The 531188-nt window shown below is 35.6% G+C and overlaps 13 protein-coding genes and 6 long non-coding RNA genes across 26 annotated transcripts; 11 read left to right on the top strand and 8 right to left on the bottom strand.

The window, feature by feature from the left end:
- Positions 1 to 84010: 84010 nt before the first annotated feature.
- Positions 84011 to 87300, bottom strand: LOC127842846 (uncharacterized). The gene is made up of 3 exons (XR_008031912.1): positions 87144 to 87300; positions 85794 to 85885; positions 84011 to 85136 (listed from the first exon to the last, which is right to left on the bottom strand). It is a non-coding gene; the product is annotated as an uncharacterized LOC127842846 (long non-coding RNA).
- A 42-nt stretch (positions 87301 to 87342) lies between these two features.
- LOC127842841 (uncharacterized) lies at positions 87343 to 90567 on the top strand. The gene is made up of 3 exons (XR_008031908.1): positions 87343 to 87778; positions 88268 to 88457; positions 89164 to 90567. It is a non-coding gene; the product is annotated as an uncharacterized LOC127842841 (long non-coding RNA).
- A 70-nt stretch (positions 90568 to 90637) lies between these two features.
- On the bottom strand, positions 90638 to 94253 carry LOC127842838 (uncharacterized). 2 transcript variants are annotated; one of them, XR_008031904.1, is made up of 4 exons: positions 94201 to 94253; positions 92877 to 92956; positions 92283 to 92454; positions 90638 to 91783 (listed from the first exon to the last, which is right to left on the bottom strand). It is a non-coding gene; the product is annotated as an uncharacterized LOC127842838 (long non-coding RNA). The 2 variants fall into 2 exon arrangements; XR_008031907.1 differs by having other exon boundaries at positions 92283 to 92418.
- A 16982-nt stretch (positions 94254 to 111235) lies between these two features.
- Positions 111236 to 115348, bottom strand: LOC127841369 (microfibrillar-associated protein 1-like). Its single transcript, XM_052370212.1, has 4 exons — positions 114698 to 115348; positions 112901 to 113062; positions 112446 to 112501; positions 111236 to 111419 (listed from the first exon to the last, which is right to left on the bottom strand). The coding sequence occupies exons 1-4, from the start codon at positions 115346 to 115348 to the stop codon at positions 111236 to 111238; spliced, it is 1053 nt and encodes a 350-aa protein (XP_052226172.1).
- Positions 115349 to 152926: 37578 nt separating this feature from the next.
- LOC127842816 (protein orai-2-like) lies at positions 152927 to 189046 on the bottom strand. 2 transcript variants are annotated; one of them, XM_052372570.1, is made up of 3 exons: positions 188916 to 189046; positions 178870 to 179010; positions 152927 to 158441 (listed from the first exon to the last, which is right to left on the bottom strand). In XM_052372570.1, exons 1-3 carry the CDS (start codon positions 188946 to 188948, stop codon positions 158073 to 158075), a joined length of 543 nt encoding a protein of 180 aa, XP_052228530.1. In that variant the 5' UTR covers positions 188949 to 189046; the 3' UTR covers positions 152927 to 158072. The 2 variants fall into 2 exon arrangements, with proteins under 2 accessions (XP_052228530.1, XP_052228522.1); XM_052372562.1 differs by lacking the exon at positions 188916 to 189046 and adding an exon at positions 187956 to 188218.
- Positions 188417 to 257614, top strand: LOC127842802 (lysine-specific demethylase 2A-like). The gene is made up of 21 exons (XM_052372528.1): positions 188417 to 188573; positions 199220 to 199358; positions 203772 to 203850; positions 204582 to 204628; positions 206476 to 206648; positions 207451 to 207557; positions 208363 to 208456; positions 208798 to 208951; positions 209470 to 209585; positions 210409 to 210546; positions 213319 to 213558; positions 216356 to 216523; positions 219906 to 219989; positions 220778 to 221020; positions 221791 to 221913; positions 223115 to 223261; positions 224429 to 224611; positions 239887 to 239949; positions 242920 to 243051; positions 247776 to 247913; positions 256113 to 257614. Exons 1-21 carry the CDS (start codon positions 188541 to 188543, stop codon positions 257253 to 257255), a joined length of 3744 nt encoding a protein of 1247 aa, XP_052228488.1. The 5' UTR covers positions 188417 to 188540; the 3' UTR covers positions 257256 to 257614.
- Positions 251547 to 252933, top strand: LOC127842854 (uncharacterized). Its single transcript, XR_008031923.1, has 2 exons — positions 251547 to 252246; positions 252402 to 252933. It is a non-coding gene; the product is annotated as an uncharacterized LOC127842854 (long non-coding RNA).
- A 7456-nt stretch (positions 257615 to 265070) lies between the features above and the next one.
- On the bottom strand, positions 265071 to 328385 carry LOC127842804 (3-methyl-2-oxobutanoate dehydrogenase [lipoamide] kinase, mitochondrial-like). The gene is made up of 11 exons (XM_052372544.1): positions 327967 to 328385; positions 314310 to 314378; positions 309754 to 309864; positions 308141 to 308188; positions 304617 to 304736; positions 302789 to 302887; positions 300293 to 300366; positions 297172 to 297300; positions 295723 to 295815; positions 274529 to 274696; positions 265071 to 268190 (listed from the first exon to the last, which is right to left on the bottom strand). Exons 1-11 carry the CDS (start codon positions 328144 to 328146, stop codon positions 268046 to 268048), a joined length of 1236 nt encoding a protein of 411 aa, XP_052228504.1. The 5' UTR covers positions 328147 to 328385; the 3' UTR covers positions 265071 to 268045.
- LOC127842806 (uncharacterized) lies at positions 283973 to 290043 on the top strand. Its single transcript, XM_052372555.1, has 2 exons — positions 283973 to 284298; positions 285354 to 290043. Exon 2 carries the CDS (start codon positions 285567 to 285569, stop codon positions 286635 to 286637), a length of 1071 nt encoding a protein of 356 aa, XP_052228515.1. The 5' UTR covers positions 283973 to 284298; positions 285354 to 285566; the 3' UTR covers positions 286638 to 290043.
- An 8069-nt stretch (positions 328386 to 336454) lies between the features above and the next one.
- Positions 336455 to 344913, top strand: LOC127842800 (uncharacterized). The gene is made up of 3 exons (XR_008031881.1): positions 336455 to 336815; positions 343525 to 343594; positions 344835 to 344913. It is a non-coding gene; the product is annotated as an uncharacterized LOC127842800 (long non-coding RNA).
- Positions 344914 to 345489: 576 nt separating this feature from the next.
- On the top strand, positions 345490 to 353145 carry LOC127842790 (uncharacterized). The gene is made up of 2 exons (XM_052372507.1): positions 345490 to 347590; positions 350689 to 353145. Exon 2 carries the CDS (start codon positions 350786 to 350788, stop codon positions 351698 to 351700), a length of 915 nt encoding a protein of 304 aa, XP_052228467.1. The 5' UTR covers positions 345490 to 347590; positions 350689 to 350785; the 3' UTR covers positions 351701 to 353145.
- A 2002-nt stretch (positions 353146 to 355147) lies between these two features.
- Positions 355148 to 373063, bottom strand: LOC127842769 (uncharacterized). Of its 2 annotated transcripts, none has more exons than XM_052372487.1 (6): positions 373042 to 373063; positions 359558 to 359812; positions 359004 to 359151; positions 358442 to 358587; positions 356292 to 356471; positions 355148 to 355530 (listed from the first exon to the last, which is right to left on the bottom strand). In XM_052372487.1, exons 1-6 carry the CDS (start codon positions 373046 to 373048, stop codon positions 355349 to 355351), a joined length of 918 nt encoding a protein of 305 aa, XP_052228447.1. In that variant the 5' UTR covers positions 373049 to 373063; the 3' UTR covers positions 355148 to 355348. The 2 variants fall into 2 exon arrangements, with proteins under 2 accessions (XP_052228447.1, XP_052228442.1); XM_052372482.1 differs by lacking the exon at positions 373042 to 373063 and adding an exon at positions 367084 to 367241.
- Positions 373064 to 373627: 564 nt separating this feature from the next.
- Positions 373628 to 399061, top strand: LOC127842758 (mitochondrial ubiquitin ligase activator of NFKB 1-like). Of its 2 annotated transcripts, XR_008031867.1 has the most exons (4): positions 373628 to 373899; positions 377729 to 377931; positions 380516 to 381810; positions 398197 to 399061. XR_008031867.1 is itself a non-coding variant. In XM_052372468.1 (3 exons), exons 1-3 carry the CDS (start codon positions 373792 to 373794, stop codon positions 381270 to 381272), a joined length of 1068 nt encoding a protein of 355 aa, XP_052228428.1. In that variant the 5' UTR covers positions 373628 to 373791; the 3' UTR covers positions 381273 to 382608. The 2 variants fall into 2 exon arrangements, 1 of the variants encoding a protein (XP_052228428.1); XM_052372468.1 differs by lacking the exon at positions 398197 to 399061 and having other exon boundaries at positions 380516 to 382608.
- LOC127842784 (mitochondrial ubiquitin ligase activator of NFKB 1-like) lies at positions 394918 to 399061 on the top strand. Its single transcript, XM_052372497.1, has 3 exons — positions 394918 to 395046; positions 396244 to 396308; positions 397045 to 399061. The coding sequence occupies exons 2-3, from the start codon at positions 396280 to 396282 to the stop codon at positions 397808 to 397810; spliced, it is 795 nt and encodes a 264-aa protein (XP_052228457.1). The 5' UTR covers positions 394918 to 395046; positions 396244 to 396279; the 3' UTR covers positions 397811 to 399061.
- An 8875-nt stretch (positions 399062 to 407936) lies between these two features.
- On the bottom strand, positions 407937 to 422154 carry LOC127842749 (uncharacterized). Its single transcript, XM_052372455.1, has 2 exons — positions 421829 to 422154; positions 407937 to 414406 (listed from the first exon to the last, which is right to left on the bottom strand). The coding sequence occupies exons 1-2, from the start codon at positions 422110 to 422112 to the stop codon at positions 414106 to 414108; spliced, it is 585 nt and encodes a 194-aa protein (XP_052228415.1). The 5' UTR covers positions 422113 to 422154; the 3' UTR covers positions 407937 to 414105.
- Positions 422155 to 422442: 288 nt separating this feature from the next.
- Positions 422443 to 441255, top strand: LOC127842742 (adenylate kinase 8-like). The gene is made up of 10 exons (XM_052372446.1): positions 422443 to 422609; positions 423678 to 423762; positions 424267 to 424430; positions 432122 to 432272; positions 434590 to 434661; positions 435966 to 436166; positions 437035 to 437166; positions 438297 to 438386; positions 439070 to 439211; positions 440690 to 441255. Exons 1-10 carry the CDS (start codon positions 422526 to 422528, stop codon positions 441006 to 441008), a joined length of 1440 nt encoding a protein of 479 aa, XP_052228406.1. The 5' UTR covers positions 422443 to 422525; the 3' UTR covers positions 441009 to 441255.
- Positions 441256 to 446786: 5531 nt separating this feature from the next.
- On the top strand, positions 446787 to 454745 carry LOC127842698 (40S ribosomal protein S13). The gene is made up of 6 exons (XM_052372374.1): positions 446787 to 446901; positions 447172 to 447220; positions 449270 to 449348; positions 450081 to 450250; positions 454278 to 454378; positions 454658 to 454745. The coding sequence occupies exons 1-6, from the start codon at positions 446879 to 446881 to the stop codon at positions 454689 to 454691; spliced, it is 456 nt and encodes a 151-aa protein (XP_052228334.1). The 5' UTR covers positions 446787 to 446878; the 3' UTR covers positions 454692 to 454745.
- A 579-nt stretch (positions 454746 to 455324) lies between these two features.
- LOC127842722 (uncharacterized) lies at positions 455325 to 457571 on the top strand. Its single transcript, XR_008031850.1, has 2 exons — positions 455325 to 455463; positions 455610 to 457571. It is a non-coding gene; the product is annotated as an uncharacterized LOC127842722 (long non-coding RNA).
- Positions 457572 to 463378: 5807 nt separating this feature from the next.
- On the bottom strand, positions 463379 to 514947 carry LOC127842616 (fatty acyl-CoA reductase 1-like). Of its 4 annotated transcripts, XM_052372208.1 has the most exons (14): positions 506026 to 506115; positions 505707 to 505767; positions 493380 to 493577; positions 492926 to 493101; positions 492157 to 492336; positions 490050 to 490227; positions 487559 to 487603; positions 482917 to 483035; positions 477707 to 477774; positions 474966 to 475047; positions 472362 to 472451; positions 469879 to 470008; positions 468194 to 468321; positions 463379 to 466938 (listed from the first exon to the last, which is right to left on the bottom strand). In XM_052372208.1, the coding sequence occupies exons 1-14, from the start codon at positions 506034 to 506036 to the stop codon at positions 466779 to 466781; spliced, it is 1626 nt and encodes a 541-aa protein (XP_052228168.1). In that variant the 5' UTR covers positions 506037 to 506115; the 3' UTR covers positions 463379 to 466778. The 4 variants fall into 4 exon arrangements, with proteins under 4 accessions (XP_052228168.1, XP_052228173.1, XP_052228169.1 ...); XM_052372213.1 differs by lacking the exons at positions 505707 to 505767; positions 506026 to 506115 and adding an exon at positions 514867 to 514947; XM_052372209.1 differs by lacking the exons at positions 505707 to 505767; positions 506026 to 506115 and adding an exon at positions 497029 to 497191.
- Between the last annotated feature and the right edge of the window lie 16241 nt (positions 514948 to 531188).

Below are 531188 nucleotides of genomic sequence, written 5' to 3'. Positions count from 1 at the left end.
TCAAGTCTTCATGGAATCAGGACAACAAAAATGTTTTTTAAGTCCTTAATTGACCTGGCTATAGTAATCAGATTATTTTAAGCTCAATTAGTCTATTTATGTCATATGCTTTGTGTATTGTTAACATACACACAATATTGCAGGTACATGATAGCAATAAAAAATAAGAAAGCCATCCATACTTTAAAGGTCAATGACAAAGCCTGTGAAAAAAAATGAACGCATTAAGAGTGTAATCACACAACGTGCTCATGGCTCTTTTGTGATCGCTTTATGGCCGTCGTGAACCGTCAATATTTGCCCTGTTAACTCTGTGGATGCCACGTTTATATTCCAATCTTCATAAAAATTTGACCAGAATATAAGTCTCAATGATATCTTGGATCAAAAAACGTATTCACACAATGGCTACCACTACAACTGACAGCCCATATGGGGACATGCATGTTTTACAAACAGCCCTTGTTTGTCTTATGTTGGTAAACGTTCATCTCGGTCAATTCTAGGTTTAGTTTGAAAGTAGGTCATATGTGGTCCAAACAAGGTCAAACAACCAAATCACAGAAAAGGTTAGTGAACACTCCAGAGGTCACATTTTTTTCCAGATCTTCATGAAAATTGGACAGAATGTTATCTCGTTGAAATAAAGTTTCAGTTTGAAAGTTGGTAGTTTGTAAAAAAAAACTAGGTCATTAGGTCAAAATATAGAAAACTTCATTTACTTTTCTACAGTTCACAATATCTTTCTGATTTTCATGAAAATTGCTTACGATGTCCATCTTAATCAAATCAAAAGCTGATTTGCAAGTTGGTCATGTGCAGGCTAAAGCTAGGTTACAACTTAGTCAAATCATACACAAGTTTTTGACACTATAGAAGGAGTTTTGGGTGAGCGATACAGGGCTATCTTGTTTTAGAACAGCCTGTAGTAAGAAAGGGAAGGTATTGTATTTGTTTCAAAAGTAACATTTTATTGTTAATGGAAGTAACTGAGCAATTATATGATGTCATAGTTTTGGTAATTTTTCTCACTTGTTATGATGTGACATGGTGAGCTTTTGTTATCACTCTTTGTCTGTTGTATTTTATCCAAAGTTTATTGTGAACAAATAAGATATCATTTAACAATGTTTGAATTTGGGTGTCACCTCTTTGCCAGATTCTTATGAAACTAGTCACCTCTATGTCATTTTGGGTTTCATATTCTATCAAAAATTAAGGCACTAGGTCAAATATAAGAAAAGGTCTGTTAATACTAAAGTGGTCACATTCTCTTTCTGATCCACTTGCAAATTGGTTAGAACATTATTTTAAATGATTTCAAGGTCAAGCTTGAAAGTAGCATATTCAACATTTAGGTCATAAGGTCTAGTCTCAGTGATTAACAGGTTACGTTCCAAAGTGGGTCATGTGCTTCCAAGAATTTGATTAATGACTAAAATCATTAAAATCTATGTTAACACTTACATTGTTTACCTGATCTTCATGGCAGTTGATCAGAATGTTCAAATAAATAAAAGTAGCAACTCGGTAACAAGGCTCAACTAGATCGGATAGACGCAAATAGTTGGTTAATACTCACAATGCCTTTTTTTCTAGATCTTCATGAAAAATTAGTTAACACCACTAGGAAACAATCAGTTTCAGGTGAGCTACATTGTGCTGTTAAAGCTATCTACGTATAGTATAGATTGTTACAAAACCTTGTTTATCCATAAAAATAAATGAAAAAATTGTCTTTCTAAAAGTTGTAGTCTTGGATGATATATTCCTCAACTTATAATCTACGACAATCTTTTGAGAAGAAAAACAAAATTTGACTGTTATTATACCCCAACATACTGTGATAGGGGGCTAGCACAGGAATTCTCTTATGTTCCTCGAAAAGTAATGGGTTAGCATATTGTTGCTGTTTTATCCAGTTGTCTGGACCATTACTCCCAAAAGAATTGTAAATTCAAATATGAGATATTTAGGTAAATAAATCTCATTGAAGGGAGTGCAGTGTCCAAGAACGAAAACGATTGCACCACAACCATTTACTATTGACCTGCGGATAAATGACAAGCAATAAAAACAATTACATAATTGCGGTGATGTAGATTAACTTAAATGGATGCTTATTTATTTTATGCTTTCCGGTGATTTATACAGAAATATCAGTGAAATAAACTGGTATTTCACTGTTTTAAACAGTGATAAAAAACAGTGAAAATATCGATATTTTTCGCTGTTTTTCTGGGAAAATCGATATTCCACCGAATCCAACAAATATCCTCTATATATCCATCCTCTTCAAAAGCATCGTCAAACCAGTACTTTCAGTACTTTGATTTCTAGACGCTAGGCATAAATGGGTTAAGTGTATGAAAATAATAAGCAAATGATCGCATGTATGTAGGCCGTACGTTTGAACGCCTGTAAATATGTTATCCATATATTTACATTGTCTTTATAATAAATACAAACACGTTATACTTGTATATCGTAAACATCGAGTTACCAAAACTTATAATTGCATTATTTCTTCGTATTTGTTTCAACAAATATAACGATAACACCATAACTCTCCAAAATATTCAATCGTTTCGTGCTTGTAACTTTTTATAATTGTCAGGCTTTTAAATCGCTGAACAATGCAGTTTATAGCATGAAATGTTTAGTATTTCTATTTCCTCTCAAGTATCATAACTACAACCAGCAGACAGACAGACAGATGGTTTATTTACGTCTCATTTTCGTACATGTTATTATAGATACACATATAACATATGGTAAAAATAAAAGACATGTATAAAACCACTCAGTATGAGTTATGAGAAACACACCTATAAATATACATATATATACAACTGTTATGACATAAATGATGATAAAAACACTGAAGAACATGATATGATAAAAATCATTTGTTTAAAATGTGACATAAAACAAAAACACACTAGTACAACAAGCATCACATATCTACAAAATATTATCTATCTATACAAGGTATTTTGTCTGGTGACTAGTATATCATGACAAGCTTTGGCACTGTATTTAACGATTTCGTCATTAGATAATATGTATCAGAATTTGTTATCATCACTATACTCAGAGAAATCCGGATTTATTTCAAATATCTTTGTGAACAACTTTTCTCTAATATCTTCATAGAGATTACATGACATAAGAACATGATATTCGTCTTCCACTTGGTCAATACAGTTAAAACAAAAACGTTCATTTGGTACAATTCCGTGATATCGTCCAGTTTCTATTTTAAGTGGTGCTACACCACAGCGGAATTTAGCAAATGCACTTCTATGGGACCTAGGTATAATATTATTATTTACATAAGACTCAGTGTTATATGTTTGTTTAAAAAGCTTGTATGTTCTTAGTTTATTTCCTCCTCTGCCATGGGTAGCTTGTTCTCTGTTTATATTATTTAACCAAACAGCCTTATAATCATTAAATAGATCATCAATACAGTTATTGGTTATATATATGCGTTCAGACGTCGAATAGCTATAACTGATGTCCAGCGGTACTTTCATACAAATCTTGTGGTGCCAGTTCTTTGTGTGGTGTCTTTTAATGTAAGACCATTTAAACACTTTGTAGTTGATACGGTTATTGTCCATACTATTAAACCGGAACCAGTTAGTGAGAATCGACTTCCACTGCCGTGCATATGGGGGAAGCCAACCCATATCTCCAGTTATTCCCGCGTTAGGTGTATATTTTCCCACTCCGAGGTAGAAACGACACGCTCTATGATGTACGGCATTGATAGAGGCATAGTCCTGGGTTCCCCATATAGCTGCCCCATAACTTATAGTTGGCCACACCATACTGTCGTACAGTTTGGTATAGATATTATATGGCATTCCACCAAGTGATTTGAACTTTGATATAAGCAGTCCTAAGGCTCGAGTTGCCGACTTAGCGACATACTTGGCCGTTACACTATAGTTTAAAAATTCTGACAAAACAAATCCGAGATATCGGTATTCAGTAACACATTCAAGTTCGTTGTTATTACATGTGAATCTATAATTTGTTTTCACAACATTTTTATTCCGGAAATGCATTATTTTACTTTTGTTTGTATTGATAGTCATTTTATTGGAGGTACACCACGATCCTAAAATATCAAGGAGAATCTGTAGGTCACTTTCAGTCTCAGCAATGAGTAAGAGGTCGTCAGCGTAAAGTAAGTGATTAATAATCCTTTCTTCTATATGAACGCCTATTCCTGACTGGTTAAAGCGCAGGCTAAGGTCATTGAGAAAGAGATTAAACAATGTAGTTGACAATAAACATCCTTGTTTTAAACCGATATTTTGGCCAAACCAGTCGGTTCTATACGAGTTGACATTTACAGCACATTTCACATTTGCGTACAAAGATTGAATAGCACTGAGTAGTTTCCCTTGAATCCCGTGTTTTTCTAGTTTTGACCACAGAATGCGCCTCGGGATCCGGTCATACGCCTTAGAACAGTCCACGCAGGTTGTGAAGGTTGATTGCTTATTCTTTTTACGACATTCAATACTATCAGTCAATGTTGATAACTGGTCTATTGTGCTTCGTTTACGCCGAAAACCATTTTGTTCGTCGGTGAAAACGTTATAATCTTCGGCCCACTTCGTAAGTCTATTATTTATCACCGCACAGTATGCTTTGTAAATCGATCCCGTTACTGCAATACCCCGGTAATTGGTTGGGTCTCTTTTGTCAGACATAGTTTTTTTTTAACCGGTGTAATTAAGCCCAAATTCCAAGAGTTTGGGATCTTTCCCGTCTCAAAGCAGACACAGAAGAGTCTATGCAGGAAATGTATACAGGGTTCCGACTGAATAACTTCAACTGGTATTTCATCATGCCCCGGGGCCTTGTTTTTTATTAAGGGATCTCACAGCTATGTGAACATCATGCAAGCTAATGCCTTGATTCAGCTGTTCTGTATTATGGTGCTCCAAAATTGTTAACTGTGTCATTATTCTCATCAAAATGAGTGTCCGTTTCACAATTTAGTAAGGTTTGGAAAGCATGTTTCCATTTAACTAATACTTTACCAATGTCATTTGTTAAGGAACCATCTTCTTGTACTGTTTCCATTGGAATGTGTTAGGTACGTTCCGAGCCTAAGCCTATTTTCCCAATCGATTTCCAAATCTCGCCAGATTTATTGTCCTCGCACGCTTTTAATAAGCTTTCTCGTGATTCAAACAAATATTGGCGTTTGCGTCGTTGTACACTTTTGTCAAAAAGTTTACGTTTTTCAACGTTTTGTGACTTAAGCGTTCTCTTAGCATTTATATCCTTACATTTCAGCCATGCGCTTTCCCTTTGGCACATATCTTTCCATAAAACTGACAAATTTTCGTTCCACCATTGCTTGCGGTTACGTCTCTTTTTGTTACTATGACCATCAGGAAGAGTTATAACCTTTGGTTTCAGATATTTATTGATTTCACTTTTTATAATACCTGAAAAATCGCTGTATGCATAGTCTATACATGTTTGTGTATGTTGATTTGATTCAAGCACATTTATTTTATCATCCAGCATAGCAATAATGTCTGGCGTATTCATAAAAATGTTTGGTATATTTGTTTTTTCATACCTTGTTCTTTTGGTCTGTGGGTACATATCATTATAGGGGTGTTTTACTGTCTCTAAGCAACATGCACATTTCAATTCTATATTCCACGATATTACAGAATGGTCTGAAATTGAGGTACTGTCCCTGCCTTCAATATCAATGGCTTCCGTCACTTATTTAGAAGCTCTGATTACGTTAAAAGCGCTATATCTGTTTAGTTGCTCGTACGGTACAAGGCAGTAGTCGATAACGGAGCAACCCCGTACAGATATACTGGTATAGTCATTTCCGGTAAAATTGCGTCCATTCAATATACACATATTCGTACTTAGTAAGAAGTCAATAAACGTATCACAATGCTGGCATGTCTTGTAGTCGATTACTTCTCGTGTTATCAGATCGTCCACACCTCTTATAAAATCGTCATTGTCTCCAGCTCGGATATTGAAATCTCCGACTATTGTGACAATGCCTTCTGATTGATACTGGTATAACTGTGACATTAGTGTATCTAAATATTCATTCACATTTATATGCCTAGATGAGTTTGCTGGTGGTAAGTAACATATGCATTTCACAAGGATTTCTGCTGTGTTCTTTTCGGTCAATTTGATCCACACAATTCCTTCTGTTTCGTAGTTAAGCTTTTCAATTAAGAATTGATCATACAAAGCATTTCGTATTAAAACACCTACACCACCACTACCCTTCGGGGCGTTTACATGAATATTTTGTCTATTACTAGTATTTCCAATCCACGTATATCCGGTTATATTTAATACGTCATGTTGCCGTAAATGAGTTTCCGCTAATCCGATTCTATCCAAGTTTAAATGCTTTAAGATATTTGATCTCACTTGATAACTATCTGATTCTTCATCTTTGTTAAAACCGTTACAATTCCAAAACCCGCATGAAACCTAGTTCCGGTAGCGGTTGTATTTTGAAAAGTGCGGACTGCGGTAGTCACGTGATTCATTGTAGTCATAACCGCGAGAACTGTTTTCAAAGTCAATGTCACGTGAGTTGTAGAAGCTATGACGGTGGTTTCGGTCGCCGCCGCTCTGTTCACGTCCGTGGTTGCGGTATCCGTTTTCCGATGTTTGGGCCGCATACGTGTCGCGATGTCCACCGTTACGGTACTGTGACGTAGCCGGTGTTATGCCGTTTTCCGATGTTCGGGCCTCATACGTGTCGCGATGTCCACCGTTACGGTATTGTGACGTAGCTGGTGTGTTGCCGCGTCGATTATCCGTGGGTTGCCTGTCCCTGCGATACGTAACGCGCTGCCAGTCACCACCTGTGTTTGTTCGCTGGTCTGTCTGGTCACGTACAAGCAGCTAATTTCCTCGCGCATAGCCTTTGTCTTTTCCTATCACGTGTGCCAGAGTGCGAAGGTTGGAAATAGAATTTCTCTCTTTTCGGGTCATGTCATTTTCAATGTATACACTACTATGCGCTCTACTTCGACTTCGATTTCATAATTGAATCTTTATCGTCTCTGCTTTTGCATACGGCTATTATCACGCCGTTTTCCGTGCCGGACTTGTTTCCTTTCGCTCAGCGCTTTCAATGCTAATATTTACTTTCAGCACATCATTGAGTAGGGAGTTTACTCTATCTTAAACGTTTTCGTTGGCACTTTCGGGGAGATTTCTAATAACAATGTTATTCACTCCGCTATTTATCTGTGACGTATTCATTGCTTCGGTTAAATTCGGATAGTCTGGTTTATGTTATGCCGTATCTTTCATATTTTGCATTTCGTTACGGACTTTTTGCATTTCGTCATTAAAATCCTTCTTTATTTTCTCTGTTGCGGGGTTCATTGCACGTTCAACTCGCTTTTTGATTTTCGAATCAATGCTAGATTCGAGCCTTTCAATGCGTTTTGATAGGTCGCCTATTTGGTCAGATAGACGATTAATAGCTGTAACCATACAACTGTTCGTATCTTGGGGCTCTGGTATACTCTGTGTTGTAGACGTGTCACCCTCCTCCGATAGTGGGCGTTTACGTCCCTTGCCTCTCCCTTTACCTGACGTCCCTGGTTTCCAGCATTAAAATGTCACAGATAAGCATATGTGGTACGCACAGGCCAAACAGGGACGACACATTACGCTTTCATTGATTTTTGTGATTAAAGGAAGTCGCTTCTTAAGGAAAATCCAGTTTAGACGGAGAGCGTTGCCCCGTGCGGAAAGAACAGACTTATCGGGGGCAACAATTTACGCACTTACATTAAGCATTGTTTTCACAGACCAGGACGAACATGTAGAATTAAACAAGAATGAAATTAAGTTTAATTTCTCATTCCATCTATAAGTATGCGTACATGAATTAGCAATCGGCCAGTTAAAGTAAAGCTTTGCAAAAAACAATAGTCGGCATATGCCAAACTTATTTAAGTTTTCAAAACCTTTTGAACCCTTGGCACATTCTTATATTTAGAAATAAATTCCCTTCTTTTACGACAAAATGAAACGCTTCACTCAATTCCCACATACATGTATTTTAAAAGTTCAACGACCTCGTAATCTTGAATGTGGGTCATCCGCTATTTTCGTCTGTAAGCTTTTTTGAATTGATGTTACATAATAACGTCAAATAGTAACCTTTATGCGCTTAGTTTCGCTCATTGTCAATGGATTGTACACTTAACAAATTTGGTAAGCTCTGGTTAACAATGACTCCGCGAAAAAATCTGATATTGCGATCGCGAACAGATAAGAAGTGTGACGTATTACCATAATTGTTGGATTTGAAAAAATCTGTATATTTTTTTAAAAAGCACGGAAAGATTAGCTAAACATGTGCATGTAGTTCAGTGAAATGATGCTGATTAAGAAAATAAAACATTAGATTATCTTTGGAAAGGTATTCATTACAGTGGCTCTACCTCAAGGCTAACCACACATGGTGCTGATATTTCTGCAATTATTAGCCAAGGACAGGAAACTAACAACAGCCGAAATAAATTAACAAAACACAAATTTCAGTACTTATCTTCATAATGTAGCCTGTTGTTATTGTATTTAAGCCATTTGACCAAGATATTCTTTACTTCAATCGTGTGGTGGCAAGCAATCATAAGGTGATGACCCAGTGATCATGTGTTGACGAGTCATCGGACGACAATAAATCTCGTGACGACAATCAATCACGTCATGACAATCAATCACTTGATGAAAATCAATCACGCGATGACAATCAGTCATGAGATAGCAATCAATCACTTGATGAAAATCAATCACGTAATGAAAATCAAAGTCTACATGTTTGCATTATAATGTAGAAATGCATTATACATACCATAGTTGTTTGAAGGCCTCATTGAAAATAAGATTGCCATTGTTAAACTGTTTGCATGACTTTGTATCAATGTGTTGTCTTAATGAGTTACCTTCGGAAAATAAAGAGATTATTATTATATTATTATTATTATAATCATATGATGACAATCAAGCATGTGATGACAATTAATCACTTGCTGGGAATCAAACATGTACTTACAATCAAATTCGTGATGACAAAAAATCAAGCATGTGATGAAAATCAATTACGTTATGACAATCAACTCACGTTATGACAATCAATCACGTAATGACAATCCAAGATGCGATACAAATCAATCATGTGGACAACAAACAATCACGTTGTGACCAAGCAATGTGGCAAATCCGGCGTTTAAACATATTTTTAAAATGTGTAAGGCATTGAACTTTAGTATACCTTGGGTTTAATACTGTATATATGAAGATTATAGAGCTCAAAGTTAATTTCATGTTTGAAATCCTGGAAGCCTCATCAGATGTCATAAGGCTAGGATTGTCATTTTTAGTGAACTCAACGTACCAGATGCGTCGTAATAGCGCATTCGATATTATGCAAGAAAGATGTCACGTTCTGGTACCAATATTGAGACACATACTGTGAAAATTGCTAGCAAACAACGTAAACGAGAGTGCCGACGGCGTTGAAAGTCTATCAGCAAGATACAATGAAGTTTCTGCTGAAGTAAATTTTTAAGCAATAGTTGACTGAATGGAAATCTAAAAGGCTATTAAAAAAGAAAAGTACAAATAAATGAAAAAAGAAGTGGTCAAATATTGCAAACCATCCTATATCAATCGGAAAATCATAAATATGTATCAAGAGCGCTTGGTATTTTGCGACCAGGTCAATGCCCGGATGTAAATATTATTTCTGGTTGGCTGTACGTTTATTTTTGCTATTGTTTTAATTAACGTTATACATCATTTCTATTTACGAGACTAAACGACTTTACACTCGGAAGCTGTATTTTGGAGCACACGTTCTGAAGTTTTTAATATTTATTCAAATTATTCAAATACTTTCCATTAATATGCAACATTACTTGCAGATTAATATCAAAATACTGTAGTTTAAACCCCATCTCTTGCATCCCAAAATCGCAAGGAAATTGTTTGCCGTCACAAAGTTTAACGATATAACAGCCCTCAAAAACTCGACAGTCTTCTGCAAGAAACAAGAACATTATTTATCCGTTTAACTATTTAAATTAACGTTAATAAATACATTGAAAAGGTATCTCAAAATCAGATTCGACGAAATTCACTTTTTAAACACATACCCGAGTATGCACAAAGTTAGCAAAAGTGTTAGGAACATATATATTGTTTTTTTTAATAATGGCATATATGAAACAAATTATGAACTACGATAATTTGTTCCAAATCTCGTTCCCATTGACGTTCTTAATGGAACAGATCTTGGCATTTTTTGAAAATGTCATTATATATGATTGCTTACAAATCTTAAATGTTCTTTAATAGACTTGCCGTATGTTGATAGTAAGAAAAAAAATTGACGTCGACAGAATACGAACCCGTGTCGGATTGATTTACAAGCGAATGCGCCACCACTGCGCCACGCAAACTTTTATCGTCAGAAGCGAAACATAGTATGTATAGCAGAGGGGGTAATCACGTGATATTCAAGATGTCGACGTCCATGCCGAGGCATATATTTTTTCGCCGTTGTATACCCTTTATAACTTTTGTTTAATTTTAAAATGACGCTGTTCCAGCCATACCAGTAAAAAGGTGATACGCGTTTATTTCGTATTAAAATACGCTTCATATGTCGACTTTACTCCACGAAATTTTCTGTAATAAGTTCATCCCACTAAGAAATTTCGCATCGAGTGAAGTCGATATATAGAGCGCAATTATTGCGAAATAGACGCTAGTAACATTCTTACTGATATTGCTTTAAAGTGAGCGACATTAAAAAAATAATACATGTAATAAAGGGTTTAAAAGGCGAAAAATACCTGCCTCGGCACTTAATTCGCCATCTTGACTATCATGTGATTACCCATTCTGTATAGTAAACGTTATCAAGCTTTTTTTTTAAATAATAGAATTGTTTTGCGAACGATTTTTTTTATTTGAAGAACGTTTTTTCACTTAAATGGTCTTAGAAAAAGTCACTAAAAATGGTGTTTAAAAAATTATCAGAAGAAAATCTTCGAAAAAATAGTTTCGTAGTGAAAAATTTAAAAATTAGAAAATTCTATGTTAATTATCTTACCTATTTCGTCTTCCAACATCCTACTGGAACCGGGCATTATTGCCACATTTTTACACTCAACCGACGAGACGTCTTTTTGACTGTCGATTATTAAGTCCATTTGTAAAAGCCAAAAGACAGAATGTTGAAGGGTCGTTATATGCTTTCCCATTACTTATGTTACATTTCGTACAAAATTACTTGGGACTTGGGTGTCTCTGTCGTGTCCGTGTCGAAATTTTGTAAGAGAACTGGGTCAAAACTGTCATGAGCCCACATAACTCGTTTCGATATCATTTAACATGATCTAGTAGGCATAAACGACAATCTAAGATGAGCATATTTTTCAATTACGTAGACTTCCAATTAAAAAAATCAAGGGTGTGCATTGAGAAATGAAGACGCGATAGACCATTTGCATTATCTTACAAATGCCTTGCGAGCTGAGTGTTCATCAAGTTAATACACATGTCACCACAAACAACAACACAAGTACACTTTGAAATTTAAATTAATATGAGTTGCGTTCTGAGAAAACTGGGCATAATTCATGTGCGGAAAGTGTCGTCCCAGATAAGCCTGTGCAGTCCGAACAGGCTAATCAGGGACGACATTGTCCGCCTAAACTTGATTTTCGGTAAGGAGGGACTTCCTTGAAACTTAAAATACCATAAAAGCGGAAAGTGTCGTCCCTGATTAGCCTGTGCGGACAGCACACGCTAATCTGGGACGACACTTTACACACATGCATTAAACCCAGTTATCTCAGAACGCGACTTATATGTATGTATGTCAGCGCCTCGCAACGCAATACATGGACACATTCAAGCGATTTGGAGAAAGAAACGATAATAAAATAGCTAGAAATATTCTTAACTGATATTTGATGCGTTTAGTACGATGAATGGTATCTGTTGAATTTTATATACGTGAAATGTCATATATTTGACACTCATCGTTTGATTGTAATTGTTTTAAGAAATTACCAAATTCATCTGCAATAAGTTTTGTTCACTTAAGAACTTTCTTGAAACAATTTTATTGACAAAATGTATAAAGTATGTTACACAAGTAAAGTACAATGTACATAAAACATGTATTACATAAATACACAACACATAGATATATAATTTATTTTCAAATGTCGTTTTCGGTAAAAAAAAGCATGTTATGACAAAAATATAAGAAACACTTGTATAATAATCCATGTGTGTATTTAAATCGGTATTGCAAGTTTTCAATTTAATTACATTAAAGCATTAAAATGTGTACATAATGAAACAAGAAATCTTTAAGCGACCGACCATGTTTTCTGATTGAACATAATGATGTCGTTAGTATAAATGCCGGACATTGTAATGAAGCATAAACTTTCAATATCCAAAACAGGAAGTTCTGTATTGCTCCTAAATTAGTAATAACAACAACAAATACACTATCTATCCCTAAACATAAACGCAGTTATATATAGCCGGCTTAAAACAACAGTTGAAATCATCAGAAAAAACAAGTTAAACATCAACAATATATTGTTGTCTATGAATTAATCAAACAAAGAAGCCCGTCAAAGAAAACTATTATACCACTTTATGGTCAATTGTTTATTACATCGCAGAAGAAATGCCCATGAGTTCACATACAAGAAAACATATCCTATATATGTTAATATAATATCATATAATATCACTGTAGTTCAAAGTGAAATTCAGAATATTAAATCATAAAAGAATGCATGTCCTAATAAAGACATCAGTGCAAATTTTCTACAAAACAAGTTTAAACACAATTCATTTTGGGCAAAGATGACATTCTTAGATAAGGCGATTCTGCAACTGTCAATGTTAACTTGGTAAAGATGTGGTTGCCATTTAAATCGGCATACTTGTGTGTAATATACGACAAAGATCTGTATTATTACTTGAACCGATGTGCCCAATGTTGTATGACACATTCTTTCTTTAATTCACCCATTTATGATAGAGTCTAGAAAAAAGGCATTGGCAAGCAGCGTAGACCCAGATGAGACACCACATGATGCGGCGTCTCATCAGGGTCTGCGCTGTTTGCTTAAAGGTATTTCTGTAAGAAATATTCTAAATATAGAAATAAATATAATACACATCCCTAATTTTGGAAATAAATTGATACTTTTTAGAAGGATGGGAGAGTCTACTAGGCATAAATAGGTTAAACATTATGTGAACTTCAATGTCAGCCGACTCCGGATACAGCCACACAGGTAATATCCACGATATTGTATAATACATTTGATCCCCATTAATGTTTCATTTTTATATTCTACCTTTTCAAATGTTTATAGACATGTCTTGCATATATCACCGGTTCCTTACATAGTCTTACACAATGCTATCTTAAAACATCAACATTACGCTTAAGTTTAATTAAGTGGGGCCCTTAGTTGCAAGAAAGAAGTACATCACAGCATTCTGTATTTGGTATAGCTGTAACTATTGAGGTAGCACCAGTTCTGTCTATGGTGGACTCAGCGTTTGTTAGCGGACCACGTGCATTCTGTAAAATAGTATGTAAAATTAGAGCTGCTTATTAGAATAAACAAAATAATTATTTTTAATAGTAATTTTTACGCAATTGTTTAAACTGGTACCGGGTAGTTGTTTTACTTTGAAACTGTTATGCATATCTTAATTGTGTTTTGACTAAGGAGTAATACAACTTTCAGTCATTTGAATATATTAATTTATTGATATATGCAAGGGATATTAAGCAAGGATTAACACATATCTCGCGTATAGGCATATTTTAACATTTTTACATTTGCCCCAGCCCCACCGAAAAAAACCATCTTGAGTATAACAGCACACAGCTGCTGCAGAAACATAGAGGCTCAACAAAAATCGAGTTTTTGCTGAGAAAAATAAATAACAAATACAGTTTTATGGTTGACCATTATACAATGTAGGCTTTACACTACTTAACATAGGCTAATACACGTCCACTTACGTTGTGGGGCGTCTTGGGTGAACACCCATCGCGGGTCATCAATCCTTGGCATCTTGTTCTTGCAGAGGTCAGCCACAACCAGGTCCCATGGCAACCTATTCATACCATAGGCGCTGTAAATGTTTATGCGAATGTCCGCTCTGAAATGATAAGAGTGCGATATAGTATTGTAAAATAACAAATCTAGCATGATATTCGCTCATCAGAACATAGCTGAGGCATATTATGCATAAAAGAAGGCCCGATCCTAATCATATCGTAGAAAAACATATTGCCCAGTATAAAAGGCCGTATTTGGAACTCTACTAATCCGTAGGTTGAAATAACTTCTTCATGTTGTACGCTCTTGTGTCACATGCATACTCGCATTTTGACGCAGAGTTAACTGCAGTACTATTCATGTGAATGATTATAGATGATCCCATGGACTTTGTAATTGTTTTGGACCTCGTGTAAATTGGCGGAAAACCCCACTTTACAAGGAGCTCTGAATTACAACTTGTGCAAAGATATTTCTTAGATAGTTTTGGATCGTGATATTTGTTTCGCATTTTGTTGCGTTTTGATAATGAGCATTTTTGCGTTCGGATGCGTTGCTTTAAACTTCGACAAGACGCCTTCGTGGTTTAATCTTACGCATTAAAACTATAGATCGTTCGTTATTTCCCGATAATCAACGACTCGTATCTAAATAATAATTTAAAACCTAAATGTGGTTTACAAAATACACCAATACCTTTCCGATGATTTGCTTTTATTTAAATGCGTGAAACACCATTATTATATTTATATATTATTGCTACTAGATAAAATACTCACACATGGGACTATGCAATGTCTTAATACGTGTGTACATTAAAGGGAAAGAGCCTCTTTCAATTATTGTTGATTTTAAATCGAAAAAAAACATTGAGGAACAAAATATATTTTGCCTGGAACTTTTTTTAAACGAATATTTGATTATTTCAATGACCTGGCTCGCCATGTTGAAATACGCGTACTTACAGACAGACCAAATGCGATCCCACTTCAACCAACTTTATTCGTGGACAATACCAGTTTATATGGTAACGTTTTGGACATGAAGAAAATATGGTGCCAATATAGCGCTCTGAAAACAGAAGAACATATTAATTTTAATGACTTCACTTACAAAAAGATTGGACGCACATCTGTGTCGGTCGTTATTATCACAAAACTTCCTTTTATTTACAGCCGAACACAGATACCCAAAGCACGAATGGTTACCATGAGAGCTGCGCTCTGGGAAAACCGGGCTTAATGCATGTGCGTTAAAGTGTCGTTTCAAAGTACCCTATACCGTGACGACGCACGTTGTGGGTTAAGAAACGTGTACACAACGCCGAAAACGAATGTTGGATGGTATTCGAACTCAGGCCAACAAAATATTGATAATTTCAAGTCGAAATTACCCCATTTATTCCTATAGGACTCTCCTATCCTTCTTAATTTGATCAATTGATTTCCATAATTAGGGATGTCGAGTACATTTATATTTGTATATTTAGAGTATTTCTTACAGAAATTTCTTTAAGCAAACAGCGCAGACCCTGATGAGACGCCGCATCATGCATCTGGGTCTACGCTGTTTGCCAAGGCCTTTTTTCTAGACGCTAGGCATAAATGGGTTAACAACACTACGATACAGTTAGCAATAGAAAGACTGATATATTGCGGTGTTAACGCATTAGAACGACAAATTGAACACATTTGGTGATTCAAACCGCATACAAATATTGCGGAACGATCTTTAACATGTAAGTTGTTAGAAGTGCGTTGATAAAACCTGGATTTTAAACAGATATTTCATTTTTGCATGGTATTAAATCAATTTAATGTTCAGTTATAACTGTTTAAATATATTTATAATGTCTTTATGATAGTGGATTCGGTCGTGCGAGAATAATAATCGAATCGTTGAATTGATAATTGAAGTCTGTATTCACGAGGCTAATTAATAACATAGTAGCGTAACTAGCTATATTTCTTTTTACAAAGTGCACATTATTCTTGTTTTATCAACATCTTTGATGCTCGGGTAAAAAGTAAAGTTTATCATCAGGGCTTAACGATCGGTGCGTTTTACTTCTGCAAATAATATCAATACCCACTTGCCAGCTGCACTCCGTTGCCACCACAATATACAATTATTTTGTGGAAAACAATAACTGGCCCGCTTAATAACTCAGTGCTAAGTTCGTTCAACCCATCCGATAAAATGTTACCATAACAATCTCAATACAACATCTGTCAGACATAACGTGCTGGGTGTCTATTTTCAATGTATTTATGAATGCATGATTAGCAAAGAAAAATAAGTTTATATATCCCTAGAGTATACCTGGTGTCGGAAAATGAGTCTCGAACTCGAACTGCACTTGTTTGGATTCGAGCGCCGGAAACAGTTGAAGATCACCGGGTACACAGAAACCTGACGTTGCATATTGAAGCCTGTAAACAAATATTTAACGAACAGGTTACATAACTTTCATCTACATATGGCATACGTCATGCAAACATAGGTCTTATACAATATGCGGCATGGGTAGCTCCAAACCAGCCATTGCATCCTCGCAGTCTGATAAGTAGCTATAATGTCCGCTATAAAGTTACGCAAGGTTTCGTGGTCTCATAAGCAGACATGGTAGCTCCGAACAAGAATGCATGGATGCGCTGAAAGGGTTTGAGCTATCTGTGCCGCACATGACATTAAAACGATTCTGGTATACAGCGGGGCATATACGGCGGATATTAACATATTTCTCTTTGTTACATTGAACGGCAACAAGATTGTACCTGAACGGAACCAGAAACTGACCATAGAGAACGAGATATAGACTCAATGGAACTATGTAATGGGATCATCAAAGGAACGAGATATAGACTCAATGGAACTATGTACTGGGATCATCAAAGAAACGAGATATACACTCAATGAAACTATGTACTGGGATCATCAAAGGAACGAGATATACTCTCAATGAAACTTTGTACTGGGATCATCAAAGGAACGAGATATAGACTCGATAGAACTATATGCTGGGATCATCAAGGGAACGAGATATATACTCGAGACAACGAGATATTTACTTGGAAGTACAATATATTAATTTTATGAAATAAGAAACAACGTAGACGAAACAAGTTTAACCTGCATATCTCGTTCGCGCTAGTCAGTAGCTTGTTTATGGAAATTCAAGATAGTTCCGAGCTTTAAATATAGTTCCGACTTTATTGAAAAAAAATCAAATAACATAAAGCCATATTAGGTGGGTTTTTTCTGGAAAATAAAGCTGCATTCTTACCACCCAGCGTAGTTATTGAAATATCCGGTACTATTTGCGAACCACTGTATCGCCACTTTGTTTAGTACTATTCTAGGTGGTCCCGTGACGAAGGCATACAGTTCGTAGTATTTTCTTGAAGTGTTCGAGCCCCCAATTATCTGAAAGGGAACGAATATGTATTACATTTTGTATAGTCTGGTATCTACGGTTTCTTCGCTATAAAGTGTACATAACACATTAACAAATTGTTAATAATTGATTAAAATGTAAAAATGGTTGTTGCCCTACATCATTTATATCATCTTATTTAAAGTTTGTATTATACAAATGTATAATGACATAGTGTTTTCTTTAACAAATGTAACGTGTATGCAATTAACAGAGTATATTTGACCATTCATTTCCCGTTATTATTTTAGATTAACTGTCAGTGTTTTTTTTCTAAATAGGTATACATGAAACAATCCACTGTCGTACTTTCAACGTCAGTGTACCTAGTACTACATACCGTGTCAGTAAGATCTGTGAAAGCCATAATGTACTACATACCGTGTCAGTAAGATCTGTGAGAGTCAGAGGATATTTCGGGTAAGGAATCGGATCATATGTACTGACAGTCGATGCACATCTGTTCTCCGATTCCACATGAGTAGCGCATGCGCATAGAACAGAAAGCGGAAACGCACATAAATATTCGTAAGGAATTTTAAAAAATGTAACCAATTTGGTCTGTTTACAAGGGAAATGAATACACTGTCCATCTGGTCGATTGAGTTGGGTCATATAAATTTTGGAAACGAACATTAAATTTATCTATTTTCTTGAACACAAATTATATATTTTAGTTTTCATGTCTTAGTATAAATTAAGGTTCATGTAGAGGCTTCATTTTGGAAAATGTGGGACCCCTAGCATTGAACTCAAATTTGACTAAAGGAAGAGTGCCACATTGAAAATGTATACATATATGCTTTAAAGGATGCTTTTCCTTCAAACTGCTACCGATTTTGTACATCAACGTATCATAACATCCACAGAATCAATCAAAATACAAAGCGATTTTAACACTAAAATATACATTATTTTCAATAATCTGAATCATGTTTATTCCACGTATTTCGGCGGAAAATTATATAAAAATAATATCGACTTTTACGAGGGCAAGTTACGCTTAAATAGTAAAAAAAGTTTATATATCTAGAAATATCAAAACTCGAACGCATGTCATTTCATCACCATGGGGGCAGCCATTTTAAAATTAATAAAATAGAAAGAAACATGCTAAAAACTCACTCATCGCCTAATTGACATTCGAAACGGTTGACGATGACAAATGCATTGGATTGTAATCTTTCCGTTGATGTTTGCAAACTGCACGATCAGACCTCATAAACACTCAAAAGAATAACTATGTAAGAAGCATTTCACCAATGTTTACAATCGTTGTCGAATCACATGTACTATATTATTGCGCATAAAATAGTACGCTTACAGACTGACAGAAAGATCGATACGTAACTCATTTCAATTCATCACGGTATACTATTCTATTGATAATATATAATAATACATCGCTTTAACAATCTAAAAGTATAAATAATTCTTTTAAACGGAGTTGTTAATAACGAAAGTGAAAACAACGGATTTGGATGGATATTCTGTGAGATGCACTTCGGCTCCAGAAAAACAATACAAATAAACTAAAAAAGACGTGTGGGGGACAATTTTCAGCTGGAAAATATTTGAAATAGGGTAAGTGATGATATCTCTACGTGGTCATTTCTGTTATTTAGTGCGATCTCTTGCTGATTAATGTTAATAGTTGTTTTACTAGTTGCCACCCAACTGTCAAAATAAGTATGTGTTTTCTCAGGTATGTGTATACACATACCCGGTTTTCTCACCACTGCACGTGGTTTCGACCGATTTGTTTTGCACGTTTTTATATGGATCACAGCGATGGCCACGCTTTCAAAATGGGTAGAAGGAATCGAAATATAAAATCAATCGTTTTGCCAATTTCTTTATATTCCTTTACAACTTTATATGTCGTCTGCAATCAATTTCAATTTGAGATGGTTTAAAATTTGCAATTTGGTTGAGAGGTAAATAACAAAATTGTTAAGCCTTTGAAATAAAATTGTGACTCTTATTATCCACCATACCTGAATTTTTAAAAAGTAGTTACGTTTTAGTTATTTTTAGAACTTTGTTTATGATATTTATCCAAAAAAGGCAGTTGAATAAAAACTCATTAGTTGTTTTATGACAATAATTTTCTGTGAAATGTTGCTAACTTGACCTTGTATATGTATATAGCTTTGTATTTATTCAACTTAAGGAAGTGCATATCCTTCCTAACTTTAGAATGAGATTTTGTAAATAAGTGTAAAATGTATTGGTTTTAAACCAAAGTATGAATAAAGCACACAAATATTGAATGCCAAAAATGTGTTTATGTTATTCTATCCGTCTTTAGCTTTAAAATGATATATAGTTTGACCATATTGTACCACATTCAATGAAGAAAAACCAAAGCGAAGTTTTAATGAATTTTATCCCCCCCCCCCCATAAACCTTAAGTATTTCAATAAAAAAAGAAGATTCATCTGATCTATTTCATAAACATTAATTTATCACACATAGTTTAAAACAACGTAATTAATAACATCTAGATCACGTATACAATGTTTTCGTTTAACAGGTATATAAAGTATGTTACGGCTAACAATTGTCTGATTTGCCAATTATTTCTTTCTAGTTGAAACTGATTGTATATAGCAATCGAGTACGCTAAGTCAGAAAATGACACAGCAATCAGTTGTAGCACATAAAACACAATCACAAAAACGTAAGCATTTTGAGGAACGTGCTATCGAACATACGGAGAGACGGACGGGTGGAAAGACATACATACTCTCACTTTGACATGTATATATGCAATTATTATTAACAATCCCGCGGGGACCAAAGACGCTGCTGTCTACTTTCAAACGTAAATCGATTCACAGCCGCTTGATTTGACTTCATACATGGAAACACGCTCCAAACGTAAGAACACCGCAGTGTTTTCAAAATGCATTTCACAGAAAACGGGGGTTAAATGAAGGTGCGTAAAGTGTAGCCCATGATTAGCCTGTGCAGTCCGCATATGCTAATCAGGGGCGACACTTTCCGTTTTTATGATATTTTTCATTTACAGAAAGTCTCTTCTTTGCATAAATCCAATTTAGGCGGAAAGTGTCGTCCCTGATTATCCTGTGCGGACTGCACAGGATAATCTGGGACGACACTTTACGCACATGCATTTTGCCCAGTTTTTTTCAGAACACTGCACATTTAGTCTTGCGGTTTCAAAGTACCGTATGTCAACTATAGTAAATAGAAGATAACTTAGAAGGAATTCATTTCGTACGTAACTGGTGTCTAACACATACGCAACCCGTGGAAACGATAAGCGAAATGATTAAACCAGTTATTACATGGTAACGAATTTACAAAAAAAAATCTTTGTTTCAACACGATTTGTATCTTTGCGCAGTGAAGCTATTTCCGGTAGGTTGTGACATAACGTCTGTGTAGCTTATTATCGGTATGTCGTGCCATTAATATTTTACCATGATAAATAACGACATTGTAATGATACCGGTTTATTTAGTTCCGACAACGGGCAGTCCTGTCCGTAATTTACAGTTTTACAACAGCTTTTAAATGTTTAAAATGTATAAAAGTATAAATTGTTTGAGGATTAAACGTATAGTAACGAAACGTTTATAAGTAAATGCATTTTACATCATTGTAAATATTGAAGAATTTAATGAGACTAGTTCAAAAAGAAGTGTCTGATAGTGTTTTTTTTATTGGCGAGTTAACTTCAATAATTATGAAACCAATCTGTATAATATAAAAAATACTATCAAATTTGCGTGTTTAAATATTTATATAGATCGTTGATCATGTATCTAGGAGTAAGTTGTTCATATTTTTTACTAAATCAATATACCACAAATAAAATTTACAAGCAAACCATAATGTGAAGTAAAATATTATTCTACTTATTATTGCGTAAGTGATTATAATACTTAATTTTACAATCCCCGTGTTGATAAATACATACAACTATAACAACTCGTTGAGCTAGAGCTGTCTTATATACACTATGTCTTTGATGAAACTCGATATTGAGCAACTGGAGTGTATCCTGTGCGTTACCGCTTAGTTCATTAACTTTAGGCTGATAGTTGGCTTGATGTCATACCTTATGTTTCGCTTTTTTAAGAGAAACAGTAAAATTTTGTGAACAAAATGCATGTGATGTTAAACGATCCATACGTGCGATTGATGTATCTATGTTTATAAAGCAACATATATTTTAAAAAACATGACATTTTATGGAAAGATCATAAAGCTCGGTATTTGAAAAACATTTGCATCGACAGTCGAAGATGTCATCTTTAGGAGAACATGTACATGCTTATGAATGTACAACAAAATGTAGCAAGTCATAGAGTCATGATCTTTATTTTTATAAAGTGGTCAGATCAAAATGCCAAATAGTGCACCGTCGCAAATATGCTCATTGATAACATGTATTTAAGTTTCAAGGTTCTAGTGCTAATAGTGTAGGAGGAGATAGTGGAAAACCACGCCCACCAAAAATTGTGTTTTAACATAACTTCTTCATTTATTAACCAATTGATTCAAATTAATACTGAACATCTCTTATGACAACACGGTCTATCTCGACCATCAATGTCCACATTACCACCCCAGGGCCATTGATAAATTGATAAAGGTAAAGGCAGCTTGGTTCCCGTCCTCTTTCAAATTTATCGAGAGGTCCACGGGTACTACTTCCCCGTACCCCCAAATTTGGTTTCGTACCCAAAATTGTTCGTACCCAATTTTTTTCGTACCCAATTTTTTCGTACCTAAATTTGTGCGATACGGTATCATAATATTCGGTATATATACCGAAGTATTAAATTTCGACAAACACCATTAGTTATAGAAGAATGTTTTACCTATCCAATATATTCTAATTTTCTCACTTATTTAATGCCTTGTAATTCAAGTGCTGGGATAAGGTCAAATCGAATAGAGTCATCGGATAAATAATAGTGTACGCTATTTTTTTTATATCGAAATCAGCGTTTTTTCTATCATCACCAATAAGCCAAGTAGTAATCGCGGGCATTTGGCAATTAAAAAAGCCTTTTAGTGGCCGGTGTACAGTACTACGGCTCCAGAGATGACTCTGTGTTTTGTTAGTTGCCCGTGTTAAAATAATATATATCGTTACATTTAGGTATTTGAATGTATCAATGCATATTGGTCAATTCATTACGGTGAGCTTTATCGGGCACTCTCACGTGCAAACCGCGCGATCAATTGGTCAAACATGGTACGTTGGTCTGGCAACTGGATTTGCAACATAAGAAACACAATGATTTGATTGTCTTCTGAATGAGAAAATGTACATGCTTATGAATGTACAACAAAATGTAGCAACTCATAGAGTCATGTTCTTTATTTTCATAGCAACGCGTGAATACGAAATTAGACAGATTTAATCAATGAATTAAGTTTTTCCAAAACATTTTTCATATGAAGATAAATATCTCTCCGTGGGTGACCTGTGGTTGCGTTTGTGCGTGTGAACGATTGAAGGGTAAATACCAATAACTCTTGACGGCAATACATGCTCGATATTTAAATATTATTGGTTTGCGTGCTGATTGTGCACCGAAGTATTTCTTTACTTACAATTTCACAGTCCAAAAAAAGTTACTGATTTATATTCTGACGTCAAAACACTTAATGCTCAGATGGTGTTCACAGTCGAATGAACCAATTTCCAAATTGATATATCGTTTTCCATATTACGTTATTGATATTGATTGACTGATAATCTGAAGTCATTGTACTGCATGCTTCATAAGCGTCCCTTTATTACATTACGCTTTTAACTTTGAGGTCATTGACCTCCGTTTCATATTTTAAGCAGTGATTACGATATAAAAAGGGTCTGATTTTTTCAATGGTCCACTGATTTAACTGAGTTAGCAGACACATTGATAGGGTAAAACTGATATATCAATATAACAAGATACATCTCTTAACCCATTTATACCTAGCGTCTAGAAAAAAAGGCCTTTGCAAACAGCGTAGACCCAGATGAGACGCCGCATGATGCGGCGGCTCATCAGGGTCTGCGCTGTTTGCCTAAAGGACTTTATGTAAGAAATATTCTAAATAAAGGAATAAATATACTAGACATCCCTAAGTTTGGAAATAAATTGATCCAATTTAGAAGGACGGGGGTCGGGGTGGGGGGGTCCACTTGGCTTAAAGGGACCTTTTCACGGTTGGTAAATTGACAAAATTGAAAAAAAGTTGTTTCAGATTCGCAAATTTTCGTTTTAGTTATGATATTTTTGAGGAAACAGTAATACTGAACGTTTACCACAGTCCAATATAGCCATTATATTTATCTTTTGATGATTTGAAAACCTAAAAATTATAAAGCGTTGCAACGCGAAACGATTGAATAATTTGGAGAGTTCTGTTGTTGTCGTTTAAAGTTACAAAACTACGAAGATTGCTTATATAAGTATAAAATACTAAAAATATGTATACCCGGTGGAATAGCCGAGAGGGTTCATGCGTTTTTACTTCATACTAACTCCAGGACTCCGGGGGTCACTGGTTCGAGCCCTGGTACCGGCTACATTTTTTCCTTTTTTAAATTTATTCTTTTTTTTTTACTGGAGCTTTTAAGATCCAATGTTTACATTTATCAATATAAAGCATTTAATGACAAACTTCAAAATATGCCAAAATCTGTGGAAAGGCCCCTTTAAATGGGTTAATAAACATATTGATTGTGTCTTTTGATAGAAAATCTTTTCAAACAGCGATGCAAATGTTAGTTTTATGAACGGGCATTACATTTGTTTTACATTTATTGCACACAATATAAGCTGTAATGTTGTTCACAGAAGCACTAATATCAATCAACTGTACTTTGCATATAATTAACTCATTAATTAAGCTCGATTGGTCATTGTCGGCTCGGGTACTACTTACATGTATCCCGGGTACTCTTAAGTATACTTACATGTACCCCGGGTACGATAAATATACTTAATCGTACCCGGGAAATTTGACGCTAAATCGGTCGTTGTCGGCTATTTTTTCAAATTTTAATTATATTGACATTTATATAATTTTTCTGTAAAATGGCCTCTATATTATCGAAACTCATACTCAAAAAGCATGTTGATGCAGTTTTTTTTAAAGAGAAGTTTGTTTAAGTAAATCGAAAGCGCGTTTTACAACATCGGATTTTGGGAGGAAATACTACTCGGGTACAGTCTAATATCGACCGGGTACGATTAAGTATATTTACCGTACCCGGGGTACATGTAAGTATACTAAAGAGTACCCGGGGAACATGTAAGTAGTACCCGAGCCGACAATGACCAATCGAGCATTAATTAAGCATCATGCGGCGTCTCATCTGGGTCTACGCTGTTTGCCAATGCCTTTTTTCAAGTCGCTAGGCATAAATGGGTAACGCTTTAGAATAATCATATGTTGTTCTTTGTACGCACGTTGACTCGTTATCATGTAATTAAAAAAATCACGTAAAAGGTGTAAACTAAACGAACCGCTTTTAAGATACGTACAACTCACAGTAAACCAGTCGTTGCAACAGTTTTTGAGGAAAAGTTCTATCGACACAAAAAATGGTGAATATTTAAGTGACACTTTCCTATTTTTTAAATAATGGAACCTATTTTCCCCCAAATGATTTTTTCTGTTATATAATATATGAGCCTTGCTCTGGGAAGACCTGTTTGTTTGCATGTGCGTAAAGTATCTGTGCAGTCCGCACAGGCTAATCATGTGCGTAAAGTATCTGTGCAGTCCGCACAGGCTAATCATGTGCGTAAAGGATCTGTGCAGTCCGCACAGGCTAATCATGTGCGTAAAGGATCTGTGCAGTCCGCACAGGCTTATCATGTGCGTAAAGTATCTGTGCAGTCCGCACAGGCTAATCATGTGCGTAAAGTATCTGTGCAGTCCGCACAGGCTAATCATGTGCGTAAAGTATCTGTGCAGTCCGCACAGGCTAATCATGTGCGTAAAGTATCTGTGAAGTCCGCACAGGCTAATCATGTGCGTAAAGGATCTGTGCAGTCCGCACAGGCTTATCATGTGCGTAAAGTATCTGTGAAGTCCGCACAGGCTAATCATGTGCGTAAAGTATCTGTGCAGTTCGCACAGGCTTATCGTGTGCGTAAAGTATCTGTGCAGTCCACACAGGCTAATCATGTGCGTAAGGAATCTGTGCAGTCCGCACAGGCTAATCATGTGCGTAAAGTATCTGTGCAGTCCGCACAGGCTAATCATTTGCGTAAAGTATATGTGCAGTCCGCACAGGCTAATCATGTGCGTAAAGTATCTGTGCAGTCCGCACAGGCTAATCATGTGCGTAAAGTATTTGTGCAGTCCGCACAGGCTAATCATGTGCGTAAAGTATATGTGCAGTCCGCACAGGCTAATCATGTGCGTAAAGTATCTGTGCAGTCCGCACAGGCTAATCATGTGTGTAAAGTATATGTGCAGTCCGCACAGGCTAATCATGTGCGTAAAGTATCTGTGCAGTCCGCACCGGCTAATCATGTGCGTAAAGTATCTGTGCCGTCCGCACAGGCTAATCAGCGACGACGCGTTCGACTTTTATACTGTGCGGAGCTGTCCCTTTAATGTAAATGCACTACCCAGTAACAACGACCAATATCACAGTGTCACAAATGCACTCGTTAATGGGTTTGCTGAACCGACGACATAGTACCGCTAAGGCAATTACCCATTAATGGCGAAAGTTAAAAAAAAATATTATCGGCTGCTAACTTAGCTGAATTAAACCCCATTATACGGCATCTTGAGTTTAACAACTCCAATCACCCCCCCCCCCCCCCCCCCAACAAAAAGACTTAATAAATAAATAAATAAAAGAATGAATATAAAAATGAATAAATTGAGCTAAAAAATAAAATAACAAAACAATCTTTTTTATACTTTGGCTTATTTTGATGATATAACATAAATTCATATGCAATTTTTAAATGTTCGCAGCATACCTACCTTGAACAAGGAAGTATAATACTTTCTTAAAATCCATACTCACTGCTTTTATAAAAAAAAATAATCATAGAAAAGAAAGAATATGTAATAGCGGCTTCTGGCTAGAAATGTCGAACGCGCATTGACCATGGTGGTGAGTTTTAAAAATAGTTATCAGTATGACCCGGTAACTACTGTCCTTTTGCGATCTGAGGGGCACTGACCGCTGCATTTCAAACTTCTTCTACGGAAGATAGTTAACCCTTTTATGCCTAGTGGACTCTCCCATCCTTCTAAATTGGATCAATTTATTTCTAAAATTAGGAATGTCTAGTATCCAAATTTCTATATTTAGAATATTTCTTACAGAAATTCATTTAAGCAACCAGCGCATACCCTGATAAGACGCCGCATCATGCGGCGTCTCATCTGGGTCTACGCTGTTTGCCAGGGCCTTTTTTCTAGACGCTAGGCATAAATGGGTTAAAGCAGCTTTTTCACATAAACGACGTAAATGATATAACTTACTGGCGTTGGTGACTTCATCGTCCTCAGTATAAACTGCACTAGTTTTCCACAACACGACTACTTCTAATAGCTTAAACACGTTCCTATAGTGATTCCGGATGAACTGTTACAACTTGTGCCACGGATGAAACAAAATTAATGACAACAGCCATGACATAAAACGAATTCAACAACAATAAATATTACTATGCTAACTAATAAAGCAATACTTTCTTGTACTTCTAATGCGATACCAACACCAATAGCAACAACAACTATACTACTATTTTTACTTCTTTTACTACTACTATTACCACCACTACTACTACCACTACTTCTTCTTCTTCTACTTCTACTACCTACTATTACTATTATTATTACTACTTATACTACTACTGCTTCTACTTTTACTACAACTTCTACTTCCACTATTACAACAACAACAGCAACTAACACTATGTTTACTACTACTTCTACTACTACCACAACTTCTACTACTACTACTACTGCTACTACTACTACTACTACTACTACTACTACTACTACTACTACTACTACTACTACTACTACTACTACTACTACTACTACTACTACTACTTCTTCTTCTTCTTCTTTTACTACTACTACTACTACTACTACTACTACTACTACTACTACTACTACTACTACTACTACTACTACTACTACTACTACTACTACTACTACTACTACTACTACTACTACTACTATTTATACTAGTTTTTCTTCCATTTTGTACTATTAACGAATCATTACCTTTTTGGCGCTGTTGCTTTAAACACTGTCTTAAAATCGAAGTGACCGGGCCGTTCCGACCCTTGACCAGTGTGAGCATAGGTCACTGACCAGTCATTGCCCTGCGCGCTATGGGTTCATATCTACATGAGTGGTCACGTTGAATTCTAAGAATTGTGTTACAGCGAATAAATCGATTTTATCGTTACAAAACACAGACAGGAACTTGTTTCAGAATTCTAGAAAACTGCACACTGTGACAGTAATCATAAACATATATTATTTGATTTGTGTAACTAATGCTTAATACACAAGAGCAACGGTGTTGGTATATATGATAATTTAAATCACAACTTGGAACAATAACGTCAGTACCTGAGTATCGACAGTACCAATACGACTAATGGTGAATTTAATCAAGTCTTATAAATGCAGTCAGACCAGGCCCGTACCCAGGCCAAGGGCCCGGGCCCCCCAGCTGGCTGTCGAACTAGGATTTTTTTTAAATAATCCGCCCACTGCAATTTTTTCTCTTGTGCAAGGGCCCACAGTACACTTTCCATCCAAAACAAAAGAGCAGCTATGTTTTATTGTCCCTGATAAACAAGGGGATTAACGCTCGCCAATAGAGATAAGCCTCTAGGCAATGTTTTCTTATCGCTTTGTACACACATCCCCGATCAGTCCCCCATTGTGATCATAAATGCTTCATCTATCGATGGTTGATGTAACATGTATTTTGATCCGTGCAGCGAATGAAAGCAACTGCTACAGGAGTTCGTAGACTATGGTCTGATAATTGCCGACGCAAGTTTTTTCCCTTTTGTTAGAAGGCCCTAGACGTATTTTTCCCTTCTAAATGTTAAAAAAAATATTTTAACCTTTTATTGGGAATTTTTAGGTCCCAATATATACTTTTTGCATTGAGAATATGTCCCTGAATTTGAACCGGAACAAAAACACTGACAACGGTATTAAAACTGAGTATTTATAATTTTTGAAAGGAAATCACTGAAAAAGACTACGATGAGATAGTAAACATGTTTGTTTAAAAGAAAAACAGATTCATAAATTTGCCGAGCAACAGATAAGAATTTGGCAGAATTCAATATTAAAAATAATTGAGTACAGAGATTTGAGTAATATCAACCTATTATTGGCTCATTGGTAAAAAAATGAAAATTGAACCAACAAATCGATCTCATTGAATATAAGTTAACCTAATCCAGTGTAGAAAAATATTGTATAATTAAATTATCTCTTTCCTTGAATTTGTTTGAAAACAGTAAAATATGTTAAATTGATTATTTATGACTTTCATTATTTCCCCCAAAAATTAGGCGTTTCGCGCAATTTTTTTCCTCAAAAATGTCAAGGCCTTTCCCAAAAAAACAGATTAAAAAAAACCTGTGACGTTATTGACTTGTGAAAAAATGGTGGAAGCAATACGAGAGTTGATGTGGATAATCGTCAGTTTAAACCTGTAAGTTTCGGAAATCTAAAGCTTTTAATATTGTTGTGAATTCACACCAATGTTTAAAGCTTAAGACTTTCGAAATGTGCTGATTTACTTGTTATATTCCATTAATTAATATCACAAAATACGTTTTTATAAGCATTAAAATTCACCTTGCAAAGTGCCAAGCCAAATAAAAAAAAGTATATATTATATAGGGAGGGAGGACCCCTCCCAAACCCTCCCCGGTTGGGTCACCCCCCCCCCCCCCAGTAAAAAAATCCTGGGTACGACCCTGCAGACGACGACACGTTTCTCGAGATATTGTGCACCTATATAATGCCATGTACGCTCGTACGTGTTACAGTATACTAATTATTTGTTGTGAGCAATTTCTATACCCGCTAGAAATATGCACTTCGTTTATTTGAGGAGACAATTCTCTGCAGAGGCAATTGTTATTACTTTATTTTGGAATATTTCTTTTTGCATGTGGTAGGGAAAACATGACTGTTAACTAGAAATTCACTCTTTTGTTTGAAGGTTGGAGACTACATACGACATTGACAGATGGCGGAAAACCCTAATCAACTGGAGAGATGCCGGTAATAGATGGCCGTTAAGCAGTGACCTTTGATTCGTATTGTGTTCTTTCTTACATATTGCATGACCTATCTTTCATTTTTTTAATGTTTTAATCAATTCGGCTTGGAATGCTCTTTGAGAAAAGGTATGCTTATGAGGTTCTCTGTACGCAAAAGTATGACTTATTGTTAAAGTTATTGCTTTTAGATTGTAATTGTTAAGGAAATCTTTTCGTATATTGTGACCTACATTCAAGCTTAAGTCGATAATCTAGCAGCGAACGTTTACACATGTGACTGACATTTACCGAACGACTCGTTTTCATACTTTAAAGAGGCCTTTGCACAGAGTTTGGCATGTATTGAAGTTTGTCGTTAAATGCTTTATATTGATAAATGTAAACATTGGATCTTAAAAGCTCCAGTACAAAAAACAAGAATACAATTAAAAATAGAAAAAGTAACCCTCAACAGCTGGGCTCGAACCACTGACCCCTGGAGTCCTGGAGTAAAAGTCAACCGCTTAGACCACTTGGCCATCCGTGTTCATGAAATGAGTGATGTATTTTATACTTTATGTAAGATCCTCGTAGTTTCACAAAATATCACAACAACAAAAGAACTTTCCAAATTATTCAATCGTTTCGCGTTGCAACGGTTTATAATTTTCAGTTGTTTAAATCGTCAAAAGATGCATAGAATGGATATTTTAGAGTATGGTAAATGCTCAGTATTACTGTTTCCTAAAATATATAACTAAAACGAAAATTTGCGAACCTTAAACAACTTTGTTAAAATTTTGTAAATTTATCAAAACGTGAAAAGGTCTTTCAAGATGGTTGTAAATACAAATGATTGCAAATAATTAAGGAACAAGACATATCTTCAAAAAGATGTTCGGCGGATATTCTGAGTTTGGAAATATAGGCTGAACATTAACTTTTTTAGATAATTTGAGTCGCGTTCTGAGAAAACTGGGTTAAGTGCATGTGCATGTGCGTAAAGTGTCGTCCCAGATTAGCCTGTGCAGTCCACACAGACTAATAAGGGACGACACTTTCCGCCTAAATTGGATTTTTGCTAAGAAGAGTATTTATTTAAACGAAAATGTCATAAAAGCGGATTGCACATGCTAATCTGGGACGACACTTCGCACATGCATTATAGCCAGTTTTCTCAGAACACGACAGATTTAATTAAAAAAAAGATCTTTTAAATGTTTTCTTTTCAGCTGTTTGTTAATTATACACTTTTTTATTCTTGTCTATACAGTTAATATCATAGCATAGTTCATATCGCATTTTCTGCAAATGGCAGAATATGAGCCATTACAGAAAATATCCCAATTTATATATATGTAGAGGAAATAGCATGCTACTGCCCTATTATTGTGCAATTTATCAGGTGAGACTAAGCATGAACACGGAGAGGCTTGCTTGGGAGAAGTTTTTGTGTGTCGAGCAACATATCTTGAAATTCTTGCCGAGCCCGTATAAAACAATAACATCACTTGAATCTGAATAATAGCGTCAACCTCCAAAGATTTACTTTTATGAACGCCAACATGCGTCGAATAAAACATACCAGGCACCTTTGTATCAGGCCGAAATCAGCGTAGAGGTAGGATGTATATATATTCAAACTGCAAACTTGCATACGTAGATATAAATGAAACCACATCAAATCATATTATTGTTTGTTTGATCAAATAGCATTTTATGTATCTAACATAAGTTTCTTAATAGTGCTGCAAACAGGCACACATAAGTCGCTTATTTAGGGGAGTAACTGGCCACTGATCATAAACAAAGAGTTTTATATACACAAATGGTCGTCTGGGTCTGTAGATTATGGTATGAGATTTCATTTTTTTTAAAGTGCTGGAGGGCTTCAAAATCCAATATGGCGTCCAAGATGGCCGCCAAAATGGTCATGCTCACGGTATACATAACAACTTCCTTTTTATGTGGGAAAAATTGCTATACACCTTCTTAATCAACATTAAATGAAAGGGGTGTGTATCTAAAATGCTTTACTTACATATTGTCATGTAATGGAATGCATTTGTGTGCATATTTTACTAAAATTAGCAAAAAACGCCAAAATTTTGGGGACAAAGTCTAATATCTTAATGAATAACTATCAAGTATTTGATTAAAATGTATTTAAAATCAGGTAAAATCAATAAGTATATATATATCCTTTAAAACAAATAAAAAGGTAAACTTTTATGATAAAGAATACGATCAAGATATCATTAAATAATGTTTTAATTGATGGAGTGATTTGTAACTGTACTTTCATTTGATACATTGTGTTAATTCATAGCTTAAAACATTACTATGATTGTATACAAGTAATATGTTATCCATTTTAATGAAATTATATACCATTTTTATCAACTGAGTCAACTTTAAACTTTGAAGGCTATGACAACTATAATAATATAAAGAATTAGTTGATTTTTGATACTAAACATTTGTTGAGTTACTCCCCTTTGAAATAAATTTTCCATACAAGTATACTTTTGTCAGAAAAGTATAGTGCTATGCAACCCATGCTCCTAATCATAATGACGCTTCCTATTTTGAATGCTTAATTAAGCTTTCCAATGCCCCGGATTATTGGATTGTGCAATAGTTAAATGGCGGCCATTTCCGGTCCGATTTGGTGGTTTTATTGTCTTTAAATATTTTTTTCTCCATTTTTGCATTTAAAAAACAGGCTGCTGCGCTATACACATGAGCTCGCTATACGTTGAAACCTACGGTAGAAGGAATCTACAAGAAGGAAAATTGAAAACGTACATGACAGTGTACTCACTGGAAGCTAGGTGTAGCAGTCACCATTTATATATATATATATATATATATATATATATATATATATATATATATATATATATATATATATATATATATATATATATATATATATATGTTTGACTTAGGAAAATATTTACTTCAGTTACAGTTAATTTATATGTTCATTTTGTATAAAAGGCAAAGTTTAACAGTCATCATTTCTATGAGTAACTTAAGAAAATATTAACTTATTTAAAATGATACATTAAACAAGAAGGCTTTAAAGGACCAATGTCGCTCACCTGAGATACTACCTGTTCTTTGCAGTCCAAGATATTATTAGATCAAATGTTTTGACCAGCTTCATGAAAAGTGAATTTTAAACGTAACTTTTAGGGTGCTAACGAGGTTTGGTTTTACTTTAGCCATATAAGGATAACTTCCCCGCCGCCTGGCTGCCATGTTTTTCACCAGACCGGAACAATTTTCGAACTCATCGAAGACATAATTAAAGTGGTATTTATTGATCCAAAATTGGAGTTTTTGCGTAGGACGCAAACATTCCACTGTTTGACTTATTGCTTATCTTAGTATTAAAGAGTGTGTTCATTAATGGAATAGGTGAGGTGTATACGTATTCCACTCCCGGATTTTCTGCGTAGGCTGTAGATAAAGGGCGCAGAAATTCCTTAGGTGGATTATCTGCGACTGTAGATATATACTCAGTACAGGGCCAACCAAGGTGTGTTAACAAAAAGTGTATTTATAGTAGCTTTATAAATTATTCCACATATGTGTTCTGATGTCTGTAAAATAAAGTACATATTTCACGGCTAATGGGTTTGTCTTTCCAACAAACCGTTTCTTGTATTATTTTCCTTGAAATACACACGTGTTTGTATATTTGTAATTAATTATAGAAATACAATATCTTTATTACATATCATTGACTTTATGCGGTCTAAATCATTACAGTTTCAAACATCAATAACAATCGTTCACATAAATTCACTAAATTCAATATGTTTTATATTTTATTTTATTGATCGTGTGTTGCAAATTACTTCAAACAAGTAATAACATGGAAGATAAATTTTCTGAAATATTTTTAGTAACTTATTTCACAGCTCTTTCTCTTTTTCAAAGAATTCAAACAAACATTGATATTTAAAATGTGCATTCCGTCCAAAGTATTTTTTTTTGGAACGATGCACTTAAAATACTTTTAGTATGATTACATATCATTATTAACAAGCAAATTCGTAGAATTGATATCCCCCGCAACATATGCTTTGTTTGAGGATGGGTGCACATCGGACGGATGAACATACTGACAGATGGACGGACGGAGGAGGCGGGGGATATATACTCATACCAAGTCTCAATGAAATCCGCCAAAGCACTTCCAATATATGGCTCCGGACACAAAAGTGCCTATAGTAAAAAGCATTTTTTCAAGATACAAAGGGCCATAACTCTGTTTTTAACAGATGGTTTACAATGCAATTTGGCGTGCATCATCCTCTTATGCATATATATATTCTCATACCAAGTTTCGATGAAATCCGCCAAAGCATTTCCGGTGTACAATGCCATTTGGCGTGCATCATCCTCTTATGCATATATATACTCATACCAAGTTTCAATGAAATCCACCAAAGCATTTCCAAGATATGGCTCCGGACACAAAAGTGCCTATAGTAAAATGCATTTTTTCAATATAGAAAGGGTCATAACTCTGTTTTTAACAGAGGGTGTACAATGCCATTTGGCGTGCATCATCCTTTTATGCATATATATACTCATACGATGTTTCAATGAAATCCGCCAAAGCAGTTTCAAGATATGGCTCCGGACACAAAAGTGCCGGACGGACGGACGGACAGCCGGACGGACGGACGGACAACGCCAAAACAATATCCCTCCGCCTCTGGCGGGGGATAATAATTGAAAAGCAATAACAAATCGAAATGTCAAATATCATGCTATTTTTGTTTTCAAAGAAAATGTCATCTATCCATGTTGTATGAGCTACATTCGTTTATAGATCACACGATCTGCAGCGGTACTCTAAGCCGGACTGAAATAAACGAAAACAGTACGTCAGTTAACACAATACGAAGATACACGAGGTACTATGCAAACCAAGATTAAATTATATAAGTATTTATTGAACTAAACAAACCGGTCACAGAGTAATCATAAATTAAACACGAACAATTTAAATACATAGTATCAATCTCAATAACGTTGTTTTATCTGCGCCATGGTATTCTGTCGATTAAATTTACACCGATTCAAACTGAAATTCTTATAAACCTCACAGCAGAATTGTATAAATAAAGGGGACACAATCATATTTGCTCGTTGTAAAATGTTGCGAGCGGAAGGTGTTAAAATGTTATTGGTGCTGAGAACATTTTGTCCGATATTAAAGCAGTTTTCATTTAAATACTACGTTTCTATCCAAAAATGTATTGGCTACAACTTTATACAGACGCACTATAGTTGCCTACTTTTTATTGCATACTCATCAAAAACATATAATCCTTTTATAAAATATATAATATAGAAATATAATATAGTATACAACCAAGACTAACACATAACACTACCTGTTTATCGTTTACTAGTTAAACTTCAGTGAAGATAAATGTCAACATATTAATAAATATCGAACTTAACTGTTTTGAAAACCGATAGGTCTATACCAAGTATTTTGTACATGCTTACACCGTAGCAGTAGCACTCTCCAAAGCATCGTCCTTCCCATGAACGACAACCCCCTTGACTACATTGACTGTCACAGTTGATGCCTCGTTTAACTGAGAACATGGATATTGCGCATTAGGACATGAATTACACGACCCGACTGTTTTTATTTTGTTATCTATATTATATCTATATGTATAACAAATATATTTTAAAAATATATACAACAATAATAATTAGAATAACAATACATATTATAATAATAATATTAATACTTCTATTACTACTTATAATAATAATAATTATTATTATTATAATAATAATAATTATAATAATAACAATAATAATAATGATAATAATTATAATAATAAATAAGAGTAATAATACTAATAATAATAACAATAATTATTATATTAATAAATATTTATTATATACAAGTATATTTTTTTTATTATTTATGTATATATTCCTATATTTATTTGTTTATTTATTTATTTATTATTATGTATGTCTTTATGTATTTATTTATTATCAAATAAATAAAGAAAGAAAGAATGAAATAAAGAAGTCAATTAATTAAAGGGGCTATCAACCACGAATGACGAAAAAAAGAAAAGTTCTAAAATACCGTATTTTTTTACAATTATTTGTTTATATTGATTAAAATTTCACGACTGGTATATTACATATCTTGACAAAATTTATATTTGCAGTATATTCGGTAATAATTTTTCACAATGTGAAATCGAAAGTACATCGCGAAAATAGGTGACGTAATGTTTTACACACTATAAATAACGCATGGAGATTGATCATTTTATATATATAATATATATAATTCACTACGCATGCACACTTTGCATTCCTGGGTTTACCACGTGACGATGATGATCAATCTATTGGCGTTATTTATAGTTAACTGGTAGTTACCTGGTAGACATACCCAGTAAAATTTATTACCGAATATACTGAAAATATGAAAACTTTAGATTTTAGTAATGTAATATACCAGTCGTGATATTTTAATCAATATAAACTAAGAATTGTAAAAAAATTCGGTATTTTACAACTTTTCGTTTCTTCGTCGTCGTTGTTGACAGTCCCTTCAATGTATCAATAAAAAAATTAATTCAATGACTTCTTTATTAATTTAATTAATTATCAATTAATAAATATTTTTTACGTGTCGCAAGCTAGTGAATTTAAACTCAATATGTGTCATCACCATAGAGTGTAGATTTGAAGGACACCTTTTTAATCCACACGTTCTATACATATACAAAGATACAAATGCCCAACCATAGCATGGATTATAATATTGTAATATTATTAAAGAAGTATATTATTTCAGTATAGTTGTAGCTGCAACAAGATGCACTTACCCAGATCATGGAGTTCCATTACCGATGCACCGTGAATCAGAGTCGCGACAATTGAGAACACGAACAAAACTGCAATCTTGTTGCTAGCCATGGTTCTTCAGAAATAAACTCGAGTTGATCATTAAGCGACATTGATACAGCTTTATATAGACAGAGAAAATCCAAGATAATTAATAATATATGCTAATTTGACATTTCACAATCTCGAAAAAATACAAAGCTAATAAATCAAGAAGGAAAAAAACGCTCATTTGCATTTTCGCAATCTGGAAAACAACCATAAACACAAACAGATCACTCAAAAAGGAAAAACAACTTGAGAGCGTCTCAAAACATCCGCTGTATTACGGTCATCAAGTAAAATTAAAAGATATGCAGCAATATACTCATTTAGGTTTTGCAGGTACAATAATTGGCATATATAGGTTAATCGTTTTATTGTGTATGTGCAATCAGATTATGACCATTCCGATTGCATTGTCTTTCGAAAACGAAATGTATAAAAGTGAATTGCATATACACTTTTAAATATACACAACTAAAACAGAGTGCATTTGGAGACTTTTCTAACGCAACACTTTTCAAACTTGAATATCTCAGTAATGAGTTATGATTTTGATTTAAAATTGCACATGTGAGCATTTGACTATATTCTGTGCAAGATAACGATACAATCATTCATTCGTTACAATTGGGCGCTTTTGCACGCGGGGTTGGTGTGGACTCATCTTTATGCACACAAAAATGGTGAAACGCGATGTGATTCTAAATTAATTACAATTTCTTCATTTTAGCTGGGTTGATAACCCAGAAATACATATAATTAATTTTAAAATCAATATGTCTTGTAAACAATTTTAGGAGCGCAACTGCACAATCGGCATGTTGCAGGCTACCTTCCCCACTTGCTAAAGCATCCGATCGTCAAGGATGAATGATTTGATCGTTTGCTTGCACATACTGTAGTCAAATGAGCACATGTACAATTTTAAATAAAAATATTTACTCATAATTGAGATAATAAAGTTTGAAAAATGCTTCGTTCTAAAAGTCAACAAGTGTAGTACAACGCTATATAATTCTATTAAATTTCAATTTCATCATAATATCGGTGGGGTTTACACCAGGATACATGACATTAATAAGAAAAACAATATGACTCATATGAATATTAATGAGCGCAATGTGGAAAGCCGGTCGGGCATTAAGACGTGTAAGTTAATGCGTTTTACTTTTTTATTATTATTTTACGATGTACGATTTTGAGAATTTACTATTTCAGTGATTTTTTAATGTGTTATGTTGGATATGTTAAAGTTGATCAATTTCAATTAAATTTACATGAAGTATTATATATGTGTTGAATAAGTTTGAGTCCAAATTTCAACAAAATCCGTTATTAATATATATAACATGTTTCTTCCATTAATTTCATGACAAGACACCAGTGCAAATATGAAACAACAAACTATTTCGAAATAAAACGCGAGTATGTGCTCTACAGTTCGGTTGTTGCGGTTTGAAATTGCACAATACACACTACGCTTTTTGCAAGCTAAGAAGGAGTGCATTTATTTTAAGGCAATTAATGTTATACAAAGGCATTCATCTTTAAATTAAGTAGAGAAGCACGTATATTATTTTATTAGAAATGAGATGTTTTGTAAGTCCAGTCCGATTAAGACTTTATACATGTGTGTTCCACTCAGACTAATTTTCTACAAACTGTATGCGTTGAGTTTCGGAATAAACATAAATGTACTACCCACTATCAGGCCGATATTGCAGCTATGAAACAACCTAAAGCTGGTCAATATGTACGATGAAAGATTGAATTCATTCGACACAAATATTTAGGTGTATTTATCGTAGATTCAACACGGGAATTCAATTATCAATCAGGTGCATTAGCCTTAACTAAGACTCATTTTTTATCAAGCTCTGCTTTTAAATTAAATTATTAAATACCATGCAGTGATTTGCACTTGACTTTGTCGAAATCACCCTTTCAGTATAGTGTTAACATTTATATATAACGCTGATTTAAGAGTTTTTTTCGGTACATTCAAATGTCAACTTGTTTACTTACAAGACAGGCGTACATGTGATTAATTAGTTAACAACCTATTAGTCACAATTAATTGTGACTAATAGGTTGTTATTGTATAAAGTGGTTTTATTAGTGATATAACTAGTTGTGATAGTTTACAGAACTCTGAACAGTACATACGTTTTGATGGAATGCATAACTTCATTCAAATGCATGTTCATCGTTGTGTAAAGATGTATACCTTGATACAGTATGTCTACGCTAGCAGCGTTTTATCCTCCAAATGATATACATTTATATATACGATTGTAAGTCTAAACAAACCTAACAATTTACAGATATGTCAGTATTATGCCATAATAATTATGGAAGCTCATGGAAGCCGTTTTGAGTATGAAGAAAGAACATATGCAAAAGCTCTTATCATTGAGACCTTTTGAATTGAAAATAAGAAAATAATTCGAACGTGTATGCTACCTCCAAGATCTTAAGACATAGGTAATAGATCATAAAATGTTGAAATCTCATGAAAGCAAGATATCCCATTTTTGCTAGAAAATGCATAGCGGCTGGTAAACACGCAACTATACAAAAAGGATTGAAATATAATTCAATTTTTCATTAGTGATATTCTTCTCATTATGTATATTATACTTGTCAGAAAACCAATGGCTTAATAGTAACATGATTGCTTTGAAAGCATAATAACACACTATTTTTCTCCATGGTGTGGTTAATTGATTCTGTAAATTACTGATTGTTCAATTTAACCTGTGCGCTTACCACGTAAATATCTCAAGAAAGCAAAGAATGAACCACTTAAAAATATATTCTTCCTTTTCAAAGATCGCTTGCCTTTTATCATCACACTTGATTGTCATAATTATTATGCATAATGCAAAAAAGGCTGTGTTTGATTTTGATTTAAGATCAATAAAATAACATTAGGCAGCCAAAAGAGACATTTTGAGACAGGATTTTTGCAACGCTCCATATATCAATATAAGTTACGATATTCCTAATGTCTGATCTTGGCTTAAAGATACGGGCATTTTGATGAAATGACACCCTTTCTTCTGTCTTTGTGCAATTGCCCCCTTGAAAAAACGGTATTCACTAGTGAACAACCGACACTTTAAAATACTTTTGTTGTTTAACACACGTTTTCTAAAATAATTTGATTAAGTTTCCGTTTGTCCTCCATCTTTCCTCTAACTTTTCCAATCGACGAAAATAGGCATTGGTGTTTGTAAAAGACGGTGTGTTATTACACAGTCAATTCTGTTAAAATCATGGATTTAGCTTTTATTCTCAGAGCGACGTACTGAACAAGACTTTAACGTATTTATAATTATTTTTTAGATAAGTATATTATATTGTTCTTATATAAAATATTATGCACAATTGTACACTAAGCTTGCCTATATTAAAATTGAAAAATCTTGTCCGACCTAAAAACACGCATAGCAAAGTACAACGTATGCAGCCACATTATGAAAAGGTTCAGAGATAGGCCAAGTGTGTTATCAATCGATGTGATCCAAAGGGCAGAGATCGGTCTCCAAAGGGCAGACATGTGTCCCCAAATGACAACAATCTCTCCCAAATTAGGGCAGATATAATATGTCTATAAAGCGCACAGATCTGCGTCTATAGGGCAGATATATGTATCCAAAAGGCAAGGTCTGACTTCAAAAGGCGGATATATGTATCCAACAGGAAACACATATGTCCCCAAAAGGAAGATATTTGTCAACAAAGGGCAGATATCTGTCTTCAAAGGGTAGAGATATGTCTTCAAGAATAATACCTAGTTTTATTATACATATAATTGTGTATTGCTTTTAAATACATTATTACAATAAAGTATAAATAAAGTTTAATGCCATGGGTCCACTCAAGTCGCCACAGGAATAAGAAATAGGATTTATTTAATAGTTGTTTTAAATCAAATCTATGGCTATTCATTCTATTCATTATGCGGGATACATTTTGATTTGTATGGCAGACATATTGTTATAGCAATAATTACATGTAATCAGATATATAACATGACTTGAAGTAAAAACAACATCATAGTGTAAATCATATGATAAACCGGTAATACGTCTATTGAATTTTGAACATATGTTAAAATTATTGCAGTGTGGGCATCTTCGTCGATTACATTTAACATATAATTGCAGTTGATATAATGAAGTGAAACCCCAGCTGCTGGAGCAGTATTATATTCCCATTATAAACAATTAGTTCGTCCTTTATTTAAGGCAAGTGATCAATTGTCAAAACAGTACGATACAACACAATACGAAACAACACAAACACATAGAAGAATAAAGAAGGGGTCACCGCCTTGAAACGGTCCATGCAAAGCATTGGGGGTTTAAACTAGTTCTAGAGCGCTCACACTTAGCCCAGCAATACTCATGATAGTGTAAATACGAGTTAACCTCATAGCATTGCGACTCGAATTAAACAATAATAAAAGGGAATTAAAATGCATTCACTTTAATTACCATTTAATTAGATAGATTGATTTAACTATTATGATACAACATGTTAATTAAAAAATTTCAATACATTATAAAACAGTAAAACAATAAACATGTATAAGAAATGAAACCATGTGAATAACATCATACCAAAGATTATACAAACAAGAGAACTAAATCTCTTATTTCCGGTGTGGTCCTTGGATATTGGAGGTATTGACATAGAGAGCATTGGCATACGATTAATATATATTAAAATGTGGATCAATTAAAAACTAACTATATAGATATGAAAGGATGATTACATATTAAGAAAGGGAGTTTTAATTGACAACTTAAAATTAGATAAACTTGTAATATTCCTTATAGAGGAAGGTAGTTTGTTCCACAGAACACAAGCGTTATATGCAAAAGATTTAGCACCAAAACCTTTGACTTTGGGTAAAATATAGCACCCACTTTCACTAGATCTAGTCTTGCATGAATGAAGAGTGTCAAAAGGAACAAAATGTTGGAGCAAAACCATTTTTGATTTTGAAAACATGACAAAGTGTAGTTTGTTCCACTCTCTTTTGAACAGGTAACCAATTCAAAACCTTAAAATGTTCATAACCTATATGTAACCTATGACCTAGATTGAGGACAAACCGTTTTAATTTATTTTGTGTGACCTGGGTCCGGTTTAATGAAAAACTACTAAACCCGACTGTAGTCGGTTGACTGTGTGGTCGACCGACGCTCGTCGGCCGCCAACTGACCGTTCGTCGCGTTCAAGGAGCAAGTTTCCGCGACTGTGGTCGCACGACGGTGTGGTCAGTCGACTGCGGTCGTGGTAGTCGCTATTTTTATGAAAATAAGCATTTCCGCCATCAACATCCGACGGCGAAAATACACGCGAAAAATGAAAGACGAAGAGAGCAACGAGTCGATTCAGTGCCATTCGTGGTCCAAAAAGGAGATATCCTTTTAGAGCTTGTTATCGAGAACAAGAACCTGCTGAAGGGAAAGCACGGGCCATTGATGACCGAGGCAAACAAGCGAAAAAGTGGCAGGAGATTGTGGCAGCCATAAACGCGTGTGGGGTGGCGTTGAGGACAGCAGTCACATGTACAAAATAGCTACGGGACATAAAAAGGAATGCAATAGACTGACCACTCGTCGCGTTCAAGGTACCAGCAGGAGACTCCCAGACAGTATGAGACGGTACCAAGACCGCCTTGACACCTGCAGGAGACTCCAAGAAAGTCTGCGACGGTGCAAGACAGTCTCCCAGACCGGCGGAGCACCAGCAGATGACACCCAGACAGTCTGCGACGGTGCCAAGACCGTCTGTGTACCTGCACTACACTTCCACACAGTCTGAGACGGTGCCAGACAGTCTCTCAGACAGGCGGGGCACCTGCAGGAGACTCCCAGACAGTCTGTGACGGTGCCAAGACAGTCTCCAAGACCGGCGAGGCACCTGCAAGAGACTCCTAGACAGTCTGCCGCGATTCCAAGCTCATCTTGGCACCTGCAGGAGATCCAGAAACAGTCTGCGACGCTGCCAGAAAGTCTACCAGACCGGCGATGCACCTGCAGGAGACTCCCAGACAGTCTGCAACGATATCATGACCATCTGGGCACCTGGAGAAGACTCCCAGACAGTCTGCGACGGTACCAGACAGTCTTTAAAACCGGCGGGGCACCTGCAGGAGACTCCGAGACAGTGTGCGACGGTACCAAGACCGTCTTTGCACCAGAAGGAGAATCCCAGACAGTCTGTGACGGTGCCAATGCCTTCTAGGCACATGCAAGAGATTTTCAGACAGTCTGCGACGCTGCCAGAAAATATCTCAGACCGGCATGCCACCATGAGACTCCTAGACAGTCTTCGACGGTACCAGGACCGTCTGAGCAGCTGCAGGAGACGGTGCCAGAAATCTCTAAGACCGTCAGGGCACCTTCAGGAGAATCCCAGACAGTCTACTACGGTGTGCAGACCGTCTGGTCACCAGCAGGTTACTAAAAGACGGTCTGCGACGGTGCCAATACCGTTTCGGCACCTCCAGGAGACTTTCAGAAGTCTTTGACGGTGCCAGACAGTCTCTCAGACCAGAGGGACACCTGCAGGAGACTCCCAGACAATTTGCGACGGTGTCAAGACCGTAAGAACACATACAGGAGATTCCCAGACTGTCTGCGATGGTGCCAGACAGTCTCGCAGACCGGCGGGGCACATGCAAGAGACTCACATACATTCTGCGACGTGCCAAGACCTTCTGGGCAACTTCAGAGACTCCCAGACAGTTTGTAACAGTACCCGACAGTCTCTCACTCCGTCGAAGACTGTTTAAGAATCTCCTGCAGGTGTCCGGACGGTCTTTGCACCGTCGCAGACTGTCTTGGAGTCTGCTGCAGGTGCCCCGACGGTCTGGGATACTGTCTGACACCGTATGATTGTCTCCTGCAAGTGCCAGGACGGTCTTGGCACCGTCGCAGACTGTCTTGGAATCGATTGCAAGTGCCCAGACGTACTTGGCAACATCGCAGACTGTCTAGGAGTCTCATGCAGCTGCTCAGACGGTCATGGCACCGACACAGACTGTATTTGAGTCCCTGCAGGTGTCCCACTGTTCTGGGAGACTGTCTGTGAGTATCCGGCTGGTGACCAGACAGTCTTGGCATCGTCGCCGACTGTATGAGAGTCTCCTGCCGGTTCCCTGACGGTTTCGGAGACCGTCTGGCATCGTCTAGGAGTCGCCTGCAGGTACCGAGACTGTCTTGGCATCGTCGCCGTCTGTCTGAGAGTCTATTGCAGTTGCCCGACAATCTTGGAGAATTTCTTGCACCATCTGGGAGTCTCCTTCAGGTGTCCTGACGGCCTTGGCACCGTCGCAGACTGTCTGGGAGTCTCCTGCCTGTGCCCCGACGATCTGGTATATTTCTGGCACCGTGTGCGAGTCTCCTGCCGGTTCCCCGACGGTCTGGGAGACAGTCTTCAGGTACCAAGACGGTCTTGGCATCGTCGCCGACCGTCTGAGGGTCTCTTGCAGGTGCCCCGACGGTCAGGGATACTGTCTGTCTGTCTGGCACAGTCTGAGATTCTCCTGCAGGTGCCCGGACGTTCTTGGCACCATCGTAGACTGTCTGGGAGTGTCATGCAGGTGCGTAGCCGGTCTTGGAGACTGGCACCGTCGCATACTGTCTGTGGTTCTTCTGCAGGTTATCAGATTGTCTTGGCACCGTGGCAGACTGTCTTGGAGTCTCCTGCAGGTGCCCAGCTGGTCTGGGAGACCTTCTGAAACCGTCGCAGATTGTCTGAGATTGTCCTACAGATGCCCAGACGATCTTGGTACCGTCGCAGATTGTCTGGGAGTCTCCTTGCACGGGGTTTGGGTGCCGACAAAGCGTCAAGCGACGAGCAGTCGTGGTGTGAGTGGTGGACTGCGGTCGCTCGACAGTATGGCGAACAACGCGCGGTCGACTGACGATCGTCGCTCTCTATTAAACCCGGTAATCGTCGAATGACGAATATTCGCTAGTACTACCATAATCGCCCGACCATGGTCGCTCTCATTAAACCGGACCCTGAAGTTTATGTGTCCAAAATTTAGTAATACCATGCTACCAAAAACAACATGCGTAATCTAAATGACGATTAGAGCCATTAACACAATTTTCTGAGAGTGTAATGAGAGAAAATCACGTTTTCTATACAGTTATAGAAATAACTCAATGTTAGTAAGGGGACCAGATCAACAGAGTTACAACTTTTTGAGGAACGATTAAATGAAATTACGAACAAGTGTAAATTATATTCCTCACTTTTAGAAAAAGATTTAAGAATATCCAGTATTGTTATAAGACACGGAACATTTCACAAGATACAACTATGAAGATTGTTCTCCTGCTCTGGATTCATCATTTGAACCAATAAATTCCATAACTCAGAGCAATATTTGCTTACTCGGATATTTCGACTATATCACCTCGTGTCACGTGACCATCCTACGTCACGTGACTCGCCAAACTGACCAGCACATCGCTGAGGAAGACTAGGTGATATATTCAAAATATCCGAGTAAGCAAATATTGCTCTGAGTTATGGAATTTATTGACTCAAATTTCACGTAATTCATAGGTCGTTTATAAGGCAAACGAATTTAGGGGTTTCACACTTTTCTTATCTGATGACCTTAATAAATTCCAGTATTTCTGTAAAATTTAAGCAATATTAGAAAGTGATGTTTTAAAACATACAGTTAAGGGTATTATTGAATCAGTATTTCATGAGTAACAAACAATGCACTATGATGTTTCATATGTTTTAATTTAGAAAATAAATATTCAAAAAAATTGTTGGATACTTTCTACCATTAAGTCTTTTAAATAAACTAGATATGACTGTATATATACTTCATCATCATATATGATACTTCTATAGCGCTTAGCCGATTTTACGGAATAAAACGTTTACATGATATAAGGAGATACAGACTGTTGAGAAATACTTGAAGTAATCTTTTTAATGGAATGAGCATTATTTAGAGTATAAATACAAGTTTTTAAATCTTGTAAAGAGCCATTCCGTAGCATGATAATGTCATCCAAAAATCTAAGCCAAACAAATGGTTTCATAGGCTTATTGTGAAGAAAATCTTTTTCAAATTTTCCCATAAAAATCGAAGCATATGCCGGTGCAATAATGCTACCTATATCAGTACACATTGTTTGCAAATAAGCATAATTAATTAATATTTAGTATCAAAACGAGTGAATTTAATACACAGTAAAGTAGTTCGAAATATTTTATGTACTGGAACTGCATTCAGACACGATTGACCGACCGGGATATCCAAGTGGAAGACTGTTATAAAATGGCGTGTGTGTATTTTAAAAAACTTGGAATTTAGGGCATCGAACATAAGTTGAAAAACAGTCAAACTGTTGACTTATATCGGGTATGTTGATTCTTTGTTTCTTCAAAACATGTTTGGATATCCTCGTTCACTGACTGGAGTTTAATTGTTTCCAAAAAGGAACTGTGCAATAACGGACGATTAGTATTAGCATGTATACCACGAAGCAAGCATGACATTATCTAACAATGCAGTGTACTAATTGGTGTTATTCCATGTGTGTTTACAATTATCACACCATTGTTTGCCTTTGAAACAAAAAACATTTAGCAGACTATATTATTAATGGGTATTGCCAAATGTGCTTTACAAAGTAGTGTATATGCACAAAATAGTATGAAAATACAACTATAATAACTGCAGTATGTACGGTGCTAACAACAGCAGATAAGACGTTGACACAACGCAAATAAGTTGTAATTTACAGCACCATAATTTTGTTACATACACGATTTCTTACCTTTCTACGGGTTTTGGTAGTCTTAATATACAAATCGCCTCTTAAAACTACGGAACCAAATTGGAACATCATTGCAGTATAATCTGGGCAGAAACAGAGAACAACGGAAGACCAGAAACATGAATATACGGACTAAGCGGTGGCATTATGCTTACGAAATTTCGTTATTATTATATTATTTTAAATACTCTTGCCATCGAATCAAATGTACAAAATTGCATGGTAATATATTTTAAACGTTTAGTGGATCATAATGTTTTTTTAAGGTAAATACAAACGGCGATAGAGTCAAAGCCAATCTTATATACATGGAAAAACTATAGCCCTTTTTGTATAATAATTGCATTTACATGAAATAAATGAAACAACTGACAAGACAGGCGCAAATTCCTTAATTTAAAATATTTATATGCTGTCATCGTCGATAACGGTCAGAACAAAGCGTTTTAAGTTGAATCATTTCACTCACTGAGCTGTCAATATTGTACAAGCAGTCATTTTTTATCAGGAGAGAAATGAGTGTTTTGATCTTAACGTAGTTCATATAAGGTACGCGAACAAATGACTACATTACATATGCCATACATGCAACACTTTATATACCAACTGACTATACATGTGATTGGTACCAAATGCTTCATTTATAGTTGTGGCAACTATAAACTATTCTTTCTTTCTTCTTAGTTTTGGATGTCAACGCTTAGCCGATTTATTTAGCCATGAAAATATGTTTAATCATTTATATATCGTAGACAGCTGTACCAGAAACATGCTACAAATAGTAACGGTATTCTGCAAACACCCGAGTTAAGATACAAGCCACCATTTAAATTGACTTAATTTTATTTTTTGCGTCAGTTTAAACCTACACACTGCATACATTTGTCTTACTGAACATGAACATAATATGTACTGTACCATTGTATATGGTTAGATTATATGGTTCACACAGCATTTCATTAATAACATATTTTTAAAATTGTTATTTTAATGTATGTATGTGTCGTATTATGTTTTGTTGCTCATTATCGAAATAAATCTATCTAAATATTACATAATAACTATATATTTAATCATGTTATTATTATTATTATTATTATTATATATTAATTTTTCAACTAGCAACATTATAAATATAAATTATTTAATAAAAAGCAACATGTATAGCACATACAACCAGTTGACGTGTACACGTTATACGTTAACAATTACTAATGGATTTACCGTTAAATGAGTATATTATGTAACAACACTCGCAATTTTAACGAATACAGTTTTAAAAAGGCAATTGAAATAGAAAAATGTGTGAATTATTTCAAGATTATTGCAAGTGTTTAATCTGTAACTTGGCAAAATGGGATTCAGGTGACACTTAATTGATTTAATTTCAACATGATTCAGAACTTAATAGTCCTATTGCGCCTTCGAATATCACAACAGTAAATATCACAACAGTAAATATTAAAATTACAATGACATTTAAAAAATGCAATGATGACAAGTAAATGTCAAATAACATGTGGGATAAGTTTATGAAAATCAAGATTTATAATCAGGAGAGCAATTACCCTACCCATTAAGTTAATTAAGTGACAGGGCAATCCATTAAACGCCAGACTTCGTAATAATTATCGTTCGGTTTACCGCCGCGGAAAGGTCAATGTTCTTTATGGTTTAATCCAGTTTGGACGTAAGCTTAACATACATGTCGTTCATCTCATACAAGAAATAAATATGTCACTATCCAACATTAGTTAGACGATGCTCGTTTTGGCGAGGTGTCCAAGATGTTAGCCTGATTCCCCGAAAACATCTACAAAGCGGTTAAATAAAAAAAGTGTGTATATGGTAGATTTATACATTCTTCCTAAATATGTGATCTGCTTTCTGCAAAATAAACTACACAGTTCACGGCTAATGGGGATCTTCTTTCCAACATACAGTTTCTTTTATTGTTTCCTTGAATGTTTTTGGTAAGAAGAAACAAGTAAGACTATTGTGTGTGTGTGGGGGGGGGGGGGGTTAAATTTAAAACATAGTTTCAGCTCTTTTTTTATGTGGACTCAAATACTAATTTTACTATTAATGCCAGATCTTTTTAAAAAAATGCGAGATTTATCATTAAAACAAAAGACCAATTAAATGATTAAATGAATGTTGATTTATGAACTTAAAATATCCGTATTTATATACTTTTATTTATTTTATGGTACATTATTATACAATTTGAGCTTTTAATAAGCTGCAGTTTGATTAGAAAGTTAACCTGTATTTAGTGATGTATTTTTAAAACGCTTCTAGTTGTTGCCGGCCTTGCTACGCACAATTTGCGTACTTTGGGTTCGACGACAAACTATCGAATCAATCGAGGTTTAAAGTTTTAATAGATCGATAAAGGTATCTGAAATAGAAACAATTAATTCATGCAATTAGGTATATAATCAAGATAATATATGTATGCATTCAAATGAAATACACATTAATAATGACTAGCGTTGCATGGCGGTGTGAATATTACTCGCAATAAGTTATTTTAATAAATAACTAATAAACACAACCGTAACCGTCAGATGTCTTAAATAACAATACAAACAATTGACAGATAAAATAAACAAAAGATTCAAATAAGTTACCTGCAGGAATATAAAATGTCCTAAACAAATAATATAATGTTTCAATCAAAGATTGAATGGCTGTCTGAAGCAACCTTCAGCAAACAACTGAAAAAAGGAGGGAAAGTGTATGATTGGTTGTTACGTGCACGTGCTAAATTAGGTTAAATTCAACTATATGTTAACTATAAAATAACTAAGACTACAGACTTTATATCAGAGCTACCTAAAACTACTCGACATGAATAACAAATAACTTACTAACGATAAATATGAATTTATACCCTGTGAAATATTCCCCCTGCTTTAGAAATGTCGTCTCGACATTAATTTATATATGTTCTATAAATTTATAGAACTCGCGGTGATAAAACATATACGTTCATCACGTTACTACTTCCAAAGTTTGCAATAACACAAACACATGGTATCAATCGTAAGTGTTATTATAAAACATTCAAGTACAATAACTTGCAAATTTTTGTTCGTAATAACACAAACAAATGGTACGTATCCATCATAAATTTTATTATACAAACATTTAAGTACAATATATGGCAATTTTCATAAAGACACATATTTACATTTTTTTTTTAATAACTATAACTTATGCCAGCAAATACTTCACATTATTATATCACTGTTAGTCTTTACCGTTCATATATAACACGAACCCGGAACGTAGAAGTTCGGCGCTTTACGTTGGCGGTTCGAGCGACGTATGGTTATACTACCGTCGTCATTGTTGTCACGTGATTGTGTCCGTCGTTGCGGTATAACGTATCTCGGAGCTTTTTGCTCTTTATTTTGATGTTACTCCGTTATTCCCAATGGCAGCAACAAGTTTCTGTGGACACGACGTATACGTTTGGAGTGAGGTTGTTCCTTCTTGACGTCATACACGGGAATTTCAGTATTTGGCTGGTCAATTACCACATATGGCACATCTTCCCACTTGTCAGCGATTTTCTGTTTCCCGCGTTTAGTCACATTTCTTACTAAAACCAAATCACCTGGAATGATTTTAGTGGCTCTAGCTTTAGTGTCATATACCCTCTTACTTTTCTCTGCATTTTGAAATGCGTTCTCTCTTTCGCACGACTATACGCAGTCGCCAATCTGTCGCGAAGTTTGCGGCTGTACTCATTCTGGAACACCGTCCCATTATCGTTCGACGGTAAATCAAGTAGTGCGTCGATCGCTAACCTTGGGTGACGTCCGAACATTAAGTAGTACGGCGAATAACCAGTACTGGTATGAATTGTGCTGTTGTACGCATGAACCATCGGTGCAACATACGACTTCCAGTCGGATTTCTTGTCCTCCTCGAGTGTGGACAACATGTGCAGCAGTGTTTGGTTAAATCTCTCTGTCATCCCATTACCCATAGGGTGATATGGAGTTGTTCTTGATTGTTCAATTCCAGCTAACTTGCACAGTTCGCTTATAAGGCCAGACATAAAATTGGTACCTTGATCACTGTGTAAACGCGCAGGAAAGCCGTAATGCACAAAAAACTTCTCAAACAAAACTTTCGCTGTTGTTCTTGCTGTCTGATTTGTCGTTGGGAACGCCTGCGCATATCGCGTAAAATGATCGGTGATAACTTAAATATGCTCGTATCCACCTTTTGATTTTTCTAAACTCAAGAAGTCTATGCAAACAAGCTCCATTGGTGATGAGGTTGTAATGTTCACAAGAGAACTAATTTCGGCTGGAGTTTTGCTTCTTATGCATCGGGCGCAATTACTGATCTTGTCTTTTACAAATCTTTCCATGCCAGGCCAAAAGAATCTTTGTTTGAATAATGATAGTGTCCGATCACGTCCTTGGTGGCCGAGGTCATCATGCAGGCTTGAAAACACTATCTCCCGTAATGCTTCTGGCAAAACTAATTGGCTGTACTCCTGCTCACATATCTTAGTTCTTCGGTATAAAACCCCATCCTTCAACTCAAGACTGGGCCAGTGTCTGCTATATTTCAAAACACCGGTACATGAGTCTGAGGAAGATGATACAGAAGGTCTTGTGCCAGCTTGTAATTTATGAATAACCTTGGAAATTACTGGGTCGGCCAGCTGTGACTTTCTCCAATTGTGAGAACTCAGGGCGTATGTTTGCAAGACATCTTCTGGAACTTGATCACAAGCCTCCGGTTTGTCTTTTACAGGTGCGGATGTACTGAAACAGTAGGGCGCTTGTTTAATCCCTGCTGTTACGGCAGTGGTTATAGCAGCTATTGTTTCTGGTTGCACTACCACCCTGCTTAATACATCTGCGTCGGCGTTGTTTTTACCTGCCCGATAACGTGTCGTAAAGGTGTTGTTTGATAACGCAGCAAGCCATCGTTGCCCTGTCGCGTCCAACTTAGCACTCGTTAGCACGTAGGTAAGTGGGCTATTGTCCGTTATAACCTAAACTTCCGCGCCGTAAAGATAGTCGTGAAACTTTTCCGTCATTGACCATTTCAACGCTAAAAATTCCAACTTGTGCGCAGGATAATGCTTCTCTGACGGTTTAAGTGAACGGCTTGCATAGGCTATGACCTTTTCGTGGCCGTCTTGGCGTTAATAAAGTACAGCACCCAATCCCTTTGAGGAGGCATCTGTGTGCAGAATAAACGGCAATGTATAGTCTGCATAGCCTAAAATAGGTGGATTGGTAAGCTGTCTCTTTAACTCCTCAAAAGCAGTCTGTTGGTCGGATCCCCATTGAAATGGAACTGGTTTTATTGCTTTGTTGTTTCTTTGTGTTGTACGTTTAGTCGGATGGCCTATCAGCAGGTTATTTAATGGCCTTGCAATGGAAGCGAACCCTTTGATGAATCGCCGATAATAGCCAACAAAGCCGATAAATTGGCGTACTTGTTTCACAGACTTTGGGGTTTGCCAATTTTTTACTGCTTCTATTTTGACCGAATCTGCTTCTATGCCATCTGCTGATACAACATGGCCGAGGTAAGTGGTTCTTGTCTTGAAGAATTCACATTTTGATGGTTTGATCTTGAGGTTATATTCAGCCAAACGACAAAATACTTGGTCTAGTCTTGCAATCATGGTATTGACATCTTTGGAAAAAAAAATGATGTCATCCAAATAAATGAGGCAATCTCTAAGATTTAAATCGCCCATACAGCGTTCCATCAATCTTTGAAAGGTTGCGGGGGCTTTGCAAAGTCCGAATGGAAGGCGGTTACATTGATAAAACCCTAGTCCACCCACTTGAAACGCTGTCTTTTCCTTGTCCTCTTCTTCTAACTCCACCTGCCAGTATCCACATTTCAAGTCCAACTTTGAAAAGTACCGTGATCCGGCTAACAGATGAAGTGTGTCCTCAACTTTTGGTATTGCATAACTATCTTTCTTGGTGTTTGCATTTAGTTTTCTAAAATCTATACAAAATCGTATGGTTCCATCTTTTTTCCTGGCGATTACAATATTCGATGACCATGGACTTGTATAGCTCCCATTTCTAACATTTCTTTGAGATGCTCTCGGACTTCATTGAAAAGAGCTGGGGGAACTCGTCGAAAAGGCTCTTTAAAAGGTTCTGGATGTGTCAGTTTGATGGAGTGCTTAACTGCGGTTGTGTGTCCGATGTCAAATTTTGATTTTGGAAACACTGTATCCCATTTTCTAAACAACTTGTATACCTCTTGCTTTTGTTCCGGACTTAAATCAGTTCCGTCGAGATCAACATCATATTCATTTTTCATGTCCTCTAGTTTTGTTTTGTTTTCTGTTTCAGTATTGACAGTTGATATGGTTGCGCTTGATGGTTGCAGTATTGATGCTTCACGCAGAACTTTTACTTCCTGTAATTCACACAGTTCTTGTTTTGCTCTTATCTTTACAGGTCTTGCAGATATGTCTCACAATCTCACAGGTACCTTCGCAGTTCTTCCACGAGTATTTATGGAGACAACTCTCGGACATACCAATGCCCCATGACTGTCAATTTGGCATTGTTCTGTTACTGCTGCTTCAGTGTTGTGAAGTTTTCGCAGAAGACCTACAACTGTCCTGGTTTCATTTGGCTGCAACATTATGTCTTTGGTTGCAAGTACTTTGCCGATGTTTAAATGTATTGTATGAACAGCCGCTTTCCATTTATCATCCGGACATTCATCACTGCACATGTCTTTCATATGTCTAATAATGTTTGTGCCAATAATGACATGAGCACTACCATGACTCTCGCTAACCGGTGCAAATAGAAGAATTGTTACCATTTCCATATAAAAAATTTCGCTTCTAATCGTTGCCTGTATATATCCAGAATATGGAATGTTGGTGCCATTAGCTGCTTTTAGTTCAAGATCGAATTCTTTCAGTGACATCAGTTCTGGCTTTGGTGTCATTTTGGTGTAAAAGTTTTCAGTTATAACACTGACCTGCGACCCACTGTCAATAAGCGCGGTTGTCTCTTTTCCGTTAATGGTAATAGTAGATAGGTTAGCATCGCCTACCATTCTACTAAAAATGTTTTCCACTGGTTTCTGTTTGGGGATAGTGGTATCTTCACAGCCCTCATTGACCCCATCAATTAGAGCTGATTCCCGTTTAAATGATGTTGAGAGTTGCTGTCTCTATGATAAACATCTTGCGGCAAAGGTCGTCTTCCTCTATATGGTCCTCTGTTTCCGGAGTAACCTCTGCCTCGTGAAAACATTCTCCTATTTACGGATTGTGGTCTATTATCATATCTCTTGTAATCTCTTGTCACATTTTCACTTCTATTGTCCTTCCTTGCTACTTTCTCCTGTGTTAATACATCTAGTTGTTTTTGCATACTTTGTAATTTCTCTGTTAGATCATTCAATATTCTAAATTGTTGATCTAGTTGCATTGTATTGATCTGTTTGGTATGTTCGTTTCTCTCTTGTGATACTGTCATTTCCTGTTCTTCTCTTCTCACTCGTTTTCGTAACTCTTCAAATGTGAGAGAGTTTTCAAAGAACACTCTGGTGGCATTCTTTAATTCAGAGTTTCTCAAGTATTTCCAATACTTTGTTCTCAGTATTTCATCCTTCTTGTTTTCTTGTATTTCTCCCTTTTCTAAAGCTCTTTGAATCATTTCTTCAATTCGTATACCCCATGATGTTATGTCTTCTTCTTTATTTTGTCTGGCATGATAAAATTCTTCCATTATACTTTGTCCGCTTTTTACATCACCGAAATTACTTTCCATCGTTGACAAAATGTTTTCTAAGGTTGCTGTGGCTTTCAATGTTGATAAAACTTTTCTTGGTTCTCCAGATATCGCATTTCTTACGCACTGTTTCAGTATGTCTTTCTGGTAAATTTCTGACCGAATCATACTTTCGATTTCTATTTTCCATCCTCTAAATTGAGTTGGGTCCGAAAATTTAGGAACACTCGGTTTCAACATTAATGGTAGATTAGGAAGCCATCTTCGTTCCGCATTTCTTTTATGTTTGTGTCGGTGATGTATATCTTCATGTTCCAATACCTCGTCTAATGACGTAATTGTGCTCCGTGTCTCCATAATATCTTCTTGCAATTCTTGTTTTGTTCGTTTCAATTTCCTTATTCTTTCTTCTTTCTGTTAACGACGCGTTTCTTTCAATAATTCTTGTTCCTTGAATCTTTTTGCTTTCTCTTTCAGATGAAGTTCCTCTTTTAATTTCATCTGTTGAAGCTTCATTGCTTTTATTTCAGCTTTAAGTGCTTTCCATCATCATCTTCATCACTTGTAATTTCATCAATGTCACTTTTGTGGTCATGTTCACATTCGTGACATTCAGATGGTGTGTTTCAGTACTGCACCGCACCCCCTCTTTAAAAATTCTGTCCTCATAATCAGCATGTTTCTGGAATGTTTCCTCCATCTTCTTAGTCAACCAACTAAGTTCCTCATCTATTGAATCCATGTCACTTTCATAATCGTTGCCATGGTAATCATCAGTCTTTAATCCAACAGTTAATCCAACAGCACCATCAACATCATTATCATGGTCAAGTTCAGTCCTCCTTTCATGTTCCATTTCTTTACAGTTGTGCTGTAATCTTTCTCCAACAGTTTCTCTTCTTAATTGTTTATGCTTAACCTCATTTGCATCATTCACATCGCTATGTTGGGCTGTTTTGTTTTCTATTCCCATCTTTATCAATTCATCTCTTTGTCGCTGAATTTCACGAATCTTTGAGTCTCGTTCCTTTATTTTATTCAGCATTTCAATGTCCTTTTGACTTTTCAACTCTTGTTCCTTTAATGTTTATTGTTCTTTATGTTTCTCCCTTCTTTGTCTCCTTAATTCTCTATCAGAATCCATTTTCAAATAGTTATATTCACACTCACACTAATTTCACACTAAGCACTAAGTTATGATATTGATCCGAACCATATGCAGATATCAAAGTCTTCTCTTTAATTCACTTCTCTTCACAATATTCTTTGCACTTTACAACACAAAACAATTCATTCAAAACTAGTATGTAATTAGTATTTGTTCAACTTCACTCACTCTAGATTCGATTTCATAATGTCAATCAGTAATATTAATCACTTGTCGTTAATATTACTTTCAATGCAACAATTCACAATTAAAACTATTCTCCCAGTGATTATTTCACTTCAGTCGTACGCACTTTTCTTCAATAACACTTTTGTAAAACACACACTTCAATTTCATCAACCTTCAAATTCACAATTCATAACAGTTGCCTTTCTTTTCAACTCAAAAATGTACAATATACATGTAATACAACACTAAATCACTAACTTCAATAGTGACCAATACATCTAATTCAATGTAAACACCTATGTATAATAGTAACCCTACTTGTCATATAACACAATACAATAACAAAAAATTGTACACATTCATTCAATTATTGAATACCAAAAATAGGTATTATTATTAAATGTTCAACTATTTATTTCTCTTTATTAGCTCTCTATTTAATAATCAATTAATAAATAAACAATTACTGTAAATTAGATTAAACTAAAGTCAAAATAAATGTTCAAGTTTTATCAAACTCAACAAAAATCTAAATAAATGTCTACAAACAATTAAAATAAATTCAGTGAAATTAATTCACAAATTATGATTTAATTGATGAAATAATCTTATTTAATTATAATAATAACACCTATAGATGCGTATTTATGAAACAATTGAACAAAACAATTTGATTAAACTATTTACAAATACACTCTCACACACGTACAACTATTTACAAATACACTCTCACACACGTACAACCATACATATTCAATCACACAATCATTGAATACTATGTACCATACAACTAAATCGCTATCTGTACAGATTCGATACCCTATTTCCGGTCCGAAAATTACACTGGTCACTTTACCGTAGTGTCAAGTGTAACACGCAACGCAATTACTATTTTCATTTCCTAAATTATGCACTTACTTGACATATGTACATTAGGATTCTATCTCGGCCCGAAAATAACTCGCTATACGGTAGGCGCCGCATTATAGACGACTACCGGAAATAAACAACTTTCGCGCATGCGTATCGTAGTATCCTCTCTGCACGACCTCATGCTCGAATCACTTTTCTTCTCGGCGCCTTCGAAGGCGTTTGTTACTCGCTATTTTTCAGCATGGCTGAAGTGTTTGTTAAAAATAATAATAATCGTTCTCCGTTTGTGGATAACGAGGAAGAAGATATGGGACACAGTGACGTGAGTAATAACACAGTGTCTGGCAAGCAGAAAAAAGACGTTCCAAAGTAGACTTATTAGAGGAACGTTTTGACGAGAAATACGGTAAACTTGAAAACACTTTACACAATATTGTTGCATTGTTGCAATGCCAGTCACAAAGACATGGTAATTCAACGCAGCGGAATGGCAAAAGCCCCAATTATGACCAGGGGAGTGATAAAAGCCCCAATTATGAAGAGAGAACTGGTCAAAGTTCCACAAGTAATCGTCAAGATGACGTGCTTTCCATTCATCCTGCTTCCTCTGAAATCTTTCGTTGTCTGATTTAGAAGAGGAAGACACAGAGCACAGTGCGAATGTACGCAGGTGTTTGAAAGACATTTTTGGAGAAGATGCATGTTTGAAAAAAGATGCACAAAAGCTAACTGGCATTTGCTTAGAAAATTCACAGAAAGAAATTTTGGAACAAAGCTATCGGTCTAAGACACCTAATAATGTAACAGCCTTTTCTGAAGAGTGCAAAGATTTATTTCCAGTTGATGAAGACACTGAACATTTTTTACGTGTACCTACATTGGACGATATTGTAGACACGTGTCTAACAAAGAAGTTTGGTTCTAGAGCTTCATTCGCTAAACATGGAACTTTTCTGTTTTCACAACCAAACAAAATGGTGGAGAAGACCGCATACAGAGGACAACAAAGTGTCTACATGGGTATTGTTACACAGATGTACATGCAACAAGCTCTTGCAATGCTAATGGACATGGTTACAGATAAACCAGACATTGAGAAAAAAGTGAAGGACATTTTTGCTTTATCCACAAGAAGTCTAGATCAATTTGGTAGAGCAGGAGCATTTTTTCATATCATACGTAGACAAGTCACAATGAGCGAGACTTCTTTATATAAACTTGATGATTCAAGGACAATCAGTAACCTATCCTTGAGAGGGGACGGGGTGTTTGGTGAAGAATTGGAAAAGACTCTCAAACTAAAGAAAGACAAAAGAAAAACACTTGCCGGAAAATTGCAAAAGAAGGAAACATTTAAGAGGAAAGCCAGTGACCAGACAGAAGAACAAACATCTGTCAAAAGACAATATGTTAAGACAAATACAAGAATGGGTGTTCAGCCAAATGAATACAATAGAGCGCTACAATGCGGAATCACGAAGTACTTTTCGAACGGAGCACAGATCTGGTAGCTCGAGAGGTCGGGGCAGCTAAACAGCCAATAACAGACCAAGGGCTACAGTTGCCAAGGTTAGTAAACAATGACCAGTCAGGTCTGTTAATGTTGCGACCGGAGATACCAGTAGGGGACAGATTAACTAATTTTCAAACAAATTGGCAGTTGATTACAACAGACAAATGGGTTTTATCAATTATAAAAGAGGGTTACAAATTGGAATTCATAAAGAAACCAATTTTTCAAGGTATAAAACAAACTCATGTTAGTATCGAAAACGAACATATTATGCAGGAAGAAATAGATTCTTTAATGCAAAAAAATGCTATAGAAATCGTACCGAAAACAAATTGGACGACAGGTTTTTACAGTACTCTATTTTTAGTCAAGAAAAAGACAGGAGATTTAAGACCTGTCATAAATCTAAAACCACTAAATCATTATCTCCGAAAGCAACATTTCAAGATGGACACATTGACAAAAGTGTTAAATCTAGTTCAGAAAAACGATTGGGCGATATCTTTCGACTTAAAAGACGCTTATTTTCACATAGGCATATTCAAGAAACACAGAAAATTCCTCAGATTTGCATGGAAGGGGAAAGTTTTCCAATTCAAAACATTATGTTTCGGACCAACTGTCTCTCCACGAGTTTTCACAAAAATATTGTCAGTTGTGGCAGCTTATCTAAGAGTAAAAGCCATACGATTAGCAGTGTATCTGGACGACTGGATACAACTGAATCAAGAAAGACAAATATTACTAACAGAAAGAGAGATAACGCTCAATCTTCTACTGAATCTAGGTTTCGTAATAAACAAAAACAAATCCACTCTCATTCCTGTACAGATTCTGACATATTTAGGAACAGTTTTTCAATTAAAGAAAGGCCTGGTTTATCCAACGGCAGAAAGATTTCAAAAATTAGTAAAGGCAATTCATCTGCTAATCAATGGTTACACAAAAGCAAGACAATATTTGGTAGTTCTTGGAATGATGGCATCCACACTGGAAATTGTACCAAATGCAAGACTGTATATGAGACCCCTTCAAATGCATTTGTTACGAAACTGGAGTCCAGCCAGAATGTCTCTGCACTGGGAGGTCCCATGTACACAGTCTGTGAGATCCAGTCTCCATTGGTGGTTACATCAAGCCAATTTTCAAAAAGGGGTGTCTTTACAACCAATTCAAACACAGATAACAATGACTTGCGATGCATCAATGGTGGGATGGGGTGGTTTTGTGAACAACCATGTAGTGCAGGGTGTTTGGTCCAGGAACCAGAGTACAGAGCATATAAATTATCTGGAATTGAAGGCGGTACATCTGTCATTGAAAAATTTTGTTCCGATATTAAAGAACAAACATGTATTGATTCGATCGGACAATTCCAGCACAGTTCAATATTTGAACAAACAGGGAGGTACAAAATCGATGAGACTTTGCGAATTAGCTCAAAGAATCTGGTTCCTAGCTCTACACCACAATATGAAATTGAAATCAGTACATATCAAGGGGCAGGCAAATGTATTAGCGGATTTTCTCAGCCGACACCAACTTCAGTCTACAGAATGGTCACTGAACAAGACTGTAGTAAACCATCTGTTTTGGATGTGGGGGACTCCGCTAATAGATTTGTTTGCGAAGGCAGAAAACAAACAATGTCCAGTGTTTTGCTCATGGAATCTAGATGCATTAGCACTGACACAGGATGCTCTGTCAATAAGTTGGGAAGGCATGATGGCATATGCATTTCCACCCGTAAGTCTGTTGGCAAGGTACTCAAACACATGATGAAGTTTCAGTGCGAATTGATTCTGTTAGCACCAATGTGGGAACGTCAGCATTGGTATCCAATGATTCTTCAGTTGTTGATAGCTCCACCAGTCAAGCTTCCAGAAATGGAAGATTTATTGCTTCAGAAAGGGATGTTACATCCGAATCCAAAACTTCTAAAACTGACTGCATGGAGATTATCGACAAACGGTATGAAACAGAAGGATTTTCTAGACAAACTAGAAAATTATTGTGTTCATCATGGAGAATCGGAACCCAGAAAGATTATAGATGTAAATTTAGGAAATTCCTTAGCTGGTGTGGTAAAAGACAAATTGATCCCTATAGTCCATCTTTAAATAACTGTGCTAATTTTTTAGCTGATCTATATAAAGATGGTTTAAAATACAAAACAATTTCAGGCTATAGATCAATGATGTCTTCTATGTTGAACACGGTGGACAGAATACCAGTGGGTCAACACCCCTATATTATTCGTTTACTAAAGGCATTTTCAATGAAAGGCCACCAGTTAAAAGACTTGTACCTGAATGGAATTTATTGTTTGTTTTAGATGCCCTCAAGCAACCACCGTTTGAGCCAATAAAGACAGCCAGTTTAAAGTATGTAACTTACAAGACAGTTTTTCTCATAGCAATTACAACTTTTCGCAGATGTGGGGATTAACAATCTTTGACTTTGGGAGAAAATTCTGTGAATGTACAAGCAAAAGGTGTAACTTTCATAAGGCATGGTTTATCGAAACAGGACAGAGGTTCACATCAGAGCAATACTATTTTTATTCCTGCTTTTCCAAAGAACAAGTTGTTGGATCCAAAACGAGCATTGACTTATTATTTGAAATCAACATAAAAATTTAGGAATTCAAAAGAGAAGGACTCTTTGAAATTATTTTTAACTGTAAATAAACCACATAGACCGGCTTCAAGTCAGACAATTTCGTCATGGATTGTTAAGACTATTCAAAAGTCATACAAGATAAAAAAAGTGAATGTACCTAAAGTTAAAGGTCATTCAACTAGGTCAGTCGGACCATCATGGGCTCTTTTTAAGGGAGCTCCATTGAAAGATGTTTTGGACAGTGCGGATTGGAGTAGGTCATCTACTTTTGTGAAGTTCTATTTTAAAGATGTATCATTTGATTTTCTTAAATAATAATGTTTTCTTCCCGGCGAGTTATTTTCTGGAATGTGAACTGTTTTTAAGTCAACAGTATGAAACATATCATATATATGATGGTCACAAGTAGTGGTTTATCAATCATATATTTTTTAAATATATTGTTTAAATATGTGGAAAGGTGAATAAGAATACATGATTTGTGCTGTGTACAGTTATTATTGTGTATATAAGAGGGACTGTTGTAACAGTTTTTATGAATTAGAAGATATAGAAAACTCTGGGATGAGATGATCTTCTATAAGTGTTGGAGTGGTCAGAAAGTACCTGAACCCGCCTCCAATGAGGGACTGCTTTGGGAAGGAATCCTAAAGTACATATGTCAGGTAAGTACATAATTTAGGAAATGAAATTTCCAAATTTGTACTCAAATTATAATTTTATGAGTAAATTATACTTACCTGACATATGTACAAACCCACCCTTCCTCCCCTCTTTTTCAGACTACTTTCTGAGGCCTTCGAAGGCGCCAAGGAAAGTGATTCGAGCATGAGGTCGTGCAGAGAGGATACTACGATACGCATGCGCGAAAGTTGTTTATTTCCGGTAGTCGTCTATAATGCGGCGCCTACCGTATAGCGAGTTATTTTCGGGCCGAGATAGAATCCTAAAGTGCATATGTCAGGTAAGTATAATTTACTCATAAAATTATAATTTGAGTACAAATTTGGAAATTTTCCTACCAAACGAATATAGTATATACGCAATCAATTATTGCGCGACTTCTTTTCCCGTTATCAAATAAATCGATTATTTAAAAGCACTGTCCACAAACCGAATGTGTACGCTTTTAAATTGCTACATCGATTTATTTTTTCTTCGCTCGAATACGCGGTAAATCGACGCGATTATTTTACCTTGCAAGGCTTAAACGCAAACCAGTATTTCCCAATGAAATTAGATGATCAGTCTAATTTCAGTAAGAAATAACTCGTTTGGAACGATTTCCTATTTATAAAAGTACTATGAGTGAGCGTTGTTTCAAATTTGTGTAAGCTTGAAACAACTAAGGACAATTTTTATTTTACATGGGTTGAAACTTTTTTATCAGTGGGCAGCAAATTTATTGATTGTCTTGATCCCAAATTATGACCTTTAAACTAGCACCTGAGCTATCTACGTGCCTACCTGTCTGTATTGTACTACTTAATGTACTTCTATTGTTATTGAAACCGGATTAGTGACAGTGAAAACACAGTTTACACAAATGCAGGGGCGTATGTTAAACGGGACAACCAATGGTAAGTGCATTGAAACAAAAAATCTTTAACCTAGGTTGGACAAAAATTTAAATTTACATTAATTAAAAAAATAATGATATAAAGTGAACGATAGTATAGATCAAATATTATCAAATAAATAAACTAACTAATCAATAATAAAATGTACAGCTCACCACACCGCCATGCGTCATGAGAAATAATCACTATTGTCAGTGTTTATACACCAAGTCACACACAGTTTTTATAATTCCAGCGACGAATGGTCCTTGGTCCTGATGATGTGACGTAACGGTCTTGAAGAGGGCCCTTAGCATGCTTTAACGTTAACCCGGGTATTAAACGACGTCTTATGCGGCCATCAAGTGTAGATCCTCGTAAAAGGATTGTGCACACGGATTGTCCAAATTATATTATTTGATCGATCAGTGAAGAACGTTGGGCGCCATTGTTGCCGGCCTAGCTACGCGCAATTTGCGTACTTTGGGTTCGACGACAAACTATCGAATCAATCGAGGTTTAAAGTTTTAATAGATCGATAAAGGTATCTGAAATAGAAACAATTAATACATGCAATTAGGTATATAATCAAGATAATATATGTATGCATTCAAATGAAATACACATTAATAATGACTAGCGTTGCATGGCGGTGTGAATATTACTCGCAATAAGTTATTTTAATAAATAACTAATAAACACAACCGTAACCGTCAGATGTCTTAAATAACAATACAAACAATTGACAGATAAAATAAACAAAAGATTCAAATAAGTTACCTGCAGGAATATAAAATGTCCTACACAAATAATATAATGTTCCAACCAAAGATTGAATGGCTGTCTGAAGCAACCTTCAGCAAACAACTGAATAAAGGAGGGAAAGTGTATGATTGGTTGTTACGTGCACGTGCTAAATTAGGTTAAATTCAACTATATGTTAACTATAAAATAACTAAGACTACAGACTTTATATCAGAGCTACCTAAAACTACTCGACATGAATAACAAATAACTTACTAACGATAAATATGAATTTATACCCTGTGACATAGTGTTGTATGTATTTATGTATTTGGCACTTCCCGTCGGTAGCTGAATATGCAAACATCCACATTCATTTTGGTCTCATCTTTCTTTCAATGTGATTAGCTTATGATAATGATACGCTAAATAAATAAGATACACATCAGTTGTTAACTAACTACCGATTTTATTTTATAATCAGAAATGTATGTTGTACAGTGTGAAATCAATATGATGTAAACAATAGGGTTTTAATAGAAAACAACGCAACATTATAGAGTTAAAAATGTCTTGTAATTAGATGTAATGAAGCCTTAAAGTTCCAGAAACGTGAAACGCGTGAATTCTAATTCTTCGGCATCTATTGATTGCATCTTATGATTGCTGATAATCGTTCACATCGGTCAAAGCCAGAGTTTACTTGCATGACAGCCGTTGCCATGTACATTACAATCACCCTTTCGTCGTATTTCATGCCATCAGAAGCATGTTTATGTTCAAGCATTGGCGTTTTGGTATAAACGCACTCATGAAATGCAGTTTTCCGTCAAGGAACAGAACCATTTCCTCTGTGAGTAATAGTCGCGCGGGTTTCTGGGTGATGTTAAAATGTATACACAGAGGAAATACAATATTAAAAACCCTGGCAAAAAACAGACATCGACACAGCCTATCCACAGATAGAGAAATAGCAATGTTCGTGGGAAAACGCGATTTTAATATTTGAATACACTAAATACATGAACTATCCACAAATGCGATTTGGTTCACGACGCTGCGTACAATAATTTATATGTTATTACATGTAAGTCAACGTCTTAATCCATTAAATGACAAGATTCATGTATACAGTTTATTTTCTTTAAATCTATACAAATGTTCTCTCTTTATTAATTATACAAGTTGGCAAAATCAATTGAGCTGAGTGAAAACGTAGATGGCCGCATTCTAAGATAAACTCACGTATTGCAAATCTAATATTATCAATATCAATGTATGGGTTCAAATTTGCTTATTTATTAATTGTGTAAGAAAAATCGATTGCGGATATCATGTATGTTTATTTTAATCAATGCATTTATCTCTGTTTATGTTTACATGTACCTTTGTTTTCGTTTGATTTCATATTTAACCGACATTATTAATATTGAAATAATTCGTTTAATGATAATCTTAAATAAATCTAACTGCTAAACTATTGTAAATGAAAAACTCGTCTAAACATTGTATGGATAAAACAATTAACGTTATGTTTTTAAAAAAAGTGTCATCACTCTAGGATCTCTCTCCGCGTTGAAGAGCCTGTACGTTCGCCAAGTATATCAGTACCTTAGGATTATCAGACGGAATACCTGTCCTCCGTGTTATCAGATGGCAGGATAATAACCCCAATACATGAGTTTCCAATAAGATATGGTATAAGATTATTAACTTTTAGCTTTTGTTATTATAATGTGATCCGCTGTTTTCAAATCCATTGATTGATACAAAGGGACAATTTCCCTTACGGTTTAGATGAATTTGTACCCAAAGTAAATGAGTAAGTTAATGTGACTATACTACAACAATAGATAGGTCACGTCCAGTTAAAAACTAAAAAGAGTTATCATACATTATTAAATAGTTGCTAATTAACAGAACAATCGAAATATATTTCGTAAGTGTTCAGTCAGTATGATTCATGTTTTATTTCATCACGTACTGATTCATCATACTTTATTGTTTTCCCGATACCAGTGGTATGTATGCCAATTTCGAAAAATGGAAGTCAAATTGGCATTAGCATTCACTATACCGTATTTATATATCTGTATTGAAAGTTTGGAAGAAACAGATTCTCGCTAATTCAGCTATATTTAATGTTTAAGCACCTTTCGTTATAAAGCATCGTGTTTTTGTTTGCTATTTTATTTACATTCATCCAACAGTTTTGATTAATCAAGTGATATGTGGAACAATGAGGCGACATAAGTGATCATGAATGCTTCATCTATCGATGGTTGATGTAACATGTATTTTGATCCGTGCAGCGAATGAAAGCAACTGCTACAGGAGTTCGTAGACTATGGTCTGATAATTGCCGACGCAAGTTTTTTTTTCCTTTTGTTAGAAGGCCCTAGACGTATTTTTCCCTTCTAAATGTTTACAAAAAAATATTTTAACCTTTTATTGGGAATGTTTAGGTCCCAATATATACTTTTTGCATTGAGAATATGTCCCTGAATTTGAACCGGAACAAAAACACTGACAACGGTATTAAAACTGAGTATTTATAATTTTTGAAAGGAAATCACTGAAAAAAGACTACGATGAGATAGTTAACATGTTTGTTTAAAAGAAAAACAGATTCATAAATTTGCCGAGCAACAGATAAGAATTTGGCAGAATTCAATATGAAAAATAATTGAGTACCGAGAATTGAGTAATATCAACCTATTATTGGCTCATTGGTAAAAAAATGAAAATTGAACCAACAAATCGATCTCATTGAATATAAGTTAACCTGATCCAGTGTAGAAAAATATTGTATAATTAAATTATCTCTTTCCTTGAATTTGTTTGAAAACAGTAAAATATGTTAAATTGATTATTTATGACTTTCATTATTTCCCCCAAAAATTAGGCGTTTCGCGCAATTTTTTTCCTCAAAAATGGCAAGGTCTTTCCAAAAAAAACAGATTTAAAAAACCTGTGACGTTATTGATTTGTGAAAAAAATGGTGGAAGCAATACGAGAGTTGATGTGGATAATCGTCAGTTTAAACCTGTAAGTTTCGGAAATCTAAAGCTTTTAATATTGTTGTGAATTCACACCAATGTTTAAAGCTTAAGACTTCCGAAATGTGCTGATTTACTTGTTATATTCCATTAATTAATATCACAAAATACGTTTTTCATAAGCATTACAATTCACCTTGCAAAGTGCCAAATAAAAAAAGTATATATTATATAGGGAGGGAGGACCCCTCCCAAACACTCCCCGGTTGGGCCCACCCCCCCCCCCCCCCACAGTAAAAAAATCCTGGGTACGACCCTGCAGACGACGACACGTTTCTCGAGATATTGTGCACCTATATAATACCATGTACGCTCGTACGGGTTACATTATACTAATTATTTGTGGTGAGCAATTTCTATACCCTCTAGAAATATGCACTTCGTTTATTTGAAGAGACAATTCTCTGTTAAGGAAATTGTTATTACTTTATTTTGGAATATTTCTTTTTGCATGTGGTAGGGAAAACATGACTGTTAACTAGAAATTCACTCTTTTGTTTGAAGGTTGGAGACTACATACGACATTGACAGATGGCGGAAAACCCTAATCAACTGAAGAAATGCCGCTAAATAGATGGCCGTTAAGCAGTGACCTTTGATTCGTATCGTGTTCTTTCTTACATATTGCATGACCTATCTTTCATTTTTTTAATGTTTAAATCAATTCGGCTTGGAATGCTCTTTGAGAAAAGGTATGCTTATGAGGTTCTCTGGCATAAATGAAACAACTCTTTCTCGGCGCGGATGCGGCAGTTATCGGTCTTATCGTACCTTACAAAACTGGCTTGCAAAACATGGTATTAACCTTTGTTGTTCGCAAGCGAACAACTCTTTTAGGGCAAAGTTGTTATTTTGTATGGTGATGGAAGCAAAACTTATTTTTTTTGCATTCACCATCATGTATATCTTACTTATTTCAACTTCTGCTCTTATTAAAAAGCGGTATACATTGACTATATAAGTACAGAAATTTGAAACTTATGCAAATATTAAATTCGAACATCTGACCTTAAAAAGGACGTAAGCCCACACTGAAACAACACCAATAAAATCGAATCCATGTTTTCGATAGACCGTTTGAAATCTGTAAAGTTAAAAATAACAACATCGTACGTGGATACACGTTTAATATACGATTAAACAAATTCGTATTTGGGTAGGCGTTTCAGGCATTGACATAAAACATCCAAATTAAACAATAAAACTATGTGCCTTTAGTTATTACAACATCCTGAAAACATGAAGTAATAGATTTTAAACGGGTCATGGTTCCAGTTTCACTTATAGCGTTTTGGTCGGTTTAACTTGTAACCAGTTTTGTGAAAGGGACTGAAGTTGTTCACTATTGTATAATCTCTGTACGCAAAAGTATGATTTATTGTTAAAGTTATTGCTTTTAGATTGTAATTGTTAAGGAAATCTTTTCGTATATTGTGACCTACATTCAAGCTTAAGTCGATAATCTATCAGCGAACGTTTACACGTGTGACTGACATTTACCGAACGACTCGTTTTCATACTTTAAAGAGGCCTTTGCACAGAGTTTGGCATGTATTGAAGTTTGTCGTTAAATGCTTTATATTGATAAATGTAAACATTGGATCTTAAAAGCTCCAGTACAAAAAACAAGAATACAATTAAAAATAGAAAAAGTAACCCAAAACAGCTGGGCTCGAACCACTGACCCCTGGAGTCCTGGAGTAAAAGTCAACCGCTTAGACCACTTGGCCATGCGTGTTCATTAAATGAGTGATGTATTTTATACTTTATATAAGATCCTCGTAGTTTCACAAAATATCACAACAACAACAGAACTTTCCAAATTATTCAATCGTTTCGCGTTGCAACGGTTTATAATTTTCAGTTGTTTAAATCGTCAAAGGATGCATAGAATGGATATTTTAGAGTATGGTAAATGCTCAGTATTACTGTTTCCTTTAATATATACTAGTAACTAAAACGAAAATTTGCGAACCTTAAACAACTTTGTTAAAATTTTGTTAATTTATCAAAACGTGAAAAGGTCTTTCAAGATGGTTGTGAATACATATGATTGCAAATAATTAAGGAACAAGACATATCTTCAAAAAGATGTTCGGCGGATATTCTGAGTTTGGAAATACAGGCTTAACTTTTTTAGATAATTTGAGTCGCGTTCTGAGAAAACTGGGTTAAGTGCATGTGCATGTGCGTAAAGTGTCGTCCCAGATTAGCCTGTGCAGTCCACACAGACTAATAAGGGACGACACTTTCCGCCTAAATTGGATTTTTGCTAAGAAGAGTATTTATTTAAACGAAAAATGTCATAAAAGCTGATTGCACAGGCTGATCTGGGACGACACTTCGCACATGCCAGTTTTCTCAGAACACGACACATTTAATTAAAAAAAGATCTTTTAAAGATTTTCTTTTCAGCTGTTTGTTAATTATACACTTTTTTATTCTTGTCTATACAGTTAATATCATGGCATAGTTCATATCGCATTTTCTGCAAATGGCAGAATATGAGCCATTACAGAAAATATCCCAATTTATATATATGTAGAGGAAATAGCATGCTACTGCCCTATTATTGTGCAATTTATCAGGTGAGACTAAGCATGAACACGGAGAGGCTTGCTTGGGAGAAGTTTTTGTGTGTCGAGCATCATATCTTGAAATTCTTGCCGAGCCCGTATAAAACAATAACATCACTTGAATCTGAATAATAGCGTCAACCTCCAAAGATTAACTTTTATGAACGCCAACATGCGTCGAATAAAACATACCAGGCACCTTTGTATCAGGCCGAAATCAGCGTAGAGGTAGGATGTATATATATTCAAACTGCAAACTTGCATACGTAGATATAAATGAAACCACATCAAATCATATAATTGTATGTTTGATCAAATAGCATTTTATGTATCTAACATAAGTTTCGTAATAGTGCTGCAAACAGGCACACATAAGTCGCTTATTTAGGGGAGTAACTGGCCACTGATCATAAACAAAGAGTTTTATATACACAAATGGTCGTCTGGGTCTGTAGATTATGGTATGAGATTTCATTTTTTTGAAAAGTGCTGGAGGGCTTCAAAATCCAATATGGCGTCCAAGATGGCCGCCAAAATGGTTATACTCACGGTATACATAACAACTTCCTTTTTATGTGGGAAAAATTGCTATACACCTTCTTAATCAACATTAAATGAAAGGGGTGTGTATCTTAAATGCTTTACTTACATATTGTCATGTAATGGAATGCATTTGTGTGCATATTTTACTAAAATTAGCAAAAAACGCCAAAATTTTGGGGACAAAGTCTAATATCTTAATGTATAACTATCAAGTATTTGATTAAAATGTATTTAAAATCAGGTAAAATCAATAAGTATATATATATCCTTTAAAACAAATAAAAAAGTAAACTTTTATGATCAAGAATACGATCAAGATATCATTAAATAATGTTTTAATTGATGGAGTGATTTGTAACTGTACTTTCATTTGATACATTGTGTTAATTCATAGCTTAAAACATTACTATGATTGTAAACCAGTAATATGTTATCCATTTTAATGAAATTATATACCATTTTTTATGAACTGAGTCAACTTTAAACTTTGAAGGCTATGACAACTATAATAATATAAAGAATTAGTTGATTTTTGATACTAAACATTTGTTGAGTTACTCCCCTTTTAAATAAATTTTCCATACAAGTATACTTTTGTCAGAAAAGTATAGTGCTATGCAACCCATGCTCCTAATCATAATGACGCTTCTTATTTTGAATGCTTAATTAAGCTTTCCAATGCCCCGGATTATTGGATTGTGCAATAGTAAAATGGCGGCCATTTCCGGTCCGATTTGGTGGTTTTATTGTCTTTAAATATTTTTTTCTCCATTTTTGCATTTAAAAAACAGCCTGCGCGCTATACACAGGAGCTCGCTATACGTTGAAACCTACGGTAGAAGGAATCTACAAGAAGGAAAATTGCAAACGTACATGACAGTGTACTCACTGGAAGCTAGGTGTAGCAGTCACCATTTATATATATATATATATATATATATATATATATATATATATATATATATATATATATATATATATATATATACCAATACATAGTGCCAGTTACGCGGTCTCTGTAGTTTTCAGACTGTACTTACGAGGTCAATATAAAAAACGGGGTCTATATACAACCCCGCAATCTAGGCTCCTTTAATTACTATGAGGGGGGTGTAGGGGAGGTAATGCAATCAAATCTCACAATAAGGTCTTAAATCGAAAACCACAATCAGGTCTGAAATTGAAATTGTATATACCTCGCAAATAAGTTCGCTATATATTTCCTTGTATAAGACGTTAAATAAATGACGTATTTATATACAATAATAATAGTAGGTACCCCTATATACCTTATTTCGTGTTTATATCGGATAAAAAAGGGTATGGAGATACATGTATTTAAAGTGGGAACCCCATAACCTATTTCTAAATCAGAGACCCCGTAACTGGCCATATGTGTGAATATATATATATATATATATATATATATATATATATTTATATATATATTTATATATATATATATATATATACTAGGAGATAAGCCAGTTAAGGGGTATTTTTCAATATGAGATCCTTGTTTCGGGATGTATAAAACTTGCAGGGTGCATTTTTAACCCCACAGTTAAGGACACGTATTTTTCTATTGTAAACGATAGATACATCATTTTTGTGACATATGGCATCAACTCGGTTTTATATCGATAACATATATATATATATAAGAAAACACAGTTATTTCCCTTTTGTTAAACCTCTAAAATCCAATTAAACTTGCATGTAGAGATTACACTTCCAGATATCATAATTAGCCAGAATCCAGGCAGCTGGAAACTTCGCTCTGCTGATCTCTAAAATAAATCTACAGGTTACCGATGAACATGATTTTAAATCTTAGTTTGTTGAATTTTAAGCTTGAATGAAATAACGCTATGTTTAATTATTAAGAAATGAACAATTGTGGTGGTTTCATTCAAACGCATTAAATATCATGTACTATAGGGTATTTGTAGCAATTAAATTAATATCAGAAATATGGTTAGTAATAAACGCATAGTTTTGTTTATTGGATCGAAGACTAAGGTTAATGTGTGTATTGCATATTATTTAAAATCTATATCTATTTGAAAATCTTACATTTTTCAATGATAAAACTATTGCTGTCTTGTAGCATTAAGAGAAATATTAGCAGTTCATTTTCATGCCTTTGTGATATATCTCAAATACAATTCTTATAATTCTTACATTTATGTTGTGTTTTGTATCGATAGAGAGGAGTTGCATTTACTGTGAATTTCAATGCTTGCCAAATACATTCATGGGAAATACATGCTTTGCATCTTTTGTTTAATGGCTATTTTAATTGGGAGAAAAGTTTAGTGTGTGCGTTTGTTACATACATTTTTTTCACACAAAAAACGCAACACACTGATCTCTGTCATATGAATTAAGATATAACAGATGATACGGTAATGCACTCACAAAACTGTTGGTGCTTGCGAATGGATATGACAAATAAAATGTCTGTCTGTTATGTTTACGCCACCAACTCCATTATATATGGATGGAACAATTAAATAACTCAACACATTTCGGAAAGCGGGTGCAAAAGAAAAACAATAATTAAGTTCAACAAATTACATGTCAGTAATTGATGAATGTTATTAAAAGGCATCACAATTAATCGCGTGACACAATTTCCTGTTCCGATTTACCGCCAATACAGTGCCAACGTGCCAAGGCTTGATATATGGCAATTAGAACCGCACTGGTGCTAATAAAATTCGGCTGAAGTAACAATGCTAATGAATTCTACCGCCACTTTAAAGCAATACACATCAAATAGTATTCTCCCACTGGACCGCAACAAAGCAGTAAACAGACAAACAGAAAGTCCGGGAGACGGCCGAAAAGAACGTGGTATTTCAAGTATACACTCGTCTACTTCATCGCGAGTGAATATTATATTGAGCTGATATAGTTTATACAGAAAAAGAAGAGCACGCAGAAAGTTATACATTACTATCTTAGACGAATTCCCCCACTTGTATTACAATTACTTTTGGTTTATCTGTGCTCTGTCTTCCTTAAACCAACAAAACAATTTGAAACAATGTTATCCAGTATGAACTTTATGTGGTTGCCTTTTAATAGCATTGATAATAATAAATCAATTTTCCCTATGCGTGCAATTTAAACAACGGCAAATAAAGATTTTAAAGACTGCTAATAATAATTTCGGACGAAACATCAATTGTAAAGATAAGAAATTTATATCTGGCATCACTATTAATTCATGTATATATATATGTTAATTCACACATTTGATATGATACACATAAGTTATGGAGATAATTGTTTTCCAGATTTTTCTAGCAAAGACAAAAGAATCTTTATTATCTATTGGTCTGACAATTGAAAAGAGACTTGAAATTTTACGATTAAGTGTTATTGATCTGAACATTTTCACTATTCTGTAAAAATATTGTATGTGATAATGTCGATAATAAACATATGTATTCTATACCATTTCAGAATAAATTTCCGAACATTTTAATAACATTTTTAACAGTAATACACTTTAAAAAATATGAAGTGAAACTTTAGATTAGATGATACTTCTATATACAGGCTTTATGTTCCAACATAGTGTTTGAAACTTAATACTTCTGTACAATTATGTAGAAAAACGCAAATTACGGACACCTTTTTAACCGTTTTCTTTAAAGTTTATTTTGTCGGCTTTTCACCACCACTACTTCTGCTACTATAATCCGCACCCCAGCTCCACCACAACACATAATCGCTATATTTAAGCGAGACTATACGATTTTGTCAAATATTTATGAATTAATATAAAATGTGTAAAAAAACTTATTATATATATATTTCAATATAAATTAAAATAAAAGTTAAGTAGAACATGTGTCGAAAAATGCGAAATAAGCCAGATATTTAATTCTGAAATCGAAAATGTCTGTATAGTCGAATTCGCCATCATGTATATCATGCATGTACGATGTGAATCTAAATTTAGTTTTACCGATCATTTTTAGTTGTTCGAGTAGCGTAGCGTAGCGAACAGCTAATGTTGTTGCTGAAAATTTCAAGTCGGTTCGCTGCTATCTACGGAAAGCCTACTACCCGCCAAACATGACGTATCCGCGCGAGAAAGAGTTGTATAATTTATGCAAGAGGTTTGAGTTCTCAATTCACAAATCGAAATATTATGTGAATACCGTGTTAAATGGAATAGTTACGAACGGAGCTTATAGAAAAGAATCAATAAACAATGATTGTATTATACGTGTCGCGGAAGAGATTGTTATGAATGATTAAAATAGTCCACTTACTGCTACGTCTTAATGACGTAGTACTGGTCATTTATAATCTGAGGCTATTAATAGATTCGCGAAAACAACGCAATAGTATAAGGTTACGCTTGTTTATATTCTCAATTTATAAAACGTTAAACATAATTCAACAATAACTTCAGGGATACGATAGACAACAACAAAAATGCTTCATAATCGCTAAAACCGAATATAACAAACAATTAAATATAACACAAATGATCTGCTTCGTAACCTCGTTCATGCTTCTACAGAGTGAATTTCTGGGAAACGTTCTTTTGTTCTCAACAGATAGCGGCGATCTTTTGTATTTACGGGTACTAACAACGAAATAGTAGAAGGTTAAGATTGTTTATATTCACAGTTCTCAATTTATAAAACGTTGGACATGATATCACCAATTACTACAATCATACTATAGACAACCTCAAAAATGCTTTGTAATCGCTTAAACCGAAAACAACTAATATAACAAGAAATATCTTTTTAAAAGGTAGTTGGCGTAAAAGCTGACTTGAAATAAAGTTTGCAATTTACTTTTCTAAATAAAGAAATAAAATGAAAACAAAAGTTTAACTATTGTGTGTTTTTTTACTTGTAAGTTGCATATTCACCGCATGAAATGTGTGTTAGCATTGTCAAACCACACATTAGTGTAAGAAGATAAAAATATACTACGGGAGTGCACGTCATATGTGTCCTCACATGCCTTATAATGAGTATATTTCTTCAATATCGAAATATATCGTATGTTAATATTTGATTTAAACGCAGTTTTCTTTCGACACATTTAAAACACTTTCATAGCCGCGTCATGCGAAAATGTGTCTTATGCGTTTCGGCCAGCGTTTCTTAAACCCAACATGTGCATTTTCGCAGTCAGGTCAGAGTCGATTCTGTTCGCTATAAAATCACTCAATATGTTATGGTCTCATTATGTATCACCTGACCATACTGAGAGATGCGCAGGCTGAGTGAGCTATATATTTATATATATATATATATATATATATATATATATATATATATATATATATATATATATATGGGCGCATATGGAATAAGACCCATTTTCGCATGACGAGGGTCATTACAAATCTAATTGCGTATTGTAAATGGCACATTTTAGCACAATGCTTTTCGATACAAAATTGAATTCAAAATAGCAAACTTGTAAATAAGGGCAGCCTATCCAGGCGTTCAGGAACGATTTCCAGACGTGCTGACCAAGTACGGCAAAAATTGTGATTGGATAATTAAACGTTTTTCCTCTTATCGTGACTATACTATTTCGGTAATGATTATTTTCTCATCTTGAAAGCAAAACTAAAATTCTGCGAGATGGATTTTAACGCGTAATTGTAACTGGGCCACAATTTGTGTCGTTTGAATATACAGAGAGTAGTCCGGAATTCCTTACACTGAACAGTCCTACATCCTTTGCGCTGAGCACAGACAACGTAATGTAGCCAAAATTCAGAGGTTGTATCTCGAATCAGCCTATGAAATATTCGAAAATATTCATGCGTGTCGGCTGGCGTTATGTTAAAGTCATTAGGATGAAAAGCTGAATAAAACAGCTTCGCCGAAAATGTGCTCTATACCTATGTTTAGGTCAGAGTTGTTGACACCGTGTGAACTGCTCGGGTAACCAGTAATGCATAAACAACAATGTACCTGTCAACCGGGCTGTCTTGATGACTACCTAATTCGTGAGTAAAAAGTATTGCTCGCAGATTTATTTTTTATTTATTTCATCAATGATCTTATTGTATATTTTGAATTTGTATATGGTGTCAAAAATAAAAAGTTTTGTACAGGGAATTTTCATCATGAAATTATATTCTTAGTGAAATAGGTATTCGATATTCCAACAATATTCATTTAATATGATGGTGATTGCAAATTGTCTATATATTCAGTTCTCATTACCATTTTCATCATACTTTCTATGCTTTCAGAACGTCCAAAAAGGGCCATGTTGTTGTTATTTTGTCTAAGTTATCTCTATGAAATAAATAGGATGATAAAATAAATAGGATGCACACAAAGCTCGACCCGTGCATTATGACACTATTTATAAATTTAAATGGCGTGTGTTCATTTCAAACTTGCGATTAATTTTGAAAAATGAATTGCGTCTTAAATAATGCAATAGCGAACAATTTCAGTGCCTTCAGCGCTTTGATAATTTCCTGCAACGATATCTATTCATACGACACACAAAATCTAACTCCGATCCTAATAAAAAGACGAATGCTTCGGTTGTTGTAGGAAAATATGAACGAAATATCTTCATCACAATCGGCTCGGGGCGCTAATTTGTCTTTACTGCATTTTATGAAATTCGTCTTCAATGTATAATTTTTCTTGCCTATTTTGTGTTATTGTAACATATTTTATCAATATATTTCAATTAATCACATATAAAAATCGTATAGTCTCGCTTTAACTATTTATTAAATAACATTTCAATCATTTTTTAACTTCCGCAAGCACATATTCTTTCTGTTGTGTTCTACATGTATATTTTGATCCACTTTGAATTTGGATACGCGACAACATCACACCTATGATTGATCATTCTTCAATATTTATATGTGTGTGTGTGTGTGTGTGTGTGTGTGTGTTGATGACGAAGAGCTGTATATGCTCAAGTAAAAATAACATAGTAAGTTCTGTTCTATGCAAATAAGTGTTTCTTTACTTAAACATGAATTTTTTACGACATTATCATGTTCCCTAACATTATATATAAGGTAATAAGTCGTGTTTATATGCTGTTTCAGCTGCTGATTCTACCAGTAATGATGAGGAATTATTAGTATGCTGAAGATAATTAAGGAATGAATGAATTTATGATCATGATTTTGATGATTACTATGAAAATGTTTATGGTTAGGATGCTGATGTTGACATATTCAATTAAATTGCACGATTGTTTCGTCTATGGTATTGTATTGGAATGAGTTGTATAGTTTCTTTAGCTATTATTGTTGAACACAAAATAAAACCATGTTTAAATTTAAAGTTCTAATACGGGTGTATACATTTTATGTTCAATAGTTGTGATTAAACAATAATTATAATAGAAAATAATAACACGAGCACCGCATAACGGGTGCCAACGCTCGGCTGCGGGTGCAGTTTTAAATAAATAAAAGCTTGTCGGATTTTTTTGTTAGAGGTCACAGTGAACTTGACCTTTGACCTAGTGGCCCAAAAATGGGTGAACTCATCAAGGTGCATCTACATATGAAGTTTTAAAGTTGAAGGTGGAAGCACTTTATAGCCAATGTTAAGGTTTTAGCACGGCGGACGGCAGACGCCGGACGGCAGACGCCGGACAGCAGACGCCGGACGACGAGCTGGCTATGACAATACCTAGGGTTTTCTCCGAAAACAGCCGAGCTAATAATAATAATAATAATAATAATAATAATAATAATAATAATTAAAAAAAAAAATAATAATAATAATAATAATAATAATACATTGAATAAATTGTTTATTTAACAAGAATATAAACAACGTTTTATATGGCTACAACCGCCGCTGCAACTTCTGATGTAATTTGTTGAAAATTAGTGTCTACAATTTATCCGAAAGAAGTGGATGTGTAGATTATGTTCTTGTTTCTTTTTTTTCAGAAGATAAATTGTATAATTCTGTTATTAACAAATCCCGCATATTGAAACAGCCCGATATATTTATTTAAAGTCTATAACGCTGTCTGGTAGTTTGTCAGCCTGTATTTGTTTCAGCGTTTAATAAAAAATAAAACGCCGTCTGGTAGTTTGTCAGCCTGTATTTGTTTCAGCGTTAAATAAAAAATAAAAGAACACATGTAGCTTAGTAAAAATATCTGCTCTTCATTCGGTACGAAGCAGTGCGACATGATTTAGATGCTGTTAATAATAATGATGAAACATATAAATTAGAGTTTTGATGCTATTGATTAACTTTTTTTATAACATTACAGCTACTACTTCTACTACTATTCCTGCATGTAATAGTAGAAGTAGTAGTTGTAGTAGTAGTTGTTGTTGTTGTAGTTGCAGTTAAAGTAGTAGTGGTAGTAGTAGTAGTAGTAGTAGTAGTAGTAGTAGAAGTAGTAGTAGTAGAGGTAGCTGTATTAGTAGTAGAAGTCGTAGCAGTAGTAGTTGTTGTTGTTGTTGCAGTAGAAAAAGTGTAAAAGTAATGGTAGTAGTAGTAGCAGTAGTAGTAGTAGTAGTAGTAGTAGTAGTAGTAGTAGTAGTAGTAGTAGTAGTAGTAGTAGTAGTAGTAGTAGTAGTAGTAGTAGGAGAAGTAGTAGTAGTAGTAGTTGTAGTAGTAGTAGTAGTAGTAGTAGTAGTAGTAGTATTAGTAGTAGTAGTAGTAGTACTAGTAGTACTAGTAGTAGAAGTAGTAGTAGTAGTAGTTGTAGTAGTGGTAGTAGTAATAGTAGTAGTAGTAGTAGTAGTAATAGTATTAGTAGTAGTAGTAGTAATAGTAGTAGTAGTAGTAGTAGTAGTAGTAGTAGTAGTAGTAGTAGTAGTAGTAGTAGTAGTAGTAGTAGTAGTAGTAGTAGTAGTAGTGCAAGTAGTTGTAGTAGTTGTTGTTGCTTCATTTTCAACGGTTCAGTTGTGTTTATTGATATTGTATAGTTATACTACTATTACTACTTCTATTACTAATACAACTTAGTATTTTTCCGTGACCATTTATTCCATTGTGAAATTGACATGCTATGCAATAATAGAAGAGGTAGTCGTTAATTATGCACAACATGCAAATTCCGAATCTATTAATTTAATTAAATTATGTATTGAATGAATAAGTAAATAATAGAGAGTGGGGATGAACAGCCATATACCGGTACAATTGGCGACTTTTCTAACGCAAAACTTTTCAAACTTGAATATTTCGCTTACGAGTAAAGATTTTTGATAAAAATTTCATATGTGATCATTTGACTACATTCCGGGCAAGGTAACGATACAATCATTCATCTGTGACGATCGGACGCTTTCGCATGTGGGGTATGTATAGTTTCACCTTTTTGCACGTGAAAATGGTGAAACGCCATATCATTCTAAAATTATTTCAATTTCATTATTTTAGGTGGGTTCTTACAATTGGAAAACATAGAATTAATGTGAAAAATGTATGACCCACATGAATATTCAATAGCGCAACCGCGCATTTTTTGCAAATTTCGGGTCATCCACCACCGCTAAAGTGTCCGTTCTTACGTATGAATGATTTTATAGGTTAAAAATTATACGTCTCAATTCGAGCGCGACGAACGATATTTAACTCAAATCTGGCGCGCGTAATCAATTATTCTTAAGAACAACCTGTATCGTCAGTATCTTTTTTTCCAGAACGGATTGATTGGCAAAGTTCTAGGATGACATTACAAGAATGCTGAGGGGAATGTCGCCACCAAGAACAAGATTCCATGTCAAACTCGTATTTAATAAATCTATGTTGATAGACATTACCTGTTATCCCATTCTATAGACGCCTTTTGGGGTCGTGTATCATCACAATAATTCACAATTAAATTGTAGTTTCAAAACTCTGAACTCTTTGAAAAAGACTGATTCAGGGCTAATTAGGCCGGTTACAATGATATGAAACTAAACACTTATCAATTTAGGTTTCTTAATGAAAAGGCTAGAATATAGTCGCCGCTTAATGCCTCCACCCAAACTATTATTTTGATGTAAATTCGTTAGTGGGGCTGTTGAAAACGAATTTTCCACATATATAAAATACTCAATGGCAAACCGTCTAGTACATTTTGTTTCCAAGATACCTTAAGAACTAATGATCTAATTAAACCTAATTTGCGTACACATCTCGAAAAATGAAAATGCCAATTATATATAAATGTCTTTCTTCTCCAGTGAGAACACTGAACTAAACGATTTTTACAACATGCTTAAAAGTTGGCCGTTTGATTACGGTACTCTGTGGGCACTGGATAATCATTATTTGTAACATAATCCAAAATCTAATTATGCTGATTATGCTGTTTCAGTGATTTTTTTGCTTTAATTTGTTACAGCCTGTGCCTTTTGAATTGGGAAAATTAGCGCGATAAACCGTGAAATTGGGAAAAAAAGCGCGATAAACCATAAAATTGGAAAAAATTAAGCATTATAAATAGGATTATAAGTAACAGAAGTGATATTGTTTTTAAGTGCATGTTCAGGGAGTTTTCTAGAAAAGGAGTCTGGTCAAATTGGTTTTTTTTAATCAATAAAAGTGGCAAGTTTGGGAATGTTTTATGGACAAAAATGACTAGATTCAAGTTATATATTTTGTAAGATGTTTAAAAAATAAAGTTGAGACCTAGATTTAAGAAATCATAATAAAGTTATATGAGACTTCTTTCTAAAAAAAAAAAAAAAAAAAAAAAAAAAACCTTTTTTTTTTTTTTTTTTTTTGAAGTTGGGCTTTTTTTGGGAAATTTTTGTCAGAATTTTGGGAAAAACGTGTATTTTTGCGATTGGGAAGCAGCCGAAATTCGGCTGTAAATTTGAGCAAAAAAAATCACTGTGTTTCATTGTAGTACTTCAAAGTCAAAATCTTTTAATTAACTTTATTATGTACTGGCGCAATTATTGAACATCCTTCCATACATCTCCACATACATGCGCATACAGTATAATATATCACTGCAGGTAACACCAACAGCTTTTATTTCAATTCATTTTCTTTCAAATTAATACCAATGGATTACCGGTACGTATTTTCCTGTAAGATTTGTGGAAGTTCTTTTGATTCAAATACACATGTGTCACATGTGGGCTGAAAAAGTCTATAAAAATTGATACACCAACAGCTTTAGCTTCTATTCGTTTCCTTAGCATACATCCAATATGTTACGCACGTTCTTGTTAGCTTTGTACGCGTTCTTTGTAATGAAATAAAAATGTGTTACAAGCGGACTCAAAGGGCCTATTTGATTGATAATTAACCGCATGCAGTCTAAGCTCCTGCCACATATTTTTAAGAATTATATAACATATGTTATGGACACACAGTGAACATGTTTAAGTCAAAGCATTACGCATACTTGAGCCATAATGAATACATTTGTACTTCAATCAGGAGCTGGTTATGTAAACAAGAATTGGATTGAAAACGTGATTATTACACGTTACATATATAGTGTTACTTTTAGTATACTTGTAAGATAAAAAGAATAGCTAAAATAACAACTCTACAAAAAAGTCAGCAGTAAAACCCACAATTTAGGACACCTTTTCTGCATTTTATACCAAAATACACATGTACATCGTTTTGTTAAATATGGCACAACTAGGTTTTATATTGAAATCCTATGTATCAAAAACACAGTTATTTCACTTTCGTTCAATTCATTTAAACTTGAATGTAGAAATTTATCTACCAGATAGCAAAATGAAAGAGACACTAGACAACTAGATTCTGTTCGCTCTGTTGACTAATCTCTGCAAAACAAATATCCAGATTGCTCTTTAACGTGTTTTGAATTCTTGCTGTGTTGAATGTAATTCAGTACAATTCATGGCAGTTTAGTACAATTCTCATTAGGGTTAAAAACAAGAAACCGTCTGAGACGGATGATGCTCCCCAAAGGTTTTTTTTGTCACAATATTGCACTAAATATTCAGATAAAAGGAAACGTCTTGAGTGGCATAACTTTGGACAAAATAATACGATGGATGGTTTAGCATTTTAAAAATTTCAAAGGGCCATAACCCTCTAAATAAATCATCTAACCATAACCCACAAATAACATGCACATCTCCTCAAGGTAGTTAAGCTTCCCATAAAGCTTTATTGAATTCCAGTCAGTAGTTGGGGAGAAATAGCCCGGACAAGAATTGCACAGTTTATAGAAAATTTCAAAAGGGCCATAACTCTGTAAAAAATCATCCGACCATAACCCGATGATAATATGCACATCTCATGTTGTAAGTGAAGCTTCCCATAAAGTTTCATTGAATTCCCGTAATAAGTTGCTGAGAAATAGCTCGGACAAGAATTGCACTATATGTACAATGGAAAATTTCAAAGGGCCATAACTCTGTGAAAAATCATCCGACGAGAACCGGCTGATTATATGCACATCTCCTCTTGGTAGTGAAGCTTCCCATAAAGTTTCATTGAATTCCAGTCATTAGTTGCTGAGAAATCTCCCGGACAAGAATTGCACTATATGTACAGTTAATGAAAAATTTCAAAGGGCCATAAGTCTGTGAAAAATCATCGGACCATAACTGGCTGATAATATGCACATCTCCTTTTGGTAGTGAAGCTTTCCATAAAGTTTCATTGCATTCCGGTCATTAGTTGCTTAGAAATAGCCCGGACAAGAATTGCACTATATGTACAGTTAATGGAAAATTTCAAAGGGTCATATCTCTGTGAAAAGAATCATCTGACTAGAACCCGCTGATAATATGCACATGTACTCTTGGTAGTGAAGCTTTCCATAAAGTTTCATTTAATTCCGGTCATTAGTTGCTGAGAAATAGCCCGGACAAGAATTGCACTATATGTACAGTTAATGGAAAATTTCAAAGGGCCATAACTCTGTGAAAAATCATCCGACCAGAACCGGCTGATAATATGCACATCTCCTCTTGGTAGTGAAGCTTCCCATAAAGTTTAATTGAATTCCGGTCATTATTTGCTGAGAAATAGCCCGGACAAAAATTGTGCACGGACGGACGCACAGACAGACGAAGCGGCGACTAAATGCTCCCCCCCAAAAAAATTGGGGGAGCATAATAAACGTATTATTCTTCATTTCATCGAAATCTTTTCGTGATTGATTAATTGTAACGCTCCCTATTGAAAAAGTATGATTAGTATTATCAGTATTATTATTATCATTATTATATCATTTTCTTTATTGTTGTTATTATTTTTATTATTTTTTATTATTATTATTATTATTATTATCATCATCATCGCCAGCAGCAGCAAATATAGCAGTAGTACAAGTATGATTATTATTATTTTATGATAATTATTATTATTAATATAATCATCATCATCATCATCATCATCATTACAATTTGTATAATAAATATTAGTTTTCTTCTTTTATTTTAACTTTTCGATAATAATTAAACATTGTAGAGTGTGTGCTAATTAAATTTTATTCCAATAATCAGAAAGTAATAAATATTACAGCAATACTACTTATTTGATATAAAAAAATATCGTATGAAACTTTAATGTAGCAAAACGAATTTGTTCAGAAATAACATAATTATTTGATATTAGTCCTAAAGTCTATGGGCTTTATATAACATATATGCAAACACCCTGCAACAAGGTTTTATATCGTCGCCACATAACTTGGTCTTGTCTCGGCACCCCGCTATACAGGGAATGTATATATATATATATATATATATATATATATATATATATATATATATATATATATATATATATATATATATATATATATATATGTTTGACTTAAGAAAATATTTACTTCAGTTACAGTTAATTTATATGTTCATTTTATATATATATATATATATATATATATATATATATATATATATATATATATATATATATATATATATATATATATATATATATATATATATATATATATATATATATATATATATATATGTTTGACTTAAGAAAATATTTACTTCAGTTACAGTTAATGTATATGTTCATTTTGTATAAAAGGCAAAGTTTAACAGTCATCATTTCTATGAGTAACTTAAGAAAATATTAACTTATTTAAAATGATACATTAAACAAGAAGGCTTTAAAGGGCAAATGTCGCTCACCTGAGATACTACCTGTTTTTTGCAGTCCAAGATATTATTAGATCAAATGTTTTGACCAGCTTCATGAAAAGTGAATTTTAAACGTAACTTTTAAGGTGCTAACGAGGTTTTACTTTAGCGATATAAGGATAACTTCCCCGCCGCCTGGCTGCCATGTTTTTCACCAGACCGGAACAATTTTCGAACTCATCGAAGACATAATTAAAGTGGTATTTATTGATCCAAAATTGGAGTTTTTGCGTAGGACGCAAAAATTCCAATGTTTGACTTATTGCTTATCTTAGTATTAAAGAGTGTGTTCATTAATGGAATAGGTGAGGTGTATACGTATTCCACTCCCGGATTTTCTGCGTAGGCTGTAGATAAAGGGCGCAGAAATTCCTTAGGTGGATTATCTGCGACTGTAGATATATACTCAGTACAGGGCCAACCAAGGTGTTTTAACAAAAAGTGTATTTATAGTAGCTTTATAAATTATTCCACATATGTGTTCTGATGTCTGTAAAATAAAGTACATATTTCACGGCTAATGGGTTTGTCTTTCCAACAAACAGTTTCTTGTATTATTTTCCTTGAAATACACACGTGTTTGTATATTTGTAATTAATTATAGAAATACAATATCTTTATTACATATCATTGACTTTATGCGGTCTAAATCATTGCAGTTTCAAATATCAATAACAATCGTTCACATAAATTCACTAAATTCAATATGTTTTATATTTTATTTTATTGATCGTGTGTTGCAAATTACTTCAAACAAGTAATAACATGGAAGATAAATTTTCTGAAATATTTTTAGTAACTTATTTCACAGCTCTTTCTCTTTTTCAAAGAATGCAAACAAACATTGATATTTAAAATGTGCATTCCGTCCAAAGTATTTTTTTTTGGAACGTTGCACTTAAAATACTTTTAGTATGATTACATATCATTATTAACAAGCAAATTCGTAGAATTGATATCCCCCGCAACATATGCTTTGTTTGAGGATGGGTGCACATCGGACGGATGAACATACTGACAGATGGACGGACGGAGGAGGCGGGGGATATATACTCATACCAAGTCTCAATGAAATCCGCCAAAGCACTTCCAAGATATGGCTCCGGACACAAAAGTGCCTATAGTAAAAAGCATTTTTTCAAGATACAAAGGGCCATAACTCTGTTTTTAACAGATGGTATACAATGCAATTTGGCGTGCATCATCCTCTTATGCATATATATATTCTTATAACAAGTTTCGATGAAATCCGCCAAAGCATTTCCGGTGTACAATGCCATTTGGCGTGCATCATCCTCTTATGCATATATATATACTCATACCAAGTTTCAATGAAATCCACCAAAGCATTTCCAAGATATGGCTCCGGACACAAAAGTGCCTATAGTAAAAAGCATTTTTTCAATATAGAAAGGGTCATAACTCTGTTTTTAACAGAGGGTGTACAATGCCATTTGGCGTGCATCATCCTTTTATGCATATATATACTCATACGATGTTTCAATGAAATCCGCCAAAGCAGTTCCAAGATATGGCTCCGGACACAAAAGTGCCGGACGGACGGACGGACAGCCGGACGGACGGACGGACAACGCCAAAACAATATCCCTCCGCCTCTGGCGGGGGATAATAATTGAAAAGCAATAACAAATCGAAATGTCAAATATCATGCTATTTTTGTTTTCAAAGAAAATGTCATCTATCCATGTTGTATGAGCTACATTCGTTTATAGATCACACGATCTGCAGCGGTACTCTAAGCCGGACTGAAATAAACGAAAACAGTACGTCAGTTAACACAATACGAAGATACACGAGGTACTATGCAAACCAAGATTAAATAATATAAGTATTTATTGAACTAAACAAACCGGTCACAGAGTAATCATAAATTAAACATGAACAATTTAAATACATAGTATCAATCTCAATAACGTTGTTTTATCTGCGCCCTGGTATTCTGTCGATTAAATTTACACCGATTCAAACTGAAATTCTTATAAAACTCACAGCAGAATTGTATAAATAAAGGGGACACACAATCATATTTGCTCGTTGTAAAATGTTGCGAGCGAAAGGTGTTAAAATGTTATTGGTGCTGAGAACATTTTGTCCGATATTAAAGCAGTTTTCATTTAAATACTACGTTTCTATCCAAAAATGTATTGGCTACAACTTTATACAGGCGCACTATATTTGCTTACTTTTTATTGCATACTCATCAAAAACATATAATCCTTTTATAAAATATATAATAACTAGAAATATAATATAGTATACAACCAAGACTAACACATAACACTACCTGTTTATCGTTTACTAGTTAAACTTCAGTGAAGATAAATGTCAACATATTAATAAATATCGAACTTAACTGTTTTGAAAACCGATAGGTCTATACCAAGTATTTTGTACATGCTTACACCGTAGCAGTAGCACTCTCCAAAGCATCGTCCTTCCCATGAACGACAACCCCCTTGACTACATTGACTGTCACAGTTGATGTCTCGTTTAACTGAGAACATGGATATTGCGCATTAGGACATGAATTACACGACCCGACTGTTTTTATTTAGTTATCTATATTATATCTATATGTATAACAAATATATTTTAAAAATATATACAACAATAATAATGAGAATAACAATACATATTATAATAATAATATTAATACTTCTATGACTACTTATAATAATAATAATTATTATTATTATTATAATAATAATTATAATAATAACAATAATAATAATGTTAATAATTATAATAATAAATAAGAGTAATAATACTAATAATAATAACAATAATTATTATATTAATAAATATTTATTATAAATATATATGTATATTTTTTTTATTATTTATGTATATATTCCTATATTTATTTGTTTATTTCTTTATTTATTATTATGTATGTCTTTATGCATTTATTTATTATCAAATAAATAAAGAAAGAAAGAATGAAATAAAGAAGCCAATGTCAACCACGAATGACGAAAAAAAGAAAAGTTCTAAAATACCGTATTTTTTTACAATTATTTGTTTATATTGATTAAAATTTCACGACTGGTATATTACATATCTTGACAAAATTTATATTTGCAGTATATTCGGTAATAATTTTTCACAATGTGAAATCGAAAGTACATCGCGAAAATAGGTGACGTAATGTTTTACACACTATAAATAACGCATGGAGATTGATCATTTTATATATATAATATATATAGTTCACTACGCATGCACACTTTGCATTCCTGGGTTTACCACGTGACGATGATGATCAATCTATTGGCGTTATTTATAGTTAACTGGTAGTTACCTGGTAGACATACCCAGTAAAATTTATTACCGAATATACTGAAAATATGAAAACTTTAGATTTTAGTAATGTAATATACCAGTCGTGATATTTTAATCAATATAAACTAAGAATTGTAAAAAATTCGGTATTTTACAACTTTTCGTTTCTTCGTCGTCGTTGTTGACAGTCCCTTTAATGTATCAATTAAAAAATTAATTCAATGACTTCTTTATTTATTTAATTAATTATCAATTAATAAATATTTTTTACGTGTCGCAAGCTAGTGAATTTAAACTCAATATGTGTCATCACCATAGAGTGTAGATTTGAAGGACACCTTTTTAATCCACACGTTCTATACATATACAAAGATACAAATGCCCAACCATAGCATGGATTATAATATTGTAATATTATTAAAGAAGTATATTATTTCAGTATAGTTGTAGTTGCAACAAGATGCACTTACCCAGATCATGGAGTTCCATTACCGATGCACCGTGAATCAGAGTCGCGACAATTGAGAACACGAACAAAACTGCAATCTTGTTGCTAGCCATGATTCTTCAGAAATAAACTCGAGTTGATCATTAAGCGACATTGATACAGCTTTATATAGACAGACAAAATCCAAGATAATTAAAGGGGCTTGTTCACACTTTGATAAATTGACAAAATTGAAAAAAATTGTTTCGGATTTGCAAATTTTCATTGTAGTTATGATATTTGCTTTAAAACAAAATACCAAATTGTTTCCATGCTCTAAAATTTCCATTAAATGCAACTTATGACGATTTGAAAACCTGAAAATTATAAAGCGTCTCAGACGCGAAATCAGTTATTTTTAGTCAGAAATTGTGAATGGGATCCCAACTAGTATACCAGAATGCAGCCTGCGCATGCGCGCTGCGCTTATCCGCTTTTGGTTTAGAAATAATGCATCTCATTTCTGTGATCGAAAATATAAAAAAAGAGAAACAAAAGCAGGAGCCAGCGACATCGCTCGAATTTATTCAATCTTGGCGACAAGACTGAGTGTTTGCAGAACCATAGGAGTATCGTTGGAAGAGACGAAGACAGGGTAATGGCTTAAACACACGAATTGTAAGTCATATTTTAGAAGCTACGTTTAGTTTTTGGCAAGTGTTGCCTGTTTACAAAGGAATTTCAGCAAAAGTTTGGATAGGTATTTAGTTTTATTGTATGGATATTTTACTCTGCAACGAAACCAGATACGCACTGATAACATAATTTGTTCATTGCGCGTTTTAAAATAAGCCTTTATGCCCCTATGCCAAGATGTTCGTATAAATTTAATGAATTCGTTATAACTTATAAGGAACACTCCAACACGAGTCAAATGAAGCATGAAATAAATGATAAATGATGAATTATGAATGATTTATTTATTCGGTATATATTATATTATAAAATATACTGGTATGCAAATGTATATGTTATATTATGTAATCAATTATCATGATATGATTATATGATTATACAGTTTATTCCCTGATTTTAACATCAATTTTGTTTTTTCTTTAAATTGATATGTGATCAATTTTATAATCAAATACAAACCTTCTTTTTAAGGTATTTAGGAAGACGTGCCGGCCAAACTATTGCAAGTTTGACTGTTCAGCATAATGTTAGAACAACAAACTAGCTCTTCACCTATGCACGGTCATCAGCCCCCGCCAGGTCCTGGCCTGTCATTTGTGTCACAAGGAAGTACCACACCTGGTCATGTGTCAGGAATTGGAGAGATAACAGCTTACTTAGAGTATGCAAACAACCCTGTCTTAGCATATTTTAATTGATAAAATAATATATTTATATTCAATAAGATTCTATGTGCTTCCTAAAGTTCATTGGTAATATAATTGCTTTATCATTTTTTTACCAGAAACTTTTTATGTTATGAAAACCAGAGGATATCCGATAGCTGGTTTGTTTTCTGAACCGTTCAGATAACTTGCATGGTGATTGGTCATGAAATTAGTTCAATGCCATTCTCCTCCAATCTCTAGTTGTACAGTAATTGTCAGTTAGTGACTCAAGTATGATAACTTCATCATATAATAAGCTCATACTGGTGAATCAAGAAGCCAAGAAAAGTATTGGTAGGTTCAAAAGTTTATACTGGTGAATCAAGTAGCCCAGAAAAGTATTGATAGGTTCAAAAGTTAATACTGGTGAATCAAGTAGCCCAGAAAAGTATTGGTAGGTTCATAAGTCAATACTGGTGAATCAAGTAGCCCAGAAAAGTATTGGTAGGTGCATAAGTTAATACTGGTGAATCAAGTAGCCCAGAAAAGTATTGGTAGGTTCATAAGTTAATTCTGGTGAATCAAGTAGCCCAAAAAAGTATTGGTATGTTACCTGATTGGCATGATATGAATAAAATAATGTTTAAAATAGCAAACAAATTTCATGATAAGTTTTAGTGTACATTTCAAAATTACAAATATGCTTATATGTTATTTCAGAGTAAATTGAAGGCAGCCAACAATTGGACGGTGGTGCCAATCAATGAAAAGAAGGGATACACGTACATGCACTGAGTACACAGAGATCATCAAGGAAAAAACCCTTCGATCAAAGTTCCTTTTTGATTCAGCTTATCCAAAGCTGATTGCCTCTACAATTGCCCCTTATATATCCACCTGCGGCTAATGAGGAGCTGCAATATCCAATAGGTCAAGGGCAAGCAACCCGGAAACAATATGAAGATTTACTCATACAAATTGGTACATGGTGTATGTAACTATGTTGTTTTAACTAACTTCAACATACCATTATTATGAATTAAAAAATTGACAAAGCTGAAATCAATGATAACTGATTATGGGTAGGAACATGTTGTGTGAATTTGGCAGCATGGTTTTATAGGATGTATACCATTGAGTATAAAAGTGCATGTGTGACCCTTGCTGTTTTTTCAGTCAGAAGATGACTTTAGTATTTGAAATGATGCTTGAATTTATTTGTGTAATATGAAGGCGTGACCAAATGTGTGACATTATGGTCGACTGTCCTGTCATCATCATGGTGATAAAATGTGATTTTAATAAGTGAACTGCTTATAAACATAGGGCAGAAATATCATTGATAAAATGCCATGAGAATATTTATTTGAGTTTTAAGTGTGTACGGTATTGTGAATTTTGTTAATTGTTTTGTTATAAAAATATAGGATCCAAAGTATTCAATCATAGATTACTCTGAAAAAGAAGAATAAGTAAAAAACTTGTCTGGCAAATAACTACATAAACAATGGGCCAAGTTCCAGATTTTTTTTGTCACAAGTCAAGACCATTAACAGAAATTGTTGACTCTTATAGGTGTTATGTATCATGATTTGTGTTAAGTTTTTTATGGGAGACCCATGATCAAACATGGTGAATTAATTGTTTTGTTATTACAATAGAGGATCCAAAGTATTTGATCATAGGTCACTCTGAAACAGAAGTGAAAACCTTGTCTGGCAAATAGCTAAATAAACACTGGGCTCAGCATTTTCCTGATTTTTTGTCACAAGTAGACTATGAAAAGGAATTATTGACTCTTTTAGGTATAAGCTACCATAGTCAATGTTGAGTGCGTGCTGCACACCACATTTGTTTATGTTCCATTAACAATGACATCAAAGCACAATGCTATATATAGATTATATATTGTTTTCCATTGTTTATCAGTCTATAAACAACCATTTATTGTAATAGCCTTACATAAACTGTCATAAAGGTGATAAAGTGCTGTTTATCCATAAATAAAAAATTGGTGGAATTCAGAAATAATTTGATCTGTCAAATGTTGAAAGTTGGAAACAGTTATTCAAAATTTTATCAATTATAGTTTTGTTTCATGAATATAGAGTAATATGTTTTGTGTTCATTATGTTATGGATTTTGTTGTTTTGTTTAAAAATGTTTTAATAAATAACATGAAGAAATAAGAAGCTAGTTTGTTCAATTTTGATTTATTATTACATGTATATTACACAGCAAAACATTACTGCAAGAATGTTAAGTGAACACCTTATTATAATACATGTTGAGTTCAACACTGAACAAAAGAATATGCATCAATTAAAAACGACTCATAATACATTATTATATGAAACTGCATCATGATTCAAAAGTTAAAGAGCATATAGACAGCTAAAACCTAAATAGGTGAGCCTTGCCCTGGGAAAATGGGGCTTAATGCATGTGCGTAAATTGTCGTACGAGATTAACATGTGCTGATCATACCAATCAGGCAGACAATTGCTGCTTTATTGTATTTTTTGTTGAAAGGGAGAGAGAAAATCCAGATAAGGCGGATAGTGTTGCCCCTGATTAGCCTGTGCAGTCTGCACAGCCTAATCTTGGACAACCTTAAGTACATGCATTAAACCCCCTTTTCCAAGAGCGAGGCTCAAATATTTATTAAATGATTGATTAAGTCTTCCACATAACATCTTTTAAGAAACTTTCAGTAAAACATGTTTATTTGATGACAGGCACGGCAAAATCAGTAGTAAATTCATAGTATTAATTTGTGTTACATTATAATACTTACATATTGTTGCTGGTTATAAATGTGGAAAAAGTTTGAATATGCATTGCTAAAATACATGTTAATTTTCTAAGAACTGCCCCTTTTATTTAAGGAATACTGTATGTATGCCCCTGTAATATTTCTGACAAAAGAACAAGATAAATAAATAATGATTAATAGAACAGTAAACTTGGTTTTCATTTTGTATACAAAGGATAATTATGTTCTTATTATTTACACTATATTGAAAGAAATAAGATTACATCATTTAATAAAGAATGCATTACTGAAGCTTCAAATTTAAAACAACCGTTTATCCACTTAAATGTTGCAAGCATTCTTAAACAACAAGACTAAAAAAGCTGTTAACAATAATTTTATTAACTACTTCCTTAAAAAAAAAGGCAGGTACAGTTTTGTTGTCGTCCCGTTGAAGGTGTTCATGTATCCAAAGGATGTACTGTGATCAATCTGTGTCCTCCACATCTTCAGTGCCAACACGTTGTTCCGAAACGTTTCCTGGATAAGGAGGGTGAGAGGATCAGTCACCACTTAACCCTTTTTCTGAAAAATATGAACACATAAAAAACTCAAAACCCCTTGCTAAATCTATCTATATATATATATATATATATATATATATATATATATATATATATATATATATATATATATATATATATATATATATATATATATAGCTGTTATTGTCCAACTTTTAAGATGCAGGAACATAATGGCCACTGTTTCGACAGTAAATGAGTTAAATTTTCTACACTTTAAATTTTAAGCTGAGACAATTACATGAGTAGTTTTACGTTTTCTATATTCATATTACAAGCAACAATAATTGATAAAGATAAAATGCATTACTAATTCGGTTAAACAGGCCCACAGACAAATAAAAAATTTGATATAGATAAAATGTATTAATAATTCCGTTAAACAGTCCACAGAAAAATAACATATTTGAAATAAATAAAGTGCATTATTAATTCTGTTAAACAGGCCCACAGAAAAATAAACATGAAAAATGGGTCATATTCAACAACAGTAAACATACTGGTCTCTGGCTTGTACAGTATTGTCAGGCCATGCCACAACAAAGCTCGTCTTCATCATGTTCTACCAAATGGACAATTCTTGCAAACACATCATCATGGTTAGCTTGAGGATGGTCCCAGCTGGGCCAGGACAGGCTGTCAGTGATAAATGTTGAGGTGGTCTATGATATCCTTGAAAAGACATTTCTGCATTTAACAATAAATGTTTTGAACATAAAGCTAAGAATTTGACACAAGATGTAGCTACATGTACATATAGAATTTTTTATTTTTCATGACACCATTTTTTAACATTCCTGTCAGATTTTTTTGTAAAATTTCAATATTCACCTAGTGTAGTGTAGGATCATTTTTTAAATTCTTTGCTCATGTAGCAACACAGTTTTACATACAAAGACTATGTTTTATATATCAACAATTAGTGCGTTGAACTGTGTTTTTTTCTGTTTCCATTCAAGAATATTGTGAAATGACATAAAAAAAAAATTAATGAAATCTCAACTTGCCTGAATATCTGTAAACATTATCTACAAATTATTTCAATATTCTCAAATGAAATCAACAGAAAAAAAAATGCAGCTAAATAAGTATACCTTTTCTGTTTCTTGTACCAAAGTGACAAAATCCAGTGATCCCTTCTTCATAAACTTCTTGGTTTAATTATGGTTGTATCCTATTGAAAAAGTAAATACACAATTTAAACCACTTTTTAAAACTATTTATGGTCTCTATTAAAAAAGTGAGTTGTAAATATGTGGTATTATTATCTTATAAGTTTTCTTCAACATTCAGGAAATCAAATCTTGAGGATATTCAAAACAATTTAAAAAAGAGGAATATCCAGAAAATTCTTGGCTTTTACAAATTTTTACAAACAAAAAAAATGCATTTCAGATGACCTGTATTTGATTTATTCAAAATACAATGTACTGTTGAAATACACATTTATCAAAATATATACGTGCTTTGCTAAATTAACAAAGAATATAAAGATAAAATACTTTAAATAAAGAAACAATAAGATGCACGAAAATAAATTGGGGCGAGTTGTCTCTTGGTTGGAGCGAGTGACCATATCTTTGATGCGAGTTTGTTTTGGGGCAAGTTGGTATTGGGGCGAGTTGTCTGGCGCCAGATACATGCATTTGATGCCATGAATTACTAAACTGTGTTACTATTTTCAAAAATATTTTGGTTATTCAGTTTATTTATAAAATAGCTGTGCAGAAGAAACTGAACTAAATACATTAACCCTTTGCATGCTGGGAAATTTGTCATCTGCTAAATGTCATCCGCTGAATTTCTAAAATTAGCCATTTCTTCGATTTTTTTTCAAAGAATACTATCAGAATAGCAAACAGTTTGGATCCTGATGAGACGCCACTGTGGCGTCTCATCTGGAACCAAACTGTTTGCAAAGGCCTTCAAAATTTGGTTCCAGCGCTTAAAGGGTTAACTATGAGTTTTGGGTTTAAATTAATAAACTACCAGTACCATTCAAATGCATTTTAGTTAATAATAAATGTCATTGTCATATAACACACAATAATGAATATGTCAATAAATGCACAGCATCTTGAATTGCCTGCCAACAAATAATGTTGTCACTGTCAGTTATGAGGAAAGAAAAAGATACTGTACTGTTTAAATGATCTCAGTACTCCAAGGCTAATGATAAATTTAATTTATTCGCGCGAATACTAAAGTTAATTCTGTATTCAACTTGGCTTTTAATTTTAGTCTCTGTCTGTAACTCAAGTGTAAACGAGAGAATCAGTATTTACGCGTTCTGTGATGTATATGCATATACTTATGTAACGAAAACGAATCATTTGATCAGTTATACTATTTTAATCTACTTTTATAAAAAGAAAATCATACGCACTATTGAGTTTTACAATATAAAACATATTTTACCTTCTTCTTCCGTGTTTGACAATACAGATTCCGCCATTTTTGTTGTTGTTGTTGTTGTTGTTGTCACAATGCGTGTTTATATTTAAATTTACATTTAAAATCTATATTTAGTCGGGGAAAAACCGATCCAAGGGTCAGTGGTTCGAGCCTTGGTGCGGCTTACTTTTTTCTTTCTTATTTTAACTTTATTTTTGTTTTATACTGGAGCACGTTATTTGCGATGTTTAAATTTATGAATTTAAAGCATTAAATGAAAAACTTAAAAAAATGCAATTTAAGTGTGAACAAGCCCCAAGACATTTCACAATCTCGAAAAAATACAAAGCTAATAAATCAAGAAGGAACAAAACGCTCATTTGCATTTTCGCAATCTGGAAAACAACCATAAACACATACAGATCACTCAAAAAGGAAAAACAACTTGAGAGCGTCTCACAACATCCGCTGTATTACGGTCATCAAGTAAAATAAAAAGATATGCAGCAATATACTCATTTAGGTTTTGCAGGTACAATAATTGGCATATATAGGTTAATCGTTTTATTGCGTATGTACAATCAGATTATGACCATTCCGATTGCATTGTCTTTCGAAAACGAAATGTATAAAAGTGAATTGCATATACACTTTTAAATATACACAACTAAAACAGAGTGCACTTGGAGACTTTTCTAACGCAACACTTTTCAAACTTGAATATCTCAGTAATGAGTTATAATTTTGATTTAAAATTGCACACGTGAGCATTTGACTATATTCTGTGCAAGATAACGATACAATCATTCATTCGTTACAATTGGGCGCTTTTGCACGCGGGGTTGGTGTGGACTCATCTTTATGCACACAAAAATGGTGAAACGCGATGTGATTCTAAATTAATTACAATTTCTTCATTTTAGGTGGGTTGATAAACCAGAAATACATATAATTAATTTTAAAATCAATATGTCTTGTAAACAATTTTAGGAGCGCAACTGCACAATCGGCATGTTGCAGGCTACCTTCCCCACTTGCTAAAGCATCCGATCGTCAAGGATGAATGATTTGATCGTTTGCTTGCACATACTGTAGTCAAATGAGCACATGTACAATTTTAATTAAAAATATTAACTCATAATTGAGATAATAAAGTTTGAAAAATGCTGCGTTCTAAAAGTCAACAAGTGTAGTACAACGCTATATAATTCTATTAAATTTCAATTTCATCATAATATCGGTGGGTTCTACACCAGGATACATGACATTAATAAGAAAAACAATATGACTCATATGAATATTAATGAGCGCAATGTGGAAAGCCGGTCGGGCATTAAGACGTGTAAGTTAATGCGTTTTACTTTTTACATTATTATTTTACGATGTACGATTTTGAGAATTTTACTTTTTCAGTGATTTTTTAATGTGTTATGTTGGATATGTTAAAGTTGATCAATTTCAATTAAATTTACATGAAGTATTATATATGTGTTGAATAAGTTTGAGTCCAAATTTCAACAAAATCCGTTATAAATATATATAACATGTTTCTTCCATTAATTTCATGACAAGACACCAGTGCAAATATGAAACAACAAACTATTTCGAAATAAAACGCGAGTATGTGCTCTACAGTTCGGTTGTTGCGGTTTGAAATTGCACAATGCACACTACGCTTTTTGCAAGCTAAGAAGGAGTGCATTTATTTTAAGGCAATTAATGTTATACAAAGGCATTCATCTTTAAATTAAGTAGAGAAGCACGTATATTATTTTATTAGAAATGAGATGTTTTGTAAGTCCAGTCCGATTAAGACTTTATACATGTGTGTTCCACTCAGACTAATATTCTACAAACTGTATGCGTGGAGTTTCGGAATAAACATAAATGTACTACCCACTAGCAGGCCGATATTGCAGCTATGAAACAACCTAAAGCTGGTCAATATGTACGATGAAAGATTGAATTCATTCGACACAAATATTAAGGTGTATTTATCGTAGATTCAACACGGGAATTCAATTATCAATCAGGTGCATTAGCCTTAACTAAGACTCATTTTTTCTCAAGCTCTGCTTTTAAATTAAATTATTAAATACCATGCAGTGATTTGCACTTGACTTTGTCGAAATCACCCTTTCAGTATAGTGTTAACATTTATATATAACGCTGATTTAAGAGTTTTGTCGGTACATTCAAATGTCAACTTGTTTACTTACAAGACAGGCGTACATGTGATTAATTAGTTAACAACCTATCTGTCACAATTAATTGTGACTAATAGGTTGTTATTGTATAAAGTGGTTTTATTAGTGATATAACTAGTTGTGATAGTTTACAGAACTCTGAACAGTACATACGTTTTGATGGAATGCATAACTTCATTCAAATGCATGTTCATCATTGTGTAAAGATGTATACCTTGATACAGTATGTCTACGCTAGCAGCGTTTTATCCTCCAAATGATATTATATAAATATTACATGGCTGACAGGGTGACAGTAAATTTGTCAACTTGAGGAAATACTGTCAACCAAGGCGAAGCCGAGGTTGACAGTATTTTTCCGAAAGTTGACAAATTTACTGTCACCCTGTCAGACATGTAGTATTTATTTTATTATACCGAACAAACTATTCCAACATGAACAATTTATATGAACCATTAACAAATTTAATATTCATTAATTGTATCTAAATTCAGCAATGAACAACCATTAATATGTTGAGTGGGTCAGATTTTCGGGCCGAGCAAAATAAACTTCGCTTTATTCGGAACCGACCTAGTAATCGATTTATCCCATCAATTTTCTTAGTCGTCAATTATTTGTTTAAAAATATATTACCGAACCAGCTTTCCGTATTTTATTTTATCCCACTTTTACAGCGAAATCGGTTGATTAAAGCCCCGTTTATTAAATTTCATCTATAATCAACGGCAAGGCTATAATCAATGGCACGAAATGACGTCATCAACTGCCGAACCGGGACTACTTTTTCCCACGCACCGCGTCACCTGTATTTGCCAAGTGCATCAATAATAAAAACAATCTCAAAAGTTTGTCAATCTTAATGACCTTAAAACAAAGAAAAGTAGCCAAAAAACGTGTTTTTTGTCATTTATTTTTATTAAAACCTCTAGTATTAGCTAAATTTACCACTATGCAAATAGGTTCTGTTGTTGTTGCTCCCCTTTGAAGAAGTCACTTCGAGTTGCTCCCCTTTGACCGTAGAAACAATCGTCTGGACCAAGAAATCCTGTGTTAATTTACAAGCTGTACTCGGATATGCGTCCATCTGATTTTTCTTCAAAGCATCTTTTCAACCTGGCAATACGCACAAATGGCACTGCATCCCAGTGGTTCTTGCGTCAACAATTGGGTGTCAACAAGCTAGGTCAGATGCTGAAGGCCATGGCAAAAGACGCCGGCTTTCTCAAGCACAAGAGAATAACGAACCACTCAGTTCGCAAATTCCTGGTCCAAAAACTTCGAAATGCAAACATTCCACCCACTGAAACCATGGCCATAACAGGGCACAAAAATGTCCAGTCCATAACCAATTATTCCAACATATCTGTTGAACAGCAGCAAAAGTGTCCATTCTTGCTCAGTCCAGTAAATGTAACAATCCAACAGATTCCTCTTGTTCACCTTCATGCAGCGAAACTATGGCCGAAATGCAGCCTAGACAACCACTGTCTACCGTCAAACAAGTTGATCTTGATGTTCGCCCCACCCAGTCACTTCACCAGCAAATGTCTTTCTCTAGTTCGAACAACTTTGCCTCACAATTCTTTGGTGCCACTTTCAACATTCAAAATGTATATAATTAGATTAAATCAAGTAATCTTTGTTATTTCGTCACGAAATAACCACATATTATAACAAAGAAGCAAATACTGTGCACCTCGTGATCGACTTGATAGTTTGATATCGAAAGTGAATTGTGTGTGGTGTTAGGCTACCTTGTAAACAAATGTAGTTCCTTGTATATAACAACTTAATGTCATATTGATATCATAAAACTTTAAGATTTGCAATTCAATATGATTAAAATTGTAATTAATAACGCTCGACACTTTGTTACAGAACGATATTCTGATTTTAAAAAAAGATTATTTGATCAGCGGTTATTTTTGGAACGCGGAGTAATACACTGACCTTGGTTACACTACAGTCATTATCAAAGTACGACAAACACTCATGAAAACTTATTTTGTTTAAATACAAAAAGTTTACTGAATAAAAAGTGGGATAAATAGAATAATAGGTCAGTGTTGATTATAGATCAGGTTTATCATGCTCGGCACGAAAACGAAAAAGCACTCGCCAAGGCTCGTGCTTTTTGTTTTCTAAGCCTCGCATGATAAACCTGATCTATAATCAACACTAACCTATTATTCTCTATTTCATCACTTGATTACGCAATTTGTGACGTACTCGTGTGATGTCATTTCGGTGACGAAACATTTTGGGACAACAATATGGACGTGGTGGTTTTTTAACAGTAAAATATTTGTTTAAAGAATCGAACGAATCCAAAACGTATTTCGGATTGCGTGTTTGTCATGCATAACACCTTAAGAACAGACACTGGAAGTGTATATCGTTGTAACTAAGCATTGGATTAAAGTTACCATTGAGGTAAGCGTGTCGTTTATACTAATTTGATTTTTTATTACTCCTGTCAAAGCTTAAATAATGGCATTAATCTATTCTACAGCACAGTTTCAGCTGCAATCGATATTTTAATTATCCAAACACAACAGATATGCAAAACTGCGTACTGCGCATGCGCGAATGGGACAGTACAATTTTCGAACATTCCGCAAGTGATTGCTAAGGCAGCGGGATACAGTATTTTTTGGACAGTAATTTTTTTCCCGCTGGTGGCACGTGATTGCCAAGGTAGCGGGCGACAGTATTTTTTGGACAGTAAATTTTTTCCCGCTGGGTCTTACAGTATTTCTTTGTCACGATGGCCTATGGGAGTTTAGCATTGTGAATAAAAGTGAGGTATAATAAACATTTATATATACGATTGTAAGTCTAAACAAACCTAACAATTTACAGATATGTCAGTATTATGCCATAATAATTATGGAAGCTCATGGAAGCCGTTTTGAGTATGAAGAAAGAACATATGCAATAGCTCTTATCATTGAGACCTTTTGAATTGAAAATAAGAAAATAATTCGAGCGTGTATGCTACCTCCAAGATCTTAAGACATAGGTAATAGATCATAAAATGTTGAAATCTCATGAAAGCAAGATATCCCATTTTTGCTAGAAAATGCAAAGCGGCTGGTAAACACGCAACTATACAAAAAGGATTGAAATATAATTCAATATTTTATTAGTGATATTCTTCTCATTATGTATATTATACTTGTCAGAAAACCAATGGCTTAATAGTAACATGATTGCTTTGAAAGCATAATAACACACTATTTTTCTCCATGGTGTGGTTAATTGATGCTGTAAATTACTGATTGTTCAATTTAACCTGTGCGCTTACCACGTAAATATCTCAAGAAAGCAAATAATGAACCACTTAAAAATATATTCTTCCTTTTCAAAGATCGCTTGCCTTTTATCATCACACTTGATTGTCATAATTATTATGCATAATGCAAAAAAGGCTGTGTTTGATTTTGATTTAAGATCAATAAAATAACATTAGGCAGCCAAAAGAGACATTTTGAGACAGGATTTTTGCACCGCTCCATATATCAATATAAGTTACGATATTCCTAATGTCTGATCTTGGCTCAAAGATACGGGCATTTTGATGAAATGACACCCTTTCTTCTGTCTTTGTGCAATTGCCCCCTTGAAAAAACGGTATTTACTAGTGAACAACCGACACTTTAAAATACTTTTGTTGTTTAACAAACGTTTTCTAAAATAATTTGATTATGTTTCCGTTTGTCCTCGATCTTTCCTCTAACTTTTCCAATCGACGAAAATAGGCATTGGTGTTTGTAAAAGACGGTGTGTTATTACACAGTCAATTCTGTTAAAATCATGGATTTAGCTTTTATTCTCAGAGCGACGTACTGAACAAGACTTTAACGTATTTATAATTATTTTTTAGATAAGTATATTATATTGTTCTTATATAAAATATTATGCACAATTGTACACTAAGCTTGCCTATATTAAAATTGAAAAATCTTGTCCGACCTAAAAACACGCATAGCAAAGTACAACGTATGCAGCCACATTATGAAAAGGTTCAGAGATAGGCCAAGTGTGTTATCAATCGATGTGATCCAAAGGGCAGAGATCGGTCTCCAAAGGGCAGACATGTGTCCCCAAATGACAACAATCTCTCCCAAATTAGGGCAGATATAATATGTCTATAAAGCGCACAGATCTGCGTCTATAGGGCAGATATATGTATCCAAAAGGCAAGGTCTGACTTCAAAAGGCGGATATATGTATCAAACAGGAAACACATATTTCCCCAAAAGGAAGATATTTGTCAACAAAGGGCAGATATCTGTCTTCAAAGGGTAGAGATATGTCTTCAAGAATAATACCTAGTTTTATTATACATATAATTGTGTATTGCTTTTAAATACATTATTACAATAAAGTATAAACAAAGTTTAATGCCATGGGTCCACTCAAGTCGCCACAGGAATAAGAAATAGGATTTATTTAATAGTTGTTTTAAATCAAATCTATGGCTTTTCATTCTATTCATTATGCGGGATACCTTTTGATTTGTATGGCAGACATATTGTTATAGCAATTATTACATGTAATCAGATATATAACATGACGTGAAGTAAAAACAACATCATAGTGTAAATCATATGATAAACCGGTAATACGTCTATTGAATTTTGAACATATGTTAAAATTATTGCAGTGTGGGCATCTTCGTCGATTACATTTAACATATAATTGCAGTTGATATAATGAAGTGAAACCCCAGCTGCTGGAGCAGTATTACATTCCCATTATAAACAATTAGTTCGTCCTTTATTTAAGGCAAGTGACAAATTGTCAAAACAGTACGATACAACACAATACGAAACAACACAAACACATAGAAGAATAAAGAAGGGGTCACCGCCTTGAAACGGTCCATGCAAAGCATTTGGGGTTTAAACTAGTTCTAGAGCGCTCACACTTAGCCCAGCAATACTCATGATAGTGTAAATACGAGTTAACCTCATAGCATTGCGACTCGAATTAAACAATAATAAAAGGGAATTAAAATGCATTCACTTTAATTACCATTTAATTAGATAGATTGATTTAACTATTATGATACAACATGTTAATTAAAAATTTTCAATACATTATAAAACAGTAAAACAATAAACATGTATAAGAAATGAAACCATGTCAATAACATCATACCAAAGATTATACAATCAAGAGAACTAAATCTCTTATTTCCGGTGTGGTCCTTGGATATTGGAGGTATTGACATAGAGAGCATTGGCATACGATTAATATATATTAAAATGTGGATCAATTAAAAACTAACAATATAGATATGAAAGGATGATTACATATTAAGAAAGGGAGTTTAAATTGACAACTTAAAATTAGATAAACTTGTAATATTCCTTATAGAGGAAGGTAGTTTGTTCCACAGAACACAAGCGTTATATGCAAAAGATTTAGCACCAAAACCTTTGACTTTGGGTAAAATATAGCACCCACTTTCACTAGATCTAGTCTTGCACGAATGAAGAGTGTCAAAAGGAACAAAATGTTGGAGCAAAACCATTTTTGATTTTGAAAACATGACAAAGTGTAGTTTGTTCCACTCTCTTTTGAACAGGTAACCAATTCAAAACCTTAAAATGTTCATAACCTATATGTAACCTATGACCTAGATTGAGGACAAACCGTTTTAATTTATTTTGTGTGACCTGGGTCCGACTGTAGTCGGTTGACTGTGTGGTCGACCGACGCTCGTCGGCCGCCAACTGACCGTTCGTCGCGTTCAAGGAGCAAGTTTCCGCGACTGTGGTCGCACGACGGTGTGGTCAGTCGACTGCGGTCGTGGTAGTCGCTATTTTTATGAAAATAACCATTTCCCCCATCAACATCCGACGGCGAAAATACACGCGAAAAATGAAAGACGAAGAGAGCAACGATTCGATTCAGTGCCATTCGTGGTCCAAAAAGGAGATATCCTTTTAGAGCTTGTTATCGAGAACAAGAACCTGCTGAAGGGAAAGCACGGGCAATTGATGACCGAGGCAAACAAGCGAAAAAGTGGCAGGAGATTGTGGCAGCCATAAACGCGTGTGGGGTGGCGTTGAGGACAGCAGTCACATGTACCAAGACCGCCTTGACACCTGCAGGAGACTCCAAGACAGTCTGCGACGGTGCAAGACAGTCTCCCAGACCGGCGGAGCACCAGCAGATGACACCCAGACAGTCTGCGATGGTGCCAAGACCGTCTGTGTACCTGCACTACACTTCCACACAGTCTGAGACGGTGCCAGACAGTCTCTCAGACAGGCGGGGCACCTGCAGGAGACTCCCAGACAGTCTGTGACGGTGCCAAGACAGTCTCCAGACCGGCGAGGCACCTGCAAGAGACTCCTAGACAGTCTGCCGCGATTCCAAGCTCATCTTGGCACCTGCATGAGATCCAGAGACAGTCTGCGACGCTGCCAGAAAGTTTACCAGACCGGCGATGCACCTGCAGGAGACTCCCAGACAGTCTGCAACGATATCATGACCATCTGGGCACCTGGAGAAGACTCACAGACAGTCTGCGACGGTGCCAGACAGTCTTTAAAACCGGCGGGGCACCTGCAGGAGACTCCGAGACAGTGTGCGACGGTACCAAGACCGTCTTTGCACCAGAAGGAGAATCCCAGACAGTCTGTGACGGTGCCAATGCCTTCTAGGCACATGCAAGAGATTTTCAGACAGTCTGCGACGCTGCCAGAAAATCTCTCAGACCGGCATGCCACCATGAGACTCCTAGACAGTCTTCGACGGTACCAGGACCGTCTGAGCAGCTGCAGGAGACGGTGCCAGAAGTCTCTAAGACCGTCAGGGCACCTTCAGGAGAATCCCAGACAGTCTACTACGGTGTGCAGACCGTCTGGTCACCAGCAGGTTACTAAAAGACGGTCTGCGACGGTGCCAATACCGTTTCGGCACCTCCAGAAGACTTTCAGAAGTCTTTGACGGTGCCAGACAGTCTCTCAGACCGGAGGGACACCTGCAGGAGACTCCCAGACAATTTGCGACGGTGTCAAGACCGTAAGAACACATACAGGAGATTCCCAGACTGTCTGCGATGGTGCCAGACAGTCTCGCAGATCGGCGGGGCACATGCAAGAGACTCACATACATTCTGCGACGTGCCAAGACCTTCTGGGCAACTTCAAAGACTCCCAGACAGTTTGTAACAGTACCCGACAGTCTCTCACTCCGTCGAAGACTGTTGACGAATCTCCTGCAGGTGTCCGGACGGTCTTTGCACCGTCGCAGACTGTCTTGGAGTCTGCTGCAGGTGCCCCGACGGTCTGGGATACTGTCTGACACCGTATGATTGTCTCCTGCAAGTGCCAGGACGGTCTTGGTACCGTCGCAGACTGTCTTGGAATCAATTGCAGGTGCCCAGACGTACTTGGCAACATCGCAGACTGTCTGGGAGTCTCATGCAGCTGCTCAGACGGTCATGGCACCGACACAGACTGTATTTGAGTCCCTGCAGGTGTCCCACTGTTCTGGGAGACTGTCTGTGAGTATCCGGCTGGTGACCAGACAGTCTTGGCATCGTCGCCGACTGTATGAGAGTCTCCTGCCGGTTCCCTGACTGTTTCGGAGACCGTCTGGCATCGTCTAGGAGTCGCCTGAAGGTACCGAGACTGTCTTGGCATCGTCGCCGTCTGTCTGATAGTCTATTGCAGTTGCCCGACAATCTTGGAGAATTTCTTACACCATCTGGGAGTCTCCTTCAGGTGTCCTGACGGTCTTGGCACCGTCGCAGACTGTCTGGGAGTCTCCTGCCTGTGCCCCGACGATCTGGTATATTTCTGGCACCGTGTGCGAGTCTCCTGCCGGTTCCCCGACGGTCTGGGAGACAGTCTTCAGGTACCAAGACGGTCTTGGCATCGTCGCCGACCGTCTGAGGGTCTCTTGCAGGTGCCCCGACGGTCAGGGATACTGTCTGTCTGTCTGGCACAGTCTGAGATTCTCCTGCAGGTGCCCGGATGTTCTTGGCACCATCGTAGACTGTCTGGGAGTGTCATGCAGGTGCGCCGCCGGTCTTGGAGACTGGCACCGTCGCATACTGTCTGTTGTTCTTCTGCAGGTTATCAGATTGTCTTGGCACCGTGGCAGACTGTCTTGGAGTCTCCTGCAGGTGCCCAGCTGGTCTGGGAGACCTTCTGAAACCGTCGCAGATTGTCTGAGATTGTCTTACAGATGCCCAGACGATCTTGGTACCGTCGCAGATTGTCTGGGAGTCTCCTTGCACGGGGTTTGGGTGCCGACAAAGCGTCAAGCGACGAACAGTCGTGGTGTGAGTGGTGGACTGCGGTCGCTCGACAGTATGGCGAACAACGCGCGGTCGACTTACGATCGTCGCTCTCTATTAAACCCGGTAATCGTCGCACGACGAATATTCGCTGGTTCTACCATAGTCGCCCGACCATGGTCGCTCTCATTAAACCGAACCCTGAAGTTTATGTGTCCAAAATTAAGTAATACCATGCTACCAAAAACAACATGCGTAATCTAAATGACGATTAGAGCCATTAACACAATTTTCTGAGAGTGTAATGAGAGAAAATCACGTTTTCTATACAGTTATAGAAATAACTCAATGTTAGTAAGGGGACCAGATCAACAGAGTTACCACTTTTTGAGGAACGATTAAATGAAATTACGAACAAGTGTAAATTATATTCCTCACTTTTAGAAAAAGATTTAAGAATATCCAGTATTGTTATAAGACACTGAACATTTCACAAGATACAACTATGAAGATTGTTCTCCTGCTCTGGATTCATCATTTGAACCAATAAATTCCATAACTCAGAGCAATATTTGCTTACTCGGATATTTCGACTATATCACCTCGTGTCACGTGACCATCCTACGTCACGTGACTCGCCCAACTGACCAGCACATCGCTGAGGAAGACTACGTGATATATTCAAAATATCCGAGTAAGCAAATATTGCTCTGAGTAATGGAATTTATTGACTCAAATTTCACAAGATGGTTACGTAATTCATAGGTCGTTTATAAGGCAAACGAATGTAGGGGTTTCACACTTTTCTTATCTGATGACCTTAATAAATTCCAGTATTTCTGTAAAATTTAAGCAATATAAGAAAGTGATGTTTTAAAACATACAGTTAAGGGTATTATTGAATCAGTATTTCATGAGTAACAAACAATGCACTATGATGTATCATATGTTTTAATTTAGAAAATAAATATTCAAAAAAAATTGTTGGATACTTTCTACCATTAAGTCTTTTAAATAAACTAGATATGACTGTATATATACTTCATCATCATATATGATACTTCTATAGCGCTTAGCCGACTTTACGGAATAAAACGTTTACATGATATAAGGAGATACAGACTGTTGAGAAATACTTGAAGTAATCTTTTTAATGGAATGAGCATTATTTAGAGTATAAATACAAGTTTTTAAATCTTGTAAAGAGCCATTCCGTAGCATGATTATGTCATCCAAAAATCTAAGCCAAACAAATGGTTTAATAGGCTTATTGTGAAGAAAATCTTTTTCAAATTTTCCCATAAAAATCGAAGCATATGCCGGTGCCATAATGCTACCTATATCAGTACACATTGTTTGCAAATAAGCATAATTAATTAATATTTAGTATCAAAACGAGTGAATTTAATACACAGTAAAGTAGTTCGAAATATTTTATGTACTGGAACTGCATTCAGACACGATTGACCGACCGGGATATCCAAGTGGAAGACTGTTATAAAATGGCGTGTGTGTATTTTAAAAAACTTGGAATTTAGGGCATCAAATATGTGTTGAAAAACAGTCAAACTGTTTACTTATATCGGGTATGTTGATTCTTTGTTTCTTCAAAACATGTTTGGATATCCTCGTTCACTGACTGGAGTTTAATTGTTTCCAAAAAGGAACTGTGCAATAACGGACGATTAGTATTAGCATGTATACCACGAAGCAAGCATGACATTATCTAACAATGCAGTGTACTAATTGGTGTTATTCCATGTGTGTTTACAATTATCACACCATTGTTTGCCTTTGAAACAAAAAACATTTAGCAGACTATATTATTAATGGGTATTGCCAAATGTGCTTTACAAAGTAGTGTATATGCACAAAATAGTATGAAAATACAACTATAATAACTGCAGTATGTACGGTGCTAACAACAGCAGATATGACGTTGACACAACGCAAATAAGTTGTAATTTACAGCACCATAATTTTGTAACATACACGAATTCTAACCTTTCTACGGGTTTTGGTAGTCTTAAAATACAAATCGCCTCTTAAAACTACGGAACCAAATTGGAACATCATTGCAGTATAATCTGGGCAGAAACAGAGAACAACGGAAGACCAGAAACATGAATATACGGACTAAGCGGTGGCATTATGCTTACAAAATTTCGTTATTATTATATTATTTTAAATACTCTTGCCATCGAATCAAATGTACAAAATTGCATGTTAATATATTTTAAACGTTTAGTGGATCATAATGTTTTTTAAGGTAAATACAAACGGCGATAGAGTCAAAGCCAATCTTATATACATGGAAAAACTATAGCCCTTTTTGTATAATAATTGCATTTACATGAAATAAATGAAACAACTGACAAGACAGGCGCAAATTCCTTAATTTAAAATATTTATATGCTGTCATCGTCGATAACGGTCAGAACAAAGCGTTTTAAGTTGAATCATTTCACTGAACTGTCAATATTGTACAAGCAGTCATTTTTTATCAGGAGAGAAATGAGTGTTTTGATCTTAACGTAGTTCCTATAAGGTACGCGAACAAATGACTACATTACATATGCCATACATGCAACACTTTATATACCAACAGATTATACATGTGATTTGTACCAAATGCTTCATTTATAGTTGTGGCAACTATAAACTATTCTTTCTTTCTTCTTAGTTTTGGATGTCAACGCTTAGCCGATTTATTTAGCCATGAAAATATGTTTAATCATTTATATATCGTAGACAGCTGTACCAGAAACATGCTACAAATAGTAACGGTATTCTGCAAACACCCGAGTTAAGATACAAGCCACCATTTAAATTGACTTAATTTTATTTTTTGCGTCAGTTTAAACCTACACACTGCATACATTTGTCTTACTGAACATGAACATAATATGTACTGTACCATTGTATATGGTTAGATTATATGGTGTTCACACAGCATTTCATTAATAACATATTTTTAAAATTGTTATTTTAATGTATGTATGTGTCGTATTATGTTTTGTTGCTCATTATCGAAATAAATCTATCTAAATATTACATAATAACTATATATTTAATCATGTTATTATTATTATTATTATATATTAATTTTTCAACTAGCAACATTATAAATATAAATTATTTAATAAAAAGCAACATGTATAGCACATACAACCAGTTGACGTGTACACGTTATACGTTAACAATTACTAATGGATTTACCGTTAAATGAGTATATTATGTAACAACACTCGCAATTTTAACGAATACAGTTTTAAAAAGGCAATTGAAATAGAAAAATGTGTGAATTATTTCAAGATTATTGCAAGTGTTTAATCTGTAACTTGGCAAAATGGGATTTAGGTGACACTTAATTGATTTAATTTCAACATGATTCAGAACTTAATAGTCCTATTGCGCCTTCGAATATCACAACAGTAAATATCACAACAGTAAATATTATAATTACAATGACATTTAAAAAATGCTATGATGACAAGTAAATGTCAAATAACATGTGGGATAAGTTTATGAAAATCAAGATTTATAATCAGGAGAGCAATTACCCTACCCATTAAGTTAATTAAGTGACGGCAATCCATTAAACGTCAGACTTCGTAATAATTATCGTTCGGTTTACCGCCGCGGAAAGGTCAATGTTCTTTATGGTTTAATCCAGTTTGGAGGTAAGCTTAACATACATGTCGTTCATCTCATACAAGAAATAAATATGTCACTATCCAACATTAGTTAGACGATGCTCGTTTTGGCGCGGTGTCCAAGATGTTAGCCTGATACCCCGAAAACATCTACAAAGCGGTTAAATTAAAAAAAGTGTGTATATGGTAGATTTATACATTCTTCCTAAATATGTGATCTGCTTTCTGCAAAATAAACTACACAGTTCACGGCTAATGGGGATCTTCTTTCCAACATACAGTTTCTTTTATTGTTTCCTTGAATGTTTTTGGTAAGAAGAAACAAGTAAGACTATTGTGTGTGTGTGGGGGGGGGGGTTAAATTTAAAACATAGTTTCAGCTCTTTTTTGATGTGGACTCAAATAATAATTTTACTATTAATGCCAGATCTTTTTAAAAAACGCGAGATTTATCATTAAAACAAAAGACCAATTAAATGATTAAATGAATGTTGATTTATGAACTTAAAATATCCGTATTTATATACTTTTATTTATTTTATGGTACATTATTATACAATTTGAGCTTTTAACAAGTTGCAGTTTGATTAGAAAGTTAACCTGTATTTAGTGATGTATTTTTAAAACGCTTCTAGTTGTTGCCGGCCTTGCTACGCACAATTTGCGTACTTTGGGTTCGACGACAAACTATCGAATCAATCGAGGTTTAAAGTTTTAATAGATCGATAAAGGTATCTGAAATAGAAACAATTAATACATGCAATTAGGTATATAATCAAGATAATATATGTATGCATTCAAATGAAATACACATTAATAATGACTAGCGTTGCATGGCGGTGTGAATATTACTCGCAATAAGTTATTTTAATAAATAACTAATAAACACAACCGTAACCGTCAGATGTCTTAAATAACAATACAAACAATTTACAGATAAAATAAACAAAAGATTCAAATAAGTTACCTGCAGGAATATAAAATGTCCTACACAAATAATATAATGTTTCAATCAAAGATTGAATGGCTGTCTAAAGCAACCTTCAGCAAACAACTGAATAAAGGGGGGAAAGTGTATGATTGGTTGTTACGTGCACGTGCTAAATTAGGTTAAATTCAACTATATGTTAACTATAAAATAACTAAGACTACAGACTTTATATCAGAGCTACCTAAAACTACTCGACATTAATAACAAATAACTTAGTAACGATAAATATGAATTTATACCCTGTGAAATATTCCCCCTGCTTTAGAAATGTCGTCTCGACATTAATTTATATATGTTCTATAAATTTATAGAACTCGCGGTACTTCCAAAGTTTGCAATAACACAAACACATGGTATCAATCGTAAGTTTTATTATAAAACATTCAAGTACAATAACTTGCACATTTTTGTTCGTAATAACACAAACAAATGGTAGGTATCCATCATAAATTTTATTATACAAACATTTAAGTACAATATATGGCAATTTTTATAAAGACACATATTTACAATTTTTTTAAAAATAACTATAACTTATGCCACACTTCTGTCTATAAGCAAATACTTCACATTATTATATCACTGTTAGTCTTTACCGTTCATATATAATACGAACCCGCAACGTAGAAGTTCGGCGCTTTACGTTGGCGGTTCGAGCGACGTATGGTTACACTACCGTCGTCATTGTTGTCACGTGATTGTGTCCGTCGTTGCGGTATAACGTATCTCGGAGCTTTTTGCTCTTTATTTTGATGTTGCTCCGTTATTCCCAATGGCAGCAACAAGTTTCTGTGGACACGACGTATACGTTTGGAGTGAGGTTGATCCTTCTTGACGTCATACACGGGAATTTCAGTATTTGGCTGGTCAATTACCACATATGGCCATCTTCCCACTTGTCAGCGATTTTCTGTTTCCCGCGTTGAGTCACATTTCTTACTAAAACCAAATCACCTGGAATGATTTTAGTGGCTCTAGCTTTAGTGTCATATACCCTCTTACTTTTTTCTGCATTTTGAAATGCGTTCTCTCTTTCGCACGACTATACGCAGTCGCCAATCTGTCGCGAAGTTTGCGGCTGTACTCATTCTGGTTACCGTCCCATTATCGTTCGACGGTAAATCAAGTAGTGCGTCGATCGCTAACCTTGGGTGACGTCCGAACATTATGTAGTACGGCGAATAACCAGTACTGGTATGAATTGTGCTGTTGTACGCATGAACCATCGGTGCAACATACGACTTCCAGTCGGCTTTCTTGTCCTCCTCGAGTGTGGACAACATGTGCAGCAGTGTCTGGTTAAATCTCTCTGTCATCCCATTACCCATAGGGTGATATGGAGTTGTTCTTGATTGTTCAATTCCAGCTAACTTGCACAGTTCGCTTATAAGGCCAGACATAAAATTGGTACCTTGATCACTGTGTAAACGCGCCGGAAAGCCGTAATGCACAAAAAACTTCTCAAACAAAACTTTCGCTGTTGTTCTTGCTGTCTGATTTGTCGTTGGAAACGCCTGCGCATATCGCGTAAAATGATCGGTGATAACTAAAATATGCTCGTATCCACCTTTTGATTTTTCTAAACTCAAGAAGTCTATGCAAACAAGCTCCATTGGTGATGAGGTTGTAATGTTCACAAGAGAACTTATTCCGGCTGGAGTTTTGCTTCTTATGCATCGGGCGCAATTACTGATCTTGTCTTTTACAAATCTTTCCATGCCAGGCCAAAAGAATCTTTGTTTGAATAATGATAGTGTCCGATCACGTCCTTGGTGGCCGAGGTCATCATGCAGGCTTGAAAACACTATCTCCCGTAATGCTAATTGGCAAAACTAATTGGCTGTACTCCTGCTCACATATCTTAGTTCTTCGGTATAAAACCCCATCCTTCAACTCAAGACTGGGCCAGTGTCTGCTATATTTCAAAACACCGGTACATTAGTCTGAGGAAGATGATACAGAAGGTCTTGTGCCAGCTTGTAATTTATGAATAACCTTGGAAATTACTGGGTCGGCCAGCTGTGACTTTCTCCAATTGTGAGAACTCAGGGCGTATGTTTGCAAGACATCTTCTGGAACTTGATCACAAGCCTCCGGTTTGTCTTTTACAGGTGCGGATGTACTGAAACAGTAGGGCGCTTGTTTAATCCCTGCTGTTACGGCAGTGGTTATAGCAGCTATTGTTTCTGGTTGCACTACCACCCTGCTTAATCCATCTGCGTCGGCGTTGTTTTTACCTGCCCGATAACGTGTCGTAAAGGTGTAGTTTGATAACGCAGCAAGCCATCGTTGCCCTGTCGCGTCCAACTTAGCACTCGTTAGCACGTAGGTAAGTGGGTTATTGTCCGTTATAACCTAAACTTCCGCGCCGTAAAGATAGTCGTGAAACTTTTCCGTCATTGGCCATTTCAACGCTAAAAATTCCAACTTGTGCGCAGGATAATGCTTCTCTGACGGTTTAAGTGAACGGCTTGCATAGGCTATGACCTTTTCGTGGCCGTCTTGGCGTTGATAAAGTACAGCACCAAATCCCTTTGAGGAGGCATCTGTGTGCAGAATAAACGGCAATGTATAGTCTGCATAGCCTAAAATAGGTGGATTGGTAAGCTGTCTCTTTAACTCCTCAAAAGCAGTCTGTTGGTCGGATCCCCATTGAAATGGAACTGGTTTTATTGCTTTGTTGTTTCTTTGTGTTGTACGTTTAGTCGGATGGCCTATCAGCAGGTTATTTAATGGCCTTGCAATGGAAGCGAACCCTTTGATGAATCGCCGATAATAGCCAACAAAGCCGATAAATTGGCGTACTTGTTTCACAGACTTTGGGGTTTGCCAATTTTTTACTGCTTCTATTTTGACCGGATCTGCTTCTATGCCATCTGCTGATACAACATGGCCGAGGTAAGTGGTTCTTGTCTTGAAGAATTCACATTTTGATGGTTTGATCTTGAGGTTATATTCAGCCAAACGACAAAATACTTGGTCTAGTCTTGCAATCATGGTATTGACATCTTTGGAAAAAATAATGATGTCATCCAAATAAATGAGGCAATCTCTAAGATTTAAATCGCCCATACAGCGTTCCATCAATCTTTGAAAGGTTGCGGGGGCGTTGCAAAGTCCGAATGGAAGGCGGTTACATTGATAAAACCCTAGTCCATCCACTTGAAACGCTGTCTTTTCCTTGTCCTCTTCTTCTAACTCCACCTGCCAGTATCCACATTTCAAGTCCAACTTTGAAAAGTACCGTGATCCTGCTAACAGATGAAGTGTGTCCTCAACTTTTGGTATTGCATAACTATCTTTCTTGGTGTTTGCATTTAGTTTTCTAAAATCTATACAAAATCGTATGGTTCCATCTTTTTTCCTGACGATTACACAATTCGATGACCATGGACTTTGAGACTCTTGTATAGCTCCCATTTCTAACATTCCTTTGAGCTGCTCTCGGACTTCATTGAAAAGAGCTGGGGGAACTCGTCGAAAAGGCTCTTTAAAAGGTTCTGGATTTGTCAGTTTGATGGAGTGCTTAACTGCGGTTGTGTGTCCGATGTCAAATTTTGATTTTGGAAACACTGTTTCCCATTTTCTAAACAACTTGTATACCTCTTGCTTTTGTTCCGGACTTAAATCAGTTCCGTCGAGATCAACATCATATTCATTTTTCATGTCCTCTAGTTTTGTTTTGTTTTCTGTTTCAGTATTGACAGTTGATATGGTTGCGCTTGATGGTTGCAGTATTGAAGCTTCACGCAGAACTTTTACTTCCTGTAATTCACACAGTTATTGTTTTGCTCTTATCTTTACAGGTCTTGCAGATATGTTGCACAATCTCACAGGTACCCTCGCAGTTCTTCCACGAGTATTTATGGAGACAACTCTTGGACATACCAATGCCCCATGACTGTCAATTTGGCATTGTTCTGTTACTGCTGCTTCAGTGTTCTGAAGTTTTCGCAGAAGACCTACAACTGTCCTGGTTTCATATGGCTGCAACATTATGTCTTTGGTTGCAAGTACTTTGCCGATGTTTAAATGTATTGCATGAAAAGCCGCTTTCCATTTATCATCCGGACATTCATCACTGCACAGGTCTTTCATATGTCTAATAATGTTTGTGCCAATAATGACATGAGCACTACCATGACTCTCGCTAACCGGTGCAAATAGAAGAATTGTTACCATTTCCATATCAAAAATTTCGCTTCTAATCGTTGCCTGTATATATCCAGAATATGGAATGTTGGTGCCATTAGCTGCTTTTAGTTCAAGATCGAATTCTTTCAGTGACATCAGTTCTGGCTTTGGTGTCATTTTGGTGTAAAAGTTTTCAGTTATAACACTGACCTGCGACCCACTGTCAATAAGCGCGGTTGTCTCTTTTCCGTTAATGGTAATAGTAGATAGGTTAGCATCGCCTACCATTCTACTAAAAATGTTTTCCACTGGTTTCTGTTTGGGGATAGTGGTATCTTCACAGCCCTCATTGACCCCATCAATTAGAGCTGATTCCCGTTTAAATGATGTTGAGAGTTGCTGTCTCTATGATAAACATCTTGCGGCAATGGTCGTCTTCCTCTATATGGTCCTCTGTTTCCGGAGTAACCTCTGCCTCGTGAAAACGTTCTCCTATTTACGGATTGAGGTCTATTATCATATCTCTTGTAATCTCTTGTCACATTTTCACTTCTATTGTCCTTTCTTGCTTCTTTCTCCTGTGTTAATACATCTAGTTGTTTTTGCATACTTTGTAATTTCTCTGTTAGATCATTCAATATTCTAAATTGTTGATCTAGTTGCATTGTATTGATCTGTTTGGTATGTTCTTTTCTCTCTTGTGATACTGTTATTTCCTGTTCTTCTCTTCTCACTCGTTTCCGTAACTCTTCAAATGTGAGAGAGTTTTCAAAGAACACTCTAGTGGCATTCTTTAATTCAGAGTTTCTCAAGTATTTCCAATACTTTGTTTTCTTGTATTTCTCCCTTTTCTAAAGCTCTTTGAATCATTTCTTCAATTCGTATACCCCATGATGTTATGTCTTCTTCTTTATTTTGTCTGGCATGATAAAATTCTTCCATTATACTTTGTCCGCTTTTTACATCACCGAAATTACTTTCCATCGTTGACAAAATGTTTTCTAAGGTTGCTGTGGCTTTCAATGTTGATAAAACTTTTCTTGGTCCTCCAGATATCGCATTTTTTACGCACTGTTTCAGTATGTCTTTCTCGTAAATTTCTGACCGAATCATACTTTCGATTTCTATTTTCCATCCTCTAAATTGAGTGTGGTCCGAAAATTTAGGAACACTCGGTTTCAACATTAATGGTAGATTAGGAAGCACTCTTCGTTCCGCATTTCTTTTATGTTTGTGTCGGTGATGTATATCTTTATGTTCTAATACCTCGTCTAATGACGTAATTGTGCTCCGTGTCTCCATAATATCTTCTTGCAATTCTTGTTTTGTTCGTTTCCTTATTCTTTCTTCTTTCTGTTTACGACGCGTTTCTTTCAATAATTCTTGTTCCTTGAATCTTTTTGCTTTCTCTTTCAGATGAAGTTCCTTTTTTAATTTCATCTGTTGAAGCTTCATTGCTTTCATTTCAGCTTTAAGTGCTTTTTCATCATCATCTTCATCACTTGTAATTTCATCAATGTCACTTTTGTGGTCTTGTTCACATTCGTGACATTCAGATTGTGTAAGTGTTTCAGTACTGCACCGCACCCCCTCATTAAAAATTCTGTCCTCAGAATCAGCATGTTTCTGGAATGTTTCCTTCATCTCTTTAGTCAACCAACTAAGTTCCTCATCTATTGAATCCATGTCACTTTCATAATCGTTGCCATGGTAATCATCAGTCTTTAATCCAACAGTTAATCCAACAGCACCATCAACATCATTATCATGGTCAAGTTCAGTCCTCCTTTCATGTTCCATTTCTTTACAGTTGTGCTGTAATCTTTCTCCAACAGTTTCTCTTCTTAATTGTTTATGCTTAACCTCATTTGCATCATTCACATCGCTATGTTGGGCTGTTTTGTTTTCTATTCCCATCTTTATCAATTCATCTCTTTGTCGCTGAATTTCACGAATCTTTGAGTCTCGTTCCTTTATTTTATTCAGCATTTCAATGTCCTTTTGACTTTTCAACTCTTGTTTCTTTAATGTTTATTGTTCTTTATGTTTCTCCCTTCTTTGTCTCCTTAATTCTCTATCAGAATCCATTTTCAAATAGTTATATTCACACTCACACTAATTTCACACTAAGCACTAAGTTATGATATTGATCCGAACCATATGCAGATATCAAAGTCTTCTCTTTAATTCACTTCTCTTCACAATATTCTTTGCACTTTACAACACAAAACAATTCATTCAAAACTAGTATGTAATTAGTATTTGTTCAACTTCACTCACTCTAGATTCAATTTCATAATGTCAATCAGTAATATTAATCACTTGTCGTTAATATTACTTTCAATGCAACAATTCACAATTAAAACTATTCTCCCAGTGACTATTTCACTTCAGTCGTACGCACTTTTCTTCAATAACACTTTTGTAAAACACACACTTCAATTTCATCAACCTTCAAATTCACAATTCATAACAGTTGCCTTTCTTTTCAACTCAAAAATGTACAATATACATGTAATACAACACTAAATCACTAACTTCAATAGTGACCAATACATCTAATTCAATGTTAACACCTATGTATAATAGTAACCCTACTTGTCATATAACACAATACAATAACAAAAAATTGTACACATTCATTCAATTATTGAATACCAAAAATAGGTATTATTATTAAATGTTCAACTATTTATTTCTCTTTATTAGCTCTCTATTTAATAATCACTTAATTAATAAACAATTACTGTAAATTAGATTAAACTAAAGTCAAAATAAATGTTCAAGTTTTATCAAACTCAACAAAAATCTAAATAAATGTCTACAAACAATTAAAATAAATTCAGTGAAATTAATTCACAAATTATGATTTAATTGATGAATTAATCTTATTTAATTATAATAATAACACCTATAGATGCGTATTTATGAAACAATTGAACAAAACAATTTGATTAAACTATTTACAAATACACTCTCACACACGTACAACTATTTACAAATACACTCTCACACACGTACAACCATACATATTCAATCACACAATCATTGAATACTATGTACCATACAACTAAATCGCTATCTGTACAGATTCGATACCCTATTTCCGGTCCGAAAATAACACTAGTCACTTTACCGTAGTGTCAAGTGTAACCCGCAACGCAATTACTATTTTCATTTCCTAAATTATGTACTTACCTGACATATGTACTTTAGGATTCTATCTCGGCCCGAAAATAACTCGCTATACGGTAGGCGCCGCATTATAGACGACTACCGGAAATAATCAACTTTCGCGCATGCGTATCGTAGTATCCTCTCTGCACGACCTCATGCTCGAATCACTTTTCTTCTCGGCGCCTTCGAAGGCGTTTGTTACTCGCTATATTTCAGCATGGCAGAAGTGTTTATTAAAAATAATAATAATCGTTCTCCGTTTGTGGATAACGAGGAAGAAGATATGGGACACAGTGACGTGAGTAACAACACAGTGTCTGGCAAGCAGAAAAAAAGACGTTCCAAAGTAGACTTATTAGAGGAACGTTTTGACGAGAAATACGGTAAACTTGAAAACACTTTACACAATATTGTTGCATTGTTGCAATGCCAGTCACAAAGACATGGTAATTCAACGCAGCGGAATGGCAAAAGCCCCAATTATGACCAGGGGAGTGATAAAAGCCCCAATTATGAAGAGAGAACTGGTCAAAGTTCCACAAGTAATCGTCAAGATGACGTGCTTTCCATTCATCCTGCTTCCTCTGAAATTTTTCGTTGTCTGATTCAGAAGAGGAAGACACAGAGCACAGTGCGAGTGTACGCAGGTGTTTGAAAGACATTTTTGGAGAAGATGCATGTTTGAAAAAAGATGCACAAAAGCTAACTGGCATTTGCTTAGAAAATTCACAGAAAGAAATTTTGGAACAAAGCTATCGGTCTAAGACACCTAATAATGTAACAGCCTTTTCTGAAGAGTTCAAAGATTTATTTCCAGTTGATGAAGACACTGAACATTTTTTACGTGTACCTACATTGGACGATATTGTGACACGTGTCTAACAAAGAAGTTTGGTTCTAGAGCTTCATTCGCTAAACATGGAACTTTTCTGTTTTCACAACCAAACAAAATGGTGGAGAAGACCGCATACAGAGGACAACAAAGTGTCTACATGGGTATTGTTACACAGATGTACATGCAACAAGCTCTTGCAATGCTAATGGACATGGTTACAGATAAACCAGACATTGAGAAAAAGGTGAAGGACATTTTTGCTTTATCCACAAGAAGTCTAGATCAATTTGGTAGAGCAGGAGCATTTTTTCATATCATACGTAGACAAGTTACAATGAGCGAGACTTCTTTATATGAACTTGATGATTCAAGGACAATCAGTAACCTATCCTTGAGAGGGGACGGGGTGTTTGGTGAAGAATTGGAAAAGACTCTCAAACTAAAGAAAGACAAAAGAAAAACACTTGAAGAGTTATTGCCGGAAAAATTGCAAAAGAAGGAAACATTTAAGAGGAAAGCCAGTGACCAGACAGAACAACAAACATCTGTCCAAAAGACAATATGTTAAGACAAATACAAGAATGGGTGTTCAGCCAAATGAATACAATAGAGCGCCACCTACATTTCGCATTCCAAAATACAATGCGGAATCACGAAGTACTTTTCGAACGGAGCACAGATCTGGTAGCTCGAGAGGTCGGGGCAGCTATACAGCCAATAACAGACCAAGGGCTACAGTTGCCAAGGTTAGTAAACAATGACCAGTCAGGTCTGTTAATGTTGCGACCGGATATACCAGTAGGGAACAGATTAACTCATTTTCAAACAAATTGGCAGTTGATTACAACAGACAAATGGGTTTTATCAATTATAAAAGAGGGTTACAAATTGGAATTCATAAAGAAACCAATTTTTCAAGGTATAAAACAAACTCATGTCAGTATCGAAAACGAACATATTATGCAGGAAGAAATAGATTCTTTAATGCAAAAAAATGCTATAGAAATCGTACCGAAAACAAATTGGACGACAGGTTTTTACAGTACTCTATTTTTAGTCAAGAAAAAGACAGGAGATTTAAGACCTGTCATAAATCTAAAACCACTAAATCATTATCACCGAAAGCAACATTTCAAGATGGACACATTGACAAAAGTGTTAAATCTAGTTCAGAAGAACGATTGGGCGATATCTTTCGACTTAAAAGACGCTTATTTTCACATAGGCATATTCAAGAAACACAGAAATTTCCTCAGATTTGCATGGAAGGGGAAAGTTTTCCAATTCAAAACATTATGTTTCGGACCAACTGTCTCTCCACGAGTTTTCACAAAAATATTGTCAGTTGTGGCAGCTTATCTAAGAGTAAAAGCCATACGATTAGCAGTGTATCTGGACGACTGGATACAACTGAATCAAGAAAGACAAATATTACTAACAGAAAGAGAGATAACGCTCAATCTTCTACTGAATCTAGGTTTCGTAATAAACAAAAACAAATCCACTCTCATTCCTGTACAGATTCTGACATATTTAGGAACAGTTTTTCAATTAAAGAAAGGCCTGGTTTATCCAACGGCAGAAAGATTTCAAAAATTAGTAAAGGCAATTCATCTGCTAATCAATGGTTACACAAAAGCAAGACAATATTTGGTAGTTCTTGGAATGATGGCATCCACATTGGAAATTGTACCAAATGCAAGACTGTATATGAGACCCCTTCAAATGCATTTGTTACGAAACTGGAGTCCAGCCAGAATGTCTCTGCACTGGGAGGTCCCATGTACACAGTCTGTGAGATCCAGTCTCCATTGGTGGTTACATCAATATAAAGAAGTGAAACTCCAGCTGCTGGAGCAGTATTGAATTTTCATTAAAAACAATTAGTTGGTCCTTTATTTAAGGCAAGTGACCGATTGCCAAAACAGTACAAAACAGCACAATACAAACCAACATAAACACAAAATATGAATAAAGCTGGGGTCACCGCCTTGGAACGGTCAATGCAAAGCATTGGGGGTTTAAACCTGGTTATAGAGCGCTCAACCTCACACTTGGCCCAGCAATATTCATAATACATTTAAGTGTAAATAAAATTTAACGTCATAGCATTGTAACTCAAATTAAACAATAATAAAAGGGAATTAAAACGCATTCAATTTAATTACTATTTAATTACTCAATTGCATTTAAGATACAAGAGTAACAGAATTACAACTTTTTGACGAACGATCAAATAAAACTATTAACAATTGTCAACTACATTCCTTCTTTATAGAAAAGATTTGAGAATATAGAATCATAGAGTTAATATCTCAGATAATCATCGCGCAAATACAGGAAGAAGCAGCAATAATGGGTGTAAAAATTCCATATTACATAGCTTGGTTGTTTATGTGACTGCTTAACAAATTAAAAATAATTAAATCAAACAAGAAACGCCTATCAGAGAGAAAATATAAATAAAATGGAACGTTATAAACCCAATGACCTATGCATGTAGATTACAACTGGGAAAGTCGGTCGTATGACGTCACAAAAATCCATAATGACATAATGACGTAAACAAATTCCAAGGGCAGTACTAAATAAAAATATTAATGGGGCTGTGCTACTAATAAAACAAGTTTAGGTGATTTAATATATTAACAAGCAAATGAATAAAAATGGTAATTCCATGAAAGCGACATTATTGGAATCAAACAGTATATAGGTGTTTTGACAACTGAAGACGTAAATGATTTGATGTACGATTTGAGTCCAAATGTAGTTTACATGCAGATTTGTTCATACGACACAATGACACAATTTTATTCAACAGTGAAAAATGCCTATAATGTAGTATTCATGCAGATTTGTTCATACGACACAATGACACAATTTTATTCAACAGTGAAAAATGCCTATAATATCACTAATGATTCCAAATTTTAAGGGAAGAAAGATATAGTGAATCGAAAACCATCAAACACGTGTTTTTAAGTACATAAGCATCGTATCCTTTTGATAAAAACAAGTTAATTAAATTGAAAAGTTTAATATGAACATTTGGTTTAACATATTTTAATTTGCGGACACGCTTCAAAACATCTCCGTAAAATGATGGATGGGAGATTCCATTATTTAAATGCCATTTTAAAGAAACATTATATTTTGAAATTAAATCACCATACTGAGAGTAAAATCTAGAAAATTTATTTCTTAGGTTATGATACAAAAAGCCTTGTTTTAGCAATTTTTTAGTTAATATTAGATTACGATCATTAAAATCTTTAATACACGAACATGCTCTGGCATAACGTACCAACTGCGAAATGTAAATACCATAGGAAGGTCCTTTAGGGATGTTGCCATCTAGAAACGGAAAATTCACAATTTCAAAGTTAAAATCGTCCCGTTTGTCGTATAAACTAGTTTTGATCAAATTATTATTAATAGTTAAATGTAAGTCTAAATACGCAGCGTCTGTATTGGATATACACGATCTATTTAAGACTAGTTCTTTTGGGTAGATTTTGTGAATATATTGTTCAAATAATGGATTATCTAAATTAAGTATGTCATCAATGTACCTACTAGTAAGGTTAAAACAAGTAATCAAATCTACTTGCTTAGTTTTAGATAATTCTAACATAAATTCGCTTTCATAACAATATAAAAAAAGGTCAGCTATATGTGGCGCACAATTAGTACCTATAGGAACGCCAATAATTTGTTTAAATATTTTACCATTAAATTCAACAAACAAGTTATCCAAAAGAAAAGTAAGTGCTGCACAAAAGTCAAGACCAGTCCAAATGATGTAATTATCTAATATCTGATTAGTAAAAAAAGCTGTTTTAGTGTTTAAAGCTAGATACAAACATTTCTCTCTAGCAAAAGTTTTTTCAATCAAAGAAACAAGTTTGGATTTTATTAAAGCGTGAGGAAGCGTTGTATATAGTGTCGAAAAATCATAAGTACTTACCTGTGACACCTTATATTTTTTATTTTCAATTTTATCAATAACTTCTAAGGTGTTTTTTATTGACCAAAATAGGTTAATATTACTATTTTCATATACTTAATTACAAAATTTAGCTATATTATATCTAATAGCACTCAATGCAGATGTAAGATACACTGATAATTGTTTGGTGGTACAAGACACTGAATTAGCTATAAAACGACTTTTATATGGCGTCTTATGTAATTTAGGTATCCAGTAAAGTGATGGCAGTTTCTTGTCAGTAATATTGACTATTACAAGCCAATTTTCAAAAAGGGGTGTATTTACAACCAATTCAAACACAGATAACAATGACTTGCGATGCATCAATGGTGGGATGGGGTGGTTTTGTGAACAACCATGTAGTGCAGGATGTTTGGTCCAGGAACCAGAGTACAGAGCATATAAATTATCTGGAATTGAAGGCGGTACATCTGTCATTGAAAAATTTTCTTCCGATATTAAAGAACAAACATGTATTGATTCGATCGGACAATTCCAGCACAGTTCAATATTTGAACAAACAGGGAGGTACAAAATCGATGAGACTTTGCGAATTAGCTCAGAGAATCTGGTTCCTAGCTCTACACCACAATATGAAATTGAAATCAGTACATATCAAGGGGCAGGCAAATGTATTGGCGGATTTTCTCAGCCGACACCAGCTTCAGTCTACAGAATGGTCACTGAACAAGACTGTAGTAAACCATCTGTTTTGGATGTGGGGGACTCCGCTAATAGATTTGTTTGCGACAGCAGAGAACAAACAATGTCCAGTGTTTTGCTCATGGAATCTAGATGCATTAGCACTGACACAGGATGCTCTGTCCATAAGTTGGGAAGGCATGATGGCATATGCATTTCCAACCATAAGTCTGTTGGGCAAGGTACTCAAACACATGATGAAGTTTCAGTGCGAATTGATTCTGATAGCACCAATGTGGGAACGTCAGCATTGGTATCCAATGATTCTTCAGTTGTTGATAGCTCCACCAGTCAAGCTTCCAGAAATGGAAGATTTATTGCTTCAGAAAGGGATGTTACATCCGAATCCAAAACTTCTAAAACTGACTGCATGGAGATTATCGACAAACGGTATGAAACAGAAGAATTTTCTAGACAAACTAGAAAATTATTGTGTTCATCATGGAGAATCGGAACCCAGAAAGATTATAGATGTAAATTTAGGAAATTCCTTAGCTGGTGTGGTAAAAGACAAATTGATCCCTATAGTCCATCTTTAAATAACTGTGCTAATTTTTTTAGCTGATCTATATAAAGATGGTTTAAAATACAAAACAATTTCAGGCTATAGATCAATGATGTCTTTTATGTTGAACACGGTGGACAGAATACCAGTGGGTCAACACCCCTATATTATTCGTTTACTGAAAGGCATTTTCAATGAAAGGCCACCAGTTAAAAGACTTGTACCTGAATGGAATTTATTGTTTGTTTTAGATGCCCTCAAGCAACCACCGTTTGAGCCAATAAAGACAGCCAGTTTAAAGTATGTAACTTACAAGACAGTTTTTCTCATAGCAATTACAACTTTTCGCAGATGTGGGGATTTACAATCTTTGACTTTGGGAGAAAATTCTGTGAATGTACAAGCAAAAGGTGTAACTTTCATAAGGCATGGTTTATCGAAACAGGACAGAGGTTCACATCAGAGCAATACTATTTTTATTCCTGCTTTTCCAAAGAACAAGTTGTTGGATCCAAAACGAGCATTGACTTATTATTTGAAATCAACAGAAAAATTTAGGAATTCAAAAGAGAAGGACTCTTTGAAATTATTTTTAACTGTAAATAAACCACATAGACCGGCTTCAAGTCAGACAATTTCGTCATGGATTGTTAAGACTATTCAAAAGTCATACAAGATAAAACAAGGGACAAAATTGTCACAAAACCAGGTTTCCATTGTGAAAAAAAAATCTGATAAAGGGAGAAAACTCAAACTGAACTTTTGAAATGACCAAAAAAAATTAACCCCCTTTGTAAGTTTTTTTTTTTTTTAATCTATTTTTAGTCGTGGCGACCTTGACATTGGAGATATTGACGTGATTCTTTCGTGGGACACACCGTCCCATGATGGTGAACAAATGTGCCAAATGATTTTAAAATCTCACAATGAATGACATAGTTATGGCCAGGACAAGCTCATTTATGGCCATTTTTGACCTTTGAACTCAAAGTGTGACCTTGACCTTGGAGATATCGACGTAATTATTTCGCGCGACACACCGTCCAATGATGGTGAACAAATGTGCCAAATGATTTTAAAATCTGACGATGAACGACATAGTTATGGCTCGGACAAGCTCATTTATGGCCATTTTTGACCTTTGAACTCAAAGTGTGACCTTGACCTTGGAGATATCGACGTAATTATTTCGCGCGACACACCGTCCAATGATGGTGAACAAATGTGCCAAATGATTTTAAAATCTGACAATGAACGACATAGTTATGGCCCGGACAAGCTTATTCCGCCAGCCCGCCAGCCCGCCAGCCCGCCAGCCAGCCAGCCCGCCCGCATTCGCCAATCTAATAACCAGTTTTTTCCTTCGGAAAACCTGGTTAAAAAGTGAATGTACCTAAAGTTAAAGGTCATTCAACTAGGTCAGTCGGACCATCATGGGCTCTTTTTAAGGGAGCTCCATTGAAAGATGTTTTGGACTGTGCGGATTGGAGTAGGTCATCTACTTTTGTGAAGTTCTATTTTAAAGATGTATCATTTGATTTTCTTAAATAATAATGTTTTCTTCCCGGCGAGTTATTTTCTGGAATGTGAACTGTTTTTAAGTCAACAGTATGAAACATATCATATATATGATGGTCACAAGTAGTGGTTTATCAATCATATATTTTTTAAATATATTGTTTAAATATGTGGAAAGGTGAATAAGAATACATGATTTGTGCTGTGTACAGTTATTATTGTGTATATAAGAGGGACTGTTGTAACAGTTTTTATGAACTAGAAGATAAAGAAAACTCTGGGATGAGATGATCTTCTATAATTGTTGGAGTGGTCAGAAAGTACCTGAACCCGCCTCCAATGAGGGACTGCTTTGGGAAGGAATCCTAGAGTACATATGTCAGGTAAGTACATAATTTAGGAAATGAAATTTCCAAATTTGTACTCAAATTATAATTCTATGAGTAAATTATACTTACCTGACATATGTACAAACCCACCCTTCCTCCCCTTTTTTTCAGACTACTTTCTGAGGCCTTCGAAGGCGCCAAGGAAAGTGATTCGAGCATGAGGTCGTGCAGAGAGGATACTACGATACGCATGCGCGAAAGTTGTTTATTTCCGGTAGTCGTCTATAATGCGGCGCCTACCGTATAGCGAGTTATTTTCGGGCCGAGATAGAATCCTAAAGTGCATATGTCAGGTAAGTATAATTTACTCATAAAATTATAATTTGAGTACAAATTCGGAAATTTTCCTACCAAACGAATATAGTATATACGCAATCAATTATTGCGCGACTTCTTTTCCCGTTATCAAATAAATCGATTATTTAAAAGCACTGTCCACAAACCGAATGTGTACGCTTTTAAATTGCTACATCGATTTATTTTTTCTTCGCTCGAATACGCGGTAAATCGACGCGATTATTTTACCTTGCAAGGCTTAAACGCAAACCAGTATTTCCCAATGAAATTAGATGATCAGTCTAATTTCAGTAAGAAATAACTCGTTTTGAACGATTTCCTATTTATAAAAGTACTATGAGTGAGCGTTGTTTTTTATTTTACATGGGTTGAAACTTGGGGCAGCAAATTTATTGATTGTCTTGATCCCAAATTATGACCTTTAAACTAGCACCTGAGCTATCTACGTGCCTACCTGTCTGTATTGTACTACTTAATGTACTTCTATTGTTATTGAAACCGGATTAGTGACAGTGAAAACACAGTTTACACAAATGCAGGGGCGTATGTTAAACGGGACAACCTATGGTAAGTGCATTGAAACAAAAAATCTTTAACCTAGGTTGGACAAAAATTTAAATTTACATTAATTAAAAAATTAATGATATAAAGTGAACGATAGTATAGATCAAATATTATCAAATAAATAAACTAACTAATCAATAATAAAATGTACAGCTCACCACACCGCAGGGGTCATGAGAAATAATCACTATTGTCAGTGTTTATACACCAAGTCACACACAGTTTATACACTTCCAGCGACGAATGGTCCTTGGTCCTGATGATGTGACGTAACGGTCTTGAAGAGGGCCCTTAGCATGCTTTAACGTTAACCCGGGTATTAAACGACGTCTTATGTGGCCATCAAGTGTAGATCCTCGTAAAAGGATTGTGCACACGGATTGTCCAAATTATAGTATTTGATCGATCAGTGAAGAACGTTGGGCGCCATTGTTGCCGGCCTAGCTACGCGCAATTTGCGTACTTTGGGTTCGACGACAAACTATCGAATCAATCGAGGTTTAAAGTTTTAATAGATCGATAAAGGTATCTGAAATAGAAACAATTAATACATGCAATTAGGTATATAATCAAGATAATATATGTATGCATTCAAATGAAATACACATTAATAATGACTAGCGTTGCATGGCGGTGTGAATATTACTCGCAATAAGTTATTTTAATAAATAACTAATAAACACAACCGTAACCGTCAGATGTCTTAAATAACAATACAAACAATTGACAGATAAAATAAACAAAAGATTCAAATAAGTTACCTGCAGGAATATAAAATGTCCTACACAAATAATATAATGATTCAATCAAAGATTGAATGGCTGTCTGAAGCAACCTTCAGCAAACAACTGAATAAAGGAAGGAAAGTGTATGATTGGTTGTTACGTGCACGTGCTAAATTAGGTTAAATTCAACTATATGTTAACTATAAAATAACTAAGACTACAGACTGTATATCAGAGCTACCTAAAACTACTCGACATGAATAACAAATAACTTACTAACGATAAATATGAATTTATACCCTGTGACATAGTGTTGTATGTATTTATGTAATTGGCACTTCCCGTCGGTAGCTGAATATGCAAACATCCACATTCATTTTGGTCTCATCTTTCTTTCAATGTGATTAGCTTATGATAATGATACGCTAAATAAATACAATACACATCAGTTGTTAACTAACTACCGATTTTATTTTATAATCAGAAATGTATGTTGTACAGTGTGAAATCAATATGATGTAAACAATAGGGTTTTAATAGAAAACAACGCAACATTATAGAGTTAAATATGTCTTGTAATTAGATGTATTGAAGCCTTAAAGTTCCAGAAACGTGAAACGCGTGAATTCTAATTCTTCGGCATCTATTGATTGCATCTTTTGATTGCTGATAATCGTTCACATCGGTCAAAGCCAGAGTTTACTTGCATGACAGCCGTTGCCATGTACATTACAATCACCCTTTCGTCGTATTTCATGCCATCAGAAGCATGTTTATGTTCAAGCATTGGCGTTTTGGTATAAACGCACTCATGAAATGCAGTTTTCCGTCAAGGAACAGAACCATTACCTCTGTGAGTAATAGTCGCGCGGGTTTCTGGGTGATGTTAAAATGTATACACAGAGGAAATACAATATTAAAAACCCTGGCAACAAACAGACATCGACACAGCCTATCCACAGATAGAGAAATAGCAATGTTCGTGGGAAAACGCGATTTTAATATTTGAATACACTAAATACATGAACTATCCACAAATGCGATTTGGTTCACGACGCTGCGTACAATAATTTATATGGTTTTACATGTAAGTCAACGTCTTAATCCATTAAATGACAAGATTCATGTATACGGTTTATTTTCTTTAAATCTATACAAATGTTCTCTCTTTATTAATTATACAAGTTGGCAAAATCAATTGAGCTGAGTGAAAACGTAGATGGCCGCATTCTAAGATAAACTCACGTATTGCAAATCTAATATTATCAATATCAATGTATGGGTTCAAATTTGCTTATTTATTTATTGTGTAAGAAAAATCAATTGCGGATATCATGTATGTTTATTTTAATCAATGCATTTATCTCTGTTTATGTTTACATGTACCTTTGTTTTCGTTTGATTTCATATTTAACCGACATTATTAATATTGAAATAATTCGTTTAATGATAATCTTAAATAAATCTAACTGCTAAACTATTGTAAATGAAATACTCGTCTAAACATTTTATGGATAAAACAATTAACGTTATGTTTTTAAAAAAGTGTCATCACTCTAGGATCTCTCTCCGCGTTGAAGAGCCTGTACGTTCGCCAAGTATATCAGTACCTTAGGATTATCAGACGGAATACCTGTCCTCCGTGTTATCAGATGGCAGGATAATAACCCCAATACATGAGTTTCCAATAAGATATGGTATAAGATAAATAACTTTTAGCTTTTGTTATTATAATGTGATCCGCTGTTTTCAAATCCATTGATTGATACAAAAGGACAATTTCCCTTACGGTTTAGATGAATTTGTACCCAAAGTAAATGAGTAAGTTAATGTGACTATAATACAACAATAGATAGGTCACGTCCAGTTAAAAACTAAAAAGAGTTATCATACATTATTAAATAGATGCTAATTAACAGAACAATCGAAATATATTTCGTAAGTGTTCAGTCAGTATGATTCATGTTTTATTTCATCAGGGACTGATTCATCATACTTTATTGTTTTCCCGATACCAGTGGTATGTATGCCAATTTCGAAAAATGGAAGTCAAAGCGGCATTAGCATTCACTATACCGTATTTATATATCTGTATTGAAAGTTTGGAAGAAACAGATTCTCGCTAATTCAGCTATATTTAATGTTTAAGCACCTTTCGTTATAAAGCATCGTGTTTTTGTTTGCTATTTTATTTACATTCATCCAACAGTTTTGATTAATCAAGTGATATGTGGAACAATGAGGCGACATAAGTGATCATGAATGCTTCATCTATCGATGGTTGATGTAACATGTATTTTGATCCGTGCAGCGAATGAAAGCAACTGCTACAGGAGTTCGTAGACTATGGTCTGATAATTGCCGACGCAAGTTTTTTTCCTTTTGTTAGAAGGCCCTAGACGTATTTTTCCCTTCTAAATGTTTACAAAAAAATATTTTAACCTTTTATTGGGAATGTTTAGGTCCCAATATATACTTTTTGCATTGAGAATATGTCCCTGAATTTAAACCGGAACAAAAACACTGACAACGGTATTAAAACTGAGTATTTATAATTTTTGAAAGGAAATCACTGAAAAAAGACTACGATGAGATAGTTAACATGTTTGTTTAAAAGAAAAACAGATTCATAAATTTGCCGAGCAACAGATAAGAATTTGGCAGAATTCAATATTAAAAAAAATTGAGTACCGAGAATTGAGTAATATCAACCTATTATTGGCTCATTGGTAAAAAAATGAAAATTGAACCAACAAATCGATCTCATTGAATATAAGTTAACCTGATCCAGTGTAGAAAAATATTGTATAATTAAATTATCTCTTTCCTTGAATTTGTTTGAAAACAGTAAAATATGTTAAATTGATTATTTATGACTTTCATTATTTCCCCCAAAAATTAGGCGTTTCGCGCATTTTTTTTCCTCAAAAATGGCAAGGTCTTTCCCAAAAAAACAGATTTAAAAAAACCTGTGACGTTATTGATTTTTAAAAAAATGGTGGAAGCAATACGAGAGTTGATGTGGATAATCGTCAGTTTAAACCTGTAAGTTTCGGAAATCTAAAGCTTTTAATATTGTTGTGAATTCACACCAATGTTTAAGGCTTAAGACTTCCGAAATGTGCTGATTTACTTGTTATATTCCATTAATTAATATCACAAAATACATTTTTCATAAGCATTAAAATTCACCTTGCAGAGTGCCAAATAAAAAAAGTATATATTATATAGGGAGGGAGGACCCCTCCCAAACCCTCCCCGGTTGGGCCCCCCCCCCCAGTAAAAAAATCCTGGGTACGACCCTGCAGACGACGACACGTTTCTCGAGATATTGTGCACCTATATAATGCCATGTACGCTCGTACGGGTTACATTATACTAATTATTTGTGGTGAGCAATTTCTATACCCTCTAGAAATATGCACTTCGTTTATTTGAAGAGACAATTCTCTGTAGAGGAAATTGTTATTACTTTATTTTGGAATATTTCTTTTTGCATGTGGTAGGGAAAACATGACTGTTAACTAGAAATTCACTCTTTTGTTTGAAGGTTGGAGACTATATACGACATTGACAGATGGCGGAAAACCCTAATCAACTGGAGAGATGCCGCTAAATAGATGGCCGTTAAGCAGTGACCTTTGATTCGTATCGTGTTCTTTCTTACATATTGCATGACCTATCTTTCATTTTTTTAATGTTTAAATCAATTCGGCTTGGAATGCTCTTTGAGAAAAGGTATGCTTATGAGGTTCTCTGGCATAAATGAAACAACTCTTTCTCGGCGCGGATGCGGCAGTTATCGGGCTTATCGTACCTTACAAAACTGGCTTGCAAAACATGGTATTAACCTTTGTTGTTCGCAAGCGAACAACTCTTTTAGGGCAAAGTTGTTATTTTGTATGGTGGTGGAAGCAAAACTTTTTTTTTTGCATTCACCATCATGTATATCTTACTTATTTCAACTTCTGCTCTTATTAAAAAGCGGTATACATTGACTATATAAGTACAGAAATTTGAAACTTATGCAAATATTAAATTCGAACATCTGACCTTAAAAAAGGACGTAAGCACACACTGAAACAACACCAATAAAATCGAATCCATGTTTTCGATAGACCGTTTGAAATCTGTAAAGTTAAAAATAACAACATCGTACGTGGATACACGTTTAATATACGATTAAACAAATTCATATTTGGGTGGGCGTTTCAGGCATTGACATAAAACATCCAAATTAAACAATAAAACTATGTGCCTTTAGTTATTACAACATACTGAAAACATGAAGTAATAGATTTTAAACGGGTCATGGTTCCAGTTTCACTTATAGCGTTTTGGTCGGTTTAACTTGTAACCAGTTTTGTGAAAGGGACTGAAGTTGTTCACTATTGCATAATCTCTGTACGCAAAAGTATGACTTATTGTTAAAGTTATTGCTTTTAGATTGTAATTGTTAAGGAAATCTTTTCGTATATTGTGACCTACATTCAAGCTTAAGTCGATAATCTAGCAGCGAACGTTTACACATGTGACTGACATTTACCGAACGACTCGTTTTCATACTTTAAAGAGGCCTTTGCACAGAGTTTGGCATGTATTGAAGTTTGTCGTTAAATGCTTTATATTGATAAATGTAAACATTGGATCTTAAAAGCTCCAGTACAAAAAAACAAGAATACAATTAAAAATAGAAAAAGTAACCCTCAACAGCTGGGCTCGAACCACTGACCCCTGGAGTCCTGGAGTAAAAGTCAACCGCTTAGACCACTTGGCCATGCGTGTTCATTAAATGAGTGATGTATTTTATACTTTATATAAGATCCTGGTAGTTTCACAAAATATCACAACAACAACAGAACTTTCCAAATTATTCAATCGTTTCGCGTTGCAACGGTTTATAATTTTCAGTTGTTTAAATCGTCAAAGGATGCATAGAATGGATATTTTAGAGTATGGTAAATGCTCAGTATTACTGTTTCCTAAAATATATACTAGTAACTAAAACGAAAATTTGCGAACCTTAAACAACTTTGTTAAAATTTGGTTAATTTATCAAAACGTGAAAAGGTCTTTCAAGATGGTTGTGAATACAAATGATTGCAAATAATTAAGGAACAAGACATATCTTCAAAAAGATGTTCGGCGGATATTCTGAGTTTGGAAATACAGGCTGAACATTAACTTTTTTAGATAATTTGAGTCGCGTTCTGAGAAAACTGGGTTAAGTGCATGTGCATGTGCGTAAAGTGTCGTCCCAGATTAGCCTGTGCAGTCCACACAGACTAATAAGGGACGACACTTTCCGCCTAAATTGGATTTTTGCTAAGAAGAGAATTTATTTAAACGAAAAATGTCATAAAAGCGGATTGCACAGGCTGATCTGGGACGACACTTCGCACATGCATTATAGCCAGTTTTCTCAGAACACGACACATTTAATTAAAAAAAAGATCTTTTAAAGGTTTTCTTTTCAGCTGTTTGTTAATTATACACTTATTTATTCTTGTCTATACACTTAATATCATGGCATAGTTCATATCGCATTTTCTGCAAATGGCAGAATATGAGCCATTACAGAAAATATCCCAATTTATATATATGTAGAGGAAATAGCATGCTACTGCCCTATTATTGTGCAATTTATCAGGTGAGACTAAGCATGAACACGGAGAGGCTTGCTTGGGAGTAGTTTTTGTGTGTCGAGCATCATATCTTGAAATTCTTGCCGAGCCCGTATAAAACAATAACATCACTTGAATCTGAATAATAGCGTCAACCTCCAAAGATTAACTTTTATGAACGCCAACATGCGTCGAATAAAACATCACAGGCACCTTTGTATCAGGCCGAAATCAGCGTAGAGGTAGGATGTATATATATTCAAATTGCAAACTTGCATACGTAGATATAAATGAAACCACATCAAATCATATTATTGTATGTTTCATCAAATAGCATTTTATGTATCTAACATAAGTTTCTTAATAGTGCTGCAAACAGGCACACATAAGTCGCTTATTTAGGGGAGTAACTGGCCACTCATAAACAAAGAGTTTTATATACACAAATGGTCGTCTGGGTCTGTAGATTATGGTATGAGATTTCATTTTTTTGAAAAGTGCTAGAGGGCTTCAAAATCCAATATGGCGTCCAAGATGGCCGCCAAAATGGTCATACTCACGGTATACATAACAACTTCCTTTTTATGTGGGAAAAATTGCTATACACCTTCTTAATCAACATTAAATGAAAGGGGTGTGTATCTTAAATGCTTTACTTACATATTGTCATGTAATGGTATGCATTTGTGTGCATATTTTACTAAAATTAGCAAAAAATGCCAAAATTTTGGGGACAAAGTCTAATATCTTAATGTATAACTATCAAGTATTTGATTAAAATGTATTTAAAATCAGGTAAAATCAATAAGTATATATATATATCCTTTAAAACAAATAAAAAAGTAAACTTTTATGATCAAGAATACGATCAAGATATCATTAAATAATGTTTTAATTGATGGAGTGATCTGTAACTGTACTTTCATTTGATACATTGTGTTAATTCATAGCTCAAAACCGAAAGAGCTTGGGTCCGAAAGAGCCGACACCCCAATTTCGGTATGGATTTCGCTTTCGGAATTTGTGACCGGTCGTTCATATTCTCGGATATGAATTGGGAGTTCCTGTAATTAAAATGCCAATGAAAACAATTTAAAATTCATTTGACTTTAATATTATACATGCACAGATTGTATTTTTGTTCATAAAACGATTTGCATATCAAAAAATAAAGGAAAACGCATTTAAAAAAACGTTATCTGTTCATATCCGCACTTTTCAGTCATATCCGCGGATAGGACTCATATACACACTTTAGTGGCACCCGGCAGTTAGATAAGCTAAATGTTTATATTTATTTATAAAACATAACAATATTTATTTGAACTTTCAATTGGGATTTTTCAGTTCCCATTTGATAAAAGTATATACTTTGGAATGGGACATGCCCCAAATTTGAACGAAAAAGCACTGCTTTATCAGAACCACTTAGTCTTATTCAACATGGCATGTGTTATATACCCGTACATATATTATATTTCCCATGCATGTATTTTAATTTAAATAAACTATCTCTGTAACATACATAGGTTGGCTGTAAACATATTGTTAATCTATTGAAACTTAAGATAAAAATTTCAGTATAAATCAGACCAAAAAGGGCATGGCCTGGAGGTTCATTTAAATGTTAGTCACCATAAATTGAAGTTTTCATTGTTCACAGATTATCTACTGGACATTAGTGCCAGTGTTCTCCAAAAAAAAAAGAAGCAAGTTATATTTTCAAAGAAGCAGGAGACTTAGCAATAAAACGTGCGTATTTGCATCATGTCAACTGATTTTTTGGGAAAAAGTAGCCAGCATCCAGATTGAATGTAACCTTGAAATCCGGAGAACACTGTTAATGCTTTCCACAGGAATTTAAGACGCCCTGGGGCGCTTAGTTTGGGGGTAGGGAGAGTAGCCCCCACTGTATTAGAAAAGGTTTTAATAAAAAAAAAACATTTTCTCAACATTATCATAAGGAAATTCGTCTGCAAGGTCATTGATCTTATTCATCACAGATATTTATACTAAAATCCGTTTGAATATATGCAAAAGTAGTGTTCTTGAAAATTTGAAACCCTTATATGAAACCTTCACTGTCTTTTTTATTTAATAAGAGGGGTGCTAATATTTATTTTTTTCCAAAACTTGAGTAGTACTAGGATAGGTACTAGTAAGCGGACTTTTTTTCACAACTATTATTATCTTGTAAATTAACTTTTTTGAAAAAAATATTTGTTTTCTGTTTATGAATTAGTGTGTATGCCTTTTAAATGTTAATTTATGCCTATTCTAAACCATTATTTGAAATATATTAATAGGTAAAACAACAGAACTTCGTCAGCCTAGTGAATGCCACAGTCTCCAGGGAAGAAAATATGGCTACATCTGGAAAGAGAGCTTACAGATCTACTATGACTGCAAAGTGAAAAAAGTATGTTTTTTAATTGTAATTCTGTTGATCCATTATTGCAGTCAGTTATTAAAGAGTTTTGTGTATACTAAATAGTTAGATATCAATGTATTTAAAATGAGAACATAGGCAAGTAATAATAATTATTTAAAGACATTTAAAATAACAAAGATTATTTTTTTGCTTCAGAAATATGAAGCAGAGGAGAGTACTGAAGACATATATGACAACCATGTGGTGATCCTTGCCTGCATTATGAATACACCAGTAAGTGTTACCATTAACATAAATACAGATAATGATGATGATAATAATAGTGATAATGATACTAATGATGATGATTATAATATTCAAAGGTCACTATTTCATCTCACTTTAATATGATGATCTTATGAAGATAATGGATGTTGTCTAATTAATTTAATGCTATATAAAATACAATAAATGGACATCTTAATTCTACAGTTTTAACTATATTACATTCTTAATTGTTATTACATTTAGCAGGTTTTGCCAATAATTGATATCTCAGAAATTTCTTTAATTTAAATACCTGACAGATCTTTTATATAGGAACATGTATTCATAGTTAAAATAGAAGTACATGTATCAAATAATTTGATGCTGGTATGAAAATGAAAATCATAATGATATTCATAAATATCATGGTATGATTTTTTCTCAAACATGATCATTGGAAATAGAAAATTTATTTTCATTTCAAATTCTCTTTTTTCTGCAAAGGATTTCATATGTATTTCTGTTTTTCAGGCCCAGATGATCCTAAGTTGACTCAACAATGGATGACAAGGAAAATACATGAACACCTTTTAAGACGAGGTCCACTACTGAGAACTTTGATTGGAAATCATAGTGCTTTATTTGTGGCGAAAAGTGCAGCCGTCATAGAGACAATACATCAAGAGGTTTTAGCAGAAGTTGGTCGCTAGTTGAAACTTCTATATCTTCAGACTCTAACTCTATATATCGAAAAGTGTTAGATATTGCTACTGCAATAAATGACGACAGATTGACAAGTGTATCAAATGGTGATCTTGTAGCGATTGAGGCTCGATATCATAGAAAGAAAGGTTGTTTGACTAAATATTACCAGTGTAATACCTATGCATTTTCTTGGCTAACACCCAATAAGGCCACTTTTAAAAATCAAACAATTTCATACACAATCATAGCTGAGAAAGTTAAAAATGAATTTGAGCAATCTATTGTTGTTGATAAAAAGGTGTACTTCTTTCCTACCTTAAAAAAACCGTTTTGTTGAAATTGCTGAATCAGAAGGATGTTCAAATGATGCAAACTCTTATAAAAGTTCCAATTTGAAAAGGTTGTTAGAAAAAGTATGGCCAGAGGTATCCTTTATTCATCAGCATGGAAAGCCTGACCTAGTTTGTTCGTCTAGTTTGACTATTAATGATGCTGTCAGAAAGTCAAAGGAGCTGGAACAGGTAATTCAAGATGACAATGAGTGTTCATACGATGAAGTATTAAGAAATACGTAATACATGTATATTAAAATTTCATAATGACGCAGTTTTCTTTCCGCACATACAAATCACATATTTATATCACATTGCGGTTTTTACAGGAAAAAATCAAATTGCGATTCATTTGAATGGAGAATTGGTGCCAGGCCAGACTGTCTTATTAAAAGCAAACGGACGAACGTCGTTAGCATATTCTTACTTTGATTTACGATGTACAGACCGGTCCGACTATTGACCTTGCTCTCCCGCGAGATGGATTGTATTACGTTTAATTAACCCATTTATGCTTAGCGTCTAGAAGAAAGGCCTTGGCAAACAGCGTAGACCCAGATGAGACACCGCAGGATGCGGCGTCTCATCAGGGTCTGCGCTGTTTGCTGAAAATAATTTCTGTAATAAATATTCTAAATATAGAAATAAATGTACTAGACATCCCTAATTTTGGAAATAAATTGATCCAATTTAGAAGGATGGGAGAGTCCACTAGACTTAAATGGGTTAAAGTACTCAATGTTTGTGCAGGAACGCTGGCTTATGCAAAACCCAATAATTTCATGTCTGTATTTCAATGTATTACTATATAACATGACTTTTCGTAATAACACCTGGTGTGGAACAAAGGTTAATAGCAATAAATAAATATTCTTAATATTATTGGAGAAAAAAATGCAGTAAGAAAATAATCGTGGACATGTAGAACAGAGCCTTTGAGTAGGAACGAATTAGCCGAAGAAAAGGGACAGGCAAACACACTAAGTATTTGAAACGTTCAGTGTAAAACTGCTGTACACACTATTTATCTCTGTTTGAGATACGATATTTTCACGCTCAACATTCGGTTAGCGTGGTTTTAAAACGAAATATTTCATCGGCTTTGTAAATGTCAAGAAAGGTGAAAATATTGGTAAAACAGCTATGCCGAAAAACTGCAATACATAGTTTTGAGGAAGACAAAGAACTCATCAAAGGCAATCTGACCTTTCCTCATAACATACCAAATAACTTTTGCACTCGCTCGTGGCGGTCAGAATAAACAACTTAGTACATCGAGCGCATCAGGCCTTTAAATGACTTTACCACAAGTTCACATCAGTATGTAACAAAACGCCAACAAACAATGATGTCTGTTATAAAACTTACTTATTTGCTGAAATATTTGCATTGATATCCGATAACTGTAAATAAAGCGCTGAAGGGACTGAAGTTGTTCACTATTGAATAATCTTAAGCGCAACTCACTTTTCAAAATTATGTTATAGCTTTTTAAATTGTAAGTTTGAAATGAACACAACCCATTCAAATGTATAAAGAGAGTGTGTCTTAACGAAAAGGTCGAGATGTGTGTGCGCTGTTTATCATCATATTTATGTTATAGATATACTTCAGACAAAATAACAACAACTTTTCTCTTTTTTGACGTTCTTAAAGCATTAAACATATGATGAAAATATTTGATGAACACTAGTTAATATAAAATAAAATTTGCAATCACCATCATATTAAATGAATATTGTTGGAATATCGAATACCTATCACACTAAGAGTATAATTTCATGAAGGAAATTCCCTTAACATAACTTTTTTGACACCATATACAATTAAAAATATACAATAAGATAATTGATGAAAATAAATAAAAAATAAATCTGCGAGCAGTCCGTTTTACTCACGAATTAGGTAGTCATAAAGACATCGCTGTTGACCCGTACTTTGTTATTGATGCATTACGTGCTGCCCTTGTAGTTCACACGGTGTCAATCAGTCTCTGACCTTAACATCGGTATAGAACACGTTTGCGCTTTTTCCACGTAGCTGTTTTGCCCAGCTTTTCATCTTAAATGACCAATCCATAACGTCAGCAGGCACAAATGAATGCATTAGAATATTTTATGGGCTTATTCGAGAGAAAACCCCAGACATTTGCCTGCATCACTGTGCATGTGCGCAGCGTAAAGAATTTAACACTGTTCAATGTACGGAATTCTGGACTACCCACTACATATATCAAACGACACATAGACACAAATTGTGGCCCAGTTACAATTACGCGTTAAAATCCATCTGGCAGAAATTCAAGGTCTGTACTCGGTCATTAAAGAGTCAGAGAAAGAAATACATGACTATCGATAAGCACAGTTTTGCTTTCAATATGAGAAAACACAACACAACCGAAATAGTTAAGTGTCACGTTAAGAGGAAAATCGTTTAATTATCTAACCACAAATCTTTGACGTACTCGGTCAGCACGTCTGGAAATCGTTCATGAACGACTGAATAGACAAACCTTATTGGTAAGTTTGCTGTATTTGCTATTTTGATTGCAATTTTATATCGAAATGCATTGTGCTTAAATATGCCATTTACAACTCGCAATTAGATTTTAAAAGACCCGCGTTATGTGAAAATGGGTCTTATGACATATGCGCCAATCATAGCTATAGCCCGTCCAGCCTGCGCATCTCGCAGTTTGGTCAGGAAATACATAATGAGACCATAAATAAAACTTTAGGTGATTTTATAGCGGACAGAATCGCCTCTGACCAGACTACGCAAATGCACAGGCTGGGCTTAAGCTACGGTGGCCGAAACGTCATAAGACCCATTTTCGCATGACGCCACTATGAAATTGTGATTTGAATGTTTCGAAAGAAAACTGCGTATGAAATATTAACATACGATATATTTCGATGGTGGAGAAATAAATAATAAGCCATGTGAGGACACATATGTTGTGAACTCCCGTAGAATAATTTGTAATTACTAACACTAATGTGTGGTTTTATTATAATAAAACACATTTCATGCGGTGAATATGGGACTAACAAGTGAAAAAAACAGACAAAATAGTTTAACTTTTGTTTTCTATTTAGTTATTTAGAAACGTTAATTTCACACTTTATTTAAAAGTCAGCATTTTCGCCGAATATCTTTAAAAAAATATTTATTTTTATATTTTGTTGTTTTTTTTTATTCGGTTTTAGCCATTATAAAGCATTTTTGTCGTTGTCTTTAGTATGCATGTTGTTATTGCTGAACTCATGTTCAACGTTTTATAAATTGGGAACTGTAAATATAAACAAACTGAACCTTGTACTATTGCGTTGTTATCACCCGTGCAGTTGAGAACACATGAGAGATCGCCGCTATCTGTTTAGAACAAAAGAACAAATTTACAGACATATAAAATTTTACCCCACTGTACTAGCAAGCACTATCAACGAGGTTACGCAACAGACGCGTGATAGTGTATTGGACTCTCGATATCCCACTATACTTGTTGATCAGAAGTAGATCTATTTTCCCTTCTCTATAAATAGCCACAGATTGTGAATGACCTTTGCTGACGCAGCACAGGGTGGACTATTTTAAGCATTCATAAACATTGCCTTCCGCGCAACGCATAATTACGGTGGCATAAAGGGGACATAGGCAATATTTTATTTAACAGTCTCTATGATGTGCGCACGTCATAGTTATGACGTGCGCACGTCATAGAAATAGTTAAATAATATAACATAGGAAATATTTTATTTAACTATTTCCATGACGTGCGCACGTCATAACTATGGCGTGCACGTCAAAGAAATATTTAAATAAAATATTTCCTATGTCCTATTTATGCCGCCGTATATAATAAAACAAAAATTGTTTGTTTTCTTTTTTACGCATCGTTAAAAATATTCAGTTTAACGCGATATTCATGTGTGTCCATTTTTGAATGATTATATTGGAAGAACTGAAACCTCTGGCATAAATGAAACAACTCTTTCTCGGCGCGGATGCGGCAGTTATCGGGCTTATCGTACCTAACAAAACTGGCTTGCAAAACATGTTATTAACCTTTGTTGTTCGCAAGCGAACAACTCTTTTAGGGCAAAGTTGTTATTTTGTATGGTGGTGGAAGCAAAACTTTTTTTTTGCATTCACCATCATGTATATCTTACTTATTTCAACTTCTGCTCTTATTAAAAAGCGGTATACATTGACTATATAAGTACAGAAATTTGAAACTTATGCAAATATTGAATTCGAACATCTGACCTTAAAAAAGGACGTAAGCACACACTGAAACAACACCAATAAAATCGAATCCATGTTTTCGATAGACCGTTTGAAATCTGTAAAGTTAAAAATAACAACATCGTACGTGGATACACGTTTAATATACGATTAAACAAATTCATATTTGGGTGGGCGTTTCAGGCATTGACATAAAACATCCAAATTAAACAATAAAACTATGTGCATTTAGTTATTACAAAATACTGAAAACATGAAGTAATAGATTTTAAACGGGTCATGGTTCCAGTTTCACTTATAGCGTTTTGGTCGGTTTAACTTGTAAGCAGTTGGATTTGCCTCGGATTATGTGATCCAAAATCTTATAGATACGACTCGAGCCAACCAAAACTGGAGAAAAAAGTTTTAATAATTATTGGTTTAAGTAAACGAACTAAGGCATAATACACCTACACGTAAAACACAAAATTATGTTGTTAAACAAAACCGATATTTTTCTCCAAAAATGTAAACATGCATACATACAATAATTACAACGCGTACTGAGCTAAATAAAGGTCTAATTGAGTCGCGTTCTGAGAAAACTGGGCTTAATGCATATGCGTAAAGTGTCGTCCCAGATAAGCCTGTGCAGTCCGCACAGGCTAATCAGGAACGACACTTTCCGCTTGTATGGTATTTTTAGTTTCAAGGAGGTCCCTCCTTACCTAAAATCAAGTTTAGGCGGAAAGTGTCGTCCCTGATTAGCCTGTGCGGACTGCACAGGCTAATCTGGGACGACACTTTACGCACCTGCATTAAGAACAGTTGTCTCAGAACAAGATTTAATTCCATATAGACCTCCGCAATGAATGCGGCCCCCAATAAGTCTCAGCAATCCAACTTGCTTTTGAAGAGGATTGATATAAAAGCATCTATTTAAGTTTATCTACATCATCACAATTGTGTATGTGGGTACGAAAATTTTGGGTAGGAAAAAAAGGGTACGAAAATTTTGGGTACAAAAATTATGCCAAAAAAACACTAAGTACGTAAAAAGATTTGGTTACGAAAAAAAATTGGGTAGGAAAAAAATGGGTACGAAAAAAAATTTGGTTACGAGCAAAAATTGGGTACGAAAAAAAAATTGGGTACGAAAAATGTAGGGTACGAAAAAAATTGGGGGTACGGGGAAGTAGTTCCCGTGGGGAACTTGATCCTTTCAGCGAAACTGGGTGGCGGGTTACATTCTCGATCAAATATAACAAGAAATATCTTTAAAAAGGTATTCGACGTGTATTTTCTGTACCACTTATCTTAAAAAAACTTTCTGTAACAGTAAAACGTTTGTGGGTTATAACATTACGTTTCAGCATATTAATTCAAAACTTGACATGCTCTTTAATTACACCATGCTCTTTAATTTCACATGTATATCATACCAAACTTTATATTTCGTTGTTACCTTTCCTAGGTTAACGATGCTATGTGTACGGACGTGATTTCACAATCCCATGTGCATGAACATATACGTTTTCTCTTTTGATTATCGTTCTTTTTCTCTAATTCAATAAGCTTAGGCATGTTTGTTCGTTAAGTACGGCAATAATTTCAGGATGATTCCCGATTGAAAGTGGGTATGAGCACATAGTCGTTAGAGCACTTGAATACGTGAGTTCGCCCATGAACACATGGTAAGGTTAGCTAAATCTCCGCGATATGACCTAATATGTGTTTAAAACAGCAAACAATATCCAAAAAACGAATGAATTGTCAAACATAGTATGTGCACTGATGTGGCTCTGTAATTTATGTTTGAAAAGTTTATAAAATATGCAAAATGAGAAAACACGTAGAAGAGCGAGTTTCACAGATACTATACGGCTATTATGCTGTTTATATAACATAGTCGCTACAACGTTTATAAATGGCAGGTTCGAAAGAATTCGTTTTATTTACACTCATGATCGCGTTGAAAGTTAATTATACACGTTTTAATTCGCAATGTATTCACCGAATCACGACAAATGTCAAATACAATACAGAAAATGCATAGTTGTTTCATTGATCTATAAACATATAATGGATTGAATGTAACTGATTTAAAATTAACGTTTTCAAACTATTATTAAATCTTTTCCCAGAATATGCTGTCCTATTTATAGCTGAGCTTCCTATACCTTTATCAATGATAATCAGCGAGGTATGCCGATTAGAAAAATCGAGCTATCTCAATCGGACTGGCTCGGTCTTTTACATAGGTTGCCATTGTGAAGAATTTTTTCATGATATGATAACTTAGACGATGCTTCGCAGCATCGTCAAAAAGTGTTCATACTCATAAAACGTTTCAAATAGCAAGTGTCCAGGTTGCAGGTTGACAATCTTTTTTTCAGGTGTCGCTTAATAACTGTGTGATTGTGCGTGTAGTATGACGGGAAGTAATTTTCTCATTTTGCAAAAAAGAATGAGACGATTCCAAAATAACATGTACAAAGGAAACTATAATCTCGGCGTGACGCACATGTGAACATCTATCTGTCTTCATAATACCTTAATCAGTGCTCCAGCTAGCAATAAATAGAGGGGCGCTGCGCCCCTCTAAAATTTGCCCCATTAAAAAGCGCCCCTCTATTTTTCTGTCAAATGCCCTTTTGGTCTCTAAATTCCTGTTTTCCAGCCGTAGATCTATAAATCGCCAGAAACACCGACATGAATACACAGATAACACCCTTACGGGGCTTACCGGTACATGACTGCCTGGGCGTAATAAGTTAACACATTGTGAACAAACAAGCCCCAAGGGCATGGTTTGTTATCAGATCATTAATTAGTCTAGCCTTTTATTGCAGATATAGTAAGATGCTGTGAAAGATTATCTCTGAGGTCACGCTTGGTTAAGCACAATCACACTCGAATGAAATCCAACTCAGCACTATTGATTTTTGAAACTTCTGAATTCTTTGGCTATGATTTTTTTTTTGCCAAAATAGTGATTTTTAATTAAAAAAACATATTAAAATTTGAAAATTAATCATCTTTTTTTAATGCGAATATGCGGTTTATTTTAAGTCCGAAATTACGGCATTGAAAAACATATTTGTGTTTGGATTTTATTTCTGAACTTTAAAACACTGTCTGTCCTCAATCATGATGAATTTTAACATGAATAGGGGCAGACAGTTGTTATTTCAACAAATAAAGAGCTTGTTTGGATGGAGGATTTATCACTTTGCAAGTAAAATGTAATTTTAATGTCATATATTTTCGCGAACTGTCAACGTTGTTGACATTAGTTGAAATAACGTGTTGTCAAATAAATATATCAACGTTTTTAATCTCCAGACTGAATGCTACTTCATGTTGACATTGATCATTGTTCAGACTTTAAATTTTTCAATATAGATTATTGTTTTAATTAATATTATTATTGTGGAAAAACATTGGCTCACAGTTATTCAAAGTAACAAATTAAGTGGTGACAGTCACAACATTTATTTGACCCAGTGAAACCCCTGAATTTATTTCATGTTTTCTTCATTTCTTCTACAAGGCCACTGATGTTTAAACTGGAACCTGAAAGATTAACCTACAGTTCAATGATGATAGGTGATAGGTGATAAATCCCCCCCCCCCCACACACACCGGAAAGAAATATGATATCTACATATCTCTAATGCGTGTAGTCGGATGCTAGCCCAAGTCAGTTATGAAATTGGCTACGAAGTTGTTTTCCTTAGCGCCAATGTAGATAGTAATATATTTATTATAATTTCATTACACAAAATGAGGAACAGCATACAATTGGTGAAAACATCCAATGCACTAATGTTTACAATTCATAAGTATGTAGTATAAGCAAAGTATATACTTAAGTATATTTATAACCAAATGCCCTATTTTCCAAAATTACGCGTGAAATTTGCCCTTTTTGGGGAAGCTCCCCTCTATTTTGAAAAGCTGGCTGGAGCACTGTTAATGAATAGTCAATTTAAGATTTTAATGTGAAAGGTCTAGCGCCTCTTTCAAGTTCTCCGCCATAACATGTTTCCATCGGTCCATCAATGCATAACTACACGAATATATCTGCTTCTGTGATTGACCACCGCAATTGACATGACGCCTTATCTATGATCGCTCCGCCCACTAGAATTGATCCACCAATCAGCGATCGATTAATCGGGCGCACTCGTTAGCAACGACCTGTCCGCCAGTTTCTAGACAAGCTACATGTTTAGGTTCACTTTTATTCCAACGAGTTTCTTTTGTTTTCCTCTTTAAAAAACGATTAAAAATAGTTAAACGGTGTCAATGGGGATTATGTAACTCGGACAATCGATATCCTCAAAGATTAGTTGGTGACATTTAATTTATATCGTTTCCAAAGCCGAAAAGAGATCCTGAGAAGTGTAAGAGATGTATAAATACATGCGGTCGTCACCATGAACAACTGAACGTCAACACTGTCAAGGACAATTATAATATATTTTTATCGGATATACTAGCAGATTTAAATAGTTTATGTTATCGATCTGATTATCACATAATATTTCACTTAAAAAAAAAATAGTTTTATCAGTTACTAGGTCAGAAGCGAGGTTCATCTGCATTACTTAAAGAGAAATAAAACCCAGCATGAAGCCTAATTCATGCTGTGTTTTATTACTCTGATAGTAATGCACTTAATTGACATCATGCATGTTATTTGAAGGTGACATGTGATATATAATCTTATTAACGGTATCTACGCATTTGCAGTCATGTGGTGTCACCAATAAACGCTTTTAATCCACACTAGGAGCTCGAATGCCTAGATCTCATTTTTTAAACGAGTTTCGTTTATTTTGTTCGGATTAAAAAACGGAAATGAAATATGGCAACAACGGTGTAAAAAGGGTTAACGCAACTCTGACATTTGGTATCCAGAAAGATAAGTTAGATGAATTTAATTTATACCATTTCCAACGCGGCAATGCGGTCTTGACAAGAGCGAGTGGAAGCTTCAAGAATTACCGAGATCCCCTTTATAGAACATAAATTTATTTCACAAACTTGAAATGTCATATAAGCAATAACTAAGCATTATTAAGTATGTATTATGTCACGTGTATATGTAAAATAATTGAGAATTTTGGTACCCAATTCGTGTAACTTTACGAAATCCCCGTTAAAAATCGCGTTTCTGTGTGTGTCAGAAACAAGTGAAAACCATTTTGTTTTCATTTTAATAAAGACGTATCGATAAATGCTATTGTAAAAGAGTTATTATTAGTGATATTAGTTAACCAATAAATGCGGTAACTTCTGGGAAGTCGGTACCTGCGCGAGCGTCTGATATTGGTAGCCGGATTAATTTATAATAGCCTGACCGTATTCCATTTCGTACAACGCTAATTTTATATCAGACAATGTCCAAACTTACTGTGTTGTTTTTGCGCTTTAAATTATAGTGATTGATAAATGTCCCATAAGCAATGTTTAATATGATTAATATCACTTTTATACGAAATAACATGTGGGATTGAGGTACCCACCCGGCGTCAGAAAGCGCGTAAAACTTCACCGAATTCCCAGTTATAAAGCGCTATGTCGTGTCAAATACACGGGTAGGGGGGGGGGAATGTTTCGGTAATAATTTTGTTAATAACACGGGTAAATACCGGTGAAGTGTAAATTTATTGCAAATACCACCAGTACACGGGTTTCGGTAAGCGCGCAAGCGTTTGAGAGCGTGTTTAATGTACCGATTTACCCTTTATAAATAGCTGATGTTCTCTTTAATCGTATATTTTTTGCATTTGCAGAATAACTAAATGGCATCAACCCCTTTACAAGTGTAATATGGTGTTAAACAAGTCCATAAAATCATCCGGAATATCGCGTAAATCTATATGCAGTCTATAGGCAAAGAAGCCATTTAGGTGTTAGCTTGTCTAGGTTTTCTTCCCGCTGAGCCACGTGATTAAGTGGGCGGAGCGATCACTGATAAGGCGTCATGTCAATTAACTACGTCAATGTGGTGTATTGACATGTAATCATTATTATAATGCAAACTACGGAATACCGTTAGGGCCATCGTGCTTACACATTAAAATCCAGAGGGCGACAATGCGATATTTCGAAGGCGACAATGCGATAGTACGATGGCGACAATGCGATAGTACGATGGCGACAATGCGAAAGTACGATGACGACAATCCGACAGTACGATGACGACAATTCGACAGTACGATGGCGACAGTGCGATAGTACGATGGCGACAATGCTCTCTCTCTCTCTCTCTCTCTCTCTCTCTCTCTCTCTCTCTCTCTCTCTCTCTCTCTCTCTCTCTCTCTCTCTCTCTCTCTCTCTCTCTCTCTCTCTATATATATATATAACAGGCATTTCCCCAGGCGGTTTTAGAACAGCGGGTGCGCGGTGCTTGGAGTTCAAAATCAATCTTCCCGCGGCGCTTGTTTTTCCGATCATGTCGCCGCGACGCTTGAAAATTTCACAAGCGCTCGCAAGCTCTGATCCGAATGTTGTCTGCATTCGGCCGACGACCAGATAAAACGCGCACGCGCTAATCAGCGGTATGTGCATAATGGGCTTTGATAAGATGTGCGAACGATTTACGGGTCGTTTATGGGGGTCAATTATGGTGTTTGTCCCCTAATTATGGGCGATAATGATCGATTACTACCGGTACTAGTAGCGTAAGAGCAGTTAAAGTTATTCTCAATTGGTTTGTTTGTTTTATTTTAATTGTTAACGACGATTTTAGCGGTACTTCAAAAATAAACAGTTACTTTTGTTTGTTGCGGTTGTGGGTAATTTAAGTTATAATTACAATTAACTGGAATTAGAAGTCTCATTTGATTGCTCCCGCCCACTACAAATGTTTTCACACTATTTTTTTCTTCGGCGACTATAACTTTACAGTACTGACACTTAATTTATTCAGATCAAATAGTTTCTTTCGTATTTACGGAATACGCTAATAACAGCTAAATACCTGCAACACATTTTTCTTTAGTTTTTGTGCATGACAGAATGATTAGGTCTAAGAAACGACCAGTCCCTGTCTCTGGCAAATCTTTGATAACTAATTTCTTGGTCAGGATTAATAATGAACCGTCGCTGTCAGAGAGTTCAATAAGTGAACGTGAAAGTGGCCAGGACGTAGCAAGTGATCATGAGACTTCCCAACTACCAACAAAGCGGTCCAAGCAGCGTGCCAGTGGGTTCGATAGTAGTTGGAAGCAAGATTTTCCATGGGTCACAGAAGTTGAAGGAGGTAAGAGTGTTGAGTTCTTTACCGCACTTGGGTTTTATAACAAGCATTTAACTTTTCACAAATGAGTCGCGCTCTGAGAAAAGGGGGTTTAATGCATGTGCGTAAAGTGACGTCACAGATTAGCCTGTGCAGTTCGCAAATGAGTAGCGCTCTGAGAAAAGGGGGTTTAATGCATGTGCGTAAAGTGCGTAAATATATATATATATTCTCTCTCTCTCTCTATATATATATATATTGAATCCCATACAATTAACATCATCAAACATCACCAAATGAGGACCAACCAACGTGATGTAACGTATGTTGTTTTGGAATGCGAACCAAACTGAATTAAAAAGAAACCGTCGGAGACGGGTGATGCTCCCCAAAGTTTTTTTTGTCACAATATTGCACTATATATTCAGATAAAAGGAAACGTCTTGTGGGGCATAAGTTTTGATAAAATAATACGATGGATGGTTTAGCAACTTAAAAATTTCAAAGGGCCATAACTCTATAAATAAATCATCTAACCAGAACTCACTAATAACATGCGCATCTCTTCAAGGTTGTTAAGCTTCCCATAAAGCTTCATTGAAGTCCAGTCAGTAGTTGGGGAGAAATAGCCCGGACAAGAATTGCACTATATGTACAGTTTATAGAGCAATAACTTTGTGAACAATCATCCGACCATAACCGGCTGATAATATGCACATCTCCTGTTGGTAGTGAAGCTTCCCATAAAGTTTCATTGAATTCCGTGATATGTTGCTGAGAAATAGCTTGGACAAGAATTGGACAATATGTACAATGGAAAATTTCAAAGGGCCATTACTCTGTGAAAAATCATCCGACCATAACCGGCTGATAATATGCACATCTCCTGTTGGTAGTGAAGCTTCCCATAAAGTTTCATTGAATTCCCGTAATAATTTGCTGAGAAATAGCTCGGACAAGAATTGCACTATATGTACAATGGAAAATTTCAAAGGGCCATTACTCTGTGAAAAATCATCCGACCAGAACAGGCTGATGATATGCACATCTCCTTTTGGTAGTAAAGCTTCCCATAAAGTTTCATTGAATTGCAGTCATTAGTTGTTGAGAAATAGCCCGGACAAGAATTGCACTATATGTACAGTTAATGGAAAATTTCAAAGGGCCATAACTCTGTGAAAAATCATCCGACCAGAACTGGCTGATAATATGCACATCTCCTCTTAGTAGTGAAGCTTCCCATAAAGTTTCATTGAATTGCAGTCATTAGTTGCTGAGAAATAGCCCGGACAAAAATTGCACTATATGTACAGTTGATAGAAAATTTTGAAGGGCCATAACTCTGTTAAAAAATCATCCGACCAGAACCCGCTGATAATATGCACATCTCTTCTTGGTAGTGAAGCTTCCAATAAAGTTTCATTGAATTCCGGTCATTAGTTGCTGAGAAATAGCCCGGACAAGAATTGCACTAAATGTACAGTTAATGGACAATTTCAGAGGGCCATAACTCTGTGAAAAATCATCCAACCAGAACCCGCTGATAATATGCACATCTCCTCTTGGTAGTGAAGCTTCCCATAAAGTTTAATTGAATTACGGTCATTAGTTGCTGAGAAATAGCCCGGACAAAAATTGTGCACGGACGGACGGAAGGACGGACGAAGCGGCAACTATATGCTCCCCCCCAAAAAATGGTGGGGAAGCAAAAAAATGATCGCAAAGTCACAAACGAGGCTGCCTTGGTCAAGCGTTACACGGCCGTTAATCACGGGCGCCACCACTTTTTCGAGATGCATTAATAAATGAGACAATGCTACTTCCGATGTGGCGCTCAGGCCAGGATGTTTTGAAATTTAACGGATAATGTTACAGGGTGAATAGGTTTATATGTTGTTTTTTTCAACATTGTTCGCATTATTTTTAAAAATTGGCCAATGTTGTGCGATTTAGCGCAGATAAAGTCATCAAAAAATGCACAGAAACATGCAATCACAACCCATTTGGAGACGTGAGGAACTTTATAAACATTTGTCTCACAAACAAAATACATCGATTTGCTTTTACGAATTCTACCATGCCACAACTTATAAAGGTCCTCACGTCTCTTTTTGAAAAATGCACCATTCCCAGCCAATTAAATCGCTCATTACATCAAACGATTGGTTTAAAAATGTAAAAGTTAATGCATGCACAAAAACAAAGGGTTTTAGCCGATCTAATAGATAAATGTGCGTTTTTCAAAAAGAGATGGATCCAATGCCAAAAAGCTAGCGCTAAGAATCGGAGGTGGCGCCAATGCACATTTATAGTATTTTAAAATAACATTTTATGTAATGGTCCCTATTATGTTTACAGGAATTACATTTCATTTTGTAAGTTCACTACTTCAGCACATTTGAGTCGCGTGCGTTTTTGATAAGAAAAAAGTAGTTTTCTGATAATGTGTTGAAAGATTTAAACGTTCGTCTTTGTAAGTTAATAACATTTAACATGTATTATACAAAACGTTAACGGAAAAAAGAGGAAAAAGACCGAGCTATCTTCATTGTTTGGAGTTGATAGTGGGAAAAACTACATATATGAGCCAAAGTAAGATTTGCTGACCTTGGCCTTTCAGTAAATTAAGCATTTAAATTAAGGGACACAAATTATCGTTTCAAGAAGAAGTATTATCTTATATTTATTTCGTTAATTATCATAAAAAATACTGCTATGATCAAACAATTAGTGAAAAGGCACCCTCTTGAACAACAAGCATCAGAAAGAAAACGTGACTTTTTATTTTACTAATACTATGTTGCAACAATCATCTGTGATAACCATGTTAATTTGCAATATTATGGAATATGCATATTAAGATGAACGCATACTTTTAATAATCCCGTTTTGTGCCAAAATCTTAATTGTTAATGTTTGTTTGTTGATATGGTTATGTATCTTTGAATCACTTTGCTTTTTCAGTGTGTGTTATATGGACCCCATAGGAAATAAGCTTTCAGCTTAATGGGTCCTTAGCATTGATGCTCATTTGAACCTACTTCAGTTACAAAACTTCCGTATTGTTAAAGTATGCATACAGTAACAGCGTTCTATTTGATGCTCTTTGTGAATTTTAAATTGGCCTAGTCTTAATTCTTTGAAATCTGTGATATATTCTATGTCTTATGTGTCATATATTTGTTTGTGCTATTGACCTAAAATGTAAATAAATAAATAAATAAACTTGTTTTACTTGTAATCAATTCCCTTTGCGAAAGAGTTATATGGAAAATATTCCTTCAAATTTAGCCCCAAATACATCGGGAATACATTTGTGTAAAACTTTTTATGTATAAACACATGCTTTGAACACAAATATTCAATAACTTTTAATATGGGCAATCCATAAAACACTCACAGAGTAAATGCATTTGTTAGTAACTTCTAACACTTGCACTACACTTTTCCCTTACAGCAGCCTACCCGAGCAGTCCATCCAACACTTGCACTACATTCTCCCCTTAGAGCAGCCTACTCGAATGGTCCATCCAACACTTTCACTACACTCCCCTTATAGCAGCCTACCCAAAAGGTCCATCCAACACTTGCGCTACACTCTCCCATTACTGCAGGCAACCAGAGCAGTACATCCAACACTTGCACTACATTCTCCCTTTACAGCAGTCTACCATTACAGTCTATCCATCATTTGCACTACACTCTCTCCTTACAGCAGCCTACCCAAACAGTCCATCCATCACTTGCACTACACTGTCCCCTTACAGCAGTCTACCCTAACAGTCCATTCATCACTTGAACTTAACTCTTTCCTTAGAAGCTCACAGAAGGAACATTTCAATGAAAAAGTTTTTGAAGTTGTTTGTAGCGTGTCATTGAAATCCATTTCTTGGTGATGGTCTTGAAAGTGAATCAGGGCATTTTGAGCTGAGAAAATATTTACTATTAAGCCTTAACGAAAAAATGAAATTCCCATGGAAAAGACAAAAGGAACTACCCATAGTAACTTCCAATAGTCAGAATAGGCAGAACACCAGAACATAACAAGGACCGGTACTCCATCACCAATATTATTGAAGAAGGAAAGTATGTCAAGCCTAAGAGGCCATTAAGAGACAAGAACTGAGGAGTTGTAGCGGACAACGAAGGACAAAAGAAGAGGTGGATGAAGCACTTCCATTAGCTACTCAACAGGACAGCTCCTGATAACCAAAAAGATATACTGCTAGCTACAAGCTGGGATCTTCCAATCAAGTGCTGCACACCCATGAAGGAAGAGATCCACAAGACCATTAAACAATTAAATTAAGCTGAAGGCTTCTGTCAAGACCATTGTGCAGAGTGGAAAGAGGGCAATCTCATCAGGCTCCCCAAGAAAAGCGACGTAAGTGCCTGCTTCATCTATAGAGGGATAATACTGTTGCCCATCCTTGGTAATACTGTTGTCCATCCTTGGTAAGGTGTTCAATCGCATCCTGCTGAACCAAATGGAAGAAACTGTAGACCTGCATCTCCGTGATCAAAAAGATGGCTTCTGAAAGGAGAGATTGTGCCCAGATCAGATTGTTATCTTGGACATCATCCTGGAACAATCTCTGGAGTGGAACTCACCAATCTACGTACATTTTAACTGAGACACTACAGAGTGCCAGAAAAGGTTGTGAGGCAAGGCTGTTCAATCCCACCTTTCCTTGACTGTGTCATGAACAGCTCCATTGACCAGAAGCGCAAAGGAATCAGTAGACACTGGAACCAGTTGGATGACCTTGACTTTGCCAACGACCTGGCTCTTCTTTCTCACACCCAACTAAAGATGCAGGAAAAGACAAAAACTATTGTTGAAAACTCAGCTAGACTGGGTCTCACCATCAACTAAAGGAAGAGCAAGGTTTTCAAGACCAATGCATCCAACAACTCACCCATCACAGTCCAAAGCCAAGCTGCGCTAGAAGATGTTAAAAGCTTCACCTATCTACACAGCATTCTGGACAACAATTGAGGACCAGATGCAGACATCAGGTCGTGCATTGATAAGGCATGAGCAGGCTTCAATCAGCTGAAGAACATCCAGGGCTCCAGCGCAGTTGGCATCAACACAAAAATTAGGCTCTTCAATACCATTGTGAAACCAGTTCTGATAAATAAAGCAGGCACCTGGAAAACAACCATCGCCAGAATTAATAAAATCCAGGTCTTCATGAATATCTGCCTCAGGAAAATCTGCTCAGCTGGGTAGACTTCTGGAATAGAACAAAACAGAATCCTGTTGAAAACGTCATCCTATAGAGATGTTGGCCATGGATTGGACAAACCTTTTGCAGGCTTGTATCCAACATGAGAAGTCGATCTCTAATCTGGAACCCACAAGGGGAAAGGAGGAGATGGTAAACTAGAAAACCTGGCGCTGAAACCTGGGTGCAAATGCCAAGCAGATTTTAAAGAAGTGTGTACAGATTGAAAGATTCGCCCAGAAACAAGACTCCAGGGCCCGTATTCACCAACTGATTCTTAGACTTAAGAATAACCAATAGACTTTGAACCAAGAAAAATGTGTTCAGTGTTTGAATATATACAGGCCTCCACTGGTGATTATGTCATTAACAAAATGTTCGATATGAAGAATAATATAGACAGAGATGTTTACTGCAGAATTTGACTAAAAATTAAAGAAATTCTTGAATATTCTAATTCAAAGAATTTTCTTTATTCTTAGACTTAAGTCTAAGAATTGTTTGGTGAATACGGGCCCTGGAGGAAGCTGGTTGGCTGCTGTTGTCCTAAACGGGACCACAGTCAGAAATGAGATATGATGAATTTGAAGGTCAATGATTTTGTGTTTTCGCAGGATCCAGATTCTGATGAAAAGATGCGCACACACACAGATGGATGGACATGTGGTCACAAACAAGTCCCGTTCAGTGAAACGACTTCAAAACGAGCAGGGGACTAATATCCACCTGGTGCCATCACAGATGTTATTAAAAGGAAAAGAAACAAGTAAAAATGACAAAATATTAAGTTTTGAAATATTATTTATGAGTAAGAATGTATGTACAATAACAAAAACATAATACATTTAAATCAAAATGTTAACAAGCAAGTAAAGAATTATCATGAAGACTTAAATAATAACAGCTTCATGATAGTCCAATAGAATTGATACTGTAACTAAAGACTGAATTCCAGGGTTTTTCCACAAATTCTTTTTTTTTATAATTTAATTTCATCCATTTTCATCTAATTTTAGCAGTATAAAGAATCATGATCTAAGCTGAGCACAAAATGCTCATGGTAAGGTTTTGTGATTGTCTTTTGTCAGACATGCGTTGTCAATATTTGCCTTGTTAACACTCTAGAGGCCACATTTTTTGTCTGATCTTCATGAAACTTGGTCAAAAGATTTGTCCCAATGATATTCTAGACGAGTTTGAAAATGGTTCCGGTTGGTTGAAAAACATGGCTGCCAGGGGGTGGGGCATTTGTCCTAATTTGGCTGCAGTGAAACCATGTTTACACTCTAGAAATCACAGTTATTGTCCAATCTTCATGTAACTTAGTTAGAACATTTGTTCGAATGATATCTTGGATGAGTTTGTCAAAAACATGACCACCAGGGGCGGGGCATTTTTCCTTATATGATTATAGTAAAACCTTGTTAACTCTCTAGAAGTAGTCAACTCTCTTTATGGTCCAATCTTAATGAAACTGTATCAGAACATTTGTTTTGCTAATTTGGAAAAGGGTTAAGGTTCCTTGAAAGATATGGCCACCAGAGGGCAAGGCTTTTTCCTAATTTTGCATTTGAAAAACGTAAGTTATAAATTAAAACAAGAGGGCATGAAAGGCCCAAAGTCCCTCACCTAAGATAACAAGATATTATTGGGACAAATCTTCTGACCAAGTTTCACGAAGATCGGAAAATAAATGTGGCCTCTAGAGTGTTAACAAAGTTTTACTATAGCCATATAAGGAAAAATGCCCCGCCCCCTGGCAGCCATGTTTTTCAACCAACAGGCATCATTTTTAACACTTCTAAGATATTATCTGGATGAATCTTCTGACCAAGTTTCATGAAGATTTGACAATAAATGTGGCCTCTAGAGTGTCAACAAATTAAGATTTTACTATAGCCATATAAGGAAAAATGCCCCGCCCCTTGGAAGCCATTTTTTTCAAGCAAACATAATTATTTTCGAACTCATCCAAGATATCATTGAGGCCAATCTTCTGACTGAATTTCATTGGACAATAAATGTGGCCTCTGGAGGGTTAACAAGGTTCAACTATAGCCATATATAGCCATATAAGGAAAAATGCCCCGCCCCTGGTGGCCATGTTTTTAAAGCAACCAAAACCATTTTCGAACTCATCCAAGATATCATTAGGACAAATCTTCTGACCAAGTTTCATGATGATCGGAAAATAAATGTGACCTCTAGAGTGTTAACAAGGTTTTTACTATAGCCATATAAGGAAAATAGCCCCTCCCCCGTGGTGGCCATGTTTTTTAACCAACCGGCATCATTTTTTAACACGTCCAAGATATTATTGGGATGAATCTTCTGACCGAGTTTCATGAAGATCGGACAATAAATGTTGCCTCTAGTGTTGACAAGATTTTACTATAGCCTTATATAGCCATATTAGGAAAAATGCCCCGCCCCTTGGCGGCCATGTTTTTCAAGCAAACGTAACCAGTTTCGAACTCATCCAAGATATCATTAAGACAAATCTTCTGACCATATTTCATCAAGATTGGACAATAAATGTGGCCTCTAGAGTGTTAACAATGTTTTACTATAGCCATATAAGGAGAAATGCCCCGCCTCCTGGCAGCCATGTGTTTCAACCAACCGGCATCATTTTCGAACTCGTCCAAGATATTATTAAGATGAATCTTCTGACCAAGTTTAATGAAGATTGGACAATAAATGTGGCCTTTAGAGTGTTAACAAATTTTACTATAGCCATATATATGTATAGCCATATAAGGAAAATGCCCCGCCCCTTGGCAGACATGTTTTTCACGCAAAGGTTACCATTTTTGATTTCATCCAAGATATCAGTGGGAAAAATCTTCTGAGCAAATATCATGAAGATCGGAAAATAAATGTGGCCTCTAGAGTGTAAACAAGGTTTTACTATATAACCATATAAGGAAAAATGCCCCTGCCCCCTGGCGGCCATGTTTTTCAACCAACCAGCATCATTTTCGAACTCGTCCAAGATATTATTGGGATGAATCTTCTGACCAAGTTTTATGAAGATCAGACAATAACTGTGGCCTCTAGAGTGTTAACAAGATTTTACTATAGCCATATGAAGCCATATAAGGAAAAGTGTCCCCCCCCCTTGGCAGCCATGTTTTTCAAGCAAACGTAACCATTTTCGAACTCATCCAATATAACATTGAAACCAATCTTCTGACCAAATTTCATGAAGATTGGACAATAAATGTGGCCTCTAGAGAGTTAACAAGGCACATGTTGACGCCGCACAACGGACGACGGACAAAAAGCGATCACAAAAGCTCACCATGAGCACGTTGTGCTCAGGTGAGCTAAAGACAAAACATAATTGTACATTTCTGATAACAGAAAATTTAAGCCTTTTCATATTAAAGGCTTTAGCATGAAACTATAGCATGTCATACACAATGTTAAGCACATACTTTAGATTCAGACTGAACCATTGATATTAGTAGCACATTATCTATAAGTAATTTTAATACAAAATAATCATGTTCATCAGATTTTTATAAATAACACAAACCTTGTCCATATATTGATGACAATTTAAAAAATTAAAATAAAATTGTACAATGAATTGAAATATTGCATTCATTACTATGATTAATTCTTACATTTGTGAATGACAATATATATATATATATATATATATATAACATGTATACATGAAATATAATACATCCATAAAGTACTGTTAAAGTTTTAACAGTAAGAACTGAATAAACTGACAGTAATAAGGTTCAAAAGTAACAACATTACAAAAAGTTGAGTTCAAACTCATAGAATATCAACCTAGAAGTTGGCTTAATTATGTCACAGATTGACTACATTATTTTTAAAGTGCAAGTAAATTTAAATTAACTTTTAACAAATCCTATAGATATGCCTTTATAAATGCAGATTTGTGTAAGTCATAGCAAGATAAATGTTTAATAAACAACCATATAAATAGGGCTTGCTGTTTCTGAGATGAAATAGTTGTGAAGTTTTTTATATATAATGTTATATAAATCATGTGACCTCTGGGGTGTGGCCAGTTTTGACCCAAAGTGGGAGGCTTTGACCAAACTAAGTAGAGGACTACTTGACAATATTACACACCAAATATTAAAACCATTCTCCATTCAGTTTCAGAGAAAAACACTTAGGTTATTTACTATACGAGTAAACATAAATCATATGACCCCTGAGGCGTGGCCAATATTGAACAAGAAATGTGTTTGTCAGAAACACAATGCCCCCTATTGCCCAGCTTTGAAATGAAATTTCAATATATCATTTAGCAGGTTTAGAAATAATCTCCCTTTTAAAGCTTATTACTTCCCTTGGATTGTATTTTTTGACTTTTGACCTTGAAGGATGACCTTGACCTTTTACCACTCAAAATGTGCAGCTCCATGAGATACACATGCATGCCATATATAAAGTTGCTATCTTCAATATTGCAAAAGTTATGGCCAATGTTAAAGTTTTCAGACGGACGGACTGACAGAGGGACGGACAGACAGTTCAAATGCTATATGCCACCCTACAGGCGGCATACAAACTTTGTAGGGGACCAAAAGCCAACATTTGTCATGAAAGACTAATTGTTATGACTGCATAATCGCTACTGACCTACCATAAATAATTCAGGAACACCAAGCAGAGGGCAAGTATTCTGAACGAGTACATCACATGAACAACCAGGATACACAAAGTATTCTCACTTAGGGTATTAAACAAACACCAAAGAGGCAGCAAGTTTTCTCCAAGAGGGCAGCTACAGATCACCAAAGGGAAAGCAAGGATACATGACAGAAGCCTTTCATTCCCATCCTTCAAATTATTTACATGTTAAAACAACTTCATGATCAATACAAGATTCGCTACCCCTCCCAGAAAAGAATAAAAAAATATGCTGTAATTTTGTAGTATAAGAAGTGTATAAAGTAGACGCAATATCAGGAAAGGACCACTTTTCATTATGTTTAATGCTACAGGGCATACACATACATTTCCCTGAAACATATGCAATTTGGATCTGTTCTTAATAAGAGGATTACAATACCTTAACATTACAAAACCAGCTAAACTAAGGTACTTTTTTCAAGAATTCATAATGAGGTCGACAGTTTTGTCAGTGAAAGTGTACCGGACCCCGCCACCCCTTTATTTAACAAACCATACATACACAATTGCACAGGATTTCAAATGTACACTTAAGTTGATGCCTTGGACAAATAGATATAATTGGACAATAAACAATTACATTTGGACATTTTTATATCAAAGTCATTACGTTCATAACTTCAAAGAATGACAAAGAGGAAGGACGTGCATAGAAAGTGCATATAGAGTGCATAGATCACTGTTTATGCTCCCATACCTATTTTTAGTGAAATCACATTAACTGTTCCGAGATTTCAGTCAGTGAGTCTGCTAATGCAGATGTATACCAGGTAGTTGTTGGTTCTTCTAATAAACTTTTGCCATTTTTAGAAGATGACATTCATATGAACTAATGTAACTTTGGGTACATTTTATTTAACAATAAATAACTAGGTCAAGATGCAAAATACTAGACATGATCGTTTATTGAACTAATAATAACAATGTAACCCCATTTTAACCATTTATCACTCAGAGCAAAATTGAAAACGGCAGTAACTTGCAGTCTGTTCAGGTTTTATGCAGTTTGCTGCTCATTAGTATCTAAGGTTAGGAGATGAAGCCTTAAAAACTTGAATCTAGTAAGAAAGGTCTTAAATTAAATTGAACTTTTTGAGGGACTACACATGCGTAAAAATACTTATCTAAGTGGTAAGGGGTTAAAACATTTCATAAGAGAAGCACTTTTTTGTCTTATATTGTATTACTTTAAAAAGGGTAACAAACACTCGAGCAAACTTTCAACTCACAGATTTGCTGGTTACACAAGCTGAATGCCCTGTGATGTATTTGTGTGATCAATTGCTGAATGATTCTGTAACTGATTAAACTCATGCTCAAGATCTTCCAAGTCTCGGTTATAGTTTTCATACTTGTGACTAATCAACTTTTTATAAAAGAATGCTGCGAATGCTATGAACAACACTAAAAGAGGCACCACAATCGCTGTTGACACTATAGCAGCTTCTTTGCTCAGATTTATAAACTGCACCCAACATATTATAGTAATTTCTGCCAAAAATAGAATTATTCCAAATCCAGTGGAAAATGACCATGCCATGAATATGAAACATTCCATTTTCTCATGTGGAGACTCCTTAACTGCATTCACATTGTGGACATTGGAAACCTGAAATAAAAACACATGAAAAAGATTAAATATTTAGACAAATGTAAAATTAATTTAACAAAATAACCTCTATATCATTAATTATCCTTAAATAACTCATCAGTGATTTCAATTCTTAAGTGCTTGAGTGAATATTCAAACAAGAGGGCCTGAAAGGCCCATAGTCGCTCACCTTAGATAAAAAGGAATTACCTGTTTTTTGCAGGCTAAGATATCAATGGAACAAATGTTCTAACCAACTTTCTTGAAGAATAAACAACAAATTGCCCCCTGGCGGCCATGTTTTTCAACAGACCTGAACCATTTTTGAACTCGTCCAAGGTATGATTGGGACAAATCTTCTGACAAAGTTTCATGAAGATCCGACAATAAATGTGGCATTCAGATTGAACTAAAAACAAGAGATGTGTTTGTCAGAAACACAATGCCTCCTTCTGCGCCGCTCTGAAGCCATATATTTGACCTTGAAGGATGACCTTGACTTTTCACCACTCAAAATAGGCAGCTCCATGAGATACATATGCATGCCAAATATCAAGTTGCAATCTGAAGCGACATAGAAGTTATGAGCATTTTTCAAAACCTAAACGCGATAGCCTTAACGCAAAGTGTGACGGAAGGACGGACAGACGGACGGACGGTCCAATCACTATATGCCCTCCTTTGAGGGCATAAAAATATTATGCTCATAAAGATTGTCACCATGTTTGAAGATGATATTATTTAAACTTATTTAGTAAACTGAATCAAGATATGATATATACATTTGCACTCAGCAAGTGTCATTCAGATTGAACTAAAAATGTGACTAAAAGTATTCACAATGTTTCACTATGAACAACTGTAGACATACAATAAAACCAAGATTATTTTAGCAGAAGTGTGGAACCTTCAAGGGAGAGTATCTTGAGCATACTAGTATGTTGATAAATACAGAGTGGTTATTATCTACTGCACTAATTATGTAAAGGTAAGCCAGTGCATTTAACTGGAGTCAATATTGCCATGGAAACAATTTCTTAGCACAGTAGATGTTAAATCAATACACCAAACACAGTTGGTTAACTTGGCTTATCAGTAAAGATCAAAGATAAGGCTTTACTGTGCATTAGTACATGTACAGTTATTTTATGGTATAGAAACAATAAGTTTATTAAGTGAATGCAAACTACTGTCTTATGTACACTACATTTTATGAAGGAAGTCCCAGGTTTATACAAGGGAGTAAACTATTAGAAAGTATGTAAAGGTTATCTTTCTTAAACATTATTGCTTATCAGATCTAGACTGTCCACATGTTTTCATTATATATAGAGAGAAAACTGCCCCACCCCCCTGACGGCCATGTTTTTCTAACCATCATATAAATATAAGGAAAATGCCCCCCCCCTGGCGGCCATGTTTTTTTACCGATCCGAACCATTTTCGAACTCAACCGTCATATCCAGAAAACACATGTTCTGACCAAATTTCATGAAGATTGGACCAAAAATATGACTTCTAGAGTGTTCACATGTTTCCACTATATACATATAGAGAAAACTGCCCCGTCCCCTGGCGGCCATATTTTTTCACCGATCTGGATCATTTCGAATTCGTCTGAGATATCAATGAAACCAATGTTTTAAACAAGTTTCATGATGATTAGACTTCTACAGTGTTCACAAGGTTTTTCTTTTTTTTGACCTAGTGACCTAGTTTTTGATCCAGCATGACCCCGTTTTGAACTCAGTCGAGGTATCAATCGGACAAATGTTCTGACCAAGTTTCATGAAGATCGGATAATAAATGTGGCCTCAAGAGTGTTCACAAGGCAAAATGTTGACGACGAACGACGCACGCCTGACAAAAGGCGACCACAAAAGCTCACCATGAGCACGTTGTGCTGAGGTGAGCTAAAAATGTGTTTGATACTTGTATTTCCATTTACAGAAACAAACAAAGATATATATCAACAAACTTTCAAATCAACTCATAAAGGTCTTTTGTGTAGAACTTAAATTAAATGCTGACTGAATAGGCTGAATACCGTCATGTAAGATCAAGCTGCTAGTATTTTGATGACCTTGAAATAAATAAAATATTCACACAATTCTAAACATTATATACAGAATGTCTTTTTTCTGGTATAACTAGAGCTTTGTCACAAACGTGACGAATACCCACACATGCCCGAATTGACACATAATATTTTGCATGTCGTCTTCACAAAAAACAGGGGACACCATGCTCAATTTTTAAAACACACTAAGTGACCCCTTGACCTAGTTTTTGACCCAGAAAAGCCCATGTTCTAACTTGGCCTTAAGATCATCTCCATAAAAATTCTGACCAAGTTTGGTGAAGATCGGATGTAAACTACTTGAATTAGAGAGGGGACACAATGCTGAATGTTAAAAAACGCACTAAGTGACCCCGTGACTTAGTTTTAGGCCCAGAATGGCCCATGTTCAAAATTGTCCTAGAGATCATTTAGATAAAACTTGTGACCAAGATTGGTGAGGATTGGATGAAAACTACTTGAATGAGAGAGCGGACATGGTGAATTTTAAAACGCACTTAGATACCCCGTGACCTAGTTTTTGTCCCGGCATGACTCATATTCAAACTTGACCTAGACATCATCTAGATACAACTTCTGACCAAGTTTGGTGAAGATTGGATAAAAACTACTTGAATTAGAGAGCGGACAAAATGGTGAGGTTTAAACGCACTAAGTGACCCCGTGACCTTGTTTTGACCCAGCATGACCCATATTCAAACTTGCCCTAGCCATTATCAAGATACAACTTCTGACCAATTTTGGTGAAGATTGGATAAAAACTACTTGAATTAGAGAGCAGACAACATGGTGAGGTTTAAAACACACTAAGTGACCCCGTGATCTAGTTTTTGATCCGGCATGGCCCATGTTCGAACTTGACCTACACAACATCTATTTACAACTTCGGACCAAGGGTGGTGAAGATCGGATGAAAACTACTTGAAATAGAGAGCGGACAACATGCTTAATGTGTAAAACGTACTGAGTGACCCTGTGACCTAGTTTTTGATCAGGCATGGCCCATGTTCGAACTTGGCCTTCAGATCATCTAGATAAAACTTCTGACCAAGTTTGGTGAAGATCGAATGAAAACTACTTGAATAAGAGAGAGGACACCATACTGAATGTTAAACAAGAGTGCCAAACTGTCACAAGATACGCCCGTTCGGAGGTTTTGGACACCATGCTTAATGCTTGAAATGCACTAAGTGACCTCGAGACCTAGTTATTGACCCGGCATGACCCATATTTGAACTTGACCTAGATATCATTTAGATGTAACATCTGACTAAATTTGGTGAAGATCAAATGAAAACTACTTCAATTAGAGAGCGGGCACCATGCTAAATGCTTGAAATTCATTATGTGTCCGATCGTGACCTCGTTTTTGACCCGGCATGACCCATATTCGAATTTGATCTACATATCATCTAGACTCAACTTCTGACCAAATTAGGTGATGATCAGATGCAAACTACTTCAATTAGAGAGCGGACACCATGCTAAATGCTTGAAATGCACTAAGTAACCTTGTGACCTAGTTTTTGACCCGGCATGACCCATATTCGAACTTGACCTAGATATCAACTAGATGCAACTACTGACCAAGTTTGGTGAAGATCGGATGAATACAATTTGAATTAGAGTCCGGACAAAGTGGCGCCGTTGAAAATGCACTAATTGACCCTATGACCTAGTTTTTGACCCGGCATGACCCATATTCGAACTTGGCCTATATATCAACTAGATGCAACTGCTGACCAAGTTTGGTGAAGATCGGATGAATACAATTTGAAATAGAGTCCGGACAAAGTGGCCCCTTTGAAAATGCACTTATTGACCCTATGACCTAGTTTTTGACCCGGCATGACCCATATTCGAACTTGGCCTAGATATCAACTAGATGCAACTGCTGACCAAGTTTGGTGAAGATCGGATGAATACAATTTGAATTAGAGTCCGGACAAAGTGATGCCTTCCGCCCGCCGCCCGCCGCCAAGGGGTTTCACATAATACGTCCCGTATTTTATACGGGCGTATAAAAACGCACTAAGTAACCACGTGACCTAGTTTTTGACCCGGCAAGGCCCATGTTCGAACTTGGCCTTAAGATCATCTAGATACAACTTCTGACCAAGTTTGGTGATATCGGATAAAAGCTACTTGAATTAGAGAGCGGACAACATGCTGAATGTTTAAAACGCACCAAGTGACCCGTGACCTAGTTTTTGACCCAGCAAGGCCCATGTTCCAACTTGGCCTAGACATCATCTAGATACAACTTCTGACCAAGTTTGGTGAAGATCAGATGAAAACTACTTGAATAAGAGAGCGGACAACATGCTGAATGTTTAAAACGCACTAAGTGACCCCGTGACCTAGTTTTTTACCCAGCAAGGCCCATGTTCCAACTTGGCCTAGACATCATCTAGATACAACTTCTGACCAAGTTTGGTAAAGATCGGATGAAAACTACTTGAATTAGAAACCGTGACCTAGTTTTTGACCGGGCAATGCCCATGTTTGAACTTGGCCTAGACATCATCTAGATACAACTTCTGACCAAGTTTGGTGAAGATCGGATGAAAACTACTTGAACAAGCAAATTCGTTGAATTGATATCCCCCGCCTATATACTTCTGGACACAAAAGTGTTATATTTGACACTAAAAAAGCATTTTTTTGAAGATACAAAGGGTCATTACTCTGTTATTATCAGATGGTGTACAATGCCATTTGGCGTGCATCATCCTATTATCAATATATATACTCATACCAAGTTTCAATGAAATCCGCAAAAGCACTTCCAAGATATGGCTCTGGACACAAAAGTGACGGACAGACAGACAGCCGGACGGACAGCCGGACAACGCCAAAACAATATCCCTCCGCCTCTGGCGGGGGATATATACTCGTACCAAGTTTCAATGAAATCTGCCAAAGCACTTCCAAGATATGGCTCTGGACACAAAAGTGCCTATAGTAAAAAGCATTTTTTCAAGATACAAAGGGCCATAACTCTGTTTTTAACAGATGGTATACAATGCCATTTGGCGTGCATCATCCTCTTATGCATACAGGGATGGAAACTAACGTTTTACAATTGGTTGCCCAACGGGCAACCATCTTTACTATTTTGGTTGCCCAGCTAAAGACTAACGAGCCCAGTACAATTTACATGTATTGTCATGTGTATCTAATACTTTCTTTAAATAAAAGATAACTGAACAAAATTGCTTACATTACACTCTTTCTGTGTATAATGTCTTAATATGAGTCTGAGTTGAATAATTTCCTTGGCCTTTATGAATAAATATTATTAAAATAATAAATCAACAGTCGCCAATTTTATTAAATGTTTAATTGTACTTGAATGTTTCAAGCTTAAAAAAGCTAGTTGCCCAGCTGGACTACTAACTTTTGAATTTAAGTTGCCCAGGCTAAAATCTACTTGCCCCGGGCTCACGGGCAACCACTAGTTTCCATCCCTGGCATATATATACTCATACCAAGTTTCAATGAAATCCGCCAAAGGACTTCCAAGATATGGCTCCAGACACAAAAGTGCCTATAGTAAAAAGCATTTTTTCAAGATACAAAGGGCCATAACTCTGTTTTTAACAGATGGTGTACAATGCCATTTGGCGTGCATCATCCTCTTATGCATATATATACTCATACCAAGTTTCAATGAAATCCGCCAAAGCATTTCCAAGATATGGCTCGGGACACAAAAGTGCCTATAGTAAAAAGCATTTTTTCAAGATACAAAGGGCCATAACTCTGTTTTAAACAGATGGTGTACAATGCAATTTGGCGTGCATCATCCTCTAATGCATATATATACTCATACCAAGTTTCAATGAAATCCGCCAAAGCACTTCCAAGATATGGCTCCGGACACAAAAGTGCCGGACGGACGGACAGCTGGACGGATGGACAACGCCAAAACAATATCCCTCCGCCTCTGGCGGGGAATAACTAGAGCTTTGTCACAGACGTGACGAATACCCCCATATGCCGCATTGACACATAATATTTTGCATGTTGTCTTCACAAAAAACAGCAGACACCATGCTCAATTTTTAAAACGCACTAAGTGACCCCTTGACCTAGTTTTTGACCCAGAAAGGCCCATGTTCTAACTTGGCCTTAAGATCATCTCCATAAAACTTCTGACCAAGTTTGGTGAAGATCGGATGCAAACTACTTGAATTAGAGAGCGGGACACCATGCTGAATGTTAAAAAACGCACTCAGTGACCCCGTGACCTAGTTTTAGGCCCGGAATGGACCATGTTCAAACTTGTCCTAGAGAAAATTTAGATAAAACTTGTAACCAAGTTTGGTGAGGAATGGATCAAAACTACTTGAATTAGAGAGCGTTCAACATGGTGATGTTTAAAACGCACTAAGATACCCCGTGACCTAGTTTTTGACCCAGCATGACCCATATTCAAACTTGACCTAGACATCATCTAGATACAACTTCTGACCAAGTAAGGTGAAGATTGGATGAAAACTACTTGAATTAGAGAGCGAACAACATTGTGATGTTTAAAACGCACTAAGTGACCCCGTGACCTTGTTTTTGACCCGGCATGACCCATGTTCAAACATCCCCTAGACATTATCAAGATACAACTTCTGACCAATTTTGGTGAAGATTGGATAAAAACTACTTGAATTAGAGAGCGGACAGCATGGTGTGGTTTAAAACACACTCAGTGGCCCCGTGACCTAGTTTTTGACCCGGCATGGCCCATGTTCGAACTTGACCTACACATCATCTAGTTACAACTTCTGACCAAGTGTGGTGAAGATCGGATTTAATTTACTTGAAAAAGAGAGCGGACACCATGCTCATTGTGTTAAACGTACAAAGTGACCCTGTGACCTATTTTTTTATCTGGCATGGCCCATGTTCGAACTTGGTCTTCAGATCATCTAGATAAAACTTCTGACCAAGATCGGATGAAAACTACTTGAATAAGAGAGAGGACACCATGCTGAATGTTAAAAAACGCACTATGTGACCCCATGACCTAGTTTTTGACCCAGCAAGGCCCAGCTTCGAATTTGGCCTTAAGATCATCTAGATACAACTCCTGACCAAGTTTTGTGAATATCGGATGAAAACTACTTGAATTAGAGAACGGACAACATGCTGAATGTTTAAAACGCACTAAGTGACCCCGTGACCTAGTTTTTGACCCAGCAAGGCCCATGTTCGAACTTGGCCTTAAGATCATCTAGATACAACTTCTGACCAAGTTTGGTGAAGATCAGATGAAAACTATTTGAATTAGAGAGCGGAAAACATGCTGAATGTTTAAAACGCACTAAGTGACCCCGTGACCTAGTTTTTTACCCGGCAAGGCCCATGTTCGAACTTGGCCTAGACATCATGTAGATACAACTTCTGACCAAGTTTGGTGAAGATCGGATGAAAACTACTTGAATTAGAGAGCGGATACTTAATACGGATCGACAGACAGACCGACCGACCGACAGACAGACAAGTTCACTCCTATATACCCCCCTAAACTTTGTTTGTGGGGGTATAATTAGAGAGCGGACAACATGCTGAATGTGTGAAACGCATTAAGTAACCCCATGACCTAGTTTTTGACCTAGCAAGGCCCATGTTCGAACTTGGCCTTGACATCATCTAGATACAACTTCTGACAAAGTTTGGTGAAGATCGGATGAAAACTACTTGAATTAGAGAGCAGATACTAAATACGGACCGACAGACTTTGTTTGTGGGGGTATAATTATGTCTTGATACTGCTTTAAAATATTGAATATTTTACTTATCTCATTTAAAGACCAAATACATTACTAGAATTAATTACATGTAATATAACAGCCTTTATATGACTGGGGGTGACGAGTTCAAATCGTAGTGTGTTTGTCTACGACGTCGGGTATGTTTTACTACGAAACCTTGTTTCAAAATACACATGCAATCGAAGTACAGATTGGTGGAAACATTGGGTTTTAAACAGGTACGATTATGCTTTTCTAATAACAAAACTCTGAATTTAAGCATGATGACATTTCATAGGTCTGTTACATCAAATTATGTTCCAAAATGTGTCTGGTTTATGCAGTTAAACATGAAATTAACCTCTGATTTATCAGACCAAAGTCAAGTTTCAATTTAACAAATGCAATTTCGGTTTACAACTGTGTTTAATTGACACAATTTTACAATTTCCATATTGATCTATGTATTGTTAAGCCACTGGTGGGTTTAGAAATGTGTAGTGTGACCCTGCAGTTATCAGAAATAAAGACTGAATATTATTAATTAACTTTATAATATTAGACAAGAATGTGTTCAATTTGTTCGCCTAGTACAAGTTGTGCCTCGCCAATAAAGCTCGAAACTCTTCTTATACAAGAAAAAGGCGACCAATATGGAAAAAACACAGCCAATACGGGAAAAAGTCGGCCAATACGAGATTCAGCCAATCAGAAACCAGGAAAAACTCGGCCTTATATGAGAATCTAAAATTTCAACAATTGTGAATGCCATTTAGAAGTTGTATGCTTAGTTTTGGTGCAAAAGTTTAAACCTTTAAAAATATACTTAAAGTACTCGGCCCCTAATATTTTCAGCTCAAGGTTTCGACAATAAGAAAAGTGCAGTGTAACCACAACAGTAAGGTTTAATATTTGAGCGTACATAAAATTAATAATAACGCTACAATCAACAATTATCAAGCGTCGGAAGCAAAACTAATTTGAAATCATGGAGGATTTAAACATTACAAATGCAATTCCTAATGGCAATAAGTAAGTTTTCAATCCTTATTGTCTTTCTAAGTGGTATTAAAACAACGGTAGTGGATCCAGTATGGCTGGAATGTTATTCAGGTAAATTTTGCATAATTTCGCGACCTGTCAAATTGTGTTCCTGCATCATGTAATGTCTAGAAAGAATCTTTCGTCTATACTGAATAAGATTATTAAGTTAATTAATAAAAGCTTCCGCTTGCGTCCTCGGGCCAATACGGCTGACTTCAGCACAATAACAAAGCCAATATGAATTCAACTAATTAATAACATTATATTATTACTAGGCATAATCAGTATACATATATACGCATGAAACTTCGTTGAGTAATCTATATATTATATTTGTAATTCGTTGCACAACCAATACATACTATGTGCAAAACCTTTACATTAAGCGACTTGTAATTTCCTTCGAAACAAAGCATTTGAATGATTAAAGGGGCCTTTTCACATTTTGGCAATTGACAAAATAGAAAAAAGTTGTTTCAGATTCGCAAATTTTCGTTTTAGTTATGATATTTGTGAGGAAACAGTATAACTAAACATTTACCATGCTCTAATATATCCATTTTATGCATCTTTTGACGTTTTAAAAACCTAAAAATTATAAAGCGTTGCAACGCGAAACGATTCAATACTTTGGAGAGTTCTGTTGTTGTCGTTTAATTTTGTGAAACTACGAAGATTGCTTATATAAAGTATACAAGAGGGCCTGAAAGGCCCAAAGTCGCTCACCTGAGATTCAAAGGAACTGACCTGTTCTGTGCAGCCCAAGATGTCATTAGAACAATATGTTCTTACCAACTTTCATGACTAGCGAACACCCTGGCAGCCGAGTTTTTCAACAGACCAGAACCATTTTCATACACATCCAAGATATCATTTAAAGAAATATACTGAAAAAGTTTCATGAAGATTCATAAGTCCATATAAGGAAAAATGCCCCGCCCACTAGTGGCAATGTTTTTCAAGCAACTGGAACCACTTTTGAACTTGTCCAAAATATCAATTGGACAAATCTTCTGACAAAGTTTCATGATGATCGTACAATAAATATGGCTTCTAGAGTGTTAACAAGGTTTAACTATAGCTATATAAGTAAAAAAGCCAAGCCCCCTTGGCAGCCATGTTTTTCCACCAACCGGAACCATTTTCGAACTCATCCAAGATATCATTGGGACAAATCATCTGACCAAGTTTCATGATGATCGGACAATAAATGTGGCCTCTAGAGCGTTAACAAGGTTTTACTAAAGCATGATATATAGCCATATTAGGAAAAAGGCCCCGCCCCCTGGTGGCCATGTTTTTTAAGCAACCGAAACCATTTTGGAACTCATCCAAGATATCATAAGGACAAATCTTCTGACCAAGTTTCATGAAGATCGGAAAATAAATGTGGCCTCTAGAGTGTTTACAAGGTTTTACTATAGCCATATAAGGAAAAATGCCCCACCCCCTGGCAGCCATGTTTTTCGACCAACCAGATTCATTTTTTAACTTGTCCAAGATATTACTGGGGTGAATCTTCTGACCAAGTTTCATGAAGATCGGACAATAAATGTGGCCTCTAGAGTGTAAACATGGTTTAACTAAAGCCATATAAGGAAAACTGCACAACCCCTTGGCAGCCATGTTTTTCAAACAAACGTAACCATTTTCGAACTTATCCAAGATATCATTGAGACCAATCTTCTGACCAAATTTCATGAAGATTGGACAATAAATGTGGCCTCTAGAGTGTTCACAAGGTTTTACTCTAGCCATATATAGCCACATAAGGAAAAATGCCCCGCCCCTTGGCAGCCATGTTTTTCAAGCAAATGTAACCACTGTAAAACATGCATGCCCCCCTATATGGGCTATAAGTTGTAGTAGCAACCATTGTGTGAATACGTTTTTTGGTCACTGTGAATGGTGGTGGTGGTGGTAGTGGTGGTGGTGGTGGTAGCAGAAGAAATAGTAGTAGTAGTAGTAGTAGTAGTAGTAGTAGTAGTAGTAGTAGTAGTAGTAGTTGTAGTAGTAGTAGTAGAAGTAGTAGTAGTAGTAGTAGTAGTAGTAGTAGTAGTAGTAGTAGAAGTAGTAGTAGTAGTAGTAGTAGTAGTAGTAGTAGTAGTAGTAGTAGTAGAGTAGTAGTAGAAGTAGTAGTAGTAGTAGTAGAAGTAGTAGTAGTAGTAGTAGTAGTAGTAGTAGTAGTAGTAATAGAGTAGTAGTAGTAGTAGGTGGTGGTGGTGGTAGCAGAAGAAATAGTAGTAGTAGTAGTAGTAGTAGTAGTAGTAGTAGTAGTAGTAGTAGTAGTAGTAGTAGTAGTAGTAGTAGAAGTAGTAGTAGTAGTAGTAGTAGTAGTAGTAGTAGTAGTAGTAGTAGAGCAGTAGTAGAAGTAGTAGTAGTAGTAGTAGTAGTAGTAGTAGTAGTAGTAGTCGTAGTAGTAGTAGTAGTAGTAGTAGTAGAGTAGTAGTAGTAGTAGTAGTAGTAGTAGTAGTAGAAGAAGTAGTAGTAGTAGTAGTAGTAGTAGTAGTAGTAGCAGTAGAAGTAGTAGTAGTAGTAGTAGTAGTAGTAGTAGTAGTAGTAGTAGTAGTAGTAGTAGTAGTAGTAGTTGTAGTAGAAGAAGTAGTAGTAGTAGTAGAAGCAGCAGCAGCAGCAGCAGCAGTAGTAGCAGTAGTAGTAGTAGTAGTAGTAGTAGTATGCATTACAAAAATGCAGTTAGCCTTACATTTGGTAAAATTTAAATATATTACAAGGGAGGCAAATCTGTAACAATAAATTTAAATTTATTGCATTTGTTTCCCCTGTAGTGTATTACCTCCCCTGTCCTGCTTATATTTATATTTATCAACAAAATTAAACATTAACACAATATTTAATATACAAAATATACAAAAAAATCTCATATTCTGATACTATTTTTACTGATCCACTGTATTTTACTAAATGGATGATGTTTCATTGGACTGATAATTATAGATTTAGGATTACAGACCAGTTGCTTCAGTAATATTGTTCAGAGTGTGCCCTGTTGGCCGCGTATGCATTCTTGAATTATCATTCAAAAAACCATTTTACTATTTCGAGTCACCGTGACCTTGACCTTTGACCTAGTGACCTCAAAATCAATACGGGTCATCTGCAAGTCATGATCAATGTACCTATGAAGTTTTATGATCCTAGGCTTAAGCGTTCTTGAGTTATCATCTGGAAACCACCTGGTGGACGGACCGACCGACCGACCTACCGACCGACCGACCAACATGAGCAAAGCAATATACCCCCTCTTCTTCGAAGGGGGGCATAATAAATGTGGCCTCTAGAGTGTAAACAAGGTTTTACTATAGCCATATAAGGAAAACTGCCCCGCCCCCTGGCGGCCATGTTTTTCACCGATCTGGACCATTTACGAACTCGTCTGAGATATCAATGTAACCAATGTTTTGACCAAGTTTCATGATGATTGGGCAAAAATTGTGACTTATAGAGTGTTCGCAAGGTTTCTCTATAGCCATATAAGGAATATTTCTCCGCCCCCTGGCTGCCATATTTTTAAACGGACCAGTACCATTTTTGAACTCAACCAACATATCATTTAGACAAACATTTTGACAAACTTACATGAAGATTGGGCATCAAATGTGAACAGTGTTCACAAGGTTTATCTTTTTTTTTATAACTAGTTTCCTAGTTTTTGACACCGCATGACTCAGTTTCGAACTCAGTCGAGGTATCAATGGGACAAATGTTCTGACCAAATTTCATGAAGATTAGACAATAAATATGGCCTCTAGTGTGTTCACAAGGCAAAATGTTCACGACGGACGATGCACGAGGGACAAAAAGCGATCACAAAAGCTCACCATGAGCACGTTGTGATCAGGTGAGCTAAAAATACGTCTGTCATACATACTTGGAAGGATGGCCGAGCGGTCTAATTGGTTTTTACTCCAGGACTCCAGGGGTCACTGGTTCGAGCCCTGCGGAGGTTTACTTTTTTTTTTTTTTTTTAAATTTTATTCTTGATTTTTAACTGGAGCTTCATCGATCCAATGTTTAAATTTATCAATATAAAGCATTTAATGACAAACTTCAAAATATGCCAAAATCTGTGAAAAGGCCCCTTTAAAATATATGTTTGTAACCTGTTTTGTACTTTAAAATGTTTAATGTACAGTGAATCAAAGTAACATGTAGTTTCATTAAAGTTAAGTTACTGTAATTGGCTATTTTAACAGAATAACCACCTTGTGCATTACTTCAAATGAAAATATTTTGATTTTAGCTCAAAATCAATGTAAAGGTTGCAACTATGCACATTCGTTATTAGTTTGTTATTGAAAATAAGTACCTACCATTACTGGTTGTTCCGTTCTCTAATCCATAAATACCAAAAGATGAAGCTGGCCTTATTAAGCAGTGTATTAATACAATGTTTTGTAGGAAAACATATACCTGACGTCATAGACAAACCGACTAAGAGTTGTCCTCGTCAGCCCTCAACGTATATTAACCAAATGGAATAAAATTCATACATGTTTGAAAAGTATTATAATATGTAAAATATTACAGGCCGTCAACTGACTTAAGGTGAAACAAGGGCTGTTTGTTAAACATGCATGCCCCCCATATGGGCTGTCCGTTGAAGTGGCTGCCATTGTGTGAATATGTTTTTTGTCACTGACCTTGACCTTTGACCTAGTGACCTGAAAATCAATAGGGGTCATCTGCGAGTCACGATCAATGTACCTATGAAGTGTTATGATCCTAGGCAAAAGCATTCTCGAGTTATCATCCGAAAATTATTTTACTATTTCGGGTCACCGTGACCTTGACCCTTGACCTTGTGACCTCAAAATCAATAGGGGTCATCTGCGAGTCATGATCAATCTACCTATGAAGTTTCATGATCCTAGGCATATGCGTTCTTGAGTTATCATCCAAAAACCATTTTACTATTTCGGGTCACCGTGACCTTGACCTTTGACCTAGTGACCTGGAAATCAATAGGGGTCATCTGCGAGTCATGATCAATCTACCCATGAAGTTACATGATCCTAGGCATATGCGTTCTTGATTTATCATCCGGAAACCATTTTACTATTTCGGGTCACCGTGACCTTGACCTTTGACCTAGTGACCTCAAAATCAATAGGTGTCATCTGCGAGTCATGATCAATCTACCCATGAAGTTTCATGATCCTAGGCGTATGCGTTCTTGAGTTATCATCCGGAAACCATTTTACTATTTCGGGTCACCGTGACCTTGACCTTTGACCTAGTGACCTCAAAACCAATAGGGGTCATCTGCAAGTCATGATCAATGTACCTATGAAGTTTCATGATCCTAGCCCCAAGCGTTCTTGAGTTATCATCCGGACTGTGACCTTCCCCTGTGACCTTTGACCTAGTGACCTCAAAATCAATAGGGGTAATCTGCGAGTCATGATCAATGTACCTATGAAGTTTCATGATCCTAGCCCCAAGCGTTCTTGAGTTATCATCCGGAAACCACCTGGTGGACGGACCAACCTACCGACCGACCAACATGAGCAAAGCAATATACCCCCTCTTCTTCGAAGGGGGCATAAATATAGGAAAAAATAAAGGAATTTTTGCATCAAAATATTGGAGGTTTGGGCTTGTTTAGGGTTAAAATATAGGAATTTTATTGTGAAAAGTAATGTTTAAGAGATATGTAGAGATATGTCAATAATCATTAAATTTATGTTTTACTTAACAAAACAGTCCTTCATTTTCACCACCAAGGCAGATATGCTGATGCAGCAACACACTGTGGTCATCTATGTGGACACCTGAAATTTTTTTTCATTAAAATAGTTAACAATCAACAATACACACAACATTATTAAACATAGTTTTAAAACCTAACATAAGAGTGCAACAAAAATGTTACATTGATAATGAAATATTGAAACCGAAAACATGAATCACATACATGTAGTATCATATTATGGTATATAATATAAATTCTGTAATTCACATTAAAATTTCTATACACACTTCAATCAGACATTTTTAGAACATGAGAAGAACACTAAAGCATCCTATATGATTATATATACAAACAGAATATAACATTTTTCTGGCAGCTTCTGCATATAAATATATTTAAAATTGAACATCAAAATAATTAATGAAAAAAATTGCACTGCGATATTAATACCAATTGTAAAACAATCTAATCTCATGGGTATCAGACACACAATGGTAGATGCATATCTTAAAAACAAGAATAAGATGCTACGGTATGCATGGCAAAATAACAATAAAACATCTCAATAATCAGCAGATATACCTTAAGTATACGGTACAAGAACATTCGCTCATTAGAAAAAATTTATCAAAAATAAATCAGAATGATATCAATATATGAAGATAACTTAGAACTACTTAAAAGATAACTGTTAGAATTCTATAATAACTGTAAACCTTTGTGAATTTACATGATGCTGCTGCTACCTGCAGACTACTAAGTAACAACAATGAAACATATTTAAAAACAGTTTTGTCTAAGTGGATTAAATATTTACATAATGATGTCTGTGTAATATCTAAAACAGCACACTAAACTCCTTTGTTTGAGTATAAAATGTTAATGAGAAGATCCTTTGCTGCATTCTGAGCTGTCCAGTTTTCCTTTCTTACTACTTGACACAACAGTTTCAGTTGATTCCTTTCTGGCACTACTGTCTTCATGTGTGCTTTTGCTTAATTGCTTAGTCCTAGAAACAGCTGCACTTCTTTTTTTGCTCAATTCATTCCTCTTCTGTTGGCAGTATTCCAGTCTCTTCTTCCCCTTCTCCATTCTGTTGGCAGTATTCCAGTCCCTTCCTCCCCTTCTCCATTCTGTTGGCAGTATTCCAGTCCCTTCCTCCCCTTCTCCATTCTGCTATTTGCACTTTCAAGCATACCCTGTGCCACCTGAATATCAACATCATTTTTTTTTCAAAGCAATCCCTAATTTTGTTGTGGCTTCTGTAAATAGAATTTCAGCACTTTTCAGCACATTATTAAATGCCTCCTCTTCAGTTTTCAGTTCCTTCTCCTGTTTATTATTGTTTTTATTCAGTCTTCTTACATTCTCAAGTTCTTTTTGCAGCATTTCTTTTTCCTTTTTTTCTTGAAGTGCTCTTTCTTTTTTCTCTGATTCTTCTTTTTCCTTCCTTACCCTCTCCTCATACATTCCTTTCGCTTTCCTGGCCATACTCACTTGTTTGTTGGAAATCTGGATATTGTGGACTCCTTTCACATGAGAAACTTTATCTTTTGCCAATCTCAATCCATTTATTGTCTCCATGCCAAGGCTTGCTCTCTCTGGTGTTACAGTGTTTTTGTTGTCAGACAGTGACCTTTCAACATCAGCATTTCCATGAGATATTGTTAAGGCCGACTTGATCACCTGCATCATTACAGGATACTTGAAAAGTCCACTTTTTGACTTTTGCTCAGTGACTTTGTTTCAATAGTGATCAATCCTTATCTTGTTGCCATTCTCATCCTTTGACCATTCTGCTGGAATTTCTGAAGTGCTGTTATCAAACCACTCATGTTTCAGGGTTGGAAGTTGTTCTTCGTTAATCACATGAGGCAGCTTTTTCGCAATGCTGCTGATAGCAGTAGAACCCATCTTATGGTCTTTGAATAGTGGATGCAAGTACTGCATGTCCCTCAATAGTCCATTGCTCAGTGGTAGGTGTCCAGTCAGATACACAGCTACAGTGACATAGAAACTTCAAACGTTCTTCAAGATAGCATGATGCTGTTCTTTAGGCAGTTTAGAAAGCTGTCGCTTGCCTGCCTCCCCTATCTCAATGTCTCTGCCTGGTAACTGTCTGTCTTGGTCTGGAACATGGTCAAAAACCTTTCAAACAAAGGAGTAACCGAGATGAGGAAGGCAAACTGAAACATGAGCTTCTTATCCTTCAGACCCTGACATATCTGTACATACCTTTCATTCTTTTTAAGATTCTTTCTTTCAGTGTTTGATTTAATGGATTTGGGCAACTTAACAGTGAAGTACTCTTAACTGACAACCCAGTTCTGTAAAACCCTGTTCATTGCTGGAAGCAAGGTCAGCCATCTTCTTGGAACATGTCTAAATAACAAGCTTTCATCCATGTCAAACTCAAGCTGCAGGTCAGTAAAATCCTCTCTTTTAACTGGCTGCTGTTTGAAGAACTGATGCATATCAAAGGTCAATCCTTCTGCTTCACTCCCAAAACATTTCAACCCTTTTCGAAATGCATTGTGCACTGTATGCAAATTGTATGGTTGAAACTCCAACAAGCTATTGTGCCCATCTGCCTTTAAACTTTCATTCATTTTTCTGTGAATGGCCTTGTTTACATTTGGTCCATCAGAGGAGATACTTATCAAGTTCTGTAATGGAATTTTTTTTCTGGCTCATCTGCAAGCCCAAGTAGTGCTTCACTAACTATGTCTGCAGTAGCATGTCCAAACCGAAAGTCTTTTAAGAACCTGACAGACACCTCACCATCAGTGTGATTCCAATACCTAATGAGTACGTCCATTTGACGACATTGTTGTGCTGTGGTTGTCGCATCAAACATGAGGACAAATCCGATGTACCCGTCAATAACTTCCTTCACAATAGCTTCTAACAGATAGGGTATTACTGCCTCTGAGACAATATATGAAGCTTTTGTTCTTGACAATGAGAAATGTTCAGCCACTTGACATTTGAACATCTTATGGAATTGCTTTGACAGACTGGTACTGGCTGCAGTTGCCTCAAATGTATCTGAACCTACATTATCACTACTTTTCACAAATAATAATTTTTGTGAGCTTGCATCATTTTTGAACTGTGCATTGGATATCTGTTTGTGCTTAGAAGTCTTGCAATTTTGTTGCACTTGCTTGAAACCACTGTTCTTGACAGAAAATTTCTTATGGCACAGGGTGCAATATGCAAAGTCATTTTTTCCCTTCACACTCTTGCACCATTGTCCAACTTAAACATCATTATCGTCAACATTATCCAGCCACTTGTCATTCCATCTAGTCACTCCACCAGGCATGATTATGAATTATATCACTGTTTATATAACACACATTATCATGAAGTTACACTTCATCAAAAAGCTAAGGGTTAGCGTATCACATATTGTTAGTATGAATGACTTTAAAGTTGTTAGTAACTGTATCACCATTCACCTGAAAGTAAAACAATTTTTTTAAAACAGCCTCCTAATTTATTCTACAAGACTTCCACTTCCCTAAAATATTTAAATGATTTCCAATATTCAAAATAATTGGAAGCCTGTAAATATGCTCAATTCCATCTAAGATCAGGAAGAGCATCCCTGGGGAAAGACCTGTTACAACTATATGCTAGGATTTGTTCTCACCTTTGAAATGGTTGTATTTTTCTTCATCAAAGGTGTCCATATAGATATCACAGTGGTGTACAACAGCACTCCTGCAAGATGGTGATGCTTTGGAAGAGGAGGGACAGCTTTTTACACTGTAAACTAAAATATCTAAAGGCAGAATTACTTCTTATAAGTTATTTTTTTAAGGGGAAATTTACAGAACAAAATTTAGGAAAAAAGTCAAAAATCTAGGAAAATATAGGAAATATAGGTTTTGAAAAAATATAGGAACATTCTCCAAAATATAGGAAAATTTAGGAATATAGGAATCGGCTGACGGCCTGATATTATCCTAGTACAGTGTTCTGAGAACTAGCATCAGTTGCCTTGGTTGTAGTTTGCTACTTGACACAACCAATGATAAACAATCTCTATCCTTCTGTTTTAATATTCCATATATTCTTAAATACCAAAACAGAGAATATACTATTTAATGTGAATGTAATTAATGACTATGTTCACTGAAGTCTAACAAACATTTGTTTCTAAATGCAAAGAAGTTTGGTTACTTGTATGATATGGAAACAAACAAACTTGTAAATAATACGGTATCTGGTCAAATGGCACAAAGATGATTGGCACCCTGCTTTTTACATTCCCAGACAATTAGTACAGCGTAAATTTGTTGACCAGGATGATTGGCACCCGATTTAATTGTCAACCACTTTAATTAGATAATGTGCATCGATTTCACGGGATTGATAGTCAGTCAACAGTTTATAAGACAGGTTAGTCTAATCCACTAATTGGTTTGGTAAAAAGATGATTTAACAATCCTGTCAACAAACTGTTATGTTATCAAACTTATTTAACCTAATCTGCTTATTCATTTGAAGACACCAGTAAACAATGTTCAAACATTACAGATTATCAAAGATATTTAAAGCATTGCCTTTACTGATAATTTTTCACCAAAACAATCTGCAAAAAAAAAAAAGTTTAGTAGAAAAAGAAAAATGGATTTATTTAATAAAAAACAAGAGCACCGCCTAGCGGGTGCAGACCGCTCATCTATTTTTCTTTTTAAAGGTGAAGGGACCTATCTCAATACTTCAATCAAAAAGCGGGGAGGGGTTGGGGTGAAGAGGAGTGTTTAGTGTGGGGGTGTGTTCATTTATTACATTATCTTTCAAAAAATGAAAAAAAGGGGGGGGGGGGATGTGTGGATTCTTGAGTGGGATGGTTGGACAGTCTTTCAAAAATAAAATAATAAAATATTAAATATTTGTGTTTTTTATGTTCCCAAAAAAAAATGTGGGTGGGAGTGGGTGGGGGTAGGTGGATGGGGGTGAGGCAGGGTATAGTGTGGGGTGTGGTCATTAGGTGATTAAAAAAAACAAAAAAACAAGAGGCTAGAGCTGTCACCATAGGATGACATATGCCCCCTGTAAACGCTTTGATAGAAGTTATGAGCATTTTTCAAAACCTAAACGCAGATTTCGAAACCTAAACAGGGACCCTAAGTTCAAGGTCAAGGATACAGAGGTGAACAATTTTGTGCATATGGAAAGGCCTTGTCAATATACACATGCATACCAAATATGACGGTTATATCTCAAGAGACAAAGAAGTTATGAGCATTTTTCAAAACCTAAAAGCAGATTTCGAAACCTAAACACGGACCCTAAGTTCAAGGTCAAGGTCACAGGGGTCAAAATTTGTGTGCGTATGGAAAGGCCTTGTCCATATACACATGCATACCAAATATGAAGCTTATATCTCAAAGGACATAGAAGTTATGAGCTTTTTTCGAAACCTAAACGCAGATTTCCAAACCTTAACACAGACCCTAAGTTCAAGGTCAAGGTCACAGGGATCAACATTTTTGTGCGTATGGAAAGGCCTTGTCCATATACACATGCATACCAAATATGAAGGTTATATCTCGAGGGACATAGAAGTTATGAGCATTTTTCGAAACCTAAACGCAAAGTGTGACGGAAAGACGGACAGACAGACAGACGGACGGATATTCCAATCACTACCGGGGGCATAAAAACATAGGCTTTAATTGGATGCTGATTGTCCGGCTGGACAAGTACAAAGGTTGCCAAATGTCCTGGTCGACAAATTTACTAGGCGCCGATTGTCCGGGAATGCAAAAAAACAACAATTTTCCGGTTGAAGCTTTGTACTACATTGAAGATATGCAATTTCTTGTAGTACATTCTTACAGCTTCAATGTGTGGCAGTATGCAGGTACTGATCATCAGAGCCAACAGATGAACCGAGACTAGCAGAGTCGTGCAGATGCTGAACAAGATTAGTAAAACCGTTGGGGTTTTGTCGTCCATGTTGATCTCCACCAGTGCAACCTGGAAATAAGGAACAACATTTACAAATCTTAATTAGGGCTTTCCTTAGACTAGTCTAGAGTCAAACTGACCTGTTGGCTCTTATATTTTAGATTCAGTTAGATTTTATTATTTTCTTCCTCTTTCTGTAAAATTTAAGAGACAAAAAATCACATTTGTAAAAACTTTGAGTGACAAAGGTAAATATGCAAGTAATAGGCTCACCTTGCTCCATAACAGTCAACTTTTTTTCAAAACTGACTTCAACTTGAAAACAAGAGTTCGGCAGTCAGAGACATATGCCCCCCAAAAAAAGGCCTTTAAACTAGTGTCCCCAATTTTAATAGGGGTCATCTACTGTCCACAGCAAATACACATGTGAAGTATCAAGCCAATCTGTCAATTCTTTGACAAGTTATTGATCGGAAACGATTTTCACACTTAGTGTGATAGTGATCTTGACCTTTGACCTAGTTACCCCAATTTCAAAAGGGATTATCTACTGTTCAAGGCAAATGCACATTTGAAGCATCAAGCCAATTGGTCAATTTGTTGACGAGTAATTGATCAGAAACTATTTTCACACTAAGTGTCATCGTGACCTCGCCCTTTGACCTAGTGACTCCAACTTTAATAGGGTCATCTACTGTCCAAAGCCAATACACATGTGAAGTACCTAAGTCCTTGACCTTTGACCTAGTGGCCCCAATTTTAATAGGGGTCATCTACTTATTATTTTCTTCCTCTTTCTGTAAAATTTAAGAGACAAAAAATCACATTTGTAAAAACTTTGAGTGACAAAGGTAAATATGCAAGTAATAGGCTCACCTTGCTCCATAACAGTCAACTTTTTTTCAAAACTGACTTCAACTTGAAAACAAGAGTTCGGCAGTCAGAGACATATGCCCCCCCAAAAAAGGCCTTTAAACTAGTGTCCCCAATTTTAATAGGGGTCATCTACTGTCCACAGCAAATACACATGTGAAGTATCAAGCCAATCTGTCAATTCTTTGACAAGTTATTGATCGGAAACGATTTTCACACTTAGTGTGATAGTGATCTTGACCTTTGACCTAGTTACCCCAATTTCAAAAGGGATTATCTACTGTTCAAGGCAAATGCACATTTGAAGCATCAAGCCAATTGGTCAATTTGTTGACGAGTAATTGATCAGAAACTATTTTCACACTAAGTGTCATCGTGACCTCGCCCTTTGACCTAGTGACTCCAACTTTAATAGGGTCATCTACTGTCCAAGGCCAATACACATGTGAAGTACCTAAGTCCTTGACCTTTGACCTAGTGGCCCCAATTTTAATAGGGGTCATCTACTGTCAAATTTAGGCCAATGCACATGTGAAGTGTCAAGCCAAACGGTGTTTTTGTTGACAAGTTATGGATCGGCAACAAACTGGTCTTCCGACAGACAAACTGGTCTTCCCACACACAGACCGACCGACATCCAGCAAAACTAGTGTTCTGCGGTCGGCGAAATATGCCCCCCAAACAGGGCTTTGAATTAGCGACCACAATTTCAATAGGGGTCATCTACTGTCCAAGGCCAACTAGAGCTTTGTCTCAGACGTAACAAATACCCCCACATGTCGCATTGACACAGAATATTTTGCATGTTGTCTTCACAAAAAAATTGCGGACACCATGCTCAATGTTTAAAACGCACTAAGTGACCCAGTGACCTAGTTTTTGACCCGGAATGACCCATATTCAAACTTGACCAAGACATTATCTAGATACATCTTCTGACCATGTTTGGTGAAGCTCTGATGAAAAGTACTTAGATTAGAGAGCGTACAACATGCTCAATGTTTATAACGCACTAAGTGACCCTGTGACCTAGTTTTTGACCCGGCATGACCCATGGTCAAACTTGGCCAAAACATCATCTAGATACAACTTCTGACCAAGTGTGGTGAAGCTCTGATGAAAAGTACTTGAATTAGAGAGCGGACACCATGCTCAATGTTTAAAACGCACTATTAAGTAAGTGACTCTATGACCTTGTTTTTTTACCCGGCATGACCCATATTCGAACTTGACCAAGACATCATCCAGATACAACATCTGACCAAGTTTGGTGAAGATCGGATGAAAACAACTTGAATTAGAGAGCAGACGCTTAATATGGACCAACCGACAGACAAGCTCACTCCTATATTCCCCCTTAAACTTCGTTTGTGGGGGTATATTGACCATGTGAAGTATCAAGCCAATCGGTCAATTTGTTGATGAGTTATTGATCAGAAACAATTTTCACACTTATTGTCACAGTGAATTTTATTAATTATATAAATCATTGCCTTTTATTTGATAAAAGGGCATTCAAATGCACACGGTAGTACTATTCCTTCAGCATATTTTCTAAATGGCAGGTATAAATAACAAGAGCTGTCAGAGGACAGCCCGCTCGACTATTCGAGTGCTTGACAGTATAACGTAAGCCAGGGGGGGGGGGTATAATGTGGGTGTGTGATAATTTAATATATGAACTTTCAAAAATAAGAAAAAAGAAATATTTTTTTTTGGGGGGGGAGGGCAGTGGGGGGGGGGGTGGGGGGAGAGGGGGATATAATGTGGGTGGGTGATCATTTAATATAGATGATCTTTCAAAAAAAAAAAAAAAGAGCTGAGAGCTGTCAACATAGGATGACTTATGCCCCCTATAAACGCTTGGTAGAAGTTATGAGCTTTTTTCGAAACCTAAACGCAGATTTCGAAACCTAAACACGGATCCTAAGTTCAAGGTCAAGGTCACAGGGGTAAAAAATTGTGTGCATATGGAAAGGCCTTGTCAATATACACATGCATACCAAAAATGAAGGTTATATCTCAAGGGAAATAGAAGTTTTGAGCATTTTTCAAAACCTAAACACTGATTTCGAAATTAAAACGCGGACCCTAACTTCAAGGTCAAGGTCACAGGGGTGAAAAATTTGAGTGCGTATGGAAAGGCCTTGTCCATATACACATGCATACCAAATATGAAGGTTATATCTCAAGCGACAAGGAAGTTATTAGCATTTTTCGAAACCTAAACGCAGATTTCGAAACCTAAACGCGGACCCTAAGTTCAAGGTCACAGGGGTAAAAAATTGTGTGCGTATGGAAAGGCCTTGTCAATAAACACATGCATACCAAATATGACGGTTATATCTCAAGGGACATAAAAGTTATGAGCATTTTTCAAAACCTAAACGCAGATTTCCAAACCTAAATGCGGACCCTAAGGTCAAGGTCACAGGGGTGAAAAATTTTGTGCGTATGGAAAGGCCTTGTCAATATACACATGCATACCAAATATGACCGCTATATCTCAAGGGACATAGAAGCTATAAGCATTTTTTGAAACCTTAACGCAGATTTCAAAACCTAACCGCGGACCCTAACTTCAAGGTCAAGGTCACAGGGGTAAAAAATTTTGTGCATATGGAAAGGCCTTGTCCATATACACATGCATACCAAATATGAAGGTTATACCTCAAGGGACATAGAAGTTATGAGAATTTTTCAAAACCTAAACGCTGATTTCGAAATCTAAATGCGGACCCTAACTTCAAGGTCAAGGTCACAGGGGTAAAAAATTGTGTGCGTATGGAAAGGCCTTGTCCATATACACATGCATACCAAATATGAAGGTTATATCTCATGGGACATAGAAGTTATTAGCATTTTTCGAAACCGAAACGCAGATTTCGAAACCTAAATGCAGACCCTAAGTTCAAGGTCACAGGGGTAAAAAATTGTGTGCGTATGGAAAGGCCTTGTCAATAAACACATGCATACCAAATATGAAGGTTATATCTCAAGGGACATAAAAGTAATGAGCATTTTTCAAAACCTAAACGCAGATTTCGAAACCTGAACGCGGACCCTAAGGTCAAGGTCACAGGGGTGAAAAATTTTGTGCGTATGGAAAGGCCTTGTCCATATACACATGCATACCAAATATGACGGTTATATCTCAAGGGAAATAGAAGCTATGAGCATTTTTTGAAACCTAAATGCAGATTTCAAAACCTAACCGCGGACCCTAAGTTCAAGGTCAAGGTCACAGGGGTAAAAATTTTTGTGCATATGGAAAGGCCTTGTCCATATACACATGCCTACCAAATATGAAGGTTATATCTCAAGGGACATACAAGTTATGAGCATTTTTCGAAACCTAAACGCAAAGTGTGACGGAAAGACGGACAGACAGACAGACGGACAGACAGACAAACAGTCCAATCACTATATGCCCTCTTTTCTTCGAAAGGGGGCATAAAAATTATTTTTTTAGAGGGGGGGTCTGGGGGGGCGTGGGGGATGGTTTTGATGGAGTGCATTGTGGTATGTACATGTAAGGTAAGTGTTGTTTTGTCAAACTTTAACACAGATTTATCAATAATACAGTCTTCGAAATAGCCTACAAGCCCGAAGCCCGAGTCGATTCTTGGGCCGGTCGGTCGATCCTAAATGCTTATAAAATAGCCCGACCGGTCGATTAAATATTTGAGCGTTATATCAATAACCTGATTTATACGTGTTTTTAAGAGGCACGATTAAATTCGCTATTAAATGCCTAAAATGACGTTATACGTTTTAAAGAATTGCATGAACACATGCGGCCGCCATTTTTTTAAAACTGTTGTGTAAACATCCGGGTATGTTGCTATTTAAAGTAATGATGACGCCCAATCGAGATGAGATTATTCAAACTGACCATGCGTAGATCACGTTCCGGGATGTTCGCGCATCGGTCACTTCGTAATGTTTTAAAATAATGACCGATCTAGAAGCGTATTTAATTTTAGAAGCGTTTTTCGAAAATGTATTTATAATTCATGAAAAATGGACAAAGTAATTTTTCAATAAAAATAAAAGAGTCTTTAACTGATATTGTATGCATTGGGTTACAAACAAATTGATCCTTATTACAGTTAGATGTCAATGTGTTTTAATCAATTATTCTTGCGTATTAGAAGACGTTTATTTTCAACTAATTATTAATAATTGTAGTACTTTCGTTTATTCTGTAATCTCGTTCTGTATGTAATCAATTTGCTTTTAAATAAAAACAAACACCGGTTAAACTGATTCATGAAATCATTGAATGAGAACATGTGTAATAATTAAGTAACAATAAACAGCATAATCATCTGGTGCATTTTGTATAAAATGCATTTCAATAGGAAACAGAATATCCTTTATTACTGTAATCACATGCATCTGTTTTTACTAATGGAAGTAGATTTTCTGATTTTTAATAACTATTTTGGTGTTCCTGGCCAAAAAAGTCATAAAATTTATATTGACCTCTTCGGGCTATCAAACATGTCTTTGGGCTATTCAAAATTCCATCTGATTAGCCCGAAGGGCTATTTTGCTTAAAAATTAAGCGTGAAGACTGAATATATGCATATTCTAAGTATAAAAAGGGCCATAATTCTGTCAAAATGCTTGATACAGTTGTCTGCTCTTGTTTATAGGTTGGGGTCATGATGGTAAACAAGTATGCAAAATATGAAAGCAATATGTCAAGGGACATTGAAAATATTCGGAGTAGTACCCAAACTTTAACATTCGCTGCACATTCTAAGTGGAAAAGGGGCCATAATTATGAAAAATGCTTGATAGAGTTGTCTGCTCTTGTTTATAGGTTGGGGTCATGTTGGTAAACAAGCATGCAAAATATGAAAGCAATATGTCAAGGGACAATGAATGTAATTGGGTTAGTACCAAAACTTTAACATTTGCACGCTAATGGAAACAGAAAATGCTGACACCGGGGTGAGTAGGATAGCTCCACTATATATATTTCATATATAATAGTCGAGCTAAAAATGTGTTATACTATAAATATATATATTATTTTTTTATTTAACACATATTGTCTATAATTAATAATACCAGTTCCACTGGCCCCACCATACGGCCCAAATAAGCAAACCATAAGGCCCTGGTTAGCGGACTATACGGCCCAGATTTGCTGACCATAGAAAACATGTTTGAATTAATATTCATTTCATGTTCCACTTCCTTATATTGTATTTATATATTTAATAAAATATTAAAGTTGATGTAATTACATTAATGACTATATTCTTGTTGAAATTTTGAACATTTGCATCAGATTTTTGGACCCTACGGAACATTTCAGAATTAATATTCCATTTTGTGTTCCACTTCTTCAATATTGTATCAATAAATTTAATAAAATATTAAAAGCTGTGGAAATAACATTAATGACAACATACTTGTTTAAATTTGAACATTTGCGGACCAACGAGGCCCCGATTTGCGGACCGTACGTACCATGTCTATATTAATATTTATTTTGTGTTCCACTTCCTTCTATATTGTACCAACACATTTAATAGCATATTAAAAGTTGCTGTTATAACATCAATAACAGCATACTTGTTTGAATTTGAACATTTGCGGACCAGCCAAGTTTAGCGGACTATACAGCCCAGATTTGCGGACCATACAGAACATGTCTGAATTAATATTCATTTCATGTTCCACTTCTTTCAATATTTTATCAATAAATTGATTAATATATTCAAGTACATGTATCTGTAATGACATTAATGACATAATACGTGTTTAAATTTGAACATAGGCGGACCATACGGCCCAGATTTGCGGACCGTACAGACCATGTCTATATTAATATTTATTTCGTGTTCCACATCCTTCAATATTGTAAAAATAAATTAAATAGCATATTAAAAGTTGCTGTTATAAGATTAATGACAACATACTTGTTTAAATTTGAACATTTGCAGACTATATGGCCCAGATTAGCGGACTATACTGCCCATATTTGCGGACTATACAGAACATGTCTAAATTAATATTTATTTCGTGTTCCACTTCGTTCAATATTTTATCAATAAATTAATTTATGTTTTAAAGTATCTGTAATGACACAAATAACATACTATGTGTTTAAATGTAAACATTGGCGGACCATACGAATCATGCCTTAATAAGTAATTAATTCAAGATTGTGAGAAAATATAAAATATAGAAATGACATGGCCATAAACTGCATTAGTTCTATTATTTCATCGTTTAATGACTCATCAATTATAATTTAGTGAAATAATTAACATCAAACAAGACGTGTCATAAATGGGCGTTCTCCAGATGCAAGCATATGCCGAAGTTGTCAACAATAAATACGCCAGTGTTGCAATTTACCTTAAATTGGTAATTACAGACGTGTTAATCAATTATGGTATATTCTCAACAACTGAAATATACTCAAACCCGGTTGAGTCGCGGGTCGTTTTGACTCGCGGCATTTCATTAGCGCCCTCTGGATTGTGTTTGTAAACAAACCTGCGTGACCTACTTTTGAAATCTGACAGAAAACATCTTTTGCTGCCAGTATGAATAGAGTTTTGGTAAGTAACTACCCAAAAACGATTTAAAACATCAGTTTAAACCAAAATTATGTAAAAATCCATGTTAAAATGAAATTTCCCTTTCAACTTTTTCACTTTTTAAGTTCGTCTGCTTGCGGTTGCTTAGGTCAGACACTACCAATATTATTCTCTTTGTGAAGGGGTTACACACCACCGATTTTTTAAAAATTATTTCGACAGGTCAGGCTCTAAAGCATAAGAATAAATGAACATGAACAGTTATTTGAATATTGAGAATTAAAATTAGACACTGTTTGAACATAACTGTGATATTTATTTTATTTGATGTCTTAAATTCCATATGTTCTAATTGTTATATACGTTATTGATTGTTACTTTGAATGGTATGTCAGATCTTTATGTTTATTCATGTTAAATTTTATATTAGTGTCGTTTAACCTATTTACCGCGAGTCAACCGGGAGGGAAAATAAACAACAATGGCGGACAGTGGTGTTGTTTTGTTGATACCGCAGTTAAAAATGAAGGATTTTCGTCATAAAAAAGCTATTTTCCAATGAAGTTAAGTCAAATATGTTTGTCTTATAAATTATTTATCTGATATTTGAAGATGGTTTCTAGACGCAAATGAATATTCCTTAAGTACCGCGACTCACCCGGGTTGCAGGCTAGATAACACCAATCAGTAAGTGTCATAAATAGGGTGTATTCGAGATGCAAACATAAGAGTCAATAATGCGCGTGTTATACCCGTATTGACATTTAAAATATACGTTTGACTGCTAAATTTTAATAACATGTAGTATTAAACCGGTATACAAACGTGTTTTATAAAGAAACATAGATAAAACATGTGTTGTTTGCATTTAGTTTTTAAGATAGAAACACTTGTATTTTTGTAAAATATTTAAGTGATGTAAGAAATTTTAGTATTAATGTCCAATTTTATGCATAGATTTTATCCATGTAAGTGCATGTTTGCGTGATGCATACTGTTTAAATGAATAATTAATGACACAATTAAAATGAGTTAAAAATCTGAGAATATGAATAACTTGATTAAAATATTCATGAACACAAACATTTCACTACCCGTTTTTTTTAGTTTTAACAGATGTATAGTATCATAGCATACTAAGCAGTGTAGTATTTTGTGTATCAAAATAATCTACATGCTGTAAAGACATATGGTCCAAATAGTCCACAAACCTGGGCCATATAGTCCGCAAACCTGGGCCGTACAGTCTGCTAATCTGGGCTGTATGGTCCATGGTTCGTATACCTTGGTCACTAGCCAAAGTCTACAGAAACAACTTAAGCATAACCCGCACATTTACAATTAACCAGGAGCATTTAGAAAAAAATGTATATATCTTGTTACAGGAACAATACCATACTAAATTAAGTCGTATGTTTGCCCCATCCGTACTAAGTCAAAGGCTTTGATGACCTCCCTCATGCTCGGCAAGCAGTTGAGTCCATTTATCGCTAGAGTTGCTGCAATCCCTAGTTCTGTTATGAGACATGGAACACACATGAAAATACTAGTACAAGTAAAAAGAGTATTAAACACCATTGCAAATCCTGACAGCAATGCTGAGGTTCTGCTGGACGCCTTCAGTTTGGCCCGGCTGAGGTACAGCTTTCTCCATGACAAGGCTGTGGTGGAATGTGTACTAGACATTTGAGAAACAAAAGAGCGAAAAAGCCAGTTTTCATAAGCGCTATCTTTAGACGCAGGCATCGGCTAATTTGTAAACTGTTTGTTTTGTCCAAAGTCTCATTTCGTGTGAAAAGATCGGTAAATTTTGACAGGCGTAGTTATAGAATTACGATTGAGCGAAGATATTTTAAATTTTAAATTCAAAGAAAATAACGAGGTATTGTAATACATTTCTATTGTAATTTATTTATTCGTTTATATGTTTAAAATTTTTACATTGTCCTTCAACTTTTTATATTCAGAAATTTCCAAAGGTGATGGTATGCATTAATATTATATATTTTCGTTAGAAAGAATTTAGGTATGTTGTTGTCACGTGACATCAAGTGCGATTTGTTTTTGTGTGTACATGATACAAAATATCTCTCCAAACTAATGTGAAATTCTATTATTCCCATTGCAATTCTCTGATCTCCGATTTAAATCATTTAAAAAATGAATGACACAAAAGACGGCGGTCGAAAATTGGTACGTATTATTCCGCAATAGCAAAATATTTTAAATCAAAATCTCGTGTGTTCAATACATAATATCAGCCATTTTGACTGAAAATGAGAATGTGCACGTATCATGCAGTTTTGCTATCGAAATTCGAATACAAGTCCATCTGGTAGTCAATTTGTTAAATATCATTAGTCATTACATTTTCACAACTTTTTCAATCAATTTGACGAGACAAACAGTGTTTGTTTTCCTATTGAGGTCGTTAGAAACCAGCCTGATTACCTTTGTATGAGCGTAAAAGCTGTAATACCTATTTACGCGCACAGAAAATACATAAAGATATTGTTTAAAATCGTGAAGACTTACCTTTCGACGGTTTATTTTTAACACCTTGTTCATTGTTTAATAATCTACGAAGTTAATTATTTTCTTTATATTGTAAGTGTTTTTTTAAAGATGTTTTCCTGTACATGATGCTGTTAACCACTCAACTTTTCAAGGGACTTCAATGTGAAACGCAAATGCCTGCCGTATTGTTTTAAAACAAAGTGCCACATATTTAAGATAAATAAAGGCACACATATCAAGCATACACACTTTTATGTGACAAATTTTCATAAAAATATATTTAACTAGATCTACACGATTTTTTGTTTTATAGTTCAGAGTAGATCTACTAAATCTGTAAGTTAATGGTCAATATTTGGAATAACGATTACATAGATAATACGATAATGGAAACATTATTCTTACCTCAAAATTTCAAAATTGTTTCAGTAAGATTATAGATACATTTTTTTCATTTATTAAGATTATAGATATCTCATGTATTTTTCTTTTCTTCTTATTTTTTATAAAATGTTTAGCGTGATAAGGCATGAATGGGTGTTGATTTTTCTGACCGTGTATGGACTTCTGGCTTGACAAATTCATTTGGGGCCTGTGACATTATATCTTTTCGGTTGTATATCTTTATCAAACGATAGATACTCGATTTTTATTTTGAAAATCATATTTGTTAGCAGTCTACTTTATTATGTTAAACTTATAATAATAATAACTTCTGAAAATTCTGATGAGAATTACTCGTGATGCAATTTGTTTATTAATAAATTAAGGCTGTGTGGCAACAACATGTTGTTTTAGCCAACTGTGTTATGATGTGCTATGAATAATATGTTTTGCTTTCCATAATGCTATAGATTATACCTAATGTGCATGTTTGTGTTATTGAAATAATATTTCTGGCCAAATATTGTTGTTAAGTCTGATTTGTAAATAAATTCGAAAAATTTGCGTGTTTTTTTCAGCGAGTTTAAAAAAATACTTTTTGTATTCGACGATCAAGTTCATTACCGATGCATTTGATATTAACATATAATTGCAGAACAGCAGATTGTATTCGATAATTTTAAAATTATTAAACTCAGCAAGACAACTTTTCGTATCGTCTGAAATTAATATTTTCGTCCAGATCTGTGGCAATTGCGCTTTTAAAAAGCGATTATGTCGATGGACTAATATTTGATAAATAATATTCCTCAAATTTCGTTCGTTTTTTGGGGGGGGGGGGGGGGGTTTAGTTTTACTGGTTATTAAATAAGCGCAAATGTAAACATGATACTAGATATTAGTCCATTTGAAAAATGCCAATAACGTCGAAAGGAACCTATTACAAAGTTTGCTTGTATAGGTTCTTGCGTCGAACAAGTCTCATTTACTTACGCGCGTAAGTATTTCCGCCCAAATATCGTATTTTAAGGCATGACGGGCTTATCTTTTTTTTCCGAAATCAATAAATTCACCCCCGGAAACCCGATATGATGTGAAAAGTTGGGCGTGTTTTTCTAACATACATGATAATACAACCTTGGCATATACATTAATTAAAAAATGCCTTTAAACAATTATAGAACTGGATTTACTTACCCTACCGAAATTCAGCAAAATTTATCGGACACTTTTCCAAGCACGTCAAACTTTTCACATCATGTCGTGTTTACGGGGCTGAAATTAGTAATATCACATTTGAACTGGAAAGGGGCATTTTCCTTTAGAGTGGTCGGAGGGAAATAGTTTTTGCGTTTAACCCTTAGAACTTTAAATGTGGTCCTTTTCGAAAAAAAGTCCGGCGTGTCCAATTGTTGGAGAGCGTGTTGTTATGTAATCATTGAATGCCACAAAATATGTTTTGTCTGTTTGCATATTCGCAAGCCTTTGCGTTTGCAGATTAATTGGTATATACTGTATTTCATGTTAATTTTTCTTACGATTATTTATTCGTAACACGAGACACAGATATACGTCTCTGTTCGTAATGATTTAAAGTACATGCCGGTATATTACGAAAGATGGAATCTGCAAAATTAAAGATTTTCCTCAATGTGTATTTTAAGGTTTCCTCCCTTGGTATTACTTATTGGAGCCATTAGGTGCGTCGTGTATTGATGCAAATCTAATAATTAATAATGTAGGAATATGTGTAAGGGGTCGACCGCTGGTCACAATCGCTTGTTCAGTGACACTATTGTCATGTAGTATTGAAGTAAGAATTAGAACAAGCTTTAAATTAAATTAGAAAATGATTTAAATTGTGTCAGATATTTATCAATTTCAGTTTTTTTTTTTTTTATTTTGAATAGAGGTTTGTGTTAAAATTGTTTATAAATATTTGATTAATATTATTTTGTGTTATTTTTTATTTCTCGTGGTATTTTCAAAGAATTACTTTGACTTTTGGAAGACATAAATACACTGTTTAGTCAATTAACGGGGCCTTTTCACAGATTTTGGCATGTTTTTTAAGTTTGTCATTAAATGATTTATATCGATAAATCTAAAGATTGGATCTTAAAAGCTCCAGTAAAAATCAAGAATAAAGTTTAACAAAGAAGAAAATGTTAATCCTTAGCAGGACTCGAACCACTGACCACTGGAGTCATGGAGTAAAAAAATAGTCTGCGCATTAGAACACTTGGCCATCCTTCATTTTACAATGAAAGATGTATTTTATATTCATATAAGCGATCCTCGTAGTTTCATAAAATAGAACAATAACAACAACAGAAGTCTGTAAATTATGTAATCGTTTCGCGTTGCAACGCTTTATAGTTTTCAGGTTTTAAATCGTCAACAGATGCATATAAAGGCTATTTTAGCGCATGGTTAATGTTCAGTATTACGGATTCCTCACAAATCACAAGTAAAACGAAAATTTGCGAATATGAAACAACTTTTTTAAATTTTGTTAATTTACCAAAACGTGAAAAAGCCCCGTTAAAGTTTACCTTACGCAAAACAACGGAACTGAGGCTGATTTTATTTGTATGCAAATCTTAATTCTGCCTTCAATAAGCGCTTAATGGAATTTTGGCAATGTAGACCTTATTTTAAGCTCAACACATCTCAAGGTTTCATCAACTTTTTACCTTTATATTTACCTGTGTCATTTGCATTAAGGCAATACTAATTTACAAGAGAAACAAAAACAAAACCACATGGATTAAGGTCATTTATGTATACCGCATGTAAATCAGAGGAAGTGTAGACTTTACTTGCAAAAACGAACACATTTTTTTCTCTGGCATTTTCGTGCATGTGATACTCACCCATAAACACAACTATGGATGGCAAAAACAGTGACACATCAACCACGGCCAAAACGCGAGGACCTTTATAAGTTGTGGCATGGTAGACATCGTAAAAGCAAATCGATGTATGTTGCCTTTGTGACGAGCACTTTCCCAGCCAATTAAATCGCTCATTAATAAAACGATTGCTTTGAACCTGTACAAGTTAATTCGTGCACAAAAACATCGGCTTCTAGCCGATCTAATAGATACATTTGCATTTCAAAAATGAGATGGAGCCAATGCGAAGGATTAGAAGGTCAGATACGGAGGTGGCGCCAATGCACATTTAAAGAAATTTTAAAGCGAAATATGTAATTTAATGGTTTCTATTATGTTTACGAGACTTATATTATAATCCACAGACAAACACAAAGCGAATTAAAAAAAAAAAGTTTTTCTATATTTACATTTTTATACTCCCACAAACGAAGTTTAGGGGGTATATGGGAGTGAGCTTGTCTGTCGGTCGGTAGGTCGGTCGGTCTGTCGGTCGGTATTAAGTGTCCGCTCTCTAATTCAAGTACCGTAGTTTTCATCCGATCTTCACCAAACTTGGTCAGATGTTGTATCTAGACGATGTCTAGGTCAAGTTCGAATATGGGTCGTGCCGGGTTAAAAACTAGGTCACGGGGTCACTTAATGCGTTTAAAACATCGAGCAGGTTGTCCGCTCTCTAATTCAAGTAGTTTTCATCCGATCTTCACCAAACTTGGTCAGAAGTTGTATCTAGATGATGTCTAGGCCAAGTTCGATATGGATCATGCCGGGTTGAAAACTAGGTCACGGGGTCACTTAGTGCGTTTTAAACATTGAGCATGTTGTCCGCTCTCTATTTCAAGTAGTTTTCATCCGATCTTCACCAAACTTTGTCAGAAGTTGTATCTAGATGATGTCTAGGTCAAGTTCGAACATGGGTCGTGCCGGGTTAAAAACTAGGTCACGGGGTCACTTAGTGCGTTTAAAACATCGAGCAGGTTGTCCGCTCTCTAATTCAAGTAGTTTTCATCCGATCTTCACCAAACTTAGTCAGAAGTTGTATCTAGATGATGTCTAGGCCAAGTTCGATATGGATCATGCCGGGTTGAAAACTAGGTCACGGGGTCACTTAGTGCGTTTTAAACATTGAGCATGTTGTCCGATCTCTAATTCAAGTAGTTTTCATCCGATCTTCACCAAACTTTGTCAGAAGTTGTATCTAGATGATGTCTAGGCCAAGTTTGAACATTGGTCATGGCAGGTCAAAAACTAGGTCACGGGATCACTTAGCGCGTTTTAAACATTGCACATTGTGTCCGTTCTCTAATTCAAGTAGTTTACATCCGATCTTCACCACACTTGGTCAGAAGTTGTATCTAGATGATGTGTAGGTCAAGTTCGAACATGGGCCATGCCGGGTCAAAAACTAAGTCACGGGGTCACTTAGTGCATTTTAAAAATTGAGCATGGTAGTGTTCTGCATGCTGTTTATATGCACATACGAAATTTAACAACATTTTGACATTGTCTTTTATAAAGCACATAGCTAGTAATTTTATTATTTCGATTAGTGATGTGCATATATTAAAAAGGACATTTTCACGTTTATGTAAATTGACAAAATTGATTTTTTCAGATTCCCAATTGTTTAAGGTGCGCAAATTTTCTTTTCAGTTATGATATTTGTGAGGAAAAAGTAGCACTGACTAATGAGCATTTACTATGCTCTAATTATCCACCAAAGTGACCCTATGCACCTTTTGACAATTTAAAGACCTGAAAATTATAAAGCGTTACAAACGCGAAATGATTGAATCAATTGACAAATTCTGTTGTTATCGTTATATTTTGTTACACTATGAGGATTGCTTATATTAAGTATACAATACACGACGCTCCGTATCAGCACGGATAGCCGAGTGGTTTAAATTCTTGACGTTTTTGACGATTAAAAAAACGAAAATTATAAAGAGTTGACATTTACTCCATGTGTCATTGCTTCGAGCCCAGTTGAGGAATACTTTTACTTATCACCCTTTTTCTTGTTTTTTAAAGCGCTCTTGAGCACAATATGCTCACGGCAAGGTTTTGTGATCGCATTTGTCCGTCATGCGTTGTGCGGCGTCAACATTTGCATTGTTAACACTCTAGAGGCCGAATTATTGTCCGATCCTCATAAAATTCGGTCTCAACATGTGTGCCAATGAAATCATGGACGAGTTCGACATTGGTTCCGGTTGGTTAAAAAACATGGCTGCAAGCCTAACACTCTAGAGGCCACATTTATTGTCTGATCATCATGAAACTTGGTCAGAAGATTTGTCCGAATGATATCATGGACAAAATCAATATGGTTCCGGTTGTTTGAAAAACATGGGCACCAGGAGTCGGGGCATTTTTTCCTTATATCGATATATTACTATAGTAAAACTTTGGAAAAAAACACTCTAGAGGCAACATTTAATATTTTCTGATCTAAATGAAACTTAATCAGAAGACTGGTCCCAATGATATCTTTAACACGTTCGAAAATGGTTCCGATTAGTTGAAAACAATGGCCACCAGAGGGCTGGGCGTTTTTCCATATATGGCTATTAGTAAAAACGTGTTAATAACACTCTAAAACTGTAAAAGTCACATTTATTGTCCAATCATCATGACAGTTGGTCAGAGCATTTTTCCTTATGATATATTACATGTGTTTGAAAATGGTTCATGTCTGTTGAAAAACGTAGCTGCCAGGGAGTGGGTAATTTATCCTTAAATGGCTATAATAAAACATATCAGAACTCTTAAAGCTACATTTTATTATTCACTCTTCATGAAAGCTTTAATGACAAACTTCAATACATGCCAAAATCTGTGAAAAGGTCGCTTTAAAGATTTTATTGATACTTTTCATCAATACGATTACCGTTATATAGGATTTGTATGATATACTAGTATGTACTATGATACGGCGGTAAAAAGCAGGTGCTCCGAAACACGTGATAAAGTTCAATGCACAAATCTACTTTACATGTCCATTCTGCGAAATGTATATTATTGACGTTATAAACCGCCTCGGGGAGTTGTTTTTGGTTTAATTTTTGTTTAATTTCCGTGTGGATGAAGACGTAGTTATGTTCACATGTACACACGTGTATCGCTTTGAGTTCACAATGGAAGGTTATAGTATGTATTCATTAATGCAATATACATGGTATACATGTTTTCAATGGATAACTATAATGCAATAATTCTAATGCAGTACTAGAATATATTGATAGGAAAATCGATATACCGATCCATAGGAAAAAACACTAATATAATTAAAAAACACATGTTACATCACGCCTTCCTTTTGTTTGTATGCTGTACTTGGGCTAACATGTTAGCTTAAATTTCCTGTAAAAAATATTTATTTATTGTGAATCAACAACGACACAACAGGTTAGGTAACTTGAGTTCTTCTTAATTACGACATAAATAAATGAACAACTGAGGTCAGACTTTTGATTGAAGACTATTGCCAATATAAATGTTAAATGTTGAATCCAGCAGATGAGTGAAAAATGCCATTACTAGTACATGTATTTTCATTTAGTGTCTGAAATATCGACATTCCCAACAGGGTCTTTTTAATCGCATTAGCATGTATTGTATGCGATATTATGTATACTTACATTAAGTGTATAATACCCGTAACTTTCACGATGAGACTTGAAATTTATATGGCTACTTACAAACAATATAGAGCATTCTTACAAAACATCATATATGCGCTTGCAAACTTGGTAGAATAATGTGGTGTTACAAATGTCGTTATGCCGTCCGCGAACGCCACGTGACCACTCGCTGTTGGGTTTTCACCTGGTTTTTCTTAGACTTGAAAAAAAACGCGTGATGCGAGAAATCAATTAAAACTGTGTTTTGAGGAATCTGATCACGATGTTAATATTTATTTGTCTCAGTGCAGATATAATAAATAAATACTTGTCTCCAGGATTGCCTCGATGGTCTCCACAATTTGTACTCGATCTGATGTGAATACCTCTAACTGGTTCCCAGAATGGCTACATTTCTGTACTCTCAGATAAGCTTAGCACGCATCCATTTCCGTGAATGTCTGTAATTTCGAGAACTTTTACAATTGAAAGAAAGACGAAAAGGTCGTGCGTAAATTTGGAGGGGGCCATGCACTTCTACTTTAGGAAATGCATTTGTTAATTATATGGATCCATAAAGTTAAACATATTGTTTAAGTGTATAGGCCTTTTTAGAAACGGTAAGCCACCCCAAACGAACACGAACGAAACGGTTCACGACTTCGTGTGAACACGCAGTTATGTGTGTGTACATGTATGTCGTATTTAATTAAACCGGTAAAAAGACAACTGTCGCCATCATCTTAGTGAAACTGAACAGTTGCCTTGCTGTTAAAATAGTTATTTATTGTAAGGATGAAGTTAATCGCTTAAAGAGAGATGTGGTGATACGCATAGATGTATGTGTGACTATAACGCATTATTATTTGTATTAATTATGATTTTGCATGAGTAAATGTATTAGTATTAAGACCAGAACATGTTTAAGTAAAGAAAGTTGCTGCGGTCATATTTGTGAGTCGCTTACTCTTGTCACTTAGCTGAATGTTTCATCACTGATTTAATGTACATGTATATGATATGGTATAGCCAATAAACGTTATGACTGCAACAAGTTTAAAATTTGCTATTAACACGAGTAACACAAATACAAAACTATTGTGAACAGCTGTTGTGTTATTTTAAACTTGACTGTTTGACTGGATATGTATGACTGATAGTTAATGACATGGATGTGATAAGGATTTTATTTTTTCGGTTAATTAAGTTGTAAAAAATGTGAGTAGAATTTAGATTAAGGACCGCTTAGTTTTTAAATGTTGCCTAAAATGGAAAGTACCGAAGATTGGGATAAACTGTTCGAAATAAATATAGAGAATGTCGAAACAAACGAAACTATTCCGTTCAGGAAGATCGTTGATGAGGAAAATGACGACGACGATTTCGGCCTGTTTGCACTGTTTACAGACGCAGAGGGTATTACAGAGGAAGTTTCACTCAATAGCAAAAACAGAAACAATGGAAGTTGTGCTGATGAAGCGATGGAGAAGGAAAACACCAGATGTTTCCAGCAATCCGTTCCTAGTCATGTAAAACGTGAAATGGGCGATAACCATAATAATGCAGATAAACAAACTTGTTCTATGATTGCAGTCGGCGAAAAAAGCCTTTCGCAAACAGATGGTTCTGTCGTCCAAACATCGGTAGAAGATGACGATTATATCAATTTAGTGAAAGAGGATTTGGCGCATTGTGATGCAAACGAAATAAGTAAATATCTAAAGAACTCACATAGTTTTCCATCTCTACTATGTGGCATAAAAAATGAATCATTTGGTAGAAGTACGTCTAAAGTTAATAGCGGGCAAACCCGTACTTCATGTGACAGAAAAATCTCGCAGGACTGTGGCAATGGCGAATTTCTGCATAGTGAACACTTATGGAATAACGGCATCGAAGAAAAAATGTTCGATGACGAAGACAATTCGGGAGACAGTCTGAGTTATCAGTATGAGTATGTGATACTGAGTGATATGTTGCCCATGTCGCTACATGATGATACTGCTAACGTCGCATGGAAAAGTGAAATTAACCAGGAAAGAGACAACGCCAATAATGTGTTGGAATCGTTGGGCGTAGAGGTGAATACGACGTACAGAGACCAAAATTGTGCGCACAGCGTATCTACAGATGCACAAAGGAAAGCAATCGCTGTCGATAAAAGTGAAGATTTTCAGCAGAAATCTGTTAAACAAAATTTACAAGAGGAAGTGCCCGACGGCATTGGTAATAGCAAAGAGAATACTTTTGAGTTGGAAATGTTGGTTAAAGATATACACTTGCTTGATAATGTGCACAATATTGATACTGATGAATCAGTAGAGGATACTGACACTGACGATGCTGAGGACGAAACGTTTTGTCCAGACCAATGCGATTATAAAATCGAATTTAAAGGCCCATATGTCTGTAGGATTAAGAGAATAAAAAACACAATTAATAATGAGACGGTAAATTCTTTGTATGTTTTTGTGGAAATTGTTTTAAAATGCCAATAATTTAAACGGTGAAATAAACACTGCATTGTGTCACTCATAAACATGAAACATGCTCCGAGCATTGGTTATGCCTTGATGAATGTTCTGCTGCTTCATTAACACTTTTTTATGTTAAGTTTTTAGCTCGGCTGTTTCCAGAGAAAACCCGAGGTATTGTCATAGCCAGCTCGTCGTGTCGTGTCCGTCGTTGCCCGTCGTCGTCCGCGTCGTGCTAAAACCTTAACATTTTGTCAAGGTTTTGGACATTGGCTCTAAAATCAAAGTGCTTCAACCTACAACTTTGAAACTTCATATGTAGCTGCACCTTGATGAGTTCTACATGCCACACTTAAATCTGTCAAGCTTTCATTTATTCAAAACTGCACTCGCAGTCGAGCGTGGCACCCGTTATGCGGTGCTCTTATATATTGTGTGGTACTAGTAAAGTAGTATGTGATAAGTTAATGCGAGGTCTTGATAGTATTTGGGAATGAACCATGTGGCAGATCTTTATCACATTGTCAGCAGTGAACTAACTGAAGTGTTATGTTATTATAATATGTTATGTTTCTTAAATTTAGCAGATTATTTTATCAAATGGTATATTTTGAAATATGTTTCAAAAAGACTTGTTAGCATGTTTGCTTAAGTATTGTTTGGGTGCTGCATAAGACTTCTGCAAAACGAAATAAAAAATGCTTTGCTTTTACAAAACGATTTATATTTTTTATCTGCTTCAACCGATGATTACTCGTCAACACAGAAGCATTTACAATGTATAAATCCATATTTTATGTTGCTCTCTAATATTCGCATTTTATAGAAATAAAACGTTAGAATGTGTCGATTCACTTGCATTTGATCAGTCCATTGAGTAGTTATTTATTTGAATAATTTAAAAATTGTCGTTGTTACCCTGTTGCTTATGTTACTTGTAGCGGGTGAAAGAGCGCAAAACATACACCGATCAGGAAATTGACGATGATGAAATTGAAGGCAAGAGGTCGTACAAGATTGAAGACAAAGTCAGCGATGACCGACACAATAAAGAATATGTTCAATATCTAAGAGGAGAAGGTATTATGCTATGCTGATAGCTGACCTCGTAACTAAAAACATTCTTCGCATCCTTAATCTTTAATATTTAACCAATAGAAGTCAAAGCTGAAGTGATACAAGCAATATCATATGGCAGTATCATTGCTATTGAGCTGCATTAAATTGTGTAAATTGGCGATAGAGAAAATGCATTATCAAAAAAAAAATCCTTAATAAAAATAATACGATTATTATTATTTTATCATCATTTTATGTTATTATTGCTATTATTATTAGTGGTAACAATAATTTTAGTATAACCCCCGTTCACACATAGACGCCGCTTATACTACGATCAAAACGTGATCGATTGTGACAAATCGCAGGAGAAACGTGGTGGAGTCTTCATAAGCGCAGTATAATCGCGGTAAAGTCGTCCTGATGGAAAGCTCTACGCTCTCGCCACGCTTATTTTGAACATGCTCAAAACAAACGTAGCGGGATCGTGGTAAACAATATTCGGTGTATATTATATATAGGGGCATCGTAGTACGGTCGAAATGAAGACCATACTTTGCCAAATTGCTCGATTTAGACTCCGATCGGCCGCGATCCATCCCGACCCAAACCTTTTTTCATATCGTGGCTTGATCGGGATGATCGTCGTCAAGTCCTAGCTTTGTGAGAACGGGAGGTAAGCGATGAATTGTTAGTGTACCTATAATTTTATTAAAATTATTTATATTAACAAACATTAACATTTTTTAATCACGCCTATAGATGTGATTTTTTTATAACTTTTCCCCATCAAAAAAACTAAGATCCCTTATGACATATTGCACACAGTGTATTGGATATTAAAGGGATCTTTTCACGGTTTGGTAAATTAACAAAATTGAAAAAAGTTGTTTCAGATTCGCAAATGTTCGTTTTAGTTATGATATTTGTGAGGAAACAGTATTACTGAACATTTACCATAGTCCAATATAGCCATTATATGTATCTTTTGACGATTTGAAAACCTAAAAATTATAAAGCGTTGCAACGCGAAACGATTGAATAATTTGGAGAGTTCTGTTGTTGTCGTATAAATTTACGAAACTATGAAGATTGCTTATATAACGTATAAAATACTTCTTCTGTGTATACTCGGCGGAATAGCCGAGAGGGCTAATGCGTTTTTACTTCAGACTAACTCCAGGACTCCCTGGTACCGGCTACTTTTTTTCCTTGTTTTAATTTTATTCTTGATTTTTTACTAGAGCTTTTAAGATCCAATGTTTACATTTATCAATATAAAGCATTTAATGACAAACTTCAAAATATGCAAAAATCTGTGAAAAGGCCCCTTTAAATTTGTATTTACTGATGTAGTCATATATGTAGAGCATTACTCTATTACGATGCGTGATGTTTTTTGTGCAAATGTTCTCAGTGAAATTTTCACGCAAATAATCTACCCGATCGGTAACAAAATTGACCGTCATTAAGGTCAGCTGTGACATTAATATGAGGTTATTTGATGCACTCTCCAAATTGATGGTGCGGAAATTTAGCTGCTAGATATTTAATGTACATGTAGTGAATAGATGTTGACGTTCGTGGCTATGTTAGCATATTACCGTACTTTACACTCGGGAGTATACCCTAAACATCGCCGTATGGTAGTATGAAAAATACTCATAAATAAACGATTTTGAGTCATGTAGGAATATTATATGAACAATACAGAACATAGGAAATATTGATGAATAACAATATTGACCTGTTTTTGCCGCATTATTGAACAGCAAAACTATGGTAACAATTTCCGTGATAGCGATATAGTCAGGAAAATCCTGACCAAACTGGATTTGATTTTTAAAGTCGGGCTAGGAGATGAACAAAAGCAGAAAAAGTGTCCCATTTAAAAAATATCATTAATTCATTTTAATTGAAAGTCGTCAAAAGAAAACACCGACGAAATTCAGTAAGGATGTTATTCCGCCTGTGATCACCGCCTTCATTATTCATCTGGCTATTGATTGGAACAACTTAAATTGAAGGCATGAAGTTTGCATGCTAAAGCTGTGTCTGCATACACGTGTAGCCTTGTTCGAAACGATGCAAATCGAAATTCGGCTTGCGGATTCCGTGAATGATATCTTTTATTAGTGGATTATAATAAAATATGACGTGTATATATAAATGTATTTTATAAATATATGACTTTGAATCATTATAAACAAAATTATTAACATTTGGTCTTTATATGTGTTGCTTTTTTCCAATGTGTGTCGTCTGTTATTAAAATACATAATCGATTGTTTGTAACGTGACAATTACATCGCCGTCCTGAAAATAGGTTCTCTTGAGCCACGCATTTTGATTGGCGATTCCAATATCAACATTTGCATACTTTAGATAGTAATAAAACTGGCATTGCAGGGAAGGTTTATTTCTTGCGATAAATGTCAACAGACTTTAAAGTATGAAAAATACTCGTAAATAAACGGTTTTTAGTTATTAAGAACATTATATGAATAATACATAACAGAGGTTATATTGATGAACTACAATATCGACCTGTTTTTGCTGCATTTTTGAACAGCAAAACGATGGAAAACAATTTCCGTTACGAACTGCATCATATATGAAAACGTTTTATTAAGGGATTTCGTCCGAACTCTATACCCACGACTCAACAAGAACCTCCCATACCTTTATCCGATTTGTCTTTGGTTTGCTTTGTTAAGTCAGCCTACCGATACACTGCACAACACATATAACTACTACCTAAACGGGACCTGAAACTACACAGAGTTTTTTTGCATCTTAAAGAATAAAAACAAATCATGGCCATGCGGATACTTGGATAACGGATGGCACCGCAATAACAGAAAACAACAAAAGCAACACATCAGCAGTGACTTCTTCAGCTTATGTATATGTTCTGTACATTGGGGGTTCAGACAATGAACATTGTTTGGCCGATTAATTATATAGAACTTTGAATTGCAAAGAAAGAAATTCGCAGAAGAACGGGGGATTATATACAAACAACGATACAATTCAACTGAGAATCAACATGAACTGAATGATCAGTACATATTTCAACAAAATTAGGAATACTTAGAAATAAATCAAGAACGTGTTTACTATTCAAATTAAATATCAAGGTCCATACGGCTAGATTTGCGGATATTAAAGACCATGCCTGAACATTTAATTAAATTTTGAAGTTGCTGTAATGACATAAATGACAACATACTTGTTTAAATTTAAACATTTGCCTGCTATACAAATCATGTTTTAATTACTAAGTATTTCATGTTCATTAACGATTGTGAGAAAATATTTAATGTGAAATGTGAAGTTGCAATAAACGGCAATTGTTCTTTTAAATACGATACATTTGTAAAGTCCTTTGTTATTTTCTAAAGATTTCAAGAGATGTTGGCAAACAAATGTACAAGACCAAAGATTATTACATACAAAAGCACAAAAAACCTAAATAATAAATATCTGTAAAAGAAATATTTATAGTAATTTCGAGTGATCTATTTACAAACAATTTACAAAAACAAACAATTATTAAATACAAGCAAACAAACAGGCATATACCTTGACACTCATCCGTTCACACAGGGCAATACAATCTACAACACTCATTCCGCAGCTCACTCTTGCAAATCTCTCTCTGGCAGGGTTTGTTTACTCTCGTTGCGCTTTGATTTCTTTTCTTTCTACCATTCTTTATTGAAATTCTTTCTTAACAATACGAAAAGGATAAACCATTTACTAACTCCACCATTAACTGTTTCTCAAAAATAAATATTAACAAATTATAAGTTTAAATAAAATTTTGGCGCATGCCTTTTGTTTTTCTCTGATATCAAATGCCATCCATTATCAAAGTATTGCCATGACCAGCGTGAGTTTTTCCCTAATTACAAACTTACACCAGCTTTTTCATTTCCCTATTCAGCTATTCAATTCATTACAATAACTTATCCCAACATCATTATTCTAGGTCCTCTTCACAATAAGAAGAGAAAATCCATTCACATGTTTTGTGACACCATGTGGAATCACATAACCTTTACTTGCAATTAACCTGAATTATGCCATTTTTAGTCATTTAGATATATTTAGTTTTGTATTATATATGAACAGTTCTTAAATCTAAACTCTTGTGTTTTATAGTTAAATTTATTCTTGCAAAACTTATTTTGTAAATCCAAAACAATTTCAAACATTATCCACCATAATTTGGCACATACAATGATTCAAGTAAGTGCATAAGCAATTGATACCGCAAATGCTAATGTATTTAAATTTTAAAGCATAACTTTTGAAATAATGTTTCTATCAACAAATCATTCATAATAGAAGAAGGTAGTACAATTATTAATTATATAATTAATCACTTGTGGTGTGATACTGATATACAAGTATGTTCCTTTGTTTCAGAGTTCAACTTGCGTTACATGCAAGAAAATGGCTTGAAGTTCCCAATCTTGTTCGAAGAAAAAGCTGGACTCGGCTTAAGGTTATATTTAAATACTAATTATAGATCACCTATTTTTTTGCAGGAAATTTTTCAGCTGAAAAATACAAAAGAAATATGTTGAACAATGTACTTAAAGCATTCATCAATCCTATATTGGTAGATATTTAACCCATTTATGCCTAGCGTCTAGAAAAAAGGCCTTGGCAAACAGCGTAGACCCAGATGAGACACTGCATGATGCGGCGTCTCATCTGGGTCTGCGCTGTTTGCTTTACGGAATTTCTGTAAGAAATATTTTAAATATAGAAATAAATATACTAGACATCCCTAATTTTGGAAATTAAATTGATCCAATTTGTAAGGATGGGAGAGTCCACTCGGCATAAATGGGTTAAATAACATGCTGGCACACACTACAGTGATACGTTGTCTGTAATATTTGGCAAAATAATATGTCATATGATTTTTAATGGAACAGTGTTTAATTGTAGGAGGCAAAATAACTAGTCCCTGTATCGTTGATGATACAAAGTCTGTTTGGTGATTATGTTTGATTACAACATAGTTTGCACTTAATGGAAGAGGTGAAAATAATATGTTTACAAACATTTGGATGTGTCAGTCTTCCACTTTTAACTTAACAATACTAACTGGTTACTAATTAATAAAGACAGGTTTCTAAGTAATACTGCTTGTGTGTGTACAGTCAACATGTAGTTATGATTGTGATGAAATAAGTGCCAATATATTATGTCATATTTATTTTGCAGGGTTCCAAGTCTGAACTTTAAAGTCAGTGATGTAAAAGCATGTGTGGGTAAGTATGTGTAGCATTCAGGTAATGGAATACTTCAAGAATATCACTGCTTGAGCACTCACCTACAAGTATTTTGTACCAAGGTCTTACACATTTCTCACCATTTTTGGAATATAACATGTACCCATCAAATTTGGAATTAAGTCAATTAAGTCTTAATTTGGAAAAAAAACTATTATTGTTTTTATGTCCCCCACTATAGTAGTGGGGGACATATTGTTTTTGCCCTGTCTGTTGGTCTGTCTGTTTGCGCCAACTTTAACATTTTGCAATAACTTTTGCTATATTGAAGATAGCAACTTCATATTTGGCATGCATGTGTATCTCATAGAGCTGCACATTTTGAGTGGTGAAAGGTCAAGGTCAAGGTCATCCTTCAAGGTCAGAGGTCAAATATATGTGGCCCAAATCGCTCATTTTATGAATACTTTTGCAATATTGAAGATAGCAACTTGATATTTGGAATGCATGTGCATCTCATGGAGCTGCACATTTTGAGTGGTGAAAGGTCAAAGTCAAGGTCATCCTTCAAGGTCAGAGGTCAAATATATGTGGCCCAAATCGCTTATTTTATGAATACTTTTGCAATATTGAAGATAGCAACTTGATATTTGGCATGCATGTGTATCTCATGGAGCTGCACATTTTGAGTGGTGAAAGGTCAAGGTCATCCTTCACAAGGTCAAGGTCATCCTACAAGGTCAAACATCATATAGGGGGACATTGTGTTTCACAAACACATCTTGTTTTAATATCTTTTGAAATATTATTTATAAAACTCTTTGTACATTTATAACAAAAATCGTCCTAAACGTGTACATACAGTATCAGTTCAATGGACATAACAACTTCAAAGTTGTTTATTTCTATACTTAATACCTTTGTTTATACATGCCTATGAGAATCATCCATTTGGAGATTTTCGGGGAAAAAAGACTTTTTTGCGTTTAGGAATATAATGGATTTACATTTAAAAAGCAGCAACTCTGAAAAGCTACATACATGTAGTAAGGAGACTTCAGTTATAGATTACCATAGTACCGGTATTTTGACAAACAACAAGTATTGGTAACAAAACAAGATAGAACTCTATTGTGACTTAAAAATTTGATGTTTCATGAATTCAAAATGTACCATTCCTGACCCTTCTGAAATCATACTGAAACAATTGCAGCTGTATTGGAAGATCAGATGATAGTCCCATCTGACATCAACTTATACATGTTACAGTATTCATATCCCTGCCTATAGGATGCCCCCGGATTGAATGATCGGGGATATATTGTTTTTGGCCTGTCTGTCAGTCATTCTGTCTGTCATTCTGTCTGTCACCAAAACTTTAACCTTGGTTAAAGTTTTGCGATAACTTTTGCAATATTGAAGATAGCAACTTGATACTTGGCATGCATGTGTATCTCATGGAGCTGCCCATTTTGAGTGGTGAAAGGTCAAGATCATCCTTCAAGGTCAAAGGTTAAATATATGGCTTTAAAGCGGCGCAATAGGGGGCATTGTGTTTCTGACAAACACATCTCTTGTTTTAAAGCTGTAATATGTTTCATTCATTTCATTTACCGGTAAGTCGGGTAATGTTCTATGTATACCGTGAGCTAATGAATGTAAATTCAATAGTCAAATAGTTTTTCTTTCAAATACAACACATTCACACTAAACTGTGTTTAAAATGTCATAAGAAATGTTATGTTCGGATACCAGCTTATTTAATGTTTTCTGTATCAATTATTAAAATGTTATCTGATTGGCTGAGAAAAAAACATTCTATAGGTGTTTTTATGTGCAAATTTTATAATTTGATAAAATTCTGATGGAAATAAGATGATAATCAGGTTCCCGTCGTATGTTGGATGTGATGGACGTAAACACACAGAAGGGTCTCGAGATGACAATGAAGGATTGGGTCAAGTACTACGAGAGCCTCGACAGAGACCGTCTGCTTAACGTCATCAGTCTTGAGTTCAGCCACACAAAACTCGAGAACTATGTCGAGTCACCAAACCTGGTAAGTGGAGTCTACTATGGTAGCTGAGGGTATGGAGAAATAAAAAGTGGTTTCCAGTTAATATCTTAAGTTAACATTGATCTATCTTGTTGAAGCTTTCATGGCGTCCTAGCCTAAAATTGTGTTTGGGGCTACTCAAATCAAGGTTGCTGTCACTAAAATAAGAAAATGCTTACTAGTTTCAGATTAAATAAAGATATTGAACTTAAATTGTGTGTGTTAGTAGATTAAATGCAGACCTAGCCTGGAGCTTCATGGGTAAAGGTCAACATTACTTACTAAAACTATAAAATGGTTTCTGCTAAATAACTTTAGTTGTGTGTGTATGTTTTTCACAGGCTGACCTAGCTTAGGGTAGCATTGACCTAGCTTAGGGTAGCATTGACCTAGCTTAGGGTAGCATTGACCTAGCTTAGGGTAGCATTGACCTAGCTTAGGGTAGCATTGACCTAGCTTAGGGTAGCATTTGGGCCAGTCAGATCAAGGCCACTGTTAATAAAAATAGAAAAATGGTTGCGGCTCAATAACTTTAATCAGAATGGAGTAATTGTCACTTTTGTGTGCAGGTAGCAATCATGCAGACATAGCTTGGGATTGCAAAGCTAATTTAATTAAAAGTAAAATGTAATTCAATTAAAATGTTGAAAACCTGGGTGTGCGGCATTATCATGTGTCTTTTTGCTTTAAGAATGTGGTCTAAAGAAGACCAAAACTCAGTCATTGGTCCCTTATTATGATAAACACCAACGTAAACTCACATGTGCCTATTCAGACTGTGCTTATTGTGTGCCCCTGTGTGCAGGTACGTGAGGTGGACTGGGTTGACACAGCCTGGCCCCAACACCTCAAGGACTGCCAGACAGAGTCCACCAACGCCATCGACAAGATGAAGTACCCCAAGGTCCAGAAGTGAGTAACAGTCTTCTGTATCCATACTTGCGCACATCTGGTAGTTATTGTAGTCCCGTAGTCATAGGGAAGGTGTGCTCATTGTTTTATTTAAATGCCTACATGTTGGTATTAACTTGTATTTGAAGCTAATTTGACTCTCAAATCATACTAAACGCAAAAATAAATTATGTATGGCATATTCCACTCAGTTTTGCAAAATCTCAGAAACGTCCTAAAATACAGTATACCTGTGCTGTCTTAAACAAGGTTTTGCTTAAGTTTTTTATCTTTTTTAGCGAGGCTGTTTTCGGAGAAAACCCGAGCAATTGTCTTAGCCAGCTCCTAGTGTCATCCGCCGGCGTCGCGCTAAAACCTTAACATTGGCTCTAAAATCAAAGGGCTTCCACCTACAACTTTGAAACTTCATATGTAGATGCACCTTGAGTTCTACACGCCACATCCATTTTGGGGTCACTAGTTCAAAGGTCAAGGTCACTGTGACCTCTAAAAAAAAATAAAAAAAATCTGACAATCTTTCGCAGCGAAGCTTGGCACCCGTTATGCAGTGCTCTTGTTTATATTAGATTTTGTAGGTGTTTTCATCATTTTCGCAATTAATTTACTGAGGATTTCATACTTAGTTTTTGATGCATGCCTTTTTTGGGGTTTAAGAAACAATTAAAATCATAACAACAGCACAATTTATTGTATGCTTCAAATTTTGAAGTGCACTTAAATATGCTTAATAATAAAATACCCAAATGCTGATGATATAACGTGTGCTTTTGTAATTGTAACTGTAAGACATCTTGCTACCCATTAGGTACTGCCTCATGAGTGTGGGAGGCTGCTACACGGACTTCCACATTGATTTTGGGGGCACATCAGTCTGGTACCATATCCTACATGGAGAAAAGGTAAGCTAGTTTATGCCCTCCGATGAAACACAAGTAAATAGCAGCTGACTGAAATTGGTAAAATCAGCTATTTTGAAAATGTAAGAAATTATGAACTTGGAAATGTAAGTGGTTCCTGTGAAAATAAAGTACATAAAGCAGGCTGCCGGTGGTGCATTAAATTTTTGAAGTCATAAAGAACGCTTACTGGATTTTCCAGTTCAATATAGCAAAATTGAAATTTAAAAATGGTTGAATATGCCACAAATATGATAGTTAAAATGATGTTGTCATCAAGAATGATAGTTGAGTACTGCTGTCATTTGTTAAAGACACTTATAATGTTACACATTTTGTTACAGATATTTTGGTTGATTCCACCAACTGATCGGAATCTGACAAAGTATGAGAACTGGGTGTTGTCAGGGAAACAGGGGGACATGTTCCTAGCAGACGAGATAGACGAGTGCCAGAAAGTGCATCTACGGGCCGGCAACACCTTCATCATTCCTTCAGGTCGGAAGCTGTTGTGCAAATATAACTATAATGGGTGTTATTTATCCTCTGATCAGCTGACGTCTTCCTTTCCAATAACAAGATTGTTTTACAAATGTGTCGCGTTCTGAGAAAACTGGGCGCAATGCTTGTGCATAAAGTGTCGTCCCAGATTAGCCTGTGCAGTCGGCACAGGCTAATCAGGGACAACACTTTCCGCTTTTATGGTATTTTTCGTTTAAAGGAAGTCTCTTTTACACGAAAATCCAGTTAAGGCGGAAAGTATCGTCCCTGATTAGCCTGTGCGGACTGCACAGGCTAATCTGGGATGACACTTTACGCACATGCATTTAGCCAAGTTTTCTCAGAACAAGGCTCAAATGTATCTTTACTTAGCTCAACTATTTAAAAGTGATGTTCTAGAGTTTTAAAAAGTTAACTTTTTTTATATCAAAATGTTTAAAACAAGTAAAAACTATTGCTAATATGATAAGTATGCTTTCCTTTCTCAATCTGTGCTCAACTTATATATTATGCAGGCTGGATTCATGCAGTATACACTCCCATGGACTCACTGGTGTTCGGTGGTAACTTCCTGCATAGCTATAACATGGTCAACCAAGTGAGAGCCAGCCTTATAGAAGACAAGACCCATGTAAGCGCTCACAAAACACGTTTAAACATACATATAACTATTTGCAGTGTAGTTAAAATTACTTTTAATTCTAAGTGAAAATTATCAAGCTATAGCTAGTATGTTCTAAAACATGTAAACTTATCATAAAATTTACTCAGCTCCTATAAGAAATGGTGTCAGCATCACTAACTTGGAACCATGACTAGTGGTTAAATAAGTACTACTGACATACAGATAAAAAATTACTGTAGGTTAATTTATAAAAACACTTAAGTAGTTTATATTATAAATAATGAAAAAAAATATGTGGTTTATATTATAAATAATGAAAAAAATATGTGAAATATTTTCTAGATACAGCGACATTTTTGGCCTAATTTTTAAAAAATACCGGTACAGTTCAACTTAGAAAAACATTGATATTCTGAAAATTTGTGTCATGAAATCTTCAGATTGGTTATCACAGGTCTTTGGGATTGCTTAGTACTTAATTGGAAAAAAACCCACCTAATTATTGTTAACATGCCTTTTTGCTGAAATGTTTAGTCTCAGTGCTAATTGGATCTGTTCACTTGCAGAAAATGTGCTTTTTGAACAAAATAAACACACATTTTTTTAGGGACTTCTTGTATGACCATTGGTAATTTTGTAATTTTTCCTTGATTTAGAAAGTGGTTTCTACGATACTTAAGATAGGCTTTTGTCATTTTATGAAACCCTTTCTAATTGCAAATATTTTGTTTTTGTATCGTTAAAAACACTTAATTATAATTCTTTATTATCTAACAGTTTTGCATCTGTAAGGATTCCTGGTACAGACACGCATGTATTTTGTGTACAGGTGCCCATGAAGTTTCGATACCCGTTCTTTGCGGAGATCCACTGGTATGTGCTGGAGAGATACGTCCATTCTCTGACAGGCATCACATACCTGGAAAAACCAAAACTGAATGAGGAAATGGAACTTATATGCAACAAGGTACTAAGATTGATTTGAAATGTATGTATGCATTTTTTAGGTGTTTTCCTCCCTTGAGGTGTACCAAAAATCAACAACACTTACAAAAAGAAGTAAATTACAAAACGGCAAGCACCTGTTCCTGAATTGAGCCTTGTCGACTGCACTTTATGCAGTCTTTCAAAACTATTTTTCTATCATGTAGTTTTTATGTCCCTCTTTGATGATGGCGGCATATAGCAGTGTCACTGTTAGTCTGTGCATGCAAAGCTTCCTGTCTCAGCAATAATATTTCCATGTATTGATAGACTATAATCATAAGCAACAATGTCCTCCATCAAAAGATGATCTGTTGTTTGCAGTCCACCTCAGGTGTCAAGGTTACACTTTGAGATCAAAGTCAAATTAGGACATCAAAACAGCTTGACCATTCTTGTCTCAGTCATTACTATGCAATTTATTGAATGATTTTTAAGTACCGGTAGCTTAGCACAAATGCAATGCATCATAGTCTATGTGCACATGAACACTTTCCTCTAGGGCCGTCACAATTAACCCGTAAAAAAGTATATCGCGGTGCACTGCATTAAAAAAATCGCAATGAGGTACGGCGTTGCCGCACTGTTGTTTTTTTTTATCTAATTATTCTTTGATGAATACAGAGGATACATAATACATAAATACATAACATATTTTGATGTAATTATCGTTTTGAAAACTGTAGGAGTGATCAAAAAGGGTTGAATAAATAATCCGTTAATATCCAGGTCAATCAAGCGCTTTCACATGTAGATGTTTAATTTTCACTTTTAAAATATGGAGCTATACAACTCTGTATGTTTCCATACCTTTTTGGAAGTTGGGACCAATTTCCTTAGTTCATAATAAGTTCATAATTATCATAAACATATTTAATCTATTTCTTATTTTCTTTCTTTAGTATATCGCTCATTTAAAGCATGGCACTTCAGAATCATGGTATCGTTAGATGCTGAATAAGTCGAGAAAAAGTCAGAACGCTACGGATATTAAATAATGGGCTCAGCTGACTCCGCATTTTCAACCTGTCCTTGAAGCATTCGATTTACACAGATTGAAGTCACAGCTATTGTGAAACAATAATGCGGACATTGTCCAAAAAGACGCGAATAACAATGACAATGAGTATAAAATTGTGAAAAAGATTAAAGCAAAGTGATATTTGGAAACATTTTGGCCGGAAACTTAATACAAAGTCAAATCAAATGATTGTTCTTATTCATTACAGTTTCTAGTCATACCATGATACCACTGTTTTCAGATTATTGAGTGTAATAAAGTTGTAAAACGTTTTATTCTTATGTTTTCCTCACAGATATACATTCTATAAAATATCGCAATACACTTCAACACCGTTATTTCGAACACCGATAATCCGAAGTCACCGTTATTTCGAAGTGTTTTTCGGGTCCCGATATTGGTTCTTCTTTGTTTAATGTAAAATTTCATTGTTAATCCCAACTTCGTTAAACCGAAGAAATCGTTAATTCGAAGTGATTCAGTCGCTCCCAACACTATAATTCGCACCTTATTAACAATCTTTAATCCGAAGTCAAAACTGCAAAATACTGAGCGTAATTTCACACCTTTGTCGTGGCTCATCAAAAGCCGATAATTACACCTTTGTCGTCTGCGCAAACGCTGGTGTTCAGAGAGACATCGCGTATTAGTTAAAAAAATGTTAATTAATTTCCGAAAATGTATTAATATGTATGTATGTCTGATAATTTGTGCTATTCATTATATTTTATATGTTCTGTAATAAGGCAAAAATAAAAACAAGAAAAATAATCGTTTTATTCCTCCGTTTGTTACAAGTGGATATCTATTGCTATCTGACTAGTTTACGCTTTTCAGTAAGCGTGTAACCGAACCATGTGAATCCCACAACGTTTCATTTTTTACAGAATCAAAGAAGTCTTCTGTCAAATGTTTATTACGAATTATCGTTAATCCGAAGATTTTTTAACGGTCCCGACAACTTTGAAATAACGGTGTTGAAGTGTACGTATCGCGATACAGTGTTGCCGTATCATTAAATATCACGAAACACTCATGGCGTATCGTGACAGCCCTACTTTCCTCCTATCTAAATGGTCATGGTCACACTGGAGTCCAATATCAAATTAAACTAAGATCTGTAGCTTTGTCATTAATCAGTCTATTTTCAAATAAAACACTAATGATTACCATGATGGACGGCATTTGCCTGTCCAATCTGCCTCACTTCCTAAGAATTGAAGATCACACTAAGAGATGAATGTTCTACTTTAGCCATAAAACACCTTGTCTGTAGCTTTGTTATTCATATTGCAGTAAAAAAATAACTCCCTACAAATGACTACATCAGGGGACTGTCATTTAACCTTAAAGGTCACACTTAGAGGTGAAGGGTCAAATTTGGGCATTGAAAGCTTGGTTGTGACATATGCACAGTTTTGAGACAAAACTGGAATATTTGAGCATCTATGCCTTATTGTAACATGTCTTGTTTGTTATAAACATACATGTATCTGATTATTTTAATACACATGTATATTAAAATGTTAACAAAAGACTAGGGTGTACCAATTAAGGAAAATATCAAGTATTTTATTCAAAATGATAATTTTGATTTGCCATCTTCTTCCCAAACCTTTAATAAAGGGAAATATTTAATAAATAAAAAAGAAATAAGTAAAGAAATAAGAAAAAATCTTAACCACAGTCTATAGAACAGCATATGTACCTTGAAAGAATTTGTCAAATTTTCAGTCTGAGAAAGAAACAAGTCTTGAAGACATAGAGGAGAAGTTGAACAAGCGCCTGTCCGTCTCGCTGACACGGATTGATGAAAGTTCTCCAGGCCGGCGTAAATCATCCAGCGATGAAGACAGCATGGCGTCTGGGCCTACTAGATCACCGGATCAAACTGGCAAACGCCCATATAGTCGTCATTCATCGTCTGAAAGCTCAAACTCGAATGATGCAAAGTTCTCAGAAGAGAAAATAAAGGTATGATTTTTTTGACTGCTTGAACTACAAGAATATGTTTGTCTATGATTTCTGAATATAAAGTGTAATTTAGAACATAAAAAAGTAAAACAAATTCAAAATCAATTGTCACATACAAAAAATCAACCCAACAAGAAATCTTATTCAAATATAATATAAATACTATTCTGTCCGCAGGAAGGGTAAATTGTCAACCTGTCAATAAAGCTGTAGATGCCCATTATGCCCATGTTAAGAGATAGGGACTACAAAGTATCAAATATAAAGAAGGCTATTAACAAACAGATATGACAATAATCAGATGTTCATCAATGAAGCCAGTCACAAATTAGCGACAGTCAAGTAGACAGTTCATTACCGTTGAGCCGTCTTTTAGGCTTAAACTTGTAAGAATGTCGCATGCACATTAACAGAAGTGCATTACAGGGTTATAATATAAATGCACATACTGTTTAAGGTTATATATATATGAGGGATGTGAGAGGTGACAAAAATCATTAACCGGTTAACCTTTTGCAGTAACCGGTTATTAACCGGTTAACCGAAACACTTTAAGTAGGTAAAATGATTAATAGTACGTAAAAAAAGTCATACAGCTCGACCCGCTTTATAGAAACGAAAGTACACGTAATTTCAAATTTGACATAGCTTGCGTTGATCACATACCAGTTTCGTAATAAAATAATTTGTATATAATTTATTTTAATAATTTTGTAAATGTATGAGATACATTTTATTTATTTTTCCTGGGTTAATGCATAGGAGTAAAACATTAAACGTTCATTTTCACGTGTTATTAACTTATTTTTAGTTTGGCCGCTTATATTACGTTCGCTTTGGATCGCTCACAACAATGGTGTGTTCCTTTGTTCATTTTGTTTTAATTTTTGAAATTCAAATTGAATTAATATTCAAAAGTTGTTTTCCCTTTCAGTTCGACGTAAAGTGTGTCATGTGTGTTTAACGCATCCGCATCTCTTCTTATTCAATTATAGCATATTTTGTTGTTTGCATTTAAATAGCATCTGTAGCCGAAGTATTATCGTTTCATATTCATTGTGCATTTTAAAAAGTGGGTAAAATAAAGGACACAAATGCAAATTTAATAAATTTCGAACGAAATGTAAGTTGTTAATGTAATTATTTATAGAATCATTATATTTATTTAATAGCAAAGTAACTTAGTATTAAGATCTCCAATACTGATAAATACGTATGATTGTTGACGTACCATAGAGCGCAAATTTAAAGCAATTACACAAATACTAAATTTAACGGTTTTATTTTTAAAATGTTTTTAATTGATGTTTTATTATTTTATTAGTTGTAATTTGCTTTCTTAAATAAAACTTGCATCGGACGGTAATTTTGGAATCGTATGACGTAAATTATAATAATGATACTATATTCTGATAAAGAAGTACGATGTTAACTGGACAAGATTTTAAATACGAATGCAATTCTCGATAAAATTGTTACTTATAAACACGGTATTTTCCCGAGCAATCAGTGTTGGATATTGGTTAACAAAACATCAAAATAAGCTGCCCAATGTCTCAACTGATTTGTATCCTGAGTTCAATAAATAGTCAATTACGTCTTCGCTTATAGATCCCACTCCCCGCAGTGCGCTAGTTACATTTTCGTGAGTCAAACAAAACAATAAGGCCAATTATCAAAACGTTCCCCCTATTTGTTATCACAAAGGTATTGATTTATTGCTATAGTACTTTGATAGTTGACACATTATTTATTACCGTTGATGGTGCGGCATGCTGTTTTAACTAGTCGCCAGCGCAAGTTGGCAGTATGTCACGCGCAAAAAGTAAAATCGTTATAATCAAATTTTTTTTCAAGGTTAACCTTTTTCAGAAAATCTAAACAGTTAACTGATCGTTTCGGTAGGTTAACTGGTTAACCGGTTAACCTCTTTCATTCCTAATATGTATCGTTAACAAATAATCATGCTTCAATTAAGGGGTAAAAACATGATTTATATTGTTTGTGTAACATCCTAATAAATTGAGGACACAGATTTGGCTGCAGTTTAATGTAACTAGCCAACTAAGATGTGTTTGAAACTTATTTCATATTTAGGATAACCAGAAGAATCATGAAAATCAGAGTCCTTTGAATAATAATGGTTTTATACTAACAAAAGGGGGTAATCACGTGACAAACAAGATGGTGACATAAATGAAGAGACAGGTATTTTTTGCCATTTTGTCTGTCATGTGATTACCCCCTCTGAGTAAACCGTTTATTCAACTATAGTTCTGTCTAGATTTATGCCATAAATACCATTTAAACATGCTATGAGGCGGGTTATTCAAAAATGGGTATTATGCAGCAAGTGTAGTTCTATACTTGCTGGCACAATTGCAAAGTCTTGTCAGAAGCAAGCCTTTCCACTGTAAGTTCGAGCAAGATTTCCTGGTCTGATAAGCATATAGGGAAGCTCCAAACCGGAGGGAGAGTTTCGCACAATACTCGGTGCTGGTCATATGATGTAACAACACAAATGATGCAAGTATAGTGTTCAAAATAGATGTTAACTCTTTCAGTGCTGGAACCGAATTTTGAAGACCTTTGCAAACAGTTTGGATCCAGATGAGACGCCACAGAAAGTGGTGTCTCATCAGGATACAAACTGTTTGCTTTTCTGATAGTATTCTTTGAAAAAAATCAAAGAAAATGCTAATTTTTGAAATTCAGCAGACAACATTTTTGCAGACAACAAATTTCCCAGCATGCAAAGGGTTAAGGATATACAACTACAGTTTTATCTTATTTCCAGGGCCCCTACAAGAGTCCAGTGAAGATGTCTAAGAAGCACGTACACCTGACCAAGTTTGAGCTAGAAGGTCTCACAGAGGCCGTGGCCTGGGTAGAGAGTATGCCACCAACCAAGAAGGGTGTGCCCAAGGACCTCATGGATCCACATACTGTACTGTCCGAAATCAAGGTAGCAGGACATGATACTTTGCGTGAAAGATTTGCAAGGGTTTAAGCGTGTATATTACCTGGCAATTCTGACCAAAATATGCCAATATCTCACCTTCTACATGATGTAATTCAATTGGCTAAGAATGATCATGTGCCCATGGTGCATTTTCCATACACCCAGAGTAATTTCCATATACCTTTAGACGTTAAAAAATGGGATCTGTTCGATAAACCGCTAGATAAGTTTTGTTATTATACAATGTTTTTGCATATGTACGGGGAACCAACCATTCAAATAACTGTAATTAAAGGTAGCAGACAATTGGGATGATTAAAATATCGCTTGAAACTGAAACTCTGCGCTAGATTAGATTGATGACACTATTTCAGCTCAACAGATGTCATCAAAAACACTAAATTTAGTATAAAAGACACGCTTACCTCAATGACAACTTTAATCCAAATGACAACTTTAATCCACTTGTTATAACAATAAAACTACAACAATATGCACTTCCATTGTCTGTTTTTATGTCCCCCACTATAATAGTGGGGGACATATTGTTTTTGCCCTGTCTGTCTGTTGGTCTGTTGGTCTGTTTGCGCCAACTTTAACATTTTGCAATAACTTTTGCTATATTGAAGATAGCAACTTCATATTTGACAGAATTATGTGCCCTTTTTATACTTAGAAAATTGAAAATTTTGGTTAAGTTTTGTGTTTAGGTCCATTTTATTATGCCCCCCTTCGAAGAAGAGGGGGTATATTGCTTTGCACATGTCGGTCGGTCTGTCGGTCGGTCCACCAGGTGGTTTCCGGATGATAACTCAAGAACGCTTGGGCCTAGGATCATGAAACTTCATAGGTACATTGATCATGACTCGCAGATGACCCCTATTGATTATGAGGTCACTAGGTCAAAGGTCAAGGTCACGGTGACCCAAAATAGTAAAATAGTTTCCGGATGATAACTCAAGAACGCTTAGGCCTAGGATCATGAAACTTGATAGGTAGATTGATCATGACTCGCAGATAACCCCTATTGATTTTCAGGTCACTAGGTCAAAGGTCAAGGTCATGGTGACCCGAAATAGTAAAATGGTTTCCGGATAATAACTAAAGAACGCTTATGCCTAGGATCATGAAACTTGATAGCTAGATTGATCATGACTTGCAGATGACCCCTATTGATTTTCAGGTCACTAGGTCAAAGGTCAAGGTCACGGTGACCCTAAATAGTAAAATGGTTTCCGGATGATAACTGAAGAACGCTTATGCCTATGATCATGAAACTTCATAGGTACATTGATCATGACTGGCAGATAACCCCTATTGATTTTCAGGTGACTAGGTCAAAGGTCAAGGTCACGGTGACCCGAAATAGTAAAATGGTTTCCCGATGATAACTCAAGAATGCTTATGGCATTCTCAAGATAACTCAAGAATTATTTGGCTAATTTTTTTTTTTTTTTTTTTTTTTTTAAGATCATCTCACAAATGACCACCACACCCTCACACTTTACCCTCCCCCCACCCCACTTTTTTTTTTAACGGTTAAAAAACACAAATATTTATTTTTATTATTTTATTTTTGAAATACCGTCCAACCATCGCACCCAAGAATCCCCTCCCCCCACCCACCCCCACTCCTGATTTTTTTTTTTTGCATTTTTTGTCGCATTTTTGGACGATAATGTAATAAATGTCCACACCCCCACACTATACACCCCTCTTCACTCCACCCCTCCCTCCTTTGTGATTGAAATTGAGAGTCCCTTCACCTTTAAAAAGAAAATAGATGAGCGGTCTGCACCCGCAAGGCGGTGCTCTTGTTTAAATAATTAATGTTCACTTACAGGCTTTGGTTTGAAATTTCGAAAATAAAATGTTGATATAAAATATGTATACATTCCCTGTAACATTCTGAAAAAGTCTGTTGATACTTTTCGTAACCTAATATGCAAATGGTTGTTTCTTTCAATTAACCTTTAGCCAGTAATTTTTCAATCATCAACAATTTCAAGTTCTTATGCGTAGACATTTAACAATTAGGACCTTAGCCTTGGTTACTCAATGCATCACAATCACAAACAATTGTTTAGAGACCATTGTTTAGAGACCAATAATAAGCAATAATGCCATTAAGTTTTATATCCAACTTGATTTTTATTGACTATTGTTGAAATTAATTGTGACCTTTATTTAACTGTGCTGTGATCATGTTTGTAATTTGTTGTTATTAATCTGTTTTAAAAAGCTATTTTTTTTTAATTGGAAGATTAGGGAATGCCAGGCTGCGCAAATGTATAGGCTGGTCTGGGGCTAGGCTGCAGGCTGGTCTGGGGCTAGGCTGCAGGCTGGTCTGGGGCTAGGCTGCAGGCTGGTCTGGGGCTAGGCTGCAGGCTGGTCTGGGGCTAGGCTGCAGGCTGGTCTGGGGCTAGGCTGCAGGCTGGTCTGGGGCTAGGCTGCAGGCTGGTCTGAGGCTAGGCTGCAGGCTGGTCTGGGGCTAGGCTGCAGGCTGGTCTGGGGCTAGGCTGCAGGCTGGTCTGGGGCTAGGCTGCAGGCTGGTCTGAGGCTAGGCTGCAGGCTGGTCTGGGGCTAGGCTGCAGGCTGGTCTGGGGCTAGGCTGCAGGCTGGTCTGGGGCTAGGCTGCAGGCTGGTCTGAGGCTAGGCTGCAGGCTGGTCTGGGGCTAGGCTGCAGGCTGGTCTGAGGCTAGACTGCAGGCTGGTCTGGGGCTAGGCTGCAGGCTGGTCTGGGGCTAGGCTGCAGGCTGGTCTGGGGCTAGGCTGCAGGCTGGTCTGAGGCTAGGCTGCAGGCTGGTCTGGGGCTAGGCTGCAGGCTGGTCTGGGGCTAGGCTGCAGGCTGGTCTGGGGCTAGGCTGCAGGCTGGTCTGGGGCTAGGCTGCAGGCTGGTCTGGGGCTAGGCTGCAGGCTGGTCTGAGGCTAGGCTGCAGGCTGGTCTGGGGCTAGGCTGCAGGCTGGTCTGGGGCTAGGCTGCAGGCTGGTCTGGGGCTAGGCTGCAGGCTGGTCTGAGGCTAGGCTGCAGGCTGGTCTGGGGCTAGGCTGCAGGCTGGTCTGAGGCTAGACTGCAGGCTGGTCTGGGGCTAGGCTGCAGGCTGGTCTGGGGCTAGGCTGCAGGCTGGTCTGGGGCTAGGCTGCAGGCTGGTCTGAGGCTAGGCTGCAGGCTGGTCTGGGGCTAGGCTGCAGGCTGGTCTGGGGCTAGGCTGCAGGCTGGTCTGGGGCTAGGCAGCAGGCTGGTCTGGGGCTAGGCTGCAGGCTGGTCTGGGGCTAGGCTGGCTGCATATGAGATAAGACTCATTATTGCATGACACAGCTCGTATTTTTGTAACAGTGTGTGTTTAAAAACTTATAATTGTTGTGTGAATGTATAATTAAACAGCGGCTGATCCAGGAGCATTGTAAGGACAACCCAGAGTTGGCGGTCACTGGAGAACCAGTGCTGGAGTGGACCAAGGCAACTAAGGTACAGGGTTACAGAATAAAATCTAGTCAGGGACTGTCAAAAAAAATAAAAAAGAGAAGTTATTATTGAATTTAGTACAACAGAAATACTTCAATAGACATCTATGATGAATGTTTGCCTTAATTATGATATTAAAAGCTGTGTTTATTGCATACAGATGACGTCTCCACAGCGATGTTGGGGATAAACAATTTTGCTTGTTCTCAAATTGCAAATTTATTGAACATTGTCATAAGACATGAACTAAGATGGGCCCAATGTCCATTAATGTTGGTTTACTTTTGTTTTAGTTAAATATTTAAATAAAAATTAAGCTTGTAAAAGCACAGTTGGTGTTTCAAGTTGAAAAAAGTAACAATTCTCTTTAAATTTGCTTTCATTGAAGACATACTAATTTAAATTCCACATAACATAGATCTGAGTGTTTTTGTGATTTTAAGGAAATCATTAAAAAAACATTTAAGAATACTTGAATATTTTAACAGTAGGAATAAAATACATTTACATTCAAGGTATGAGCTTCATTCTGTCTGGAACTCCTTTTCAAGCAATGATAGCTTTACTTCACTAAACTTAAGGTAAATTGTGCTAAATGTTAAGATCTAAGAGTTTTAATGAATCCTTCGTCGGTGCATGGGGTAGGTTAGTTATTTTCCAAATAGGGAAGCACTTTCAAATGATTAAGTGTAATTAAGTCCTATGATAGGTATTGGGATAGAAGGTATTATCCACTTTTAAATTGTTTTTAGAAACCCAAACTTACATTAAATCATTTAACAATTTCACAGAAACTTATCAAGCTGAAACAAAAAGCCAAAACAGCCAAGCTCCTTGGATCGATGGGTGGTAGCCAGAAGGCTAAGGGAGCAGGAAAGGTGGCTTCCGGTAGCAGACGACGGAGGGTTCGCTGCAAGCAGTGTGAGCCATGTACACGGGATGACTGCATGGAGTGTAACTTCTGTAAAGACATGAGAAAGTATGGTGGCCCAGGCACAGCCAAACAGTCTTGTATCAGTCGCCAGTGTCTAAGGGTAGGTTGTTTAATTGAGCCACGTTCCGAGAAACTGGGCTGAATGCATGATCGTCAAGTGTCATCTGAGATAAACTTTGCTGACTGCACAGGCTATCGGGGATGACACTTTCCGCTTTTATTGAATTTTTTGTTTCACATTTAATTTCAGATTGCAGCTAATAAAAATAACTTTCCCAAAAGTATGGATTTTCGAATGGCACATAAGATATCATGAAACTGTGTACACACATGAACATCAGTGTGACTATGACATGCACGACCTTTTTTCACCAGAGGTCATTTGTCCAGTGATGGTTAAAAACACATATTTTTATGTCCCCCACCACTATAGTGGGGGACATATTGTTTTTGCCCTGTCTGTTGGTTTGCGTGTTTGTTTGTTTGCCCCAACTTTAACATTTGCAATAACTTTTGCAATATTGAAGATAGCAACTTGATATTTGGCATGCATGTGTATCTCATGGAGCTGCACATTTTGAGTGGTGAAAGTTCAAGGTAATCCTTCAAGGTCAAAGGTAAAAAATATAGCTTCAAAGCGGCGCAAAAGGGGACATAGTGTTTCTGACAAACACATATCTTGTTATTGCTGTGCTTGGATTTTATTGTGAAATAGTACTAGTGTACAGAAAAAGAGGAAAACATGAATAAATGCACATTTTAAAAAATAGGTGTTTTCACTCAAATGATAAGTTACTTTTCTGTATTGTGTACAATAGTGTAAAAGCCCTGTGTATTTTGCAGTATCCAACAATGTCTCTGTACTTTCAGCCTGTGTTGCCAAAGAGTGCAGTGTGCCAGCTGTGCAACCAGGTGGTGTGTAGACTGGAGAGGCCCATGAAGGCGGACGGCTCTGTCAGTGACGAGGAGGACTATCTGTCAGCCATGATGGAGGTCAGTATCTGGAACTAGGCCCGGAAATCACCTGCAGTATCTGGTTCAATGTTCAAAATTGAGGCTAAACAGAGCTCCGCATAAGAGGTATAATTGTGTAAATACCATTTTCAATATGGCAAATACCATACATAGAAAGTTTGGACTTCAAGTACCCTTGAGAAAATCAGACGTATGATTTTTCTGCAATCCAAGTATTACTGCAGAGCTGATTGACCCACAGGTCATTTGTGAGATTTGTGCAATTCGTTAATAAATGGTTTGCAGGGGGAGGGTGGGGGATACTAATTCAGCTAGTTAGAAAAATTTGGTTTTGAAATCTCTGCAAATATTGCACTGGCAGCATTATCATCGATAATGAGCGATTATCTTTTAATTATCTTTGAAAATGTGTTGCTAATTTGTTTGCTGATTCTTAGCAAAGGGTATCGTTTTGAAGAATGTAAAGATTATTAAAATAACAATAGACTCTCACACAATCTAAGTGATTGAAAAATCAGTTTGTTAAACTAATAAAATTGGGAATAGCTAAAATGATGCGATATAAATAAGAAAGCAATTCCAGTTTCGCAATGGTTTAGGAAGATAAACTGGTGTGGTAAGACAAGCTACATCATCATGTGAAAAAATCTGAGATGTTGTTCAGTGAATAGTAGTTAACTTGAAAGTGTTTACCAAATTATTAAAGTAAAAATATTGAGCAAAAAAAATGGTCGGCATCATTCACAGGCGTTAGGATGAAAGCTGAGTTGTTATGCTTTTGCCTGATATATTTTGCTAATGTTAGCTTAATTGAGGCTCTTGTGTTGAATATCTGTGCTATTTTGTGCATATTTATTTAAATGCGGTGTGCTTAATTAAAGTTTTTTTGCGCTGCATATATACAAGTATGAACTAGTTTTATGTTATTTTGAGCTGTAATAATGTATTTTATGTAAGCAATATTTTTAAATGCCATGCTCTTTAACCCTTTGCATGCTGGGAAATTTGTCGTCTGCTAAAATGTTGTTTGCTAAATTTCTAAAATTAGCATTTTCTTCGATTTTTTTCAAAGAATACTATAAGAATAGCAAACAGTTTGGATCCTGATGAGACGCCACGTTCTGTGGCATCTCAACTGGATCCAAACTGTTTGCAAAGGCCTTTTAAATTCGGTTCCAGCACTGGAAGAGTACTTTATGCCAGATCTGCTTGCTTTCAGTGTGGCCTCTGCTGGGAGATAGTTCACCCTCTGTGTCTGAGCAGGAAGTTTGAAAACTTGAATAACGACGGAATTATCAATGAGGACCTGCCCAACAGCTGGAAATGTGCCAAGTGCTGCTATAATGGCAAGGAGGGACAACTCAAGGTACAACATTGACTTCTAGTTGTCGTAATGTTGGATTTTACTATAATAAAAGATTTGTTATAGGGGGGGGCATATTGGAGTCACAGTGTCTGTCAGTAAGTTTTCTTCAGTTAGTGGAACGAACTGCTTACAGTTTATTAACACCTTGAAATGTAATAATACATAATCGCCATGAAGTGTTCATTTGCAAGACACCTTTTTAATATGGGGACATGGTACTCGGGCATAGGTCATATACGTTAGAAAGCTCTTATATTCTTATTGAATGCTTCCTGGCTAAATGTGACAATCTGTGACTTGAATAGAGCCAGTAATTAACATGATTTTTATGCTCCCTGTAGAGTGGCATATAGCAGTCCCACTGTCTGTCAGTGTGTCCGTCGGGCTTTCCATTTTCTGGACTTTTTTTTATAATGCCTCCAGATATTAGCCTAATATTGTGTGTGTGTGTGTGTGTGTGTGTGTGTATCTACCTACATGACTTACAGCTGAAGTGTGAATTTCGTTTCGGTCGTCTGTGTGGCTTCAAAGTGCAGTATATTTTACTGTTATAACATCTATTTGAAGATGGTAATTTTAAATAATAAAATAGATTTCCTTCTTTGGAAAAAAAGAAAGAAATATATGTGTTGTATAAGAGACCAATTGAAGACATACAGACCAAGAATGTAACTGACAAATTTCTTAACCACACTGTAGACTCATTTCGCATTCTGAATGCATTCACCAGAGTCGATAAACTGTTCATACCAAGCATAAATATGTACTTCATGGAGTAATTTAATAAAATCTCAAATGAAATGGGCCAAAATGTAACTTTCTATACCACTACAAAGATTGATAAAGGGCATATTGTAGTCACTTAGCTGGTCAGTCATTTGGTATGTATGTCAGTAAGTCAATAGAAAACTGTTTAAAATTTCAAATATCTTCCATATTTCTTGAAGTTTCAACTCAAACTTCAAGATCTGTCAAATCATGAAGTCTGGATGTGTAAGACACTTTTTTTCCCAGTGATACACACCTTCCACAATTATTAGCCTTAAACATAGCTGAAAAAGTGTTTAGGGGTGAAAGTTAGTTTGCAAATATAAGCTATTGATAAGGCTTATTGTAATTGTTTTTTTTTTTGTCCCTTGTCGTGAGCAGCACTGCATTTATTTTCAGACACGTGTGTTCAAAGGTGGTTGGCGACCCAACCCAACGTGCACCCCACCACCCCTCTCTGAGTCCCCACCCCCCCTGTCAGACGACAGCCAGCTTAGCCCAGTCAATGCTGACCTCATTGATGACATAATCACAGAGGGCAAAAGGGTCACTGTCAACCAGGCCATTGAGATGGATGAAAAGGTAGGATGGGATTGAGTGGTAGCCATGAGAAAGATCAAGAATAAAAACCATCTTGATGTACCGTGTCCTTGTGTGGTCACTACCTGCTACCTCTATCGCTGCTGGAACTATTGAAAGTCTTTTGAAAATTGATGAATTTGGTATACTTTTGGCAAATTTTAATAATAAATGACATGAACTTAATATGCCGCAAAAGAAAGGCATATAGTAATTGTATTGTCCATCCTATTGTGTTATCTTATATCCTTCTCTACATCCCTTTATTTGTCTGTTTTTACTTCAGTTTGTCCTTCTTCTTGTGAGGAGCATATTTCAGGAAGTATTGATTGGATACAGATGAAACTTCATGTAATAATGAAGGACAGTTCTTTATCAGTTATTTCCCATTAGTCAATTTTCTTGTGATGAGTATAAGTCTATTTGTATTGAAGGTATTAAAATAAAACTTCATAGATTGGAAGGATATTATGAGGAAGTGCAGAACCACGACTCTTTTGTCAGTATTTGTATTATAGTTTTGGAGTAATTACCCTTTGTTATTTTTTCTAGACCATTTCTATAGTTAAGCAAGTATTAAAGGTTTTATAATTTCAAATTAACCTTTATATTAGTTAAAGATTGCTGAAATGTATACTGTGAAACCAGAACATTTGTACAACTTTTTTGTGATTTTTATAGGCCCGTTTTAAAAAAACGGGACGTATTATAGTTTCACCTTGGCCGCGACGGGCGGCATCCACAGCAGTTTCCGCTTTCTAATTCATATAGTTTTTATCCAATCTTCACCAAACTTGGTCAGAAATTGTATCTAGACAATATCTAAGTCAAGTTTGAATATGGGTCATGCGGGGTCAAAAACTAGGTCACAGGGTCACTTAGTGCATTTCAAGCATTTAGCATGGTGTCCGCTCTCTAATTGAAGTAGTTTTCATCCGATCTTCACCAAACTTGGTCAGAAGTTGTATCTAGACAATATTTAGGTCAAGTTCGAATATGGGTCATGCCGCGTCAAAAACTAGGTCACAGGGTCACATAAACCATTTCAAGCATTTAGCATGGTGTCCGCTCTCTAATTGAAAGTAGTTTTCATCTGGTCTTCACCAAATTTGGTCAGAAGTTGTGTCTAGACAATATCTTCATGTAGGTCAAGTTCAAATACGGGTCATGCCAGGTTAAAAACTAGGTCATGAGGTCACTTAGTGCATTTCAAGCATTTAGCATGGTGTCTGCTCTCTAATTGAAGTAGTTTTCATCAGATCTTCACCAACATTGGTCAGAAGTTGTGTCTAGATGATATGTAGGTCAAGTTCAAATATGGGTCATGGTAAAGTTATCAAGTTGTCCAAAGCCTTAAAACAGGCGTATCTTGTGACAGTTTGGCACTCTTGTTTAGGATTGGCTTAACTAGGAAATCAGATATCCAACGAACAATCATGTTGGATGTCTTATATGAGACATAATAAGCAATTATCAAAATAAAGATCTTGCAAATTTGTCCAATTTAAGAATACTTAAAATGTCATGTCAACCAAATTAAATGAATCCACAGTAGTGTCAAGTTCAAAAATAATAAATTTCTTATATTTTTTGCAGAGCTATTTACATTTATGTATGATGTTTGTGTATTTTTCACAAAGCAAGAGTTCATAAGTATTGAATCTCTTAAAATGAAACTTCATATATTGATAGAGGACTTCGAAGTGTAAAAGATCCATCTGTATAATTGAAAAAATATATTATCCTATTACCAGATGAAAATCGATAGTATAACAACGATACAACAATCGTATAAACTTGCGCTTTATACTATCGCTATTTTTAGATCAGATTTGGGTTTTTCCAAAAAATGGTGAATCTATTTTTGTCAACTATGGCACAACAAATTTGTCAAGAAATGTGATATTTGATAATAATTAATGGAAAATAGGGAGGAAATAATAGGATAAATAGAATATTATGTGAGTTTTGGATAAAGATCAAGTTTATCATGCTCAGCTCGAACCATGTTAGCGCACGGCAAGCCTCACGCTACATCGGTTCTAAGCCTCTCATGATAAACTTGATCTTTATCCAAAACTCACATAATATTCTCTATATCTATTACTACCCAATTCATACCTACCCTTACCTGCTATTTGTTGTGTTGACAGCGGCCCCTTCAGTCTATAACATTATAGGGTGTAGTTTTTTGCAATAAAAAAATGATGGCATTAATGAAGATTTGCGATTATGAAACGGATTTTTCAAAATTTAGAAACCAGGAAAGCTTTGTATTTATGTGTAACGCTCATCAAATTTCTTATATGAAATTTGGAGGTAAAAAACTGCGCGCTATAAATGGTAAAATACGGTATTATATTAATGTCTATACACATTGATAACCAGTAATTGCTAATTGGTAAACGACCAGCTATTATTACAAAATACGCACCTGGCTTAACATACTGTGACATATTGTTAGTTTTTACAGTCATGTCAATGTAACTGGGGGTAAATGTACCATCTGTTGTTAGTATGTTAATTTCATAACAGTCAAGCAGTGAGAGTTCAGACTGCTTCTAGAGGCCAATAAAATGTGTGGCTTTGATCGATAAACATGAAGAGAAGGGCATATATATACACACTGAACCTGAGACCTTATGAGCATTTGTAGTTTTTATGCCAATTTGCTCATAAGCTTTGTTTAGTCGTTAAGAAGTACTTTTGTGGATTTAAAGGACCTATACAATATTCACTATGAATAAAATTTATTTGTATTATGACATTTATGATCTCAATGAAGTCATCTGAATATTTATTCTGCCTATGAAACAATAGAAAAAGATTGCAAAAGAACATGGTTGATTTTAACTTTCTGAATAAAAAAAAGATGATGATGATGAATTTTTGTTGTTGTTGTTTATGATGATGATGATGGTAATAATGAGTTGTTGTTGTTTATGATGATGAGTTGTTGTCGAATTGTGCATAAATTCCTATCCTAAAGTCATGCCTATCATATGAAAAGAGTATGACAGTTTCTCTCATCTGGGTGTTGGAATGTCATTTGCAGAGTAAACAAGTAGAGATTCATAGGAACCTTGTAAACTTAGATGAATTTCTCTTCATTGGTGACAGCTAAGTATGGGCTAATTCAGATTTTACATAGATAATAGGTAAGTGTTGATTATAGATCAGGTTTATCATGCAAGGCTTAGAAAACAACAAGCACGAGCCTTGGCGAGTGCTTTTTCGTTTTCGTGCCAAGCATGATAAACCTGTTCTATAATGAACACTAATCTATTATTCTATTTATCCCACTGTTGATTCAGTAAACCTTTTTATTTAAACAAAATAAGTTTTCATGAGTGTTTGTCGTACCTTGATAATGACTGTAGTGTTACCAAGGTCAGTGTATTACTCCGCGTTCCAAAAATAATCACTGATCAAATAATCATTTTTAGCTCATCTACTTTTTGAAAAAAAAAAGAGCTATTGTCATCACCTTGGCGTCGGCGGTGGCGTCGGCGTCGGCGTCCGGTTAAGTTTTGCGTTTAGGTCCACTTTTCTCAGAAAGTATCAATGCTATTGCATTCAAACTTGGTACACTTACTTACTATCATGAGGGGACTGGGCAGGCAAAGTTAGATAACTCTGGTGTGCATTTTGACAGAATTATGTGCCCTTTTTATACTTAGAAAATTGAAAATTTTGGTTAAAATTTGTGTTTAGGTCCATTTTATTCCTTACGTATCAAAGCTATTGCTTTCATACTTGCAACACTTACTAACTATCATAAGGGGACTGTGCAGGCAAAGTTATGTAACTCTGACTGGCATTTTGACAGAATTATGTGCCCTTTTTATACTTACAAAATTGAAAATTTGGTTAAGTTTTGTGTTTAGGTCCACTTTATTCCTACAGTATCAAAATTATTGCTTTCATACTTGCAACACTTATTAACTATCATAATGGGACTGTGCAGGCAAAGTTATGTAACTCTGACTGGCATTTGGACGGAATTATGGGCCCTTTATACTTAGAAAATTGAAAATTTGGTTAAGTTTTGGTCCACTTTACCCCTAAAGTATCATAGATATTGCTTTCATACTTGGAACACTCGCAAACTATCATAAGGGTACAGTAAAAGGACAAGTTGCATAACTCTGGTTGGCTTTTTTACGGAATTATGGCCCTTTTTTGACTTAGTAACTTTGAATATTTGGTTGAATTTTATGTTTCGATCCACTTTACTTCTAAAGTATCAAGGCTATTGCTTTCAAACTTCAAATAATTTCATGCTATCATGAGGTCACTGTACCTGGCAAGTTGAATTTTACCTTGACCTTTGAATGACCTTGACTCTCAAGGTCAAATTATTAAATTTTGCTAAAATTGCCATAACCTCTTTATTTATGATTAGATTTGATTGATACTTTGACAAAACTACTCTTACCTGACATACCACAATAGACTCCACCCAAACCATCTTCCGTGCCCTCACCCCCCTCCCCCCCCCCCCCCCCCCCCCCCCGAATCCCCCCCTATTTTTTTTTAAGATCATCTCACAAAAGACCACCACACCCTCACACTATACCCACACCCCCTCCCCACCCCCCCCCAAAAAAAATTATTATCCCCCAACAGAGGTGGAGGGATATTGTTTTGGCGTTGTCCGTCCTTCCTTCCGTCCGTCCGTCCGGCACTTTTGTGTCCGGATCCATATCTTGAAAGTGCTTTGGCGGATTTCATTGAAACTTCGTATGAGTATATATATGCATAAGAGGATGATGCACGCCAAATGGCATTGTACACCACCTGTTAAAAACAGAGTTATGGCCCTTTATATCTTGAAAAAATGCTTTTTACTATAGACACTTTTGTGTCCGGAGCCATATCTTGGAAGTGCTTTGGCGGATTTCATATAAACTTGGTATGAGTATATATCCCGCGCCAGAGGCGGAGGGATATTGTTTTGGCGTTGTCCGGCTGTCGGTCCGTCCGTCACTTTTGTGTCCGGAGCCATATCTTGGAAGTGCTTTGGTGTATTTCATTGAAACTTTGTATCACGCCAAATGGCATTGTACACCATCTGTTAAAACCAGAGTTATGGCCCATTGTATCTTTTAAAAATCTGTCAGTTTGTTCATCCTTCCGATTTGCACCAATCCTCAAACAAAGCATATGTTGCGGGGGATATCAATTCTACGAATTTGCTTGTTTTTTTTAAACGGTTAAAAAACACAAATATTTATTTTTATTATTTTATTTTTGAAATACTGTCCAACCATCGCGCCCAAGAATTCCCTCCCCCCACCCCCTCCCCCACCCCCGATTTGTTTTTTTTTTTTTTTGCATTTGTTTTTCGCATTTTTGGAAGATAATGTAATAAATGTCCACACCCCCACACTATACACCCCTCTTCACTCCACCCCTCCCTCCTTTGTGATTGAAATTTAGAGTCCTTTCACCTTTAAAAAGAAAATAGATGAGCGGTCTGCACCCGCAAGGCGGTGCTCTTGTTAAAAATCAGAATGATGTTCTTTGACAAAGAGTTGTGCGTTTATTACAATTTTATACATATTGAATTGCAAATCTAAAAGTTTTGTAACATCAATATAACATATACAAGGAACTACATTTGTTTACAAAGTAGCCTAACAACGTAGCACGTGCCGTTGATTAAAGATGAAATTTAATAAACGGGGCTTTAATCAACCAAAGTCGCTGTAAAAGTGGGATAAAATGTCATTTAAGCATATACATTTTGACGTTTAACATAAGATTTTTAAGCCGCCAGGAGGGTGGCATATAGCAGTTGAACTGTCCGTTAGTCCGTCCGTCCGTCTTTATACTTTAACATTGCCCATAACTTTTGCAATATTGAAGATAGCAACTTGATATTTGGCATGCATGTGTATCTCATGGAACTGCACATTTTGAGTGGTGAAAGGTCAAGGTCATCCTGCAAGGTCAAACGTCAAATATATGGCGTCTGTCGGTCTGTCTGAAAACCTTAACATTGCCCATAACTTTGGCAATATTGAAGATAGCAACTTGATACTTGGCATGCATGTATCTCATGGAGCTGCACATTTTGAGTGGTGAAAGGCAGAGCTCCAGATAAGGTTTTGTGAAATTCTTAAATTACTACCAGATTTTCAAAAAGAATTCTTAACTCTGAAATTTTATTCTTAACGTTACTACTAAGTTTTGGAAAATAATTCTTATTTTTTCTAAATGACCTAAAATTAAATAATAATGGTTATTTTCATGCAAAATAAATCAAAATAAACATACTAGCAACTTTATTTATGCGAGTTCAACAGTGTCTTTTCAGTATTATACAATGTTATTTTTCAAATACCTTCATATGCCCAAACTGTGCTTAGATTGTATGCCTTAGATGAATTTTTACATATTTCACAATTAAAACGGGTCTCCCCTTCAATCTTTTCAACCATAAGCCACGGGACTTGTCCCTTCCACTCGTTCAATGTTTTTTTTGTGTTTAGTTTGGACCCGTCGTGTCGCGTTTAGCTTTTCCGACTGTGTCGGAAACTGAACAAACAACATCGTATAAGATCTTTTCTATAATGTCTTTCTTAACATTTAACTTCAGCTCACTTTGCCTACAATATGTTAAAAGCGTGTTTTCGGACGCTTTGCAGTTTTTTAGGGACGTTCTCTGGGCGCCGCCTTTTTTTTTTGACAGATAGACTGTATACGCCGCTTTTATTGGAAAAAATGCGCTTTGTTATACAAACCCGATAACCATTCTATATAAGCACCGCAAAGATCTTTAATACGCGAAAAGAACTCAATAAAATCGAAACGATCCGATGTAAAAATAATATTCGTAACTTGATTTTGAAATTCTTAATGGTACAACAAGATTTTAAAATAAATACGTAACGGACTTAAAAATAATTTGTAATTACGAAATTACGACCCTTATCTGGAGCGCTGGTGAAAGGTCAAGGTCATTCTTCAAGGTCAAATGTAAAATATATGGCTTCAAAGCGGCGCAGTTAGGGGCAATGTGTTTCTGACAAACACATCTCTTGTTTATTATAACATTATTAGTAAAGTTAACTAGGTTCATTAACCTTAACAAAAGAAAATATTGTATATACATGTAAAGGTTCTGCATTTTGATTTTTCTCTTGCAACTTTTGAAGTAAAACTTTTTATTAAAAACTTGGCCTTTACAAAAAGACGCTGCATGTAGGTTCATTAACCTCAACAAATGAATGGATTGTACATAAATGTAAAGGTTCTGCGTTTTGATTTTTCTCTTGCAACTTTTGAAGTAAAACTTTTTATTAAAAACTTAGCCTTTACAAAAAGACGCTGTACAGTAGAATTGCAATAACTCAAGCTGGCGATTTCTCGAAAAACTGGCGATTACTCGAGCATTTAAGGAAGTCCCTAACATTTTCCTTTAATTTCTATATAAAAATACCCGCAATAACTCAAACATGCGATTTTCAATAACTTTAGGATGTGTGCTGATCCCTGAAAGGCATTTCACACCTCATTAACTGGCTATTATTCGAACACACTATCTTGTCTGGTCGGTGATAAAAATATTGGAGTTGTGAAAAACAGCGCTATCAAGCAGACAAAAAACACTTGATTAGGTGTGAAGTTAGTCGCAGTTTGGGAAACACTGCAAATTGTCATCCTTTGAGATGCAAATAAAAGCTAACACAGACCGGGAACTACAGATGCTCTGCTCTCTATCGCAAAACATCTTATGCCATCAGTTCCGGGAAGCTAATGGGTTGCGACAGTCTTCAATCTTAGACTTTGCACAACACAAGTCTGACTGAATGTAAATTAAATACAAACTGTGAAGTTATCATGTTTGTTTTTCGTGGGGTTTTTTTCACGCGCACGAACGTACCTTGTGTTCTATTTTAAATATGCTTCATGTACATTGAATATTGTTTGAATATTTTTTTATTATACATGTGTTATGTGTGTATGTTGATTCAATTAAATGAATGAAAGATCATTCTTATTGTTAATGTGAGTATACTGTAACCATAAGCGATTTTTACAAAACCTATTTTTTCCCAAGCACCGTCTTACATGTAAATAAAGCATTTGCGGTCAGAAGATAAGCATCACCAACTGAAACAGTGAAAACAAATAATACCATGGATTACTCGAAACCTGCGATTACTCGAGCAACTAGGTCAGTCCCGTGCTACCTTGAGTTATCGCAGTTTTAGTTTTTGCATGCATGATTTATTGCATATGTTTGTAAGGTGTTAAAGTTTTATAATACTATATTTTACCCTTGTTAAAAAATGTTTGCCAGTATTTGCATGTATGGTATATGTTTGATTGGGAGGTCTGTGGGTAAGCATGATCAACAAGGGACGGGAATGGACTGGGCAGTTTGCCTTATATAGCTATAGCGAAACACTATAGCAGTCAGTTTTTTGTCCAATCTTCATACAACTTGCTAAGAACATTAAACATTTTATAGAATGATTTCTTGGGGTTTTGAAAATGGTTTTGGTCCATTGAAATACATGGACACCTTGAGGTGAGGAAATTTAAATTAGTTGTCATTTCTGCAATTATGTTAACACTAAAAAAGTCATACTTTTTGCCAAATCAGCATTTTATGTGATGATCAGAACATTGACGGTCAGCATCAGGATAAAGTTAACATGAGTACATGGTTAACTTGTCAACTGCAATTAAATACAACTAAGTTGTTGTCCGTACCGTCTTTGAAATGAACAAATAATATGTTTTAAAACTCTGTTTCACACCCTGATTTTTTTTTATTACGCAAACTTTTAAAAAGCTTCTTTGTTAGGAGTGGCCAAAACATCAAATAGCATACAAACTTTGCCTATCTTTAACTGCAGTTACATCATTTGAGCAGTGCACTTTGAAAAAAGGGTTTAATGCATGTGAATAATGTGTCGTCCCTAATTAGCCTGCGCAATCCGCACAAGCATATCGGGGCCAACACTTTCTGCTTTTATGGTATTTTTTGTTTACAGAAAGTCTCTTCTTAGCAAATATCCAATTTAGATGATGTGTGGACTGCACAGGCTTATCTGGTACAACACTTTATGCACATGCATTAAACCCCCGTTTCACAGACCATTGCTTATTTGTATCGACCATATTGGCTCATAATTAGCAGATAATTGTAAGTTGTATTCTCTATACAAAGTGTGTGGCACATAAGGTCTAGAACACCATAATGAAACAGCTGATAAATGAAAGCATGTTTTGATTGGTATAAGCTTGAAAGCAGACGCTTTTCAATCAGATTTTTCAAGTGCTTTCAAAATGTTTATGCAATTTTTAACTTAACTGTTTGCTCATAAGGCTAGCATGTGATTCCAATATTTTTGAGGAATGTTAAGGTATCCCTTGATTATTAAAGTTTGTGCATGCCTTGTTATCCTCCGTCATAGGCATAGGGATATTGCTTTGGCGTTGTCCGTCCATCCCTCCGTCGGTCCGCCCAGCCGGCACTTTTGTGTCCGGAGCCATATCTTGAAAATGCTTTGGCGGATTTCATTGAAACTTGGTATGAGTAAATATATGGATAAGAGGATGATGCACTCCAAATGGCATTGTACACCATCTGTTAATAATGGAGTTATGGCCTTTGTATCTTAAAAAAATGCTTTTTAATATAAGCTTAGAGCTTTATCTCCATTAACACATGGGCCAGAGCCATAAAACTTGCCATAGTTGTTCTTAATCATCTGGGGTGCTTCACATTCAACACCCATAATCCAAGGGGCTAAGGTCAAGGTTACACATTGAGGTCAAAGGTCACAAATTTGATGAATTATTTATTATTTAGTCATTCCTTTACTATGCATCAAGGGATTCTGTAATAACTGTCCACAATTGTTCTCCATTATCTAGCTGAATGTCAAATATGAGATCCAGGTTGCTAGGGTCATGGTCAAAGTCAGACTCAAAGACCAAAATCACACATTTTGATTAAATATTCCTTATTTGGTAAGGATTCTACCATACTAAAATGGATTCTCAAAATGTCCGGATGTAATTGTTCACAATTATCAGGCACAACCCTTCACTTATAGCTTTTCTTTTAGTTCTACATCCATCTATAAACAAAATTTATTTGGTGGGGGATATCAATTCAACAAATTTGCTTGTTAGAATATGTATAAATGTTTAAGATGCTACAGTATACTACAATAACTTACTGTGATAAGAACCAAACACTATTAATTATATGGAGAATGTGCGCATTCAATTTTGCTTATTCTAATTTATCTGTGAATAGTCTGTCCCTGTTCCTTAACTCTTCAGTGCTGGAACTGAATTTTGAAGGCCTTTGCAAACAGTTTGGATCCAGATGAGACGCCACAGAACATGGTGTCTTATCAGGATCCAAACTGTTTGCTATTCTGATAATATTCTTTGGAAAAAAAATCAAAGAAAATGCTAATTTTAAAATTTCGGCAGACAACATTTTAGCAGACGACAAATTTCCCAGCATGCAAAGGGTTATAAACATCTCAGATCTGTACTGAGAGTTGGCTCATATTATGTGTAATGGGCTATTGACAGGAGAGTTAATGGATGACAGTATCTTGATTATACCTGATCTATTAATAGCCGCAATTCTTAATCACAGTCTTTATGACTTACTGTACTTCTGAAAATAGTGCACTGTAAAGAAATGAAAGTTATGAAGAACTGAAATCTGTGACATAAATGATTCATTACAATTGTGTGCAGATCATAGTGAATTTTCGCTATGACCAGATTTTCTTGAAACTTAGCAATTAAACAACTATAAATGTTCAAAGCATAACTATATCGCATATAAATGATTTTAATGAAACTTCATATACATTAATGGTGGACATTGAGAGGAGTTTCGATGTAAAGAAAGGATTACTTTTTGCAATGATGATGAATTGGGATTCTTTTTTCTTTGTAACACCCACCTCCTCAAAGGTTAAGGTTGTTTGTTAGAGGGAGTGAGGGATGGAAAAGGACAATGTAATAGATCTAGTAATAGATCCCGAAAAATGGAAATAACGTTGTTGTGAAATATAATTATCTCCCTTGAAACACAAAAATACTAATAATTTCACTGTATCTTGTAGATCCAATGTATTTCCGCTGTGTCTCTAACATAGTGCTAGGGTATTTATAAATCCTGATTGGATCGTGCCCAAATACAACCATGGTTTCATGTTTTTAAACAAATGTTCATGTTACTGTCCCTTCAGTGTATGTAAACAGTTCCAACGTTGGAGATGTGAAGAAGCGTTAGTGTGGGGTATATAACTGTGAATGAACCATTTTTATATATATATTTTTGATACTGAATTTTTGTTTTCAGAGAAGTTGGTTTTTCGTTTTAATTTGATTATTTTCATTCAAAATGAAGTTTTTACTAATTAATATCATAGCCACACACTAACCACCTGTGAATTCTTGCAGCAAAGATACAAAAACTCTGCTTATACAAAAGACTTCATTAAACTCCATATCAAAAATCACAATCCCCCTAGTACAGCCCATGTAGTCATTAGTGATGTCTGTGACTGCAACAGAATTAAATATCTCAGTTTTCCATTAGCAGGATGTGCTATTTCTGTACAAATTTGTCATAGCTGCAGACACTTAAACAAATTGAAGGTTTTCTTGTTTAACATGGCATTCCAGTTCAATGTCATTGCTGCCTTGACATTCAGAATTCAAGGACATTTTAGTTCATCTGAGCACTGAGTGTACTAGATGTAGTATAGCTGTATTGGTTAAGGGGGCATTTTATATCCCGCTTCATAGAAACTGTTGTTTTCAATAATGTAAATAAAATAACTGCTGCTCTGGCATAAGGCAAAATATTTAAAAATGAACATTAAAAAACAATATTTGGTAGAAAAAAAAAGTGTTAAGTAACTGGACCTTGTTTGCGCGATTCGTGTAATTAAAGTGTTACATATCTGTGTTGCCAATTTTTTAATTATAATTAAGCATTTTTAATTCTGCTTTTCTAATAATGATATGTTTTTCTTGTTCATTTATCAAATAGATTCACTTTAGCGTATACTGTCAGCGTATTTGAAAATGTGGCTGAAATTGAATGTTACTATTAAAAAAGAGGCAAACTAAGTCAAAAAAATTGGTATATATGTAAATGATATATTCTTTTTAAAATGCCTTGGAAAATTAACCATTGAAATAATTGGTAAACACATGCAGATGGTTTCATTTGGTGACAATTTTGTCAAACTGAATTCTGCTTTACTCCTTACAATTTGCAAGTTTGGCCATGATAAACAAATACAATCTTGAAATTGCAGTGTAGCAGTGTATATTCTGTTACTACATCTAATTATATTGACTAGTATAAAATTTGAACAAAGTATTTACAAGCAATTGCTGTGAACTTCAAGTAATATGTACTTAAGGCTTTTTCGTCTTTTGGTTTATCTACATGTAACTCCCACCAGGTAACAGCAATTTGTTACTGCAGGTTAACATACAAATGGCTTTATGAGAGGATAAATATATCTTCAATGATAAATTTTAAGCTTCCTTAACCCTTTGCATGCTGGGAAATTTGTCGTCTGCTAAAATGTTGTCTGCTGAATTTCTAAAATTAGCATTTTTTTCGATTTTTTTCAAAGAATATTATCAGAATAGCAAACAGTTTTGATCCTGATGAGACGCCACGTTCTGTGGCGTCTCATCTGGATCCAAACTGTTTGCAAAGGCCTTCAAAATTCGGTTCCCGCACTGAAAGGGTTAATGAAACATCATGCATAGATGCCATATGCATACATTGAGACCTAGCCTGGGAGTGCATATCCTGTCAAGGTCACCATTGATAGAATTAGAAAGACATTTCCTGGTTTGTGACTCAATAATGATTCAAGCTATTTCAATACTATAACGTACTAAATTGATTACTTTTTGCATTATAGCGGTGTAATTTCTGATAAATAACTGGAGGATAAAGAACTACAAAATTAATTAATAAAGATTAATTTCCTAATTTAAGGGAAATTCACACTTTAGTTTGCACAAGTATCTTTTTATACGCCCGTATAAAATACGGGACGTATTATGTGAAACCCCTTGGCGGCGGGCGGCGGGCGGCGGGCGGAAGGCATCACTTTGTCCGGACTCTAATTCAAATTGTATTCATCCGATCTTCACCAAACTTGGTCAGCAGTTGCATCTAGTTGATATCTAGGCCAAGTTCGAATATGGGTCATGCCGGGTCAAAAACTAGGTCATAGGGTCAATAAGTGCATTTTCAAAGGGGCCACTTTGTCCGGACTCTATTTCAAATTGTATTCATCCGATCTTCACCAAACTTGGTCAGCAGTTGCATCTAGTTGATATATAGGCCAAGTTCGAATATGGGTCATGCCGGGTCAAAAACTAGGTCATAGGGTCAATTAGTGCATTTTCAACGGCGCCACTTTGTCCGGACTCTAATTCAAATTGTATTCATCCGATCTTCACCAAACTTGGTCAGCAGTTGCATCTAGTTGATATCTAGGCCAAGTTCGAATATGGGTCATGCCGGGTCAAAAACTAGGTCATAGGGTCAATAAGTGCATTTTCAAAGGGGCCACTTTGTCCGGACTCTATTTCAAATTGTATTCATCCGATCTTCACCAAACTTGGTCAGCAGTTGCATCTAGTTGATATATAGGCCAAGTTCGAATATGGGTCATGCCGGGTCAAAAACTAGGTCATAGGGTCAATTAGTGCATTTTCAACGGCGCCACTTTGTCCGGACTCTAATTCAAATTGTATTCATCCGATCTTCACCAAACTTGGTCAGTAGTTGCATCTAGTTGATATCTAGGTCAAGTTCGAATATGGGTCATGCCGGGTCAAAAACTAGGTCACAAGGTTACTTAGTGCATTTCAAGCATTTAGCATGGTGTCCGCTCTCTAATTGAAGTAGTTTGCATCTGATCATCACCTAATTTGGTCAGAAGTTGAGTCTAGATGATATGTAGATCAAATTCGAATATGGGTCATGCCGGGTCAAAAACGAGGTCACGATCGGACACATAATGAATTTCAAGCATTTAGCATGGTGCCCGCTCTCTAATTGAAGTAGTTTTCATTTGATCTTCACCAAATTTAGTCAGATGTTACATCTAAATGATATCTAGGTCAAGTTCAAATATGGGTCATGCCGGGTCAATAACTAGGTCTCGAGGTCACTTAGTGCATTTCAAGCATTAAGCATGGTGTCCAAAACCTCCGAACGGGCGTATCTTGTGACAGTTTGGCACTCTTGTTTATATTTTATAACCTCTATGTTACAGGATTTTGTAAACATTTACTTTGTATAGTAAGATGACATCATTTGCAATAAATTGTATCGCCTTGTAGTACTTACTTAGTTGTCTACAAAAACTACTTTTTTTAAATGTGCATGTGAAAAATGTAGTTAAATTTCAAGATGCTCTCATGAGCTTTGTAAGACGGTTATTTTGCAATAAATGTTAACATAATGATAACATGTATGGTATGTAAATGCATTCTACTTTAACCACAGATTAAAGTGTATGTGGATGTTGATAGAAAGGTCAAAGACAATTTTATTTCACATTTTCTTTCATTATTGGTTGTTTGTGTCATTTAGCAAATGATTTATGGAGGAATGGCAGTTATCAATGTTGCACTTTTATGGCAGACACCAGTAGTTATACATTCTGTCTGGTGGATTCAAGCTAGTGTGTTCTTTATTTGAGGTGAAACAGCATAGTTTGGTTTTTGCTATTTCAGGAAAGTTATCTGTTTTTTGTTTTCTGAAAAGGGAAATTTTTTGCACTAGTTAGAATATCTAGGTTTTAAGGAGCATTATTATGTTTGGACTTCTTAGAAAAGCGCATATTGGAAACAAGAAAATACTTCTTAAAAAGAGAATGAACTTTTATTGAAAAGGATATTTTAAGAAGTGCAGTGTTAATTTGGACGAAAAAACAAAACACTGCATGAACAGTGATGGACTTGATATTTGAAAGCAAAGTGTATTATAGAACACAAACCGCAATAGAAAGAATTACTTGGATAGGTTTGACTTTTATTATATAATTGTATATTAGACATAACTGATATTTAAATACTAGTATTATTTATTTAGATTTCAAAATAAAACCAGTGTTGTAAATAACAACACGTACAAAAGAGTTGGTCAATGAAAAAATAAAGACAAATATGGATTTATAATGGATATACTGACCACAGCATTGATCTTTAGGACTTATGGGTCTGTACATTTGCAGGAGAAGATGATGAAGGTAAAAGAGGGAGAGGAGCAGATGGAGAATACAGTCCCAGAAATAAGGGTAGGTGCATGACATAGTCATCTAATACTATCTGATTACATTGAGGGGTCTAACTCAGGTATTTTTAGTCCCCTACCGGTGAAACTGGAGAGGGACTTATGGTTTGTGTTCTGTGTGTCTGTCAGTCTGTCACACTTTCCAGGATCAATTTGTTATGTAACTTGTTAATTGTTTTGAGGACAAATTAAAAGGGCATGGGAGGTGTCAAAAATCTTCAGAAGGGCAGACAGGGCCTCGTAACAGCAGGACAGGCGCCCTTCCATTTACGCCTAGATTGACTTATGTCACATATTGCTTACAACAATGTTATGTTTCTTTGTTCAGGCAAGTATAAAATTGTTGATATATATTATATTATATATTATTTCAATCATAGATGATGTTCTTAGATGCATTGTCAGTATTTTTCTGGAAATTAAAATGAAAATTAACTTGAAAGAACCAAATCCCACTGCAGATTTAAGATATATGTGGAATAATCAGTTTCCTTTAATTGAAAGAACAAATCACTTTTTTAGTTTAAAAGGGAGATTTATTTTCAAAATTATATTTTGTGTCAAGCTTATGGTAGTAATGTTCTGAAGCTTGTTGCCATGACAACAATGTTCAGGAAAGACATTTTTCAAGCTATTGTTGAGGCAGGGTTAATGATAATGTAGAGAAGATGAGACACAGGGAAGGCATTTTATTGTAAATTTGAATTTTCCACATCCCACAATATTGGAATGTAGCTTAATGTTTGCTTCTTGAATGAATGTATTAACCCATTTATGCGTAGTGGACTCTCCTATCCTTCTAAATTGGATCAATTTATTTCCAAAATTAGGGATGTCTAGAGTATATTTATTTCTATATTTAGAATATTTCTTACAGAAATTCCTTTAAGCAGACAGCGCAGACCCTGATGAGACGCCGCATCATGCGGCATCTCATCTGGGTCTACGCTGTTTGTCAAGGCCTTTTTTTGAGACGCTAGGCATAAATGGGTTAAACTCCTGTCAAGAGGGAGTATATTGGAGTCACTCTGGTGATCAGTCTGTTAACCTGCACAGAATCTTATATGTTTGTGGCGTCAATCACTACCACATTTCTCAACATTTTAATTCAAACTTAAAATTCTACACTTTTTTCACTCAAATGGACCACGCATTCTTTATTTATGTGCCCCTGATCTGTCCATCGGTATGGCAATATCATAACTAGTTTGTGAAGCTAAATACGTCCACCTTTCTTATTCAATTTTAGAGCAACTTTATTCTTTGACAGAAGCAACAGACTGACCCGAGTAGGCATATTTATAAATTGGATATCATTAACTTAATTTTTAGCTCATCTATTTTTTGAAAAAAAATTATGAGCTATTGTCATCACCTTGGCGTCGGCGTTGGCGTTTGCGTCCGGTTAAGTTTTGCGTTTAGGTCCACTTTTCTCAGAAAGTATCAATGCTATTGCATTCAAACTTGGTACACTTACTTACTATCATGAGGGGACTGGGCAGGCAAAGTTAGATAACTCTGGCGTGCATTTTGACAGAATTATGTGCCCTTTTTATACTTAGAAAATTGAAAATTTTGGTTAAGTTTTGCGTTTAGGTCCACTTTTCTCAGTGAGTATCAATGCTATTGCATTGAAACTTGTTACACTTACTTACTATCATGAGGGGACTGGGCAGGCAAAGTTAGATAACTCTGGCATGCATTTTGACAGAATTATGTGCCCTTTTTATACTTAGAAAATTGAAAATTTTGGTTAAGTTTTGTGTTTAGGTCCATTTTATTCCTTAAGCATCAAAGCTATTGCTTTCATACTTGCAACACTTACTAACTTTCATAAGGGGACTGTGCAGGCAAAGTAATGTAACTCTGACTGGCATTTTGACAGAATTATGTGCCCTTTTTTGTACTTAGAAAATTGAAAATTTGATTAAGTTTTGTGTTTAGGTCCACTTTATTCCTACAGTATCAAAGCTATTGCTTTCATACTTGCAACACTTGTTAACTATCATAAGGGGACCGTGCAGGCAAAGTTATGTAACTCTGACTGGCATTTGGACGGAATTATGGGCCCTTTATACTTAGAAAATTGAAAATTTGGTTAAGATTTATGTTTTGGTCCACTTTACCCCTAAAGTATCATAGATATTGCTTTCATACTTGGAACACTCAAAAACTATCATAAGGGTACAGTAAAAGGACAAGTTGCATAACTCTGGTTGTCATTGTTACGGAATTATGGCCCTTTTTTGTCTTAGTAACTTTTAATATATGGTTTAATTTTGTGTTTCGATCCACTTTACTTCTTAAGTATCAAGGCTATTGCTTTCAAACTTCAAATACTTTCATGCTATCATGAGGTTACTGTACCTGGCAAGTTGAATTTTACCTTGACCTTTGAATGACCTTGACTCTCAAGGTCAAATTATTAAATTTTGCTAAAATTGCCATAACTTCTTTATTTATGATTAGATTTGATTGATACTTTGACGAAACTACTCTTACCTGACATACCACAATAGACTCCACCCAAACCGTCCCCCGTGCCCTCCCCCCCCCCTCCCCCCCACCTCCCCCTCCCCCCCCCCCTATTTTTTTTTTTTTTTTTTTTTTTTTTTAAGAATATCTCACAAATGACCACCACACCCTCACACTTTACCCACCCCCCCCACCCCAATTTTTATTTTTTTATTTATTTTTTTGTTTTTTTTTAAGATCATCTCACAAATTACCACCACACCCTCACACTATACCCGATTTTTTTTTTTTTTTTTTTTTTCGCTTTTTTGGAAGATAATGTAATAAATGTCCACAACCCCACACTATACACCCCTCTTCACTCCACCCCTCCCTCCTTTGTGATTGAAAATGAGAGTCCCTTCACCTTTAAAAAGAAAATAGATGAGCGGTCTGCACCCGCAAGGCGGTGCTCTTGTTTTATAAGTCATAATATCAAATGACATTTGTCTCTGAGCAGGACTTGAAGCCTGAGTTGCCAGTGAAGTCAGAGCCTGCAGACAGCCGTGTGAAGATGCCAGTGAAGTCAGAGCCTGCCGACAGCCGTGTGAAGAGGAAACATTCCCCAGACCCCCACAGCAAGGCCAAGAAGGTACTCCTCAGCTTCATACATGTTCTTTGGCTTCTTGAAACAGCTCAGTAGCTTAAATGGAGATTTATTGTTTAAAAACAAAAGTATGAATTATTATATTTATGCCCCCCTTCGAAGAAGAGGGGGTATATTGCTTTGCTAATGTCGGTCGGTCGGTCGGTAGGTCGGTCCGTCCGTCCACCAGGTGGTTGTCGTATGATAAGTCAAGAACGCATACGCCTAGGATCATGAAACTTCATAGGTAGATTGATCATGACTCGCAGATGACCCCTATTTTGAGGTCACTAGGTCAAAGGTAAAGGTCACGGTGACCCGAAATAGTAAAATGGTTTTCGGATGATAACTCAAGAACGCATACGCCTAGGATCATGAAACTTTATGGGTAGATTGATTATGACTTGCAGATGACCCCTATTGATTTTGAGGTCACTAGGTCAAAGGTCAAGGTCACGGTGACCCGCAATAGTAAAATGGTTTCCGGATGATAACTCAAGAATGCATACGCCTAAGATCATGAAACTTCATGGGTAGATTGATCATGAGTCGCAGATGACCCCTATTGATTTTGAGGTCACTAGGTCAAAGGTCAAGGTCACGGTGACCCGAAATAGTAAAATGGTTTCCGGATGATAACTCAAGAATGCATACACCTAGGATCATGAAACTTCATGGGTAGATTGATCATGACTCGTAGATGACCCCTATTGATTTTGAGGTCACTAGGTCAAAGGTCAAGGTCACGGTGACCCGAAATAGTAAAATGGTTTTCGGATGATAACTCAAGAATGCATATGCCTAGAATCATGAAACTTCATAGGTAGATTGATCATGACTCGCAGATGACCCCTATTGATTTTGAGGTCACAAGGTCAAAGGTCAAGGTCACGGTGACCCGAAATAGTAAAATGATTTTTGGATGATAACTCAAGAACGCTTTTGCCTAGGATCATGACACTTCATAGGAACATTGATCGTGACTCGCAGATGACCCCTATTGATTTTCAGGTCACTAGTTTATTCTGTTTTCACACTGTCCAGTAAAGAGACTTACAAATTGAATTTTTGACACATGTTAATTCATAATGATGTATAAGCCTTTGTTTCTGTGCCAGTAAATACTATGTTTATGGAAATGACGTGAGAATTCAACATTTAAAAAACCAATGTAATATGATATGTAATATTATATGGCAACAGGACAGTTGTGATTTGCTGGGTCAATTCTATTTAGCTTGACCATCCAAGCGGTTGATAGCTTTGACAAACTGGTGGTCTGAAACATTGAGAAAATGTCACGATTCACTGACAATAAATCAAACATGTAATTCTTGCTACGCAACTTGCATTTAATTTTGTCAATTCAAATTATACATAAAAATATATAATTAATTATTATCTGCTTGTTAATTGAAAAACAGCAACACAGTTTGTATGTATAAAACAATGTTAATACATAAATAGGATCAAGCATATTAAAATATCAACTTAGATTTAGTTTCCTTTACTGTACAGGATTTGTAAAGTTAGGTTAATACTTGTGTATTGAACAAAAATAACAACAGTGTAAAGAAAAGTCAAATTGGGGATGTTCTATCCAAACCCTGAGAGTTCAGATTTCCTCAAATGCCAAGTAAAGATTGTAAATTTCAACCCACTCGTCTGGTTAGTTTTCAGAGGCACATATAATTAACTTTTAGGCTTAGTGTCTCATTTGTACATGCATTACTGTATTAACTCCAAATCAACTAGTACAAGTGGTAGGCCAGTATTACATGGACTGGTGTTCACTGTTTACACAGTTTCACAACCCCATCTGATACTGGTCAGTATCTTGGCAAGTGGCCAAAGTTGGGAGTGGAATTAATGGTCTATTACATAACTGACTTCTGTGTGTGGTAAACACATGATACTGGTCATGTGGTCAAGTTGCACTTATATACATTTGCCCAATACACAACACTAGCCTTGGCTATTTTTAATCAGATTGCATTGCTATCTATGGTGGTCATTGACTAGGGGAGTTAACTGCTATAAATAACATGTTTCATTACCATTAATAAATAAAACATAACAAATTGTGTGCACGTTTCACATATTGTCAAATAAGTCAAAATGTGTGAAAGGAATCCAAAAAACAAAGACTCAATCATATAATGGATATAATTGATTAGTATAGGTCCTGATTGGTTTTTGCACTATTAATTGGATACATTTCACAGGTCATTGACATACAGTGACAAAAAACATATTCACACAATGGCTGTCAATACAACGGAGAGCCCATATGGGGGGCATGCATGTTTTACAAACAGCACTTGTTTTCTCTTTTTCTAAGACAGCTGTTATTTCTCACAGGAAATGGGACTGGTATTTATTGGTAAGGAAACAATTGCAAACAATTTGATTTAGTGGTATAAAAATGGGGTATTTTATGTGTCCCAGAGACAAATGTTCAAGCTCTTGCATCCAAGTTAATTGTGTAGTGGATGCTGTCTGCACTCATTGAACAGACCAGTAAGTTTACCAGTGGATCTCATTTGAACTATCCCAGTCAGAGGTATGGTCTGCAAAACGAAAAAGATGTGGTCTTCAGATGATGACCAATAGTCAGATTAACCAGATTCTGAATATAAAGATTTTCCCTCCCATGACAAAATGTATTGCTAAATTGTCTAGTTCCTGGAAAGTAAAAACACAATGTTGTTTAAAAAAATAAGTTAAACATGCAAAATCCCCATATCACTGATTCCACTACAAGTAACGAGTTTAAAACTAAGCACATTTGTTCATGGTAATTGTGTTATTCCAATGACAAAAATCCATAATTCCGACTATTCAGCAGAATTATGCCCCTTATTTCTGAGAAAATTCTGGTTAATGTTTGTATTTTACTCATAACCTCTGTAACTACAACTTATGATAAAATGCATCTTTACATATGTGTTTAGGGTCTTTATGAATATTATATGAACAAGAATTTCAAATTGTAACCAGTTTTTAGCTCATCTGCTGTGGTCACCTTTTGTCTGACAGGAAGAGATTTTGTGGTCAACATTTGTCTTGTTTACACTCTAGAGGCCACATTTAATGTCCAACTTCATGAAACTTGGTTAGCAGATTTGTCCCTATGATATCTTGGACGAGTTTGAAAATGGTTGAAAAACATGTCCACCAGGGGGCGTGGCATTTTCCTAATATGGCTTTATATGGCTATGGTAAATCTTGTTAACACTCTAGCAGCCACATTTATTGTCTGACCTTCATGAAAATTTGGTCAGAAGATTTGTCCCAATGAAATCTTGGACTAGTTCAAAAATGGTTCAGGAAAAACATGACTGCGAGTCGACGGAGCAGTTTTGCAAATAAGGCTAAAGTTAAACTTGTTAACACTGTAAAAGTCTCATTTTGAGTCCAATCTTCATTAACCCTTTTCCTCATAAGAAGCAAAGTGAAAATGGCTTTCGCAACCAAAATAAAACCAGAACAGCCTGCAAGTAACTTGCAGTCTGTTCAGGTTTTAAACTGTTTGCTGCTCATCAGTAACTAAGGATTGGAAATGAAGCCTTTAAAACTGAAATCTCGTAAGAAAGGTCTTTAAATAAATTCAACTTTCTATTGGACTACAAATGCGTCAAAATACATATCTAAGGGATATAGGGTTAAACTTGGTCAGATTGTGTTTTCAAATGATATCTTTGCTGAGTTCAAAAAATGGTTTTGGTCTGTTAAAAAACATGGCCACCAAGGGTTGGGGCAATTTTCCTTGCATGACGTTAGTAAAACCCTGTTTAAACTCTTAGAGGCCTCATTTATTGTCGGATCTTCATGAAACTTGGTCAGAAGAAATTTCCAAATTATATCTTGGATCTGTTAAAATATGGTTCTGGTTGGAAGAAAAACATGGCTGCCAGGGGGTGGGGCAGTTTTCCTGTAGAAAACCCTTGTTAAAACTCTAGAAGACACATTTGTTGTCCAACCTTTTTGAAACTTGGTCAGAACATTTGTTTTAATGATATCCTGGATGATTTCAAAAATAGTTCTGGTCTGTTGAAAAACATGGCCGCCAGGGGGCTTGGAAGTTATCCTTATTTGTCTAAAGTTATACCTTGTTAGCACTCTAAAATTTACATCTATAGTTAACTATTCATGAAGTTTGATCAGAACATTTGTTCTAATGATATCTTGGGCTGTACAGAACAGTTAAGTCCCTTTCTATCTCAGGTGAGCGACTTTTGCCTTTTTGAGGCCCTCTTGTTATAATAATGCAAGTCAACCTAAAGTTTGTGTGCAAGATGAAATGTACATAAGAGGTTTGTGTGCAGCAAGTAAATATCACTGAATCTGCTACAGATGTTCAATTGAAAATTCACACGTTTTGCGTCATTATGCAAGTTGACTCACCAAGGCCTATAACTCTGACTTAGTGCTCATGATGAGGTATTTTTCGTGTCCAGCTGCCAGCTCTGGGCATCTTCTGTCATTAACTTAAAGCTCCTTACCACTCAAGTAGCCACATTTAGCACTTTTATCTTGATGAATCTTGGTAAGAATATTTATATTGACGAAGTCTAGACAGAGATCAAATGTGGGCCATGAGTGTCAAAAACTAGGTAACTAGGTCTAATCTTTGGAAAACCTTGTTACCCCTCTAGAGGCCACATTGATGACTCAATCTTTACTAAACCAATTGTTAAAATGAGTAATATATCTTTGTCATATTCCAGAAACGTGACAACTCGCCTGCGCAAACCAAGGCAAACAAAACTCCGCGCCAGTCCTCAAAATCTTCAATGTCTGCCAAACCCCTTGCCTCAAATTCCATGAAGGAGTCCTCTGGCTCTTTAAAGCGCTCCAAGCGCGAGGTATATAAGCCGCTGAAATTCTATGACTTTGTGTGAATGTAATGCTTTTGTCTGAAGGAAGTGTTTTGCCTATTGATCGAAGAGATTTTGATTTACAGACTGATTGTGATACTTGGGTCCTACCATTATAAATGCTTATGTATTTGCTCTAAATGTTGAACAAAAATGCTTGTAACTTTTGATAATTTATTTCCAATTGCTAAATATATGAGAAATGGCTCATGGATGTTTGTAGTCCTGGAGCCACTTTTAGGCTGTAGGTTTGGTTGTGGTTCCTTTTTCTGAAGATATTTGGGAAGTTATTTTAGAGATAGATTCTATATAATATGTGGTTCAAAATGAGCAAAGTGCCAACAAAGTGAAGTGTACTTTTTGACACATTGTGATTAGGCTTAAAGATTAAAAATAAGGCAAAAGAAGTAGTATGAATGAACAAATTTTCATTCAAATAATTTTTTTGTTCATTTGCATGTGCATGTTTGTAGTCCGTTTTTTTTATCTATATACACCTGTATCTGTTGATAGTTCAATGCAGATTTTTATAATGAACAGTATTAGCCAGAACATGCCTTCCACATTTAAAAGATAGTGTGTCATTTTATCTTCAGTCGTATTTAGTGACATTTTTTATAACACATTATTGTAATTATACCCTTCTTCAAAGATGTTTGGGTATGCTGCTTTGTATTTATAGGACAGCAGGTCAGTCAGTAAACCTGTCTGTTTTGCGTAATATGTAGAGAATGCTAAACCTGTCTGTTTTGCATAATATGTAGAGAATGCTATGATCTAGGATCATGAAAAGTGGTAAAATGGTTACTTCTGAGAAAGAGACCTGTTGACTTTGAGGTCACTATGTCAAGGGTCAAATTCACATGCTCTTGTATCAGGCTATTTGTTTCAGCACTTTTTTATGATACCCCTTTGTTCTATAATAATTGTATTGTGTTTTTTTTAATAAAAAGAAGACACATTTGAATTTTGAGGTCATCAGGTCAAAGATTAAGGTCACACCTACCTAAAATAGTATTTGCTGGGTTCATGGGAGGAAAAAATGACAGGAATAGATTTTTTGGTCAACATGTCTAAGGTTCAAGTCAGGAGAGCTTAATATAACAGAGAATTTGTTTCTTTCACAATATCTTTAGAATGCTTTTACCTTCAATAGTTCAAATTGGTGTAGTGTACACTTTGGTGGAAAATAAGACTTACATTAAAATTAAGTTTGAGAGACAATATATCAAATTTCAATGTCACTTGGGCTTTTTATCTTGCATATAATTTTAGCTTTACCTGGAGAATTATTGGGTTGAGTTTCCTATAGGTGGGAGGGGGTCTACATGTCTTACGAACATCTCTTGTAAATTTATTATGCACATTTTTTACAATTGTCATATTCTGAATTAAACATGAAAATATCTTTATTATATTTTTTACATATATAGACAAATATTTATCTTTCCCATGTTTTCATTTGTAAAACCCCTGTTCACACACAATTTTTTTATTTAATGCTAAAATGGCATAAGTTCTTATGAAAACAAAACACCTTGTTATTTCAGTGACAACTATTTCATTTGTAAGATATACATTTGATTATGTTCATGTTCAATAGCACTTGTTGCAAATGAAATATATATATGCCAGTGTACTTTCTTGAGTTACTCCAGAGCCATCACATGCTACCATGTGTATAGAGTCTGTGAAATGCTTATTTACCAAATGTTCATTATTTGAGCAATGTCAATATTGTCTTTGGGATTTGATCGATATGACATTCATAAGAATCAATTTCTGCAAAGTTGCTATTACACGGTGCCTATACCACATGACTTTTTAAGATCTGTGTTGGGAGAATAAAGTGCGTTTGTAATATAAGGTTCCCACACTGATCTGACCTTTTCCTAACCGTTTAAGCGCGCGGTTGCACTTTACTGAAAAAATACTTATTTGTTTAAAAAAATCATGATACCTATACAAAACTCTCACGAATGAGTGGGCCCTCCACTTCATCCCATTAAAAATGGGGAAATATTTAAAAAAGACATCCTTAAAAATGTTATCTGGGTTGCTTTTTATTCTCCCGACACAGATCTTAAAAAATCACGTAGTATAGGCACCGTGTATTATGTACTGGGCCTTCAATTACTAATACACATGCAAAAATAGTCAAGCTGTAGTCAACTTTAAGATAGTTTGCTTTTGTAGTTTGATTGTTACAACAATATAAACTTTAGTCTTAAAACAAATGCCCTTCTTTAATCAAATCATTTCAAAAGTGGTTCTTTCAATTTGTTTTTATTTGAATTGTATCATTTGTTTGTATATTTGTAAACAAACTCAGGGATTATAAATTTGCTCCAATTTTCTGCAAATGTATATTACATGTAATGTTATAAAAGCTTATGTTAATAAAATTTTTTACATGTATGAAGCCTTGGGGATATAAATTGGCTTGTTTTGAAACACAGGTGGTAAGCGTGTTGCTATGATAACAGTCTTATTATATAAGAAGGAGTTCATGGAAATAGACCGAGTTCATGGAAATTGCTGCACAATTGATGACGTTATGGCTGTTAAAAGCAATGTGCCATGTTTAAGGGTCATTTTGAGTTAAATACCTTGTTATATATATACTGGTATATATATTGATAGTGTTTTTTTCAGAGAAGTTGATTTTTCGTTATAATATGATTATTTTTCATTCAAAATGATGTTTTTTATGCCTCTGGATCGAATGATTGGGGGGTATATTGCTTTTGGCCTGTCTGTCTGTCTGTCTGTCTGTCTGTCATTGTATGTGGTTGTCTGTCATTGTATGTGTCACAAACTTTAACCTTGGTTATAACTTTTGCAATATTGAAGATAGCAACTTGATATTTGGCATGCATGTGTATCTCATGAAGCTGCACATTTTGAGTGCTGAAAGGTCAAGGTCATCCTTCAAGGTCAAAGGTCAAATATATGGCTTCAAAGCGGCGCATTAGGGGGCATTGTGTTTCTGACAAACACATTTCTTGTTACTAATCAATATCATAGCCACACGCTAACTACCGATGTTATGAAGCATTAAACATGACTGCTGGGAAGCAAATACATTTTCATAAAATGGTTATAGTGCAACCTTATGAACACTCTAGATATCATATGTTTTGCCCAATTATATTGTCGGTCCGTATTAAGCGTCCGCTCTCTAATTCAAGTAGTTTTCATCCGATCTTCACCAAACTTGGTCAGAAGGTTGTATCTACATGATGTCTAGGCCAAGTTCTAACATGGGCCTTGCCAGGTCAAAAACTAGGTCACGGGGTCACTTAGTGGGTTTTAAACATTCAGCATGTTGTCCGCTCTCTAATTCAAGTAGTTTTCATCCGATCTTCACCAAACTAGGTCAGAAGTTGTATCTAGATGATGTCTAGGCCAAGTTCGAACATGGGCCTTGCCGGGTCAAAAACTAGGTCACGGGGTCACTTAGTGCGTTTTAAACATTCAGCATGTTGTCCGCTCTCTAATTCAAGTAGTTTTCATCCGATCTTCACCAAACTTGGTAAGAAGTTGTATCTAGATGATCTTAAGGCCAAGTTCGAACATGGGCCTTGCCGGGTCAAAAACTAGGTCATGGGGTCATTTAGTGCGTTTTTTATACGCCCGTCTATGACGGGACGTATTATGGTATACCCCGCGTCCGTCTGTCCGTCCGTCCGTCTGTCCGTCCGTATGTCTGTTAATGTCGTACGCTACGTCAAATATCCTTCGATGGATTTTTTTCAAATTTCAACACAATCTTAATATTGATAAACCCTGATCCCCTTTCGTTTTTGACGGAATTCTGAATTGTCGTTCCAGAGTTATGGGACTTTGTTCGTCAAAATTTCGTTATTTCATTGAATGTCCTACTGTAGCTATATAAAAATGTTAAAGTTGTTATAACTTTGGTATGCTTGGACCTAGAGTCTTGAAACTTGACATGAAGGTTGGCCAGAACTAGTAAGTAACCCCTGGACATTTCAAGGTCATTCATTTGAAGGTCAAGGTCACTGTGACCTTGAATGTAAAAATGTTAAAGTTCTTATTTCATGTTATAACTTTGGTATGCTTGTACCTAGAGTCTTCAAACTTGAAATAAAGATTGGCCAGTACTAGAAGATGACCACTGGTCATTTCAATGTCATTCATTTGAAGGTCAAGGTCACTGTGACCTTAAATGTTAAAATGTTAAAATTGTTATAACTTTGGTATGCTTGGACATAGAGTCTTCAAACTTGACATGAAGGTTTGCAAGCACACTTAGATGACCACTGGTCATTTCAAGGTCATTCATTCTAAGGTCAAGGTCACACAAGGTCACTGTGACCTTAAATGTTAAAATGTTAAAATTGTTATAACTTTGGTATGCTTGGACATAGAGTCTTAAAACTTGACATGAAGGTTTGCAAGCACACTTAGATGACCACTGGTCATTTCAAGGTCATTCATTCTAAGGTCAAGGTCACTGTGACCTTAAATGTTATTGTTGTTCATGTATCCTACCGTAGCTCAAATATCCCCCGATGGATTTTTTATACGCCCGTCTATGACGGGACGTATTATGGTATACCCCACGTCCGTCTCTCCGTCCGTCCGTCCGTCCGTCTGTTAATGTCGTACGCTACGTCAAATATCCTTTGACAGATTTTCTTCAAATTTTAACACAATCTTAATATTGATAAACCCTGATCCCCTTTCGTTTTTGACGGAATTCTGAATTGTCGTTCCAGAGTTATGGGACTTTGTTCGTCAAAATTTCGTGATTTCATTGAATGTCCTACTGTAGCTCAAATATCCTTCGATGGATTTTTTTCAAATTTCAACACAATCTTAATATTGATAAACCCTGATCCCCTTTCGTTTTTGACGGAATTCTGAATTGTAGTTCCAGAGTTATGGGACCTTGTTCTTCAAAATTTCGTGATTTCCATGCTCATGTACTTATAAAATAAACCATGTATTCAAATACAAATAAACTGAAGTAAAAAAATGATTCAAAGGGTTATTTATTACCTTACTACTTCATTGGCGAACGACGGGCGTATCATGCGCTCATGGCGCAGCTTTTATTAATATTCAGCATGGTGTCCTCTCTTTTATTCAAGTAGTTTACATCCGATCTTCACCAAACTTGGTCAGAAGTTTTATCTAGATGATCTGAAGGCCAAGTTCAAACATGGGCCATGCCAGATCAAAAACTATGTCACAGGGTAAATTAGTACGTTTTACACATTGAGCATGGTGTCCGCTATCTATTTCAAGTAGTTTAAATCCGATTTTCACCACACTTGGTCAGAAGTTGTAACTAGATGATGTGTAGGTCAAGTTCGAACATGGGCCATGCCGGGTCAAAAACTAGGTCACGGGGTCACTTAGTGTGTTTTAAACCTCACCATGTTGTCCGCTCTCTAATTCAAGTTGTTTTTATCCAATCTTCACCAAACTTGGTCAGAAGTTGTATCTTTATAATGTCTAGGGCAAGTTTGAATATGGGTCATGCCGGGTCAAAAACAAGGTCACGGGGTCACTTAGTGCGTTTTAAACATCACAATGTTGTCCGCTCTCTAATTCAAGTAGTTTTCATCCAATCTTCACCAAACTTGGTCAGAAGTTGTATCTAGATGATGTCTAGGTCAAGTATGAATATGGGTCATGCTGGGTCAAAAACTAGGTCACGGGGTATCTAAGAGCGTTTTGAACCTCACCATGTTGTCCACTCTCTAATTCAAGTAGTTTTCATCCAATCCTCACCAAACTTGGTCACAAGTTTTATCTAAATGATCTCTAGGACAAGTTTGAACATCGGCCATTCCGGGCCTAAAACTAGGTCACTGGGTCACTAAGTGCGTTTTTAACATTCAGCATGGTGTCCGCTTTCTTATTTAAGTAGTTTACATCCGATCTTCACCAAACTTGGTCAGAAGTTTTATAGAGATGATCTTAAGGCCAAGTTAGAACATGGGCCTTTCTGGGTCAAAAACTAGGTCAAGGGGTCACTTAGTGCGTTTTAAAAATTGAGCATGGTGTCTGTTGTTATTTGTGAAGACGACATGCAAAATATTACGTGTCAATGCGGCATGTGGGGGTATTCGTCACGTCTGTGACAAAGCTCTAGTTTTTACTCAAAGTGCAGGGCCCAGAGGTTTAATATGTGGTGTGCATATTGAGGTTCTCTACTAAATTAATTAAAAAATGTCCCTGTTGTCAAAACGGACCATGCTCAAGTGTGCTATCGTTCATTGTTACTACTTGCCACATGTTGCGTCGGAGAGTATGCTAAATTCCACTAACATTATTATCATAGTGGAATAAAATGGCTTCTGCAATCATCACGCAAAAATTTAGTGGTCTTTAAATTATATGTGTTCTAAGCTAGGTAAAAAGAATTATGTGTTATGTTACATGTGATGTTAAATAGTCTCATTTTAGTGAACTGTTTATATTTGATTGTTAATAATTTTTACATATTGTGAACTATTTCTAAGCTGGTCTGCAACCTATTTGCCTGATGTGATGATATTTACTAGAGTATCCTGTTAAGTTCACTGCTATGCATGAATTGGTTCATTTTAACTTTCAGAGGGTCTAGTACAAATGTAAACATCCAAAAGGCACAGGAGTGTATTTTACTTTTCTTGTTCATTTTATTGCATGATCATGTTCCTCTTCCCTATCACCACACTTTGATTTATTAAATTATTTACCTTGCTAGGTTTTCTTGTTTTATGACATATAAAAGAACTGGTGAAAGTTATTTTCATTTAAGTTCGTACCCTTATTTACTTTGATCTGTTACAGTGCATGTTATTTATGCAACATACATTAGTAATATAATTTCGGTCATATTCAAAAAAGGAAACTATTCAAAATGTTAAATCATACCTTGTTATTATAATAATTACAAAATTATCTTCATTTTGTTTCTGTTTATTTCTAGTATGTTTAAGCTTTAAGTTGTTTTTAACAATTCTAATGTTGATATTTTGTGATCGCCTTTAGTCCAGTTTTTGAAGTGGCTCATTACTAGTGCATCTTTAACACACAATAGGGGTCGCATTTATTGCAGAATCTTCATAATACTCGGTCAGAACATTTGTCTTAATGATATTTGTAATGACTCTGAAACTGGATCATGTGGGGTCAAAAGCTATGTCACTTAGTCAAAATAAAGAAAAAGCTTGTGAAGTCAAATTTGTATGTGCAATCATAATGAAACTTCCTCGCAATATTTGTGCTAATGATTTCTCCCATTAGTGAGTAAACATTTGTGCCCAATTTAAGGTTTGTGTCCATGTCATGAGGTGGAACCGTTTTCCGTATGTTGCTATCGTAAAAGAATTTGAACTTTCTAGAAATCACAGTTTTAAAATATTTAGCCCTGTTAAAAAGACATGTCTGCAAGGTTGTGGGAAAGTTTTCCTTATATAAGACTATTGAGAAACCTTGTGAACATTACATCCTCACAACTAAAAGGTTCATTGTTGTTTCAGGGTAAAGCCTTAGAGCTTTTGGTTCACTTGTTCTTCTCTTTCAGTTCTGTTAATTTGCTATGTTCTTGTTCTACTATTGTTGAATTGTTGCATAAAATTAATCACAGATGTACACCTTATCTAATCCCTTAACAGTTTACATTCCTTTCATACATTTTCATCACTAAAGTGATAACGTTTTATTGCCAGTCCATTTTATCTCGCAGACATTTTGTTACATTTAGTAAATTGCTTATTATAGAAATTATTTTCATGTTCTGTTAAAGGCAAATCAGGTCAGTTCATGGTTGGCTCTTGAGTTTTTACCATACGCATTTCTTATCAATTGACAATACAAGCCATTCATTTTATTATAGTATCATGCAAAAATGGGCTGTGTGCCATAAGACCCCAGCTTAGCCCCAAATCAGCCTGCACATTTATGCAGTCAGGAGCTTCCCTGTCCGCAAGCAAGACCACAAAGCTTGCCAGACTTTGTAGCGAGCAGGGTGTGTGATTGCTAAGGCTGGTCTGGAGTTAGGCTGGCAGCATACGGCTCTATATCCATTTTTGCATTACGTGGCTCATTAAATAGCTACTCTTCTTCATCATGTTGTTAAGATTAAACATTAATGCTAAAGTCTTGTAAGGCATTAGTTCTCTGTTTGAGCCAACTAATTCTGACTTTGTTTGTCTTTTACAGGTGGCCACTGTTCCATTTTCCTATGATTTTGACGATGACGACAAACAAATGATGGACATTTCTTCACCTTTACCAGAGAAAACCAAGGGAAAATTCAAAGGGAAGAAATCCCTCTATGTTAAAGATGCTAATCGCACGGTCTATGGAACACCTCTAGCAAAAGTAAACAAATCTGGAGACTCTTTTTCCAGCAGTATGCGTAAAAATGCTGAAAAAGTTGACCAAGAGCAGTTAAGACAAACTTTGCTTGAGCATATTGAAAAAAGAAATTTACCGAAGGTTCTGCCAAGGTTTGCCGCACGCCCTGCACCCGTTACACCACCAGACGAATATTTCTGTCAGGCCTCTGGTTCAAGGCATCCCCTGCCTTGTAAGTTATGGACCTATATCTTTTCATACTTACAGCAAAGAGATCTTTCAAACTGCCTTTTGGTCTGTCGAACATGGAACTGCTGGTGTATAAGTCCAGAACTTTGGCAAAAGATCGATCTCAGTCGCAGAAGAATTGTGCAGGCTCATCTGATTGCGTTAGTCCGCAGGCAACCTGTGGGTCTGAACCTAAACGCTGTGACAATGACCCAGAAACAGATCTGGTGGTTACTGGAGAGACTGCCCCACTTGAGAACCCTGCTGCTGTCCAAATGCAGTTGGGTGACCCTGAGTGGACTGTGCATGTCCTCCTGCCCATTACTTCACACTTTGGACATCAGCTGGGCAACAGGCCTCAATGATAAATGCTTTGAAGATTTGATTACGCCCCCTGTCGACAGGAAACCAGCAGTATTGAACATCAGTCGTCTTCACAAGTTAAAGTCATTGAATGTTTCTGGGTCTGAAATCTCTGACGCTTCACTGAGTTTGTTGACCAACCATGTTGTGAATTTGGAACATTTGAACATCAGCTACTGCACCAAGATCACAGATAGAGGTATTGAAGCTCTCGTTGGCAATGACTCTTCTTATCGAAACACATTAACAAATCTTAACATTTCTGGTTGTCGCCAATTGTCAGATGCTGCTATTGATGCGATTGGCGGTCTCACAAACTTGCAGGTTCTCTCTACATTACACTGCATCAGGATTTCTCATGAGAAGTGTTCCAGATTTAATCATATTCGGTATTTGAAGGAATTTAACTTTTGAGACAATTGAAAAAGTGAAAAGCCTTTGTAGATAAAATGTTCCGTGAAGCTGTTTTCTAGTTAAGTTCCTTCTTAAATATTTTTTCTGAAATGTTATTGACTGTGTCATGTGAAGTGACAATAACCTTACTCGTTTTTTGCTCAACAGTTTTTAGTTCAGATTAGCAAATTTGCACAATAAATGGGTTCTTGAACCTGAAATAATTATAGATGTCGGCATGTTTTAGTACTGTTATGTATTTCCATATTCATATTATATATTGTTATCTGGTTTAATTCATGAAGAACGATAATGATTGTTTAATTTTGTTTAATATCTTGCACATGTTTGTTCTGAACAATCAACTATTCTGGTGTAAATAGTTGTGTTTGAGTTTATGTTTATGTGACTTCTTCACAGATTAGCGAAATGACATTTTAAAAGATGTCCCGTAAATAGTTGTGTTTGAGTTTATGTTTAATGGGATTTCTTCACAGATTAGCGAAATGACATTTTAAAAGATGTTCCCCATTATATATATATAATGACTACAAAATGCAATAGAAATATGGTTTTGTTTACAGATAATCATAAATGTGGGATCATAATGGATGAAATTATAATGTGTTTATAACTAAGTGTATCCTAGTAGAAAACTTCACAAATCACATGTTTATGATAGTGTTGCATCAAAATAAATGCTTTTGTTTGTCTCCTTGGAGTGGGTGGCATTAATAACGGCACTTGTTCATCTGAATGTACATCCGACCTTAAATCCCAAAGCTTTTGTTTTCAATCTCTGATGACCATAACAATTAATGTTAACCCTTACAGTGCTGGAACTGAATTTTGAAGGCCTTTGCAAACAGTTTGGATCCAGATGAGACGCCACAGAATGTGGCGTCTCATCTGGATCCAAACTGTTTGCTATTCTGATAGTATTCATTGGAAAAAAAATCGAAGAAAATGCTAATTTTAGACATTCAGCAGACGACATTTTAGCAGACAAGAAATTTCCCAGCATGCAAAGGGTTAATAGCTACCCATTCAGCTACTATAATGTGAAGATGTAAATAAGTCATCTGGGATAACGTGTTCATTCATAAATGTAAATGTACATAGTCATGTTATTTTGTTGCATAAATAATATTTCTGTTTGTTGTACACATTTGGTGGATTGTTTAAGTCATACTTTCATCTTAATAAAGTCTTGTTCTTGTTTAGAGGTTTATACTGTCAAAATGCCCAAAATAACTTCCTACCATAATAATCAACATGACGACACCAGCATCAAGCGTAAGAAGTAATCTCTTCTTAACTCTTTCAGTGCTGGAACCACATTTTGAAGGCCTTTGCAAATAGTTTGGATCTAGATGAGAGGCCACAGAACAGGGCGTCTCATCAGGATTCAAACTGTTTGCTATTCTGATAGTATTCTTTGAAAAAAAATGAAGAAAATGCTGATTTTAGAAATTCAGCAGACGACATTTTAGCAGACGACAAATTTCCCAGCATGCAAAGGGTTAAATATTGTAGCTTATGGGCACCAAAACTATATCAGTACATACAAAATTGCAGGGGTTTTGACTAAAACAATGAGGTTTGATTAATAGGTAGCTCTTCTGTCTGTAAACAATTAAATGTGTATATGTTTCATGTTCGAAAGAGCATGTTGCAAAATATATATCAAACAGTACATGACTCTGGTTTTCAAATTTGTTGGATTTGATGTCACTCAATCAGTGAGTGTGATACAACACCCTTGATCACCACAGTAGTGTGATATTCTATTTTTGTCCCCTACCGGTGAAACCGGAGGGGACTTATGGTTGCACTCCGTCTGTCAGTCTGTCTGTCAGTCAGTCAGTCCGTCACACTTTTCTGGATCCTGCGATAACTTTAAAAGTTCTTAATATTTTTTCATGAAACTTGAAACATGGATAGATGGCAATATGGAGATTATGATGCACATCATTTCATTTTGTGCCTACGTCAAAAATTATGGTTGTTATGGCATATATATAATATAAAAAAAGCAACAACGTTTTTTACTCACAATGGTGGAGTTTCACCGGTAGGGGACCATATTGCTTGGCAATCTCATGTCTATATTCCTTCTTATAAAGTTATTTCCCTATTGAAGCTCGTTACATAAGGATATTTACAATACATTACATGTTAAGATATTCCCCCTTTCCAGTGTTTGAAAACAGTCTCATATCTTACTCTGCAAAGTATGAAATTGCTATCCAGATGCAAGTATTTATTGTGGAAAAAAATTATCAGTATTTTAGTAAGAACATATTATAATAAATTATTGTAGGCTTAAAAACGTGTTATACTATACTTATTTCCTCCAGAGGAATAGGAATGAGGAGAATGTTATTAAAATGGGAATACCAATGTTGCTTCATCTATTTCAAGTTTCAACTTCAATTATTTGCAAAAGCACAATTTATTAACATATGACTCCAGAAAATGTGTTTACGTCTACTAAACGTAGTGTCACTCTTTGGACATATTTAAATTGTTTTATGTTCATAGCTACCAATTGTGGCATATCATGGAATTTTCGGTTTCGACTTGCTGCATTTTCCAATTGACAACTGGTGTTGTATCTTCCATAGATAAAAAGGAATTTCACTGGGCAACATTTTGTAATGACATCATTGTGTGAAGCTTAAAGTAGAACTAGGCAAAACCAAAAATAAAAAATTAGAAACTTAGAAACTTTAATTAACCTTAAGAGTCTGAGGATACTAATGTTGATCCACAGTTTTTAAGATAATGCCCGGCAATTCGTTACCCAATAACATGTTAAGTATATTAAGGTGTAAAGCTTTAGTAGATAGTCTTGAGTTGACAAAAGGTTGAGTTGCTTGTCATATTCATGTACAAACTTTTACATCAACAATACAGTAATTGAGCTATAGGAAATTCTTGTTAAATATGCATCAAGTCAAATAGCTAGATTACCAAATGCAAATATAGAAATGTGATTTTCAAAAAATATTGTGTATCTTGTAACTTTTATGCCATGTATTTTTCATTTTTCACACAAAAACGACACAAATATTCAGTCCAGTAAGCCCCCTTTTATTGTTTAACCCTTTCAGCGCTGGAACCGAATTTTAAAGGCCTTTGCAAACAGTTTGGATCCAGATGAGACGCCACAAAACGTGGTGTCTCATCAGGATCCAAACTGTTTGCTATTCTGATAGTATTCTTTGAAAAAAATCAAAGAAAATGCTTTTTTAGAAATTCAGCAGACAACATTTTAGCAGACTACAAATTTCCCAGCATGCAAAGGGTTAAAAGTGTATTTCATTCAAATGTCTACAGTTAACCTTCTCACTCTTTTCCTGAATAACATGTTTTTCAAGAACCAAGTGCACATACTTGTGCCAGTATTTAAAAGAAGCGCTGAAGGCACAGAAGTTGTTTGCTATTGCATAATCTTAGATGCAAGTCATTTTTCAAAATTAGGTTATAGGTTATAGCTTTTTAAATCGCAAGTTGAAAATGAACACAACCCATTTAACTTAATAAAGAGTGTGTCTTAATGTACAGGTTGAGATTTGTGTGCACTGTTTATTGTCATTTTTAGGTTATAGAGATTACTCAGACAGAATAACAACATGTCCCTTTTTTGACGTTCTGAAAGCATAGAAAATATTATGAAAATTGCTTAATGAGAGACAGTTACACAAATGAATACATTTTAATATTTCATAGGCTGATTCGAGAGAAATCCAATGAACTTTGGCTACATCACTTTGTCTGTGCACAGTATTAAATTTATGTTACACTGTTCAGTATACGGAATTCTGGACTACTTCTGCATGTTCAAACAACGCATGGACTCAAATTGTAGCTGTCATAATTACGCTTTAAAATCCATCTCGCAGAATTTAAGGTCCTGTAATCGATCACTTAAACTTTTCCCACTTAGAAGCAAAGTCAAAATGGCTATTTGCAAACAGCATAAAAACCAAAACAGCCTGCGAGTAACTCGCAGTCTGTTCAGGGTTTTATGCTGTTTGCTGCTCATCAGTATCTTAGGGTTGGAAATGAAGCCTTTAAAACTTGAATCTAGTAAGAAAGGTCTTTAATTAAAAACTTTCTAAGGGACTACAAAGGTGTGAAAATACGTATCTAAGTGGTAAAGGGTTAAACGTCAGGAGAAGACATAATTGACTAGTATTAGTGTAAGAGGAAAATAAATTAATTGTTTAACCACAAATGTTTGCTGTACTCTGTCAGCAAGTTTGGAAATTGTTCCTGAATGCCTGAATATGTTTGGTATATTTGCTATTATGATTTTAATTTTATATTAAAAAGTATTGTGCTTAAATGTGCCATTTACAATTAGCAAGAGATTTGTAAAGACCCATATCATGCGAAAATGGGTCTTAAGTCATATGCATCCATCCTAGGTATAGCCCACTCAGCCTGCGCATCTCTCAGTCTGGTCAGGAGATACATAAAGAAGACCATAAAACCTGGAGTGATTTTTGAGCAGACAGCATCGACTCTGACAAGCATTGGGCAAATGCACAGGTTCACTGGTTGACATTTAGTGAACTTCTAGGGTTACAAGTAATTAATCAACAACAAAGTACATGTCAATAGCGCTGTCTTTTTAAATACCTCTTTCGTGAGTGAAAAGGATTGCTTGAGCCAAGCAGGCCGAAAAGCCATAAGACCCATTTTTGCAGGCTATGAAAGTGGGATTTGAATGTATCGAAAGAAAACTGTATGTTATATTAACATACTATAAATTTCTATGTTGAGAAATGAACTCATAATAAGCCATATTATATATATGTTCACACATATGGTGTGAACTTTCATAGCATAATTTTTATCTACTAACACTTGTGTGGTTTGAAATCAAAGCACTGAAGTCCTTTGCTATTACATAATCTTAGACGCAACTCATTTTCAAAATAAGGTTATAGCTATTTTATTGCAAGTTTGAAATAAACACAACCCATTAAAATTTATTAAGTGTGTTTTATTGCACAGGACGAGATGTGTGTGCACTGTTTATCATCCTATTTATGTTATAAAGATAACTTAGACGAAAAACAACAGTATGTAGTTGTTTTAGACGTCCTGGAAGCAAAGAAAATATGATGAAAATAGTCTAATGAAAACCAGTTAATATAAAATAAAATTTGCATTCACCATCATATTAAATGATAATTGTTGGAATATAAAATACCTATCACACTAAGAATATGATTTCATGACAAATTCTGTTTACAAAACTTTTTTGCCATCATATACAAATTTAAAATGTACAATAAACCTTAAATGACCTTCACATAACTCCAGCAGACACGAATGCATACATTCAAAGATTTCATAGGCCGATTCAAGAGATATTCTCTGAGCTATGGCTATATCACTGTGTCTTCGCACAGCGTAAAGGATGTAACATTGTTCAGTGTAAGGAATTCCTGATTACTCTCTGCATGTTCAAACGACACATAGACACAAACAAGTTACAATTACGCGATAAAATCCATCTCCCAAAATTTCAGGGTCTGTACTGGGTCGCTAAATCGTCAGGGGAAGAAATAATTGACTATCGATAAGCACAGTTTTGCTTTCAAGATGATAAAACAAAGACTACCAAAATGGTATAGGGTCACGACAAGAGGGAAATCGTTTCATTATCTAAAGCACAAATGTTTGCCGTACTCTGTAAGAAAGTCTGGAAATTGTTCCTAAACGCCTGAAAAGTAAACCTTAATTTGCCAGTTTGCTATATTTGATGTTTTGAGAATAATTTTATATGAAAAGCATTGTGTTACAATGTGCCATTGGCATTTACCTTAAAAGCAACCATCTGGTTCATAAACTTTATTGAACATCTTATGATAGGTTCTCTTTTTTGTCAAGGCAACCTACATTAATCACGCTCTTATTTTTTATCACTTATTGCATACTTGTGAAGGATCTAAGTCAATATTTCAAACACGAACGAAAAGTCATTTTTCTATGTCCCCTGTTGGTTCAGTTTGCTCAGTGAAACAATAATGGGGAGTTTTAAATCTACTGTATGAATTTTTTTTATCTGATTTTCTTCCAGCCCTTACATATGTACATTGGTTGTAAATAATTGGCAGAAGATAAACATCCGAAAGTACATGCATCTGTCATTTATACAGCTCAAAGCACAAGAGTTTCTTATAACTCCCACATCATGGTAAGCTTCCAGCAAATGACAACAACAATATTACTTCAATATAAATGAGGTCTCTGGGGAAAAATGGCCTACTGCATGTTCATTGTGTTGTCCCAGATTAGCCTTGGCAGTCCGCACAGGCTAATCAGGGATGACACTGTCTGCCTAGACTAGATTTTGGTTTAATGGATACTTCCTTTGCAAAAATCCATTTAAGTGAAAAGTATTGTCTGCACAGGCTAATCTGAGTTGCCAATCTACGCATATACAACAAGGTATTGTCTGCACAGGCTAATCTGAGTTGCCACTCTACGCATATACAATAAGGTATTGTCTGCACAGGCTAATCTGAGTTGCCAATCTACGCATATACAACAAGGTATTGTCTGCACAGGCTAATCTGAGTTGCCACTCTACGCATATACAATAAGGTATTGTCTGCACAGGCTAATCTGAGTTGCCAATCTACGCATATACAACAAGGTATTGTCTGCACAGGCTAATCTGAGTTGCCACTCTACAGTATTGTCTGCACAGGCTAATCTGAGTTGCCACTCTACGCATATACAACAAGTATTGTCTGCACAGGCTAATCTGAGTTGCCACTCTACGCATATACAATAAGGTATTGTCTGCACAGGCTAATCTGAGTTGCCACTTTACGCATATACAATAAGGTATTGTCTGCACAGGCTAATCTGAGTTGCCACTCTACAGTATTGTCTGCACAGGCTAATCTGAGTTGCCACTCTACGCATATACAACAAGTATTGTCTGCACAGGCTAATCTGAGTTGCCACTCTACGCATATACAATAAGGTATTGTCTGCACAGGCTAATCTGAGTTGCCACTCTACAGTATTGTCTGCACAGGCTAATCTGAGTTGCCACTCTACAGTATTGTCTGCACAGGCTTATCTGAGTTGCCACTCTACAGTATTGTCTGCACAGGCTAATCTGAGTTTCCACTCTACAGTATTGTCTGCACAGGCTAATCTGAGTTGCCACTCTACAGTATTGTCTGCACAGGCTAATCTGAGTTGCCACTCTACAGTATTGTCTGCACAGGCTAATCTGAGTTGCCACTCTACAGTATTGTCTGCACAGGCTAATCTGAGTTGCCACTCTACAGTATTGTCTGCACAGGCTAATCTGAGTTGCCACTCTACAGTATTGTCTGCACAGGCTAATCTGAGTTGCCACTCTACAGTATTGTCTGCACAGGCTAATCTGAGTTGTCACTCTACAGTATTGTCTGCACAGGCTAATCTGAGTTGCCACTCTACAGTATTGTCTGCACAGGCTAATCTGAGTTGCCACTCTACAGTATTGTCTGCACAGGCTAATCTGAGTTGTCACTCTACAGTATTGTCTGCACAGGCTAATCTGAGTTGCCACTCTACAGTATTGTCTGCACAGGCTAATCTGAGTTGCCACTTTACGCATATACAATAAGCAAGTATTGTCTGCACAGGCTAATCTGAGTTGCCACTCTACAGTATTGTCTGCACAGGCTAATCTGAGTTGCCACTCTATTGTCTGCACAGGCTAATCTGAGTTGCCACTCTACGCATATACAATAAGCTCACTTTTCCCTAAAATACAAATCTCTATAAAAGATCTGATTAACAAAAAATAAGCCGTTTTTGCAAATTTTATTCTTTGAAATGCACACATTGTAGTTACATTCCATTCAATAAGATAAAATAATACGATATACATGTAATGCCTTTATATACGATTGTATTTTGAAGGTATACATACAAATGTTACAAAATAATCTAAAAGGTTAATTATTGTTCAAATCTATTGACTTCTCTTGAAACAACGCACACTCAAATACGAGCAAAACTATGGAAATCTTTGGCTTTAAGTCATAGGCTAATTATCAGTGATAACAATTTTCCCATTGACTGTTCAGAAAAGACTGATGTTAACCAGCTTCAACATGTTACATATATGAACAATGACATCGCCAGACAATATACAATTATTTGGGAAAATCATAACTTGCAAATGCCAGAGTTCACCAACAAAGTGTGCTACCTTTCGTGAAAATATTAATATCATCTGATAATTAAGCATTGTTTGGAAACACAATAACAAGCAAATGCCAAATTCTGACAACATATATTATACTGGTAACTTGTTTCCTGAAAATATTAATATCAGGGTATGATCATCTATACAGTATGAGCTCACAGAGATGTACAACTATCCTATAATTATACAATGTAAAGCATGATGTTTATGAACACAACAAAATAGCCAAGGAATATCAAAATGCAACCATAAATAAAGGAATAATGTCTTAGTCACTTTTTTCTTACTTTTTTCAAATACACTTACTGTGGTACTAAAAGTAATGCCCGCTTAATCGTTCTCTTTTTTTATATACAGAGTGCTTAATTTTTCTAAAATCAAAAGTAATGTGCTTTTTATTCTTTCAAAGCAATATACATCACTATTGACTTGTGGTTATAATAAGCAGCATGTAAAATTGTGTCTTGTTCTGAGAAAACTGGGCTTAATTCATGTGCGTAAAGTGTCGTCCCAGATTAGCCTGTGCAGTCCGCACTGGCTTATCAGGGACGACACTTTCCACTTTAATGGTATTTTTAGTTTCAAGTAAGTCCCTCCTTACCGAAAATCAAGTTTAGGCGGAAAGTGTTGTCCCTGATTAGCCTGTGCGGAATGCACAGGCTAACCTGGGAGGACACTCTACGCACATGTATTATGCCCAGTTTTATTAGAACAAGACACAATTAAACAATGAATTTACAACAGTAATCTCAAAACTAATTATTGAGATTTGAAATTACCATATTCAATAAAGTAGGCAATAAACACAAATAAATCCATGAGATATCCCTGTAGAATTGAAAAAAAATATCTTCAAGTCAACAAATATGTGTTTTAATTTTTTAATACACACCTTCATCAAAGACCTTACTTGAATGTTAAACAAAAGGAGTATTTAAAACAAATGCAAGCTGAGATTTATAATGCATAAAGATTTAAAAAAAACAAAAACATCCTACAACTTAACAAAGCACAATATTATAAAGACTCATGTAAAAGATCCCAAAGAATATGCATTAACAACAATTAACATATCATGATTTATTTTATTCAATTTAAAAACACATAACATGTATAATAAAATTCAACATCCATCATATCATTTTCACAGATATAAGTAATCAATTTATTGCTTTAAAAACCTTTTAAAATACATTGAAAACAAAGCAGTAACTTTACGATACATAAATAAAACACATTTTCTGACCTTTTCCCTATTATGAATGTAACATTTGTTTCAAAAAGCATCCACCCAGCCATGCAACATTCACACAGAAATGGTTGATCAAGATTACGCCACATAATTGTTCTTAATGTAAAGCATTATATCAATGAGGCCAAGTAACTGTTAGGACAAAGAGTCATACCCCAACCCCTTTCAAATACAACACACTAACAAATGAAAAGTCGCATACTTTTTTAATGCAATTAAAAATTAGTATATTTTATAAAGCTACCATACAACTCATACAATTTCAGTGTGTTTAATTTACTATAATGTTGACAATTTCATTTCAATGCTAAGTCAAAACAAGCGATAAAATGTTGTATTTGTCTATCAATAACTTAACCCTTTCAGCGCTGGAACCGAATTTTGAAGGCCTTTGCAAACAGTTTGGATCCAGATGAGACGCCTCATCAGGATCTAAACTGTTTGCTATTCTGATAGTATTTTTTGAAAAAAATCGAAGAAAATGCTAATTTTAGAAATTCAGCAGACAACATTTTAGCAGACGACAAATTTCCCAGCATGCAAAGGGTTAACATATACAAATGTGCTACTTTTCTCAAAATGTGTAGTGTGGTTATCAATACTATATTGTTACCATAAATGCTTTTTGATATAATAAGAATGAATATGGTATGCATCTTTTAGTCGTCTTTATTGTTATTTTTTGGATTTGTACATTATAACTCATAATTTATATGTTGTTGCTGTTGTCTTTTTAATTCATGGAAAATTTTGTTATTTTTGTATCTACAATACATACGAAATGGATACACTTATGGCTTGTTTAATCACATTTAAGAAACATCATACATTCAACTTCATCAAGCGCACCTTCATTAAAGAATTTATTGAAAAAACTGCAAAGGTGCGAGTTTGTGTTTAAACAACATTTTCTAAATGAGCATATGTGTTTGTCACACTTTGCTGAATTAGAAACAATTGCAATTGGTAATGTTTATTGAATATCAGCCATATACTTTAACAAATAACATTGAGCAAATAACGCTTAATTCAGTCAATAAAGTTTCATCCATTTAGGTTAATTGTCAATTGATGACAATTCGATTTCAAAACTAATCAAGTACATAAAAATGTCCAATCTAAGAAGAACTTTAAACAAATCTTGCATTGAAGCATTCTACAGTTTAAATTTAAATAATGTATTGTGACAAAACTAAAAAAATCCCCAGAAATAAAAACAACTCCCATTCTCTGCTCATATGGATCCTTCCAACCAAAGCACACAACCAAGCACCCAACCAAGCACCCCCCGTACTTCAGCCTAGCACCACTACCCCATCACTAGATGCGAAAACTCTCATCGTCCTCAGTGATGCGTTTGAGTCTCAGGTAGACGTCGGTTCCCAGCCCCTGCATGGTCTCCATTGTGAGGCTTCCCCCCAGGAACTCTGCATACGCCCGTGACATCGGCAGCCCAAACCCGTACCTGCAACAAGGGAAAAGTGCATGTGTGGATATATTCTCATTTGTACTGTTTCTAAATCTGTATATCAAATATAGCCTTGGAATGTGTATGTTTATAGTACATGTATATTTATCCCTGACCATCATGTTTAATGGGCATTAGAAATATTTATCCCTGACCATCATGTTTAATGGGCATTAGAAATATTTATCCCTGACCATCATGTTTAATGGGCATTAGAAATATTTATCCCTGACCATCATGTTTAATGGGCATTAGAAATATTTATCCCTGACCATCATGTTTAATGGGCATTAGAAATATTTATCCCTGACCATCATGTTTAATGGGCATTAGAAATATTTATTTTAATGGGCATTAGAAATATTTATCCCTGACCATCATGTTTAATGGGCATTAGAAATATTTATCCCTGACCATCATGTTTAATGGGCATTAGAAATATTTATCCCTGACCATCATGTTTAATGGGCATTGGAAAAAAGTTAATTGGATTTATGAATTTGTTGGCTTATTCATTGTTGTCAACAGTTAATAGTGATAGAAGACCTAACCCATTCACATTTCCAATATAAGCTCTGTAAACCATGTACTGAGTGCACTTATTTATGCCAGTAATTAACAACTTTCACACCACTTGAATCAAAGATGGGGGAGAATGATGATAACATTTATTTCATGACCAACACCCACACAAGTTTGGCCTTGCTGGGAAATAACAAGATGCGTTTGTGAAACACAATGTCCCCCTGTATGATGTTTGACCTTGAAGGATGACCTTGACCTTGACCCTTCACCACTCAAAATGTGCAGCTCCATGAGATACACATGCATTTCAAATATAAAATTCCTAGCTTCAATATTGCAGAAGTGACATTACATGAGCAATTTTGACCCATATATTTGACCTTGAAGGATGACCTTGACCTTTCACCACTCAAAATGTGCAGCTCCATGCGATACACATGCATGCCAAATATCAAGTTGCTATCTTCAATATTGCAAAAGTATTCATAAAATAAGAGATTTGGGCCACATATATTTGACCTCTGACCTTGAAGGATGACCTTGACCTTTCACCACTCAAATTGTGCAGCTCCATGAGATACACATGCATGCCAAATATCAAGTTGCTATCTTCAATATTTCAAAAGTATTCATAAAATAAGCGATTTGGGCCCCAACCAACCAACAGACCGACCAACCAACAGACCAACTAACAGACAGGGCAAAAACAATATGTCCCACACTACTATAGTGGGGGACATAAAAAGCTTCAGATAAGAATAGGCTTACATGTACCAGGTTTTAGGAATCTCATGATATTACATGGAAAGCATATAATATGCATGTAAATATTGATAACCATTTAATGCATTTATTTAGAAAAAAAAGAAAGAGAATCATGAAAATCTGTGTTTTTTTTAAACATGAATATGTTTCCGAGTTGTTCAATTTTGCCACTTTATTTTGCCAACGGCTGTGTGTGTGCGTGTGCTCTGAGTACTCAGTCTATGATTCTGTAAACACAGCCAACATTCTTTAGCTAATCCAAAATTTTACCATCGCCATGTTCCACATGTAAAGGGGTTTTCATTTAGTTTTAAAGTAGGCCGATGATTTCTCAAAGTACGAGGGCAATTTACAGTCAGTTCTACTAAAGCTTTACAAATTAGTTAAGTGTTGGTAGCATTGGTCAAAATAAGTTACTAACACAACCATAGAATTTTAATAACAAGAGCACCGCCTTGCAGGTGCAGACCGCTCATCTATTTTTCTTTGTAAAGGTGTAGGGACTTATATCAATTTCAATCACAAAGGAGGGAGGGGAGGAGTGGAGAGGCGTGTATAGTGTGGGGTGGGGTCATTTATTACATTATCTTCCAAAAATGAAAAAAAGGCAAAAAAAAAAAATTTTTTTTGGGGGGGGGGGTGGGATGGATGGGATGGTATTTCAAAAATAAAACAAGGGACAAAATTGCCACAAAACCAGGTTTTCATTGTGAAAAAAAAATCTGATAAAGGGAGAAAACTCAAACTGAACTTTTGAAATGAACAAACAAAATTAACTCCCTTTGTAAGTTTGTTTTAAAAAAAAAATCTATTTTAGTCGTGGTGACCTTGACATTGGAGATATTGACGTGATTCTTTCGTGCGACACACCGTCCCATGATGGTGAACAAATGTGCCAAATGATTTTAAAATCTCACAATGAATGACATAGTTATGGCCAGGACAAGCTCATTTATGGCCATTTTTGACCTTTGAACTCAAAGTGTGACCTTGACCTTGGAGATATTGACGTAATTATTTCGCGCGACACACCGTCCAATTATGGTGAACAAAAGTGACAAATGATTTTAAAATCTGACAATGAACGACATAGTTATGGCCCGGACAAGCTTGTTCCGCCCGCCCGCCAGCCAGCCAGCCCGCCAGCATTCGCCAATCTAATAACCAGTTTTTTCCTTCGGAAAACCTGGTTAATAATAAAAATAAATATTTGTGTTTTTAAACATGTTTGAAAAAAACAAGAGATGTGTTTGTCAGAAACACAATGCCCCCTATTGCGCCGCTTTGAATTTTTTTTTTTCACCTTTGACATGAAGGATGACCTTGACCTTGAACTTCCACCACTCAAAATGTGCAGCTTTTAAGGAACGCTGCTTTGAAATTATTATTTTTGACCTTTGACATTGATAGATGACCTTGACCTTGAAGGATGACTTTGACCTTGAAGAATGACCTTGACCTTGAACTTCCACCACTCAAAATGTGCAGCTTCATGAGAACGCCGCTTTGAAATTTAACTCTTTTTTTACCTTTGACCTTAAAGGATGACCTTGACCTTGAAGGATGACCTTGACCATGAACTTCCACCACTCAAAATGTGCAGCTTCATGAGAACGCCGCTTTGATTTAAAAAAAAAAATTGACCTTGAAGGATGACCTTGACCTTGAACTTCAACCACTCAAAATGAGCAGCTTCATGATAACGCTGCTTTGAATTTTTAAATATTTTTTTTGACATTTGACCTTGAAGGATGACCTTGTCCTTGAACTTCCACCACTCAAAATGTGAAGCTTCATGATAACGCTGCTTTGGAAAAAAAAATTACCTTTGACCTTGAAGGATGACTTGACCTTGAAGAATGAACTTGACCTTGAACTTCCACCACTCAAAATGTGCAGCTTCATGAGAACGCCCCTTTGAAATTATTTTTTTTTACCTTGAAGGATGACCTTGACCTTGAAAGATGACCTTGACCTTGAACTTCCACCACTCAAAATGTGCAGCTTCATGAGAACGCCACTTTGAATTTTAAAAATATTTTTTTGACCTTGAAGGATTATCTTTACTTTGAATCTCCACCACTCAAAATGTGCAGCTTCATGAGATACACATGCATGCCAAATATCAAGTTGCTATCTTCAATATTAAAAAAGTTATGGCCAATGTTAAAGTTTTCGGACGGACAGACGCCATATATTTGAAATTTGACCTTGATGGATAACCTTGACCTTCACCTTTCACCACTCAAAATGTTCAGCTCCATGACATACACATGCATGCCAAATATCAAGTTGCTATCTTCAATATTGAAAAAGTTATGGCCAATGTTAAAGTTTTCGGACGGACAGACACCATAAAGTTAACATTTGACCTTGAAGGATGACCTTGACCTTTCACCACTAAAAATGTGCAGCTCCATGAGATACACATGCATGCCAAATATCAAGTTGCTATCTTCAAAAGTGAAAAAGTTATGGCCAATGTTAATTTTTTTTCGGACGGTCGGAGAGACTGACTGACATACTGATGGACAGTTCAACAGTTGCTATATGCCACCCTACTGGGGGCATAAACATTTTTTGGGGGGGGGTGGGGGGGTATAGTGTGAGGGTGTGGTGGTCATTTATTAGATGATCTTGAATTTAAACAAAAAACAAGAGGGCCTGAAAGGCCCAAGGTATACCCCGCAACATATGCTTTGTTTGAGGATGGGTGCAAATTGGACGGATGAACATAATGATAGATGGACGGACTGAGGACAATAACACAAAACTAAGACAAAGGAAGGTTCTTAAGCATTCACAATTTATTTAGGTGAATTAATAAGTCGTGCATTTTCCACAAAAACATTCAACGTTTACATACGCTCAATTTTCAGAGTGTTGCAGAGTGAACACAACATCTGCCATGACATACCTGGAAATGTTTTGATGATTAATCATTTATCATTGGGTACGGGAATCATTGGTGTCATTTTGGAAACATGATTAGTCACATGTATTCACTTTGTAAATCATTTCCATGATGATGTTTGAGAGGATGATGGTTTACCTCATAAATATAATAGGTAACAACAAAATAATTCAAATGAATCTGGCACTTTAAGGGATATTACCTACTGTTCCTACTAATTGTCATTGCAAGGGTTATCGAGTTTCAAGTTAAAATGAAATATGCCAAAGCGCTTCCAAGATATGGCTCCGGACACAAAAGTGCCTATAGTAAAAAGCATTTATTCAAGATACAAAGGGCCATAAGTCTGTTTTTAACAGATGGTGTACAATGCCATTTGGCGTGCATCATCCTCTTATGCATATATATACTCATACCAAGTTTAAATGAAATATGCCAAAGCGCTTCCAAGTAATGGCTCCTGACACAAAAGTGCCTATAGTAAAAAGCATTTTTTCAAGATACAAAGGGCCATAAGTATGTTTTTAACAGATGGTGTACAATGCCATTTGGCGTGCATCTTCCTCTTATGCATATATATATACTCATATCAAGTTTAAATGAAATCCGCCAAAGCACTTCCAAGATATGGCTCCGGACACAAAAGTGCCCATAGTAAAAAGCATTTTTTCAAGATACAAAGGGCCATAAGTCTGTTTTTAACAGATGGTGTACAATGCCATTTGGCGTGCATCATCCTCTTATGCATATATATACTCATACCAAGTTTCAATGAAATCCGCCAAAGAACTTCCAAGATATGGCTCTGGACACTAAAAAGCATTTTTTCAAGATACAAAGGGCCATAAGTCTGTTTTTAACAGATGGTGTACAATGCCATTTGGCATGCATCATCCTCTTATGCATATATATACTCATACCAAGTTTAAATGAAATCCGCCAAAGAACTTCCAAGATATGGCTCCGGACACTAAAGTGCCGTACGGACGGACGAACAACGCCAAAACAATATCCCTCTGCGTCTGGCGGGGAATAATAATAAGGGGGATTGAGGGGGGATTCGGGGGGGGATGGTTTGGGTGGAGTCTATTGTGGTATGTCAGGTAAGAGTTGTTTTGTCAAAGTATCAATCGAATCTAATCATAAATAAAGAAGTTATGACAATTTTAGCAAAATTTAATAATTTGACCTTGAGTCAAGGTCATTCAAAGGTCAAGGTAAAATTCAACTTGCCAGGTACAGTACCCTCATGATAGCAAAAGTATTTGAAGTTAAAAGCAATAGCCTTGATACTTTAGAAATAAAGTGGATCTAAACACAAAATGTAACCATATATTCAAAGTTACTAAGTCAAAAAAGGGCCATAATTCCGTAAAAATGACAACCAGAGTTATGCTACTTGTCCTTTTCTGTCCCCTTATGATAGTTTGTGAGTGTTCCAAGTATGAAAGCAATATCTATGATACTTTAGGGGTAAATGCGACCAAAACACAAAACTTAACCAAATTTACAAAGGGCCCATAATTCCGTCAAAATGCCAGTCAGAGTTACATAACTTTGCCTGCACAGTCCCCTTAAGATAGTTAGTAAGTGTTGCAAGTATGAAAGCAATAGCTTTGATACTTTAGGAAAAAAGTGGACCTAAACACAAAACTTAACCAAATTTTCAATTTTCTAAGTATCAAAAGGGCACATAATTCTGTCAAAATGCCAGTCAGAGTTACATAACTTTGCCTGCACAGTCCCCTTATGATAGTAAGTGTTGCAAGTATGAAAGCAATAGCTTTGATACTTAAGGAATAAAATGGACCTAAACACAAAACTTAACCAAAATTTTCAATTTTCTAAGCACATAATTCTGTCGAAATGCAAGTCAGAGTTATCTAACTTTGCCTGCCCAGTCCCCTCATGATAGTAAGTAAGTGTACCAAGTTTGAATGCAATAGCATTAATACTTTATGAGAAAAGTGGACCTAAACGCAAAACTTAACCGGACGCCGATGCCAAGGTGATGACAATAGCTCATAGTTTTTTTTCAAAAAATAGATGAGCTAAAAACCCTGATTTTTTTATTTACTCTGCATATTTTCATACCCATGCATGTTTCCATACCCAATGCATGTTTTCATACCCGTGCATTTTCGTAGAGGAGGGTCCTCCACTGCCCCTGGGGTCCATCATACCCCCAAACAGGGACACTGTCTGAGGCCGGCGGTCCTGAGGGGTCTCTGTGGAGAAGTTGTACTCCCAGATACGCTTGCAGATTTTGTGCGGTATGCCTCCGCCATGGTCAGAAATCCTGCAAATTAACGGACCAATATCAATTAACTCATTCCATATCACTGTTATGTGATCATCAAGAAGCTGTGTGACTTATAATTCCAGCGCATCTATTCGTCTCTTCCTATTTATTTGACAACAAACAATGATTATGGAAAAATCTAATCACTATTACTGACATTAAAAAACACTGACTAATATACAATTGAGCCATCCTCTGTAAGAATTGGGCATAATGGATGTGCATCAAGTGTTTAACCAGGGAAAACACTTTTTGTCTGGACTGGATTTTCACTAAGAAGAAACTTCCATCACACAAGTGCCACCCCACACTCTAAACTAATTGAACATGAGCTGTCTGCATGTTGAAAGTCTAGTTCCAGAATCTTATTTAGTTTCAAATGACTGAAACTTTAATTACCTTAGCATGGAGCAACTTAATCATTAGTGCTGAAATCCTATAACTGAAATACAATATTTACTGTATCTGTCCTTGGAGGAATGTCTTTTGCTTGGGAACAAGTAGATTTATGTAGTGAACTTGGCCAAAGTAAAGTTAACCTATTTATGCCTAGTGGACTCTCCCATCCTTCTAAATTGGATCAATTTATTGACAAAATTAGGGATGTTTAGTATATTTCTTTCTATATTTTAGCAAACAGCGTAGACCCAGATGAGACGCTGCATGATGTGGCATCTCATCTGGGTCTACACTGTTTGCCAAGGCCATTTTTGTAGACGCAAGGCATAAATGGGTTAAAAATTGAAAAAGTTCCATATCCCTGAACACATGTATAACAATGATTTCATTACTGTATTGAGTGAAATAATAATCAATTGGTAGCTGATATTTATTAATCTGATATTTTGATAACTTCAGCTCTCAGTCTATTGCTTTCTAAAATTTAATCATTGGTGAGATAATGTGCAAACTCATCTCTACACAAATATATTAGCTTAATTATACTCTCACAGAACTATATGTCCTACGAGCATTCATAAAAAATGATGTAACAATGTCCATTCACGCAAAAAAAATACAAGCCTGTACAAATATATATACAAATTTGATGGTCCAATTTGTCAATAAATCAGAAGTACAAGAGGATTGTTTATATTGAACATTTAAAAAAGAGGGCCAAGATGGCCCTAGTTCGCTCACCTGAGAGAAGTCGGTTCATTCAATCTTTACCTAATGTCAAACTTGACCTAGATATTGACCAGACAAACATCTTGGTCAAGTTTCATCGTTATTGAACCAAAACTCTGGTGAAGGGAGTGTTTTTGTTTTTGTAAGATTTGAGATGGTGACCTATATTTTGAGTTGACCCCCCTTACCAAACAACAAACTTTGCTTACAAGGATTTTGTATAATAAAATGAAAATTTGGACAATCTAAGGGCATTAATTATGGCATTAATTATGTGATTTTGCTCATCATCAAACTTGACTGAGATCTATCAGCAACTTTGATAAAGAATGCTTGAGAAATGTGAATGCTAGAGTGTTTACAAACCAAATGTGGACGGACAGCGGACAAATATCAATCCTAAAACCTCACCTGAGCAATCAGGTGAGCTAAAAAGTGTGTTTCACCGATCTGAGCCATTTTCCAAGAAATCAATAAAACCAATGTATTGACTAAGTTTCACGATGATCAGGCAAAAAATGTGACTTCTATAGTGTTTGATCACAAGGTTTTTCTCTATATAGTCACATAAGGAAAACTGCCCTACCTCCTGGAAGCCACGTTTTATTGACCCATCGGGACCATTTGCAAACTCATCTGAGATATATATAAAACAAATCTATTCACCAAGTTTTATGATAATTGGGCATAAAATGTGACTTTTAGAGAGTTCACAAGCTTTTATTTACTATATAAATATAAGAAAACTGCCCCCCCCCCCCCGGCAGCCATGTTTTTCAACTAACCGGAACCATTTACCAACTCATGTCTCCTATCAAGGAAACAAATGCTCTGACCACATTTCATGAAAATTGGGCAAAAATGTGACTTCTAGAGTGTTGACATGTTTTCACTATATACATTTAGAGAAAAATGCCCGCCCACTGGCGGCCATGTTTTTTCACTGATCTGGACTATTTTCGAACTTGTCCAAGAAATAAAGAAAACCAATGTTTTGACCAACTTTCATGAAGATTGGGAAAAAATTGTGACTTCCAGAGTGTTTACAAGGTTTCTTTATAGCCAAATAAGGAAAACTGCCCCACCCACTGGCGGCCATGTTTTTCAACGGACCGGAACCACTTTTAAACTCAACCAACATTTCATTAAGACAAACATTTTGACAAAGTTACATGAAGATTGGGCATGAAATGTGACTTCTACAGTGTTAACTAGTTTTTTCTTTTTTTTGACCTTGTGACCTAGTTTTTGATCCGGCACGACCCAGTTTCAAACTCGTCCGAGATTTCATTGGGACGAAGCTTCTTACCAAGTTTCATGAAGATCGGACAATAAATGTGGCCTCTAGAGTGTTTACGAACAAATGTTAACGGACGGACCGACATATGACAGACAAAGACCGGTCACAAAAGCTCACCTGAGCTATCAGGTGAGCTAAAAAGTCAATACAGCAGAAAATAGAGAGTTTATAACAATAGACATTTAGCCATATTTTTAATTTGTATAATAATGAAATTGAATTAAATACAACCTTTATAAAAGTACACCGCATAGATGTGCTTAAAATTTAAGCATACCATCTTATTATAAGAAACCATATAAAAACAAAATACATTACTGCATGAACAGGAGTCAAAAGTCTGTTCATGTTTCAATATTTCACACGAGTAGTAATTAAATATTGGTAGATCTCTCATTAATATGAACAGTTCAGTCAGGTACAAATGAGATAATATTTGCAATTACATAGTCAATTAGACTCCAGCAATCAGCACTTCAACATTTTAAAGGTCAGATTAATCAAACTATTTTGATCAATAAGTATAAAACAATGATCAACCAATAATGTCAGTACTAAAACATGTTAACAAATGATGGTAGGTGTATACATATAAGGGCTTTTGCTGCTGGTGCTTGGACAGCTCAAATTAAACAGATGACACTTCTTTATGGGCAGACGGACAGATGTAACTTAATCAGTCTGCATGAACTAACTGTATGATTCCATGTACAATGACATCATTTTTGGTCAACACATTAGATTGGGGAATAAACAGGATTTGTATTCAGATGTGAGTCCATTTCATTATCTTTTCTCAACACATTCTAAGAGCTTAAAAGCTTATATTTAATGCACACATTGCCTTCATTATTTTTTTTCTTACCTCCGTAGTTTTGATCTTTTCTGTACCTTTTAACATAACATGTTTTAATGATGGCCAATTTTCCAAAACCAAATGCAATTGCTTAAAGTAACTTTGTGTACAAGTAATTATTTGAAGTACAGTGCACCATGATGACAGAAGCAATTCTAATCGCTTGCCTGCACAATGTTATTTGATTTGAATGGATTTAAAAGCAATCAATGAACTTCTGAGCTTAGCTATATTCATAAGACTGGTGACCTTACTACAAACTCATTTAACTGGGTGTTAAAACTATAGCAGATTAGCACTCCAGCACAGGCTAATAATGGACTGCATTAACCCTTTGCATGCTGGGAAATTTGTTGTCTGCTAAAATGTTGTCTGCTGAATTTCTAAAATTAGCAATTTCTTCTACTTTTTTCAAAGAATACAATCAGAAAAGCAAACAGTTTGGATCCTGATGAGACGCCACATTAAGTGGGGTCTCATCTGGATTCAAACTGTTTGCAAAGGCCTTCGAATTTCGGTTCCAGCACTGAAAGGGTTAACAGGGCAAACACCAGCGAACATATCTTCAATGGGATAGTAATATAAAATAAGGGAAGGCAATTCTCATAACATGAAATTTAAGTATTTCACTAATTTGTGAATATAAGAGAAAAATGGTAAGCAAATTATGAAAAGTCACATTTTATTTTTAATGCTTCCATGTGGTTTATAAACAACTAGTAGTAATATGGTAATTCACTGTTGCAAACTGTTCAAAATAATCGTAAATCTTGATCAATTTATTAATTTTCTCTATCTTTAAGTGACAACTTTTCTTGGTCCCTGATTTTATACTGTAAATAAAAGCAATTTTGATTGATGCCAAACACAAAATACATGAAAATATATGATTTTGATTGCACGACATTAATGTTCATGTACATTTCTCCTGATAAAACAGAAATAGCAGAACAGCATATTATTAAAGAAACATGAATACTTAAAATCAACGAAAATTTCATACAATATTTCGTAAAATAAACTTAACCAATTAAAAATCAGTGTTCCTTATGGCAAGTGCCGAAATTTCATCGCCAGATGTGGTCTGGTAAAATAGATGTTTGTAGATACAAAATGCTCGTTGTTTTTCCATTTTAATTTCCCGCAACGATATCTATTCCTACGACACATGAACACTAACATGGTGTTTGTGTGCCATATGAATAGACATACATGCGGGAAATTAACATGGAATTAATTGTGTCACAAATAAATAACAAGAGCACTGTCTTGCGGGTTCAGACCGCTCATCTATTTTTCGTTTTAAAGGTGAAGGGACCTATCTCAATACTTCAATCAAACAAGATTTGGTTGTGAAACACAATGTCCCCCTATATGACGTTTGACCTTGTAGGATGACCTTGACCTTGTGAAAGATGACCTTGACCTTTCACCACTCAAAATGTGCAGCTCTATGAGATACACATGCATGCCAAATATCAAGTTGCTATCTTCAATATTGCAAAAGAATTCATAAAATAAGCGATTTGGGCCACATATATTTGACCTCTGACCTTGAAGGATGATCTTGACCTTGACCTTTCACCACTCAAAATATGCAGATCCATGAGATGCACATGCATGCCAAATATCAAGTTGCTATCTTCAATATTGCAAAAGTATTTATAAAATAGGCGATTTAGGCCACATATATTTGACCTCTGACCTTGAAGGATGACCTTGACCTTGACCTTTCACCACTCAAAATGTGCAGCTCCATGAGATACACATGCATGCCAAATATCAAGTTGCTATCTTCAATATTGCAAAAGAATTCATAAAATAAGCGATTTAGGCCACATATATTTGACCTCTGACCTTGAAGGATGACCTTGACCTTGACCTTTCACCACTCAAAATGTGCAGCTCCATGAGATGCACATGCATGCCAAATATCAAGTTGCTATCTTCAATATTGCAAAAGTATTTATAAAATAGGCGATTTGGGCCAACTATATTTGACCTCTGACCTTGAAGGATGACCTTGACCTTTCACCACTCAAAATGTGCAGCTCCATGAGATACACATGCATGCCAAATATCAAGTTGCTATCTTCAATATTGCAAAAGTATTCATAAAATGAGCGATTTTGGCCACATATATTTGACCTCTGACCTTGAAGGATGACCTTGACCTTTCACAACTCAAAATGTGCAGCTCCATGAGATACACATGCATGCCAAATATGAAGTTGCTATCTTCAATATAGAAAAAGTTATTGCAAAATGTTAAAGTTGGCGCAAACAGACAGACAGACCAACAGACAGACCAACGGACAGGGCAAAAACAATATGTCCCCCACTACTATAGTGGGGGACATAAAAAGATGGAGGGGTGGGGTGGAGAGGGGTGTATAGTGTGGGGGTGTGGTCATTTATGACATTATCTTCCAAAAATAAGAAATAACAAGGGCTGTTTGTAAAACATGCATGCCCCCCATATGGGCTGTCCGTTGTAGTGGCAGCCATTGTGTGAATACGTTTTTTGTCACTGTGACCTTGACCTTTGACCTAGTGACCTGAAAATCAATAGGGGTCATCTGTGAGTCACGATCAATGTACCTATGAAGTGTCATGATCCTAGGCAAAAGCGTTCTTGAGTTATCATCCGAAAATCATTTTACTATTTCGGGTCACCGTGACCTTGACCTTAGACCTTAAAATCAATAGGGGTCATCTGCAAGTAATGATCAATCTACCAGTGAAGTTTCATGATCCTAGGCACATGTGTTCTTGAGTTATCATCCGAAAACCATTTTACTATTTCGGGTCACCGTGACCTTGACCTTTGACCTAGTGACCTCAAAATCAATAGGGGTCATCTGCGAGTCATGATCAATGTACCAATGAAGTTTCATGATCCTAGGCCCAAGCGTTCTTGAGTTATCGTCTGACAACCACCTGGTGGACGGACCGACCGACATGAGCAAAGCAATATACCCCCTCTTCTTCGAAGGGGGGCATAAAAATGAAAAAAAAAATGGTGGGGGGGGGGGGGTTCTTGGGTGGGATAGTTTTTTTTTTTGGGGGGGGGGGGGGTAAAGTGTGAGGGTGTGGTCATTTATAAGATGATCTTTCAAAAATAAAAATAAAATGAAAAATAAAAATTACTTTTTTTTCGGAGGGGGGGGGGGGGGGGGGGGGGATTCTGGTGGGGGGGGGGGGGGGGGGGCATGGGGGATGGTTTGGGTGGAGTCTATTGTAGTAACTATGTCAGGTAAGAGTAGTTTTGTCAAATTCCGATCATAAATAACCAAGTCATGGCAATTTTAGCAAAATTTAATTATTTACCTTGAGAGTCAAGGTCATTCAAAGGTCAAGGTAAAATTCAACTTGTCAGGTACAGTACCCTCATGATAGTATGAAAGTATTTGAAGTTTGAAAGCAATAGCCTTGATACTTAAGAAGTAAAGTGGATCTAAACACAAAATTTAACCATATATTTTAAGTTTCTAAGTCAAAAAAGGGCCATAATTCCGTCAAAAATGACAACCGGAGTTATGCAACTTGTCCTGTACAGTCCCCTTATGATAGTTTGCAAATGTTCCAAGTCTGAAAGCAATAGCTTTGATACTTAAGGAATAAAGTGGACCTAAACACAAAACTTAACCAAATTTTCAATTTTCTAAGTATAAAAAGGGCACATAATTCTGTCAAAATGCATGCTAGAGTTATCTAACTTTGCCTGCCCAGTCCCCTCATGATAGTAATTATAAGTGTACCAAGTTTGAATGCAATAGCTTTGATACTTTATGAGAAAAGTAGACCTAAACACAAAACTTAACCGGACGCCAACGCCGACACAGACGCCAAGGTGATGACAATAGCTCATACAAAAAAAAATACAAGAGGGCCTGAAAGGCCCAAAGTCGCTCACCTGAGATTACAAGATATTATTGGGACCAATCTTCAGACCAAGTTTCACGAAGATCAGAAAATCAATTTGGCCTCTAGAGTGTTAACAAAGTTTTACTATAGCCATATAAGGAAAAATGCCCCGCCCCCTTGCAGCCCAACCAACCGGCATCATTTTTGAACTCGTCCAAGATATTATCGGGATGAATCTTCTGACCAAGTTTCATGAAGATCGGATAGTTAATGTGGCCTCTAGAGTGTTAACAAGATTTTACTAAAGCCATATAAGGAAAAATGCCCCGCCCCTTGGAAGCCATTTTTTTCAAGCAAACATAATTAATTTCCAACTCATCCAAGATATCATTGAGACCAATCTTCTTACCAAATTTCATGAAGATTGGACACTAAATGTGGCCTCTAGAGTGTTAACAAGGTTTTACTATAGCCATATATAGCCATATAAGGAAAAATGCCCCACCCCTTGTGGCCATGTTTTTAAATCAACCATAACCATTTTCAAACTCATCCAAGATATCATTGGGACAAATCTTCTGACCAAGTTTCATGATGATCTGAAAATAAATGTGACCTCTAGAGTGTTAACAAGGTTTTACTATAGCCATATAAGAAAAATAGCCCCGCCCCCTTGGTGGCCATGTTTTTCAACCAACCAAAACCATTTTCAAATTCATCCAAGATATCATTGGGACAAATCTGAATTCTGACCAAGTTTCATGATGATTGAAAAATAAATGTGACCTCTAGAGTGTTAACAAGGTTTTACTATAGCCATATAAGGAATATAGCCCCGCCCCCGTGGTGGCCATGTTTTTCAACCAAGAGGCATCAATTTTGAACTCGTCCAAGATATTATTAAGATGAATCTTCAAATGCAGCCTCTAGAGTGTTAACAAGATTTTACTTTAGCCATATATAGCCATATAAGGCAAAATGCCCCGCCCCTTGGCAGCCATGTTTTTCAAGCAAAGGTTACCATTTTTGAACTCATCCAAGGTATCAGTGGGACAAATCTTCTGAGCAAGTTTCATGAAGATCGGAAAATAAAGTGGCCTCTAGAGTGTTAACAAGGTTTTACTATAGCCATATAAGGAAAAATGCCCCGCCCCCTGGCGGCCATGTTTTTCAACCAACTGGCATCATTTTCGAACTCGTCCAAGGTATTATTGGGATGAATCTTGTGACCAAGTTTTATGAAGATCAGACAATAAATGTGGTCTCTAGAGTGTTAACAAGATTTTACTATAGCCATATATAGCCATTTAAGGAAAAATGCCCCGCCCCCTGCCAGCCATGTTTTTCAAGCAAACGTAACCATTTTCGAACTCATCCAATATATCATTAAAACCAATCTTCTGACCAAATTTCATGAAGATTGGAAATAAATGTGGCCTCTAGAGAGTAAACAAGGCAAATGTTGACGCCGCACAACGTACAACGAACAAAAAGCGATCACAAAAGCTCACCATGAGCTCGTTGTGCGCAGGTGAGCTAAAAAAATAGACGAGCATTTTGAATCTACAAAAATCTATGTAATCATACGACATATAGCGTTGAAATTGTGGCTTTTGCTATAAAGAATACCTGATTGTTTAGGTGTTAACTTTATTTTACTAAATACTTTATGAAATTTTCGTTGATTTTGATCGTTATAGAGACTTTAACTGAAAATGTTTAATCAATTTATATAATACATATACTGAAACCAACAAATATCTGTTTTTGACCATTTTATTCCATGTTTCAAATTCTGGATTTTTTTTATTTTCTTCTCATTTCTACTTTTGGGGCTGATATTGCAGGATTAAACAGCAATATTGTTTAAAAAGCATTTTTAAACATCATCCCGATTTTGGCATCGATTTTCTATGAATCTCAATTATCCTGTGCATATGATACATTCATAAAGTTCTAACATTATCACCCTCTTGCAATATATTATTAATTTGCCAATAGATTAATAACCAGAACACATTTCATTCATACAGTCCCTTTAAAGTGCTACATGCATTTTCACTTTTTAAATCCATATTTAATCTATATATGGCATTAAACAAGTATAACTAACATGGCTGAAATCGTTACACTCACAATCTGACAAAAAAAGATTTCTGGTGAAAAGTAAAAGTAATATGTAAAATGAACTTTTTAATCAATCATTCAGTATTATCTTTCTTGTATTGATCTCTAATCATTGAAGGATTTGTTCCCTTAATGAAATGTTTGCTTGCTGATTATACTCAGCGATTGTGAGCAGAGCAACAATTGGATTTGTTCCTCTAAAGAATGGAATTTAGCACCAGGACATTACTGGAAACAAAATAATAAATAATAAATGAACTTTCAATTCAACAAAGGAACATAAATAAAGTGCAATGGAAAATAGGATAGATAGCATTCCAGGTAAATAACTGAAAATCTTTTCAACTGTAAAACTAACTAATAATATCTAACGGTGCATGACAGTATCTTAACATTTAAATTATGTAAATTTATATGATACAGTGATTTTTTACCTGCGAGTCCTGCGTCCTGGACTCACAAAAACCTCTAAGGATGTTAAGTTCCGAATTATGTGAGTCCCAAAAATGCATTGAAATTTCTCAAAAAATAATATTATTTAATATTTGGACTCATTCTTTCGATTCGGGGACTCATAGATTTGCAAGTGATCGAGTCCCAGGATTCAGATCATCCCATGAGAACATTTGTAAAAATATCACTGATGATACCGTTTTAATGATCTTCAAAAAATATTTAAAAGCATTGATTAACTAGCATGAATAATGACTCAGAAGTTCCATATATAGCACAATCTAGTAAAGATTATACAGGGGAATAAAGCCAAGAATAACTTGTACATGTGCCAACGGAGACGAAATCTTGGCTCACTTTCATAGCATAGATATTCATTAAAATGCAGTTTAAATGTTCAATACATTAGACATAAGTGGTAGATGAAAAAAAATGTATTTCAGCTCATTATATAAAAAAATGAACAACTTCTAAAGTGCTTGGGAAATATCATATTCAAAGTTAACAATGTTTTATTGACCAATATGTTTCATTAAAATTATAACTCAAAGAGTACTTAAATTTCTCCAAGTAAAATCATGAAGACATAAATCTTTCTTTTGTTCTTTCCGGTTGTTTCCAATCCTATCACATTACCAGATCTGTGAAAAGAGTGACTATGATATATTGGAGTGGGTCTTTCATTATGCACATGGTTAGTCAAGGGCCTCTATTCGCATATTTGTCATGGCCTTGTTTGGCTGATCTTCACTGTCACTAGTGACAAGATTCGCTGAACAATAACAAACACTAACAAGAATATAATGAATAAGACTAGGCTAACCATTCTGGATCTTCAGATAAATATGTCAAAGATCATAGCTGATAAAATCTTTTGCTTTACCTATTGTCTCATCTAAAACCATTATTAATTGTATTTTAAGGGAGGAATGCTGGTAAATGGATCTTGGAAAACAACATCAACAGTAGTTAAAACAAAAAGGCACAGCATTGTTGTATAATGGAGTGTTAATATGGAGTCATAACAATCAATTTATAATATAAAAACTGTTCATAAACAGGCTTAGTTTCTACAAAAACAAACTAAAATATTGGAAGTTCATGCATGCATAACCTGAAGCAGGTTAAAGCACAAGATGAGCGACAGTGGTGCCATTCTTATGACTGGTGTGATTCCATTCACTCTGGAACGGGAGTCAACATTGATGCCAAGTGAGTTTCGGGAAAGGATGTCCGCGAAGCATCGCTCTCACAAAACAAGTGTTAAATCTGCATCAGTGGCTAGGAGTCGACAAATGAGGCAAAAGACTGCAACATTGAGATACTCAACTGAAAACAGTGCATCTTCGTTTAACCATAACTTCCAAATTGAGGTCAACAGTGTCAGTGCTGATAAATCTGCTGAAAATGTAGAGAAATCACCAAAAAGTGATAAATACTACAGCGCAAGGGCCGAATATGAGAAAGTGCTGTCTTTAAGATCTGAGGAACTTAAACAAAATGTAATGAAAGAAGAAAGTTATGCAAGAGAAAGTACCAAGAGCCCACAAGAATTTAATGGCAACAAAACTTACACACTCAGTAAAGATGAGGTCAAGCAACTTTTAGACAATATGTCCCCAGTAAATAACTTTGAGACTAATGCCACACCCTTCCGCATGGACAGAACATTTACAAAGGCAACTGCACCTGACTGGGAAATCGTGCAGACAGAAGAGGAACAACATGGCATAGCAGGTAAGATTGAGCTGAATGACGATATGAAATTCATGCTTGACTGTCAGTATGGATACAACAGGTCAGAGGAGGAAGATTCCAGAGTGAAAACTCCCCCAGAAAACATGCATATCAAAGACATTATGAGCTCCCTTGAGGATTGGGGAGGTAGCAAGGAAACAATACGGGAAAAGAAATACACAGTTCTACCATCAATAAACAAAACTGTACGTTCAGATACTGGTTCCAGCAGATCTAGATACAGTGCAGGCCAAGCCTCCAATCTGTCCATGAACAACCAGTTGGACTTCAGTCGTGACAAGATTGAAGAGGATGCTGATTTCTTTGCAGACTTTCGTGTGAACACCAGCAACATTAAGCCTACCCCTCGGCAAGACCCTTTGCCCCCTATAAAACATTTCACAGACGCTGAACCAGTGTCGCCTTATAGACAATCAGGACAGAGGAAGAAAAAGAGAGAAAAACATTGATGTATTTAAGTTCTTTTTGTAATTTGATTGTGAAAAATCTGGAATAGTTCCTCACAGATTTTCATTTATTGGAGTACATGTGCTTATTTTGTATGCTCTACTTGCTTCATTTACTGCAAAACTTATGATTAGCTTAAACCGCAAGTGTCCATATTATATATATGTGAAATTTGGTTATTTAAAAGCCTTAATTGTGTTGAATACAGTGATAAAATTGCATGAGTACACAGGTGATAAATCATATCAGACGAGACAATAGTATGATCCAATATGACTCTATCTGCTGTGTACAAGTCAAATCTCAGCATTTTACACAATGACGATTATTAATCTTTCTATTTTACATCTCTTAGATTCTTTGAGTCATTTGCTTTTTTTGCATGATTTATAACAAGTCTGTGAAAGAGCGCTAACATTCTTAAGATTTAATAACATTGTTGCGTGTAAATGTTTTGTGTCTACAGAAATATTTAGGAATTAGTTAATTCAAATTTTACTGTGGGAGTTATTATTATTTAAACACGTTACCACAGATCTTTAATAGGTCAATTTCAACATCAAATAAGTTTTATAGTCATTTCTACGGATGCCTACCAAGTTGATCTTTTAAACTTAGACCTTTTAATACAAAATAATTTTTATGCAAACACATTCTATGGAAGAATATTTGACAGTCACTTGATACAAATGATCACAGCTGATTGGATAATATAAACAGGAATATAATTATATATAAACCATTAACAAATAAATAAAACATTAAGTTTTTAAATGTAAAATGGATTATATTCTGCAATCTGTAAAGTACCCATTTTTTTTTAAAGAAAGCATTTATATACTATTCATATAATGATGTGACAGAAGCTTAATGCATGTGTATGAAATGTGACCAAAAAAGGATTAGATTAGGCACAGATTATAAGTTCAACCTGCTTTAATATAGAAATGTATGCCACATGGCTGCAGATTACTAATCCTTAATGCCATACAACTCGACTAATACTGTTAACACGCTGGGTATGCGGATACTTTGATAACAGATGGCACTTTGATACCTGATAACAACAAAAGCCACGCGTGAGAGGTAAGTTCATCAGTTTTGTTTAAAGTTATATCAAAAAGATTAGTTTTTTATGCAAGGCATATGGTCGAGTTTATAAATGGTGTATCCTTTTCTATTGCAAAGAAAAACATCACGGAAGAATGGCAGATTTGTCCTCAAAAAATAGATAATTCGGTTGGAAAACAGCATAAACTGGATGAACAGTAAACATTTCAACAAAATAAAACTACTTAGAAATATTGCAAGAAATTGTTTGATATTCTAGCATGTAGGGTAATCACTTGGCTTTGAATACTGAAATTTTTAAAGTATTCAATGAAATATTAACGAAGAAGTTTTAATAGAAGGTATTCATGAAGTTGCAGATACTTTGATTCCCGATATAGGGCACTTCGGATAACAGAGACTTCAACAAATCATGTGGATCAACACGACTGTGTTCAATTGAACTTATAGCAGGACTCTAGATAAGGGGAGCAAGGGGTCTTAAAGCGGCCAATACACCTCATAAAATCCTTTATCAATGGTGCTCATTAGAATCGCATCTTTAAAACGATACTAATGCGTAGCCACAAAATGTAAAAGAGATTGAAAAACTCCCTTTATATTGAGCTTTACACTTCCCTTCCCTAATATTATCCTTTTTCAAAGAGATGAAAACATGTTTCGGTAATTCGTTTCTTATTTACGTCAGTACATACATTTTTATTCATTGCCTGCTTACTACAGCAGTATTCCACAGCGAATTCTGCATTTCTGACTCACTAAATAGAGTGTGTTATATCTGGTAAAAAGTGTCGAGTTATCTGGAATCGAAGTGCCATTGTCTTTGAGATGATCGGTAAAAGAAGAGTCCATGAAAATTTGGCATCCGACTCTTAAAACATTAGAATTTCCTAAAATACATTATTCAACTAAAATTTAACATCTTGTTACATTAATGGACATATTGATCTTTTATTTCGATTAGTTGGCACGTTCTTGATTTATTTCCAAGTATTTTTATTTTGTTGAAATACGTACTGATCATCGAATTCATGACGATTATCAATGAAATTTTATCTCTTTTTTCATAATCCACTTCTTTTCCCACGACTTTCTTGCTCCGCAATACGAAGTACTATACCATTAATAGACCAAACAATGTTACGCGTCTGAAAACCAAATGAACAGAACATAATGCAAAAAAGCTGAAGAACTCAACCCTTGCGCGTGGCTTTTGTTGTTATCTGGTATCGAAGTTCCATCTGTTATCAAAGTATCCGCATACCCGGCGTGTGTTTAACTGCATGACATTAATAAACAATATTTGCATTTCATAGTTACAAGCATGCCTGAACATTAGTGACAGGCTGATAAATCATTTTATATAATTATCATGACAGAGCAAAGGACCATGACAATAATATTAATAAACAACAATTGTGCAACTAAAATACCAACACTTCACTCAGTCATACTTATTATGTAGAAATGTAAGTTCTTTTTTAAACAATTATACATATTATTCTATATCCAATAAATTCATCCAATCGGCATTCTTCATATGTACCACGTGACCGTCCAATATATTCCAGTATTGGATCCAAAAAGTCTGTATTTTTTCCATATTGGACAGTTGAGAACAAGTGCACTACATGTAAGCAATTGTTTTAAAACGATAAAAGCCGTTACCGAGAAAAAGTATCCGAATGTACTATAATCGACTCACACGGGCGCTTGTCTTGAAAATAGCTTAGATGCAATTAAAGCATTTTTAAATCAAAATTAAAATGAAACAAGAGCTGAAGAAAGGGATATAGAATAAAAAGCTTATTAGACGTTTAAACTGTACAATACATGATATATTTGGACTCGCACACAGTTTGAAGTCATATTGGACATGCCGTTACGTCAAACTGTGTGCTAGTCCAAATATATCTCCGTATTGTACAGTGAAACGTTTAATAACCTATAAATATTGATACACTGCATTCCTTGTTAATTTAATTCAATAGTCATTTGGCACGTTGCCTTTTAAATGATTCTTATGATTTTACATGCATTATAGCAATGATGGACTACTTAATATGTAAAGATTTTGATATACCTTGAACAAATAAATTATTGTTTATGTATTAATATTCATTGTTAATATGTGTTCTCCAACAAGGTGTTACTTCATTTTATAATGTTTATGAGGGAGATACTAACTATAATGTCTTTGACATGACACCATTAACACAGACATAACTACAATATGTCAAAGGGTGGAGTGTTTTACAAATCCAGGTTGTATGTATATAGTAATAAATAACAAATTAAGAAATGTTAAGTGGTATTAATAAAGCACATTAAATTCTATTATCTTTTATGTTTTACAATGCCAAATGTGTGTTTTTGAACATTCTTATTCGAACCTACATGAGCAACAATCAGCACACTTTAAAAGTGGTAACTTTATAGCAGAAAGATTAATACAGAGTAGATAAAAATGCACTTAGTTCTTCAAGATTATTTGTTAAAAAGCCACTTATGTCTCCCATTAATCAACCAATATTTGAGTGCTGATTCCAACCTAGTGAACATTGAGCACATGTATCATAACGTTTACAATTTTGTTCGAAGTCATTCTGCATGGAATCTTCACATGGTATGTGTCCAGTAAGCTCTGCACTAATATTTTTAAGACACATACAAAGTTAGGACCAATTCTAAATCATAGCTTGAATTTCCAGATCTTATATTATTCAACCACCTTCCCAAAGAGGGCATATTGATTTGCCCTTGCTAGAACGCCCTTTGTTATTTATATTATTGTGCAGCGCATTACTAAAAAATGAATTCCTAATTATCTGTCTAGTTTATTTAAAATTATGTGCATAACACAAAACAGGACAAAACACGAACAACAAATATATATGGATGGACATTACAATTATTTGTCACACTTTATTATTAATGTATGTCTGATAATTTACTAGAAAATGTCTGCACAGTCTCAAAAAGCATCTGAACTATCTGCACTTAAATCCATGCTCTTTGTGTCTGGTAAAACAGTTATGAAGAGTTGAAGGCAGTTAGGAACAAACTTACTGACTTCAAGGATTCAATCAATGGCTTAAAAAATTCAAGGAGAAGAATGGCATTGTGCTCCAGGCAATTAATTGCCAATCAAAAAGTGTGAACAATTAAGAAATCTAATGATAAATAAGTCTGATAGTCTGCACAGACATAAAGAGATTCTACAAAAAAGCAAACATGATACATATTTAATTTAAGGAATCAAAATTGTATTCCTGCATTATTGCAAAAAAGATATTCACACTGAAAGGAAAAGACTGTACTCTATAGGAACAACCTAACGGTTGCTGTGTGTGCCTACCATAAATTCTCAACTATAAGACGGATTGTCTATGAGACAGGGTCCCAACTTTTGTGTCAATTTGATGGTATTTTGCATTGATCTCATAAGAAAATAAAACTGGGTAAAAATATCTCCAAAGAATTTATTTTTTCCAGCAAAACACGTGTTACCTTTAAATAACGTAATTCAAGTATTCAAGTGCTCGATATAAATTAACCAAACCCAACTTTAAAAAGACAGAAACTGCCCTGATCTGGATTTGAATTGTCCCTGACTTGAATTGTGTAAAGTTTGGGGAATTTTCTTAGGAGCTTTTATCTGCTGAAAAAGAACATTGCTCCTCTTGTATTAGTGAACCACATTAGACATGGGGTAGTGTTTTGAGACCACTGAAATCAATCAGATAAGCAAAGTTTTTTGTTGATAGCTTCAATTTTCCCATTAAAATATTCTGTGCATAACACATATTTCCAATTCACAAATAATGTAAAAGTGCAACAGGTATCATTATAATGTATAAGTTTGATTTCAATATATAAGAATATGTGTACTTTCACAGTGATTTTTTCTGCCCAAAATTACCGCCGATCTTCGGCTGCTTCCCAATTGCAAAAAATGACGTTTTTTCCCAAAAATCTGACCAAAATTTCCCCCAAAATGACCAAATTTTCCCAATAAAGCCAATGAGATTACAATGTCATTTAGTGCTAATTTCGTAGAACGAGTGCCGATCGAGCTTGTCGAGTCTTCGCCGAATGACAACTGACTTACGAATGTTCGTGAATGTAGCCGAATACGATTTTACGTTGCTATCTACACATCTCTCTCTATCTATGTATCCCGATTGTTAACGCCTGTTTTTAAACACGTCCAAGATGGCGGCAAGCAGACGAGAAGTTTGCGATGAGCAGCGAAAATGATAAATAACACTAAAATTTACAGCGGACATCACATGGTTATTAGGAGATAATTTGATGTGTGTGTCAATTAACGCAAAATACTACGTTTGAGATGAACAACAACAAATATTTATTAGAAATCTTCACAGTGAATGTGCGTCACGGAAATCTGTGTTGGGAAATTGGAGTTAGTTTACTCACAAAGTTAAAGCATTTAAGATGGGTATCGTTCGAAAATAAAAAGAGACAAACATGATTTGATTTATATGTTAGTGGATCTGTGTATAATCAGATTCATATGCATATTCTGCTTTATTATGTTTGTCACGCTGTATAGTTTGGTGAAATGGCATTGAACTGAGGATGTCAATTGTGCAAGATATTAAAAGGTAAACAAATGCAATTTATTATTTTAGCTCCATTTAATACAACATTAACCCAGCAAGAAAACTTAAGCATGTTTGTTAATATTTGTTAATGTTTTCACCATATCATATTTTACTTTACAAAACATCCTGAATTAAATTCATACTCTTAAAGAGATTATGATTAAATCATAATGGTACATATATATTGAAGAATCTATAGATTATTGCAAGTTTAATATCCATGTGGAAGGATATTAACTAAACGTTGTAAGAAGACATGAAAGCAACACTTAATAATATAAAAATGCTGTCAAACATGAACTTTGCAATTTTTATTCTGTTCTTATAATCATATTTAAAATGTTTCCCAATTTCATGGTTTATCGCGCTATTTTTTCCAATTTTATGGTTTATCGCGCTAATTTTCCCAATCCAAATGCCACAGGCTGTAACAAAAAAAAGCAAAAAAAATCACTGTTTCATATTATGGAAATTATTTATATGTAAAATATGGGTACTGCTTTATCATCTTGTCAAGAATTTTATTTGTCCATCACGTACATTTATACACACCATAAATGCTGATGAATGTATACAATTTTATAACTAAACCAATAATTCCCAATCATAATAGTTTGAGTAAAGGTAAAGTACTTCTTGACACTTCAAGGCAATTTTTCCTATCTTAAGATTAGTCTCCCTTTTGTCACAAACCTGGCCAAGGCACAAAAAAGGCAGTTTTCTAGCATCTTATATTGTAAATCGCACAATTAAATAATAAATTTAGATAAAAACGTAATGAGCAAACTTACAATTACGTATTTTATAAATAATTTATTTAAAAAATATTGTATGTGCTGTTATTTTCATCTGTCTTAAGACCGTATTAATGGAAATTTACATTAAAGTGATATTATGCGCATCTTACAGTATATGCTATGTTTATAGGTGTCTATCACAACCATTGTTTATTTTTTAGTGTTTTCACTTCATAGACACTTATATTTGTTAATGCAGCATCAACATCATAGAACAATATCACGGAAATGGAAAAATAATGCATTTGAATATCAACCATACTTTCGTTTGACAACTAATGATGCATGTACAATGTGAATCTAAATTAAGTTTTAGTGAAGATTCGTTCGAACGACACACGAACATTAACTCCAATCCTAATAATAAGACAGTTCCTCTTGGCATTGCGGATTGGACAGTCATGTAAAATATCGAATATAATATATATTTTTTATAAAAAACTGGTAGCCAGATGAGTTGCAGATAATTGGTCAGTAACCACATTTTAACTAACTCTTTTGACCTACCGGGTATTAATTCTTTTCAGCTTAATTCAACAGTGAAAAATGCGCATAATATCACTTTAATATATCTTAGAACAAGCGGGCCTGAAAGGCCCAAAGTCGCTCACCCAAGATACAAAGAACTGACCTTCTCAGTGCAGGCCTAAGATATCATTAGAACAAATGTTCTGACATAGTTTCATGATGAGTGAACTATAAATGTAATTTTTAGAGTGCTTACAAGGTTCTACTATAGTAATATTAGGATAAATTCCCCAACACATGTTTTTCAACAGACTTGCACTTTTTCTAAATGATTCAAGATATCATTAAAACTAATTTTCTGACCAATGGATATGAAGATTGGACAATAAAAGTGACAATAAGAATGTTAACAAGATATTACTTTAGCCATATAAGTGAAATGCCCCGCCCTCTGGTGGCCATGTTTTTCAACCAACCGGAACAATTTTCAAACTTGTTCAAGATATCATTGAGACGAATTTTCTGACCAAGTTTCATAAAGTTCAAAAATACATGTAGCCTCTAGAGTGTTCACAAGGTTTTACTACAGTAATTTAAAGTCATACAAGGAAAAATGCCCCGCCCAATTGCAGCCCTCTTTTTCAAACAACTGGAACCATTTTACATCTTATTCAAGATATCATTAAAACAAATGTTCTGACCAAGTTTCATGAAGATAAGAAAATAAATGTGACTTTCGGAGTGTTAACAAGGTTTTACTAAAGCCATATAAGGAAAAATGCCCCACACCCTGGCAGCAATGTTTTTCAACCAACCCAAACCATTTTTAAACTCATCCAAGACATCATTGAGACAAATCTTCTGACCAAGTTTCATGAAGATCGGACAATAAATGTAGTCTCTAGAGTGTTAACAAGGCTTTACTATCATCATATAAGGAAAAATGCCCAACCCCCTGATGGCCATGTTTTCCAACCAACTGGAACCATTTTTCAACTCTTCCAAGATATCATTGGCACAAATCTTCTGACCAAGTGTCATGGTGATCGGACAATAAATATAGCATGTAGAGTGTTAACAAGGTTTAACTATAGACATATGCAGAAAAATGTCCCACCCTTTTGCAACCATGTTTTTCAACCTACTGGAATCATTTTCGAACTCTTCCAAGATATCATTTGGAGGAATCTTCTGAATAAGTTTCATGAAGATCGAACAATACCTGTGGCCTCTAGAGCTTTAGCAAGGTTTTACTATGGCCATATACATTGTATAGCCATATTCTGAAAAATGCCTCACCCCCATGGCCCTCATGTTGTTCAAGAAACTGTGACCATTTTTGAACTCATCCAAGATCTCATTGAGACGAATCTTCTTACCAAATGTCATGAAGATCACACCATAAATGTAGCCTCTAGAATGTTAAAAACCGCACGACGCACAATCATTTTCAAACTCGTCCAAGATATCATTGGGAAGAATTATCTGACCAAGTTTCATGAAGATAAGACAATAAATGTGGCCTCTAGAGTGTTAACAAGGTTCTACTATAGCCATATAAAGCAATGTTAGGAAAAATGCCCCGCCCCCTGGAAGCTATGTTTTTCAAGCAACAATGATCATTTTTGAACTTGTCCACGATATCATTGTGACCAATCTTCTGACCAAATTTTGTGAAGATCAGACCATAAATGTGGCCTCTAGAGTGTAAACAATGCAAATGTTGACACTGCACAACTCACAACAGACGACAGACAAAAGGCGATCACAAAAGCTCATCATGAGCACATTGTGCTATGATGAGCTACAATGAGATTCATTTTAGGACACTCTTATAAGATGGTTTAACAAATTCTAAGGTTAATTTTCAAGACTTAAAATCAAGAAAATACTGCACATTGATGGCAGTGAAATAATCACCTTGTTAAAGCAAAATCTCAGTTTTCGTCAACACAGGCTAACCAGGGAAACCCCCCTTTTCTTACTTGTTAAAAGTAAGTCTTCTTTAAGAAAGAATCCAGTTTTGGCACAGGCTAATGTGGGAGGACACTTTAAGCACATGCATTTAGCCCTGTTTTCCCAGATTGAGGCTCATAAACAAACCCTACCACTGCAAGACTTACCTTATGATGAAGTCAGTGTTGTTGACAGACACTGTCACCCTGACAGGGGGAAGCTGATCATGTCCTTTCTCCATATGGAACTCTACAGTGGCTCTGAAATCAACATGCAAGGTTTCATAATGATTTCTCAGTAATACACGGAGCAATATACCCTTACATATAAACATGGCAGAATTTCATGTTATTTTTTATCCTGGCCTTTAAAATCTGAAACAAAACAATGAAGGGTCTCATAAAGTTTCCAAGATTCTTTGTGTATTATTAGAATGTAGTGTTGAACAACAATATCAACATACCATCAAGTCATTTTAATTTATGAAACTTTATACATTTTCAAGGGCCACAAAAAGACAAAACTAATGAACAAACAGAATTTGAATGCGACTGGACTTTCTCTTGGAGGTTATTTGGATTTTTCTCTGTCAACCTGTATCACTTTAGTAATTGACAAATACTCTCCTTAATAACATGAATGGGATAATATGCATATAGAATATTTCATGACAAATCTCCACATCAGGTCTTTAGCCAGGATAGGATTTGATAATTCAATAACCCATAATTTAAAGTCTAGCCCTCATCTAGTAGAAAAGTTTAACTTTGTTGGAAACAGTCATAAAATTATCAGTGCCAAAAGCATCACAAACAAGCAAATTTGTTGAATTGATATCTCCCGCCAATATGCTTCTGGACAAAAAAGTATTATATTTGACAGTAAAAAAAAAACATTTTTTCAAGATACAAAGGGCCATAACTCCGTTATTAACAGATAATGTACAATGCCATTTGGTGTGCATCATCTTCTTATCCATATATATATATACTCATACCAAGTTTCAATGAAATCCGCCAAAGCACTTCCAAGATATGGCTCCGGACACAAAAAAAGCATTTTTTCAAGATTCAAAGGGCCATAACTCTGTTATTAACTGATGGTGTACAATGCCATTTGGCGTGCATCATCCTCTTATCCATATACATACTCATACCAAGCTTCCACCAAAGCACTTCCAAGATATGGCTCCAGACGGATGGACAGAAAGACGGACAGAAAGACGGAAGGACGGACAACGCCAAAACAATATCCGTACGCCTATGGCGGGGGATAATTATAATCATAGGCTATTGTCAATTGGTCTCATGCCATATTCAGCCATCATAGCTCCAGACCACAGCATTTGCACAGGCTGGTCAAGAGCTGACTGCTGATAATAACGCAAAACCTTGCAAGGATAGCTCATGACCAGACAGGTAGCAGACAGGATAGTTCATGGCCAGACAGGTACCAGACAGGATAGTTCATGACCAGACAGAGAGCAGACAGGATAGCTCATGACCAGATAAATAGCAGACAGGATAGCTGCAGACTGCATGATTGTTCAAGAGCTATTCTTGCGGCATATCATATGGCATAAACCCCATTTTTTCATGAAGCCTCTTCTATTGTACCTGAGCGCATTCTTGAGTAACTCAACCAGTATGTAGTCTAAGGGCGGTGCTACATATACAAACTCGCTGTCTATGTGCCCCTCAACCACCACCTGTGGGGACATCCCAAACTTGTCATCACAGATTTTCCTGAAAATAGATAGGAATGGAATTTATCACAAATTGTTCAGTTGATACAAATATATTCCCAGATATATAAATATTTTTTTGACAATGGTTGATATGAAGTATTTTTCACAAAAAAAAAATGAATTAGGAGGAAAGTTACTTATTACGAGAATAAGGAACATGCATAACAGTATGTCATCAAACCAAATCATCAGGACACTTGCTTCTTTAATCAAGAAGGATTGTTTCCATGATATTTACACTGTGAAAGTCATCAATGACTCAAATGTTTACACTGATTTTAGTTCTTCTGTCTGCAGTATTTTTTTAACAATTATTTTATGATCAAGTTACACATGTGTACATAGAGCCTGGGGAACCGTATTCAACTTGGCTCTAGGATAGGTGCTCTGCTCAAAATGCAAAATAAATTGATTATAAATTTGTCTTCACTTCACTTTTTTCTTCAAATCCTAAATACTGCAAAACGTGGCAAAATGAATGCCTATTTTAACGGTAGAAAATTGTGTGCTAACTTTATAGGCATCAATTTTGCCTATTGAATTTAATTTATTATCCGTAATTTATGTATTTTTTTGCTATTTTCAATGGGTCAATACTATCTTTTTATGTACATTAATTCCAATGTAATTTTTTCTTTCATAAGTACTACATGTACTACATGTACTTAGTTGCACTTCTATATTAGGTTACGACACATGGCCTGTATTAACACGCACGCTTTTCCTGCGAGAACTATGTTTCGCGCTCTTATTAAAACACCACTTTTACATGGCATTCATGTATAGTGATTGGTGCAGATGCGTACAAAGGGACTTAATTTGCATTTAACTTCTCATTAGAAACCATGCTAATTGAAGTTGACACCAGGGGGGGGGGGGCAGATCTCTGCCGACTTAATTCTGACAGAGGGCAGTTCTCCGCCTCCATTCAACTTTTGCCTCAATAGGAGACCTAAGTGTAAAAAGATTGAAGGCCAGGAGAATTTTTTTCTCCTGACATGTTGTCTTCTGATGGCACTGTTGAAAATAATATATTAATTTAAGAGTCTGCCTTAACTTCATATACACTTTTTTGTTTCCATGTTTAACAATTTGTAATGAAACCCAATGTCCGTTTGTGACAGCAGTATTATGATTAATTTTTTTTTAAACATTTACTGACAAATGACCTCTAAAAAAAGGTGTGTTGCGCATAAAACGTTATATTGTTGATCATGTATATCCTAAATTCAATTATTGTTTCTAATACACTTTTTGAGTTATTGCAGTATTTAGTGTCATGCTATAAAAGAAAATTGGCTATTCAATTAACCGAATTAACCCATATTTCCTATCAGTATATTTGGAGTTTTTACAACGGAAAGAGATGCAAATGGTTTGGTGTTTTCAATTTCTATTAAATTAAACGAATTATTTGATTATCCGATACATAAGTGAAATCTACTGTATTTATAAAAAAAGTCACTTAAACTATTATCCCTTATGAGTGTACCAAGTTTCTTGATAATATTTGCCATACTTTTTAAATTATTTAAGCTTTAACAACTCGAAAGACAGATTGGCAAACACATGGAGAGATTGACAGAGAAAAAACAACAACCCTCTTTTTGATGAATTACCAAATTAACCTGATATATGACTTCCTGGGAAAGGTGTCTTTGTAGGCCATTATGAGTTGACACACATAATATTTAATAGCATTCCATAAGAATAAAAAATTTATATCAAATAAAAAAAATCAAATAAGTTATTTCAAAGCTGTTGAGTGTTTGTATACAGTGTATTAATGAATTATGACGATGCCTTGGTAATTTCAATTTACACTTTTTAAAATTGTGTCAACCAGTTTTCCCACTGTATATAATGTAGGAAATTAAAATATACCGCAATAACTCTAAGTTTTCAGACACTTAAAAAAATAATTATTATTTTTTGTGGCCGAAAATTTAGATATGAAAATATTCCAAAAACTACAGTTGTCCGAAAATTTAGAGAAAAAAAATAAGGTGCCTTTAAATTAGAATTATATTGAAATAAATGCAATAAATCAATGGACAGTAATTATTTTGAGATTATCTCTTATTTTTATGCTTTAAAAATAAATACAACTTCACAGCTTTGCTAATTCTTGCCTAAAATGATATATATGAAACAAGAGATGTGTTTGTCAGAAACACAATGCCCCCTACTGCATCGCTTTGATACATGTTTTTTACCTTTGACCTTGAAGGATGACATTGACATTGAATTTTCACCACTCAAAATGTGCAGCTCCATGAGATGCACATGCATGCCAAATATCAAGTTGCTATGTGAAGGGACATAAAAGTTATGAGCATTTTTCGAAACCTAAACTCGAAACCTAACACAAAGTGTGACGGAAGGACAGACGGACATTCAGACGGACTGACGGTCCAATCTCTATATGCCCTCCTTCGGGAGCATAAAAAAGAAAAAACAGATAACATTCTGCTTCCTAAATTGGACAACACTGTTTCAAATGCTGTTGGGTGAATCCATTAGTTTCTTCCAGTATTCATGGTTATTTACCCAATTAGGCAAATATAATGGTCCATTGCCCTAAAGCATGCATCTGCCAGGTTTTATTACCGTAATCTGGTTGTAAAAATCCATGATCAAAATGTCATTTAAGAGCGAAAGCAAGGCCGAAGTCTGTAGAATAGCACAGTCAAATATACTGTCCGAAAAACTAAAGAGACATTAATTATGGACGAAAAGCTGTATGCCCAAAAATTAAAAGTCACGAAATATAATTATTTTGCTTGAAAAGAGGGTGTTTCAAAACTAAGAGTGTCTGAAAACTTAGAGTAAGTACGGTAATGTGGGTTTTAACAATGCCAATATGGAAGATCACAAACAATTATGGATATCTTGGTTCTATGTATTACAACAGGTGAAGATAATTATTACAACAAGTGCAGACAGAAAAGACAATGAAAATCATCGTCCAAGTCTGACCCAGGTCTTACCTCACTAGTTCTCCCTTGTCACGGATTAATTTAGCAGGAGAAAAATTCAACTTGAAGATGCCAACATGGTTTAACTGAAAAACAAAACATCACCTAGCATTCATCACATCAGCACCTCTCTTACACTAGCTGCAAGTGATTTCATTGGTTGATGCTTATAATGATGTTTCTTCTATATGTGGTGTAGTGGATATAGTGTCCGCCTACAGATCGGGGGACCATGAGTTCAATCCATATAGTCGCATTCTTTAGATCTCCGCCATAGACACCAAGTATTGGTTCTTGTCCCAGGAAACTGACTCGAGAGCATTTCAAATAAGTATAAGGCTTTCTATGCCATCAGGTCAAAATAAATATTCTTAAACTCACATTATCCACTGAGAGAAAAATATGTTGTTTGGCTTAAAGTTTGGGATTTTTTAGGTCAAAACTAACATTATCTGCAGACAGACAAATATGTTGTTTGGCTAAAAGTTTGTTTTTTTAGGTAAAAACTAACATTATCCACAGATAAACAAATATGTTGTATGGCTAAAAGTTTGTTGTCAAATAAGATAAATACATAACCTTACTAATAGTGTGTGCAATGTTCGAAGAAAGACAAAAAACATTTGTTAATCTTGACAATATGCAAGACAGCCAACATTCTATGGTTTTTATAAACACATAAAATGACATGTCAAAACCATTTTCAGTATTTTTTTCATTTTTACATTTAATAAAATTTAATTAAATTAACAGATTCATCTGGATTTTTACTTCTATTTTTAGCCTGTTGTAGAGCATACGGAGCAGAATAAAACTGTCCCTTATTAACATAGTTCCTTTAAAGGGGCCTTTTCACATTTTGGTAAATTGAAAAAATAAAAAGTCATTTCACATTCGCAAATTTTCATTTTAGTTATGATATTTGTGAGTAAAACAGTAATACTGAAGATTTATCATGCTCTAAAAAGCTATTACATGCATCTTTTGACGATTTAAAAACCTGAAAATTATAAAGCTTTGCAACGCGAAACGATTGGATAATTAGAAGAGTTCTGTTGTCGTCGTTACATTTTGTGAAACTACGAGGATTGCTTATATATATAAGTATAAAATACATCCGTCATTGTATGAGCAAGAATGGCTGAGTGGTCTACATGCAAAAATCTCTGAAAAGGCCCCTTTAAAACTAAAAATAGTATGATGCTGAGTATCATCAATAAAACATGTGTAACTGAATAAACTCCCTCCTTTGAAACATTATCTAAGAGTAAAAAAGTAATTGTGATATGTAGTACACCTATACCAAAAATCATCAACATTTTAACAACTACTTACACAAAAGTGTATCTAAAATGATTAAACAAAACCTTTTTAACAAAAAAAGGAGATTTATAATAAGTTGAACAAGCAAATTTGTTGAATTGATATCCCCTGCCAACATACTTCTGGACACAAAAGTTTTCTGGACCGATGGACAACGCCAACTGCATCATCCTCTTATCCATATATAATACTCATACCAAGTTTCAATGAAATCCGTCAAAGCACTTCCAAGATATGGCTCCTGACACACACAAACAAGCATTTTTTCAAGATACAAAGGGCCATAACTCCGTTATTATCCAATGGTGTACAGTGCCATTTGGCGTGTATCATCCTCTTATGCATATATATACTCATACTAAGTTTCAATGAAATCAACAAAGCACTTCCAAGATATGGCCCTGGACAAAAAAAGCATTTTTTAAAGATACAAAGGGCCATAACCCAGTTATTAACAGATGGTGCACAATGCCATTTGGCGTGCATCATCCTTTCATCCATATATATATTCATACCAAGTTTAAATGAAATCTGCCAAAGCACTTCCAAGATATGGCTCCGGACACAAAAGTGCCGGACGAACGGACGGAAAGACAAACAGATAGAAGGACGGACAAGGCCAAAACAATATCATTCTGCCATCTGTTATACTGTTGTTGTTTTTCTTACAATCATACTTTGCCAACTGTCTGCACTGGTGTCCATCTACCAGTTTAAACATTTACAAGTAACAAACATTCATCAGAAGCGTTACTTTTGCAAGAGCAATTCTATTTGGAAACATGTAGCTATGAACATTTAATAAATTTAAAGAATAGGAAGAAAATCTGATTCTTGAAGACAAATTATTCATAATCCCACCCAAAACGAAATAATCCCTTTGAAAAGATCATGTTTTCATAAATACAATGAAATATGAGTGGTGCTCTGAAAAAGGGTCTTAGTGTATGTGCTTTAAGTGTTGGCCCAGATTAGCCTGTGCAGTCTGCACAGGCTATTCAGGGATGACACCTTCCACTTCATATTTTTCGTTAAAAGTATGTCTTTCCTCAGCAGTTTAGGAGGAAAGTTTTGTCCTTGATTAGCCTGTGAATACAGCATAGGCTAACTGAGACGACACTTTATGCACAGGCATTAAACCCGTTTTCACAGAGCAAGGCACATATTTAACCGCAGATATCTCACCTTGTCCTGTCTCAAGGCCACATGGTGCTCACAGAGTATACGGATGGCCAGCCGCGATGTCAACGTTCGGTCAAGAAACTGGCATATAGTGTCCTCTGCCTAAAATGTCACATGTGCAGCTTGGAATTAACACATGTAAAGGGCTTTTGGGTTTTTGTTTTCTTTGAATTGCTTTAAAAATCACATAAGACACAACCGATTAATTATTTTTTCATGTTTTGCCACAAACATTTGCACTATCAATTACTAATAGATACATTTCCAGTCATAAAAAATCACAAAACAGATAACAAACACATTACAAGTTAAGCAAGAATTATTTGTTCACAAAAGTATAACTGTTTATCGTGTGATGTCCATGACCAACAATTGTATATATTTGCATTTTACTAGAGTTGTAAAATTGTCAGAACAAAGGCTGTTTGTAAAACATGCATGCCCCCCATATGGGCTCTCTGTTGTAGTGACAGCCATTGTGTGAATATGTTTTTTGTCACTGTGACCTTGACCTTTGACCTAGTGACCTGAAAATCTATAGGGGTCATCTGCCAGTCATGATCAATGTACCTATGAAGTTTCATGATCCTAGCCATAAGCGTTCTTGAGTTATTTTCCAGAAACCATTTTACTATTTCGGGTCACCGTGACCTTGAACTTTGACCTAGTGACCTGAAAATCAATAGGGGTCATCTGCGAGTCATGATCAATGTACCTATGAAGTTTCATGATCCTAGGCATAAGCGTTCTTGAGTTATCATCGGGAAACCATTTTACTATTTCGGGTCACCACGACTTTGACCTTTGACCTAGTGACCTCAAAATCAATAGGGGTCATCTGCGAGTCATGATCAATGTACCTATGAAGTTTTATGATCGTAGCCATTCGCGTTCTTGAGTTATCATCCAAAAACCATTTTACTATTTCAGGTCACCGTGACCTTGAACTTTGATATAGTGACCTGAAAATCAATAGGGGTTAACTGCGAGTCATGATCAATCTACCTATCAAGTTTCATGATCCTAGGCATAAGCGTTCTTGAGTTATCATCCGGAAACCATACTACTATTTCCGGTCACTGTGACCTTGACCTAGTGACCTGAAAATCAATAGGGGTCATCTGCGAGTCATGATCAATCTACCTATCAAGTTTCATGATCCTAGGCCTAAGTGTTCTTGAGTTATCATCCGGAAACCATTTTACTATTTTGGGTCACTGTGACCTTGACCTTTGACCTAGTGACCTGAAAATCAATAGGGGTCATCTGCAAGTCATGATCAATCTACCTATTAAGTTTCATGATCCTAGGCCTAAGCGTTCTTGAGTTATCATCCGGAATTCATTTTACTATTTCGGGTCACCTTGACCTTTACCTTTGACCTAGTGACCTCAAAATCAATAGGGGTCATCTGCGAGTCATGATCAATGTACCTATGAAGTTTCATGATCCTAGGCCTTAGCGTTCTAGAGTTATCATCCGGAAACCATCTGGTGGACGGACCGACAGACGGACCAACCGACATGTGCAAAACAATATACCCCCTTTGCTTCGAAGGGGGGCATAAATATAAACAGTGCAATAACTCTACAAATATGAGTGAAATACTAACAGTTCCTGCAAAAAGCCCCCACCCACACAAGAGAGTTACCCAAATTTAAAGTTGAAAGTTGTTTTGTAGAAGAATTCCCCTAGACAAGTCCTGGTCCATTGACAGTGAACAGAAAGATGCCAATGGTGATTCAGGTGATCTCCTAATCTAGGTACCAGGTAGTCTCCTAATCTAGGTACTGAAAGGTATTACAAGGACAAGGAGACATGCCCACTCTACCAGTATGTACTTCCTGCACTCTGAGAACCCCTCCGCTAGAAGGGAGACAACTTCTCGGCCTTGGTCCAGTAAATCCCGCAGCATGACCGAGAACACTTGCTCATCCTCTATTGTTTTGATCTTAAATGGATACAAATTAAAACTTTTCATACTTCTTCTGCAATTTCAATTGTTCAAACCACACATTCTGTAACTATCAAAGGAATTCATAATCCGTTTTTATGATTGATGAAACCGTTTTCAGCTTAGTTATATTTAATACCTTTTGCACTTTCTTTTATCAAAGAATGTGAGAATCTGGTTCTGTTGGTTATTTTATCCCTTTTTACATGTATATAACTAAACTTAACTACATTTTTTGATTAACCATAATGATTAACCATACAGACAACAATAATAATTACATTCTATGTACATATTGTTATGTCTCAAAATTACAAATTAACAAGGGACAAAGTTGTCACAAAACCAGGTTTTCAATTTGAAAAAAAAGTCTGATAAAGGGAGACAACTCAAACTGAACTGATTGTTTATTATTAACCCCCTTTGTTTCAAAATAAATCTATTTTTAGTCATGGCGACCTTGACCTTGGAGATATTGATGTAATTCTTTCGTGCGACACACTGTCCAATGATGGTGAACAAATGTGTCAAATTATTTTAAAATCTCACAATGTATTACATAATTATGGCCCAGACAAGCTCATTTATGGCCATTTTTGACCTTTGAACTCAAAGTGTGACATTGACCTTGAAGATATTGACGTTATTCTTTCGCGCCACACACCGTCTTATGATGGTGAACAAATGATTTTAAAATCTCACAATGAACAACAAAGTTATGGCCCGGACAAGCTTGTCCCGCCAACCCGCCAGCCCGCCCGCGGACATTCGCCAATCTCATAACCAGTTTATTCCTTTGGAAAACCTGGTTAACAAGGGCTGTTTGTAAAACATGCATGACCCCATATGGGCTGTCAGTTGTAGTGAAAGCCATTGTGTGAATACATTTCTTGTCACTGTGACCTTGACCTTTGACCTAGAGACCTGAAAATCAATAGGGGTCATCTGCCAGTCATGATCAATGTACCTATGAAGTTTCATGATCCTAAGCCAAATTATTCTTGAGTTATCATCAGGAAACCATTTTACTGTTTCGAGTCACTGTGACCTTGACCTTTGATCTAGTGACCTGAAAATAAATAGGGTCATCTGTCAGTCATGATCAATGTACCTATGAAGTTTCATGATTCTAGGCGTAAGCATTCTTGAGTTATCATCCGGAAACCATTTTACTATTTCAAGTCACTGTGACCTTGACCTTTGACTTAGTGACCTGAAAATCAATAGGGGTCATCTGCCAGTCATGATCAATGTACCTATAAAGTTTCATGATCCTAGGCGTAAGCATAATTGAGTTATCATCCGCAAACCATTTAACTATTTCAATCACTGTGACCTTGACCTTTTACCTAGTGATCTGAAAATCAATAGGGGTCATCTGTCAGACATCAATGTACCTATGAAGTTTAATGATCCTAGGCGTTAGTATTCTTGAGTTATCATCCAGAAACCATTTTACTGTTTCGAGTCACTGTGACCTTGACCTTTGACCTAGTGACCTGAAAATCAATAGGGGTCATTTGACAGTCCTGATCAATGTACGAATGAAGTTTCATGATCCTAGGCGTAAGCATTCTTTAGTAATCATCCAAATACCATTTCACTATTTCGGGTCACTGTGACCTTCCCCTTTGACCTAGTGACCTGAAAATCATTAAGGGTCATCTGCCAGTCATGATCAACATACCTATGAAGTTTCATGATCCTAGGCCTAAGCATTCTTGAGTTATCATCCAGAAACCATTTTACTATTTCGAGTCACTGCGACCTTGACCTTTGACCTAGTGACCTGAAAATCAATAGGGGTCATTTGACAGTCATGATCAATGTACCAATGAAGTTTCATGATCCTTGGCGTAAGCATTCTTTAGTAATCATCCGAAAACCATTTAACTATTTCGAGTCACTGTCACCTTGACCTTTGACCTAGTGACCTGAAAATCGTTTGGGGTCATCTGCCAGTCATGATCAACGTACCTATGAAGTTTCATGATCCTAGGTCTAAGCATTCTTGAGTTATCATCCAGAAACCATTTTACTATTTCGAATCACTGTGACCTTGACCTTTGACCTAGTGACCTGAAAATCAATAGGGGTCATCTGCCAGTCATGACCAATGAAGTTTCATGATCCTAAGCCTAAGCGTTCTTGAGTTATCATCCGGAAACCATCTGGTGGACGGATCGACGGACGGACGGACTGACTGACGGACGGACCAACCGACATGTGCAAAACAATATACCCCCTCTTCTTCAAAGGGTGCATAAAAATGTATTCACTTGAGTTTAAAAAACAACAGCTTTTTCAATTTTAGGCAACAACAAATTGATCAGATATCCAATGTATTAAACGCAGCTAAAAATTGATAAATAAAACACAACTTATTATTGTTTAACTAGAGTGCTTCCTATGTTTTACTATTGTCATATAAGAAAACTGCCCCACCTCTATGGCTGCCACATTTTCAACAGACCGGAACCATTCTTGAATTTGGCTTAGATATTATGAAAACTTATGTTCCAAGAAAGTTGCATGATGTGCCTTTTCAAGTATTACCAACCTTTTTCTTTCATTTGACCTAGTGACTTTCTTCAACCACTTGATACAGTTTTGAAATAAGCCAGAGTTCACAAGGTTCATTTTGATTACGCACTTTCGGCAACGAAAAATTGAGGGGCCATCCACAAGTCGCACTATGAGTATATTGTGACCAGGTTGAGCTTAATATCATTTAGTGAAATACAAATGGGCCATGATCTGTGAAAAAAGGGTTTAATGCATGTGCTTAGAGTGTTGCCCCATATAAGCCTGTGCAGTATGCTAAGATTTTTGCTAATAGGAGATTTTCTTATAATAGAAAATATCATAAAAGCGGAAAGTGTCATCCTCGATAAGCCTGTGTGGACTGCACAGACAAATCTGGGATGACACTTTACTCACATGCATTAAACCCCCTTTCCACAGAGCACGACTCAAAGTTTTTTTTATTGCTCAAACAGTGCATGTCTGATTCATGCAAGTCCTGGAACACTGCACATGGCTGACATTACTTTCAGCAATTATACAAATTGAAATCTGTTGAAACAAGTAAAAAAAATGTTGAATTTTGTTGCTTTGTTTTAACACCAATACTTAAAATGAAACAAATATTAACCCTTTCAGTGCTGGAACCGAATTTTGAAGGCCTTTGCAAACAGTTTGGATCCAGATGAGGCGCCACAGAACGTGGCGTCTCATCTGGATCCAAACTGTTTGCTATTCTGATAGTATTCTTTGAAAAAAATCAAAGAAAATGCTAATTTTAAAAATTCAGCAGATGACATTTTAGCAGCGACAAATTTCCCAGCATGCAAAGTGTTAAGTATTAATTGTACAACTTAATATTATTTAGCCTCACTTACCGGTTTAAACTTGTATAGTCTCTCAAATGCAGTGATGTACATCTCTAGCTGCAATAGAAGACACACAAGTTCATACATAAATAGGAGTGGCTGGGGAGCAGGATGCAACATTTATCAAACACGAGGGCCATAATGTCCCTGAATTTCTCTCCTTACTTGAAATTTAGGCCTAAGCAGACCTAATTTTTTAAAATATAAAACCAAGGAAACCATTTATCCCAAAAGCTGGCACAATTTTAAACCATAAAGTCAAATTTGAATAAATTTGGTAGAGGACCATCATGCAATTTAACATGTTATAGTACCTAATAACAAACCTAACAAAAATATGGTTTTCACGAGATTTTAAAAATCATTTTGATTTGAATCTATTCATGTTACCTCTGTGGTGTGGGCATTTTTTTTCCAGGAGCATATTTTTAACAAATTTTGATACTCTGCATGTTGTTAGATATAAAATATTAAAGCTTTCAGCTCATGGTTAGGAGGGAGTGTGTGTTTTTTTCCACACTGTACATGTACAGAAAAAGTTACCAAAGAATGTGGCAAAACTTGACCCCAGTGTCATGATTTGAAGACACTTCATAGAGTACCACATATGTTGCTATGCCAAATATTACAACTCTGGACCTTGCAATTGTTGTAATAACTGTATCCGTACATAAGTCTGAATATTTAACCACGAGACCACTGGGGTGTGGAAATCTGTTACCTTATGGGCACGTTTTAATCACAAGAGGCCCATGAGGGCCTGAATCGCTCTACTGGTATAACACTATGCAAGTTTGGAAAGAATAAGATGGAAACTGTGTACTAAATCGCGCAAACAAGGAGAATTTTCTCAAATTCAAGGGGAGATTATTGTGTACTTATTTCTCCGATACTGCTCATATTCAATAGGGTTCAAGTCCTCATTGATATAAAGATACTGTGCAAAATTGGATGAAAATTGTGGAATTTATTGCGTAAACAAGCGGGATTTCAAAATTTTCTCACATTCAAGGGGAAGTAATTCTGAACTAATTGCTTCGATATTGCTCTTTTTACAAACGGATTTGAGTCCTCATTGATACAGAGACACTGCGCAAGTTTGCCAAGAATTGGATGAAAATTATGGACTTAATCACATACAAAAACTGAATTTTCATTTTTTTCTCAAGAGTCCTCATCAATATAAAGACACTGAACAAGTTTGAAAAGAATCGGATGAAAACTGTGGACTTTTTCGCGTAACCAAGAAAAAGTCTAACGCATGCTCACACACGACAGAAACCACGCCATGACAAGCTCTTCAGGACTTCGGCCAGTAGAGCTAAATATTAGGGTTAATGAAGGGTCACTTATTTTGTAAAAATCTCTGAAGCAGTTTAAAGATTTTGCATGGCTAAAAACAGATTCTGCAAAGCCTACCACCTTAATTAGCTATCCTTAAGCACTCTGTGCTCATGTTAGTAAGAGAAGAAAAAGTTGCAGATAGGTCATTAACACCCTACCACCAAAAGACACAGACACATTGTAAATTTGCCTATCTGTGAAATATATTAAATAAAATCAATGTTTCAACCATAAGCACATTTTAATCATGCAGCAAGACTGCCTCACTGTATACTCACCACCTTGAAGATGGTCTGGTTGTTGACAACATTGTATGGCAGGCCCTGCATGGCCACTATACGGTGAGCTATCCGAACAGGCAACTCTTTCTGGAGGTACTTGGCGCGACCCTGTGGTTAAAGAAATTCACACCTGGCTGTTTTCATAAAGCATCATTAGTTGAGTTTAATCCGTATTTTGAAACTTTTTCTGAACTGTATCCTTCCATGCAAAAAAAAAAAGGTTTTGTGATTTGTTCTCAGTCTAAAAATACATGTAGGTCAATATCACGGTCAAAATGAGTGCAGATGCTTTTTTAAGAAATTCCCAATTAATACTTTGAAAACCTGTATTATTTCCCAATGTGGTAATTTTACAATCCTAATATTCTGAAATTTAAGATTGTACCCAAAAGGGCCAACAAACCAAGTGTAATATATAGGAGATCTTTAAACATGACTTTATCCTTCACCTCCAGCTCCTGTTGTTTTTTTCAACATAAATTTGATTACTTTGTTTCTGATTTAATATATGTATCCCGGAAAAAGCTACTTTTTGGAAAAAAAACACTAATCTGCTGGTACAAATAAACATGACCCATTTATAATCCTTTCAAAATCACACTCCGTATCAACCGTTTTAATTTAAAGTAAGCTATCATTGGTTGATTTAATGGACTAGCGTTGTTTGTACCGGGGTGATATGTGGGTTTTTCTAAACTCGTGCTTTTCCGGGATAGATCTATTACTGGAGTTGAGCTAGTGTAACCCATATAAACATGACCTAGATTTGTGAAACCCTACCCATCACTTTGTCAAACAAGATGTGTTTGTGAAACACAATGTCCCCCTATATGATGTTTGACCTTGTAGGATGACCTTGACCATGACCCTTCACCACTCAAAATGAGCAGCTCCATGAGATACACATGCATTTCAAATATAAAATTGCTAGCTTCAATATTGCAGAGATGACATTACATGAGCAATTTTGACCCATATATTTGACCTTAAAGGATGACCTTGACCTTGACCTTTCACCACTAAAAATGTGCAGCTCCATGAGATACACATGCATGCCAAATATCAAGTTGCTATCTTCAATATTGCAAAAGTATTCATAAAATTAGCGATTTGGGCCACATATATTTGACCTCTGACCTTGAAGGATGACCTTGACCTTGACCTTTCACCACTCAAAATGTGCAGCTCCATGAGATACACATGCATGCCAAATATCAAGTTGCTATCTTCAATATTGCAAAAGTGCTCATACAATGAGCGATTTCGGCCACATATATTTGACATCTGACCTTGAAGGATGACCTTGACCTTGACCTTTCACCACTGAAATTGTGCAGCTCCATGAGATACACATGCATCCCAAATATCAAGTTGCTATCTTGAATATTGAAATACTGCAAAAGTGTACATTAAATGAGCGATTTTGACCCATATATTTGACCTTTGACCTTGAAGGATGACCTTGACCTTTCACCACTCAAAATGTGCAGCTCCATGAGATACATATGCATGCCAAATATCAAGTTCCTATCTTCAATATTGCAAAAGTTATTGCAAATGTTAAAGTTGGCGCAAACCAACCAACCAACAGACCAACAGACATGGCAAAAACAATATGTCCCCCACTACTATAGTGGGGGACATAAAAATCACTGGACTGGAAATTAAACTTACGCTTCATCTGTAAGTCATGAAGATAGACTCACATAACCAAAAATCAGCTCAATATCTAAAAGTATTGCTTAAAAAATGTTCAGAAAACAGTTATTTAAACAAGAGGGCCTGAAAGGCCCAATGTCGATCACCTGAGATTCAAAGGAACTGACCTGTTCTTTGAAGCCCTAGATGTCATTAAAACAAATGTTCTTACCAACTTTTATGACTAGTGAACACCCTGGCGGCCATGTTTTTCAACAGACCAGAACCATTTTCATACACATCCAAGATATCATTTAAACAAACATTCTGACAAAGTTTCATGAAGATTCATGAAGATATATAAGGAAAAATGCCCTGCCCCCTGGTGGCCATGTTTTTCAAGCAACTGGAACCATTATCAAACTTGTCCAAGATATCATTGGGACAATTCTTCTGACCAGGTTTCATGATGATCCGAAAATAAATTTGGCTTCTAGAGTGTTAACAAGGTTTTACTAAAGCTATATAAGGAACTAGAGTGTTAACAAGATTTTACTATAGACATATAAGGAAAAATGCCCCGCCCCTTGGCAGCCATGTTTTTCAAGCAAACGAAACCATTTTCGAACTCATCCAAGATATCAATGAGACAAATCTTCTGAACATATTTCATGAAGATTGGACAATAAATGTGGCCTCTAGAGTGTTAACAAGATTTTACTATAGCCATAAATAGCCATATAAGGAAAAATGCCCCACCCCTTGGCAGCCATGTTTTTCAAGCAAAGGTTACCATTTTTGAACTCATCCAAGATATCATTGAGACAAAACATCTGAGCAAGTTTCATGAAGATCAGAAAATAAATGTGGCCTCTAGAGTGTTAACAAGGTTTTACAAAAGCCATATAAGGAAAAATGCCCCGCCCCCTGGTGGCCATGTTTTTAAAGCAACCAAAACCATTTTCGAACTCATCCAAGATATCATTGGGACAAATCTTCTGACCAAGTTTCATGAAGATCGGAACATAAATGTGGCCTCTTAGAGTGTAAACAAGGTTTTACTATAGCCATATAAGGAAAAAAGCCCCACCACCTGGCGGTCATGTATTTCAACCAACCGGCATCATTTTTGAACTCGTCCAAGATATTATTGGATGAATCTTCTGACCAAGTTTCATGAAGATTGGACTATAAATGTGGCCTCTAGAGTGTTAACAGGGTTTTACAATAGCCATATTAGGAAAAATGTCCTGTCCCCTGGCGGCCATGTCTTTTAACCAATTGGCATTATTTTCGAACTCATTCAAGATATTATTGGGATGAATCTTCTGACTAACTTTCATGAAGATCGGACAATAAATGTGGCCTCTAGAGTGTTAACAAGATTTTACTTTAGCCATTTTAGGAAAAAATGCCCCGCTCCTTGGTAGCCATGTTTTTCAAGCAAAGGTTACCATTTTTTAACTCATCCAAGATATTACTGGGACAAATCATCTGAGCAATTTTCATGAAGATTGGAAAATAAATGTGGCCTCTAGAGTGTTAACAAGGTGTTACTAAAGCCATATAAGGAAAAATGCCCCGCCCCCTGAAGGCCATGTTTTTCAACCAACCGGCATCATTTTCGAATTCGTCCAAGGTATAATTGGGATAAATCTTTTGACCAAGTTTTATGAAGAATAGACAATAAATGTGGTCTCTAGAGTGTTAACAAGATTTTACTATAGCCATATAAGGAAAAATGCCCAGCCTCTTGGCAGCCATGTTTTTCAAGCCAACGTAACCATTTTCGAACTCATCCAAGATATCATTGACACTAATCTTCTGACCAAATTTCATGAAGATTGGACAATAAATGTGGCCTCTAGAGAGTTTACAAGGCAAATGTTGACGCCACACAATGCACAACGCAGAACGGACGACGCAAGACGGACAAAAGCAATCATCAAAGCTCATCATGAGCACGTTGTGCTCAGGTGAGCTGAAAACAATTCTCAGTGGAAGGCAAAAAATCAATTGACTGGAACAAATTTCACACATTCTGTAGGCCATGTAGGTATACTCACATACCAAATATCAGGTCAATATCCTAAGTGTTTTGGAAAAAAAAGTTCTGAAAATGCAATTCAAGACGGACAGAGGGACAGACAGACTGACGAATACTATATGCCACCCTACCAGAGGCATAAAAAAAGTTCAAATTGGGATCAAACGCCAGACCGCATCATTCCTAGGCAGACACTTTACCGGGTAATCATGTTGCAATAAAAGTAAGCCCAACTATGAGACAGTATAAGTGTTCCCGTTGACATACTACTTACTATATGTTCCAAGAATAACCATAAATATTAACAAAAACAAGAGTTCCGCCAATCGGTCAATTCCCTGACGAGTAATTGATTGTAAACGATATTCACGCTAATTGTGATAGTGACCTTGACCTTTGACCTAATGACCCCAACTTTGATAGGGGTCATGAACTGCCCTAGGCCAATCCACATGTTAAGTATCAAGCCAATCGGTCAAATTGTTTAAAAGTTATTGATCAAAAACAAAATGGTCTACCGACAGACTGACCGACATCCAGCAAAAAAGTATACAGTGTGATAGTGACCTTGACCTTTGACCAAGTGACCCCAATTTCAATAGGGGTCATCTACTGTCCAAGGCCAATTCACATTTTATGTATCAAGCCAATCAGTCAATTGGTTGACGAGTTATTGATCGGAAACTAAATGGTCTACCTACAGATAGACCGACCTACATCCAGCAAAACAATATACCCCTTCTTTGAAGAGGGGCATACAAATGAAAAATATAATTGCACATTTATAAGCAAAAGTGCAAGCAAACCTTTGCTGCATATTTAAGAACATTTTTATCTACAATACAGATGGACATTCAACCCTAATTACCAAAATGTGCCGCTCGCTTGAAGCTTTGCTTGAATTTAGAACACTGTAGGCTGTCCATCTTGATGATTTCTGAAATCATACAACAAAGAAAGTGATTAGAAGAAACACTTTTGAGGTCTTTAGCATATTACATTATTTGTGTTTTGTATAGGAAAACTAGGCCTAATGCAAGTGAGTCATAATCTGACATCTTATACAAGCACATGCAGACCACCACAATACTTTCCATTTGTAGGATAAAGTGGATCTATGAAAGCAGAAGTGTCACTTTGATCAGCTTGAGGTTACAAAATAAATATATTTTTCTATGACATAATATTTTTACATAGAGAACAACCACTTTAAAGCCTTGAATTAACAGCAGTAATAAATGCTGTCTAACCCACTACATGTTATTTTTGTGTCAAGGCAAATCCCACAATAAGTTCATCACAAGGCCACTGACCGAGTTAGTTAACAAACAAAAAATGCTTGATGTATATCTCTTTGTACAAACCAGTACATTAATTTTTTCATTTGTTTAAACTATAAATGAAAGATAATTAAGACAATTTTTTTAACAGTTTGCCATTGAAACGCACCACAACAAATACAGAACAGTTTAACTTGTACATATATGTACAGTGTATTTGAGAACAATAAAAATTAATTGATGATCAAGACAATTACATTAAATAGATCATAAGCACATGTATTGCAATTTAAATGATATGCAATCAAAACTGAATCATGACTGTCTCAATATGTATATAACATGTAGTGTGGACTTTTCTTAATCCTGATAAAGGGTCATCTTCATCAATAAGAACTGATTTTCAACTCTAGGTGTAACAGGGCATAAAAACTTATGTAATGCATTTGTACTTCAATAAAGATGAAATAAAATGTCTGCACTGTAAAATTTATTTGAGCTTACAATGATCTATGTTCCAACTTAAGTTGTAATCTATTTTAAAGCTAAATGCTACGAGCTGGCTTCTTAAAGATATTTAATTAGCTAAAATTACAAACAAAATTGTATAATTCATTTTTAACAGCAACAACAATTTCAAGCATGCAATATTTATAATTTTCCCAAGACAATGATACTTCATACAAGTTTATTATCAAAAGACATGTCGAAAAACAATGTACTGCAAATTCAAGCTCACACCAGAAAAATATATTATAATTACATAATATACAATATATGTGTGTGTTATGCCTATTATGTTAAGTCTAGATATAATAAACTGATAAAGAAGCTAGTCAGACATTTGCAAGAAAGAAATGTTCAAAATAAAAAAACAGTTAATCAGAACCATTCATAATAATACATAGAAAACTCATCTGGTTTTGGGACAAACAACCATGGTTATTGACCAACCTCTTGTAGAGTATGTAAACACAACAGGCTGAATCAGGTTTAACACTAAGACTTAATAGACAAACATAATGGCATGTGGCTATATGAACATACTAACAGATAACAGCCAAAAATCAAACACAGACATTTTTTTCTACTTTAAGTAAGTTACAGGAAGGAATTGTTATCTCAAGTTTAAACCTTTCTTTGGGTTTGGTGAGGTATACAGTCTTCAAAATTCGCACCTGCCCTTTTTTAGCCAATTTGTGAAAAAATAAAATTGAGCTAACAAAAACCAGCCAGGTAATTAAAATATTATGGTCAGAAATCATGCATTAACAAGAGCACCGCCTTGCGGGTGCAGACCGCTCATCTATTTTCTTTTTAAAGGTGAAGGGACTCTCATTTTCAATCACAAAGGAGGGAGGAGTGGAGTGAAGAGGGGTGTATAGTGTGGGGTTGTGGACATTTATTACATTATCTTCCAAAAAAGCGAAAAAAAAAAAAATAAATAAAAAAATCGGGGGGGGGGGGGGGGGGGGGGGGGGTATAGTGTGAGGGTGTGGTGATAATTTGTGAGATGATCTTAAAAAAAAAAAAAAAAAAAAAAAAAAAAAATCAAAAAAAAAAATTGGGGGGGGGGGGGGGGTGGGGGGGGTGGGGTGGGGGTATAGTGTGAGGGTGTGGTGGTCATTAGTGAGATGATCTTATAAAAAAAAAAAAAAAAAAAAAAAAAAAATTAGGGGGGGGGGGGGAGGGGGGGAGGGGGGGGAGGGCACGGGGGATGGTTTGGGTGAAGTCTATTGTGGTATGTCAGGTAAGAGTAGTTTCATCAAAGTATCAATCAAATCTAATCATAAATAAAGAAGTTATGGCAATTTTAGCAAAATTTAATAATTTGACCTTGAGAGTCAAGGTCATTCAAAGGTCAAAGTAAAATTCAAGTTGCCAGGTACAGTAACCTCATGATAGCATGTAAGTATTTGAAGTTTGAAAGCAATAGCCTTGATACTTCGAGTGGATCGAAACACAAAATTTAACCATATATTAAAAGTTACTAAGTCAAAAAAGGGCCATAATTCCGTAACAATGACAACCAGAGTTATGCAACTTGTCCTTTTACTGTACCCTTATGATAGTTTGTGAGTGTTCCAAGTATGAAAGCAATATCTATGATACTTTAGGGGTAAAGTGACCAAAACATAAATCTTAACCAAATTTTCAATTTTCTAAGTATAAAGGGCCCATAATTCCGTCCAAATGCCAGTCAGAGTTACATAACTTTGCCTGCACCGTCCCCTTATGATAGTTCATAAATCTTGCAAGTATGAAAGCAATAGCTTTGATACTGTAGGAATAAAGTGGACCTAAACACAAAACTTAATCAAATTTTCAATTTTCTAAGTATAAAAAGGGCACATAATTCTGTCAAAATGCCAGTCAGAGTTACATTACTTTGCCTGCACAGTCCCCTTATGATAGTTAGTAAGTGTTGCAAGTATGAAAGCAATAGCTTTGATGCTTAAGGAATAAAATGGACCTAAACACAAAACTTAACCAAAATTGTCAATTTTCTAAGTATAAAAAGGGCACATAATTCTGTCAAAATGCATGCCAGAGTTATCTAACTTTGCCTGCCCAGTCCCCTCATGATAGTAAGTAAGTGTACCAAGTTTGAATGCAATAGCATTGATACTTACTGAGAAAAGTGGAACTAAACGCAAAACTTAACCAAAATTTGCAATTTTTTAAGTATAAAAAGGGCACATAATTCTGTCAAAATGCACGCCAGAGTTATCTAACTTTGCCTGCCTAGTCCCCTCATGATAGTAAGTAAGTGTACCAAGTTTGAATGCAATAGCATTGATACTTTCTGAGAAAAGTGGACCTAAACGCAAAACTTAACCGGACGCCGACGCCAACGCCAACGCCAACGCCAACGCCGACGCCGACGCCAAGGTGATGACAATAGCTCATAATTTTTTTTCAAAAAATAGATGAGCTAAAAAATGGCCAAACATTTCTTTATCAATTTATTTCAATCGGCTTATAAAATGTCACAATTTTTGGGGCCATATTTTACTTGCATTTTATTTGAAAACGCCAATGCTTGCCTAGTTGTTACATATCCAATGGAATCATCTTGTTAAATTCTTACATGTACTTACATGACTGTTGCAATTTTCTTTGCAAACATTCATGAGAGAAGCAGAAATGCCTAAATAAGTTAAACCAAGTTAATTTGTAGAATTTATATCCCTGCTACATAATATTTTTTATGAATGGTCGCAAATAACTTGATATATTGTATAATTCTTAAAAAGTCATTAAGTGTATGATAATTCTTTTTTATGTATTGCAATTTTCCTCATTGACATCTATACACCCATGAAGTTTCAAGTTGAAATCTTGCGGCGTATCTGAGATAAAGCCCTGAAAAGTAACATCATAAAAAACAACAAAGGGCAACCACTCTTATTTAAAAAAAAGAAGGGTTATGGTTCTCCAGCAAAGCACTTCTCCTCATTAATATCAATACACCCATCTAGTTTTATGTTGTAATCTTGTATTGTATCTGAGATATAGCGTTGAAAAGTAACATCATAAAAAAAAAACAAGGGACAAAATTGTCACAAAACCAGGTTTTCAATGTGAAAAAAAATCTGATAAAGGGAGAAAACTCAAACTGAACTTTTGAAATGACCAAAAAAAATTAACCCCCTTTGTAAGGTTTTTTTTTTTTTTAAATCTATTTTTAGTCGTGGCGACCTTGACATTGGAGATATTGACGTGATTCTTTCGTGGGACACACCGTCCCATGATGGTGAACAAATGTGCCAAATGATTTTAAAATCTCACAATGAATGACATAGTTATGGCCAGGACAAGCTCATTTATGGCCATTTTTGACCTTTGAACTCAAAGTGTGACCTTGACCTTGGAGATATTGACGTAATTATTTCGCGCGACACACCGTCCAATGATGGTGAACAAATGTGCCAAATGATTTTAAAATCTGACGATGAACGACATAGTTATGGCTCGGACAAGCTCATTTATGGCCATTTTTGACCTTTGAACTCAAAGTGTGACCTTGACCTTGGAGATATCGACGTAATTATTTCGCGCGACACACCGTCCAATGATGGTGAACAAATGTGCCAAATGATTTTAAAATCTGACAATGAACGACATAGTTATGGCCCGGACAAGCTTATTCCGCCAGCCCGCCAGCCAGCCCGCCAGCCAGCCCGCCCATTGGTTCTTTAGCATGGCACTTCTCCTCATTGATATTGATACACCTATGTAGCATCATCTTGAATGATTGTATGGTATCTGAAATATAGCCCTAAAAAGTTACATGTACATCATACAAAAACAAAGGGCAATTACTATTATTAAAGAAAGTGTATGGTTATGGTTGTTGTGCATGGCATTTCACCTCATTGATATTTATACACCCATGAAGTGTCATGTTGATATCTTGAATAGTTTCTGAGATAAAGACCTGAAATGTTTTGTGACAGACAGACAGACAAACTGAATGACAGACGGAGGGACAACGCCAATTCTATATCCCTCTGCCTTTGGTGGGGGATAATAATCTTTCGTTTATAAGGATGCCTTCAGAAAAAGGCAGGGTAAATAAGCACGCTGAGTTTTCTTATATCTTTTTAATTTCATGGAGAAATCAAATAAAATATGGTGAAATCTTATTTTAATCAAGTACCTCATGTCATTTTTTGTTTTCATTCTTTTAAAGGGGTCTTTTCACGTTTTGGTCATTGACAAAATAAAATAAAAAATTGTGTCAGATTTGCAGATATTTGTTGTAGTTATGATATTTGAGAAGAAACAGCAATACGGACCATTTACCATGCTCTAACATATCCATTATATGCATCTTTTGACGATTTAAAAACCTGAAAATTATAAAGCGTTGCAATGCGAAACGATTGAATAATTTTGAGAGTTCTGTTGTTGTCATTATATTTTGTGATACTCCAAGGATTGCTTATATAAACTATAAAATACGGCACTCAATGTTTGAGCACTGATGGACGAGTGGTCTAAGCGATAGACTTCAACTACATGTATTGGGGTCAGTGGTTCGAGCCCAGTTAAGCGTAACTTTTTTTCTTTCTTTAATTTTATTCTTGATGTTTTACTGGAGCTTTTTAGATCCAATGTTTACATTTATCAATATAAAACATTTAATGACAAACTTCTATACATACCAAAATCTGTGAAAAGGTCCCTTTAAGTTCAGGCTGGTATTTTTTTTAGCTACATTCACAATGAAAAATTCAAAAACTCTTAATATAACATCAGTTAATTACACATTAATTATGTATTTCAAGCAGCGTAGGAAGATTGTTTCTTCATTGAAGTTCTTAAAAAAATGTTTTTTTTCTGTTGAAAATGTAGAATATCATATCAGGTGTGTATAACAAACTTCAAAGAAAGCAGAGAATAATAAAGACTACTAAAGATTAAGGTGTTATGAAGCTATAAATTGCTACTTATGCATTTAAAGAAACAAGCTAGCCAAGGCATCCCTGATATATTGCACCATATAATATCAACAAGCTTTTGCTAGGTCATGATGACATGCTTCTGTCAAGCAATTGTGCAAGTCCACAAATATTTGTTCTAAAAATGATCACAAGATTATCAAGGCCACATTACCGTGGAGTTTATAATTTATAACAAAGATGAACATATATTCTATTAAACCACATCACTTAAACTCTGCTAAAAAATATATGCATTCAACTAACATTTTAAGCATTAAAGAAAAAACACAATATTTATTCGTGTATGATGCAAAACTCTGCATAAACCATTCAGGTATACAAATATGAATGCAATGGATGTTTGGGGAATTAAATTTACCTAGATTTCAGTGAATATGTACTTGTCAAGCCTAGGTTGCAAAAAATGAAGACAGTCTACAGTAAACAAGACTGTAAATTACACTAGCTGACTTTTTAAATATTCGTTTTTGCATAATTATACATGTGCCTGTGTTGTGTCTTAGCTGTATCTATGTTACATATGATCACCACCAGACATTAGTATGTGAATGCACATGTCAACATTGAACATCAATATTTTATATTTAACTCTAATCATTCTGCTTTTAAACATTGTACTTGTACTGATATTTGTGTTTTTGTGAACAGTCATACATGAAACTAAAAGTATACCATCCATTTAGCAACATATATAGTTTGCTTCAACAGATCACAAAGCAAAAGCAACAATGGTTAGTAATTTTTTACTATTGGATCAGCACTAAAACATTATTTTTTGTTTACTGCTAAAATTTAAATAAGCAGTTAGAAGTAATGTTAATTATACAACAGAAATATATACATCTTAAATACAAGGAAATATATGAGAGGAATAGTCATAGCCCAATGCCACTAGCCATGTTACACAAGATATAAATATCTTCCCAGTGCTTCAGCTAGGATCTGAAAAGGGCAGGGGGGGCTTTTTTGTCAAATGGGCACTTTCGGCGCACAGTATTTTGTCAAAAGGGCACTTTGGAGCGCGCGGTCCTTTCAGGAGTGCTTCCTGTTGCATTTAACTTTGTTATAAATAATTGTTAGAAAATATTATTCCCATTATAATTAAACCATTCAAATATTATGTCTACAATTAGGAATAAATTAAATACAATGTAATAGGAGATTTATTAATTATCATATGTAAAAAATAAAAAAATATTATTTTTTTTTAAGGTCAAGGGGGCCCTAGGAAGGGCAGGGCGGAGGTTCAGAAGGGCAGGGCGGGGCGCCCTTCAATTTAGGCCTAGCTGGAGCACTGCTTCCTATTACTTAACAAGGTGTAGACCCCTTAAGACAGATGAGAGGTCAAACGTGACCCAAGTTGCATGCAGAGACTTGCCTTTTCAGCCTCCAGCTTTAGGCTTATACCCCAGAGCGGCCTGACAAGACTTTCTGTCTATAAAAAGGTAAAGAGCAGATGACAGGATGGAAAGCAAGTCCTTCCGTGTACAAGAGTGGAGGGATTGGAGGTGGTGTTAGACTGAAGGTTATTTAAGATCCACTGGGAAAGAACAAAAACTGTCATGTGACACCCAAAGTCAGTAGTTGTTTTATAAAGGAAAACAGCAGCACCAGGTAGGTTTATTTTCAAAATCTTTGATGATTTCCTATGGCTTGTATACCACATAGTGCAAGCAATAAGGCATGCATAAACTTGCGATCGGTATATCACGTGTTTTATGTACGTTGCTTTGGTTTTCGCGAACTCTTTGACACAAATATCTTTAGTAAAAGCAAACGTAAGTAGCAAAATTACAAAGAGTTGGTAACAAAGACTTTTAAGGGTCACTGGACAGTTTATGCTCTTTGCAAGTGAGATCTGGGATCATAAAATGGTACAGGGTGCTGCTAACACATGGTGCAGTGGAAAGCCCCACCAGTCTCGTGACATTTTCTTATTGTAAATAAATAAAGGTTTCTAGCAGTCATTTCATTTCCCATTGAATATTTGAAACAGGAGATTTGTAGAATAAACTGTATTAAGGCATGATTTGTATAAACAAGAGGGCTCAGATGGCCCTAGTTCGCTAACCTGAGAGGAGTCGGTTCATTCAATCTTTACCAAATGTCAAACTTGACCTAGATATTGTCAAGACAAACATCCTGGCCAAGTTTTATCATTATTTCATCTGCGAGTCATGATCAATGTACCTATAAAGTTTCATGATCCTAGGCGTAAGCATTCTGGAGTTATCATCCGAAAACCATTTTTCTAAGTTGAGTCATCGTGACCTTGACAGCCATTGTGTGAATACGTTTTTTGGCACTGTGACCTTGACCTTTGACCTAATGACCTGATAATCAATAGGGGTCATCTGCGAGTCATATTCAATAACACTATGAAGGTTCATGAACCTAGGCATAAGCGTTCTTGAGTTATCATCCAGAAACCATTTTACTATTTCAGGTCACTATGACCTTGACCTTTGACCTAGTGACCTGAAAATCAATAGGGGTCATCTGCGAGTCATGATAATTGTACCTATGAAGTTTCATGATCCTAGGCTTAAGCGTTCTTGAGTTATCATCCAGAAACCATTTTACTATTTCAGGTAACCGTGACCTTGACCTTTGACCTAGTGACCTGAAAATCAATAGGGGTCATCTTCGAGTCATAATCAATGTATCTATGAAGTTTCATGATCCTAGGCATAAGCGTTCTTGAGTTATCATCTGGAAACCATTTTACTATTTCAGGTCACCGTGACCTTGACCTTTGACCTAGTGACCTGAAAATCAATAGGGGTCATCTAAGAGTCATGATTAATGTACCTATGAAGTTTCATGATCCTAGGCCTAAGCGTTCTTGAGTTATCATCCGGAAACCATTTTACTATTTTGGGTCATCGTGACCTTCACCTTTGACCTAGTGACCTGAAAATCAATAGGGTTCATCTAGGAGTTATGATCAATGTACCTATGTAGTTTCATGATCCTAGGCCTAAGCGTTCTTGAGTTATCATCCGGAAACCATTTTACTATTTCGGGTCATCATGACCTTGACCTTTGACCTAGTGACCTGAAAATCAATAGGGGTAATCTGCGAATCATGATCAATGTATCTATGTAGTTTCATGATCCTAGGCATAAGCGTTCTTGAGTTATCATCCATAAACCATTTTACTGCTTTGGGTCACTGTGACCTTGACCTTTGACCTAGTGATCTGAAAATCAATAGGCGTCATTTGCGAGTCATGATCAATGTATCTATGAAGTTTCATGATCCTAGGCATAAGTGTTCTCGTGTTATCATCAGGAAACCATTTTACTATTTCTATCATCATGACCTTGACCTTTGACCTAGTGACCTGAAAATCGATAGAGGTCATCTGCGAGTCATGATCAATGTACCTATGAAGTTTCATGATCCTTGGCATAAGTGCTCTTGAGTTATCATCCGGAAACCATCTGGTGGACGGACGGACCGACATGAGCAAAACAATATACCCCCTCTTCTTCAAAAGGGGGGGAGGGGCATAATGTGAAAACTGCTCCCCTCCCAGCAGCCATGTTATTCAACTGACCGGAACCATTTTTGAACTCAACTCTTGTATCAAGGAAACAAAATTTTATGTTCTGTGCAAATTTCATGAAAATTGGGCCAAAAATGTGACTTCTACTGTGTTCACATGTTTTCACTATATACATATAGAGAAAAATGCCCCGCCCACTGGCGGCCATGTTTTTTCACCGATCCCGACCATTTTCATACCCGTCCGAGATATCAATAAAACCAATGTTTTGACCAACTTTCATGATGATTGGGCAAAAATTGTGACTTCTAGAGTGTTTACAAGGTTTCTCTAGCCAAATATATACCTATACAAGGGACAAAATTGTCACAAAACCAGGTTTTCATTGTGAAAAAAAAATCTGATAAAGGGAGAAAACTCAAACTGAACTTTTGAAATGACCAAAAAAAATTAACCCCCTTTGTAAGTTTTTTTTTTTTTTAAATCTATTTTTAGTCGTGGCGACCTTGACATTGGAGATATTGACGTGATTCTTTCGTGGGACACACCGTCCCATGATGGTGAACAAATGTGCCAAATGATTTTAAAATCTCACAATGAATGACATAGTTATGGCCAGGACAAGCTCATTTATGGCCATTTTTGACCTTTGAACTCAAAGTGTTACCTTGACCTTGGAGATATCGACGTAATTATTTCGCGCGACACACCGTCCAATGATGGTGAACAAATGTGCCAAATGATTTTAAAATCTGACGATGAACGACATAGTTATGGCTCGGACAAGCTCATTTATGGCCATTTTTGACCTTTGAACTCAAAGTGTGACCTTGACCTTGGAGATATCGACGTAATTATTTCGCGCGACACACCGTCCAATGATGGTGAACAAATGTGCCAAATGATTTTAAAATCTGACAATGAACGACATAGTTATGGCCCGGACAAGCTTATTCCGCCTGCCCGCCAGCCAGCCCGCCAGCCAGCCAGCCAGCCCGCCCGCATTCGCCAATCTAATAACCAGTTTTTTCCTTCGGAAAACCTGGTTAAAAATGCCCCGCCCACTGGCGGCCATGTTTTTTCACCGATCTCGACCATTTTTGAACTCTTCCGAGAAATCAATTGAACCAATGTTTTGACCAACATTCATAATGATTGGGCATAAATTGTGACTTCTAGAGTGTTTACAAGGTTTCTCTATAGCCAAATAAGGAAAACTGCCCCACCCACTGGCGGCCATGTTTTTCAACGGATTGGAACCACTATTAAACTCAACCAAGATATCATTAAAACAAACATTTTGACAAAGATACATGAAGATTGGGAATGAAATGTGACTTCTACAGTGTTAACAAGGTTTTTCTTTTTTTTGACCTTGTGACCTAGTTTTTGACCCGGCACAACCCAGTTTCGAACTCGGCCAAATTTCATTGGGACAAAGCCTCTGACCAAGTTTCATGAAGATGGGACAAGAAATGTGGCCTCTAGAGTGTTTAGGAGCAAATGTTAACGGACAGACGGACGGACATACGACGGACAAAGACCGGTCACAAAAGCTCACCTGAGCAATCAGGTGAGCTAAAAAATAGAAGTACATGATAAGATAAGACTTGTGTTCACGAAATATGTTTATTAAATTTCCTGTTTATTAAGATTAACTGTATTTTTAAATGATGTATGTTTTGTGTATACTTCAATGCATGCCGTTATTTTAAATGTATGTCATATCAACAAAAAAACGCCACACGTTTAAGGGAGAAAAAATTGTTCTTATAAGAAGAAAAAGTTTAAGATGTATTTCTTTTTCATTAACATGTGTTACATTATTTACAAAAACTTACCAAAAGGTCGACAAAAATATATATTGACATATTTGTAATCGTAGTATGATGAAATATTGTGCACTGTAGCAGATCCATATGCATGTTTGGTAGAGGACCAAGAAAGATTCCTGTAAGTTTTGGATGAAAATTGGCAAAGAATATGAGACAAGAGGGCTAAAGACACTAAGTTGCTTACCTTAGAACCTAAGGAACACACATGTTCTGAACAGGTAGTGTTAAAAAAATATTTTAACAATTACTTCTGAAGAAAACTGCCCAACATCTTGCTGCCATGTTATTAAATACCAAAGAAAATAAATAAAATATTTTTTTAACTCATCCCCAGGTATACACAAATTTCAATATTCTGAGCATTTTCAAGATGTGTTGGTCAAAACTGTGACTTCTATGGTGTATAAATAGTCTATGGTGCAAAAATAGTTTTGCTACAGCCACATACAGAAACTGGCGGTGATGTATTACATATACATTCACCGTATACTATCTCATTTGACCAAGAAATTCTGAAACAAATGCTGAATGCAAGTTTCATTAAGATTTCACAAAAATGTGACAGTTTAGACTGTACCCGAGTTTTATTCCCGCCGGAAATCCGATGTCTTAAATTGTCGGAATACAAAACACAATTTTCATTTAACAAAATCTGCTCCAACATTCTTTTTTAGTATGAGTTTCAATAATATAGAAATTTTATAAAATATTGCCATAAATATGAACATTATAAATTGGAAAAAAATAGCCGACAACAACCAATTTAGCATCAGAATTCCCGGGTTTGTTTTAGTATATGTTGTGTACCCGGGATAGTTAATGTTTTTTTCAATTGTTAGAAGTTGTACATGTAATCTATTTGATGGTTATCCATGACTATTACGACGATCATTCTCATGATTTCCAGTGTTTGGAAAGTAGGTCATGTTTACTCAAGGGTGATGCTATGATTTTGAATTACGTAACAAACCATTATGTTAGTTTGTTTATGGATTAATGGTAGCTTTATCAAATGTTTTATATGCCGCTTTTTTTTATAATTAAAAATGTAAACCTATTTTACGAACAACATGAGCAAGAGTTTCGTTTTTCTATTGAGTGACTTTTTTAACTAAAGCACATGCGCATGGGGCCAAACAAAATAAATTGTGTGGTTCGGGTAATGGCTGAAAAAACATTAGGTAGGGTTACGGTAGGTTTTTTGTTTTTTTTGGTCTTTGCAAAGGCTCACATGCTTTAGCGATTGCTATAGTGTTTTAATATATTTTGTTAACCATACATTGTCTTTTTGTTTCAGAAAAGGCTCAGAAATCCATGAAACTAACCTATTAACCTCTAAGACACATCTTCATTCAGTTATTGAACCATCCATCCACCTGACAAATGGCAGCTCAAACAGAGCATATGTCAGATCCTGTCTATACATATTAATGACTCTTCAAGAAAAACAGCAATAAAGTCATTGACAACAACATTTAAAAAAATTGTTTTTACCTTTCCTGCATTGATACGCATAATCCCGTCTCGATCAATTTCTTAATACATCCATATCAACCATACTTTCTATCTATTACTGCATACTTATTACTTTTCCCATTGCTACTTATTACCCGATTATCCCGTATATTCCAGTTTTAAAGCAAATTCTGGTAAATATTTATGATATATGTAAAAGTGCTCAAAAATTTCACTAAACACAAACATTCGCCATTTTTCTTAAGTATCAAATAAATTTTGGTGTTTGTTACTATTTAAAGATGTGATAAAATAACACCCAATCGGGCGGGTTTTTCCACTGAACACCCGTAAATTGCCTGACGTGATGTTCATGTTTTTATACAACACAACACCCAAACTTTCCATGCGACATTCTACATGCCTGCATAATTTTGACGCGCTTTTTATTGAGACAAAGGATAAAGCACTGTTTATTAGATGCTAGAATTTGTTGATGTCGGGTTAGCATTAAAATTCGGAAGCGTGTTTCGGATTACAAAATGAATAATGCTAATTTTTTTATACAAGAAGAAAAAAAGTCGGGTTGGGACCAAAATTGTAGGTAGGGTCGGGTTACCAGAACCACACAATTTATTTTGTTTGGCCTGGTAACAAATCTAAGCATCCAATCAGAAGGGCCTATACTACGAGTAATCGTACATGAGACATATAACTACAGGGAGCTAAGTGTAGCCAGTATTTTGTCAAAACATTGCTGATTTAAATGCATTTTTCGTTGTAATGTCAAAGAATACACATTTAATTAAAGATTGACATATAACACATGCATGTTTTTGTATTTGTTCACCTCCAAAATTCGTACGTATTCATTAAGAGGGCTGATACTACGGATAGACAAGCTATAAGTTATAGTGACCAGCAGCTACCCTTCCATATGTTGCTCTGTTTTGTCCACACAACAAACCTCACCTCAGTTGCTGTTTTTTCAATTGCACTTTGAATACTGGTATTGTTCGATCGAAGAGTCAACTGTCTTTTTTCAGAGATCACTGCACCGTACGGGGCTGAAATTGAGAGGTTCCGCTGCGAATTAAACGCAACCGATTTACAGCCACCACTTCGAAGAGAACAGCTGATTATGTTCAACATGTTTTTGTACAAAACAGCGTTTAAATAGGAGACACAAGTCCAAAGATGACAACATATAGTTCACACATAACGCCTTCCGCGCATTATTTAATTTTTTGCATTATTTAAATATTTCCTGTGTCGATTAATATAGTAAAAACTTAGTTCAGTGAGTTTATTGTGACCCATTATTTTCTTTATTATTTACAGCCTATTTACAGTGACCTTGACACTTAATAAATGTGGTGTGTACACAATGGACAACTCGTCCCCAAGTCAACTCGTCCCGTGATCAACTCGTCCCCATTTTGGTCAACTCATCACCAAGTCGACTCGTCCCATGGTCAACACGTACCTTATTCAAGCTATTCATTTGGCAATGAGCTCAAGACGCGTAATTTATGCAACACATAAATAAGAAACACAAAAATAGAGTTTAACATAGCGCTTTTATTTCACAACTTTAACAAAATTTCAAAGTTTTACACCATACCATATTCTTATTGCATAAAATATATACAATGTATATAGCAAACAATATAAAGAACAAATATACAGTGGGTAAGCCATACAATTCATTAAAATACCACTTAACTTTGAATAATGCAAGGCAATAAATTATCGTACGCTGTAAATAACACCTTTCGCACCCTTAAAAACAAATAACCTTTGAAAGACACCGATTACAAGTGACAATTTTCATCAACCCTTTCCCTGCTTTATACTTATCCGCAGTAGATAAATTACCTATGAACGAGACATTAATTCTGACAATCACGTGCTTGGATTATTCAAGGGGACAACATTAAGAGAAAATTAGACATCATCTCTATGATTGAGACTATTAAACTGACCATTCTACACCTACTTCTGTATATCGGGTACGAGTTGACTCGGGTAGGGACGAGTTGACCAAAAACAGGGACGAGTTGACAAAAATGGGTACGAGAGTTGACAAAAATGGGTACGAGTTGACCGCGGGACGAGTTGACTTGGGGGCGAGTTGACCGACACCCCATTTTTCCGGAGCATTTAGACTCAAGACACTACGGTTCACTGAATGTTTGATAAATTTGTACAGTGCACAAGCTCTTCCAAGTTTTACCTCTCAAACAGTTTAGAAATCTTTTTATCATTTTTGCTTATTGTGTACACACCGGTCTTACTCATATTACTGATAACAAGAAATATCTTTAAAAAAGATATACGGCGTTGATAATGGTCGATGTTTATGAACGATCAAAAGTTATCTCTATGAGATAAAAAGTAGCGGATGCCTTTTTTCTGCGCAGTTCTTAGCTACATCACAAGCAAATCAATTACGGGGTGTTGCGCCAGATTTCGTGGCTTATTTTGCTTTATGTGATATTATTACTCAGATATCTATATTTACAGAATAGAAAAACACAAGAAACATGAAAATAAACGAGTGCATATAGGTCAGCCGGCAATACTCGAATCTTATTTAATTGCATAATTATAGTATAGTGAATTATTGTGCTCATGCTTAATAAACTGGTCTAAATGGATAAATATTTTTAATTAATTTTATCAAAATTGGTCCTTATCATACAAATGTTGAAAACATATTAAAAATCGATGATTGACATACCACAATAATATCGCCGAATACTAGTATCTTTATTTAGTATCTTTCTGATCAAAACAGACTTCAAGTGCACAAAGTTTACGAGACGGCGTTTATATAAAGATTTCTGCAACTGACCGCAAACTGACCTTGATACCTTGCGGATTGGAATGCAATGCATTAAAGTTAGGTAACAATTCTGCTGCTGAAACGACGGCTTGTTTACGCCAACTGTACACGAACAAGGCAACAGCTGTGCCTAAAATATTGATATATCGACAAAGCGACTAAACGAACTATTTACTCCATCAGACAAAAATAACATAGATTCCAATTTTTTCCTTCAATGAAAATATCGCAACCCCTTCTGCGAACTCCGGTGATGAACTGTATATAAACTCTGACTTTCACATACTGGCCGCGATTTGACCCGAAACCTCGCGGGTTGAAATGCAATGCAAGTAAGTACTAAATATAAGAATATAGCCTTTAGTATAAACGCTTTTGCGCTGGTAATTCTCTGAAAATAAAAGGTGAACGCACAAACTGTATTTATGTCGAAAATTGATTGTAAAACTGTTCTATCTATTGAGCCTTTTCATTAGAGATAAAATTGTTTCATGCAGTAAAACAGTGTTTTAAAGACGCGGATATGTTCCCAATGTTCTGGTGTTATACTCAAATCAGCCAATGGAATAAATGAAGTGTATTCATTCGTACCTAGCCGCGGGAAATTTCATTTGAATATTATTGGACACTTACAAAGGTCAAGTCAGGGTGAAAAGCTGGCTTAATACAGCTTACGCCGAAAAAACGTAGCACTTGACGTGGCATCTAGTCATTTCGGCAACTGGTTACTTCGGCACCGTAAAAAAGTGCCACTTCGGCACTCGGGTTTTACTAGTTCGACAGTTAGTCACTTCGGCACTGGTATATTATATCATTTAATTGATGTTCAATCCGTTTGCAAAGTATATACACAAATCGCATTGCCAATTAAAGTAGATGTGATGTATTTTTTCTCAGTTGATCACAGTTTAATAGCAATTAATAAAAACGCCAGTTAATGGTACATAAAAGAGTTTGGTATAATTAGATATTAGCACATTGAAAAATTGCGTGTTGTTTGTGTATATACTAGATTTTATGTGATGAATTTTTTTTATTAGCGTACTATTAATTAATGTACTTTTGTTTGAGTTTATTTTATTTTGTTATTCCATAAAATTGTTTTACAATAGCTTTTTCCTTCTAACTTATTTGTGACTAGATGTCGTATTAGATATGAATATATGATTATGATTTGCTATATCGAGTATTTATGACTCACTAGTGTTTGCATTCAAAAAGTAAAGACCCATCATATTTGACTTTATGATAAAACAATATTTAGTGTTTTTTTGCTGCATTGTCTGCCTTAAAAAATATTGTAATGGGCCCCTTTGGGATTAGGGTGTGAATAATAGTTGTATAATCAACAACAAAAATTAATTACGGTCCACACGTCACTCTGTCAACTGCTCGCGGCAGAATAATCTCGCTTAGTACCAAATAAAATGCAGTGGGTATTTTGTATCTATTGTTATAAATTATGTGTTTCTGCTATAACGATCGACGTAATTTTGGCGACATGTGTTGAATTTTTATTTTCAAAACGACTCCACTTCTTTGTGTGTCTATTTTTACTATAAAACAGTATTGCCTAATGTTAATTATTCGTAAATGAAGCTTCTGCTATATTTACGAGATGAAAATAATATTCCTGTATAATTAATATGTGATATTTGTATGCATCATATGTATAATGCATCGAAAATTCTGTATTGATTTGGAATAAAAATGTGAAATATTTGTCGGTATGTTAAATCATTTAATTTGCATCTTTGAATAAGTAACATTGGTATTCTTAAAAAAACTGTTTAAATTTATGTATTTGTGTAAAATGTTTAGTGTTTTGCTGCATTGTCTGTCCTTTTGAAATATATCTGTTGGTAAAAATATTGCATATATGTTCATGTTCACTGTTATCGATGTTTGCCATGTATGTTTTTTTAACTTTGTTACACATAGAAAAATTAACTGATCAAAATTCTATGAATTAAATTTGTTTGGTTATGACAATTTTTATCGATGTTTGCCTTTTTTACTTTTTCAAAATCAAACAAGTAATCAGATTAAAAATCGGTGAATTATATTTGTTTGGTCATGTACATTTTTTATCGATGATTCTATTGCATGTTTATTTTTACGTTTTTCAAAGTAGAAAAATACAAATTCGACATCTTTGTATCATACATTTTGTAATGATATTATCTTAAAAAACGTAGAGATTATATTTGCATTTCATTTGACAACATTTACTCAACGTGCGAAATTACGCTCATTTAGCAGCTGGTTGTGAGTAAAGTTTTGACTTCGGATTAATGATTGGGTGCGAATTATAGTGTTGGGACCGACATAATAACCTCGAATTAACTTTCTTTGGTTTAACGCAGTTCGGATTAACCATGAAATTTTACATTAAACAAAGAAGAAACAAAATCGGGACCTAAAAAATACTTTGATTCAACGGTGATTTCGGGTTATCGTTGTTCGAAATAACGGTGTTGAAGTGTACAAGTTATAAATGTCACATGTGAATATACAAGCAAAAGTGTTGGGTAACAAGTTTTAACAACATTAGTAGAACCTCCCATTTAATTGCTTAAGTTGTGATTAGAATGGTTATTTGAATTGTGTAACTAGATGAATGTAAGCATTGCAAGAAATCATTTCATACTTTATGTCTCCAAAATGTATCCTGTTGTTTAGAAATTAGTGAAACAATTATCACTGTTGATTTAGGATGATGAATCTATGTATAAAAACAATGACAGAAATGGAGTTAGTGTGTGAGGTTTGTTATCATGAATAATTAATTTGTTTAATGTTGTTTAAATTAACAGTGTTGACTATTTTAATTAGTGAAGAATTTTCAACGAATAAATTGTTATTATCCCCACGCTTTTTGAAAAGCGTGGGGATATTGTGGTCATCTCCGTCGTCTGTCCGTCCGTCCGTCTGTCCGTCCGTCCGTCCTGGCCACTATCTCCTCCAACACTATAAGCACTAGAACATTGAAACTACACACATGGTAGCTATAAGCATATGTGCGACCATGCACTGTTTGGTATTTGATCTGACCCCTGGGTCAAAAGTTATGGGGGTTGGGGTGGGCCAGGTCAGAGATTTTCACTCATTTTAAAAAAAATGTTATTTTACATTAACTTCTTCATTTCTACACCCATTTACTTCAAATTGATACTGAACATCTCTTATGACAATATGGTCAATCTCAACTATGCATGGCCCCATTACCAACCCTGGGGCGCCCCGCCCACATAGACCACGCCCACCAAAAATTGCTTTTTACTATAACTTCTTCATTTCTACACCGATTTACTTCAAATTGATACTGAACATCTCTTACGACAATACGGTCGATCTCAACTATGTATGCCCCCATTATCAACCCTGGGGCGCCCCCGCCCACATAGACCACGCCAATCCAAAATTGCCTTTTACTATAAATTCTTAATTTCTACACCGATTTACTTCAAATTGATACTGAGCATATCTTATGACAATACGGTAAATCTCAACTATGCATGGTCCCATTATCAACCCTGGGGCGCCCCCTGTGTCAAACATGCGGCGTGGGGATACGCGTCGGCCGCTGCCGCGCTATTTCTAGTTAATTTCGATTATTTTATTTTTTTTACATTTTTAGTTAAATACAATGAATTTTTTAAAACTCAGATTAAGATACAGAAAACTAACTCTTACGAATCTGTTTCTATTGTTTTCTGAAATATACTAATTGAGCCACATAAAACTCAAATGAAGATACAGAAAACTAACTTTTACGAATACATTTACTATTGAATATCTGTTTCTATTGTTTTCCAAAATATGCTAATTAAGCCACACATTAACAGATTACCAGATTACGTAAATATTTGTAAAAGATTCACATACGCCTTGATAACAGGAAAAGAATTTGGCTACAGCGGCTGTCAGCACCGGGAGATAATTTAAAGGTTTATGGTATTTAAGGATTTATGAGTGACACGTGTATAACATATGCCCCAGTCTCTGCGTGATTCATCCCATCATATGCAATTAAAATAGAATTGACGGAATTGTTAAATACATGTAATGCATTGAATTATTATGCCTCATATCAGACAAAAAAGCGAGTTTGCAATTGGAAAATTCATAAATGCCAATCAGATTCATTGTTTTGTTGTCCACTTTAAGAAGGTGTATAAATATGCATGTACTGTTGAATTATCTGTTAAAAATAATTCACTAGCGAACGTTTTATGTTATATCAAGCCTTTAAAAAATCATACTGTGATAATTTAAATATATTACATGCAACTTGAAAATTAATTTCGAAGTAATAATTTTAATGGACGTGTGTGTAGCGTGTTCGCGTGGCATCCGCCGCCGGCAACGGAATACGGAAAAAAAAACTCCCGGACAAAAACCCTCCCGTCATTTTTATAGGGGCGGACAAAAACCCTCCCACTCGCCTAACTTGTGCGTAACTAGCACCTTACTTTTTTCAAAAAGAACATCAAAGTGGGAACCAACAGACATCTCGTGTTTTAAACGGACCGTCAATTGAAGCTGCTGGCCTCAACATATCTACCCTTTACAATTATGCAGATGATAATACTCTTTCATTTTACACAACAAACTTTGATGAACTTATAAGTGTTTTAAAACATGAAAGTAACATTCTTATTGATTGGTTTCATTTTAATAAGATGCAAGCTAACCCTGAAAAATTTCAATAGGCAAATCCGCTTCTTGTAAAAAGAACTCATTTAAAATAGGTGATGCCACTATAACTTGTGAAAAAGTTGTTAAACTACTTGGTATTGACATAGACTATAAACTTAATTTTGATACTCATATACAAGGATTATGTAAGAAGGCTGCCACTCAAATTAACATCTTAAAAAGAGTTGGTAGAAATTTAAGTGTAAAAAACAAGCTTTCAATTTTCCATACCTTTGTATTATCAAATTTTAATTTTTGCCCAATGACCTGGCATTTCTGTTCAGAAACTAATATTAAAAAGATGGAAAAAATTCATGAAGGGCAATTCGTTTTATATACAACGACTATAGCACTCAATATAGCGATCTTTTACAAAAGGTAGACCTTCCGTCCTTGCAAATAAGACGTATAAGATCAATGGCTATTGAAACATTAAAAATCATATATGAAATTTCTCTACCTTTGTTAAATGATTTAATTGTTAAGAGACAGTCAACCATAAATTTTAGATATACCAATATTTTACAGATACCACAGGTACGCACAACAACATATGGTAAAAATTCTTTTAGATATACTGTCCCCTCGCTGTGGAACTCCCTACCAGAAGATTTTAGAAAATGAACAGATTTTTCGCAATTTAAAACTTTAATTGCGACATGGCATGGAAAAATCTGTAGGTGCAAACGCTGTAGACTGAATGGGATTTCCACAGTAAAGAAGCATCACATCATTTATTTTTTAGTTCATTTTCTACTATAATGTTATATAGTGTTAGTTTTGCTTAGCTTTGTGTGCTTTGGGTGCTTAGCATGCTCTGTATGCTTTATGTGCTTTATATACTTTGTATACCTGGTGTGCTTTGCTTGCTTTGTGTGCTATGTATGCTTTTTTATCCCTTGTTTACTTTGTTTGCTTTGCATGCCTTGCATATTTTGTATGCCTGCGTGTTTTGTATGCTTTGCTTTGCATTGTATGCCGGTATGCTTGGTATGCCTTGTATACTTTGTTTGCTTTGTATGCCTTGCATATTTGGTTAACCTGGTATGCTATGTATTCGCTTTGCTTGCTTTGTATGCTTTGTACTTTGCATACTTTGTGTGCTTTGTATGTTTTGTATACTCTGCATGCTATGTATGCTCCACATGCTTCAAATAGTATGTTTTGTATGCTCTGCATGATGTGTATGCTCTGTATGCCTTGCATGCCTTATGCTGCTTTGTGTGCTCTGCATGCCCAGTAAGCTTAACGTGCTTGTTTCTGTTTTATGTTACATGCCTTACATGTTTTCATGTTTTTACGGATATATGCTAACTAAATGCTATATGACAAGTAACAACGCCGTATTATAAATGCTTTATATTTGAAACGATTGCTTAAACCTACCACCTATTTTACAACATATCTAGTGGATTTTTATTATTTTTATTAAATAATTATCTGACTTTTAAGCAGATTAATCTAAACTTTTTTTAAATATCCATATCTGTTGTTATAATATCATTCTTTATATTTTATGTATATTTGTCTTTTAATTTACAAATTGATTTCAGTCTTTCAGCTTTTGTACAATTGTTATCCTTATTCTTCATGTTTTATAGTCGGTTTTACAAGCTGCATAAGCTTATGTTAATTGTTTTTATTCACTCTTGCCGACTAAAAATAAATCTTCACTTGTTTAACTATTTCATTTTCATTTCCCATTAGTTTTCAATTTTAAAGATTAAATAAAGCTCTAGAAGTTATGAGATGACATAACAATACATGTTGAAATATAATAATTTACCAATAAATGCATTTAATTTGTAACAAACGTACGTACAAAACTAAGTGCCGAAGCGTCTAACAATAAGTGCCGAAACATCCAACTTCAAGTGCCAAAATGACTACCGAAGTGCCGAAGTGACCAGGTACCGAAATGACTAGCATTCCTTGACGTCACCATCTATGTATAGAATGATTTTTGCTGATATTTTACAAAAATATCAATATAAGTTTGTTTACGAAAAAAAGCTTAATTTCAAACATCGATTTTTAACTAGCGTTGTAAAAAAAATGTAAAGAATGGCTTGGCTGAAGGATGGATTTGTTGATTACCCGTCTAGGAATACCGTTTCGTCTCTAGATAGCACTAACAAGTTTTATTGCAAAACCGAATGTAAAACCGAAAGTAGGACTCAGGTAAAATGGTAAAGCACACAGGTGGTTGTCACTGCGGTGCCCTGAGGTACGAAGTTGAAGCTCCTGCGAAACTGCACGTGTATCACTGTAAGTATGTATCGTTTTGTAGTTCTTGATTATTAATTGTTAATTTAAATATAAATAATTATTGTGACGTATTTGGTAGCAGGCTCTTTCGGACCCAAATCTACCAGGCTTAATCGGCCCTATTTGTTATTACACCCTTTTCGTTAAAACTTAATTGATTACAGCGGTTATAGACTGTATCGAAAATGTTCCCGTGTCAGCGAAACGTGAATGGGGTAAAGAGGTATTCTCAACAATTATTGGCCATGCTTATCAGCAGCGGTAATAAATAATCACAAGTCTTGTAATTTGCATAATTTTATCAACCATAAGAATATAATAGACGAGTTAATTGTTATTGTTTACATTCGGGATTTTTCGCGCATGCGCACTGACTGGTTGGCAAAAACACTGGTTACAGTAACGTAAAACATGTATAAAGGGCTTTTGTTTAGTCAATTAAACGATAAAAAATCCGAAATAAACATTACAACTCTTATACAATAGTGCAAATATATCATATTTAGTACCAATAAATAAATGTATCATCATATGTATAATTTCCTCTTTATAAAAATACAAATTAGTTATTAGCATCAGAGTAAACGTGGTCGGAAGACTAAATACTGACAATACCACACAACAAAACAATAAATTAGCCGTATTTTCTTTTTTATAGTAAGACTTTAAAAAATGATATTTAAAAACTTATAAAACATATATTAATTTGATTATAACTATAAACGGTGTGGATATTGTTATTGCTCATCAGCGATCGAAAGTGTATTATAAGAGGCGCATTTGATCAATTATAAAACAAAGCCATTAAAAACGGAATACATTACAATCGTTAAATGTTGTGGTAATTTTCTTTTCCATAGAATGAATTTTCGTTTCGTTTCCATTGAATTACAATATTATTAAATTTTAATATACAAATGAAAATGAAACCTGCATCTTGTGCAAATTGAACTGTCTTTGCATGTATATTGAAATCTCTTAACAAGTAATAAGGAGTGATACATTTAACAATCTAGCATTTTATGATAAATATATATATTAATTTAATTTATTTTACACAAATATTGTTTATCCATTGTGATTGCTTGGTTTCATGATGGTGTTACGTGCAATGCAAGAACGTACAATCTTTACACTAAATTGACGAGTTTACATTTGCCGGTACCCGCGGTAAATACATCAATTGTGTAGCAGTAATATTGAACAATATTTTAAATTTAAAGTTATAAAGCACTGTATTATTATGATTAAACTGGCTTACATATAAATACGCATGTTCTTGTTAATCCGTTTCAGACAAATATCTTCTTTTTTTAATATGTTAAATTATTTATTAAAGCAAATGTTACGTATTTTGGCTTTAATATTTGGCTTGCTCAATATGACTGCTCAATATGCCAAGAAATGGCATGGATGTATCATAAAGTCTGCCACATGTGGTCTATGCAGGGACACAATTAAAGTATTGGTCACTATGTTTATGACACCGGCATGTTTTCTGTGTAATTGTCTGGGCAGTCTCCGATCATAACGAGATAATAGTGTCAAAATTGGTGTGCACAATTAAATAAAACAATGAGATTTATTAATTTATTTGTTGTGTAACAAGGTAAGTCTGTACAGATATATTAAGATTAAAATCAGTTACTATATGTTTCGCACAAAAAGCGATCTATTTGATGTTTGTTTTCATCCTTATTTGTGTTTTTTCATTAAATTTAATTTATTCTAAAAGAATTTCCATTTTTGAAATTTTGTATCTAAAATGGACGTGAAGATGCGTTTAGTAGAGATTTTTGTGGTAACCACATAACGAGCTCGTAGATAGTGTACGTTCCACTCCATAGCTCGTTTTTAGTAAACACAAATAATAACAACAATATAATCGTTCCAAAAATGAATTTCCACGCATGCTTATGTTTTATTCAGACATAAATAGTAAAATTATATTTGATACAGTTCATGAGTATCAATAAAAACGATGATAATGTCAACCTTCTCTATATGCGCTTATAAGAATTCCACCTCTTTTTGCCAACCAGTGGGCGGAGTCTAAACTTTGCAGGTGCGTGTGACGTCACGCGTTAACTCGTCTATATAATAAATGTGAAAAGCCCTGTTTAAGCATTTATTGATTCTTAGTTTTAATACTATCTTATCTTGTAATTTACATTATCTTGTAATTTACATAATTTAATAAATGTTAAAAGCCTTCATCCTAAGAATATAATTTAATAACTGTTAAAAGCCCTGTTTAATCATTAATTGATACTTAGTTTTAATACTGTCTTTTCTTGTAATTTACGTAATCTTGTAATTTACATAATTTAATAAATATTAAAAGCCTTCATCCTAAGAATGTTATTTAAGAACTGTTAAAAGCTCTGTTTAAGCATTTATTGATTCTTAGTTTTAATACTATCTTTTCTTGTAATTTTTATAGCGCATATATGTTCTGAACCTAATAACGGCAGTATATTCTACATATGTGTTGTTACGCATAAATGTTGTCCTTAGATAAAGAAATAATTAATAACATTGAAACATTTTCATCAAATGCTGAACGTGAAGCTTTGCAATTAGAAACACATTAAAACACCATAAGTACAGAGGAATGTATACAAGTCAGTGATAAACTGATATGTACAGCTCGCTGAGAAAATCTCTGTTTACCTGTTTTCATTCACTGGCGTTATCTTGTCAATACAGTGTATAGATTGGCGGTCCATTTGTTGGCATTTTCTCTTGATTATTAGTGAATAAATGTGTTTATAGGGCCGAAAAAGCCTGGTACTTGGGCCCAATGAGCCTGAAATTGGGGCCGAATGAGCCTGAAAAAAAAACAGGGCCGAAAGAGCTTGGGGTCGAATGAGCTGATACCCACGTATTAACACGAAACTATGGTGGCCTATAATTAATTCACTTTAACACGTTAAAATGTCAATATTTACAATGTCACTTGTAACATTCATCCTTTAAAAACATTCAGATGGTTTGCCACTAAAAGACGTCTGTCTGTGAGCAGATATGAATAGATTTATACATATATGTGTACCTTTTAGTATATATTTTTTTAAATAACATTGTAAAGAGGATTGTCTGGTGATAAGTTCATACAACTGTCTGGCTTTTTTTAATATAAATACCAGCAGAAATAATATGTCTTCAGACAAACTGTTGGATGTAAGAGGAGGGACCTCTGACATTTTCTGATAGCTTTTAGGGAGCTCTACAACCTAGTGCCTGTCTCTAGTTTTATATGTCCAGCATTTCAAATGTAATGCATCTGCTACCAGTATATTTCAGCTGCAGTATATGCGTGAAGAAACAGAATCATCACTTTATTGTGCCATCAGCCAAATTCACCCTTTTGAAGGTAAACTATTTTATGCAAACACAATGTTGTTGTTTTTATGCTCCCGAATCGAAAGATCGGGGGTACCGGTATATTGTTTTTGGCCTGTCTGTCTGTCTTGTCTGCCTGGCATTCATTGTGTGTTTTCCAAAACTTTAACCTTGGTTAAAGTTTTGCAATAACTTTTGCATTATTGAAGATAGAAACTTGATATTTGGCATGCATGTGTATCTCATGGAGCTGCACATTTTGAGTGGTGAACGGCCAAGGTCATCCTTCAAGGTCAAGTCGAAAAATACAATCCAAGGGAAGTAATAAGCTTTAAAAGGGAGGTAACTTTCAAACCTGCTAAATGATACATTGAAATTTTATTTCAAAGCGGTGCAATAGGGGGCAATGTTTTTCTTACAAACACATCTCTTGTTTTAAATTTCTTGTTTACAATAGTATTTCATCCTTCAATGATTTAATTGTTAAGAGACAGTCAACCATAAATTTTAGATATACCAATATTTTACAGATACCACAGGTACGCACAACAACATATGGTAAAAATTCTTTTAGATATACTGTCCCCTCGCTGTGGAACTCCCTACCAGAAGATTTTAGAAAATGAACAGATTTTTCGCAATTTAAAACTTTAATTGCGACATGGCATGGAAAAATCTGTAGGTGCAAACGCTGTAGACTGAATGGGATTTCCACAGCAAAGAAGCATCACATCATTTATTTTTTAGTTCATTTTCTACTATAATGTTATATAGTGTTAGTTTTGCTTAGCTTTGTGTGCTTTGGGTGCTTAGCATGCTCTGTATGCTTTATGTGCTTTATATACTTTGTATACCTGGTGTGCTTTGCTTGCTTTGTGTGCTATGTATGCTTTTTTATCCCTTGTTTACTTTGTTTGCTTTGCATGCCTTGCATATTTTGTATGCCTGCGTGTTTTGTATGCTTTGCTTTGCATTGTATGCCGGTATGCTTGGTATGCCTTGTATACTTTGTTTGCTTTGTATGCCTTGCATATTTGGTTAACCTGGTATGCTATGTATTCGCTTTGCTTGCTTTGTATGCTTTGTACTTTGCATACTTTGTGTGCTTTGTATGTTTTGTATACTCTGCATGCTATGTATGCTCCACATGCTTCAAATAGTATGTTTTGTATGCTCTGCATGATGTGTATGCTCTGTATGCCTTGCATGCCTTATGCTGCTTTGTGTGCTCTGCATGCCCAGTAAGCTTAACGTGCTTGTTTCTGTTTTATGTTACATGCCTTACATGTTTTCATGTTTTTACGGATATATGCTAACTAAATGCTATATGACAAGTAACAACGCCGTATTATAAATGCTTTATATTTGAAACGATTGCTTAAACCTACCACCTATTTTACAACATATCTAGTGGATTTTTATTATTTTTATTAAATAATTATCTGACTTTTAAGCAGATTAATCTAAACTTTTTTTAAATATCCATATCTGTTGTTATAATATCATTCTTTATATTTTATGTATATTTGTCTTTTAATTTACAAATTGATTTCAGTCTTTCAGCTTTTGTACAATTGTTATCCTTATTCTTCATGTTTTATAGTCGGTTTTACAAGCTGCATAAGCTTATGTTAATTGTTTTTATTCACTCTTGCCGACTAAAAATAAATCTTCACTTGTTTAACTATTTCATTTTCATTTCCCATTAGTTTTCAATTTTAAAGATTAAATAAAGCTCTAGAAGTTATGAGATGACATAACAATACATGTTGAAATATAATAATTTACCAATAAATGCATTTAATTTGTAACAAACTTACGTACAAAACTAAGTGCCGAAGCGTCTAACAATAAGTGCCGAAACATCCAACTTCAAGTGCCAAAATGACTACCGAAGTGCCGAAGTGACCAGGTACCGAAATGACTAGCATTCCTTGACGTCACCATCTATGTATAGAATGATTTTTGCTGATATTTTACAAAAATATCAATATAAGTTTGTTTACGAAAAAAAGCTTAATTTCAAACATCGATTTTTAACTAGCGTTGTAAAAAAAATGTAAAGAATGGCTTGGCTGAAGGATGGATTTGTTGATTACCCGTCTAGGAATACCGTTTCGTCTCTAGATAGCACTAACAAGTTTTATTGCAAAACCGAATGTAAAACCGAAAGTAGGACTCAGGTAAAATGGTAAAGCACACAGGTGGTTGTCACTGCGGTGCCCTGAGGTACGAAGTTGAAGCTCCTGCGAAACTGCACGTGTATCACTGTAAGTATGTATCGTTTTGTAGTTCTTGATTATTAATTGTTAATTTAAATATAAATAATTATTGTGACGTATTTGGTAGCAGGCTCTTTCGGACCCAAATTATGTAATTTACATAATTTAATAAATATTAAAAGCCTTCATCCTAAGAATGTTATTTAAGAACTGTTAAAAGCTCTGTTTAAGCATTTATTGATTCTTAGTTTTAATACTATCTTTTCTTGTAATTTTTATAGCGCCTATATGTTCTGAACCTAATAACGGCAGTATATTCTACATATGTGTTGTTACGCATAAATGTTGTCCTTAGATAAAGAAATAATTAATAACATTGAAACATTTTCATCAAATGCTGAACGTGAAGCTTTGCAATTAGAAACACATTAAAACACCATAAGTACAGAGGAATGTATACAAGTCAGTGATAAACTGATATGTACAGCTCGCTGAGAAAATCTCTGTTTACCTGTTTTCATTCACTGGCGTTATCTTGTCAATACAGTGTATAGATTGGCGGTCCATTTGTTGGCATTTTCTCTTGATTATTAGTGAATAAATGTGTTTATAGGGCCGAAAAAGCCTGGTACTTGGGCCCAATGAGCCTGAAATTGGGGCCGAATGAGCCTGAAAAAAAAAACAGGGCCGAAAGAGCTTGGGGTCGAATGAGCTGATACCCACGTATTAACACGAAACTATGGTGGCCTATAATTAATTCACTTTAACACGTTAAAATGTCAATATTTACAATGTCACTTGTAACATTCATCCTTTAAAGACATTCAGATGGTTTGCCACTAAAAGACGTCTGTCTGTGAGCAGATATGAATAGATTTATACATATATGTGTACCTTTTAGTATATATTTTTTTTAATAACATTGTAAAGAGGATTGTCTGGTGATAAGTTCATACAACTGTCTGGCTTTTTTTTAATATAAATACCAGCAGAAATAATATGTCTTCAGACAAACTGTTGGATGTAAGAGGAGGGACCTCTGACATTTTCTGATAGCTTTTAGGGAGCTCTACAACCTAGTGCCTGTCTCTAGTTTTATATGTCCAGCATTTCAAATGTAATGCATCTGCTACCAGTATATTTCAGCTGCAGTATATGCGTGAAGAAACAGAATCATCACTTTATTGTGCCATCAGCCAAATTCACCCTTTTGAAGGTAAACTATTTTATGCAAACACAATGTTGTTGTTTTTATGCTCCCGAATCGAAAGATCGGGGGTACCGGTATATTGTTTTTGGCCTGTCTGTCTGTCTTGTCTGCCTGGCATTCATTGTGTGTTTTCCAAAACTTTAACCTTGGTTAAAGTTTTGCAATAACTTTTGCATTATTGAAGATAGAAACTTGATATTTGGCATGCATGTGTATCTCATGGAGCTGCACATTTTGAGTGGTGAACGGCCAAGGTCATCCTTCAAGGTCAAGTCGAAAAATACAATCCAAGGGAAGTAATAAGCTTTAAAAGGGAGGTAACTTTCAAACCTGCTAAATGATACATTGAAATTTTATTTCAAAGCGGTGCAATAGGGGGCAATGTTTTTCTTACAAACACATCTCTTGTTTTAAATTTCTTGTTTACAATAGTATTTCATCCTTCAACCAACCATTTGATAAAGAGTGCTGTAGCAATCACACAAGTTTGTTGTAGTGGTATTCAGAAAGCTATTTTTGGGAAACTATTTCTGTATTCTCCAGGCGTTGTCTCAGTTAACCGGATATGTTAACACTATGCATGCAGAACAGTTATGCTTCTTGGTGCGGATGCTCGTGTTTAAAAAAATATAAGAAATGAATTATATTTTCTTGGAACACAAATGGCAATTGTAATCACTCGTTATATTCTTTACAGTTTTTACATTTTCAAAATGATATTATAGATGTTATCATGATGGATGAAATCACTGTGTTTTATTTCTTAGACAAAAGACTTGTTATTTGAAGCAAACATGGGTCTAGATAAAGGGAGTACAAGGGTCTTTACAATGACATTGTCACTTAAATCCTATGTTTAAGTGCTCATAAGAATCGTTACATCCAGACGATTCTAATCGGCAATCACAACATAGGATTTTGGTAACGAATAAGAGAGTTTGCTGTGGAAATACGCCTCTTATCTAGAGCTTTGGAAGCAAGGTCATTGATTGAAATTTTTGCCACATTCCATTGACACAACTGGTTTTGAATTTTTTCGTCCTAGGCAAAATAATTGCATAAATAGATACATATACAGCATAAAGGTGAACAAGTCCAAACGGATTACTTTTTTCTAAATGGAAAGCAAATCCTTAATCAAGAGACCAAATTTAAATAGAAAGATATTTGAAATAATTAATTTTTTTATAAATGACCACTTTCAAAATATACTAGTATACAACTTATTTAAGCAAGATATTTGTAGGGTGTAGACAACATCACTGTGTACACATTCAACACCCATCAGGCAAAGCACACATTCTGTAAGACCTGCGGAGTGCAGTGCTTCTATACACCCAGGTCTAACCCAGATGGTGTAGGTGAGGTAGAACATACAACTGGTTTAATACATATAATCATCTAAATAAGAATATGTATATATTATAAGGTTTTATATTTAATGTCATTTGTTTGATTTGAAAATTTTACTTTCTGTATGGAAATCAAATTAATTTCATGGCTACACCACTGAGGTACAAGCTTTGAGCAAGTTACTTGTAAATAGAGTAAATATTTTAGTTTTACATTATAATTATGCTTACATTCATATAAAAAATGCAGGGTCAATTGGTCAGAGCATTCCAAAGTTACATTTACCAGTATATTGATTTTAAGACAAAGACAGTACAGAGACATTTTAGAGGAATGAGGTATATATATTTATATATATGATATTTTTTAATCTATATGACTTAAATATAACATCAATGTACCTCTAGGGTACTATTCTGTTTGCAGGGGTGACCCCTCACAGTCTGGATCCAGGGACGGTGGAAGAGATTGAAGTCGAGGAATTTGACGGGCAAAACTGGGAAACCCATATTTTGACCACTGATATAAAGGACAGGTCAAAACCACTCTGAACGTTTGATTTTGAATCATCTTCCAAAAGATATATCATGTGCTGCAGATTATCAACATACATTCTGAAGTATTTTTCCACTCTATTTGCTATCAGATAAAAATGCTTTATTTTATGGACACAATATCTCATGTAATTCATAAGAATAAATAAGATAGTGATTTTCAAAGCAAAGTCACTGGAATTTTTATATTGAAGATTCTTGATCGGGGAATTTAGTATACAGTTAACGGCGCTATTTCAAAATATTTGAGACAGATAAAAAACAGAGATAGCCTAAGTTGTATTATGTATTCAATAAGATACTATCATAAGAATTTATTATGTGTATAATTATATTAAGGTTTATACATTCTGTTGAAGATAGTGTGAATATCAATAAACTCTGCAGTTATTTGATTTTTTTTAATTTTACATATTCAACAATTCCAAAAAGTATATCAAGTCAAATTGCATTAAAGTATATACATGTTTCAGTTAATGCTTATTATTAACCGTGCGTCTGATTTGGTAAGCCCAAAAAATAGACAGCACAAAAACACTTTCTGGCAATGCATACCAATGTGCAGCTTCAAAATAAACCCATCAACAATGTGAACATGAGAGTGAAATTAAGTTCAAAATAAAGAATAATTTGAATACCAAAGCTTTACAGTACAACCTAGTTATTGCAAAGTCACTGGAATTCTATTTCGTACGAATTAACTACGGGACGAAATGAGATAGTGTTCCGCGCATGCGCACCACTGTGCTTCCGCTCTGTCGTAGACGAGCATGTAAATTTCTATGTGCGCTGCACGAAATTGGAAATTTTAAAATCTAGTGTATGCATTTGTCATTTAAGACAATAAAATTCGCAAGCGTAGCTTGTATAAATATTAACTGTCGTAGACAGTGCGAAATTGTTTGCTTACACACGGAATTAGATCGATTTTTCCGATCGGTGAAGTGTTGCACGTGGTGCTTACTTAAACATTCACAATGGCGGATAAAATGGAAAAGCCATCAAAACCGTTAGAGACCCCAGTTGTCAATGAAGACAAGAGTAAGCGAGCCTGTAAAAAGCCGACGCCTTCTACTCCCGCGACGGGTAGTAAAAAATCGGAAGAAATAAACGAAACAATTCTGGCATTCATGAAGAATGTCCAGCTAACGTTGAAAAAGAACGATGATCGTTTGACGGGAATTTGCAACAGACTCGACGAGTTTGACAAGGCAATAAATTACGAAGACTTCTGTGGAGAAGATGGAGAGTTCTATGAAGAACCATCCTGCGATGTAATGCCGTCGGATGTTGTTCAGGGAGAGAAAAGGAAGGCCGCGGAAAATTCGAGATTTTCGAACATGACTAAAAAGTTCAAGACTGTTGAAGTCTGTGACCAGAACATTGATGAAACTCTGGCGGAAAATACGAATGAGTTATTCAAAAATGGCATAGATGAGACTAGATATGAGGAATTAGTTAAAGACGAAAGAAATGCCAGGCCAGAAAATTGTGATGGCCTAGTGACAGTAAAAACAAATCATCTAATTTAGGATGTATTGTCTTCATCAGCTAAAAACAATGATAAAAAGCTTCAAAATATTGAAACGCCTGTGGTCAAAGGTGCGACCATATTGGTGAAAGCCATTAATCATATGGCCGTTCTGGAAAAAGAAAATCCCGAGTATGGAGAGGTGATTGAAAACTGCAATGAGGCCTTAGCAGTGTTTGGACACGCTAACAAACAAATTGTTCTGACAAGGCGGGATTTCTTAAAGACCGAGATAAGGGAGGAATATGTGCATCTGTGCAACCATAGTGCACCATTCACAAGCCTTCTATTCGGGGATGACATTTCCAAAATTGCCCGAGAGATTGAGGACATTGCCAAAATTAGCAATAAACTTAACAAGTTTCATCGCACAAGAGGCAGGCAGCCATTTCAAGGCACATACCGCAGTCGCGGCCGTGGTTATAGGGGCTACTCGGGCCGAGGTACCAGTAGAGGAGGAAACATGTCATACATTTCCCCACTTCAAGTGCCTTCTAACTACCCGGACTCAAAAAACTTCCAAAAGAGGGGGCAGTTCAGACAAAACAGGAATTAAAATCAAAGGTATGTTCCACCCCCTATGATAATTTCATTGCAGGCCAGTTAAAATAACATGTACATGAATGGATTAAATTAACAAACGATCATGTTGTTCTTGACATGGTTAGACATTGCCATATTTATCTTACTAGTAATTTCAATGAGAACGAACACCAAAATTCTTGCCAATATTATTTCAATGAACAAGAATCCAATATTATTGAAACAGAAATAGAAAAACTAACCAAATTAAAGGTTATTAAACCGGTTGAACCCCAATCCGGTCAATTCCTGTCTCCTATGGAGAACAAAGAATGATTCTTAATTTAAAGAAATTAAACTCCTTTCTTCCGTATCACCATTTCAAAATGGATACTTTCGAGAAAACATTACAATTGATAACAAAAGACTTGTATATGGCAAGTGTTGATTTACGCCATGCATATTACTCAGTTCCTATCGCAGAAGATCAGAAACTTCTCAGATTCATTTGGAAAGGTCAAATGTATCAGAACACGTGTTTCCCAAATGGTTTGGCTTTCTGTCCACGTATGTTTTATAAAACGTATGAAGCCTGTGTACTCAAAATAAAAAATATGGGTCACATAAATTCAGGCTTCATTGATGACAGTTTACTATGTGCTGAAACGGTAAACAAGTGCATAATGAATGTTTTTTTTATACTAAGCATTTAATGACTAAACTGGATTCTTGATTAACTTGGAAAAAGTCGTATTTGAACCAACGAAGACAAGAATCTTTATAGGGAATGTAATTGATTCAAAAATATGATAGTATATTTACCTACTGACAAAAAGATGCCATTTGTACAGAATGTAAAAAATTGAAAAAACTCTGAGAGCAAAATCAGGCATGTTGCAAAAGTAATTGGCCTGTTAGTAGCTTTCTTTTCGGCCGTTAAATATGCAAAATTGCATTACAGGACACTTGAAAATGCAAAAATCACAGCATTAGAGAAGGCTCGGGGAAATTATGATGCTAAAATGCATATTGACTCAAAAATGAAAGAAGAGCTTTCATGGTGGATAGAAAACATTCATACTCAATACAGACAGATTGATCATGGAAATCCCAACATTGAAATTCAAACTGATAGCAGTAAATCAGACTGGGGTTTTGTTTATGAGAAAATTGAAAATGGGGGTCGATGGTTAGACACTGAATCATGTCATCATATAAATGTATTGGAATTAATGGCTATAAAGTTCACTTTAAAAGCTTTGATAGATGTTTGTAAAAATAAACATGAATTAATTTTTACTGACAGCTCAACAGCTGTTGCTTATGTTAATAACATGGGCGGTGTAAAATCAGTGGAATGCAATGATGTTGCTCTGGATATCTGGGATTTATGTGTTGAACATGGCATATGGATAACTTTTTCCCATATAGCAGGCAAGGATAACAAAGCAGATCGGCCATCTAGAGAATTCAAAGATCAGTTAGAATGGGAGCTTAAAAACTCAATTTACACTGAAATCTGCAAGTTATGGGGGTCTCCCCAAATACTGTGAAACCATTTATTTTTGCCAGCACGAAATTTCTTCATTTTTATAAAAACGACGTTTTCGTCAGCACTTAAATTCGCCAATTCCTGACTTTGAAAAAAATGCTTCAGTAAATATCCGATTTGTTTGTCCGAAATATATCGCGGTTGCGATAAATCGTAGTAGGGAAAGAGGGAGGACACTTGAGTCACTGGCAGGAGGTGGGGCCTGTTTGTCATACGTCAATATACTAGTATTTTGTTATCAGGTGATCAGTAATTGGCCCCTATTAATGTATCATTATTAAGATTAGCGGAGTAGTGGGACCAAATAACCGTTAACGAGTGTTTGAAACAGTGAGGCCAATTGGTCTTATTCATTTATTATCATCGACAAACTAATAGCAATCATACCTTTATCGGCGCAAATTAGAGAAGATGCGAAGGTTATTGGTTAACATTAGTGTCAGCAAACTATTTGGTCAATTTTCATTAAAGTTTCAAGAGTTTTGCATCGTGAATATTTAATCACATTCAGTACAATAATTTTCTGAAGTGTAAAATTAACAGTGCATTATGGGACAGCGGTTTCATATGGCACAGTTCAGATTTAATTGTAACAAACAATGAACGAATGAGTTTAAATTTGATTGAATGCAATAGGATACAAAGCAATGTTTTTATTGCGTCATACTCAGTCATTCGAAAAACGTGCTTTCCGGTGATTTCCTGAAAAATCGCACAAAAACAAATACCCTACGTTTGAATGGAACTAATTGTCATGATTGCTAATTTCTCTTTACCTAATACGTTTTCAATTGCAACAAGTAAAACTGATTTGAAACATAAAACTTATCAAAGCTGTCAATAATTCAAATATTGATAGCCCATAAACGGATCACAAGCTATTTTTACATCTGTATTGTAGTTAAACGCAAACAACCAAACACAAATCAATATGTTCTGTATAAATTTGTTATCAATGCGGAGAATGTATATAAGTCAGGTGTTGATCACACATCATCATCTTTTAATTTTGTTTCATATTGTCTTTGATCCGGATCCGCTGCGTGGAGTCTGTATACTTTGCAACAACATTGAAAAACACAATACACACAATGTGTAATAATTAAAGTTTTTAACAATTAGCGCTAATCATTACTATTCTACCTAAACGAAGTCAACGCAGTCGATACAGCTGTACTGCACTCGCGTTTTAGAGCAATGTCACGTGTCAGTTAACTACACTGTAATCTACACCCTTTTGTGTCAAAACCGGATTAATCTTGATAACGAAACAGACGGAGTATTGCGTGGATTACGTTGGATTTTAGGGCCTCATGCCTTTGGTAATTCAGTCTTTATAATTTGTTCAAATATGGGAAATAATTGTTCGTTAGGATCTTGAATTCGTCAATCGGTCGACTGACGGAATACACGAAAATTAATGCCTGACGATTAATAATGGTTTCAAGGTAGATTTGTTTGCATCTAGATTGAACAATAAAACGCAAGTGTTATGTGCATGGAAACCAGATCCAGAAGCTTCATACATTGATGCTTTCACTTTAAATTGGGCAAGATTCAGTACAATTTATGTATTCTGTCCTTTCAGCTTAATAAGTCGCTGCATTCGAAAGGTCAAGACAGACAAAGCCAAAGGAATAATCATAACCCCACTTTGGCCAACACAACCATGGTTCCCGATATTGATGTCAATTCTAGTGGAGAAACCTCGGATATTGCCGAAAAAAAGATCTCTTGCCAAATTCAAATACAAGACATCCACTGTCTCAAAAACTAATCCTTGTGGCATGCAAAGAGTCAGGAAACTCTATAGACACCGAGGATTTTCAACACAAGCTACCGATATTATCATGTCAGCTTGGAGAGACTCAACAAAATGCCAGTACAAAGTCAACATTAAGAGATGGTTACAGTATTGCAGTGGCCGTGAGATAAATCCAGTTTCAGTTTCTATAAACGATGTGATTGAATTCCTCACAACAGAATATAACAAGGGTTTAGGTTATTACTCATTAAATACAGCTAGGTCGTCGCTAACATCATTAGGAATTATAATTGACAATTATCAAGCAGAATTGCATCCAATTGTAGTGAAATTCATCAAAGGTGTCTTTAATTTGCGACCACCAGTACCTAAATACTGTTGTACTTGGGACGTAGATAAAGTACTAAATTACCTAAGGAAACTTTCACCTGTAAAATTAATCTCTCTAAAGGATTTAACATTTAAATTGGTAATTTTGATTGCCCTGGCGAAAGCAGCCAGAATCCAAACAGTTCAATTGTTATCAGTTAATAATTTGAAGAAGTTACGTTCAAAGTTCGTTGTTTACTTCGATGGCCTCTTAAAGCAAAGTCGTCCAAGTTGTAATCAAAGTTATATTGAACTTACAGCATATCCTCAAGACAGGAGGTTATGCGTATATACAGTGGTTAAAGAATACTTAGTTTGTACTAAACCAGCAAGAACTGGTGACAATGATAGACTGCTTTTAAGTTTAATTAAGCCCTACAAAGCGGTATCAAGGGATACAGTCAGCCGATGGATAAAAACTGTGATGATTCGCTCAGGAATAGATGTTTCAGTTCGGTCCACATAGTGTAAGAGCCGCAGCGACATCAAAAGCTTACATGAATGATGTTCCCATTAATGTTATATTTAAAACTGCGGGCTGGTCTTACAGTAGTACTTTTGCCAAATTCTATAAGAAGGACATTGCTGGAGCTAGTAAAGAGGATTTCAACTCAGCTGTGTTGGCAACCAAGGATTGAGGCACTGTTCAGGTAGTGATTTATAACCATTATCAGCTTTGAAATCTCATTTCGTCCCGTAGTTAATTCGTACGAAATAGAATTGTAGAATTAAACGAGACTTACCTGGAAGTTGAAGTTCAATTGTAATTATATGACAAGAAGAATTAAGGAGGGATGAAATGCCACCCCCACCCATCTACAATAAAGAATAAATACAGAAACAACACTACATGTATATAAATGCGATGCATTTACTTTCATAAATGGATAATGGTTAATAAATCTTTTAAAAACTAATGCGCATGCGCGGAACACTATCTCATTTCATCCCTTCTTAATTCTTCTACTCATGGAATTACAATTGAACTTCAACTTCCAGGTAAGTCTCGTTTAATTCAACAATTAAGAACAATAATTTGAAATACAAATTAATTGAATATATCTGTTCTGTTTTTAATAAAATTTCACTGTTTTAAAACTGTCGATGCTTTATAAATGTGAGAGTGACCTTAATTAACAACTTGACCAGACGTTTATAATAACAACATATTTGTTATTGAATTAGTATATAATAAAGTTATACTTCATTATTAAATAGGATTTATTCAAAGTATTTGCGCGAAACGGAAAAAAACACATTTTTTTACTGTGCATGCTGGTTAGCACAGTACCTCGCCTTCTTTCAATGAACCAAGCAAAAAGTCAACAGGCAGGAGCAACATTATGTTACAAACAACACATTTGATAATAAACTTAAATCGCAAACAGCACTTTAATAACGAGGAATTCTTACTTTTTCTTTCGCTCAGTAATAGCTTAATTATTATTCAGTTTAAGTTAAATAAATTAATTTGTTACAGTTATATAAAACAATTCATGTCATGATGTTGCTTTAGTTTTACAAATATTCTTTACAACATAATCTGACATGTATTATAAACTTTTAAGTTCACTGTAATTTATCGATATTGATCTTCAAACATTGCCAAGGTATTGGGCTAAGCTTAGGAGTACAGACATCGTATGTGCATTAGTTTACAAAAATGTCCTCACACCATTGCATGTTTTCAACTAAGGATATAAATAAGCGTTAACCTAGTAATCGTTTGCTTTTTCATCTGTTAAACATAATGTATTTGTTCATTTGCCGCATAAGCATTAAACAGGCATTTCGAATAGTGGATATTTCTTGGATTCTGTGTTTTGTAAAATTTGGTGACTTAAAATTGAAAATAAATGAAGACAAACATGTAAGACAATTACAATCCACCAAAATATTCTTAGCACAAGATTCATTCCTGAAAAAAAAGATACTATATATACAATTTCAAATAAGACTACTTTTAACAATAAAACATTGCAATATCTTGTAAAACATAATGCACTCTGAATGTTTCATTATCATTAAGTAAACATTGAATTCAAAACATAATTTGTTAATCCCTTTAAAAAGATGCTTTTAAAACATAATTGGCTACTTTTTATAACTGCAAAATGTTTAATCCAAAAGTAAACTTCATACTTATTCAGAGATTGAAACAAATTCTGCATTGCAAAGAAGTTTTTGTTTCTTTATATATACATTTTTGTATGTAAGTTAAGTTCTATAATGTTTTTGATAGTTAACTACATGGTGTATACCACATTCCTGAATTTCTATTCGGGTGATACCTAACATGTGTCTTTTACTTGAATAAATCTCTATATAGATCTTAAATAATTGACTGGCAAATGTTTTACTTCACTCACATGACAGTAAACACATTTTCTCATAACAAAATATCAATATCATATTCAATGTTCGCTTAGAGGTTAACATTAATGAAAGTCTCAAAATCAATATAATTACACTAAGCTGATTGTTTAAGTTTCGTATAAATTGTTAAAGTTACTAAGGTGGTAACCTTTTTCTTAACGATTGAAATAACTGTTTGTTTATTTTTCTATCAAATCCATCCACAAATCCATCCATTATTTTGTATCATTCATATAAGATTGCACTGCCAAAAAAACATGTCACTACATAGCTTTCAATGATAAATAATTTTTATACAAATACGTTTGCTGATTTTATCTACCGGGTAATAAGGCAACTAGGGTTGCTTAGTAATGGGGATGATTCCTGAATAACAGCAAGTCAATAGCTTGCAAAACAATTGTTTCAAAATATCTTATAAATGTCTTGAAAACTTAATTTGACACAAATACATGTGTTGAGTATTGCACAAATTAAAAAATTGGTATTTGTTTTAAGTAAATCTTTTCGTAGATGTACAAGGCTTTGGTACTGGATTATGATTTAGCACAACCATAATGTTTTATCACTGTGTTCTTCACAGGCCCATAAATATGTATGCATGGAACAAGCAAAAATGAATTAAAATAACAAGTTTAAATGGTTTCATAACAAACTTTGAAATATATTATATTGTAATGTGTTTTACATAAAATAATATACATGTAAATCTAAACATATCAATAGGAGAGAATAATTAAAAGTAGTGCAACTAGATCAACTTGCTATAAACAAGAGCAGTATTAGATTAAAGAATTGTTTTCAAAAAAATAATATATTCTGGTGATCATTATCGAGAATCATTAACATATCATTATATTTTTAATTTTGTATTTAACAAAAACTCTTACACCCAAAACATCAGAAGTCTCATTGGAATGAATTATTTTTTCCTGTATTCTTTCCAGGTTTTATCGATGCACAAGTTTTGTAATAATCAGTACTTAAATGGGAAATACTTTCATGGATTTTACTCAGTTCCTCTACTGACTCTATTTTTAAATAAGGGTCATTGTAACATTGATACTTTAAATGTTTCAAAACAATGTTTTTTTAGAAGACAATGTAACTTAAAGTTTGTGAAGTTATTTTTTTTTAGATTTCTCAAACATGTAACAAGCATTTAACACGTCAGTTTCTTGGCATTTGGAATGTTCTTAAACCTGGAAAATTCGCATAATCACTTGCTGCATTAAATTGGAAGAAATTATTCTACTAACTTTGACACCGTTTACATGTTTGCTCTAAACTTGACTTATTTAAACAGTAGGGTATTAGGAGTGTCAGTACAGAAGAAATATGAAGACGATGTTGACAATAATTTAGCTTGGTTTTACCATGTCACATAAAATATTGGTATTGTACACTAAGGCGTAGTAAACATATTACTTTTTTAAATATTTAATTACCAAAAAAGCATAACAGTTATCAAAACTTCTTCAAATAATTAATTTGCTAGATTGTTCCAGTAACACACGTATCACAATCAATGAATGTAAATTAAACTTAGTCTTAACATTCTCACAAAAAGTAAAATTATTTTCTTCAAATGCTTAAAACAGCTGTGTGTTAAATGAATACAAGCTTGGTATACTATAATACATCTTTCACAACACTGATTTTTACATATATTTGGCTAAATGCTTATGTGCCACAGATTCTACCATAGTCACAAGATCACAGAGCAGCTTATCTTGGCTCAATAATACGTTGCATTCATCTTCAGCTTCCCAATATTGGAGGCCAAGTCAGTCTCTATGACATAGAGGGAGCTGTCTATCGGCACAAACCCATTGATGTTAAACTCCTCAAGACGCTTTCGCCAGTTAGAATCCTTTGCCATGTCCAGTAGGCCTTGCGTTATCTGAGTTTTAAGAGCATCTACAAAAAAGGCAACAATGAAAAGCTTTAGTGCACAAGGGATTGTATTATAGAAACACACGGATGAATTTACTTATATTCGTTTATAGTTTAAGGTTAACCATGTATAAAATGTTCTATCTGATCATTTCCATACATGCAAGTGCTAACAAAAATAAAACTGTATTTCAGACTGGTCTCTTTCAATATTCAAGATATTCATGTTAATTACCAATAATTAGTAAATGTCCATTATTAAGCCGATGTTCTATCACAAGAGAAATCTTGAGGGTTGTGTTTATGGGTATTTACGGAACTCTACATTAATATTGTACCTATTTCATGTAATGTTGCGAGCCACTATAGACCTCTAAATCAATGGCTTCTTTCTTTTATTTTATGTAACTAGTCTATCAATGTGGATAATGGAAGCTCTAAGTGTTCTCAATATACCTGTATCGTTTGGGAATTAAATCATCTAAGAATGGACCATCAGAAGTATAATATTCCGCTTCTTAAAGGGGAGCATTATAACCCGAATTTCCCCACAAGTCCCCATCCCTCATGGCATGATGTCATAAAACATATAATTTGATAAAGGTTTGTTTTTTTAAAATTGCAATATTGAATGTGTTCCATGAAAGGTGTAGGAGATTCCATTCAGACAAGTTTGAGCCATGAACATAATTACAGACTGACATATGTGGTGATTTCCGTATTCCACACTCTTCTTCATTGGTATAATAATTGAATGATTCTTATAAGTATATTCAAACCAATACCTGGCATTCTAGAATTCAAGACAATAGGATAAGTGGGCAGAGGTCCAAATGAAGTTATAACTTGCAAGTCATCTTTGTGGCTGGGGTTGGTTTTTAGGAAATTGAACAGTGCGTTGGAATCCACCGAGGCCACGTCAACGCGATTAGCAAGAACACTGTTGATAAGACCGATGTGAGAACCTAAAATGAAATTAGTGCAGCTGAAATAAAAGTTGGACAAAAGTACAAAATGTATATTGTGAAATAATGTTTTTTATAATACACGGAATATGATACAATCATGCGAAACCTATATTAAAAGAATTCATTAAGATTCTTAAATGATGTACATCATACAAAATGTTTAACATATTGAAATAAGAGAACCTATATTTAAATAGTGGCTGGTGTTTTTTTAATTGTTTTATATTCAGGAAAGTTTTATCACAGAATCCATTATTTTCATTTCTCTTTACTTTTCACTACCTCACACAAAATACGGTAAAAAATGTATTACATTTCTGTGTTAATCTTGATATGAATTATAGCCATGCATATTCAAATAAATTTATAAGTGACCTCACACCACAATTTGATAGAGAAATTAAAATGTCTATTACACCAAATAAATTTATATCATCATCATCTTTATTATTGTATTATTATTCCATCATGTTTTAAATGTGATAGTTAAACTTTTATACATAAACCTAAAAAAATTTGGTCAACAATGTGTACAGTGCAAGCTTAAAGGAATAAAAAGTATTGTGAAGTCAAGATTCTAGAACAAGTACTGTTAGCAACAAAACGTGTGAAAATAGACTTCAAATTTCCATACATATAAAACCTCAAGATGAGATCAGATTTATGTAATTAAAAAAGTGGTAATTTAAAAGAGTAAAGTTTGAATTAACAAGGGCTGTTTGTAAAACATGCATGCCCCCCATATGGGTTGTCAGTTGTAATGGCAGCCATTGTGTGAAAACGTTCTTTGTCACTGTGAGCTTGACCTAATGACCTGAAAATCAATAGGGGTCATCTTCCAGTCATGATCAATATACCTATGAAGTTTCATGATCCTAGGCCTAATTATTCTTGAGTTATCATACGGAAACCATTTTACTGTTTCGAGTCACTCTGACCTTGACCTTTGACCTAGTGACCTGAAAATTAATAGCAGTCATCTGACAGTCAAGATCAATGTACCTATGAAGTTTCATGATTTTAAGCGTAAGCATTTTTGAGTTATCATCAGAAAACCATTTTACTATTTTGAGTCACTGTGACCTTGACCTTTGACCTAGTGTCCTTAAAATCAATAGGGGTCATCTGCCAGTCATTATCAATGTCCCTATGAAGTTTCATGATCCTAGGCGTAAGCATTCTTGAGTTATCATCCAGAAACCATTTTACTGTTTCGAGTCACTGTGACCTTGACCTTTGACCTAGTTACCTGAAAATCAATAGGGGTCATCTGCCAGTCATGATCAATGTTCCTATGAAGTTTCATGATCCTAGGCGTAAGCATTCTTGAATTATCATCCGGAAACCATTTTACTATTTCGAGTCACTGTGACCTTGACCTAGTGACCTGAAAATGAATAGGGGTCATCTGCCAGTCATGATCAATGTACCAATGGAGTTTCATGATATTAGGCGTAAGCATTCTTGAGTTATCATCCGGAAACCATTTTACTATTTCGAGTCCCTGTGACATTGACCTTTTACCTAGTGACCTGAAAATCTATAGGGGTCATCTGCCAGTCATGACCAATTTTCCTATGAAGTTTCATGATCCTAGGCCTTAGCGTTCTTGAGTTATCATCCGGAAACCATCTGGTGGACGGACCGACGGACGGACCGACCGACTGACAAACCGACATGAGCAAAACAATATACCCCCCTCTTCTTCGTAGGGGGGCATAAAAATAAAATTTCTAAATAAAATATGAAGGACACAATTGTTAAAAAAAATATTTCAAATATTAAGGTCTTTATTTAATTGTTATTTAAATAGGGTGATCGACTGAATATTTAAAACCACTCAGTTCACTTTTAACAAAAATCTGACCAGTTCCATAGGTAGAAATCCAGCTGACATTCAAGTCAAGAAACTTAAGTTAAGGTTTAGTTGTTTGCTGCATATTTTATTACTTTAGGCAATCACTAACCACATTCAAAGGTGCTCCCAAAAAAAGATACATCAAATCCTTGTTTTTTTAGGTAGTCTAAGACAGCCAAGCAGGAGGAAATTGACTTGGAACCAGCAAACCCTAAACTGTGCCCTCGTAAATCATGCATATCTTTGTACTTCAACCTGAATGAGAAAGCATAATAAGATAAGTGGCAGATATAAATAGAAAACTGAGAATATGGACTTTAAATTTTGTGGCCTTCAAAGTTTAGCCTTGAAAGATTACTCCTCAGTGCACCAGTAAGTCATTGTGTGCAGAATGATGAAGCTATAGGATGGCATTCTATGTTTACAATTCTTTGTTTAGCTAACTGTAGATGGTTATGGTTATATTTGATGTATTAGTTTGTATTCACAGAAAAATTCTATATAGTAGATTTTTTTCATATTCTTTAATCAAAAACCAAAATTGAAAACAAATCAATGTATAGCTACCAAAATACAAACCAGGATATCAAACAGATTAACAAAAATGTCTAAAAGGTTTTTCTATTGTGTTCAATAAATGCCCTTTGATGGGCTTTAACAAAAAGACTGACTTGTTACGAGCATGGATGATGACGTCAGCAAAGTAGACTGGTCTCTCTGTATTCTTTGTGTGGTTGAACACAGCACCTGCCTCACACAAACTGATGTGCTTGTTCTGGTTACTAACCAGTCGCAAGTAGTCTGTACTAGACATTAAACCTACAAATACAATATGTGTTGAATGATGGTGAATGTTTTTTTTTTTTTTCAAGTAGTATTCATAACCAGTTTTACTGTTGATATAAAAATAATTGTTTCACAAAAAAGAGATTTACAAACATCATAACAACATTTAATTTGTTCAAAAATCAGTCAATAAATACAAACCTTTTTGCCAATCTACCCATGACCTACATGAAATAAGGTTCTATACATACAAGACTGTATTGTTTATACATAATTTATAGCAGTAATCAAACCTTATTATTAGTTATATATATGTAGCAAAATGCAGTTCATACATGTTTTTGTTTTGCAACTGATAGTTTGCATCTCAAAGCAACACCTACTAAGAAAGTATTAAGAACACAAAAATATCAACAATCTTGAATAACAGCCACATTACCAATATCTACTTCGTTGCTGGTGAATGGATCAACCCGTTGCTGGGGAGGCCCAGTCCACCGTGACTCATAGATGAGGTAGCCCTGGCGTCCCGTCACACCCTCAAGGTATTCCAGCAGCAGCTCAAACAGCTCCACGGGAATGCTGGGAACCAGGTATGAGATCATTCTCAGCCTCTCTTTGGTTTCTGCCATTATAACCCTTGGTGGGCTAGGATGAAGGATTTGAACTGGGCGCTGAATACTGGTAGGCTTAGCTAAAATCATGATAAAATGGTAATTTAAATCATCTTTTTACGAAATATGTAACATACCTTAATATTGACAATTAATACTATGCAAAGAAAGCAAAAAGTTTAAATTTTTTGCTTATGTTAAATGTTAAAGAGGTCCTTAATCAAATGGAACTTTTCACAGATATTGGCATGTATTGAGGTTTGTCATTAAATGCTGTATATTGATAAACGTAAACATTGGATCTAAAAAGCTCCAGTAAACCCTCAACTGGGCTCGAACCATTGACCCCTGGAGTAAAAGTCTATAATCGCTAAGACCACTCGGCCATCTGTGGTCTTACAATTTGTGATGTACTTGATACTTTATATATACAATCCTAATTGTATCACAAAATACGACGACAACAGAAGAACTCTCCAAATTATTTAATCATTTCACATTGCAATGCTTGATAATTTTCAGGCTTAAATCGTCAAAAGATACATTGTACATGAAGTGAATATTTTTGAGCATGGTAAATGTTCAGAAATACTGTTTCCTCACAAATATCACAACAACAACACAAATTTTTGAATCTTAAAGATTATTTTTAATTTTATCAGTTTACCAAAATGTGAAAAGGCCGTTAAAGAACTCACCTGAATTCACTAGCAATTGACTTAGTAATAAATGTGGCCCTAAAGTAGTAACAAGATGTTTATAGATTAAACCTGGTGACCTAGTTTAATATACATTTAACCCTGACTCAAACTTGACAGGATGTGGTCAAGCAGAGACATTTCTGGTTCAAGATAACAATAAGACCAAATTTTGTCAAGCTTGATCTTGAAATGTGACCTAGTGATCTAGTTTTGTATGCACATTAACCAGGTTAGAATACAGTCCAGGTATTACCAGAATTACTAAGTTTCATGAAGATCATGCACATATTAATTTTGGCCTCTAAAGTGGCAACAAGTTTTTTTCAAAGATTTGATATGATGACCTAGGTTTTGGACGCATACAAATATAACGCAGATTTACCCTTGATCTAGAAAACATCAAGACAAGCATTTTGACTAAGTTTTATCAAGGTTGAGTCATAAATATGACCTCTTTTAACGTGATAACAAGGTCTTTAAAACACGTGACCATGTTTTTAGACATGTGAGCATTTCATTTTTTAGATGAGCTGAAAAAGAAAAATACATAGCCATGTATATTTTATTTTCTAAAATTCCATAGGTTCCTTATTACCTTGAAAGAAGCACCAACAGTGACAGATCAGGCCAAAAATACTGGAGTTATTCATCATTTCATGATAACAAAAACTAAAGTGTACCATTTTCAGGATGAAATTGCACAAATGTCAAATTTTGGTCTTTGGAAGAAGCTTGCATAACCACTGTGCAGCCTTACATACATTTACACTACATTTATAATCTTTTCGTCTTATTCATTTACCAGTTTTGAAAATATTCAATAAAAATAATTAAAATACATGTACAGTTTAAATCACTCTTATTTAACCCTGAGATATTATATGTGTATTGTAAAGTGCATTAGCATTGCTAATAAGACACATTTTTGCATTCCATTGAGGTGAGAGGGGGTAATAATATGGGGTGGGGTAATTTATAAGATGTTTAAAAAAAAAAAAAAAAAAAATTGGGGGGGGGGGGTGGGGGTGGGGGGGGGGTAGGGGGGGTGAGAGGGGGTATAATGTGGGGTGTGGTAATTTATAAGATGTTTAAAAAAAATTGTGGGGGGGGGGGGTGGGTGGGGGGTAGGGGGGTGGGGGTGAGAGGGGGTAATAATGTGGGGTGGAGTAATTTATTAGATGTTTAAAAAAAACAAGAGGGCCATGATGGCCCTGAATCGCTCACCTGACTCATTAAGATCAGATGAAAACTATGACCTCTATTGTCTACACAATGTTTTTCTATGATTTGACCTAGTGACCTAGTTCCTGACTCTAGATGACCCAAATACAATCCCAATCCAGATTTCATCAAGATAAACATTCTGACCACAGTTCATAAATATTGGATAAAAACTGTGACCTCTATTGTCAACACAATGTTTTTCTATTTATTTGACCTAGATTTTTACCCCAGATGACCCAAATACAATCCCACCCAGATTTCATCAAGAATTCTGACCAAATTTCATAAAGGTTGGATGAAAACTGTGATCTCTAATGTCTACACAAGGTTTTTCTATTATTTGACCTAGTGACCTAGTTTTTGACCCCAGATGACCCAAATAAAATCCCAACCCAGATTTCATCAAGATAAACATTCTGACCAAATTTCATAAAGATTGGATGAAAACTGTGACCTCTATTGTCTACAGAAGGTTGTTCTATTATTTGACCTAGTGACCTTGTTTTTGACCCCAGATGACCCAAATTCAGTCCCAAACCGGATTTCATCAAGATAAACATTTTGACCAAATTTCATCAAGATTGGATGCAAACTGTGACCTCTACTGTCTACACAAACAAATTGTTGACGGACGGACGCACGGACACACGCAGGCACGCACAATGGACGCCGGACATCACACGATCACATAAGCTCACCGTGTCACTTCATGACAGGTGACCTAAAAATATGTGTCGGAGATAAACATAAACAGTTGTGGTTAAAATCCCATAGAAACAAGGGCTGTTTGTAAAACATGCATGCCCCCCTATATGGGCTATAAGTTGTAGTAGCAGCCATTGTGTGAATACGTTTTTTGTCACTGTGAATGGTGGTGGTGGTGGTGGTGGTGTAGTAGTAGTAGTAGTAGTAGTAGTAGTAGTAGTAGTAGTAGTAGTAGTAGTAGAAGTAATAGAAGTTGTAGTAGTAGTAGTAGTAGTAGTAGTAGTAGTAGTAGTAGTAGAAGTTGTAGTAGTAGTAGTAGTAGAAGTAGTAGTAGTAGTAGTAGTAGTAGAAGTAGTAGTAGTAGTAGTAGTAGCAGTAGTAGTAGTAGTAGTGGTAGTAGTAGTAGTAGTAGTAGTAGTAGTTGTGGTAAAAGTAGTAGTAGTAGTGGCAGTAGTAGTAGAAGTAGTAATGGTGGTGGTGGTGATGGTGGTGGTGGTGGTGGTGGTAGTAGTAGTAGTGGTACTAGTAGTAGTAGTACTAGTAGTAGTAGTAGAAGTAGTAGTAGTAGTAGTAGTAGTAGTAGTAGTAGTAGTAGTAGTAGTAGTAGTAGTAGTAGTAGGAGTAGTAGTCTATGTTAGCGTTTCCGATCGCCAAAACAAATTAAATCCAGTGCATGTATATTTTATCATGTCTATTTGTAGAACTGATTTACACCGTTTTTCTACAGCCACGTGATAATAACTATTCAATATGCATTAATACCGGTATGCCACGAAGAACCCGTGTTATAAGAAAGAGCGCAAAATTATTGCTGTCGTCGGCAATGCTAAGTTCTACGCATGCAAAGCATGCTTTTTAAAAAACAGACGATGTGTAACTAAATATAGCCTAGCCGCTCAGTACATGCAGTATTTAAGACTTACAAATTTACCGACACGTTTGAATAAATTTTATATTGCAACTATGGAAAAATATGTTAATTCAAGAACACATTGCAGTAAATGTATTTTTCAAGAATCAAGAAGCACCAGACTACGGCAACAATTATTTGGAGAAGGGGGGGGGGGACGCATAGGAGTTACGCAAGACCCACCCAATCAAAGACCGGGGCATATCTGAAAGTTCTAACAGTGTATACCGTTTATGCCAGTGCATGAAAATAAATATAAATGAAAAATAAAAAAAACATGAAACTATTTGACAAATTAACAAATTATTTTTTTAAATGTGACTTCATTGATAATTTAATACAGTCATTATTGATACCTATAGATTCATGATGATTATGTCCTTCATTGAGCAAATAAGGTTATACCGGTAATGTGGATTCATCGTAGTGCTGAAATTTGGCTACTAATTTTTTTTTCTTAGCGCCAACCTAGGTAGTAGTAGTAGTAGTAGTAGTAGTAGTAGTGGTAGTAGTAGTAGTAGTAGTAGTAGTGGTAGTAGTAGTAGAAGTAGTAGTAGTAGTAGTAGTAGTAGAAGTAGTAGTAGTAGTAGTAGTAGTAGTAGTAGTAGTAGTAGTAGTAGTAGTAGCAGTAGCAGTAGCAGAAGCAGTAGCAGCATAACAAGACCAATACTTAAGAATGATCAAATGGGAAAAGGTAACCTTGCACTGGCAGTAAATATGGGGCTCATTTACAGGTCAGATTTGGAATCTCTGCTGTAAAATGAGATTTTGAATGAATTAAAGGGAGGCAAATCTGAAATAAAAAGAACATGCATAAACGGTAGTTGTTTCCCTTGTTTGAACCATGCTAAATCCTTACAAGTTTGGAAAGAATTGGATGAAAAATTTGGACTTTATTGCATAAACACCATTTTCTCAATTCAAGGGGAGGTAATTCTGTACTTCATTGACCAATAATGCTCATTTTTTTGTAGGGTTCGTGTCCTCATTGATATAAAGACACTGTGCAAATTTGGAAAGGATCGGACAAAAAATGTGGAAGATTTTTGAAAGTTTTTACAAAATAGGCAAAAACGAATAAACATGCAAAGTTCAACGAGCTCCTGCGGCCATGTTTTTTGACGAATCAAATTTCTTTGAACAACTTTTTCAGGGGAGCCTTCAAAGGTCATCCCTGTGAAATTTTTTGAAAATCTGATGAGCGGTTTCTGACAAGAAGAGTTTTTAAGGTTTTTACCATATATGGTCATAGCGGCCATCTTGGTCATGTGATCAATTTTTTTTTAACAATTCTTTTGTCCCATGACCTAGGGATGCTCCACATGAAATTTAGTTGAAATTGGCTCAATGGTTTAGTAGAAGAAGATGTTTACAAATTGTTTATGGACGGACGGACGCTGAGTGATCACAATAGCATCGCTCAGGTGAGCTAAAATTTGGGGGGGGGGGGGGGTGGGGGGGGGGGGGGGGGTAGGGGGGAGTGAGAGGGGGGTATAATGTGGGGTGTGGTAATTTATTAGATGTTAAAAAAAATGGGGGGTGGGGGGTAGGGATGTTAAAAAAATGGGGGGTGGGGGGGTAGGGGGGAGTGAGAGGGGGTTATTTATTAGATGTTTAAAATTGGGGGGGGGGGGTATGGGGGGGGGTATGGGGGGGGGTAGGAGGGGGGGTGGGGTGGGGGGGGGTAGGGAGGTTGGGGGGGTGGGGGGGTGAGAAGGGGGTTTAATGTGGGGTGTGGTAATTTATTACATGTTTAAAAAAAATTGGGGGGGGGGGGATATCCTCTATTCATTAAACATGAAATTTAAACTTATTGCATTTTTTTCCCCTGTATATAAGAAAGATATAATAGTGTATTACCTCCCCTGTCCTGCTTATATTTATATTAATCAACAAAATTAAACATTAACACAATATTTAATATACAAAATATACAAAGAATCTCATATTCTGATAATATTTTTTCTGATCCACTGTATTTTACTCAAAGGATGATGTTTCATTGGACTGATAATTATAGATTTAGGATTACAGACCAGTTGCTTCAGTAATATTGTTCAGAGTTTGCCCTGTTAGCCGCGTATGCATTCTTGAGTTATCATTCAAAAACTATTTTACTATTTCGGGTCATGAGCAATGTACCTATGAAGTTTCATGATCCTAGGCCCAAGCGTTCTTGACTTATTATCTGACAACCACCTGGTGGACGGACCGACAGACCGACCGACCGACCGACAGACCGACATGAGCAAAGCAATATACCCCCTCTTCTTCGAAGGGGGGCATAAAAATATTAAGAACTTTTAAAGTTATCGCAGGATCCAGAAAAGTGTGACAGACAGACAGACAGACTGACAGACGGAGCGCAAACCATAAGTCCCCTCTGGTGAAACCGGTAGGGGATTAATAAAATTGCGCTACCATAATTTTGTGTACACCCCTCAATTGTTTCCACCAAATTATACATTCACTAGGTTAACAACCATTTAGACAAACATTTTTGCAAATCTTTGAAAGAAATGATTTCACAATTTGCCTAATAGTGAATAAGCTACCAACAAGGGATGACATCATTTATGTATATATACATAGGATCTTGCATGTGTGGTCGTTTTGTATTGAATTTATTAAACAAGTCATCTAAATACAAAAAATGACGTCATTTCACAGTTATATACCTTGTGCAATAACACCAGTGTAATAAACAAAATTGAGCATTACCTAATTTCACTCCTGGAGCGTAGGTCATGTTATAATGAAAAATAGCACCATTCTGCACACATGCCTTTTGTTCAAAATTTAGTGTTGACAACATTATAAATTGAATAAGGAAAATATATTGGTCTCATTTTATTCAAGTAGCGACATAATTTTACAAGAAAAAAAACTAGAAATGGCGCAGCCCCGGCCGAGGCGTATCCCCACGCCGCAGCTTTTGACCCAGGGGTCAGATCAAAATACCAAATAGTGCACTGTCGCACATATGCTCATACCTACTATGTGTTAAAGTTTTAATGTTCTAGTGCTAATAGTGTATGAGGAGATAGTGGCCAGGACGGAAGGACGGACAGACGGCGGAGATTACCAAATAATCCCCCCGCTCTGATTCTGAACGTGGGGATAACAATATTTATCACATGCCATACCCTGTGTCCAATGTAGTATAACCATTACCAATATTTTTATCTTACACATGTGTAATATACAATAAGCGTTTTAAATGGACGAGTTTTTGTTCGATTGACCAATCGCATTTTGTTACTTTGCTGAAATGACGTTGCAGCATCAAATGACGTCACGAAATGTAAACAACATTCTGGATTTATCATTATGTTTCCGTAAATATTTATTTCATATGCTTATTTAAAAGCATGTGATAAAAAAGATCTGACATTCATTGTCTTTTCATACCATATTTTATTAAACTCGTCCAGGAAATTCGTTATTAAGCTTTCCAAAGGCTCGCTTCCTAAAAAAATTCCTGAACTAGTTAAATAAAATATGGTATGCTATGACAACTCATGCCAGATCCTATACATACATTTTCTTACAATAATAATGCATGTAAGGCAAGATCTTAAGTGAAATAACAAGTGCTTTGAATTGCTCCTTTAATTATGTTTTTACCTTTCTTACACTCTTACTTCTCATACACATACATAGTAAAACAATAAGATCATCCATTATTAAACTGCTCTGAAGCCCCGATTACAAAGGTTAAGCTTTCTATTAAATACGTTTTAAGCATCACCCTGCACATTTGTGGTCCTAAATATTTCTTTAATACACAATTTAATAATGAAAATAATACCAGCTTTCATTTTCCTTAAGTGAATATCCAAAACAATTAACTGCAATATCCCCTTCTAATATTCCAAGTTTCAGAATGAAAGAAACTGTAGCTGGGACTAATATAAGGTAGAATATGACTGCAATCTGACAGGCAGAAGGCACATTTTACCAAATGTGTTTCTCTTTATGACAAGCACATAACTCATATACAGACTCACCATTAAAACAAGACCTTGAAATGTATACACTGTCCAAAACTAGTTCATTTGATGACGTCACAGTTTACAAGCCATGCCTTTGTGCAAGTAATCACCACCACTAAATACAAAGGTGTCCATGTAACAACCGTTTCACCTATTTAGCAATAATTGTATTGCAAAATGGGAGTGTATTATTGCAATGTTTTTATATAACAACTTGTTCAGTAGTAAACCTGTTTTGCAATAAAATCATCACACATGTCTTATGTAATTCCAATAGATTGGAATGGTTGACAAGGAAATTTCAAATGTTGTATTTAAATAATATTAATTTGTAAAAAGAGATACAACTGTATGCTTTTACGAAAAACTAAAAAGGTAAGGAAGGTGATGAATTTGTCGATTTAATACCATAGAACAACACAGAATGTGTTCAGATAGACATAATTTCATCCAATTTAGTACTTAGGTGAAGATGCAATAATTTTATTGCAAAATGTGTGAAATGTCTTATTGCAATTTTTTTTTATATCCACCTGTTTGACATATATATACTTATTGATTCTGATTGACAGTGACAAGAAAGTTTCATATGTTGGTTTTCATAATTTTCTTTTTAAAATAAGACAGATGTTTAAGTTTAGACCAAACAATAAAAGATATTGGAAGTGATTGAAAATGATCTATTTCCTGCGAAAAATATGTGTATAATGAGTATTTCATGAGTAAAAGTGATAATTGAGAACAACACACGATGTTGAAAAATATGTTACTTTCAGACTTCAATAAAAAAAAAACTTGGAAATGAAATAATTTTATTGCTTAACAGGTTGGAGTGTGTTATTGCAATCAGAAAGAAAACATGATTAGCAACACAGAATGTATAATATATTGCAGGGGCGTCGGAAACAAATTGACATTTGGGCGGCGGAGGGGGTGGGAATGGGGGTATCCCCCTCCCTTTGGTGGGGGTCCAGCCTCCCCCAGAATTTGTTCCAAATTTTAGCATCAAATGGTGCATTCTGGTGCGGTTTTATGCCTGATACCTGACCTTATACATGTCTATTGTAGGCATATTCTGAATGACAAAAGTTGTGACAGACAGACGATGGAAAAGTGATCTCTAGATGTCGCAGTTTGTACTTTGTAGCATACACAACAATAAGGATCATGTAGCGTCAATACTGATTAAACATATCATAAAAGTCAAATTAAGATGCTAGTATAAAGTTTTATTTGATGTATTTTTATACATGAATGTAGAGTAACAATATTACCATATCGCATGGAACATACAACTATAATATCACAGGACAATCTAATGTGAATGCTATCGCAATCAATTATGGAAATTTGTCTATATAGTTCTTTTTTAATTTCCACACTGTCCGGCAAAAATACAGGTACCACAAGGTCATTTTTAAATTGAATGCTGAACACTGGCCGGCAACCATGTAGGTACCACAAGGCCATCACACATAAAATTTTCCAAAAAAGACATCCGTGTTTCCTTATACTGGACAAATTCATTTGCGACTTGGCGTAAGTCCATATTGTCAGTTTCTGCCCAATAAGCGTGCATGATCATCAGATGGTTAAGGGGTTTCTGTGTCATAGTTGATCGTAGGTAAGTTTTTACTCTCCGTAGAGCTGAAAACGAGCGTTCGCTAGTCACGTTTGTGGCTTTTTGTGATAATTAAGGGCTATTGGATATCGGCGCATTTGTTTCATGTCATACTTTCCTTTATATTAATTAACAGAAGAAAATGCTTAGATTCCCAGGTTTAATTACTCAAGAATAAAGGGTTTATCGTTTTAAAAGAGACTGAACAATTAACAACATAATTGACACGTACAATACCGCGGGTGGGTGATGGCAATCAACAATACACATGTCATAACCGCAAAAGCATGATTACCTTGCTTTGTGGATATTTTCAAGTATACAGGTATTGAAATGTAAAAAAATGAATAAAAGGTTTTTGCTGAAATTTAATTTTTGCCGAAAATATTGGGGTGGCGACTGCTGCCCCTGCCGCCCCAGCTACGACGCCACTGCATTGACTGGTTTCAACCAAAATGTGAATTTGGAGAGAAAACCCAGATATGCAATAAATAAATTGCAAGATGCGTGCAGTATCTAATTGCAATGTTAAATTTATTTAGCAATTTGTTTTGCAATGTCACTGCTTTGCAATTAAATAATCACACATTTATGAATTGATTAAATTTGATTGGAAACTGTGAAAATAAAGTTTTAAATATAATGTTACAGAGTTCAGTTATAAAAATATCAAGACTGTGTAGTAAGATTTACCCAAATATAAATAAAAAAACATTTAAAATTTATTTAATTCTAGACAGAATATGAAAAACCAACACAATATATGTATAATGTGATGCCTAGGACCTGTAAGCTTTAGATATGCATGACGGAAACTCAGTGCTCTGGGTTTGCATACAGGTAGTAGCAATACTTCAACTCTAAGCTTTATAACGAACAAGAGTTGTGTTTGTCAGAAACGCAATGCCCCCTTTTGCGCCGCTTAGATGCCAAATATTTGACCTTTGACCTTGAAGGATGACCTTGACCTTTCACCACTCAAAATGTGCAGCTCCTTGAGATACACATGCATGCCAAATATCAAGTTGCTATCTTCAATATTGCACAAGTTATGACCAAGGTTAACGTTTTGGGACAGAATGACAGACAGACACATACAATGACAGACAGGGCAGGCCAAAAACAATATACCCCGATCATTTGATCCGGGGCATAAAAAGGGTCTCAGAGCCACCATAGCAAAAATTATCAAAGGCTCTGGGAGTGTTTATATGGACTAACATACAGGCTGGACATATGGTTGTCAATTACAGATGAATGTCATCAGTTGTTTAAGGGACTTGTTCACTGTTTGTTTTTTTAATAAGTATAAAGGGTATGCAGCCATCAAATATGAAAAGCATTTGAACTTTAAAGCTCATGTAAACAACAGAAATAAAAGAATTTGAGGTAAATAAAAAGGAACAATAATAAGTTGATTTTGGATATGTTGCCTCTGTATCAATGATTCGTTTCAAATTATTATATTATGAAGCAAATCACTCGGCTATCATCAGTACCAGGGGTAAGTTGTCGTATACTTAAGCCAAAGAGTACACAGGATACTTTTAAGTAGTACCAAAGCCGACAACGACTTAATTAGCTTATAATAATTTCAATAAACTGTAACCCAAAAACTAGATAATGGACAAGCTTTTCTATCGAAATTTCAATGTCAAAATTAACAATATTATTATGGCAGAAGATGCACCACTCTTCTTCACTAAATGTCGTCTGCGACCCCGATTCTAATGACATATACACATTTTCCGTATACTATTTTTTACAAAACCAAAAATGAAAGTACATGCGCCCTGACCTTGAACTGCTGAACAGGGTTTCTGAAAATACCGGAATATATCGGAATCTACCAAAATCTATCTAAATAGCACCAAATTCCAGTATTAAAAGTTATATTAATTATATATAAGATAATATAATTATACAACAAAAAAACACATGTATTTTATCAAATTTATTCATCACATATATATATCTCAACAATAAAGAACAAGCGAAACATGGTGCATTGACATTCATCAATTGTTTTATATGCCTATACAAAGTTATGTTTAAATAAATGTTTCACATGCTGTAGTATGATGATTAAACACACATACTCAAATCCCTTTAGTTTGTCAAAATCTAAGACTACGGATGTTACAACATAAATAATTTTAGAAATATATCATAATGTTTAATATTTTTTTCTTAAAGACTTTAAGTTATTTTACATGAATAAAACATTCCGACATACATTCAGACATAGAAACATATGCAACGATATTAAATTATCTTTTAATTTATTATGGACTTAAAATTACACAACAAACAACATTCAAACATTCCAAAATATAACACAAACTACGGAATGGTCAATAACATTTTGGCATTTATTTACAAAGCTTTTGATATACAACATTTACGTGTTAAATTACAATTTGTTTTCGTAACACTTTTATGTTATATTATTGTTTAACTTAGTTTGCGATTTCCGGAAACTTCAGGATAGTGGTTCTAACAATTATGTTTCTATTACCAGTTACGAATGCCCGGTTATTTTCCATTCGTCTTTGGGGCGACAGTACGGACCTGACCATTAGATGACGTAACCATCTTAATGGCTATGCCTTTGTACTGGCGCAATTTCTACAGACAGTTTCGTTCCTCAATTGACATACTAATCTAGTGTGACTTGGTTACTTACATGTTTGCACGAATCAACTACTTTCAATGTTACGCTACCCAACAGAGCACTTCGATTTACTTCAAATTGACCAGAATCAAAGTATGCAGCAACTGGACAATGTTGTCAAACCGTGTGTTCTTTAATTGACAATTAATTTCAACATGATTTATTGACTCCAAATTATGATTTGTCCAATTGAATGTGACCTTGCCATTTCTGGGCTCGTAATCACCAAACTATGCTTAAGCTTAAGTCTAAGAATAAAGCTTTTTTTATTTTGAAAGCTGAAGAATTTCTTTAATTTTTAGTCAATCTCTGTATTGATTTTGTTGTTGTACATCATTCTTGTTTTAGAAATTTTGTTACTGACATAATGAATAGTATAGCATGTACATATTCAATAGAAAGACGTATTTTTCTTAGTTTTAAGTCTTTTTAAACATTTGAATTCTTATGTCTTAGAATGGGTTGGTGAATACGGGTCCTGGCTGACTCGTTCTTGCAGATGAGGTTTTTGACTTTTTCTTAAGTAACTTAAAATGTTGCTCTTATGTGCGAGCATTTCATTTCAAAGTCATCACACTTTGATTCGACGCATATGGAATCATCAGCATTGTCTCCGAATATCATATTTAGCAGTGTTTTACTTTCACTTGCATTTGTTCATCAGTGTTGTTTTATGTTTATGACACTATTGTGTATATGACTTATATGAACGTTAACTCTTATGAGTATTAACTAATGTTAATAACAACACAACACGTGTAAATGCCAAGACGTTTAATATAGAAGTGCGGCATCAGAAAACGGGGTACTGGGTTAACGTTGGCAGGAGCCGTAGTCTGTTTTTTCACAATATAAACAGTGGTAGCTATAGTCTGAAACCATGTTTTGAAGTTCTTCAAGTTGGTCTGTAATATATGAGGAATGGCCATCTGCTTTTTTAGTCTTTGTCCTAACAATAGTAGTTGTAGTAGTAGTAGTAGTAGTAGTAGTAGTAGTAGTTGTAGTAGCAGTATAGTAGTAGTAGTAGTAGTAGTAGTAGTAGTAGTAGTAGTAGTAGTAGTAGTAGTAGCAGTAGCAGTAGCAGCAGCAGCAGTAGTAGTAGAAGTAGTAGTAGTAGTAGTAGTAGTAGTAGTAGTAGTAGTAGTAGTAGTAGTAGTAGTAGTAGTAGTAGTAGTAGTAGTTGTTGTTGTTGTTGTTGTAGTAGTAGTAGTAGTAGTAGTAGAAGTAGTAGTTGTAGTTGTTGAAGAAGTAGCAGAAGTAGTAGTAGTAGTAGAAGTAGTAGTAGTAGTAGTAGTAGTAGCAGTATAGTAGTAGTAGTAGTAGTAGTAGTAGTAGTTGTTGTAATGGTAGTAGTAGTAGTAGTAGTATTTGTTGTTGTTGTTGTAGTTATAGTTGTAGAAGTTGTTGTTGTTGTAGTAGTAGTAGTAGACTAGTAGTTGAAGTAGTATACATGTATTAGTAGAAGTAATAGTGTGTTACTTTTCATCTGTGTCTGTCGGTCTGCCTTCCTGACAGCGTGCCCGTCTTACTGCCTGTCTGTATGTATGTCCAACTGTTTGATTTTCCGTCTCTCGGATTGTTTGTCTGTCTGTCGATCTGTCTTTTAGGCATATCGGTCTGTCCTAGTTTGTGTGTTTATCGGTTATCTGTCCATGTCTCGGTTAATATCTTTCTGTCAGTTTTCCGCTGTAGTTTGCATTTAAACAGTACATATCCAATATTGTTTTGTAATAATCTACCCAAATGAGGGCGTCAATTGGTAGTCTTGTGATTATTTTGGATGGTCATGTATTTCATTATTTGTGGTCAATTTTGATGATACTCACATTTCACATAGAAAATATAACAATTTTAATGTAGATTTTGGCTAGATTCCGGTAGATTCCAGTAGAATGTAGCTAGATTCACACCGGTCTTACTGACAATAACGAAGTGACGTCACCATCTATGTATAGAATGGCTAGATTCCTGTAGATTCCGGTAGATTTTTGTAGAATCCGGTGTTGTGCATTTGGACGAAATTTATTTCAAATTTATTAAAATATGCTGTTTTTGCGTGGTTTCAGTAAAAAAAAAATAGGGAGAGAACATTTAACAATTGTTTAAAAGTCTAGCACTTTATATTTTGATGATCGTAACTTGGTAACCTTTACAATATTTAAATTCGTATATTTTCCTTGGCACGGGTTTCTATTGTGTTAAAAACGAAAGTAAAATTTTTGTGTTGACATGGGTACAGGTTCTGGGACAGTTATAGGTCTAGGTATAGACTTAGTGTTTTTAACCTTCGTATATTATTGGTACAAAAGGTCCAACAGGTCAGCAGACGAAATTAAGGTAAGCAATAAACTTACAATTATATATTAGATTGAAAGATAATGAAACGTGATCGTCATTGTCTTACTCAAAAGCATATTTCTGTAGTGTATATATTTGACCGCTGAAGATTAAAATTGACTTTTTATACTGATTGAATTTTTTGTCAAGAGTCCATTATATGACTCTTGGTTTTTCTCATGTTCTCTGTCGCATAACCGAGTCAACTTCCACCAGCAACGGGACAGGAAAGATGATGCAACCTCGTTGAACACCAAAATGTACACCAAATGATTCTGAATGGTGAAATAGTACGTCCTATATTACAATGCACTGGATTATTTATTTAGTATAGCGTTGTCAGTATAACTCAATATGACAGCATGAGCCTCCACAGGTTGTTACAGTGTATATTTCCTTAAAGAGTGTGAAGTTCACGTTCACAGATGTGTACCTCTATACATAGTCTTATGATATGGCTTGGGGTGAAGATCTGGTCTGTGCATACTCTTTGCCATCTGAATACTGCCTCGAAGTTAGAGACCTATAGCCTTGTTGATTCCTAATAGGAAATCTCTTTAAAAATCGTTGATGATGCCTCAACGATTGTCAAAGATGCAGAGATCAACTTCCTCATGAAGTTGACTACGAGGCATTAGCTTCATTTTTTTTGGGGGGGGGGGGGGGGTAGGGGTGGGGGGGGACAACTATGGGGAACGTCTCTCTTCTTTTTCTTTATTACTGCTTGAACTTTCTTGAAGTCTGGGCACTGGGATGAAACTGATGTCTTTTGTTGAGCCTTCACCTGTTGGCAGTCTCATATGTTTGTGCTGTACATTTTCCGTCAGTTGATGGTCATTGCGGATGGTCCAGGGCTTAACACTAAGGCACGTCTGAACGACATTCACTGCCTGTTCCTAGGTCCGGGCTAGCCAATGTCCCAGTAACATGCCCGAACGGTCGTGTGTATTTTGGGCGGGATTATGTGTTCTATATCAATAAACTGCGTTTTAAATAAGTTTTTGAAAGATGACAATTAAATCCCAGAGAGAAGTCGGAGACTACAAACAGATCGTAACTCGAAATAGATTTGGAACCCCCTGATTGCAATCAAATGGCCAACAATTCAGAAAATCCCCGGCGGTTTTCCTGGTAAAACACGTTAGTACCTATTTTTAAACGGAATTCCGCTAGATACGGTTTTGATTGGTTTCCTCGAAGTGACATGTTTTCTCGATAAAAATACGTTTTAAACTAAAAGCCGGGATCCCCCAGGATTGTCCGGGATCGATGAAGGTATAAAACTCGACATTAACACAAAGTTAATATACAATTATTATTTATTTATCAATTTTAAATAATTTTAATTAGTTTGATCGATTAGAAGTGTTTTGACAATCTTTTTTACGCAATTCAATTAGCAAAACTAATATTAATGGTTGATCCCGGCTTTTAGTAGAAAGTTAACCTTGTACAATTGTTACGACTACCGTAACACGTTATTTGTTATTTTGCGACACCTAAGATTCACTTACCGTTTGTTGTCAGATGGCAACCGCGGCAATCTATGTAAAAAGGTTTTAATGTTCATGTCGTTTAAGTTTGGCTTCAGGCTTTTTCCGCCCCATGCCACGGGTCCGAAATTCGGCCCCATTCCCAATGCAAATCTGGTAGTTTTTTTCCCAATTGAAAAAAAAATTCCCAATTCCAAAAAAAAAAAAAAAAAAAAAAAAAAATTTTTTTTTTTTTTTACCTTAAAATATATATAAGTTAACCTGATCCGGTGTAGAAAATAGAAAGTGTTGCATAATTTAAGAATCTGTTGCCTTGAATTTGTTTTAAAGACTGTAAAATATGTTATTATTATTTAAGACTTTCCTTATTTTCCTCAAAATCCGGCGCTTCGCACGATTTTTTTCACCTCAAAAAAGGCCAGGCCTTTTCCCCAAATTCAGATTAAAAAACCTGCAGTTATCTCACATGTTCATAATACTTTGTAAAATTTTAATAATAATTTATCAAAATAGTCGTTATTTACCAGTTAACGGCTTCTTTGAAATATAAGAAACACTATTTACATGCGATAATTTTTCCCAATTGAGCCAATTTTGCGAATAATTTTTTTCCCAAAATAGGGGGTTTCACGACGCGAAATTCCCAAAATTCCAGTGTGGCGTATTCCCAAAATGGAGCGGAAAAAGCCTGGGCTTTACGGGTGGGGATGGGAGTTCCTCGGATAAGAAAAGAAAAGGGAAGGCGGAAAGTAAGAGAAAGTATGAGGGAAAAAAAAAGAAATTTCACCCGAAATGGCATGAAGATTACAAATAGATGTCTTAAGTATATGAATATTGAATTCATTAGCATTAGTAAGGCAAGCTAATAAGAATGACTGAATCATAATTGCGCATCTCCACACACTAGAAAATACAAGTTAAATGATAAATATAAAGGTTTTGATAATACTTTGGTCGGGGCACATGAAAGAATGGTCAGGACTAGTAGGTTCTGCATTTACTAGCCCGAATGGGCTGGTCGAAAAAAAAGTTAGTGTTAAGCCATGTGGTCTGACTTTCTTTAACAAGTCTGAAGAGCTCAGTGGGGTCTAAGCATGAGCATTGGCATCTGTAATATCGTCACGGGATTTCTGTGCACATTATGTATAGATAGGGACTTTATTTCATTACTATCTTCAATAACGTTTTACAAATCAATTTCTGCACTAAACGTTTTGCTAAAAAAAATCTTTTCATATAGATTGCTTGCTTTTGATGAAAATAATGTGTTAAATATATTAATTTGTATAACTTTATAGTTGTTCACTTTTCTAAAGGCCAAGGAATTGTGTGAAGAATTTTTTTTCTCACTTTTATCTTGTAATTGCTCATTTGACGTAACTTTGATGTTGCGTAAGCATTTTATGAGTAAATAATTGTCATCACATAGTGAAGTATTTATTTAATCTGAATATTAAACTGAAGAAAGAAAGAAAAAATCCAAGTATGACAGTAATGAAACAAAAACGATCACAGTTTCATTTTCATGAGATGTCTGAAAAGTAAAGGGCAAGTTAAAGTACATATCTTATCAGAATATGTGCAGCTGTTTCAAGAGGTGCTTAAGCAAAAGAGTACCATCCTGAAGCCCTTGGTTCAATCCCTCTGAGAGATAAACTTCTTACCAGTAATTTATCTCATGAATATTTTATTTATGTGAAAATAACAACATTGAAATGGTTTTAGAGAATGGATAATTTAGTTTTATAGTATGAATTAGTTAATCTTTATTGTGCCTGAGATTGTAATCAAAGGGGCTTCAAAGGTATAGGTCATGGATAAACAAGTTAAATTTAAATATTTGGGCTACACATGACAATTGCTAAAGAATTGTGTATTTATGATAATGAAATATGAAGAATGATAACAATTACTTTGCACAATATGAGACCATAATCACAATCAGCTGTCAACAAACTAATCGTCACATATTTGTCACTTTTGCACAGTGGGAAAAAGGGCCATGCACAAGAACCATAACTATTCACTCTCTTAAGTAAAAGTTATTTCTCTTTGTTGTTTTTGTATAGTGTAAAATTTAAATTTTCGTTGCATTCATCTCAGATACGCTACCAGATTTCAACATGAAACTTCATGGTTGTGTAGATATAAATGAGGAGAAATGCAATTCATGAAAACAGTTACCTTACACTTAATAATTACCTATTAATTATAACCCTGCAATAACAATTATTTAATTAGTGATAATACTGTACATCGAGGGATTTGCACCGATCAATAAACACAGTTTTTTTGGTGGGGGATATCAATTCAATTAATTTGCTTGTTGTTTTTAGAATTCCAAAACCTTGAAGATTGATGAGACGTTGGAAGGGACAGTGAGGAGTGCAAAGGACTCTTTTATACCATATGCCTGCGTTATAGGTGAGGTAACTCCCGTTAGCAGCACTCTTCATAGTCGCCATGTGGAGGGCCAGAATGGAGTTATTCAGCGCATCAGGCTTGAAGAGCACAAGTCACAAAAAGTGGAGGGCCTTTGGTAAACATGCTGTTGTTTTGTTTTGAAAATAGGCACTTAAGTAACATAGTCCAAGTCTACCCACACTCTACCAACAACTGGCAATGTTTTCTTTCATTACTGGTATAACTATTGCCTTTTTAGGTTTCAAGTATGTATATGTAAGGATATTTGCTGCCTTTAGTGTCAGATTTTATGACAATTGCATGAGTGTTCATACATAGAAAATACAATATAGGTGAAAGATAAATTTATGTAGCATGTCTATCTGAAGTATCGGCCCTTTTAATGAATATATGTGAATTCTGGAAGTGAATAAATACAAAAACACGCATGTGTTAAATGTCAATCTATAGTTAATTAAATGTGTAATCTTGTACATAACAACAAAACTGGATTTAAAGCAGTAATGTGTTGACTAAATACTAGCTAGACTTAGCTCCCTGTAGTAAATTGTTTTGGCATTGTCCGTCCTTCTGTCCGTCCGTCTTTCCTTCCGTCCGTCCGGCACTTTTGTGTCTGGAGCCATATTTTGAAAGTGCTTTGGCGGATTTCATTGAAACTTAGTATGAGTATATATATGGAAAAGAGGATGACGCAAACAAAATGGCATTGTACACCATCTGTTAATAATGGAGTTATGGCCCTTTGCAGAGCTCCAGATAAGGTTTTGTTAAATTCTTAAATTACTACCAGATTTTCTAAAAGAATTCTTAACTCTGAAATTTTATTCTTAACGTTACTACTAAGTTTTGGAAAATAATTCTTATTTTTTCTAAATGACCTAAAAATAAATAATAATGGTTATTTTCATGCAAAAAAAATCAAAATAAACATACTAGCAACTTTATTTATACGAGTTCAACAGTGTCTTTTCAGTATTATACAATTTTATTTTTCCAATACCTTCATATGCCCAAACTGTGTTTAGATTGCATGCCTTAGATGAATTTTTACATATTTCACATTTAAAACGGGTCTCCCCTTCAATCTTTTCAACGATTAGCCACGGGACTTGTCCCTTCCAATCGTTCAATGTTTTTTTGTGTGTTTAAGTTTGGACCCGTCGTGTCGCGTTTTTGTTTAGCTTTTCCGACTGTGTCGGCAACTAAACATACAACATCGTATAAGATCTTTTCTATAATGTCTTTCTAAACATTTAACTTCGGCTCACTTTGCGTACAATATGTTAAAAGCGTGTTTTTGGACGCTTTGCAGTTTTTTAGGACGCCGCTCTCTGTGCGCCGCCATTGTTTTTTGACAGATAGACTGTATACGCCGCTTTTATTGGAAAAAATGCGCTTTGTTAAACAAACCCGATAACCATTCTATATAAGCACCGCAAAGATCTTTAATACGCGAAAAGAACTCAATAAAAATCGATACGAACCGATTTAAAAATAATATTCGTAACTTAATTTTGTAATTCTTAATGGCACGACAAGATTTTAAAATAAATACGTAACGGACTTGAAAATAATTCGTAATTACGAAAATACTACCCTTATCTAGAGCTCTGCCCTTTGTATCTTTAAAAAATGTTTTTTTGTGTGTGTCCGAAGCCATATCTTGGAAGTGCTTTGATGGATTTCATTGAAACTTGGTATGAGTATATATATGGATAAGAGGGTGATGCACATTGGCGTTGTCCATCTGCCAGGAAACTTTTGTGTCCAGAAGTATATTTGCTGGGGATATCAATTCAACGCATTTGCTTGTTTCATGTACAATTGTCTCATAGAATCGGCCATTCTGATTGGTTGCTAAGATTTGTTACTATGCGCATGTGCTTAATTGTTCTAAAAAAGTAAATCAATGGGAAAACACAACTCTTTCTCATGTTGTCCTTAAAATATTTTTACATTTTATTCAAAAATAAGCGGCATTCACCCTGAAATAAACGTGACCAACTTTCCAACGAACACCAGAAATCTGAATCATGAGAATGATCGTCGTTATAGTAATGGACAGCAATCACATAAATTGCAACTTCACAAAATTGAGAAAACATTAACTTTCCAGCACTTCTTGAAGGTTTTTAATTAAAGGCACAATAGTATGAAGAGGACCGATACTATGAGAGTAAGGGATAGCAAGGCTTAGCAATCTAAACAACATATTGAGCTTCATTATATTTCATGTATTTTGACATCTTGAGTAAGATTTCATGTGGTTACAAACACATCGCTTTTAGCTTAAGTGTAATTTATATTGCATTGTATAATTTGTTTTCTACTGAATGGTCTGAATAGTACACTGACTATTAATTTATTTTTTGTTGTTGTTTATTGTTTAAAAAGTAGTCATCAAAAAAACTTGGCACTTAGTCATTTTCTCTGAGAATATTATATATCTGCTTTACACGTTTTGTTTTCCATTAAAGATCCAAAAAGCATGGCTACAGCCAGATTTAAATGATCAACCTGTATGTTTAACCTGAGTTAGAATTAAATGATCATGCAATTATATTCTCCACTCATTCACCATCCAGCATAAAATGAAATAATTGAAATACATAAAAGAAATTCGTTGCATTCATCTGTGATTCGTATTAATCATCGTGTACAAAGTTAAAAAACACATCTTTTTTATTTTCAACTAACAGGTCAGATGCTGTTAAAGTTATCCAGGATAAAATACAGTCAGTACCCTTCACCCTTCAGCGTGTCTGCAGTAATGAGAAGCCAGCAGATGTTCTGGTTGTTGATCCAGAATCAGCCAACTACATCATTGAGGATCTTACACTTACCCATGATGCTTTTCAACCAGTAAATGCAGGAGGATTTTTGTCTCGTTTAGTAGACAGGTTTTCAGGTGATATGATAAAGGGGTATCACGAGTCTGAGAAAATGCTCCTCAATAACACCACGCTTCTTGCGATAGGTGAATTGCGCTATCTAGATGGTAAAATACAAATTGCACCTCCCAGATCAGGCGCAAAGTACATTCTTACAAAGAAAAGTTTACCTGATATTATTCAACTTGCTGAGAAGAAGTCCTTTTGGATCAAAGTTTTGTTAATAGGGACAGCAACAGTAGGGGCAGCATTGTTAGGCAAACTTATGTATGATGTATATCAAAGAAGAAAGGAAGAATATGAGAGAATAAGGAATAATGCTGAGATGCGTAGGCTGATGGCAGAAGCTCAGAGCAGAGGATCACTTACTGCATTGAACACCGATGGAGACAATGAAGATAGAAACACTTGTGTGGTATGCCTGTCCAATCCACGTCAGATAGTGCTCCTAGACTGTGGCCACATCTGCCTGTGTGCTGATTGCGTGATGCAACTACATTTGCCAATGTCTTGTCCAGTATGCAGGCAGCCAGTTGTTAGATATATTCCCACTTATAACCCCTGACATAGTATTAGTTTTTCAACAAGATATTGAGTGATTTTTAATTAATCAGGAATAAAATTAAATTTTGGTTGCTTAACTTCCAAAAATAAAATGTTAAAAAACATACCCATTTTAAGTCAAGCCTAGTAATATTCAGTTCTACATTGCCATTTTTAGTCAAGCCTAGTAATATTCAGCTCTACATTCCAATTTTAAGTCAAGCCTAGTAATATTCAGTTCTACATTCCATTTTTAGTCAAGCCTAGTAATATTCAGTTCTACATTCCCATTTTTAGTCAAGCCTAGTAATATTCAGTTCTTCATAATGATGATCACAGTTTCAAACACGAAGAAGAAATCATGTAGAGATAAAAATATAGTATTTAAATATTAATAAAATTGGTAAACTTAACGTTAGTATAATAATTATGAAGTGGATGTAATGCTAGTATGGCTTGATTGGTCATTGTCGGCTCGGGTACTTTTTACATGTACCCCGGGTACTCTTAAGTATACATACATGTACCCCGAGTACGAGAAATATACTTAAACATACCCGGTCGATATTAGACTGTACCAGAGTTTTATTCCCGCCCAAAATCTGATGTCGTAAAACGCGCTACTGATTACCCTTAAACAATATTGTTTATCTTAAACAAACTTTTCTTTAAAAAAAAATCATCAACATGCTTTTAGAGTATGATTTTCGTTAATATAGAGGCCATTTAACAGAAAATTGACATAAGTGAGTACATAATTAATTTAAAAATAGCTGACAACAACCGATTTAGTTTAAAAGTTCCAGGGTACGTTTTAGTATATTTACCATACCCGGGGTACATGTAAGTATACATAAGATTACCCGGGGTACATGTAAGTAGAACCTGAGCCGACAATCGAGCGCTAGTATGATGTCATGAGAACCTATATCAGTTTAGTTAGGTGTGTGAGGTAATATTACACAAGAGTTGCAGGCCCAGGTTGAACTGATTATAACACGCAGAACAACCTACTAGTGAAATTGTCCATTTATAATACACCTTTTTTTCTAAATTATTCTCTTTAAAACCAAAATATCACTAACTGTTTTATGTTTGGTTACTGAAAACAAGGATTTGGGCTGAATGATGATTGGTGTGAAAGCAGGTTGAATGTCTGTATAAATATAAAAAGGAATTGTGTGTACTAGTATGATATGGAAACAAAAACGATGTGTCAAATATGATTTTTCATATTTTCAAGTGCATTTGTGGTAAACAATTTATACATGTATAAGAAATGTATGTACCGGTTCTACAAGTGTGATCATAAAGTCAGTGAAAGGATAAGAAATAAAACAAATAAATACATATATGAATATTTGCTTCCAATTGATATTTTCCTCTTACTGCAGTGGTTGAGTTTTAATTCAGGTAATTTGGTTGTATTGTTGTGAAATCCTTTTATTTGCTAACTTGAAGTGCTCATAGCTCTGTGAACTATTTGTATGGGGAGATCAAATGAAATGTAAATGTTTGACAACATTGACATGTAAGCGCTCCATACTTAAATTGTAATAAAACTTATTTTGAAATCTCCTTGAAACAAATTAGGCTTGTTATGCCCCCAGATCGATGTATCGGGGTATATTGTTTTTGGCCTGTCTGTCTTTCTGTCTGTCATTCTGTCCGAAAACTTTAATGTACAGTAAAGTTTTGCAATAACTTTTTAAATATTGAACATAGCAACTTGATGTTTGGCATGCATGTGTATCTCATGGAGCTGCACATTTTGAGTGGTGAAAGGTCAATGTCATCTTTCAAGGTCAAAGGTAAAAAAAAATCTGTCAGAAAACTTAAATGTACAGTAAAATTTTGCAATAACTTTTTAAATATTGAACATAGCAACTTAATATTTGGCATGCATGTGTATCTCATGGAGCTGCACATTTTGAGTGGTGAAAGGTCAAGGTCATCCTTCAAGGTCAAAGGTCAAACAAAACAAATCGGCGCATTAGGGTGCATTGTGTTTCTGACAAACACATCTCTTGTTGAATATAAGCTTTGGCAGGCTAAGACTTCATAATTTTGTGATATCTTGTTTTATCAGTCCAAGACCAGGTAAAGGGTGAAACCAACAGGAATGTCTGTCCCTCTATCTGTCTAATGTTTGTCCATTTGTTGACACGATTTTTTCCAGGGAAGTTCTCCCACTTTTCAATCTACAAAACGCAAACTTTCTTAGATTGTTCCTTATGATATGAAGTTGTTAATGTGCATTTGTATTGTCCTTTTTTAAAAATAAAAAACGTTGTGAACCTTTTTCAACTTAGAATTTCCGTAAAATCATTATTGCTACCGACCTTTGCGCAGAAAATGCAAGGCTCAATTTTTTTTAATTGGGCATGTGTTATTTTAAAATGGGTCTGTGCAACATTAAAAAAAATGCACTGGGATCCAGACTTTCCATGTCCACTTGTCCATTTTGTTATTATAACAGCTTGCTTCATATTTCAACAGTTGGCATCTGAGAGATATTCTTCACTAACGTGATCGGCTCCAGTAAGAATTTACATGAAATATACATGTAACTCAAATGCTTTTTAAAACCATGATTTTAAAAAAGGCATATCAACTTGGTATGCTTGCAAGGCAAATGTTACACTGGAAGGCTAAAAAGTAGGGAAATACAAGATATTATGTGGAAAATGTTTTCACTGATTTTAGCAAAGTAGCAGTGTACATTTATAAATATTTATTGATATTAAGCATTTGTTAGAATGGCTGTTTTTCCCCATCATGGTGAAGCTGCCTTGGCCCCTTATTTTGTGAAAAATTAGTCGCAAACTGTCCAAAATTGTGAAAAATAGAAGCAAACTGTTTAAAATATGGAAAAAATGAGTCACAAACTTTTTTAAATTGTAAAATTTATAGTGACAATTTTCTTTGACTTGTTAAAATTTGAGTCGCAAATTTCTCAAATTTGTGGGGGAAAAAACAGCCATTCTCTTAGAAGTAAAAAAGCCCTGGTCATGAAAATGAACCAAACCACCATGTTTAAAATGGGAATTTGAAGTTAAATACATTCTCAGTTCAATTTGAGTATAATATAAACCAATCTCAACATGGAATAAGAAATCCCTCACTCTCTGTGTTTCCAGTTCGTTCGTGAGATCTTTTTGCCATCATGATTTTCTTGTTTTTATGTCAGTCTGTCCGTCCGTCCGAAAACTTAAACATTGACCATAACTTTTGCAATATTCATTGTTGAAGAAATGAACTAGATATTTGGCATGCATGTGTATCTCATGGAGCTGCACATTTTGAGTGGTGACAGGTCAAAGTCAGGTAATCCTTCAAGGTCAAAAAACAAAAAACAAAAACAAAACACATTATACCCCCCTCTCACTCCCCCTTGATCATGACTGGCAGATGACCCCTATTGATTTTCAGGTCACTAGGTCAAAGGTCAAGGTCACAGTGACTCGAAATAGTACAATGGTTTCCGGATGATAACTAACATTAGGTCAAAGGTCAAGGTCACAGTGACAAAAACGTATTCACACAATGGCTGCCACTACAACTGACAGCCCATATGGGGGCATGCATGTTTTACAAACAGCCCTTGTTATTATATCCCTTTAAAAAATATAACTTGGCTTGTAAAAATTATCTGAACCTGCCAAATGATATTTTTTTTAATAATAAATTAAAGCAGTGCAGTAGGGGGTATAGTGTTTCTGACAAACACATCTCTTGTTAATTTATTTTTTGACATTATAGTGAACAACAAATAAATACAAATATTTTATGAGTGTACTTCTTTTCTTAATTGATATTATACATGAAAAACAACTGCTTTCTCAAAACAAGAAACTTCATGTTAAAAATAATATGATTAGAAACATTCCATAAAATATTAAAATATTTACAGTACTAATTAAGGTACATAATGCTTGCAAGACAAAATAATACAAATACAATTGGTGAAGTTTAAAATGTTTTGTTATTTCAAAATATGGCATACAAGTATAAACTTATTGGATAATAGAGATGTGTTAAGAAACTATATATAAATTTACCTGGGCATGTTCTAACAAGTGTTCCTCGGTCGGAAACATATGCCCCCCCCCCAAACAGATGTGATAGTGACCATTGACCTTGTGACCCCGATTTCAATAGGGGTCATCTGCTGTCCAAGGCCAATGCACATGTAAAGTATAAAGCCACTTCGGTGAATCAGTTGACGAGTTATTGATCAGAAACGAGTGTACTCTTAATGTGTAACAGTGATCTTGACCTTTGACCTAGTGACCCCAATTTCAATAAGTGTCATCTACTTTCAAAGGCCTATACACACGTGAAGTATCAAGCAAATCGGAACGATTCGTTGACGAGTTATTGATCGGAATCATTTTTCCCACTTAGTTTGAAAGTGACCTTGACTTTTGACTTAGTGAACCCATTTTCAATAGGGGTCATCTACTGTCCAAGACCAATGCACATGTGAATAATCAATCAAAGCAATCAATTCGTTGACGAGTTATTGATCAGAAACCACTTAGTGTGACAGTGACCATGACCTTTGACCTAGTGACCCCAATTTAATAGGGGTTATCTACTGTCCAAGGCCAATACACGTGAAGTATCAAGCAAATCGGTCAATTCGTTGACGAGTTATTGATCGGAAACGATTTTCACACATAGTGTGATAGTGACCTTGGACCTTGTGACCCCAATTTCATTAGGGGTTATTTACTGTCCAAGGCCAATGCACATGTGAAGTATCAAGCCAATCAGTCAACTTGTTGAAGAGTTATTGAACAAAAACGATTGTCACACTTAGTGTGATAGTGACCTTGACCTTTTACCTAGTGACCCTAATTTGTATAGGGGTAATCTACTGCCCAAGGCCAATGCACATATTGAGTATAAAGTCAATAGGTCAATTGGTTGATGAGTTGTTGATCGGAAACGAACTGGTCTATCATCATTCTGACTGGTCTTCCAACAGACAGACCGACTGACATCCAGCAAAACAATATACCCATTTTTCTTCGAAGAGGGGCATAATTAAAAAAAATGAAGCAAATTCATAAACTTAGAGATACGGGCTTTTAATTTCCTCAAATTTAGAACAATAAAATATCTTAATAGTCTATTACAGTATGCATTATTTAAAGAATCTTCAATCTTTTAATTATAATTTACATAAAATACTATTTATCACGAAAAAACATCCCTTATATCAATAATTATTAATATGGTAAACAGTAAAATAAATATACTGATATTAAATAAACAACACTTTTAAATCACAACCTTTATTTTAAAGAACATAATATACCAGCATTCCCTGCCCATACAAAAAACAAATTGTTTTTGACATGTTAAAATGCAATCATCCACTGAACATTTTTACCAGATATTTGCAATGTTTTGCATACAATTCTATGATGGAAAACCGGACTTAAGTGCCTACAGTATTGACCCCAGATCAGCTAATTAGATGACACTTTCGCCTTTACTGAATTTTTTATTAGAAGACACTTAACAAGAGGGCCATGATGGCCCTGAATCGCTCACCTGACTAACCAAATACAATCCCAACCAAGAGTTCATCAAGATAAACATTCTGACCAAATTTCTTAAAAATTGGATGAAAACTTTGACCTCTATTGTCTATACAAGGTTTTTCTATTATTTGTCCTAGTGACCTAGTTTTTAACCTAGTGACCTAGTTTTTGACCCCAGATGACACAAATACAATCCCAACCCAGATTTCATCAAGATTAACATTCCGACCAAATTTCATAAAGATTGGATGAAAACTGTGACCTCTAATGTCTACACCAAAAAAGTGTTGACAGTTTTTCTATTATTTGACCTAGTGACCTAGTTTTTGACCTCAGATGACCCAAATACAATTCCAACCCAGATTTCATCAAGATAAACATTCTGACCAAATTTCATTAAGATTGGATGAAAACTGCCATCTCTATTGTCTACACATGGTTTTTCTATTAACTGACCTAGTTTTTGACCTAGTGACCTAGTTTTTGACCCCAGATGACCCAAATACAATCCCAACCCAGATTTTATCAAGATAAACATTCTGACCAAATGTCATAAAGATTAGATGCAAACTGTGACCTCTACTGTCTACACAAGGTTTTTCTATAATTTGACCTTGTTTTTGACCTAGTGACCTAGTTTTGACCCCAGATGAATCAAATACAATCCCAACCCAGATTTCATCAAGATAAACATTCTGACCAAATTTCATAAAGATTGGATGAAAACTGTGACCTCTACTGTCTACACAAGGTTTTTCTATTATTTGACCTAGTTTTTGACCTAATGACCTTGTTTTTGACCCCAGATGACCCAAATACAATCCCAACCTAGATTTCATCAAGATAAACATTCTGACCAAATTTCATAAAGATTGGATGAAAACTGCGATCTCTACTGTCTACACAAACAACTTGTTGACGGACGCACGCGCGCACGCACAGACAACGGACGCCGGACATCACACGGTCACATAAGCTCACCATGTCACTTCGTGACAGAAAAGCTAAAAACTAAAGTACCTTCCCTGATAAAGTGCTACTGACTGATCATTCAAATCTTAGAGGTAATTTACCCACTTAGCCTTTGCTTTTCCTCGGCTGCTGCTCAAATATGATATAAAAAGCTTTAAAACATGAAGCCATGTGTTTCAAATAGTAGTGTGAACATGCAAGAGTTGTAGAAGAACTTTATTTTAAGTAAATTTCATTTTTCAACGTTTCAATAGATTTTAATATTATGTAAATATCTTAAATGAAATATTGTATTCTCCTATTGCTAAATGAACACTTATAAGCAATGTAAGTAATGCATATCTGTTGCATGTCAAATATTAAAATTAAAAATAACGTGTTTTACCATCAAAATTAAAATGCAGAAATTCAATTTCACACCAAATACAGTTGTGTCCCCATTTCCTTTGAATTTCAACTCTGGATTAATATGCAATGCAGTGATACAAATATGAAACATATGTTGCCATGAGATGCGAGGTGAAGAAATGATGCTGTCCAGAGACCTGGAACTACAATCAATTTATTAGGTTTTGTGTAGAATATACTATGCAAGATGAAACTGGGCTTTTGCTTTATGACTAAGAAAGAAAGCGATAGTCTTAAATAAAGAAACCCATAGCTACAAAACAGTTAGAGAAAGAATGGGTCTATTAGTCAGACGATGAACGGATTCTTATGATAGAACAGAAACTGATGCTTCTGATCAACTGATTATCAAAGATGCAATCATCTAGTAAGATATTAAACAAACAAATGCACACCTTTTTCTTTGTTGTCTACACCTCATAATTGACCCAAAGCTCTATTAACGATGCTCTATTTTCAGAGTGCGAGACATCCTCCTGACAACCCTATCTGGCCCCATTGTTGTTTGGGTGTTCCTGGAGGGGGCTATCTGAATAAATACAAACTATTTGTCCCATAATTTTAGAGATATATTATAATGTTTAATATTTTTTTCTTAAAGACTTTAAGTTATTTTACATGAATAAAACATTCCGTCATACATTCAGACATAGAAACATGCAACGATATTAAATTATCTTTTAATTTAGTATGGACTTAAAATTACACAACAAACAACATTCAAACATACCAAAATATAACACAAACTACGGAATGGTCAATAGCATTTTGGCATTTATTTACAAAGCTTTTTATATACAACATTTACGTGTTAAATTACAATTTGTTTTCGTAACTGTTTTATGTTATATTATTGTTTAACTTAGTTTGCGATTTCCGGAAACTTCAGGATAGTGGTTCTAACAATTATGTTTCTATTACCAGTTACGAATGCCCGGTTATTTTCCGTTCGTCTTTGGGGCAACAGTACGGACCAGACGATGACGTAACCATCTTACTGGCTATGCCTTTGTACTGGCGCAATTTTTACAGACAGTTCCGTTCCTCGATTGACATACTAATCCAGTGTGACTTGGTTACCTACGTGTTTGCACGAATCAACTAATTTCAATGTTTCGCTACCCAACAGAGCACTTCGATTTACTTCAAATTGACCCTGAATCAAAGTATGCAGCAACTGGACAATGTTGTCAAACCGTGTGTTCTTCAATTGACAATTAATTTCAACATGATTTATTGACTCCAAATTATTATTTGTCCAATTAAAGGTGACCTTGCCATTCCTGGGCTCGTAATCACCAAACTATGCTTAAGCTTAAGTCGAAGAATAAAGCTTTTTTTATTTTGAAAGCTGAAGAATTTCTTTAATTTTTAGTCAATCTCTGAATTGATTTTGTTGTTGTACATCGTTCTTGTTTTAGAACATTTTGTTACTGATATAATGAATAGTATAGCATGTACATATTCAATAGAAATGCGTATTTTTCTTAGTTTTAAGTCTTTTTAAACATTTGTATTCTTATGTCTAAGAATGGGTTGGTGAATACGGGTCCTGGCTAACTCGTTCTTGCAGATGAGGTTTTAGACTTTTTCTTAAGTAACTTAAAATATTGTTATAATGTGCGAGCATTTCATTTTAAAGTCATCACACTTTGATTCGACGCATATGGAATCATCAGCATTGTCTCCGAATATCATATTTAGCAGTGTTTACTTTCACTTGCATTTGTTCATCAGTGTTGTTTTATGTTTATGACACTATTGTGTATTTGACTAATATGAACGTTAACTCTAATGAGTATTAACTAATGTTAATAACAACACAACACGTGTTAATGCCAAGACGTTTAATATAGAAATCAGAAAACGGGGTACTGGGTTAACGTTGGCAGGAGCCGTAGTCTGTTTTTTCACAATATAAACAGTGGTAGCTATAGTCTGGAACCATGTTTTGAAGTTCTTCAATTTGGTCTGTAATATATGAGGAATGACCATCTGCTTTTTTAGTCTTTGTCCTAACAATAGTAGTAGTAGTAGTAGTAGTAGTAGTAGTAGTAGTAGTAGTAGTAGTAGTAGTAGTTGTAGTAGTAGTAGTAGTAGTAGTAGTAGTAGTAGTAGTAGTAGTAGTAGTAGTAGTAGTAGTAGTAGTAGTAGTAGTAGTAGTAGTAGTAGTAGTAGTAGTAGCAGTAGCAGCAGCAGTAGTAGTAGTATAGTAGTAGTAGTAGTAGTAGTAGTAGTAGTAGTAGTAGTAGTAGTAGTAGTAGTAGTAGTAGTAGTAGTAGTAGTAGTAGAAGTAGTAGTAGTAGTAGTTAGTAGTAGTAGTAGTAGCTGTAGTAGTAGTAGTAGTAGTAGTATAGTAGTAGTAGTAGTAGTAGTAGTTGTTGTTGTTGTTGTTGTAGTAGTAGTAGTAGAAGTAGTAGTAGTAGAAGTAGTAGAAGTTGTTGTTGTAGTAGTAGTAGAAGTAGTAGTAGTAGTAGTAGTAGTAGTAGTAGAAGTAGTAGTAGTAGTAGTAGTAGTAGTAGTAGTAGTAGAAGTAGTAGTAGTAGTAGTAGTAGTAGTAGTAGACCCTAATAGTAGTAGTAGTAGTAGTAGTAGTAGTAGTTGTAGTGGTAGTAGTAGTAGTAGTAGTAATAGTAGTATTTGTTGTTGTTGTTGTAGTTGTAGAAGTTGTTGTTGTTGTAGTAGCAGTAGTAGTAGTAGACTTGTAGTAGAAGTAGTATACATGTATTAGTAGAAGTAATAGTGTGTTACTATTTATCTGCGTCTCTCGGTCTGCCTTCCTGACAGCGTGCCTGTCTGACTGCCTGTCTGTATGTATGTCCATCTGTTTGATTTTCCGTCTCTTGGAGTGTTTGTCTGTCTGTCGATCTGTCTTTAAGGCATATCGGTCTGTCAATATCGGTCCGTCCTATCTGTCAGTTTGTGTGTTTATCGGTTTATCTGTCCATGTCTCGGTTAATCTTTCTGTCAGTTTTCCGCTGTAGTTTGCATTAACACAGTACATATCCAATATTGTTTTGTAATAATTTACCCAATGAGGGCGTCAATTGGTAGTCTTGTGATTATTTTGGATGGTCATGTATTTGATAGAATTTCATTATTTGTGGTCAATTTTGATGATACTCATCATTTCATATACAAAATATAACATTTTATTGTAGATTTTGGCTAGAATACGGTATATTCCAGTAGATTGTAGCTAGATTCCTTGAGATTCCGGTAGATTTTTGTAGAATCCGGTGTTGTGCATTTGGACGAAATTTATTTCAAATTTGTTAAAATATGCTTTTTTTGCGTGGTTTCAGTAAAAAAACAAAAAAATAGAGAGAGAAAATTCAACAATTTTTATAAAGTCTAGCACTTTATATTTTGATGATCGTAACTTGGTAACCTTAACAATATTTAAATTCGTTTCTACTATGTTGAAAACGAAAGTAAAAATTTTTGTGTTGACATGGGTACAGTTTCTGAGACAATTATAGGTCTAGGTATGGACTTAGTGTTTTTAACCTTCGTATATTATTGGTACAAAAGGTCCAACAGATCAGCAGACGAAATTAAGGTAAGCAATTAAATTACAATTATATATTAGATTGAGATAATGCAACTTATCGTCATTGTCTTACTCAAAAGCATATTTCTGTAGTCTATATATTTGACCGCTGAAGTCAGTGAAGAGTAAAATTGACTTTTTATACTGAATGAATTTTTTATCAAGAGTCCATTATATGACTCTTGGTTTTTCTGATGTTCTCTGTGCCATAACCGAGTCAACTGCCACCAGCAACAGGACAGGAAAGATGATGCAACCTCGTTGAACACCAAAATGTACAGCAAATGATTCTGAATGGTGAAATATTACGTCCTATATTACAATGCACTGGATTATTTATTTAGTATAGCGTTGTCAGAGTGACTCAATATGACAGCATGAGCCTCCACAGGTTGTTACAGTGTATATTTCCTTAAAGTGTGTGAAGTTCACGTACACGGATGTGTACCTCTCTATACATTGTCTTATGATATGGCTTGGGGTGAAGATCTGGTCTGTGCATACTCTTTGCCATCTGAATACTGCCTGGAAGATAGAGACCTATAGCCTTGTTGATTCCTAATAGGAAATCTCTTTAAAAATCGTTGATGATGCCTCAACGATTGTCAAAGATGCAGAGATCAACTTCCTCATGAAGTTGACTACGAGGCATTAGCTTCATTTTTTTTTGGGGGGGGGGGGACAACTATAGGTAATGTCTCTCTTCTTTTTCTTTATTACTGTTTGAACTTTCTTGAAGTCTGGGTGCTGGGATGAAACTGATGTCTTCTGTTGAGCCTTCACCTGTTGGCAGTCTCATATGTTTGTGCTGTACGTTTTCCGTCAGTTGATGGTCATTGCGGATGGTCTGACTTTCTTAAACAAGTCTGAAGAGCTCATTGGGGTCTAAGCATGAGCATTGGCATCTGTAATATCATCAAGGGATTTCTGTGCACATTATGTATAGATAGGGACTTTTTTTCATTACTATCTTCAATAACGTTTTACACATCGATTTCTGCACTGAACGTTTTGCTAAAAAAACTTTTCATATCTGCTTGCTTTTGATGAAAATACATGTGTTAAATATATTAATTTGTATAACTTTATAGTTATCACTTTTCTAAAGGCCAAGGAATTGTGTGAATAATTTTTTCCCCTTTTATCTTGTAATTGCTCATTTGACGTAACTTTGATGTTGTGTAGGCATTTTATGAGTAAATAATTGTCATCACATAGCAGGGGTTTTTTTTATAAAAAGGGGAAGACGCTGGACGCTGGGTAAAAGGGGAAAATCGAGCGCGAAAGAGACATATTTGGGGAAAAAATAAAAACTGTTCATTTCAATGTCTATAACTGACCTACAGACTTCAGGTTTTTTTTTAGAAAAAGAGTCATGTCTCTGACCTTTTTGTTCTTAAACACATGAACAAGTATGATATTAAAGTCAAAGTCCTAAATAAAGTTGCAGGGGTAGGTCTAATAATCAAATGGGAAATGTTTTCAACTTGGGCCGGGGAACGATGTCAATATTGTGATTTCAATTTCATGATGAATGGGTTGACGATCTAGATCTGCTACAGTATTGGAAGGGAAAGGTGCGGCAGCTGCCGATTGTCTACTTTCACTTTCACAATAATCCGACAGTATTAATCGATGTTGATTACATGTACCTCCGAATCCTGCTGGGTTTCAACGGTTTTTGATGATTCATTCTTAAAAAATACGTCAACGCAATTAATATTTTCAGAGTCCGAACGTTTTATTTTGTTTGTGTATGAACGCCAATTGTGAGACTTTTTCTGTTTTAACGTTTATATCTTGGCTTTCACATAACCCGGATGAAAATTCGACTGGTTTCCGGTAATTAATTGACGAAACACCCTTCTCGCGCAAGACCGGAATCCAGTAAAATAGTCACATGATTAATACGATTAGTTGCCCGGTTTCCATGACGTAATTTAAGAGCTATATAAAGAATCACTGGGATTCCCAGATTTGAGTGTTCGTCGGGAGAGAGAGAGAGAGAGAGATCGTTGTACATGGTACAAATTGGATAAGCGTCGACTTCCCAAAAGAAAAAAAAAATTTCTTTAAGGGTAAAATATTATATTTTGGTGAAAAATTATATTTTTGGAGTGGAAATGGTATTTTTAGGGGAAAAATTCTGGTGGGGGAAGACGCCGAATATCGGCGTCACTTTCTTAGTAAAAAAAAACCCTGCATAGTGAAGTATTTATTTGATCTGAATATTAAACTGAAGAAAGAAATAAAAATTCCAAGTAATGAAACAAAAACGATCACAGTTTCATTTTCATGAGATGTCTGAAAAGTAAAGAGCAAGTTAAAGTACATATCTTATCAGAATATGTGCAGCAGTTTCAAGAGGTGCTTAAGCAAAAGAGTACCATCCTGAAGCCCTTGGTTCAATCCCTCTGAGAGAAAAACTTCTTACCAGTAATTTATCTCATGAATATTTTATTTATGTGAAAATAACAACATTGAAATGGTTTTAGAGAATGGATAATTCAGTTTTATAGTATGAATTAGTTAATCTTTAATTTGCCTGAGATTGTGATCAAAGGGGCTTCAAAGGTATAGGTCATGGATAAACAATTTAAATTTAAATATTTGGGCTACACATGACAATTGCTAAAGAATTGTGTATTTATGATAATGTAATATGAAGAATGATAACAATTACTTTGCACAATATGAGACCTTGTCAAATTATCATAATCACAATCAGCTGTCAACAAACTAATCGTCACATATTTGTCACTTTGGCACAGTGGGAAAAAGGGCCATGCACAAGAACCATACCTATTCACTTTCTTAAGTAAGAGTTATTTCTCTTTGTTGTTTTTGTATAGTGTAAAATTTAAATTTTCGTTGCATTCATCTCAGATACGCTACCAGATTTCAACATGAAACTTCATGGTTGTGTAGATATAAATGAGGAGAAATGCAATTCATGAAAACGGTTACATTACACTTAATAATTACCTATTAATTATAACCCTACAATAACAATTACTCAATTAGTGATAATACTGTACATCGAGGGATTTGCACCGATCAATACGCAGTTTTTTTTGGTGGGGATATCAATTCAATTAATTTGCTTGTTGTTTTTAGAATTCCAAAACCTTGAAGATTGATGAGACGTTGGAATGGACAGTGAGGAGTGCAAAGGACTCTTTTATTCCATATGCCTGCGTTATAGGTGAGGCAACTCCCGTTGGCAGCACTCTTCATAGTCGGCATGTGGAGGGCTAGAGTGGAGTTATTCAGCGCATCAGGCTTGAAGAGCACAAGGCACATTACTGGTATAACTATTGCCTTTTTAGGTTTCAAGTATGTATATGTAAGGATATTTGCTGCCTTTAGTGTCAGATTTTATGACAATTGCATGAGGGGTCATACATAGAAAATACTATATAGGTGAAAGATAAATTTATGTAGCATGTCTATCTGAAGTATTGGCCCTTTTAATGAATTTATGGGAATTCTGGAAGTGAATAAATACAAAAACACGCATGTGTTAAACGTCAATCTATAGTTAATTAAATGTACATAACAACCAAAACTGGATTTAAAGCAGCAATGTGTTGACTAAATACTGGCTAGACATAGCTCCCTGTAGTAATTTGTTATCCCCCGCCATAGGCGGAGGGATATTGTTTTGGCGTTGTCCGTCCGTCCGTCTTTCCTTCCGTCCGTCCAGCACTTTGGGTCCGGAGCCATATCTTGAAATTTCTTTGGCGGATTTCATTGAAACTTAGTATGAGTATATATAATATATATAAGAAGATGATGCAAACCAAATTGCATTGTACACCATCTGTTAATAATGGAGCTATGGCCCTTTGTATCTTTAAAAAATGCTTTTTTGTGTTCGGAGCCATATCTTGATATGTGCTTTGGCGGATTTCAGTGAAATTTGGTATGAGTATATATATGGATAAGAGGATGATGCATCCCAAATGGCATTCTACACCATCGGATAATAACTGAGTTATTACCCTTTGTATCTTGAAAAGATGCTTTTTTGTGTGTCCGAAGCCATATCTTGGAAGTGCTTTGACGGATTTCATTGAAACTTGGTATGAGTATATATATGGATAAGAGGATGATGCACGTTGGCGTTGCCCATCCGTCCAGGAAACTTTTGTGTCCAGAAGTATATAGGCGGGGGATATCAATTCAACACATTTGCTTGTTTCATGTACAATTGTCTCATAGAATTGGTCATTCTGATTGGATGCTAAGACTTGTTACTATGGGCATGTGCTTAATTGTTCTAAAAAAGTAAATCAATGGAAAAACACAACTCTTGCTCATGTTGTTCTTAAAATATTTTTACATTTTATTCAAAAATAAGCGGCATTCACCCTGAAATAAACATGACCAACTTTCCAACGAACACCATAAATCTGAATCATGAGCATGATCGTCGTTATAGTAATGGACAGCAATCAAATAAATTGCAACTTTACAAAACTGAAAAAACATTAACTTTCCAGCACTTCTCGAAGGTTTTCAATTAAAGGCACAATAGTATGAGGAGGACCGATACTATGAGAGTAAGGTATAGCAAGGCTTAGGTTTAAACCCCCAATGCTTTGCATTGACCGTTCCAAGGCGGTGACCCCAGCTTTATTCATATTTTGTGTTTATGTTGGTTTGTATTGTGCTGTATTGTGCTGTTTTGTACTGTTTGGGCAATCGGTCACTTGCCTTAAATAAAGGACCAACTAATTGTTTTTAATGAAAATTCAATACTGCTCCAGCAGCTGGAGTTTCACTTCTTTATAATACTTTATTTAGCAATCTAAACAACATATTGAGCTTCATTACATTTCATGTATTTTGACATCTTGAGTAAGATTTCATGTGGTTACAAACACATCGCTTTTAGCTTAAGTATTATTTATATTGAATTGTATAATTTGTTTTCAACTGAATGGTCTGAATAGTACACTGACTATTAATTTATTTTTTGTTGTTGTTTATTGTTTAAAAAGTAGTACTCAAAAAAACTTGGTACTTAGTCATATTTTCTGAGAATATTATATATCTGCTTTACACGTTTTGTTTTCCATTAAAGATCCAAAAAGCATGGCTACAGCCAGATTTAAATGATCAAACCTGTTTGTTTCACCTGAGTTAGAATTAAATGATCATGCAATTATATTCTCCACTCATTCACCATCCAGCATAAAATGAAATAATTGAAATACATAAAAGAAATTCGTTGCATTTATCTGTGATTCGTATTAATCATCGTGTTAAAAAACACATGATTTTTTATTTTCAACTAACAGGTCAAATGATGTTAATGCTGTTAAAGTTATCCAGGATATAATACAGTCAGTACCCTTCACCCTTCAGCGTGTCTGCAGTAATAAGAAGCCAGCAGATGTTTTGGTTGTTGATCCAGAATCAGCCAACTACATCATTAAGGATCTTACACTTACCCATGATGCTTTTCAACCAGTAAATGCAGGAGGATTTTTTTCTCGTTTAGTAGACAGGCTTTCAAATGATTTGGTAAAGGGGTATCACGAGTCTGAGAAAATGCTCCTCAATAACACCACGCTTCTTGCGATAGGTGAATTGCGCTATGTAGATGGTAAAATACAAATTGCACCTCCCAGATCAGGCGCAGAGTACATTCTTACAAAGAAAAGTTTACCTGATATTATTCAACTTGCTGAAAAGAAGTCCTTATGGATGAAATGTTTGTTAATAGGGACAGCAACAATATGGGTGGCATTGTCAGGCAAACATATGTATGATGTATATCAACGAAGAAAGGAAGAATATGAGAGAATAAGGAATTATGCTGAGATGCGTAGGCTGATGGCAGAAGCTCAGAGCAGAGGATCACTTACTGCATTGAACACCGATGGAGACAATGAAGATAGAAACACGTGTGTGGTATGCCTGTCCAATCCACGTCAGATAGTGCTCCTAGACTGTGGCCACATCTGCCTGTGTGCTGACTGCGTGATGCAACTACATTTGCCAACGTCTTGTCCAGTATGCAGGCAGCCAGTTGTTAGATATATTCCCACTTATAATCCCTGACATAGTATTAGTTTTTCAACAAGATATTGAGTGATTTTTTAATTAATCAGGAATAATTTTAAATTTTGGTTGCTTAACTTTTAAAAATAAATGTTAAAAAAACATTCCCATTTTTAGTCAAGCCTAGTAATATTCAGTTCTTCATAATGATGATCACAGTTTCAAACACGAAGAAGAAATCATGTAGAGATAAAAATATAGTATTTAAATATTAATAAGATTGGTAAACTTAACGTTAGTATAATAATTATGAACTGGATGTACCGGTAATGCTAGTATGGCTTGATTGGTCATTGTCGGCTCGGGTACTTTTTACATGTACCCAGGGTACTCTTAAGTATACAAACATGTAACCCGAGTACGAGAAATATACCTAAACATACCAGGTCGATATTAGACTGTACCCGAGTTTTATTCCCGCCAAAAATCTGATGTCGTAAAACGCGCTACTAAATACCCTTAAACAATATTGTTCATCTTAAACAAACTTTTCTTTAAAAAAAAATCATCAACATGCTTTTTAGTATGAGTTTCGATAATACAGAGGCCATTTAACAGAAAATTTACATAAATGAGTACATCATTTATTTTAAAAAAGCTGACAACAACCGATTTAGTTTAAAAATTCCCGGGTACGTTTCATTGTGTCACACCGGTCTTACAATAACGTAGTGACGTCACCATTTATGTATAGAATGGGGTACGTTTTAGTATATTTACCATACCCGGGGTACATGTAAGTATACATAAGATTACCCGGGGTACATGTAAGTAGAACCCGAGCCGACAATCAAGCGCTAGTATGACGTTATGAGAACCTATATCAGTTTAGTTAGGTGTGTGAGGTAATATTACACAAGAGTTGCAGGCCCAGGTTGAACTGATTATAACACGCAGAACAACCTACTAGTGAAATTGTCCATTTATAATACACCTTTTTTTCTAAATTATTCTCTTTAAAACCAAAATATCACTAACTGTTTTATGTTTGGTTACTGAAAACAAGGATTTGGGCTGAATGATGATTGGTGTGAAAGCAGGTTGAATGTCTGTATAAATATAAAAAGGAATTGTGTGTACTAGTATGATATGGAAACAAAAACGATGTGTCAAATATGATTTTTCATATTTTCAAGTGCATTTGTGGTAAACAATTTATACATGTATAAGAAATGTATGTACCGGTTCTACAAGTGTGATCATAAAGTCAGTGAAAGGATAAGAAATAAAACAAATAAATACATATATGAATATTTGCTTCCAATTGATATTTTCCTCTTACTGCAGTGGTTGATTTTTAATTCAGGTAATTTGGTTGTATTGTTGTGAAATCCTTTTATTTGCTAACTTGAAGTGCTCATAGCTCTGTGAACTATTTGTATGGGGAGATCAAATGAAATGTAAATGTTTGACAACATTGACATGTAAGCGCTCCATACTTCAATTGTAATAAAACTTATTTTGAAATCTCCTTGAAACAAATTAGGCTTGGTATGCCCCCGGATCGATAGATCGGGGGTATATTGTTTTTTGCCTGTCTGTCTTTCTGTCTGTCATTCTTTCCCAAAACTTTACTGTACAGTAAAGTTTAGTTTTGCAATAACTTTTGAAATATTGAACATAGCAACTTGATATTTAGCATGCATGTGTATCTCATGGAGCTGCACATTTTGAGTGGTGAAAGGTCAAGGACATCCTTCAAGGTCAAAGGTCAAAAAAATTATGTCCGAAAACTTTAATGTACAGTAAAGTTTTGCAATAACTTTTTAAATATTGAACATAGCAACTTCATATTTGGCATGCATGTGTATCTCAATGAGCTGCACATTTTGAGTGGTAAAGGTCAAGGTCATTCTTCAAGGTCAAAGGTCAAAAAAAGAAGAAAAAGAGGCACATTAGGGGGCATTGTGTTTCTGGCAAACACATCTCTTGTTGAATATAAGCTTTGGCAGGCTAAGACTTCATAATTTTGTGATATCTTGTTTTATCAGTCCAAGACCAGGTAGAGGGTAATAAACTAAAACAAACAGGGATGTCTGTCCCTTTATCTGTCTAGTGTCTGTCCATCTGTTGACACAATTTTTTCCAAGGAAGTTCTCCCGCTTTTCAATCTACAAAACGAAAACTTTCTTAGATTGTTCCTTATGATATGAAGTTGTTAATGTGCATTTGTATTGTCCTTTTTTTTAAATTAAAAACTTTGTGAACCTTTTTCAACTTAGAATTTCCGTAAAATCATTATTGCTACAGACCTTTCCGCAGAAATTGCAAGGCTCAAAGGTTTTTAATTGGGCATGTGTTATTTTAAAATGGGTCTGTTCAACATTTTAAAAAAAATGCACTGGGATCCAGACTTTCCATGTCCACTTGTCGATATTGTTATTATAACAGCTTGCTTCATATTTCAACAGTTGGCATCTGAGAGATATTCTTCACTAACGTGATCGGCTCCAATAAGAATGTTCATGAAATATTCATGTAACTCAAATGCTTTTTAAAACCATGATTTTAAAAAAGGCATATCAACTTGGTATGCTTGCAAGGCAAATGTTACACTGGAAGGCTTAAAAGTAGGGAGATACAAGATATTATGTGGAAAATGTTTTCACTGATTTCAGCAAAGTAGCTGTGTACATTTATAAATATTTATTCATATTAAGCAATTGGCAGAATGGCTGTTTTTCCCCATCATGGTGAAGCTGCCTTGGCCCCTTATTTGGTGAAAAATTTGTCGCAAACTGTCCAAAATTGTGAAAAATAGAAGCAGACTGTTTAAAATATGGAAAAAATGAGTCACAAACTTTTTTTAATTGTAAAAATTATAGTGACAATTTTCTTTGACTTGTTAAAATTTGAGTCGCAAATTTTTCAAATTTGTGGGAAAAAAAACAGCCATTCTCTTAGAAGTAAAAAAGCCCTGGCCATGAAATTGAACCAAACCACCATGTTTAAAATGGAAATTTGAAGTTAAATACATTCTCAGTTCAATCGAGTATAATATAAACCAATCTCAACACGGAATAAGAAATCCCTCACTCTCTGTGTTGCCAGTTCATTCGTGAGATCTTTTTGCCATCATGATTTTCTTGTTTTTATGTCAGTCTGTCTGTCCGTCAAAAAAATTTAACATTGGCCATAACTTTTGCAATATTGAAGATATGAACTCGATATTTGGCATGCATGTGTATCTCATGGAGCTGCACATTTTGAGTGGTGACAGGTCAAGGTCAAGGTAATCCTTCAAGGTCAAAAAAACAAATCCAAGGGAAGTAATTAGCTTTAAAGGGAAATAATTTATATTTATCATTTGGCAAGTACAGATCATTTTTACATGGGAAGTCATATTTTTATTATATCCCTTTAAAAATTTTATAACTTGGCTTGTAAAAATTATCTGAACCTGCCCAATGATATTTTTTTAAATAATAAATTAAAGCAGCGCAGTAGGGGGCATCGTGTTTCTGACAAACACATCTCTTGTTAATTTATTTTTTGATATTATAGTGAACAACAAATAAATTCAAATATTTTATGAGTGTACTTCTTTTCTTTATTGTTATTATACATGAAAAACAACTGCTTTCTCAAAACAAGAAACTTCATGTTAAAAATAATAACATTGTAATACATTTTGTATGTTACCCTAACTGGGATAAATGATAAGAAACATTCCATAAAATATTAAAATATTTACAGTACTAATTAAGGTACATAATGCTTGCAAGACAAAATGATACAAATTCAATTGGTGAAGTTTAAAATGTTTTGTTATTTCAAAATATGGCATACAAGTGCAAACTTATTGGATAATAGAGATGTGTTAAGCAACTACATATAAATTTACCAGGGCATGTTCTAACAAGTGTTCCTCAGTCGGAAACATATTCCCCCCCCCCCCCAAACAGATGTGATAGTGACCTTTGACCTAGTGACCCCGATTTCAATAGGGGTCATCTGCTGTCCAAGGCCAATGCACATGTAAAGTATCAAGCCAATCGATGAATCAGTTGACGAGTTATTGATCAGAAAAAAGTGTACTCTTACTCGATTCTTTGACAAGTTATTGATCATAAACCACTTAGTGTGATAGTGATCATGACCTTTGACCGAGTGACTTCAATTTCAATAGGGGTCATCTACTGTCCAAGGCCGATGCACAAGTGAAGTATCAAGCCAATCGGTCAATTTGTTGACAAGTTATTGATTGTAAAACAATTTTCAGGTTTAGTGTGATAGTGACCTTCACCTTTGACTGACCCCAATTTCAATAGGGGTCAGCTACTGTCCAAGGCTTATGCACATGTGAAGTATCGAGCCAATTGGTGAATCAGTTTAAGTTTTTTGATGGAAACACTTTCACACTTGGTGTTTAACAATGACATTGACCTATTTACCCCAATTTCAATTGGGGTCATCTACTGTCGAAGGCCAATGCACATGGAAAGTATCAAGCCAATTCGGTGAATCAGTTGACGAGTTATTGATCAGAAAAGAGTGTACTCTTAATGTGTAACAGTGATCTTGACCTTTTACCTAGTGACCCCAATTTCAATAGGGGTCATCTACTTTCCGAGGTATATACACATGTGAAGTATCAAGCAAATCGGAACGATTCGTTGACAAGTTATTGATCTGAATCATTTTTCACACTTAGTGTGATAGTGACCTTGACTTTGACCTAGTGACCCCAATTTCATTAGGGGTTATCTACTGTCCAAGGCCAATACACATCTGAAGTATCAAGCCTATAGGTCAACTTGTTGAAGAGTTATTGAACAAAAATGATTGTCACACTTAGTATGATAGTGAACTTTGACCTAGTGACCCTAATTTGTGAAGGGGTCATCTACTGTCCAAGGCCAATGCACATATTGAGTATAAAGCCAATAGGTCAATGAGTTGTTGATCGGAAACGAACTGGTCTACCATCATTCAGATTGGTCTTCCAACAGACAGACCGACTGACATCCAGCAAAACAATATACCCCTTTTTCTTCGCAGAGGGGCATAATTAAAACAAATGAAGCAAAATTATAAACTTAAAGATACAAGATACGGGCTTTTAATTTCCTCAAATTTAGAACAATAAAATATCTTAATAGTCTATGAAAGTATGCATTATTTAAAGAATATTCAATCTTTTAATTATAGCTTACATAAAATATTATTCACGAAAAAACATCCCTTTTATCAGTAATTATAAATATGGTAAACGGTAAAATAAATATACTGATATTAAGTTAACAACACTTTTAAATCACAACCTTTATTTTAAAGAACATAATATACCTGCATTCCCATCCCATACAAAATACAAATTGTTTTGGACATGTTAAAATGCTATCATCCACTGAACATTTTTACCCGATATTTGCAATGTTTTGCATACAAATCCATGATGGAAAACTGGACTTAATTGCCTACAGTATTGACCCCAGATCAGCTAATTAGATGACACTTTCGCCTTTACTGAATTTTTTATTAGAAGACACTTAACAAGAGGGCCATGATGGCCCTGAATCGCTCACCTGACTAACCAAATACAATCCCAACCCAGATTTCATCAAGATAAACATTCTGACCAAATTTCATAAAGATTAGATGAAAACTGTGACCTCTATTGTCTATACAAGGTTTTTCTTTTATTTGACCTAGTGACCTATTTTTTGACCTAGTGACCTAGTTTTTGACCCAAGATGACCCAAATACAATCCCAACCCAGATTTCATCAAGATTAACATTCTGACCAGATTCCATAAAGATTGGATGAAAACTGTGACCTCTACTGTCTACACAAACAAAGTGTTGACAGTTTTTCTATTATTTGACCTAGTGACCTAGTTTTTGACCTCAGATGACCCAAATACAATCCCAACCCAGATTTCATCAAGATAAACATTCTAACCAAATTTCATAAAGATTGGATGAAAACTGCCACCTCTATTGTCTACACAAGGTTTTTCTATTATTTGACCTAGTTTTTGACCTAGTGACCTTGTTTTTGACCCCTTATTACCCAAATACAATCCCAACCCAAATTTTATCAAGATCAACATTCTGACCAAATTTCATAAAGATTGGATGAAAACTGTGACCTCTACTGTCTACACAATGTTTTTCTATTATTTGACCTAGTTTTTGACCTAGTGACCTAGTTTTGACCCCAGATGACCCAAATACAATCCCAACACAGATTTCATCAAGATAAACATTCTGACCAAATTTCATAAAGATTGGATGAAAACTGTGACCTCTACTGTCTAAACAAGGTTTTTCTATTATTTGACCTAGTGACCTAGTTTTTGACCCCAGATGACCCAAATACAATCCCAACCCAGATTTCATCAAGATAAACATTCTGACCAAATTTCATAAAGATTGGATGAAAACTGCGACCTCTATTGTCTACACAAGTTTTTTTTATTATTTGACCTATTATGTTACCTATTATGTGCACGCACGTACGCACACACAACGGACGCCGGACATCACACGGTCACATAAGCTCACCATGTCACTTCGTGACAGGTGAGCTAAAAACTGAAAGTACCTTCCCTGATAAAGTGCTACTGACTGATCAGTCAAATCTTAGAGGTAATTTATCCACACAGCCTTTGCTTTTCCTCGGCTGCTGCTCAACTATGAAATAAAAAGCTTTAAAACATGAAGCCATGTGTTTCATTTACTAGCGTGAACATGCAAGAGTTGTAGAAGAACTTAATTTTAAGTAAATTTCATTTTTCAACTTTTCAATAGATTTTAGTATTATGTAAATATCTTAAATGAAATATTGTATTCTCCTATTGCTTAATGAACACTTATAAGCAATGTCAGTAATGCATATCTGTTGCATGTCAAATATTAAAAATAACGTGTTTTACCATCAAAATTGAAATGCAGAAATTCAATTTCACACTAAATACAGCTGTGTCCCCATTTCCTTTGAATTTCAACTCTGGATTAATATGCAATGCAGTGATACAAATATGAAACACATGTTGCCATTAGATGCAAGGTGAAGAAATGATGTTGTTCAGAGACCTGGAACTACAATCAATTTATAAGGTTTTGTGTAGAATATACCATGCAAGTTGAAACTGGGCTTTTGCTTTATGACTAAGAAAGAAAGCGATAGTCTTAAATAAAGAAATCCATAGCTACAAAACAGTTAGAGAAAGAATGGGTCTATTAGTCAGACGATGAACGGATTCTTATGATAGAACTGAAACTGATGCTTCTGAACAACTGATTATCAAAGATTCAATCATCTAGTAAGATATTAACCCTTTGCATGCTGGGAAATTTATCGTCTGCTAAAATGTCGTCTGCTGAATTTCTACAATAAGAATTTCTTTGATTTTTTTTTCAAAAAATACTATCAGAATAGCAAACAGTTTGGATCCAGATGAGACGCCACGATCTGTGGCGTCTCATCTGGATCCAAACTGTTTGCAAAGGCCTTCAAAATTCGGTTCCCGCACTGAAAGGGTTAAACAAACAAATGCACAACTTTTTCTTTGTTGTCTATGCCTTATAATTGACCCAAAGCTCTATTAACGATGCTCTGATTTCAGAGTGCGAGACATCCTCCTGACAGCCCCTATCTGGCCCCATTGTTGTTAGGGTGTTCCTGGAGGGCCCCTATCTGGCCCAATTATTGTTAGGATGTTCCTTGGGGTAAATATCCTCAGTCAGTGGATGAAGATTGAAGAAGTTTTTACTGTCCGCATCACAAAAACCATACTCATTGCGGGAAGTGCCATTTAAGGCTAATGAGCTGCTTATGTAAACAAATAAATTTTCAATGAATCTTTCAGTGTATGTTCTAAAATAGATGAATAACTGTTCTATACAAATCTAATTTGTTTATTTCAAACTTATATCGAAACATCAACAAACTTCTGCAACAACCATTGTAAATGAGAAACCTTTGAGCATTTATTTAAAACATTGCTAATGGAAAGTAAATTTATTAACATCAATCATTTCAGCACAAAATGAAAAAAAAATCTATTACACAACCAGAACTTCACTGAAATCACAGAAGGCAGTAAATAATAATTGACCGACTAGTGAACACAATGAGAAAAACAAAACAGAATGACTTTCTACCACCTATCAATGGGTCCTCTCCAACATCATTTCTTCCATGGTATCAGAGGTTTTACATAAACACAATTGTGTTTCTTATTCATTTTTGTTCGATATTAGAACTATAATGATCTTGAATAAGTTATTTTAGACAAGCAATGTAATTTTCTAATGTGTTAAGTATTTCTTGAGCCAGTAGTAGTTATAATTTATTAAACATGATAAAGAACATGTGGTAAAGGTACATGTATATTCTAAATTTCAAAAAAAGGGAGTAATGACAGAAAAATGTTACCACTGTTTCCACAACATTGTAATCAGGGTTCATACTTAAGTCAATATTCGAAATTCAAGTACTATTAATGGCTACTTGCAAGATTTTCAAGGCCATATTTTGTATTTATTTAAGGTTGATATATCTTAACAACATGATACAAACAAGAGGGCCAAGATGGCCCTAGTTCGCTCACTTCAGAAGAGTCGGTTCATTCAATCTTTACCAAACGTCAAACTTGACCTAGATATTGTCCAGACAAACATCCTGGTCAAGTTTCATCATTATTGAACCAAAACTCTCGCATATGGAGTGTTTTTGTTTTTGTAAGATTTGACCTGGTGACCTATATTTTGAGTTGACCCCCCTCCCTTCCCAAACATCAAACTTTGCTTACAAAAATAAATATTATGACCAAGATTCATAAAATCTGAAACAAAATTGTGACCTCTAGAGTGTTTACAAGGATTTTATATAATATAATGAAAATTTGGACAATGTAAGGGCAATAATTATGGCATTAATTATGTGATATATATAAAACCAATCTTTGTACCAAGTTTCATGTGATTGGGCAAAAATTGTGACTTCTAGAGTGTTCACAAGCTTTTTTTAATATATAAATATAAGAAAACTGCCCCCCACCCCGGCTGCCATGTTATTCAACTGACCGGAACCATTTTCAAACTCAACTCTCATTTCAAGGAAACAAATGTTCTGACCAAATTTCATGAAAATTGGGCCAAAAATGGGACTTCTAGAGTGTTCACATGTTTTCACTATGTACATATAGAGAAAATTGCCCCGCCCACTGGCGACCATGTTTTTTCACCGGTCTGGACTATTTTCAACTCGTTCGAGATATCAATAAAACCAATGTTTTGACTAACTTTCATGATGATTGGGCAAAAATTGTGACTTCTAGAGTGTTTACAATATAAAGAAGTGAAACTCCAGCTGCTGGAGCAGTATTGAATTATTATCATAAACAATCAGTTGGTCCTTTATTTAAGGCAAGTGACCAATTGCCCAAACAGTACAAAACAGCACAATACAAAACAACATAAACACAAATAAGAATAAAGCTGGGGTCACCGCCTTGGAACGGTCAATGCAAAGCATTGGGGGTTTAAACCGGTTTTAGAGCGCTCAACCTCACACTTGGCCCAGCAATATTCATGTTACATTTAATTGTAAATAAAAATTAACCTCATAGCATGGTAACTCAAATTAAACAATAATAAAAGGGAATTCAAACGCATTCAATTTAATTTTCATTTAATTAATCAATGGTAGGAAAGATACCAGAGCAAGAGAGTTACAACTTTTTGAGGCACGATGAAATGAAACTACTAACAAGTATCTACTACATTCAAGGTTTCTCTATAGCCAAATAAGGAAAACTGCCCCCCCCCCCCCCCCCCCCCTGCAGCCATGTTATTTAACTGACCGGAACCATTTTCAAACTCAACTCTCATATTAAGGAAACAAATGTTCTGACCAAATTTCATGAAAATTGGGCCAAAAATGTGACTTCTAGAGTGTTCACATGTTTTCACTATGTACATATAGAGAAAAATGCCCCGTCCACTGGCGGCCATGTTTTTTCACCGATCTGGATCATTTTCGAACTCCTCCGAGATATCAATAAAACCAATGTTTTGACCAACTTTCATAATGATCGTGCAAAAATTGTGACTTCTAGAGTGTTTACATGGTTTCTCTATAGCCAAATTAGGAAAACTGCCCCCACCCCCCCCCCCCCCGGCAGCCATGTTATTCAACTGACCGGAACCATTTTCTAACGCAACTCTCATATCAAAGAAACAAATGTTCTGACCAAATTTCATGAAAATTAGGCCAAAAATGTGACTTCTAGAGTGTTCACATGTTTTCACTATATACATATAGAGAAAAATTCCCCGCCCACTGGCGGCCATGTTTTTCACCGATCTGGACCATTTTCGAACTCGTCCGAGATATCAATAAAACCAATGTTTTGACCAACTTTCTTGATGATTGGGAAATAATTGTGACTTCTAGAGTGTTTACAAGGTTTCTCTATAGCCAAATAAGGAAAACTGCCCCACCCCCCTGGCAGCCGTGTAATTCAACTGACCGGAACCATTTTCAAACTCAACTCTCATATCAAGGAAACAAATGTTCTGACCAAATTTCATGAAAATTTGGCCATAAATGTGACTTCTAGAGTGTTCACATGTTTTCACTATATACATATAGAGAAAAATGCAAGCCCACTGGCAGCCATGTCTTTTCACCGATCTGGACCATTTTCAAACTCGTCCGAGATATCAATAAAACCAATGTTTTGACCAACTTTCATGATCATTGGGCAAAAATTGTGACTTCTAGAGTGTTTACAAGGTTTCTCTATAGCCAAATAAGGAAAACTGCCCCACCCCCCTGGCAGCCGTGTAATTCAACTGACCGGAACCATTTTCAAACTCAACTCTCATATCAAGGAAACAAATGTTCTGACCAAATTTCATGAAAATTTGGCCATAAATGTGACTTCTAGAGTGTTCACATGTTTTCACTATAAACATATAGAGAAAAATGCAAGCCCACTGGCGGCCATGTCTTTTCACCGATCTGGACCATTTTCAAACTCGTCCGAGATATCAATAAAACCAATGTTTTGACCAACTTTCATGATCATTGGGCAAAAATTGTGACTTCTAGAGTGTTTACAAGGTTTCTCTATAGCCAAATAAGGAAAACTGCCCCGCCCACTGGCCGCCATGTTTTTCAACGGACCGGAACCACTTGTGAACTCGACCAACATATCATTAAGGCAAACATTTTGACAAAGTCACATGGAGATTGGGCATGAAATGTGACTTCTACAGTGTTTACAAGGTTGTTTGTTTTTTTTAACCTTTTGACCTAGTTTTTGACCAAGCATGACCCAGTTTCGAACTTGATCGAGATATCATTGGGACAAATCTTCTGACCAAGTTTCATGAAGATCGGACATGAAATGTGGCATCTAGAGTGTTTACAAACCAAATGTGGACGATGGAAGGACGGACGGACAAAGACCGGTCACAAAAGCTCACCTGAGCAATCAGGTGAGCTAAAAAGTTAATAAATTGAAATGAATGTGACCAAGGAAGTCAGTAGCATTTTATATAAAAAAAACTTGCTAGAAATCCATATAAAAGGACATGTTCTTCTGTGAAAACACTTTTTACTTTACTTGTTGTATTTTATACTGTTTCTTTGTTCAATAAGACAATACTGCATTTTGACCATAATAAGTTAGTATAAACAATTGATGCTAACATTTCCACCTAGTAAATATTCACAAAAAGATGGGACCGAACATGAAATTTGATGGGTACAAAAATATGCTGAAAGTCCCCTAACTGGCTTAACAACTATTAAATGAGCATTCTGGTTGAAAGGCAATATTAAATACAAACAAATAACATGTTGAAAAAGTTTGAATATTATAAACTATCAAAATTATGCAAAAACATTAAACAGCCCTAAATTCATACATTGCAGTTTCAGGTTTGAAACTCGGCCCTACCTGTAAAGCATGTAAGGTGTTAAATATCTCAGATATCAAGCAGATCAGACAGGTTTGTATGTAAATAATAGGAGTTCAATATCAAAATGGTCTTGTCATATAACACGAGCTGTCAGAGGACAGCACGCTGGACTATTCGAGTGCTTGACAGTATAACATAAGCCATCATGAAGAGGGGGGTATAATGTGGGTGTGTGGTAATTTAATAGATGATCTTTCTAAATAAAGAAAAAAACTTTTTGTTTGTTTTTTTGGGGTGGGGGATTCTGGGATGGGGCGTAGGGGATGGTTTGGATGGAGTCCATTGTGGTATGACAGGTAAGTGTTGTTTTGTCAAAGTATGAATCAAATGTGATCATAAGTGAAGAAGTTATGGCAATTTACGCAAAATTTATTAATTTGACCTTCAGAGTCAAGGTCATTCAAAGGTCAAGGTCAAACTCAACTTGCCAGGTACAGTAACATCATGATAGCAAGAAAGTATTTGAAGTTTGAAAGCAATAGCCTTGATACTTTAGAAGTAAAGTGGATCTAAACATAAAATTTAACAAAATTTTCAAAGTTACACAGACAAAAAAAGGCCATAATTTCGTGAAAAAGCCAACCAGAGTTATGCAACTTGCCCTGTACAGTCCCCTTACGATAGTTAGCGAGTTTCCAAAGTCTAAAAAGCAATAGCTATGATACTTTAGGAGTAAAATGGACCAAAACACAAAACTTAACCAAATGTTCAATTATCTAAGTATAAAAGGGGCCATAATGCTTGATACAGTTGTCTGCTCTTGTTTATAGATTGGGTCATGTTGGTAAAGAAGTATGCAAAATATGAAAGCAATATGTCAAAGGACATAGGAAATATTTGAGGTGGTACGCAAACTTTAACACAGATTATCAAAAATATGCATATTCTAAGTGAAAAAAGGGCCATAATACTTACAAAATGCTTGATACAGTTGTCTGCTCTTATTTATAGGTTGGGGTCATGTTGGTAAACAAGTATGCAAAATATGAGAGCAATATGTCAAGGGACATAGGAAATATTTGGGGTAGTGCGCAAACTTTAACATCTGCATGCTAACGCTAACGGAAACGCCGGGGCGAGTAGGATAGCTCCACTATATATATTTCATATATAATAGTCGAGCTAAAAACCGGTGAATAACAAATGTACACCAACAATATTCAAATTAAAGCACATCTTTGGTTAAAAGGGCACACGACTTCAGAAAAAAAATTAATTAATGATATACAGAATATAGATATTTTCTAAACTTATTAATGTCTTCTGGGAAATGTTGGTCATCAAACGGAAATGAAAGTGTGAGAAACAATTATAACAAATCATGCATCACAACGTTCGAGACAGACCATTGAGCAAACATCCAATAACAAACAATAATCTACAAAAATCAAATCGCTTGATATACAGTATTATCATAAACAAATAAAATAAAATGGTGGGTAATTGTTTTTATGAATTGCAATTCTTATCGTTGAAATCTATTAACCCATGCAGTTTCATGTTGAAATGTTGTATCGTATCTGAAATATATCTCTGTAAAATTCCATCAAACAAAAACAACAAAGGGCAATAACTCTTATTTAACCCTTTCCCACATAGATACATATTTTGACACACTTGTAGTCCCTCAGAATGTTAAATTTAATTAAATACTTTTCTTACTAGATTCAAGTTTTAAAGGCTTCATTTCCAATCCTTAGCTGCTGATGAGCAGCAAGCGGCATAAAATCTGAACAGACTGAGAGTTACTGGCAGGCTGTTGTGGTTTTATGCTGTTTGCACATAACCATTTTCAGTTTGCTTCTGAGTCGGAAAGGGTTAAGAAAGGCACTTCTCTATATCAATACATCAGTGAAGTTTCATGTTGAAGTCTTGCATGGTATCTGAGATATAGCCCTGAAAAGTTACATCAAATAAAAAACAAAGAGCAATAACTCCTATTAAAGAAAGTGTAGGGTTATGGTTCATGTGCATAGTACTTCACATTGATATCTATACTACTATGAAGTTTCATGTTGATAGCTTATATTGTTTATGAGATATAGCCCTAAAATGTTTTGTGGCAGATGGAAGGACAGACTGACAGACAGACAAAGCCAATTCTTTAGTCTTCCGTCTTTGGCGGGGGATAACAAGTCTCTCCTGAGACCACAAGAAACTAAACTGTCCATAGAAGGTAGTGTTCACAAGATTTAACAATAGACTTATAAATATAACTGCCCTAACACTTAGCAGCTTAATAATTTAACAAACCACAATAACTCAGCAATCATAACAAAAAGCAATGTTTAATATTATTAGCACATTTTGAGTGATAAAATAGTTTTACTGTAGCTGCCCTGCCTCATGGTGAGCATGATTTCAAATGTTCTGGAACCATACAGGCATAACTTACTTTTTACGAGCAATAATTAGTTGAAACAAAAAACAGAGCAGGTTTAATGATAATTGCACAAGCATAACTTCCAGAGTTTTTACTAAGTTCTTCTATCGCTTAACCAGCGATATGATTATGATGATTATGTTTGAGACACACATGACAGAGATTCAAATGTTGCCTTTGGGTAAAATGTTCTGAGTTTATAGAAGGTTGGGCAATAAATGATGTAACTTTACCCTTAAACATGACCATTGACCAAGTGAATTACTTTTTCAACACACTTGGCCTATTTGCATGAAGAATTGGTAATAAATGTGGCCTCTAGGGTTTTCACAAGGTTTCTTTTTAATTTAACTGTGTAAACTTTTTTTTACCCAAGTGACATAGTATGGAACTTGGCAGAGATAACATTTAAAAAATGTGCTGACAAAGTTTTAATAAGATTTACAAAAAATGTAGCCTACAAAGGTTTCCTAATTAAAATGCTAAAAGACTAAGGGCAGGCAAAGGGCTATATTAAAAGCTCACCATGAGCATGTGGTGCTCAGTTTAGCTTACAATATGTTAATACAAATTGCGGATTTCCAGATTTAAAAAAAAAGATCATCAGTTCACATATGTTTAAAATGCCAATTACACACGAAATACATTTTATTAAGAAATATCATGGGACAAATCATTGGTTCATTATCATAATCTAAGTTTATAATGGTTGATGAATAACTCGATATATACATCATACATGCGTAAAACATGAAAGACAATAAGTAGTAAACACTGTGTAAATATAGCAAAGCATTTTCACACACAAATTCAAAAAAAACATTCTTAACTTGGTTTTCACTTCATGTAAGTAATGACCAAACAAAGTTGTTCAGGTGCAATCTATATATAAGACAGTTTAAACACACAAACAAACGTTTTTTTGCTTACTATGCTATCCAGTGAAAATTCAAACTGAATGAACACAATTCAACACAAATGACTTAAACAAAGTTCTTCACTTGTATTGCTTAAAGCCAAAGAATACCAAGGCTGTGACAATAACATTTCTTCTCATTTTTCATGACTTAATGTGATAATATTTTAACGAGTATTTGCCGGTGTACTTATTGCAAGTCCACTCTACTGTAAAACCAAATAAGTATCTGTTTACATAAGGAAAATCAGATCACCCAATCACTCAATTCATGGAATGCTGTCAACTTGCAAAAGAGATTATGTTAAGCACTTCCATAAATGTCAAAAATGATTCTTTTATTTTCATTTCTTTTCTCTGGTTTCCTTAGATCTCCAGCTGAAAATATTAAAACTTTCGGACACATAGCTTTAAGTCCAAAAATGTCTAACGTGCATTTGCAGATGTTAATCTATCAGATTACAAGAGATAAATATCAATGAACAGGATTATTAATACTTGTACCAAAAGTTTGCTCTCTAGTTATGCATCCAGATAAATATAACAGTCAAAGTTGTGTTTTACACTTATACATGCTCTGCTCCTATTGCTTAAGCCAATAATATCTATAATAATTTGGTAAACAGTTCTGGAAAACTGTTCAACAAATGGCAAGAAACATTCGAAAAATCAATGACAACACCCAAATTAAACGTGACTAAACACAAAATTAAAATTAGAATATTCCAATGACATTATGTAACAAGTAAAATAAAACCTTGGATTTGTCTTTTGTTTTACAAATTTTATAATAATACTACCTTCTCTAATGCATTTCATACTTAAAATAATAAAGATACAGAAATGTAATACAGAGATCATAAGGTCAAAAATTATTGTGATAGTGTCAATTTGTTTCAAATAATAACAATTAGATAGGTTTATGCAAACCGATAACAAACATCCTTACCCTTAAGCATTATTATGCATCGAACATCTATGCAAAGATTGTTAAATTCTTGTAAAACAATTACAGAACTAAAAAAATGAAAGTAACATTTAAAAAAATCATCTTTATTTCACCCAAGACCGTCGTAAATCAGTTGACTCTAACATGCGTGCGAAATCCTCAAAATGTTCTTCGCAGACATCATCCTGCACCATGAAAGCCATGTGACCAAACTTGAGGGCAGTGTCTGTGTTCTCCCTATCATCGTCAAACAGAATCACTTGTTCTGGGCGGATCTTGAGATGCTCCTTCTTGTACAATTCTGTCAAAATAGATGCAATGTGGGCCTCTTTGCCCAAAAATTCATTGCTGTGCTTTTCACGAAAGGACGCTGTGTTAGCTTGAACCAGAATACGGTCAGCATTCCTGAAATAATATCAATATATATGACCAAGATTACTCAGCTAAAATCACAACAAAAAATTGCTTCTTATCATAAGCATTTGCAGTGACATTCACATATTTTTTTGGTATCGAAAAAGAGCCAATCACAATTTGAATGATCATAACTACTGATGGGGGATTTTACATGACAAAAAACATCATGTATTTGTTTTAATATTTTGGAATGTATACAAAGTAATAGTAATGGTATTTAAAGTTTTTAAAGGGATCTTTTCTCGGTTTGGTAAATTGACAAAATTGAAAAAAGTTGTTTCAGATTCGCAAATTTTTGTTTTAGTTATGATATTTGTGAGGAAACACTATTACTGAACATTTACCATAGTCCAATATAGCCATTATATGTATCATTTGACGATTTGAAAACCTAAAAGTTATAAAGCGTTGCAACGCGAAAAGATTGAATAATTTGGAGAGTTCTGTTGTTGTCGTTTAAATTTACGAAACTACGAAGATTGCTTATATAAGGTATAAAATACTAAAACTGCGCATAACCGGCGGAATAGCCGAGAGGGCTAATGCGTTTTTACTTCAGACTAATTCCAGGACTCCGGGGGTCACTGGTTCGAGCCCTGTTACCGGCTACTTTTTTTTCCTTTTTTTAATTTTATTCTTGGTTTTTTACTGGAGCTTTTAAGATCCAATGTTTACATTTATCATTATAAAGCATTTAATGACAAACTTCAAAATATGCCGAAATCTGTGAAAAGGCCCCTGTAAGAGCTAGTTTATTTATTAAATGACCACACCGATTTAACCAAAGATGATTTGGGCTAATCACACTGGTCACATGTCATAAATCGTCTCCACATGGGCATTATTTTTGGCATATTGATAGCAAAATAGATGATAAAGATGACCATCTGTACCATGTCCATATCTTAACTTTGCCCACTGTGTGTGCTTATTTTAAGGTCCTACTTGCCTCTTCACAAGGTCTTTTCAGCCCTACCTAACTCTGTGACCTTTCAGGAGAAAATACATAATTTTTAGCGAAAGTAAGCCAAAAGTATTGCATGCGGGTCATGTGTACATGCTTGGTCAGAAGTCGAAGGGTTGGTCAAATTGTTCGCGTCCGTTAGTCATAAAATGCAGTTGCGTTAAGTCTGTGTCTTGTGGTGGTGATCTGTGGAAGGTAATGTAGAGTATATAGTATGTGGTTGTTGTGTATTTGTCTGGAGTGAAAGTGGAAGGATTAGTCGAGTTACTTGCATCTCTCAGTCAGTCGTAGAAGGCAGTACAGTAGCTTCTCAAAGCAGTTCTCAGTGTGCAGAGTAACCCGCCCCCACACAAGCCCACCCACGCCAAGCGGGTCAGACCCCGCCTGCACATTGCCCTGCCCTGTGCTCCCACCGCCGAAGCCTCTCGAGACAACACACCCTCATCCACCCTCTCACTGCCCCAGACAACAGATCAGTCCATGGTCGACCATGGAGTTTCACAGAACCCCATCCGGAGATGCCGTTGCCCATTCCCACCCGCCTCCCAAACATCCAGGCCGAGCATCAAACTAGACAGTGTTTGTTTTACATTTATATTATTATTTACTGATTTAAACTGGTAGGTTTTTAAGAGATGAAATAATAGAATATGATGTATGAAGAACATTATTTGAGTATATGTGTTTAGCCTCTTATTATTATTATTATGCAGTATTCTTGTTATCTCAAGGATTAATATTATTCATTGTTATTGGCATTGTTATTGATATCTTATACTTGTGTGTGGTTTTATTGCTCACCGCCCCAAGAGAGGTGTTAGTGGGGGTTAGAGCAGGATACAGAAGACACCCTGATTCCAGATGCGCCCCTGGTTCTTTTAAGTGCCCAGTGTACAGCAACGATACACTGCATCCCCGTTTAATGTCCCTCGTGGAGGTGTGATAAGAACGTGATGCTTGTATCGGTATAAATATTACTCTGCTGCCTTGTGTCTTATAGTAGCGGATCCGTGGTCTAGTGGTAACACACTGGCTTCACAATCCAGAGATCGCTGGTTCGATCCCCCGCTGCACCTAACCTACTAACTCGTCTTTCGCATGAGACGTTAAACCGAGGTGCAGTGTACTAGGTGCTATACACCAGGCACTAAAAGACCCAGGGTCACCTCTGGAACGTGGTGTCTTCTGTATCTTGCACTATCCCCCGTAAACAACTAACACGTCTTTCTGGGGGCGATGGCCATATGGGAGACAATCCCGGAGCACTCGATAAAAAAAAACAAACAACATGTGTCTTATCATAATATCACACAGGCTCTCTCTGTTGTGCTTATGCTATTGTCTGATGTTGTGTGGTGTTGTTAGGGCCAGACTACTTGACCATAGTAGAAATGGGCCGAGTGTGTGTGATTGGACCGAAACGACTATTTCATTGGGCGTAAAGGGGGAGACAATTTCTGAATATATTCGTTCTTGTGGAGACAATGTTCAAGCTTCATTCTTTCTTTTCCAGCGGGGTTGTGTGGTTATATTATCTTGTTATAAGAGAGAGCGTGCACGTTCATTTTGGTGTTTAGATTATTTATTGTGACAAAGGCAGCAGTCCTATGTATTATTGTATTTCGGCTGGGGAAGAGCGTGAACTGGGATGATGCTTACCATTCATGAAATTCGATACGGCCACAAAGGTTCATTAGGAATAGCTAATACAATGGTTATCTGACAATGGTATTTTTACCCACTTAACATGGCCTTGGCCTTTAAATTAGGGCATGTTGAACATTTATGGTACCTTTAAGCTGATAAGTAATGAGGTTAAGTCCGGACTTGCTAAAAAGGCTCAGCAAGCTGGCTAAAAAATATTGTAACATCTTACCATACTTGTTGTTATAAAATTATTTAAAAAATTTTTAAGCAAGGTACCCAGTACAATAAAACATGTTTATTGTAATATAAATATGCTATACAATAAGATAGTCGATTTGTGGGTTATTTTCATAAAAATATAACAATTCAAATATTTTTTTAATACATAACCATGAATCATTATAAACATAATTATCAACCCTTTGGTCTTTATATGTTTTGCCTCAAATGTTTATTGTCTGTTAACACCAAAATAAGCAATTGTGCTGACTGTTGATAGAGTCACACCGCCATCTTAAATGCATACCGGGTAGATCTTCTTGAGTTGAGTTCTGATTTCAAGATTTGCATATTATAAATAGCCTTTAAACTGAAATTGAAGGGTGTCAAGGGGGGGGGGCAGTTCTAATGAAAAACATTCCATATGGAAAGTATTCATAAATAAACAATTATGTGTTAGGCCACAATTAAAATATTGTTGGTTTGCCCTTTACCGACCCTAGACTTTACCGGTGGGTAGGTAGGTAGGAAAACTATTTTGTTATATTTGAAAAATTATATTTTTTATACACTTATAGTCTATGAATATTTAAAACACTGTTATTAAAGCACTGTTGCATTGTACAAAGCCCTATGTAGCTTAACCATATCTTGTTTGCTTTTTTCTTGTATAAATTGATATCAAATGCATGCTTGTGTGTTATAACATCAAATATGTGTTCAATGTTAATTGCTCAAATGCATTTTTCATTACTTAACTGTCGGACTGCTTTTATTTTTAATTTAAAATTAAACCTTTCCTTTTAGCATACAACAAGCATTGAATGAGTGTAGAAATTTAATGAAATAAATCAAATTCAGATGTCATGGCAAAAGACCGTCACAATTTACAGGCCAGACTTGCATACCAGGAGAAAAAATTCTCAGGCCAGTTGAAATTTTCAAAGGCCTCAATTTTAAGTGTTTGACCGGGGAGTGCATAGAGCCATTAGTCTCGGCATGGCAAAGTAAATTCACAAAAGGGCAAACATAAGCATGAAAACTTGCGGAAATAAATTAAGCGTGTTAGTTTTAGTTTGTGGATATTTGTATGCTTTAAACATAATATACTTGAGTGTTGTTAATGTTTTTAGCTAAGAGAAATTAATATATTACATATGTTTACCTTTAAATATCCATTTCACTAACATGCCATTACAGTAAACTGTATAGAGTGGCAAACATAATAAAGCAGAATAAGCGCATGAATCTGATTAAACACAGATCCACTTATATATACATGTAAATCGAATCATGTTTGTCTTTTTTTTGCATTTTCAAACGAAATCCTGTAACTGTTAGATATATTTTTCTTTGCGAGTAGACTGCATTCCAATTTTCAAACACTTGTTCTGTGACATTCAGTATATACATTTCCAAAAAAGAGTTTTATTGTTATCTAAAACGTATCCTCCATCACAGAATGACACGCGCTTTTCATTAATCTTTACTAATTATATGACATTGTTAATTTAATAATTATTTTTCCTTTTCGCTGAGCATCATTTCTTTTTATTGTCCGCCATCTTGGATCACGTTAACAATATGTGTTTAACAAACGTAAACTCGTATATGTCCGACTACTTTCGCGAACCAATAGTAAAGTACGATGTCATTCTGGGAGACACCATTTTCACCGATCGCGATGCCGGTTTATATAGACACTTGCATTACTGCGCATTCTGGGGCATATGAAATTCCAACCACAGAGGCGATAAAATGGTAAGGGATATAAATACGCGCACAAATAAATATTGCAGTCGGCTCTTTATTGATGGACTAAAAAAAACGAAAATTAAAAAAAAGGGTAAAAAGTGGGTTGGTCGGTAAAGGCCAATCAAACTTAATTTTAATTTAGGCCTTACTTAGAAGCAATCTAAAGGAGGATATAATGTTTGTATGGAAAAATGATGAATTACAAAATTTATACATTTTTGTGGCATTTTTGATCAGCAAAATAATGGTGAGCTGCGTTAATTGTGCAAACATTGTATCATTTGATTTATATAAAAGTTCATAATGAACCAGACTATGCTATATGTGAGTCTCTGGTAACAGAGATCACATGAAATCAAATGTTCTCAGAGAACATTGTATAATTTAATTTCATGTGATCTCTGTTACCACGACTCAACACAACAAAAAAACGACAATAATGATATTGTGTTTCTTACTATTGTAAAAAAAAACGAGGCGTAACATGCAATCTAGTTCTTTTTGAATGCTCTGACTTTTTATGGGTACATAGGTACAGCTCAGAGTTCTTCTGATTAAGCTAAATTATTTGTAAAAAGTATAAGTCTCATGTTTGTCTATAAAATTGAATTCAATCAACTTAAAACAGCGTAACAAACACAATACCTGTTTTTGACTATATCAATTTGTGTGCTGTTTGCAAATAAATGCTCAAAACAAAAAGTTGATAAAAAAATGTAATCAAACCAAAAGTCAAGTTTAAAATTGACGATTTGATCTATCAAGGTTCAAACGAAAGTCGGTGTATAACGATTGGTTTATTAAAGAACTATCTCACTGGGGATTCCGGAGATAATTGACAGTGTATTTTCAAATTCTGTATACTTGGCTTTTGCCATAGCAAAAACTTAATTTTCTTGAATTACATGATTAATTTGCGCATTAGTGAGGTATATGTATATAATAATGTAAGATCTGTTTGTGTTTATTCATGCAAAATAGTTTATGATGCTAATATTACCAATTAAAGCGAGGCCTGGACTCCAAGCAGGAGACTGGACATGAAATATGCTGTAACCTGATCAGTCTTCACGCTATATATTTTAGCCAAATAGCCCTTCGGGCTAATAAGATGGAATTTTTAATAGCCCGAAGACATGTTCAATAGCCCGAGGAGGTCAATTTAAATTTTATGACTTTTTTGGCTAGGAACACAAAAATAGTTATTAACAATCAGAAAATCTACTTCCATTAGTAAAAACAGATGCATGTGATTACAGTAATAAAGGGTATAATGTTTCTTTTTGAAATGCATTTTATACAAAATGCACCAGATAATTATGCTGTTTATTGTAACTTTATTATTACACATGTTCTCATTCAATGATTCCATTAATCAGTTTGACCGGTGTTTGGTTTTATTTTAAAGCAAATCAAATTATTATCATGTTTAAAAAATATCCCAAGAACTTCAAAAATACATCAGCCTATTAAAATAACAGATTATTATCGTATTATTACTAGGACAATCGCCGGTGAATTTCTGAATTGTCGGCATGTGACTTCAGAACAAAAGGCCACTGGGTGTGTTAATTGCCCAATCTACCAAGTGACAATGTCTGCTTCTTTAATTTACTCCCGATGTTTTGATAAGCATGTGTCAACCATGAAAAGTATTGTATATTTGTAAACAAATTATAAGTAGCAAAATAGGTCACGTAGCAGAACGAGATTACAGAATAAACGAAAGAACTACAATTATTAATAATACATTGAAAAAACTTATTCTGATACGCAAAAATAATTGATTAAAACACATGGAAACCTAACTGTAATAAGGAACAATTTGTTTTAACCCAATGCGTACAATATCCCTTACAGACTCTTTTATTTTTATTGAAACTTAATTGTCCATTTTTCATGAATTATAAATACATTTTCGGAAAACACTTCTGAAATTAAATACGCTTCTAGATTGGTCATTATTTTAAAACATTACGAAGTGCCCGATGCGCAAACATCCCGGAACGTGATCTACACATGTTCAGTTTGAATAACCTCATCTTGATTGGGCATCAATTGCATCATTACTTTAAATAGCAACATAACCGGATGTTTTCACGACAGTTTAGAAAAATGGCGGCCGCATGCTTTCAAACGTATAACGTCATTTTAGGCATTTAAATAGCAAATTTAAACGTGCTTCTTAAAAACCAAATAAATCAGGTTATTGATATGATGCTCAAATATTTAATCGACCAATCTGGCTATTTTATAAGCATTTAGGATCGACCGACCGGCCCAACAATCGACTCAGGCTTTGGGCTTATAGGCTAATTCAGGGTTTTTTTTGGGTTGTGGGGGAAGGGGCCTTTAGCCCTTATGTGGGGGAAATTTTTCGCGGGATTTTCCACTTTGGGGAAAAATTGTGCGCGTGGGAATTTTCGCGGCGTTTCCCTTTTTGGGGGATTTGTTTACTTACTCTCTCATTATTACAATACATTTGTACATGTTTGCACTATATTCATTGTTTTTTTCATAATTTAATACGTTTGGCAAGATTCAATTGAAATAGAATTGAGATATTATAATCATGAGACACATCTTTCTATTAAAAAAAATAATAAAATGTTTTTTTGTTTATTTTTCAGGGGGAATTTTTGGTTCTGAAAGGGGAAAAAACCAGCCTAGTTTGATGGGGGAAGACGCCGATATTCGGCGTCCGTTATATAAGGTAAAAAACCCCTGTAATTCGAAGACTGAACCTGATGCAACTCCCAGCGACCCAGAGGGTCAATAGATTGGAGTTTAATTTTTGCAACAAACATGCAAAAATGTGGCTTTACCTGCGAAATAATTTTTGAAGCAGCTCTTTTATGACCCAAGACTGCATGAAAAAGGTTACAATGCAAACATTAATATCACGGTCGAGGCAAGTTTGGATTAAATCTCGAATGCACTGTCTCACTGACGGCACAAGTTTGTCAACACTGTCCTTCCATACACCACCTGAATGGAAATTAATCAGTGTCTGGTCAAAGTCAACTGCCACAAGTTTTATTCCCTTCTTTTGCATCGCAGTTGCCAGTAGGGCAACACCAACTTCGCGGGAAATTCTGCGACGACTCATTTTATTTGTCCAAATTGTTCTTCGGGTTCGACATTTTGCTTCATGAAATGGTTGGCTTGATTGCCAATGGAATAGAGACGTACCCTGATTTAAAATCTACATAAACAATAATATAATTTTTATCTAAATCATGCTAATAACCATTAAAGAAATATATGTATTTTTAATGAATATGAAACTGATCATAAATTGTAAGTTGGATTAAAACTTAAATATAAATCGATTATGATTTTAGCGGCAAGAACAAATCAAGTGAAGGTCAGATACTACACTACACGTTTGAGAGTTGTTTCTGACCCATGAAGAATATTCCCACCAATAGAATCTCAGAATGCAACCGAGCATCGAGAGCACCTGTCTGACATAGCAACAAGAACTAACAGTGATTCTAAGAACATTTCGTCTTTTAACAAATGGATCAAACCAAACGACCTCTTTTGATTCCACCAGAGTTTGCAACATACGCTGAACAACATGGAATCTTTGATTTATACAAGGCAAGACCCATGCGTTTTTTGGTTATTGTATGCATTAAAGCTAATTGTCCAATAGCAACATTTTTCCGCGATGTTCGATATAACTAAACATATCGAATTTTTTTTTATCGCTTTGACATTGCTTATGACAATTACATATGATAAACATCAGGAGAGATATGTCTTAATGTATATGCATAATGTTGTCCTGGATGAAAATTTGCATACGCTGATCCAGGATGGCACAATTTAACATTGCCACGATGGTTTAAATGATGATTTTCTAAATAATTGTCATATATACTCAAACCCGGTGAACTCGCGGGTCGGGTTGAGTCGCGGTTTTTCATTAGCTCCCTCTGGATTTTGTTTATAAACATACCTTCGTGACCTGCTTGTCAAATCTGACGGAAAACATCTCTCACTACAGATTGAAATCGATTTTTGGTTATTAAAAGTCGTAAAACTCAGACTTTAACAATATTTGAATTTGTATAGTTCAGTTAATTGTCGTTACAACAAATAAGACATTGCCTGAAAATAACTGTGCTATTAATTTTATTTGATGTCTTAAATTCCATATTTAAATTGTCATATACTTTATTGATTGTTACTTTGAAGGGTATGTCAGAGCTTTGATAATTCATGATTAATTTAAAATTGTGTTGCAGTATAAATGTAAAAATAATGTATAAATTATGTTTCATCAAGCAATACAACGTGCCTGCCTAAGAAAATTCATTGAAATAAATGTGAACTCATAAAAGTAATAAAGCGCAGGTAATGCTTTTCCTTGATAAATATGAACATGTGTTGATTAAAAGATATATGTGTCACCCAGTTAACTGATCGCATTGGTAAGTTAACTGGTTACCTCTTGATTTGCTTAAAAATTAGGTTAATTGCTGTGATTGAATTTTTTACTATCATCCTTTTGTGCTTGTTTTAGCTCTTAAATAATGTTGAAAATGATAATTGGACACATACAGTTTAGCAAAACATAAACTATTGCCAACTGCATATTTTTGCCCCTGATTATTATCAAAATCTTAAAGAGAGGTGTTCTCAGTTTTTTCATTTTTATTCCAGAGGATGCTGGAGAAAGTTATTATCAACAAACCAGCTAACCCCCTGGCCTTCTTGGTAGAAATGCTGAAGAGGGACAACAATGATGGTACCAACCTTCACAAACTTTTATGACACAAAATGTTTAGTATTATTGCAGACTTTTTATGCCTCCGAAGGAGAGCATATAGTGATCAGACCGTCCGTCCGTCTTTCCGTCACACTTTGCGTTTAGGTTTCCCGTTTAGGTTTCCAAAAATGCTCTTAACGTCCATTTCGCATCAGATAGCAACTTGATACTTGGCATGCATGTGTATCTCATGGAGCTGCACATTTTGAGTGATGAAAGGTCAAGGTCATCTTTGAAAAAGGGTCTGGAAAGTCGAATTTTACTGATAATATGGCAATACATAAGAGGGAACATGGAATCCCTGTCAGACATAAGTCAGGGAATTTCACTCGGCAATGTCAGTGATCACCCTGACTATTCACCCAATATATTCTGTGTCATTTGTTTTTTTTATTTAAACAGTATATGCTTGATTATTTTTGTAAAGATTTGTTATCATTTTATAGATTATTAAAAAATAATAACAATTTGTTGCCTATTTAGTGCCTCAGGTTGTGATACTTGGACCACCTGCCTCTGGAAAGAGAACTATAGCCAAAATGGTGTCAAGCAAGCTGCGGACTGCGCATCTTACCCCAGAGAACCTGGTGTCGGAGGCAGAAACTGACTTCAAAACTGAGGCGCAAGGTTTCATTAAGAAGAATCAGGTATTGACAAGCTCCACACAAGTTCAGAAACCATTACTGGACACAAATTCTGAAATAGTAGTAACTACTGGTCATTCAACTGCAAATTATTACTTGACCTGAGCATTTATGGGCCATGGTGGATATTGTTGTTAGAGCATGTGCATTTTCTCTTCATTAGTCTTAGGTGTGGGAGACTTGCGGATACAATATATATAAGAATGTGCAACTAGCAGTATATTGTAGATATGATTAATCAATGTTTTTTTTAATTTTTACCAAAAATGTATGATATATTCCTCAAATATTAAAGCTACATTAACACTCACAATCAACAAATACTTTGTACAAAATGTCGAAGAAATAAAGTGAACACATAAAAAAAACAGTGTTCCTAACGGCAGTAGCCAAAATTTCAATGCTAGATGAAGTTTGGTAACATAAATTTAACAAGATTAAAAATGCTTGTGAATATTTTTGTGTAACAATATATTCCATGTGAATTTCCCGACGATATCTGAACATTTACAAGCATGAACAAGATAGGCTTGGGGCAGTGTAGGAAGCATGACCTAGTTCTCATCAGCTGCCGTCTTTTAGCTCACCTGTGCACAACATGCTCATGGTGAGCTTTTGTGATCGCTTTTTGTCCGTCGTGCGTGGTCCGTTGTGCGGCGTCAACATTTGCCTTGTTAACTTTCTAGAGGCCACATTTATTGTCCAATCTTCATGAAATTTAGTCAGCAGATTGGTTTCAATGATAACCCTGAATGAGTCAAAAATGGTTACGTTTGCATGAAAAACATGGCTGCCAAGGGGCGGGGCATTTTGCCTTATATGGCTCTATATGGCTATAGTAAAATCTTGTTAACACTCTAGAGGCCACATTTATTGTCTGTTCTTCATAAAACTTGGTCAGAAGATTCATCCCAATATCTTGGACGAGTTCGGAAATGATGCCGGTTGGTTGAAAAACATGGCCGCCAGGGGGGCAGAGCATTTTTCCTTATATGGCTATAGTAAAACCTTGTTAACACTCTAGAGGCTGCATTTATTTTCCAATCTTCATGAAACTTGCTCAGAAGATTTGTGCCACTGATATCTTGCTTAAAACATGGCTGCCAAGGGGCGGGGCATTTTTCCTTATATGGCTATATATATGGCTATAGTAAAATCTTGTTAACACTCTAGAGGCCACATTTATTGTCCTATCTTCATGAAACTTGGTCAGAAGATTCATCACAATAATATCTTAGACGAGTTCGAAAATGATGCCAGTTTGTTGAAAAACAATGCCGCCAGGGGGCGGGGCAGTTTTCCTAATGTGGCTTTAGTAAAACCTTGTTAACACTCTAGAGGCCACATTTATTTTCTGATCTTCATGAAACTTCCTCAGAAGATTTGTGCCACTGATATCTTCGATAAGTTCAAAAAGGTAACCTTTGCTTCAAAAACATGGCTGCCAAGGGGCGGGGCATTTTTCCTTATATGGCTATAGTAAAATCTTGTTAACAAATGTTAAATGTGTTAAATGTGTTTTATTTAATTAAACGCCTATATCTATACACAAGTGCATATTCAGTGGCGTTTTACAATACACTGAAAAACATAATAAACACGTACAGAGCATAAAATCACAATCAGTTTACAAATAAAAAAATTGCAATAATCAAGCATTTAAAAAAAATGAACATATAAACAACGTAATTATGATTAAGATATATAAATCATTCGTCGAATAAATAAAAGTGTAAAAAAGTAAACTATTATAAATTAATACTATATAAATTAACATAAATATTTTACTAAAACACGCGAAGAATAAAAGTATATTTATGTGGTAGTGAACATAATCATGCATGCATACTCGAAGTAAGTAATGCGAAGGTTACAGAAACATTGAGTTAAAATCACTAAAAAAGTATGTTTTAAGATTCTTCTTAAAGGCGTTAATATTGTCAGATTTACGAATGTACGGTGGTAAAACGTTCCACAACTTTGGACCAATTGTGGAGAAACTTCTGTCGCAAAATGTCTTTCGTTTGTTGAACGGGACTACATAACACCCATCCAGTCTGTCAGCGGACCTCATACCTGTGCGACTGGATGTATACGGTGTCAGGAGTTCTTTTAAGTACTCCGGTGCTCTTGAAGTATGGCAGTTATACATATAACACAAAATTTTGAAGTTAATTCTGTATTTAATCGGTAGCCAGTGCAAGTCAAATAACGCCTGTTTGGAACTGTCGAATTTCCTCCGTTGTAGAACCATCTTTGCACACATATTTTGAATACGTTGTAACTTTGTGAGTTCATGATCTGCAATACCATATAGGATAGCGTTGCAGTAATCCAGATGCGAAATGACAAGTGAAAGAACTAAGATTTCAGTAGCTTGCTTGGTGAGATATTGACGAATGCGTTTAATGCGAAGAAAGTTTATCATTGCAGTTTTACATTTGCGTGTAACATGTTCATTAAAATTGAGTGTTTCATCTAAGAAAGCACCTAAGTATCTTATACAAGGAACTTTGTGTACCGTGTCACCAGCAATATCTATGGTTTGTGTTGCACATTTGTTTAACTGTTTTCTGCTTCCAAACATTATAAACTCGGTTTTAGACGTATTCATTTTTAATCTGTTTTTGTTCATCCAGTCATTTATCACTATTGCCGAGTGTTCGACTTCTCGGATTGTATCGGCTTCGTTGGAGCTAGAAGGGCAAAAACACTTGCTAGCGATGTGATCGTCTGCGAATCCATATAAAGCTATGGACGGGGGGATAACATCGAACAATGTGCCGGCGTAAGCGAGGTAAATCCATGGGCCTAAACAACTTCCCTGAGGAACACTACAATCTAGAGCACGGCATGACGACAGCGTACCGTTGATGCTCACTCTACAGCCACGCGGTCTTAGGTACGAGCCCACCCAGTCAAGGGCTGTACCTGAAACACCGTACTGGCAACGCAGGACCTCCAGAAGTACATCATGGTCCACAGTATCGAACGCGGCACTCAGGTCGATGGCTATGAGGGCCGTCACTTCCTGTCGTTCCATTCCTGCTAAAATGTCATTTACGACCCGCAACAAAGCAGATTCACATGAGTGATCGGGGCGATACGCAGACTGATATTTTGGAAGTAGTCCGAATTCATTACTCTGCTGATTTAGTCTTTTCAAGGCTGCTTTCTCTATAAGCTTTGAGATAAATGAAAGATTACTGACCGGTCTATAATTTGACAACACAAGCTCAAGACCTGACTTCTTTAATAAAGGCCGCACAATCGCTTCTTTGTATTTTTTAGGAAAAACACCTTCTGACAAAGACAGGTTAATGAGTTTAGTTAGTACGGGTAAAAGTTCCGTGGTATATGTTTTCAATAACTTTGTGGGCAAAACATCAAGCTCAGATGATGTGGTATTAAGCTGACTTATTAATTGTTTAACTTCATCTTCGGTCATATCTTTGAAACTAATCAGAGGAGGAACAACCCGTGTGGGTGGTGTGAATTGTTCAAAATCACGTAAAGAGTCGCGAATGACTTTAATTTTATTCATGAAATAATCTGCGAATTGGTTTGCTAGATCTTCATCAGGAACCTCTGAAGGTAATGGATTTTCAGGCTTTGTTCCACATAACTCCGAAACTAAACTAAACAGTTTTTTCGAGTCACCTTTAGCCATTAAAACTTTTTCACAAATAGCTTTCCTTTTCGCGCGGTTAACGCGGCACGTATACTCGTTACATAGGGATTTGAAAGTTTCAAAATTCGCTTTCTCACGATGAGATCGCCATATTTTCTCTGCTTTTCGTAGTCTGCGCTTTAAATCCAATATGGTGTTATCAAACCATGGTTTTGGCGCTCTGCATATGATCGTTTTTGTTTTTAAAGGTGCATTATTGTCTAATACGCTTTGCATTTGGTTTTCAAAATCCTGCACAAAGGAATCTACGCTATTTTCATGAACTACAATATTTTGCAAATCTTTGGCAAGTTTATCAGTATCAATACGTTTGAAGTTTTGATATGTAACCTGTTGAGACACAACGTTTTCTTTCAGTAAATCTAGATGCACTTTGACGACACAATGGTCAGAAATATACGGTCCTGGAACACATTGCTTAACGGTTATACCGTTTTCTATTTCCGTCATTACTAAATCAAGACTATGGCCAGCCGTGTGCGTTTCAAACATTACATGTTGTTGTAACCCCATAGCGCTAACGTGGGTATTGAAGTCCCTAATCAACCTGTTGTCCTCTTCAATATGAAAATTGAAATCGCCCATGATTAGTAAATTAGAGAAATCAGGCAAGGTGTTTTCAACATAATCACAAAAAGTGGTTATAAATTGGTTGTATGTTGAAAGTAACGGGGGCGATATATACCAATGACATGGATTGTTATGTTCTTAAAAGCCAATTTCCATAGGCCATATTCAAACGCGGAATTTTGTCTGTGCGATAATTGTATCACATCAATTGTATTTCTACAAACTAAGGCTATGCCTCCACCGATTTGATTTTTTCTGTTTGCAACACTCAACTTGTAGCCATTCTGATTAAGATCGGATGTCTCAAATTGATGGGGTTTAGCATCAGAATACCAAGTTTCAGTCAGAAGAGCAAAGTCAGATTTTTCCTCCCGTAGATATTGACCTACTAGTACGTCTTTGTTTACAGCTGAGCGACAGTTCAATGTGAAACACGATATTTGTTCTTGAAACTGCTTAAACTTGTTAATAATATTGGGATACAATAAGTTGTTTACGTTGATACCGTTAGGTTTTGGGCGCAACTTCGGTTTTCCTCCGAGTTTTCCTCGCTGTCGTTTTCTACCTACTGCGATGTTGTGAGATCTGATCACGCTAAACACTGCAGGGTCAAATCCATTGAAACGTACGCTATTGTTCTTGGGTCGAATAGCTAGAAGTTGATCGCGGGAATAGCTGTACTTCACGGTCGATTTGTTTTGTATATGTAATACTGTAATGTCCGAAATATCCGAAATTGTGTTCTTTTGAATATCCAGACTTTCTCCAAAAGCTAACCATTTAAGCATTGATGCCAATGCTACGTATAAACATATTAACACTCTAGAGGTCACATTTATCGTCCTATCTTCATAAAACTTGGTCAGAAGATTCATCCCAATAATATCTTTGACGAGTTTGAAAATGATGCCGGTTGGTTGAAAAACATGGCCGCCAGGGGGCGGGGCATTTTTCCTTATATGGCTATAGTAAAACCTTGTTAACACTCTAGAGGCCACATTTATTTTCCGATCTTCATGAAACTTGCTCAGAAGATTTGTCCCACTGATATCTTGGATGAGTTAAAAAATGGTAACCTTTGCTTGAAAAACATGGCTGCCAAGGGGTGGGGAATTTTTCCTTTTATGGCTATAGTAAAACCTTGTTAACACTCTAAAGGCCACATTTATTGTCCTATCTTCATGAAACTTGGTCAGAAGATTCATCCAGAGCTCCAGATAAGAGCCGTACAACTGTAAATACGCCTTTTTCATGATTTTTATAAACTGGACGTACAATTACAACATAAATATCCATTTCACGCATTTACGAAAAAATCTGGCCGTACCGATACGTCTGCGTCAGCGCGGCGTGATTTGTTGGTCTCTAACCTAACGGCGCTTTTCGTTAATTTAAATTACCGAAAAGTTGTAGACAGGGTTCATATATTATTGTCTATTCTGTCGCATGATTTCCTGTAACTTGTAAATCCGTCAAAAACGATATGTCTGCACGCAATTGAATGCCGGCTTAACCGAAAGCGGCTCAAAACAACACTTTGTTGTCATATAATGACTACATACGGTGTCTTCTAACCATCCTGACATTAAATCTGTAAACCCAGAAAAAGACATTGTCCCCCCCTATATTAAACAATTTGATTGCATCTGTGGCGTAAAACGTTAGAAAACACGATGGGAAACAGATGAGACAGTGAAATAAGTGTTCATTTACTTAGCTTACTAGTTGGCTTGTGTTTTCTTGTCAAGAAAAAGGAAGAAATAGTATTGGTCATGAGTTTTAATGTGTAGTTGTATTAGCATTATAATTCAGAATGGAAAACCTAATACAGTAACTATTTAAGAAGCTACATATATTTATTATAATTGCTGCAAATGTTTCTGTAAAGTCATTTATACACCCTTATATATCCAAGAACACGGGTAGTACAGTACTACCTGTATTTTTGGATATGGTAGTACAGGTACTAATTGATTTTAAGCGTTACTCCTTTTCTTTCTGTCAGTGGCAGTACCGTTACTAATTTCACAAATCCTTATCTGGAGCTCTGTTCATCCCAATAATATCTTGGACGAGTTTGAAAATTATACTGGTTGGTTGAAAAACACAGCAGCCAGAGGGCGGGGCATTTTTCCTTATATGGCTATAGTAAAACCTTAACACTATAGAGGCCACATTTATTGTCCAATATTGATGAAATATGGTCAGAAGATTTGTATTAATGATATCTTGGATGAGTTCGAAAACGGTTACGTTTGCTTGAAAAACATGGCCGCCAAGGGGCGGGGCATTTTTCCTTATATGGCTATATAAGGCTATAGTAAAATCTTGTTAGCACTCTAGAGGCCACATTTATAGTCAGATCTTCATGAAACTTGGTCAGAAGATTCATACCAATAATATCTTGGACAAGTTAAAAAATGATGCCGGTTGGTTGAAAAACATGGCCACCACGGGGGCGGGGCTATTTTCCTTATATGGCTTTAGTAAAACCTTGTTAACACTCTAGACGTCACACTTATTTTCTGATCATCATGAAAATTGGTCAGAAGATTTGTCCCAATGATATCTTGGATGAGTTTGAAAATGGTTTTGGTTGCTTTAAAAACATGGCCACCAGGGGCGGGGCATTTTTCAGTGTATGGCTTTATATGGCTATAGTAAAACCTTGTTAACACTCTAGAGGCCACATTTATTTTCCAATCTTCATGAAATTTGGTCAGAAGATTGGTCTTAATGATATCTTGGATGAGTTTGAAAATAATTATTTGCTTGAAAAAATGGCTTCCAAGGGGGGTGGGGGCATTTTTCCTTATATGGCTATAGTAAAATCTTGTTAACACTCTAGAGGCCACATTTACTGTCCGGTCTTCATGAAACTTGGTCAGATGATCCATCCCGATAATATATTGGACGAGTTCAAAAATGATGCCGGTTGGTTGAAAAACATGGCTGCCAGGGGGCAGGGCATTTTCCTTATATGGCTATAGTAAAACCTTGTTAACACTCTAGAGGCCACATTTATTTTCCGATCTTTGTGAAACTTGGTCGGAAGATTTGTCCCAATAATATCTTGTTATCTCAGGTGAGCGACTTTGGGCCTTTCAGGCCCTCTTGTTTTATTCGTTAAAATTATTTTTCAAAATATTTTACGAAATATTCGTTAATTTTAAGTGTTTATGTTGCTTTAATGACAGTCCACAAAATCTGAAAGAAAGACAACATATAGACAGGAATAAAACTAAAAATCATTGTTTTTATATTGATGTTGTTTTCTACATTAAATTAAAATACTTTATAACATGTTATGGGCAATAGATATTTGTTAAAATTTTGTTGTATAAATATTGAACAAATTTGAAACTGACCTAGTGATTAATGTTGTGCTCTATCTTTAAATATGAAAATTACAACCACTTCTTGTTAACTGCAGACAATTCCAACTGAATTGTGGGTAAAAATTATTGATGAGAGGATGAAGCTATTTGATTGCGTAAAGAAAGGCTGGGTGATGGAGGGATTTCCACAGACAAGGGAACAAGCATTAGCACTCCAGGCACTCGGAATTTACTCCAAACATTGTGGTTGGTTTGTTGTAATACATGGTTGCGAATTATTTTGTACATACACTGAGTATTGACTCCTATCAATGTTGTCATTTTTATGCCCCTTTTTGAAGAAAAGGGAGGATATAGTTTTTGCACTGTCCGTCAGTCTGTCTGTCAGTCTGTCTGTCAGTCTGTCAAGGATTGAGCATGGTGTCCTCTCTCTAGTTAATGTGGCTTTCTGATTTGTTTTGATATTCTAAGACATTTGTATGCCCCCCCGTAGGAGGGCATATAGTGATCGAACTGTCTGTCCGTCTGTTTGTCACACTTTGCGTTTAGATTTTGAAAAATGCTCATAACTTCTATGTTGCTTAAGATTGCTTTCATATTTGGCATGCATGTGTATATGGACAAGGCCTTTCCATGCGCACACAAATTTTGACCCCTGTGACCTCGACCTTGAACTTAGGGTCCGCGTTTAGGTTTCCAAATCTGCATTTAGGTTTCGAAAAAAGCTCATAACTTCTACCAAGTGTTTATAGGGGGCATAAGTCATCCTATGGTGACAGCTCTTGTTTTTATATTTATTTATCTTGATAGTTATCAAAAATAATAACAGGTATTGCAGCTTATATTTATGCAAATGCCAATTAATCTTAAGCTAACTGTAATTGTTGATAACATAATTATGAGAGATTTATTTATCTTGTAATTTTTTCAAGTGAAATTGACAACACTTAATTTTTGTTGACAACATGTTCATCAATATTATATATCATATATTGTAGTGACTTTGTTATACCCCCATTACCATTGGTAATGGGGGCTATATAGGAGTCACTTTGTCAGTCGGTCTGTCTGTCTGTCCCGAAATTTCATCCGATCTTCACCAAACTTGGTCACAAGTTGTATGTAGATGATGTATAGGTCAAGTGTGAATATGGGTAATGGCGGGTCAAAAACTAGGTCACAGGGTCACTAAGTGTGTTTTACACCGAAAGTTTGTCTGGACCATAACTATGTCATTTATCGTTAGATTTTAAAATAACTTGGTACATTTGTTTACCATCATGGGACGGTGTGTCGTGTGAAAAAAATAAGTCAATATCTACAAGGTCAAGGTCACACTTAGAGTTCAAAGGTCAAATGCATGTCCAGGCCATAACTTTATTATTTATTGTGAGATTTTAAAATCATTTGGCAAATTTGTTCACCATCATTGGACGGTGTGTCGCACGAAAGAATTGCGACAATATCTCCAAGGTCAAGGTCACACTTGATCAAAGATCAAAAATGGCCATAAATAAGCTTGTCCGGCCAATAACTATGTCATTCATAGTAAGATATTAAAATCATGTAGCACATTTGCTCACCATCATTGGACGGTGTGTCGCGGGAAAGAATTACGTTGATATTTCCAAGGTCAATGTCACACTTTAAGTTCAAAGGTCAAAAATACCCATAAATAAGCTTGTCCAGGCCATAACTATGTTGTTCATTGTGAGATTTTAAAATCATTTAGCACATTTGTTCACCATCATTGGCCGGTGTGTTGCACGGAAGAATTACGTTGATATCTCCAAGGTCAAGGTCACACTTTGAGTTCAAAGGTAAAAAAATGGCTAAAATGAGCTTGTCCGGGCCATAACTATGTCATTCATGGTGAGATTTTAAAATCATTTGGCACATGTGTTCACCATCATTGAACGGTGTGTCGCGCGAAAGAATTACGTCGATATCTCCAAGGTCAAGGTCAAACTGTTAGATCAAAGGTCAAAAATGGCTGTAAATGATTTTGTCCTGGCCATAACTATGTCATTCAATGTGAGATTTTAAAATTACTTGGTACTTATTTCAAAATCATTTTACAATGTGTCATGCAAAAGAATTACGTCAATATCTTTAAGGTCAAGGTTACACTTGGAGTTCAAAAGTGAAAAATGGCCATAAATGAGCTTGTCTGGGCCATAACTATGTCATTCGTTGTGAGATTTTAAAATGACTCTGTACATTAATTTTGTTCACAGTCATCGGACGGCGTGTCATGCGAAATAATTTAAGAGTTCAAAGGTCAAAATGGCCATAAATGATGATGGCATAATAATTCTTAAAAATCACCATTTAGATTGTCTTGTTTTGTGAAGACAGCATGCAAAATAGTCTTTGTCAATGCAGTATGTGGGGGTTTACATCACGTCTGTGACAAAGCTCTAGTTTATTATATATTTGTAATTAATATATCATTGTTAAATTTTTTGTTTATTTAAAATCAATTAATGAGAGTTACATAAAAAAAGTTAAAAGTTATGATATTTTTGGTGCATGCTGAAAACCCCAGTTTCTTATTTTCCAGTAATACTTGATGCCCCTGACACCGTTCTGATTGAGCGTGCCCAAGGGAAGCGGGTGGATCCTGTTAATGGAGGTGAGCTTTTACCATGCTTTGCTTTTCAATCGACACTAGGGGGTTTATAGTCATTACAACTGTGAAATTCTTGCCTAAAGAAGTATATTTCATGCATGTAATATTCACACATATTTATTTATATACACTTCAACACCGTTATTTCAAAGTCGTCGGGACCGTTAAAAAAACTTCGGATTAAAGATAATTCGAAATAAACATTTGACAGATGACTTCTTTGATTCTGTCATAATAAAATGTTGTGGAATTCGCATGGTTCGGTTACAAGCTACTATTAATAATTGTTTTACTTAAAAACGTAAACTAGTCAGATGGCAATAGATTTCTACTTGTAACAAACGAAGGAATAAAACGATTCTTGTTCTTCTTTTTATGTTTTCTCTAAGTACAGAACATATTAAATATAATGAATATGCACTTATTATCAGACCATATTAAATATAACGAATAGCACAAATTATCATACATGTAAATACAGATGAATACATTTTCGGAAAAGTATTAACATTTTTTGAAAATTAGACGCGATGTCTCTCTGAACACTGGACTTAGCAGCACTAAACTGGACGCGTGTAACATATTTCTCCAATGTGTCAAGGACATTGAAGCACTCACTTCCGCCCGTATTTGCTTGCAGAAGGTAGAGTTTATATAAGATGAATTTCATTGGACCACATTTACTCAGACCTAACGTGACACGTTTATTTGTTACTAAAGAATGCAAAACTACATAAATAGTAATTATCGGCTTTTGACGACATTATAAAATTAACGTCTACGCGCAGACGACAAAGGAGTAATTATCAGCTTTTGGCGCACCACGCCCAGACGACAAAGTTGTGAAAGTTTGCTTAGCGTTTTGCAGCTTTGACTTCGGAATAAAGATTGATGATTAGGTGCGAATTATATTGTCGGGACCGACAGAATCACTTCAAATTAATGATTTTTTCGGTTTAACGAAGTTCGGATTAACAATGAAATTTTACATTAAACAAAGAAGAACCAAATTCGGGACCGGAAAAATACTTCGAAATAACGGTGACTTTGGATTATCGGTGTTCGAAATAACGGTGTTGAAGTGTACTTTCCCTTGGATTTTTTTTATTGATTTTTTTATTTTTGACATTCAATACCATAATTATTTTGTTTGTTATTGAAATCAAATTAATTTGTAAGTAGGAAGTAGTATATACTTAAAATTGATTCAGAAAATCATTTTCTTCTTCAATATACAGTGGATTGAAAACGCTGGTATATTGACCTTTCATTTAATTGATAATTATATGAATGTTTGTGAACTTAAGATATCTACCACACAACATTTGACTGGCCAAATAACCCCGACATCCAGAACCGTCTGAAAGAGGTTGAAGGTTACACAGAGGAAGACATGATCAACAAGCTTATCGTCTTTCATAGACACTTTGAAGGCATCGCTGAGTGCTACAAGAAATGCTCCAAAACAATCAATGCTGATCAGCCAAAAGCAGATGTATTCCAGCAAGGTAATTTGTTGCTTTGTAATTCTGCATGGAGGGGAAATATAGGACTGCAATGGTCCCTACGCTGTGTGCATTAAAAACTGATGGTTTGTGGAGGAACTTCCACGTTATTTAAGGGATTAAATTCAAAATTAACATACAAATGTCAATGTTGTCACCAAAAGTAGATGAGCATTACACTTTTTTCATGCCCTTTGATCAACATGTTCCATGTGCCATTAAACATAGTTATTTTTATAGCATTAAAAAAATAAAAATAATTAGAATAAAAGGTTTCTGAAGCAATTTAATCTAATAAGTGTTCCATTACCACGATGATGTCTAGATGTGGGCAAGATCATTTTCATCCCTATTGACCCACACATTCCTAAGTAAATAACACTTGAAATAGCTGACAAAAATGATAGGGTGTTTTAGTCAGTGTTTTGCTTAAAGTGAACATAGAATGAAACTTTCTTATTTTTGGTTTGCTCACACTAGTTAGTATTGCATACAGCACTCCATTGTTTATTTCTTGGTACATGGCTGTGGTATGATTTTCAGCTCGGCTGTTTTCGGAGAAAACCCGAGGTATTGTCATAGCCAGCTCGTCGTCCGCCGTAGGCGTTGTGCTAAAACCTTAACATTGGCTCTAAAATCAAAGTACTTCCACCTACAACTTTGAAACTTCATGTGTAGATGCACCTTGATGAGTTCTACATGCCACACCCAATTTTGGGTCACTAGGTCAAAGGTCAAGGTCACTGTGACCTCTAAAAAAAATCAAAAAAATCTGACAAGCTTTTGCAGCCGAGCGTTGGCACTCGTTATGCGGTGCTCTTGTTTACATTACTTCTTGTGAATACATCATTATTGCATGCTATCTTTTCAGTGTATACATTTCTAAGTGGTCAGGCACGCTCCATGGCCCCACACACTCCTCGTATTGTGCTACTGGGCGCTACTGGCTCTGGGAAAGGTGTGCAGGCGTCCCTGCTCGCAAACAAGTACAACATTGTAAATGGTAGGGCCGGCTTTTATTGTTGATGATGATGAGAGGAATCTTTTGTCAAAATATCAAAACATTTTTCTGAACAATATGGTCTGATTTGATTGTACAGCTGTAGTGTTGTCCTCAATCAAATCTTCTATTCTACTACTACTTAGCTAGTCCAATTTTGTTGAGGGAAGGCATTGTTAACCAGGCAATTGGAATCTTTGTTATTATCAAAACATTAATTTTGTTTTCATGAATTAAATGTATATTTAATGGTTGTTTTTATTCCAGATTGTCTAAGTATTGCATACACGTCCTATTTTCTTACCCCAAAGGGGTCTTTCAACATTTTAGCAGGGCGTTTTGTTTTGTCATTCATTTACATGACAAGACTGGAAATCAAGTTCTAATTTGTAATTGAATCTTGAGAAGACTTCTTTTAAATCATTTGTGCTGCAAAAAGAGAGCCAATTATATGCAAACATCTACAACGTCACGTGATGTGCACAAAAAGCATGCAAACCATTACTGGAACTTCTATGTATTTTTTACTGAATGGTACAAACTGGAAACAGTGAAATGCAAACATACACTTGCCAGAGACGGTGATACTCTTGCATGCCAATTAGCAAAACATTAACCTTGGTAATTGACATCAGATCAGTTATCAAATCATTGACTAATACACATCAGTATTCTGAACAAAACTTTCATGCAAAAAACGTGTAGTTGTGCTAATGATTTTCTTCAAGTTCAGAACATTCTAATACAAATTTTGTATGTGAATATTTTACAGAATTTAATAATTGATTAATCGTTCCAATGTGTACATTAACAAAAGCAGTGTTTTAAGCTATTTCAAGTTACCCTGTCAGTTAAAGAGACAGGAGGAAAGGAACCCTACTAGCCAAGCTATCATTCCAATCCTATAAACTTTAGATGCTTGTACATTATGTTGTAAAACACATTATTGAATAAATATGTTTAAACCAAAGAGACAAAAAAACATTTCATTATTTGATATCAGAAAGGGTAACTCCTGACCAGACACATAGTATACTCGGGACAAACGCTTCCTGCATATAGCACAAGACACATTTGTGCATGATTGATATATGCTAAATTGATCAGTTTGTTTAGTGTGTGGCTTTTTTCAGTTTCTTGTGGTCATCTGATGAAGCAAGCAATTGCAGATGAAACGAAACAAGGCTTGACTGCTAAAACTTACATTGAGAAGGGAATGATGGGTAAGGAAAACACAGAAATTATTGTTACAGATTTATGTATCAAAATAGTTAAGTCTTTATAATATCGGAGTAATACGTACATTATTGTTTATTGTGTAAATTCCAGAATCACCCATACCATCCACCAGCAAATATAAGGATTGGATGTTTTGTCACAATTCATGTTTTCTGTAAATGTGGCAAGTGGCATTATAACATTATATTATGACAAAAACAAATTAGTAAGGCTTACTAAAGCAGGGGGTTTTCTGCAATGCAAAAATACCCACATAAAACAGATCCCAAAGAAAATGGACCTGATCCAAAATTATTAAAAAATCCCAATTTCCAAGAAAGAAGTCTCATGTGACTTATGATTATTAGACTCTATATCTCAACTTTATTGTTTTAACATCCTACAAAATATATAACTTTAATTTAGTCCTTTTTGGCTATAAATAATTCCAAACTTTGCCATTTTTATGCATTAAAAAATCCCAATTTTTACCGGACTCCTTTTCCCAAAATGGCTAGAAAAACCCCTGTAAAGCTAAGTGCAAGGAAGCTATGATGCCAACGTTGATCAGGACCATGGTCAGAAAAGAACACATTTTAAAGACATTTGCGGTATTAACATTAATTTATGAGTAATTAAAAACTTATTTGGCAACAGTTACAATATACTAATATGTCTGCTGTTTCAGTGCCAGACAACATAGTGATGTCAATCCTGACAGCCCGTCTAGCCCAGCTGGACTGTGTAAGTCGTGGCTGGGTGCTCCATGGCTACCCACGCACTAGGGAACAGGCTGAGACTCTGTCCAAAGACGGCTTTGTACCCAACAGGTGACCAATAGAAAGTTGTATGTTTTTAATTAAGGTCAACATAAGCTATTGTGATCACCTTATGGTTGTCGTTGTTAACTTTTACCTGATTCCCTCTCTATAGGGGCCACATTTTGTGCTCAATCTTGAAAACACTTGATCAGAATGTTAATCTTGAAAATATACAAACCAAGAACCACCTTGGGTCATGTGTCGCCAAAAGCTAGGTCAAATCTTAGAAAAAGCTTGTTTTTGTATTTGTAAGTTTCTTACCACTCTAGAAACCATATTTTTGGCTCAATCTTGATGAAATTTGGTCAGTATGTTAACCTTTGCAATATCTAGGATTGAATCTGGGTCTATTTAACTGGTGGCTGTGGCATAATGTATATATGTCAGCCTAGCTACTGGAAGGTCACAGGTTTGATGTTAACTGTGGCAGCGTTCTTTAGATTTCTGCCATATAAACTAAGAACTGGTTCTAGTCCCAAGAAATGGACTCAAGAGCGTTAAAAATAAGCCTTAGGCTTTCTATGAAATTTAGCTGAAATAAATAGGTTTTAACTAATCTTGGTCCAATTTGTCAAAAAACTGGGTCACCAGGTCAAACCTTGTTACCACTCTAAAGGCTAAATCAATGCCTCAATCTTAATGAAACTTGGTCAAAATAATTATCTTTACAACAAAAAGGCAAATCTAAAATCAGGGTCATATGGGTCCATAAACAAGGTCACTGGATCATATCTTTGAAAAGCTTGTAAACCAATATAGAAGCTACATTTATGACTCATTCTTGAAAAAAAAAATAAAGACATTATCTAGGGCAAAGTTTAATTTTGCTCATGTGAGTGTAAAAACTAGGTCATCTTCTCAACTCTTAGACAACCTTTCAAAAAGCCAAATTATGATTAAAACTTGATACAACTTGGTCAGAATTTAAATCTTGACATAAACTAGTATAAGTTTGATTTTTTTGTATGTGTGTCCAAAAACTATTTCACTTTTATTTCACGTTTAAAATTCTTACAAAAATGTTCTTACCAATATAGAAGCCACAGGACTTAATGTCAATAAAACTTTGTCAGAATGTTAAATTTGGACAAAATAATCAAGCAAATTTGAAATCTGGGTTACAGGGGTCAAAAACTAGGTCATCCTGTCAAATTAAACAAAAATTATATACCACTCCAGAATCAACATTTATGACAATAACATGTACATTGTAGTGTGGTGGATATTTTTTTCCTTAATCTTTTGGAAAACAATTGTTTGTGAATATTCTACATTCGCTTTCATTTATCAAGAATAGTTACACTGAAAGATTGATGAAAGTAATGGAAAACTGTTGCAAACATCTCATATTTTCACTGACTTTCAATATATAAACTGATAATATTCGTGTAATATTTTTAATTTTACCAATAAAATTCTGGATTCCATTGTAAAGCATATAATAAAATGTGTGCATATTGAAAACATTATCGTTGTAATTATTGCAGAGTATTTTTCCTGGATGTTCCCAACGACTCTGTGATGGAGCGCCTCACGCTGCGTCAGACAGACCCAATCACTGGGGAGCGTTACCACATGCTGTACAACCCGCCACAGACGCAGGAAGTGAAGGAGCGACTTTTGCAGCACCCGTCTGATACAGAGGATTCCGTGCGACAGAGGCTTGCACAGTACCACACATATGTGGAAGAGATTGCAGATTATTACGTAGATGCACAGCATATCAATGCTGATCAGGACCCGCACACTGTATTTGAATGCATTGAGAGCATGGTCGTTAACCCACTGCCTAAACACTTCCCATAGACTTTAAGGAGTTGGGGGATGGACAATATTTAAATTTTAACTGAATTGTCCTGAAAGCCAAATGACAGTTTATGTTATTTATAAAAAAAGATTTATGAATGAAAACATTTTCAAAGAAAACTATTGTTCAACAACTGTGATATAAGTTATATATAAATGTCTCATTCTTAAGATGCCTTTTTGTTGTGATTGTTGTAAGAATTCATCTGATTATAGCAATAAATTAAACAATATAAAGGAAACAACATTGTTATTGTATTGTCACTTTTATAATGGTTTCAGTCATATAATCACTTCAAAGATTATTTAAATATGTATTAAGTCGAACAAAGATTGGTAATGATGCAAAGTTGACTTCGTATTATACTCACTGAAGAGTCATTTGAAAATAAAATTGAAAAGTTTAGTATGCACTCAATGATGGAATACTGCCAACAGGTTAATAGTAAGTGCTGAGTCACAGGGAGTATTAAAATGTTTTCTGAGAGCAATATGACGAGTAATGTGTACTAACAGTAATGTGAAGTACATGCAGCTGAATTGTAACATGAAAACTACTGGTAATGTACACTGAATTTTTATATGAAGACTACCGGTAATTTACACTGAATGGTTACATGAAGACTGATTTACACTGAGTGGTTACATGGAGACTGATTTACACTGAGTGGTTACATGGAGATTAATGTACCCTGACTGGTTAAATGAAGACTAATGTACCCTGAATGGTTACATGAAGACTAATGTACCCTGAATGGTTACATGAAGACTAATGTACCCTGAATGGTTACATGAAGACTACCGGTAATGTACACTGAATGGTTAAATGAAGACTAATGTACCCTGAATGGTTACATGAAGACTAATGTACCCTGAATGGTTACATGAAGACTAATGCACACTGAATGGTTACATGAAGACTACCGGTAATGTACACTGAATGGTAAACATGAAGACTAAAGTGCACTGAGTAAAATTATGAATCAAAATTACCTGACAACCCCATAATCGAATATATGTCAGTAAAAGCAAATATATGAATTTGTACAATTATTTGTGGGTTAAGCATGTTAATTAGGTCAATGTATTGGGACGCATAGTCCGGATCATCACATAATGCAGGCGCCAGCGCGGATGGACCTTATAAACTTTTAAATACATACATACTTTTCACTGCCCTTATGCATATCGGATTATGGTATTAATCTTAATTTTTCCATAAGTAAAGAGGTTTGGATATCTATTCGCTGATTCTGAAGAACTGGTTTGGAACATTTTTAGAGAAAAATCTTCAATTTCTGTCCAACAAGCTATCTAAACAAAGCAAGAGAATGTCCAAAACATGCCTGTATGGAATTGCCCTGGTGTCATGTATAAATTACTTCATTTGCCATGACATCGACTGGGAGAACCTTACTGTGTACATAAGTGCCAAGGACAAAGAAGGTCATCAAGCACTCCTTGACTTATCGGTTGACTTTAATCTTACACAAGTCCATGACAAACCTACTAGCGAGAACACCCTCTTGGATCTTATTTTACAAAGCCCTCACTCATTGAATAGCGAACATCTTATGCTCCTGGGATGTCAGATCATGAAAAAGTCTGTGCTGACTCAGACACCAAACCGTTCTATGCAAAGAGGTCGCCCAGACATTGTTACCTGTTTTCTAAATCAAACTGAGATCTTTTTAAGGCGAAAGCTGCCGAAATATCGCAAAACATTACCGCCATGATCATCAACACTTTACCAGTCCATTAACTTTTGGATTTTTTTCAAGTTAGATTCGACTGCTACCATCCCCGCAAACATTACTTCCAAAATGAAAACTCCATGGATCACGCAAAAAAAAATCAGTCACAAGGAAAAAAGCACACTTATATTTGGTTTCCGGACGTTTCCCAACGTTTAGGGAGGAAACGTCTGGGGAGGAAACGTCTTTTGGGGGGGGGGGGCGTCTGCCACCCCTTATTTTGAAAAAAAAGCTAGAATCAGACAGGCATAAAGGGAACAAAGCATTTCTGGCCCTATGTCAAATAAAAGAAACATTATAACATCGGTATTGCACCTCTTAGCTCTAGTTGTCACTTAGTCACCGACTCCAAAGGCAGAGCTGAGATCTTTGTAAACCAGTTTCAACTTGTTTTCACCAAGGATGATTGCTCACAACAGACACTTGTAATTTCAGGTAATCTAATAGAAAACAACCCTTCACTTGTGATTGGCCAAGAAGGTGTACACAGACCACTTTACAACATTCAAAGCAGTAGGTTCTGATGAAAAACCCAACACATTCATACAGGCCTGTGCTATGGAACTGGTCCCAGTTGTTAATTATCCCTATCTTCTATTAATAAATCAACACTGGAGTACTGCATAAATATTGGAGATATGCCAACATAGCACCAGTATACAAGAAGGGACACCGTCACGCAGCGGAGAGTTACCGCCCTGTATCCCCTACCAGTGTCATCTCCAAACTTCTCGAGCACAACTTTTATGAGCACAACAAACAAGCCGGTACCGTCATTTTGGACTTAAGTATATAGGGCCTTTGGCACGGTCCCACACCGACGCTTGCTACTGAAACTCGAGAACTACGAAATCAGAGGTAATGTCCTCTCTTGGATCACAAAATTCCCACAGCTGTCGAGAAATGTGTGTGGTTGTTGACGGGGAGAGAACACATCAAGCACCAATAGGCTCTGGAGTTCCTCAAGGGACAGTGCTATGACCGTTGAATGCCTCCTTTAAAGACCTAGCTATAACCTCATACAAAGTGACCTAGGCTACCTTCAGAAATGGGCAAAGGAATGTGGGAAGGAATTCAACGCAAAGAAAACATGTCTTCTCAGTCCAAACACAAATCGATCATCGTCTACAGTATTCACAACGAAATCCTCAAAAGAGTACCAGAAAACCCCAACCTCGGTATTACGCTATTAGAAGAAATGGAATGGGAAATCTATTTCACCAATATTACAAAGCGAGCCAGGATCTACTCTTGGATTCCTTAGAACAAAAACAGTCACTGTAATTGAAACTTCCGCAAAAAGACACAACACCTATATAGCGCTTGTCCGTTCAACGCTCAAATATGCCAGTGTGTTTAACTTTTTATATTTCATACCAGCAAACAGGCATTGACCGCCTTGAGAGTGTCCAGCGATCAGCCGCAAGGTTCATCACCAAAGACTGCCGCTCCAGACTGCCTAGTTGTGGGGCAGATATGTTACACAAGTTGGACCTCCCACCACTCCAAGACAGACGACGCGTGCACGGGTTCACTATGTTGTTCAAGGAAGTTAAAGGGCACGTACCGGCACCGCTCATTACCATTGAACACTACCTTGAGCCACTAAGGCCTTAAGTTAAACGTATCATCAGGGCTTAGCATTACGAGGACTATACCCATCGAAACATAATACTAGTAAATAACATAGTGGACAATAATTTCAAATGCTACCAAACGATTCCAGAAAAAAAACTGTCATATTCAAAAACTTTTGTTAACACTGTGCTTTACTGGAATAAACTCAGCGATGGCATTGTGAACTTTTCAACAATAAATATTTTCAAAGACTATGCAGGGCCGGATAAAGCACTAGGCTAACATGAACACCTGCAGCCTTGGGCCCCCGATTTTTCAGGGGCCCCAAACGGCAGGCCAGTTTCTCAATGTATGATCTTTCTTTATTACGCCATTTAACGACTCTATCGGGATTGCAATATAATTTTTCTGTGTTCTAGTTCCAGTTCTATCTTCCAGTTTCCCGATGTATATCCAATTGTAACCGTTTAGTTCGTTTGATTAAATATGCTATCAATTTTTGTTCTGTATTGTACATTGTATATCCAATCAGAACCATGCATTAGTTTCTCTGTTTATTATACGACTTGCATGTATGGTCATGACAACATCTTTACCGTTTAGTTCACTTTGATTTACTATGCTATATGGATGCACCAGTGGGGGCCTCTTAAGATATGTAGGACAACATTGCTTCTTTGTGTTATCGGGCCTCTTATGTATATCCAATAGGAGCCATTCACAGGCTTCATTGTGTTGTTAACACCGTGACACGGTTTTCAAGCTCAATTTGCCCTATGTTTATATCCTGCACAATTGAGTTCACTCACCATTCCTCGATAAGTCCATGGACAGATTACCACACTTACCTATAGGATATTTCACCGAATCATAGGATAAATTACCACACGGGTATCTCACTGTATCTGAATATTCTACAACTCGTATCACAGACACAAATAACAGGTTAAATATACAGAATTTTTAAAATATTTATTTCCTTTTTCGCCACACATTCTACAGCATAATTGATTGTATCGCTGTTGAACTTCGCAAGCAGTTGAGCGCATATTCTGGTCTGCACAAACTGTTTGGTTTCATGACAGAGTTTAAGTCTCTCATCTTGGGTGATCTACAGAAAAGTGCAACGCATCTAGTGGAGTCTTATCCAGATAACATTTAGGCGTTTTTTGTTGAATTGTTCGTTCAGTTTAAAGCCATCTTAGAATCGGACCAAAACAGAACCATCACCCACATGAGTAAACTGCTGAAGTTGGATGGAGGTTAACTACAGACAACTTTTCCAAACGTTGCCATCGCTGTATTACTGTCAATGTGAGCGGTCTATTTCAACATTATCACGCGTGAAAAACAATCGGAAAAACACCATAATTCAGGCAAGGTTGACAGCATTGGGGCTACTGTCTATGGATAGTTCCTAAAGTCGTATTTTCAACCAATCAAATAGCGGAATGTCAAGTTCTCCGAGAACTAGACTTCGCACAGCTGATCGAAGTCAGCCATTGGTTAACTTCCCACAATGAACAGCTTAATCCGGCCCTGAGTGTATGTGTACATCAATATTGTAAAATCGCACACTACACTCCGTCGAGTAAAAGCCAGATGTGGTATCGTCAACGTACTCTCCAGATTCAGATCAAGAGAGAAATTTTAAAGCAGATAATTTATTACAATGTATAGATATTCAACCTATAATATCGTAATTATGTCTGATAAACTAGTGGAAGCGACTTACTTAAGACATGTTTTTCTTAATTACGAGATACAAAGTTGTAATTATGAGACAATAACGGTCGTCATTACGAGCTAATGGGTCGTATTTACGACATGGCAAGTCTTAATTACAAGACAAAAAGTAGTAATTGCGAGATATTAAGTCGTAACTGCGAGAGACGTCGTCGTAATTAAATGATACTAATGCATAGGTACGCAAGTATGTGTGCAGTATATTTAGTTGTTTTCTTTTTTAAATTACAATCTAGTAACAATACGTTTCAATATCGTATATGATCCTTGACATATTTGCAATTAAATTATCGCTTATTAAAGTCTATTGTGTACAGCCGTTTTGAGGGTGTTTTTTTTCTCAACATGTACTTAGACGCACGTCTTACTATGCTCGCTGAAGCAGCTTATTCTTACAGTATTTAATCTGCAAATATTTGCTTTTGCGTCACAATCGCTATGGTCTTTCTACCGAAGCTGAATAACTTTTTTAGTTTTTAGCTAACCAACGTTTTTTTCCCGTTCAAGCAGTTTGACGTCAATAAAGCTTAGTACAATAATTAACCATTGTTAGCAAATTAATTTATCATTTTATTGTATGCGCTGAGTTATATGCTTCATTTACATGGTTCATATTAATTATTGTTTTATTTTTATTTATTTTGTAAAATGTTATATTGTCTGATATAGTTTTATTAGAACGAAATCAGTGTCGTGTAACCATCAATAAAAAAAGCCGCTTTTATAACATGTTGTTCTGTTAACAACACCGATAAGTCTTTCCATCCGGGTCTTTTCCAACAATTTTTCAGCATGGGTCGCATGCACAATCCCGGGTAAAAACAATTATGAAATTAAAATACTGTCAAGCGCTACGAAGTCCTTATATCCATTTCTGTGTGTCCACATAAAAATATTGAAATGTTTTGTTTTCTAATAACCCGTAGTTTCTCTCTCAAAAGTGTTCAATATCGTGACGAAATCCCACGTGTATGCGCCTGTCTTATTTTGTGGGTGGAGAGAACGTTAATACTTCTTCGAAATGTTGACGCCATGGAAAAGGCTTCCTTTCGACACACTGTAATATTGATTTGCTTGCATTTCAGGAAGGGTATTTCCCAGTCAGCACTACCATACAGACGTTCAGTTCCAACAGTAAGATGGCTAATTATTTTGTAAAAAAATAAGACTGAAACTTGACGAAACACATGTATTCGTCAATCAAGCCCTCTAAATGAATATCATGAGACGTCACTGTATCGCAGTAATTGTCAAAAATAAATAACTAATTTGTTAAAGCGCCAATGTATTTCATGAAGTTAAAATTCAATCACTTAAAAAACCATTAATTCACCAAACAATCACGTTTATTTCTCTTAGATGTGAGAATTAATCACTAATAGACATATAACCGGAAAGGAGACGTATATGCAGAAAGGTTATAACCTGTCAAAATCTAGGTCACTCAATTATATCTAACTAATGTTTTACTTTAAGGATACAATTTCAAGAGTTGTGGGAAACAACTGCCATAAAAATATTAATAGGGTACATAATTTTTTATCACTTATTTCTGATAAAATTTCATCAAAGAAGGAAGTAAGTTTTAGCTCACCTTATTTGTCCTATCCTTATTAATTAGAATTAACGTTTTGTTCAAATTATTTTAATGGCTGATTAAAAAGATATAAACCCAATCAAAAAATGAAATGAATCAAGTTACAGGGGTTTTTCAGCACTGTCTGCTCCTCCGGAAAACGGAGGCACTCCCAAAGCAAACGGACCCGATCCCAAACCGAAATAAAAAAAATAATCCCAATTTAAAAAAAAAAATTTTTTTTTTTTTTTTAAGAATGAAGTGTCTTATAACTTGTGTGACTAACCAGTGTTTGTTTTGGTCAAAAATATCTGCTATAAGGCAGTGCCCCAGATAATTATTTGGGAAATAGGGTTTTCACTCATTGATTTTGAAAAATAGGGTGATTTCACTCTTGAAATAGGGTGAAATGAGATATAAAAATGCATATCGTAAAATCATTGCCGTTTTACTTCTGTTGAAGCTGCACGCCTGTATTGATTCAATAAAACTATAAGCTATCATCATTTACTTTAATTAACTGAATGTTTCATAACACATTCAATCCTTGAAACTGTCCATAATATAAATTGTTAAACAGAAAAAAAATGATAACACAAATTAGTCGGCACTTATTGGCTTTTTCTTTCTTGATTCGAAAACATTTGCGATTGGTTGATATTTTTGCACAACAATCGCGGACGTCTTTCGACCTCTTAAGTTATAGACTTTTCATTACGCATCCTTATAGAAGATGAAAGTACAGACGCTTTACATAGACATACACAATGAACGACGGATTAAGTCAGATTTAAAACGCATGTATGTCGTAAATACTTTGGTCAGACGCTTTATTTAACAATGAAATCTAGTCTGCAGAGCGTTTGGATAACTGACTGTTTTCCTGCGCCATCATCCAGATGCTTGCTGAATGAAAGCGTTGCTGCATTACGATAATAATTCTAAAGAGAAAATACCTGAAATGAGCAAAGCATTTTCAATTAAAGCTAGCATTTTCGATCAAAGCTATTGTATCGTACGCATCAAATGTGACGAATTTGCGTAAAAGTCAAATCTGATTTGTTTTCAATACGCATGATATTGTATTTCGTTGCGTTTTTAAACATTTTAATAGGGTGAAAGACGCAGATACGCAGCTTATCTGGGGCACTGGCTATAAGGTTTTGACTGTTCAGTTCTTATCTCAGAGTGTAACTGTAACTGAAAAACAAAACTGCAGTACTTGAATAAATGTTAAACATGCCCAATATTGCATCTGTTTATTTAAAGAAGACAAAATAACAAATAAAAACAAATTTATTTGTTAAACCGCTGAATTATTTAAGCAGGATAAATTCACAATTTTTTTTCAAATGAGCTGTTTCATCGAAGCAAAAATTCCCAAAATGGCCAATTTTGTCGATAAAAAAATTCCCAATTTGGTCAGACTCCTTTTCCCAAAATAGGCAGAAAAGACCCTGCGATATTCTAAAACAGGGATACAAGTAAATAGTTTATAAGATTATATATCCCTTTATTAGTTTTTAAATAAAATAGATCAGTGTTCCAGGTATCCTTGTGTGTTGTCAAAAATGATTTGTAAAATGTTTGTGATTTATTGTTTTCAGTGGCTGAAACTGACATCTGAAGATGTTCAAGAGCAGATTGTCAAATTGGCTAAAAAGGGATTAACACCCTCACAGATAGGTGAGAATAAAATATATATAATTATTGTATCCTCTCAATTACATCTGTATTGTTATAGTCAAAATACACAGCAGCAGAATACATGAATGACTTGTTCTAGGTCAGTGAATCAAGATTTAGTTTTGTTTTCAGCTTTAGCTTCTTGTGTTTTTTGGGCAGTTGCCAAAAACTGATACAATCATTTTCAATTTAAAAGCTTTTTTCTGATTATTTTTTCAACATCATGGGTTTATAGTTTCTTTAATTTAAATTCTTAATAAATAATTAATTATTCGCTTATATTTTTCTTTGGTATCTTTCAGAACTATGACTGTGTCAGTACATTATAATTATGCATGTTATTGACTTCCTTCACTCCCTTCGAGTTAACGAACAGCAATTAAAATGAATTTATGGCCTATTTCCATAAGAGTGCTTTAGCTGGACTATAAATGGGAGCAGCAATTGTCCAGCCCAGCTTAGCTTTACGCTCCTGGATCGAATGATCGGGGGTATATTGTTTTTGGCCTGTCTGTCATTGTATGTGTGTGTGTCCCAAAACTTTAACCCCGGTCATAACGTTTGCAATATTGAAGGTAGCAACTTGATATTTGGCATGCATGTGTATCTCATGGAGCTGCACATTTTGAGTGGTGAAAGGTCAAAGTCATCCCTCAAGGTCATATATATGGCTTCAAAGCGGCGCACTAAGGGGCATTGTGTTTCTGTCAAACACATCTCTTGTTGTTGTAGGTGTTATCCTGCGAGACTCCCATGGAGTTGCCCAGGTCAGATTTGTCACTGGCAACAAGATCCTCCGCATCTTGAAAGCCAAGGGTCTGTCCTCAGAAATCCCTGAGGATCTCTATTACCTGATCAAGAAGGCTGTCAGCATCCGAAAGCATCTAGAAAGGAACAGGAAGGTTGGACAGACTTCATTACATTGTCAAAATGCTTTTTATATGGCATAAGTTAAACCTTGTTAACACTAGAGGCTACATTTATTGTCGATCTTCATGAAAAGTGGTCAGAAAATTTAATGATATCTTGGAAGAGTTCAAAAATGGTTTTGGTTGGTTGAAAAACATGGTTGCCAGGGGGCAGGGCATTTTTCTGTTTATTGCTTTAGTACAACCTTGTTAATGCTCTAGAGGCCACTTTTATTGTCGGAGCTAAATGAAACTTGGTCAGAATATTTCTGGTTGGTTGAAAAACATGGTCATTAGGGGACAGGGCCTTCTTCCTTAAATGGCTAAAGTAAAATCCTGTTGACACTCTTTTAAGGGTATAAATATTGTTTTATCGTTCTATGATATGAAAGTAAGCAAAATTTTATATGAAAAACATTACTTATTTTCAATTTTATAGTCTTTGTAAGCGACATGAATAAACAACACTAAATTGCCCAATTAAATCAAAATTACATGATTTTCTTCAAATTTTAATGTGGCCTATTTTGCTTAAATAATTTGCACGTTTTTCGTCTCAGCAAAAAGTGTCTACCAAAAATGTGGTAAGAGAAGAGACATGGGGGAATTTCATATATTTACCAATTCTGTTGTTTGTAAATTTTATTAATAAGGTTTGATAACAACTTTATATATACAGTCTTCGAAATTAGCTTTGAAAAGTTACATGCCAGTCGGGCCAGTTACTTAAGAATTTTTACATGCCCAACATATTTTTTACATGCCCAAACTTTTTAAACCAAAATTATTACAAATCACAATATTTTAAAACTTACATGCTACACATAGTAAAGCAGAACATTTGTTTCAATAGTGGTGAATACAATTACATCTAATCAATCACTATAATTAAGACGGTCGATCATTACACCAGTGCTCTTGAAAAGAGCGTTCTCTGGTGTCCTCGTACCATTTCTTGGCTTTCTTTTTCTCTAAATCATTGTCAATTTTCTATTTTGGAAGTGCTTTATCGGGCTTAGCCCCATCAACATACCTAAGATACTGCCTCTATGTCGACAATGACATTTGTTTACATTGACAAAAACGGAAGCGTATTACTTAATTGAAATGATCGATTCAAAAAGCATCTTCTCGATTAATGTCTAGAGAAACCGTCGATAAGAACCGAATGTGACCGAACTGCATCGGTCAAATACAATAACGATGACGTGTGCAAGCAGGTGCGTGTTGTTAAACCAATCGAATTTCATTGTTTTACAACTTACGGCAAGGTGTTTGTTCGCAAAATTGAAAAATAGATCTGCAAATATCAAGAACTGCTTACGATTTTTTTTTATAAACTGTCAATTGGCTTCAATAATTTACATGCCCGGCGGGCCACAAACGTGAATTTTTGTATGTGCCCGGCAGTAATTTAACTCGCCACGGGCGATCGGGCGTGTGCTAATTTCGTAGACTGTATATACATTTTAGTGTAGGATTCTCTTAATTTCACTTATGATGGAGATTTATCTAAAGCAGAATATAATGGACTATGGAGGACCTCATTCCATTGTTCTGCCCCACCGTTTAAAAATATGCATAATTTTTTGTTGCTTTTTCATATATCAATGCTTTCACATTATTGTTGCACAAAACTCGTTTTTATTGGCTATTGATGATTTTATAGATTAAGATGCAGTATAACTTTATACTAAAACTGTATAATTTTTTATGAAGAACTTATCTTGTTGAATATACAGGGTTGTCATTATGATTGTAAACAAAGGATTATTTTGGAATAGTAACCAATATCGGCCGGGGGACAATGGGGCCGAAAACGAATTCTAGACATTTTAGGGACAAAAAACTGCTATTCTCATAGCATAAAAAGTTCAAATGAGGTCTAAAAAGAATAGAAAATTTTATGATTTTCACATTTTTAGTATACTGTACAATGTAAAAACATGTTATATTGATAGATCTTTGCATGTTCCAATTCTATCCATTACCCGATAATCCAGTATAATTACAATTTCTTTTTTTTCAAAACCAAATTACGGCCAATATTGACGATGAATATCGTCCGCCATTTAACGCAAGTGCAAATACAAATTGAATTGTGGGATTGGGGAATTCCCATTCAACATGCTTGAATCATGTGACGCGATTTGCGAGCATTGAGAGCCATTTATATTTAGTAATTACGACAAATCAACGACTCAATCGAAACTGTTACATGTACCTCCTTTCAGAAAAGTTTGCGAAAGTGAAAGTGAATATCTGAGAATAAAAACGCGTCTTCAAATTTTACGGAGTACTTTTCATACCGGGATCGCGATATAACTTGTCGGGTCATTCATGCATGTAGACCTATATGTATGCATAGTTTTGCAATCTCAAAACATGTTATTTACCTACATGTGTACTTCTTACATTATGTGTTATAACCATTTGTATAACAAAATGCATTATTTAATTGAAGTATTTTAAAATGCGTATAATTAAATGTGTTATCCGAAATCATTTTCAGATTGCATTATTCATGGAAAAAAATAAGAAAATTCTAGCAGCAGAGACACATATATCTCGTGTTTTTCGTGTACAGATGATAATCATGCCAAAATTAGACTTCATGTATAACATCACGTAATTCTTCCCCGGGGAAAGCGTGGACTTTAATATTTAGATTCTGAATAACAGCTTCTTAGCGCAGCGGTCGCTAATATATTTTATTTTGGTAGAAAATCGAAGAGCATTTTAAAATATGTGAAAACCTTTTCTCTAACTAAAAAAACTAGTAAATTACGCTCTACAGTGCTACATTCGTTGAGATACGGTCAGTAATAATCTGTGAAATGTACAGCTATTTGATACAGTTTCACGTGGGGTCGGCATGTATTTGGCTGCCTGTGCGCTGATTGGTTGACGTGCTTACCAAGAAGAATTTGATTGACAGCTAGATAAATCAATTTTGGCCACTCGCTGAGAAATTCATTGAAAACAGTAGCTCTTATGCGGAGTTAAGGGACTGACTGAATGACTGGGCGTCGCTCTACTATACTACTGTTATTCCTTGTCAATTATTGTCGGTTTGCGTGATCAAAAATTTCCAATCGCAATTTTAAAGATTGGGGAAAAACAACCGATTTTCTGGCGATTTTAACCGATGAATTCGATCTGCAATCGGTTAATAATGACAACCCTGATATATCATGCTGAATGGCTTATTCATTTAAAATAATGTAGTAGAAATAACACATTACATCACATAAATTTGCAAAGTTAACGAAAGGTCATGACGTGGCCCCTTTTTGGACCCCAAACCCACTGCCCCTTGTCAGGCGTCCTTGCCATTGTGTTGTTAGGCAGAATCTCTGCTATCAACTTTATGAAATATTCATTGATTAATGTTGCCAACATTTTTGTAAGGTAAAATTCATGAAAATATATGACAATATAAAAAGAATACCTTAGGTTTGTCAAATCCTTCAAATTAAGATATGTAGTAGTTGATATTAAAACTTTATGTCCATTATTCATGATAAAATGCATCATGGCTAAGAAAAAACACAATAGCAGATTTAAAACAAAAGCCCTATAAAGTGACATTTAATTTTGTTATGTTTGTTCCAAACCAAACAGAAAACTTATGTGGCTTATGGTAAGCTTTTACAAAACCATGCAACTCTCTGCTGCTTATAAGTGATATATTTTAAAATATTGCACCGACTTAATCTACTCCAGTAAGTGACTGCCAAAAAAATGCTTAACTATAGAGCTTCATTTGTCATTCAAGATAGTACCCAGAAAAAACATTGTCTTTTGAAAACTGACAACTATGAAAACTTGTCGCCTGTTTGCGACTTGTCGCCATGATGAGTACAGTGGAAACCATTCTCTTTCTTCAAGGAAGAGACGTTTTCTTGTCAGTACCTATGTGTTTTGCCTTAGACAAAAACTGAATATACAGTTATATTGTAAAATGATCAATGCATTTGTGTGATGTCCTGTAAATACATTGTTATGTGGCTGTTTTCAGGACATGGACGCCAAGTTCCGCCTGATTCTCGTGGAGAGCAGAATCCATCGTCTGGGTCGCTACTACAAGACCAAGCGTGTACTGCCACCCACCTGGAAATAGTAAGTCAATCATAGCAAATACACGAGGTGCTATCTCAGTGTTAACCATTATCTCCTCATTTAATTTCATTTGTGGCTTTTTACCTGCTTTTATGCAAAAAAATTGCATCATAATTTAAACAGAAATACTAAAAAAGCAAAGCAAATGAAATACAAGAATGTTGTTATCCCTAATAAATTTTCAAATATTCTGGATTGGCTTTCGCTTGTAATGTATTTTATTATGTCAAGAATCCCATCCTTCGATGCTTGTACAAAGTTCTGTTGTGTGGTTTTCAGCGCCTCTGCCACAGCAGCTGCCATGGTCCAGTAATCTGCAAATACCTTGTACAGTGAAGAAAAAAATAAAGAGAAAAACTGTCTAAAATGCTTGTAATGTTGTTTGCTTTGTGTTTGCCAAAATCATATTACTAGAATTGCAAAAGAACTGTTGTATGCATAAGAGTATACAAAAATGATAACATCAACATGTGGCAATTTGTTTTAGCTCACCTGAACATGAAAAGGTCTTTGGTAGCTATTGTGGCCACCATTTATCAGTCGTCAATTACTGAGGGTTTTTAACTTTCAGCTTATGTTCGCTCTTGAGGCTGCATTTTTCCTCAAATCTTGATGAAACTTGGTTAGAATGTTTGTCATAACAAAAGCTAACCCAAATTTGAATCTGGGTTAAATGCATCACATAACTGAATCACAATGTCAAATCTTAAAACCCCCACCTTGTACCACTATTGAAGCCACATATATAATTACAACTTAATGAAACTTGTTAAGAATTTGTATCTTTAAATCAGAGGCGTCGGAGCTGGGGCGGCAATATTTTCGGCAAAAATGAAATTTCGGCAAAGACCTATTTCAGTTTTTAGCCGGATTTTTTTCGAAAAAATCTCGGCTTATAGATTGATGTTGTCGGGGCGGGCGGGGGGGGCGGGCGGGGTGGCGGCGTGCTCGAAAATGTTAAAGTTCTTATTTCATGGTATAACTTTGGTATGCTTGGACCTAGAGTCTTCAAACTTGACATGAAGGTTGGCCAGGATTAACAGATGACCACTGGTCATTTCAAGGTCATTCATTTGAAGGTCAAGGTCATTGTGACCTTCAATATAAAAAATGTTAAAGTTCTTATAACTTTGGTATGCTTGGACCTAGAGTCTTGAAACTTGACATGAAGGTTGGCCATAACTAGTTAGTAACCACTGGTCATTTCAAGGTCATTCATTTGAAGGTCAAGGTCACTGTGACCTTGAATGTAAAAATGTTTAAGTTCTTATTTCATGGTATAACTTTGGTATGCTTGGACCTAGAGTCTTCAAACTTGACATGAAGGTTGGCCAGGATTAACAGATGACCACTGGTCATTTCAAGGTCATTCATTTGAAGGTGAAGGTCACTGTGACCTTCAATATAAAAATGTTAAAGTTGTTATAACTTTGGTATGCTTGGACCTAGAGTCTTGAAACTTGACATGAAGGTTGGCCAGAACTAGTAAGTAACCACTGGACATTTCAAGGTCATTCATTTGAAGGTCAAGGTCACTGTGACCTTGAATGTAAAAATGTTAAAGTTGTTATAACTTTGGTATGCTTGGACCTAGAGTCTTGAAACTTGACATGAAGGTTGGCCAGAACTAGTAAGTAACCACTGGACATTTCAAGGTCATTCATTTGAAGGTCAAGGTCACTGTGACCTTGAATGTAAAAATGTTAAAGTTCTTATTTCATGTTATTACTTTGGTATGCTTGTACCTAGAGTCTTCAAACTTGAAATAAAGATTGGCCAGTACTAGAAGATGACCACTGGTCATTTCAATGTCATTCATTTGAAGGTCAAGGTCACTGTGACCTTAAATGTTAAAATGTTAAAATTGTTATAACTTTGGTATGCTTGGACATAGAGTCTTCAAACTTGACATGAAGGTTTGCAAGCACACTTAGATGACCACTGGTCATTTCAAGGTCATTCATTCTAAGGTCAAGGTCACTGTGACCTTGAATGTAAAACTGTTAAAGTTCTTATAACTTTGGTAGGTAAAAATGTTAAAGTTCTTATTCCATGTTATAACTTTAGGTATGCTTGTACCTAGAGTCTTCAAACTTGACATAAAGGTTGGCCAGTACTAGAAGATCACCACTGCTCATTTCAATGTCATTCATTTGAAGGTCAAGGTCACTGTGACCTTCAATGTTAAAATGTTAAAATTGTTATAACTTTGGTATGCTTGGACCTAGAATCTCAAACTTGACGTAAAGGTTTGCAAGCACACTTAGATGACCACTGGTCATTTCATAAGGCTGTCTGGATTTCTGTGTAGGTATGTGAAAGCAAAACAATAAATAGTATTATTTCATCTAAGTTTATTTTCTTACATTTGATAATGAAATTGATGGAAACTTCAAACAATATCTTACTAATTTGCTAATAAAAAAATTGAGATCAAACTTTCCTAATTGTCAATTCAAGTTCATATTTGTGACCTTAAATGTTATTGTTGTTCATGTATATGCATGCATTCAAAACATAACACAAGGTTTGCTCATGCCTTGAAAAGTACTTACATTTCATTTTGACCTTTGAACAATATTTCAGTAATTTAAGTATTGCATTGACAAAAACACGAAAGGTACTTTCCTGTCATTTAAATCAAAAATCCGGCTTCAATGCGGTCATCTCCGACCGCGGAAACTCTTGTTTATTATTTCAATACCCGTACATTTGAAAATATCTTTACCATGAAGCAAGGTTATCATGCTTTCGCGGTTATGACACGTCTATTGTTGATTGTTATCACCCGCCCGCGGTAATGTACGTGCCAATTATGTTGTTTATTGATCGGTCTCTTTTATAACGATAACCCCTTTACGCCAAGTCGCAAATGAATGTGTACAGTATAAGAAAACACGGATGTCTACATTTGGAAAATTTTAAGTGTGATGACCTTGTGGTACCTATATGGTTGCCGGCTAGTGTTCAGTATTCAATGTAAAAATGACCTTGTGGTACCTGTATGGTTGCTGGTCAATGTGAAAATTAAAAAAACAACTAAATAGATAAATTATCATAATTGATTGCGATAGCGTTCACATTTGATTGTCCTGTGATATTATAGTTGTATGTTTCATGCGATATGGTAATATTGTTACTGTACATACATGTATAAAAAGACATCGAATACAACTTAATACTAGCATCTTAATTTGACGTAGCAGTTTACGTTACATGATCCCTATTGTTGTGTCGCCTGCTACAAAGTACAAACTGCGACAAATAGGGATCACTTCTCCATCGTCTGTCTGTCTGTCACAAAATTGTGTCATTCAGAATATGCCTGTAATAGACGTGTATAAGGTCAGGTATCGGGCATAAAAACGCACCAGAATGCGCCAGTTGATGCTAAAATTTGGGGAAAAAAACCGGACCCCACCAACGGGAGGGGATACACCCTCCCATACCCACCCCCTCCGCCGCCCCAATGTCAATTTGCTTCCGACGCCCCTGTCAAATTGACTATAGGCCAAGATAAAATGTGTTACGTTCGCCACCTCTTTTTTTAGGTGGCGCTCAGGCCCGGATGTTATGAAATTTCGTGGATAATTTTACAGATTGATTAGGTTTTATGTTTATTCAACATATTTTGCATTATTTTTAAAATCGGGCAATGTAGTGCGATTCAGCGAAGATTAATTAATCAAAAATGTACAGAAACATACATTCTCAACCCATTTAAAAACATGAGAACCTTTATAAGTTGTGGCATGGTGGAGTTTTTAAAAAGCATTTCGATGCGTTTTCTTTGAGACGATACAATTCCCCCCCCCCCCCCCCCCCCCCCCCCCCCCATTTAAATCTCTAACGATTGCGTACAACATACATTAGATGCTACATGCACAGAAATATTGGCTTCTTGCCGACGTAGTAGATAATTTTGAACTTTCCAAAAGAGATTCCTTAGAGACAATATTAAGGAGATCTTTTTGAAAAATGCAAATTTTTCTATTAGATCGGCTAGAAACCGATGTTTTTGAGCACGCATGAACTTGTACATGTTCAAAGCAATCATTTAATGTAATGAATCAATTGGCTGGGAATTTGCTCGTCACACCGGCAAAAGACATCGATTTGCCTTTATGAATTCTACCATGCCACAACTTATAAAGGTCCTCACGTTTTCAAATAGTATGTGTTTGTACATCTTTGGATGAATTTATAATCGCTGAATGGCACTAAATTGGTCCGATTTTTGAAAGTGATGCGAAAAAAGTTGAAAAAACAATCGCCCTGTAAAATTATCCGTAAATATCAAAACATCGGGGCCTGAGCGCCACCTCGGAAGTAGCTTTAGCTGATTTATTAATGCATATCAAATAAGAGGTGACGCGCTTGATTAACGGCCGTGAAATTATCCTAAATGTGTCATCACCATCTGACACGTTTTGTTTTTCTTTTTTTATCGAGTGCACCGGGATTGTCTCCCATATGGCCATCGCCCCCAGAAAGACGTGTTAGTTGGTTACGGGGGATAGTGCAAGATACAGGAGACACCCCGTTCCAGAGGTGACCCTGGGTCTTTTAGTGCCCGGTGTATAGCACCTAGTACACTGCACCTCGGTTTAATGTCTCATGCGAAAGACGAGTTAGTAGGTTAGGTGCAGCGGGGGATCGAACCAGCGATCTCTGGATTGTGAAGCCAGTGTGTTACCACTAGACCACGGATCCGCTACCACCATCTGACACGGTCCCAGATGAGGATAATTATACCCCCACAAACGAAGTTAAGAGGGTAACGGATCCGTGGTCTAGTGGTAACACACTGGCTTCACAATCCAGAGATCGCTGGTTCGATCCCCCGCTGCACCTAACCTACTAACTCGTCTTTCGCATGAGACTTTAAACCGAGGTGCAGTGTATAGGTGCTATACACCGGGCACTAAAAGACGCAGGGTCACCTCTGGAACGGGGTGACTCCTGTATCTTGCACTATCCCCCGTAACCAACTAACCCGTCTTTCTGGGGGCGATGGCCATATGGGAGACAATCCCGGTGCACTCGATAAAAAATAATGAAGAAGAAGTTAAGAGGGGTATATAGGAGTGAGCTTGTCGGTTTGTCGGTCCGTATTAAGTGTCCGCTCTCTAATTCAGGTTGTTTTCATCTGATCTTCACCAAACTTGGTCAGATGTTGTATCTAGATGATGTCTAGGTCAAGTTCGAATATGGGTCATGCCGGGTCAAAAATGAGGTCACGTGGTCACTTAGTGCGTTTTAAACATTGAGCATGGTGTCCTGCTCTCTAATTCAAGTAGTTTTCATCAGAGCTTCACCAAACTTGGTCAGAAGTTGTATATAGATGATGTGTAAATCAAGTTCGAACATGGGCTATGCGGGGTCAAAAACTAGGTCACGGGGTCACTTAGTGCGTTTTAAACATTGAGCATGGTGTCCGCTCTCTAATTCAAGTTGTTTTCATCAGAGCTTCACCAAACTTTTTCAGAAGTTGTATCTAGATGATGTGTAGGTCAAGTTCGAACATGGGCCATGTCGGGTCAAAAACAAGGTCACGGGGCCACTTAGTGCGTTTTAAACAGTAATCATGGTGTCCGTTGTTTTTTTTGTGAAGACATTTTCAAAATATTCTGTGTCAATGCGGAATGTGGGGGTATTCGTCACGTCTGTGACAAAGCTCTAGTTGCGGTAAGTTTCATGGTTGTGGCTCCTATCTTTTTGGAGATAAAGCTAGACAGAGTAAAATTCTATGTAAAGGGTTTTTATGCCACTGGTAGGGCTTTTCACGGCCGTTAATCACGCGCGCCACCTCGTTTTTTGAGATGCATTATTAAATGAGCCATTTCTACCTAGGAAGTGGACGCTCAGACCCGGATGTTTTGAAATTTAATTTGAAATAGAATTGCATTGCCCGATTGTAAAAAGAATGCAAACTATTTTGAAAAAAAGCCTAATCACCCTGAAAAATTATCCATAAAATTTTAAAACATCCGGGCCTGAGCGCAACCTCGGAAGTTGCATTGGCTCATTTATTAATGCATCTCAAAAGAGAGGTGGCACGCGTGATTAACGGCCGTGATATTATTATATAGCAGTCGCACTGTCCGTCTGGTATTCTGTTTTCCGGAGTTTTTTTTATACATAAAGCTTTACGATATTGAGCTGATTTTATGGATGCAGTAGGGTCATAATTGTATTTCACAAACCCAGCTCTTGTTCGAATTAAAAAAGCCATAACTCGGTTATTGACAAGAGGAACAACGTGGGTGGCAATTCAATTTGGATTGCCCTCATCATATATACACACATCTTATTCATATATACACACACACACACCAAGTTTCAATTAAATTGGCCATAGCAGTTCCAAGATGTGGTTCCAAAAGTGTGCTTATTTTCAAGTAATTAATTGCTATGACTCGATTATTTGTGAGTCGAAAGCGAAGGCATTGTATCATTATGTTCATCCTCCTTTTATCAATGTTTACACTCATACATAGTTTCAATGAATTCGGCCAAAGCAGTTCCGAAGTATAACTCCGGACGTAAGTTTTCCAGAAGTATGGACAGTAGGAAAAAACAGATGAACTTACGTCAAAAGAATAGCCCTCACCCTGTGGAAAATAAAAAGTATCGAATTGATACAGGGAGCTTTAAGGAAGTGCAGAGTTGTTGCCCTTAAATGAATTTTCTTGTGCAGGTCATTACGCTCTTATTATGGAAAGTTACAATTAAAGTATAATAACGAAACTTCTCTTATTAATACGCATGTCTTTTTCTTCTCTTTTTTTGAGGGGGTGGGGGTATATTGCAGTGAATGGATTTACGTGACTTCTTGCAGTTTGTGCCGATATCTTAAGGTATACGAATAAATCCTTGAATACGTCTGAAAATGGTGACAAATGTTCACGTTGCGTGAAGCATAATCGTGCAGTGTACATGGATTTTTTTAACAAGAACATGTGCTTATTAAATAAAGTAATTCGGATGTTATTTCACATTGCCATAAGAAGCTTAAAAATCTGTCTTTTATGCACTAGTTGAAATTCTTAAGAAAAAAATGCTTATTGGAAAAAAGCAGCACCGATGTGCAAACTTCAATTAACGTTTAATAAGGAACCGAACAAAGTCACGCGAAGATATATTGAGAGTAAAGTGCAGCGTATATGGGTCACAACTCTAGCGTTTTTATTTAGTCCGTAACTTTTTTGGAGTATTACTCTGGAAGTATTAAAGGTTGATTACTTATCTTAGTATATTGCCTTAAACGAGCCCTAAAATATATCCAGAAATTCAGATGCAATTGTTCGTTATTTTTTATGTGTGGAGCATAAATTTTTCAGTTTTAAGGGATCAAAACATTTGTTACATTATGTATATCACTCACTTTGAATTGATCTGAATGTAATAAAAGTTCATTTAATTAGGAACACTGAGATGCAATGCAGAGTGCAAATAAATGACAAATCTTTTTTCAGTATTAGCCTTTGTTCTTTGTTTATTTTCTGTATCACAAGAATTACATACATATTGTCAATTTTCCCCTACTTTGAAGGTCTAGAGCAATTGTTTGAGTCATGCTCATTCCAGTATAGACAACTCCCTTACTTGAATCTAAGGAAAGGGGAGAATTGCCGTAGAATAATCCCCACACAAGTAATGTGGCCAGATGGGGAATCTACAAGTACATAGACTCCCACAGCTTTCATATCGCGTTCCAATGTAATCTTATCAATGTCCCAGTGATGATGACAGACTAATCAGCACCTTCTTCACTTGTGATATCTCATCATTGTCCCAGTGATGATGACATACTAATCAGCACCTTCTTCACAATGTGCCAGTGATGATGACAGACTAATCAGCATCTTCTTCACAATGTGCCAGTGATGATGACAGGCTAATCAGCACCTTCTTCACAATGTCCCAGTGATGATGACAGACTAATCAGCACCTTCTTCACAATGTGCCAGTGATGATGACAGACTAATCAGCACCTTCTTCACAATGTCCCAGTGATGATGACAGACTAATCAGCACCTTCTTCACAATGTGCCAGTGATGATGACAGACTAATCAGCACCTTCTTCACAATGTCCCAGTGATGATGACAGACTAATCAGCACCTTCTTCACAATGTCCCAGTGATGATGACAGATTAATCAGCACCTTCTTCACAATGTCCCAGTGATGATGACAGACTAATCAGCACCTTCTTCACAATGTCCTAGTGATCATGACAGACTAATCAGCACCTTCTTCACAATGTGCCAGTGATGATGACAGACTAATCAGCCCCTTCTTCACAATGTCCCAGTGATTATGACAGACTAATCAGCACCTTATTCACAATGTCCCAGTGATGATGACAGACTAATCAGCGCCTTCTTCACAATGTCCCAGTGATGATGACAGACTAATCAGCACCTTCTTCGCAATGTCCCAGTGATGATGACTGACTAATCAGCACCTTCTTCACAATGTCCTAGTGATCATGACAGACTAATCAGCACCTTCTTCACAATGTGCCAGTGATGATGACAGACTAATCAGCCCCTTCTTCACAATGTCCCAGTGATTATGACAGACTAATCAGCACCTTATTCACAATGTCCCAGTGATGATGACAGACTAATCAGCGCCTTCTTCACAATGTCCCAGTGATGATGACAGACTAATCAGCACCTTATTCACAATGTCCCAGTGATGATGACAGACTAATCAGCCCCTTCTTCACAATGTCCCAGTGATTATGACAGACTAATCAGCACCTTATTCACAATGTCCCAGTGATGATGACAGACTAATCAGCACCTTATTCACAATGTCCCAGTGATGATGACAGACTAATCAGCACCTTATTCACAATGTCCTAGTGATGATGACAGACTAATCAGCACCTTCTTCACTTGTGATGCTCATATTCGATCCAGTTGAGAAATGTAAACCTTTGGCTTTTTAATTTGTTAATAAATATCAATACAACAAAGAACACAATAGTATGTTGGATTTCTTTTTTTATTCTAGGTACAAAATGTTGCACATATAAACTTGTAGAAAAATCTATTGAAACGACACAGCCTAATCTAATGTTAAAGCTTCAAATGCATCATCAACAGAAATACATCATCAGGGGTCTCACTTGTTGTTTCCCTCCATTTCGATGCCAATATATCTTAACACAAAGTTTGACAGTTTTTCTTTTTTTCTTTTCCCTATCACACCCCTGATAAGACAAGTGTGCAAGCTTTGGGAGTTCTCAGTGAAGAAAATACAGGTTCCATGTGGTATTAAAATTAAACTGATGTGATTCTTGCTAAAAATGTAAAGCATAACGTTTTGAAAGATAAAATGTATAAAGAAAAGAAATTAATGCAATATTCATAAAAATAAATTGTGACAAAAGCAAATGAACTATTTGCCATGCATTCAAAGATTCAATATCACAGACAACAAGATAATAATTTTACAAAAAGAGAACTTGAAATAATTTAATAAATAGAGAATTCCTGGTAGTATATATCTGGGCAAACTACTTGACTAGATAAAATGAAGTTGAGGTTACTGCTCTTATTTAAAAAATATGCTACTCTTAATTAAAATATATTCTGAATAAAAAAGATACTCAGATTTTTTTCCCTGCTTGGGTTGGGTGAGGCACTCTGTACCAAATATACTTGATCAGGATGCAATACAGAGTCTTAATCCTTTGCATGCTGGGATATTTGTCGTCTGCTAAATTGATGTCTGCTGAAATTCTAAAATAATAATTTTCTTTCACTTTTTTTCAAAGACCTATATCAGAATAGCAAACAGTTTGGATCCTGATCAGACGCCACATTTTGTGGCGTCTGATCTGGATCCAAACTGTTTGCAAAGGCCTTTAAAATTGGGTTCCAGCACTAAAAGGGTAAAACCATGATGGGTATAAATGCAGGTGTACACTCATATACAGATCTTATAGAAAAAAATGAAGAAGGCTTTAATGAATTCATTTTCAATGCGAGATCACAATGTTTAAATGCACTTCTGACAATAACAAAATTGTAGCAAATTTACAATGTGTTTATGAGAAAAAAGATACAAATACAACATATAAAATCTGCCACTGGTGCTTATGTAAAGTAGGTAGCACCAAAGTAAACAACTGCTTTGAGTGAAGTGTACTGTGAAAGTGTGAAAAAAGATCTCTATTTTCTCTTACAAACATAAAAATCGTTTCCAAACTCCATTGATTTGGTTAGAATGTATTTTCAAAACTGTTAGTTGATACTGAAACTATGAAGCGTGAAGTATTCCGATACTTACACACTATACCAAATTATTAACAAGGCAAATATATCCCAGAGTTCAACTAACAACACTTAACACGTAGCTTACGGTTAAAATATGTCTTTTTTGTTAAATAGTTTTCTTTAATAAGAAGTTCTAGAGAGTTTTGTTTTATTATACATGAATATGTTAGTTTACTATGTTAGTAATTTTGAATCATTTGCTTGTGTTTATTATACTGATAGATTTAGGGCCAACATATGGGGACACTCTTCCAGTCGAGCTATACATCTGATATACATACAATATGTTGTGAAATTACTGAATACTAACATAGTATTTGAAGTCACATTTAAAGTAAGGACAAATCACTTTTTGGCCAGAACAAGTCAATTTTGAGAGCTCTGGCAGAATAGACAAGTGGATGTAGAAGTAAAGTTGAGCCATGCAAAACTTTTTAACAGACATTAATATAAGCTTAACTGTGTTTGCAACAAATTAGTAAATAATTGTGCAACACTCCAAGGTTTCATATACAATAATCTGCCTATACATTAACAATATAACAAAACTGATATAAACACTTAATGAAAATTGGTACATTTGATTTCCTTGCATGTTTGTGTATACATGGATATATAAACAAGGGCTGTTTGTAAAACATGCATGCCCCCCATATGGGCTGTCTGTTGTAGTGGCAGCCATTGTGTGAATACAATTTTTGTCACTGTGACCTTGACCTTTGACCTAGTGACCTGAAAATCAATAGGGGTCATCTGCGGGTCACAATCAATATACCTATGAAGTGTCATGATCCTAGGCAAAAGCGTTCTTGAGTTATCATCCGAAAATCATTTTACTATTTCGGGTCACCGTGACCTTGACCTTTGACCTTGTGACCTCAAAATCAATAGGGGTCATCTGCAAGTCATGATCAATGTAGCTATGAAGTTTCATGATCCTAGGCGTATGCGTTCTTGAGTTATCATCCGAAAACCATTTTACTATTTCGGGTCACCGTAACCTTGACCTTTGACCTAGTGACCTCAAAATCAATAGGGGTCATCAGCAAGTCATGATCAATGTACCTATGACGTTTCATGATCCTAGGCCCAAGCGTTCTTGAGTTATCGTCTGACAACCACCTGGTGGACGAACCGACAGACCGACATGAGCAAAGCAATATACCCCCTCTTCTTCGAAGGGGGGCATAATAAACAAGAGCACTGCATAACGGGTGCCACGCTCGGCTGCGAAAGCTTGTCATAATTTTTTTTTTTTTTTTTAGAGGTCACAGTGACCTTGACCTTTGACCTAGTGACCCAAAATGGGTGTGGCGTGTAGAACTCGTCAAGGTGCATCTACATATGAAGTTTCAAAGTTGTAGGTGGAAGCACTTTGATTTTAGAGGCAATGTTAAGGTTTTTGTTAAAGTTTTATATTAGAGGTGACAGTGACCTTGACCTTTGACCTAGTGACCCAAAAATGGCTGTGGCATGTAGAACTCATCAAGGTGCAACTACATATGAAGTTTCAAAGTTGTATGTGGAAGCACTTTGATTTTAGAGCCTATGTTAAAGTTTGATATTCAAGGTCACAGTGGCCTTGACCTTTGACCTAGTGACCCAAATATGGGTGTGGGGTGTAGAACTCATCAAGGTGCATCTACATATGAAGTTTTAACGTTGAAGGAGCAAGCACTTTGATTTTAGAGCCAATGTTCAGGTTTTAGAACTACGGCGGACGTCGGACGAGCTGGCTATGACAATAGCTCGGGTTTTCTCCTGAAAACAGCCTCGCTAATAAAAATTGGTATATTTGATTTCCTTGCGAGTTTGTGAACAGCTTTAGGTATTAATAACTCCATAAACACATTACTCATTTATACAAGAGTAAGATTACTGAGCTTCCCCTGATTTTAACTGTTCTTTGGAAAAACGCATCATTCCTAATTTAATGTCTGAATTTGGCTACTTCACAATTAATGCATTTTTGCAACTTTAATTTTCTTTAATGAAATCAATTTATTTGCAGCAATTGTGCGTAGCTAATGTTTAAGAAAGCCCAGCTTTCAATCCAATAGATTCAATATTTTATTTATATGCATCATGGTCCCTCCACTGCAAGCCTAGGTAGAGCGAGCAATCCCCGGCACCCTCTGCAGCAGCCGTCCGGCCCAGCCCAGGATCATGTTCCACAGGACACGTGCCACTGTGACACGCTTCACCAGCAACCTCCACACTACCATGAACACAACCACTTGGAATAGCATATTCAGTCGCTGCAACCTGTGTGAATGTAAAATGTTAGACTAACCCTTTCAGTGCGGGAACCGAATTTTGAAGGCCTGTGCAAACAGTTTGGATCCAGATGAGACGCCACAGAACGTGGCGTCTCATCAGGATCCAAACTGTTTGCTATTCGGATAGTATTCTTTGAAAAAAATCAAAGAAAATGCTAATTTTAGAAATTTAGCAGACAACATTTTAGCAGACAACAAATTTCCCAGCATGCAAAGGGTTAAAGCTCGTCACAGTGATAATGAACACTCCCTGCCATCGCACATCTTATTTTGAAGCAATTTATAAGAGAGGATGTTTGCCACGCTGTCCCGACATAAGATGTTTAGAACAATGCTTGCTCTACAAGTTCATCATAGAATTTTCTCCATGTTTTAACTAAATACTATTTAGTTAGTAATTAATACTAATAAAAATATTTAGTTCAAGGGGAAAAACTTTTTTTTAATTTGCAATTTTTTATATTGGGTAATTGAAATTACACATGCTTAACTTACTATAATAAAGAATATTGCATAGAAGTTTCAATGATGTGTATTAAAATTGGAAACATATGGGGTGATTCTGGTAAACATTCACTACTTCATCACCATTTAAAGGATTAACATATGCACAAATCCATACATTAATGACGATTAAGAAGACATAGAAAATGTTGTAATTGTTGTGGATAATGATAATTTTCCTCACTCTTTAAAGGGATCTTTTCGAGGTTTGGTAAATTGAAAAAATTGAAAAAAGTTGTTTCAGATTCGCAAATTTTCGGTTTAGTTATGATATTTGTGAGGAAACAGTATTACTGAACATTTGCCATGGTCTAATATAGCCATTATATGCATCTTTGGATGATTTAAAAACCTAAAAATTATAAAGGGTTGCAACGCGAAACGATTGAATAATTTGGAGAGTTCTGTTGTTGTCGTTTAAATTTGTGAAACTACGAAGATTGCTTATATAACGTATAAAATTCGCGTGTTAGGTATGCTTGGCAGGATAGCTCAGTTGGCTAATGCGTTTTTACTTCAGGAATCCGAGGGTCACTGGTTCGAGCCCTCCTGCGGATTACTTTTTTTTCTTTTTTAAATTTTATTTTTGATTTTTTACTGGAGCTTTTAAAATTAAATGTTTACATTTATCAATATAAAGCATTTAATGACAAAGTTCAAAACATGCCAAAATCTGTGAAAAGGCCCCTTTAAATAAAAAATCTTGTTCTATTCCAACCAGCCACAGTAATAGCTACCTGACTAGTGCCTTGCGTGCGTTTGGTAATGCCGATATGTGTTCCTTGAGCACGTAGCGTTTGGTTCCCAGGCAGTAGGCCTCCATGTATGTGGGCCAGTGTATGCTCTTGGGATTAAAGTTGAAGTTCTGAAGTAGGGGAGTACATGTATAGAATAAGGACTTGTATTGGAACTTTTATCTTCAGCATCATTGATTGTTTAAAACCAATCTTAAGTAGCTTAACATAAATTTTACCATCATTAATTTTGAATTCAGAAAAATAATCAGTAGACAACTCAAACTTGTCTGATCGTGATGCTTATTTACATATACATATGTACATATATGTATTATTACAGCTTCTTGACAAGATGACATTGGGCTGCCTTCTTCTGTATTTTCTGAGTTCAAACAGCATAAGCTTCATTCCCCTTTAAGACTTGATATATGACGAGACTGGACTAGATGTAATAAACATTCTTCTGGTGTAGCATCAAACACATTAAGTATCTGCTTATAATGTTAATACAATCAACAAAGCATAAGAGTGCTTCAATCTGGAATGCCGATTACCAATAAACATTAAAATCAACTGATCAAAGCAGTTTCAAGAAGTATCATTTTTTTGTTCGCATAAAACCTGCACAGAGCCTATGCTGTACAATCACGATGGTGACCACAGAGCCTATGAAGTACGATCACGATGGTGACCACAGAGCCTATGAAGTACAATCACGATAGGTGACTTTTTAAGTGCTAAAGATGTTAGATGTAAGAAGCTGTAAAAATGTCAGGCATTACTAGAAACATTAAGGTTACGCTTTGTTTTAAATTGTACATTATAACTAGACTGTTTACAAAGCGTAAGTCTAAAGTTGATATTTTTTACTCTCAAGTCTCTTTTCTTGGTACTTGGCATTTTGGAGTAGACCTTAATAATGCACATAGAGTGCAAATCAAACCATAGACCTTCAGCTACCCATGGCAGACACTATCCACTACAACATCACCATTTAAGCTATCAATTCATACAATTAGGTGATAAGATTTTTACTGAAAGAGGCAAACATTAAAGTTTATAATCGAAAGTAATCCTTTAATGGGAAATCCAAAGTTTTTTTTACGTTGATACATATGTGACCAAAAGTTACCAAAGAAATTTGTTGAATTGATATCCTCTGCAAAATCAGCTTTGTATATGGATCAGTGCAAATCCCTTGATATACAGTATACTGATTACTCATTAACTGTTGGGTAATGATAAATAGGTAATAACAAGAGATTGCCAAGCAATATTGTCCCCTCCCAGTGAAACTCCACCATTGTCAGTAATTTTTTTTTTTTTTAAATATTTGTTTCCATAGCAACCAGAATTCTTGACGTAGGAACTGAAATGAAATGACGTGCATACTCTCCATATTGCCATCTATCCATGTTTCAAGTTTCATTAAAAAATATGAAGAACTTTTAAAGTTATCGCAGGATCCAGAAAAGTGTGACGGACTGACAGACTGACTGAAACACGGAGCGCAAACCATAAGTCCCCTCCGGTTTCACCGGTAGGGAACAATAAAGTGTAGGATCATTATTGTTGTGAATTGCAATTAACCTCATCATCTGTCATCACTTTAAATACAAATAGAAAGATAAAAGAAAGAAGATGCTACGAGTTCTCTCAAAGCAAACTCTGCAATCTTGCTACACCTTTTTGTCATCTGGGGACATCAATCTCTCCAACATGAGCAGATTGTCATGGCTGAATTCCCACTGTCTAGCTGTGAAGAACTCCAGACTGCTAACTGCCTTGCGTAGCTTCTCTTGGAGGCGCACAAACCTTTACAAAGCAAGGGTGAATGGTTAGTTTGTGTTTAAATGTTGTACAAATACCTTTACAAAAAAGGCTGAATAATTCAATTTTGTGCTTAAGTGTTGTTAACAAACCTTTAAAACGCAATTGTGAACTCTAAAATTTTGTATTGAATATTGTGCACAAACCTTTACAAAGCAAGGGTGAATGGTTAAAGTTTGTGCTTGAATGTTGCGCAAAAACCTTTACAAAGCAAGGCTAAATAATTCAATTTTGTGCTTAAGTGTTGTTAACAAATCTTTACAAAGCAATTGTGAATTCAAAATTTTTGTGTTGAATGGTTGCACAAACCTTTATAAAGCAAGGGTGAATAATTCAAATATGTGCTTGAATGGAGTGCACAAACCTTTATAAAGCATGGGTGAATAATTCAAATATGTGCTTGAATGGTGTGCACAAACCTTAATAAAGCATGGGTGAATAATTCAAATATGTGCTTGAATCGATGCACAAACCTTTATAAAGCATGGGTGAATAATTCAAATATGGGCTTGAATGGTGTGCACAAACCTTTAAAGCATGGGTGAATAATTCAAATATGTGCTTGAATGGATGCACAAACCTTTATAAAGCATGGGTGAATAATTCAAATATGTGCTTGAATGGATGCACAAACCTTTACAAAGCATGGGTGAATAATTCAAACATGTGCTTGAATGGTTGCACACACTTTTTTCAAAGCAAGGGTGAAAGATTTAATTGTATGCTTGAATGTTGTAAGCAAACCTTTACAAAGCATGGGTGAAAGATTAATTTTGTGCTTGAGTGGTTGCACAAACCTTTACAAAGCAAGAGTGAATTCTAAAATTTTGTGTTGAATATTGTGCATAAACCTTCACAAAACAAGAGTGAAAAATTCAATATTATTTGCTTGAATGGTGTGCACAAACCTTCAAAAAGAAGCATGAATTATTAAATTATGTGCTTGAATGGTTGCACAAACGCTTACACACAAGGGTGAATATTTCAATTTGATGCTTTAGTGTTTAAATCAAACCTTCACAAAGCAAGGGTGATTTTAACAATTTTGTGTTGAATGTTGTGCACTAACCTTAATTCAATTTTGTCTTTTAGTGTTCTAAACAAACCTTTACAAATCAAGGGTGTATGAATATATTTTGTGCTCGATTGTTGTGAATAAATGTTAGGAAGCCATGGAGCACTGGTAACTTGTATCCTTAAATGCTGCACTAAAATCATTTGAAAGCAAAAGGAAACAAGTAGATTTTGTTCTCAAATATTGCACACAAACCATAAGAAACAAGAGCTGTCACCATAGGATGACTTATGCCCCCTATAAACTTTTTTCGAAACCTAAACGCAGATTGCGAAACCTAAACCCGGACCCTAAGTTCAAGGTCAAGGTCACAGGGGTCAAACTTTGTGTACGTATGAAAAGGCCTTGTCCATATACACATGCATAGCAAATATGAAGGTTATATCTCAAGGGACATAGAAGTTATGAGCTTTTTTGAAACCTAAATGCAGATTTCGAAACCTTAACATGGACCCAAAGTTCAAGGTTAAGGTCACAGGGGTCAGAATTTTTTTGCGTATGGAAAGGCCTTGTTCATATACACTTGCATACCAAATATGAAGGTTATATCTCAAGGGACATAGAAGTTATGAGCATTTTTCGAAACCTAAACGCAGATATCAAAACCTAAACGCAGACCCTAGTCAAGGTCACAGGGGTCAATTTTTTTGTGCGTATGGAAAAGCCTTGTCCATTTACACATGCATACCAAATATGAAGATTAGATCTCAAGGGACATAGAAGTTATGAGCTTTTTTCAAAACCTAAATACAGATTTTGAAACCTAAACGCGGACAAGGTCACAGGGGTCAAAGTTTGTGTGCATATGGAAGGCCTTGCCCATATACACATGCATACCAAATATGAAGGTTAGATCTCAAGGGACATAGAAGTTATGAGCATTTTTCGAAACCTAAACGCAATGTGACAGACAGACGGACAGACAGTCCGATCACAATATGCCCTCCTATGAGGGCATAAAAAAGGGTTAATTATATAATTTTCTTTTAAAATGATGCCATGGGATAATTTAAACACAATTTAAGATGCACAAATAAGTAATATTTATTTACACAGGTTTTCAGTGAAAAGATGCAGTTGCTGACCTGAACTGTGTATATAAAAATGATGAAGCTAAAAGAATAATGGAGTTGGCAGACAAATATTTCCACAAAAATTGAGTTTACGATCTAACATCAATTATACAAAAGTTATCATACACTATTCTTTTATTCCAAGGGCACTTAAATAATGCAAATAACACAAACAATAATTTCAACTTACATCCTTCTTCGACCGGAAATCCACATGTACATATCCATCAAATAGGCTGGCAACATGTGGTCAAATAGCACATTTGTGTCGTGCCAAAGCCTAGAACAATAGCAACAGAACAGTCACAAAATATATTCATTAATCATTATAATTTGTTTATCAATATAATCTGTGACATGGAATTCTAAAAATAACAACATTGTCATGAGGTAGGCGCCTTCTTATGAAGATGTGCTAAATTATATTTCTAATAACTGCACACATTTAAACATATATCATAATGCACTACAAGAATAAACAAGCAATTCATTGAATTGATATCACCCACCAACTCAATATACAACTTCTTATAGAATAATATAAAAGCAATTCTTAAATAGCTCGCATTAAAACATTTAAAATGAAATACATTTTTTAAGTAACAGGATGGTATTTAAGGTTACTAGAATATGTTGTGTTAGCACAATTGTTGCCTCTAAATCAGCTCTACATGAATAAACTTCCCACAAAGTTTTAATTTATCTACCAAACAAGTGCTGTGTTTGTGAAACACAATGCCCCCTACTGCGCCACTTTAAAGCCATATATTTGACCTTTGACCTTGAAGGATGACCTTGACCTTTCACCACTCAAAATGTGCAGCCCCATGAGATACACATGCATGCCAAATATAGAGTTGCTATCTTCAATATTGCAAAATTTGACCTTGACCTTGAAGGATGACCTTTACCTTTCACCACTCACAATTCGCAGCTCCATGAGATACGCATGCATGCCAAATATCAATTTGCTATCTTCAATATCACAAAATTTGAACTTTGACCTTGACCTTGAAGGAAGACCTTGACCTTTCATAACTCACAATGTGCAGCTCCATGAGATATGCATGCATGCCAAATATCGCGTTGCTAACTTTAACATCGAAAAATTTGATCTTTAACCTTGAAAGATAACATTGACCTTTCACCACTAAAAATGTGCAGCTCCATGAGATACACATGCATGCCAAACATCAAGTTGCTATCTTTAATATTGCAAAAGTTATGAACAATGTTAAAGTTTTCGGACAGACTGACAGACGCCATATATTTGACCTTTGACCTTGAAGGACGACCTTGACCTTTCACCACTCAAAATGTGCAGCTCCATCAGATACACATGCATGTTAAATATCAAATTGCTATCTAAAATATTGCAAAATTTGACCTTTTACTTTGACTTTGTGGGTTGACCATGACCTTTCACCACTAAAAATGTGCAGCTCCACGAGATACACATGCATGCCATATATCAAATTGCTTTCTTCAATATTGCAGATGTTAAGTTTTCGGACGGACGGACGGACAGATGCCATATATTACCTTTGACCTTGAAGGACGACTTTGACTTTGACCTTTTACCACTCAAAATGTGCAGCTCCATGAGATACACGTGTATGCCAAATATCAAGTTGCTATCTTCAATATTGCAAAAGTTATGACAAATGTTAAAGTTTTCAGATGGACGCACAGACTGACAGACAGTTCAACTGCTATATGCCACCCCTACTGGGAGCATAATAAAGCTGATCAAAAGACTTCAAAGGAAGTAACAAAATGTTAAAGGAAATTGCAAAATGATAAAACTTTTCTGCATAAAGTCTCATACAATTGAAAGGATAAAATAGGGGTATGGATTTCCTATAATTGACTCGTCTGAGTCTGACCGACAATGGTCAGTTTTCAGTATTTTTCAGGATGGGTAAATTTATTGCTGAATAAAAACTTTGCAGAGGACATAACAATCTTTAACTTTAGGTCAAAAGTTATGAAACACATTGTATTACACACAAAATAGTGTGTAAGATTAAGATTTGACATTTTCTATCAACCAAACTAATCAGTTTAGATGTACCTCAAGTATATTCCCAGCATTGTTTGGGGCAATACAAGATATTTATCTGCCTATTTCAGATTGGTCAGTTTGATCTATGAATTGCAGAATTTGTGTATACACCAGCTGGCATTTTGTTTTTGGTAAGATGGTCTCTTCTAAACAAAAATCGAGTATAGCCCGAAAGTGTTGCCCTGATTAGCATGTGCACAGTGCAAAGTGTTGCCCTGATTAGCATGTGCACAGTGCAAAGTGTTGCCCTGATTAGCATGTGCACAGTGCAAAGTGTTGCCCTGATTAGCATGTGCAGAGTGCAAAGTGTTGCCCTGATTAGCATGTGCACAGTGCAAAGGCTAATCTGAGATGAGACTTAGCCCACGTGCATAAACCCCTGTTTTCCCAGAACTAGGCTTATTTTACCCATTTATGCCTAGTGTACTCTCCCATCCTTCTAAATTGGATCAATTTATTTCCAAAATTAGGGATGTCTAGTATATTTATTTCTATATTTAGAATATTTCTTACAGAAATTCATTTAAGCAAACAGCGCAGACCCTGATGAGACGCCGCATTATGCGGCGTCTCATCTGGGTCTGCGCTGTTTGCAATGTCCTTTTTTCAGGACGCTAGGCATAAATAGGTTAATGAGATGTATATGCCTGACCATGAACTATCTATTCTCATAAAGAAACAGTCATGTGGCATGCTAGTTCACTGTTTTATCTCTTAAGGTCTACTTACACACTCTTTGTAAATTTTGCATTTGGCACTCTTGCTATGTTTTCCAATGGATTCTTCATTAAATATTCATAAGACAGTCTCTCTGGAAACAAAGAAATGATTCAAAGAAACATAATACTAAAATATAGATCAACCTGTTCAATAAGTAAAGTCATATTTCTTCAATTTCAGTACCAGGTAAACAGAGCAGACAGTTTATTTAGACATATACAAGTACACCATCTTAATACATACAATATAGAAGTAAGTATGTCTCATTTTCAATACGTTTAAGTTCAATACAAATTAAACAAGAGCACCGCATAATGGGTGCCAACGCTCTGCTGCGGATGCATTTTTGAATAAATGAAAGCTTGCAGTGACCTTGACCTTTGACCTAGTGACCCAAAAATGGGTGTGGAATGTAGAACTCATCAGGGTGCAGCTACATATGAAGTTTCAAAGTTGTAGGTGGAAGCACTTTGATTTTAGAGCCAATGTTCAAAACCTTGTTAAGGTTTCAGCACGACGCGGACAGCTGCAAACTGACACTACGACGGACACGACACGACGAGCTGGCTATGACAATACCTCAGGTTTTCTCCAAAAACAGCCAAGCTAAAAACTACAAATTACAAGGGCCTGAAAGGCAAAAAGTCGCTCACCTAAGATACAAAGGGTGTGACCTGTTCTGTGCAGCCCAGGATAACATAAGAACAAATGTTTTGAACAAGTGTCATGAAGAATAAACTCTTAATGTAACTTTTAGAGTGCTTACAAGGTTTTCTATATTCATATAACAATAAATTACCCGCCGCCTGGTGGCAATATATTTCAACATAGCATAACTATTTTCAAACCAATCCAAGAAATCCTTAAAACAAATGTTCTGACCAACAAATGTTCTGACCAAGTTTCATGAAGATTTCACAATAATGTGACTTTTAGAGTGTAGACAAGTTTTAATTATAGCCATATAAGGAAAAAGCCCCTACCCCTGTGTGCCATGTTTTTCAACCAATCTGAACCATTTTTGAACACTTCCAAGATATCATTGGGACAAATCTTCTGACCAAGTTTCATGAAGATCAGAATATAAATGTGGACTCTAGAGTGTTTACAAGGTTTTACTAAAGCCATATACGGAAAAATGACCCGCCTCTGGTGTCCATGTTTTTCAACAAATCTGAACCAATTTAAAACTCGTCCAAGATATCATTGGTACAAATATTTTTACCAAGTTTTATGATGATCAGACAATCAATGTCGCCTCTAGAGTGTTAATAAGGTTTTACTTTAGCCATATAAAGAAAAATGTCCGCACCATGGATGCCATGTATTCCAGCTATCATTAGATCAAATGTTCTGACCAAATTTTGTGAAGATTGGACTATTAATGTAACTTTTAAAGTGTTAACAAGTTTCTACTATAGCCATAAAAGGAAAAATGCCCGTGCCCATGTAGGCCATGTTTTTCAACCAACCAGAATCATTATCAAATTCGTCAAAGATATCATCAGGAAAAATCTTCTGACCAAGTTTCATGAAATCAGACAATAAATGTGGACTGTACAGTGTTAACAAGGTTTAACTATATATAATAGCCATATAAGGTAAAATGTCCGCTCCCAGGCAACAATGTTTTTTAAGCAACAGAAACCATTTTTGAACTTGTCCAAGATATCATTGCGACAAATCTTCTGACTAAGTTTCATGGTGATCCGACAATAAATGTGGCCTTTAGAGTGTTAATAAGGTTTTACAATTGGCCTTTAAGGAAAAATGCCTTGCCCCCAGGCGGCAATGTTTTTTTCATCAAAACAGAATCATTTTCGAACTTGTCCAAGATATCATTGGCACAAATTTTATTTGCAAATTTCATGAAGATCAGAATGTGGCCCCTAGAGTTTTAACAAGGCAAAAGTTGGCGCTGTATGACGCACAACACACGATGGACAAAATGCGATCACAAAAGCTCACCATGAGCGATTTGTGCTAAGGTGAGCTAAAAAATATAGAAAACTTTCAAACATTTAGTTTTTAAATAACAGAAAGTTTTGTTAGTGATAATGATGTTCTTATTGATCAATTGATTGCGAATTACACAACTTGACAAGTTCGTTTTTTTCCAGATGGAGTCAGGAATTGGTGATACTTATACAAAAGTGTACATACAATTATACAGTTTAAACTAGAGATAATTGTATTTGATAAACCCATTTATTTGCTTACTAACACATACAATCAAGCAAATGATGGTTTGCAATAATTTCAAAAATTTATGAATAACTTGTTTCACCTTTAAATTAATCTGAAAAGAAGTTTATACTCAGATAACAACAATATCAAATGTGCGATACTTGAAAACCATTACTTAAGTTGTGTCACATGGGCATCAGACAAAGCAAAGTCACTGACGACCTTTAATCACTAACCAGTCTAAATTGTAAAATGACTTACTTTAGATCTCAGAAAAATGATTGAACTCTAACAAAGTTGGCTTAAACCAGGGCTGCTTATGCCATTCATAAATCATATGGAAAATGCTAAAATAAGCTTTGACTAATGCTCAATGAGATTAAATTGTACTTGCTATAAGTATACAGAATATAGGAATATGAGAATAACCTGCTGCAATTGTTTTTGTTATCACTTTTTTTTATTATTTGAACTGAAATACTGTTAGTCACCTATAACATTAAACAGCATGCAAGCATGATATTTCTCAACGGCTATTCTAACATATAATAACAGCCACTTACCCATTTGGCCCCATGTAAATCTGTTAAGTCCCCCAGATGTACAGTTAAACACCATCAGCGACTTTGGCCTGAACATACAATTTATGATAATGAACTTTACATAATGTTTCACAGTATCCCAAAAGCTCAAGAAAAGGAGAAAACAATAAGTCCACAACTTTTCAAAATTTGCCACACCAAATCAAAATTTTCTAGAACAAGAAAAATCCTATGTATATGATTCATCCTCTGAGTAATGGGGGTTTAATGCATGTGCGTAAAGTGTCGTCCCAGATCGTGCAGTTCTAGTCTTCAAAAGACTTGGAATCATATTTTTAGTAAACAAACATTTGACCAATTTAACATGTCAATATTTTCTGTTTGTTTTGTGAAGTCTGGATAAAAAGTGTGTTTTTAATATTAACCCTTAAATATTAAGACTTTAAAAAGCAAACAGATGGTCAGATTAATTCTTTATCAGTAAAAATCGAATCCACTCAAGAAGTTTAGGTCTTGGAAAGTCTGTTGCTATCATCATAATGCCTTAAATAACTTGATGCCAATGAACAGTTTTGTTTGTTCACAAAAACAGTCAAGGCTTTATGATTTCTAGTTAACTAAACAAGAGCTGTCAGCTTTGGTAGTGTTAAGTAAGTTTCCAGTAAATCGCCTGTAATTATGACAAAATAGATACATGTATATTAAAGGTTGAATATCTATAGTAGTTGTATAGTACATGTAAACTAAAAGATGATCATAAATCAGTTTTTTTTTAACCATGCCAAGAAATAAGATAACAACATTTCACCAATTAATGAAGTGGAATTAATTTAACTTTGCAAGCAAGGTCTGCATATAAGCTACCTACACAATACCTCTCTGCTGACTAAGGTTATTGAATAGAAACCATTTTTCTTCTTGCCCGATGCAAACCAAACCTTAGCATGCATGTCAGCTACCTACAAACAAAATTACGGCACAATATCTTCATCCAAGCTCAAGTTAGTGATCTTCATTTAAGCTCAAGTTAGTGATCTTCATCCAAGCTCAAGTTAGTGATCTTCATTTAAGCTAAAGTTAGTGATCTTCATCAAAGCTCAAGTTAGTGATCTTCATCATAGCTCAAGTAAGAGATCTTCATCCAAGCTCAAGTTAGTGATCTTCATCATAGCTCAAGTAAGAGATCTTCATCAAAGCTCAAGTTAGTGATCTTCATCAAAGCTCAAGTTAGTGATCTTCATCCAAGCTCAGGTTAGTGATCTTCATCAAAGCTCAAGTTAGTGATCTTCATCAGAGCTCAAGTTAGTGATCTTCATCAAAGCTCAAGTTAGTGATCTTCATCAAAGCTCAAGTTAGTGATCTTCATCAAAGCTCAAGTTAGTGATCTTCATCAAAGCTCAGGTTAGTGATCTTCATCAAAGCTCAAGTTAGTGATCTTTATCATAGCTCAAGTTAGAGATCTTCATCAAAGCTCAAGTTAGTGATCTTCATCAAAGCTCAAGTTAGTGATCTTCATCCAAGCTCAGGTTAGTGATCTTCATCAAAGCTCAAGTTAGTGATCTACATCAGAGCTCAAGTTAGTGATCTTCATCAAAGCTCAAGTTAGTGATCTTCATCAAAGCTCAAGTTAGTGATCTTCATCAAAGCTCAAGTTAGTGATCCTCATCAAAGCTCAAGTTAGTGATCTTCATCAGAGCTCAAGTTAGTGATCTTTATCAAAGCTCAAGTTAGTGATCTTCATCAAAGCTCAAGTAAGTGATCTTCATCAGAGCTCAAGTTAGTGATCTTCATCAAAGCTCAAGTTAGTGATCTTCATCAAAGTTCAAGTTAGTGATCTTCATCAAAGCTCAAGTTAGTGATCTTCATCAGAGCTCAAGTTAGTGATCTTCATCAAAGCTCAAGTTAGTGATCTTCATCAAAGCTCAAGTTAGTGATCTTCATCAGAGCTCAAGTTAGTGATCTTCATCAGAGCTCAAGTTAGTGATCTTCATAAAAAGCTCAAGTTAGTGATCTTCATCAAAGCTCAAGTTAGTGATCTTCATCAAAGCTCAAGTTAGTGATCTTCATCAGAGCTCAAGTTAGTGATCTTCATCAAAGCTCAAGTTAGTGATTTGAACGTGTTAATATGAGCTGTGCTCTGTGAAAAGGGGGCTTATTGCATGTGCGTAAAGTGTCATCCCAGATTAGCCTGTGCAGTCTGCACAGGCTATTCAGTGACAAAACTTTCCGCTTTTATGGTATTGTTCATATACAGAGAGTCTCTTCCTTGCAACAATCCAGTTAAGACAGAAAGTGTCATCCCTGATTAGCCTGTGTAGACTGCACAGACTTATCTGGGATGACACTTTACCCTCATGCATTAAACCCCCTTTTTACAGGGCATGGCTTATATATTTTTGGTAACACTAACCCTGATGCCACTAGCAGAAAATTCAAAATACATAAAAATATCTCCTTACAAACTCCAGTTATTGAGCAGAAACTCCATTTCTATTTATGCTATGATCTTGATTCCGCTTGCCTTAAATGCAAGTCCTAGCTTCATCAGCATGTAACAAACACAATTTCAGCATGATATCTCCATCCTAGCTGAACTTTAACTGTTAACACATTTTTAGCAACAGGGACCTTAATCCAGCTTGGCAAAAATTGAAACCCCATTCTCTGTTCACATGTCAGCTGGAGATAGGAGTTGTAACATGCGAATGTTTACCTGACTTTGCTATGTACACAAAAGAGCATAATTTTTCTTAATTTCTGGTCTGAGTTCTGGACCTTGGTCTATAACCTCCTAGATGATTCCCAAAACATGTATCAAGTTTCAATTGAATATCTGTAGTAAATACAGTCAAAACTGACATAATGGTCACTTGAGAATAACGGTCAATTGCAGACAAGAGTCAGTCTGGATTCTTCCGGACGAAAATCATTCCAAATTGGTTTTGAGAATAACGGTGAATTGTCCAGAATGGCCAACGGCCAGTATATTTCATTCCTATAGTCATGTTTGAACTGAAAACAACGGTCACAAGTCAGTTGTTTCAAGATGCGAAAATTAAGAACACAAACAAAACAGGTGCACATAACAATAAGAATGTGTATTAGAAGCAATTATCAGCCGCATTCATAACAACTAAGCATGAGCGGATCGTCTGTTCAGGAACAATAATACATTGAATTTCAATTTTAATAATAAACTTTTTTTTAACCAAAATTTGACGTCTTTTTCTTTGAATTAGAAGAATACAGTTATATCATACTTTCGGTTTAAGACAGGGAATATGCTTTTAGATTTGTTCGGTTGGGACGTCAATGAAACGTGCTAATCTTTACTTAAAAAATACATCCCAATGAATGTAATATGAACTCTCGGATTTACTGAATGAACGAGATACATGAGTAAACAGCATTTCTATCGCTGATTAAGTCATAGATTCAGTTTTAAAATAGTTATCAAATTAAATAGATTTATAAGACATTATTATGTTTTATTTAATAGAAATTATTTATGTTATTATGCTTAGGCATAAATATCGGCAATGAGCCTTTGTTTTACACTATGTGCGAACAACTGGTTGGGGCAACGATGTGGCAATGCTACCAATTGACCAACCATCTAAACAGTGGTGATCCGAGAATAGCGGTCACTCGTCCACAATGGTCACTTTGGCAATTCCCATATTTGCCGCTGTTTTCAGTTTTGAATGTATGTACTTGTTTCATACACACCTTTACCTGAACTTGATCTTGCCTATAACCAGATTTTTATAAGTGCAAAAGGGGGCATTGTCCTGCCAAAAAGCTGGTAACAGTTTTAACCAGTTAATGTAAATAAAGACAATGGACATTTATGTGTTAAGTTCAATATGTGTAGATGAAGAAGATATGGATATGAAATAGTTTTATGCACCTGCTATCGAGAATTGTTGAAATACAAACAGAGCAACATTTTGCTAAATTGTAAGAGAGTTATGGATCTTTGTAAGTGACCTCAAACAAGACTCCACACACACATGTTGAGATTCAATCGAACAGCCAGCTGTAGAAAAAGTGATATAGAGATATTCCTAGTTTACCTTAACCAAAGCATTACGTATCATCCACATTTGGGTGAGTAGTATAGCAAAGACTTTTCAGTGAACAATCAAGCTAAAAATATCTTATTGGAAGATCTGATCTGAGGTGAATATTCTGAACATCTATTAAATTTTGATCAAAGCATTAAAAGGCAATACAGTGGTAATCTTCCATACACATAACAGGGCAACAGATAAGGTTCGTTTTATCGTTTTTACGATTTGTATTTGACAGAAAACAAATTGAAATTAAAAATCAATCGTACAGAAAACGATAGCGAAAATGGAAAACTAATTGAAATCGATTCTTCGTCGATTTAGTTATTCCGTTTTCCGCCGTACCGCGTTTAATTATAATTAGTGTATTGTAACCTTTAGTGTGGCCGTAATATTTTCATTTAGTTCATAAAGACACCGTTTTAGGCCGGTGTAAATATAAAGTTACTTCCATCTGAAATAAGTTCGGGAAAAGGTTCTCTGTTAAACGCGGTCGGGTTTGGAAACTTTCATAAACGGCATGCGCGCCGAATATTTTACATTTCGGTACGAGACCCAAACCGTCAGGAAAAGACATTGTGAAGAGTATACTATCACATTAAATAGCGCAGGTGGTGACAGATTCTTAAATATTCGGCTCAAAACACCGCTGAGATTCCGTGTCTCAAAAACTAACAACATCGCGATTTCTACTGGTTTGTCGTTGATGGAGAGGGTTTGGCAATGTAGGTGAGCTCTGAGACTGAAAGGCAGGAGTGTTGAAACTGGTTAAAACAAAATGACTCCATCATCCATTTGTCACTAAACAATTAGTACTAATATCGCCAAACAACCATTGCCAGTGTGAATTTATAATGACTTAATTGGCATGAGAATTGCTGAGAATTACCAATATCCAAAATTAAGCACTAATTTGATCCAGAAATAAATGTATGTTTTGATCAAATTGTAAAAAAAACTAGTTGACAAATAGTTCTGAGGGAAAAAAACTAATTGTAACAAAAAGCTTGCAGTGAAAACTAATTGACACAAAATCTTATCTGTTGCCTTGACATAAAGATATTGAATAACTAAGAAAACAGGCTCCAATCACAATTGTTACTTGTTTTAAACGCATTCAATGGTCAAACTATCCAGCATCATTATATGGCTACTCACTTGTGTACAGCCGTATACCATCCCACTGCCAACAGCATGTTGGTTGCAAAGTCAGCAGGAATGATGTCTGCAGTGGCATTGAAGTCCCCCTTCATTATCCGAAGTACACCCTTGCCAATCTGTAATGCAAATGGTGATAAAAATAGATACATAACAAGAGGGCCTGAAAGGCCCAAAGTCGCTCACCTGAGATAACAAGATAGTATTGGGACAAATCTTTTGACCAAGTTTCACGAAGATCAGAAAATAAATGTGGCCTCTAGAGCGTCAACAAGGTTTTACTATGGCAATATAAGAAAAAATGCCCCGCCCCCTGGCAGCCATTTTTTTCAACCAACCGTCATCATTTTTGAACTCTTCCAAGATATTATCAGGATAAATCTTCTGACCAAGTTTCATGAAGATCGGACAGTAAATGTGGCCTCTAGAGTGTTAACAAGATTTTAATATAGCCATATAAGAAAAAATGCCCCGCCCCTTGGAAGCCATTTTTTTCAAGCAAAAATAATTATTTTCGATCTCATCCAAGATATCATGGAGACCAATCTTCTGACCAAATTTCATGAAGATAGGACAATAAATGTGGCCTCTAGAGTGTTAACAAGGTTTTACTTTAGCCATATATAGCCATATAGGGAAAAATGCCCCGCCCCTGGTGGCCATGTTTTTTAAGCAACCAAAACCATTTTCAAACTCATCCAAGATATCATTGGGATAAATCTTCTGACAAATTTTCATGAAAATAAATGTGAACTCTAGAGTGTTAACAAGGTTTTACTATAGCCATATAAGGAAAATAGCCCCGCCCCTGTGGTGGCCATGTTTTACAACCAACCAGCATCATTTTTGAACTCGTCCATGATATTATTGGGATGAATCTTCTGACCGAGTTTCATGAAGATCGGACTATAAATGTGGCCTCTAGAGTGTTAACAAGATTTTAATATAGCCTTATATAGCCATATAAGGAAAAATGCCCGGCCCCTTGGCGGCCATGTTTTTCAAGCAAACGTAACCATTTTCGAACTCATCCAAGATATCATTAAGACAAATCTTCTGACCATATTTCATCAAGATTGGACAATAAATGTTGGCTCTAGAGTGTTAACACAGTTTAACTATAGCCATATAAGGAAAAATGCCCCGCCCCCTAGCGGCCATGTTTTTCTTTAACCAACCAGCATCATTTTCAAACTCGTGCAAGATATCATTGGGATGAAGCTTCTGATCAAGTTTCATGAGGATCGGACAATAAATGTGGCCTCTAGAGTGTTAACAAAATTTTGCTATAGCCATATAAGGAACAAGGCTATTGTCAAGCAATATTGTCCCCTACCGAATCCACCATTGTCAGAAATTCCACCATTTTCAGAATTTTTTTTTTTGGTTGCCATAGCTACCACAATTTTTGAGGTAGGAACGAAATGAAATGATGTGCATAATGTCCACATTGCCATCTATCCATGTTGCAAGTTTCATGAAAAAATATTAAGAACATTTAAAGTTATCGCAGGATCCAGAAAATCACAATTTTCAGAAGTATTTCTAGTCTATTTGTTGCCATAGCAACCAGAATTTTTGATGTAGGAACAAAATGAAATGACGTGCATAATGTCCATATTGCCATCTATTCATGTTTCAAGTTTCATGAAAAAATATTAAGAACTTTGAAAGTTATCGCAGGATCCAGTAAAGTGTGACGGACGGACGGACTGACAGACGGAGTGCAAACCATAAGTCCCCTTTGGTGGAACCGGTAGGGGACAAATATGCCCTGCCCCTTGGTAGCCATGTTTTTCAAGCAAACGTAACCATTTTCAAACTCATCCAAGATATCATTGAAACCAATCTTCTGACCAAATTTCATGAAGATTGGACAATAAATGTGGCCTCTAGAGAGTGCACAAGGCAAATGTTGACGTTGCACAAAGCTCGACCGACAACGGACGACTGACAAAAGGCGATCACCAAAGCTCACCATGGGCACGTTGTGCTTAGGTGAGCTAAAAACATGGATACAGAAATATTTTTACACGAAAATTACAGAAATGTTAGGTAAAATGTGACTATTTGTGTATTTTAAGTCATAAGCCAGCTAGCATACATCACTTAAACACATGTTGTTATATACTTGTTTACTTCTTTACAAGTAACCATGATGAATTTATGCAAAAAAAAACCAACTGCATGCAGTGAAAAAACAAGAGCACCGCCGGGGGGGGGTGGGGGGGGGGGTGGAGGGGATTCTTGGGTGCGATGGTTGGACGGTATTTCAAAAATAAAATAATAAAAATAAATATTTGTGTTTTTAACCGTTTAAAAAAAAATAATTTGGGAGGGGGGGTGGGGTGGGGTATAGTGTGAGGGTGTGGTGGTCATTTGTGAGATGATCTTAAAAAAAAAATTAGGGGGGGGGGGCACGGGGGATGGTTTGGGTGGAGTCTATTGTGGTATGTCAGGTAAGAGTAGTTTTGTCAAAGTATTAATCAAATCTAATCATAAATAAAGAAGTTATGGCAATTTTAGCAAAATTTAATAATTTGACCTTGAGAGTCAAGGTCTTTCAAAGGTCAAGGTAAAATCCAACTTGCCAGGTACAGTAACCTCATGATAGCATGAAAGTATTTGAAGTTTGAAAGCAATAGCCTTGATACTTTAGAAGTAAAGTGGATCGAAACACAAAATTTAACCATATATTCAAAGTTACTAAGTCAAAAAAGGGCCATAATTCCGTAAAAATGACAACCAGAGTTATGCAACTTGTCCTTTTACTGTACCCTTATGATAGTTTGCGAGTGTTCCAAGTATGAAAGCAATATCTATGATACTTTAAGGGTAAAGTGGACCAAAACACAAAACTTAACAAAATTTTCAATTTTTTAAGTATAAAGGGCCCATAATTCCGTCCAAATGCCAGTCAGAGTTACATAACTTTGCCTGCACAGTCCCTTGTGATAGTTAATAAGTGTTGCAAGTATGAAAGCAATAGCTTTGATACTGTAGGAATAAAGTGGACCTAAACACAAAACTTAACCAAAATTTTCAATTTTCTAAGTATAAAAAGGGCACATAATTCTGTCAAAATGCAGGCCAGAGTTATCTAACTTTGCCTGCCCAGTCCCCTCATGATAGTAAGTAAGTGTACCAAGTTTGAATGCAATAGCATTGATACTTTCTGAGAAAAGTGGACCTAAGGGCAAAACTTAAGCGGACGCCAACGCCGACGCCAAGGTGATGACAATAGCTCATAATTTTTTTTTTTTAAATAGATGAGCTAACAACATAATCTAAAAGGTTAAAAACGTTCAAAGAGACCCACTGACTATACTAATTCTAAGCCCCATTGACAATGAATGCCAAGCCCCATTACCAGTAATAATGAGATGCCCCACTGACCATACTTATGCCAAGCCCAACTGACTAAAGTAATGCTACGCCCCACTGACTATAATTATGCAAAGCCCCACTGACTAAACTTATGTTAAGCCCCACTAACTAGACTAATGCAAAGCCCCACTCACAATACGAATGCTAAGGCCCACTGACTATACTAATGCCAAGCCCCACTGATAATACTAATGCCAAGCCCCACTGACTATAATAATGCCAAGCCCCACAGATTATAATTATGACAAGCCCCACTGACTATACTAATGCTAAGCCCAACTGACTTTACTAAGTACAAGCCCCACTGACTAAAATAATGCCAAGCCCCACAAATTATCATTATGACAAGCCCCACTAACTATACTAATGCTAAGCCCCAATGACTATACTCATGCCAAGCCCAACTGACTAAAATAATCAAAAGCCCCACTAACTATGCTAATGCTATGCCAAACTGACAATACTAATGCCATGCCCTATCAACTATACTAATGTCATGCCCCACTGACTATACTAATACCATGCCCCACTGACTATACTTATGCCAAGCCCAACTGACTATACATTACTAATGTCATGCCCCACTGACTACTAATGTCATGCCCAACTGACTATACTAATGTTAAGCCCCACTGACGATACTAATGCCAAGCCCCACTGACTATACTTACGCTAAGCCCAACTGACTATACTAATGCCAAGCCCCACTGACTACACTAATGCTAAGTCCCACTAACTATACCTATGCCAAGCCCCACTGACTACTAATGCCAAGCCCAACTGACTATACTAATGCTGAGACCCACTGACTATACTTATGCTTAGCCACACAGACTATACTTATGCCAAGCCCCACAGACTATACTAATGCCAAGCCCCACTGACTATACTTATGTAGGCCCCACTGTCTATACTAATGCCAAGCCCCACTGACTATACTAATGCCAAGCCCCACTGACTAAACTCATGCTAAGCCCAACTGACTATAATATGCTTAGCCCCAGTGACTTTACTAATGCTAAATCCAACTGACTATACTAATGCCAAGTCCCACTAACTATACTAATGCCAAGTCCCACCGACTATACTAATGTTTAGTCCCACTGACTATAATAATGCCAAGCCCTACTGACTTAAAATACTAATGCCAAGCCCCACTGACTATACTAATGCCAAGCCTCACTGACCATACTTATGCCAAGCCCCACTGTCTATACTAATGCTAAGTCCCACTGACTATACTAATGTCACTTACTGCTGCTAGGAGCCCAGTGGGTCCATTCACATTGTCCACCCAGCCCTGGAACATAACAAAGTCGGGTACAAGATGCTGCATTCATTAAATGATGATTACCAAGGTGAAAGCATTATCCGTACTGATGCATTGGATGGTTTGAATAAGTCTTTGTTCAACATAAGTTCAATGTGAAGGTAAAAGTCTGCTAAGGTGTAGTGAGTGTAATGAGTTTTACCAGTAAATAAAGAATAAAAACTTTTTACAACGTAGTATTGATGTTAGTTTAGTTTGTAAATGTTTATATTATTTTGATTGCATTGAAAGCCTTAGGTTTATTAAAATGCTCTTGAGTCCGTTTCCTGGAGCAAGAACCAGTACTTGGTGTCTTTGGGGGGATCTTAAGAACACTCCCTGTGTGTGGATCGAACCTGTGACCTCCCGGTCGCTGGTCGGACACCATATTATCACGCCATGGCGACCATCAAGTAAAGTGTTGAAAGTGTGCTGAGATTGTTCATAGATAGCTTTGTAGCAAGCAGTCTTGATGTGAGACAAAATACAGTATGGCATTTTGGGCAAACAAAGATTTGAGATCTTAAAAATTAGTCCAGGTCAAAAAGTATAAAAATGGCAGTTGTTGAAATAAGGTGATGTGTTATTGTTGACTGTATTCCCAAATCAAAGTCCACACACGTCAAGTTCAAAAGAAGGTCAAGTGATGTGGGATTGTTATTTAACTTCAAAGACACCACCTGTTCATTAATCAAAGTTTGTAAGTTTCCCACTGCTTGAAGGAAGAAGAATTGACGTGAGACCAAGTCATTTTGGGTCAACAAAGACTTGGGACTTTCTGAATAAGTCTCAGTCAAAAAGTTGCAAAGTGTAAGTTCTTGACGTTGGATGAACGGGTTAAGGTAATTAGTTTGTAAGGCAAAGGACACAATTGTAGAAGAGTGTCTAGTGATCTTGGTGTAGGCAAAACTCAAATCCAGAAAATTCTGAAGCATAAACATGAGATAATGAACTATTTTGAGAGGAACCTTAACTCTAAAAGTAAACGCCCCAAGTGTGAGTCGGATTACCCGTCAGTGAATGAGTTAGTGCAGAAAGTGGTTTATGTTTGGAAGTTTAAGTAATACATGTAAATATAAAAATAAGTTATTTTTTTAAGTTAGTGATTTGATTGTGTGTGTGTGTTTGTGGGGGTTGGATGTCGTCGTGATTACTGTGTTTTGTTGTTACTACTGGTATGTTCATTATCTGTCTAGTATTTTATTTTTTATAATTAGAAATAATACACTAATATAAAGACAAAACTGAGTTTTCAATCTTTTATCACATTATACATTATTAGTATTCACACATTTAAACAATAGAGCACATACGTAGATAAGGTACCTATTAAAAGCCTACTAGCATATTTTGCAAAGTTTCAATCGACCCTGCAAATAAAGAACACCTGAGAACAAAGACCACAACAACCAAATCCCTTCAGTAGTCTTTATTGGCAGGGTGGTATGTATAAGGAAAAATGTCCCAGCCTCTACCAACCATGTTTTTCAACAAACCGGAACCATTTTCGAACTCATCCAAGATATCATAAGAACTAATCTTCTTACCAAGTTTCATGAAGAGTGACCAATAAACGAAAATTCTAGAGTTTTAATTTACTACACTTACTATAAGAAAAATTGCCCTTGGTGGCAATGGTTTTTCACCATTTAAGAACTTGTCCAAGATATATTTGAGAAAAGTCTTCTGACCAAGTTTCATGAACAACAGACAATAAACGTGGCCTCTAAAGTGTTAACAAGGTTTAATAATAGCCATTTAAGCCCTGGTGGCCATGTTTTTCAACCGACCAGAACCATTTTTGAACTCATCCAAGATACACTGGGGAAAAATCTTCTAACCAAATTTCATGAAGATCGAAAAAATAAATGTGGCACCCAAAAGGGTAAACAAAGTTTTACTATAGCCATATAAAGAAAAATACCCCGCCCCTGGCAGTCATTTTTTTTCAACCAACAGGAACCTTTTTGTGTCCAAGGTTATATTGGGACAAATCATCTACCAAAGTTTAATGAAGATTGAACAATACATGTGGCCCTCAGAGTGTTAACAAGGCAAATGTTGATGCCGCACACGGACCGCAGACGGACAAAAGGTGATTACAAAAGCTCACTATGAGCACATTGTGCTCAGGTGAGCTTACCATAAGCGCATTGTGCTCAGGTGAGCTAAAACACTATTAAGCCAATGGAAATATTCCTACTGCAACCCAAATCTAATAGATAAATTCAAAAAATAGCAGGTGGCCAAATTTCAGGTATTTGTAACTATAATGAAATTATAAAGCAAATTCTTATTTTCACTGGTCAGTTCATGATATTGGACAACACGGACAACTGCTTGCAGCAACCCTGATGGCCCTTTAAAAGAAACAATAGTATTGCTATTGACATCATAAATTAAATAATCTTATCATAAAACATAAGCGAGACCTTACCCTGACTGGTTCCACATATGTGGCCCCCACTATGGATGGTCTGAATATGGCTACAGGCAGGGATCCAGCCTCCTCCTTGATCAAGAATTCGGCCACTGACTTTGTGTATGTGTATGTGTTGGGCCTGGAACCGATGATCTGAGGAGTCAGCGTATTCAGTGTCTCTGCATCCATCCATCTGGCAACGAGAAAATCACTAATGATTGCTCTTACAGAAAAATTAAATGTTTTAAATATGTGTATCAAAACCAATAATTTCCAGATTTCATTTAACAGTACACAATAAAAACCAACAAATGAAGTCTTCACACTAGTCTCCATAATCCAGTTGCAAAAATCATTATGCAACCATTGAAACAGGTGAGAGCTGGACCATTTACATAACACAATTTCCACTAGCCAGAGTTATTATCACGCTGTCTAGATAACAGTAAGCTTGAAGACTAAGTAAAATTTGAATGATCTAGTACAGATGCAAATTAGATTATTATGATTCAAGAAGGATGAAAACTAGAAGCTTTGAGAAGAGGAAATTATTAACTTTTACATTGTGACCAAAGCATTATGAGAAGTTTTATACTACACAATCTCACTATAAACTTGAATAGACTAGCATACAATTAAAAAGTTTTATTATTGGAAGTAAATCGGTGTAGAAATGAAAAAGTTAATGTAAAATAACATAAAACAAGAGATGTGTTTGTCAGAAACACAATGCCCCCTACTGCGCCACTTTCATTTTTATTTATTTTTTATTTGGCAGGTTCATTAATTGCCTCTTTTTAAAGCTTATTACTTCAATTGGATTTATTTTTTTTACCTTTGACCTTGAAGGATGACCTTCACCTTTCACCACTCAAAATGTGCAACTCCATGAGATACACATGCATGCCACATATCAAGTTGCTATCTTCAATATTGCAAAAGTTATGGCCAATGTTTAAGTACATAAAATAAAACTAGAGTGTTCACATATTTTCAATATATACATATAGAGAAAACTGCCCCGCCCCCTGGCAGCCATGTTTTTTCACCAATCTGGACCATTTTCAAACTCGTCCGAGATATCAATGAAACCAATGTTTTGACCAAGTTTCATGACGATTGGGCAAACATTTTGACTTCTAGAGTGTTCACAAGTTTTTGCTATAGCCATATAAGAAATACTGCCCAGCCCCCTGGCAGCCATGTTTTTCAAGGGACCGGAACCATTTTTTAACTCAAACAACATATCATTTAGACAAACATTTTTACAAAGTTACGTGAAGATTGGGATTTTTTTTACCTAGTGACCTAGATTTTGACCCAGCATGACCCAGTTTTGAACTCAGTCGAGGTATCAATGGGACAAATGTTCTGACCAAGTTTAACTGATTGAAAATCTCTGACCCAGCCCCACCCAAACCCCAAAAACTTTTGACCCAGAGGTCAGATAAAAATTCCAAATAGTGCAGGGTCGCACATATGCCCATATCTACCATGTGTGTAAGAATCAAGGTTGTAGTGCTTATAGTATAGGAGGAGATAGTGGCCAGGACGGACGGACAGACAGGCAGGCAGACCACAATATACCACAATATCCCCACTCTTTTTTTAAAGCCTGGGGATAAACAAGAGCACCCCATAACGGGTGCCACGCTCAGCTGCGAAAGCTTGTCAGATTTTTTTTTTTAAGAGGTCACCATGACCTTGACCTTTGACCTAGTGACCCAAAAATGGGTGTGGCGTGTAGAACTCATCAAGGTGCATCTACATATAAAGTTTCAAAGTTGTAGGTGGAAGCACTTTGATTTTAGAGCCTATGTTAAGGTTTTATATTAGAGGTCACAGTGAACTTGACCTTTGACCTAGTGACCCAAAAATGGGTGTTGAATGTAGAACTCATCAAGGTGCATCTACATATGAAGTTTCAAAGTTGAAGGTGGAAGCACTTTGATTTTAGAGCCAATGTTAAGGTTTTAGCACGACGCCTACGGCGGACGGGGAGCTGGCTATGATAATACCTCGGGTTTTCTCCGAAAACAGCCAAGCTTAAAATTAGATTATCAACTAGACCAATATGAGCTCTAGCCAACTATGAAATAGTACAGATATACATGATACACACGAGCATGCATCCAGGAGTTGTCTTGGCTTCAATGGCGGCTCATACACTTCCTCGTCTATTTTGTTCCTGTCGCAATTGGCATACGCCGTTGAGATATGCACAAACGAGACAAGCTTTGGCAAAGTCTTACAGAACTCCAGCATGCTGTGTACACCGCCTATGTTCATATCAACTGACAGTCTGAAACAAGAGCAAACTGACACAGATCTTCAGAATGTCCAGGTCTTCTCAATGCCATCAGAAACAATGAAGTCGTGTTCTGAGAAAACTGGGGATAATGCATGTGCGTAAAGTGTCACTTTCCGACTAAACAAGATTTTAGGTAAAAAGAGACTTCATTTAAACAAAAAATGTCATAAAAGCGGAAAGTGTCGTCCCTGATTAGCCTGTTCGGACTGCACAGGCTAATCTGGGACGACACTTTACACACATGAATTAAGCCCAGTTTTCTCAGAACAAGAAACAATGTAAGCATCAGTCTGTCTGGTTTCACTTTCTACCATCAATCAACAAACAAGTTAAACAACATTTTTAAGCCAACAAAGATTCAGATTTGTGCGGTAATGTCAAATCAAATGTTTACCAACTAAGCTTCTTTTTTTTTTAAATATCAATATTAATACTTGACACAAAATCCATTACTTAACAATGACAATTTCAATTAACCATCATAAATTAAAATAAGTTAAAAAGAAACATTTTTTTTAAATGCAAAACTGTATTTTTTACTATTGGCAAACATGAACTTAAAATACATATAATGACTTACTTCATTTCTTCATCAAACTTAATAGTAGCGGCAGAATGGAACACCACAGACACTTCTTTTGTAAGCAAGTCGTGGTCACCTTGGTCCAGGCCCAGATCTTCTTTGATAATGTCACCCTCTATGGCCTTGCATTTGCGTTTGAAGTCTGGATTTTGCGTCTTCACTTTCTCAAATAACTGAAATTGAACCTCATTTTGACACAACAACCCATTTTACAACTCTCTGCTAATGTAATACATTTGAAAATACATGTTTACACAAAATAATTCTTACAATCACACTCATTATCACATAATAAAAATTTAGTGACCAAATATCTTTCAACATAGTAGAATAAATAATTTGTAATGATGATTACATGTTTATAAACATTATGTCTTAAAATTGTCACACTCCTAAATAATTAATGCATATTCATTGTTTCTAGTGTAAACTTTTTAGTGATTCACAGTACCTGAGAATCCAGAATTTCATCTAATCTTTCTTGTGGATCTTTTCCCTTCTTGGGTCTTATTAGAAGATAAATACACTTAACTTCTGGGCATGATCGTATGAGTTTCTCAACCAGGATTTTACCCAGAAAGCCTGTTGCTCCTGTTATAAAAATGCTTTGACTAGCATAAAACTCTGGGATGGAAGGAACAGTTGACATCTGCAAACAAACAATATTTACAGTTATTTTTTTAAAGTGTTAAAAAATCATGAATGATCAAACAAAACAGTCCATTCAAAAAATAACTATGTTCTTGCATATTAACTGGAATATGGTTGCCAGCAAACAACCATTAGCCGTAGAGAGTATGTCACCTATGTAGCAGAAAGACACCTTCACCTCCAACCTGTTACATCTATCTAAAAGATCATTAGGGCATCCCTTTTCTTTCAAACTTGGGGGTATTATACAGCTCAATTCAAGATGTTGATTTTATATATATATTCCCAATTGATGGTTTCCATAATGAAATGAATTGCTTTGTGCTATTTATACCAAACATATAAAAAAAAACTTAATTCCATCGGTCAAGCTGTTGACAAGTTATTGATAGGAAACAATTTTTACATTTATTGTGACAATGACCTTGACAATTTACCTTATGACCCCAATTTCAATAGGGGTCATCTATTGTCCAAGGCAAATGCACATGGGAAGTATCAAGCCAATCAGTTATCAGTTGACAAGTTATTGATCAGAAATGATTGCAAACTTAGTGCAACAGTGACCTTTGATCTAGTGACCCCAATTTCAATAGGGGCCATCTACTGTCTAATGCCAATGCACATGGGGAGTATCAAGCCAATTGCTCCCTCCGTTCACAAGTCATTGATCGGAAACAATTTTCACTCTTTAAGTGATACAGTTACCTTGACCTTTGACCTAGTCACCCAAATTTAAATAGGGGTCATCTACTGGCAAAGGCCAATGCGCATGGGAAGTATCAAGCCAATTGATTAATTATTTCACAATATTGATTGGAAACAAACGGGTCTACCAACAGACAGATGGACATCCAGCAAAAAAATATACCCACTCGTCTTCCAAGGGGAGCATAAAAATGGTAGGCATCCATGAGACTGATTTCATAAGCAATTGTGTGTAAAGTACTTCATTTGATTTCCCAAACTAATTTGTTGCAAGTTAAAAATCTTAAAAATCAAGATATCTGTTTGTCAGAAACACTATGTCCCCTTTTGTGCCGCTTTGAAGCTATATATTTGACCTTTGACCTTGAAGGATGACCATGACCTTAACCGTTCACCACTCAAAATGTGCAGCTCCATGAGATACACATGCATGCCAAATATCAAGTTGCTATCTTCAATTTTGCAAAAGTTATGGCCAATGTTAAAGTTTTCGGACGGACAGACACCATATATTTGACATTTGACCTTGAAGGATGACGTTGACCTTCACCTTTCACCACTCAAATTGTTCAGCTCCATGAGATACATATGCATGCCAAATATCAAGTTGCTATCTTCAATATTGAACAAGTTATGGCCAATGTTTAAGTTTTCGGACGGACAGACGCCATAAATATTGCAAAAGTTATGGCAAAATGTTAAAGTTGGAGCAAACAAACACACAAACCAACCAACCAACAGGCAGGGCAAAAACAATATGTCCCCCACTATAGTGGTTAGGGACATATAATCAAAAGTGAATACAATGCAAAATTGAAACTGAAATGGCCTGATTGATTGTATGCAGATTATATCAAGCAAGGTGCGTGAGGCTATACACACAAACAATAAAATGCTGATAATGCGCTTTTTGAACGAAATTGACAAAATTCTTCTTTTTGGCATTTTTGGGGATGGTTATTGGGAATTCTGTAATTTTTCTTTAACTACGCAAATGCCCCTTCACTGATACATTATAAAGTAGAAAAAAAGTTGCTGACCCACTACATTGTTTGTTAACCCAATCTTACAACAAGACCCTGTTGCAACCTAAACCACTTTTGACAGTTGGAAAAATGGGGCTCTTAAGGAAATTACATCCTTCATATTTTCTGCATCGACTTATCATTCCATCTTCTTCATGATTCATTTCCAGAACAAGAGTCACCCTGACATATGTGTCTTGTTCTGACAAAACTGGGCATAATGCATGTGCGTAAAGTGCCGTCCCTGATTAGCCTGTGCAGTCCGCACAGGCTAATCAGGGACAACACTTTCCACTTAAACTTGATTATCGGTAAGTAGGGACTGCCTTCAAACTAAAAATACCATAAAAGCGGAAAGTGTCGTCCCTGATTAGCCTTTGCGGACTGCACAGGCTAATCTGGGACAACACTTTACGCACATGAATTAAGCCCAGTTTTCTCAGAACAAGACACATATTATTAAAGCCAGTCAGAGATGATAAAAAGTTTGTACTTTAGAATTGTAGAATACAGAAGAATTGTTGTTAGGCTCGTAAGTAAGGATTGGGATCCTTTTTAGCCTACATCTTCATTATCTAATCCTGACTGGACTTCTTTAGTACTAAAGTTTTTAATACACTTATAACATAAAAAAGATCGAGTGATATTTGGAACATCCAATACCTCGATTGAGATATAACACTAGTTAAAACATGTACTGAGCATGATTATCCCACACTTGGTCGAGTCTGTTTTTGAAAATATTTAATGCCTTAGCAGACACTACTTTGTAATGTAAATTAGTCCATACAGATATGATTCTTTGAGATAAACTTTTCAGTCTAAAATTTATCTCACAATTGGGATTAGCAAGTTTAAAACAGTGTGCTCTTGTTTTAGATATGTTGACGGAGAAAAAACATGCACATGATATATCATCTAGGTGATGAATGATTTTTTAACACTGATATCTCCGCTCCTACTTCTATGGGAAAGGCGGGGTAGTTTTAACATCTTAAATCGATCATTGTAGTTTATATTTTGAAGGCCTTGGACTAATTTATAACCACCACTGAACATCCTCTATACTTTCAATTTCTTTCCTTAGGAAAGGATACTAAACTGTGTTCCCATATTCAAGGTGTGGACTCACAAGTGTTGTATAATTTGACATAGGAATCCTTATCCAGAAATGCACAAGACCAAGGATACTGTTGAATTTTTTAACTTTACTGTAGACATGCTTATTAAATTTGAGATTGTCCTGGAAGTTGATAGAGATGTTACACTCCTCATTAACTGTATTCAATTTGTCTGCATTCATGTTATATTCAACTTTGTCATTTGACCTTCCAAAGTACACCACCATGTTTTTTTCCATATTCAATTTCATTTCTCATGTTTTTGCCAAGTTACTAATGGTATCAAGGTCATCTTGTAAGATTTTACAATTATCAGTGGTATTATAGATCTTTGTGTAGTCTTTGTGTAAAAAAAATTAACGTAGCTTTTAAAAAGACCTGGTAATTGTTGACATATTAAATGAACAATATCAGTCCGAGAAGACTACATGTACCTTGAGGAACTCCAGGTTTAACATCTCACCAGTTAGATGATTGACCTCTGATAAATACAAATTGTTATCTGCCACTAAGGAATTCATTAATCCACACTAAGATTGGTCCTTTCATACCATATGCCGATATTTTGGTTAATTTATAACCTTTGGTGACTTACTTTGTCGAAGCCTAAGCCAGGTTTTAATAAATCATGAATTCATATTATCAATAAAATATAACCAGTCTTTTAACTCATCAAAAAGTTTTAATACACAGAAACCTCTGGTGTGAACTCCAAATTTTTGATAAGATAATGAATGATTTCTGTCTAAATGTTCAATGTTATGTGATCAAATTTTATCTCAACTCCTACAAACGTGACATAATCTGATTTGCTTCGAGTGGTCATGTGCACGGTATGTATTTTCCATACACCCCCAGTAATTTCAATACACTGATCAACGTAAAAAAAGGTGTCTGTTCGATAAACTGCCAGATAAGTCTTGTAATTACACACTGAAATTATCATGGTATTCTATTTATCCTATGACATTAAAAAAAACACCTTTAAATTAGTGAAACAAGAGATGTGTTCGTCAGAAACACAATGCCCCCTATTGCGCCGCTTTGAAAATATTTTTTTATATTTTTTTTTACCTTTGACCTTGAAGGATGACCTTGACCTTGAAATTCCACCACATAAATGTGCAGCTTTATGAGAACGCCGCTTTGATTTTTTTTTTACCTTTGACCTTGAAGGATGACCTAGAAGGATGACCTTGACCTTGAACTTCCACCACTCAAAATGTGCAGCTTCATGATAACGCCGCTTTGAATTTAATTTTTTTTTTTTACCTTTGACCGTGAAGGATGACCTTGACCTTGAAGGATTACCTTGACCTTGAACTTCCACCACTCAAAATGTGCAGCTTCATGAGAACGCCGCTTTGAACTTTTTATTTTTGACGTTTGATCTTGAAGGATGACCTTGACCATGAACTTCTACCACTCAAAATGTGCAGCTTTATGAGAACGCCGCTTTGATTTTTTAAAAATATTTTGACCTTTGACCTTGAAGGATGACCTTGACCTTGAACTTCCACCACTCAAAATGTGCAGCTTCATTAGATACACATGCATGCCAAATATCAAGTTGCTATCTTCAATATTAAAAAGTTATGGCCAATGTTAAAGTTTTCGGACGGACAGACACCATATATTTGACATTTGACCTTGAAGGATGACGTTGACACTCACCTTTCACCACTCAAATTGTTCAGCTCCATGAGATACATATGCATGCCAAATATCAAGTTGCTATCTTCAATATTGAACAAGTTATGGCCAATGTTTAAGTTTTCGGACGGACTGACGCCATAAATTTGACATTTGACCTTGAAGGATGACCTTGATCTTTCACCACTCAAAATGTGCAGCTCCATGAGATACACATGCATGCCAAATATCAAGTTGCTATCTTTAATAGTGAAAAAGTTATGGCCAATGTTAAAGTTTTTTCCGGAAGGACGGACGGACGTACTGATGGACAGTTCAACTGCTACATGCCTCCCTACCAGGGGCATAAAAAATAGTCCTAAACAGATCAAATTAACTGAATCTAACTTTGGGTGGTAATATCAAAAAAAAACTTATTTCAGTTACAAAATGTTTACCCATACTTCAGGAATGATGCAGCATTTATCCTTGCCAATATAAACAACTCTTCTATTAACACTCTTTTAACTAAATGACATGTAATTTATAACAGCCAAACCTCTTCTGGCTCTTGTTCTGCTCACCAAAGATGTTGCATGGATTAAAATCACCCTTTTTTATTTGTGTATTGATTAGTTTTCTTCCATCACAATCCTCCTTTTTCATTTTAAAACAGTTGTTTTAAGCAGGAAATTCTTGGTGGATGGACATTCTTTGATCAACTAACAAAGTAACAATCTTTTCATCAAAGAAATTACCGGTACCATTCTACTTCAATTTCTATTGAAAACAGAAAAGTAAAAGAACAATGCACTGTAGTAACAAGATTTAATATTTTTTAAGTCACTGACAAGGTTCTCAATCTGTCAATTGCTCAACATAAACACTGAATTAAAAACATGGTGTTATTGGAGTACATTCAACGTTATTAAAGAAATCTACCATGAAAACTCACTGGTTTCTTTTGAGACCTTTATTCCAACATTTTTATTCATATTTTTTTTATACACTTTATACACTATATATATTTATATACATTATACACATGCTGCATTGACAAAGAATATTTTGCATGTTGTCTTCACAAAAAAAGCTGACACCATGCTCAATGTTTAAAACGCACTTAGTGACCCCGTGACCTAGTTTTTGACCCATGTTCGAACTTGACCTACACATCATCTAGATACAACTTCTGACCAATAGTGGTGAAGATCATACATGCAAAAAAACTACTTGAATTAGAGAGCAGACACCATGCTGAATGTGTAAAACGTACCAAGTGACCCGGTGACCTAGTTTTTGATCTGGCATGGCCCATGTTCAGATAAAACTTCTGACCAAGTTTGGTGAAGATCGGATGAAAACTACTTGAATAAGAGAGTGGACACCATGCTGAATGTAAAACAAGAGCACCGCCTTGCGGGTGCAGACCGCTCATCTATTTTCTTTTTAAAGGTGAAAGGACTCTCATTTTCAATCACAAAGGAGGGAGGGGTGGAGTGAAGAGGGGTGTATAGTGTGGGGGTGTGGACATTTATTACATTATCTTCCAAAAATGCGAAAAAATAAGAAGAAAAAAAAAAATCGGGGAGTGGGGGAAGGGGGGATTCTTGGGTGCCATGGTTGGACGGTATTTCAAACATAAAATAATAAAAATAATTATTTGTGTTTTTTAACCGTTTCAAAAAAAAAAAATTGGGGGGCGGGGTGGGGTGGGGGGGGGGTATAGTGTGAGGGTGTGGTGGTAATTTGTTAGATGATCTTAAAAAAAAAAAAAAAAAAAATTAGGGAGGGGGGATTCGGGTGGGGGGAGGGAAGGTGGGGGGGGGAGGGGGGAGGATTGGGTGCGATGGTTGGACGGTATTTCAAACATAAAATAATAAAAATAATTTTTTGTGTTTTTTAACCGTTAAAAAAAAAAAATTGGGGGTGGGGTGGGGTATAGTGTTAGGGCTGTGGTGGTCATTTGTGAGATGATCGTTAAAAAAAATAAAAAAAAAATAGGGGGGTGGGGGGGGGGGGGGGGAGGGCACGGGGGATGGTTTGGGTGGAGTCTATTGTGGTATGTCAGGTAAGAGTAGTTTTGTCAAAGTATCAATCAAATCTAATCATAAATAAAGAAGTTATGGCAATTTTAGCAAAATTTAATAATTTGACCTTAAGAGTCAAGGTCATTCAAAGGTCAAGGTAAAATTCAACTTGCCAGGTACAGTAACCTCATGATAGCATGAAAGTATTTGAAGTTTGAAAGCAATAGCCTTGATACTTAAGAAGTAAAGTGGATCGAAACACAAAATTTAACCATATATTCAAAGTTAATAAGTCAAAAAAGGGCCATAATTCCGTAAAAATGACAACCAGAGTTATGCAACTTGTCCTTTTACTGTACCCTTATGATAGTTTGCGAGTGTTCCAAGTATGAAAGCAATATCTATGATACTTTAGGGGTAAAGTGGACCAAAACACAAAACTTAACCAATTTTCTAAGTATAAAGGGCCCATAATTCCGTCCAAATGCCAGTCAGAGTTACATAACTTTGCCTGCACAGTCCCCTTATGGTAGTTAATAAGTGTTGCAAGTATGAAAGCAATAGCTTTGATACTTAAGGAATAAAGTGGACCTAAACTCAAAACTTTACCAAAATTTTCAATTTTTTAAGTATAACAAGAGTGCCAAACTGTCACAAGATACGCCCGTTCGAGGGTTTTGGACACCATGCTCAATGCTTGAAAGTGTCCTCAAGACCTAGTTATTGACCCGGCATGACCCATATTTGAACTTGACCTAGATATCACTTAGATGTAACATCTGACTAAATTTGGTGAAGATCAGATGAAAACTACTTCAATTAAAGAGCGGACAACATGCTTAATGCTTGAAATGCACTATGTGACCTCGTTTTTGACCCGGCATGACCCATGTTCAAACTTGACCTACATATCATCTAGACACAACTTCTGACCAAATTAGGTGAAGATCAGATGAAAACTACTTCAATTAGAGAGCGGACACCATGCTAAATGCTTGAAATGCACTAAGTAACCTCGTGACCTAGTTTTTGACCCGGCATGACCCATATTTGAACTTGACCTACATATCATCTAGACACAACTTCTGACCAAATTTGGTGAAGATCGGATGAATACAATTTGAATTAGAGTCCGGACAAAGTGGCGCCGTTGAAAATGCACTAATTGACCCTATGACCTAGTTTTTGACCCGGCATGACCCATATTCGAACTTGGCCTATATATCAACTAGATGCAACTGCTGACCAAGTTTGGTGAAGATCGGATGAATACAATTTGAAATAGAGTCCGGACAAAGTGGCCCCTTTGAAAATGCACTTATTGACCCTATGACCTAGTTTTTGACCCGGCATGACCCATATTCGAACTTGGCCTAGATATCAACTAGATGCAACTGCTGACCAAGTTTGGTGAAGATCGGATGAATACAATTTGAAATAGAGTCCGGACAAAGTGGCCCCTTTGAAAATGCACTTATTGACCCTATGACCTAGTTTTTGACCCGGCATGACCCATATTCGAACTTGGCCTAGATATCAACTAGATGCAACTGCTGACCAAGTTTGGTGAAGATCGGATGAATACAATTTGAAATAGAGTCCGGACAAAGTGGCCCCTTTGAAAATGCACTTATTGACCCTATGACCTAGTTTTTGACCCGGCATGACCCATATTCGAACTTGGCCTAGATATCAACTAGATGCAACTGCTGACCAAGTTTGGTGAAGATCGGATGAATACAATTTGAAATAGAGTCCGGACAAAGTGGCCCCTTTGAAAATGCACTTATTGACCCTATGACCTAGTTTTTGACCCGGCATGACCCATATTCGAACTTGGCCTAGATATCAACTAGATGCAACTGCTGACCAAGTTTGGTGAAGATCGGATGAATACAATTTGAATTAGAGTCCGGACAAAGTGATGCCTTCCGCCCGCCGCCCGCCGCCCGCCGCCCGCCCGCCGCCCGCCAAGGGGTTTCACATAATACGTCCCGTATTTTATACGGGCGTATAAAAAGGGCACATAATTCTGTCAATTCCAGAGTTATCTAACTTTGCCTGCCCAGTCCCCTCATGATAGTAAGTAAGTGTATCACGTTTGAATGCAATAGCATTGATACTTTCTGAGAAAAGTGGACCTAAACGCAAAACTTAACCAAAATTTTCAATTTTCTAAGTATAAAAAGGGCACATAATTCTGTCAAAATGCACGCCAGAGTTGTCTGACTTTGCCTGCCCAGTCCCCTCATGATAGTAAGTAAGTGTACCAAGTTTGAATGCAATAGCATTGATACTTTCTGAGAAAAATGGACCTAAACGCAAAACTTAACCGGGCGCCGACACCAACGCCAACGCCAAGGTGATAATAGCTCATAATTTTTTTTCAAAAAATAGATGAACTAAATACGCACTAAGTGACCCTGTGACCATGTTTTTGGCCCATGTTCAAATTTGGCGTAGAGATCATCTACATGTAGATAAAACTCCTTACCAAGTTTGGTGAAGATATTTGATGAAAACTTCTTGAATTAGAGAGCGGACAACATGCTGAATGTTTAAAACGCACTAAGTGACACAATGACCTAGTTTTTGACCTGGCATGACCCATATTCAAACTCAGGGTTTTTTTCCCACTTTTTGGGACGATAGCCCATGGCTTTGGAATTGGGAATTTTATCGGCATTTTCATGAAATTGGGAAAATAAATTCATTAGCCCTTTTTATTCCAAACAAAAAAGTCCACTGATTAGGGAAATACTAAATTTGATATAACTCTTTATAATCAATCAAATAAAAAGATCAAAATCATATAATACTTTGTTAGATGTAATTGAACTATAATTGAGATAAAAAAAAAACGCATTAGACACTTCTTTCTAAAAAAAAAAAAAAAAATTTTTTTTTTTTTTTTTTTTTGGAAATTGGGAATTTTTTGCCACATTTTGGGAAAAAAGTATACTTTTTGGGATTGGGAACATAGCCGAACTTCGGCTATAAAATCAGGCAAAAAAAACCCCTGAAACTTGACCTAGACATCATCTATATACAACTTCTGACCATGTTTGGTGATGATCGGATGAAAACTACTTGAATTCGAGAGCAGACACCATGTTCAATGTTAAAAACGCACTAAGTGACCCCGTCGCCTAGTTTTTGACCTGCCATGACCCAAATTTGAACTTGACCTAGACATCATCTACATACAATATCTGACCAATTTTGGTGAAGACTGGATGAAAACAACTTGAATAAGAGTGCCAAACTGTCACAAGATACGCCCATTTGAAGGTTTTGGACACCATGCTTAATGTTTGAAATGCTCTAAGTGAGCAAGTTTTTGACCCGGCATGACCCATATTTGAACTTGACCTATATGCCATTTAGACACAACTTCTGACCAAATTTGGTGAAGATCAGATGAAAACTACTTAAATTAGAGAGTGGACACCATGCTAAATCCTTGAAATGCACTTAGTGACCCCATGACCTAGTTTTTGACCCTTCATGACCCATATTCAAACATGGCCTAGATATTGTCTAGATACATCTTCTGACCAAGTTTGGTGAAGATCGGATGAAAACTATTTGAATAAGAGAGCGGACACTGTTGTGGACGCCGCCATCCGCCCGCCCGCTCAGGGTGAAACTATAATATGTCCCGTTTTTTCAAAACGGGCTTATAATTAGAGAGTGGACACTTAATACAGACTGACAGAAAGACTGACAGACGAGCTCACACCTATATACCCCCCTTAACTTCGTTTGTGGGGGTATAATAAAATTATTATTGTTTTCTAACACTATTTGGTATGTTATATTCAAATATTCACAATCAAATATAATATGCTAATGGTTTTGTGCATTATATATACTCAGTGTTCTGCAGACAAATTTCAGAAGCCAGTTAAATTTTCTGCCGATAAAGCAATTAAACGGGTGTATTTGCACCATTTTAATATATATTTTGGGGAAAGTAGCCTGCATCTAGATTGAATGTAACTGGTGAAATCACTGGCTACTGGTGCTTCTGGAGAACACTGCATACTTATTGGTATTTATTTCATAAACACTTGACAGCTTTGCATTTTTCAGTTAATATTTTTCTGGATTAAATTTAAGGTCACAAAGAGAATGATGGCAGTCTTATTTTTCTTTACTTTCGCAAATATCCAGCAAAAGCGAATCTTAAATTGACACAAGATATCAGCCCTGTGTATTATTCCAGATGGCGTCCTGTAGTATATTGTTATTTGGCTGTTGAAATGTGTCTTATCAGTGGATATATCTCAAATTGATTATGGCAGGCCAGTCACAGTGTGGTATCAGATAGGGCTTACACAAGGGCGCAGAACCCTTTCACACCAAAGTCCCACTCTGCCCCCTTTTATCTACACATGCCCTTTAAATTTTGATTTTGTCACATTTTAATAATGGAAGTTGTATTTGAAGTTTCAATAAATCCATTCACAATGCTATCAAGTATCTGTTCTGTATTGATGAACCGTACAACGTAGTCATATTCAACGCGATCGTACTGTAGAAATACAATCAATGGAATCAAAATAAATTGTGTTTCTGGCATGAGCATTTAAAAAGAAAATTATATTTAACCATCCCTATTCCCTACACGATTGGAATCAGCAAGAGATTCCTCGCTGTTCAATTCAGAAGAATCTGACTGACGATCACTAAATTTTATAAAATTGTAACATGTACAGTTCAACACAAAGTTCTCCATAATAACTATCTTATTCCATTTTTATTATGTTTTCTTACAAAATTTGCTAGAAATATCACATCCAAAGCCCTATTATGCTGGTTCAAACTTGCGGGAAAATTAACACGGTTCAAACTACATCACTACCAGTTTGAATGACAATGGTGAGTACATCGAAATGTGTGAACATTCAAGACTTTCATATTCGTTCTAGCTAATAACACCGTCATTGAATCGAAGGGAGGTGCAAACACGTTTTTATATGCACTTATTTGATTTAGTCACTTTAATTTATGCAAATTTTTAGGTCCAACATATTATATGGCTGATTTTTCACTGAATCTGATGCTAAAGTACATGTTGGTGTAGAAAAGTTGCAGTGGTGTAGTGGATGAGGTGTCTGTCTAGTGATCGGGAGTTCGTGTATTCGATTCCTACTCGGGGAGCGTTCTCATTATCTCCTCCATAGACACCAAGTACTGGTTCTTCCCATGAAATGGACTCGATAGTGTCCATATCTGCCAGTAATACCTGCGGGATTTCGGCAGTATTGAAAGATAGATAGAAAATTCGCTTAATAAACTTATTTTAGTAGAAATCTTCCTTAAGGTTGCAATTGCAGAACTAATAAAACACCATATCTAAATTAATTGAATGCTTAAAGATAAGTACATAATAAGAATAACAAGCATCTTTTAAACACCTAAAAATATATAAAAGATTTCAGCGATATCCGAAAAATGAATATATCCGAATTCATTTCAAAATGAATATATGCAGATAATCGCGCCATTCAAAACTATCATTACATAAAATTAACAACAATATTCGCAGACTACGACGAGAGGCATAAAATATCTTTTTGTCATTTTATAAAGACAAAATAAAGACCTTTGTAATAATGCTTTTATCCGGTGTCAAAACCTGGGCCGTCCTAGTGGCTAATGGCAGGCTAAAGGAACGGGTTAATGTTAGATGCAGATGTACACAGACTGTGCTCAAGTGGATTTCCCAGTGTGTACCGCGTCATCAGCTATTGAGAATTTTCAGTTGTTGGAAGGCGTGTTCTCCGGAATAGATGTAGATTCCGACTAAACTATCAATTGGATGATGTTTATTAAATGGACTATGTTCATGTGCATCCGTACAATCGGCGCATGTTCTATGATAATTTGCGATTAAAAATTAATGAAGCCCTAAAAATCTGCACCCAGTTGACATCCAAATAGGGCTATGCTGCTCGGCCCAGGCACAGCCATAATTAACAACTATCCTCGTGGGCGATCGACATGCCTGCCAGTGTAAACAGCCCGGTCCTTAGCATATAAAAACTTACTAGTACAGCTGCTATACCAATGATTCCTGCATTTTTGAGTGGAAGCATGAAACTTGGCACAATTATTCTCTGATCAGCAGCCACCCAGGAAGGCTGTGGTCAACGATTTTCAAAATGGCCGCCATTCCAACTTTAATCCAAAATATCACCATAACTAGTCGTTTAAAGTGCATTGTATGTGTTGAAGACTTATAGTAAATTATATACTGTCTATCCAGCAATGACCTTGAGATGACCTTGAGGTTAATTGTCAAGGTCAAATATCTCCTTTCACTTTTTATGATGGGTTGAACATGTAAATATTTACATTTTTTTCTTTATTTGCCCATGTTTTGTTAGGAAAAAGTATGCATTACCGTTAATATGATTCTGTTTGATCGCGTTAACATACACATAATTGATGCACTGCTATATGGGGGATTATACAGGGCATTGTCAAAAATAACAAGGTCAAGTTGTAAAGTATGCCAGCCTAACTGATGTTAGTTATAAAACATGATTTCATCCAATTGGCATTATCATTTTGGTGGATGTGCGATGAAAAAAGGCATGTTATTCCGGGAAGCAACGGCCTTCACAGAAACAGAGAGCTGTACACTTAAGGCTGGCCTTGCTACACTTGCACAGTCCCCTGCAAGCTTTCTTACATCCACAGTGAATAAGCTCATAGCACATATCTTGGGCTTGTCCTAGGGTAGTCCACCTTGGCTTCCACGTACCCGTGCCTGGTTTCTCCCATCCCCAGAGCGACGGGCTTGGTAGTGTTTGATTTGCCTGAAGAGCTTTCCCCCAAACATGGCCTCCTTGGTACACCGCTCGCAGTAAGTGTTGAGTGAGAGCTGATTGTGTTGGTGGAATACTCTCCAGTGCCTTTGATCTTCTTGAGAAAAGATGTCTCCGAGCTTCGTTAACTGCCATCAGATCACTTGTCCTGTCGTACATCAGTATGACAAATCTCTCACAGAGATTGAGATTATTGCCGGTCAGTTCTATGGGTGCGTCAGATAGTTACAGGAACATATTGGTTATATCTGGGTATACGTTCCATGTGTCCCAAGCTGATTTCTTACCCCGACCACAAAAGAAAGAGGTAACATCGCATCCTGTCAATGCATGAAAAATAGACATTAACCTACATTTCATTGGACCTTGTGAGTTGGCAATCTCATGTACTGCTATGTAACGTTGGTGTTTGCCAACACCAAACAACATCCATATTTCAGAGTCTGGAATTCTGTTGAAATTAGATAAAATAATGACTGTGATCATAATGCTCCTGTGACCTGATAGGGCCGCATCATACAGGTGAAGTACCATCCTTGTATCAGCCTCCTCATGAGTGCATGGCTCAATGATTGTATTTGCTATCCTTGGAGGGGCACATTAAACCTGTTCACCTGAAGCGCAATAGATTTCTTTTCCATCTTCCGAAAGAGACAATGACTGCTGAGCGAGAAACTGAAAAAGTTCCGTTTTGTTCTCGTCAACTCGAAGAAACGACCGCAAATTGTTGGGTACATGGTTTGAAGAGGTGACACGTCGTCTTGAGCCATGTCCTCTTCTTTCTCTGGTGGCTGATTTAAGACTATCTGCAATGTTTCGGTCCCAGATTAAATCCAATCTTTTTACATGGATAAGGTTTTCTGAGAGATGTGACAAAAACACATTGTCAGCATAGTCCTGAAATGTTTTTGAACCTCTAGGTTGTAACATTTGAACCAACATCGCCCCGTCTAGAATGGTAACCGTAACTCTTGGGGTTGTTTCTAAACGGCGTGAATGTGATTCTAGTACACTAAGAAGATCAGCTTTTGTTCCTGATCTCATTTCCCCATTTTTGGCCAAAGCAGGTGGATATGGTTGGTTTTCATACTTGAAAAACTCATCCAGGTTTTCTTCCCGAGACTGACATGCAATATACAGCCTGGAAAAAAGGGCACAGTTATCTTTTAATATTGCAAGTTGGGGTTTTGTCTTGTTTGACACCTTTGTAAATTGGAACAATGCCAATTTGTTTCTCTTGATGGGCTCGCTTATAGGAACAGATCTTTTGATGAATCGTCCATCTTGAAACCTATAGTACTGCTCCTTACCGAGTTGCAGAGCTTGCTTAACAGAATCCACTACAACTTTATCCATGATATCTTTTGTATCAATAGTAAGAAGGTTCCCACTGTCCTCTGTAAAAGGGTTACCCATGTCTGTGATTATTGATACGAGACCAGCAACTTCTTTTTTGAACTTTGCCTGAACAGCAGGAGTCTGTTCATGGTGTTTCTGAAATACATTTTCCGTAATTTGATGACCTTCATATTCCTCAATCATTCTTGCATTTCCGGACCAGCCACCATCCATCGTGTCAGAGCGGATGGATTGTCGGTCAGACCAACAGCCCCACCATCACCTTTAACTACAGCATTACATTGTTCATGTGCCTTATCAAGGGCCATAGCTGAAAACGGGCGAGTAGTCTTATAGGCTACGAAACCCCCAGATAAAAACTCCTGATACACTGCTGGCAGAGTGACTGACAAAAAGCTCATGTCCCTAATATGAACAGACAACCATCTGGCATAGTGGGTGTGGTCTAAGCTAAATACCCATGGAATCAGTTGTATCAGAGACTCAATATATTTGGTAAAGTTTCCACTTCGTATCGAGTTAATTAAGCTGAATACACATAGCTCAAGTTCAAGTACATGTGACCAATACAGAAACTGTGGTTGCTCAGATTTCATTTTGGTACACCAATCTAAAAAATCCAGTACAGCTTCATCTTCTGGTGTCACCTGTTTGTAGTGATCATATGCTTGATTTCTTAAGATGAACAAAGCAGCCGCTGTGACCTGATGAGCATGCCTTGACCTTGTCAGATGTGTGACCTTGATAAATGAGTCCGCCACCCCACTAGTTGCAATTTCTGCCGTGCATATGGCTGTAGTCCACCCGCAACACTCTAACCAATTCCCCAGGGTCTTGAATGCTGCCATTTCAATATGGAGTCCACCCGACATTACAACAAATTTATCTTCACCGTGGGTATCAGGGAAGTTCCACTGAATTGATTTTGCTATAGCAAATAATGGTTGATCCATGGTGATAACGGGAACTTGACCCGGGTTCAGCAGTTGTATGGTGTCGCTGCTAACATTCATAGAATGCTTTATCAATGCGATGGAATGTGCACAATCAAGAAAGAGAGGCATGAAGGTGACAGTTGTTTTCATATTATTAAATGGCATTTGTTTGGAAGCATGATATGCACCCCATGATATATAGTCCTCTATGTCCAGCTCAGGTTTGTCCAACAAATGTTTTAGGTTATTCAGCCATTCATACTCCTTCACTATCAAAGGATCTATTTCAGGAACTTCAGAACGTACAGCTGGACCAACTATGGGAGGAACAATTTGCTCCTTCTGTGCAATAATAGTAGGTGGAACGTTGGTGTATCTATCTGGCAAAGCTGTAATCTTCTTTCCAGCAATCAGTCTTTCATCAATTACAGGGTTAAATCTTGGTGCACCTTCAAACCCCAATTTTGGGTGCTGCATAATAGAAATGCTTGTTCCATGAAATGAATCCATAGAAGTTGTACTGCTAGGATTATGGTCAATGTTATCCACCGCTGCTGTAGTAAATAAATGGTTAGAGAGCTTTGGTGGGCACACAATCCCATCTTCCTCATACTTGGCGCATACACTGTTTGCAACACCTGTGGAAATAGACAGCAAACGGTCATACGATATGCATAAGCCATTATCGTACAATGTGTCTATCAGAGTCCGCTTTCTCGTCTCACCATGAACTTTAAGAGCAAGATAGATTGGAAGTGGGGTCTCTCGATCCTTACTATGACGACGAAAAGCATCAGTCCCACTAGATTTTAGGCTATTGAAAACAATAAGCTGTGATATGGCAATAGAGACACATGACTGTGTATGTTCACCTTCAGATTGGTCTTTAATTTTGGGACCATCAAGAATCATACTGATCAAAGCTGCTAGTGTTTGAGGAACCGATTTGATTTGGCAGTCTTCTGAAAAATTGCAAGTGAATTTCTGCGTTTGCTGAAACACATCACGCCGCACTATTTTGGCAACTTTGCTTAGGAGCAGAGCCTCCGAGTCAAAATCTTGTTCTGATACCTGTTTCAGGACTGATCCAACGTCTTTATGGAATTCATGTATAACTCTACCCTTTTCAGTGTATTCTCTCAGACTAGGCAAAGCCGACAATAGACGATTTTTAAGCCTGATAGTGTGCACCTCAGTTACACCTTTTAGCCCTAGTTCATTCAGCCGGATGCAGTACATCTTGTTAAGAAAAGACATACGAAAGACTGGTATTTTAAGGCCTTCACTGTTTTCTATACAATGTTCCATGTACGATACAAGATCTGCAAATGCCACACCATGCATTGAGCTTTCTTTCGAACCTTGCGCTGTTTCCTTTGCAGCTAATTGTTCGCGTCTGTAAAGTGCAGAAAGACATTTTTTGTGGTATTGGGCTTCAATAGCAACCATGTCACCAACTGAAAGTTTAGCTAAAAGTTGTGTATCTTGAAACTCTATAGCATAGTTTCTCACTTTGAAGTCAAGTTCAAAGGTAGAGGCTCTATGGATGCCATCAAGTCCTGCTGGCTCATTACAGAAAATGCAATCGCTCACAGTTGATTTCAGAAGACTCGCCCTTCTGTACTTTGAAGATATAAATTCGGTTGAATCTTCAATCTTCCTTTTACGAAGTCTTTCTAATTTCTCATTACTTATTTTATCTCTACAAGACTTATGCCATGATGAACGATTTTTCAGCATAGTGTTTCCTAATCCAGTCCCATCATCTAATAGCTGAATGTCTATATTAAATGGCAAACAATTAAAATCATTGAAGTGCTTTAGGTTTTCAGACACATAACTATACCCAGCCCCGATGTCTTTTCTCAATGAGTTGGCGGGGCATTGAAGAGGCTGGTTGTTATGTTCTTGACATAAAATACACAATTTCCAGTTAAAATATTGATGTGAAGCACTGGCTTCCATACGATCGTGTTCATTCTTTGAGTTGCTTGCCATTCTAAAAGTAAGTCTTTTTCGATCTGTCCCTACTTTACATATAACATTAGTTTAATATTTTTAATATTACAATAACCCTTGGAAATTTGTAGTGAACCTTTCAACATAGGTTGAATAATTCGTTCGTATAAAGCAATTCAGAATTGCTACTTTTCAATGAGTGCACACTATATATAGTATATTCCGCTAATATTGATCTTCATTTACGTCAGATGTACGTCATAGTCATATCCTCTCTTGCTGATAAATATTTTGGGATGGTGTGTGTGCTTTTAAATACATAAGAACATGATATAATTTTTTAGGGAAAATAAAAAATGTAGGAAAATGACAGTCTCATTTGGTGTGCACAATGTTGCTTTTTTCATGATGTTTCCTAATGCTGGTACTATTATTTCAATGTATACCCATTTGAAAGACCAAAAAGGAGTGGGGATAATGGTCCACACATAGTTAATTCCTATCTGGTTTGGTTTAATTGCCAAATAAGGTCAATTTTGATTTCAGGTTTTATACAACCGCCATTTTGGCGGCCATTTTTAAAATGGCCGCCACAAGCGCCACAGATACATGCCGACCTGGATCCATATCCAAAATTGTTCAGGATAGATTGGAGCATAAGTGTGCCAATTTTCATGCTTCCACTCAAAATTGCAGGATTCGATGAAAAATTTGACCGAGGCAGCTGCACTATACTGCATGACCTAACATTCATCTATTGCAGATTTTTCCCAAACAATGCTTATTTTGTTACACTATATACCGTTTAATAGATTGATATAACGATAGTCAACCGTTATATACAAATGCACCACATATTTGCGACACGTATATCTAAAACATACGGAATCCGGATAGTATCATCTATAATCTCGCACTTTTTTCATCAAGGGCGACACTAGACACACGAAGCGATACACGATATATTCGCTTATTTTATCTAACAATCAACAATAGGCATGACTGCAATACTCTACAAGAAGATCTAGATAAACTAATGAAATGGGAACATCTTTGGGACATGGAGTTCAACCCAAGTAAATGCCAAGTTTTAAACATAACCAGAAATAAATCAAAATTCTATTTTAATTACAGACTCCATGGACAAATATTAGAAACTGTTAACAATGCAAAATACTAAGTTGTGGACATCTCAAAAGACCTTTCCTGGAACACCCATATAAACAGAATTACAAATAACGCTAATAAATCTCTTTATCTACGCAGGAACATACAGACAAGAAATTCCAACATTCACCAGCTGGCATACAAGACAATAGTTAGACCACAGTTTGAATATGCTTCTTCCGTATGGAGTCCTCACACATTACAAAATATACAAAAAAATGAAAATGTACAGCGTCGAGCAGTCCGCTGGGTCAAAGATCATTATTCTCCATATGACAGTGTCACCTCCATGCAACAGAAACTTGGTTGGCAGACCCTACAAGACAGACGAAATGACACGAAATTAATAATCTTTTTCAAAAATTGTTCAAGGTTTAGTGGCCATGCCCCTACCATCGTATATCGAGCGACCCACCAGATTCACTCGTCACATGCACCCCCTCTCTTTCAGACAGATCCATACCACTGCAAATTATTATAAGTTTTCATTTTTCCCAAGTGCTACTGTGATGTGGAACAACCTCCCTGCCACTACAGTGTTACATCCTGATCTTGAAGGGTTTAAGCGGTCCCTTCTTTCCCCTAAGAATCGGATCCGGATCAAAGACTATAAACGAAATTAAAAGATAATGATGTGTTATCAAGACATTACTTATATACATTCTCCGCATTGATTACAAATTTATACAGAGCAATTTGATTTGTGTTTGGTTGTCCGCGTTAAACTACAATACAGATGTAAAAATAGCTTGTGTTTCGTTTATGGGCTATCGATATTTTAATTATTGACAGCTTTGACAAGTTTTACGATTCATGTGCCAAATCAGTGTTACTTGTACCAATTGGAAACGTAACAGGTACAGAGAAATAAGCAATCATGACGATTAGTTCAATCCAAACGTAGGGTGTTAATTTTGTTCACTTATATTTTTGCGCGATTTTCAGGAAATCCCCGGAAAGGACGTTTTTCGAATGACTGACTATGACGCAATAAAACATTGCTTTGTTTCCTATTGCATTCAATCTAATTTAAACTCATTCGTCCATTGGTTGTTACAATTAAATCTGAACTGTGCCCTATGAAACCGCTGTCCCATAGTGCACTGTTAATTTTACACTACAGAAAGTTATTTTCCTTACAGTGATCAAATATTTACGATTCAAAACTCTTGAAACTTTATTGAAAATTGACCAAATAGTTTGCTAACACACTTTTTAACCAATAATCTTCGCATCTTCTCTTATTTGCGTCGATAAAGGTAAGGTTATTAGTTTGGCGATGAAAATAAATTAATAAGACTAATTGGCGATTGGCTTCACTGTTTCAAACACTCGTTTACGGTTATTCGGTTTCGCTAATCCGCTAATCTTATTAATCATACACTAATGGGGGCCAATTACTGATCACCTGATAACAAAAGACTACTATATTGACATGTGACAAACAGGCCCCACCTCCTGCAAGTGACTCTCAAGTGTCCTCCCTCTTTCCCTACTACAATTTATCGCAACCGCGATATATTTCGGACAAACAAATCGGATATTGTCTGAAGCATTTTAATTATTTTTTCAAAGTCAGGAATTGGCGAATTTAAGTGCTGCCGAAAACGTCATTTTTATAAAAATGACGACATTATGTATACAGTACGTGTCGTGTCTCGCGTTCAAAGGGCGACGCTAGACACACGAAGCGATACACGATATTCTGCGCGACAGTCGCGGCGATTATTATTATTCAAATATCGCCCATATTATCCGAATCTCGTGTATCGCGGTCTAATTTCAAGCCGCGACACTAGACACACAAAGCGATACTCGATATTTTGCGCGACAGTCGCGGCGACGCACGATATTTGTACTGTTCAAATATCGCAGTAATAATATCGCATGTCGACTGTCGCGTTTTCAAAAAATCAGGGGAGACAAAAAGCGGACATTTTTACGTCATCAAGCATGTTCATCATGTCGTATATATATCTTTTGATATTATATTAGTTTATAAAATGTTTATGTCTGATCAGCAATTAAAATGTATGTGATTATTATAGCAAGCTATTCGCTTCTTATACTTCAATCTGGCAATAAATAAATATTAAATATTACATACATATTTTATATAACCGTATATTTGATGATAGGAATATCGCTTAATGAAATAACGATTTTGAACACTAGCAAGTATCATGAATATAACACCGAGTTCCAAAGTTTGAGTTATTAGTTGTTTGATTATACGGCTCAACGTGCATTACGTGCTTTTTGTTTAAATCATATTATGCATGCACAAAGTAACAGTGTGAACTTTATCTGAATATAGTTATATAATAGTCATTTATATTATATCTGGAACCCTGTTAAGCAATGTGAAACAAACGTTTTGCGCCCTTCAAAAGCGTTTTGTAAGCCAATATAAATATTATAAAATTGTTGTTTGCATTGCATGCAGTTTTATTTATGCCGATTATTTATTTGATAAAGCATTAAAAAAGGTATTTAAAAGTTGAAAAAATACCTGCAACAAAAAATCCGTCTAATTAATGTAGCAATAGACTGGACATTAATGTTGCTCGTCAATAATCTGAATAACCTATAATGTCGCCCTTTGAACGTGAGACACGACACACGAAGCGATACACGATATTTTTATCGACAGTCGCGGCGACGCACGATATTGTGTGCGACATACGCGGCGACGCACGATATTGTGTGCGACAGTTGCGGCGACGCGCAATAGTTTGCTTGACAGTCGCGGCGACGCACGATATATTTTACACGATAAATCGCCTTTTGGGCTACCTACACAAGGGCGATATATCGTGTTAAATATATCGTGCGTCGCCGCGACTGTCGCGCAAAATATCGTGCGTCGCCGTGACTGTCGCGCAAAATATCGTGTATTGCTTCGTGTGTCTAGTGTCGCCCTTGATGAAGGGCGAGATTATAGATGGCACTATCCGGATTTCGTTAAAACATGAATTATTTCCTTGACGACAGCAAGAGACGAACTGTCGCAAGGGTTGCACTGACTAATCCGGGTTTTTTATGCTTAGAAAGTCAAGACATCTGGCGCATGGTAAATTAAAGAAACTGCGTTGGATCCACCTTCACTGTGGCGAAAAAGAAGACAATAATATTGCACCAATATACGGTTTATTTGACATCATTTAAATTAAAACAGGATGTCGATACAGGTTTACAAAATAAGAAACACTTCGTGAAAAAGCAAAGTAATTGAAACATAATAATAAAAACACCTCTATTTCAAATTTAACTACATGTCATCCCATGATAGACACATAAAATGTCTATAATAATACTTTATTTACTTTTTTAATCAATAACAGACTCATACAATTGGAGTGAAAATGTAATGATTTGAACTGAAATATACATTGTCACACTGAACGGCAATAAAGTACTGTAGTTGAAAACCAGATCCTCTTTAGCAAACATAAGGACCGGTTGCTATAGGTCGGCGACCATGGATACCATGAGAACGTGCTCACTCTTGCTGCAGTATTTTGCCTATGCCATGCAAGCGTCTACACAGCAGGGCCTTTTGCGACAGCAGACTGTCATCAAGATTACGTGCTCGCTCGATCAACCTGTCAAGCTTCTCCGGACACTGACGCTCATATGCCTCACTCTGTCTGTGAAGACAGAAAAACCCATTAAAAAATAGACAAAGTAATCGATCTGTCCATTATTTTCCTGTAGCAAGTCGCAATTTATGACTTAAAAAGTTGTAATATAATTTAGCTCAAATTATAAGTGGTAGGAAAACTCCACAAAGTTGTTCATAATACTAGTACATGCCCGTTTTAAGTATACATTAAGGGCATGTATAACAATGTGTAAATACATTATATACCCAAACATGACCTCAATCCATTTTACTTACGTAAATAATTTTTGACCTGACGTTATTGTCTTTTCAAACTGACGGTTCAAGTCTGGAATAAAAACAGCAACAAACTTACAAAGCTGTAAAGATTTACGAAAGATGAACAAGAGAATCCATTATATAATTTAAACTGAAATGTTGAATCTGCAATTAATATAGGACTTTAAGAAAAACATTTAGTTTCATTTGAGATTTTATTAAATTGGCGAAGGTAATAAGTTCTTCTGACTTCCTTCAATTATACAATTAATCTGTTATTAAGAGACAAACTGTACAAGCATTCACACATTGACTTGACCGGTTTTGAACAATTGTCAAATAAAATTAACTGTCGCCTATGCGGGGGTTGGGTGGTGGTTAGCTGCAATGAGGCTGACGAAGTACCTGAGAATAATGCCGACATATTGCTACTTTGTACGGCGTGTGCTTTTGTCTCCTGACATGCCGCCGCGTCCCCAGATGGCAGCTCGCACTTTAGGTCGGAACCACTGTCATCCCCATGCATACCCTCATACTGGTCTGGAGATTCCTCCACCTCAGAATCTACAGCCAAAACGACGAGCGTTCATAACATTGTACAATATACATATGATAATCGTTCTGGATTACCTGGGCTCAATTCATCTGCGTAAAGTGTTGTCCCAGATAAGCCTAAATGCACAGGCTAATCAGTGACAAGAATACACTTTTTTGGAATATTTTGTTTTAAGGAAGTCCTTTCTCAGCAAACGCCCACTTTAGACGGAAAATGTCTTATGTCCCATAGTAGCCTGTGAAGACTGCACAGGCTGATGTAGGACGACACTTTAATCACATGCATTAAGCCCATTTTCCCAGATCGAGACTCATATAATACAGAAAGTGGACATCTTTGAACGAGACTCATATAATACAGAAAGTGGACATCTTTTTCAACCCATAATTACACATACTTATACATGTATGTACATCTTTTGTTAACATTTTTATACCTTTATAAAAAAATCAGAGAAGTTAAGCACCAAATTATCTTGTTATTACGTTATTTTAGAAATTGTTTGCATTTGCTTCTTACTATGTGGATTATTTCAGTAAAGTTTTGATAGTTGACTATTTTTCTACTAAAACTCAGACATTTTCTATCCATGACGAGTAATATATCTCTTCATAAATTATGATTAATTTTATTTTGCATCAACTAGCAACTATCAAACATGATATTTTGTTAAAATACTGACAAAATAATTAGTAAAGGACATTCCGGCATCACATGTAATGTAAGGTAGCATTTTACCTTTCATAAAATGACGGGATGAGTGGGTAATGCCAGAGGTAGCAGGGCAGTCGAAACCCTCTCTCTGAAACATGTACATAAGATGGTGACACTCCTCCAACTCACACGATCATTCAACTAGAATTTGTGTGTTTGGATTTCGTTTTATAAAAACATCATCTAATGGACCTTGTACTTCAAAAGACAGTTTATAGACCACATAAGCATAATTATGCTGATTGCGTACTGAATATGATTTAATTGAGCTCGAATGGTTATTGTCGGCTCGGGTACTACTGAAATGTACCCCGGGTACTCTTAAGTATACTTAAATGTACTCCGGGTACAGAAATATACTGAAATGCCGGGAATTCTAACGCTAAATTGGTCGTTGTCGTTTTTTTTCCAAATTAATTATAATCATATTTATCAATATTCTGTTAAATGGCCTCTATATTATCGAAACTCCTGCTCAAAAAGCATTTTTAGAAAGTGTTTTATTTCAAAGAGAATTTTTTTCGTTTTCCGCAGCACGTTTTACGACATCATATTTTAGGCGGCAATCAATCTTGGTTACAGTCAATATTGGCCAGGTACATAATTAGTACATTTTCAGTACCCGGGTGTCTCCGGCCTAGCTACGCCCCTTTAGGCGTCTCGGGTGGAATGACAAATAACTCTGGGTTCTGGTCTTAAATCTGTATTGGTCAGATCCTGTAGTAAGAATAAGAATAATAATAATAATAAGGAGAAGAATCAGAAGTATAAGAATGATAATAATAATAATCATACAGTGCATTATAAAATAGGCGGTATGATGAGCGAGAAACTCTAACATCATTCACATGATAAAATACAAAATACAAATACACAATTTAAACAATTATATAGACATTTATTAATAATATTTACCTGTAGGTTTATTATTAAACCCTACAACAATGGATTTGAATGTGCAGATACAGATGATCTGTACTTTCTGTACGGCCACGATCAGTACGTGTTCGTTGTCTTTGTGTGTCTGACAACGTGCGGGAAAGTAGCGAAGTAGTGCGTTGAATATTATTAGTACTCGTGCAAAACGATAGGTTACAAACTACTATTCTTACTACTACATTGGAGTGCTATCTTTCTTCTTACACTAGAAGCAAAGTAATTTGAACTAAAATCTAAAACATAATTAATACTGAATACACAAATGAATACTGAACAATGTAACTACTAATGGAAAAGGTGTCTTACTATATATTTTAATATAGTAAAAGGACATCTTAGTTTTTACCCTATGACATATTCCCCCCTGTTAAAAGATGTCGTCCCGACATTTTACAACATATATATATATAGGAAAGGCGTCGCAACATTTTAGGATAAAATTATATGTAAAATTTTAATGACATTTTGCAAACGCATACATTATACCGCTTTCAATTAGTAGACGGAAATCGGTAATAAATATATTATGTTTTGAAATGTCAAAACACTTAAGATCTATGCATAACAAAAGAAAAATAAACAATATTTGTCCATCGATATGATGCTAAAACAATGGTTCGACCAGTATGCTAAAAAGGCTAACACATTGTTACATCTGGAATCGGCCACTAGTTTGCCACTTCGGAGCGCGGCGGTTCCTGGTCGACCTACGTACTTCTGGATTCACTGTCATCAGCGGATGGTGTATATTTTCCTCGCTTCTGTGGGATGACGTATTTTGTACCGGCTGTAGCGAAATCCTCTAGAACAATATCTGAGGGTTTTCCATCAGTTTGTCCTTAGGGGTAAGATAAGATTCCGATGGAGTCTCCGAACACGTCTTGCTCTTGGATCATTCCTTTTAACGTCATAGACGGGAATTTCAGGGTTTGGTTGATCCAAGACAACGTAAGGGTCATTCTCCCATTTGTCTGCTATTTTCTTCTTGCCACGAAGGGTAACATTACGTACTAGGACAAGATCGCCGGGTTCAATTTTCGCGGCATGCGCCTTTCGGTCGTATTGTCGTTTATTGACCTCCGCCGTTCTCGTTGCTATTTCCTTAGCCGTTTTGTATGCGTACGCAAGACGCTCGCGGAGTTTACGTGCATATTCTTTCGAACATCTGGCATTGAGGTCGTCGATATCGAGTCTGAGAAGAATATCTAACCGAACATTAAATAGTACGGGGAATAGCCTGGACTATCATGAATGGTAGCATTATACGCATGCACCATTGGCCCGACGTGATCCTTCCAGTTACTCTTCTAGTCTTCGTCAAGCGTTCCCAACATTTTAAGTAGTGTCTGATTGAATCGCTCGACCATACCATTGCCCATAGCGTGGTACGGCGTAGTACGTGATTGATTCACACCTCCTAGGCGACATAGTTCTGTCATAAGGCTCGACATAAAATTTGCCCCCTTGTCGCTATGGATCCGTTCCGGAAAGCCGTAATTCACAATGAATTTCTCGAACAAAACTCGAGCGGTGGTCTTGGCTGTTTGGTTTGTCGTTGGGTAGGCCTGGGCGTATCTGGTAAAATGATCTGTTACAACAAGAATATGTTCGAACCCGCCTTTTGATCGTTCAAGACTTAAATAGTCAACACAGATCATTTCCATGGGTGCTGACGTGGATATCGGGACCAAAGAAACTGAATCAGGTGCTGCCTTTCGTCGAATACACCTCGGACAACTTGCAACTGTGTCGCGAACGAAAGTATCAATTCCTGGCCAGTAGAACCTCTGCTTGAATAGTGACATAGTTCGATCTCTGCCCTGGTGTCCAATGTCATCGTGTAATGCCTGAAATACCTCATCTCTAAGTGCAGACGGCAATACCAGTTGATGATACTGTTCACCGAAAAGAGTTCCTTTACGGTATAAAACACCATTTCTGAGTTCCAATTTATCCCAGTCTCGTCGATACTTATCTACCGCATTTGTGCCCAAAGCCCGTGAAGCTGACGGCTCGGTGCCTTTGTGTACATGATCAATAACAACGGAAATGACTGGATCTTTCGACTGTGCCTGTATCCAGTCCTTAGAACTCAAAGCGTATGACAGTAAAACTTCATCAGGAACTTGTACACCTGCCTGAGCTTCCACTTCTGATATACTGTCGGGAATTACCGTACTCACAATGACTTGTAACGCTTCCACTGTCGCTGCCACTGATGTGGACAAAGCTTGGAAGGTTGGTGGATCAATGATCAAGCGACTTAAACCATCTGCATCGGCATTGTTCTTCCATGGTCGATAGCGCGTTGTAAAATTATAATTGGCTAATGCTGCCATCCAGCGTTGACCCGTGGCGTCGAGTTTCGCAGTGGTTGTAACGTATGTAAGTGGGTTGTTGTCTGTAACTACCTCAAATAATGCACCGTACAGGTAGTCGTGAAACTTTTCGGTGATGGCCCATTTCATCGCCAAAAATTCAAGTTTATGCGCTGGGTAATGCTTTTCGGCCGGTTTGAGCGATCTACTGGCGAATGCAATGACTCTGTCTTTGTCATCTTGATGCTGGTAAAGCACAGCTCCCAAACCAGAACCTGATGCGTCCGTGTGCAAGGTAAATGGTAGGTCGTAGTTGGCGTAGGCCAATATCGGTGGATTGACCAACTGTTTTACTAAGGCTTTAAATGCCTCCTGGTGTTCATCTTCCCATTTAAACGGCAATTTCTTTAAAATCTTTTCACTGCGTTTACTTTTAGTGGGCTGTCCAATAAGTAAATTGTTCAATGGTCGAGTAATTTTCGCGAAGCCTTTAATAAATCGCCGATAGTATCCAGTGAAGCCCAAAAACTTCCTTACTTCTTTAACACTGGAGGGAACTGGCCAGTTGGCGATTGCTGAAATTTTCGTTGGGTCAGCTTCGATACCATTTGCAGAGACCACGTGACCAAGGAAAGTTGTCTGTGTTTTGAAAAATTGGCATTTCGACGGTTTTATTTTCAAATTGTAGGAGGCTAATCGTGAAAAACACTGATCTAGTCGACTTATATGGGTACTTACGTCAGATAAAAAAAAAAATGATGATGTCATCGAGATATATTAAGCAGTCTCGAAGGTTCAAGTCACCCATACATCGTTCCATGAGCCTTTGAAAGGTAGCGGGGGCATTGCAAAGACCAAAGGGAAGCCTGTTACATTCGTAAAAGCCTAGTCCACCGCATTGAAATGCTGTTTTCTCTTTAGTCCGATTTCTCTAGTTCGACCTGCCAGTAGCCTGCCTTTAGGTCCAACTTTGAAAAGTATTTGGCTCCAGACAAGAGGTGTAATGTTTCCTCGACCCTTGGTAATGCATAGCTATCCTTCTTTGTTCGTTCATTCAGACGACGAAAGTCTATCCAGAAGCAAATGCTGCCGTCTTTTTTTCTTACGATAACACAATTTGAAGACCAAGGGGAATTTGACTTTCGTATGGCTCCTACGTCTAACATATCCTTCAGATGCTCCCGTACTTCATTAAACAATGCTGGTGGTATTCTTCTATACGGTTCTTTGAATGGCTCTTCATTAATAAGATTGATTTTATGTTTCACTGCCTTTGTATGACCCAAATCCAAATCCGACGTTGGGAATATCGACTGCCATTTTTCAAACAAATTGTAAACTTCTGTCTTTTGATCTGTTGTTAATTCTGAATCATCTAGATCGATGCCGTACTTCTCCTTCCTATTTTCATATTGTCGTTTGTTTTCTGTTTCTGAAGCATCCATGTGGTTGATATTCGCACTCACAGGTTGACGAATAGGCGCTTCTCTCAGAACTTCAACTTCATTCAATTGGCAAAGTGTCTGTTTCGCTTTAATTTTTATGGGTCTGGCTGTAACGTTGCAATTTCGTACTGGTATTCTTGCTGTCTTCCCCGGGTTATCAATACTGACCACCCTAGGACAAACGATGGCGCTATGACATGGTATGTCTTCTACGGTTTCGGTAACAGCTTCTGTTGCGAGTCCTTGTTTCCTGTAGAAACAGGTGACAGTTCTGCTCTCGCCAGGATGTAAAGTGATCGGTTTTGTTGCTGTAACAAGTCCCATCTCTGCATTTACGGACATAAAACCAGCTTTCCATATCTAATTTACAGTTGTATTACCAGCCCAGGGTTTCATTTCTCGTAGAACATTCTTTCCGAGTAATACATGAGCGGTGCCATGATATTCTTGCACTGGAACTACGAGCAATACGGTTTCTATGGGCTTCTGCGTAAACTCAGTCTCAACATTTGCAAATATGTATCCCGCTACATGGAATTGAACTGCCATTTGCACATTTCAGTTCTACACCGAATTCGTCCATAGTGTAATTTTGGCTTCGGCAACATAGTGTTGTAAAATATTTCGGTAATAGTGCTCAATTGTGACCCGCTATCAATGAGTGCCGTAGTGTCATGTCCATCTATTTGATCTTGTCTAAATTGGCATCACCTATCATTCGTTGTAAAATATCTTCCTTCTAAAGTGTTTTGGAGTTTATGGTATCCTTGTTTGTTCTGCTCTCATCCAACTCCTCGATCAGAGCATCTTCTAGTTTAAATTTTGCGTTCGATTGTTGTTATTATTTCTGTTATCAAATGCGCCATTGTTCTCGTGGTTTCCTCTGTAGCCATGGGATAATCTACCATTTCCTGTGCGGTATCCTCTTCGACTTCTGAAGTTTCAGTTGCCTCTATAGCCTCTGTACGATTGGCCTCTGTTATTCCATGTACTGGTGTTAACTTGATCATTTGGTGTCTGTCTTTCCTGTGTAAGGGCGTTAATTTTCTTCTCCATCTCCTTCATTTGTTCTTTCAGGTCATTCAAAATCTTCAATTGATTGTCCATCTGATGAACATTTACTTGTTTCGGGTGTTCTGGTTCCTTCGCGCTTTTAAGTTCCCGCTCTTCTTTCCGAACCTTTCGTCTCAATTCTTCAAACGTACAGTCAGATTCGTAAAACATTGGCGTTGCGTTTTTCAACTCTGTGTTTCCCAGATGTTTCCAAAATCTCGTCTTCAATATCTTTTCTTTTCTGTATTCTTTGATCTCTCCCCTGTCAATGGCCTTTTGTAGTAATTCTTCTAGCCGTATACCCCATGCTGATATATCTTCATCTTTCTCCTGCTTCGCTTTATAATATTCTTCCATTAATTTTTCACCACTCTTAATGTCTCCAAATTTGCTGTCTAGTGTTTTAAGTATCTCTTCAGTTGTTGCTGTTGGTTTAAGTGTGGGAAGTATTTTCCTCGGTTTTCCACCAATAGCATTTCGTATGGCTTGTCTCAGAATCTCTTTGTGGTAAATGTTGGAAATGAGCATACTTTCTACTTCAATTTTCATTCTTGAAATTGTGCAGGGTCTGAAAATTTCGGAACGTTTGGCTTGATCATGAATGGCATGTATTCTTGTTTGTCGGTTGTTTTCTTTCTGTGCTTATTTGATGTATGTTTATAATAACTAGGCTCCATCAATTCGCCGTCCAATGAACTTAACACGCTCTGTTTTTCCAATAGACTCTGCTCTAAGTCACGTTTCTGTTGTTTCAGAGCTCGAACCCTTTCTGTATATTGCCTATCTTTTTCTTCTCTCAATCTGTCTCTTTCTTTCAGCTCTTTTAGCTGTGCTTTCATTTCAATTGTTTTGGAAATTTCATTCTCCTTCAGCTTCATCAACTCTATCTGTTTCTGGAGATGCTCTATATCATCGTATCCACTTTTTCTGGAGATGCTCTATATCATCGTATCCACTTTCATCCTGTATATCTCTTTTCATAAGCGGATGATCATACGTGTTGTATTTTCCCCTCTCTCTTTTAATTCTGTCCTCAGAATTAACAAATTGTACAACATCCTCTTTCATAGCTATCTGTTCCAGCCAATTTAGTTCTCTATCTACAGTGTGTATTGATGCTGAGGAGCCATCACTCACAATGTCCAAATGTGTTCTTATTTGATCAACTTGACCATATTCACCCACTGTAATTAGAGACTGTCCACTTCCGTGTTCTGCTTGTGTCTGATGTCATCAGATCTGCGTTCGCTTATTATTGAAAAATCTTCGCGGTAATCATATCCACATGCGCTTTGCAACACAACATCATCATCCTAATCAATGTCAATGACTGTTTCCCTCATTCTCTGCAATTCTAATTGCGATTCTGTCCCTCTCTTCTCTAAAGTTTGTGAGTCATGAACTTCTTGTTGCCATCTGGTGACGTGTTCTTCCTTATTTCTCTTTAATTCATCCTTTTTCTGTTTTGCCTCTGTTCGAGCTTTAATACTTTCTTCTCGTTGCCTTTGAAATTCATTCAACAGGGCCATTTCATTTTCTCTATCTCTCTGCTTGATTCGTTCAACCTTTTCTGTTTCCCTTGTTATTTCATAATCATTTCTAAGCATTTCCCGTCTGTGAAATCTCTTTTCCCTTTCTGTCACACCACCATCCATGTTTCAAAATGTTAATTTCAACAAATCAGACGAGTATTCAGTTTTTATATCTGATGCAATGTTTCTGAATAAACGAATGCACGTTGTAATAAACACTTTGTGTTGTATCTTTAAGTTCAAAACACACTGTCCGTAAAACTGTATTGTCTGCAGAAGCGTCTATTTCACAACACACTGTTATGTTAACGTTTCTTTCACATCCACATAAACTTTCATGCAATCAATGTAACATGCAGATCTATTCACTTAATCACTAAACTACAATGAATAAAAAATCTCAAATTCACAAATAATTGTACATTCAATATACACTTAACATGCGCACAATAATCACCTTTAATCACTAATCTTAATGATAATGTATAATCCAATAATTATACCAATTATTTGAATGTGAAGTTCAGTTTAAAAATTACTATATATAAAAGTGAATAAATCAAAAGACAGCTGTATATCAACCACTTGAGTACAAGACAGAAATAGTTATTTAATATTTTTAGAATATAATAACTAAATATTTACCAATTTTACAATTAAAATTTGATTTAAAGTTGAAAGAATGACAAAAATATTCAAATGATTGTAATTAAATTATAATTTTGTAACAAAAACACAAAAATCTAAATCACTTTTTCAAAATACTCTAATACATAATCAAAGTATCATAAAGTATCTCTATATCAACGATTTACAAATGTGCGCAATTAATTTCCGGTATTTCGGTTTCCGGTTTAACTATATCCGGTTCCAGTTCAGAGTTCAAACGGCTGCGCTTCAATGTTTTAGTATCGGTTTTCGCTACAAATATTAATCAATAACCCGTCAATCAATTAATACTCGTAAACGCGCACTTTCTCCGTTTCCGATAAACGCCTTTTAAACCTCGATCGGTAACTCGATAACCTATCTAATCGCAATATATGTAAATTTTACAGATTAAACCTGCAAAGATTTACATTATTCCGATTTAAATCAACGTACGACCGCTTTCTTATCGAATCGCGCAACCTTGCAAGGATTTTCTATAACCATTCATTTATTTTATAATGAAATTAGCTTGCAACAAATTTCATTGAAAAATAACGCTTCCATCAACAGTCACATTCACCTAATACCCATGCATTAATCAAATGCATGTGTATAGCTGTTCAGTTTTACCAATAGCCAATAAATGGATAAATGCGGGATTGGAGGGATTACACGGGGTACTACTAGCTACTGGAGATTTAAATCAATCTGGTTCTTGGGTTTTACCTAACTATATATAGTAATGTGTTTAGCTAACTACACATAAATAACTACATAGCAAAACTGCTTAAAGTTCAACGGATTAGTGATCAATGAATGCACGTGATTTTACTCAAATGCAGGGACAGATCAGGTTTCATGCAACCTAAATATTAGTGCAGTGGTTTTCTTATTTATGGTTTAGGAAAAACAATTTAAAAGGCTTTAAATATTAGACATACCGGTAAATATAACCTGAATATATAAATATAACCTGATTGACTAAAAAACAACAGAGATAATAAAGCTCACCACACCACCGGCAAATGAATCGATGATCACGAATCAACAAAATGTTTACACACTGTCACAATATTTAATGTCACAATTCCAACTCCAGCGACGAATCCCTGGTCCGGTGTGGATGTAACGTTCTAGAAGATGGGGCCCCTTAAAACGTTCTGTACCCGCGGGTTTCTGTAGATCAAGTTTGTTGGTACCGTCCTGAAGATCTGGTATACCAAACGTGCACGATATCCCATTCGACCAAACATCAGAAGACTGCAACGTTGGGCGCCATTAATTGTCTCCGGCCTAGCTACGCCCCTTTAGATGTTGCCTAGCTACGCCCCTTTAGGCATCTCGGGTGGAATAACAAATAACTCTGGGTTCTGGTCTTACATCTGGTTAGATACTGTAGTAAGAATAAAAAAAAAAATAATAAGAAGAAGAAGAAGAAGAATAAAAATGATAATAATAATAATCATACAAAAGGCAATCACAGTGCATTATAAAAAAGGCGGTATGATGAGCGAGAAACTCTAACATCATTCACATGATAAAATACAAAATACAAATACACAATTTGAACAATTATATAGACATTTATTAATAATATTTACCTGTAGGTTTATTATTAAACCCTACAACAATGGATTTGAATGTGCAGATACAGATGATCTGTACTTTCTGTACGGCCACGATCAGTACGTGTTCGTTGTCTTTGTGTGTCTGACAAAGTGCGGGAAAGTAGCGAAGTAGTGCGGTGAATAGTATTAGTACTCGTGCAAAAAAATAGGTTACAAACTACTTTTCTTACTACTACATAGGAGTGCTATCTTTCTTCTTACACTAGAAGCAAAGTAATTTGAACTAAAATCTAAAACATAATTAATACTGAATACACAAATGAATACTGAACAATGTAACTACTAATGGAAAAGGTGTCTTACTATATATTTTAATATAGTAAAAGGACATCTTAGTTTTTACCCTATGACACGGAGTACATTAAGTATACTTAAGAGTACCTGTGGTACACGTAAGTAGTACCCGAGCCGGCAATGACCAATCGAGCGTTAATTCAGGTGTGAATGCCTCATCTTCAATAATTTTGAAGGATGGAGTTTAAGTGACTAGACCTATGCTTGTCTTGTTTTCAAAATTAATTGAAGTGCTGACTTAATTATGTTCAGAACTTTTATTCCAGACAATTTAAAATGTTAATTAAAATTATATATTTGAACAACAGCAGTAATACTGAATTTATTAAAGGGGCCTTTTCACAGATTTGGGCATATTTTGAAGTTTGTCATTAAATGCTTTATATTTATAAATGTAAACATTGGACCTAACAAGCTCCAGTAAAAAAATCAAGAATAAAATTTAAAAAAAGAAAAAAAGTAAACCTCAGCAGGGCTCGAACCAGTGACCCCTGGAGTCATGGAGTAAAAACGAATGAGACCGCTCGGCCATCCTGCCAAGTATGTATGACAGACGTATTTTATACTTTATATAAGCAATCTTCGTAGTAACACAAAATTAAACGACAGCAGCAGAACTCTCCAAATTATTCAATCGTTTTGCTTTATAATTTTCAGGTTTTTAAATTGTCAAAAGATGCATATAATGGATATATTAGAGCATGGTAAATGTTCAGTTTTACTGTTTACTCACAAATATCATAACTAAAACGAAAATTTGCAAATCTGAAACAACTTTTATAATTTTGTCAATTTGCCAAAACGTGAAAAGGCCCCTTTAATACTAGATTTAACACACAGCAATGTACAATAAATGTGAACATTGTTCAACCTAATGGTGTGATGAAAAGATAAATTAAGATTTAAGATGTATCAAGTTATTGATATTAAATAGTTATAATGGCTGCTCTCGGTAAAAAAAGTTACATCAATCTCCCGTTTTCGCATCTGCCTTTTGTCAGGTGTTCCTCCAAACTGAAGATTCAAGCCTTCGGAAATTTCTAATTTCAATAAGTCCTCCATTCCAGTAATTGTCTTCTCTGAAGGGGAATACTGATCAAGTGACAAATATGTACTGAAAGCATTATCGCATGTAATTAGTTAGAAAATGCCACAAAGCAAGATGGGTAACCTTTGATTTCCGCATAAACATTAACTACTGATAAGTCTCTGTTACTTTAGTTAACTAGTGGCCATGGTAAACCCAGTTTATCTGCTTTCCAATTCTTGATGGTTGATATAGCAGGCCTATATGATTTAGGAGCTCTTGGAAATTGCAATACTAGCCGTTAAACTGTTGTTCTGTTACTTCTAGTACATTATTATTCCTTAATTTCTTTACATATCTACTGTCTTGGCATACAGAACAATACAATTAAACACAATGCCTTTTTGACAGTTTAAAACAATGTTGAGACATGTCCTCAAATTCACTCATAGTTTCAACCCTATTGAAGCCTCAACCTTTCTTGCAACGCTAACAGAAAAGCTGTGTTGATAAAGCAATTGATTTAACCAATTATAATAAGGCGTGTGATTTGTTTAAAGGTTTGATAACATATTGACACAATCACACATGTTTTGAAATAATAGAATGTCTATCACTTATTCTCATAGTTTCGTCCCTCCTCATTGTATCCTGCCTTTGACAACAACCTCTCAAGAAGTGCTGGACAGTTTATGTTTTTCCTCTTTCAGAAGTTTTAATTCATTTGCTGTTTATGAAATTGAATGACTGTTACGATGATCTTTCTCATGAATTCTGGTTTTCATTTGTTTACTCCAGGCCGATATCATGATTACACATAATTGTGTTAGTTTGTTTTTGGTTTATTAATAGGTTTATCCAATGTTGTACAAGCCGCTTAAGAGAGACATGAACAAGAGTTTCGTTTCTCCAATAAGAAACTATTTATAGAAAAAGAACATGCGCATAGTAACAAAACTTAGCAACCTATCAGAAGGGCCGATATTATGAGAAACGGTGTACATGATACTAATAACTACATGGAGAATAGTCTTGCCAAGTTTTTATTATGTCCAAGAATACACATTTAACAATAGATTGATGCATGTTATTTTAATCTTTTAACTGAAAATATTTAGAGGACCGATACTACAGTACAGATAAACATTTATAATACTTATGATTCATTAATGTGTTCCTTTAGTAGGGTTTCCACTATTGGCTATTCGACTGTATAACTATCTAACAATGTCTTACATATATCATATCTTATATAGATATATACCGATGCAAATTAAATGTAGTCGGTAATTTGTCTTTTTGTATCATACACTGAGTGAAATCTTTCATCCGAAATTTTTACCCGAATAACGCATGCGGTTCATTTAACTGCTGTTTGCTACATCTGTATCCACAAGAAAGTTGTTGCTTAAAATTAAAGACGTATTAACATGATATTGTTTCATAAACTCAGTTTTGATAATGGAGTCATTACGACAATAAAAAAACATAATTCAAAAGAAAAAATGCAGCTTACAACTGGCAGACGACCGGAAGTTTTAGTAAAGAGAACCAACGATTCGAATATAGCATTCGGACAGTGCGCTGTATAATTCAAAGATTTTTGTCGCTTTATTATTTTTAACAGTCTGTGCCTCTTTGATTGGGGAAAAAAGCGCGATAGGCCATGAAATCAAAAAACAACAACACTATTTTATACGATCATATATAACATTATACAAATTGCACGGTGTAGAAGCATATCGGTCGCCTTTCTGTCAACATGCTGCCTATTTTTTTTTTTTTCGCTGCCTCTCTGTCATAAACAAGAAAAATGGATGCTCGGAATTCACAAAACAGGTAATAAAATCTAAAATTAAAACCCGTAAACACATTTGTGCATAAAAAGAGGTGATCCACGAGTTGAAGCATATATTCAGCTACAGGTTCACAGTATTCCGCAGTTCCAAACACTTATCACAAACGAAGATGTAATGATGACAAGGGTGTTAGAACAATCGTGCATGCATACCACTTTGATGACTTTTTAACATAGCTTTTCTGTAATATGTCAAATATCTAGTGTCATTGATATCATCTTTATGATAAAATCTTTGCGTTCAATGTACGCTATGTAGTAATTTTCATCAATTTTACTTTAAAAATGCCTACTTTCAATTTCGTTGAGGCACGGAAAGTCCGCTGCTGTTCCAAGCGGTGATAATCAGAGACTGGAATAGAGTATTGTTTTATATACATTCATTCATACATGGAAGTTGTTAAATGCAAGACATCAACAATCACATATCGAATAATCACAAATCGAGCCACAAATAAAGATCTGGTACTGTTATCAACTTATGACGTAGAACACAATCTGCACTATAAATGTCTATTTAGAATTCAATCTGTTGCACCCGTCTGCATCTAACACTAACCAAAGGAAAGACGATCGTGTGGTTCGTTATCAGCGTAATCGCGTTGGTTGCTTGTACTTATAGATGTGTATGGCAAGCGGTTCGACGCATTATCCCAAGAAACTAGGTTTCTCATGAGAACCTAGGTTCTCAGAATGAGAACCTAGGTTCTCATGAGAACCTAGGTTTTCAAATGAGAACCTAGGTTCTTGTGAAAACCTAGGATACCAAACGAGAACTTAAGTTCTCAGAATGAGAACCTAGGTTCTCATGAGAACCAAAGTTCTATGTGTCTATGAGAACCTAGGTTCTCATGAAAAGCCTAGTTTCTCATGAGAACCTAGGTTCTCAAGCGTAAACCAAGGTTTTCAAATGAGAACCTAGGTTCTCATGAAAAC

The sequence above is a fragment of the Dreissena polymorpha genome, chromosome 1, assembly GCF_020536995.1.
Source record: "Dreissena polymorpha isolate Duluth1 chromosome 1, UMN_Dpol_1.0, whole genome shotgun sequence".
Lineage (NCBI taxonomy): Eukaryota > Metazoa > Mollusca > Bivalvia > Myida > Dreissenidae > Dreissena > Dreissena polymorpha.
The sequence above is the reverse complement of the archived record's forward strand: the minus strand, read 5'-3'. Positions and strand labels throughout refer to the sequence as shown.

Bases quoted from the DNA above. Each gene is read 5' to 3' on its own strand.
- LOC127841369 (XM_052370212.1), bottom strand. From the start codon at position 115,348: ATGGGAATAGAAAACAAAACAGCCCAACATAGCGATGTGAATGATGCA. The intron at 113,063-114,697 runs GTATTAGAACAT...TGTGAATTACAG, and splicing joins CAATTACGTCATTAGACGAG to GAAGTAAAAGTTCTGCGTGA. The intron at 111,420-112,445 runs GTTTTATCAATG...CTACTGTTTCAG, and splicing joins TTTCAAGTGGATGGACTAGG to TACATCCGCACCTGTAAAAG.
- LOC127842816 (XM_052372562.1), bottom strand. From the start codon at position 188,126: ATGCCTGCGTCTAAAGATAGCGCTTATGAAAACTGGCTTTTTCGCTCT. The intron at 179,011-187,955 runs GTGTTTAATACT...CCTTATTTCCAG, and splicing joins TGCTGTCAGGATTTGCAATG to GTTGCACTGGTGGAGATCAA. The intron at 158,442-178,869 runs GTAAGAATGTAC...TTTTTATTTCAG, and splicing joins TACTGCCACACATTGAAGCT to GTTTCCAATGTCCACAATGT.
- LOC127842802 (XM_052372528.1), top strand. From the start codon at position 188,541: ATGAATGACACAAAAGACGGCGGTCGAAAATTG. The intron at 199,359-203,771 runs GTATTATGCTAT...CCTTTGTTTCAG, and splicing joins TCAATATCTAAGAGGAGAAG to AGTTCAACTTGCGTTACATG. The intron at 208,952-209,469 runs GTCGGAAGCTGT...TATATTATGCAG, and splicing joins CACCTTCATCATTCCTTCAG to GCTGGATTCATGCAGTATAC.
- LOC127842806 (XM_052372555.1), top strand. From the start codon at position 285,567: ATGAGCGACAGTGGTGCCATTCTTATGACTGGTGTGATTCCATTCACT.
- LOC127842804 (XM_052372544.1), bottom strand. From the start codon at position 328,146: ATGTTGAACATAATCAGCTGTTCTCTTCGAAGTGGTGGCTGTAAATCG. The intron at 308,189-309,753 runs GTGAGTATACAG...CTTCTATTGCAG, and splicing joins ACCAGACCATCTTCAAGGTG to CTAGAGATGTACATCACTGC. The intron at 300,367-302,788 runs GTGAGATATCTG...TTTGTTTTTCAG, and splicing joins TGGCCTTGAGACAGGACAAG to TTAAACCATGTTGGCATCTT.
- LOC127842790 (XM_052372507.1), top strand. From the start codon at position 350,786: ATGTCAATTCTAGTGGAGAAACCTCGGATATTGCCGAAAAAAAGATCT.
- LOC127842769 (XM_052372482.1), bottom strand. The intron at 359,152-359,557 runs GTAATGTGGCTG...TTGTATTTGTAG, and splicing joins CAGCAACGAAGTAGATATTG to GTTTAATGTCTAGTACAGAC. The intron at 356,472-358,441 runs GTTAGTGATTGC...ATTTCATTTTAG, and splicing joins TGGGAGCACCTTTGAATGTG to GTTCTCACATCGGTCTTATC.
- LOC127842758 (XM_052372468.1), top strand. From the start codon at position 373,792: ATGGGTACAGGTTCTGGGACAGTTATAGGTCTAGGTATAGACTTAGTG. The intron at 373,900-377,728 runs GTAAGCAATAAA...TGTTGTTTTTAG, and splicing joins GGTCAGCAGACGAAATTAAG to AATTCCAAAACCTTGAAGAT. The intron at 377,932-380,515 runs GTAAACATGCTG...TTCAACTAACAG, and splicing joins CAAAAAGTGGAGGGCCTTTG to GTCAGATGCTGTTAAAGTTA.
- LOC127842784 (XM_052372497.1), top strand. From the start codon at position 396,280: ATGAGGAGGACCGATACTATGAGAGTAAG. The intron at 396,309-397,044 runs GTATAGCAAGGC...TTCAACTAACAG, and splicing joins ACCGATACTATGAGAGTAAG to GTCAAATGATGTTAATGCTG.
- LOC127842749 (XM_052372455.1), bottom strand. From the start codon at position 422,112: ATGAGTCGTCGCAGAATTTCCCGCGAAGTTGGTGTTGCCCTACTGGCA. The intron at 414,407-421,828 runs GTAAAGCCACAT...ATATTATTTCAG, and splicing joins CTTCAAAAATTATTTCGCAG to GAATGCTGACCGTATTCTGG.
- LOC127842742 (XM_052372446.1), top strand. From the start codon at position 422,526: ATGGATCAAACCAAACGACCTCTTTTGATTCCACCAGAGTTTGCAACA. The intron at 423,763-424,266 runs GTACCAACCTTC...TTGCCTATTTAG, and splicing joins GAAGAGGGACAACAATGATG to TGCCTCAGGTTGTGATACTT. The intron at 436,167-437,034 runs GTAATTTGTTGC...CTATCTTTTCAG, and splicing joins AGCAGATGTATTCCAGCAAG to TGTATACATTTCTAAGTGGT.
- LOC127842698 (XM_052372374.1), top strand. From the start codon at position 446,879: ATGGGTCGCATGCACAATCCCGG. The intron at 450,251-454,277 runs GTTGGACAGACT...GGCTGTTTTCAG, and splicing joins ATCTAGAAAGGAACAGGAAG to GACATGGACGCCAAGTTCCG. The intron at 454,379-454,657 runs GTAAGTCAATCA...TGTGGTTTTCAG, and splicing joins CTGCCACCCACCTGGAAATA to CGCCTCTGCCACAGCAGCTG.
- LOC127842616 (XM_052372206.1), bottom strand. From the start codon at position 496,954: ATGAATTCCTTAGTGGCAGATAACAATTTGTATTTATCAGAGGTCAAT. The intron at 490,228-492,156 runs GTGTGTATCATG...TCTCGTTGCCAG, and splicing joins CAACTCCTGGATGCATGCTC to ATGGATGGATGCAGAGACAC. The intron at 475,048-477,706 runs GTAAGTGGCTGT...CTTTGTTTCCAG, and splicing joins ATTTACATGGGGCCAAATGG to AGAGACTGTCTTATGAATAT.